Genomic DNA, 455,751 nt, shown 5'->3' on the forward strand with positions numbered 1-455,751 from the left:
CACTCTCAGGACAGGATCATCTTCCTAACAGCCCAATAGCACCTTATTTCAGTGTGACTGGTTTGGGATATGAGGATGTGACCCTTTGCTTCCCAGCTTATGGCTGCCCCTGCTGCTTAGCCAAATTTCTTAACCTCAGGACAAGGCCTCAGACTGTCACGGTAAGAGAAGGCCCTTACAAATACAGACAGTGATTTTGATTCTTTGTTTTCATACTCCTGTAAGTAGCTAAGTGATAAAAATACACCTAAGTTCTTAAACTATAGGCTTTACAGGCAGGCCTGAATATCTCTATTCTAACAGTGGGTTCTATCCCTTCCCCCATTCTGTGTCTGTCTTGTGTATTTAGATTGTAAATTCTTCACGGCATGGGCCCTCTATTATTCTATGTTTGTACTTGTCCTAGCACAATGCTGACCCACTGTTAGTTGCTCCTTAGGCCCTAAGCTAATGAATATGATTTATAATCATAATAACTCCCCTGCCACTTTGAGCCAAGGAATCTGGCCTTGGGATGTTACTGCTTAACAATGAGGTGAGGGTTAAAACCATGGACTATTCTTTGTGACAAGTATCCCACAAATTCCACTGACCTCCCTCATTTTCTTTTCCTGCAATAGTTTCCAGTTTCCAAGCCTGATGTGATCTCCCAGCTGGAACGAGGGGAAGAGCCGTGGGTCCCAGACCTCCAGGGCTCTGAGAAGAAGTGCTTCCAAAGAGCTGCCTGCACAGGTGAGGAGTTGGTTAAACCAACTCAACAACTGTGTGGGAATGCAGGAAACATTTGGGATGCCCTACAAAGACCCTGCAAGCTCTCCCAGTTCAGGATTGTTCCCTGCAGATGTGGAATCATTATGGCAGATGTGACTCATGGCTTCCCTCCTATTCTGACTGACAACTGGCAGCAGGTTGCTCCCCGATCTCACTTTCCCCAAAGTGTTCTTGTGAGATGCAGACCAAAACTGATCCCTTCCTCTCTCCTCTGGGGAAGGTTTTGGGGAAAATCAGCTCCTAATAGGTTTGATCTCTCCCACACACCATTTTGGATTGTTCATCACTTTTTCCATTCCTCTCTGAGATTTTCTTTCTTTCCAGTGCAGGTAGTGACCTATGTCTGGATTATCTCTGTCTCCCTTCAGGTGATGGGATGGTGAGTCAGAATGAGGAGGAGAAACCCCATCAGGAAGATACTGAGCAAGAAGAACCACATGGAACTTTATCAGGAACATCCAAAGGGAATGTTTCTGGGAGTTGTGCACTCTGAGAAAAAACAATAGCCTGTGAGACTCAGGGGAGGCCAGAGGGAAACTTTAGTAGCCTCTAAGACCTTATAACAAGCTACAAAATCAACTTGGAAGAAACACACTACAGGTGCCATGAATATGGGAAAAGCTTTAATTGGAGCTCGCACCTTATCACACATCAGAGAATCCACACAAGGGAGCAGCTCTACGCCTGCACTGAGTGCGGGAAAAGTTTCAATGAATGCTCAAGGCTCATTAGACATCAGAAAATCCACACAGGAGGATCACCTTTCATATGCACTGAGTGTGGGAAAAGTTTCAATCAGAGCTCTGCCCTTATCAGACATCAGAGAATCCACACAGGAGAAAAGCCCTACACATGCTCTGAGTGTGGGAAATGCTTCAGTTGGAGCTCACACCTTATCGCACACCAGAGAATCCATAAGGGAGAGAAGCCCTACACATGCGCTGAGTGCGGGAAAAGCTTCAATGCGTGCTCAAGCCTCATTAATCATCAGAGAATCCACACCAGGGAGAAGCCCTACACGTGCTCTGAGTGTGGGAAAAGCTTCAATCAGCGCTCAAACCTTATCACACATGAGAGAATCCATACAGGAGAGATGCCCTTCATGTGCACTGAGTGTGGGAAAAGCTTCAATCAGCGCTCAAACTTTATCACTCATAGGAGAATCCACATGATGAGAAACCTTATGGATGCTCTGAGGGCAGGAAAAGCTTCAATCAGTGCTCAAGCCTCATTTGGCATCAGAAAATACACATGAGAGAGAATTGTAATAAATCCCTTGACTAGGGTTGGCCAAAACAATTTTTAAAAAAAATTCACATTTGCTAATTCCCACATAGTGATTTTTGCATCATCTTCATTGTGGTCTCTCAGCTCCACCAGATAAGTTGGCGCCTTCTGCCTTTTGCAGCTCATCCTTCTTTGGGGTCAGTCCTGTGATCTTTTCTATCAACTCCTTTCCTTTTGATTCATAGGAGTGTGTATCCCTCCAGCCAGTTCTAGATTAGGGAGACAGGTTTGATCCCAACAAGGTACACTGAGGCAAAAACTACCCTTGCCTTCCATCCACTAGGACTGTACATGGCGTTGGCTGCTCAAGTTAGTCATCTTAATGTAAAAAGTTGTAGTGCAGATGCAGCCTAGGTGCAGTGGTTGGCATTAGCTTTCCCCTTGACCTGACCTAAACTCCATCACTGTTCCTAGTCTAAACTAACCCTGAGCATCATGGTTATCCTGTTCCCCCATTTCAAAGCAATTCTTAGTCATCGAGTTCTCCCTTGGGGAACAAATTGTTTCATTCCCAGTTGCTCTGATGTTGCTTCAGGTTGTGCTGGAGAGCAGATATTTTTATTATCATTTTCTGCACTTAAAATATATTGAACTATAACAAAGAGCAGGAACTGGGCAGGGATAGGGAAAAATGTCATTTCACCCATTGTAACAACAGAGGTAGTTAGGGTAAGTCAGAGGGATTCCCTTATTCCCCATCATTATTCTCCTTCAATCTGTGCTAGAACCTAAGAATCCTTTTCCTTTCCCCAGTTGTGGGATGGGAGACGTCCAAAACTGCTCCCTGTGCTATAGCACATGGCTAAGATCAGAGAATAAACCCCAAATCTCCCCTGAGCTTTGCTTTGTGAATCCTGTATTTCTGATTACTTCAAGCCTGGGCATTGTGATTATTTACCAGTTTCTCTAGCACTGTTCCTACCACTGTTTCTGTAACATTTTTTGTTTTTTATGAGACAGGGTTGTTATTCCTTTGCCTAACCTCAACCTGGAAGGCCAGGGTGCCTGTTTTCTCTGTCCCCCTTCCCACAGACAAATCTGACAGGGTTGAACCTGCCAGGCGTAAACAAAAAGCCCCACCGGTCACACACACAAAGCAGACAGACACACACAAGACACAGAAGAAACTGAATTATTTGAGCTATCAACATTTCCACTTTCCCACAGCATGTTAGTTCTGAAGCTTGTTTTAATTTGTTTCTTTTCTTGGAACCAGAACTAGGGAAAGAGACACTGGAGTCAGTGGAATTACAGCAGGAAGGGATAAGTCTCATGATTCGTCACTAACCAAAGGCTTTGTAAACAGAGCGATAATGTTACTGAATGGTCTGGCTAACACTGCAGTTAGAAACAATCAGCTCTATGGGTGGTCAATTGACAGGTTCTGCTGCTGATCATGAAATAGCAGCTGTTGAAAAGTAATGTGCTTCTATTTCAATGCCTCTGGAAGAACAGAAATTAATGATCTGTGTTAAAGGCAAGTTGCCATTTCTCAGAGCCCCAATTTCTATTGTGTGTGTACAGGAAGGTTTGAATGTGTAGCAGGTAGTTTAGTAAAACTTAGCTATTTTATGTGTGTAACAGGCTCCTGCCCACCTCCAGCAGAGGTTTCAGTCACATACTATGACAACTTACCAAATGTCACGCAAATTAGTCCATTCCTCCCCATAGTCAGTCTCTGACGGGAATGTTAGAATGAGGCAGAGAACTGGGAAAGTATCGCAGTAGGAATACATTAAAAAGTGGGATTAATCAGAGGTGGGATGCAGACAGAGCCTGTTCTAGAGCTGGTGAAGTGACAGGGACACACTTCCACTAGTGCTGGCTCTGAAATAACAGCAGAAGCAGATCGAGGAGAATGAGCTCCTGTGGGAGCTATGGGCAGCTGCCCTGTCAGTGTATCACTCACCTGGCAGGTGTTACAGAAAACAGAGCACTTCCCCTCTGGAAGAGAAACACTTTCCCCCTCTGCCACCACTTCCTTATACCGTCCATGAGGCTGTTTGTCCTGCAGGACTTTGATCTCTTTGGGTGGTCTATGGTGATTCATAAAAGAGCCATTAGGGGAGCAGGAGTCATCCCAATGGAAATCTTTTCACTTCTTTCTCAGTGTTACCTTCTTAGACCTGGATTTGGAGATGACCTTAACCTTATCCTGTCTTGATTTTAGGTAGGATTTTGATCACCATCTAGGGCTTGGCAGCTTAGAACTTTTGAGGGCTTTTCTCTGCCTTTTTGGTCCCTGCTGCAGTCAGTACATGCTAGACATGGGCATGGTGACCTTCCTGAGGATCTTGACAGCTTTAGACAGCTTCTTGGGGGCTATTTTCCTGCTCACAGCCACTGTCGTCTTCTCATGCCTTGTCCTGGGGCCCAGCTTCTGGTTGAATGTGAAGGAGCCAAAGTGCTGGTGACTTTAGCCCGCACCAAGTTGCCTTTGCTCGTCAGACTCCTGAACTCCATCTGGATGTGGTTCTTGTTCTTCTGCACAGCACAGCCGTGGAGAAGAGGGATCTGCAAATGTACATTCATATGATCCCTTTGTTTAATTGATGAAAACATAAACTCTACACTTAGAGGATTGGAACTGATTTCAGCTGATGGTCAGGTTTGCTAGGTTTTTATGTATTTGAACAGTGAAATGTTGAATGACATTCATTTCAAGCATCCCCGTATAGTGGAGCTCCTGAACATAATGGAGAATGGAAATGAAAATGTTTTCCCTTTTTTCAAAAATAAAAATAAAAAAATAAGAGGCGTATTAGAGGGCACTTGGATTTGAAGCAAGGACCACTTGATCTGCAGTCAAACACTCTACCACTGAGCTATATCCCCATGAGAGCAGATACTTTCCCCATTGTAGCTGAACCACATCAGTGATTCCAATAGCAGGGGCAGGTTCTCTCAGGGGCACAGAGATTTTTCGGGGAGTTGGTGGCTCCTTTCTTTCCTCACCCTGGAGTAAACTCAGTTTTTTATTCCATGGTACATGTTTTGTGGACTAACAGCAGCAGCTTGAAGAAAGAGGAGAGTGAATATCTCACTCTCAGAGCTGAAGGTGGCCACCTCCCCTCTGTCTGAGCTTTGCCACTGCAGGAGAGAAAGTTTCAATGGAATTGAATGCCCTGGCTCAGACTAGAGACACAGAAAGGTTTTGCTGTTCATTGAACGGCAAAGGAAATTGTGTCTGTATGTGAAACTGAGGAGGGACATGAAATGCCCACAGGGTGGCGCAAAGCCCTAAGCTAAGGCAGGAGGGTGAAGGAATGGTGCTGAGGAATGACTGAAGTGGATCACCTGGGATTGAAATGACATTTGTTTGTGTCTGGTAGTGAGAAATGTGACGTGAATTCAGATGCAGGGTTGAGGCTTCTTTAGCTCCTTTTAGAATTTGAACTTGATTTCCCAGAAGGGAGAAAGGGAAAGTCTGGGGCTGCCATTAGTCCCTGGCTGGAGCAGTGTATAAAAAAGGCTCCAGAGAGGCAGCTGGCAATTACAGGCCACTAAGGCTAACTTCAGTATTAGGCACGTTGGGTGAAATTGTAGAGCCCAATTATTAGAGACATAGGTAAAGAGACTTTGTTGGATGTAGCGGGATGGTTACTCGCTCCTGCCCTACGGGGCTTGAAACAGCCCAGGAAAGGGCTGTGGCTGGGGCAAGAAGCCTGGGCTGACTGGGGAAAGTAGGCTCAGCTGTGGCCATGCCCCAATCAGGCCCAACTGGCCCCTATAAGAGGCTGTGAGCCAGAAGCCCAGTCAGTCTCCCTCTGCTTGTAGTGAGAGAAGGGCCTAGCTGCAGGGACCTAAGCAAGACATCTAGCTTGGGAGCAGGGCTGGGGAAGGGCCAGAGAAGTTGAGAGCTCTGGCCTGGAAAGCCCCAGGCTGTAGGCCTGACTATAGGCTGAATAGGTGCAGGGTTGCAATGGGGAAGCCCATGGGGAAGCAGAGGTGGCAGGTCCAAACCCCTTTGCCTGTGATAAGTGGCTCATACTGCAGTCTGGCCCAGTGAATGGGGGCTAGATGAAGACTGGGCAGTAGCGAAGACTGAGGTGAAGTGGGGATAGTGGGTGGGGGTTCCTGTGGGAGGGGGAGACCCACAACTGTGGGGGTACTGCCAAGGTAAAAGGGGTATCAGGATCCTGGAAGGGACAGGGGGCCAGCTGTGGTAAGGGAGATCACCGGCCTGCAGAGGGTACTTTGATGGCTGGAGAGCTAATTCCCAAGATAACCAGCATGAGGCGCCGCCAGGTGAGTCTGCCACCACTTACACTGGGGAAGAATGAACATGGCTTTTGTAAAGGAAAATCATGCCTCATGAATCTACTATAATTCTTTGAGAGAGTCAACAAGCATGTGGATAAAGGTGATCCTGTGGATCTAGTATACTTAAATTTTCAGAAAACCTTTGACAAGGTCTCTCCCCAAAGGCTCTGAATCAAAATGGGATAAGACGGAAGGTCCTCCCTGGGATAGGTAACTGGTTCAAAGGCAAGAAAGAAAGGGTCTGATTTTTCAGAATGGAGAGAGGTAAATAGTGGTGTCCCCCTGGGGTCTGTACTGGGACCAGCACTGTTCAGCATACTCCTAAGTGATCTACAGAAAGGAGTAAACAGTGATGTGGCAACATTTGTAGATGATACAACCCAACTCAAGTTAGTTACATCCAAAAGAGAGTGCAAAGTGTGACAAAGGGATCTCACCAAACTGAGTGACTAGGCAGCAAAAAGGCAGATGAAATTCAATGTGGATAAATGCAAAGTAATGCACATGGGAAAACATGATCCCAACTCTACATCTAAACTGATGGGGTCTAAATTAGCTCTTCAATTTAAGAAAGAGATCTTGGAGGCACTGTGAATACTTCTCTGAAAACATCTACTCAATGTGCATCAACAGTCAAAAAAGCGAACAAAATGTTGGGAAGTCATTAGGAAAGAGATGGTTAGCGAGACCGAAATATAATACTGCCTGTCTATAAATCTATGATATGCCCAGATCTTGAATACTGGAACTGATCCCTCCTGCATCTCAAAAAGATATTGGAATTGGGAAAGGTACAGAAAAGGGCAACCAAAATGATTAGCGGTCTTGAACAGCTTCCATGTGAGGTGAGATTAATAACACTGAGGGGAGTTTTCAGCTTGGAAAAGAGATTACTAAGGGCGGGCTAGGATAGAGGTCTATAAAATGATGATGGGTTTGGATAAAGTAAATAAGGAAGTATCAGGGGAGTAACCGTGTTAGTCTGGATCTGTAAGGAAGTGCTATTTATTCCTCATAACACAAGCACTAGGGGTCACCCGATGAAATGGATAGGCAGCAGGTTTAACACAAACCAAAGGAAATATTTCTTCACCCAGCACAGTCAACCTGGGGAAACTTTGCCAAATGATGTTGTGAGGGCCAAGACTATAACAGGTTCCACCAAAGAAGTAGATAAGTTGATGGAGGACAGGTCCATCATTGGCCATTAGCTAGGATGGGCCAGGATACAAAACCATGTTCTTTAAGTGTCCCTAGCCTCTGTTTACTGGAAGCTGGGAATGGGCGACAGGACGGATTGCTTGAAATTTCCCTGTTCTGTCGATTCCCTCGCAGGCACCTGGCATTGGCCCCTGTGGGAGGAAAGGATTCTGGGCTGGCTGGACCATTGGTCTGATCCAGTATGGCTGTTCTTATGACCGTAGAGGGCAGTCCCCACCAGCAATATTTGTATTTGGTGCACTGAAAGGGCTAACTTTCCAAAGCTGACCAAAATGATTAGTGAAAGTGTTTTGAAGAAAAACACTAAACAGAACAATGTGAATGAAAATTGGGAGCTATTGTTTAAGGAGCTTGTTAGATGGGCCATAAGTCATGTTGCATAATTAGCTGAGCTTGCAATGGCCTTCCACTCGCTGACATTTCTCCATTTGCAAATGTGGCAACTGGATCTAGATTTTCAATCAATTACAACACATCAGGCTGGGCTAAAAACTGTGGTGCAGATATTTGTGTTCACACTGAAGCCTGGGTTCGGAAACCCTCACCCCTCATGGGGCCTCAAAGGTTGGGCTCAAACCCATATATCTGTGCTGTAATTTCATAGTCTTGCAGCCCAAGCCCCATAAGCCTGAGTCAGCTGGCCGGGCTTTGAGACAGGTGCCCTGGGTGTTTTAATCACAGTGTAGACATAACATTAGCCTGCATCTACAGTGCAATGAAACACCCACGACTGGCCCGTGTTGGATTAATCAGGGTCATGTGGCTTGGGCTGTAAAGTTGCAGGGTCCGTGTCTCGGCTCAGGCTCAGTCCCCTGCTCTAGGAGCCCAGAAGGTTGGGAGGGAGTTTAGCGAGTGGAAATGGTAAAACTGCAGTGGAGTATTACCCTGGACTCATGGCATTTCTCCATTGGTCTGTCTGTTTTGGGACAGTGACAGAAACACGTCCTGCTGCTTTTGTTGTTTCAAAGGGCTGTTTAGGATTTTCATTCTCACACACGGTGCACAAAACAGGACTCAACCCTCGGCATAAACTAAATGAGCTGCCCACAGATTCTGGCAGCCACAATAAGCATTTGGTGTGAGAGCTCAGACCTGCCCCTGTCCCAGGGGGAGGGGGTCGTCTGTGAGGAGACTGGACCACTAACCTATCAGCTCCTAACTCCCAAACTTTCAGTAACTCTATCCTCATTGCCTGTGAGTGTAATTTAAACCATAAGAAAAACCACACTAGGCTAGACCGAAGGCCCATCTAGCTCTGAAACTTGTCTTCTGACAGTAGCCAACACCAGGTGCCCCAAAAGCAACTCAGGAAGGTACCACTGGAACTTGAACCCCGGATCTCCTGTATACAAAACAGTGGTTTTAGCCAGCTAAGCCTGGTGCCTAAAGTTGCTGAAGGGCTCGTGTCTGCACACACCTGACTCTTTGCCAACCTCCATCTGGGCCTGACAAGCTTTGTTTGTGTTTGGATTCAGTAAAGCAGAGGAGCAGGTGAAATTTTACTCCTAAGGTTCTTTGGACAGGTCTACAGTACAAAATTAGATCGGTGTAACTACATTACTCAGGGGTGTAAAAAACTTATCTCCCCAAGCAATGCGGTTATATCAACCTAATCCCGGTGCAGATAGCGCTGTGTCAACAGGAGGGCTTCTCCCATCAACATAGCTTGGGGAGGGGCTTGGTTAGTGAAGACCCAGAGAATAGGTGGCCCATGACTCTTGCATTTGGGGAGGCTGGGTGTGGGCGCTGAAAGCTCCCTAGAAGTGGGGGGCCCATTGGTGCCCAGTCCATGGCACTGCCCCCCACCTTTCTCCTCTCTCTGAGGCCCCAGCTGTGCTCCCCCCTTGCTCCTGTTTGGCCACTTCCCACCCCCACTCTTCCTCTTTGGCTGAGGACTGCTGGTCCACCTTTCACTCTCTCCTCTCCTCCCCCAAGGCCTTTCTGCCCTCTGCTCGTGCCTGTCCACACCCTACCACAAGGTCTGCCCACCAGCTGCCACCGTCACCTCTCTGATCCATCCCTGAAGCCCACCCTGCCCACCACCCACACCTCTCTGACCCTCCCCTGAGACCCACCCTGCCCACCGCTCACACTTCTCTGCCCCTCCCCTGAGACCCACCCTGCCCACCGCTCGCACCTCTCTGCCCTTCTCCGAGACCTGCCCTGCCCACCGCTTGCACCTCTCTGCCCCTCCCCTGAGACCCACCCTGCCCACCGCTCAGACCTCTCTGCCCTTCCCCGAGACCTGCCCTGCCCACCGCTCACACCTCTCTGCCCTTCCCCTGAGGCCCACCCTGCCCACCGCTCGCACCTCTCTGACCCTCCCCTGAGACCCACCCTGCCCACCGCCCGCACCTCTCTGCCCCTCTCCGGAGACCCACCCTGCCAACTACCCACACCTCTCTGCCCCTCCCCTGAGACCCACCCTACCCACTGTTCTCACCTCTCTGCCCCTCCCCTGAGACCTGTCCTGCCCACCTCTTTCTTCGGTCATCTGTTGTTATTCCATGAAACATCAAGAATGGAATAAAAAGATGAGTTTACTCCAGAGTGAGGAAAGAAAGGAGCTACCAACCCCCTGGCATTGCTGCTTTAGTTAAAGTGTTTTAACTAAACAGCTATTGAATGTCCTCCCTATGCCCCTTGTGTCACCAGAACACATCCATGCTAGCAGTTCTTGGATGGCAACAGAGAGTAGTGCACTGTGGGTAACTATCCCATTGTGCAACTGGCTGCAGGGTGTTTTGGGAAGGGTTTTTGCAATGCCTCACGGGCTGGTAGAGCATCACATCATGCAGGTTTCTCTATCCCACCATTCCATGGGCATCTTATTAGATTACCAGCTGCTTTTCAACTGCAGTGTGCATGGCGCGGTAGAGACTGTTTGTGTGTGGGGAGAGACAGTGTATGTGTTGGAAAAGAGGGAGTGAGTTGAGCTAGGTAGGAGCAGATCATTATTATCCCTACGTGAAAGAGGGAGAAGTTATGTCTGAGAAAGGAGAATTGACTTGTCTGAGATCACACAGCCAGTCAGTGGCAGAGTTGGGAATAGGACCTAAGAGCCCTGATTTTCAAACTAACCATCAGATCTTGAATTTCATACACTGAATGACCTAAATAAAGTGCTCTCAGATGAGCTCCAGACCAACAACAGTGACAGTAATTATTCAGCAACTATTTTAGGAGAACTGCAATTTTAGAAAGAATCATGAACTGCTCAGAGACAATTAATGCAGAGAAGCAGCAAAATTCATCAAACATAGAACTGATTCTGACTTATTTCTTTGGTCTTATTATGCTCCATCTCTTTATTGCAGGGGAGACCTGCCCCTCCTGCCAGGCTAAGCCCACAGGGAGATTTTTCAGCCTTTCCAGTAATAAAGTCTCTGAACAAAATGCTAGAAAGGAGCAGAACCAAAGGGGCTGGGCAGGCTCCATAGGGATACTGGCTCCTCCCTTCCCCTCCTGTTTGACCATGTCCTATTTCTGGCAGAGATCAGCCACCCCCTCTCCACCCCAGAGGCAGCTATGTCGGTGGGCTCCCCCAACCAGCACCTACTAACCACCACCCACATTGGGGGACTGACACAGGACAGCAAATTCCCACCTACCCAAGGACAAATTGCTGCAGATAAAAAGGGCTGGGTTCATATCCCAAATCGGAATTTAAGAATTCTTAAGAATTACGGAGAAAATAGGGCAAAATAAGAGACTAGAGAGTCAATAATTGTAGGGAAAATGAGGGAATCTCCTTGGATTTTCTAGCCACATGTGGGGAGGGGAGAGAAGGGGAAGAACTAGAGAGAATTGTTATCAGGTTTTGAGACGGAAAGAAATGGCACAAACAGGAAAAGGATGCAAGTAGATCACCCCCGTGACCATAGGCATGCGCAGCACATTTCATTAGGGTGTGCACCCAGGGAGCCCCACCCCATCCACTGCCTCCCACTTCCTGCCCCCTGGCTGCCCCCCTCAGAACCTCCAACTACCCCCTCTCCTTGTCCCCTGACTGCCCCCTCCTGGGATCCTGCCCCTAACTGCCCTTCAGGACCCAACCCCCTATCTAAGCCACCAGGCTCCTTGTCCCCTGACTTCCCCCTCCTGAGACCCGCCCCCACAGTAACTGTCTCCCTAGGACCCTACTCCCTACCTGTCCCCTGACCCTTATCCACACCTCCGACCCCAGACAGATCCCCGGGACTCCCACTCCTATCCAACCGCTCCCTGCCCCCTGACAGAACCCCCAGAACTCCCAACCCATCCAACTACCTCTGCTGCCTGTCTGCCTGACACCACTCCACCCCCCGACAGGCACCCCCCCGAGCCCTCAACCCATCCAACCCCCCTGCTTCTTGTCCCCTGATCACCCCCTCCAGATACCCCCAGACCCACGAATCACCCCCCCAACTATCCAACCCCCCCACCTCCTGGCAGCTCTGTCCAGTGATTGCTCCCACCCACACACTCAAAGTGGCAGAGGAGGTTCCCTCTCCTTCAGTGGGAAGGTTGCCTTGTGGTTATGGCACAGGCTCAGGCTCAGGTGTTCTGGGTTTGAGTCTCTGCTCTGCCACAGACTCCCTGCTTAGCCTTGGGAAAGTCACTGCACCTCTCTGTGCCCTAGAGCCCACCTTCCAAATGGGGCCAATGCTGATCCTGCCTCCTGGGCTAAATCCATTCATGGCTGGGTGACGGTGGAGGAAATGGAGATCCCAACATGGGGAGATTTGGGCTGAATTTCTCCACAGCTGGAGAGTGAGAGCCAACTCCGCGGGGGGATGGGAGCGAGAGGGGCTCAGGGCAGCTCCACACAGAGTGGGGTCAGGGCTTCAGACCTGCAACTTCTGCCACTAAGGTGGCTGGGGCTCCTGAACTGGGGATTTCAGCCCCACATATTCTGCCAGGGTCCAGGGCTTCTCCTCCCTGCCCCAGAGTGGCTCCTCTCCCCCTTCACCCCCCCCTCCAGTGCAGCTCCTGCTGGAGTCTGGGCTTCTCCCTCCCTCACCGCCTCCCAACCCTGTGTGGCTTCTCCTCCTCTGCCCCAGCTTGCTGTTTCTTCCCCTCCCTCCCTCCCTCCCACTGCAGCTCCTGCAGGGGCCCGGGGCTTCTCCTCCCCGTGCGCCCCCTCCTCAGCATGGCTCCAGCCCAGTCTGGAGCTTCTCCTCCCCCACTCCAGCTCGGCTCCTCTCCCCACTCCAGCTGGTATCTGGAGCTTCTCCTCCCCGCAACCTTCCACTGCCCCCAGCCCCAGCCTAGCTGGGCTCCCTGGGGCACCCAATGCTGCTGTGGCCGGAGCCAAGCCTGGTGGGTGAGGAGCAGCGATTCACTCGAAGGCCATGGCAGAGCCATCAGCCCGAGAGGTGTGGGGCAGCCCCAGGGGGCGGGGCGTGCTGTGCTGCTGCTGGACCCGCACCCCCACCCACCCCGACCCCTGAGGCTGTTTTAGGGGGGACTCACTCAGCCCCCGCAGGAGCAGGGAGGGGGGAGCATTTGAGTGGAACCTGCCCAGCAAACAGCTGATCGCAGCTGCACGCAGGCTGCCCCAGGAAAAGCTCAGCTGGACGTAGGTATCTGTGCTCCATGAACCGCTAAGCCTTCCAGGGACCCCTCCAGCCGTGACATATGTATCTGTGCTCCCCAAAACCCCTTAAGCCACCCAGGGACTTGTATAGCCTGGAAGTTGTCATCTGTGCACCCCATAAACCTCCTAATCCCCCTGGGACCCGTCTAGTCTGCAAGGAGGTATCTGTGACCTCCAGAAACCCCCTAAGCCCCCCAAGACCCCTACAGCCTGGACGTAAGTATCTCTGACCTACACGAACCCCCTGAGGACGCCTTCAGCCGGGATGTAGGTATCTATACCCCCACAACCGCCTAAGCCCCCCAAGGGACCCCTACAGGCTGGACATAGGTATCTGCGCCCCCCCAACCTCCTAAGCACCCCCGGGACCCCTATAGCCTGAAGTTAGGTATCTGTGTCCCCCACGATTCCCTAAGGCCCCCTGGGACCCCTACAGCCTGGACGTAGGTATCTGTGACCCCCACAAATGCACTAAACCCCCAGGGAGCCCTCCAGTTTGGAAATAGAGATCTCTGCCCCCCACAACCCCCAATCCCCTCGGGACCCCTCTACAGCCTGGACATAGGTATCTGTACCTGCCCCGACCCCTAAGCACCCCCGGGACCCCTATAGCCTGAAGTTAGTTATCTGTGCTCTCACTCCCCTAATCCCCCCAGCCACCCCTCTAACCTGGATGTAGGTATCTGTGCCACCCACGAACCCTATAAGCCCCCCAGAGACCTCTCGAGCCTGGACGTAGGTATTTGGCCACCCTACAAACCATCTAAGCCTCTTCAGCGACCCCTAAAGATGGGAGATAGTTATCTCTGCCCTCCACAAACCCGTAAGGCCCACAGGGACCCCTACAGCCTGGAGATTGTGCACCCCAGAAACTCCCTAATCCTTCCCAGGACATCTCCAACCTGGATGTAGGTATCTGAGCTCCCCACGAACCCCGTAATCCCGCCAGGACCCCGACAACCTGGATGAAGGGTTATGTGCGACCACAGCCCCTCTATGCGCCCCAGGAACATCTACAGTCTGGACGTAGGTACCTGTGCCCCCCACAAACTCGCAAAGCCCCCCAGGGATCTTTACAGCCAGGACGTTGGTATCTGTTCCCCTCATAAATCTCCTAAATCCTCCGGGACCCCTCCAGTCTGCACATAGATATCTGTGACCTCCAGAAGCCCCGTAACGCCCCAGGAACCCTTATAGCCTGGACGTAGATATCTGTGATTCCAATGAACCTCCTAAACCACCCAGGATCCCTTCAGCTAGGACGCAGGCATCTGTTTCCCCCTCAACCCCCAATCCCCACGGGACCCCTAGACCCTGGACGTAGGTATCTGTGTCTGCCCCGATCCCCTAAGCACTCCCATTACCCCTTTAGCCCGGATGTAGGTATCTGTGCTCCCACAACCCCCCTAAACGTCCCAGCGACCCCTTCAGCCTGAACGTACATATCTGTGACCCCACGAACCCCCTAAGCCCCCAGGGATCCCTACAGCCTGGACACAGGTGTCTGAGCACCCCACGAATCCCTTAAGCTCCTCGGGACACATCCAGCCTGGATGTATCTGAGTCCCCAGTGAACAGCCTAATCTCTCCGGGACATCAACAGCCTGGACCTAGGTATCTGTGCCCTCCCCAACCCCCTATACCCCCCAGGAACCTCCAGCCTAGATGTAGGTATCTGTGCCCCCACAGCCCCTCTGGGACTCCTACAGCTTGGAGGTTCATATCTGTGCCCCCACGAAACCCCAAACCCCGCCTGGGACCCCGCCAGCCTGGACATAAGTATCTGTGCACCCCACGAACCATAAGCGCCTGTAGGGATGCCTACAGCATGGACTTAGGTATCTGGGGCCCCCCAAACCCCCCTAAGCCCACCAGGGACCCCTACAGCCTAAAGATAAGTATCTGTGCCCCCCGAACCCAATAAGACCCCCCTGGACCCCTCCAGCCTGGACTTAGGTATTTGTGCCCCGTACGAACACGCTAAGCCCCCCAGGGACCCCTCCAGCCTGGATGCAGGTATCTGTGCCCCTCACTAATTGCCTAAGCCCCCCCCCCCGAGAGCCCTCCAGCCTGGACCTAGGTATCTGTGCCCCCCCCAAAACACTAATTCCCCCTGGAAGCCCTATTGCCAGCATGTAGGTATCTCTGCCCCCCACAAACCCCCTAAGCCTCCCAGGGACCCCTACACCATGGACCTAGGTATCGGTGCCCCCAGGAACCCCCTAAACCCCACAGGAAGCACTCCAACCTGGACATAGAAATCTGTGCCTCCCAAATAAACTCTAACCCCCCAGGGACCCCTAGAACCTGGGGACAGGTATCTCTGCAGTCCGCAAAACCCCCTAATCCTCCCCGGAACCTCTCCAGCCTGGATGTACAAATCTGTGCCCGCCACAACCCCCTATGCCCCCTGGGACCCCTCCAGCCTGGATGTAGGTATCTGTGCCACCCTGACGCCCTAAGCCCCCCCAGAATCCCTATAGCCTGGACGTAGGTATCTGTGTCCCCTACAATACCACTAAGCCTCCCCAGGGACCGCTGCAGGACATACATAGGTATCTGTGCCCCTCACTAAACCCCCAGGGATCACTGTGCTCACCACAACCCCCTAAGCCATCCAGGGACCCCTCCAGCCCGGACGTAGGTATTGGTGTTCTCCACGAAGCCCCTAATCCCCACCAGGACTTCTACAGCCTGGACGCAAGTACCTATGCCCCTCAATACCTCCCCTAACTCCCCCAGGGTCCCGACCATCTTGGACATAGGTATCTGTGACCCTACGAACCCCCTTAAGCCCCCTGGAATGCCACCAGCCTGCACGTAGCTATCTGTACCTCCCATGACCCCTAAGCCCCCCAGGGATCTCTACAGCCTCTAAGTAGGTGTGATGCTCTGTGCATTACCCTGCGTGGCCACACGGTGTCAATGCTGTTCCATGCGGGAAATGCTCTGGGCATTACTGTGATGGAGTAGGGACTGTCTGTGTGGGGGATGGGAGAGCACGGGGGTGACTTTCGGTGAGGGACAGGACCTAAGCCTGTAACTCGAGCTAGGCAGTGGGGAGGGGGTCAGCACCTTTTCCCGGGAAGCTGGACACAGGAAGGGACCGGCTGGAGGGAGTTAGTTCAGTTTTGGTTTGGAGCTGGGTTGTTGGAATTCAAGGAATCCCAAACTGGGAACTAAGCTTCCTGAACCCCCAGAAGGACTCGATTGAGGGGTCCTGGTTGTTCCCAAAAGCTCTGCTGAATCCTTCGTTCCTCTTGGCCAAAAATACCTTCTGTTTTACTGGTTGGCTGAGTCACGGTGTGTCCCAGGAAGAGGGGTGCAGGGCCGGATTTCACCACACTCTGTGACACCCCATAAGTCCCTCCGGGACCCCTGCAGCCTGGGTGTAGGTATCTGTGCCCCCCACCAAACCCCTAAGCCCCCCAGGGACCCCTCCAGCCTGGATGTAGGTGGAACCCTTCTTCCAGGCTGAATTGATAGCAGCAAGGACTGGGTTCAATACATAGGGGTCTCTTCCCTACAACCTAATGTAAACTAGCTCGAGCTCCCACCTAGTGACATGGGAAAATTTTACATACTCACCCCTAGGTGCCTCAAAGAGACAATACTTCCCCTCTCGCAAGCACAGAGTCTAGGTGTAGCAGAAAATGTTTAATAATGTGAGATAAACAACATAGCATTAAATTGGGGAAAAACCTCAACTAGGCTGTGTCCTTTTCCCTGGGCTCTTGAGTCCAGCAATCCCCAAATCACCCCAAGACTCCAAAGTCCAATACCTCAAATGTTTCAAGAGTCCAGCAACCCCAAAACCACCCACAGTCCCGCAACCCCAGAGTTCAAGAGTCTATCTACAGGATTTTTCCCCCTGCCAGCCTGGGTAGAAAGAGGCACCTTATGTGGTCAGCTGCCGACTGCCCTACCTCTCCTTGGGGTTCTGCTTCCACCTTCCCCACGAACTGCTCAGATCAGTCCACCAGCTGCTCTGCTCCACCAGCTGACCTGTGATCTGCTCCAGCTGTCTCCCAAAACTGCTCAGCTCATCTCATTCCACGGGTCACTCAAACCATTTAACAAACTGCTCCTCTTCATCAGCTACGGTGTTCTGCAATATAGCTTCAGACTCCCCGACTAACTAGGAAACCTCTTTAGAGATTTCAGTTCGGGAAGCTGGATGTTCAGTTCTTAAGAGAAGCAAAAATCAGCTCTACGATACAACTGTTAAAAGAGAAAAAGAGGCAATTGGTTTTTCTGGCTTATCCAAGGAGCCCACTCCCTTGTCTAGCGAGTGCCACTCAATTGATGGTGAGAATCCCTGTCTCAAAGCAGTTTCACAGTTCCTCATCCACACAATCAGGGTGACAACACTCCACATCTCATGCCCCAACAAAAATAAACTGGGGATACCACAGCTGCCAAAGCAACTATCCCAGGCTGCCGTTACCGTGTCAGGAGGGGTGGGTGTGCCTATGCAAACACGGTCAGCCCCTGAAATTCTTTTCCACACTCGCCATAATTCACCACCAGATGTCAGAGTAGAGTTCATCCTGCTTCTGCTTACATAGGTATCTGTGCCCCCCACGACCCCCTAACCCCACCGGGACCCATCTAGCCTGGATAAAGGTATCTATGCTCCCCACAAACCTCTAAGCCCCCCAGGGAACCCACAAGCCCAGATGTAGGCATTTGTATGCCCCCCACACCCCCTAAAACCCACAGAACCCCTCCAGACTGTAGGTAAGTATCTGTGATCCCCAGAGCCCCACAAAGACCCTTGGGTCCCTACAGCATGGATGTTTGTATCTGTGACCCCCACAAACCGGCTAAGCTACCCAGGGCCCCCTACCATTTGGAAGTAGGTATCTGTTCCCCCTCAACACACCTAATCCCCCCCGGAACCTCTCCAGCCTAGACATAGGTATCTCTGAGCCCATGAATCCTCTAAGCCATGACGGGACCCCTCCAGCATGGACATAGGTATTTGTGCCCCCACAACCCTCCTAAGACTCCCGAAACCCCTCCAGCCTAGATGCAGGTATCTGTGCACCCCACAAACCCCCTAGGCCATGATGGGACCCCTCCAGCCTCAACATAGTTATCTGAGCTCCCCACAACCCCCCTAAGCGCCCCCGAACCCATCTGACCTAGACGTAGGTATCTGTGTCCAACATGAACCTCCTAAGTCCCCAAGGACCCCACTTGCCTGGATGAAGTAGCTGTGCCCCTGAAAAAGCCCTAAGCCCCCCCAGGATCCCTATAGCCTGGACGTAGGTATGTGTGCACCCTCACGAACCCACTGATACTCCCAGCGACCCCTACAGCATGGACATAGGTATCTGTACCCCAAAATGCCCCAAAGCAACCCCGTAACCCCTACAGCCTCGATATAGGTATCTGTGCCCCCCACAACTCCCTAATACTCCCAGAACTCCTTCAGCCTGTACGTAGATATTTGTGACCTCCAGGAACCCCCTAAGCCCTCCCCAGGACTTCTCCAGCCTGGACATAGGTATCTCTGCCCCCCACAAGCCCCCTAAGACACATAGAGCCCCCACCAGTCCGGTTGTAGCTATGTATATGCCACACAAACCCCCTAAGCTCCCAAGGACCCCCTCCAACCGAGACGTGGGTATCTGCACAACCACAACTCCTTAATTCCCCCGGGACCCCTCCAGACCATACATAGGTTTCTGTGCCCCTCACCAACTCCCTAAACCCCCAGGGACCAATAAAGCCCGGAGGTATGTATCTGTGCTCACCACAAGCCCCTAAGCCGTCCAGGGACCTCTCCAGCCCAGATGTAGATATTTGTGTCCCCCATGAAGCCCTTAATCCCCACCAGAACACCTCCAACCTGGACGTAGCTATCTGTGCCCCCCACAACCACTAAGCCCCCCAGGGATCTCTACGGCCTCTACGTATGTGTGATGCTCTGTGCATTGCCCTGCGTGGCCGCATGGTGTCACCGTTGCACCATGTGGGAAATGCTCTGTGCATTACCCTGCATGGCCACACGGTGTCACTGTTGCTCCATGCAGGAAATGCTCTGGGCATTACTGTGATGGAGTAGGGGCTGTCTGTGTGGGGGATTGGAGAGCAGCGGGTGACTTTAGGATGGGACATGTGCTCAGCCTGTAACCTGAGCTAGGCAGAGGGGACGGGGTCTGCACCTTTTCCCGGGAAGCTGGACACAGGAAGGGGCCGGCTGGAGGGAGTTAGGTTAGTCCAGGTTCGGTTTTGATCTGGGTGGTTGGAATTCAGGGAATCCCAAAATGGGAACTAAGTTTCCTGAACCCTCAGAAGGAATCGATTGAGGGGTCCTGCTTGTGCCTCCAAGCTCTGCTGTATCCTTCGCTCCTATTGTCCAATAAATCTTCTGTGTTACTGGCTGGCTGAGAGTCACTGTGAGTCCCAGGAAGAGGGGTGCAGGACCAGACTCCCTCACACTCCGTGACAGACCCTAAGCCCCTCTGGGACCCCTGCAGCCTGGACATAGGTATCTGTGCCCCCCACCAAACACCTAAGCCCCCAGGAGAGCCCTCCAGCCTGAACTTAGGTATCTGTGCCCCCCACAACCCCGCTAAGCCCCCCAGGGACCTGTATAGCCAGGACATTGGTATCTGTGCCCTATATAGGCTCCATAAGGCTCCAGGGACACTCCAGTGTGCATGTAGGTATATGTGCCCCTGAGAAACCCCCTTACTCCCCAGGAACCCCTACAGCCTGGACATAGGTATTTGAAACCCCACAATCCCCCTAGCCCCCTCCCAGGATATCTACAATCTGGACGTAAGTATCTGTGCCCCTCACAAAACCTCTAATACTCCCTGGGACTGATGGAGCCTGGACATACGTATCTGTGCCCACACGAACCCCTAAGACCCCCTGGTACCCCTACAGCCTGGACACAGGTATCTTGGGCCCCCCAAAATCCCCTAAGACTCAAGGATTCCTCCAGCCTGGACGTAGGTATCTAGGCCCCCCACTAACCCCCTAAGCAACCCTGGTACCACTATAGCCTGGAGGTAGGAATATGTGCCCCCCACGAACCCCCTAAGCCCCTCTGGGACCCCTAGAGCCTGGAGATTGGTATATGTGTCCCCCCCAAAACTCTCTAAGCCCCCCAGGCACCCCTACGGCCTGGACGTAGGTGTCTGTGCACCCAAGGCCCCTAAGATTCCCCGGACCCCTACAGCCTGGATGTAGGTGTGACGTTGCTGCCCGTGGGAGCCAGCTGACGTCGCTCAATCAGGGTGAACTGCAAAAAAAAAAACAGAGCCGACAAATCCCAAACATTCCTGGTTATTTCAATACTTAGATTTACCAAGCCAGCACAAAACAGCTTCTGTAGTACCTCATTGGTTACTTAGAAGTTTAAACCATGCAGTTCCCTTAAAGTACCCAGCCTCAGGCCTCTGTCCAGACACATCTGTCAGATATGATGATGATTCCTGAAAATCTTACTTCATCATATAAAAGAAAAGATTCTTCCAATCCCAAAGGATCAGCCACATATCCAGGTTCAATTATAACTTATATCTCACCCAAAATATATGTTATAGCCAATTCTTATTAACTAAGCTAAAATGTATTAGAAAAGAAAAGAGAGAGAGTGTTGGTTAAAAGATCAATACACATATAGACTTGAATTTAATTCTTGAGGTTCAGATACATAGTAGAGGTGAGCTTGTAGTTGCCAAAAGTCCTTTTAGAAATAGTCCATAGGTTACAGTCCAATGTCCATATTCAGAGTGGCTCCAGTCAATGACTGGGGATCTCAATCCTTGTGGCATAAGGTTTCCCTCTCTTGGATTGTGTCCCAGGTTCTTATACATTTCCAGCAGCCTTTCGGCCTGAGAAAACAATAGGCTTAACTCTCCTTCCAAACATCCTGGCAATTAGTACAGGGTAATTTATCCATCAAACAGTTCAAATACAGGTTACCACAACCTTCAAAGAGACACAGAGACAATAATACTATTTCACTCAAGTATCATCAAAAATGTTAATATTACTTTTTTGCTTTTTGATTTAAAACTATAGCTATAGACAAGACTTGTTTGCTTACATCACAAGACCTGAGCAAACATCTCCCCTTCTACCTCTAACACTGCAGACTTGCCTTTCAAAGCTCTGTTCATTTACATATCTTGCTAACCAGTTCTTAAGGTTCACCCATGGGTCAGGTCAGTCGGTGAGGTGAGTTAATTAACTCTTTCTGGCCCTGTCACCTTTCAATGAGATATTAGATTATACTTACAATGTCACAGTCGTGGTGAGTCGACTGCTGCAGCTCCCCGTAGACTCTGTCTCCGTCTCTCACCAAGCTGGAGTACAGCAGGCATGTTGAGAGCACTCGAAGTGTTGCATCTACACTAGATGCGATATATCGACCCCCGCTGGATCGATCGCTGCCCACCGATTCGGCAGGTGGTATAGACATACCCCGAGTATCTGGTGATCGGAGCTGGACCCCGGAGGGGGACAGATTGAAGGAACTCAGGGGTTAAGGTGCCTCTATTGTCAACTGTCAGGGCTGCTGTGGCTCAGAGGAGGGTGCTTGACTGCCTGGCAGGCTTAGGCACCGCAAGCCTGGGAGGCGGGAGAAGTGAAGCAGCCACTGTGTGCTCGGGGTGCTCGTGCTTGGAGCAGCGGTGAGCTGGGGCGAGGGGGGTGCCACAGGGCAGAGCAGGGGACTTGCCACAAGAGAGGCGAATCAGGGTGGAGGGGGGGAGCTGCCACGAATGGGGTGCCTCAGGGTGGGGGTGCGGGGGGGAGGGCGCAAGGTGGATGTTTCGCCTAGGGCATGAAACATCCTTGCATCCTCATGCCCTGCCTGCAGCCAGTCCTGCACCCCCTGCCCTGCCCTTCCCACAGCCAGCCTCTGTCTCCAGCCAGCCCTGCACCCCCTGCCCTGCCTTGTCCGCAGCCAGCCTCTGTCTCCAGCCAGCCCTTCACCTTCTGCACTGCCCGCACCAGCTGTAGCCTCCCTGCCCTGCCTGCAGCCAGCCCCAGAGCCAGCCCCAGAGCCAGCCCCTACCCTCCCTTCAGCCAACTCCTGCCGCACCGCCCTGTGGCCCTGCCCAAAGCCAGCCAGCCCACCACACCCCCCCAGCCTGCACCAGCCCTGCACCCGCTGTCTGTCGCCAGCCCCGCACCCCCTTCCCTGTTAGCAGGAAACCTGTGATGCACCCCCCTGCCTGAAGCCAGCCAGCCCCACATTCCTTTCCCTGCCTACAGCCAGACCCTATCTCCAGCTCACCCCATGTCCACTGGTGCCCTGCTGTTCCCAGGGCAGTAACCCCACACACCTCCTTCAATGAAGGTGGCAGGGAGCAGATGGGACCCACACCTGTGCACACCCTGGGGTGAACAGACAGCAAGTGTGAAAAATCAGGACGGGGGTGGGTTATAGGATCCGAGATAAGAAAAAGACCCAAAATTTGGACTGTCCCTATAAAATCGGAACATCTGGTCACCCTAGCATACCCCCAGGACTGCTGAGTTCCATTACTGGGTTTCCTATTGATTCCACTCCTGGTTGTTTTCCTTTTCGTGAGGGACTTTGGGCAAGTTGCTCCCCACTCTAGGGCTCTGTCCCCAGCGGTCAAATGGGGATTTCATACTTTCCCGCTATTGGAAAGTGCTGGGAGAATCCCCCAGCAAAAGCTGCTCTGACAGTGCTAAGCAGCATCTGACCATTCCAGGTCGGAGCGCACTGCCCAGGAGGACTGTTTGGCTCTGGGGTTTCACTTCAGCCCAGTCTAGAGAGGGGCCCAGCTATGGAGTTTGGCTCAAGAAGACCAAGTCTCCTATTTGTTAAAGCTGTTTTGAAGTCCAATCCTGTGCTCCTAAGCGCTTGGTGTCAGTTGCAAATTTTAGAAGCATGCTCTCCACTGCATTTTCCAAATCATTCATGAAAACATTGAATAGTACCAGACCCCAGACTGATCCCTGACGGATCCATTAGGTACACCTTCTCCGTTGGACAGCCAAACATGGAGAAGGGCTCCTGGAGTCTGGGCTTTCAACCAGCTCTGCACCCACATTACACTGGTTGCAGCTGGACTGCATTTCCCTCGTTCTCTTGTGAGAATGTCCTATGGGACTGTGTCAAAAGCCTTAGTAACACCAAGATAAATCCCATCTACTATTTACCCACCTCCACCAGGCCCAGAACCCTGGCAAAGAAGGAAAGAGGATCGGTTTGGAATGATTTGTTCTTGACAAATCCATGCTCACTAGTCGTAAGTACCAAATTATCCTGTAGGTGCTGCTGACAAACTGAGTGTTTAAGAATGTATTGCAGGATCTCTCCAGCTATGGAAGTGAGGCTAGCTAGTCTGTAAGTCCCAGGGGTCTCTTTGTTCCCCTTTTAGAGAAAGGTCCTGTCTTGTTCATGGATGGGAAGATGTTCTTTTTGAGGGATCACAAACGAGAACTGGGGTACAACACCTGGTTTGTTAAGGCCACAAAAATGGAGGCAGGAAACTCTTCTCTCCTGCTTGCAAAGAACCCCAGGTACCTAAAGGACAGGGACTCATATCCCTGAATGGGCTTTAAAAATGGCAGTGGTTAAAGATTGGCCAAGACCATTTCTAGTTTCCACAGACTAGACATTTTAGCAAACTTTAGAATTTCTTGGTGCTAAACACCATGAAACTCCCCTTTCTCCTTCACAGAGAGCTTTATCGCTCCTTATCTCACTCAGGGAAACAACTGCCCAGAGTTCGAGAATTGTCCCTGTTCCCATTGGACAGATGGGGAGAGCCTGAGGTACAGGGAAGGGAAGTGTCCTGTCACCAGATGGATCAGACTGACCAGGTTTCAAACCTCCAGGAGGCTCTTACCTTCTAAACAGGGACGGCTGGTCTTTAGTAAAATCACTAAAAGGGAAGGAGAAAACTCAAAAGAGGTTCCTCCTGGCGCTCACGTCTGTGAACCCGAATACTTCCTCGGTCCTCAAAGACAGACCTGGGGAAGGAGACTTTCTGAAGCAAAGCCACAGGGGTCTCTGAGATTTCCCTGGCCCCTCGCCCCTGTCCTGCCTGGCTGATGTCAGCATCTCTCTGTGAGGTCACCACCTCCCCACCACCTTGGACCAATAGTCTGAGGTCCTGCAAAAGGCCTTTGTGATGTCACCGCCACACCCCTCCCTCGCTGTGCTAATGACCTGCCCCTGGCCAGGCACTCTGGAGGTTTGAGCTACGCCCTGTGGATCACCCCACTCAAGGAGCATTTGTTCTAGGCAGCAAGCCGGCTAGACAGGAAAACATCAGATGCTGCTGCCAATGCTACACTCTGTTTTTCAGAAATTAGTCGACTTTATGGCCAGAAGAGACCATTAGAACATCTAATCTGACCCCCTGCATATCACAGGCCTCCTGTATGACACAAGAGCTACTTTGGGGGCAAACACATTCCAGAAAGGCATCTAGTCTTCATTAAATGACATCAGGAGATGGAGAATCCACCACTTTCCTTGGTAGCTTGTTCCTGTGGTGAATCATTGACACTGTTGACTATTTGTGCCTTGGTTGTAATATGAATTTGCCTCTTTTCACCTTCCAGCCATTGGCTCTTGTTATGCCTTTCTCTGCTCCATTCAAGAGTCCTTTAATACTCAATCTTTTCTCTCCGTTAAGGCTCTTCAACAGTTCAGTGAAGTCACCTTTCAATCTTCTTTAGAGAAGCTAAACAGGTTGAACTCTTTCAGTAGCTCACTGGAAGGCATTTTTCTCCAGCCCTCAGAACATTTGGTGGTTCTTTGCTGCCCCAGGTCCAATTTCACAACATCTTTTTCAAATGAGGACACCAAAACTGGAGGCAGTATTCCAGTATCAGTCTCACTGATGTTGTGTCACCTCCTGTGACCTTATTGACATAATCTGTAACTGCACAAATCACCATTGCGACCACTCTTCTATATTTGCACCCAATATTGTAGAAAGGTTGTTGTGTAAGAGGTCTATGGAGAGGTTCTGATTGGGGGATTGTAATGATGCTATCTCTAGATGTGTATCATTTTTGTTTTTGACTTTATGAATATTGGCTCTTTGCTGTCTGTATTTCAAACTTGTGCTCTGCTTCTGGGGAACCCCCCAGCCAGACAAGTTGGCATCAGTTCTGTCTAGCCTGCTTGATGGCCCATTAAGGGCCATGAGCTATACAATCGACCCTTTGAGAGAAGGCAGATATGCCTTCTGACTCAACAAAGTATACAGGGGCCTGCCTATGGACAGATCTCTGAGGGTATGGCTACACTTGCCGCGGCAGCGCTTTGAAGGGCGAGTGTGGTCGCAGCACCAGTGCTGGGAGAGAGCTCTCCCAGTGCTGCACGTAAACCACCTCCTCATGGGGTTTAGCTTACAGCTCTGGGAGCCGCACTCCCAGCGCTGTGGCACTGTTTACTCTGGTGCTTTACAGCGCTGTATCTTGAAGCGCTCAGGGGGGTGTTTTTTTCACACCCGTGAGTGAGAAAGTTGCAGCGCTGTAAAGCACCAGTATAGCCAAGGCCTAAGATTTTTCTGTGCCACGTGCTGGATAGAGTGTCCCTGGGACCAAGAAAGCAAAAACCACATAGCAAGAGACTATAAAAGGCTGATGCCTCATCTCCATCTTGTCTTTAATCCTGCTTCATACCTGGAGGGACTTAGCTACAAACTGAAGCTCTGTACGAAGGACTGAATGACCCATCCCTGCTGTGGATGGACTCCAGAGACTTGATTTGAACCTGTAGTTTATTCCATCACTGCTACAAGCCTGAACCAAGAACTTTGCCATTACTGTATGTGAAGGGTTAAAATTCATATGCGTTTTATATAACAACCTGGTCTATAAATTGTGCCAGCTCTTTTTCAGACCCAAAGTCCAAAATATGGTCAAGGGACCAGAGGCCTAGCAAATAATGATCAGCTAAGAGAAAGCTCGGGTAAACAGAAAGCCTTGCTTGCTAAGATAGGCCTGGTCAGCAAATTGCCAGGTGTTGAACCTAAGAACTAAATAATTCTGTCTTATTCAGAGTTGCAGCCTAAACAAAGAATCCCCATTTCTATTGTATTAGTCTCTTCTGTAGGGAGACGTTCTTCCCACAGATCCAACCTTGAGTTTATGAAAACTTAGCACATGTCACTATAAGATATGGCATCCTTCCACTTCCCTTCCCAGGGACCAATGCCTGCCTTCAGACACACAGAAAACAATCTTCATTGCCATATACTTTCACTGTTTCTTTGCTTTAACCCCTAGGAACGTACCTGGTGGACAATCAAAGGAGTTGCTCCATTCTTATGGACCTCAAATAAGAATTCAACATATATATTTTATACTAATAACATTTTATCAAAGTATTAATGAAATGTTAACTTGCTAACTTGAGGACATGGGTGGAGACATTATGTAATCTGTTAACGATTGGCTACTGTGCTTATCTTGTCTTGCTGCAGAACCTATCCCAGGATTTGGATCTGCCTACACAGTCACTTCTCCCCGCCCTTGGAAAAGCTATATATATTCTATTGTAATTAATTAATTAACAGCGTCTCTGAGACTAATAAGCATGGTGACACTCCGCCAGTGCTGTGTGTAATAAACTCCTATTCTTGACCTCTACACAGTGTAGATTTATGTCCTTCACAGACACCTGCTGAATAAAGAGGAGATTCAGCATCCAGCTTGGCTGAATGTATCTTCTCTCCCCACAGCTTGGTGATGTTTTGAGGAATGGAGAAGACTGCCTTTGCCTAGCTGTACGTTGCTTGCAAAAGAAACAGGTCTTTTTGGTGACAAGTGTTGAAAGGAGGCACTAGACAAATGCGGAGACAGGAAAAATGTCCCCCAACTGAACTGGCATCTGTGGATGCTGAAGCCACAGCACAAAGTGCTAAACAGTATATGAGCACGACTGATGTCAGAAGAGTCTCTGCCAAAGCCTTTTCCACCAGCATGGGCCTCTCTCTGCACAGAACTCCTGGTACTGTGATGGCTGCAGGCAGTGGAGAACTCTATTTTGGCATAGCTTTGTTGGTGAACATCTGCAGTGGCTGTTTAAAGGTCTCTGGATCGTGATCTTTGGGAAGAGCTGGCTGAAGTGTCTTCCTAGTAACCAGGAGATCCTGGCTTGGCCTGCCAATTCTTCCTTGCAAGTCTTGAGGGAAATGGGGAACATCTGTAGTTTGGAATTTGCAGGGATTGTCCTGGACCATCAAATGGAACAGCTGCAAGTACAGTTTTGAGGCAGGCGCCGTGGCTTAGCTGGCTAAAGCACCTGTTTAGTAAACAGAAGATCCTGGGTTCAACTCCCAGTGGTGCCTTGGTGTATGGCTTTTGTCTCCTCTGCTCAAAATTTCCTGTGTCTTTCCAGGAAACAGAAGAGACTTCCCTTGGTATCCAAGTAATTGCTTGCTAAGGAAAAGGCTTCTTTGGAGACAAACATTGGAAAGAATCAAATCACAAGCCTGGAGTTGATGAAAAGGCTGCTGTGACTGGCATTGGCATGGTGGTTGCTTTGACTGCAATTGCTGCAACACGAGAGCCTGCGCCACACGTCCTTGTGATTCGCTGGGGATGTCCACACACAGATGTCATGTCGTCTTCCTTTTGATTGTCACTGATGAAAAATGGAGCAGCTGGGAGAAAAGTCCCAGAGGCACCTGCCAGGTAAAGTAGAGTTAGGAATGCAGCACTCAGTGGTGTTTTGCCAAATGTGTCCACTCTTCTCACCTCTTGGTCAATCTTTTCAGGAAACAGAGAAGACTGTGTCTGCCTTGCAATGCAAATGCTTCCAAAAGAAACCCGTCGTTTTTTTCTGACAAGTGTTGGAAATAGGCACCTAAGAAATGTGGAGACAAGGAAAAGGTCATCGTAAATCAACTTGCATCCATGGCTCTTGAGGCCACAAAGCAGAGCACTGAGCACTGTTCGACCACAGCTGGGAACAGGAGGGGCTTTTCCAAGGGCATTTTCCACTAGCAGGGTCCTCTCTGTGCGCAGAATTCCTGATAGTTTGATGTCTTCAGGCACTGGAGGTCACTATTTTGGCATCTCTCTCACTGTTTCAGTGAGCATCTACTGTGGTTGTTGAAAGTCTGTGATGGGAACTCCGGGGTGCAACCTGAACAGTGGGACCCCTGAGCCCTGTGTCCCACCGCCTGGGCTCCCTCTCACACTGTGATGCTGTGAGGAGTTGAGAATTTCTGGCAGATATTGCACTTACACAGACATCCATAGGTAGGGACTCAGCCAACTGAGTTACATGAATGCTTCTCCCAGCCACTCATAACACTAATGATAGCGAGTCGCCCCCCTAGCTCTGCAGCCTTGCACCCCTGCATCATACCATCTTGCCTTAATCAGAAGCCTGATCAGTGTGAGTTTATTACGCAGGATCCACCCCCTCCCTCACTGTGAATAGTACGTGAACCAGCCTTGTAATGGAGCTGAGATTTCCCAAGAACTTCAAGCAAAATACACCAGTTTAAGTACAGCATAAAACAGATTTATTAACTACAGAAAGATGGAGTTTTAAGGATTATAATTGGTAAGAATAAAAGATCAAAGTAAGTTACCATGGGAATTAAAGATAAATTCACAATCTAAACTTTACACCTTATTACAGTAGGTCGTAGTTAAGTTATGCACACAGGAAGGTTTAATGCTCGAGCTACAGCACATGCTGGGCAGGCTTAAGACCTGGCTCCCCATGGCAGGAGAGAAGAAGAAGACTTGGCCCCTGGAGGGGCAGGCTGGGGCTTCCTGGATCCCATTTGCTCACAGCCAGCGCCCTGCCCCCACTCCCAAGTCATTAATGGCGCACCCAGGTCAGCTAGAATGGAGCAGCGGTTTTCACTGCACTACGTCCACTTATGGCTTACAGGTAACTCCCAGACCCACCACAGCCCACTATCTCGGCCATAAAGGAGCCCACTCAGCCTCACCATTGCTCCTTTTCCTTCCCCCCAGAACCCCACTTCTCCTGGGCTGCAAGGACCCATCCTTGGGAAACCAAGAGGCAGGCGCAGGGGTCTATCTCCCAGCATTCAACTCCACCTCCCCAGGCTTGCAGAATGAATGGTGTCAAGTATCAGAGGGGTAGCCATGTTTGTCTGGATCTGTAAAAGCAGCAAAGAATCCTGTGGCACCTTATAGACTAACAGACGTTTTGGAGCATGAGCTTTCGTGGGTGAATACCGACTTCGTTGGATGCATGTAGTGGAAATTTCCAGGGGCAGGTATATATATGCAAGCAAGAAGCAAGCTAGAGATAACAAGGTTAGTTCAATCAGGGAGAATGAGGCCCTGTTCTAGCAGTTGAGGTGTGAAAACCAAGGGAGGAGAAACTGGTTTTGTAGTTTGCAAGCCATTCACAGTCTTTGTTTAAACCTGAGCTGACGGTGTCAAATTTGCAGATGAACTGAAGCTCAGCAGTTTCTCTTTGAAGTCTGGTCCTGAAGTTTTTTTGCTGCAGGATGACCACCTTAAGGTCTGCTATAGTTTGGCCAGGGAGGTTGAAGTGTTCTCCTACAGGTTTTTGTATATTGCCATTCCTAATATCTGATTTGTGTCCGTTTATCCTTTTCTGCAGAGATGGTCCAGTTTGGCCGATATACATAGCAGAGGGGGCATTGCTGGCATATGATGGCGTATATTACATTGGTGGACGTGCAGGTGAATGAACCGGTGATGGTGTGGCTGATCTGGTTAGGTCCTGTAATGGTGTCACTGGTGTAGATATGTGGGCAGAGTTGGCATCGAGGTTTGTTGCATGGATTGGTTCCTGAGCTAGAGTTACTATGGTGCGGTATGCAGTTACTGGTGAGAATATGTTTCAGGTTGGCAGGTTGTCTGTGGACGAGGACTGACCTGCCACCCAAGGCCTGTGAAAGTGTATGATCATTGTCCAGGATGGGTTGTAGATCCCTGATGATGTGTTGGAGGGGTTTTAGCTGGGGACTGTATGTGATGGCCAGCGGAGTCCTGTTGGTTTCTTTCTTGGATTTGTCTTGCAATAGGAGGCTTCTGGGTACACGTCTGGCTCTGTTGATCTGTTTCCTTATTTCCTCGTATGGGTATTGTAGTTTTGAGAATGCTTGGTGGAGATTTTGCAGGTGTTGGTCTCTCTCTGAGGGGTTAGAGCAGATGGTGGTGCTCTACTATCCACACTTAGCTGCACAGCTTCCTCTCTGCCTTACTCAGCTTTACTTTCCTCTATTGCCCTATTCTTGTCTTACTTCCTCCTTTGACAAGTCACACAAAGGAGGCCAGCAGGAAGTGATGGCCTCTATAGGCCAATCTCCAAGGGCCGAGGAGGCCAAGCCACAAGCCTCCAAAAGGTAACACACCTAACTCCTCTAGGTTCTCCAGACTGATAGCAAGGTGCTTTCTCCACTGACATCAGCACCCTCTGTCATGCAGGGGTTATAGTTATCCCATGGATAGGCCAATAGCAGAAGGAGGAGTGCCTTGCTGGACAGCAAAGGGAACCTGGGAAAGAGAAGCCACCATGTTTCTGCCTGGTTTTGAACCAGGGACCATTTGCATGTTAGATAAATGTGATAACTACTGCACTACAGAAACGCCATCTACTTGGCAGTTGCTCACTCTGGCACATACTGATGGGCAAACCTAGAGAAAGTGGTGGCAGTCCTTCAATGGGTCAGCTGACAGAGCAGAGGACTGAGCCGGGGCTCAGGAGAAGTCATCCTTACGTCGCCCTTGTGACTCCAGCTTGAGGGAGAACTGCTTTTTCTTCCCCTTGCTGACAAAAAGCAAGAGAAGAATGAAAGATCAGGTGGGCCAACTAGGTGAGGAAGCCCATGCTGTCTTTTCCTGCTGTGTAGCCTGAAATGAGGGATTCGTGGCAGTTAAAGGCACTGCTGCACTTTCTGAGAATATACCACCTGGGCACAAAGGGGAATAGAAGAGACTGTTAGTCTAGCACGCTCCCAACTGAACTACTTCAGCAGCTGCTACGTTTCTTTTTGGCCTAATACTTTTCTGTCTGGGATGTTGTTGTCAGCTGTGGCACAGAAAAAGAACGTCATTGCGAGCGGCTCATGAAGACAAGATTCACTTTTGCCTTCCTTGATTGGCTTTACTTGTTTCCTCACCCAATTCCTGCCTTAGTTCCTTTGTTACCTGAAAGCGACGGGGGCCCAGCAGTACGAGGAGGAAGTTGGGCAGCTAGACCCTGGTGGCAAATGTCCTGCCACCGCTTGCCACCCCACTCTCTTCTCCCAGCTTCACATACTGGCCACCAGGGACTTGGTGCCCAGCAGCACGATGGAAGGCAGTGGACAGACCCAGGCCACGCCTTGAAGCTCCAGCTCATTAACCCACATCTTCAGTCACTGATGGCCAATGAGAGACCGACATCACTTGCTGTTTTAGCACTTGAAAATGCCATTGGCCAATCTTTGGAACTCTTTAATGCTGCGCTTCAGTTCATGGGGGAAAGGTGAGAGAAGCGACCTTTCAGCTAAAGGCCTGGGGTTAACATGCTAACGCTGTCTCCTACTGTAACACTATTTAATACTGGCCCACCCTGTGCTGGTGACAGTGCCATTGCTAGATGTTAGTACAGTTCAATTTCCATTAAAATTTTAACACGGGGAGGGCACCGAAGACACGTCTTGCCTGGGGTGCCACTTGGTCTAGGGCAGACCCTGTCAGGGAGAACAGGAGTTAGTGTCACATGTCTATTTTCAGGCTGTAATCTGTGGGCACCCTGCTGTGTGGGAGGGATCGCGGTAGCCCAGACTCAGGGCTGGAACAGGCCCCTGATTGAGGGAGTGGCTGCATGGTTTACAGCGCTCTGATTTCTCAGACAATGTGTCTCTCCAAAAGCCTCAGATATGCATCCCCAGAAGGCTTCTGTGCTGCTCCGCTCCTTTCACCTTCTACAGCAAGGAGCAGCAGCAAGGGTCAGGGATGAGTCATAGGCACTAGGTGGGGGGAAGAGGCTTCAGGAGCCCAGAGTGTATACCTGTCTGGGCATTTTGGCTGAGACCTCAGGGACACATTGTGAGGCAGAATCCCAGGAATCTGTATGAAAGGAGCATAGGGACGTAAGAGCAGCCAGACTGGGTCAGACAGGGTCCATCTTGCCCAGTGTCCTGTCTTCCCATAGCGACCAAAGCCAGGTGCCCCAGAGGGAATGAACAGGACAGGGAATCATAAAGTGATCTATCCCCTGTCACCTGCTCCTAGCAAACAGAGACTAGGGACACCTTCCCTGCCCATCCTGGCTCAGAGCATGTCCTCCATGAATCGATTTAGCTCTTTTTCTGAGCCCTGTTATAGTCTTAGACTTCACAATATCCTCTGGCAAGGAGTTCCGCAGGTTGACTGTGCATTGTGTGAAAAAATACTTCCTTTTGTTTGTTTTAAACGTGCTGCCTATTAATTTCATTTGGTGACCCCTAGTTCTTGTGTTATGAGAAGGAATAAGTAACACTTCCTTATTTACTTTCTCCACACCAGTCATGATTTTCTAGACCTCTATCATATTTCCCCTTAGTCATTTTTCTCCAAGCTGAAAAGTCCCAGTCTTATTATTCTCTCCTCTTATGGCAGACACTCCATACCCCTTTTCTAAATCTTTTCCAATTCCAATACATCTTTTTTAAGATGAGGTAATCATATCTGCATGCAGTATTCAATATATGGGCGTACCATGGATTTATACAGTGGCAATAAGATTTTCTCTTATTATCTATCCCTTTTTCAATGATTCCCAACATTCTGTTCGCTTTTTGCCAGCCGCTGCACATTGAGTGGATGTTCGCAGAGAACTATCCACAGTGACTCCAAGATCTCTCACTTGAGTGGCAACAGCTATTTTACATCCCATCGTTTTATATGTATATGTTGGGGCTGTCCCCCTCCCCCTGCCTCAGGACTGGTTGCTTACAGCAGCTGTCTGAACTTAGAGACAGTGTGCCCACACATTCTTCTCTAACACACACACAGAAACACACTCTCTGCCCCACCAGGCACATTGCAGTTGAAAAGCAGCTGGCTATCTAGTAGGATTCCCACAGAACATTGGGATAGAGAAACCTGCATCATGTGATGCTCTACCAGCCCAGGAGGCATTGCAAACCCTTCCCAAAGCACCTGCAGCCAGTTGCACAGCTACCCACAATGCACTGCTCTCTGTGGCCATCCAAGAGTCTAGCCTGGATGTGCTCTGGTGACACAAGGGGCATAGTGTGGACATGCAACAGCTGTTTAATTAAAACACTTTAAAGCCACGTTACCTAATAGTGTAGACATAGCGTGAGAGTGAGACAAGACCCAGTTTTGTTGAAACTAAAGGACCACAACTTCCCCCGTAGTTGACAGGATTTGAACCTGCTCAGAGAGACCCCAATGGATTTCTAGCCCATCTTCTTAACCACTTGGCCACAACTACTTGCGCAAGATGGGTCTCTCACTACACTCTAGTTCTGTTCTCACTGAGTGATCAATTCCAGTTGTTTCCTCAGACCAGCTTCCACAACACACACACTGCTGTGCCATTGTGTAAGTGTTGTCCCTGGCTGAACTGCAAGAATTCCTGCTCATTTACCTTCTGACTGGAGCATGAGGAGAGTGTGTTTGTGGTCAATGACGTTCCTGTAGATTGTTGTCCATTTCCTGCCTTGATCAGTCAGACAGTTCATCATATTCCCAGCACATCAGGGATTGCAATAGCAGGGGGCAGGTTTTCTCTGGGGCACTGAGCTTTGCCAGGGGGTTGGTGGCTCCTTTCTTTCCTCACACTGGAGTAAACTCGGCTTTTTATTCCGTCCTTTATGTTTCAAGGAATAACAAGAGATGACTGAGGAAAGAGGTGGACAGGGCTAGTCTCAGGGGAGGGGCAGAGAGGTTTGGGCAGGGTGAGTCTCAGGGGAAGGGTAGAGAGGTGGGGGCAACAGGCAGACCTTGGGGTAGGGGGTGGAGAGGCACAAGGAGGCCTTCGGGGAGGAAAGGAGTGAGCAAAAGGTGGACCAGCAGGCCTCAGCCAAAGAGGAAGAGCAGGGGTGGGAAATGGCCAAACGGGAGTGAGGGCAGAGCACAAGTGGGGCATCAGAGGGAGGAGAATGAGTCAAAGAGGTGGAGTGGGCAGGGCCACCCAGAGGATTCAGGGGGCCTGGGGCAAAACAGTTTTGGTGGCCCCTTCCATAAAAAAATGTTGCAATACTCTAGAATACTATATTCTCATGGGGGCCTTGCAGGGCCTGGGGCAAATTGCCCCACTTGCCCCCCCTCTGGGTGGCCCTGCCTATAGACTCTCCTCATAAGTCCTCTGCCCCCTAATCATTTTTGTTGCCCTCCCCTAGACTCTTTCCAATTTGTTTCTGTAGTGAAGGGGCGAAAACTGGACGTAATGCTTCAGATGTGGCCTCCCAAGTGCCGAATAGAGGGGAATAATCACTTCCCTTGATCTGCTGGCAATGCTCCTACTAATCCAGCCCAATACGACCAGTTACCCATATTGAACGCAGACCCAGCAATTTTTGATCAATTGGTTACTGTCCATTCAGGAGGTTATTTCCTACCTATTCATAAAGAATGAAGATGCTCTAAGCAGAGAAGAGAGAGCTGTCCCTTCCTTGTAGTTAACCCATATCCGCGAGAGGTGGTAGCTACAGCACTGGGGGGAGCTATGTGGGTGGGTGTGCAAGCTGTGGTGTCTCCATGTATCTATAAGTTTAATCAAACCCCATGTTTAAAAGCACTGTGGTCTGGGAAGAGAACAGGAGATCTCTGAGGCAGGGCCTGTCCTTCAAAATCTTTAAGATTACTGACTTACCTCCACAGCAGTCATGGGGGTATAGCTCAGTGGTAGAGTGTTTGACTACAGATCAAGTGATCCTTGGCTCTAATCCAAGTGCCCCCTTATAAATCTCTTCCTTCAACCAAAATAATGGCATTTCCATTATGTTGAGGAGTTCCACTGAATAGAGATCTCTGAAATGAATGGAAACACTCAATATTTTCCTGTGCAAATGCATGAAAATCTAGCAAACTTGTGCCTTCACTGAAATAAGTTCCAATCCTCTAAAGGATTAGAGAATCCTTATTGAGGTTGCAGGAAAAAAACATCCTGATGTGTAGAAAGAATAGTAAATATGGCAGGCGACCAGCATGGCTTAACCGTGAAATCCTTGCTGATCTTAAACGCAACAAAGAAGCTTACAAGAAGTGGAAGATTGGACAAATGGCCAGGGAGGAGTATAAAAATATTGCTCAGGCATCCAGGAGTGAAATCAGGAAGGCCAAATCACACTCGGAGTTGCAGCTAGCAAGAGAAGTTGAGAGGAACAAGAAGGGTTTCTTCAGGTATGTTAGTAACATGAAGAAAGTCAAGGAGAGTGTGACCCCCTTGCTGAATGAGGGAGGTAACTTAGTGGACAGAGGATGTGGAAAAAGCTAATGTACTCAATGCTTTTTTTGCCCCTGTCTTCACAAACAAGGTCAGCTCCCTGATTGCTGCACTGGGCAGCACAGTGTGGGGAGAAGGTGAACAGCCCTCTGTGGAGAAAGAAGTGGTTCGGGACTATTTAGAAAACTGGAGACGAGCACATGTCCATGGGGCTGGGTGTCCTGCATCCGAGGATGCTAAAGGAGTTGGCGGATGTGATTGCAGAGCCATTGGCCATTATCTTTGAAAACTCATGGTGATTGGGGGAGGTCCTGGATAACTGGAAAAAGGCTACTGTAGTGCCCATCTTTAAAAAGGGAAGAAGGAGGATCCGGGTAACTACAGGCCAGTCAGTCTCACCTCAGTCCGTGGAAAAATCATGGAGCAGGTCCTCAAGGAATCACTTATGAAGCACTTAGGGGAGAGAAAAGTCATCAGGAACAGTCAGCATGGATTCACCAAGGGCAAGTCATGCCTGACTAACCTAATTGCCTTTTATGAGGAGATAACTGGGTCTGGGGATGAGGGAAAAGCAGTGGATGTGTTATTCCTTGACTTTAGCAAAGCTTTTGATACAGTCTCCCACAGTATGCTTGCCAGCAAGTTAAAGAAGTATGGGCAGGACGATTGGACTATATGGTGGATAGAAAGCTGGCTAGATTGTTGGGCTCAATGGGTAGTTATCAATGGATCCATGTCTAGTTGGCAGCCCATTTCAAGCGCAGTGCCCCAAGGGTCGGTCTTGGGGCCGGTTTTGTTCAATATCTTCATTAATGATCTGGAGGATGGTATGGATTGCATTTTCAGCAAGTTTGCAGATGACACTAAACTGGGAGGAGTGGTAGATACGCTGGAGGGTAGGTATAGGATACAGAGGGATCTAGACAAATTAGAGGGCTGAGGCAAGAGAAACCTACTGAGATTCAACAAGGACAAGTGCAGAATCCTGCACTTAGGATGGAAGAATCCCATTCACTGCTACAGACTAGGGACCTAATGGCTAGGTAGCAGTTCTGCAGAAAAGGACCTAGGGGTTACAGTAGACGAGAAGCTGGCTATGAGTCAACAGTGTGCCCTTGTTGCCAAGAAGGCTAACAGCATTTTGGGCTGTATAAGTAGGGGCATTGCCAGGAGATCGAGGGATGTGATCATTCCCCTCTATTCGACACTAGTGAGGCCTCATCAGGAGTAGTGTGTCCAGTTTTGGGCCCCACACTACAAGAAGGATGTGGAAAAATTGGAAAGAGTCCAGCAGAGGGCAACAAAAATGATTAGGGGGCTGGAGCACATGACTTACGAGGAAAGGCTGAGGGAACTGGGCTTGTTTAGTATGCAGAAGAGAAGACTGAGGGGGGATTTGATAGCTGCTTTCAAGTACCTGAAAGGGGTTTCCAAAGAGGATGGATCTAGACTGTTCTCTGTGGTACCTGATGACAGAGCAAGGAGTAATGGTCTCAAGTTGCAATGAGGGAGGTTCACGTTGGATATTAGGAAAAAACTTTTTCATTAGGAGGTGAAGCACTGGAATGGGTTCCCTAGGGAGGTGAAGGAATCTCCTTCCCTAGAGGTTTTTAAGCTCAGGCTTGACAAAGCCCTGGCTGGGATGATTTAGTTGGGGATTGGTCCTGCTTTGAGCAGCGAATTGGACTAGATACCTCCTGAGGTCCCTTCCAACCCTGATATTCTTTGATTATATGATTAGATGCTCTGATGGTCTCTTCTGGCCATAAAGTCGACTAATTTCTGAAAAACTGAGTGTAGCATTGGCAGCAGCATCTGATGTTTTCCTGTCTAGCCGGCTTGCTGCCTAGAACGAACGCTTCTTGAGTGGGGTGATCCACAGGGAGTAGCTCAAACCTCCAAAGTGCCTGGCCAGGGGCAGAACATTAGCACAGCAAGGGAGGGGTGTGGCAGTGACATCACAAAGATCTTTTGCAGAACCTCAGACTATTGGTCAGAGGTGGTGTGGAGGTGGTGACCTCACAGAGAGATGCTGACATCAGCCACGCAGGAGAGGGGTGAGGGGCCGGGAAACCTCAGAGACCCCTGTGGCTTTGCATCAGCAAGTCTCCTTCTCCAGGTCTGTCTTTGAGGACTAAGAGAGTATTCAGGTTCACAGACGTGAGCACCAGGAGAAACCTCTTTTGAGTTTTCTACTTCCCTTGTAGTGATTTTTCTAGAGACCAGTCATCCCTGTTTAGAAGGTAAGAGCCTCCTGGAGGTTTGAAACCTTTTCAGTCTGATCCGTCTGGTGACAGTTGAATTCTAGGCATGGAAAACACGAGCTTAAGGAGGCAGAATTTTATTCCACACCTGGGATTTTGTCCCTTAGAATCACTGGGGACATTAGGGCTTGTCCTTTTTGTTTCACCTTTTCCTCCATCCCTCCCCCCTCTTCTTCTCTTGCTCCTTTTGTCTTTTCTCCTGTTCCCTTCCCAACACCAGGAGGGGTGTGTGTGTGTGTGTGTGTGTGTGTGTGTGTGTGTGTGTGTGTGTGGTGGGGGAGTGCTCTGCAGCTCTCACTGTGGGAGGTCACCGAAAAATGTGGGGTTGAACTAGTGCTCGGGCAGTGATCCCCACCAGTGACCTGGGCCATCCTTTGGGCTCTCTGGTGAGAACCTTCAGCCTCAGTCTCTACCCTGATTGGCTGAGCAGGGGTTTATTGACAGGGAGGAGACTCAGGTCCTTGTTGGTCTCTTTTAAGATCAAGTAAATAAGTCAGAACCAGTTCTATGTCTGATGAATTTTGCTGCTTGTCTGCATTAATTGTCTCTGAGCAGTTGATTATTCTTTCTAACATTGCAGTTCTCCTCAAATACTTGCTGAATAATTATTGTCACTGTTGTTGGTCTGGAGCTCATCTGAGAGCACTTTATTCAGGTCATTCAATGTCTGAAATTTAAGATCCTATGGTTAGTTTGAAAATCAAGGCTCTTGTGTCCTATTCCCAACTCTGCCTCTGACTGGCTGTGTGACCTAAGACAAGTCAATTCTACTTTCTCGGCCTTAGCTTCTCCCTCTTTCAAGTAGAGATAATAATGATCCGCTCCTACCTACCTCACGGTGGGTGGAGGATGGGGATCCATTGGAGAGTGTCACTAGGAGTAGGGCATAATATGAGGTGTCCTATCACGTTTACTCAGAGCAGATTAACACATAATAGAATAGATGAAACAGTCTATTTTATTTGTATTTTTTTATTTTGAAATTGTTAAGAGCAGCAACGACTTAGCTCAGACTGAAGCATCTTATCTAATGTTTGAGATCTAAGTGTCTCCTCTTTGTGTGCGAGGAGACAATTTAACACACTGTGAGGAACAGGAGATGCTTTTGTTTTGCAACACAATATGTTTGCAAAGAACTTTCATCCCACTTGTTATGATTTCGAGAAACAAACTAGATTAGCCTGAATGGGATTTTCTGACAGAAATGGTTTCAATGAAATTTCTCCACCATCTCGATTCCTGGGCTCTGTCCCTGCCTCTGGGGGCTTTTTGTCTGTTAGAACAGGAGATAGGACTGGTGGCTTCTTTTTCTGGCTCTGCCACCGCCTTGCTGTGTAGGTCCTTGGGTAGATCACTTCCCTTCTCTGGACCTCATGCTCCTCCCATCTTTCCAATGGGAACAGGGAGAGTTCTTGAACTCTGGGCAGTGTGAGCCTGAGTGAGATAAGGGACGTTAAAGCCCTCTGTGAAGGAGAAAGGGGAGTTTCACAGTGTTTAGCACCAAGGAATTCTAAAGTTTGCTAAAATGTCTAGTCTGTGGAAACAAGAAATGGTCGGGGCCAATCTTTAACCAGTGCCTTTTTTATAGCCCATTCAGGGATGTGAATCCCTGTCTTTTAGGTACCTGGGGTTCTCTACAAGCAGGAGAGAAGAGGTTCCTGCCTCCATTTTTGTGGCCTTAACAAACCAGGTGTTGTGCCTCAGTTCTCGTCTGAGATCTCTCAAAAAGAACATCTTCCCATCGATGAACAAGACAGGACCTTTCTCTAAAAGGGGAACAAATAGACCCCTGAGATTTACAGACTAGCTAGCCTCACTGCCATTGCAGGAGAGATCCTGCAATACATTCTTAAACACTCAGTTTGTGAGCAGCACCTACAGAATAATTTGGTTCTTAGGCCGCAGTCTTTAATAAGGCTAATGAGGAGCTTATGGGTTATGAAAGGATGACAAACGGGAATGAGGATATGGAGGTGGATATTGCCACATCTGAGGTAGAAGCCAAACTTGAACAGCTTAATGGGACAAAATTGGAGGCCCGGACAATCTTCAACTGAGAATATTAAAGGAATTGGCGCATGAAATTGCAAGCCCGTTAGCGAGAATTTTTAATGAATCGGTAAACTCAAGGGCTGTACCGTACGACTGGAGAATTGCTAACATAGTTCCTATCCTTAAGAAAGGGAGAAAGAGTGATCGGAGTAACTATAGGCCTTTTAGTTTGACATCTGTAGTATGTAAGGTCTTGGAAAAAATTTTGAAGGAGAAAGTAGTTAAGGACATTGAGGTCAATGGCAATTGGGACGAATTACAACATGGTTTTACTAAAGGTAGATCGTGCCAAACCAACCTGATCTCCTTCTTTGAGAAGGTGACAGATTATTTAGACAAAGGAAATGCGGTAGACCTAATTTACCTCGATTTCAGTAAGGCATTTGACACAGTTCCACATGCGGAATTATTAGTCAAATTGGAAAAGATGGGGATCAATATGAGAATTGAAAGGTGGATAAAGAACTGGTTAAAGGGGAGACTACAACGGGTTGTACTGAAGGGTGAACTGTCAGGCTGGAAGGAGGTTACAAGTGGAGTTCCTCAAGGATCAGTTCTGGGACCAATCTTATTTAACCTTTTTGCTACTGACCTCGGAACAAAAAGCAGGAATGTGCTAATAAAGTTTGCGGATGACACAAAGGTGGGGGGTATTGCTAACACGGAGAAGGACCGGGATATCATACAGGAAGATCTGGATGACCTTGTAAACTGGAGTAATAGTAATAGGATGAAATTTAATAGTGAAAAGTGCAAGGTCGTGCACTTAGGGATTAATAATAAGAATTTTCGATATAGATTGAGGATGCATCAGTTGGAAGCAACAGAGGAGGAGAAGGACCTTGGAGTATTGGTAGATCACAGGATGACTATGAGCCGCCAATATGATATGGCTGTTAAAAAAACTAATGCGGTTTTAGGATGCATCAGGTGAGGTATTTCCAGCAAAGATAAGGAGGTGTTAGTACCGTTATATAAGGCGCTGGTGAGACCCTAACTGGAATACTGTGTGCAGTTCTGGTCTCCCATGTTTAAGAAGGATGAATTCAAACTGGAACAGGTTCAGAGACGGGCTACTAGAATGATCCGAGGAATGGAAAACCTGTCATATGAAAGGAGACTCAAAGAGCTTGGCTTGTTTAGTCTAGCCAAAAGAAGGCTGAGGGGGGATGTGCTTGCTCTTTATAAATATATCAGAGGGATTAATATTAGGGGGGGGAGAGGAATTATTTAAGCTTAGTACCAATGTAGATACAAGAACGAATGGGTATAAACTGGACACTAGGAAGTTTAGACTTGAAATTAGACGAAGGTTTCTAACCATTAGAGGAGTGAAGTTCTGGAACAGCCTTCCAAGGGGAGTAGTGGGGCCGAAAGACATATCTGGCTTTAAGACTAAGCTTGATAAATTTGTGGAAGGGATGGTATGATGGGATAGCCTAATTATGGCAATTGATCTTTGATTATCAGCAGGTAAATATGCCCAGTGGTTGCTGATGGGATGTTGGATGGGATGGGATCTGAGTTACTGCAGAGAATTCTTTTCTGAGTGCTGACTGGTGAATTTTGCCCACATGCTCAGGGTTTAGCTGATTGCCATATTTGGGGTCAGGAAGGAATTTTCCTCCAGGGCAGATTTTCAGAGGCCCTGGAGGTTTTTCACCTTCCTCTGCAGCATGGGGCATGGGTCACTTGCTGGTAGATTGTCTGCAGCTTGAGATCTTCAAACCACAATTTGAAGACTTCAATAACTCAGACATAGGTTAGGGGTTTGTTATAGAAGTGCATGGGTAGGGTTCTGTGACCTGCTTTGTGCAGGGGGTCGAACTAGATAATCACATTGGTTCCTTCTGACCCTAGAATACATGAGTCTGTGAGACTAGTGAGCATGGATTTGTAAAAACAAATCATTCCAAACCGATCCTCTTTCCTTCTTTGGCAGGGTTCTGGGCCTGGTGGAGGTGGGTAAACAGTAGATAGGATCTAGCTTGGTGTTACTAAGGCTTTTGACACAGTCCCATAGGACATTCTCACACGCAAACAAGGGAAAAGCGGTCTAGATGCAATCAGTGTAATGTGGGTACAGAGCTGGTTGAAAGCCCAGACTCCAGGAGCCCTTCTCCATGTTTGGCTGTCCAACAGAGAGGGTGTACCTAGTGGGTCTGGCGGGGATCAGACCCTGGTCCGGTACTATTCAATATTTTCATGAATGATTTGGAAAATGCAGTGGAGACCATGCTTCTAAAATTTGCAACTGACACCAGAAGCACAGGATTGGAATTCAAAACGCCCTTAACAAATTGGAGACTTGGTCTTCTTGAGCCAAACTCCATGGCTGAGCCCCTCTCTCTAGACTGGGCTGAAGTGAAACCCCAGAGCCAAACACTACTCCTGGGCAGTGCGCTCCGACCTTGAATGGTCAGATGCTGCTTAGCACTGTTAGAGCAGCTTTTGCTGGGGGATTCTCCCAGCACTTTCCAATAGCGGAAAAGTATGAAATCCCCATGTGACTGCTGGGGACAGAGCCCTAGAGGGGGGAGCAACTTGCCCAAAGTCCCCCAGGAAAAGGAAAACAACCAGCAGAGGAACCAATAGGAAACCCAGCAATGGAACTCAGGAGTCCTGGAAGTGTGCTAGGGTGACCAGACGTCCCGATTTCATAGGGACACTCCAAATTTTGGGGTATTTTTCTTATCTAGGATCCTATTATTCCCCACCCCCTGTCCCAATTTTTCACACTTGCTGTCTGGTCACCCTAGGGTGTGCACATGTGTGGGTCTCAGCTGCTCCCTTCCCCCCTCATTGAAGCAGATGTTCAGGGTTCCTGCCTTGGGAACTGCAGGGCACCAGTGGACATGGGGTTGGCTGGAGGTAGGGTCTGGCAGCAGGCAGGGCAAGGGATGTGGAGCTGGCTGGCTTCAGGCAGGAGGGTGCATCAGAGGTTGGCTGGAGACAGGGCAGGGGGTATGGGGCTGGCTGCAGACAGGGGGTGCAGGGCTGGTGCAGGCTGGAGAGGTGTGGTGGGCTGGCTGGCTCAGGGAAGGGCCAAGGGGGGGTGCGGCAGGAGTTGACTGGAGACAGGGCAGGGGGTGTGTCAGGGGATGGCTGTGGGGCTGGCTGCAGGCAGGGCAGGGAGGATGGGACTGGTGCGGGCAGGGCAGGGGGTGCAGGGCTGCCTGCAGGCAGGGCATGGGGCAGGGCTGGTGCAAGGATGTTTCTTGCCCTAGACAAAACTTCCACCTTGCGTCCTTCCCCCCTGCCCCCGCCCTGAGGTGCCCCTCTTGAAGCAACTCCCCTGCTCTGCCCTGCGGAAAAGCCCTCGCCCCAGCTCACCCCTGCTCCGAGCACGACCACCCCGAGCACACCGTGGCTGCTTCACTTCTCCCGCCTCCCAGGCTTGTGATGTCTAGGCCTGCCAGGCAGTCAAGCACCCTCCTCTGAGCCACAGCAGCCCTGACAGTTGACAATAGAGGCACCTTAACCCCTGAGTTCCTTCAATGTGTCCCCCTCCGGGGTCCAGCTCCGATCACCAGATACTCAGGGTATGTCTACACTACCTGCCGAATTGGTGGGCAGCGATCGATCCAGCGGGGGTCGATATATAGCGACCAGTGTTGATGCAACACATCGAGTGCTCTCCCCTCGCCTGCTGTACTCCAGCTCGGTGAGAGACGCAGGCAGACTCTACGGGGAGCTGCAGCAGTCGACTCGCCACAACTGTGACATTATAAGTATAATATAATATCTCATTGAAAAGTGACAGTGCCAGAAAGAGTTAATTAACTCACCTCACCAACTGACCTGACCCATGGGTGAACCTTAAGCACTGGTTAGCAAGATATGTAAATGAACAGAGCTTTGAAAGGCAAGTCTGCAGTGTTAGAGGTAGAAGGGGAGACGTTTGCTCAGGTCTTGTGATGTAAACAAACAAGTCTTGTCTGTTGCTATACTTTTAATTCAAAGAGCAAAAAAGGAATATTAACATTTATGATGATACTTGAGTGAAATAGTATTATTGTCTCTGTGTCTCTTTGAAGGTTGTGGTAACCTGTATTTGAACTGTTTGATGGATAAATTACCCTGTACTGATTGCCAGGATGTTTGGAAGGAGAGTTAAGCCTATTGTTTTCTCAGGCCGAAAGGCTGCTGGAAATGTATAAGAAGCCTGGGACACAATCCTTCTTCATCTCAGATCTGCTTTGGGTTTCAAGAAGGGGAAACCTTAAGCCACAAGGATTGAGATCCCCAGTCATTGACTGAAGCCCCCCTGTATATGGAAATTGGACTATAACCTATGGACTATTTCTAAAAGGACTTTTGGCAGCTACAAGCTCACCTCTACTATGTATTTGAACCTCAAGAATTGAATTCAAGTCTATATGTCTATTAATCTTTTAACCAACACTCTCTCTCTTTTCTTTCCTAATACATTTTAGGTTACTTAATAAGAATTGCATGTATTTTGGGTGAGATATAAGTTATAATTGAACCTGGGTATGTGGCTGATCCTTTGGGATCGGAAGAGTCTTTTCTTTTATATGATGAAGTAAGATTTTCAGAAATCATCATCATATCTGACAGGTGTGTCTGCATGGAGGCCTGACGCTGAGTACTTTAAGGGAACTGCGTGGTTTAAACTTCTAAGTAACCAGTGAGGTACTACTGAAGCTGTTTTGTGCTGGCTTGGTAAATCTAAGTATTGGAATAACCACCAGCATTTGGGATTTGTCTGCCCTGTTTTGTTAGCAGTTCACCCTGATTGAGAGACCTGAGCTGGCTCCCACGGGCAGCACCGTCATACCTACATCCAGGCTGTAGGGGTCCGGGGGATCTTAGAGGCCTTGGGGTGCACAGATATCTACGTCCATGCCATAGGGGTCCGGGGGGGGGCTTAGAGAGTTGGGGGGGACACAGATACCAATCTCCAGGTTTTAGGGGTTCCAAGGGGGCTTAGGGGGTTCGTGGGGTGCACATATTCCTAAATCCAGGCTGTAGTGGTACCACGGGGGCTGAGGGGGTTAGTGGGGGGCATAGATACCTACGTCCAGGCTTGAGGAATCCTGGGAGTCTTAGGGGATTTTTGGTGGCCCAAGATACCTATGTCTAGACTGTAGGGGTGCCAGGGGGTCTTAGGGGTTCGGGTGGGCACAGATACGTTTGTCCAGGCTGTATCGGTCCCGGGGGGGGGGCAGTTAGAGGTTTCGTGAGGGGCACAGATATCTACATCCAGATTGTAGATGTCCCGGGTGGGGGGGTTGGGGGTGTACAAATACCTACGTCCAGGCTGTAGGGGTTCCTGAGGGGTTAGGGGGTTTCTGAGGGGCACATATACCTACATGCACACTGGAGTATCCCAGGAGGCTTCTGGAGTCTATATGGGGCACAGATACCAATGTCCTGGCTGTATAGGTCCCTGAGGGGCTTAGGGGGGTTGTGGGGGGCACAGATACCTAAGTTCAGGCTGGAGGGGTCTCCAGGGGTCGTAGGTGTTTGGTGGGGGGCACAGATACCTACGTCCAGGCTGCAGGGGTCCCAGAGGGGCTTAGGGTCTGTCACGGAGTGTGGGGGAGTCCAGTTCAGCACCCCTCTTCCTGGGACTCACAGTGACTCTCAGCCAGCCAGTAAAACAGAAGGTTTATTGGACAGCAGGAGTGAAGGATACAGCAGACTTTGGAGGCACAAGCAGGACCCCGCAATCGAGTCCTTCTGAGGTTTCAAGAAACTTAGTTCCCAGTTTGAGATTCCCTGAATTCCAACCACCCAGACCAAAACCGAAACTGAACTAACCCAACTCCCGCCAGCCGGCCCCTTCCTGTGTCCAGCTTCCCGGGAAAAGTTGCTGACGCCGTCCCCCCTGCCTAGCTCAGGTTATAGGCTGAGCACGTGTCCAGTCCTAAAGTCAACCCCTGCTCTCCCATCCCCCACACAGACAGTCCCTACTCCATCACAGTAATGCCCAGAGCATGTCCCGCATGGAGCAACAGTGACACCGTGTGGCCACGCAGGGTAATGCACAGATCATTTCCTGTGGAGGAACAGTGACACCGTGTCGCCATGCAGGGTAATGCACAGAGCATTTCCTGCATGGAGCAACAGTGACTGTGTCAGAGGCGTAGCCGTGTTAGTCTGGATCTGTAAAAGCAGCAAAGAGTCCTGTGGTACCTTATAGACTAACAGACGTTTTGGAGCATGAGCTTTCGTGGGTGAATACCCACACGGACTTTTATTGAGGGTCGAAATGACAGTCTGGACCTCTACGTTGAATGCTTCCACCGACGTGCACAGGCAGAAATAGTGGAAAAACAACATCGCTTGCCTCATAACCTAAGTCGTGCAGAACGCAATGCCATCCACAGCCTCAGAAACCACCCAGACATTATCATCAAAGAGGATGACAAAGGAGGTGCTGTTGTCATCATAAACAGGTCTGACTACCAAAAGGAGGCTGCCAGACAACTCTCCAACACCAAATTCTATAGGCCACTTCCCTCAGATCCCACTGAGGAATACACTAAAACACTGCACCATATTCTCAGGACACTCCCTAGACTAACACCGGAACAAATCAACATACCCTTACAGCCCAGACCAGGGTTATTCTATCTACTACCCAAGATCCACAAACCTGGAAATCATGGACGCCCCATCATCTCGGGCATTGGCACTCTCACTGAAGGACTGTCTGGATATGTGGACTCTCTGCTCAGACCCTATGCCACCAGCACTCCCAGCTATCTCTGTGACACCACTGATTTCCTGAGGAAACTACAACGCAGTGGTGACCTTCCAGAAAACACCATCCTAGCCACCATGGATGTAGAGGCTCTCTACACGAACATCCCACACATAGATGGAATAGAGGCTGTCAGAAACAGCATCCCTGATGATGCCACAGCACAACTGGCTGCTGAGCTCTGTGCCTTTATCCTCATACACAACTATTTCAAATTTGATGACAATATATAATCTCCAGATCAGTGGCACAGCTATTGGCACCCGCATGGCCCCACAATATGCCAATATTTTTATGGCCGACCTGGAACAACGCTTCCTCAGCTCTTGTCCATTCACGCCCCTTCTCTACCTACGCTACATTGATGACATCTTCATCATCTGGACCCATGGGAAGGAGTCTCTGGAAAAATTCCACCATGATTTCAACAGCTTCCACCCCACCATCAACCTCAGCCTGGACCAATCTATATGGGAGGTCCACTTCCTAGACACCACGGGGCAAATAAATGATGGTCACATTACCACCACCCTATACCGAAAACCTACCAACTGCTATGCTTAACTTCATGCCTCCAGCTTCCATCCTGGGCATATCACATGATCCATTGTCTACAGCCAAGCACTGAGGTACAACCGCATCTGCTCTAACCCCTCAGACAGAGACCAACACTTACAAAATCTCCACCAAGCATTCTCAAAAATGCAATACCCACACAAGGAAATAAGGAAACAGATCAGCAGAGCCAGACGTGTACCCAGAAGCCTCCTACTGCAAGACAAACCCAAGAAAGAAACCAGCAGGACTCCACTGGCCATCACATACAGTCCTCAGCTAAAACCTCTCCAACGCATCATCAGGGACCTACAACCCATCCTGGACAATGATCCCACACTTTCACAGGCCTTGGGTGGCAGGCCAGTCCTCACCCACAGGCAACCTGCCAACCTGAAACATATTCTCACCAGTAACTGCACACCGCACCATAGTAACTCTAGCTCAGGAACCAATCCATGCAACAAACCTCGGTGCCAACTCTGCCCACATATCTACACCAGCGACACCATCACAGGACCTAACCAGATCAGCCACGCCATCACCAGTTCATTCGACTGCATGTCCACAAATGTAATATACGCCATCATATGCCAGCAATGCCCCTCTGCTATGTACATCGGCCAAACTGGACCATCTCTGCAGAAAAGGATAAACGGACACAAATCAGATATTAGGAATGGCAATATACAAAAACCTGTAGGAGAACACTTCAACCTCTCTGGCCACACTATAGCAGACCTTAAAGTGGCCATCCTGCAGCAAAAAAACTTCAGGACCAGACTTCAAAGAGAAACTGCTGAGCTTCAGTTCATCTGCAAATTTGACACCATCAGCTCAGGATTAAATAAAAACTGTGCATGGCTTGCCAATTACAAAACCAGTTTCTCCTCCCTTGGTTTTCACACCTCAACTGCTAGAACAGGGCCTCATTCTCCCTGATTGAACCATCTCATTATCTCTAGCTTGCCTGCATATATATATACCTGCCCCTGGAACTTTCCACTACATACATCTGAGGAAGTGGGTATTCACCCACAAAAGCTCATGCTCCAAAACGTCTGTTAGTCCATAAGTTGCCACAGAACTCTGTGCTGCTTTTACAGATCCAGACTAACACGGGCTACCCCTCTGATAAGTGACACCATGTGGCCACACAGGGTAATGCACAGAACATTTGCTGCATGGTGCAACAGTGACACCTTGTGGCCATGCAGGGTAAGGCACCATCGATTTCCTGACTTGAGATACAGTGACAGTGTGTGGCCACACAGAGTATTGCACAGAGCATTTCTCTCATATAGGAACAGTGACACTGTGTGGCCACGCAGGGTAATGCACAGAGCATCACACCTATGTAGAGGCTGTAGAGATCTCTGGGGGGCTTAGGGGTTGTGGGGGGCACAGATAGCTACGTCTAGGCTGGAGGTATTCCAGTGGGGATTAAGGGCTTCATGGGGGATACAAAGGGCTTCATGGGGGACACAAATATCTACATCCGGGCTGGAGAGGTCCCTGAATGGCTTAGTGGGTTGTGGTGAGCACAGATACATACGTCCGGGCTGTATTGGTCCCTGGGGGTTTAGGGAGTTGGTGAGGGGCACAGAAACCTATGTATAGTCTGGAGGGGTCCTTGGGGGACTTAAGGGGTTGTGGTTGTGCAGATACCTACGTCCCAGTTGGAGGGGGCCCTGGGGAGCTTAGGGGGTTTGTGTGGTATACACATAGCTACAACCAGGCTGGTGGGGGACCTATGGGTTTTAGGGGGCTTGTGGGGGGCAGAGATACCTATGTCCAGGCTGGAGAAGTCCTAGGGAGGGCTTAGGGGGTTCCTGGAGGTAACAAATATCTACATCCAGGCTGGAGGGGTTCTGGGGGTATTAGGGAATTGTGGGGGGCACAGACACCTATTTCGAGGCTGTAGGGGCCCCAGGGTTGCTTTGGGGCATTTTGGGGGTACAGATACCTACGTCCATGCTGTAGGGGTCGCTAGGAGGATCAGTGTGTTCGTGAGGGTGCACAGATACCTACGTCTAGGCTATAGGGATCATGGGGGAGCTTGAGGGTTTGTGAGGGTCACAGATACCTTCATCCAGGCAAGAGGGGTCCTGGGGGCTTTAGGGGGTTCGTGTTGGGCACAGATACCTGCATCTAGGCTGGAGGGGTTCTGGAGGGCTTAGGGGGGTTGTGGGGATCTCAGATAACTATGTCGAGACTGGAGGGGTCCCATCGTGGCCTAGGGGGTCTGTGGGGGGCACAGATACCTGCGTCTAGGCTGGAGGGGTTTCGGGGGTCTTAGGAGAGTTCTGGGGGCACAGATACCTATGTCCATGCTGGAGGGGCCCCGTCGTGGCTTAGGGGATTCGTGGAGTCAGAGATACCTACGTCTAGGCTGGAGGGGTCCAGGGGGGTTTAGCTGTGTTGGAGGGGGAACAGATACCTATGTCCCGATTGTAGGTGGCCCTGGGTAGTTTAGGCGGTTTATGGGGGTCACAGATACAAACATCCATGATGTAGGAGTCCCGAGGGTCTTTGTGTGGCTCTGGGGGTCACAGATACCTACCTACAGGCTGGAAAGGTCCTGTGGGTCTTAGGGGGTTTGTGGGGCATACAGATGCCCACATCTGGGCTTGTGGGTTCCCTGGGGGGCTTAGAGGTTTGTGAGGAGCACAGATACCTTTATCCAGCCTAGATGGGTCCCAGTGAGATTAGGGGGTTGTGGGGGGCACAACCTATGTAAGCAGAAGCAGGATGATCTCTACCCTGACATCTAGTGGTTAATTATGGCAAGTGTGGAAAAGAATTTCAGGGACTGATTGTGTTTGCATAGGCACACCCACTCCGCCTGACATGGCCACGGCAGCCTGGGATGGTTGCTTTGGCAGCTGTGGTATCCCCAGTGTTGTCACCCTGATTTTGTGGATGAGGAACTGTGAAACTGCTTTGAGACAGGGATTCTCACCATCAATTGAGTGGCACTCGCTAGACAAGGGAGTGGGCTCCTTGGATGAACCAGAAACACCAATTGCACCTTTTTTTCTTTTAATAGTTGAATAACAGAGCTGATATTTGATTCTTTTAAGAATTGAAATTCCAGGTTTCTAAACTGAAATCACTGAAGAGCTGTGCTAGTTAATTGGAGAGTCTGAAACTATATTGTGAAGCAAAACTTCTGATGGACAGGAGCAGTTTGTGAAATGGTGGGAGTAGTTCATAGAGTGAGATGAGCAGAGCAGTTTTTTGGAACAAACTGCAGCAGATCACAGGTTGGCTGGCGGAGCAGAGCAGCTGGTGGGAAAGGTAGAAGTAGAATCCCATGGAGAGACAGGGTAGTCGGCAGTGGACCACGTAAGATGCCCCTTTCTACCCAGGCTGGCGGGGTAAAACCCTGCAGATAGACTCTTGACCTGTGGGGCTGTGGGACTGTGGGTGATTTTAGGGTTTTTGGACTCTTGAAACATTTGAGGTATCGGACTTTGGAGTCTTGGGGGTGATTTGGGGATTACTGGACTCAAGAGCCCAGGGAAAAAGACATGGCCTAGTTGAGGTGTTTTTCCAATTTAATGCTATTTTGTTTATCTCACATCATTCAACGTTTTCTCCTACACCCCAGGACCCCTCCAGCCTGGATGTAGGTATCTGTGCCCCCCAATGCCCTAAGCCCCCCCAGAATCCCTATAGCCTGGACGAAGGTATCTGTGTCCCCTACAATACCAAGCCCCCTCAGGGACCCCTCCAGGACATACATAGGTATCTGTGCCCCTCACCAAGTCCCTAATCCCCCAGGGATCACTGCGCTAACCACAACCCCCAAGCCATCCAGGGACCCCTCCAGCCCGGACGTAGGTATTGGTGTCCTCCACGAATCCCCTAATCTCCACAAGTACCTCTACAGCCTGGACGCAAGTACCTATGCCCACCACAACCCCCCTAACTCCCCCAGGGTCCCGACCATCCTGGATGTAGGTATCTGTGACTCTACGAACCCCCTTAAGCCCCCCAGAATGCCTCCAGCCTGGACATAGCTATCTGTACCTCCCATGACCCCTAAGCACCCCAGGGATCTCTACAGCCTCTACATAGGTGTGATGCTCTGTGCATTACCCTGCATGGCCACAGGGTGACACTGTTCCTCTATGAGAGAAATGCTCAGTGCATTACCCTGCGTGGCCACATGGTGTCACTGTTGCTCCATGCAGGAAATGCTCTGTGCATTACCCTACGTGACCACACAGTGTCACTGTTGCTCCATGCAGGAAATGCTCTGGGCATTACTGTGATGGAGTAGGGACTGTCTGTGTGGGAGATGGGAGAGCAGGGGGTGACTTTAGGTGAGGGACAGGACCTAAGCCTGTAACTCGAGCTAGGCAGCGAGGAGGGGGTCAGCACCTTTGCCCGGGAAGCTGGACACAGGAGGGGGTCGGCTGGAGGGAGTTAGTTCAGTTTTGGTTTGGAGCTGGGTAGTTGGAATTCAGGGAATCCCAAAATGGGAACTAAGCTTCCTGAAGCCCCAGAAGTACTCCATTGAGCGGTCCTGGTTGTGCCCAAAAGCTATGCTGTATCCTTCGTTCCTGATGGCCAAAGAAAGCTTCTGTTTTACTGGCTGGCTGAGTCACTGTGTGTCCCAGGAAGAGGGGTGCAGGGCTGGATTCCACCACACTCCGTGACAGACCCTAAGCCCCTCCGGGACCCCTGCAGCCTGGACGCAGGTATCTGTGCCCCCACCAAACCCCTGAGCCCCCTAGGGACCCCTACAGCCTGGACCTAGATATCTGTGCCCCCCACGAATCCCCTAAGCCCCCCAGGGACCCCTTCAGCCTGGATGAAGGTGGAACCCTTCTGCCAGGCTGAATTGATAGCAACAAGGACTGGGTTCAATACATGGGGATCCCTTCTCTATAACGTAATGCAAACCAGCTCGAGCCCTCACCCAGTGACATGGGAAAATTTTACATACGCACCCCTAGGTGCCTCAAAGAGGCAATATTTCCCCTCTCTCAAGCACAGAGTCTGGGTGTAGCAGAAAACGTTTAATAACGTGAGATAAACAACATAGCATTAAATTGGGAAAACACCTCAACTAGGCCGTGTCTTTTTCCCTGGGCTCTAGAGTCTAGAAATCCCGAAATCACCCCAAGACTCCAAAGTCCAATACTTCAAATGTTTCAAGACTCCAGTGATAGGGAAACCTCCCCGACCCCACCTTACCCAAGGCCCCAGGCTTTTTGCTGAGAATAGAGTAAGAGTAGGCCCTTAGCTAGAAGCAAGAGTTTTAACTCCTGCTAAACTTGTTTTTCTGTACAAAGGGCACACTGAGGCAAAAAGATGTGGTCAGGGCCCCAAAAAGAGGAACTAGAATTGGATAAAGGGGAACCAGGAAATCTATTAAGTTATAACAGATGAGTAATAGAAAAAGTAATAGAACGATCAAACAGCAGACTTGTCTGGCAAAGACAATAACAGGAAAAACCATAGATGGAAGATTGGGGTTTTGCCATAGATGGAAAATTAATTGGTCAGCTAGCTTGTTATCATTATATTCCAAATAAGGCAAATAACATGTGTAACCAGCGTGCTACGTTTTGCGGTTTTAACCTTTATAAGCCTGGTAAAATTTGTAACGTGTAGAGCAGCAGCCAGCCTCTTGCGTTTGGTGTGTGCTGTCTTTCCCTGCATATATGCTTGTATGAAATAAAGGCGTCTCATGCTGTCTGATCGAATCATTGGAGTGGTGGTCTTTTCCCCAACACCAGTAACCCCAAAATCACCCACAGTCCCACAGCACCAGAGTTCAAGAGTCTATCTGCAAGGTTTTTCCCCTGCCAGCCTGGGTAGAAAGGGGCACCTTACGTGGTCCACTGCCTACTGCCCTGCCTCTCCGTAGGATTCTGCTTCCACCTTCCCCATGAACTGCTCAGCTCCATCCACCAGCTGCTCTGCTCCGCCAGCCGACCTGTGATCTGCTCCAGCTGTCTCCAAAAACTGCTCCACTCACCTCACTCCATGGACCACTCTAGCCATTCCACAAACTACTCCACTCCATCAGCTACTCTGCTCTAAAATACAGTTTCAGACTTCCCTACTAGTTAAAACAGCTCTTTAATGATTTCAGCTCAGGAACCTGGACCTTCAATTCTTAAAAGAATCAAAATCAGCTCTATTATTCCACTATTAAAAAAGAAGAATGTGCAACTGGTCTTTCTGACTCACCCAAGGAGCCCACTCCCTTGTCTAGCGAGTGCCACTCAATTGATGGTGAGAATCCCTGTCTCAAAGCAGTTTCACAGTTCCTCATCCACACAATCAGGGTGACAAGACTCCACATCTCATGCCCCAACAACAAATAAACTGGGGATACCACAGCTGCCAAAGCAACCATCCCAGGCTGCCGTGGCCATGTCAGACGGGATGGGTATGCCTATGCAAACACGATCAGCCCCTGAAATTCTTTTTCATGCTCGCCATAATTCACCACCAGATAACAGGGTAGGGTTCATCTTGATTCTGCTTATATAGGTCTCTGTGCCCCGCACAACCCCCTAATCCCACCGGGACCCATCTAGCCTGGATAAAGGTATCTGTGCTCCCCACAAACCTCTAAGCCACCCAGGGAACCCACAAGCCCAGATGTAGGCATCTCTACACCCCACACACCCCATAAGACCCACAGGACCTTTCCAGACTGTAGTTAGGTATCTGTGACTCCCAGAGCCCCACAAAGACCCTCGGGACCCCTACATCATGGATGTTAGTATCTGTGACCCCCACAAACCGCCAAAGCTACCCAGGGCCCCCTACCATCATGACGTAGGTATCTGTTCCCCCACCAATACACCTAATTCCCCCCAGATCCCACCAGCATGGACATAGGTATCTCTGACCCCACGAATCCTCTAAGCCACGACAGGACCCTTCCAGCATAGACATAGGTATCTGTGCCCCCACAACCCTCCTAAGAACTCCAAAAACCCTCCAGCCTAGACTCAGGTATCTGTGCACCCCACAACCCTCCTAGTCCACGATGGGACCCCTCCAGTCTCGACATAGTTATCTGAGGTCCCCACAACCCCCCTAGGTCCCCCGGAACCCCTCCAGCCTAGATGTAGGTATCTGTGCCCAACATGAACCCCCTAAGGTCCCTAGGACCCCTCTTGCGTGGATGAACGTATCTGTGCCCCTTACAAAGCCCTAAGCCCCCCCAGGATCCCTATATCCTGGACGTAGGTATCTGTGCTCCCTCACGAACCCACTGATCTTCCCAGCGACCCCTACAGTATGGAAGTAGTCCTCTGTACTCCAAAATGCCCCAAAGCAACCCAGGGACCCCTAAAGCCTCGAAATGGGTATCTGTGCCTCCCTACAACTCCCTAATACCCCCAGAACTCCTCCAGCCTGGATGTAGATATTTGTGACCTTCAGGAACCCCCTAAGCCCTCCCCAGGACTTCTCGAGCCTCAATATAGGTATCTCTGCCCCCCACAAGCCCCCTAAGTTCCATAGGGCCCCCAGCATCCTGGTTGTAGCTATGTGTACGCCACACAAACCCCCAAGCTCCCCTGGGCCCCCTGCAACCGGGACATAGGTATCTGCGCAACCACAACCCCTTAAGTCCCCCAAGGACCCCTCCAGACCATACGTAGGTTTCTGTGCCCCTCACCAACTCCCTAAACCCCCAGGGACCACTACAGCCTGGACGAATGTATCTGTGCTCACCACAACCCCCTAAGCCATCCAGGGACCTCTCCAGCCTCTACATAGGAGTGATGATCTGTGCATTACCCTACGTGGCCACACAGTGTCACTGTTCCTCTATGAGAGAAATGCTCTGTGCATTACCCTGGGTGGACACACGGTGTCACTGTTGCTCCATGCAGGAAATTCTCTGTGCATTACCTTGCATGGCCACATGGTGTCACTGTTACTCCATGCAGGAAATTATCTGCGCATTACCCTGTGTGGCCACACGGTGTCACTGTTGCTGCATTAGAGAAAAGTTTTGTGCATTACCCGGTATGGCAACATGGTGTCACTGTTGCTCCATTCAGAAATGCTCTGTGCATTACCCAGCGTGGCCACACAGTATCACTGTTGCTCCATGCGGGAAATGCTCTGTGCTTTACTGTGATGGAGAAGGGTCTGTCTGTGCCGGGGATGCGAGAGCAGGGGGTGACTTTAGGACCAGGCAGGTGCTCAGCCTGTAACCTGAGCTAGGCAGGAGGGAAGGGTTCAGCACCTTTGCCCGGGAAGCTGGACACAGGAAGGGGTCAGCTGGAGGGAGTTGGGTTAGTTCAGTTTCGGTTTGGTCTCGGTAGTTGGAATCCAAGGATTCCCAAACTGGGATCTAAGTTTCCTGAACCCACAGAAGGACTTGATTGCGGGTCCTGCTTGAGCCTTCAAGCTCTGCTTTATCCTTTGCTATGTTGTCCAATAAACCTTCTGTTTTACTGGCTGGCTGAGAGTCACTGTGAGTCCCAGGAAGAGGGGTGCAGGACAAGACTCCCCCACACTCCGTGACAGACCCTAAGCCCCTCCGGGACCCCTGCAGCCTGGACGTAGGTATCTGTGCCCCCCACCAAACACCTAAGACCCTCGGAGACCCCTCCACACTGAACTTAGGTATCTGTGCCCCCCAAAACCCCCCTAAGGCCCCGCAGGGACCTATACAGCCAGGATATTTGTATCTGTACCCCATATAGACTTCATAAGCCCCCTGGGAAACTCCAGTGTGCACGTAGGTATATGTACCCCCTCAGAAACCCTCTAACCCCCCAGGAACCCCTACAGCCTGGACATAGGTATTTGGACTCCCACAACCCCCCTACTCCTCCCACCAGGACATCTACAATCTGGACATAGATATCTGTGCCCCTCACGAAACCTCTAACCCCCCTGGGACCGATACAGCCTGGACATTGGTATCTGTGCCCACCCGAATCCCTAAGACCCCCTGGTACCCGTACAGCCTGGTCATAGGTATCTTGGGCCCCCACAAATCCCCTAAGACTCCCAGGATGCCTCCAGCCTGGACGTAGGTATCTTTGCCCCCACTAACCCCCTAAGCTCCCCTGGTACCACTACAGCCTGGATGTAGGAATATGTGCCCCCCACGAACCCTCTAAGCCCCTCTGGGACCCCTAGAGCCTGGAGATTGGTATCTGTCTCCCCCTCAAACCTCTAAGCCCCCCAGGGACTACTAGGGCCTGGATGTAGCTATCTGTGCACCTCAAGGCCCCTAAGATCTCCCGGACCCCTACAGCCTGGATGCAGGCGTGACAGTGATGCCTGTGGGAGCCAGCTCAGGTCACTCAATCAGGGTGAACTGCAAACAAAACAGGGCAGACAAATCCCAAACATTCCTGGTTATTTCAATACTTAGATTTACCAAGCCAGCACAGAACAGCTTCTGTAGTACCTCACTGGTTACTTAGAAGTTTAAACCACGCAGTTCCCTTGAAGTACCCAGCCTCAGGCCTCCGTCCGGACACACCTATCGGATATGATAATGATTCCTGAAAATCTTACTTCATCATATAAAAGAAAAGATTCTTTCTATCCCAAAGGATCAGTCACATACCCAGGTTAAATTATAACTTACATCTTACCTAAAATACATGCTATAGCCAATTATTATTAACTAAGCTAAAATGTATTAGAAAAGAAAAGAGAGAGAGTGTTGGTTAAAAGATTAATAGACATATAGACTTGAATTCAATTCTTGAGGTTCCCATACATAGTAGAGGTCAGTTTGTAGTTTCCAAAAGTCCTTTTAGAAAAAGTTCAGAGGTTATAGTCCAATTTCCATATTCAGGGTTGCTCCAGTCAATGACTGGGGATCTCAATCCTTGTGGCTTAAGGTTTCCCCCTCCTGAAACCCAAAGCAGATCTGAAATGAAGAAGAATCGTGTCCCAGCCTTCTTATACATTTGCAGCAGCCTTTCGGCCTGAGAAAACAACAGGCTTAACTCTCCTTCCAAACATCCTGGCAATTAGTACAGGGTAATTTATTCATCAAACAGTTCAAATACAGATTACCACAACCTTCAAAGAGACACAAGGACAATAATACTACTTCTCTCAAGTATCATCATAAATGTTAATATTCCTTTTTTGCTCTTTGAATTAAAATTATAGCAATAGACAAGACTTGTTTGTTTACATCACAAGACCTGAGCAAATATCTCCCTTTCTTCCTCTAACACTGCAGACTTGCATTTCAAAGCTCTGTTCATCCACGGGTCAGGTCAGTCGGTGAGGTGAGTTAATTAACTCTTTCTGGCCCTGTCACCTTTCAATGAGATATTAGATTATACTTATAATGTCACAGTCGCAGTGAGTCAACTGCTGCAGCTCCCCGTAGACTCTGCCTGCGTCTCTCACCGAGCTGGAGTACAGCAGTCAAGGGGAGAGCACTCGATGTGTTGTATTTACACTAGATGCGATATATCGACCCCCGCTGGATCGATCGCTGCCCACCGATTCAGCAGGTAGTATAGACATACCCCGAGTATCTGGTGATCGGAGCTGGACCCCGGAGGGGGACACATTGAAGGAACTCAGGGGCTAAGGTGCCTCTATTGTCAACTGTCAGGGCTGCTGTGGCTCAGAGGAGGGTGCTTGACTGCCTGTCAGGCTTAGGCGCTGCAAGACTGGGAGGCAGCAGAAATGAAGCGGCCACGGCGTGCTCGGGGTGCTCGTGCTCAGAGCAGGGTTGAGCTGGGGCAAGGGGAGGTGCAGCAGGGCAGAGCGGGGTAGCTGCCACAAGAGGGGAGCCTCAGAGTGGAGGGGGGGAGCTGCCACAGGTGGGACGCCTCAGGGCGGGGTCACGGGGGGGAGGGCACAAGGTGGAAGTTTCGCCTAGGGCATGAAACATCCTTGCACCAACCCTGCCCCATGCCCTGCCTGCAGCCAGCCCTGCACCCCTGCCATGCCCTGCCCGCAGCCAGTCTCTGTCTCCAGCCAGTCCTGCACCTTCTGCCCTGCCCGCACCAGCCGCATCCTCCCTGCCCTGCCTGCAGTCAGCCCCACAGCCAGACCCTGACACATCCCCTGCCCTGTCTCCAGTCAACTCCTGCTGCACCCCCGTCGCCCTGCCCAAAGCCAGCCAGCCCCCACACACCCCCAGCCTGCACTAGCCTTGCATCCCCAGCCCTGCCTACAGCCAGCCTCGCACCCCCTTCCTTGTCTCCAGCCAACCCCTGATGCACCCCCCTCCCTGAAGCCAGCCAGCCCCGCACCCCTTTCCCTGCCTGCAGGCAGATCCTACCTCCTACCAACCCCATGTCCACTGGTGCCCTGCAGTCCACAGGGTAGTAACCCTGTATGTCTGGTTCAATGGGGGGCAGGGGGCAGCTGGGACCCACACATGTGCACACCCTAGGGTGACCAGACAGCAAATGTGAAAAATTGGGACAGGGGGTGGGGGGTAATAGGATACTACATAAGAAAAAGTCCCCAAAATTCGGACTGTCCCTATAAAATCAGGACATCTGCTCACCCTAGCACACCCCCAGGATCCTGAGTTCCATTGCTGGGTTTCCTGTTGGTTCCACTGCTGGTTGTTTTCCTTTTCCTGGGGAACTTTGGGCAAGTTGCTCCCCCTCTAGGGCTCTGTCCCCAGCAGTCAAATGAGGATTTCATACTTTCCCGTTATTGGAAAGTGCTGGGAGAATCCCCCAGCAAAAGTTGCTCTGACAGTGCTAAGCAGCATGTGACCATTCAAGGTCGGAGCGCACTGCCCAGAAGGAGTGTTTGGCTCTGGGGTTTCACTTCAGCCCAGTCTAGAGAGAGGGACCCAGCCATGGAGTTTGGCTCAAGAAGATCAAGTCTCCAATTTGTTAAGGGTGTTTTGAATTCCAATCCTGTGATCCTAAGTGCTTGATATCAGCTGCAAATTTTAGAAGCATGGTCTCCACTGCATTTTCCAAATCATTCATGAAAATATTGAATAGTACCGGACCCCAGACTGATCCCTGTCGGACCCACTAGGTACACCCTCGCCGTTGGACAGCCAAACATGGAGAAGGGCTCCTGGAGTCTGGGCTTTCAACCAGCTCTGCACCCACATTACACTGATAGCAGCTGGACTGCATTTCCCTTGTTCACTTGTGAGAATGTCCTGCGGGACTGTGTGAAAAGCCTTAGTAACCCCAAGCTAGATCCCATCTACTGTTTACCCACCTCCACCAGGCCCAGAACCCTGCCGAAGAAGGAAAGAGGATTGGTTTGGAATGATTGGTTCTTGACAAATCCACGCTCACTAGTCGTAAGAACCAAATTATCCTGTAGGTGCTGCTGACAAACTGAGTGTTTAAGAATGTATTGCAGGATCTCTCCAGCTATGGCAGTGAGGCTAGCTAGTCTGTAAGTTCCAGAGGTCTCTTTGTTCCCCTTTTAGAGAAAGGTCCTGTCTTGTTCATGGACGGGAAAATGTTCTTTTTCAGGGCTCTCAGACGAGAACTGAGGCACAACACCTGGTTTGTTAAGGCCAGAAAAATGGAGGCAGGAACCTCTTCTCTGCTGCTGGAAAAGAACCCCAGGAACCTAAAGGACAGGGACTCACATCCCTGAATGGGCTTTAAAAAAGGCACTGGTTAAAGATTGGCCCTGACCATTTCTTGTTTCCACATACTAGACATTTTAGCAAACTTTAGAATTCCTTGGTGCTAAACATTGTGAAACTCCCCTTTCTCCTTCACAGAGGGCTTTAACGCCCCTTCTCTTACTCAGGCTCACAACTGCCCAGAGTTCGAGAACTGTCCCTGTTCCCATTGGACAGATGGGGGAAGCCTGAGGTCCAGAGAAGGGAAGTGACCTCCCCAAGTGCCGACACAGCAAGGCGGTGGCAGAGCCAGAAAGAGAAGCCACTAGTCTTGACTCCTGTTCTAACAGACAACAAATCCCACCCCTCAGAGACAGGGATAGAGCCCAGGAATTGAAATGGTGGAGAAATTTCATTGAAACCATTTCTGTCAGAAAATCCCATTCAGGCTATTCCAGTTTGTTTCTCTAAATCATAACAAGTGGGATGAAAGTTCTTTGCAAAAGTATTTTGTTCCAAAACAAAAGCATCTCCTGTTTGTCACAGTGTGTTAAATTGTCTCGTCACACACAAAGAGGAGACACTTAGATCTCAAACATTAGATAAGATGCTTCAGTCTGAGCTAAGTCGTTGCTGCTCTTAATAATTTCAAAATAAAAACATACAAATAAAATAGACTATTTCAGCTATTCTATTATGAGTTAATCTGCTCTGAGTAAACGTGATAGGACACCTCATATTATGCCCTACTCCTAGTGACACTCTCCGATGGATCCCCATCCTCCACCCACCGTGAGGTAGGTAGGAGCGGATCATTATTATTTCTACTTGAAAGAGGGAGAAGCTAAGGCTGAGAAAGGAGAATTGACTTGTCTGAGGTCACACAGCCAGTCAGTGGCAGAGTTGGGAATAGGACCGAAGAGCCCTGATTTTCAAACTAACCACCAGACCTTGAATTTCAGACATTGAATGACCTGAATAAAGTGCTCTCAGATGAGCTCCAGACCAGCAACAGTGACAGTAATTATTCTGCAAGTATTTGAGGAGAACTGCAATGTTAGAGAGAATCATCAACTGCTCAGAGACCATTAATGCAGTGGAGGAGCAAAATTCTTCAAACATAGAGCTGGTTCTGACTTATTTACTTAACCTTAAAAGAGAACAACAAGGATCAGAGTCTCCTCCCTGTCAATAACCCCCTGCTCAGTCAATCAGGGTAGAGACTGAGGACGGGAGGCTGAGGGTTCTCACCAGAGAGCCCAAAGGATGGCCCAGGTCAATGGTGGGGATCACTGCCCAAGCACTATTTCAGCCCAACATTTTTGGCTGAACCTTCCACAGTGGGAGCTGCAGAGCACTCCCCCGCAACATACACACCCTCCTGGTGTTGGGAAGGGAACAGGAGAAAGGACAAAAGAAGCAAGAGACGAAGAGAAAGGAGGGAGGGAGGGAGGGAAGAAAAGGCGAAAACCTAATGTCCCCAGTGATTCTATGGGACAAAATCCAAGGTGCGCAATAAAATTCTGCCTCTTTAAGCCCGTGTTTTCCATTCCTAGAATTCAACTCTCACCAGATGGATCAGATTGAACAGGTTTCAAACATCCAGGAGGTTCTTACATTCTAAATAGGGAAGGCTGGTCTCTAGTAAAATCACTAAAAGGGAAGGAGAAAACTTGAAAGAGGTTCCTCCTGGTGCTCACATCTGTGAACTCAAATGCTCTCTCAGTCCTCAAAGAGAGAACTGGTGTCATAACATTTTTTCCCAGATCTGGACCTTAGCGTCCAAAATATGGGTGTTAGCATGAAAACCTCCAAGCTTAGTTACCAGCTTGGACCTGATAACTCTGCCACCAGCCAGGGATTTATACAGTGCCTAGCTCACTGTGGTCTCCCCAAAATCTTCCCTGGGGGACCCCCAGACTCAGATGCCTTGAGTCTTACAACAAAGGGAAATAACCCCCTCCCCTTGTTTCCTGGTTACTTCCTCCAAGGCTCCCCTCCCTTGACGACCCAAGGAGATTCCCTGCTTCCAGTCCTGGAAACACAAGTACCGAGAGAGCTAATCTCTCTTCCCCCGTACCCAGAGGGTATGCAAAGTCAGGCTTAGTAAATCTAACACAAAGAGATTTCCCCTCTGACTTCTTCCTCCCACCAATTCCCTGCTGAGCTGCAGACTCAATTCCCTGGAGTCCCCACTAATGAAAAACTCCAACAGGTCTTAAAAAGAAAGCTTTATAAAAAGAAAGAAAAATACATTAAAAATAGTCTCTGTATAAGATGAAAATATACAGGGTCAATTGCTTAAGAAAAAAAATGAATAAACAGCCTTATCCAAAAAGAATTCAATTCAAAACACTCCAGCAACTACACACATGTAAATAAAAAAAAAAACAATATAAACCTATTGTCTTACTATCTTTGTACTTACAACTTGGAAACAGAAGATTAGAAAGCCAGGAGATAGAAAAATCACTCTCAGAGCCGAGAGGGTCAGACACAAGATAAAGAACAAAGAACTCACACCCAAAACTTCCCTCCACCCAGACTTGAAAAAGTCTTGTTTCCTGATTGGTCCTCTGGTCAGGTGTTTCAGGTTCCCTGTGTTAACCCTTTACAGGTAAAAGAACCTTAACCCTTAGCTATCTGTTTATGACACACTCCCCAAATTGCAGACAGTGGGGAACCTCACTGGCGGCAATTTCCTCCCTGAACTTTAAAATAAACAGATTAATACAAGACATGCACCTTTACATATACCACTAAGTACATAACTAACAGACTTTTACATTTTAAGAACACTTTTTAACTACTGGATTCTGGGAAACTCTCATGGGAGAGAGCATCAAGTACTTTGTTAGAAGCTCCTGAAATGTGCTGAATTTCAAAATCAAAATCTTGGAGAGCTAAACTCCAACGAAGAAGTTTCTTGTTGCTCCCCTTGGCAGTATGAAGCCACTTTAGCGCAGCATGGTCAGTTTGTAGCTGGAACCGCCGTCCCCAAACATATGGGCTTAGCTTTTCCAGGGTGTACACAATGGCATAGCATTCCTTTTCACTGACTGACCAGTGACTTTCCCTCTCAGACAGTTTCTTGCTGAGAAACACGACAGGATGGGAGTTGTGATCTGTTGCTTTCTGCATGAGAACTGCTCCTATACCACGCTCAAATACATCCATGGTTACTAGGAATGGCTTGTCAAAGTCTGGGGCCATTAGCACAGGGTCAGACATGAGCGTTGCCTTCAGTTGGGTAAAGGCCTTTTAACACTCATCAGTCCGCTTAACTGCATTCAGCTGGGTCTTTTTGGTCAGGTCGGTCAGTGGGGCAGCGATTTGGCTGTAGTGTGGTACAAATCGCCTGTAGTACCTGGCCAAGCCTAAGAAGGATTGAACCTGTTTCTTTGCCTTTGGGACAGGCCACTTTTGGATAGCATCCACCTTGGCCTGTAGGGGGTTTATGGTTCCTCGACCCACCTGTTGTCCCAGGTAAGTTACTCTGTTTTGGCCTATTTGACACTTTTTGGCCTTAACAGTTAGTCCATCCTGCATGATGCGCTCAAAGACCTTTTCCAGGTGTTGTAGGTGTTCGGGCCAGGAGTCAGAAAAAATGGCCACATCATCGAGGTAGGCAACTGCATATTCGCCCAGTCCTGATAGTAGACCATCTACCAGCCTCTGGAAGGTGGCGGGTGCATTTCGCAGCCCGAAAGGAAGGACATTAAATTCATACACCCCCACATGGGTGACGAATGTTGACCTTTCTGTGGCAGGTTCATCTAGTGGTACTTGCCAGTATCCCTTGGTTAAGTTTATTGTAGAGATGAACTGGGTACGTCCCAACTTCTCCAATAGCTCATCGGTGTGTGGCATTGGATAGTTGTCTGGACGAGTTACCGCATTTAGCTTACGGTAGTCCAAGCAAAAGTGTATTTCCCCATCTGATTTGGGTACCGGAACCACTGGAGATGCCCATGCACCGGTACATGAGCGGATTATACCCATCTGTAGCATGTTCTGGATCTCCCGTTCTATAGCAGCTTGGACGTGAGGAGACACCCGGTAGGGTGGGGTTCTAATGGGGTGAGCATTACCTGTGTCAATGGAGTGGTATGCTTGTTCAGTCCGTCCTGGGGTGGCTGAGAACAATGGGGCGAAGCTAGTGCACAGCTCCTTGATTTGTCGCCGCTGCAGACGTTCCAGGGTGGTTGAGAGGTTCGCCTCTTTCACACCACCGTCTTTTTTTCCTTTGTAGTAGACACTTTCAGGCCACTCAGCATCATCTCCCTAGACTGTAAACTGACAAACCTGTAAGTCTTTGGAATAGAAAGGCTTGAGAGAATTAACATGGTACACTCTGGGCTTTAGTGAGGAATTGGGAAATGCTATGAGGTAGTTCACAGTTCCCAGGCTCTCTTGGGCCGTGAATGGCCCTTCCCATGATGCTTCCATCTTATGGGCCTGTTGCGCCTTCAAGACCATAACCTGGTCTCCTACCTTGAAGGAACATTCTCTGGTATGATTGTCATACCAGGCCTTTTGCTCTTCCTGAGCATCCTTTAGGTTTTCTTTAGCAAGGGCTAAAGAGTGTCGGAGGGTGCTTTGTAGGTTGCTTACAAAGTCCAGAATGTTAGTTCCTGGAGAAGGCGTAAACCCCTCCCATTGCTGCTTCACCAACTGTAATGGCCCCTTAACCTCGTGCTTAGTATTTAAAAACTCCTTAGTGGCCCTATCTCTGCCGGCCTTAGATTTCTCCTCCTGTGCCTTTTTTGACAGCTCAGGTGAGGTGACCAAGTGGTTAAGGTGATGGACTACTAATCCATTATGCCCTGCGTACATGGGTTCCAATTCCATCCTCCTCGGATGCATTTAGTCTTTACCTCTCCTTTATAGACAACCATCTCCCCCTTTGGTACAATGACACATCAAACATTGCTGCTTCTTGCAAACAAAAACCTTCTCAGAATCTCAACCCCTTCCCTTGCTTCAAATAAAAACTCTAAATCTCAGATTTCTAAAAAAATTCTCTACTCCTGTATTTCTTAGTTTTTATCTCAAAAGGGAACATCCTCATAATCTCCCCCAAACACCCTGAGACCTTCCCAAATAATTAAAATACCCTCAACCTGAGCAAGACCACAACAGTGAACCAGAGCTAGTGTCTAGACCAGGCTGTGCTGAAAGAGGCAACTCAAACATTTCTTCTCCACTTCCCTTGGCAAAGTCTGACTGAGAAAAGAAAATTCCCCAAACTGATAATTTTTGCTGATAAACCAATACTAGTCTGTTTGGAGACTTTGATTTGAATGTATTATTATTATTCTCTTTTGATTTATTTCAGTTCAGTGTTTGTCCTCCAGATGTGTTTTTGGGTATTGAGTTGTGGGGGAGATAGGCCAAGTCATGGTGTCTCTTCCCCTCTTTCATAGTTTCTTCCAACTTGCTAGGAAGTACCTTTGCTAGGATGTGAGTCAAGCAGTGTCCATTGTCCCTGTGCTATCTCGGAGAAGTCTGTATTGTACACAGTTCCTAGGATAGTCCTTGGGAATGTGGATCCCTTTAATGGGCCAGCAGAGAGTCTGGCTCCTCCATTGTCACACCTGAAAGGCTGGTGGTGGGCATTTCCCAACCTCACACCATATCTCAGTAACACACACAGAGCAAACTTCATAACTTCCCAACCAATGCTACACACACAGACCAACACAATATTAATGTTCGACAGATCAAGACTTTTGAAATGATACCTCACCAGGCAGACTTTGTACAAATCATGTTATCATTATATGAGAGTGGTGAATATGGGGCTTCCAGGGTGCTGCATTGAGCACAGCATGCCACACCCGGGGTGACACTGCAATGGAGACGTACCATTAGAGTCCATCTCCCCTGGGATAAAGATGGCAGCATGGCTGGCCTGGGTCATCTGACTTGGGCCCATGGAGCTAAAGCTGAGGGGCTAAAAACTGTGGTGCAGATATTTGTGTTCACACTGAAGCCAGGGTTCAGAAAGCCTCACCCCTCGTGGGGTTTCAGAAGTTGGGCTCAAGTCCATATGTCTGCGCTGTAATTTTATAGTCTTACAGCCCAAGCCCCATAAACCTGAGTCAGCTGGCTGGGCTTTGAGACAAGTGCCCTCGGTGTGTTAATCGCAGTGCAGACATAACATTAGGTTACGTCTCCAGTGCAATGAAACACTCACGGCTGGCCCGGGTCACATTAATCAGGGTCATGCGACTTGGTCTACAGTAAAGTTGCAGTGTCCGTGTCTCGGCTCAGGCTCAGTCCCCTGCTCTAAGAGCCCAGAAGGTTGGGAGGGAGTTTAGCGAGTGGAAATGGAAAAACTGCATTGAGGGGACTGGACCACTGACCTACCAGCTCTTAACACCCAAACTTTCAGTAACTCTATTAGCAGTGCCTGTGAGTGTATTTAAACCATAATAAAAACCACACTGGGCTAGAACAAAGGCCCATCTAGCTCTGAATCTTGTTTTCTGACAGTCACCCACACGAGGTGCCCCAAAAGCCACTCAACCAGCACCACTAGGAGTTGAACCCAGAATTTCTGGTTTACAAAACAGATGCTGTAACCAGCTTAGCCATGGTGCCTGCTGTTACTTAAAGCACCGTGTCTGCCCACACCTGACTCTCTGCCAATCCCCACTGAGCCCTGACAAGCTTTGCTCGTGTTTGGATTCTGTGAAGCAGAGGAGGAGGGGAAGATTTACTCCCAAGGTGTGTGAGTGATTATTTGGACAGGTCTACGCTACAAAATTAGGTCAGTGTAACTACATTACTTAGAGGTATAAAAAATTTACACTCCCCCAAGTAATGCAGTTATAACAAACCAATGCCGGTATAGACAGCAGCTCAGCTGTCAGAAACATTCTGGAGCTATGAAACGGGAGGGGCCCAGCCTCTGTAGCAGGAATGCAGGGCAGGCAAGTTCTCGGTGGGCAGTCTGGGATACTGGAGGAGGCCAGTTATGGTGATATAATGAACAGCAGCATTTACACTGACAATTTGTCGCTTTAAGTTTGCTGCAAAAAGCTCTAGGCCTCTCGTCAAGGTGATTTTATTTTGTCACCAAAACAAGGCAGTTTTGTGGCCAGACGTGGCATTGCAATGTGTGTACCAGCCAAAAGCTGGTGACCGAGGGAGCTTTGTGTGTTTTTCACACAGCTGAGCAATATAATGATGCTAAAATAACTTTGTAGTGCAGACCTGGCCAAAGATTCACACACACACAGCTTGCAAGGAAAACGTCACCTGCTCCTCTGCTTTGCAGAATTCAAACACATGCAAAGCTTGTCAGGCCCTGGTGGGGATGGCAGGGAGTCAGATGTGGACAGATAGTATCCCTTAGCCACAGGCAGGCACTATGACTTAGATGGCTAAAGCACCTGCCTTGTAAACAGGAGGCCCTGGGTCCTACTCCCAGTGGTGCCTTGTTGAGTAGCTCTTGGGGCACCTGCTATTGGCTACAGCCAGAGGACAAAACACGAGAGCTACATGCAGCTTTAGTCCAGTGTGATTGTTCTTTTGGTTTAAATTATGCTCACAGGCACTGATAGTAGAGTTTTGTTTTTTTTTAATACAAAAAGCTTTTATTTTTTTTCTGTTCAGTGAAAAATAATTAACTGATATGCATACATGAAGCACTGTTAACTAATGTTACATAAATCACAAAGTAACACAAAAGAACAAAGTGTTATCACATGAAAGAACAAGATACAAGTCTACATTTTAAAAAGTAGAGTTTCATAAGGTTACTGAAAGTTTGGGAGTTAAGAGCTGATAGGTCAGTGTTCCAGTCTGTCACAGATGATCCCCTCCCTCTGGGACAAGGACAGGTCTGAGCTCTGACACCAAATGCTCACTGTGGCTGCCAGAAACTGTGGGCAGCTCGTTTAGTTTACACTAAGGGTTGAGTCCTGCTTTGTGCACCGTGTGTGAGAATGAACATCCTAAACCGCCCTTTGAAATAACGAATGCAGCAGGACGTGTTATTGTCCCTGCCCCAGAGCAGACAGACCAATGGAGAAATGCCATTGAGTCCAGGGTAATACTCCACTGTGGTTTTACCATTTCCACTTACTAAACTCCCTCCCAACCTTCTGAGCTCCTAGAGCAGAGCACTGAGCAGGAGCTAAGACATAGACACTGCAACTTTACAGCCCAAGCTGCATGACCCTGATTAATGTGACAGGGGCCGGCCGTGGGTGCTTCATTGCACTGTAGATGTAACCTAACGTTATGTCTATACTGTGATTAACACACCCAGGGCACCTGTCTCAAAGCCCAGGTCAGCCGACTCAGACTTATGGGGCTTCAGCTGCAAGACTAAAATTGCAGTGCAGAGGTATAGGCACTAGATGTGCCTTTTTCTAATCATCTGAGACCTCCCCCAGTCACCACAAATTTTCAAAGATAATGACCAACGACTCTGCAGTCACATCTCCCAACTCCCTCCGGACCCTCAGATGCATTAGATCCGGAACCAAGAACTTGGTCATGTCCAGCTTTTCTAAACAGTCCTTAATCTGTTCTTTCACCACAGAGGGCTGCTCACCTCCTCCCCATACTGTGCTTCTAGTGTCTGTGAAGACCGAGGCGAAAAGAGCATTGAGCACTTCAGCTTTTTCCACATCATCTGTCACTAGGTTGCCTGCCCCATTCAATAAGGGGCCAACACTTTCTCTGACCTTCTTTTTGCTAACACACCTACACAGAAATTGACTTGGAAGCTAATCAAAATAAGTTACTTTTGAAATACAAATCATTCAAATCAATACTGGGTCAGTTTTCTCCTCTACTCTATTTCTCACACACATTCCCCCATCCCAGCCTTTGGAGTGAGGTTTTACATCTAGACATTTTAGGCCAAGGGGGGTAAGTTACATCAAAGAAGCTTTTCAGGATTAGCCCCCATTTCCTATATTACTAACAAAAAGAAAAACAAGACAAGTTTTATTCTTCCAGTATAATTCAGTTGATCACACAACTAAGTCTCTTCTTCATCAAAGAGTAACTCTGTGTTTAATTTCATTTTCACTGGTAATAATAAAAGCTCAACAATTAAAGAATTTTCTCCTATATGGTAGTTTTCCTTTAATCCCCCTTTCCACCAGTGAACACTTGAGTACAGGTGTGGTTAGGGATTAGATCAGGGTGGGCAAATTTTTTGGCCCGAGGTCCACAACTGAGTATGGAAATTGTACGGGGCCATGAATGCTCACAAAATTGGGGGTTGGGATGTGGGAGGGGGTGAGGACTCTGCCTGGGGTTGTGGCCTCTGGGGTGGAGCCAGAAATGAGTTCAGGGTGTGGGAGAGGGCTCCAGGCTTGGAGAGGGGATTGGGGTGGGGATAGGGATGAGGGGTTGGGGGGTGAAGGAGGGTGCACCAGGCTGGGACTGAGGGGCTAGGAGAGTGGGAGGGTTGGGGCAAGGGAGGGGGTCAGTCTCCGGTTGTCGTTTACCTCAAACAGCTCCTGGAAGCAGCAGCATGTCCCCGCTCTGGCTCCTACACGGAGGCATAGCCAGGCAGCTCCCACTGGGGATGCAGTTCCCGGACAATGGGAACTGTGGAGGTGGTGCTTGGGGTGGGGGCAGCGTGTGGAGCCCCTGGCAGCCCCTATGTGTAGGAGCTGGGGGGGGACATGTCAGTGCTCCCAGGAACCACAGCACATGTGGAGCGGGGCAAGCCCCCGACCCGCTCCCCGGCTGGAGTGTCGGAATGTGGCAAGCCCAGTAGGAGCTCAAGGGCTGAATTAAAATGTATGAAAGGGCTGGATGCGGCCCCCTGGCCGTAGTTTGTCCACCCCTGGATTAGATAGAGTCCTGGATCAGAATGTCTGTAAAATAACAGAGATGAAGTTCCTGTTAAAAATGCAGCCATCTCACATACAACACTGATTTCATCTTACACACAGTTATATCACCCACAAAGGCGAGTTCAACAAAAACACCACTTCTGTTTCCTCCACATCTACATCGTTATGGACAGTGTCATGGGGTTGATACATCCTGTCACAGAGTATATGGCCATGTATGGAAGAAGGCAGGGATTTGGGAGGGAAGAAACCTGTCCCCTGGGTCAAGACAGCTTGTCTTCAGGTGGTGACTCCATCCAGTGGTGGGTGCAGTGTGGGGAAGAGGGACCTGGGACCACCCTACTCCACCAGTCCTGGCCCAGGGCCTTGAGGAACCAATACTCCTGTGTCTTAGCTTGACCTCTCACTGTAACAGTCCCGTTCCCTCAGTCACTTCCCACCCTTATGTTCAGAGTTGGCAATGTCCTGGAATCCATCACATCTTTGGCTGTCAACTAAGTATCTGCAGAGGCCTCAGGGTGGCTGGATGGTGCAGCCTGGGGGTCCAGCAGCTTCCTGGCAGGAGCCAACAATACAGGTTTGTTCTCCTCCTCAGTCCACCTAGGCTGAGCTGAGCTGCTCCCTTTTATACTCCGTCTCCAGTCGGAGCATTCCCAGAGAGGGTGAGGGGGTGTGGCCTCTTCAGCCCACAGGGTGCAGTTAACCCTAGCAGTGCCAGTGCAGCATTGATACACCTCATCACAGACAGCATTCCCAAATGAGATCTCTTCAGGAGTAACCTCCTGTAGGGACTGGGTCACAAATGCTTTGGGAACCAAATACCTGGGCATTTTGCCTAGTTCCAAGTCACTTGCTGTGGAATTCTATCCTTGGATCATCTGAGACAATATTGACTTAAACAATTGAACTCCCCTGTGACCATGTGCACTTACTTTGGTTAGTTGCACCATTTGGAGTCTGCTGCTGTTCTCCTTTTCAGAGTGGAGATTTAAACACAAGACTGTTTCTTTGATAACACTCCTCTACAGCCAAAATGCTTCTGAAATAAATGTAGTCCAACTTTACTAATTCTGGGTCACTGAGAACAAAAATGATTCTTAAAATTGTTGATTGGCTCTAGTTTTCAAGATATGCTATTGGGTCAGTATATACGACCCTTGACTTGAGAATGGCGGAGGATAAGTGAGTTATAAAGGGAAGGGATCTCAATTTAAACCAGAAATGACTAAAATACATCTTTGACTGGATCTATGAATAAATCTATGACTGGATTTGGACAGTACTTGCTTTTTAGGCAAAACAATGAATGATGCAATCTGAAGCTGGTATTGCGTCATACATGATATGAATTGCATCACGTTATTCCTAGAAGTCATGGATGATGCAATCATAATGAAGTTTACATCACTCTGCTGAACAAATTGCCCTATATCAGCTCTAGAAATGATACAGTGTCATGCTCTCTTATTTGTCAGTATTTGATTTTGCAAAGGGACACATTTCTGTTTAGCCAAAGTGAGCAGAGAAACCTCGTACTTGTGTGAACAGTGCAGAAAACTTCTGCTATGTTTGTGTTGAAGTGACTTTTGCATCACAAAAGCGCAGTATAACCACTATGGTTAAGAAAGCCTATCACCTTTATTTTGGCTGCAAAATTGGAGCTCAGGACAAGAGGTGGGCCCCACACATATGCTGCAACACTTGTGCAACAAATCTTCACCAGTGGTTGAACAAGAAAAGGAAATCTATGCCTTTTGCAGTGCCAATGATTTGGAGAGAGCCAACAGATCATATCAGCAATTGTTACTTCTGCATGGTGCCTCCAGTTGGGAAAGGTGTGTCAAAGAAGAAAAAGTGGACTGTGCATTATCCAAACATTCCATCAGCTATACGCCCAGTAGCCCACGGAGAAGGACTGCCAGTTCCTGATGCACCAGAATCCTTCTCACTTGAGTCAGACGAGGAAGAGGATGAAACTTTTGGTCCTGAACCATCAATGTCACAGTACCCACATTTTCTCCCATCCTCCTCCTCTGAAGCACACCTCATAACACAAGGTGAACTGAATGACCTTGTTAGGGATTTGGAACTACCCAAGAGTAAGGCAGAGTTGTTGGGCTCCAGACTGCAGCAGTGGAATCTCCTGGCAGGCTATAAGGGCAATTGGAGCCCATCAATGCTTGCAGACTATTGCTGGACAGTGACAAGAGATGCTCCATTGAATGAATACAAGAGACAAGCCAAGAAGCGCCAAGTAGACACTGAATAGGACTAAACTATGTACATAACAGTTTTTTGCCTTTTGTTTCATAATAAATTTTATTTATATAACCCTTCTGCTGATTTTTAAAGTGTTTCATAAACAGGACAGGTGAAATATTATCACGTAAAGCAACCATAAACATATGAAAAGACCTAGGTTTACAATTTATGATTAAAACTCTACTATCTACACAATATACATAGACATAAAATGTAAAAACTTAAATATCTTAGAAACAGTAGCCAATCAGTTGTTTTAATTGTCATATTTGAATTCAGCACATCAAAATACATAATAAATATCACATTTTATCTCTGAAGCAGACGACTTCTCAAAAATTGTAGACCAGTGTAATATGTCCAGCAGTTTGGAGTATTCTCTCCTGTTGACTGAACTGCATTTGAATTTTCTCCATGTCATCATGCAGGGACAGGGGAAAAAACAAACCTAAGGTCAAAAAATGATGGTCATTTGTCTGAAATTTCCCAATAAATCTGAGCTACATTCTGTCAAACAAAGCTAACATGCAGGTATATGATCAAGGAGCCTTCATGAAAGATAGAAAACCCATATCACAGACAGGTAGAAGACACATTCATTTTAATTTAAAGTGAAATTCCAGAGTAGGTTACATCTGATGTCTCAGAATCAGGAAGAGAAATTCTCCCGTGATCCACTGAAACCTGCTTCACCCAGCACTGTCTCATTAGTGTTATTTACAGGAGTTTTAGCATCTTCATAACGAGTGGAAAAAACAGCCGACCTTCCCAGAAGTGGCTTTGCCAATAGAGGGAAAAGGGGATTTGAACAGTGCTTGGGATCCATTTGAAATCCCCTTCCAGGTCTGTGACACTTTCAGCTCCTGCCAGAATGACTCTGATTTAGGATCAAAGACGTCCAAGCACCATTCCCAAGCATGGACAGCCAAGAACATGACCTCACCAGACACGTTGGGAAGTGAAGGAATATGAAGGGGTGAACTCTGCATGGCTCAGGCACAAGGTAACAGTTCTGGGGTGACGGGGAAGGATGGAATCTCTGAGTTGCTCCATCTCCTTCCAGTGTCACAGATCCTGAAATGACCCTTATTTCCCTGATACTGCTCCAGCTCTTCATCATATTTAAATATATTTTAAAAGAGAAAAAAGTCAACAAAATAACTGCTGTACTGCACAATCCAGGGTAACGTGAGAACAACTGGGAATGAGACAATCTGTCCTCAGAGAGGAACTTGACGTCTCTAACAATAACTTTGCACTGGGAGGAGGAGTATAAATGTGAATCTCCAGGTTTGTTTAGACAAGGAAATGCGACAGTGGTTAGGTCAGAGCAGGAGGAAATGTGCTAGATAACCCCACTCGCTATCCATGGCCCATGTCTTTAGTGCAAGAATAGCTGTCTTTTTACATCAGGAAAGTGAACTCAAGCTAGCTGACTCCATGGCAACCACAGTGATGAGACCCAGGTAGATTTTATCTCAGCGTAGCTGGTTGAAGACACCCCCCATCTCCCCCACCTGGGGTGATGACATTCCTGGTAGAAAGGACATCCACTCTCATGACTCACAGGACAATGGAACTGATAGAAAGGACCACAGGATCCACCCCAAAGATGGGTGAGCTTCAAAAATGGGTATCCCAGCATCCCCATAATGGGGGAAAAAACAGTCACCTTACCAGAATTGGCTTTACCAATAGATGGAACCTGGGATTTAAACTCGAAATGACGACACTGTATTTAGGATCCATTTGAATTCCCCTTCCAGGCCTTTGATACTTTCATCTCCAGTCATAGCGACTCTGGTATAGGATTAAATAAGTCAAAGCATCATCTCCAAGCACGGACAACTGAGAACACTTCATCACATGACACTTTGAGAAGTGGAGGGGTAGAATGTGATGACGATAAACTCTGCCTGGCTCAGACAAAAGGTTACAGTTCTGCCGTGATGGGGAAGGAGGGAATCTCTGAGTCACCCCATCTCCTTCCAAGTATCAGAGGGGTAGCCGTGTTACTCAGGATCTGTAAAACGTGACAAAGAGTCCTGTGGCAATTTGTAGACTAACAGACGTATTGGTGCATAAGCTTTCGTGGGTTAATCCCCACTTCGTCCGATGAATGTAGTGGAAATTTCCAGAGGCAGGAATAAACATGCAAGCAAGAATCAGACTAGAGATAACAAGGTTAGTTCAGTCAGAGAGGATGAGGCTCCCTTACAGCAGTGGAGGTGTGAACACCAAGGGAGGAGAAAATGCCTTTGTAGTTGGCTAGCCATTCACAGTCTTTGTTTAATCCTGAGCTGATGGTGTCAAATTTGAAAATAAACTGAAGCTCAGCAGTTTCTGTTTGAAGTGTGGGTCTGAAGTTTTTTTGCTGCAGGATGGCTATTTTTAAATCTGCAATTGTGTGTCCAGGGAGACTGAAGTGTTATTCTACAGATTTTTGTATATTGCTTATGCTCCAAAATGTCTTTTAGTCTATAAGGTGCCACAGGACTCTGCCGCTTATTACATTTCCTTCCAGTATCACAGAGGCTGAAATGACACTTTTTTCCTCCCCTTGCTCCTCTTCATTTAAATATAATTTGCAAAGTTCCATGATAACTGCTCTTCAGCAAAACCCACAGCAACGTGAGAACGGCAATGATACAATCTGCATCACTGGTGACTAACAATACCTTTGCAATAGGAGGAATGGTATAAATGTGATGCTCCCTTGTTTCTTGTGGGAAGGGAACACTCGAATTACTCATGGGAGAATGGAGTTGATAGAAAGGACAAATCGGTCCACCTCAAAGAGGTCAAACTGCAAAAGGCAGAACTGGGCCACTCATCTGGACAAGCTGAGGGATCTTGGTGCTTCAAACAGTTCAAACAGTTTTTAAAAGTTGCTCTGTGGGAATAAGGAAAAGTATTAAAGTATTGATAGCCCTAGAGGGTTTTATGGTGTTGATCCCCCTTGCAGACTCTCTGACGGCTCACATGGGCTCAGTGGCAAGACAAGGTTTTTCCACACTCATGGCTTCCATTGGGTCTCATACCTGTGTGGATTCTCTTATGTCTAGAAAGGTGAAAGCTGTGAAGTAAGCTTTTCCCACACTCATGGCATTAATAGGGCCTCTCTCCTGTGTGGATTCTCTGATGGGTAATAAGCTGCTGGTGGTGAATGAAGTTTTTTCCACCATCACTGCATTTATAGGGCCTCTCCTCTGTGTGGATTCTGAAATGGCGAAGAAGGTGCGAGCTGTGATTGAAGGTTTTCCCACACTCATGGCATACATAAGGCCTCTCCCCTGTGTGGATTCTCTGATGCCCAGTAAGGTGAGAGCTCTGAGTGAAGCTTTTCCTACACTCCCTGCATTCACAGGGCCTCTCCCCTGTGTGGATTCTCTGATGAACAGAAAGGTTTGAGCTGCTAGTGAAGCTTTTCCCACACTCCCTGTATTCATAGGGCCTCTCCCCTGTGTGGATTCTCTGATGAACAGAAAGGTGTGAGCTGCTAGGGAAGCGTTTTCCACAGTCACAGCAAGTATTTTTCCTCTTTCCCACGAGGATTTTCTGCTGTGTTGTGGTTTCCTTGATGCTCTTCTGAGATCCCCGACAGAAAATAAATTTACCCATTTTCTCTCCTGGCTGCTTTCCCTGCTCTCTTTCTGGTGTGTGCTGAGTCTTGCATGATTTTCTCTGCTCATGACTCTTCGACACATTTCTTTTTTATCTTTGTGATAATTCTCTGTGTTTATCCACTTGCTCGACATTTTCCTGCTGATAATTCTGCTCCTTTTTCTCACCTACCATTGCATCACCTGCTGCGATAGAGACAGAAACCTCAAACAGAGATGGAAAGGGGAACACCAAACCAATACAAGTGTTTCAGAGAGGTCAAATAAAAACAAGAATTCCAAAATCTTCCCCTAAATAGGAGAGAGGAGGGGATCAATTGAGCCTTCACATCCCATCCAAATTCACAGGGGGAAGGAAGGAAGCCATGGCCTGGTGTCTGCTAGGATCTACAGGAAGCCATGAGCTATATTTACCCTGAGGATGCGACCCTTGCTAGGGACAATAATGAACAGAGAGACCTCCCCAAGGGCTTGGTTGGGCATACCAGATATTTATTTCAGGCTCTTACAAATTCTGAGTTGGTTTAATGTTTCCTGACCTGTGCAGGGAGCTCTCAGGATCCATCTATCCTCTGAACCATGGAGGTCTGGGACCCATGGCTCTTCTCCTTGTTCCAGCTGGGAGATTATATGACGTTTGGAAACTGGAAACCCTGCTCAGATGAAAGAAAACAAAAGAGTTCCGTTGATTTCATATAACTGTGTCATAAAAACAATCTATTAATTGAACTTCAGTGCTTAGTGTGACCCAGTGTGCCTGGGGCAGTCCTCACTGAAAAGGCCAAGACCAGGGCAGGCTGAAAAAGGGACAGCAGATGCACCCAAAACTGGTGGTTAACATGGAAGTTAAACTCACCGACCAGTCACCAACTGTGCTTCTGATCCCCCACACTGGTTATCAAGAAACTGAAAAAAGAAATCACATGCCCCCTTTATTGCATTCTAGTTCTCTGACTCCCAATCAGCACCTAGGTCCAGGACAGTGAAAGGTTATTTAAAAACTCTGCTCACATAAACAGTGTTCCTCTGACCCCAGGGTCAAACACATTACCAGGTCAGTATGGGTTTGGATCTTACCCAAAATACTATGATGCCAGCCAATCCTTAGCACCTAAACTAAAGGTTTATAAGCAAGAAAGCATCTCAACGAAAGGTTTATTATAAAAGGAAAGAAAGAAAGAAAGAAAGAAAGAAAGAAAGAAAGAAAGAAAGAAAGAAAGAAAGAAAGAAAGAAAGAAAGAAAGAAAGAAAGAAAGAAAGAAAGAAAGAAAGTTGTTAAATGGGAAAGCAATCATATATATATATATATATTTCTGAATGTATCTGGTTCTTAGCAATATTGGTGAGTTTCTGGCTTGAAAGAATCCCTGGTACACATCCACATTATTCAGTCCTTTGTTCAAGCCTTCGGTTTGTAGAAAAGTTGCTCCAGAGGTAGGAAAGGGGATTGAAGACAAAATGGAGATGATGCAGCTGCCCTTTATATTCCTTTTGCCAAGTGGCTTCTACTTCCTGTGTCCCAAACACAAGCTTCATAGCACATGGCATGGAAAAGCCTTGGAGGTCTCAGTACACAGGCATACCCCTGCATGTCTTTCTGACTCAATAGGTGTATCCTCTTAATCCTTTCAGTGGGTTTATTGTATGGCTGATGACTCTGGATGGGCCATCGAACAGGCTGGGCAGCGCTGATGCCAATATGTCTGGCGGTGTCATTCAGAAACACTACACAAATCTGGAATACAGATATACCCTACATATCTGTAACTCACAATACAAAGATAAAAACAAGATTATCATACTTGGAACATCATAACATGTTTCATTGACACCTAACATGGCATATCTAGCATGATTTATTGCAATTTCATCATATTGTTATTTATAATAAAATAATAATAGTAATATAAGGTGTCTCTCAATTCCATACAGCGTCACTTAATAAACTGGTCAATTCCCAGGACTGGTTCCCCGGGTCTTTGAAGATGCCGAACACCTTGCTTGTGAGGGATTAAGATACCCACATATATGTTGGGAACACACAGACAGACCATGTGCAAGTCTGTACCCCTATGTTCACTCTTGTACAAAATTATGATCAATTTTGTTCATAGCATGTCTCAGGGCCGAATCCCCAATCTGTCACTCTGAGTGCAGAAAGCGGGGCCCCACCAGGATTCTAAAGATTAATTTGTCCCACTCTAGGCTTGTATTAACACCCCAAAGTTACAGCTTTTCTCTAACCTTGGCTTGGTAAATGCTGCCACCACCCAAATGCAGAAAACCCCAAACCCTTGGACCCAGGAAGAAGCACTTGAGAATTCTTCCCTCTGGGCCACCCTCAAGCCCTTTCACCTCCCTTCCGGGAAAGAGCTGAAAAAGAAAACAAAGGAAATTAGCTGTGGCTACCAGATAATCAAATCACATGCACAAACCTCTTTGGACACCAAAAATCCAATCCTGTTCTTAAAAGAGGTAAATTTTATTAAAATTGAAAAGGAACACAATACATCTGGAACGTAGGCTTTTGCTAGATCTTAAAAGAAAATTTTTGTAAGCATCCAAAATAGCTTTCTTCAGGGTTCCACTTAAAGCTTACAAGCAAACAAAAGCATCTGGGATAGCACAGAGGAGATCCAAAAGCCAAAATAAAAAATAAATCTGATTGTGTCTGTCTAAACATTCCCTAGCCAAATCATTTCTTCTAGGTATGGAAGGTGAATTTTCATACCTGCTTCAAGCCTTACACAGCATTGCTACTCCACGTCGTCTTCTCCGGAGAACAACAGACAAAGGGAAAGTTACTTTCCCATTTAACAAAGTTGTAGCCTTTCCATTGGCTCTTTTGGTCAGGTGCCCAATACTTTTTTTTTAAAAAACTCTGTTGGCTTGTTAACCCTTTAGAGGTAAAGCAAGCAGAGAACTCACACCAACAGGGATTTTACAGCCAACTGGCTGGCTGAGTGTTTATAAAAGGGATATCCCGCCCCTCCCTTTCATTTATCACTGTGAAGTATCATTTGAAAAGACATAATCTACTGAATAGCCTCCTGTTAAACAGTGTAGCAACATTGTATGTAAAGTTATGACATTTTACTGTATGAAATTAATGAAAAAGTTGCAACCCTAACCCTAAGTTCCTCAGAGACAGCAAAGCAAACAGCTGGTCAAATAGCCATTCTCCAGGAGGGGGAAGGTGTGAAGATGACATTTACATTCCATCATAGGGATCACTTGAAGCTCGTACCTATGACAGCCTGTCACCATGACTCAGCTGGGAAATGAATTTGTTTCTAGTCCAAAGGACTGAATTATAAAAAGAGGTGAGGAAAATGCATGAGACTCTCTCTCTCTCCCCTTTCCCTCTGCTCATGACAACTCCTGAAGAACTGAATGTGGGCGTCAGGGGCAGGTTAGGGGGAGTCCTGGCTGAAAGGAAAACCAGCCTCTCTCAGCAGATGGTGAGAGAAACATTTGTTTTAAACTCGTTTCAGCTTGCTAAGTTAAACATTAGTTTGTGTTTTATCTTGCATTTCTTTTGTAAAAAATTCTGACTTTTATGCCTCATTACTTGTAGCCACTTAAAATCTTTTTTTTCAGTAGTTAATAATTTTGTTTCCTTTTTTTTCAAATCAGTGTGTTTGGATTAAAGTGTGTAGGAAACTCCATTTGGAATAACAAGGCTGGCGCATGTCATTTTCCACTGATGAAACAACAGATTTCATATGAGCTCCCATTGTTCAGGAGTGTGCTGGACAGGGCAAGATGCACATTTCTGGGGGAAGTCTGGGAGCAGAGAATTTTCTGGGGTTCTCCTGTGAGGTACTGTAATTTGTGAGTCACTGACTAGCAGCACTCAAAACTGTGTAGCTGGGAGTGAGTTACATGCTGGAGACTGTGTGTGAACTGCCCAGGAGTGGCTGCTCTCACAGTAGAGCAGTGGAAAAGTCATCCCAGCTTGGAGAACTGAGGGGACAGAGCTGTTCAACAGTCCAGATTGTACTGTGCTTAATGTCACAGACACTCAATTTCAAAGAGTCTCCTAAAACACAGAGAATGTAAATCCACGTCCCAGAAACTGAAGACTCTAGAGAAAGGGTAAGTCTCCCTGGCACTGCTTCTTGCTGACAGATGGGTCCAGAGAAAAAGACAAAGTCCCGGGGAAGCTGGAAACATAAGCGTGGGGTTCAGAGGAGAAAGGGAATAGGAAGGGCAGGGATATTACTGAATGCAGGACCTGAGCAGTACTAGATATCAGGGTAGCACATAGTGCAGCCCATTGGAAAACATAATCCCAAATAAACACATAAAATGATGGGGTCTAAATTAGTTATTTCCATTGATTTATATAAGGGCAATAAGATATTCTCTGTATTACTGTCTATCTCTTTTTAAATAATGCCTAGCATCCTGTTTGCTTTTTTGACTTCCTCTGCACACTGCCGGATGTCTTCAGACAACAATCCACAATGACAAAAAGATCTTTTTCCAGATTAGCCTAATTTTGCCCCCATCATATTGTATGTATAGCTGGATTTTTTTTTTTTTTTTGCAATGTGCATTACTTTACCTTTATACACATTTGCCATTTTGTTGCCCAGTCACTTAGTTTTGTGAGCTCTTTTTGAAGTTCTTCACAGTTTGCTTTGGTCTTAACGATCTTGACCAGTTTAGTACTGTGATGTTATTGATATAATCTGGGACCATATAGAACATGGTTGCAACCAAGGTCCTGTAGTGGCACCAAATCTTATGTAAAGGAGGTCATGTAAGGTGTCCAAGACCAGGTTATGGGTTCTTGGTTATAATTATGGTGTCTATATGTATGTAAAATTTTGTAGTTGAAGTTATGAGTATTGGCTGTATACTGTCTGTATTTCGAACTTATGCTTTGCTTCTGGGAGACATCCCAGACAAGTTGGTGTTAGCTCTGCCTAGCATGCTTGATGGCCCATTAAGGGTCATCAGCTGTTCAAATGACCCACTGAGAGAAGGCAGATACGCCTTGTAACTCAGCAAAGTATGCAGAGACTTGCCCATGTGACTCCAGACTCCATTTTGCTGTAATTTTCCACAGTAAGAACAAAAGTGTTCTTACGCCTGGAAAAGCCTATAAAAGACTGATGCCTCATCTCCATCTTGTTTTCAGTCCTGCTTCTTATCTCTGGAGGAACTTTGCTACAAACTGAAGCTCTGAACAAAGGACTGACTGACGCATCCCAGAGGGGGATGTACTCTAGAGACTTGATTTGAACCTGCAGTTTACTCCATCACTGCTACAAGCCTGAATTAAGAACTTTGCCATTACTGCATGTAATTGATTCCATTTAACCAATTCTAGCTCTCAGCTCTATCTTTTTCCTTTTATGATTTTAGATTCTAAAGGATTGGCAACAGCGTGATTTGTGGGTAAGATCTGATGTGTATATTGACCTGGGTCTGGGGCTTGATTCTTTGGGATCGAGAGAACCTTTTTCTTTTATTGAGGTGTTGGTTTTCATAACCATTCATCCCCAGGACGAGTGCACTGGTGGTGATACTGGAAGACTGGAGTGCCTAAGGGAATTGCTTGTGTGACTTGTGGTTAACCAATGGGATGAAACAAAAGTCCTCTTTGTCTGACTGGTTTGGTTTGCCTTAGAGGTGGAAAAACCCCAGCCTTGGGCTGTAACTGCCCTGTTTTAAGCGATTTGTCACTCTCAGTTGGGTCCCACCAGAACCGCATCGTCACAAGTATCATCTGCAAACTTTGCCACCTCACTGTTTACCCCTTTCTCCAGATCATTTATGAATAGGTTGAATAGGACTGGTCCTAGGACTGACCCTTGGGGAACACCACTAGTTACTCCTCTCCATTCTGAAAATTTACCATTTATTCCTACCCTTTATTCCCTGCCTTTTAAACAGTTCTCAATCCATGAAAAGATCCTCCCTCTTATCCCATAATAATATAATTTATGTAAGAGCCTTTGGTGAGGGACCTTGTCAAAGGCTTTCTGGAAATCTAAGTACACTATGTCCACATGCTTGTTGACATCTTCAAAGAACTCTAATAGACTAGTAAGACATGATTTCCCTTTACAGAAACCATGTTGACTTTTGCTCAACAATTTTTGTTCTTCTATGTGCCTGACAATTTTATTCTTTACTATTGTTTCAACTAATTTGCCTGATACAGACATTAGACTTACCAGTCTGTAACTGCCAGGATAGCCTCTAGAGCCCTTTTTAAATATTGGTGTTACATTAGCAATCTTCCAGTCACTGGGTACAGAAGCCAATTTAAAGGATAGGTTACAAATCATAGCTAATAGTTCCCCAATTTCACATTTGAGTTCCTTCAGAACTCTTGGGTAAATAACATCTGGTTCCAGTGACTTGTTACAGTTAAGTTTATCAATTAGTTCCAAAACCTCCTCTAGTAACACTTCAATCTGTGGCAATTCCTCAGATTTGTCACCCACAAAAGGTTTGGGAATCTCACCAACATCCTCAGCAACGAAGACTGAAGCAAAGAATGCATTTAGTTTCTCTGCAATGACTTTATAGTCTTTAAGGGCTCCTTTTGCATCTCGATCATCCAAGGGCCCCACTGGTTGTTTAGCAGGCTTCCTGCTTTTGATGTACTTAAAAAACATTTTGTTATTACCTTTTGAGTTTTTGGCTAGCCCCTTCTTCAAACTCCTCTTTGGCTTTTCTTATTACATTTTTACACTTAATTTGGCAGTGCTTATGCTCCCCTCTATTTACCTCACTAGGATTTCACTTCCGCTTTTTAAACGATGCCTTTTTATCTCTCACTGCTTCTCTTACATGGTCGTTAAGCCACAGTGACTCTTTTTTAGTTCTTTTGCTGTGTTTTTTAATTTGGGGGATACATTTAAGTTGGGCCTCTAATATTGTGTCTTTGAAAAGTGTCCTTGCAACTTGCAGGGATTTCACTCTAGTCATTGTACCTTTTAATTTCTGTTTAACTAACCCCCTCATTTTTGCATAGTTCCCCTTCCTGAAATTAAATGCCAGTGTTGAGCTGTTCTTCTCACCACAGGAATGTTAAATGTTGTTATATTATGGTCACTATTTCCAAGTGCTCCTGTTATAGTTACCCAGTGGACTAGATCCTGTGCTCCACTCAGGACTAAATCGAGAGTTGCTTCTCCCATTGCAGGTGCTTGTACCAGCTGCTCCAAGAAACAGTCATTTAAAGTATCGAGAAATTTTGTCTCTGCATTTTGTCCTGAGGTGACATGTACCCAATCAATATGGGCATAATTGAAATCCACCATTATTATGGTGTTCTTTATTTTGATATCTTCTCTAATCTGCCTTCGCATTTCATCCTCACTATCACTGTCTTTGACAGGTGGTCGATAAGAGATCCCTATTGTTATATTCTTATTAGAGCATGGAATTACTATCCATAGAAATTCTATGGAACATGCAGTTTCATTTAAGATTTTTACTTCATTTGAGTTTACATTTTCTTTAACATACAGTGCCACTCCTCTCCCCACCCCCCGACTATGACCTGCTCTGTCCTTCCAATATATTTTGTACCCTGGAATGATTGTGTCCTATTGATTGTCCTCACTCCACCAGGTTTCTGTGATGCCTATTATGTCAATATCCTCCTTTAACACGAGGCACTCTAATTCACCCATCTTATTAGACTTCTAGCATTTGTGTACAAGCACTTTAAAAACTTGTCACTGTTTATTTGTCTGCCCTTTTCTGATGTGTCAGATTCTTTTGTGTGTGAATGCTTCTCGTTTGATCTGGCCCCTACTTTATCCTCTTCCAGCCTCTCTTCCTGACTAAAACTAGAAAATCTCTATCACTAGATTCTTCTCTAAAACAAGTCTCTGTCCGATCCACAAGCTCCTCTGCAGTCATTGGCTTTCCCCCATCTCTTAGTATAAAAACTGCTCTGCAACCTTTTTAATGTTAAGTGCCAGCAGTCCGGTTCCATTTTGGTTTAGGTGGAGCCCATCCTTCCTGTATAGGCTTCCCCATCCCCAAAGTTTCCCCACTTCCTAATAAATCTAAACGCCTCCTCTCTACACCATCATCTCATCCACGCATTGAGACTCTGAAGCTCTGCCTGCATACCTGGCCCTGTGTGTGGAACTGGAAGCATTTCTGAGAATGCCACCGTAGAGGTCCCGGATTTCAGTCTCTTTCCTAGTAGACTAAATTTGGCCTCCAGGACGTCTCACCTACCGTTCCTTATGTCATTGATATCTACATGTACCATGACCACTGGCTCCTCCCCAGCACTACACACAAACCTATCTAGATGCCTCGAGAAATCAGCAACCTTTGGACAAAGCAGGCAAGTCACCATAAGGTTCTCCTGGTCATCACAAATCCAGCTATCCTTGTTTCTAATGATCAAATCTCCCATTACTAACAGCTGCCTTTGCTTAATGTCTGGGGTTCCCTCACCGGAGAGGTAACCTCAGTGCAAGAGGTGACCCCAACACCATCTGGAAGGAGGGTCCCAACTATGGGAAGCTTTCCCTCTGCTCCCACAGACTGCTCTCCTGCCCTGGGCCTTTCATCCTCCTCAACAGCGCAGTGGCTGTCTGACCGGAGGTGGGAGAAAGCTACAGTGTCCCGGAAAGCCTCATCAACATATTTCTCTGCCTTCCTTAGCATCTCCAGTTCCACCACCCTGGCCTCCAAAGCCTCCATGTGGTGTCTGAGAGCCAGGAGCTGCTTGCACCGAATGTACATATACGCCACCCGCCCACAGGGCAGGTAATCATACATGCTACATTGAGTGCAATAAACAGGATAGCCCCCACTCTGCTGCTAGGTTTCTGACTGCATTCTCTCTTACAGCTACCTAGGTTAACAACAGGGTTTTTGTTTCAATGAAGAAGTCTGTATTACAGCTTAAATGTTTTAAAGAATGGCAAGAGTATCTCGCCCCCTTCCCACTCCCCTTCCAAACTCCCTCACGAAACTCCCCGTTAGCAGCCCTAGTCGCAAAGCTCTCTGGTTGCTTGCTCACTGCTTTACAAAGCACTCCCCTGTCACATACCTCCCCACCCCCAGCCCCTTCTGAAAGCCACCCAGGGTAGGGGGCTGAGAGCACCCCCAGGACCCAAGCTCACACCCCCAGCCCTGACTCCTGCACCCCCACACACATACCCAGCCCTCACACCCCATGCTCTGACTCCTGCACCCGCCCACATCCTCACCCCCACCCTGAGCACCAAATATGGGAGCTCCTGCACACACACACCCACATTGCCATCTGCATCCCTCACACCAAAGGGAGCTGCCCCAGGTAAGCACTCCACACCCAAATGTCCTGCCCCATCCCTGAACATTCTCCTGCACTCTAAAACCTGGTCAGACCCTGCACCCCAATCTCCAGCCTGCTCCTGCACCCTAACTCCCTCCAAGACCCTGCACCCCCAGTCCTGACTCCTCACCCTGAACACCCTGCCCTCACTGACTCCTGCACCCCCTCTCACACGCCCAGCCCTTACTCCTTCACCCTTCACAAACACACCCCAGTTCCCTACACTCCGATTCCTGCAACCACCCATACCCCCTTCCCTCCCCCACCCTAGCCCCCTGCCTCTCACGCACCCCTAGCCCTGACTCCTGCCCCCTCCATTCCCACCTGCATTGCTCTCATGAAACAGGAGCGGCTCCAGGTAAGAGCTTCACACCCCAACCCCCTGCCCCAGCCCTGAGCCCCCTCCCACACCCTAACTCCTGGCCAGACCCTGCACTCCAACGTTTCTTAATTTTTTTTTTAATAAAGGGCTCTTACCCAAAGTGCTTTACAATAGTTAGCTAACAGTACAAACAATATTTGGAAAGATCATTAAGTGGTGCACCAAGACTCTCAGCAATTTTCAAGTGGTCTGTGGAAAAATCAGTTAGACTACAAAAACAATCAAGGTACTTCATTTTATTTTCATTTACTTACTATTACTCATAGGAGGAGGATGAAGAAAAAAATGAATGAAAAATGGGGATTGGGGAAGATAATAGAATGTTCTTTTTCTTGCCTGGGTCCCAAGGAGGGACCCCAAAAATGGAGCTGAGCACAGGGCCCCACTAACACTAAATCCGCTACTGAGCATCCTTCTCTGGATACTCCCAGCCAGCATTCAAGGACACATGGACTGTCTGTGTGATAAGTAACTCTGGACCAGCAGCTCTGACTCCAGCAGCCTGCTTGTTACACCCCAAGCACATTCAGGTCTGGGTGGAGAAGGCTCAAGGTTTGAGAGGTCAGGGGTAAGAAGCTTCTGTTGATTATGCCGCACCTAACCCTCAGTTTTACTTGAGCAAACAGGAGATATTTGATGCTGTGCAATACGGCTCCTGTGCTCTGTTCCCAAAGTGTTCTGCAGCAGGGGAGGGTATCTGACAGTGTGTGTCACTGGTATATTGGCGTGATGCTGAAATAGGGCAGAGTAGAGGTGGCATTGTGGGGCTGGCGTGAACCATCTCTCTTCATTTCCCCTTCCAAGAACCGAGGGGAGAGTAACCCTTACCTAGCGAGGTCACATTCTCATAGTTCTCCTGCATGACATCCCTGTAGAGGGCTCTCTGAGTAGGGTCCAGCAGAGCCCACTCTTCCCTGGTGAAATACACAGCCACCTCCTCGAAGGTCATCAGCCTCTGAAAGAGCAAGAGTCCAACACTCAGTACCTGCTGCCCCACTCACAGCCCCCCTGTACATGGGGGACAGGAGCCAAACAGAAACTCTGGGTGGATTGCAGTCAGAGTCCCACCCCCACCCTGCTCAGAGCATCCAGGAAACACCAGGGGGAAGGAACAAAGAGAGAGCCCCTCCTCTCTCTCAGCAGAGCCATCACACACCTACTAGCCACAGACTGATTCAGGAGATGGAGCCCTTAGCAGGGTCCAGGGATAGCTCCCTGGTCAGAAGCCCAACACTCTCCCCATTCTGAAGAGCTGGATGTGAAGGGAGGGGAATCTCCCCTAAGCCTCACTGGGTGGGTGCTCCCTTCATATCTCACAGCAGCCGCTGGTTAGGCAGGTCGGGCTCCAGCACTACGAGTCTGGTCAGTTTTCCCAGCTCCATGGAGCTAGGTTATTTTCTGCCCCACAAACTAAAGCATTTCCACCCCCGAACCTCCTGGGTCTGTTCCTAGAATCTAGGCCACTTATTAACTAACTCCCAGCAGGTTTAGCACACCCCTGTCCTGCTCCCTTTCTCCACCCTGTGCATTTCCTGCAAACCAGACTGTGCAAACCTTCCCACCTCTGGGGTATTTGCTGTCCCGCTCCCTCCTGGAGGAACCCACCAGCAGCCCCCTGATAATACCTACCTGAACTGGCTCCTCTGCAGCCATTTCTCTCCCCTGTCCAACGAGAGGACGGGATGAACTGGAGCGAAACATGGACATTATTCCGCAGCCTGGCAGGGTGAGAAGGGCAGTTATGAAGGTTTCAGAACAGGCTTTAATTCATTTCACAGCATGATTCCCCCAGGCCCTTTCCATGCAGACAGACACCCTAGAGTCTGCCATGCTGAGAAAGGCTTGATATCTTATTACAGTGTAGACCTGGCCTCTTCGGCCAGGCTAAGCCCACAGAGACATTTTAATCTTTCTCCTTCCCCCCATCCCATAACAAAATCTCTGAACACAAGGCTAGAAAAAAGCAGAACCAAAGGAGTCACTGTGGAGGATTCCATCAGACACTGACCCCACGGCAGCCACACCCCAACAGGGGGAATATGGAGTCAGGAACTGGATTCTTCTCTGTTTGATTCTCATCTTTTCTACAGGAAAGTGACTCTATCCAGGGTGCAGCAATACATCTTTCTGGGCAGATTAGAGATCTGGAAATCTCTCTCCAAACTCTTCTCTCCCACGGCCCCTTTCAGTCTCTCTTTCTCCTTCTATTACATTTCCCTGTTCCCTCTCCCTGCTCGTCTGGTAGAAAAGTCCCATTCCTGGGTAGTTTGCTCCCTCATTGCTGGATTTTATCCTGCAATTGCTAGTGGGACGAGAAATGAGGGGTTCTGTTTGTGTGGAGTCATTTTAAGGCCAGACCCCAGCATTTTCCCTTCGTTCCTTTCAGATACTTGGAATGTCTGGCTCAGAAATTAGTATTAACAGGGCCCAGGGCTGCCCTACGGGGCTAGGACCAGCTGGAGAAAGTCATCCGCTGGGCCGGGCAGAGAAGAAGCTTTATTTAAGGTCACTTCCCAGCACAGAACCCCGCTGGGGGAGCAGCAGCTGCCAAGTCTGGTCTCCCAGATCACAATGGAGGCTGCAGCATCTGACCCAGGAAGCTGAACCTCAATATCCTGAGCAGAGAGGGACAGAGCATTTGAGCAACTTCCCTCCTTTAGCTCTCTGGGGAGAGCAGCTAATGAGAGCCCCTTCTCACAGGGAGAATGGCTGATCTCATTTGCCCGACTGTCCATCTGTAGTCACTCCTTGTCTTTCCATGCAGTGACTCTGGATTAACAATGGTCTCAATGACACCTGATTTCAGAAAGAATGAGTCCAGAATGCTGTGGAAGAGACCATTGTGTGGCAGTGCTGACCCCCTTCCCACCTCCCTCACTCCCCAGATCTAGGACAAGGACTGGGGGCACAAATTTTCTAAATGGAATCAAAAGTTCCCGCAGTTTTCAAAAGAAGAGAAAAGCAAAATCTGTGATTTCACACTCACAGTGTTTGATAAGTGGACAGAAAATTATCCCAGTGACAGGGCACGTGACTGGAGAATGCCGGGCAGTGCTTGGAGCCAGGACTTTGGCACAAGTTGATCAGAGAAAAGGATCATGGTGAGTAGAAGTTTCCACAGCCAGGGGCCCACCTGAGACTGAACCCCCAGAGTCCCTGGCCAGGGACCCCAGATCCCCCTCAAAGCCCCACCAGCCAGGGAATCCCCACCAGACTATGACTGTCAGGTTGGGAATCCCAAAGGGTTCCCCCCACCAAGAGCCCCCAGCAGCCAGAGACCCATCCACTGGGAACTCAGTTCCTCACTGCCTGCCTAGGACCCCCCCACCACACACACACCACCACCAGCAGGATCTGCCCTGCCATTTGTCTGAGACTCCCTCTTCCACCCAGCGGGACCCCTTGATGCTTTACAGTGGGACCCCTCACTCTGCTTCCCTGGCATCCCCTGACCTAGTGCCAGGGATCCCCTCCCCCACCTCTGTGCACTGGGCATTGCAACGATCCCAGGAGCCAGCCGGGGAAGCCCAGACAGAGCCCCTAGCACAGAACCAGGCTCCCTCTAAACCCCTGTCCCTCCCTCGCAAGAGACATCCACCCCTGCTGTTCTGCAGCCAACAGGCCCCCAGCGATACCCACCTCCAGGATCCATAGCCTCAGGGATGGGCACATCACAACCATCCCCTGTAACACCAAACCTCCACAACCCACCAACCTGACTAGGGTACCCCCTGCCCAGCCACCCAGATTCCTCCCCCTACCAAAATGCCCCTTCAGCTGCAATCTCCCCACACAGCCCCACTCCCCACACAGCAACACTGTTACCTCACAGTACCTGATAAGTGAATAGAAAGTTATCACCGCTCCCTACTGGCCAGTCACACAGGCAGAAGGAGCCCTGGGGGGTGCCTCTTTAATAGGACAATGGAAGCCCTAGAGGGTAAGAAAGGTCCATGGCCTGTCACTAGCAAATAATGGCCACCATGGATCCACCCCAGAGGTGGCTGCATCTTAGCACAGGGAAAAGCAACCCATCATATTCAATTAGAAATAAAACTGCTAAAGAGAAGTGGGGCAAATGTTTGGGTTATTCTATATCAATCTTTGAGATACGCAGAGACAACCTGTCACAAATGACATTTGATAAAATGAGAGAAAAACACCAAGATTGGAGGGGATTTGATGTTGTTATTAAATAACTAGTGGAAAAGGGGGACTGTTGGACTGCATTTTATATGATTGTCCAATACATAAACAGAATGTAATGCCCCCCCCCCCCGGGCCACCATTCACATGAGCAGCTCAGAGCCCTTTGAGGAGCTGATTTAAAGCGGGGCGGGAAGCTGGAAGGCTCCCTGGACAATAGAAGGGGCCACAGGGGGATTGGGAAATGGAGTCTGGGCAGTCTCCATGGGGGATGTGCTCCTCCCTTTCCCGCCCTGGCAGAGAATGGACATCTCATCCCACGCCATCCCCACTCCAGGGGCAACCATGTTCTGGGGAATGACTCAGGGCAATAATTTCCCACCCGAACAAGGACAAATCGCTGCAGATAAAATGGGTGGGAAAATCCACCCCCCATCGGAGAGATTTTAAATTGACATTTGAGAAGTATGGAGAGAAAAGAGAAAATCAGAGGTGATTAGAGAGCTGATCATTGGGGGGGGGGGAGGAATCTCCATGGATTTTATAGCCACGTGTGATAATGAGAGAGAAAAGGGAAAATCTTGAGAAAATGTGTGTGTGGGATGAAGTAGCAAAAACAGGGACAGGATCCAGTTAACTCACCTCCCCCCACACCCCGGGAATGTCCTGGCTGCACAGAGACAGTTCTACCCCCCACCCCACCCCAGTGACCTCCCCCTCCCTGCAACTCCGGCTTCTCCCCCCCCGACACCTCCGCCCTCACACCAAAGGGGGGGGCTCTGCCAGCGCCTCCCCCTGGGCTCAACTCCTGCGCCTCCCCCCAGCCCGGATTGTGACCTTTAGCCCCACACGAACCCTTCCTCCAGCTGCCTGACCCCCCCACCGCCCATCAATTTCCTGCTCAGCGCCCCCCCCCGAGCCCTGTTACTCCCCCGCCCCGCTCCAGCCCCGCCCACAGCGCCCGGCGGAACGTTACAGCTGGTCCCGGCAGGGGGAAGGGCAGCGGCTTCAGTGGCTGTTACTGAGCATGCGCAGTGCCCGGGAGTAGCACATTGCTATTGGGAGCGATTTAATACACCGTCCCCCCCCGCCGGGCCCCGGGCTCCCCCTCGGCCTCCCTGCTGGGTCCCAGGCTCCGCCCCCTCGCCGGGCCTCGGGCTCTGTCCCAGGCTCCGCCCCCCCCGGGCCGGGCCCCGGGGTCCATCCCCCCCCCCACACACACACGACGGCCGGGCCCCAGCCCCCCTATCCCAGCGGGGCGGGCTGATCCTCCTGCAGCTCCACTGGGTCCGAGGCGGCTCCAAGGCTTCTCCCAGGCTCCCCTGGGCAGAGTCACTTTCCCGCCACCCCAGCGCCGTCCCCGGGGTCTCTCACTCCCCGGGGGCTCCGGGTTACAATGTCCCACCGCCCTTCCACCGCATGCAGCTCCGGCTTCTCCCCTCCCCTCCCGCCAGCCACACCAAGGGGAACCCCCGGTCCCCAGTCTCTGTCCACACCGGGATCCCAGCGGGGCCGGGGGCAGATCCTGGCTGCAGCTGAAAACAGCAGCTCCGCTCCGGCTCGGGCGGTTCCAGCGCTGCTGGCAGCACGTGGAGAACCAGGGAACAGCTGCTCAGCCCGGGTCCACGTCACAATGTGTTAGAGCCCCGCCCCCAGGAGCTGCCCCGCCCCTGGGCTGTGGCAGAGCCCCGCCCCCAGGAGTTGCCCCGCCCCTGGGCTGTGCCAGAGCCCCACCCCCAGGAGCTGCCCTGCCCATGGGCTGTGTCAGAGCCACGCCCCCAGGAGCTGCCCTGCCCCCGATCTGAGCCAGAGCCCCACCCCCAGAAGCTACCCCGCCCCCGGCCTGTGCCAGAGCACCACTTCCAGGAGCTGCTTCGCCCCCGCTCTGTGCTGAGCCTCGCCAACAGGAGCTGACTCGCCTCCAGGCTGGGCCAGAGCCACTCTCCCAGAAGCAGCCCCACCATGGGTTGTGCCAGAGCCCCGCCCCCAGGAGCTGCCCCGCCCCCGAGCTGAGCCAGAGCCCCGCCCCCAGGAGCTGCCCGCACCTGGGATGTGTCAGAGCCCCGCCCCCTGGAATTTCCCCATGTTGGGTCTCTGAGCTTTGTTCTCCTGCCGCCTTCTTCCCAGCATCCCCTGCTCCCAGCTGCTCCCTTCCTGTGTCTGCAAACACCCTCCTCCCCCTGGGGCTGGCTGCAGTGCTAGCTGAGGCTGACTCCAGTGGCTGAAGTTGCCTCCATCTCTGCTTCACCTGGAGGGGGAGAGACGAAGAGAGGAGATGGTCCCAAGGTGTGAAACCAGAATCAGGGAGCAAGGAAAGAAGGACTGTTTGGAAAGGTGGGGTTTTTGCGAGGGGAGTTGATCCAGATGGAGTCAGAAGAAGTTGAGCAGCAGAGGCTCAGGGAAATTGAGGGGAACCCCCTGGGTTTCTCAGTGTTGGCCAGGGTTTGTACAGCACCTTGCATAATATGGGGTCTGATGTCAGTCATGGTCTGTGCAGCACCTGGGAGCCCTGATGTCTGTTTCCTGATCACAGGCGCTGGGAATGGAGAGAGGGAAACCTCAGCACCTGAAGGTTAATGCAGCCCTATGTGCAACCCCTGCTAGGGTGATCCGACAGCAAATGTGAAAAATTGGGACGGTGGTGGGGGTAATAGGCACCTATATAAGAAAAAGACCCAAAAATCGGGACATCCAGTCATGCTTGTCCCTGCTGTTCTCATAAGGGGTCGGCTTAGAGTGGGTTTCGCTACACTTGCAGCTGTACAGCACTGGGAGTTAAAACTGTCTTCCTACAGCTGTGTAGGGAAAGCGCTGCAGTGTGGACACACTGACAGCTACCAGCACACTGTCATAGCTACATTTGCAGCGCTGTTGGGAGTGGTGCATTATGGGCAGCTATCCCAGCATTCAAGTGGCTGCATCGTGCTTTTCAAAAGAGGCTGGTGGGGTGGAGTGTGACACGGAGCGTGGGGGAGACAGAGAGAGTGGATTTTTGGAGCTGACACTGTGTCAGCTCCCTGCCTGGCAAGTTCAAGCCCCCTCCCTCACCCCTTTCTCATTCACTAAATGCAAATAGCCGCCTTTGTTTTTTTCCTCACAGACCAGATAAGCCGCTAATCCAAAACAGACCCCCCCCCTCGTGCCCACCCGGCTGCTTCTCTCCTCAAGCAAACACCAGCTGTGGGTGTTCCAAAGGGATCCTCCTGCCTCTGCTCATTCACTGCAAACAGTAACTGTGTTTGGTCTTTAGATAAGCAGTTCCGGGAGCCTTGAGCTCACAACAAAACAAACAGAGGCATCACACCAAAACAAAGAGCGTTATCTCTACTTAAAAGCATTATGGGAAGGTTCCAGAGGTCAGTGACAGCGTAGTAAGATTAATCACTGTTTACACTGGCACCCCAGCGCTGCAGCGCCAGCTCTGTTCTCTTTATTTCTCTTGTCGAGGTGGAGCACATGCAGCACTGTAGCCAGGGAGATACAGCGCTGTATGTGCCTTGCCAGTGTGGACGGGGAGTAAGTTACAGCGCTGTAAAGCCACCACCTGCACTGTAACTCTCCAGTGTAGCCAAGGCCTGAGTTGTAGTAATAATAGCAGCCAAGAATCCGGTGGCACCTTATAGACTAACAGACGTATTGGTGCATGAGCTGTCGTGGGTGAATACCCACTTTGTCAGATGCAACAATAGTCCCATATGGGCTAGTGGCCGGATTCCTGGTTTTCACCCAGGTGGCCTGGGTTCAACTTCTGGTGTGGGAAGAGTGCACAGCTTTTGCCCAGAGTGGAGGCAGGAAATGAAAGGAACAGGAAGGGATCTTGCCAGCAGGGGAGTTAGATAGTGTGGGGAGGGGACCCCAGAAGTGGGGGTGGGGCAGTGGTTTGGGGGGAGATGAGGGAAGGATCCCAACAGTGTGGGAAGCTGACAACCTGGAGAGCACAGGCCTGGCATGGGGACCTGGAAGAGTGAATGTGTCCCTCTAAACCCATCAACTGCAGACTAGGCAGGCTTGGAAGAATTGCGTATTTGTTGGTAAATGTCAATTTCTGTGTAAACACACAACCCAATGGCAAAATATTTCCATCAATAATCCTCAAAATTGACAGATGGGCAAAGTAAGAAACATGCTGCTTGAGAACTTATCATGTTGTAGGAGCAGCAGTGATCTGTATGCTCGGTATAACCTGTATGCTCAAAAGGTCTGTTAAACTCACCCCCTCCCCCAGCTTGTGTCCTTTCCCTCTTTGAATGCCTGTGAAGTGGCTTTCCCACTCTCCTTTGTACCTCCAGTGAATGCCCTTCACCCGGCCCATCTGGCCAGTGGTTTGCTGTGTTACATTCTATTGCACCTCAGGAAGACTGATCTTCATCCTACCGTCCATCGCTGCGCTGTGGGACACTTACCTTAAAGGATCCTGACATCTCCAGTGCCAGGCCTGTCCTGGGAGCGTGAGTATGAGTGTGACACCCTCCCCCATCCCTTATTTTGAGCTTAGCTATCAAGCTAATAAATGTGCTGCTTTCCACCAAACTCTGGGGGGGAGGGGCATTATTAGTCCTCTCTAAGCTTACTAACTGACCCAATTTTGGGTCACACAAGCAACATTGTTTGATCTGTTATTGTACCAAAGGGGGAGATGGTTGTCTATAAAGGAGGGTGAAGACTAAATGCCTCTGATGAGAATGGGATTTGAACCCATGCAGGCAGAGCATAATGGGGTAGCAGTCCATCACCTTAACCACTCGGTCATCTCATCTGAGCTGTCAAAAAACGGACAGGAGGAGAAATCTAAGGCCGGCAGAGATAGGGACACTAAGGAGTTTTTAAATACTAAGTGTAAGCAGGGTCTGAATGAGCTCCCCTCTCTAACCTAGTGAGGAGCTGGGGAAAGACTTCAGGAACAGACCGTGTTTGCATAGACACACCTACTCTGCCTAGCTATGCAGCATGATGAGGCCGCTTCCCTAAAATGACCAGTTTGGGATGGTCTTGGGTTACAAATCACTTTAGGATTGAGTGGAATGACATGTTATTCTCCTTCCTGTATGAGTGAAGGGCAGCAGAACATACCTAGTCCGTCCTCATGGAGGGGTAGGTGAGTGAGGAATAGCTTTTATTGCACTGCAGAGAAGTGATTGAGGACGTCACCCTAAACCAGTGGTCCCCAAACATTTCACATTGTGCCCTCTTAGTCATGGCTGTGGCCCCTCGGAAGCCACGGTCAAGAACCGGGGCTGCGAGGAGTGGGGCTGTTGCTTGCTGGGGAGAGGGGTGAAGACAGGGGTAAAGAGGTCGATGCCGGGCTGGGAGCCAGAGTCTCAGGCTGAGGGTGGGGTTGGGGAAGAGCTGTGGCAGAGCGGTGCTGAGTGGTGCTCCCTCCCTGCCCTCCATGTGGGCTGGCTCAGGTCCTGAGGTGCCCCCATGAATGTTCCTCTGTGTCCCCCTAGGAGTCGCACCCCACATTATGGGGACCACTGAACCCTACTCGCTAAGCCAGGGCTAGTGATGCCAAACCCCCGGGAAAGGGAGAACAAGTGTGGGGGCCCCAGCACCAGAACCATGCCCCTACCTTCTGTCTGTGGCTCTACCCCGTTCCACCTCTTCCACCCATGGCCCCATCCACTGTCACCTCTGTTCCACTCCTTCCCCCACCAGCCCCACCCTATCACTCCTTTACCCCTGCCCCACTGTGGCCCTGAGACCAGAGAAGCTCTGTGTCCCTGCTGAAGCCCCCGGGCTGTAGCAGGGAGTGGGAGCTCCTCCAGCCCTGGGGCTGACATAGGGGAGACTTTTCCAGGGGGACCTAACTTGGCCAGGGCCCCTGGTCATGGGCCCCACTGTCCCCTTGGGGATGCAAGGTTTGGGGAGGCTGAGCCCCCTTGTCATAAACAGATAGCTAAGGGTTAATGTTCTTTTACCTATAAAGGGGTAACACCAGTAACCTAAAACACCTGACCAGAGGACCAATCAGGAAACAAGACTTTTTCAAATCTGGGTGGAGGGAAGTTTGTGTGTGAGTTCTTTGTTCTTTGTCTTGTGTCTGTGGCCTCTTGGCTATGAGAGTGATTTTTCTACCTCCTGCCTTTCTAATCTTCTGTTTCCAAGTTGTAAGTACAAAGATAATAAGACAATAAGTTTATATTGTATTTTTTGTATTTACATGTGTGTAGTTGCTGGAATGTTTAAATTGTATTCTTTTTGGATAAGGCTGTTTATTCATTTTTTTCTTTTAAGCAAATAACCCTGTATTTGTCACCTTAATACAGAGAGACCATTTTTATGTCCTTTTCTTTCTTTTTATATAAAGCTTTCTTTTTAAGACCTGTTGGATTTTTTCTTTAGTGGGGACTCCAGGGAATTGAGTCTGCAGCTCACCAGAGAATTGGTGGGAGGAAGAAGTCAGGGGGAAAATCTCGTTGTGTTAGATTTACTAGCCTGACTTTGCATACCCTCTGGGTAAGGGGGAAGAGAGATTAGCTATCTCCGTACTTCTATTTCCAGGACTGGAAACAGGGAGGGGGGAGTCCCTCTGTTTAGATTCATGGAGCTTGCTTCTGTATATCTCTCCAGGAACCCAGGGAGGGAACACCTGGAAGGGAGGAGGGGGAAGGGAAATGGTTTATTCCCCTTTGTTGTGAGACTCAAGGCATCTGAGTCTGGGGGTCCCTCGGGGAAGGTTTTGGGGAGACCACAGTGAGCCAGGCACTGTATAAATCCCTGGCTGGTGGCAGCTTTACCAGGTCCAAGCTGGTAACTAAGTTTGGAGGTTTTCTTGCTAAAACCCATATTTTGGACGCTAAGGTCCAAATCTGGTAAAAAATGTTATGACACCCCTCCCCCCTGAGCCTCCATTACGAGCCGCCCAGGCTACCACTGCTCAGTGTGTGGCCAGTCTCTGTGTTTTCTGTTGCGTGTTCTGGGGAGCCTGGCCTGCCTTAGGGGTGGGGCCCCCCGACAGCCGCCCAGGGCTCCAGGGGTCAAAGGGCACCGTGTGGCAGTGCAAAGGTGTTCACTGCTCTCCCCTGCCCCAATGCTCCTCCATGGGTCCATAGAGGTTTGAGGGGAGTGAGGAGCAACCCTATGTGCTCCATGCGTCCTGGTCACTTTTCCCACCTGGGCTGTGCTGTGAGGGGAGCATCAGAAGCTGCTGCTCTCTGCCCTCCCGCTATGCAGCCCAGCTGAGGAAAGTGACCTGGATGCAGGGAGCTCGGATGATCTCACTTCTTGCCCCCACATCCCACAGCCCCTACGGGTGCCCAGATGAGCAGCGTTCCAGGGAGGAGTGGGGGGCAGCAATGCCAGCTGCTCCATGCACACAGGTCAGTCTCCCCATGTGGGTGCAGAAGGGGGTGCAGGGGTTTCTGTGATGCCTATTCTATCAATATCGTCACTCAATACCAGACACTCAAATTCACCCGTCTTAGTACTTAGACATCTAGCGTTTGTATTTAAGCACTTCTAAAATGTGTCCCATTTTAGCTGTCTGCTATTACATGATGTAATTGAGGGAGACTTTCTCATTTCACTGTTTCTCATCAGAACCTACCTGTACATTATCATCTTCCATCCTCTCCACCTTACTAGGCTATAGAGAATCCCTGTGAATAGTTCCTCTCCTAACGGATGTCTCTGTCTGAACCCTGTGCTCCTCAGTGCCTGTCGGCTTTCCCCAGCTCTGAGGCTGTGTCTACACTGCGCACCTTACCACGGTGCAGCTGTGCCACTCTAACCATGCCATTGTAAGGTGAGCTGTGTGGCCATCCTTATCGCTGGGAGAGAGCTTCCCCGGCAACAAAGCCGAACTACCTCCAATGAGGGGCAGGAGCTTCATCACCGGGAGCACAGCTCCACCTATGAAGTGCTGTTCACACTGCCGCTTTTCATGGCTCAAATTTTGGCATTTGAGGAGTGTTTTTTCTCACCGCAGAGAGACAAAATTTTTAGCAACAAAAGCCGAAATTTAAAAAAAACTCCTCTGCAACCTATTTAATTTTACCTTTATACAACCTTTATACAGCCTCCAGTTTTGGTGTCCTCATTTGAAAAAGATGTTGTGAAATTGTAGCTAGGGCAGCAAAGAGCCACCAAATGTTCTGAGGGCTGGAGAAAAATGCCTTCCAGTGAGCTATTGAAAGAGCTCAACCTGTTTAGCTTATCAAAAGAAGATTGAAAGGTGATTTCATTGAAGTGTTGCAGTGTCTTAATGGAGAGAAAAGATTGGGTATTTACGGGCTCTTGAATGGAGCAGAGAAAGGCATAACAAGACCCAATGGCTGGAAAGTGAAAAGAGACAAATTCATATTACAACTAACGCACAAATAGTCAACAGTGAGGATGATTCACCACAGGAACAAGCTACCAAGGAAATTGGTGGATTCACCATCTCCTGATGTCATTTAATGAAGACTAGATGCCTTTCTGGAATGTGTTTGCCCCCAAAGTAGCTCTTGTGTCATACAGGAGGCCTGTGATATGCAGGTTAGACACTCTAATGGTTTCTTCTGACCATGAATTCGACTAATTTCTGAAAAACTGAGTGTAGCATTGGGAGCAGCGTCTGATGTTTTCCTGTCTAGCCGGCTTGCTGCCTAGAATGAATGCTCCTTGAGTGGGGTGATCCACATGGAGTAGCTCAAACCTCCAAAGTGCCTGGCCAGGGGCAGGACATTAGCTCAGCAAGGGAGGGGTGTGGCAGTGACATCACAAAGGCCTTTTGCAGGACCTGAGACTATTGGTCAAAGGCGGTGGGGAGGTGGTGACCTCACAGAGAGATGCTGACATCAGCCAGGCAGGAAAGGGGCAAGGGGCCAGGGAAACCTCAGAGACCTCTGTGGCTTTGGTTCAGCACGTTTCCTTCTCCAGGTCTCTCTTTGAGGACTGAGAGATTATTTGGGGTCATGGACGTGAGCGCCAGGAGGAACCTCTTTCGAGTTTCCTCCTTCCCTTTTAGTGATTTTACTAGAAAACAGCCGTCCCTGTTTGGAAGGTAAGAGCCTCCTGGAGCTTTGAAACCTGTTCAGTCTGATCTATCTGGTGACAAGTGAATTCTAGGCATTGAAAACACGAGCTTAAGGAGGCAGAATTTTATTGCGCACCTGGGATTTTGTCCCTTAGAATCACTGGGGACATTAGGGTTTGTCCTTTTTGTTTCACCTCTTCCTCCATCCCTCCCTCCTCTTCTTCTCTTGCTTCTTTTGTCCTTTCTCCTGTTCCCTTCCCAACAACAGGAAGGAGGGGTGTGTGTGTGTGTTGCGGGGAAGTCCTCTGCAGCTCCCACTATGGAAGGTCCAACCAAAAATGTGGGACTGAAATAGTGCTCGGGTAGTGATCCCCACCAGTGACCTGGGCCATCCTTTGGGCTCTCTGGTGAGAACCCTCAGTCTCTACCCTGATTGACTGAGCAGGGGATTATTGACAGGGTGGAGACTCAGATCCTTGTTGTTCTCTTTTAAGATCAAGTAAATAAGTCAGAACCAGTTCTATCTTTGATTAATTTTGCTGCTTCTCTGCATTAATTGTCTCTGAGCAGTTGATGATTCTCTCTAACATTGGAGTTTTCCTCAAATACTTGCTGAATAATTACTGTCACTGTTGTTGGTCTGGAGCTCATCTGAGAGCACAGTATTCAGGTCATTCAATGTCTGAAATTCAAGATCCGATGGTTAGTTTGAAAATCAGGGCTCTTCGGTCCTATTCCCAACACTGCCTCTGACGGGCTGTGTGACCTAAGACAAGTCAATTCTCCTTTCTCAGCCTTAGCTTCTCCCTCTCTCAAGTAGGGGTAATAATGATCCGCTCTTACCTACCTCATGGTGGGTGAAGGATGTGGATCCATTGGGGACTGTCACTAAAAGTAGTGCATAATATGAGGTTTCCCATCATGTTTACTCAGAGCAGATTATGACATAATAGATTAGATGAAATAGTCTATTTTATTTGTATTTTTTAATTTTGAAATTGTTAATAGTATCAACGACTTAGCTCAGATTGAAGCATCTTATCAAACGGTTGAGATGTAAGTGTCTCCACTTTGTGTGCGAGGAGACAATTTAACACACTCTGACAAAGAGGAGATGCTTTTGTTTTGCAACAAAATATTTTTGCAAAGAACTTTCATCTCACTTGTTATGATTTTGAGAAACAAACTGGTTTAGTCTGAATGGGATTTTCGGACAGAAAGTTTGAAAGAAATTTTCCCACCATCTCCATTCCTGGGCTCTATCCCTGCCTCTGGGGTGTTTTCGTCTGTTAGAACAAGAGTCAGAACTGGTGGCTTCTCTTTCTGGCTCTGCCACCGCCTTGCTCTGTAGGCCTTGGGTAGGTCACTTCCCTTCTCCCATCTGTCCAATGGAAAGAGGAACAGTTCTTGAACAATGGGCAGTTTAGAGCCCAAGTGAGATAAGGGGCGTTAAAGCCCTCCGTGAAGGAGAAAGGGGAGTTTCAAAGTGTTTAGCACCAAGGAATTCTAAAGTTTGCTAAAATATCTAGTTTGTGGAAACAAGAAATGGTCAGGGCCAAACTTATTAACCACTGCCTTTTTAAAGCCCATTCAAAGATGTGAGTCCCTATCTTTTAGGTACCTTTGGTTCTTTGCCAGCAGCAGAGAAGAGGTTCCTGCCTCCGTTTTTGTGGCCTTAACAAACCAGGTGTTGTGACCCAGTTCTTGTCTGAGATCCCTGAAAAAGAACATCTTCCCATCCATGAATAAGAAAGGACCTATCTTTCAAAGGGGAACAAAAAGACCTCTGGGACTTACAGACTAGCTAGCCTGACTGCCATAGATGGAGAGATCCTGCAATACATTCTTAAACACTCAGTTTGTCAGCAGCACCTACAGGATAATTTGGTTCTTATGACTAGTGAGCGTGGATTTGTCAAGAACAAATCATTCCAAACCAATCCTCTTTCCTTCTTTGGCAGGGTTCTGGGCCTGGTGGAGGTGGGTAAACAATAGATGGGATCTAGCTTGGTGTTACTAAGGTTTTTGACAGAGTCCCGTAGGACATTCTCTGAAGCAAACGAGGGAAATGTAGTCCAGCTGCAATCAGTGTAATGCGGGTGCAGAGCTGGTTGAAAGCCCAGACTCCAGGAGCCCTTCTCCATGTTTGGCTGCCCAATGGAGAGGGTGTACCTAGTGGGTCTGGCAGGTATCAGTCCGGTGTCAGGTACTATTCTATATTTTCATGAATGATTTGGAAAATGGAGTGGAGAGCATGCTTCTAAAATTTACAACTGACACCAAGCACTTTGGAGCACAGGATTGAAATTCAAAACACCCTTAACAAATTGGAGACTTGGTCTTCTTGAGCCAAACTCCATGGTTAGGGCTCTCTCTCTACACTGGGCTGAAGTGAAAATCCAGAGCCAAGCACTCCTCTTGGGCAGTGAGCTCCGACCTTGATTAGTCAGATGCTGCTTAGCACTGTCAGAGCAGCTTTTGCTGGGGGATTCTCCCAGCACTTTCCAATAGCGGGAAAGTATGAAATCCCCATTTGACTGCTGGGGACAGAGCCCGAGAGTGGGGAGCAACTTGCCCAAAGTCCCCAGGAAAAGGAAAAGAACCAGCAGTGGAACCAATAGGAAACCCAGCAATGGAACTCAGGAGTCCTGGGGGTGTGCTATGGTGACCAGATGTCACAATTTTATAGGGACAGTCCGAATTTTGAGATCCTATTACCCCCCATGCCGTCCCGATTTTTCACACTTGCTGTCTGGTCACCCTAGGGTGTGCACATGTGTGGATCCCAGCTGCTCCCTGCCCCCCTCATTGAAGCAGATGTGCAGGGTTACTGCCCTGGGAAGTGCAGGGCACCAGTGGATGTGGGGTTGGCTGGAGGTAGGGTCTGGCTTCAGGCAGGGCAAGGGCTGCGGGGCTGGCTGGCTTCAGGCAGGGGGGTGCATCAGGGGTTGGCCGGAGACAGGGCAGGGAGGATGCGGCTGGTGCAGGCAAAGCAGAAGGTGCAGGGCTGGCTGGAGACAGAGGCTGACTGCGGGAAGGGCAGGGCAGGGGGTGCAGGGCTGGCTGCAGGCAGGGCGTGGGGCAGGGCCGGTGCAAGGATGTTTCATGCCCGAGGCGAAACTTCCACCTTGCAACCTCCCCCAGCACCCCTGCCCTGAGGCGCCCCAACCGTGGCAGCTCCCCCCTCCCCCCGAGGATCCCCTCTTGTGACAACTCCCCTGCTCTCCCCTGCGGCACCCCCCTCGCCTCAGCTCTCCCCTGCTCTGAGCATGTGCACCTCAAGCACGCCGTGGCCGCTTCACTTCTCCCACCTCCAAGGCTTGCGGCGCCTAAGCCTGCCAGGCAGTCAAGCACCCTCCTCTGAGCCACAGCAGCCCTGACAGTTGACAATAGAGGCACCTGAACCCCTGAGTTCCTTCAATGTGTCCCCCTCCGGGGTCTGGCTCCGATCACCAGATACTCGGGGTATGTCTATACCACCTGCCGAATTGGTGGGCAGCGATCTATCCAGCGGGGGTTGATATATCGCGTCTAGTGTAGATGCAATACATTGAGTGCTTTCCCCTCGCCTGCTGTACTCCAGCTCGGTGAGAGACGCAGGAAGAGTCTACGGGGAGCTGTAGCAGTCAACTCTCCGCGACTGTGACATTATAAGTATAATCTAATATCTCATTGAAAGGTGACATGGCCTGAAAGAGTTAATTAACTCACCTCACCGGCTGACCAGACCCGTGGGTGAACCTTAAAAATTGGTTAACAAGATATGTAAATGAACAGAGCTTTGAAATGCAAGTCTGCAGTGTTAGAAGTAGAAGGGGATGTGTTTGCTCAGGTCTTGTGATGTCAGCAAACAAGTCTTGTCTATTGCTATAGTTTTAATTCAAAGAGCGAAAAAAGAATATTAACATTTATGATAATACTTGAGTGAAACAGTATTATTGTCTGTGTCTCTTCGAAGGTTGTGGTAATCTGTATCTGAACTGTTTGATGGATGTACTAATTGCCAGGATGTTTGGAAGAAGAGTTAAGTCTATTGTTTTCTCAGGCTGAAAGGCTGCTGAAAATGTATAAGAACCTGGGACACGATCCTTCTTCATCTCAGATCTGCTTTGGGTTTCAAGAGGGGAAAACCTTAAGCCACAAGGATTGAGAACCCCAGTCATTGACTGGAGCCACCCTGAATATGGACATTGGATTATAACCTATGGAATATTTTTCGAAGGACTTCTGGCAACTACAAGCTCATCTCTACTGTGTATCTGAATCTCTAAAATTGAATTCAAGTCTATATGTCTATTAATCTTTTAACCAACACTCTCTCTCTTTTCTTTTCTAATAAATTTTAGCTTAGTTATTAAGAATTGGCTATAGCATGTATTTTAGGTAAAATGTAAGTTATAATTCAACCTGGTTATGTGGCTGATCCTTTGGGATCAGAAGAATCTTTTCTTTTATATGATGAAGTAAGATTTTCAGGAATCATCATCATATCAAACAGGTGTGTCTGGACGGAGGCCTGAGGCTGTGTACTTTAAGGGAACTGCATGGTTTAAACTTCTAAGTAACCAGTGAGGTACTACAGAAGCTGTTTTGTGCTGGCTTGGTAAATCTAAGTATTGAAATAACCAGCAGCGTTTGGGATTTGTCTGCCCTGTTTTGTTTGCAATTCACTCTGATTGAGTGAGCTGAGCTGGCTCCCACGGGCAGCACCGTCACACCTACATCCAGGCTGCAGGGGTCCGGGGGATCTTAGGGGCCTTGGGGTGCACAGATACCTATGTCCAGGCCATAGGGGTCTCTGGGGGGCTTAGAGAGTTTGGCGGGGACACAGATGCCAATCTCCATGCTCTAGGGGTCCCGGGGGGGGTTAGAGGGTTCGTGGGGGGCACATATTCCTACATCCAGGCTTTAGGGGTACCAGGGGTGCTTACGGGGTTAGTGGGGGGCAAAGATACCTACCTCCAGGCTGGAGGCATCCTGGGAGTCTCAGGGGATTTGTGGGGACCAAACATACCTATGTCCAGGCTGTAGGGGTACCAGTGGGTTTTAGGGGTTCGGGTGGGCACAGATACGTATGTCTAGGCTGTATCGGTCCCAGGGGGGGATAGAGGTTTCATGAGGGGCACAGATATCTACGTCCAGATTGTAGATGTCCCGGGAGTGGGGGGCTAGGGGGGTTGTGGGAGTGTAAATACCTATATCCAGGCTGTAGAGGTTCCTGGGGGCTTAGAGGGTTTCTGAGGGGCACATATACCTACATGCACACTGGAGTGTCCCAGGGGGCTTCTGGAGTCTATATGGGGTACAGATACCAATGTTCTGGCTGTATAGATCCCTGGGGGGCTTAGGGGGCTTGTGGGGGGCACAGATACCTAAGTTCACGCTGGAGGGGTCTCTGAGGGTCTTAGGTGTTTGGTGGAGGGCACAGATACCTACGTCCAGGCTGCAGGGGTCCCGGAGGGGCTTAGGGTCTGTCACGGAGTGTGGGGGAGTCCGGTTCCGCACCCTTCTTCCTGAGACTCACAGTGACTCTCAGCCAGCCAGTAAAACAGAAGGTTTATTGGACAACAGGAGCGAAGAATACAGCAGAGATTGGAGGCACAAGCAGGACCCCACAATCAAGTCCTTCTAGGGGTTCAGGAAACTTAGTTCCCAGTTTGGGAATCCCTGAATTCCAACCAGTGAGACTAAAACTGAAACTGAACTAACCCAACTCCCTCCAGCCGGCCATTTCCTGTGTCCAGCTTCCCGGGCAAAGGTGCTGACACCTCCCCCCGCCTAGCTCAGGTTACAGGCTGAGCACGTGTCCAGTCCTAACGTCACCCCCTGCTCTCCCATCCCCCACACAGACAGTCCCTACTCCATCACAGTAGTGCACAGAGCATTTCCCGCATGCAGCAACAGTGACACCGTGTGGCCACGCAGGGTAATGCGCAGAGCATTTCCCGCATGGAGCATCATTGACACCTTGTGACCACACCAGGTAATGCACAGAGTATTTGCTGCATCGTGCAACAATCACACCATGTGGCCACGCAGGGTAATGCACAGAGCTTTTCCCTCATGGAGCAACGGTGACACCGTGTGGCCACACAGAGTATTGCACAGAGCGTTTCCTGCATGGAGCAACAGTGATACCATGGGCCCATGCAGAGTAATGAACAGAGCATTTTCTGCATGGCCTACAGTGGTTCCATGTGGCCATGCAGGGTAATGCACTGAGCATCATGCCTATGTAGAGGCTGTAGAGATCCCTGGGGGGCTTAGGGGTCATGGGGTGCACAGATAGCTACGTCCAGTCTGGAGACGTTCTGGTGGGCATTAGAGGCTTCATGAGGGGCACAAATATCTACGTCAGGGCTGGAGAGGTCCCTGGATGGCTTAGGGGGTTGTGGTGAGCACAGATACATACGTCCAGGCTGTAGGGGTCCCTGGGGGTTTAGGGAGTTGGTAAGGATCATAGAAACCTACGTATGGTCTGGAGGGGTCCCTGGAGGACTTAATGGGTTGTGGTTGCGCAGATACCTACGTACCGTTTGGAGGGGGCCCTGGGGAGCTTAGGGGTTTGTGTGGCGTAGAAATAGCAACATCCAGGCTGTTGGGGGCCCTATGGGTCTTAGAAGGCTGGTGGGGGGCAGAGATACCTATGTAGATACTGGAGAAGTCCTGGGGAGGGCTTAGGGGGTTCCTGGAGGTCACAAATATCTACGTCCAGGCTGGAGGAAGTCTGGGCGTATTAGGGAGTTGTGGGGGGGCACAGATACCTATATCGAGGCTGTAGGGGTCCTGGAGTTGCTTTCGGGCATTTTGGGGTACAGATACCTACTTCCATGCTGTAGGGGTCGCTGGGAGGATCAGTGGGTTCGTGAGGGTGCACAGATATCTACGTCCGGGCTATAGGGATCCTGGGGGGGGGGCTTAGGGGTTTGTAAGGGGCACAGATACATTTATCCAGACAAGAGGGGTTCTAGGGACCTTAGGGGGTTCATGCTGGGCACAGATACCTGCGTCTAGGCTGGAGGGGTTTCGGGGGTCTTAGGAGGGTTGTGTGGGCACAGAAACCTATGCCGATGCTGGAGGGGTCCTGTCATGTCTTAGCAGATTCGTGGGGTCAGAAATACCTACATCTAGGCTGGAGGGGTCCTGGGGGGATTAGGTGTGTTGGAGGGGGGGATCATATACCTACATCCTGATGGTAGGTGGCCCTGGGTAGCTTAGGCAGTTTTTGTCGGTCACAGATACAAACATCCATGCTGTAGGGGTCCCGAGGGACTTTGTGGGGCTCTAGGGGTCACAGATACCTACCTACAGTCTGGAAGGGTCCTGTGGGTATTAGGGGGTGTGTGGGGCGTACAGATGCCTACATCTGGGCTTGTGGGTTCCCTGGGGGGCTTAGAGGTTTGTGGAGAGCACAGATACCATTATCCAGGCTAGATGGGTCCTGTTGGGATTAGGGGGTGGTGGGGGGAACAGATACCTATGTAAGCAGAATCAAGATGAACTCTACCCTGACATCTGGTGGTGAATTATGGCAAGTGTGGAAAAGAATTTCAGGGTCTGATCATGTTTTCATAGACACACCCACCGTGCCTGACACGGCCACGGCAGCCTTGGATGGTTACTTTGGCAGCTATGGTATCCCCAGTTTATTTGTTGTTGGGGTGTGAGATGTGGAGTTTTTCACTCTTATTGTGTGGATGAGGAACTGTGAAACAGCTTTGAGACAGGGACTCTCATCATCAATTGAGTGGCACTCACTAGACAAGGGAGTGGGCTCCTTGGGTGAGCCAGAAACACCAATTGCATCTTCTTTTCTTTTAACAGTTGAATAGTAGAGCTGGTTTTTGAATTTCTTAATAATTTAAGATCCAGATTCCTGAGCTGAAGTCATTAAAGTGCTGTGTTAACTAGTGGGGGAGTTTGAAACTATATTGCAGAACAGCTGATGGAGAAGAGCAGTTTGTGGGACACTTGGAATGGCTCACGGAGTGAAGTAAGCTAAGCAGTTTTTGGAGACAGCTGGAGGAGATCACAGGTTGGCTGGTGGAGCAGAGCAGCTGGTGGACTGAGCTGAGCAGATTTTGGGGAAGGTAGAAGCAGAATCCCACGGATAAGCAGGGCAGTCAGCAGTGGACCACATAAGGTGCCCCTTTCTACCCAGGCTGGCAGGGGGAAAAACCTGCAGATAGACTCTTGAACTCTGGGGCTGCGGGACTGTGGATGATTATGGGGTTTCTGGAGTCTTGAAATATTTGAGGTATTGTACTTTGGAGTCTTGGGGTGATTTGGGGATTGCTAGACTCTAGAGCCCAGGGAAAAGGACACGGCCTAGTTGAGATGCTTTCCCAATTTAATGCTATGTTGTTTATCTCACATTATTAAACATTTTCTTCTACACCCAGACTCTGTGCTTGTGAGAGGGGAAGTATTGCCTCTTTGAGGCACCTAGGGGTTCATATGTAAAATTTTCCCATATCACTGGGTGAGGGCTCGAGCAGGTTTGCATTACGTAATAGGGAAGGGACCCCTATGTATTGAACCCAGTCCTAGCTGCTATCAATTCAGCCTGGCAGACTGGTTCCAACTATGTCCAGACTAAAGGGGTCCCTGGGGGGCTTAGGGGGTTCGTGGGGGGCACAGAGATCTATGTCCAAGCTGTAGGGGTCCCTGGGGGGCTCAGGGATTTGGTGGGGGCATAGATACCTACGTCCCAGCTGCAGGGGTCCCAGAGGGGCTTAGGGGGCGTCACGGAGTGTGGTGGAATCTGGCCCTGCATCCCTCTTCCTGGGACACACAGTGACTCAGCCAGCCAGTAAAACAGAAGGTTGTTTTGGCCAACAGGAACGAAGGATACAGCAGGGCTTTTGGGCACAACCAGGACCCGTCAGTCGAGTCCTTCTGGGGGTTCAGGAAGCTTAGTTCCCAGTTTGGGATTCCCTGAATTCCAACTACCCAGCTCCAAACCAAAACTGAACTAACTCCCTCCAGCTGACCCCTTCCTGTGTCCAGCTTCCTGGGCAAAGGTGCTCACCCTCTCAGCCCTGCCTACCTTGAGTTACAGGCTTAGGTCCTCTCCCTCACCTAAAGTCACACCCTGCTCTCTCATCTCCCACACAGACAGTCCCCACTCCATCACAGTAATGCCCAGAGCATTTCCCGCATGGAGCAACAGTGACACCGTGTGGCCACGCAGGGTAATGCACAGAGCATTTCCTGCATGGAGCAACTGTGACACCATGTGGTCACGCAGGGTAATGCACAGAGCGTCACACCTACGTAGAGGTTGTAAAGATCCCTGGGGGCTTAGGTGTCATGGGAGGTACAGATATGTACGTCCAGGCTGGAGGCATTCCGGAGGGCTTACGGGGGTTCGTAGGTTCACAGATACCTACATCCAGGATGGTTGGGACCCTGGGAGAGTTAGGGGGGTTGTGGGGGGTATAGGTACTTGCGTCCAGGCTGTAGAGGTCCTGGTGGGGATTAAGGGCTTCGTGGAGGACACCAATATCTACGTCCGGGCTGAAGGGTTCCCAGGATGTCTTAGGGGGTTGTGGTGAGCACAGTGATCCCTGGGGGTATAGGCACTAGGTGAGAGGCATAGATACCTATGTATGTCCTGGAGGGGTCCCTGGGGGAGGCTTAGTGGTATTGTAGGAGACACAGATACCTACGTCCAGGCTATAGGGATTCTGGGGTTGCTTAGGGCTTTGTGGGGTCACAGATACCTACATCCAGGCTGGAGGGGTCCCGGGGGGCTTAGGTGGTTTGTGGGGGGGCACAGATATGTACGTCCAGGCTGGAGAGGTTCCGGAGAGCATTAGGGGTTTTTGTGGATGGCAGAGATACCTATCTCCATACTCTAGGGGTCCCTGGGGGGCTTAGGGTTTTTTGGGAGGCATAGATATCTATGTTCAGGTTGGAGTGATTCCTGGGTGGTTTAGGGAGTTCCTGGGAGGCACAGATACCTAGGTCCATGCTGTAGGGGTCCCTGGGTGGATTAGGGATTTTCTGGGTGGCAGAGATACCTACGTCTAGGCTGTAGGGGTCCCTGGGAGGCTTAGGGGGTTTGTGGGGGGCAGAGATACCTACTTCCAGGCAAAAGGGATTCCAGGGGGAATTAGTGTGTTGGGGGGGCACAGATACCTAGGTCCAGGTTGGAGGGTTCACGAGGGGGGCTTAGGCAGTTTCTGTTGGGCACAGATATCTGCATCCGGGATGGAGGGGTCCCTGGGGGGGGCTAAAGGGGTTTCTGGTGGGCACAGATAACTACCTCCAGGCTGGAGAGGTTTCTCTGCAGTTAGGGGTTGTGTGGGGCACAGATACTTCCATCCAGGCTGGAGGGTCCCTGGGGGGCTTAACGGGTTCATGTGGGGCACAGATACCTAAGTCCAGGCTGGATGGGTCCAGGGGGGGCTTATGGGGTTCAGGGAGCACAGATACTTATCTCTAGGCTGTAGGATTCCCTGGTGGGCTTAGGGGCTTTTGGGGGGCCCCAGATACCTAAGTCTATGCTGTAGGCATCCCTACAGGTGCTTAAGGGTTCGTGGGGTGCACAGATACGAACCTCCAGGCTGTAGGAGTCCCAGGGGGGCTGTGGGGGTACAGAAACCTACATCTAGGCTGGAGGGGTCCTGGGGGGTATAGAGGGTTTGTGGGGGGCACAGATACCTAGGTCCAGGCTGTCGGGGTCCCGAGGAGATTAGGCGGTTCACTGGGGGCTCAGATACATCCAGGCTGGATGTGTCCCAAGGAGCTTAGGGGGTTTGTGGGGTGCTCAGACACCTGTGTCCAGGCTGTAGGGATCCCTGGGGGGTTAGAGGGTTCGTGGGGGTCACAGGTAGTTACGTTCAGGCTGAAGGGGTCGCTGGGACGTTTAGGGGGTTTGTGGGAGCAGAGATACCTACGTCCAGGCTAATAGGGTTAACGGGGGTGCTTAGGGGATCGGGGAAGACACAGATACCTACGTCCAGGGTCTAGGGGTCCCGAAGGGATTGGGGGTTGAGGGGGGAACAGATGCCGACGTCCTAGCTGAAGGGGTCCTGGGTGGTTTAGGAGGTTCCTTGGAGTCACAGATACTTACGTCCAGGATGTAGGGGTTCCTGGGGCATTCGGGGATTTCTGGGGGTCACAGATACCTACGTACAGACTGGAAGGGTTCCAGAGGGCTTAGGAGATTTATGGGGGGCACAGATACCAACATCCTGGCTGTAGGGGTTCCCATGGGGATTAGGTGGTTTATGGGGGGCACAGATACCAATGTCCTGGCTGTAGATGTTCCTCGACAGTGGCCCCAGGACTGGAAGAGCTCTCACTCCCTTCTATTACCTGGGGGCTGCAGCAGGGGCACAGAGCTTTTCTGGTCTCACTCCTTTACCCCTGCCCCACTGTGGCCCTGACACCAGAGAAGCTCTGTGCCCCTGCTGCAGCCTCTGGGCCATAGCAGGGAGTGGGAGTTCCTCCAGCCCTGGGGCCACCGTGAGGGAGACTTTTCCAGGGGGACCCAATTTGGCCAGGGCCCCCCCGGGACCCTGAAAGCCTGGATGTAGGGTTATATGCGACCACAGCCCCTCTATGCACCCCAGGAACATATACAGCCAGGACATTGGTATCTGTCAGAGGGAGATCTGTGTGTGTTAGATTTATTCGCCTGAGTTTGCATTCCCTCTGGGTGAAGAGGGAGGTAATTCTGTTTTCCAGGACTGGGAACGGGGATGGGGAGTCCCTCTGTTTAGACTCACGGAGTTTGCTTCTGTGTATCTCTCCAGGAGCATCTGGAGGGGGGAAGGGAAAAAGGTTTATTTCCCTTTGTTGTGAGACTCAAGGGATTTGGGTCCTGGGGTCCCCAGGGAAGGTTTTTGCGGGGACCAGAGTGCCCCAAAACACTCTAATTTTTTGGGTGGTGGCAGCCGTACCAGGTCCAAGCTGGTAACTAAGCTGGGAGGTTTTCATGCTAACCCCCATATTTTGGACGCTAAGGTCCACATCTGGGACTAAGTTATGACATGGTGTGCAGTGGTGAGATAGAATCCAGAAGCCAGTAGGAATATTATATTTTTCTTTTCTCTGCTAGGGGCTTTTTAGCAGAGAGAAACAGTTTGGTTTTAAAAGGGAACCAGAGAGAATTTTTTTTCCTGCTCTCTCTGGCAGCTGTGGCTTGCATATTAAGCAAGCAGCCATTAAAGAGACTATTTCGGGTCTTTTGTCAGACAATAGCCCTCCCATTAGGAGGCAAGTACCAGCACTATATACATGCAAATAAAGTGGTTTTTCTGGTTTACACAGAACACAGGCGAGAGATGGAAAAACACAAACAGGAACTAGAAATAAAACAAAAAGAGGTGGAGGGAAAGTTGTGTCTGAATCTTTGTCTGTCTGCCTGCTTTTCTCTCAGCTTTGAGAAGTGATTTCTGTTTTCTAATCTTCTGTTTCCAGTTGTAAGTACGAAAAGATCAGATAGAATTTATATGTTTCTTTTGTATTTACATGAATATAGTTGCTGGAGTGCTTTGGATTGTATTCTTTTTGAATAAGGCTGTTTATTCAATATTCTTTTAATCAATTGACCCTGTATTTGTCACCTTAATACAGAGAGACCATTTGTATGTATTTTTATTTCTTTTTATATAAAGCTTTCTTTTTAAGACCTGTTGGAGTTTTTCTTTACTGGGAAACTTCAGGGAAATTGAGTCTGTACTCACCAGGGAATTGGTGGGAGGAAGAAGTCAGAGGGAGGTCTGTGTGTGTTAGATTTAATCGCCTGAGTTTGCATTCCCTCTGGGTGAAGAGGGAGGTAATTCTGTTTTCCAGGACTGGGAACGGGGAGGGGGAGTCCCTCTGTTTAGACTCACGGAGTTTGCTTCTGTGTATCTCTCCAGGAGCACCTGGAGGGGGGAAGGGAAAAAGGTTTATTTCCCTTTGTTGTGAGACTCAAGGGATTTGGGTCTTGGGGTCATCAGGGAAGGTTCTTGGGGGGACCAGAGTGCCCTAAAACACTCTAATTTTTTGGGTGGTGGCAGCCGTACCAGTCCAAGCTGGTAACTAAGCTGGGAGGTTTTCATGCTAACCCCCATATTTTGGACGCTAAGGTCCAAATCTTGGACTGAGTTATGACACCCTGACACCAGAGAAGCTCTGTGCCCCTGCTGCAGCCTCTGGGCCACAGCAGGGAGTGGGAGTTCCTCCAACCCTGGGGCCACCGTGAGGGAGACTTTTCCAGGGGGACCCAATTTGGCCAGGGCCCCCTCGGGACCCTGAAAGCCTGGATGTAGGGTTATATGCGACCACAGCCCCTCTATGCACCCCAGGAACATATACAGCCAAGACATTAGTATCTGTGCCCCCCGAACCCACAAAGCCCCCCAGGGACCTTTACAGCCAGTATGTTGGTATCTGTGCCCCCCATAAATCTCCTAAGCCCTCTGGGACCCCTCCAGTCTGCACATAGGTATCTGTGACCCCCAGAAATCCCTGAATGCCCCAGGAACCCCTACAGCCTGGACTTAGGTATCTGTGACTCCAACGAACCTCCTAAACCACCCAGGACCCCTCCAGCTATGACGTAGGTATCTGTTCCCCCCTCAACCCCCAAACCCCTCGGGACCCCTAGACCCTGGACGTAGGTATCTGTGTCAGCCCCTACCCCTTAAGCACTCCCATTACCCCTTTAGCCTGGACTTAGGTATCTGTGCTCCCACAACCCCCCTAAACCTCCCAGTGACCCCTTCAGCCTGGACGTAACTACTTGTGACCCCCACGAACCCCCTAAGCCCACAGGGATCCCTACAGCCTGGACACAGGTGTCTGAGCACCGCACAAACCCCCTAAACTCCTTGGGACACATCTAGCCTGGATGTATCTGAGCCCCCAGTGAACCGCCTAATCTCCTCGGTTCCCCGACAGCCTGGACCTAGGTATCTGTGCCCCCCACAAACCCTCTATACCCCCCAGGTCCCCTCCAGCCTAGATGTAGGTATATGTACCCCCACAGCCCCCCTGGAACTCCTACAGCCTGGAGGTTCGTATCTGTGCCCCCCATGAAACAACAACACCCTTTGCCCCCTCCAGCCTGGACATAAGTATCTGTGCACCCCACGAACCCATAAGCACCTGTAGGGACGCCTACAGCATAGACTTAGGTATCTGGGGCCCCCCAAAAGCCCCTAAGCCCACCAGGGACCCCTACAGCCTAGAGATAAGTATCTGTGCCCCCTGAACCCCATAAGCCCCCCCCCCGGATTCCTCCAGCCTGGATTTATGTATCTGTGCCCCCCAGGAACCCGCTAAGCTCACCAGGGACCCTCCAGCCTGGACGGAGGTATCTGTGCCCCCCCACAATCCCTAAGTGCCTAGACACCCCTCCAGCCTGGAGCTAGGTATCTTTGCCGAACACAAACTGCCTAAGCCCCCACCCCACCAGGAACCCTCCAGCCTGGATCTAGGTATCTGTGCCCCCTCAACACACTAATTCCCCCTGGACGCCCTAATGCCTGGACTTAGGTATCGCTGCCCCCCACAAACCCCCTAAGCCTCCCAGGGATCCCTACAGCCTAGACGTATGTATCTGTACCCCTCAGAAACCCCCTAATCCACCCGGGGACCCCTACAGCATGGACCTAGGTATCTGTGTCCCCCCAGAAACCCCCTAAACCCCCCAGGAACCACTCCAACCTGGACATGGTGATCTGTCCCTCCCAAAAAAACCCTAAGCCCCCCAGGGACCCCTAGATCCTGGAGATAGGTATCTCTGCTGTCCACAAAAAGTCTTAATACTCCCCGGAACCTCTCCAGCCTGAACGTACATAGCTGTGCCCCCCATAACCCCCCTAAGCCCCTCGGGACCCCTCCAGCCTGAATATAGGTATCTGTGCCCCCCTGATGACCTAAGCTCCCCCAGAATCCCTATAGCCTGGACGTAGGTATCTGTGTCCCCTACAATACCACTAAGCCCCCCAGGGACCCCTCCAGGACATACATAGGTATCTGTGCCCCTCACCAAGTTCCTAAACCCCCAGGGATCACTGTGCTCACCACAACCCTTAAGCCGTCCAGGGACCTCTCCAGCCCGGATGTAGATATTGGTGTCCTCCAGAAAGCCCTTAATCCCCACCAGGACCTCTACAGCCTGGACGCAAGTACCTATGCCCCCCACAACCCCCTAACTCCCCCAGAGTCCCGACCATCCTGGACGTAGGTATCTGTGACCCTACGAACCCCCTTAAGCCCCCCAGAATGCCTCCAGCCTGGACGTACATATCTGTACCTCCCATGACCCCTAAGTCCCCAGAGATCTCTACAGCCTCTACGTAGGTGTGATGCTCTGTGCATTACCCGGCATGGCCACATGGTGTCACTGTTGTTCCATGCGGGAAATGCTCTGGGCATTACTGTGATGGAGTAGGGACTGTCTGTGTGGGGGATGGGAGAGCAGCGGGTGACTTTAGGTGAGAGACAGGACCTAAGCCTGTAACTCGAGCTAGGCAGCGGGGAGGGGGTCAGCACCTTTGCCCAGGAAGCTGAACAAAGGAAGGAGCAGGGTGGAGGGAGTTAGTTCAGTTTTGGTTTGGAGCTGGGTTGTTGGAATTCAGGCAATCCCAAACTGGGAACTAAGCTTCCTGAACCCCCAGAAGGACTCGATTGAGGGGTCCTGGTTGTGCCCAAAAGCTCTGCTGTATCCTTCATTCCTGTTGGCCAGAAAAACCTGTTTTACTCAATGGCTGAGTCTCTGTGTGTCCCAGGAAGAGGGGTGCAGGTCCAGATTCCACCACACTCCGTGACACCCCCTAAGCCACTCCGGGACCCCTACAGCCTGGACCTAGATATCTGTGCCTCCCACGGACCCCCTGAACCCCCTAGGGACCCCCTACAGCCTGGACATAAGTATCTGTGCCCCTCACGAACTCCCTAAGCTCCCCAGAGACCCCTACAGCCTCGAAATAGGTATCTGTGCCCCCGACAACTCCTTAATACCCCCAGAACCCCTCCAGCCTGGATGTAGATATTTGTGACCTCCAGGAACCCCCTAAGGCCTCCCAAGGACTTCTCCAGCCTGGAGATAGGTATCTCTGCGGCCCACAAGCCCCCTAAGATCCATAGGGCCCCCATCAGCCTGGTTGTAGGTGTGTGTACGCCATACAAACCCCCTAAGCTCCCCAGGGCCCCCTTCAACTGGGACGTAGGTATCTGTGCAACGACAACCCCTTAAGTCCCCCAGGGACCCCTCCAGACCATACGTAGGTTTCTGTGCCCCTCACCAAATCCCTAAACCCCCAAGGACCACTACAACCTGGACGTATGTATCTGTGCTCACCACAACCCCCTAAGCCATCCAGGGCCCTCTCCAGCCCGGACATAGATATTTGTGTCCCCCATGAGGCCCCTAATCCCCACAGGAATGCCTCCAGCCTGGAGGAAGCTATCTGTGCCCCCCACGACTCCTAAGCCCCTCAGGGATCTCTACAGCATGTACATAGGTGTAAAAGCAACAAAGAATCCTGTGGCACCTTATAGACTAACAGACGTTTTGGAGCTTTCGTGGCTGAATACCCACTTCATCAGATGCATGACAAACTACATAGGTGTGCTACTCTGTGCTTTACCCTGTGTGGCAACACGGTGTCACTGTTCTTCTATGAGAGAAATGCTCTGTGCATTTCCCTAGGTGGCCACAGTGTGTCACTGTTACTCCATGCGGGAAATGCTCTGTGCATTACCCTGCATGGCCACAAGGTGTCATTGTTGCACCATGCAGCAAATGTTCTGTGCATTACCCTACATAGCCACACGGTGTCACTGTTGATCCATGCGGGAAATGCTCTGGGCATTACAATGCATGGCCACACGGTGTCACTGTTGCTCCATGCAGGAAATGCTCTGGGCATTACTGATGGAGTGGGGACTGTCTGTGTGGGGGATGGGAGAGCAGGGGGTGACTTTAGGTGAGGGACAGGACCTAAGCCTGTAACTCGAGGTAGGCAGCGGGGAGGGGGTCAGGACCTTTGCCCGGGAAGCTGGACACAGGAAGGGGCTGACTGGAGGGAGTTAGTTCAGTTTTGGTTTGGAGCTGGGTTGTTGGAATTCAGGGAATCCCAAACTGGGAACTAAGCTTCCTGAACCCCTAGAAGGACTCGATTGAGGGGTCCTGGTTGTGCCTAAAAGCTCTACTGTATCCTTTGTTCCTTTTGGCCAAAAAAACCCTTCTGTTTTACTGGCTGGCTGAGTCACTGTGTGTCCCAGGAAGAGGGGTGCAGGGCGGGATTCCACCACACAATGTGACACCCTCTAAGACCCTCCGGGACCCCTGCAGCCTGGACGTAGATATCTGTGCCCCTCACCAAACTTCTGAGCCCCGCCGAGCCCCTACAGCCTGGACCTAGATATCTGTGCCCCCTACGAACTCCCTAAGCCCCTCAGGGACCCCTTGAGCCTGGACGTAGGTGGAACCCTTCTGCCAGGCTGAACTGATAGCAGCAAGGACTGGGTTCAATACATAGGGGTCCCTTCCCTACAATGTAATGCAAACGAGCTCGAGCCCCCACCCAGTGACATGGGAAAATTTTACATACGCACCCCTAGGTGCCTCAAAGAGGCAATACTTCCCCTCTCGCAAGCACAGAGTCTGGGTGTAGCAGAAAATGTTTAATAACGTGAGATAAACAACATAGCATTAAATTGGGAAAACACCTCAACTAGGCCGTGTCCTTTTCCCTGGGATCATGAGTCCAGCAATCCCCAAATCACTCCAAGGCTCCAAAGTCCAACACCTCAAATGTTTCAAGAGTCCAGCAACCTCAAAATCACCCACAGTCCCGTAGCACCAGAGTTCGAGAGTCTATCTGCAGGGTTTTTCCCCCTGCCTGTCTGAGTTGAAAGGGGCACCTTACGTGGTCCACTGCCAACTGCTCTGCCTCTCCATGGGATTCTGCTTTTGCCTTCCCCACAAACTGCTCAGCTCGGTCCACCAGCTGCTCTGCCAGCCGACCTGTGTTCTGGTCCAGCTGTCCCCCAAAACTGCTGGACTCATCTCACTTCGTGGGCCACTCCCACAAACTGCTCCTGTCTGCCAACTACTGTGCTCTGAAATACAGTTTCAGACTCCCCAACAAGCTAACACATCTTTTCAGTGATTTCAGCTCAAGAATCTAGAACTTCAACTCTTAAGAGAATCAAAAATCAACACTGCTATTCAACTGTTAAAAAAAAGGTGCAATTGGTGATTCTAGCTCACCCAAGGAGCCCACTCCCTTGTCTAGCGAGTGCCACTCAATTGGTGGTGAGAATCACTGTCTCAAAGCAGTTTCATAGTTCCTCATCCACACAATCAGGGTGACAACACTCCACATCTCATGCCCCAACAACAAATAAACGGGATACCACAGCTGCCAAAGTAACCATCCCAGGCTGCCATGGCCGTGTCAGGCGGGGTGGGTGTGCCTATGCAAACACGATCAGCCCCTGAAATTCTTTTCCACACTCGCCATAATTCACCACCAGATGTCAGGGTACAGTTCATCCTGCTTCTGCTTACGTAGGTATCTGTTCCCCCCCACCACAACCCCCTAATCCCACCGGGACCCATCTATCCTGGATAAAGGTATCTGTGCTCCCCACAAACCTCTAAACCCCCCAGGGAACCCACAAGCCCAGATGTAGGCATTGTATGCCCCACAAACCCCCTAAGACCCACAGGACCCCTCCAGCCTGTAGGTAGGTATCTGTGACCCCCAGAGCCACACAAAGACCCTTGGGACCCCTACAGCATGGATGTTTGTATCTGTGATCCCCACAAACCGCCTAAGCTACCCAGGGCCCCCTACAATCGGGACATAGGTATCTATTCCCCCCAACACATCTAATCCCCCCCAGAACTGCTTCAGCCTAGACGTAGGTATCTCTGACCCCACGAATCCCCTAAGGCACGACGGGACCCCTCGAGCATGGACATAGGTATCTGTGCCCCCACAACCCTCCTAAGACCCCCAAAAACCCCTCCAGCCTAGACGCAGGTATCTGTGCCCCCCATAACCCTCCTATGCCATGATGGGACCTCTCCAGCCTCAACATAGTTAACTGTGCCCTCACAACCCCCCTAAGCCCCACAGAATGCATCTAGCCTAGATGCAGCTATCTGTGCCCAACACAAACCCCCTAAGGTCTCCAGGACCCCTCTTGCCTGGATGAAGGTATCTGTGCCCCCCCCAAACCCCTAAGACCCCCCCGGATCTTTATATCCTGGACATAGGTATCTGTGCACCCTCACGAAACCACTGATCCTCCCAGCGACCACTACAGCATGGACGTAGGTATCTGTACCCCAAAATGCGCAAAAGTAACCCCGGAACACCTACAGCCTCGAAGTAGGTATCTGTGCCCTCCCACGTCTCCCTAATACCCCCAGAACCCCTCCAGCCTAGATGTGGATATTTGTGACCTCCAGGTACCCCCTAAGCCTCCCCGGACTTCTCCCGCCTGGACATAGGTATCTCTGCCCCCCACAAGCCCCCTAAGACAAATAGGGGCCCCACTAGCCTGTTTGTAGGTGTGTGTATGCCGCACAAACACCCTAAGCTCCCCAGGACCCCCTTCAACTGGGACGTAGGTATCTGCACAATCACAACCCCTTAAGTCCCGCAGGGACCCCTCCAGACCATATGTAGGTACTTGTGCCCCTCACCAATTCCCTAAACCCCCAGGGACCACTAGAGCCAGGACTTATGTATTTGTGTTCATCACTGTTAGACCCCCAAGTTGGGCCCCAGGGCCAGACAACAGGTGCTCCAGCCTCCACCCCCCAACGGAATTTTCCCCCAGCCCCCAGAACTGCTACTGATCACGCAGCTGCTCGGAAAGCAGAACTTGTAACAGGAAAAGCAGCCTTGTGGTCAGCCGGCCTGAAGGGACGAAGTTCCCCTCACGACAGTTGCTTCCTGGGTAAGGATGTTGGGGCCCGACTGCCTCCCTTGTATGGGCATGAACCACTCGCGACCCCGCAATTGGCTTATCACAAATTATGACGAAAAATTCGCTATATATTCCTGACCCCCTCCCGGGGACGGGCGGAGAGAACTCGAATTTCCGTCGAACCGTATCCAGGCCTGATCAACCTGAAGCTCTCCTGGCTCACGCGTTTCCTAGAGCCTGACTGCTTGCCGGCCGTAATGAAACTTTTGTGGTTTGTATGTGTAAGTAGAATTAGCTGTTAAGGATATCTGTATATCTGTGCTGCTAGATAAGAGGCAAAGACTGGTTCCAGCTGCCCCAAGGCTCCTGCTAGGGGAAACCCGTTGACCAGGAAACCTTGAATGCAAGGGGGACCAGTTGATCCTCGCAATTTGTGTTTAGTAAGATTAGTTGCTGCATTTATGATTACTAATAGCACCGATATCACTTTTACTAACCCCTGGGACGACCTGCATAATTACTGGGACTTAGAAAAATATCAGGGCCAGCTTTTATTCGTAATTGTAGTATTTGTGTAATTTGTCTTAGTATTATATTGTAAGCCCAAGCTGTAACTAATTGTGTTATCCCTTATCCTTATCCGTGGCTCATTTAATAAACCCTCAACTTTTAACACTACGACTGATTGCTTGTGTTATCCCCGTTCCTACCCTTGGGCAGTTGTCACCCCCCCCGAGGGCATCCAGTGATTGAACCTCCGCCCTACCCCAACGCTCATTACCCGGTAGATAACGGGCACCTGGTGGCCATATCGGTGGAGCGAGGGGCGAGAGCAATCTGTAATCAACAATCACAACCCCCTAAGCCGTCCAGGGACCTCTCCAGCCCGGAAGTAGATATTTGTATCCCCCATGAAGCCCCTAAACCCCACCAGAATGCCTCCAGTCTAGACGTAGTTATCTGTGCCCCCCATGACCCCTAAGCCCCCCAGGGACCTCTACAGCCTCTACGTAGGTGTAATGCTCTGTGCATTACCCTGCGTGGCCACACGGTGCCACTGTTGCACCATGAGGGAAATGCTCTGTGTACTACCCTGCGTGGCCACATGGTGTCACTATTGCTCCATGCAGGAAATGATCTGTGCATTACCCTATATGGCCATATGGTGTCACTCTTGCTCTGTGAGGGAAATGTTCTGTGCATTACCCTGCGTGGCCACACGGTGTCACTGTTGCTCCATGTGGGAAACGCTCTGTGCATTACCCTGCGTGGCCACATGGTGTCACTGTTGCTCCATGTGGGAAACGCTCTGTGCATTACCCTGCGTGGCCACAGGGTGTCACTGGTGCTCCATGCGGGATATGCACTGGGCATTAAACTGCATGGCGATACGGTGTCACTGTTGCTCCATGCGGGAAATGCTCTGTGCATTACTGTGATGGAGTAGGGACTGTTTGTGTGGGGGATGGGAGAGCAGCAAGTGACCTTAGGAACAGACACGTGCTCAGCCTGTAAACTGAGCTAGGCAGGAGGGTGGGGGTCAGCACCTTTGCCTGGGAAGCTGGTCACAGGAAGGGGCCAGCTGGAGGGAGTTGGGTTAGTTCAGTTTCGGTTTTGGTCTGGGTGGCTGGAATTCAGGGAGTCCCAAACTGGGAACTAAGTTTTCTGAAGCCCCAGAAGGACTCGATTGCGGGATCCTGCTTTTGCCTTCAATTTCTGCTGTATCCTTCACTCCCGTTGTCCAATAAACTTTCTGTTTTACTGGCTGGCTGACAGTCACTGTGAGTCCCAGGAAGAGGAGTGCAGAACTGGACTCCCCCACACTCTGTGACAGACCCTAAGCCCCTCCGGGACCCCTGCAGCCTGGATGTAGGTATCTGTGCCCCCCACAAAATACCTAAGACTCCCGGAGACCCCTCCAGCGTGAACTTAGGTATCGGTGCCCCCCACAAACCCCCTAAGCCGCCCAGGTACCTATACAGCCAGGATATTTGTATATGTGCCCTATAGGGACTCCATAAGCCCCCCGGGACACTCCAGTGTGTACGTAGGTATATGTGCCCCTCAGAAACCCCCTAGCCCCCCAGGAACCCCTACAGTCTGGATGTAGGTATTTGTACCCCCACAACCCCCCTAAACCCACCAGTACATCTACAATCTGGACGTAGATATCTGTGCCCCTCACGAAACCTCTAACCCCCCCCGGGACTGATACAGCCTGGAAATACATATCTGTGCCCACCCAAACCCCTAAGACCCCCTGGTACCCGTACAGCCTGGACATAGGTATCTTGGGCCACCAAAAATCCCCTAAGACTCCCAGGATGCCTCCAGCCTGGACGTAGGTATCTATGCCCCCCACTAACCCCCTAAGCCCCCGTGGTACCACTACAGCCTGGATGTACGAATATGTGCCCCCCACGAACCCCCTAAGCCCCCCTGGGAGGGCTAGAGCCTGGAGATTGGTACCTGTGTCCCCCCAAAAAACTCCCTAAGCCCCCCAGGGACCCCTACAGCCTGGACGTAGGTATCTGTGCACCCCAAGGCCCCTAAGATCCCCCGGACCCCTACAGCCTGGATGTAGGTGTGATGGTGCTGCCCGTGGGAGCCAGCTGAGGTCACTCAATCAGGGTGAACCGCAAACAAAACAGGACAGACAAATTCCAAACACTGCTCGTTATTCCGATACTTAGATTTACCAATCCAACACAAAACAGCTTCTGTAGTACCTCACTGGTAACTTAGAAGTTTAAACCACACAGTTCCCTTAAAGTGCCCAGCCTCAGGCGTCCATCCAGACACACCTGTCAGATATGATGATGATTTCTGAAAATCTTACTTCATCATGTTAAAGAAAAGATTCTTCCGATCCCAAAGGATCAGCTACATACCCAGGTTCAATTATAACTTAGATCTTACCTAAAATACATGCTATAGCCAATTCTTATTAACTAAACTAAAATTCATTAGAAAAGAAAAGAGAGAGCGTGTTGGTTAAAAGTTTAATAGACATATCGACCTGAATTCAATTCTTGAGGCTCAGATACATAGTAGAGGTGAGCTTGTAGTTGCCAAAAGTTCTTTTAGAAAGAGTCCATAGGTTACAGTCCAATATCCATATTCAGGGGGGCTCCAGTCAATGACTGGGAATCTCAATCCTTGTGGTGTAAGGTTTCCCCTTCTTGAAACCCAAAGCAGATCTGAGATGAAGAAGGATCATGTCCCAGGCTACTTATACATTTCCAGCAGCCTTTCGGCCTGAGAAGACAATAGGCTTAACTCTCCTTCCAAGCATCCTGGCAATTAGTACAGAGTAATTTATTCATTGAACAGTTCAGATACAGGTTACCACAACCTTCAAAGAGACACAGAGACAATAATACTATTTCACTCAAGTATCATCATTAATGTTAATATTCCTTTTTGCTCTTTGAATTAAAACTATAGCAATAGACAAGACTTGTTTGCTTACATCACAAGACCTGAGCAAACATCTCCCCTTCTACCTCTAACACTGAAGACTTGCATTTCAAAGCTCTGTTCATTTACATATCTTGCTAACCAGTTCTTAAGGTTCACCCATGGGTCAGATCAGTCGGTGAGGTGAGTTAATTAACTCTTTCTGGCCCTGGCACCTTTCAATGACATATTATATTACACTTATAATGTCACAGTAGCGGTGAGTCGACTGCTGCAGCTCCCCGTAGACTCTGCCTGCATCTGTCACCGAGCTGGAGTACAGCAGGCAAGGGGAGAGCACTCGATGTGTTGCATCTACACTAGACGCGATATATTGACCCCCACTGGATCGATCGCTGCCCACCGATTCGGCAGGTGGTATAGACATTCCTCGAGTATCTGGTGATCGGAGCTGGACCCCGGAGGGGGACACATTGATGGAACTCAGGAGCTAAGGTGCCTCTATTGTCAAGTGTCAGGGCTGCTGTGGCTCAGAGGAGGGTGCTTGACTGCCTGGCAGGCTTAGGCGCCACAAGCCTAGGAGGTGGGTGAAGTGAAGCGGCCACGGTGTGCTCAGGGTGCTCGTGCTTGCAGCAGGGGTGAGCTGGGGCGAGGGGGGTGCCTCAGGGCAGAGTGGGGGAGTTACCACAAGAAGGGAGCCTCAGGGTGGAGGGGGGGAGCTGCCACGGGTGGGGCATCTGAGGGTGGGGGCGCAGGGGAGGAGGGTGCAAGGTGGAAGTTTCACCTAGGGAGTGAAACATCCTTGCACCGGCCCTGCCCCATGCCCTGCCTGCAGCCAGCCCTGCACCCCCTGCCCTGCCCTGCCTGCAGCCAGCCTCTGTCTCCAGACAGCCCTGCACCTTCTGCCCTGCCCACACCAGCCGCATCCTCCCTGCCCTACTTGCAGCCAGCCCTGCAGCAAGCCCCTGACAAACCCCAAGCCCTGTCTCCAGCCATCTCCTGCTGCACCCCCCTGTGGCCTTGCCCAAAACCAACCAGCCTCCCGACACACCCAGCCTGCACCAGCCCTGCACCCCCTGTCTGCAGCCAGCTCTGCATCCCCTGCCCTGTCTCCAGCCAACCCGATGCACCCCCCTGCCTGAAGCCAGCCAGCCCCGCACCCCTTACCCTGCCTGAAGCCAGACCCTACCTCCAGCCAGCCCCATGTCCACTGGTGCCCTGCAGTACCCAGGGCAGTAACCCTGCACTTCTGCTTCAATGAGGGGGGCAGGGAGCAGCTGGGACCCACACATGTGCACACCCTACGGTGACCAGACAGTAAGTATGAAAAATCGGGATGGGAGTGGGAGGTAATAGGATCCTAGATAAGAAAAAGACCCCAAAATTCGGACTGTTCCTATAAAATAAGGACATCTGGTCTCCCTAGCACAACCCCAGGACTCCTGAGTTCCATTGCTGGGTTTCCTATTGGTTCCACTGCTGGTTCTTTTCCTTTTCCTTGGGGACTTTGGGCAAGTTGCTCCCCCCTCTAGGGCTCTGTCCCCAGCAGTCAAATGGGGATTTCATACTTTCCCGCTATTGGAAAGTGCTGGGAGAATCTCCCAGCAAAAGTTGCTCTGACAGTGCTAAGCAGCATCTGACCATTCAAGGTCGGAGCGCACTGCCCAGGAGGAGTGTTTGGCTCTGGGGTTTCACTTCAGCCAAGTGTAGAGAGAGGGGCCCAACCATGGAGTTTGGCTCAAGAAACCAAGTCTCCACTTTGTTAAGGACGTTTTGAATTTCAATCCTGTGCTCCAAAGTGATTGGTGTCAGTTGCAAATTTTAGAAGCATGGTCTCCACTGCATTTTCCAAATCATTCAAGAAAATATTGAATAGTACCGGACTCCGGACTGATGCCTGCCAGACCCACTAGGTACACCCTCTCCATTGGACAGCCAAATACGGAGAAGGGCTCCTGGAGTCTGGGCTTTCAACCAGTTCTGCACCCACATTACACTGATTGCAGCTGGACTGCATTTCCCTCGTTCGCTTGAGAGAATGTCCTACGGGACAGTGTCAAAAGCCTTAGTAACTGCAAGCTAGATCCCATCTACTGTTTACCCACCTCCACCAGGCCCGGAACCCTGCCGAAGAAGGAAAGCGGATCGGTTTGGAATGATTTGTTCTTGACAAATCCATGCTCACTCGTCCTAAGAACCAAATTATTCTGTAGGTGCTGCTGGCAAACTGAGTGTTTAAGAATGTATTGCAGGATCTCTCCAGCTATGGCAGTCAGGTTAGCTAGTCTGTAAGTCCCAGGGGTCTGTTTGTTCCCCTCTGAAAGATAGGTCCTGTCTTGTTCATGGATGGGAAGATGTTCTTGTTCAGGGATCTCAGACGAGAACTGGGGCACAACACCTGGTTTGTTAAGGCCACAAAAACGGAAGCAGGAACCTCTTCTCTCCTGCTGGCAAAGAACCCCAGGTACCTAAAAGATAGGGACTCACATCCTTGAAAGGGCTTTAAAAAGGCAGTGGTTAAAAAGTTTGCCCCGACCATTTCTTGTTTCCACAGGCTAGACACTTTAGCACACTTTAGAATTCCTTGGTGCTAAAACACCATGAAACTCCTCTTTCTTCTTCACAGAGGGCTCCAACACCCCTTCTCTCAATCAGGCTCACAACTGCCCAGAATTCGAGAACTGTCCCTGTTCCCATTGGACAAATGGGAGGAGCCTGAGGTACAGAAAAAGGAGGTGACCTACCCAAGGGCCTACACAGCAAGGCGGAGGCAAAGCCAGAAAGAGAAGCCACCAGTCAGACTCCTGTTCTAACAGACAACAAATCCCCCCAGAGGCAGGGATAGAGCTCAGGAATTGAGATGGTGGGAAAACTTCATTCCAACCGTTTCTGTCCAAAAATCCCATTCAGACGAAACCAGTTTGTTTCTCAGAATCATAAGTGAGATGGAAGTTCTTTGCAAAAAGATTGTGTTGCAAAACAAAAGCATCTCCTGTTTGTCACAGTGTGTTAAATTGTGTCATCACACACAAAGAGGAGACACTTAGATCTTGAAAATTAGATAAGATGCTTCAGTCTGAGCTAAGTCGTTGCTGCTCTTAACAATTCCAAAATAAAAAAATACAAATAAAAAAGACTGTTTCCGCTAATCTATCATGTCATAATCTGCTCTGAGTAAACGTGATGGGACACCTCATATTATGCACTACTCCTAGTGATACTCTCCAATGGATCCCCATCCTCCACCCACCATGAGGTAGGTAAGAGTGGATCATTATTATCCCTACTTGAAAGAGGGAGAAGCTAAGGCTGAGAAAGGAGAATTGACTTGTCTTAGGTCACACAGCCAGGCAGTGGCAGAGTTGGGAATAGGACCCAAGAGCCCTGATTTTCAAACTAACCATCGGATCTTGAATTTCAGACATTGAATGACCTGAATAATGTGCTCTCAGATGAGCTCCAGACCAACAACAGTGCACAGTAATTATTCAGCAAGTATTTGAGGAGAACTGCAATGTTAGAGAGAATCATCAACTGCTCAGAGACAATTAATGCAGAGAAGCAACAAAATTTGTCAAACATAGAACTGGTTCTGACTTATTTCCTTGGTCTTAAAAGAGAACAACATGGACCTGAGTCTCCTCCCTGTCAATAACCCCCTGCTCAGACAATCAGGATAGAGACCAAGGATGGGAGGCTGAGGATTCTTACCAGAGAGCCCAAAAGATGGCCCAGATGACTGCTGGGGATCAGTGCCCAAGCACTATTTCCGTCCCACATTTTTGGGTGGATCTCTTAAAGTGGGAGCTGCAGAGCACTCCCCCGCAACACACACAGACACACAAGCACACCTGCTGGTGTTGAGAGGGGAATAGGAAAAAGGACAAAAGAAGCAAGAGAAGAAGAGAAAGGAGGGAAGGATGGATGGAGGAAAAGCTGAAACAAAAAGGACAAACCCTTATGTCCCCAGTGATTCTAACGGACAAAATCCCAGGTGCGCAATAAAATTCTGCCTCCTTAAGCTCGTGTTTTCCATGTCTAGAATTCAACTCTCACAAGATGGATCAGACTGAACAGGTTTCAAACCTCTAGGAGGCTCTTGCCTTCTAAACAGGGACGGCTGTTTTCTAGTAAAATCACTACAAGGGAAGGAGAAAACTCGAAAGAGGTTCCTCCTGGCGCTCATGTCCGTGAACCTGAATACTCTCTCAGTCCTCAAGGAGAGACCTGGAGAAGGAGACTTGCTGACGCAAAGCCACAGGGGTCTCTGAGGTTTCCCTGGCCCCTCGCCCCTGTCCTGCCTGGCTGATGTCAGCATCTCTCTGTGAGGTCACCAGCTCCCCACTACCTTGGACCAATAGTCTGAGGTCTTGCAAAAGGCCTTTGTGATGTCACTTCCACACCCCTCCCTTGCTGTGCTAGTGTCCTGCCCCAGGCCAGGCACTTTGGAGGTTTGAGCTACTCCCTGTGGATCACCCCACTCAAGGAGTGTTCGTTCTAGGCAGCAAGCCGGCTAGACTGTAAAACATCAGATGCTGCTCCCAATGCTACGCTCCGTTTTTCAGAAATTAGTCGACTTTCTGGCCAGAAGAGACCATTAGAGCATCTAATCATATAATCATAGAATATTAGGATTGGAAGGGACCTCAGGAAGTCATCTAGGCCAATCCACTGCTCAAAGCAGGACCAATCCCCAACTAAATCATCCCAGCCAGGGCTTTGTCAAGCCTGACCTTAAAAACCTCTAGGGAAGGAGATTCCACCACCTCCCTAGCTATCCCATTCCAGTGCTTCACCACTCTCCTAGTGAAAAAGTTTTTTCCTAATATCCAGCCTAAACCTCCCCCACTGCAACTTGAGACCCTTACTCCTTGTTCTCTCATCTGCTACCACTGAGAACAGTCTAGGTCCATCCTCTTTGGAACCCCCTTTCAGGTACTTAAAAGCAGCTATCAAATCCCCCCTCAGTCTTCTCTTCTGCATACTAAACAAGCCCAGTTCCCTTAGCCTTTCCTCATTAGTCATGCGCTTCAGATCCCTGATCATTTTTGTTGCCCTCTGCTGGACTGTTTCCAATTTTTCCACATCCTTCTTGAAGTGTTGGGCTCCAAACTGGACACAGTACACCAGATGAGGCTTCACCAATGCCGAATAGAGAGGAATGATCACATCCCTCGATCTGCTGGCAATACCTCTACTTATACAGCCCAGAATGCCGTTAGCCTTCTTGGCAACAAGGGCACACGGTTGACTCATAGCCAGCTTCTCGTCTAGTGTAACCCCTAGGTCCTTTTCTGCAGAACTGCTTCCTAGCCATTTGGTCCCTAGTCTGTAACAGTGAATGGGATTCTTCCGTCCTAAGTGCAGGACTCAGCACTTGTTCTTGTTGAACCTCATCAGGTTTCTTTTGGCCCAGTTCTCTAATTTGTCTAGGTCCCTCTGTATCCTATCCCTACCCTCCAGTGTATCTATCACTCCTCCCAGTTTAGTGTCATCTGCAAACTTGTTGAGGGTGCAATCCACACCATCCTTCAGATCATCAATGAAGATATTGAACAAAACCAGCCCCAGGACCGACCCTTGGGGCACTGCGCTTGAAATCGGCTGCCAACTAGACATGGAGCCGTTGATCACTACCCATTGAGCCTGACGATCTAGCCTGATTTCTATCCACCTTACAGTCCATTCATCCAGCCCACACTTCTTTAACTTGCTGGCAAGAATACTATGGGAAACCGTATCAAAAGCTTTGCTAAAGTCAAGGAATAACACATCCACTGCTTTCCCCTCATCCACAGAGCCAGTTATCTCCTCATAGAAGGTAATTAGGTTAGTCAGGCATGACTTGCCCTTGGTGAATCCATGCTGACTGTTCCTGATCACTTTCCTCTCCTCTAAGTGCTTCAGAAGTGATTCCTTGAGGACCTGCTCCATGATATTTCCAGGAACTGAGGTGAGACTGACTGGCCAGTAGTTCCCCGGATCCTCCTTCTTCCCTTTTTTAAAGATGGGCACTATAATAGCCTTTTTCCAGTCATCCGGGACCTCCCCCGATCGCCATGAGTTTTCAAAGATAATGGCCAATGGCTCTGCAATCACATCCGCCAACTCCTTTAGCACCCTCAGATGCAGCGCATCCGGCCCCATGGACATGTGCTCATCTCCAGTTTTTCTAAATAGTCCTGAACCACTTCTTTCTCCACAGAGGTCTGGTCACCTTCTCCCCATGCTGTGCTGCCCAGTGCAGCAGTCTGGGAGCTGACCTTGTTTGTGAAGACAGAGGCAAAAAAAGCATTGAGTACATTAGCTTTTTCCACATCCTCTGTCCACTAAGTTACCTCCCTCATTCAGTAAGGGGCCCTCACTTTCCTTGACTTTCTTCATGTTACTAACATACGTGAAGAAAGCCTTCTTGTTACTCTTAACATCTCTTGCTAGCTGCAACTCCGAGTGTGATTTGGCCTTCCTGATTTCACTCCTGGATGCCTGAGCAATATTTTTATACTCCTCCGTGGTAATTTGTCCAATCTCCCACTTCTTGGAAGCTTCTTTTTTGCATTTAAGATCAGCAAGGATTTCAGTGTTAAGCCAAGCTGGTCGCCTGCCATATATACTATTCTTTCTACACACTGGGAAGTTTTTTTCCTGCACCTCAGTAAGGATTCTTTAATTCTTTAGAGGATTGGAACTGATTTCAGTGGAGTCACATGTTTGCTAGGTTTTTATGCATTTGCACAGGAACATATTGAGTGTTTCCATTCATTTCAGGGATCCCTATTCAGTGGAACTCCTCAACATAATGGAAATGCAATTATTTTGTTGAAGGAAGAAGTTTATAAGGTGGCAAAGGGACTTGAACCAATGACTCTTTGATTTTCAGTCAAACACTCTACTACGGAGTTACACCCCCATGGCTGCTGTGGAGGTAAATTGATGATCTTAAAGATTTTGAAGGACAGGCCCTGCCTCAGACATCTCCTGTTCTCTTCCCAGACCACAGTGCTTTTAAAAATGGGGTTTGATTAAACTTATAGATACATGGAGACACCACAGCTTGCACACCCACCCACATAGCTTCCCCCAGTGACATAGCTACCACCTCTTGGGGAGATGGATTAACTACATGGACGGGACAGCTCTCTCCCCTCTGCTTAGAGCATCTTCATTCTATATGAATAGGTAGGAAATAACCTCCTGAATGGACAGTAACCAATTGATCAAATATTGCTGGGTCTGCATTCAATATGAGTAACTGATCGTATTGGGCTGGATTAGTAGGAGCATTTCCAGCAGATTGAGAGAAGTGATTATTCCCCTCTATTCGGCACTCGTGAGGCCACATCTGGAGCATTGTGTCCAGTTCTTGCCCTCCCACTACAGAAACAAATGGAGAGAGTCTAGGGGAGGGCAACAAAAATGATTAGGGGGCAGGGGACTTACGAGGAGAGGCTGAGGGCACGGTCACCCAGGGGAGGGGGCAAGTGGGGCAATTTACCCCAGGCCCTGCAGGGATCCCATGAGAATATAGTATTCTATAGTATTGCAACTTTTTTTTATGGAAGGGGAACCCAAAATTGTTTTGCCTCAGGCACCCTGAATCCTCTGGGCAGTTCTGTCCACTCCACCCCCTTGACTCATTCTCCTCCCTCTGAAGCCCCACCTGTGCTCCGCTCTCACTCTCATTTGGCCACCTCCCACTCCTGCTCTTTTTCGTTGGCTGAGGCCTCCTGGTCCACCTTTTGCTTGCTCCTCTCCTCCCCGAAGGCCTCCTTGTGTCTCTCCCTCCCCGCCCCCAAGGTCTGCCTGCTGCCCCCACCTCTCTGCCCTTCCCCTGAGACTCACCCTGCCCTGCACTCACACCTCTCTGCCTCTCCTGAGACCCACCTTGCCCAGCACTCACACGTCTCTATCCCCTCCCCTGACCTGCCCTGTCCACCACCCACACCTCTTTGCCCCACCCATAAGACCGGCCCTGCCCACCACTTGCACCTCTCTGCCCCTCACCTGAGCAGCACCCTGTCCACCTCTTTCCTCGGTCATCTCTTGTTATTCCTTGAAACATCAAGGATGGAATAAAAAGCTGAGTTTACTCCAGGGTGAGGAAAGAAAGGAGCCACCAACCCCCTGGCAAAGCTCAATGCCCCAGAGAAAACCTGCCCCCTGCTATTGCAATTACTGATGTGCTGGGGACATGATGGTAAAGGAACTGTCTGAATGATCAAGGCAGGAAATGGACAACAATCTACAGGAACGTCATTGACCACAAACTCACTCTCCTCATGCTCCAGCCAGAAGGGAAATGAGCAGGAATTCTTGCAGTTCAGCCAGGGACACACTTACACAATGGCACAGCAGTATGTGTGTTGTGGAAGCTGGTCTGAGGGAACAATTGGAATTGATCACTCAGTGAGAACAGAACTGGAGTGTAGTGAGAGATCCATCTCACACAAGTAGTTGTGGCCAAGTGGTTAAGGTGATGGGCTAGAAATCCATTGGGGTCTCCCTGCACGAGTTCAAATCCTGCCAACTACAGAGGAAGTTGTGGTTCTTCAGCTTCAACAGAGCTGGGTCTTGTCTCACTCTCAAGCTGTCTCTACGCTATTGGGTAATATGGCTTTAAAGTGTTTCAATTAAACAGCTGTTGCATGTCCACACTATGCCCCTTGTGTTACAGGAGCACATCCAGGCTAGCCTCTTGGATGGCCACAGAGAGCAGTGCATTGTGGGTAGCTGTGCAACTGGCTGTGGGTGCTTTGGGAAGGGTTTGCAAAGTCTCATGGGCTGGTACAGCATCACATAATGCAAGTTTCTCTATCCCTTTGTTCCATGGGAATCCTACTAGATTACCAGATGCTTTTCAACTGCAATGTGCCTGGTGGGGCAGCGAGTGTGTTTCTGTGTGTGTGTGGGGAGAGGGGAGAGGGATTGTGTGGGCACACTGTCTCTAAGTTCAGACAGCTGCTGCAAGCAACCAGTCCTGAGGAAGGGGGAAGGAGACAGGCCCAACATCAGCCCCTGTTTCCCTCACTGGCTTAGTTCAGCACAGCAGCCTCTGTGACACACACACACTGCTGCCTGCTTAGCTCTGTGTCAGGGGTGCTGGAACAGGAGGTTAGAGGGCCATGGCCCCACCACTCTTTAATGGCTGTACTGGCTGTTAGGACAAATGATGGAGTGGGGGGAAGGGTGGAGTCTTGGGGGGAAGAGGCGTTCTGTGGGTGTGGCCTCGGGGGAGGGGTGGTGTGAATGTGGGTCCCTGGGGAAGGGGTATCATGGGAGCACCACAGTTCAGACAACAGTGCCCCCTCACACACTGTAAGGAAGCTCCCATCGCCCCTGCTCTGTGTTCGTTGCGCGGGAGAGAGTAGCGTTCCACGGCAGTGATTTGCTTCCCAGGGCTCCGGCAGGGGGGCTTAGGCGGCAATTTAAAGGGCCCGGGGCTCTGGCCTCTGCAGGGAGCCCTGGGCCCTTTAAATCACCAGCTTGGGGAACCTGAGCCAGGCTAGCACAGCGTATCCACTCTTGCCGGTACCCCATACCGGACCAGACCGGCTTCCTTTCACCTCTGGAAGGTCCTCACCTGGATCAATAACTGGTTAAAAGCTAGGAAAAAAAGGGTAGGACTAAATGGTCAGTTTTCAGGATGCAAACAGGTAACTAGTGGTGTCTGTACTGGGACTATTCAAAATATTGATAAACGATCTGCTAAACAGCGAGGTGATAAAAGTTGCAGATGTTCCCAAACTACAGACTGTAGTTAAGTGCGAAGCAGCCTGTGAGGAGCTAAAAAGAGATTTCACAAAACTGGGTGAAAGGGCAACAAAATGGCAGATAAAATTCAATGTTGATAAATGCAAAGTGATGCACATTGGCAAACATAATCCCAACTCTACATATAAAACGATGGGGTAAAATAGCTATTGCAACTCAAGTGAGAGATCTTGGAGTCACTGTGGATAGTCCTCTGCAAACATCCACTCAATGTGCAGCGGCCGGCAAAAAGCAAATAGAATGTTGGGAATCATTAAGAAAGGGATAGAAAATAAGAGAGAAAATCTTATTGTCACTGTATAAATCCAGTGGTAAGCCCACATCTTGAATGCTGCTTGCAGATATGGTCACCCCATCTTTAAAAAGATGTATTGGAATTGGAAAAGGTTCAGAAACGGGTATGGAGTGTTTGCCATATGGGAAGAGAATAATAAGACTGGGACATTTTGGCTTGGAGAAAAGATGACTAAGGGGGGATATGATAAAGATCTATAAAATCATGGCTGGTGTGGGGAAAGTAAATAAGGAAGTATTACTTTTTCCTTCTCATAACACAAGATCGAGGGGTCACCAAATGAAATTAATGGGCAGCAAGTTTAAAACAAACAAAAGGAAGTATTTTTTCACACAATGCACAGTCAACCTGCGGAACTCCTTGCCGGAGGATGTTGTGAAGATCAAGACTATAACAGGGCTAAAAAACAGAGCTAAATCGATTCATGGAGGACATGCTCTGAGCCAGGATGGGCAGGGAAGGTGTCCCTAGTCTCTGTTTGCTGGGAGTGAGTGACAGGGGATAGATCACTTGATGATTCCCTGTTCTGTTCATTCCCTCTGGGGCACCTGGCTTTGGCCGCTATGGGAAGACAGGACACTGGGCAAAATGGACCCAGTCTGACCCAGTCTGGCTGCTGTTAGTCCCTATGCTCCTTTCATACAGATGCCTGGGATTCTGCCTCACAATGTGTCCCTGAGGTCTCAGCCAAAATGCCCAGACTGGCAAACACTCTGGGCTCCTGAAGCCTCTGCCCCCAACCTAGTGCCTATGGCTCATCCCTGACCCTTGCTGCTGCTCCTTGCTGTAGAAGGTGAAAGGAGCAGAGGCAGCGCAGGAGCCTTCTGGGGATGCAGATCTGAGGCTTTGGGAGAGACACATTGTCTGAGACATCAGAGCACTGTAAACCGTGCAGCCACCCCCTCAATCAGGGGCCTGTTCCAACCCTGAGTCTGGGCTACCACGATCCCTCCCGCAGAGCAGGGTGCACACAGATTACAGCCTGAAAATAGGCATGTGACACTAATTCCTGTTCTACCTGACAGGGTCTGACCTAGACTAAGTGGTACCCCCGGCAAGACATGTCTTCGGTGCTCCCCCATATGTTAAAATTTTAAGTATCTTATTTTTCATTGCATTTGTAGCTCAGTTCATGATTTCAATGCACAATTTCGATGCATGATTTTCTCTGTCATATAAGATACTAAATTTGCAGGCTAGGTTCTGTAAACCTGTATTTATTCATACCATATACAAGCAAATAGAACAAATGCATTTTCTTTAAGCATATAGAAACTTTTTAATTTTAACTGTAACTGAAACGTACTAACATCTAGAAATGGAACTGTCACCAGCACAGGGCTGGCCAGGATTAAATAGTGTTACAGTAGGAGACAGCGTTAGGATGTTAACCCCAGGCCTTTAGTTGAAAGGTCGCTTCTCTCACCTTTCACCCATGAACTGAAGCGCAGCATTAAAGAGATCCAAAGATTGGCCAATGGCATTTTCAAGTGCTAAAATAGCAAGCGATGTCGCTCTCTCATTGGCCATCAGTGACTGAAGATGTGGTTTAATGAGCCAAAAAAAAACCTAGCAGCTGCTGAAGTAGTTCAGTTGGGAGAGTGCTAGACTAGCAGGCTATTCTATCGAGCTTTGTGCACAGGTGGGATGTTTTTTGAAAGGTGCAGCAGTTCCTTTAACTGCCACGAGTCCCTCATTTCAGGCTTTGCAGCAGGAAAAGACAGCATGGGCTTCTGCACCGAGTTGGCCCACCTGACCTTTCATTCTTCTCTTGCTCTTTGTCAGCAAGGAGAAGAAGAAGAAGCTCTCCCTCAAGCTGGAGTCACACGGGCGAGGTAAGGACGACTTCCTGAGTGCTGGCTCCAGTCCTCTGCTCTGCCAGCTGACCTATTGAAGGGCTGCCACCACTTTCTGTAGGTTTGTCCATCGGACTGTGGCAGGATGAGCAACAGCCAAGCAGATGGAGTTTTTGTAGTGTAGTGGTTATCACATTTGCCTAACACGCAAAAGGTCCCTGATTCAAAGCCAGGCAGAAGCATGCTGGTTTCCTTTTCCCAGATCCCCTTCCTGTTCAGGAAGGCGCTCCTCCTTCTCCTGTTGGCCTGTCCCTGGAATAACTCCAACTCCTGCATGACAGAACGTGCCGACAGCAGTTTAGAAAGCACCTTGGTGTCAGGCTGGAGAACCTAGAGAAGTTAGGCATGTTACCTTTCAGAGACTTGTGGCTTGGCCTCCTCTGCCCTTGGAGATTGGCAGGTGGACGCCGGCTCTTCCTGCTGGCCTCCTTTGCGTGACTTGCCAAAGGAGGAAGTGAGGCAGGAATGGGGCAAAAGAGGAAAGTCAAGCTGAGAAAGGCAGGGCAGAAACTGAGCACATCATTGTGGCTAAGTGGGGTTAGTAGAGCACCACCATTCATTCTGCAAAGCCTGGGGAGGTGGGATTGGCTGCTGGGAGGCAGAATCCTGTGCCTGCCTCTTGGCTTCCCAGGGATGGCTCCTTGCAGCCCAGGAGAAGAAGGGGGGTTCTGGGTCAAAGGAAAACAAGCAATGACGAGGCTGAGTAGGCTCCTTTCTGGCCAAGATGGTGGGCTGTGGTGGGTCTGGGAGTTGCCTGTAAGCCATAAGTGGACTTGGTGCAGTGAAAACTGCTGCTCCATTCTGGCTGACCTTGGGGCACGATGGACGACTTGGGAGTGGGGGCAGGGCCCTGGCTGTGAGCAAATGGGATCCAGGAAGCCCAGCCTGCCCCTCCAGGGGCCAAGTCTTCTTCTTCTCTCCTGCCATGGGGAGCCCAGCCTCAAGCCTGCCCAGCATGTGCTGTAGCTCGAGCATTAAGCCTTCCTGTGTGGCTTGTGCTGGAGCTGACCCCGGACCCCTGTGGGGCACTGTTGAGGGAAATCCCGACTGCAAATAATTCTAGGGGAGGCAGCCACTGTGGTTCGCCCTTCCTTCTCTCTGCGCTGCTGCACCCTAAAATCCCTGTCGGCCAGCAAAATGGACTAGGAGCCTGGAGAGAGGAGGCAAAGGGTGGCCAGAGCCCCCTCGGGCACTGCCCCGCCCCAGGCAGCCCACAGAGACCTGATGCCTCCCCAAGCAATGCACGGAGATGTGCCAGCAGCGCTAAGGTGGCTCCCTGCCCACTCTGCCCCCTCCCTCCATACTGCACTGCTCCTGGAAGCAGCCGGCATATCCCTGTGTCCTGACTGCAAACTCCACAGCTGACCAGCCCCCGGATCCCACTGCCTAGAAGCCACTGCAGGAGGGGAGTGTGTGCTGGTCAGTTTGGGAGCTGTGCTGCCCAAGGTAAGCATCCCCCCTCCGACCACCTCCTGCACCTTTACCCCTGCCCCAGCACAGAGGCTCTCTGTGTCTTGAACAAGCACTGTCAAGGATTGGTCAAGAACTTCTGCTCTGTTTATGTGAAAGAGACACAAAAAAGGGAGCCCAGCGGACAAGTTTAATTCACAAGCACAAACTGGAAGGCCCAGGAAGGATCTCTCAGTTACTCAGAAGGCTCTTCAGCCAGCTCTTCCCAAAGACCAGTCTCTGGAGGCTTTTGTGACATGATGTACCTCAAAATAGCCCTCTGTAGCTCACATATTCATCATTCATATATGGCTGTGATATGTCATACAAACCATTCCATGTCAGTTATCACATGAAAAGTCATGATCTGCTGAAATCGGTTAGTCTGTCCAAATATGTATAGCATGAGGGTGTATGAAGTTATGCATTTTGCTGTATGGTTGTTACTGAAATATGCTATAATTTTGCTAGTGACCTCTGCCAAAGAGGGAGTTCAACAACCATGAATCAGCAGAGGAATTGTAATTAAGGGATTTCCAATTCAATGACAGATGCCCAAACACAATACTGTGGGGACTGCTCAAGTCTATGATTTAGTTGCACAAGACCACACCAGGAGGATTCCCCAACCTAGTGACTCAGCAGAGCCCACCCGGACACGTCTGGGCAAGTGTCTTCTAGACACTTGAACTAAGGATATATAATAGGAGACTGTGGCATCATGGTTTTGCCTTTGTCCTCCCCTACATATGTTGGAAGCAGCAGGAATCCTGAGAAAATGAAGGGGGGAATTCTATGTATTAAGGAGAGTAACATCCAGTGGGGTGAGAAAAATACTTGACCTAACTACTGCCTAGTGTAATACGGTGTAAAGTTTAGATTTTGCTGTGGTCATACAGTGCTTAGTGCTCTGCGTTGTGGCCCCAAGAGCCATGGATGCAAGTTGAGTTACGATGACCTTTTCCTTGTCTCCACATTTCTTAGGTGCCTCCTTCCAACACTGGTCAGAAAAAACGATCGGTTTCTTTTGGAAGTATTTGCATTGCAAGGCAGAGGCAGTCTTCTGTGTTTCCTCAGAAGATTGACCAAAAGATGGGAAGAGCGGACACATTTGGCAAGGCACCACTGGGTGCTGCATCTCTAACCTTCACTTTACCTGGCAGGTGAGTCAGCCAGCTTAGCCACGATGCCACTCTCTGGGACTTTTCTCCCAACTTCTCCATTTTTTATCAGTGATTATCTGAAGGAAGGTGACATGACATCTGCGTGTGGACATCCCCAGTGAATCACAAGGATGTGTGGCGCAGGCTCTCACGTTGCAGCTATTGCAGTCAAAGCAACCACCATGCTAATGCCAGTCACAGCAGCCTTTTCATCAACTCCAGGCTTGTGATTTGATTCTTTCCAATGCTTCTCTACAAAAAAGCCTTTTCCTTAGCAAGCAATGACTTGGCTACCAAGGGAAGTCTCTTCTGTTTCCTAGGAAGACACAGGAAAATGTGAGCAGAGGAGACAAAACCCATATACGAAAGCAACACTGGGAGTTGAACCCAGGACCGCCTGTTTACTAAACAGGTGCTTTAGCCACCTAAGCCATGGTACCTGCCTCAAGAAAGAGTTTGCAACTGTTCCATTTGATGGTCCAGGACAACACCTGCAAATTCTAAAGTACAGACATTCCACATTTCCCTCAAGACCTGCAGACCTTGAGGTGTCTGGATTTCTGTGCACAGAAAGCCACAGCTGAGATGACAGAAGGCTTCTAACATGTGCTTCTTCCGCCAGCCACTGTGATCATATAGCGGTTAGTGATCTGTGTTTCAGTCGCAGCAACCTCGGCTCAGTTCTCAGTCATGGTAACATTTCCACCAGCTCTAAACTTCTCATTTGCTATTTTCCAACTGTGGGGAGGTGTCTGCCCCCAACCAAGCAGGAGAAAGATTAAGGCAGCCTTGCAGAGGCTGCGCAGAACCCGGCCTATCAGGAAAGGGCTTATTGGGAGAGCCAATGAGGAGAAGGCTTGCTGGAGCAGCCCATATATAAAGGGCTGCTCAGCACAGCAAGAGTTAGTCACTGCTTGGAGTTTAAGGAGGGAGGTTTGGCTGGGGCTGGGGCCGGGGCCGGGGAAGGGAAAGGCGAAGGGAAAGGGTGGGCACTATGATCAGAGTAGTGCTGAGTGGGTAAGGGGAGCATGAGTGACCTTCTGGCCGAATACTGCCAGTCTGAGGCCCTAATACAAAGGCAGAGGAAGGTGCTGGGGCTCTGGGGAAGTGGTCCAGGGAAACAGATGCAGGGTTGGATGTTCACGATTTTTGCCTCCGTAGGTGCTGACACAGGTGGCTACACCCTGGACTGCAGCCGGCGACTGAGGCAAGTGTCCAGGTAGAGAACAGCTGCCCCCGGGAAGGGGGGAGAGAACTGAGTGGGGCACAGCCAGAGGGCTGTGTCCATAAGAGGACACTGAAGTCCTGAGAGCGACATGGGTCCTAATGATAAAACAGATGGAGCCAGATGCCACTAGATGAAGGTGCACCGGTGAACCAGAACTAATTACCAGGATAGCCAGCAAGAGGCACCACAGCAATGAGGCATGCCCCATGGCACCAAGACTTAGCAGCAAAGAAGGCTCTCTCTGACTTGAACAAGCACTTAGAAGGATTCTGCTGACAGGTCTTTTCTTTTTTTGAAAAGAGATACAAAAAAGGAGCCAACAGACACACTAGGTTCAGCAAGGAAGAACTGGCAGGCCAAGCCAGGCTCTCCTGGTTAGTAGGAAGGCTCTTCAGCCAGCTCTTCCCAAAGATCACTATCTAGAGACCTTTTAACAGCCACTGCAGATGCTGACCACAAAACAGGCAAAGAGATGCCAAAATAGAGTTCTCCACTGCCTGCAGCCGTCACGCTACCAGGAGTTCTGTGCACAGAGAGGCCCCTGCTGAGGGGAAGAGGCCTTGTTAGAGACTCTTCTGACACCAGCCGTTCTCAAATAGTGTTTAGTGCTCTGTGTTGTGACTTCAGCATCCACAGATGCCAGTTCAGTTGGGGGACATTTTTCCTGTCTCCACATTTGTCTAGTGCCTCCTTTCAACACTTGTCACCAAAAAGACCTGTTTCTTTTGCAAGCAATGTACAGCTAGGCAAAGGCAGTCTTCTCCATTTCCTCAAAAGATCACCAAGCTGTGAGGAGAGGACACACATTCAGCCAGGCTGGATCCTGAATCTTCTCTTTATTCAGCAGGTGTCCGAGAAAGACAGAAATCTATACCAAGTAGAGGTCAAAAATAGGAGTTTATTACACACAGTGCTGGCGGAGTGTCACCTTGCTTATTAGGCTCAGAGACATTGTTAATTAATTAATTACAATAGAATATATGGATTTTTTCACAAGCATGGGAAAGTGACGGGGTAGGCAGTTCCACACCCCGGGATAGGTTTTGCAGCAAGACAAGATAAGCACATTAGCCAATAGTTAACAGATTACATAATGTCTCCACCCATGGTCTCAAGTTAGCAAGTTAACATTTCATTAATACTTTGATAAAATGTTGTTAGTATAAAATATCTATGTTGAATTCTGATTTGAGGTCCATAGGAATGGAGCAACTCCTTTGATTGTCCAACAGGTACATTCCTAGGGGTTAAAGCAAAGAAACAGTGAAAGTATATGGCAATAAAGATTTTCTGTGTGTCTAAAGGCAGGCATTGGTCCCTGGGAAGGGATGTGGAAGAATGACATATCTTATACTGACATGTGACAACTTTTCATAAACTCAAGATTGGATCTCTGGGAAGAACGTCTCCCTACAGAAGAAATAAACACAATAGGAACAGGGATTCTTTGTTCAATCTGCATCTCTGACAAGACACAATTCTTTAGTTCTTAGCTCCAACACCTGGCAATTTGCTGACCAGGCCTATTTTAGCAAGCAAGGCTTTCTGTTTACCCCAGCTTTCTCTTAGCTTATCACTATTTGCTAGGCCTCTGGTCCTTGACCATACTCTGGACTTTGAGTCTGGAAAAGAGCTGGCACAATCCATGCACCAGGTTGCTAAATAAACAGCAAATAGATTTTTAATCCTTCACATGAAGTAATGGCAAAGCTCTTGGTTCAGGCCTGTAGCAGCTATGGAATAAACTGCAGGTTCAAATCAAGTCTCTGGAGTCCATCCACAACTGGGATGGGGCATTCAGTCCTTTGTACAGAGCTGAAGCTTGTTTGTAGCAAAGTCCCTCCAGAGGTATGAAGCAGGACTGAAGACAAGATGGAGATGAGGCATCAGCCTTTTATAGTCTCTTGCCACGTGGTCTTTGCTTTCTTTGTCCCAAGGACACTCTATCCAGCACGTGGCATAGAAAAACCTTTGAGTTCTGTCCACAGGCAGGTCCCTGCATACCTTGATGAGTCACAAGGTGTATCTGCCTTCTCTCAATGGGTCGATTGTATAACTGATGGTCCTTAGTGGGCCATCAAGCAGGCTAGGCAAAACTGACACCAACTTGTCTTGAGTGTTCCCCAGAAGCAGTGCACGAGTTTGAAATATGGACAGCATAGAACCAATATTCATAACGTCAACTACAAAAATGATACACATCTAGAGATAGCATCATTATAATCAGTCAATCAGAACCTCTTCACAGACCCCTTACGTGGCAACTTTTCTACAATATTGGCTGCAAGTCTAGAACAGTGGTCGCAAAGGTGATCTATACAGTTACAGATTAAGTCATTAATGTCAGAGGATGTGACATGGTATCAGTGAGACTGATATTGGAATGCTGCCTCCAGTTTTAGTGTCCTCGTTTGAAAAAGATGATATGAAATTGGAGCTGGGGCAGCAAAAAGCCACCAAATGTTCTGAGGGCTGGAGAAAAATGCCTTCTAGTGAGCTATTGAAAGAGCTCAGTCTGTTTAGCTTATCAAAAGAAGATTGAAAGGTGACTTCACTGAAGTGTTGAAGGGCCTTAATGGAGAGAAAATATTGAGTGTTAGAGGGCTTTTTAATCGAGCAGAGAAAGGCATAACAAGACCCAACCGCTGGAAGGTAAAAAGAGACAAATTCATATTACAAGTAAGGCACAAATATTCAACAGCGAGAATGATTCACCACAGGAACAGGCTACCAAGGAAAGTGGTGGATTTGCCATCTCCTGATGTCATTTAATGAAGATTAGATGCCTTTCTGGAATGTGTTTGCCCCCAAAGTAGCTCTTGTGTCATACAGGAGGCCTGCGATATGCAGGGGGTCAGATTAGAAGCTCTAATGGTCTCTTCTGGCCATAAAGTCGACTAATTTCTGAAAAACTGAGTGTAGCATTGGCAGCAGCGTCTGATATTTTCCTGTCTAGCCAGCTTGCTTCCTAGAACGAACGCTTCTTGAGTGGGGTGATCCACAGGGAGTAGCTCAAACCTGCAAAGAGCCTGGCCAGGGGCAGGACATTAGCCCAGCAAGGGAGGGTTGTGGCAGTGACATCACAAAGGCCTTTTTCAGCACCTCAGACTGTTGGTCAGAGGTGGTGGGGAGGTGATGACCTCACAGAGTGATGCTGACATCAGCCAGGCAGGACAGGGGTGAGGGGCCAGGGAAACCTCAGAGACCTATCTCTCTTTGAGGACTGAGAGAGTATTTGAGTTCATGACCGTGAATGCCAGGAGGAACCTCTTTCGAGTTTTCTCCTTCCCTTTTAGTGATTTTACTAGAAAAGAGCCGTCCCTGTTTAGAAGGTAAGAGCCTCCTGGAGGTCTGAAACCTGTTCAGTCTGATACATCTGGTGAGAGTTGAATTCTAGGCAGTGAAAACACGAGCTTAAGGAGGCAGAATTTTATTCCACGCCTGGGATTTTGTCCCTTCGAATCACTGGGAACATTAGGGTTTGTCCTTTTTGTTTCACCTTTCCCTCCATCCATCCCTCCCTCCCTCCTTTCTCTTTGTCTCTTGCTTCTTATGTCCTTTCTCCTGTTCCCCTCCTAACACCAGGGTGTGTGTGTGTGTGTGTGTGTGTGTGTGTGTGTGTGTGTGTGTGTGTGTGTGTGTGTGTTGCAGAGGAGTGCTCTGCAGCTCCCACTGTGGGTGGTCCATCCAAAACTGTGGGGATGAAATAGTGCTCTGACAGTGATCCCCACTGGTGACCTGGCCCATCCTTTGTGCTCTCTGGTGAGAACCCTCAGCCTCCCCTCCTCAGGCTCTACCCTGATTGGCAGGGAGGAGACTCAGGTCCTTGTTATTCTCTTTTAAGATCAAGGAAATAAGTCAGAACCAGTTCTATGTTCGACAAATTTTGCTGCTTCTCTGCATTAATTGTCTCTGAGCAGTTCATGATTCTGAGCATTTCATTGCAGTTCTCCTTAAATACTTGCTGAATAATTACTGTGCACTGTTGTTGGTCTGGAGCTCATCTGAGAGCACTTTATTCAGGTCATTCAATGTCTGAAATTCAAGTTCCGATGGTTAGTTTGAAAACCAGGGCTCTTGGGTCCAATTCCCAACTCTGCCACTGGCTTGCTGTGTGACATAAGACAAGTCAATTCTCCTTTTTCAGCCTTACCTTCTCCCTCTTTCAAGTAGAGATAATAATGATCTGCTCCTACCTACCTCGCAGTGGATGGAGGATGGGGATCCATTGGAGAGTGTCATTGGAGTAGGGCATAATATGAGGTGTCCTATCACGTTTACTCAGAGCAGATTAACACATAATAGAATAGCTGAAATAGTCTATCTGATTTGTATGTTTTTATTTTGAAATTGTTAAGAGCAGCAACGACTTAGCTCAGACTGAAGCATCTTATCTAATGTTTGAGATCTAAGTGTCTCCTCTTTGTGTGCGACAAGACAATTTAACGCACTGTGACAGACAGGAGATACTTTTGTTTTGCAACAAAATATTTTTGCAAAGAACTTTTATCCCACTTGTTATGATTTCGAGAAACAAACTCGTTTAGTCTGAATGGGATTTTCTGACAGAAACAGTTTGAATGACATTTCCCCACCATCTCGAGTCCTGGGCTCTATCCCTGCCTCTGGGGGGTTTGTTGTCCATTAGAACAGGAGTCGGAACTGGTGGCTTTTCTTTCTGGCTCTGTCACCGCTTTGCTTTGTAGGCCCTTGGGTAAGTCACTTCCCTTCTCTGGGCCTCAGTCTCCCCTCATCTGTCCAATGGGAACATGGACAGTTCTTGAACTCTGGGTAGTTGTGAGCCTGAGTGAGATAAGGGGCGTTAAAGCCCTCTGTGAAGGAGAAAAGGGAACTTCTCAGTGACTGGGGCTCCTCTCTGTATGGCCCCAATGGGGAAGGAAAGAGATGGTGTGGGGGAGAAGACAGGCAGAAGGGGTCAAATGGGGCTAAACCAGAAATGAGGAGATTTTCTTCCTGTTAAAATATCCTGGAGTCTCATGGCTGAAAAGTTGCATCTTTAGTTAGGTATGAACCAGCAGCCTTTCAGTTACCAGGCAAAGGTGTGAACCACAGAGACTGATAATTGCCTGCTTCCCAGCTTTGCCTCAGAAGCAACTGCAGTGGTGCTACTGGTTAGTGCAAAAGGGGCTATTGCTGGGGTTATGAGTTCAAGCCTTACTTTAAATACTGGTTTCTATTACCCCTGTAGCTTCCCCAACTTGTTTTGCCCAATTCACATGGAAAGTACCCTACTAGGAAAAGGAGAATAAGTTCTGAAATGTGGAAGCTGGTGCTCAGCTTAGAAATATCCATTCTCTGCTGCCATGAATTCCAGTAGATTGTGCACTGTAACGGAAAATGGATCTATTAGCTGCCAGAAAAGGTATCTGGGCACCATATCCCCCTGCTTCTTCCAGTGCACCCCTGGCTCGGTCACGGCTGCAGAAGGATTCTATATGCATTCAGTCTAAATCTTTTCCAAGCCTTCTTAGCACAGCTGGTGGTGTCTCAGTCTTATACTCTGAAGGCTTTGAGTTCAAGCCTCTCAGAAGACAATGGATTTTCCTTCCTGCTTCAAATTTTCTAAAGGAAATCAGAGAAAAGAAACTACAGGAAAATGTTTTCTAGACACCTTCGCATCCATCTAACACACACACACACAGAATCTTCTAAGGCATTAACTTTTCCTTCTCTATAGAGTTTGTATAATCCATAGAGCAAAATATATCAAAAACATGCAAGTCTAAACCTAATACAATATGAAACTCAATACAGATAAAATCTCACCCTCAGAGATCTTCCAATAAGCTTCTTTTGCAGACTAGGCTTATTTCTAGTCTGGGCCCAATCTTTTCACCTGGCTTAATCCTTGTTCCAGCTCAGGTGGTAGCTAGGGGATTTCTTATGATTGCAGCCATGTTTCTTCTGTTCTACCCCCTTATATAACTTTGGTACAAGGCAGTAATCTTTTGTGTCTCTCCTGGGGAAAAGCCCCAGGTTTAAGTTGGATTCCTGTACCAGGTGACATGCTCACATGTCCTGTGAGACCCCAAGCCTTCATTCTTCCTGGCCTGACTCACAGATGGTGCAGGACAGAGCCATCTACAGTCAATTGTCCTGGTTAATGGGAGCCATCAAGAGTCCAAACCACTATTAATGGCCCACATTTTGCATCATTACAACAGGACCTCAGAGTTATTGTTCATATTTCTAATTTCAGATACAAGAATGATCGGTTCATACAAATACGATGAACACACACAGTCGATTATAAACTTTGTAATGCTACCTTACATGCGTAAAGCATATTCCTGTTACATTATATTCGCACTCATTAGCATATTTTAATAAAATCGTATGGAGTGCAACGTCATACCAGAAAAAGGGTTTTACTGCAGCACCTGGGAGCAGTTGAGTTTCATGTTCAGGCTGTGGTATGAGTTTCTCCAGGTTTCTCGTAAGCACACAGGGCCCTTAGCAGGTGCTCTCGATACAGGAATGGCCCAGACATGATAAAGTGATTGGAATTGCGTTTTCCTTTATAATTTTTGTATTTCCAATGACATTTCTGTTTGTGATTTCGTTTTGCTTTGTATAACTGTGTTTCCTCCTGGATTTGCTATTTAACTAAAAAAAGAATAAGGCCTCAGGGGGCCCGATGGAGGAGCAGGCTGGGGCTAGGACTGCAAAGAGAGCGAAAGCATCAGGTTTTCTGTATTGTTTTCTGCCCTCTTTTTCTGAATAGGTTTTCTTCAGCATCAAATTTGCTCAGTTGATAGAGCGTCAGATTTTTAATCTGAGGGTCCAGGGTTCATGTCCCTGGTCAGGAAGAAGGACAATTCCCCAAGATTTTCGGAAGGCATCTCTTGAGGACTCTCTTTGACTTCAGTTTTTCCTTTTCAGAACTTGGCCTTTCCTAGGAAGGGCTCTTTACTGCTTGGGACTGAAAGTGCTACTTCCTCACCTGTCCACTGGCATTTCAGTCTGGAGGAAGAAAGGCCTCTGGGCCTGCAACAAAATGCTGTGTGCTGATTTTTTGAGCAAATGTAGGGCTGGCCAGAAAGGCAAGTTCCCACTGGGTATTTCCTGACAGAAAAAATTGTCCCCACAGAGTCTTTCATGCCAGAAGTCAAACTCACTTAATAGGTCCCCTGCTGGTCCTATGGTGTAAGGGCAGGTATTCAGAGCTGTAAATCCTGAAATCAAAGTTCAAGCCCCTGTAGAATTGTGGGGTCCTTTTATTGCCAGCTAATTATTCTGGGATTTCCAAAGCTTCCTCTTGCTCTCTCCAATGACATGGTACCCTATCTCTTGCCTGCTAGCTGTTGTGACTTTCACAAGAGGGCATGTTTGATTGGGAAGCGAGGCCCTCCCTTAGGCTCAGTCTGAATAGAGGTCAATGTAGCACTGCATGAGACAGGTCAATTTTATTTTGCTTTGTATAACTGTGTTTTCTCCTGGATCTGATATTTAACTAAAAAAAGAGGAATGTCTCTGGGTGCCACATGGAGAAGCAAGATGGGCCTAGGGCTGCTAAAGAAGCAAGAGTAGCAAATTTTCTGCCCTCTTTTTCTTGACTAGTTTCTCTTCTGCATCAAACTTGCCCCTTTTTCTATGAGTCTGGCTAGCTCAGTTGGTAGAGCGTCAGACTTTTAATCTGAGGGTCCAGGCTTCAAGTCCGTGAAAAGGGAATATTTCCCTATATGCTATTTCTCCAGGAACTGAAAAAGGCGTCTTTTCAGGATGTAATTTCACAACAGTCTTTTTTCCTCCAGGAATTGGTCTTTCCTAGGAAGGGCCATGTACTGCCTAGGATGGAAGGGGCAACTTCCTCACATGGCCACTTGCCTCTCAGTCTGGATTAAGAAACGCCTCTGGGAGTTGCAGCAAACTGTTACATGACAACTTGGTGAGCAAATGCAGGGCTGCGCCCACAGGGTCATCCACACCAGAACTCAGCAGAGATCTAGGGGTTCCCTATTGGTCCCATGGTGTAAGAGCAACCCTCAGGACTTTGAATCCTGCAATCTGAGTTGAAGTCTCAGTAGGATCTGAGGACAATTCCTGTGTGACCTAATCCTGCTGGGTCTTCCAAGGCTCTGTCTTGCTCTCTCATATGATACGAAAGCCTGCCTTTTGCCTTCTAGCTGTTGTGACTTGAGCACAAGAGGGGATGTTTGATCCAGAAGGCTGGCCATGCTTGGAGTCCTGTAGGTAGGGATGGGAGCTCCATTTCCTCTGAGTCCTGAAGCTGGGCTGCAGCCTGGCCTAGGAGGCAGCCCTATTGGTTGACCAACTGGCCCAAAGTCATTTGGGCAGTGTTGGTGTCCCCAGGAATGCTGAAAGGCCTAAAGGAGGGATGTTTAATTCTCCTCCCTGTTAGTCAGGGTGGAAGAGGAGGGCTGCAAGAGTGGGCAGGTTGATGAGCTGGGCCTTCTAGCATTTAGTTGGGTACATGGTGAGGAACGCAAACTGGGAGAAGCAGTTGCTGGCCTCTGAGGAATGGCTCAGCCGGTGGCGTAAGTGGACCTTGTAATTACCTACAAAGCTGTGATGCTCAAGACCTATCTTTCGGCTACAGGGAATTTCCTCACCCATGTATTTCCCCCTGCTCCACGAGTGCTGCTGAGGACGAACATGACCTTCCACTTCTTGTGGGGCAATAGGATGTCCCTACCTAGACAGGAGATGTGTGGCTTTTCTGCCATATTAGAAGAGAGGTTGGGCCTGGTGGGCTTTGAAGTCTTTTATGGCTTTACTTTTTTGTTTTTACATTTTCAGTGGGTGGCTCCCAAGCAAGAGTTGACTCACCTGATCTTTCTTTCTTCTCCTGCTCTTTCTCAGCAAGGGGAAGAAAAAGAAGCTCTCCTTCAAGCTGGAGTCAGAAGGACAACATAAGGATGACTTCCTGAGTGCTGGCTCCAGTCCTTTGCTCTGCCAGCTGACCTATCGAAGGGCTGCCATCACTTTCTCCAGGTTCGCCCATCGGTCTGTTCAGAACGGAGAAGGGTGACTAGTGGTGTTCCCCAATGGTGAGTCCTAGGACCAATCCTATTCAACTTAGTCATAAATGATCTGGAGAAAGGGGTAAACAGTGAGGTGGCAAAGTTTGCAGATGATACTAAACTGCTCAAGTTAGTGAAGACCAACGCAGACCGTGAAAGATTTTCAAAGAGACCTCACAAAACTAAGTGATTGACCAAAAAAATGGCAAATGAGATGTAATGTGGATAAATGTAAAGTAATGCACATTGTGAAAAATAACCCAAACTATACATACAATATGATGGGGGCTAATTTAGTTACAGTTAATCAGGAAAGATATCTTGGAGTCATCGTTGATAGTTCTCTGAAGACGACCATGCGGTGTTCAGCAGCAATCAAAAAAGCAAACAGGATGTTAGGAATCATTTAAAAAGGGATAGAGAATAAGACAGAGAATATTTGCCCTTATATAAATCCATGATACACCCACATCTTAAATACTGTGTATAGATGTGGTCTCCTCATTTCAAAAAAGATATACAGGCACTAGAAAAGGTTCAGAGAAGGGCAACTAAAATGATTAGGGTTTGGAATGGGTCCCATATGAGGAGAGATTAAAGAGACTAGGACTTTTCATTTTGGAAAAGAGGAGACTAAGGGGGGATATGATAAAGGTATATAAAATCATGAATAATGAGGAGAAAGTGAATAAGGAAAAATTATTTACTTTTTCCCATAATATAAGAACTAGGGGGCACCAAATGAAATTAATGCACAGCAGGTTTAAAACAAATAAAAGGAAGTTCTTCTTTACACAGTGCACAGTCAACATGTTGAACTCCTTGCCTGAGGAGGTTGTGAAGGCTAGGACTATAAGAGGGTTTAAAAGAGAACTAGATAAATTAATGGAGGTTAAGTCATGAATGGTTATTAGCCAGGATGGGTAGGGAATGGTGTCCCTAGCCTCTGTTTGTCAGAGGAAGAAGATGGATGGCAAGAGAGAGATCACTTGATCATTGCCTGTTAGGTTCACGCCCTCTGGGGCACCTGGCATTGGCCACTGTTGGCAGACAGGACACTGGGCTGGATGGACATTTGGTCTGACCCAGTATAGCCATTCTTATACTCTTATGAAGGGAGGGGTAGAGTCCTCTGACAGAGTTTCTGTAGTGTAGTGTTTGTCAAGTTTGTCTAACATGCAAAAAGTCCCTGGTTCAAAACCAGGCAAAAACAAAATTGCTTACTTTTCCCAGCTTCCCTGGCTGTCTAGCAAAGTTCCTACTGCTGCCACTGGCATGTACCTGTGATAAACCCAACCCTTGCAGGACAGAGGGTGGGAAAGTGAGCTGAGAAAGAACCTTGGCGTCAGCAGAGGTAAGCTAGCGGATCTGGGCCAGTCATCTTTTGGAGCCTTGTGGCTTGGTGTCCTCTGCCCTGGGAGGTTGGCTGGTGGAGGCCGGCTCTTCCTGCTGGCCTCCTTTGTGTGACTTGCCAAAGGAGTAAGTGAGGCAAGAATGGGGCAAAAGAGGAAAGTCGAGCTGAGGAAGGCAGGGCAGAAGCTAAGCCCCTCAGTGCAGCTAAGTCGGGTTAGTAGAGCGCCATCATTCATTCTGCAAAGTCTGGAGAGGTGCGGGTGGCTGCTGGGAGGTAGGATCCTGTGCCTGCCTCTTGGCTTCCCAAGGATGGCTACTTGCAACCCAGGAGAGGAAGGATGGTTCTGGGTGAAAGTAAGACAAGCAAAGCTCTGGGAGGAAATTTGGGTGCGGGGTGTGGGCTTTCTGCTCGGGGGTTGGGGTGCAGGAGGGATGGTGCTTACCCCGGGCACTGCAACTCCCGAAGTGATCAGTACACACAACCCTGTGACAGCAGCTCTCAGGTCAGCAGGGACAGTGAGTCTCCGTGTGCCCCTACCTGCAGGTGCGGCCCCGAGAGCTCCCATTGGCTGCAGTTCCTGGCCAATGGGAGCTGTGGAGTTGGTTCTCGGGGCAGAGGCAGCGAATGGAGACACTCCCCCCACCCCAGGAGATGCTGGGACATGCCAGACACTTCTGGGAGCGGCACGGAGGGACAGAGGCAGAGTGGGCAAGGAGATACATTAGTGCTGCTGGCACATCTCTGCACACCCATTGTGGGAGGAGGGCAGAGGGCCTCCATGCGCTGCCTGGAGTAGGGGCAGAGCACAGAGCTGCCTCCCCTCCCAGGTCTATTACAGGAGTGAGTGAGTGGGCTCTTTTGGCCCGCAAGGTGCAGCAGGTCAGACTAGATGATCACACTGGTCCCTTCTAACTTGAAATGCTCTGAGTCTAAAAGGGAGAGGGAAGTAAGGGAAAAAAAACAAACATTGTAATACCAGGGTGACTCCACCTGCTCACAGTATAGTCCTGCCCCTTTCTTCTTTCACTGGGTGTTTAATGACCTGCAGGACATTGATTCTCTCATTCCATTGATAAACTGATACAATGTGACGGAAATTAAACTAGTTTCCATCTGAGAAAACAGCACCTCAGTGTGGTGGCTGGGAATTGAACGTAGGTCAACTGCTCAGAAAGCAGCTATGCTCACCACTATACCACCAACACATCTGGTGAAATTTTCCTGCCTGTTAAAATGTACTGGATTCTCTTCATAAAAAAGCCAAACACCTCTATTTTCACCTGGGTTTGAGCCATCAGCCTTTCAGATAGCCACCAACTTTGTTAATCACAGACACAGGTAACTGCCTACTTTCCAAGCTTGTCTATGCGGCACCTACAGAGATACAACTGGCTAGTGAGGGAGGCGCACTGCTGGGGTTATTAGTTCAGGCCTCACCCAAAGCACCGGTTTTCATTAGCCACAGACCTTCCCCCATTGCTTTGTTTCATTCACATGGAAAGTGCCATACGAGGGTGATGAGAGTAAATTCTAAACTCTGAAATGCGGCGGTGGCCCAGAGATTAGGATAAGAGGTTTGAAGAGAAAAAGCTCTAGGAGTATAAAACCAGACAGTCACCAGGGGCTGGTACGGTACAACGCCTCAACAGGGAGCCATGAGGGGGGTTCACTCCCTCTGTCAAATGTCCTGAGAGGTATTTGAAGATGAAGATAATACCATGGCTAACAAGTGACTGGCACGTCCTGGGTTCAAGAAAGGAAGGGACTTGGGTTAATAGTCTGAAGATTTGCGTTACTGTCACTATCTGACCCCCCTTCAGCTCGGAGCAGGTTTTTACGTTGCTGGGTGGAACACAAAGACTCGTGGAGAGCAGGGGCAGCTGTTTCCATGGCAGAGAGCCTGACACTTAGGAGACTTTCTATACTTGCTGTTTTGAAGCAATTCAATAAAATAACGGTGGAGCTACAATGTCCGGTCCAATATTTCAGCCCCCTGCTGCAAAAACGCTATTTTAGAATCTACACAGGAGGCTTCCAGTGCTAGGACACCTGACCAGAGAGCTCAGTGGGTGTATAACAGCTGCTGACTCTGAGGGTCCTGGGATAAATCCACTTGCAGGTGAAAGTGTTTTGATTTATTTGATTGATAATGAGCACCAGCTACCAGGGGAGAAGCCCTGTGAGTCGCTGCCACTGGGAAAGGGCAGGGGGAGAGGGAGCAAGAGGAGAAAGGCAGAGACATTTGATACGAGGAATTGGGGGGAGAAGAAAGAGAGAACAGAGAGACAATAAATGATTGAAGCAGAACCGGTGTCCCAACTTGATCTTGCTCATCACAGGTGTTCAGAGAGACATGTAGTTGCAGGTTTTCCAGTGTCAAGTCTGAACTTTGATTTGAACAATGTGAGTTCAAATATCAAGGGGATCTCCACAGACCTGATCTCTTCCCCCTTTCCCTTTTAGTATTTTTATTTTGACGTATTTGTCTTAACCATGATCTTCTCTTTCCCCACCTATATTGCAATTTGGGGATTATTTTTATTTTGCCTCCCTTTTGTTCATGTCATTACAATTGTAACTGCAAAGGAATCTGCAGGAGCAAAAACTGACTCAAAACTTTATTTCCCCATCATGCCGGAACATCGTACAAACAGCTCACACAGCTGGAATCATAAAACGGATGGCCAGGGGATGGGAGATGCAGGTTTCCAAGTGTTCTGTCTTTCTCAGATGAAAACATTCCAGCCCCTTGTGTGCCTCCGTCGTGTATGACCTGCTGGACTTTGACACACTTATTGTCTCATTCTATGGATGTGATTGTAACACAATGTGACTGAAATTAAACCACTTCCAGACGAGAAGACAGAAGACAAAAAACCATTATTGCACTGGCTGGGACTCAAACACAGATTAACTGTTTGGACAGCACCTATGCACAACACTATAGCACCAATGCATCTAGTATGAGTAGCTTTCCTGCAGGCTCTGTGTGTGGGTAAAGGGGGTGATATATGACCATGGAATTAATGAACAGGGTGGATGGGCTGGAAGGTGCCTCACGGCAGGGAGCAGAGTTCAGATCCCAGAGTGACTGAAAGTGGGCAAAGGTGAAAACAGAGCTCATTAGGAGCTGGCCCCACCCCAGGAGAGGGGAACTGAAACTCAACTTCACTCATAGAAAAATCTTCCCTGAGAAGGAAGAGGACAGCTTGTTTTAAAGACAAGGTTTATGTTTGTTCCTGCTACATATGGAGGGGCTGGGTAGTTCGGATTCCAGCCCCCCAGACTCTAGGAGGATAAGGAACAAATTCAGGCTGCCAGTCATCTGCAGGAGCGAGATGATTTTTTGACAGTGAGGGATGCCTCGTCCTAAAGGCCTTTGTCTGCCCCCTTCTAGTGACTGTTTGGTACCAGAATGCAGCCACCACTCCTGGGTCTCTTCTCGGGAAATAATGTTACTGTGCAAAACACCAAAGCTTTTAACAGAAAGAAAGAAAAGGAGATGGCAACACAATGGGACTAGCACATAAGGAATGAAACACAAGATGCTTCTCCCACGTGCATTGACTCTTAACCTTGGTTGCGGTGTTGTTGTATCCATGTCATTTTCAGAAGACTGGACAGTGGGTTAGATGAACTGGTCTGACTCAGTATGGCTGTTCTTATGTTCTAACTGCTGTTTAGGAAAGAGACGACCTTTCAGGCTACACAAAACTGAAGCAGGGTGCTGGGTTAGCTCCAAAGCTTATCTCTTTCACCAACAGAGGTTGGTCCTCTACAAGCTCTTACCCTCACTCGCCTTGTCTCTCTTGGCCTCTGAAAAGTGTTTTCTCTCCACTCGCTTTGCAGAGAAGTTAAGTTTCCCTTTGGGCAACTATCAGACAGAAGCAATTGTATTGACTGTGACACTAGAATTGAAGATTTAATATTATAAACAAATGAGTCTAAACCTGAGATTCTGGTTTCCACATTGGTTTTTCTAACTCAGTTCCCAATTCTCTTATAGAAAGGCTTCCAGGCTGCCTGCCCATCCCAGCAAAAGTGGCCAGGAGAAAGTCCACAATCCTGCTCTTTCAGATAGTGTAAGGCTGCTATCAAATCCTCCCTCATTCAGTCAGTCCCCAGCCTGTGGCAGTGCATGGGATTCTTCTGTCCTAAGTGCAGGACTCTACACTTCTCCTTGTTGAACTTCCTCAGATTTCTTTTGGCCCAATCCTCCAATTTGTCTAGGTCACTCTGGACCCAAATCCTGTCCTCCAGCACTTGGATTCTTTACATGCTTTCACAGAGCGAAGTGCACATGTTCCATGATTTCATAGGGCAGACTTTTGTGCTATTGGGAGCTTTCCCTGTGAGAATTTGACAGGTGGATCAACATAGAGACACATTGTGACCTTTCTCAGGGTATTGAGGGCTGTGAGTCTCCTTGTTGCCACCTGCCACAAGGAAGAGGGAGTTTTGCATTTGGCAGCTGGATGATAGTGACCAAACTCACCAGCCTGCTGGAACTCAAGGACGCTCCTCTGAGCTACAGCAGCCACCCCAACCCCTGAGTTCCTTCAGTTTGTCCACCTCTGGGGTCCAGCCCAGATCACCAGATACTTGGTGAAATCCCAAATCTTCTCTTCCTGATGTATCCCAAGATACAGTAGCAAGGGTCCACAGAAAAACTAGTATCTCACGCAGCACTTGAGTACAGTTATTGAACAAGCAAAACAATTATTTAACGGATAGAGATTTAAACAAACAAATGTGAGTGAATGAAACCAACTGTTATCAACTAAACAAAGGCAGAAAATGATAGAAGAGAAAGGCCAGCACAAAAAACAGAGAGAGAAACAATAAGATACTAAAAGGACAATGGTTGGAACTCTCCATTTCTCTCAGTCTTTCTATTGATGGGTACTAGAGCTGTAGCAACAGTTGAGGAACCAGGGTAAATTAAATCAAATTAACTTTTCAAGATTACCCATCATTTCCTGTATGACTAACAAAAACAAGACAACTTTCAGTTTTCCAAAATAATTCAGATTATCACACAGTCTCTTACTCTTTAACCAATAACTTCACCCATAATTTCATTTTAATTGGTAACAACAACATATTCAAAGATCACAAATTGTTGTCATATGTTACTTTTCTTTTAATCCCCATTGCCAACAACTGAACCCTGGTTCTTATTGTGGTTTGTCCCAATGTAGAACCCAACCACTTCTGTGAGTTCATACATCTCAGGATCTTCTGCCATACGTGTTGGTAGAAAGGCTCTTCTATGTCAGAATCTTTGCATCATGGAAAAAAATACCTCTCTTTTCACACTTTCTAATCTTTCAAAGTAGGAGGAGGTAGAGAAGTAATGTAAATGCATAAAGCACAAGAGAAACCTCTCTGGTCTACACTAAAGACATTTATCGGGATAACTATATTGCTTAGGGGTGTGAAAAATCCACACAGCTGAGCAACGTAGTTCCACAGCCCTAAACCCCGGTATAGATAGTGCCATATGAGCGGGAGAACTTCTCCTGCCAACAAAGCCACAGCTGCTTGCGGGGGCTGGACTAATCAAGTCCGATGGGAGAAATCTCTCCCACTGGCTTAGAGCATCTGTAATAGCAGTGCTACAGCAGCGCAGCTACATTGGTGCAGCTGTGCCAACATCAGCTTAATTGTGTAGCCACAGCATCACACACAAAACCATAGTATCAGGACTCAACATGCGAGTATCCGGAAGTCTGAAATTGGAGGTTGACAAATTCGTTGCCTCATTGGTTACCATCATTTCTACAGCCTGAAAGTCCTTGTTACCCAGCCAGGCAGCCAGTTTGGGATCCACAGGGAGTGAATGTCCTATGAAGCACTCTCTCTTTGCATCCAGACAGTGAATGATGACTCTTCTCAATCTAACCCTGGCATACTTTGGAAGTGAAATCAGGGACACTGAAGTAGGAAGCGAAGTTGTACAAACAATTTTCCTTGGGTCACCATAGCTTCCTTTACTTGGGTGGAAACCAAGAACTGGGTGTGGACTCTTTCAACCTCAGCTCTTTCCAAATCCTTGGTCTTGAATAGGGGAAATTTACACATCTCTGAAGTAGAATCCTTTACAAAACCACTTAAAATCTCAGCGGTGTTAATGAGGAATGGCTTCCTGAAACATACCCAGTTTTTCTTTAATTCAGTGGCACAGGTCCAGGAAAGGGACTGGATACAGGCCTGGATCAGAATATTCGTTAGTTAGAAGAGTTGGAGATTCTATTAAAAATTGGGCATTTTTCTGAAGATATTACATTTTCAACACTGGTTTTATTTTATACACATCTTTAGAACCTGCAAAGGATAAATTCGACAAAAACTCCACTTCTATTTCCTCAACATCTGTGTCATGAACGGCTGCATTTCCCATAGCATAGGATTAGCTAGGAGTGATCTTCTGCAGGGCCTGGGTTACAAAAGCTTTGGGAACCAAACACATCAGCATTTTGCCTAGTTCAAAACCACTTACCATGGAATTCTCTTCCCAGATCTCGGAGACAATATTGCCTTAAACAACTGAAATACACTGTGATCATATGCACTTCCTTCAGTTAGCTGGGATTATGCTGTTGTTCACCATTTCTGAGTTGAGATTTTAAATCACTGCTGTTTCTTTGTTAGCTTGTCCAGTAAATTAGAGAGTTCACTCCTGTTGATAGAACTGCTCTCCAAATTTCTCCATGTCATCACTGAGGGATGGGGAAAAAGCAAAGCTGAAATCATAAATGAGGAGTTAGGAAAGGGTCATTGTCTTAAATTCTTCAATAAATCTGAGTTACATCGTATCAAACTGAACTAATATCCAATTGGGTGACCAAACACAGCCTTCAGGAAAGATAGAAACCCACATCACAGAGAAAGAATACATTACAAAGAAAGTGTCAAGTGAAATTCCGGAGCAGGTTACGTCTGATTATTCAGAACCGGGACAAGAGATTCTCCCACCACATTGTCCTCTGATCCATTCAAACCTGCTTCCCTCATCCCTGTCTCCATAGTCAGTTATGTTATTTACAAATTTTTTAGTATTCTAGCATCCCCATAATAAGGGAAAAACAGCCCTCTTGCCAGAAGTGGCTTTACAATAGATGGAACCTGGGATTTAAACTCTAAATGATCACACTCTATTTGGAATCCATTTGAATTCCCCTCCCAGGACTTTTGACACTCATCTCCAGTCACAGCGATTCTGATATAGGATTAAAGTAGTAAAAACATCATCTGCAAGCACAGACAACAGAGAATGCTTCATCACATGACACTTTGAGAAGTGGATGGATAGAATGTGATGAACATAAACTCTGCATGGCCCAGGCAAAAGGTAACAGTTCTGCAGTGAAGGAGAAGGAGGGAATCTTTGAGTCACCGCATCTCCTTCCAGTGTCACGGAAGCTGAAATGACACTTTTTTCCTGCCCCTGCTCCTCTTCATTTACATCTAATTTGAAAAATTCCCAATATTACTGCTCTTCAGCACAACCCAGAGCAACGTGAGAACAACTGGCAATGATACAGTCTGTATCACTGGTGACTAACAATAGCTTTGAAATAGGAAGAATGGTACAAATGTGACGTTCCCTGGTTCCTCATAGGAAGGGCACACTCAAATTACTTGTGGTACAATAGGAAGGACAAATAGGTCCATCTCAAAAGAGGGCGAACTGCAAAAGGCAAAAATGGGCCACTCATCTGAACAAGCTGAGGGATAATGGTGCTGCAAAGAGTTCAAAGAGATTTAAAAGTTACTATGTGAGAATCAGGAGAAGTATTAAAGAAAAGAAAGTCTTGATAGCACTAGAGATTGTTACAATGTTGATCTCCATGGCAGATTCTCTGATGGCTAACATGGGCTGAGAGCCAAGAGAAAGTTTTCCCACACTCACACCATTCATAGGGCCTCTCCCCTATGTGGATTCTCTGATGCTAAGAAAGGGCTGAACTCTTAATGAAGAATATTCCACTCTCACAGCATGTATACGACCTGTCCCCTCTGTGAATTCTTTTATGGGTAATAAAGTTGGAGCTGCGATTGAAGGTTTTTCCACACTAACGGCATTCATAGGGCCTCTCATCTGTGTGGATTCTCTGATGAACAGAAAGACCTGATCTGCGAGTGAAGGTTTTCCCACACTCACAGCATTTATACGGCCTTTCCCCTGTGTGAATTCTTTGATGGGTAATCAGGTTTGAGCTGCTATTGAAGGTTTTCCCACACTCACTGCATTCATAGGGTGTTTCACCTGTGTGGATCCTCTGATGTCTAGAAAGGGCTGATCTGTGAGTGAAGCTTTTCCTACACTCATGGCATTCATAGGGCCACTCATCTGTGCGTATTCTCTGATGCACAGAAAGAGTTGATCTGTGAGTGAAGGTTTTCCCACAATCACTGCATTCGTAGGGCCTGTCCCCTGTGTGGATTCTCCGATGTTTAGAAAGGTCTGAGCTGCGATTGAAGGTCTTCCCACACTCACGGCATTCGTAGGGCCTCTCCCCTGTGTGGATACTCAGATGAACAGAAAGGCTTAATCTGTGAATGAAGTTTTTCTCACACTTAGTGCATGTATTTTTTCTCTTTTGCCTAAGGATTTCCTGTTGTGTTGTGGTTTCCATGAGGACCTTCTGAATACCCCAGCAGGAAATACATTTAACCAATTTCTCCCCTGCCTGGTTTCCTTGCTCTCTTTCTCGTCTGTGCTGAATCTCAAAGGAGTTTCCCTCCTCATTACTCCTGGAGACATTCCTTTTCGAACTTTGTGATAATGCTCTGTGTTTATCCACTTGCTCAACATTTCCCTGCTCAGAATTCTGCTCCTCTTTCTCACATGTCATTGCATCACCTGCTGCGATAGAGACAGAAACCTCAAAACAGGGATGGAAAGGGAAAAACCAAACCAAAACAAGCGCTGAAGACAGGTCAAATAAAAATCAAGAACTGAACTCCCCCAAACTTTTCCCCTAAATAAGACAGAGGAGGGGGATGAATTCAGCCTTCACATCCCATCCAAATATGCAGGGGGGAAGGGAAGAAGCTAATGCCTGGTATCTGCTAGGATCTACAGGAAGCCATGAGCTATATTTACCCTGAGGATACGACCCCTGCTAGGAACAATAATGAACTGAGAGACCTCCCAAGGACTTTGCTGGGTATACCAGATGTTTCCTTCAGGCACTTACAGATTCTGACTTGGTTTACTGTTTTCTCACCTGTGAGGGGAGCTCTCAGGTTCTCTCTTTCCTCAGAGCCCTGGAGGTCTGGGACTCATGGCTCTTCCCCTTGTTCCAGCTGGGAGATCACATCAGGCTGGGTAACAGGAAATCTTGCAGAGATGAAAGAAAACAAAGGAGTTCAGTTGATTTCATAAGACTTTGTCATAAAAAACATTCTGTTTATTTAACTTCAGTGCTTAGTGTGACCTGGTGGGCCAGAGGCAGTTCTCACTGAAAATGGCAAGATCAGGGCAGGCTGAAAAACAGATCACTCACACAGGTTATCGAGAAGCTGAAAAAAGAAATCACACAGCCTCCTTTATTGCATCCCAGTTCTCTGACTCCCAGTCAGCACCTAGATCCAGCACAGTGAGAGGTTATTTAAAAACTGCTCACATAAACAAAATGATCTTCTGACCCCAAAGGTCAGCCACGTTACCAGGTCAGTATAGGTTTGGATCTTACCCAAAATACCACACTGCCAGCTAATCCTTTAGCATCTAAACTAAAGGTTTAAACGAAATAAGATAGAATGAAATTAAATGGGAAAGCAGTCAGATACATTCCAAAATGGATAGATCAGGTTCTTAGCAGTATTAGTGAGTTGCCGGTGTGAAAGTCTGTCGGGAACACATCCACAGCTTGGATGGCTCATTCAGTCCTTTGTTCCAAGGTTCAGTTTGTAGAGAAGTTGCTCCAGAGGCAGGAAGGAGGATTGATGGCAAGACGGAGATGATGCAGCTGCCCTTTATATTCCTTTTGCTATGTGGCTTGTTCTTCCTGTGTTCCAAACACAAGATTCACAGTATATGGCATGGAAAAGCCTTGGAGTTCTCATTACACAGGCTTACCCGGGAATGTCTTGCTGACTCAATAGGTGTATCCCCTTGGTCCTTTCCATGGGCTCATTGGACAGCTGATGACCCTCAATGAGCCATTAAACAGGCTAGGCAGTGTTGATGCCAATATGTCTGGAGGTGTCACCCAGAAACACTGCCCAAGTCTGGAAATACAGATATACCCTACATATCTATAACTCACAAGACAAAAGTGATCGAAACATAGAAACAAAATGATCATACTTGGAAAATCATAACATTTTCCCTGACACCTTCCATGGCATATCTAGCACGATTTATTGCAATTTTATCAGATTTTATTATTTTATTATTAATATGAAAGTGTCTCAGAATTCCATACAGTGTCACACTTGGTAAACCAGTGAATTTCCAGGACCAGTTCCCCAGGTCCATGAAGATGCCGAACACTATGCTTAGAGGGATTGAAATACCCACAAAGCTGCTGGGAACACACACACAGACACTGTGTCAGTCTGCACCCCTGTGTTCACTCTTCTAGAAAATTATGATCAATTTTGTACCCAGCATGGCTTGTGAGGTATCATTTGAAAACCTATAGCCTACGGAATATTATCCTCCTGTTAAAATGTGTAGTAACACTGTATGTAAAGTTATGAGATTCTACAGTATGATATTACTGAAAAAGTTACAGTTCTGGGGAACACCCACAGACCAGTTCCTCAGAGACAGCAAGGCAAACAGCTGGTCAAAAAGCCATTCTCCTGCATGGGGAAGGTGTGAAGAAGACATTTACATTCCATCACAGGGACCTCTTGAAGCTGTTGTGGAAAATGACCACACGACTGATTTTGAATCAGCTCAGCCTGAGGCTCTTTTCTTGGTTACAAGCATGCAGGGGCGGACAGCTGTTGGAATACTGTCCCCATGAGCTAAAAATCACACAAGCCTTTTAAAGCTTAAAACCACAAACACATAGGTTGCACATTAATTACCTTATTTGGAATATATTGCAAAATATGATGCAGGTCAAAAATAAGCTGAACAATCGGTTTTCCTTATTCGGCCTATCCTCTTTTTGTTATTCTTAGTCTAGTTTGTAGTTTGACTTTTCTAACACTTCCATTGTGGTTATGTTTCACAATCTCGGTTATTGCAAATCAGTGTGTTTGGGGACTTTCCACTTCACCTACTTAGGCCCCTTCAGCACACTAAGCCATTGTTCCCCAATTTTGGGGACTTTCCATTCCACTTTGCCTTTCTCTGCCCTTTACACAGAGAAACAAGCTCAGCTAATACTTTAGGCCTACTAGCTTGACCAAAGCTCCAAAATTCTTTCTGTAGACTTTCCCGCACAATTCTCACATCTCCAACAGACAGCCTGTCACCGTGACTGAGCTGAGAACTGAAGTGGCTTCTAGTATAAAGGACTGAATTCTAAAAAGAGGTGAGGAAAATGCTTGAGACTCTCTCTCTCTGCCCTTTCCCTCTGCTCATGACAACTTCTGAAGAACTGAATGTGGGTGGCAGGGGTGGGTTAGGCCGAGTCCTGGCTGAAAGGAAAACCAGCCTGTCTTAGCACAGATTGAGAGAAACATTTGCCTTGAATCCGTTTCAGCTTGTTAACTTAGACATTAGTTTGTGTTTTAACTTGCATTTCTTTTGTAAACAATTCTGAGCTTTATGCCTCATTATCTGTATCTTAAAATATGTTTTTTGATAGTTAACAATCTTGTTTTATTCTTTATCTAACCAGTGTGTTTGTGTTAAAGTGTGTTGGAAACTCCATTTGGGATAACAAGGCTGGCGCATGTCATTTTCCACTGATTAAATGACAGACTTCATATGAGCTTGCGTTGTTCAGGAGTATGCTGGACAGGGAAAGATGCACATTTCTGGGAAAAGTCGGGGAGCAGAGAATTTTCTGGGGTTCTCCTGTGAGATACTGTGATTTGTGAGTCACTGACTAGCAGCACTCAAAACTGTGTAGCTGGGAGTGAGTTACATGCTGGAGGCTGTGTGTGAACTGCCCAGGAGTGGCTGCTCTCACAGTAGAGCAGTGGAAAACGCACCCCAGCTTGAGAAATGAGGGGACACAGCTGTTCAACAGTCCAGGTTGCACTGTGGTTAATATCACAGACACTCAATTTTAAAGAGTCTCCTAAACACAGAGAAAGTAAATCTATGTCCCAGAAATCAAAGACTCCAGAGAGAGGGCAAGTCTCCCTGGCACTGCTTCTTGTTGATAGAGAGGTCCACAGACAGAGACAATGAGAGAGTCTGGGGAAGCTGGGAACAGTAACCATGGGCTGGTGGGGTTCGGTGGAGAAAGGGAACAGGAAGGGCAGGGATATCATTGAATTCAGGATCTCAGCAGTACTAGATGTCAGGATAACACATACTGCAGCCCATTGGAAAACATAATCCCAACTATATATACAGAATGATGGGGTCTACATTAGCTGTTTCCACTCAAGAGAGAGATCTTGGAGCCACTGTGGATAGTTCTCTGCAAACATCCACTCAATCTGCAGCAGCAGTGAAAAAAGTGAACAGAATGTTGGGAATCATTAAAAAAGGGATAGATAGTAAGACAGAAAATCTCCTATTGCCTCTATATAAATCCATGGTGAGCCCACATCTCGAATACTCCATGCAGATATGGTCGTCCCATCTCAAAGAAGTTCACTTGAGCAAACAGGAGCTATTTCACACTGTGCGATATGGCTCCTGTGCTCTGTTCCCAAAATGTTCTGCAGCAGGGGAGGGCCTGTGGCAGTGTGTGTATCACTGGCATACTGGGGTGATGCTGAAACAGGGCAGAGTAGAGGTGGCATTGTGGGGTTCGCATGAACCTTATCTCTTCATTTCCTATTTCAAGAACCAAGGGGATGGGAATCCTTACTCAATGAGGTCACATTCTCATAGTTCTCCTGCATGACATTCCTGTAGAGGGCTCTCTGAGTGGGGTCCAGCATAGCCCACTCTTCCCTGGTGAAATACACAGCCACCTCCTCGAAGGTCACTGTCCCCTGAAAGAGCAAGAGTCCAACACTCAGTACGTGATGTCCCACTCTCAGCCCCACTCTTTTTGGGGGAGGGGAGCCAATCAAATGCAAGCTCTGGGTGGATCATAGTTAACAGAGTCCCACTCCCACCCTGCAAAGAGCATCCTGGAAACACCATGTTAAGGGGACCAAGAGAGAGCCCCTTGTCTCTCTCAGCAGATCCATCACCCCCCTACTAGCCACCGACAGATATAGGAGATGGAGGCCTGAGCAGGGTCCATGGAGAGATCCCTGGTAGGAAGCCCAATAACCTCATCGTGAGGAGCTGGATATGAAGGGAGAGGCAGCTCCCCTAAACCTCACTGATGGCTGCCCCCTTCATATCTCACAGCAGCCGCTGGTTAGTCAGGTCGGGGTCCAGCACTGGGAGACTGGTCAGTTTGACTAGCTCTATGAAGGTGGGTTATTCTCAGTTTCACAAATTAGAGTATTTCCACCACCTAATCTCATGGGCCTGTTCCTAGAATCTAGGCCACTTAATAAACAACTCCCAGCAGGTTTATCTCAAGCTGTCCTCCTTCCTTCCCCACCCTGTGCATTTCCTTCCCCGCTCCAACCTCCAAACCAGACTGTGCAAATCTTCCCATCTCTGGTGTATTTGCTGTCCCTCTCCTGCCCTGCAGGAACCCACCAGCAACCTCCCGATAATCCCTACGTTAACAGGCTCCCCTGCACCCATTTCTCTTCCCTCTCCCATGGGAGGATGGGATGAGCTGGAGCAAAAAAAGGACGTCATTCTACAACCTGTCTGGGTGAGAAGGGCAGTTGTGGGTGTTTCAGAACAGGCTTTAGTTAATTTCACCAGATGATTCTCCCAGGCCCTTTCCCTGCAGACAGACACCCTAGATTCTGCCATGCTGAGAAAGAGATCAAGCATGTTATTACACTGTAGACCTGGCCCCTGCTGCCAGGCTAAGCCCACAGAGACATTTTTAACCTCCCTTCTCCCTCCCCTCACTTCATAACAAAGTGTCTGAATACAAGGCTAGAAAAGAGCAGAACCAAAGGAGTCACTGTGGGGCACTGACCCTCGGACACTGACCCCACGGCAGCCACACCCCAGCAGGGGAATATGGAGTCAGGAACTGGCTTTTCCTGTCTCTGATCCTTGTTTTGTTCACTGGAGAGTGGTTCTGCCCAGGGATGCAGCAATACATGTGTCTGGGTGTACTAGAGAGCTGGAAATCTCTCCCCCCACTCATTTCTCCCACTGCCCCTTTCAGTCTCTCCTTCCCCTGTCCTCTCTCCCTGCCCCTCTGGCTGGGAAAGTCCCATTCCTGGGGGCTTTGCTTTCCTATGGCTGGATTTTCTCCTGGCAATTGCTAATGGGAGGAGAAACGAGGAAGGGCTGTTTGTGCAGAGTCACTTTCTTGCCAGACCCCAGCACTTTCCCTGAGGTCTTTCAGTTACCTGGAGTCTGTGGTAGAATTGGTATTAACAGGGCCCAGGTCTCCCACAAGGGGCTAGTACGAGCTGGAGAAAGTCATCACCTAGGCTGGGTAGAAAAGAAGCTTTAACTAAAGTCACTTCCCAGCACAGAACCCCACTGGGGGAGCAGCAACTGCCAAGCCTGCTCTCCCAGATCACAATGGAGGCTACAGCATCTGACCCAGGAAGCTGAATCCCAATATCCTGAGCAGAGAGGGACAGAGCGTTTGAGCAGCTTCCCTCTTTTAGCTCTCTGGGGAAAGCAGCTATTGAGAACCCCTCCTCACAGGGAGAATTGCTGATCCCATTCGTCCCACTGTCCTTCTTGAGTCACTCCTTGTCTTTCCATGCAGTGACCCTGGATTAACATTGGTCTCAATGTTCAGAGTAGCAGCCGTGTTAGTCTGTATCCGCAAAAAAACAGGAATACTTGTGGCACCTTACAGACTAACAAATTTATTTCAGCATGAGCTTTCGTGAGCTAAAGCTCACTGCTTCGGATGCATAAAATTGGTCTCAATGAAACCAGAGTTCAGAAAGAATGAGTCTAGAATGCTGTGGAAGAGACCTTTGTGTGGCAATGCTGACCCCCTTCCCACCTATCTCACCCCCAGATTTAGGATAAGAGCTGGGGGGGAAGGGAATGAATATTCCCAATGGAACTGGAAGCTCCTGCAGTTTTCAAGAGAGGAGAAAAGAAAAATCAGTGATTTCACCTCACAGTGTTTGACAATTGATTAGAAAGTTATCACAGTAACTGGGCCTGGCCGGGGACTGCCTGGCAGTGCTTGGAGCCAGGATTCTGGCACAAACTGATCAGGGAGAATGATCAGGGTTAGTAATGGCCCCCAGACACCCTCCAGTAACCAGAGCCTAGACCCCCCAGTCAGGGTCCCCAGACACCCCCACAAACCAAGCCAGGGGCCCACGAGATATTCCCTGGCACCCAGTCCACAGAGTCCCTGGCCAGGGATCCCAGATACCCCTCAAAACCCCACCAGCCACAATGAGAGCTGGACACCGGCGAAATGAGAGAGAAAATGGGGTACAATGGGGGGAGGGGAACAGGGAACTTCTCAGGGGTTTGAGGGAATGGGGGGTCACCCTGGGTGTTGCTCGTTGCTCTCTAGGGAGAAAGGGGGCAGGACATAAGGAAACCATCTGTGCTCCTGAGTAGAAGTGAGGGCAGAGAGAGGGCAGCGGCAACAGCAAAAGTTACTGCGCATGCTCAATTCATGTGTGCATGCTCAGTGCAGCCAAAGTGGGGAATCTGGAGCAGTAACTGATTCTGTCATGACACTGGCATCTCGCAGCACCAGGATCTGCTCCCGGGGGGGGGCAGCGCCCGCGGGGGGCTCGGAACTGCTGTCCCCGCAGGAGCCCAGCGCCCCCCGGGCCCGGCCAGGCTCTGCCCTGGGGCCCCGCAGGGGGTGGCGGGGGGAGGGGCCCGGTCCCACTGGGGTCCCTGCGTGGGGCCGGGCAGGGGCTGGGGGGGTGAGACCGGGCTGGGGGGCTAGGAAAGGGGCGGGTGGGAAATGTCTGTGCAGCACGGACATGGCCGGGGGTGAGAAGAGCAGGTGACCTCTGAGGAGTAAGGAGAGAAAGAGGGGGCTGAGATCCCCTAGGATTTACCGCTGCCCCCTCCTTTGGGGACCCCCTCCTCTCCCGTCCTGCCCCCTTTCTCCCTAGAGAGCAATGAGCAACACCCAGGGTGACCCCCCCTTCCCCCAAACCCCTGAGAAGTTCCCTGTTTCCCTCCCCCCATTTTGCCCCATTTTCTCTCCATTTCACCAGTGTCCAGCTCTCATTGTGGCTGGTGGGGGTTGAGGGGTATCTGGGATCCCTGGCCAGGGACTCTGTGGACTGGGTGCCAGGGAATATCTGGTGGGCTCCTGGCTGCGCTTGTGGGGGTGTCTGGGGACCCTGGCTGGGGGGTCTGGGCTCCCGGTACTGGGGGGTGTTGAGGTGCTGCTACTAACCATGATCCTTCTGCCTGATCAGTTTGTGCCAGAATCCTGGCTCCAAGCACTGCCAGGCAGTCCACGGCCAGGCCCAGTTACTGTAAGAACTTTCTATCCACTTGTCAAAGACTGTGAGGTGAAATCACTGATTTTTCTTTTCTCCTCTCTTCAAAACTGCAGGAACTTCCAGTTCAATTCGAAATATTCATTCCCTCCCCCCAGCCCTTATTCTAGATCTGCGGGTGAGATAGGTGGGAAGGGGGTTAGCACTGCCACACAATGGTCTCTTCCACAGCATTCTAGACTCATTTCTGAAGTCTGGTTTCATTGAGACCATTGTTAATCCAGAGTCACTGCATGGAAAGACAAGGAGTGACTCCAGATGGACAGTGGGGCAAATGAGATCAGCAATTCTCCCGGTGAGGAGAGGCTCTCATTAGCTGCTCTCCCCAAAGAGCTAAAGGAGGGAAGCTGCTCAGATGCTCTGTCCTTCTCTGCTCAGGATATTGGGATTCAGCTTCCTGGGTCAGACGCTGCAGCCTCCATTGTGATCTGGGAGACCAGGCTTGGCAGCTGCTGCTCCCCCAGCGGGATTCTGTGATGGGAAGTGACTTCAATTAAAGCTGCTTTTCTGCCCAGCCAAGGTGATTACATTCTCCAGCTTGTGGTAGCCCCTTGTGGGAGACCTGGGCCCTGTTAATACCAATTCTACCACAGACTCCAGGTAACTGAAAGACCTCAGGGAAAGTGCTGGGGATTGGCAAGAAAGTGACTCTGTACAAACAACCCTTACTCGTTTCTCCTCCCATTAGCAATTGCCAGGAGAAAATCCAGCCATGGGAGAGCAAAGCACCCAGGAATGGGACTTTCCCAGCCAGAGGGGCAGGGAAAGAGGACAGGGTAAGGGGAGACTGAAAGGGGCAGTGGGAGAAATGAGGAGGGGGAGAGATTTCCAGCTCTCTTGTCCACCCAGACACATGTATTGCTGCATCCCTGCGCAGAACCACTTTCCGGTGAACAAAACAAGGATCAGAGAGAGGAAAAGCCAGTTCCTGACTCCATATTCCCCTGCTGGGGTGTGACTGCTGTGGGATGAGTGTCCGAGGGAATCCCCCACAGTGACTCCTTTGGTTTTGCTCTTTTCTAGCCTTGTGTTCAGAGACTTTTTTATGAGGTGAGGGGAGGGAGAAGGGAGGTTAAAAATGTCTCTGTGGGCTTAGCCTGGCAGCAGGGGCCAGGTCTACAGTGTAATAACATGCTTGATCTCTTTCCCAGGATGGCAGAATCTAGAGTGTCTGTCTGCAGGGAAAGGGCCTGGGAGAATCATCTGGTGAAATTAACTAAAGCCTGTTCTGAAACCCCCACAACTGCCCTTCTGCCCCAGACAGGCTGGAGAATGACATCCATGTTTCACTCCAGCTCATCCCATCCTACCATGGGAGAGGGAAGAGAAATGGGTGCAGAGGAGCCTGTTAAGTTAGAGATTACCGGGAGGTTGCTGGTGAGTTCCGGCAGGGCGGGAGAGGGACAGCATATACACCAGAGATGGGAAGATTTGCACAGTCTGGTTTGGAGGGGTGGAGCGGGGCAGGAAATGCACAGGGTGGGGAAGGGAGGAGGACAGCTTGAGATAAACCTGCTGGGAGTTGTTTATTAAGTGGCCTAGATTCTAGGAACGGACCTATGAGATTAGGTGGTGGAAATACCCTAATCTGTGAAACCAAGAATAACCCACCTACCTAGAGCTAGTCAAACTGACCAGACTCCCAGTGCTGGAGCCCGACCTGACTAAGCACCGGCTGCTGTGAGATATGAAGGGTGCACCCACCAGTGAGGTTTAGGGGAGGTGCCCCGTCCTTCATATCCAGCTCCTCACGATGAAGAGGTTATTGGGCTTCCTACCAGGGAGCTCTCCATGGACCCTGCTAGGGGCTCCATCTCCTGTATCGTTCTGTGGCTAGTAGGTGTGTGATGGATCTGCTGGGAGAGAAAAGGGGCTCTCTCTTGGTCCCCTTAACATGGTCTTTCCAGGATGCTCTTTGCTGGGTACAGGTGGGACTCTGTTGACTCTGATTGGCTCCTCTCTCCCACGGATAATGGGCCTGAGAGTGGGAAATCAGGTCCAGAGTGTTGGACTCTTGCTCTTTCAGAGGCTGGTGATATTCGAGAAGGTGGCTGTGTATTTCACCAGAGAAGAGTGGGCTCTGCTGGACCCCACTCAGAGAGCCCTCTACAGGAATGTCATGCAGGAGAACTATGAGAATGTGACCTCGTTGGGTAAGGATTCCCGTCCCCTTGATTCTTGGAATAGGAAATGAAGAGATAAGGTTCATGCCAACCCCACAATGCCACCTCTACTCTGCTCTGTTTCAGCATCACCCCAGTATGCCAGTGACACACACACTGCCACAGGCCCTCCCCTGCTGCAGAACATTTTGGGAACAGATCACAGGAGCCGTATCGCACAGTGTGAAATAGCTCCTGTTTGCTCAAATGAACTTCTTTGAGATGGGACGACCATATCTGCATGGAGTATTCGAGATGTGGGCTTACCATGGATTTATATAGAGGCAATAGGAGATTTTCTGTCTTACTATCTATCCCTTTTTTAATGATTCCCAACATTCTGTTCACTTCTTTCACTGCTGCTGCAGATTGAGTGGATGTTTGCAGGGAACTATCCACAGTGACTCCAAGATCTCTCTCTTGAGTGGAAACAGCTAATGTAGACCCCATCATTCTGTATATATAGTTGGGATTATATTTTCCAATGGGCTGCAGTATGTGTTATCCTGACATCTAGTACTGCTGAGATCCTGAATTCAGGGGTATCCCTGCCCTTCCTGTTCCCTTTCTCCACCGAATCCCACCAGCCCATGGTTAGGGTTCCCAGCTTCCCCAAGACTCTCTTTGTCTCTGTCTTTGGACCTCTCTATCAGCAAGAAGCAGTGCCAGGGAGACTTGCCCTCTCTCTGGAGACTTTGATTTCTGGGACATAGATTTACTTTCTCTGTGTTTAGGAGACTCTTTGAAATTGAGTGTCTGTGATATTAACCACAGTGCAACCTGGACCGTTTAACAGCTGTGTCCCCTCATTTCTCAAGCTGGGGTGCCTTTTCCACTGCTCTCTGTGAGATCAGCCACTCCTGGGCAGTTCACACACAGTCTCCAGCATGTAACTCACTCCCAGCTATAGTTTTGAGTGCTGCTAGTCAGTGACGTACAAATTACAGTACCTCACAGGAGAACCCCAGAAAATTCTCTGCTCCCTGACTTTCCCCAGAAATGTGCATCTTTCCCTGTCCAGCACACTCCTGAACAACGCAAGCTCATATGAAGTCTGTCATTTAATCAGTGGAAAATGACATGCGCCAGCCTTGTTATCCCAAATGGAGTTTCCAACACACTTTAACACAAACACACTGGTTAGATAAAGAATAAAACAAGATTGTTAACTATCAAAAAACATGTTTTAAGATACAGATAATGAGGCATAAAGCTCAGAATTGTTTACAAAAGAAATGCAAGTTAAAACACAAACTAATGTCTAAGTTAACAAGCTGAAACGGATTCAAGGCAAATGTTTCTCTCAATCTGTGCTAAGACAGGCTGGTTTTCCTTTCAGCCAGGACTCGGCCTAACCCACCCCTGCCACCCACATTCAGTTCTTCAGAAGTTGTCATGAGCAGAGGGAAAGGGCAGAGAGAGAGAGTCTCATGCATTTTCCTCACCTCTTTTTAGAATTCTGTTCTTTGTACTAGAAACCACTTCAGTTCTCAGTTCAGTCACTGTGACAGGCCGTATGTTGGAGATATGAATATTGTGCGGTAAAGTCTACAGAAAGAATTTTGGAGCTTTGGTCAAGCTAATAGGCCTAAAGTATTAGCTGAGCTTGTTTCTCTGTGTAAAGGGCAGAGAAAGGCAAAGTGGAATGGAAAGTCCCCAAAATTGGGGAACAATGGCTTTGTGTGCCGAGGGGGCCTAAGTAGGTGAAGTGGAAAGTCCCCAAACACACTGATTTGCAATAACCGAGATTGTGAAACATAACCACAATGGAAGTGTTAGAAAAGTCAAACCACAAACTAGACTAGGAATAACAATAAGAGAGGCCGGATATGGAAAACCGATTGTTCAGCTTGCTTTTGACCTGCATCATATTTTGCAATATATTCCAAATAAGGTAATTAATGTGCAACCTATGTGTCATTGTTTGTGGTTTTAAGCTTTAAAAGCCTTGTGTGATTTTTAGCTCAGGGGGAGAGTATTCCAATAGCTGTCGCCCCCTGCTTGCTTGTAACCATGAAAAGAGCCTCAGTCTGAGCTGATTCAAAATCAATCCTGTGGTCATTTTACACAACAGCTTCAAGTGGTCCCTGTGATGGAATGTAAATGTCTTCTTCACACCTTCCCCCTGCAGGAGAATGGCAGTTTGTCCAGCTGTTTGCCTTGCTGTCTCTGAGGAACTGGTCTGTACGTGTTCCCCAGAACAGTAACTTTTTCAGTAATATCATACTGTAAAATCTCATAACTTTACATACAGTGTTACTGCACATTTTAACAGGAGGATAATTTTCAGTAGGTTATGAGTTTTCAAATGATACCTCACAAGCCATACTGTGTACAAAATTGATTATAATTTTCTAGAAGAGTGAACACAGGGGTACAGACTGACACAGTGTCTGTGTGTGTGTTCCCAGCAGATATGTCGGTATTTCAATCCCTCTAAGCATAGTGTTCGGCATCTTCATGGACCTGGGGAACTGGTCCTGGAAATTCACTGGTTTACAAATGTGACACTGTATGGAATTCTGAGACACTTTGGTATTAATAATAAAATCTGATAAAATTGCAATGAATCGGGCTAGATATGCCATGGAAGGTGTCAGGGAAAATGTTATGATTTTCCAAGTATGATCATTTTGTTTCTATGTTTCGATCACTTTTGTCTTGTGAGTTATAGATATGTAGGGTGTATCTGTATTTCCAGTCTTGGGCAGTGTTTCTGGGTGACACCTCCAGACATATTGGCATCAACACTGCCTAGCCTGTTTGATGGCCCATTGAGAGTCATCAGCTGTACAATGAGCCCATGGAAAGGACCAAGGAGATACACCTATTGAGTCAGCAAGACTTTCCCGGGTAAGCCTGTGTAATGGAAACTCCAAGGCTTTTCCATGCCATGTGCTGTGAATCTTGTGTTTGGGACACAGGAAGAACAAGCCACATAGCAAAAGGAATATAAAGCGCAGCTGCATCATCTCTGTTTTTGTCGTCAATCCTCCTTCCTGCTTCTGGAGCAACTTCTCTACAAACTGAATCTTGGAATAAAGGACTGAATGAGCCATCCAAGCTGTGGATGTGTTCCCGACAGACTTTCACACCGGCAACTCACCAATACTGCTAAGAACCTAATCTATCCATTTTGCAATGTATCTGACTGCTTTCCCATTTAACTTCATTCCATCTTATTTCGTTTAAACCTTTAGTTTAGATGCTAAAGGATTGGCTGGCAGTATGGTATTTTGGGTAAGATCTAAACCTATACGGACTTGGTAACGTGGCTGACCTTTGGGGTCAGAAGATCATTTTGTTTATGTGAGCAGTTTTTAAATAACCTCTCACTGTGCTGGAGCAAGATGCTGACTGGGAGTCAGAGAACTGGGATGCAATAAAGGAGGCTGTGTGATTTCTTTTTTCAGCTTCTCGATAACCCGTGTGGGTGATCTCTTTTTCAGCCTGACCCGATCCTGGCATTTTCAGTGAGAACAGCCTCTGGCCCACCAGGTCACACTAAGCACTGAAGTTAAATAAACAGAATGTTTTTTATGACAAAGTCTTATGAAATCAACTGAACTCCTTTGTTTTCTTTCATCTCAGCAAGATTTCCTGTTACCAAGCCTGATGTGATCTCCCAGCTGGAACAAGGGGAAGAGCCATGGGTCCCAGACCTCCAGGGCTCTGAGGAAAGAGAGATCCTGAGAGCTCCCTGCACAGGTGAGAAAACATTAAACCAAGTCAGAATCTGTAAGTGCCTGAAGGAAACATCTGGTATGCCCAGCAAAGCTCTTGGGAGGTCTCTCAGTTCATTATTGTTCCTAGCAGGGGTCGTATCCTCCGGGTAAAGATAGCTTATGGCTTCCTGTAGATCCTAGCAGACACCAGGCATTAGCTTCTTCCCTTCCTCCTGCGTATTTGGATGGGATGTGAAGGCTGAATTCATCCCCCTCCTCTGTCTTATTTAGGGGAAAAGTTTGGGGGAGTTCAGTTCTTGATTTTTATTTGACCTGTCTTCAGCACTTGTTTTGGTTTGGTCTTCCCCTTTCCATCCCTGTTTTGAGGTTTCTGTCTCTATCGTAGCAGGTGATGCAATGACATGTGAGAAAGAGGAGCAGAATTCTGAGCAGGGAAATGTTGACCAAGCGGATAAACACAGAGCATTATCGCAAATATCGAAAAGGAATGTGTCCAGGAGTAATGAGCAGGGAAACTCCTTTAAGATTCAGCACAGACGAGAAAGAGAGCAAGGAAACCAGGCAGGGGAGAAATTGGGTAAATGTATTTCCTGTCAGGGAATTCAGAAGGTCCTCATGGAAACCACAACACAACAGGATATCCTTAGGCAAAAGAGAAAAAATACATGCACTAAGTGTGAGAAAAACTTCATTCACAGATCAAGCCTTTCTGTTCATCTGAGTATCCACACAGGGGAGAGGCCCTACGAATGCCGTGAGTGTGGGAAGACCTTCAATCGCAGCTCAGACCTTTCTAAACATCGGAGAATCCATACAGGGGACAGGATCTACGAATGCAATGATTGTGGGAAAACCTTCACTCACAGATCAACTCTTTCTGTGCATTAGAGAAACCACACAGATGAGAGGCCCTATGAATGCCATGAGTGTAGGAAAAGCTTCACTCACAGATCAGTCCTTTCTAGACATCAGAGGATCCACACAGGTGAAACACCCTATGAATGCAGTGAGTGTGGGAAAACCTTCCATAACAGCTCAAACCTGATTACCCATCAAAGAATTCACACAGGGAAGAGGCCATATAAATGTTGTGAGTGTGGGAAAACTTTCACTCGCAGATCAGGTCTTTCTGTTCATCAGAGAATCCACACAGATGAGAGGCCCTATGAATGCTGTGAGTGTGGGAAAAGGTTTATTACCAGCTCAGCCCTTCCTAGACATCAGAGGATCCACACAGGGGACAGGCCCTATGTATGCAGTGAGTGTGGAAAAACCTTCAATCACAGCTCAAACCTAATTACCCGTCAAAGAATTCACATAGGGGAGAGGCCCTATAAATGCTGTGAGTGTGGAAAATGCTTCACTCACAGATAAGCCCTTTCTGAGCATCAGAGAATCCACACAGGGGAGAGGCCCTATGAATGCCGTGAGTGTGGGAAAAGCTTCACAGACGGATCAACCCTTTCTAGACATCAGAGGATCCACACAGGTGAAACACCCTATGAATGCAGTGAGTGTGGGAAAACCTTCTCTTGGCTCTCAGCTCATGTTAGCCATCAGAGAATCTGCCATGGAGATCAACATTGTAACAATCTCTAGGGCTATCAAGACTTTCTTTTCTTTAATACTTTTCCTGATTCCCACATAGTAACTTTTAAAGCTCTTTGAACTGTTTTGAGCACCGTTATCCCTCAGCTTGTCCTGATGAGTGGTCCATTTTTGCCTTTTGCAGTTCGCCCTCTTTTGAGATGGACCTATTTGTCCTTTCTATTGTCCCACAAGTAATTTGAGTGTGCCCTTCCTATGAGGAACCAGGGAACGTCACATTTGTAGCATTCCTCCTATTGCAAAGTTATTGTTAGTCACCAGTGATACCGATTGTATCAATGCCAGTTGTTCTTACGTTGCTCTGGGTTGTGCTGAAGAGCAATTGTATTGGGAATTTTTCAAATTAGATGTAAATGAAGAGGAGCAGGGGCAGGAAAAAAGTGTCATTTCAGCTTCCATGACACTGGAAGGAGATGGGGTAACTCAAAGATTCCCTCCTTCTCCTTCACTGCAGAACTGTTACTTTTTGCCTGGGCCATGCAGAGTTTATGTTCATCACATTCTATCCATCCACTTCTCAAAGTGTCATGTGATGAAGCATTCTCTGTTGTCTGTGCTTGCAGATGATGTTTTTACTACTTTAATCCTATATCAGAATCGCTGTGACGAGATGAGTGTCAAAAGTCCTGGGAGGGGAATTCAAATGAATTCCAAATAGAGTGTGATCATTTAGAGTTTAAATCCCAGGTTCCATCTATTGTAAAGCCACTTCTGGCAAGAAGGCTGTTTTTCCCTTATTATGGGGATGCTAGGATACTAAATATTTTGTAAATAACATAACTGACTATGGAGACAGGGATGAGGGAAGCAGGCTTGAATGGATCAGAGGACAATGTGGTGGGAGAATCTCTTGTCCCGGTTCTGAATAATCAGATGTAACCTGCTCCGGAATTTCACTTGACACTTTCTTTGTAATGTATTCTCTCTCTGTGATATGGGTTTCTTTCTTTCCTGAAGGCTGTTTGGTCACCCAATTGGATATTAGTTCAGTTTGATAGGATGTAGCTCAGATTTATTGAAGAATTTAAGAAAATAACCCTTTGCTAAAGTCCTCATTTATGATTTCAGCTTTGCTTTTCCCCTATCCCTCCATGATGACATGGAGAAAGTTGAAGTGCAGTTCTATCAACAGGAGAGAACTCTCTAATTTACTGGACAGGCTAACAAAGAAACAGCAGTGATTTAAAATCTCAACTCAGAAATGGTGAACAACAGCATAATCCCAACTAACTGAAGGAAGTGCATATGATCACAGTGTATTTCAGTTGTTTAAGGCAATATTGTCTCCGAGATCTGGGAAGAGAATTCCATGGTAAGTGGTTTTGAACTAGGCAAAATGCTCATGTGTTTGGTTCCCAAAGCTTTTGTAACCCAGGCCCTGCAGAATATCCTTCCTAGCTAATCCTATGATATGGGAAATGCAACCGTTCATGACACAGATGTTGAGGAAATAGAAGTGGAGTTTTCATCATATTTATCCTTTGTAGGTTCTAAAGATGTGTATAAAATAAAACCAGTGTTGAAAATGTGATATCTTCAGAAAAATAGCCATTTTTTAATAGAATCTCCAGCTCTGCTAACTAACGAATATTCTGATCCAGGCCTGTATCCAGTCCCTTTCCTGGACCTGTGCCACTGAATTAAAGAAAAGCTGGGCATGTTTCAGGAAGCCATTCCTCATTAACACCGCTGAGATTTTAAGTGGTTTTGTAAAGGATTCTACTTCAGAGAAGTGTAACTTAACTCTATCCAAGACCAAGGATTTGGAAAGAGCTGAAGTTGAAAGAGTCCACACCCAGTTCTTAGTTTCCACCCCAGTAAAGGAAGCTATGGTGACCCAAGGAAAATTGTTTGTACAACTCCACTTCCGAGTTCAATGTCCCTCATTACACTTCCCAAGTATGCCAGGGTTAGACTGAGAGCAGTCATCCTTCACTGTTTGGATGCAAAGAGAGAGTGCTTCATAGGACATTCCTTCCCTGTGGATCCCAGACTGGCTGCCTAGCTGGGTAACAAGGACTTTCAGGCTATAGAAATGATGGTAACCAATGAGGCAATGAATTTGTCAGCCTCCAATTTGAGACTTTCGGAGACTTGCATGTTGAGTCCTGATACTATGGTTTTGTGTCTGACGCTGTGGCTACACAATTAAGCTGATGTTGGCACAGCTGCACCAATGTAGCTGCGCTGCTGTAGCACTGCTATTACAGATGCTCTAAGCCAGTGGGAGAGATTTCTCCCATCGGACTTGATTAGTCCAGCCCCCGCAAGCAGCGGTGGCTTTGTTGGCAGGAGAAGCTCTCCCGCTCACGTAGCACTATCTACACAGGGGGTTAGGGCTGTGTAACTACGTTGCTCAGCTGTGTGGATTTTTCACACCCCTAAGCAATATAGTTATCCCGATAAATGTCTTTAATGTAGACTAGAGAGGTTTCTCTTGTGCTTTATGCATTTACATTACTTCTTTACCTCCTCCTACTTTGAAAGTTTAGAAAGTGTGAAAAGAGAGGAATTTTTCTCCATGATGCAAAAGTACCGATATAGAAGACCCCTTCCACCAACACGTATGGCAGAAGAGCCTGAAATATATGAACTCACAGAAGTGGTTGGGTCCTACGTTGGGAGAAATCACAATAAGAACCAGGGTTCAGTTGTTGGCAATGAGGATTAAAAGAAAAGTAACGTATGACAACAATTTGTGATCTTTGAATATGTTGTTGTTACCAATTAAAATGAAATTATAGGTGAAGTTATTGGTTAAAGAGTAAGAGACTGTGTAATAATCTGAATTATTTTGGAAAACTGAAAGTTGTCTTGTTTTTGTTAGTTGTACAGTAAATGATGGGTAATCTTGAAAAGTTAATTTGATTTAATTTACCCTGGTTCTTCAACTGTTGCTACAGCTCTAGTACCCATCAATACAAAGACTGAGAGAAATGGAGAGTTCCAACCATTGTCCTTTTAGTAGCTTATTGTTCTTCCCTCTGTTTTTTGTGCTGGCCTTTCTCTTCTATCATTTTCTGCCTTTTTTTAGTTGGTAACAGTTGGTTTCCATCACTCAAGTTTGTTTAAATCTCTATCAGTTGTTAAATAATTTTTTTGCTTGTTCAATAACTGTACGCAAGTGCTGTGTGAGATACAGTGGCAATGGTCCACAGTAAAACTAGTATCTTGGGATACTTTGGGAGGAGAGGATCTGGGATTTCACTGAGTATCTGGTGATCCGGGCTGGACCCCAGAGGGTGACATACTGAAGGAACTCAGGGGTTAGGGTGGCTGCTGTAGCTCAGAGGAGAGTCCTTGAGTTCCAGCAGGCTGGTGCGTTTGGTCACTAACATCCAGCTGCCAAATGCAAAACTCCCTCTTCCTTGTGGCAGGTGACAGAAAGGAGACTCACAGTCCTCAGTACCCTGAGAAAGGTCACAATGTGTCTCTATGTTGACCCACCTGTCAAATTCACACAGGGAAAGCACAAAACTCTGCCCTATGAAATCATGGAACGTGTGCTCTTCGCTCTGTGAAAGCATGTAAAGAATCCAAGCGCTGGAGGACAGGGTTTGGGTCTAGAGTGACCTAGACAAATTGGAGGATTGGGCCAAAAGAAATCTGCGGAGGTTCAACAAGGAAAAGTGCAGAGTCCTGCACTTAGGATGGAAGAATCCCATGCACTGCCACAGACTGGGGACTGACTGAGTGAGGGGGGATTTGATAGGAGCCTTCAACTACCTGAAAGAGCAGCACTGTGGGCTTTCTCCTGGCCACTTTTGCTGGGCTGGGCAGGCATCGCAGAGGCCTTTCTAGAAGAGAATTGGGAACTGAGTTAGAAAAACCAATGTGAAAACTAGAACCTCAGGTTTAGACTCATTTATTTTTAATATTAAATCTTCAATTCTAGTGTCACAGTCAATACAATTGCTTCAGCCTGATAGTTGCCCAAAGGGAAACTTAACTTCTCTGCAAAGGGAGTGGAGAGAAAACACTTTTCAGAGGCCAAGAGAGACAAGGTGGGTGAGGGTACGCGTTTGCCGAGGACCAATCTCCTTTGGTGAAAGAGATAAGCTTTGGAGCTCACCCAGTACCCTGCTTCAGTTCTGTGTAGCCTGAAAGGTCGTCTCTTTCCTAAACAGCAGTTAGAACATAAGAACACCCATACTGAGTCAGACCAGTTCATCTAGCCCACTGTCCAGTCTTCTGAAAATGACCAATGTCAGGCACCCCAGAGGACCCCTGGGACCAACATAGATACAACTCCACTGCAACCAAGGTTAAAAGTCAATGCACATGGAAGAAGCATCTTGTGTTTCATTCCTTATATGCTAGTCCCATTGTGTTGCCATCTCCTTTTCTTCCTTTCTGTTAAAAGCTTTGGTGTTTTGCACAGAAACATTATTTCCCCAGGAGAGACCCAGGAGTGGTGGCTGCATTCCTGTACCAAACAATCACTAGAAGGGGGCAGATAAAGGCCTTTAGGATGAAGCGTCTGTCACTGTCAAAAGATCATCTCCCTCCTGCAGGTCACTGGCAGCCTGAATTTGTTCCTTATACTCCCAGAGTCTGGGGGCTGGAATCAGCACTACCCAGCCCCTCCATGTGTAGCAGGAACAAACACAAACCTGGTCTTTAAAACAAGCTGTCCCCTTCCTTCTCAGGGAAGATTTTTCTATGAGTGAAGTTGAGTTTCAGTTCCCCTCTTCTGGGGTCGGGCCAGCTCCCAATGAGTTCTGTTTTCACCTTTGCCTCTTTCAGTCACTCTGTTATGGTAATGCTGCTCCCAGCTGTCAGGTAGCTTCCAGCCCATCCAGCCTGCTCACTAACTCTGTGGTCAGGTGTCACCCCCTTTGCCAGCACACCAAGCCTGTAGGAAAGTTACTCCTGCCAGATGCATTGGTGGTATAGTGGTGCGCATAGGTGCTTTCCAAGCAGTAGGTCTGGGTTTGATTCCAAGCCAATGCAATAATGGATTTTCCTCTTCTGGAAGTGGTTTAATTTCAATCACGTGATCAATAGAATGAGACAATAAGTGTTTCAAAGTCCAGCAGATCTTACAGGATGGAGGCATACAAGGAGCTGGAATGTTTTCATCTGAGAAAGACAGAACACTTGGAAACCTGCATCTCCCATCCCCTGGCCTTCCGTGTTATGATTCCAGCTGCATGAGCTGTTTGTATGATGTTCCGGCATGATGGGGAAATAAAGTTTTGTGTCAGTTTTTGCTCCTGTTGATTTCTTTGCAGTTACAATTATAATGACATGAACAAAAGGGAGGCAAAATAAAAATAATCCCCAAATTGCAATATAGGTGGGGAAAGAGAAGATCACGGTTAAGCCAAACACGTCAACATAAAAATTAATACTAAAAGGGGAGGGGGAAGAGATCAGGTATGTGGAGATCCCCTTGATATTTGAACTCAGATTGTTAGAATCAAAGTTCAGACTTGACACTGGAAAACCTGCAACTACCAGTCTCTCTGAACACTTCTGATGAGCAAGATCGAGTTGGGACACCGGTTCTGCTTCAATCATTTATTATCTCTTTGTTCTCTCTTTCTTCTCCCCCCAATTCCTCGTCTCCAATCTCTCTGCCTTTCTCCTGTTGCTCCCTCTCCTCCTGCCTCTCCCCAGTGGAAGTGACTCACAGGGCTTCTCCCCTGGTAGCTGGAGCTCATTTTCAATCAAATAAATCAAAACGCTTCCACCTGCAAGTGGATTTAGCCCAGGACCCTCAGAGTCAGCAGCTGTTACCTCCCCAGCTCTCTGGTCAGGTGTCCTAGCACTTAAAGCCTCCTGTTTGGATCCTAAAATAGCATTTTTGCAGCAGGGGGCTGAAATTTTGGACCAGACATTGTAGCTCCACTGTTATTTTATTGAATTGCTTCAAAACAGCAAGCGTAGAAAGTCTCCTAAGTGCCAGGCTCTCTGCCATGGAAACAGCTGCCCCTGCTCTTCAGGAGTCTGTGTGTTCCACCCAGCAATGTACAAACCTGCTCCGAGCTGAAGGGGGGTCAGACAGTGACAATAACGCAAATCTTCAGACTATTAACTCAAGTCCCTTCCTTTCTTGAACCTGAGACGTGTCAGTCACCTGTTAGCCATGGTGTTAACTTCATCTTTAAATACCTCTCAGGACATCGAACAGAGAGAGTGAATCCTGCCCCCGTGGCTCCCTGTTGAGGTGTTTTACCGTATCTGCCCCTGGCGACTGTCTGGTTTTATACTCTTAGAGCTTTTTCTCTTCAAACTCCTTATCCCAATCTATGGGCCACCGCCGCATTTCAGAGTTTAGAATTTACTCTCATATCCCTCGTATGGCGCTTTCCATGTGAATGAGACAAAGCAATGTGGAAAGCTCCGTGGCTAATGAAAACCGGTGCTTTGGGTGATGCCTGAACTCATAACCCCAGCAGTGCGCCTCCCTCACTAGCCAGTTGTATCCCTGTAGGTGCTGCTCAGACAAGCTTGGGAAGTAGGCAGTTACCTGAGTCTGTGTTTAACAAAGTTGGTGGCTAAGTGAAAGGCTGATGATTTAAACCCTGGTGAAGATAGAAGCGCTTGGCTTTTTTGTGAAGAGAATCCAGTACATTTTAACAGGCAGAAGATGCCTCAATTCTAGTCTAGTCTCACTGGGCAAGCATAAGGAGCAATTTCACCAGATGTGTTGGTGGTATAGTGGTGAGCATAGCTGCATTCCGAACAGTTGAGCTGGCTTCATTTCCTAGCTACCACACTGAGATGCTGTTCTCTTAGCTGGAAACTAGTTTAATTTCAGTCACATTGTACCAGTTTATCAATGGAATGAGAGAATCAATGTCCTGCAGGTCATTAAACACCCAGGGAAGGAAGAAAGGGGCAGGACTATACTGTAAGCCGGTGGAGTCACCCTGGTATTAGAATGTTTGAGGGTTTTTTCCCCTTACTTCCCTCACCCTTTTAGACTCAGAGCATTTAAGGTTAGAAGGGACCAGTGTGATCATCTAGTCTGACCTGCTGCACCTTGCGGGCCAAAAGAGTGCAGCACCCATTCCTGTAATAGACCCGGGAAAGGAGGCAGCTCTATGCTCTGCCATTACTCCAGGCAGCGCATGGAAGCCCTCTGCCCCCCTACCCCCAATGGGTGTGCAGAGATGTGCCAGCAGCACTAAGGTGGCTCCCTGCCCACTCTGCCTCTGTCCCTCCATGCCGCTCCCAGAAGTGTCTGACATGTCCCAGCATCCCCTGGGGTGGGAGGAGTGTCTCCATGTGCTACCTCTGCCCCGAGAACCAACTCCACAGCTCCCATTGGCCAGGAACTGCAGCCAATGGGAGCTCTGGGGGCCACGCCTGCAGGCAGCGGCACATGGAGACACACTGTCCCCGCTGACCTGGGAGCTGCTGTCACAGGGTTGTGTGTACCTTTCACTTTGGGAGTTGCAGTGCCTGGAGTAAGCACCACCCCTCCTACACCTCAACCCCCGAGCAGAAAGCCTGCACCCCGCACCCAAATTTCCTCCCAGAGCTTTGCTTGTCTTACTTTCACCCAGAACCATCCTTCCTCTCCTGGGTTGCAAGTAGCCATCCCTGGGAAGCCAAGAGGCAGGCACAGGATCCTACCTCCCAGCAGTCAACCGCACCTCCCCAGACTTTGCAGAATGAATGGTGGTGCTCTACTAACCCCACTTAGCCGCACTGAGGGACTTAGCTTCTGCCCTGCCTTCCTCAGTTCGACTTTCCTCTTTTGCCCCATTCTTGCCTCTCTTCCTCCTTTGGCAAGTCACACAAAGGAGGACAGCAGAAAGAGCCGGCCTCCACCAGCCAACCTCCCAGGGCAGAGGACACCAAGCCACAAGGCTCCAAAAGGTGACTGGCCCAGATCCTCTAGCTTTCCTCGGCTGATGCCAAGGCTCTTTCTAAGCTCACTTCCCCACCCTCTGTCCTGCAAGGGTGGGGTTTATCACAGGTACATGCCAGTGGCAGCAGTAGGAACTTTGTTAGACAGCCAGGGAAGACTAAGCAATTTTGTTTCTGCCTGGTTTTGAACCAGGAATCTTTTCTGTGGCAGGCAAACGTGACAACCCCTACACTACAGAAACTCTGTCAGAAAGCTCTGCCCCTCCCTTCATAAGAGTATAAGAATAGCTATACTAGGTCAGACCAAAGGTCCATCCAGCCCAGTGTTTGGCTGCCAACAGTGGCCAATGCCAGGTGCCTCAGAGGGCGTGAACCTAACAGGCAATGATCAAGTGAACTCTCTTCTGCCATCCATCTCCATCCTCTGACAAATAGAGGCTAGGGACACCATTCCTTACCCATCCTGGCTAATAGCCTTTCATGGACTTAACCTCCATTAATTTATCTAGTTCTCTTTTAAACCCTCTTATAGTCCCAGCCTTCACAACCTCCTCAGGCAAGGAGTTCAACATGTTGACTGTGCACTGTGTGAAGAAGAATTTCCTTTTATTTGGTTAAAGCCTGCTGTACATTAATTTCATTTGGTGGCCCCTAGTTCTTATATTATGGGAACAAGTAAATAATTTTTCCTTATTCACTTTCTCCTCATCATTCATGTTTTATATACCTTTATCCTATCCCCCTTAGTCTCCTCTTTTCCAAAATGAAAAGTCCTAGTCTCTTTAATCTCTCCTCATATGGGACCCATTCCAAACCCTAATCATTTTAGTTGCCCTTCTCTGAACCTTTTCTAGTGCCAGTATATCTTTTTTGAAATGAGGAGACCACATCTATACACAGTATTCTAGATTTGGTGTACCATGGATTTATATAAGGACAAATATTCTCTATCTTATTCTCTATCCCTTTTTAAATGATTCCTAACATCCTGTTTGCTTTTTTGACTGCTGCTGAACACTGCATGGTCATCTTCAGAGAACTATCAACGATGACTCCAAGATATCTTTCCTGATTAACTGTAACTAAATTAGCCCCCATCATATTGTATGTATAGTTGGGGTTATTTTTCCCAATGTGCATTACTTTACATTTATCCACATTACATCTCATTTGCCATTTTTTTGCCCAGTCACTTAGTTTTGTGAGGTCTCTTTGAAATACTTTCACAGTCTGCATTGGTCTTAACTATCTTGAGCAGTTTAGTATCATCTGCAAACTTTGCCACCTCACTGTTTACCCCTTTCTCCAGATCATTTATGACTAAGTTGAATAGGATTGGTCCTAGGACTCACCATTGGGCAACACCACTAGTTACCTCTCTCCATTCTGAACACATCGATGGGCGAACCTGGAGAAAGTGATGGCAGCCCTTCGATAGGTCAGCTGGCAGAGCAAAGGACTGGAGCTGGAACTCAGGAAGTCATCCTTACGTTGTCCGTCTGACTTCAGCTTGAAGGAGAGCTTCTTTTTCTTCCCCTTGCTGAGAAAGAGCAGGAGAAGAAAGAAAGATCAGGTGAGTAAACTCTTGCTTGGGAGCCACCCACTGAAAATGTAAAAACAAAAAAGTAAAGCCATAAAAGACTTCAAAGCCCACCAGGCCCAACCTCTCTTCTAATATGGCAGAAAAGCCACACATCTCCTGTCTAGGTAGGGACATCCTATTGCCCCACAAGAAGTGGAAGGTCATGTTCGTCCTCAGCAGCACTCGTGGAGCAGGGGGAAATACATGGGTGAAGAAATTCCCTGTAGCCGAAAGATAGGTCTTAAGCATCACAGCTTTGTAGGTAATTACAAGGTCCACTTACACCACCGGCTGAGCCATTCCTCAGAGGCCAGCAACTACTTCTCCCAGTTTGCGTTCCTCACCATGTACCCAACTAAATGCTAGAAGGCCCAGCTCATCAACCTGCCCACTCTTGCAGCCCTCCTCTTCCATGCAGACTGATGGGGGGAGTATTGAGCCTCCCTCTCTTAGGCCCTACAGCATTCCTGGGAAACACCAACACGGCCCGAATGACTTTGGGCCAGTTGGTCAACCAATAGGGCTGCCTCCTAGGCCAGGCTGCAGTCCAGTTTCAGAACTCAGAGGAAATGGAGCTCCCATCCCTACCTACTGGACTTCAGTCATGGCCAGCCTTCTGGATCAAACATCCCCTCTTGTGCTCAAGTCACAACAGCTAGCAGGCAAAAGACAGGCTTTCATATCATTTGAGAGAGCAAGACAGAGCCTTGGAAGACCCAGCAGGATTAGGTCACACAGGAATTGTCCTCAGATCCTACTGAGACTTCAACTCAGATTGCAGGATTCAAAGTCCTGAGGGCTGCTCTTACACCATGGGACCAATAGGGAAGACCCAGATCTCTGCTGAGTTCTGGTGTGGATGACCCTGCGGGTGCAGCCCTGCATTTGCTCACCAAGTTGGCATGTAACAGTTTGCTGCACTCCTAGAGGCCTTTCTTAATCCAGACTGAGAGGCCAGTGGGCATGTGAGGAAGTTGCCCCTTCCGTCCTAGGCAGTACATGGCCCTTTTTTAGGAAAGACCAAGTTCTGGAGGATAAAAAACTGTTGTGAAATTACATCCTGAAGAGATGACTTTTTCAGGTTTTGGAGGAGTACCATACAGGGAAATGTCCCCTCTTCACCTGACCAGGGACTTGAAGCCTGGACCCTCAGATTAAAAGTCTGATGCACTACCAACTGAGCTAGCCAGGCTCACAGGAAAAGGTGCGAGTTTGATGCAGAAGAGAAACAAGTCAAGAAAAGAGGGCAGAAAATTTGCTACTCTTGCTTCTTTAGCAGCCCTAGGCCCATCTTGCTCCTCCATCCGGTGCCCAGAGACATTCTTCTTTTTTTAGTTAAATATCAGATCCAGGAGAAAACACAGTTATACAAAGCAAAATAAAATTGACCTATCTCATGCAGTGGTACATTGACCTCTATTCAGACTGAGGCTAAGGGAGGGCCTCGCTTCCAGTTCAAACATGCCCTCTTGTGCAAGTCACAACAGCTAGCAGGCAAGAGACAGGCTACCATGTCATTGGAAAGAGCAAGATGAAGCTTTGGAAATCCCAGGATAATTAGCTGGCAATGAAAAGACCCCTACGTTCTAGTGGGGATTGAACTTTGATTTCAAAAATCGTAGTTCTGAACACCAACCTTTACACCATGGGACCAGCTAAGCATGTGTGACTTTTGGCATGAAAGACTCTGTGGGGACAATTTTTTCTGTCAGGAAATACCCAGTGGGAACATGCCTTTCTAGCCCTACATTTGCTCAAAAAATCAGCAAACAGCACTTTGTTGCAGGCCCAGATGCTTCTCTTCCTCCAGACTGCAATGCCAGTGGACAAGTGAGGAAGTAGCACCTTCAGTCCCAAGCAGTAAAGGGCCCTTCCTAGGAAAGGCCAAGTTCTGAAAAGGAAAAACTGAAGTCGAAGAGAGTCCTCAAGAGATGCCTTCTGAATATCTTGAGGGATTGTCCTAATACCTGACCAGGGACTTGAACCCTGGACCCTCAGCCTAAAAGTCTGATGTTTTACCAACTGAGCAAATTTCATGCAGAAGAGAAACTAGTCAGAAAATGAGGGCAGGAAACAATACAGAAAACCTGATGCTTTCACTCTTTCAGCAGTCCTAGCCCCAGCCTACTCCTCCATCCAGCGCCCTGAGGCCTTATTCTTTTTTTAGTTAAATAGCAAATCCAGGAGGAAACACAGTTATACAAAGCAAAACGAAATCACAAACAGAAATGTCATTGGAAATACAAAAATTAAAAAGGAAAATGCAATTCCCATCACTTTATCATGTCTGGGCCATTCCTGTATCGAGAGCACCTGCTAAGGGCCCTGTGTGCTTACGAGAAACCTGGAGAAACTCATACCACAGCCTGAACATGAAACTCAACTACTCCCAGGTGCTGCAGTAAAACCCTTTCCCTGCTATGACATTGCACTCCATATGATTTTATTAAAATATGCTAATAAGTGTGAATATAATGTAACTGGAGTATGCTTTATGCATGTAAGGTAGCATTACAAAGTTTATAATCGACTGTGTGTGTTCATCATATTTGTATGAACCGATCATTCTTGTATCTGAAACTAGAAATATGAACAATAACTCTGAGGTCCTGTTGTAATGATGCAAAGTGTGGGCCATTAATAGTGGTTTGGACTCTTGATGGCTCCCATTAACCAGGACAATTGACTGTAGATGGCTCTGTCCTGCACCATCTGTGAGTCAGGCCAGGAAGAATGAAGGCTTGGGGTCTCACAGGACATGTGAGCATGTCACCTGGTACAGGAATCCATCTTAAACCTGGGGCTTTCCCCCAGGAGACAGACAAAAGATTCCTGCCTTGTACCAAAGTTATATAAGGGGGTAGAACAGAAGAAAGGTGGTTGCAGTCATAAGAAATCCCCTAGCTACCACCTGAGCTGGAACAAGGATTAAGCCAGGTGAAAAGATTGGGCCCAGACTAGAAATAAGCCTAGTCTGCAAAAGAAGCTTATTGGAAGATCTCTGAGGGTGAGATTTTATCAGTATTGAATTTCCTATTGTATTAGGCTTAGACTTGCATGTTTCATATATTTTGCTCTATGGAGAATACAAACTCCATAGAGAAGGAAAAGTTAATGCCTTAGAAGAGTCTCTGTGTATGTGTGTTAGATGGGTGCGAGGGTGCCTAGAAAACACTGTCCTGTAGTTTCTTCTCTCTTATTTCCATTAGAAAATTTGAAGCGGGGAGCAAAAACCATTGTCTTCTGAGAGGCTTGAACTCAAAAACCTTCAGATTATGAAACTGAGACACTACCAGCTGTGCTAGGAATGTTTAGAAAAGAGCTCGACTCAATGCATATAGATTCTACAGACGTGACCGAGCCGGGGTGCACTGGAAGACGCAGGGAGATATGGTGCCCAGACACCTTTCCTGGCAGCTAATAGATCAATTTTCTCTGACAGTGAACAATCTACTGGACTTCATGGCAGCAGAGGGTGGATATTTCCAAGCTAAGCACCCACTTCAACATTTCAGAACTTATTCTCCTTTTCCTAGTAGGGTACTTTCCATGTGAATTGGGCAAAAAAAGTTGGGGAAGCTACAGGGGTAATAGAAACCAGCATTTAAAGTAAGGCTTGAACTTATAACCCCAGCATTAGTCCCTTCTTTACTAACCAGTAGCACCACTGCAGGTGATTCTGAGAAAGAGCTGGGAAGCAGGCAGTTATCAGTCTCTGTGGTTCACACCTTTGCCTGGAAATTAAAAGGCTGCTGGTTCAAACCTAACTAAAGATGTGACTCTTCAGCAATGAGACTCCAGGATATTTTAACAGGACCAAAATCTCCTCATTTCTGGTTTAGCCCCATTTGACCCCTTCTGCCCGTCTTCTCTCCAGCACCATCTCTTCCCTTCCCCATTAGGGCCATACAGAGAGGATCCCCACTCACTGTGAAGTTCCCTTTTCTCCTTCACAGAGGGCTTTAATGCCCCTTATCTCACTCAAGCTCACAACTGCCCAGAGTTCAAGAACTGTCCCTGTTCCCATTGGATAGATGAGGGGAGCCTGAGGTCCAGAGAAGGGAAGTGACCTACCCAACGGCCTACAAAGCAAAGCAGTGGCAGAGCCAGAAAGAAAAGCCACCAGTTCCGACTCCTGTTCTAATGGACAACAAACCCCCCAGAGGCAGGGACAGAGCCCAGGAATCAAGATGGTGGGGAAATGTCATTCAAACTGTTTCTGTCAGAAAATCCCATTCAGACTAAACCAGTTTGTTTCTCGAAATCAAAACAAGTGGGATAAAAGTTCTTTGCAAAAATATTTTGTTGCAAAACAAAAACATCTCCTGTTTGTCACAGTGTGTTAAATTGTCTCCTCGCACACAAAGAGGAGACACTTGGATCTCAAACATTACATAAGATGCTTCAGTCTGAGCTAAGTCGTAGCTGCTCTTAACAATTTCAAAATAAAAACGTACAAATCAAATAGACTATTTCAGCTAATCTATTATATCATAATCTGCTCTGAGTAAACGTGATAGGACACCTCATATTATGCACTACTTATAGTGATACTCTCCAATGGATCCCCATCCTCCACCCACCGTGAAGTAGGTAGGAGTGGATCATTATTATTTCTACTTGAAAGAGGGAGAAGCTAAGGATGAGAAAGGAGAATTGACTTGCCTTAGAACACCCAGCCAGCGAGTGGCAGAGTTGGGAATAAGACACAAGAGCCCTGATTTTCAAACTAACCATCGGAACTTGAATTTCATCCATTGAATGACCTTAAAGTGCTCTCAGATGAGCTCCAGACAGACAACAGTGACAGAATTATTCAGCAAGTATTTGAGAACGGCAATGTTAGAGAGAATCATCAACTGCTCAGAGACCATTAATGCAGAGAAGCAGCAAAATTTGTCAAACATAGAACTGGTTCTGACTTATTTCCTTGGTCTTAAAAAAGAACAAGGACCTGAGTTTCCTCCCTGTCAATAACCCCCTGCTCAGCCAATCAGGGTAGAGACTGAGGACCGGATGCTGAGGGTTCTCAGCAGAGAGCACAAAGGATGCCCTAGGTCACCTGTGGGGATCACTGTCCGAGCACTATTTCAGCCCCACAGTTTTGGATGGACCGCCCACATTGGGAGCTGCAGAGCACTCGCCCGCAACACACACACACACACACAAACACACACACACACACACATCCTGGTGTTGGGAGGGGAACAGGAGAAAGGACAAAAGAAGCAAGAGACGAAGAGAAAGGAGGGAGGGATTGTGGAAAAGGTGGAACAAAAAGGACAAACCCTAGTGTCCCCAGTGATTCTAAGGGACAAAATCCCAGGTGTGGAATAAAATTCTGCCTCCTTAAGCTCGTGTTTTCAATGCCTAGAATTCAACTCTCACCAGATGGATCAGACTCAACAGGTTTCAAACCTCCAGGAGGCTCTTACCTTCTATACAGGGACGGCTGTTTTCAAGTAAAATCACTACAAGGGAAGGAGAAAAATCGAAACAGGTTCCTCCTGGCGCTCATGTCCATGAACCCTAATACTCTCTAAGTCCTCAAAGAGAGACCTGGAGAAGGAGACTTGCTGAAGCAAAGCCACAGGAGTCTCTGAGGTTTCCCTGGCCCCTCGCCCCTCTCCTGCCTGGCTGATGTCAGCATCTCTCTGTGAGGTCACTACGTCCCCATCTCCTTTGACCAATAGTCTGAGGTCCTGCAAAAGGGCTTTGTGATGTCACTGCCACACCCCTCCCTTGCTGTGCTAATGTCCTGCCCCTGGCCAGGCACTTTGGAGGTTTGAGCTACTCCCTGTGGATCACTCCACTCAAGGAGCATTCGTTCTAGGAAGCAAGCCGGCTAGACAGGAAAACATCAGATGCTGCTCCCAATGTTATGCTCAGTTTTTCAGAAATTAGTCGACTTTCTGGCCAGAAGAGACCATTAGAGCATCTAATCTGACCCCCTGCATATCACAGGCCTCTTGTATGACACAAGAGCTACTTTTGGGGCAAACCCATTCCAGAAAGGCATCAGGACATGGTGAATCCACCGGTTTCCTTGGTAGCTTGTTCCTGTAGTGAATCATCCTCACTGTTGAATATTTGTGCCTTAGTTGTAATATGAATTTGTCTCTTTTCACCTTCCAGCCGTTGGGTCTTGTTATGCATTTCTCTGCTCCATTAAAAAGCCCTCTAACACTCAATCTTTTCTCTCCATTAAGGCACTTCAACACTTCAATGAAGTCACCTTTCAATCTTCTTTTGATAAGCTAAACAGACTGAGCTCTTTCAATAGCTCACTAGAAGGCATTTTTCTCCAGCTCTCAGAACATTTGGTGGCTCTTTGCTGCCCCAGCTCCAATTTCACAACATCTTTTTCAACCGAGGACTTCAAAACTGGAAGCAGTATTCCAATATCAGTCTCACTGATGCCATGTCACCTCCTGTGACGTTATTGACATAATCTGTAACTGTATAGATCACCGTTGTGACCACTGTTCTATATTTGCAGTCAATATTGTAGAAAGGTAGTTTTGTAAGGGGTCTATGGAGAGGTTCTGATTGGCTAATTATAATGATGCTATCTCTAGATGTGTATCATTTTTGTAGTCGACGTTATGAATATTGGTTCTATGCTGTCCATATTTCGAACTCGTGCTCTGCTTCTGGGGAACACTCTAGACAAGTTGGTGTCAGTTCTGCTTAGCCTGCTTGATGGCCCACTAAGGACCATCAGCTATACAATCGACCCATTGAGAGAAGGCAGATACACCTTGTGACTCAGCAAGGTATGCAGGGACCTGCCTGTGGACAGAACTCAAAGGTTTTTTTATGCCACATGCTGGATAGAGTGTCCTTGGGACAAAGAAAGCAAATACAACATGGCAAGAGACTATAAAAGTCTCATGCCTCGTCTCCATCTTGTCTTCAGTCCTGCTTCATACCTCTGGAGGGACTTTGCTACAAACTGAAACTCTATACAAAGGACTGAATGACCCATCCCATCTGTGGATGGACTCCAGAGACTTGATGTGAACCTGCAGTTTATTCCATAGCTGCTACAGGCCTGAACCAAGAGCTTTGCCATTACTTCATGTGAAGGATTAAAAATCTATTTGCTGTTTATATAGCAACCTGGTGCGTGGATTGTGCCAGCTCTTTTCCAGACTCAAAGTCCAGAGTATGGTCAAGGATTAGAGGCCTAGCAAATAGTGATAAGCTAAGAGAAACCTGGGGTAAACAGAAAGCCTTGCTTGCTAAGATAGGCCTGGTCAGCAAATTGCCAGGTGTTGGAGCTAAGAACTAAAGAATTGTGTCTTATTCAGAGTTGCAGATTGAACAAAGAATCCCTGTTCCTGTTGTGTTTGTTTCTTCTGTAGGGAGACGTTCTTCCCAGAGATCAAACTTTGAGTTTATGAAAAGTTGTCACATGTCAGTATAAGATATGTCATCCTTCCACGTCCCTTCCCAGGGACAAATGCCTGCCTTTAGACACACAGAAAACAATCTTTATTGCCATATACTTTCACTGTTTCTTTGCTTTAACCCACAGGAATGTACCTTTTGGACAATCAAAGGAGTTGCTCCATTTCTATGGACCCCAAATCAGAATTCAACATAGATATTTTATACTAACAACATTTTATCAAAGTATTAATGAAATGTTAACTTGCTAACTTGAGACCATGGGTGGAGACATTATGTAATCTGTTAACTATTGGCTAATGTGCTTATCTTGTCTTGCTGCAAAACCTATCCCTGGGTGTGGAACTGCCTACCCAGTCACTTTCCCCTGCTCGTGGAAAACCTATATATTCTATTGTAATTAATTAATTAAAAATGTCTCTGAGCCTAATAAGCAAGGTGACACTCCGCCAGCACTGTGTGTAATAAACTCCTATTTTTTACCTCTACTTGGTGTAGATTTCTGTCTTTCTCGGACACCTGCTGAATAAAGAGAAGATTCAGGATCCAGTCTGGCTGAATGTGTGTCCTCTCTGCACAGCTTGGTGACCTTTTGAGGAAATGGAGAAGACTGCCTTTGCTTAGCTGTACATTGCTTGCAAAAGAAACAGGTCTTTTTGGTGACAAGTGTTGAAAGGAGGCACTAGACAAATGTGGAGACAGGAAAAATGTCCCCCAACAGAACTGGTATCTGTGGATGCTGAAGTCACAACACAGAGCACTAAACACTATTTGAGAACGGCTGGTGTCAGAAGCATCTCTACGAAAGCCTTTTCCCACCAGCAGGGGCCTCTGTATGCACAGAACTCCTGGTAGCGTGATGGCTGCAGGCAGCAAAGAACTCTATTTTGGCATCTCTTTGCCTGTTTTGTGGTCAGCATCTGCAGTGCCTGTTAAAAGGTCTCTAGATAGTGATCTTTGGGAAGAGTTGGCTGAAGAGCCTTCCTACTAACCAGGAGAGCCTGGCTTGGCCTGCCAGTTCTTCCTTGCTGAACCTAGTGTGTCTGTTGGCTCCTTTTTTGTATCTCTTTTCAGAAAAAGAAAAGACCTGTCAGCAGAATCCTTCTAAGTGCTTGTTCAAGACAGATAGAGCCTTCCTTGCGGCTAAGTCTTGGTGTAATAGCGCACGTGGTGCCTCTTGCTGGCCATCCTGGTAATTAGTTCTGGTTCACCGGGGTGCCTTCATCTAGTGGCATCTGGCTGCATCTGTTTTATCATTAGGACCCATGTCGCTCTCAGGACTTCAGTGTCCTCTTATGGACACAGCCCTCTGGCTGTGCCCCACTCAGTTCTCTCCCCCTTTCCCAGGGGCAGCTGTTCTCTACCCAGACACTTGCCTCTGTGGTCGGCTGCAGTCCAGGGTGTAGCCATCTGTGTCAGCCGCTACAGAGGCAAAAGTGGTGAACCTCCAACCCTGCATCTGTTTCCCTGGACCACTTCCCCACAGCCCCAGCACCTTCCTCTGCCTTTGTATCAGGGCCTCAGTCTGGCAGTACTCAGCCAGAAGGTCACTCATGCACCCCTTACCCACCCAGCACTACTCTGAGCATGGTGCCCACCCTTCCCCTTCCCCTTCCCCTTCCCCTGCCAAACCTCCCTCCTCAAACTCCAATCAGTGACTGACTCTTGCTGTGCCGAGCAGCCCTTTATATATGGGCTGCTCCAGCAAGCCTTCTCCTGCTTGGATCTCCCAATAAGCCCTTTCCTGATAGGCTGGGTTCTGTGCAGCCTCTGCAAGGCTGCCTTAATCGTTCTCCTGCTTGGTTGGGGGCAGACACCTCCGCACACTTGGAAAATGGCAAATGAGAAGTTTAGAGCTGGTGGAAAGGTTACCATAACTGAGAACTGAGCCGAGGTTGCTTTAACTGAAACACAGATCACTAACCGCTATATGATCACAGTGGCTGGCGGGAGAAACACATGTTAGAATCCCTCTGTCATCTCAGCTGTGGCTTTCTGTGCACGGAGAGCCAGACACCTCAAGGTTTTCAGGTCTTGAGGGAAATGTGGAATGTCTGTACTTTAGAATTTGCAGGTGTTGTCCTGGACCATCAAAGGGAACAGTTGCAAACACTTTCTTGAAGTTGGCACCATGGCTTAGCTAGCTAAAGCACCTGTTTAGTAAACGAAAGATCCTGGGTTCAACTCCCAGTGGTGCCTTGGTGTATGGCTTTCGTCTCCACTACTCACATTTTCCTGTGTCTTCCTAAGAAACAGAAGAGACCTCCCTTGGTAGCCAAGTCATTGTTTGCTAAGGAAAAGGCTTCTTTGTAGAGAAGCATTGGAAAGAATCAAATCACATGCCTGGAGTTGATGAAAAGGCTGCTGTGACTGGCATTAGCATGGTGGTTGCTTTGAGTGCAATAGCTGTAACATGAGATCCTGCGCCACATGTCCTTGTGATTCACTGGGGATGTCCACACGCAGATGTCATGTCACCTTTCTTTTGATAGTCACTAATGAAAAATGGAGCAGTTGGGAGAAAAGTCCCAGAGAGTGGCACTGTGGCTAAGCTGGCTGACTCACCTGCCAGGTAAAGTGGAGTTAGGGATGCAGTACCCAGTGGTGCCTTGCCAAATGTGTCCGCTCTTCCCATCTTTTGGTCAATCTTCTGAGGAAACAGAGAAGAGTGCCTCTGCCTTGCAATGCAAATGCTTCCAAAAGAAACCAGTCGTTTTTTCTGACCAGTGTTGGAAGGAGGCACCTAAGAAACATGGAGACAAGAAAAAGGTCATCGTAACTCAACTTGCATCCATGGCTCTTGTGGCCACAACGCAGAGCACTAAGCACTGTATGACCACAGCAAAATCTAAACTTTACACCTTATTACACTAGGCAGTAGTTAGGTCAAGTATTTTTCTCACCCCACTGGATGTTACTCTCCTTAATACATAGAATTCCCCCCTTCATTTTCTCAGGATTCCTGCTGCTTCCAACATATGTAGGGGAGGACAAAGGCAAAAACATGATGCCACAGTCTCCTGTTTTATATCCTTAGTTCAAGTGTCTAGAAGACACTTGCCCAGACGTGTCCAGGTGGGCTCTGCTGAGTCACTAGGTTGGGGAATCCTCCTGGTGTGGTCCTGTGCAACTGAGTCATAGACTTGAGCAGTCCCCACAGTGTTGTGTTTGGGCATCTGTCATTGAACTGGAAATCCCTTAATTACAATTCCTCTGCTGATTCATGGTTGTTGAACTCCCTCCTTGGCAGAGGTGACTAGCAAAATTATAGCATATTTCAGTAACAACCATACAGCAAAATGCATAACTTCATACACCCTCATGCTATACATATTTGGACAGACTAACAGATTTCAGCAGATCATGACTTTTCATGATAACTTACATGGAATGGTTTGTATGACATATCACAGCCATATATGAATGATGAATTTGTGAGCTACAGGGGGCTATTTTGAGGTACTTCATGTCACAAAAGCCTCCAGAGACTGGTCTTTGGGAAGAGCTGGCTGAAGAGCCTTCTGAGTAACTGAGTGATCCTGGCTTGGCCGGCCAGTTTGTGCTTGTGAATTAAACTTGTCCGCTGGGCTCCCTTTTTTTGTGTCTCTTTCACATAAACAGAGCAGAAGTTCTTGGCCAATCCTTGATAGTGCTTGTTCAAGACACAGAGAGCCTCTGTGCTGGGGCAGGGGAAGGGTGCAGGAGGTGGTCAGAGGGGGGTGCTTACCTTGGGCAGCACAGCTCCCAGACTGACCGGCACACACTCCCCTCCTGCAGTGGCTTCTAGGCAGTGGGATCCGGGGGCAGGTCAGCTATGGAGTTTGCACTCAGGGTCGAAGGGATATGCCAGTTGCTTCCAGGAGCAGTGAAGCATGAAGGGAGGGGGCAGAGTGGGCAGGGAGCTGCCTTAGCGCTGCTGGCACATCTCCGTGCGTTGCTTGGGGAGGCATCAGGTCTCTGTGGGCTGCCTGGGGCGGGGCAGTGCCCGAGGGGGCTCAGGCCACCCATTTGCCTCCTCTCTCCAGGCTCCTAGCCCATTTTGCCGGCTGACAGGGATTTTAGGGTGCAGCAGCGCAGGGAGCAGGAAGGGCGAACCACAGTGGCTGCCTCCCCTAGAAGTATTTGCAGTCAGGATTTCCCCCAACAGTGCCCCACAGGGGTCCAGGGTCAGCTCCAGCACAGGCCACACAGGAAGGCTTAATGCTCGAGCTACAGCACATGCTGGGCAGGCTTGAGGCTGGGCTCCCCATGGCAGGAGAGAAGAAGAAGACTCGGCCCCTGGAGGGGCAGGCTGGGCTTCCTGGATCCCATTTGCTCACAGCCAGGGCCCTGCCCCCACTCCCAAGTCGTCCATCGTGCCCCAAGGTCAGCCAGAATGGAGCAGCAGTTTTCACTGCACCAAGTCCACTTATGGCTTACAGGCAACTCCGACTCACCACAGCCCACCATCTTGGCCAGAAAGGAGCCTACTCAGCCTCACCATTGCTTCTTTTCCTTCCACCCAGAACCCCGCTTCTCCTGAGCTGCAAGTAGCCATCCCTGGGATGCCAACAGGCAGCCACAGGGGTCTATCTCCCAGCAGCCAACCGCACCTCCATGGGTTTGGCCCTCAGAAGGGCAGAGGGAGGTGTTTCCTGGATCCCAGTTGCTCACAGCCAGCCCAGTCTCCACATCTAAAACCATCAGTCATGCCCCCAGGTTGGCATAAAGGAGCAGCCATTCTCCACTTGGACTCAGCATTGCTTGTTTTCCTTTGACCCAGAACCCCCCTTCTTCTCCTGGGATGCAAGTAGCCATCCCTGGGAAGCCAAGAGGCAGGCACAGGATTCTGCCTCCCAGCAGCCAATCACACCTCCCCATGCTTTGCAGAATGAATGATGGGGCTCTACGAAGCCCACTTAGCCACAATGATGTGCTTAGTTTCTGCCCTGCCTTTCTCAGCTTGACTTTCCTCTTTTGCCCCATTCCTGCCTCACTTCCTCCTTTGGCAAGTCACGCAAAGGAGGCCAGCAGGAAGAACCGGCATCCACCAGCCAATCTCCAAGGGCAGAGGAGGCCAAGCTACAAGCCTCTGAAAGGTAACATACCTAATTCCTCTGGGTTCTCCAGCCTGACACCAAGCTGATTTCTCCACTGCTGTCAGCACCTTCTGTCATGCAGGGGTTGGCGTTATCACAGGGACAGGCCAATAAGAGAAAGAGGAGCACCTTCCTGAACAGGAAGGGGATCTGGGAAAAGGAAACCATTATGTTTCTACCTGGCTTTGAACCAGGGACCTTCTGTACGTGAGGCAAACGTGATAACCACTGCACTACAGAAATTCCATTGATTTGGTTGCTGCTCACTCTTCCACAACCCGATGGACAAACCTAGAGAAAGTGGTGGCAGCCCTTCAATAGGTCAGCTGGCAGAGCAGAGGACTGGAGCCAGCACTCAGGAAGTCGTCCTTACCTCGCCCGTGTGACTCCAGCTTGAGGGAGAGCTTCTTCTTCTTCTCCTTGCTGACAAAGAGCAAGAGAAGAATCAAAGGTCAGGTGGACCAGCTCGGTGCAGAAGCCCATGCTGTCTTTTCCTGCTGCATAGCCTGAAATGAGGGACTCTTGGCAGTTAAAGGAACTGCTGCACCTTTCAGAAAACATCCCACCTGTGCACAAAGCTGGATAGAATAGCCTAATAGTCTAGAACGCTCCCAACTGAACTACTTCAGCAGCTGCTAGGTTTCTTTTTGACTCATTAAACCACATCTTCAGTCACTGATGGCCAATGACAGAGTGACATCGCTTGCTATTTTAGCACTTGAAAATGCCATTGGCCAATCTTTGGATCTCTTTAATGCTGCACTTCAGTTCATGGGGGAAAGGTGAGAGAAGCGACCTTTCAATTAAAGGCCTGGGGTTAACATCCTAATGCTGTCTCATACAGTAACACTATTTAATACTGGCCCACCCTGTGCTGCTGACAGTTCCATTTCTAGGTGTTAGTACGTGTCAGTTAGCATTAAAATTAAAAAGTTTCTATATGGTTAAAGAAAATGCATTTGTTTTATTTGCTTATATATGGCATGAATAAATACAGGCTTACAGAACGTAGCCTGAAAATTTATCGTCTTATATGACAGAGAAAATTATGCATCGAAATTGTGCATTGAAATCATGAACTGAGCTACAAATGCAATGAAAAATAAGATATTCAAAAGTTTAACATATGGGGGGGCACTGAAGACACGTCTTGCCTGCAGTGCCACTTGGTCTAGGGGAGGCCCTGTCAAGGAGAACAGGAGTTAGTGTCACATGTCTATTTTCAGGCTGTAATCTTTGGCTCCCTGCTCTGAGGGAGGGATCGCGGTAACCCAGACTCAGGGCTGGAACAGCCCCTGATTGAGGGGGTGGCTGCATGGTTTACAGCGCCCTGATGTCTCAGACAATTTGTCTCTCCCAAAGCCTCAGATCTGCATCCCCAGAAGGCTCCTGTGCTGCCTCTGCTCCTTTAACCTTCTACAGCAAGGAGCAGCAGCAAGGGTCAGGGATGAGCCATAGGCACTAGGTGTGGGGCAGAGGCTTCAGGAGCCCAGAGTGTTTGCCTGTTTGGACATTTTGGCTGAGACCTCAGGGACACATTGTCAGGCAGAATCCCAGGCATCTGTATGAAAGGAGCATAAGGACGTAAGAGCAGCCAGACTGGGTCAGACTGAGTCCATCTCGCCCAGTGTCCTGTCTTCCCATAGCAGCCAAAACCAGATGCCCCAGAGGGAATGAACAGGACAGGTAATCATCAAGTGATCTATCCCCGGTCACCCGCTCTCAGCAAACAGAGACTAGGGACACCTTCCCTGCCCATCCTGGCTCAGAGCATGTACTCCATGAATCGATTTAGCTCTTTTTTGAGCACTGTTATAGTCTTGGCCTTCACAACATCCTCTGGCAAGGAGTTCCGCAGGTTGACTGTGCATTGTGTGAAAAAATACTTCCTTTTGTTTGTTTTAAACATGCTGCCTATTAATTTCATTTGGTGATCCCCAGTTCTTGTGTTATGAGAAGGAATAAATAACACTTCCTTATTTACTTTCTCCACACCAATCATGATTTTATAGACCTCTATCATATTTCCCCTTAGTCATCTTTTCTCCAAGCTGAAAAGTCCCAGCCTTATTATTCTCTTCCCAATATGGCAGACACTCCATTCCCCTTTCTGAACCTTTTCCAATTCCAATACATCTTTTCTGAGATGGGGTGACCGTATCTGCAAGCAGCATTCAAGATGTGGGTGTACCATGGATTTATACAGTGGCAATAAGATTTTCTCTCTTATTATCTATCCCTTTCTTAATGACTCCCAACATTCTGTTCGCTTTTTACCGACCGCTGCACACTGCGTGGATGTTTGCAGAGAACTATCCACAGTGACTCCAAGATCTCTCATTTGAGTTGCAACAGCTATTTGACATCCCATCATTTTATATGTAGAGTTGGGATTATGTTTGTCAATGTGCATCACTTTGTATTTATCAGCATTGAATTTCATCTCCCATTTTGTTGCCCTTTCACCCAGTTTTGTGAAATCTCTTTTTATCTCCTCACAGGCTGCTTCACACTTAACTATCCTCTGTAGTTTTGAATCATCTGCAAATTTTGTCACCTCGCTGTTTAGCAGATTGTTTATCAATATGTTGAATAGTCCCAGCACAGACACCACTAGTTACCTGTTTGCATCCTGAAAACAGATCATTTAGTCCTACCCTTTGTTTCCCAGCTCTTAACCAGCTATTGATCCATGTGAGGACCTTCCAGAGGTGAAAGTAAGCCGGTCCGATCCGGTATGGGGTACTGGCAAGAGTGGGTACGCTGTGCCAGCCCAGCCCGGCTTCCCCCAGGTTGGTGATTTAAAGGGCCCCGGGCTCCCTACAGAGGCCAGAGCCCCAGGCCCTTTAAATCGCCACCTGAGCCCCCCTGCCAGAGCCCTGTGGAGCAAATCACTGCTGTGGAATGCTGCTCTCTCCCACGCTATGAACACAGAACAGGGGCGGCAGGAGCTTCCTTACAGTGGGGGGGGCACCGTTGTCTGAACTGTGGCACTCCCATGACACCCCTTCCCCAAGGACCCACACTCACACCATCCCCCCCCAAGGCCACACCCACAGAACGCCTCTTCCCCCCCCAAGACTCCACCCTTCCCCCCACTCCATCATTTGTCCTAACAGCTGGTAAAGAGTGGTGCATGGCCCTCTAACCCGCCTGTTCCAGCACTCCTGACACAGAGCTAAGCAGGCAGCAGTGTGTGTGTGTCACAGAAGCTGCTGTGCTGAGCTGAGTCAGTGAGGGAAGCGGGGGCTGATGTTGGGGCTGTGCCCCTCCCCGTGCCTCAGGACGGGTTGCTTGCAGCAGCTGTCTGAACTTAGAGACAGTGTGCCCACACACTCACTCTTCCCCAACACACACACTCCCTCTCCCCACACATGCAAACACACTCTCTACCCCACCAGGCACATTGCAGTTGAAAAGCAGCCGGCAATCTAGTAGGATTCCCATGGAACAATGGGATAGAGAAACCTGCATCATGTGATGCAGTACCAGCCCAGGAGACATTGCAAACCCTTCCCAAAGCACATGTAGCCAGTTGCACAGCTACCCACAGTGCACTGCTCTCTGTGGCCATCCTGGATGTGCTCTGGTGATACAAGGGGCATAGTGTGGACATGCAACAGCTGTTTAATTAAAACACTTTAAAGCCACATTACCTAATAGTGCAGACATAGCTTGAGAGTGAAACAAGACAAGACCCCAGGTCTGTTGAAACTAAAGAGCCACATATTCCTCTGTCGTTGGCAGGGTTTGAACCTGTGTAGGGACACCCCAATGGATTTTTAGTCCATCATCTTAACCACTCAGCCACAACTACTTGCTTGAGAGGGGTTTCTCACTACACTCTTGTTCTGTTCTCACTGAGTGATCAATTCCAGATGTTCCCTCAGACCAGCTTCCACAACACACATACTGCTGTGCCATTGTGCAAGTGTGTCCCTGGCTGAACTGCAAGAATTCCTGCTCATTTCCCTTCTGGCTGGAGCATGAGGAGAGTGTGTTTGTGGTCAATGACGTTCCTGTAGATTGTTGTCCATTTCCTGCCTTGATCATTGAGACAGTTCCTTTACCATCATATCCCCAGCACATCAGGGATTGCAATAGCAGGGGGCAGGTTTTCTCTGGGGCACTGAGATTTGTCAGAGGGTTGGTGGCTCCTTTCTTTCCTCACCCTGGAGTAAACTTAGCTTTTCATTCCATCCTTGATGTTTCAAGGAATAACAAGAGATGACCGAGGAAAGTGGTGGACAGGGCGGGTCTCAGAGGAGGGGCAGAGAGGTGCAAGTGGTGGACAGGGCTTGTCTCATGGGCAGGGCAGAGAGGTGTGGGTGGTGGTCAGGGCAGGTCACGGGAGGCGGTAGAGAGGTGCGAGAGCTGGGCGGGGTGGGTGTCAGGGCAGAGGCAGAGAGGTGCAAGTGATGGGCAGGGCTGATCTTAGGGGAAGAGGCAGAGAGGTTTGGGCAGGGTGAGTCTCAGGGGAAGGGCAGAGAGGTGAGGGCAGCACGCACACCTTGGGGTAGGGGGTTGAGAGGCACAAGGAGGCCTTCAGGCAAGACAGAAGCAAGCAAAAGGTGGACCAGCAGGCCTCAGCCAAAGAGGAAGAGCAGGGGTGGGAAGTGGCCAAATGGGAGTGAGGATAGAGCACAGGTGGGGCCTCAGAGGGAGGAGAATGAGTCAAGGAGGTGGAGTGGGCAGGGCCACCCAGAGGATTCAGGGGGCATGGGGCAAACAATTTTGGGGGCCCCTTCCATAAAAAAATGTTGCAATACTCTAGAATACTATATTCTCATGGGGGCCCTGCAGAGCCTGGGGCAAATTGCCCCACTTGCCCACCCTCTGGGTGGCCCTGCCCTCAGCCTCTCCTCGTAAGTCCCCTGCCCCCTAATCATTTTTGTTGCCCTCCCCTAGACTCTTTCCAATTTGTTTCTGTAGTGGAGGGGCGAAAACTGGACGCAATGCTCCAGACGTGGCCTCACCAGTCCCGAATAGAGGGGAATAATCACTTCCCTCTATCTGCTGGCAATACTCCTACTAATCCAGCCCAGCATGACCAGTTACCCGTATTGAATGCCGACCCACCAATATTTGATCAGTTGGTTACTGTCCATTCAGGAGGTTCTTTCCTACCTATTCATAAAGAATGAAGATGCTCTAAGCAGAGGGGAGAGAGCTGTCCCGCCCGTGTAGTTAATCCATCTCCCCGAGAGGTGGTAGCTATGTCACTGGGGGAAGCTATGTGGGTGGGTGTGCAAGCTGTGGTGTCTACATGCATCTATAAGTTTAATCAAACCCCATTTTTAAAAGCACTGTGGTCTGGGAAGAGAACAGGAGACCTCTGAGGCAGGGCCTGTCCTTCAAAATCTTTAAGATCACTGACTTACCTTCACAGCAGTTGGGGGGGTGTAGCTCAGTGGTAGAGTGTTTGACTGCAGATTAAGTGGTCTTTGGTTCAAACCCAAGTGCTCTCTTATAAACCTCTTCCTTCAACAAAAGTAATTGCATTTCTGTTATGTTGAGGAGTTCCACTGAGTAGGGATCCCTGAAATGAATGGAAAAACACTCAATCTTTTCCTGTGCAAATGCATAACAACCAGCAAACATGTGCCTCCACTGAAATCAGTTCCAATCCTCTAAAGAATTAAAGAATCTCTATTGAGGTTGCAGGAAAAAACATCCTGATGTGTAGAAAGAATAGTAAATATGGTAGGCAACCACCTTGGCTTAACAGTGAAATCCTTGCTGATCTTAAACACAAAAAAGAAACTTACAAGAAGTGGAAGATTGGACAAATGACCAGGGAGTAGTATAAAAATATTGCTCAGGCATCCAGGAGTGAAATCAGGAAGGCCAAATCACACTTGGAGTTGCAGCTAGCAAGAGATGTTAAGAGTAACAAGAAGGCTTTCTTCAGGTGTTAGTAACATGAAGAAAGTCAAGGAAAGTGTGGGCCCCTTACTGAATGAGGGAGGTAACTTAGTGGACAGAGGATATGGAAAAAGCTAATGTACTCAATGCTTTTTTTGCCTCTGTCTTCACAAACAAGGTCAGCTCCCTGATTGCTGCACTGGGCAGCACAGTATGGGGAGAAGGTGACCAGCCCTCTGTGGAGAAAGAAGTGGTTCGGGACTATTTAGAAAAACTGGAGACAAGCACATGTCCATGGGGCTGGATGTGCTGCATCCGAGGGTGCTAAAGGAGATGGCGGATGTGATTGCAGAGCCATTGGCCATTATCTTTGAAAACTCATGGTGATTGGGGGAGGTCCCGGATAACTGGAAAAAGGCTACTGTAGTGCCCATCTTTAAAAAGGGAAGAAGGAGGATCTGGGGAACTACAGGCCAGTCAGCCTTACCTCAGTCCCTGGAAAAATCATGGAGCAGGTCCTCAAGGAATCACTTCAGAAGCACTTAGAGGAGAGGAAAGTGATCAGGAACAGTCAGCATGGATTCATCAAGGGCAAGTCATGCCTGACCAAACTAATTGCCTTCTATGAGGAGATAACTGGCTCTGTGGATGAGGGGAAAGCAGTGGATGTGTTATTCCTTGACTTTAGCAAAGCTTTTGATATGGTCTCCCACAGTATTCTTGCCAGCAAGTTAAAGAAGTATGGGCTGGACGATTGGACTATAAGGTGGATAGAAATCTGGCTAGATCGTCTGGGTCATTGGGTAGTGATCAATGGATCCATGTATAGTTGGCAGCCAGTTTCAAGCAGAGTGCCACAAGGGTCGGTCCTGAGGCCGGTTTTGTTCAATAGCTTCATTAATGATCTGGAGGATGGTGTGGATTGCACCTTCAGCAAGTTTGCAGAAGACACTAAACTGGGAGGAGTGGTAGATACGCTGGAGGGTAGGGATAGGATACAGAGGGACCTAGACAAATTAGAGGACTGGGCCAAAAGAAACCTGATGAGATTCAACTAGGACGAGTGCAGAGTCCTGCACTTAGGACGGAAAAATCCCATTCACTGCTACAGACTAGGGACCGGATGGCTAGGCAGCAGTTCCGCAGAAAAGGACCGAGGAGTTACAGTGAATGAGAAGTTGGATATGAGTCAACAGTGTGTCCTTGTTGCCAAGAAGGCTAACGGCATTTTGGGCTGTATAAGTAGGGGCATTGCCAGCAGATCGAGGGATGCGATCATTCCCCTCTATCAGACATTGGTGAAGCCTCATCTGGAGTAGTGTGTCCAGTTTTGGGCCCAAAACTACAAGAAGGATGTGGAAAAATTGGAAAGAGTCCAGCAGAGGGCAACAAAAATGATTAGGGGTCTGGAGTACAAGACTTATGAGGAAAGGCTGAGGGAACTGGGCTGGTTTAGTCTGCAGAAGAGAAAACTGAGGGGGGATTTGATAGCTGCTTTCAAGTACCTGAAAGTGGGTTCCAAACAGGATGGATCTAGACTGTTCTCTGTGGTACCTGATGACAGAACAAGGAGTAATGGTCTCAACTTGCAGAGGGGGAGGTTTAGGTTGGATATTAGGAAAAAACCTTTTCACTAGGAGGATGGTGAAGCACAGGAATGGGTTACCTAGGGAGGTGGTGGAATCTCCTTCCTTAGAGGTTTTTAAGGTCAGGCTTGACAAAGCCCTGGCTGGGGTGATTTAGCTGGGGATTGGTCCTGCTTTGAGCAGTGGATTGGACTAGATACCTCCTGAGGTCCCTTCCAACCCTCATATTCTATGATTATATGATTAGATGCTCTGATGGTCTCTTCTGGCCATAAAGTCGACTAATTTCTGAAAAAACTGAGTGTAGCATTGGGAGCAGCATCTGATGTTTTCTTGTCTAGCTGACTTGCTTCCTAGAATGAACACTCCTTGAGTGGGGTGATCCACAGGGCGTAGCTCAAACCTCCAAAGTGCCTGGCCAGAGGCAGAACATTAGCCCAGCAAGGGAGGGGTGTGGCAGTGACATCACAAAGGCCTTTTGCAGGACCTCAGACTATTGGTCAAAGTCTATTGGTGGGGAGGTGGTGACCTCACAGAGAGATGCTGACATCATCCAGGTAGGACACGGGCGAGGGGCCAGGGAAACCTCAGAGACCCCTGTGGCTTTGCTTCAGCAAGTCTCCTTCTCCAGGTCTCTCTTTGAGGACTGAGAGAGTATTCAGGTTCATGGACGTGAGCACCAGGAGGAACCTCTTTCAAGTTTTCTCCTTCCTTTTTAGTGATTTTACTAGAAAACAGCCGTCCCTGTTTAGAAGGTAAGAGCCTCCTGGAGGTTTGAAACCTGTTCAGTCTGATCCATCTGGTGACAGGTGAATTCTAGGCATGGAAAACATGAGCTTAAGGAGGCAGAATTTTATTTAGCACCTGGGATTTTATCCCTTAGAATCACTGGGGACATTAGGGTTTGTCCTTTTTGTTTCACCTTTTCCTCCATCCATCCTTCCTTCCTTTCTCTTTGTCTCTTGCTTCTTTTGTCCTTTCTCCTGTTCCCCTCCCAACACTAGCAGGTGTGTGTGTGTGTGTGTGTGTGTGTGTGTGTGTGTGTGTGTGTGTGTGTGTGTGTGTGTTTTGCGTGGGAGTGCTCTGCAGGTCCCACTGTGGGAGCACCACCCAAAAATGTGGGGCTGAACTAGTCCCCACCAGTGACCTGGTCCATCCTTCGGGCTCCCTGGTGAGAGCCCTCAGCCTCCTGTCCTCAGTCTCTACCCTGATTGGCTAAGCAGGGGGTTATTGACAGGGAGGAGACTCAGGTCCTCGTTGTTCTCTTTTAAGACCAAGGAAATAAGTCAGAACCAGTTCTATGTTTGATGAGTTTTGCTGCTTCTCTGCATTAATTGTCTCTGAGCAGTTCATGATTCTCTCTAACATTGCAGTTCTCAAATACTTGCTGAATAATTACTGTCACTGTTGTTGGTCTGGAGCTCATATGAGAGCACTTTATTCAGGTCATTCAGTGTATGAAATTCAAGATCTGGTGGTTAATTTGAAAATCAGTGCTCTTGGGTCCTATTCCCAACTCTGCCTCTAACTGGCTGTGTGACTAAGACAAGTCAATTCTCCTTTCTCAGGCTTAGCTTCTCCCTCTTTCAAGTAGGGATAATAATGGTCTGCTCCTACCTAGCTCAACGCACTCACTCTTCCCCAACACATACACACTGTCTCTCCCCACACACAAACAGTCTCCACACTGCAGTTGAAAAGCAGCTTTCAATCTAGTTGGAGGCCCCTGGAACAATGGGATAGAGCAACCTGCATCCCTGAATGTACAGCCATAAAGACAGCACACAGCAGCCTTCCCTAGCAGGGTCAGCGGGGCAGGGGGAGGGGGCGGGAGCAAGAAGCTAGATCATCCAAGCTCCCTGCATCCAGGTCACTTTCCTCAGCCGGGCTGCATAAGGGGAGGGCAGAGAGCAGCAGCTTCTGATGCTCCCCTCACAGCACAGCCCAGGTGGGGAAAGTGACCAGGACACATGGAGCACATAGTGTTGCTCCTCACTCTCCCCAACCCTCTGTGGGCCCATGGAGGAGCGTTGGGGCAGAGGAGAGCAGTGAGCACCTTTGCACTGCCACACGGTGCCCTTTGACCCCCTGGAGCCCTGAGTGACTTCCAGGGGGGCCTACCCCTAAGGCCGGCCAGGCTCCCCAGAACGAGCAGCAGAAAACACAGAGAGACTGGCCACTCACTGAGCAGTGGTAGCCTGGGCGGCTCATAATGGAGGCACGAGGGGGGCTCAGCCTCCCCAAGCCTTGCGTTGCCAAGGGGACAGTGGGGTCCATGACTAGAGTCCCTAGCCAAATTCGGTCCCCCTGGAAAATTCTCCCCCACGGTGGCCCCAGGGCTGGAGGAGCTCCCACTCCTTGCTACAGCCCAGGGGCTGCAGCAGGGGCACAGAGCTTCTCTGGTCTCGGGGCTGCAGCGGGGTAGGGGTAAAGGAGTGATAGGGTGGGGCCAGTGGGGGAAGGGGTGGAACAGAGGTGACAGTGGATGGAGCCATGGGTGGAAGGTGTGGAAGGGGGCGGAGCCATAGACAGAAGGTGGGGCCATGGTTCCAGCGCTGGGGCCCCCGCACTTGTTCTCCCTTTCCCTGGGCTTTGGCATCACTAGCCCCTGCTTAGCGAGTAGTGTTAATTGGTCCCCATAATGTGGGGCATGACTTCTAGGGGGAGACAGAGGAAGATTCATGGCAGCACCTCAGGGCCCGAGCCAGCCCCTATAAAAGGCAGGGAGGGAGCACCACTCAGACCCAGGTCTTCCCCGATCCTCAGCCTGAGACTCTGGCTCCCAGCCCGGCGTCGACCCCTTCACTCCTGTCCACACCCCTCTCCCCAGCAAGCAACGGCCCCACTCCCAGCCCTGGTTCTCGACCGTGGCTTCCTAGGGGCCACAGCCATGGATAAGAGGGCACAGTGTGAGATGTTTGGGGACCACTGGTTTAGGGACATGTTCTCAATCACTTCTCTGGAGTCCAATAAAAGCTATTCCTCACCTACCTACCCCTCCATCAGGATGGACTAGGTATGTTCTGCTGCCTTTTACTCATACAGGAAGGAGAATAACATTTCACTCCACTCAATCTAAAAGTGATTTGTAACCCACCACCATCCAAACTGGTCATTTTGGAGAAGCGGCCCCACCATGATGCATAGCTAGGCAGAGTAGGTGTGTCTATGCAAACACGGTCTATTCCTGAAGTCTTTCCCCAGCTCCTCACTAGATGTGAGGGGGGACCTCATTCAGACCCTGATTATGCTTAGTATTTAAAAACTCCTTAGTGTCCCTATCCCGGCCGGCCTTAGATTTCTTCTCCTATCCATTTCTTAGCAGCTCAGATGAGGTGGTCAAGTGGTTAAGGTAATGGATTGCTAATCCATTGTGCTCTGTACATGTGGGTTTGAATCCCATCCTTAGCAGATGTATTTGGGCTTTACATCTTCTTTAAAAGACAAACATCTCCCCCTTTGATACAACGAGAGATCAAACAATGTTGCTTCTTACAGACAAAAGCCTTTTCAGAAACTTAGACCTCCCTCCTGTTGCTTTAAATAAAATGCCTAAATCCCACATTTCTAAAAAAAATTCTCTAGTCCTGTATTTCTTAGCTTTTCTCTCAAAAGGTAACAGACTCATCATCTCCCCCAAACACTCTGGGACCTCCCCAAATAATTAAAATACCCCCATCCTGAGCAAGGCTACAACAGTGAAGCAGACCTAGTGTCTAGACCAAGCTGTTCTGAAGGAGGCAACTCAAATATTTTCTCTCTGTTTCCCTTGGCAAAGTGTGACTGGGAAAAGAAAATCCCCCAAACTGAAAATTTTCTGCTGAAAAACCAATACTAGTTTGTTTGAGGACTTTGGTTTGAATGCATTATTATTATTCTCTTCTGATTTATCTCAGTTCAGTGTTTCTCCTCCAGATGTGTTACCAGGTGTTGAATTGTGGGGGGAGAGAGGCCAAGTCATGATGTCTCTACCCTTCTTTCATAGTTTCTTCCAACTTGCTAGGAAGTACCTTTGCTATGATGTGAGTCAAGCAGTGTCCATTGTTGCTGCGCTATCTCGGAGAAGTCTGCATTGTACATGGTTCCTGGGATAGTCCTTGGGAGTGTGGATCCCTTTAATGGGCCAGCAGCGAGTCTGGCTCCTCCACTGTCACACCTGAAAGGCTGAAAGGCTTGTGGTGGGCATTTCCCAATCTCATAACATATCTCAGTAACACACACAGAGCAAACTTCATAACTTCCCAACCAATGCTACACACACAATCCAACACTATATTAATGTTCAATAGATCAAGACTTTTGAAATGATACCTCACCAGGAAGACTTTGTACAAACCATGTCATCATTATATGAGAGTGGTGAATATGGGTCCTCCAGGGTGCGGCTTTGAGCACAGCGTGCCACACCTGGGCTTACATTGCAATGGAGATGTACCCTTAGAGTCCATCTCTCCTGGGATAAGGATGGCAGCATGGTTGGCCTGGGTCATCTGACTTGGCCCCATTGAGCTAAAGCTGAGGGGATAAAAACTGTGGTGAAGATATTTGTGTTCATACTGAAGGCTGGGTTTGGAAACCCTCACCCCTCGTGGGGTCTCAGAGTTTGGGCTCAAGCCCATATGACATATTTGCCTTCTCTCAATGGGTCGATTGTATAACTGATGGTCCTTAATGGGCCATCAAGCAGGTTAAGCAGAACTGACATCAACAGTGATCACAACGGTGTTCTATACAGTTATAGATTATGTCAATAACATCACAGGAGATGACACGGGATCAGAGAGACTGATATTGGAATAGCCTCCAGTTTGGTGTCCTCATTTGAAAAAGATGTTGTGAAATTGGAGCTGGGGCAGCAAAGAGCCACTAAATGTTCTGAGGACTGGAGAAAAATGCCTTCTAGTGAGCTGTTGAAAGAGCTCAACCTGCTTAGTTTATTAAAAGAAGATTGAAATGTGACTTCATTGAGAGAAAAGATTGGGTATTAAAGGGCTCTTTAAACGAGCAGAGAAAGGCATAACAAGACCCAAGGCTGGAAGGTGAAAAGAGACAAATTCATATTACAAGTAAGGCACAAATATTCAACAGTGAGGATGATTCACTACAGGAACAAGCTACCAAGGAAAGTGGTGGATTCTCCATCTCTTGATGTTATGTAATGAAGACTAGATGCCTTTCTGGAATGGGTTTGCCCCATAAGTAGCTATTGTGTCAAATAGGAGGCTTGTGATGTGCAGGGGATCAGATTAGATGCTCTAATGGTCTCTTCTGGCCATAAAGTCGACTAATTTCTGAAAAACTGAGTGTAGCATTGGGATCAGCGTCTGATGTTTTCCTGTCTAGCCGGCTTGCTTCCTTGAATGAACACTCCTTGAGTGGGGTGATCCACAGGGCGTAGCTCAAACCTCCAAAGTGCCTGGCCAGGGGCAAGACATTGGCACAGCAAGGAAGGGATGTGACAGTGACATCACAAAGGCCTTTTGCAGGACCTCAGACTATTGGTCAAAGGTGGTGGGGGAGGTGGTGATCTCACAGAGAGATGCTGACATCAGCCAGGCAGAACAGGGGCGAGGGGCCAGGGAAACCTCAGAGGCCCCTGTGGCTTAGCTTCAGCAAGTCTCCTTTTTCTTTCACCTCCTCCTCCATCCCTCCCTCCTCTTCTTCTCTTGCTTCCTTTGTCCTTTTACCTGTTCCCCTCCCAACACCAGGAGGGGTGTGTGCGTGTGTTGCAGGGAAGTGCTCTGCAGCTCCCACTGTTGGAGGTCCACCCAAAAATGTGGGGCTGAACTAGTGCTCGGGAAGTGACCCCCACCAGTGACATGGGCCATCCTTTGGGCTCTCTGATGAGAAACTTCAGCCTCAGTCTCTGCCCTGATTGGCTGAGCAGGGGGTTATTGACAGGGAGGAGACTCAGGTCCTTGTTTTTCTCTTTAAAGATCAAGTATATAAGCCAGAACCAGTTCTATGTTTGATGAATTTTGCTGCTTCTCTGCATTAGTTGTCTCTGAGCTGTTCATGATTCTCTTTAACATTGCAGTTCTCTTCAAATACTTGCTAAATAATTACTGTCACTGTTGTTGGTCTGGAGCTCATCTGAGAGCACTTTATTCAGGTCATTCAATGTCTGAAATTCAAGATCCGATGGTTAATTTGAAAATCAGGGCTCTTGGGTCCTATTCCCAACTCTGCCACTGACTGGCTGTGTGACCTCAGACAAGTCAATTTTCCTTTCTCAGCCTTAGCTTCTCCCTCTTTCAAGTAGAAATAATAATGATCTGCTCCTACCTATCTCACGGTGGGTGGAGGATGGGGATCCATTGGAGAGTGTCACTAGGAGTAGGGCATAATATGAGGTGTTCTATCACGTTTACTCAGAGCAGATTAACACATAATAGAATAGCTGAAATAGTCTATTTTATTTGTATTTTTTTATTTTGAAATTGTTAAGAGCAGCTACGACTTAGCTCAGACTGAAGCATCTTATGTAATGTTTGAGATCCAAGTGTCTCCTCTTTGTGTGCGAGGAGACAATTTAACACACTGTGATGAACAGGAGATGCTTTTGTTTTGGAACACAATATTTTTGCAAAGAACTTTCATCCCACTTGTTATGATTTCGAGAAACAAACTGGATTAGCCTGAATGGGATTTTCTGACAGAAAAAGTTTCAATGAAATTTCTCCACCATCTCGATTCCTGGGCTTTATCCCTGCCTCTGGGGGTGTGCGGGGGGGGGCGTTTTGTTGTCTGTTAGAACTGTAGTCAGGACTGGTGGTTTCTCTTTCTGGTTCTGCCAGCGCCTTGCTGTGTAGGTGCTTGGGGAGGTCACTTCCCTTCTCTGGACCTCAGGCTCCTCTCCATCTGTCCCATGGGAACAGGGACAGTTCTCGAACTCTGGGCAGTTGTGAGCCTGAGTGAGAGAAGGGGTGTTAAAGCCCTCTGTGAAGGAGAAAGGGGAGTTTCACAGTGTTGAGCACCAAGGAATTCTAAAGTTTTCTAAAATGTCTAGTATGTGGAAACAAAAATAGTCGGGGCCAATCTTTAACCAGTGCCTTTTTTAAAGCCCATTCAGGGATGTGAATCCCTGTCTTTTAGGTACCTGGGGTTCTTTGCCAGCAGGAGAGAAGAGGTTCCTGCCTCCCTTTTTGTGGCCTTAACAAACCAAGTGTTGTGCCTCAGTTCTCGTCTGAGATCCCTGAAAAAGAACATCTTCCTATCCATAAACAAGACAGGACCTTTCTCTAAAAGGGGAGCAAAGAGACCCCTGAGACTTACAGACTAGCTAGCCTCACTGCCATAGCTGGAGAAATCCTGCAATATATTCTTAAACAATCAGTTTGTCAGCAGCACCTACAGAATAATTTGGTTCTTAGGACTAGCGAGCACGGATTTGTCAAGAACAAATCATTCCAAACAGATCCTCTTTCCTTCTTTGGCAGGGTTCCGGGCCTGGTGGAGGTGGGCAAACAGTAGATGGGATCTAGCTTGGTGTTACTAAGGCTTTTCAAACAGTCCCGCAGGACATTCTCACAAGTGAACAAGGGAAATGCAGTCCAGCTGCAATCAGAGTAATGTGGGTCCAGAGCTGGTTGAAAGCCTAGACTCCAGGAGCCCTTCTCCATGTTTGGCTGTCCAACGGAGAGGGTCCGGCAGGGATCAGTCAGGGGTCCGGTACTATTCAATGTTTTCATGAATGATTTGGAAAATGAAGTGGAGAGCATGCTTCTAAAATTTGCAACTGACACCAAGCACTTAGGAGCACAGGATTGGAATTCAAAACACCCTAAACAAATTGGAGAATTGGTAGTCTTGAGTCAAACTTCATGGTTGAGCCCCTCTCTCTAGACTGGGATGAAGTGAAACCCCAGAGCCAAACACTCCTCCTGGGCAGTGAGCTCCTCCCTTGAATGGTCAGAGGCTGCTTAGCACTTTCAGAGCAGCTTTTGCTGGGGGATTCTCCCAGCACTTTCCAATAGCGGGAAAGTATGAAATCCCCATGTGATTGCGGGGGACAGAGCCCTAGAGGGGGGAGCAACTTGCCCAAAGTCCCCCAGGAAAAGGAAAAGAACCAGCAGTGGAACCAATAGGAAACCCAGCAATGGAACTCAGGAGTCCTGGGAGTGTGCTAGGGTGACCAGATGTCCCGATTTTATAGGGACATCCGAATTTTGGGTCTCTTTCTTTTCTAGGATCCTATAACCCACCCCCTGTCCCGGTTTTTCACACTTGTTGTCTGTTCACCCTAGGGTGTGCACAGGTGTGGGTCCCATCTGCTCCCTGCCCCCCTCATTGAAGCAGATGTGCAGGGTTACTGCCCTTGGAACTGCAGAGCACCAGTGGACATGGGGTTGGCTGGAGGTAGGGTCTTGCTGCAGGCAGGGCAAGGGATGTGGGGCTGGCTGGCGTCAGGCAGAGGGGTGCATCAGGGGTTGGCTGGATACAGGGAAGGGGGTGAGGGGCTGGCTGCAGACACGGGGTGCAGGGCTTTTGCAGGCTGGGGGTGTGTGGGGGCTGGCTGGCTTTGGGCAGGGCCACAGGGGAGTGCGGCAGGAGTTGGCTGAAGGCAGGGCAGGGGGTGTGTCAAGGGCTGGCTGTGGGGTTGGTTGAAGGCAGGGCAGGGAGGATGCGGCTGGTGCGGGCAGGGCAGAACGTGCAGGGCTGGCTGGAGACAGAGGCTGGCTGCAGGGTGGGCATGTGGCAGGGCCGGTGCAAGGATGTTTCACGCCCTAGGCAAAACTTCCACCTTGCGCCCTCCTCCACCGTGCGTCCACCCTGAGGTGCCCCATCTGTGGCAGCTCCCCCCCTCCACCCTGAGGTGCCCCTCTTGTGGCAACTCCCCCGCTCTGCCCTGTGGCACCTCCCCTCGCCCCAGCTCACCCCTGCTCTGAGCACGAGTACCCCGAGCACACCGTGGCCGCTTCACTTCTCCCGCCTGCCAGGCTCGCGGCGCCTAAGCCTGTCAGGAAGTCAAGCATCCTCCTCTGAGCCACAGCAGCCCTGACAGTTGACAATAGAGGCACCTTAACCCCTGAGTTCCTTCAGTGTGTTCCCCTCCGGGGTCCAGCTCCGATCACCAGATACTCAGGGTATGTCTATACCGCCTGCCAAATCGGTGGGCAGCGATCGATCCAGTGGGGGTTGATATATCACGTCTATGCAACACATCGAGTGCTCTCCCCTCGCCTGCTGTACTCCAGCTCGGTGAGAGACGCAGGCTGAGTCTACGGAGAACTGCAGCAGTCGACTCACCATGACTGTGACATTGTAAGTATAACCTAATATCTCATTGAAAGGTGACAGGGCCAGAAAGAGTTAATTAACTCCCCTCACAGACTGACCTGACCCGTGGGCCAACCTTTAGGACTGGTTAGCAAGATATGTAAATGAACAGAGCTTTGAAATGCGAGTCTGCAGTGTTAGAGATAGAAGGGGAGATGTTTGCTCAGGTCTTGCAATGTACGCAAACAAGTCTTGTCTATTGCTACAGTTTTAATTCAAAGAGCAAAAAAGGAATATTAACATTTATGATGATATTTGAGTGAAATAGTATTATTGTCTCTGTGTCTCTTTGAAGGTTGTAGTAACCTATATTTGAACTGTTTAATGAATAAATTACCCTGTAGTAATTGCCAGGATGTTTGGAAGGAGAGTTAAGCCTATTGTTTTCTCAGGCCGAAAGGCTGCTGCAAATGTATAAGAAGCCTGGGACATGATCCTTCTTCATCTCAAATCTGCTTTGGGTTTCAAGAGGGGGAAACCTTAAGCCACAAGGACTGAGATCCCCAGTTATTGACTGGAGCCACCCTTAATATGGACATTGGACTATAACCTATGGACTATTTCTTAAAAGACTTTTGGCAACTACAAGCTCACCTCTGCTATGAATCTGAACCTCAAGAATTGAAATCAGGTCTATATGTCTATTAATCTTTTAACCAACAATCTCTCTCTTTTCTTTTCTCATACGTTCTAGCTTAGTTAATAAGAATTGGCTATAGCATGTATTGTAGGTAAGATCTAAGTTATAATTGAATCTGGGTATGTAACTGATTCTTTGGGATTGGAAGAATCTTTTCTTTTACATGATGAAGTAAGATTTTCAGGAATCATCATCATATCTGACAGGTGTGTCTGGACGGAGGCCTGAGGCTGGGTACTTTAAGGGAACTGCGTGGTTTAAACTTCTAAGTAACCAGTGAGGTACTACAGAAGCTGTTTTGTGCTGGCTTGGTAAATCTAAGTATTGGAATAACCAAATGCATTTGGGATTTGTCTGCCCTGTTTTGTTTGCAGTTCACCCTGATTGAATGATCTCAGCTGGCTCCCACGGGCAGCACTGTCACACCTACATCCAGGCTGTACGGGTCCGGGGGATCTTAGGGGCCTTGGGGTGCACAGATACCTACGTCCAGGCTATAGGGGACCCTGGGGGGCTTAGAGAGTTTTGGGGGTGACACAGATACCAATCTCCAGGCTCTAGGGTCCCAGGGGGGCTAAAGGGTGTTCGTTGGGGCACATATTCGTACATCCAGGCTGTAGTGGTACCAGGGGGGCTTACGGGGTTAGTAGGGGGCATAGATACCTACGTCCAGGCTGGAGGCATCCTGGGAGTCTTAGGGGATTTTTGGTGGCCCAAGATACCTATGTCCAGGCTGTAGTGGTTGCAGGGAGTCTTGGGGGTTCGGGTGGGCACAGACACGTATGACCAGGCTGTATCAGTCCCAGGAGGGGCTTGAGGTTTTGTGAGGGACACAGATATCTACGTCCAGATTGTAGCGGTCCTGGGGGGATTGGGGGGGGTGTGGGAGTACAAATACCTACATCCAGGCTGTAGGGGATCCTGGGGGGTTAGGGGGTTTCTGAGGGGCACTTATACCTACGTGCACACTGGAGTGTCCCGGGAAGCTTATGGAGTCCCTATAGGGCACAGATACCAATGTCCTGGGGGGCTTAGGGGGTTTGTGCGGGGGCACAGATACCTACCTCCAGGCTGCAGAGATGCCAGAGGGGATTAGGGTCTGTCACAGAGTGTGGGGGAGTCCGGCCCTGCACCCCTTTTCCTGGGACACACAGTGACTCTCAGCCATCCAGTAAAACAGAAGGTTTATTGGACAGAAGTGAAGGACACAGCAGAGCTTGGAGGCACAAGCAGGACCCCACAATCGAGTCCTTCTGGGGGTTCAGGAAGCTTAGTTCCCAGTTTGGGATTCACTGAATTCCAACCATCCAGACCAAAACCTAAACTGAACTAACTCAACTCCCTCCAGCCTGCCCCTTCCTGTGTCCAGCTTCCCGGGCAAAGGTGCTGACCCTGTCCCCCCTGCCTAGCTCAGGTTACAGGCTGAGCACGTTTCCGGTTTTAAAGTCACCCCCTGCTCTCCCATCCCCCACACAGACAGTCCCTACTCCATCACAGTAATGCCCAGAGCATTTCCCGCATGGAGCAACAGTGACACACTGTGGCCACACCAGGTAATGCACAGAACATTTCCTGCATGGAGCAACAGTGACACTGTGTGGCCACACCAGGTAATGCACAGAGCATTTCCCACAAGGAGCAACAGTGACACCGTGTGGCCACGCAGGGTAATGCACAGAGCATTTCTCTCATGGTGCAACAGTGACACCATGTGGCCACGAGGCCACGCAGGGTAATGCACAGAGCATCACATCTATGTAGAAGCTGTAGAGATCCCTGGGGGGGCTTAGGGGTCGTGGGGGGCACAGACAGCTACTTCCTGGCTGTAGGCATTCCAGTGGGGACTAGGGGCTTCATGGGGGACACAAATATCTACATCCGGGCTGGAGAAGTCCCGGGATGGCTTAGGGGGCTGTGGTGAGCACAAATACATACATCCAGGCTGTAGTGGTCCCTAGGGGTTTAGGGAGTTGGTGAGGGGCACAGAAACCTACATATGGTCTGAAGGGGTCCCTGGGGGACTTAAGGGGTTGTGATTGCGCAGATACCTATGTCCTGGTTGGAGGGGGCCCTGGGGAGCTTAGGGGGTTTGTGTGGCATACATACACCTACAACCAGGTTGGTGGAGGCCCTATGTGTGTTAGGGGGTTTGTGGGGGGAAGAGGTACCTATGTCCAGGCTGGAGAAGTCCTGGGGAGGGCTTTGGGGGTTCCTGGAGGTCACAAATATCCGCATCCAGGCTGGACAGGTTATGGGGGTATTAGGGAGTTTTGGAGGGGCACAGATACCTATTTAGAGTCTGTAGGGGTCCCGGGATTGCTTTGGGGCATTTTGGGGTACAAATACCTACGTCCATGCTGTAGAGGTCGCTGGGAGGATCCGTGGTTTTGTGAGGGTGCACAGATACCTATGTCCAGGGTATAGGGATCCTGGGGGGGCTTAGGTGTTTGTGGGGGGCACAGATACCTTCATCCAGGCAGGAGGGGTCCTGGGGGTCTTAAGGGGTTCGTGTTGGGCACAGATACCTGCGTCTAGGCTGGAGGCGTTCCGGGGGGCTTAGAGGGGTTGTGAGGGCACAGATAACTATGTTGAGGCTGGAGAGGTCCCATCGTGGCCTAGTGGGGTTGTGGGGGGCACAGATACCTGTGTCTAGGCTGGAGGGGTTTGGGGGGTCTTAGGAGGGTTTTGGGGGCACAGATACCTATGTCCATGCTGGAGGGGTCTTGTCGTGGCTGAGGGGATTCGTGGGGTCAGAGATACCTACATCTAGGCTGGAGGGTTCCCAGGGGGATTAGGTGTGTTGGGGGGGAACAGATACCTATGTCCCGATTGTAGGGGGCCCTGGGTAACTTAGATGGTTTGTAGGGGTCGCAGATTCAAACATCCATGCTGTAGGGGTCCCGAAGGTCTTTGTAGGGCTCTGGGGGTCACAGATACCTACCTAGAGCCTGGAAGGCTCCTGTGAGTCTTAGGGGGTTGTGGGGCATACAGATGCCTACATCTGGGCTTGTGGGTTCCCTGGGGGTCTTAGAGGTTTGTGGGGAGCACAGATACCTTTATCCAGGCTAGATGGGTCCCAGTGGGATTAGGGGGTAGTGTGGGGCACAGATACCTATGTTAGCAGAAGCAGGATGAACTCTACCCTGACATCTGGCGGTGAATTATGTCGAGTGTGGAAAAGAATTTCAGGGGCTGATTGTGTTTGCATAGGCACACCCAACCTGCCTCACATGGCCACAGCAGCCTGGGAAGGTTGCTTTGGCAGCTGTGGTATTCCCCGTTTATTTGTTGCTGGGGCGTGAGATGTGGAGTGTTGTCAAACTGATTGTGTGGATGAGGAACTGTGAAACTGCTTTGAGACACGGATTCTCACCATCAATTGAGTGGCACTCGCTAGACAAGGGAGTGTGCTCCTTGGTGAGCCAGAAACAGCAATTGTCTCTTTTTTTTCTTTTAGTAGGTGAATAGTAGAGCTGGTTTTTTTTTATTTTTTTAAGATTTGAAGTTCTAGGTTCTTGAACTGGAATCACTAAAGAGTTGTGTTAGTTAGTGGGGGAGTCTAAAGCTATACTGCAGAGCAGAGCAGTTAGCAGAAAGGGGCAGTTTGTGGGAGTGGTTCACAGAGTGAGGTGAGCTTAGCAGTTTTTGGGGACAGCTGAAGCAGATCACAGGTTGGCTGGCAGAGCAGAGCAGCTGGTGGATGGAGCTGAGCAGTTTGTGGGGAAGGTGGAAGCACAATCTCATGGAGAGGCAGAGCAGTCGGCAATGGACCACTTAAGGTGCCCCCTTCTACTCAGGCTGGCAGGGGGGAAAACCCTGCAGATAGACTCTTGAACTCTGGGGCTGCGGGATTGTGGGTGATTTTGGGGTTGCTGGACTCTTGAAACATTGGAGATATTAGACTTTGGAGCCTTGGGGTGATTTGGAGATTGCTGGACTCAGGAGCCCAGGGAAAAGGACAAGGCCTAGTTGAGGTGTTTCACAATTTTATGCTATGTTGTTTATCTCACGTTATTAAACATTTTCTGCTACATCCAGACTCTGTGCTTGCGAGAGGGGAAGTATTGCCTCTATGAGGCACCTAGGAGTGCGTATGTAAAATTTTCCCATGTCACTGGGTCAGGGCTCGAGCTGGTTTGCATTACATTGTAGGGAAGGGACCCCTATGAATTGAACTCAGTCCTTGCTGCTATCAATTCAGCCTGGCAGAAGGGTTCCACCTATGTCCAGGCTGTAGGGGTCCCTGGGGGGCTTAGGGGGTTTGTGGAGGGCACAGATATTTAGGTCCTGGCTGTAGGGGTCACTGGGGGGCTCAGGGGTTTGGTTGGGGGCACAGATATCTACATCCACGCTGCAGGGGTCCCGGAGGGGCTTAGGGGTTGTCACAGAGTATGGTGGAATCCGGCCCTGCACCCCTCTTCCTGGGACAGACAGTAACTCAGCCAGCCAGTAAAAGAGAAGGTTTTTTTGGCCAACAGGAACGAAGAATACAGCAGAGCTTTTGGGCACAACCAGGACCCCTTAGTCCAGTCCTTCTGGGGGTTCAGGAAGCCTAGTTCCCAGTTTGGGATTCCCTGAATTCCAACAACCCAGCTCCAAACCAAAACTGAACTAACTCCCTCCAACCGGCCCCTTCCTTTGTCCAGCTTCCCGGGCAAACTGGCTGACCCCCCCCCTGCCTAGCTCGAGTTACAGGCTTAGGTCCTGTCCCTCACCTAAAGTCACCCGCTGCTCTCCCATACCCCACACAGGCAGTCCCTACTCCATCACAGTAATGCCTAGTGCATTTCCTGCATGAAGCAACAGTGACACCGTGTGGCCACGCAGGGTAATGCCCAGATCATTTCCCGCATGGATCAACAGTGACACCATGTGGCCACGCAGGGTAATGCACAGAGCATCACACCTACGTAGAGGCTGTAGAGATCCCTGGGGGCTTAGGGGTCATGGGAGGTACAGATAGCTACGTCCAGGTTGGAGGCATTCCGGGGGGGGGCTTAAGGGGGTTTGTAGGGTCACAGATATCTACGTCCAAGATGGTTGGGACCCTGGGGGAGTTAGGGGGGTTGTGGGGGACATAGGTACTTGCGTCCAGGCTGTAGAGTTCCTGGTGGGGATTAGGGGCTTCGTGGAGGACACCAATACCTACGTCCAGGCTGAAGGGGTCCCTGGATGGCTTAGGGCGTTGTGGTGAGCACAGTGATGCCTGGGGTTTTAGGGACTTGGTGAGGGCCACTGATACCTGTGTAGGTCCTGGAGGGGTCCCTGGGGGTGGGCTTAGTGGTATTGTAGGGGACACAGATATCTACATCCAGGCTATAGGCATTCGGGGGGGTGGTTAGTGCGTCAGGGGGGCACAGATATCTACATCCAGGCTGGAGGGTTCCCAGGGGGCTTAGGGGGTTTGTGGGGGCACAGATATGTACGTCTAGGCTGGAGAGGTTCCGGGGAGGATTAAGGGAGTTTGTGGATGGCAGAGATACCTATCTCCAGGCTCTAGGGGTCCCTGGGGGGCTTAGGGTTATTTTGAGAGGCACAGATATCTATGTCCAGGTTGGAGTGGTTCCTGGGGGGTTTAGGGAGCTCCTGGGGGGCACAGATACCTAGGCCCATGCTGTAGGGGTCCCCAGGTGGATTAGGGGTTTTATCGGGGGCACAGATACATATGTCTAGCTGTAGGGGTCCCTGGGAGGCTTAGCGGGTTTGTGGGGGGCAGAGATACCTATGTGCAGGCAATAGGGCTTCCAGGGGGAATTAGTGTGTTGGGGGGGCACAGATACCTAGGTCCAGGCTGGAGGGTTACCCGGGGGTGGGGGATTAGGCAGTTTGTGAGGGGCAGATACCTGCATTCAGGCTGGAGGGGTTCCTGGGGGGCTAAGGGGGTTTCTGGTGGGCACAGATACCTACCTCAAGGCTGGAGGGGTTCCTCGGCACTTAGAGATTGTGGGGGGCACAGATACCTATGTCCAGGCTGGAGGGGTCCAGGAGGGTTTATGGGGTTCAAGAGGGCACAGATCCTTATCTCTAGGCTGTAGGGGTCCCTGATGGGCTTAGGGGGTTTGAGGGGGCCCCAGATAATTAAGTCCATGCTGTAGGTGTCCCTACAGGTGCTTATGGGTTCGTGGGGTGCACAGATTCTTATGTCCAGGCTGGAGGGGTCCCGGGGGGTTGGGGTTTCATGGGGGGCACAGATGCCAACCTCCAGGCTGTGGGAGTCCCAGGGGGTCTGTGGGGTTACAGATACCTACTTCGAGGCTGGAGGGGTCCTGGGGGATTTAGGGGGTTTGTGGGGGGCTCAGATACCTAGGTCCAGGCTGTCAGTGTCCCGAGGAGATTAGGCGGTTCACTGGGGGCTTAGATACATCCAGGCTGGATGTGTCCCGAGGAGCTTAAGGAGTTCGTGCGGTGCTCAGACACCTGTGTCCAGGCTGTAGGGATCCCTGGGGGCTTAGGGGGTTCGTGGGGGTCACAGATACCTACGTTCAGGCTAAAGGGGTAATGGGGGTGCTTAGGGGATGGGGGCGGACACAGATACCTACTCCAGGGTCTAGGGGTCCCGAGGGGATTGGGGGTTGAGGGGGGAACAGATACCTAAGTCCTAGCTGGAGGGTCCTGGGTGGTTTAGGAGGTTCGTTGGAGTCTCAGATACCTATGTCCAGGCTGTAGGGGTTCCTGGGGCATTAGGGGGTTTCTGGGGCTCACATATACCTACGTGCAGACTGGAGGGGTCCCAGAGGGCTTAGGAGATTTATGGGGGGCACAGATACCTACATCCAGCTGAGCTTTTCCCTGGGGGCAGCATGTGCACAGTTGTGATCAGCTGTTTGCTGGGCAGGCTCCGCTCAGCTGCTCCCCTCTCCCTGATCCTGCAGGGGCTGAGTGAGTCTCCCCCCCCCAAACAGCCTCAGGGCTCGGGGTGGGCGGGGGTGTGGGGCCAGCAGCAGCACAGCTCGCCCCGCTTCCCTGGGGCTGCCCCGCACCTCTCGGGCTGATGGCTCTGCCATGGCATCTGCGTGAATCGCTGCTCCCTGCCCGCCAGGCTCGGCTCCGGCCACAGGAGCATCAGGTGCCCCAGGGAGCCCGGCTGGGCTGGGGCTGGGGGCAGTGGAAGGTTGGGGGGAGGAGAAGCTCCTGATACTGGCAGGGGGCTGGGGGTAAGAGTGGGGAAGGAGAAGCCCCGGACTGGGCTGGAGGCATGCTGGGGTGCGGGGGAGAAGCCCTGGGCCCCTGCAGGAGCTGCAGTGGAAGGGAGGGAGGGGGAGAAGAGCCAAGCTGGGGCAGGAGAGGAGAAGGCAGGCTGGGTTGGGAGGTGGGGGACAGAAGCCCAGACCCCAGCAGGAGCCGCACTGGAGGCGGGGTGGAAGGGAGAGGAGCCACCCTGGGGCAGGGAGGAGAAGCCCTGGACCCTGGCAGAAGATGTGGGGCTGAAGTCCCCAGTTCAGGAGCCCCAGCCACCTTAGTGGTAAAAGTTGCAGGGCTGAAGCCCTGACCCCACTCTGTGTGCAGCTGCCCTGAGCCCCTCTCGCTCCCATCCCCCCTGTGGAGCTGGCTTCCACTCTCCAGCTGTGGAGAAATTCAGCCCAAATCTCCCCATGTTGGGATCTCCATTTCCCCCACCGTCACCCAGCCATGAATGGATTTAGCCCAGGGGCAGGATCAGCATAGGCCCCATTTGGCAGGTGGGCTCTAGGGCACAGAGAGGTGCAGTGACTTTCCCAAGGCTAAGCAGGGAGTCTGTGGTAGAGCAGAGACTCAAACCCAGAACACCTGAACCTGAGTCCTGTGCCTTAACCACCAGGCAACCTTCCCACCGAAGGAGAGGGAACCTCCTCTGCCACTTTGAGTGTGTGGGTGGGAGCAGCCATGAGACAGATCTGCCAGGAGGTGGGGGGATTGGATAGTTGGAGGGGTGATTAGTGGGTCGGGGGGTCTCTGGAGGGGGTGGTCATGGGACAAGGAGCAGGCGGGTTGGATGGGTTGAGGGCTCGGGGGCTGCAGCGGGGTTGGGGAAGGCAGGGAGTAGAGGGAGTTGGATGGGTCGGGAGTTATGGGGGTCCTGTCAGGGGATGGGGATTGGTTGGATGGGGCTTGGGAGTTCTGGGGGTGCGGATAAGGGTCAGGGGGAAAGGTAGGGGGTTGGGTCCAGGAGAGCAGTTAGGGGCAGGGCCCCAGGAGGGGGCAGTCAGGGGACAAGGAGCAGGGGGAGTTCTGAGGGGGGCAGCAAGGGAGCAGGAAGTGAGAGGCAGTGGATGGGGTGGGGCTAGGGCGGGGCTCCCTGGGTGTACACTCTAATGAAATGTGCTGCGCATGCCTATGGTCACGGGGGTGAGCTACTTGCATCCTTTTCCTATTTGTGCCATTTCTTTCTGTCTCAAAACTGGATAACAATTCTCTCTAGTTCTTCCCCTTCTCTCCCCTCCACACATGTGGCTAGAAAATCCAAGGAGATTCCCTCATTTTCCCTACAATTATTGACTCTCTAGTCTCTTATTTTGCCCTATTTTCTCTGTATTTGTCCGATTGCCATTTCAGTTCTGCTCAGCTTTGGGATGTGAACTAAGCCCGTTTTATCTGCAGCAATTTGTCCTTGGGTAGGTGGGAATTTGCTGTTCTGTGTCATTCCCCCAGTGTGGGTGGTGGTTAGTAGGTGCTGGCTGGGGAAGCCCGCAGATATGGCTGCCTCTGGGGGCAGAAATGGGGTGGCCGATCTCTGCCAGAAACAAGACATGGCCGCACAGCAGGGGAAGAGAGGAGCCAGTGTCCCTATGGAGCCTGCCCAGCCCCTTTGGTTCTGCTCCTTTCTAGCATTTTGTTCAGAGACTTTATTACTGGGGAGGCTGAAAAATCTCCCTGTGGGCTTAGCCTGGCAGGAGGGGCAGGTCTCCCCTGCTATAAAGAGATGGAGCATGTTCCCAGCATGGCAGAATCTAGGCTGTGTCTGTGCAGGGAAAGATCCTGGGGGAATCGTGATGTGACATGAACTAAAGCCTGTTCTGAAACCTCCACAACTGCCCTTCTCGCCCTATCAGGCTGCAGGATGTCATCCATATTTCGCTCCAGCTCATCCCATCCTCTCATGGGACAGGGAAGGGAAACGGCTGTGGAGGAGCCAGTTCAGGCAGGGGTTATCGGTGGAGGGGGCTGGTGGGTTCCTGCTAGAGGGGAGGGACAGCAAATACACAGGAGGTGGGAGGCTTGGGCAGTCTGGTTTGGAGCCAAAATAAGCCAAAAAATTCCCAGGGTGGAGAATGGAGGGAGGCCAGGGTGTGGCAAACCTGTTGGGACTTGTTTAATATGCGGCTTCCATTCTAGGACCAGACCCATGAGGTTAGAGGGTGGAAATGCTCTAATTAGTGGGACAGGAAACAACCCCCCTAGGTGGGGCTAGGAAAATGGGCCAGAATCCCAGTGCTGGAGCCTGACCTGATTAACCAGAGGCTGCTGTGAGATGTAGAGGGGGCACCCACCAGTGAGGCTTGGTGGGGGGGTTCTTAAGCTTTTTCTTTCTAAGGCCCCAACGTGCTATAAAAACGCCACTGCCCTGCATATGCCTGGTTCTCTGCATATCACAACCATGTATGTGACTCACTAAGATTTGACTCCATCATTGCTGTTAGTATGATACTTGAAGCTGCATTTATTTTCATAGAAATTTTAAGTTACTTTACACACAGCTTTAAAAATACAGTTTGAAGATAGTATCAGAGGGGTAGCCGTGTTAGTCTGGATCTGTAAAAGCAGCAAAGAATCCTGTGGCACCTTATAGACTAACAGACGTTTTGGAGCATGAGCTTTCGTGGGTGAATACCCACTTCTTCAGATGCAACTGAAGAAGCGGGTATTCACCCACGAAAGTTCATGCTCCAAAACGTCTGTTAGTCTATAAGGTGCCACAGGATTCTTTGCTGCTTTTACAGTTTGAAGATAAGTGAACTTCATCTGCACAGTGTCGGAAGTTTTGAGTTTATCTAATTTTTTTTTAAACAAGCCCTGCTAAGGTAAGTCCAAGCAAATTTTAGAGTCTGTTATTTGATTATACCATTGTAAATAATGAATGAGAAAGCACAATATGTTACTAACAGTAATAATGATAATTACTGCAGCCAGGAGAGGTGAGGCATTTTAGAATTAGTTACTCAAAGAACTGAATTTAAGCATAAGACAAATAAAATGATGAAATGCACAGACCAGTTAAAAAGCTAAAATAATAGCACTATCATCCTGACCAAATGTGAAAGAATAAAATTACAGAGACTATACATACTTTGCACATTTTAACAGGAAGTAAAAAGAAGTAATAACAGTAACTGAAGTGTCTGTTGTGGGGTGTGTGGGTGTGTGTTGGGGGAGTGTGAGACACAGCTCGCTGTCATTTCCAGCACAGCGGCACTCACTAGTCTGAAGGCTCGTTCACATAGCAGCAGGGGCCAGCAGCTCCCACTCCTGACCCAGAGACAGCAGCACAGAATCTTGTCCCCCCAGCTCAGCTCAGCAGAGACTGGGCACAGAGGCAGGAGGGTGGGGCCACCCCGACATCAGCAATCCCCCCAGCGCAACACACAGGAGGCTCCTGGGAGCAGCTTGGCAGGGGCAGCTCCAAGTGTGGGGAGGGTGCAGGGCTGCAGGACCAGTTGTAGGGCAGACAGCTGAAGAGAACTGGGGAGAGGAGAGACAGGACACCCCTGCTGGAGAAACCCCCTCAGCAAGGCCCCCCTGGACCGTCATGTAGTCTGCCCCCCACTAAGTCTGGCCCTGTCCAGCTCTTCACAATGAGAACAGTGTTGGGCTCTCTGCCTGCGAGCTCTCCCTGCACCCTGCTAGAGCCTCTATCTCCTATATCGGTCTGTGGCTAGTAGGGGGGTGATGGATCTGCTGGGAGAGACAAGGGGCTCTCGCTTCATCCCCTCACGCTGGCGTTTCCTGGCTGCTCTGAGCGGGGTAGGGTGGGACTCTGACTGTGAGCCACCCAGAGCTTCCATTTGATTGGCTCCTCTCTCCCATGAGTGTGGGGCAGCAGGTACTGAGTGTTGGACTCTTGCTCTTTCAGGGACCGGTGACCTTCGAGGAGGTGGCTGTGTATTCCCCCAGAGAAGAGAGGGCTCTGCTGGACCCCATTCAGAGAGCCCTCTACAGGGATGTCATGCAGGAGAACTATGAGACGGTGACCTCGCTGGGTAAGGAGTCCTGTCCTCTGGGTTATTAGAAGCTGTGGGGTCTCTAAAGAACCTGAGCAGTAATAACTTTATACCTTTATTCATCATCCAAGTTTCCTTGCCTCCATTTTTTGCCTTATCTCCCACACAGTAGAATCATTTTAGACATTTGTCATCAGTCATTTTGAAATTGTGTTTAATATATCCTTCTTCGCTACATTAATTACTGTAGCTTTGTCATAACCTTAGTCCCAGATTTGGACCTTAGCGTCCAAAATATGGGGGTTAGCATGAAAACCTCCAAGCTTAGTTACCAGCTTGGACCTGGTACCTGCTGCCACCACCCAAAAAAATAGAGTGTTTTGGGGCACTCTGGTCCCCCTGAAAATCCTTCCCTGGGGACGCCAAGACCCAAATCCCGTGAGTCTCACAACCAAGGGAAATAATCCTTTTTCCCTTCCCCCCTCCAGGTGCTCCTGGAGAGATACACAGACACAAGCTCTGTGAATCCAAACAGAGTGACTACCCCTCTCCGTTCCCAGTCCTGGAAACCAAAAGCACTTTCCTATTCCCCCAGAGGGAATGCAAAATCAGGCTAGCAAATCCAACACACAGATCTCCCCGATTTCTTCCTCCCACCAATTCCCTGGTGAGTACAGACTCAATTTCCCTGAAATTTCCCAGTAAAGAAAACTTCAACAGGTCTTAAAAGAAAGCTTTATATAAAAAAGAAAGGAAAAATACTTACAAATGGTCTCTCTGTATTAAGGTGACAAGATACAGGGTCGATTGCTTAAAAGAATATTGAATAAACAGCCTTATTCAAAAAGAATACAAATCAAAGCACTCCAGCACTTATATTCATGCAAATACCAAAGAAAAGAAACCATATAACTTACTATCTGATCTCTTTGTCCTTACACTTAGAAACAGAAGACTAGAAAGTAGAAACTACTTCTCCAAAGCTCAGAGAAAGCAGGCAGACAGAAAACAAAGACTTAGACACAAACTTCCCTCCACCCAGAGTTGAAAAAATCAGGTTTCCTGATTGGTCCTCTGGTCAGGTGCTTCAGGTGAAAGAGATATTAACCCTTAGCTATCTGTTTATGACAGGGGCCCAGTTTGAACATTTTTGGCGGGGCCCCGCAGGGATGACTGGGAAAAAAAAAGCCTTTCAGTTCTTAACAACCTGTTCCCTATAAAAAGTTCTGCCACAATATGTATTTTTTGTACCAGTAGAGTTACCATACGTCCGTATTTTCCTCCCGGATGGCGATTTAAGAACCAAAAAGCCTGACATGTCTGGGAAAGTAGAGATGTATGTTAACCCTACCTAAAGTTCTTTTTTTAAAAAGATGGGTCTGAACTAGAAATGAGCTCTGCCACTCCCTAAGGGTGTGCTAGGGTGCACATGTGTGGGTCCCAGCTGCTCCCTGCTCATCTCTTTGAAGCAGGTGTGCAGGATTACTTCCCTGGGAACTACAGGGCACCAGTGGACATGGGGCTAGCTGGAGGTGGGGGAGGGGGAGGATGCGAGAGGTAGGATCTGGCTGCAGGCTGGGCAAGGGGTGTGGGGTGGGCTGGCTGGCTTCAGGCAGGGCCACAGGGAGGGTGCGGCATGGGTTGGCAGGGCTGAAGACAAAGGAGTGCGGGACTGGCTGGCTTCAGGCAGCGGGGTGCGGCAGGGGTTGGCTGGAGACAGGGCAGGCAGTGTGGCAGGGACTGGCTGGGGACAGGGCAGGGGGTTCAGGGCTGGCTGGAGACGGGTTGGTGCAGGGCTGAAGGCAAGGCGGGGTGCGGGGCTGGCTGGAGACGGGCTCGCTGCAGGCAGGAACTGGTGCAAGCAAGGCAGGAGATGCGGGGCTGGTGTGGGCAGGGGGTGCAGCAGGGGTTGGCTGGGGACGGGCTGGCTGCAGGCAGGGCAGGGGGTGCAGGTACAGGGGGTACAGCCCATCCTCTATGATGAGTGCCTCCTCCACCTCCCCTCTCTCCCACCAGGGTAACAGCAGCAGCCTGGGGCTCGGGGGCTATTTAAAGGGCCCGGGGCCCCCCTTCTTCCACTGCCCCAGCTCTGTAAATAGCCGCGGGAACCCTGGGGAAGCGTCGGGGCTCCAGCGGCTATTTAAAGGGCCGGGGAGGTAGAAGCAATGAGAGTCCTGGACTTTTTAAATAGCCCCCAGAGCTCTGCAGCCCTACCCCAGGGCTCCAGCAGCTGGGCTCTAGTGGCAATTTAAAGGGCCTGGGGCTCCAGCCCCTGCTGGGAGCCCCAGGCCTTTTAAATTGCCCCCTGGGGAAGCTGGGCCACCCTGGTCCAGCGCACTGGCTTTTGCTGGTACACGATACTGGGGCTTTGGCGTGGGGCCCTCTTAGGAGCGAGGCCGATTCAGGGGAATTGGTTGAATTGGCCTAAAGCCGGCCCTGGTGGCTGGGATTTAAAGAGCTCTGAGCTCCCTGCGGCTGCAGGCAGCTCAGAGCCTTTTGAATCCCGGCCGCGGCTGAACTTTAATGGGCTCTGGATTCCCCACAGATGAGGAATGGGCCCACATGCGGGCCGCACAGTGAGGCTTCACAGGCCGCATGTGGGCCGCGGGCCGAATGTTGTGCAGGCCTGGCATGGAGGGGCAAAATAGGTAAGAAATGTCCGTGGCCTGTCACTAGCAAATAATAGCCACCATGGATCCTCCCGGAGGTGGCTACATCTTAGCACTGCAGGAAGCAACCCTTCACAGAGACCATTTGTCTTGGGGTTTGGGATAATTCTCAAGCCACGCTGCACTCAGAGTGACTCCCTCATCCTGTGCCAGCTGGAAAAAAGAAAAGGGTCCAGCCAACTCTCCCATTACCAGCTGCAAACCACTGATCCCCAGACAGGGGGAGGCCTCTCGCTTTGATGTGTATTAAATATCTGGCTGGTCTCTTTCTTTGGCAAACATCTAACAGAGCTAATAGAGGGAACAAATGATTCTCAAAGGAGAGGGGAAAGACAATCACTGGGAAATTTAATCCTCTGCAACATCCAGGATGGAGAGCTACTCAGGGCAACAGGTTCCCCCGAAGGAAGAAGTTGTTGGGATTTAGAAACATAAGGAACAGCCCAAAACTCGAGAGGATTTTTAATTGACATTTGATAATGACACAGAGGGAAAACCTGAGCTTTCAGATCACTGTTCAGCAATGAAAGAAAGGGTGGAAATCAGAGATTTTGGATCCATTTTGCAAATTATAGAGAGGAAAGTGGAAAATCAGAGGGATTTTATATCAGTTGTTGATAGGAGGTAAAATCTGAGTGTTTCACGTGAATACTTGATAAATGAATAAAGAGGAAATAGGCAACATTTGCAAATATTTTGTGTTCAAGAATCTGAGAAACGGTGTAAATCTGAGATTTTCTTAGTATTTTATAATTAGAGACAGGAAAATGTCAGGGCATATTCAATTAGAAATAGACAACTAGAGAGAAGTGGGGCAAATGTTTAGGTTATTTTATTTGAATCTTTGAGATTTGCAAAGAAATTGTGTCACAAACTGCATATTTGACAACATGAGAGAAAAACACCAAGATCTGAGGGGAGAGAGTCACTTTCCTGCCAGGGCCCAGTGCTCCCTCCCCCTCCCCCCCGGGGTCTCTCATTCACTGGGGGCTCCAGGCAGGGGCTGATGCGGTCAGAGCCTGGGGCTGCCCAGGGGGCAGGTCCCAGCTGGAGAAAGCCCCCCCCCCGGCCAGGATAGGAATGTGCTACTGGTAGCAGCCTGGGGCTGGACCCTCTCTATGGGGGACACTTGCTCCCCCCTCCCTTTCCTGGCCCTTCCCACGGCCTGTTGCCAGCAGAGAGGGGCCCCCCCAGCCTCTGCGCATTAACCCTCTGCCCAGTTCAGAAATCACTCGGGGGAACCATTTCCCACCCACACAAGGACAAATCACTGCAGGTGAAAATGGGGGAAAACACCTCAAATCTCAGATTTGAACTGTCCATTGGCAAAGGGGAGAGAAAATGGGGCACAATCAGGGGAGGGGAACAGGGAACTTTTCAGGGATTTGAGGGAAGGGGGGGTCACACTGGGTGTTGCTCATTGCTCTCTAGGGAGAAAGGGGGCAGGATGGGAGAGGAGGGGGGGTCCCCATGGGAGGGGGCAGCGGTAAATTCGAGGGGATCTCAGCCTCCCCCTTTCTCTCCTCGCTCCTCGGGGGTCACCTGCTCTTCCCCCCCCGCCATGTCCGGGCTGCACAGTCATTTCCCACCCGCCCCTTTCCCAGCCCCCCCAGCCCGGTCTCACCCCCCCAGCCCCCGCCCGACCCCACGCAGGGGCTGCTAGGTTTAATGCATGTTCAGTAGGGGTTTCTCCCCTACTAATGCTGGAGTTTCCTTCTCCTATAGGTTAGTCTATTAATGATCTCATCTTGGTGCCATGTGTGTCAGTTCATTGCCATGGCACTCGTGTGCTCAGACATCTGAGGATACTCTAGAAAAACGCCTTGAGTGGGGTGCTCCACAGGGAGTAGCTCAAAGCTCCAAAGTGCCTGGCCAGGGGCAGGACATTGGCACAGCAAGGGAGGGGTGTGGCAGTGACGTCACAAATGCCTTTTTCAGGACCTCAGACTATTGGTCCAAGGTGGTGGGGAGGTGGTGACCTCACAGAGAGATGCTGACATCAGCCAGGCAGGACCGGGCGAGGGGCCAAGGAAACCTCAGAGACCCCTGTGGCTTTGCTTCATCAAGTCTCCTTCTCCAGGTCTCTCTTTGAGGACTGAGAGAGTATTTGGGTTCATGGACGTGAGCGCCAGGAGGAACCTCTTTCCAGTTTTCTCCTTCCCTTTTAGTGATTTTACTAGAAAACAGCCATCCCTGTTTAGAAGGTAAGAGCCTCCTGGAGGTGTGAAACCTGTTCAGTCTGATCCATCTGGTGACAGTTGAATTCTAGGCATGGAAAACACGAGCTTAAGGAGGCAGAATTTTATTCCGCACCTGGGATTTTGTCCCTTAGAATCATGGGGACATTAGGGTTTGTCCTTTTTGTTTCACCTTTTCCTCCATCCACCTGTCCTCCCCTCCTTTCTCTTCATCTCTTCTTTTGTCCTTTCTCCTGTTCCCCTCCCAACACCAGGACGAGTGTGTGCGTGTGTGTTGCGGGGGAGTGCTCTGCAGCTCTCACTGTGGGAGTTCCACCCAAAAATGTGAGGCTGAAATAGTGCTCGAGCAGTCAGGGCTGGATTAACCTTTTGTGGGCCCTGGCACCAAACATATTTGTGGGCCCCAGTGTAGTCACTGTGGGCTCCGAGTGTGGGCCTGGTGGGGCAGTGCCATTGGTGCCATCGTATACCCGGTACTGAACCTCAGAGACATTTTTCATTTTGATCACACACCTCTCCATGACTATATGCATTGCCATACACAGCTCCCTCAGCCCGCGGGTTTTCTTATTGAGCTGTACACCCATGTGGGTTTACCAGTGTCCACAGTGAGCAGAACTTTCATAGTGACCAAGGAAACTCCCCACATATTAATCTCCTTCCTCATTCAGACCTTCTCTAGCCATGTCTCCAGTACCCCCCCATGTCACCAGTCACTGCATGTGGTCCTAGTCTCAGCTCAAAGTTCTAAAGCCAGCAGACACCTGATCAGTTCTGACAGATCCCTCCCTCAGCCCCCATCCTGCCATGTGAGCAAGCCACCTGCAAACACCGTTTCCCCAAAGTGAGGACTTAGCCCTTGGGAATCTGAAGACACCAGCCTCTCTCCCTCTGCTCCCATCTACATGCTAGTCTGCTACCTGGTCACCACCACCTCTCCCCATACTTGTTTCCTTTCTACTTTGGACATGCTCCCAACCAGCTGGAAGCTCCCTCTGCAAGCCTGACCTGCTCCCCCCTTCCCTGCTCCCCATGAAATTCCTTTCCTACTGGTGACCTCTGTTCCTTGAGGTTAACTCCAGTGTCTTTAGCTGCTCTAGCTTAATGGCCCCAGGAGTCATTGAGCCACTTGTAGCTTCTCTGGCTACAGCCATGGGGCAACTTCCAGAGGCCAGCCTTAGACAGCTGCAGCTACTAGCTGCAGGAGCGGAGGCAATGCCAGGGCTGAGCATGCTTGAACCTTGCAAGGGCAGCACTAGGGACTCTAAATCCTCAGCACTGGCCCTAGGCAGCTGCAGACTCTGGAGTTAGGCACTTTCCTCTTCTAGGTTCCCGCATGGTTACAGAACTGCAGTAAAGTGGAACAATTTTCAGCTTCTGTGATTGGAAGATGTCTGGATCCATCTAATAAGACTGTCCTACATAAATGAGGAAAGTTGAGGTGCCTTTATTATTCTTTTGTTCCATTCTTTGTTTCTATGGGGAATTTGCCAGTGCAATATCACTGTCTTCCTTTTAAACAAACAAAACTAAAAAAAAAAAAGTGTAATGGCTGTTGAAAATAGCAATTCCAGCCCTCATTAGCACTGGGAAGACCCCAACATTTGTTGCTCAATTTTATCCTACTTTTTCTACAGTAAATGACAGTGGATCAGCATATTTGATTTGGGAGAAATGAAGTAACAGCTTCCCAAACTGAGCTTGAGCACCCCTGATTTTGAGGTGTTCAGATTTGGAAGGCAGGGGCTAGATTCCCTGTCTGAATATTAGATACATCTGGAAAGGAAAAGTCAATTTCTATTTTCATGGCTCAGAAATGGAAATCCTCCTGTCCTGTATCTAAAGCTGCCCAGGTCCAGTAGAGCCTCCCCTCCCTTACTTACCATTTTACCTTCTGGTGGGATCCACATACCTCTCTTGCCCAGCTTCAGATAGAGAGGGGCCCTATCCGTTAGTCTGCCCAGTTCCTTCTTTGGGGGCTGCCAGGCGAGGTCACACCAGCATCCCTAAGCCAGTCTGGGGAAGTCTACTGAGGGTGCTACCTGGGCCAAAGCCTGCTACTCTTTGGGAACACCTGTTCCCCATTTACAGTGCCACCCCCTTCTAGCAGCCAGCCCCCCAGCCACAGCAAGCTGCAGCACATGGAGTCTCGCAGCTTCCCCCCTCCCTTTCCTGTTGATAGCAGCCAAGGGAATGCTGGGAAACGTTCCTTCTCTGCTCCAAGGCAGGGAGCTGGCCAAGGAACTACAGCTCCCAGGGCCCTGTGGGGTCTCAGCTCCCACGCTGAATCCAGGCTGCTCTGAGGCTCCATTTCTGCATAGGGTAGGAAGTTACTGTTACAGGCCCCTTCTGAGCTTGGGCCCAGCACTATGGCACCACGTCAAATCCAGTACTGCTCCCAACACTGTCCAGCTCCACTGCTGGCAGGATCCCTTCCCATTTCTTGCCTCCCCTCCAAGGGAAAGTTCTGCATTGTTCCCATGCTGGAAATTAAACCCAGGCTGCCTGGGTGAAAACCAGGAATCCTAACCACTAGACCACATGGGACTGCCATACTTAACAACACATTTAAATGTAGCCATTCAAAGTAGCCATTTAAAAACAGCCATTCAAAAAACTTCAAAACAGACTTCAAAGAGAAATTACAGTTACAATTGATCTGCAAACTTAACACCATTAATTTGAGCTTGAAAAGGGACTGGGGGTTGCTGGCTCACAACAAAAGCAATTTTCCCTCTCTTGGTATTGACACCTCCTCGTCAATTATAGGGAAAGGACCACATCCACCCTGACTGAATTAACCTTCAACCCTCGTTCTCCCCTTGTAAGGTAACTCCCTTCACATCATGTTCCAATATATATTTATGCCTCTATCTGCAATTTTCACTCCATGCATCTGAAGAAGTGGGTTTTTTACCCACAAACGCTTATGCCCAAATAAATCTGTTAGTCCTTAAGGTTCCACCGGACCCTCGTTGTTTTCATGAAATAAAAGCAAAATGCACTCTAAGCTGATCTTAACCCTTTCAATGCCCTTACAAACTTAGATACTTCTCACCACAGGCCGGCTGGTGGCTTTTCAGCCAGGCTCTCCCCTTTCTTCAGCGCTTCAGTTGCTTGGTGTGGGAGTGTCTGTAGATGTAGGTGGCATGGCATAGCAAATGTCTCTCCTTTTATCGTGTCCTTTCTTCCCTCTTGGCTTCCCTCCCCCCCCCTTCAGAGTCAGGTGAGCATCACTGCATCTCTCCAAGCAAGTCTGAGCAATTCCCCTGGCGTGTCCTCATACAGGTAAGTCATTGCATTGTAGCTCCCTTGCTGGACAATGGCTGTCGATGGTTGTTTGACACCCTGTCCGGGTGTTGGTTACTTTCCTTGCTGTTGTCACTAGGCAGCTAATATTTGGCTGACTAGCCCACCTTACAGCATAGTGACAACCACACTGCACAATTCTCATAACTTCATATGCATGAATGGTAAACATCTATGGGTAGAGAAATGGCTTTCAGCAGATCATATCCTTTCCCCGATACCTTACAAGTCATGCTCTGTATGTAAGGTGATGATTGTATGAAAATGAGGAATATGGGGGTTACAGCACGCTCCCCCAAAGGTACAGAATGTCACAGTGAGATTCTATTTTCATTTGTTCTGTAACGGCACTGAAGAGATCCAATGACTGACCAATGGCATTTTCAAGTGCTAAAATAGCAAGCGATGTCAGTCTCTCATTGGCCATCAGCAACTGAAGATACAGTTTAATGAGCCGGAGTTTCAACGCGAGGGTGGGTCTGTCCACTGCCTTCCGTTGTGCTGCTGGGCACCAAGTCCCTGGCGGCCAATATGTGAAGCTGGGAGAAGAGAGTGGGGTGGCAAGTGGTGGCAGGACTTTTGCCACCAGGGTCTAGCTGCCCAACTTCCTCCTCGTACTGCTTGGCCCCCGTCGCCTTCAGATAACACAGGAACTAAGGCAAGAATAGGGTGAGGAAACAAGTAAAGCCGAGCAAGGAAGGCAAAAGTTAATTTTGTCTTCATGGGCGGCTCGCAATGACGTCCTTTTTCTGTGCCACAGCTGACAACAACATCCCAGACAGAAAAGTAATAGGCTAAAAAGAAACCTAGCAGCTGCTGAAGTAGTTCAGTAGGGAGCGTGCTAGACTAACAGGCTATTCTATCCCGCTTTGTGCACAGGTGGGATGTTTTCTGAGAGTGCAGCAGTTCCTTTAACTGCCATGAGTCCCTCATTTCAGGCTATGCAGCAGGAAAAGACAGCATGGGCTTCTGCACCGAGTTAGTCCACCTGACTTTTCATTCTTCTCTTGCTCTTTCTCAGCAAGGGGAAGAAAAAGAAGCTCCCCCTCAAGCTAGAGTCACAAGGGTGATGTAAGGACGACTTCCTGAGTGCTGGCCCCAGTCCTCTGCTCTGCCAGATGACCCATCGAAGGGCTGCCACCACTTTCTCTAGCTTTGTCCATCGGTCTGTGGCAGGGTGAACAACAACCAAGCAGATGGAGTTTCTGTAGTGTAGTGGTTATCACATTTGCCTAATGTGCAAAAGGTTCCTGGTTCAAAACCAGGTAGAAACATGTTGGTTTCCTTTCCCCACATCCCCTTGCTGTTCAGGAAGGTGCTCCTCCTTCTGCCACTGGCCTGTCCCTGGGAAAACTCCAACCCCTGCATGACAGAAGGTGCTGACAGCAGTGGAGAAAGCACCTTGGTGTCAGGCTGGAGAACCTAGAGGAGTTAGGCGTGTTACCTTTCAGAGGCTTGTGGCTTGGTCTCCTCTGCCTGTGGAGGCAGGCTCTTCCTGCTAGCCTCTTTTGTGTGACTTGCCAAAGGATGAAGTGAGGCAAGAATGGGGAAAAAGAGGAAAGGCAGGGCAGAAACTAAGCACATCATTGCTGCTAAGTAGGGTTAGTAGAGCACCACCCTTTGTTCTGCAGAGCCTGGGGAGATGTGATTGGCTGCTGGGAGGCAGAATCCTGTGCCTGTCTCTTGGCTTCCCAGGGATGGCTCCTTGCAGCCCAGGAGAAGAAGAGGGGTTCTGTGGGGAAGGAAAAGCAGCAATGGCAAGGCTGAGTGGGCTCCTTTCTGGCCACGATGGTGGGCTGTGGTGGGTCTGGGAGTTGCCTGCAGGCCATAAGTGGACATATTGCAGTGAAAATCGCTGCTCCATTCTGGCTGAGTTGGGCGCACCATGGACGACTTGTGAGTGGGGGTAGGGCGCTGGCTGTGAGCACATGGGATCCAGGAAGCCCAGCCTGCCCTTCCAGGGGCTGAGTCATCATCTTCTCTCCTGCCATGGGGTAGCCCGGCATTAAGCCTGCCCAGCATGTGCTGCAGCTCAAGCATTAAGCCTTTCTGTGTGCATAACCTAATTACGGCCTAGAGTAATAAGGTGTAAAGTTTAGATTGTGAATTTATCTTTAATTTCTATGGTAATTTACTTTGATCTTTTATTTCTACCACTTATAATCCTTAAAACTCCATCTGTCTGTAGTTATAAATCTGTTTTACGCTGTACTTAAACTATTGTATTTTGCTTGAAGTTCTTGGGAAATCTCAGCTCCATTACAAGGCTGGTTCATGTACTATTCACAATGAGGGAAGGGTGGACCCTGCATAATAAACTCACACTGATCAGGTTTCTGATTAAGGCAAGATGGTATGATCCAGGGGTGCAAGGCTGCAGAGCTGTGGGGGGGGGCGACTCTCTATCATTAGTGTTATGACTGGCTGGGAGAAGCATTCATGTAACTCAGTTGCTGTGTCCCTGCCTGTGGATGTCTGTGTAAGTGCAATATCTGCCAGAGATTCACAGCTTGTTCAGCATCACAGTGTGAGAGGGAGCCCAGGTGATGGGACACAGGGCTCAGGGGTCCCACCGTTCAGGTTGCATCCCATAGATCCCATCACAGACTTTCAACAATCACAGCGGATGCTCACTGAGACAAAGAGAGAGATGCCAAAATAGTGATCTCCAGTGCCAGCAGACATCAAACTATCAGGAATTCTGTGCACAGAGAAGAGCCTGCTAGTGGAAAATGCCTTTGGAAAAGCCCCTTCTGTCCCCAGCTGTGGTCGCTCAGTGCTCTGCATTGTGGCTTCAAGAACCATGGATGCAAGTTGAGTTACAGCGACCTTTTCCTTGTCTCCACGTTTCTTAGGTGGCTCCTTCCAACGCTGGTCAGAAAAAATGACCGGTTTCCTTTGGAAGCATTTGCATTGCAAGGCAGAGGCAGTCTTCTCTGCTTCCTCACAAGATTGGCCAAAAGGTGAGAGGAATGGACACATCTGGCAAAGCACCACTGGGTGCTGCATCCCTAACTCCACCTTACCTGGCAGGTGCCTCTGGGACTTTTCTCCCAGCTGCTCCATTTTTCATCAGTGACAATCAAAAGGAAGATGACATGATATCTGTGCACAGACATCCCCAGCGAATCACAAGGATGTGTGGCGCAGGCTCTCGTGTTGCTGCAATTGCAGTTGAAGCAACCACCATGCCAATGCCAGTCACAGCAGCCTTTTCATCAACTCCAGGCTTGTGATTTGATTCTTTCCAATGTTTCTCTCCAAAGAAGCCTTTTCCTCAGTAAGCAATGACTTGGATACCAAGGGAGGTCTCTTCTGTTTCCTAGAAAGACACAGGAAAATGTGAGCAGAGGAGACAAAACCCATACAACAAGGCACTACTGGCAGTTGAACCCAGGATCTACTGTTTACTAGACAGGGTTCTTTAGCCAGCTAAGCCATGGTGCCTACCTCAAGAAAGCCCTTGCAACTGTTCCATTTGATGGTCCAGGACAACACCTGCAAATTGCAAACTACAGCCGTTCCCCATTTCCCTCAAGACTTGCAAGGAAGAACTGGCAGGCCAAGCCAGGATCTCCTGGTTACTAGGAAGACACTTCAGCCAGCTCTTCCCAAAGATCACTATCCAAAGACCTTTAAACAGCCACTGCAGATGTTCAGCGGAAAAGAGATGCCAAAATAGAGTTCTCCACTGCCTGCAGCCATCACACTGCCAGGAGTTCTGTGCACAGAGAGGCCCATGCTGGTGGAAAAGGCTTTGGTAGAGACTCTTCTGACACCAGCCGTGCTCATATACTGTTTAGCACTTTGTGTTGTGGCTTCAGCATCCACAGATGCCAGTTGAGTTGGGGGACGTTTTTCCTGTCTCCACGTTTGTCTAGTGCCTCCTTTCAACACTTGTCACCAAAAAAACCTGTTTCTTTTGCAAGTGATGTACAGCTAGGCAAAGGCAGTCTTCTCCATTTCCTCAAAAGATCACCAAGCTGTGGGGAGAGAAGATACATTCAGCCAATCTGGATGCCGAATCTCCTTTTTATTCAGCAGGTATCTGTGAAGGACATAAATCTACACCGTGGACAGGTCAAGAATAGGAGTTTATTACACACAGTGCTGGCGGAGTGTCACCTTGCTTATTAGGCTCAGAGACACTGTTAATTAATTAATTACAATAGAATATATAGCTTTTCCAAGGGCGGGGGAAAGTGACTGTGCAGGCAGATCCAAACCCTGGGATAGGCTTTGCCTCAAGACATGATAAGCACAGTAGCCAATAATTAACCGATTAAATAATGTCTCCACCAATGTCCTCAAGTTAGCAAGTTAAGATTTCATTAATACTTTGATAAAATGTAATTAGCATAAAATATATATGTTGAATTCTGATTTGAGGTCCATAAGAATGGAGCAACTCCTTTGATTGTCCAACAGGTACATTCCTAGGGGTTAAAGCAAAGAAACAGTGAAAGTATATGGCAATAAAGATTGTTTTCTGTGTGTCTGAAGGCAGGCATTGGTCCCTGGGAAGGGAGGTGGAAGGATGCCATATCTTATACTGACATGTGCCAACTTTTCATAAACTCAAGATTGGATCTGTGGGAAGAACGTCTCCCTACAGAAGAGTCTAATACAATAGGAACAGGGATTCTTTGTTCAATCTGCAACTCTGAATAAGACAGAATTATTTAGTTCTTAGATTTAACACCTGGCAATTTGCTGGCCAGGCCTATCATAGCAAGCAAGGCTTTCTGTTTACCCCAGCTTTCTCTTAGCTGATCATTATTTGCTAGGCTTGTGGTCCCTTGACCATACTCTGGACTTTGGGTCTGGAAAAGAGCTGGCACAATCCATAGACCAGGTTGTTATATAAAATGCACATGGATTTGAACCCTTCACATACAGTAATAGCAAAGTTCTTGGTTCAGGCTTGTAGCAGTGACGGAATAAACTGCAGGTTTAAATCAAGTCTCTGGAGTCCATCCACAGCTGGGATGGGGCATTCAGTCTTTTGTACAGAGCTTCAGTTTGTAGCAAAGTCCCTCCAGGTATGAAGCAGGATTGAAGACAAGATGGAGATAAGGCATCAGCCTTTTATAGTCCCTTGCCATGTGGTCTTTGCTTTCTTGGTCCCAAGGACACTCTATCCAGCACGTGGCACAGAAAAATCTTAGGCCTTGGCTATACTGGTGCTTTACAGCGCTGCAACTTTCTCACTCACGGGTGTGAAAAAAACGCACCCTTGAGTGCTGCAAGATACAGCGCTGTAAAGCACCAGTGTAAACAGTGCCACAGCGCTGGGAGTGCGGCTCCCAGAGCTGTAAGCTAAACCCCATGAGGAGGTGGTTTACATGCAGCACTGGGAGAGCTCTCTCCCAGCGCTGGTGCTGCGACCACACTCGCCCTTCAAAGCGCTGCCGCGGCAAGGGTAGCCATACCCTCAGAGCTCTGTCCATAGGCAGGCCCCTGCATACCTTGCTGAGTCACAAGGCGTATCTGCTTTCTCTCAAAGGGTCAATTGTATACCTGATGGTCCTTAATGGGCCATCAAGCAGGCTAGGCAGAACTGACACTAACTTGTCTGGGGTGTTGCCCGGAAGCAGAGCACAAGTTTGAAATACAGACAGTATAGAGCCAATATTCATAATGTCAACTACAAAAATGATACACATCTAGAGACAGCATAATTATAATCAGCCAATCAGAACCTCTCCATAGACCCCTTACACGATAACCTTTCTACAATATTGGCTGAAAATATAGAACAGTGGTCCCAACAGTGATCTACACAGTTACAGATTATGTCAGTAACATCACAGGAGGTGACACGGCATCAGTGAGACTGATACTGGAATACTGCCTCCAGTTTTGGTGTCCTCATTTGAAACAGATGTGAAATTGGAGCTGGGACAGCAAAGAGCCACCAAATGTTCTCAGGGCTGGAGAAAAATGCCTTCCAGTGAGCTACTGAAAGAGCTCAACCTGTTTAGCTTCTCAAAAGAAGATTGAAAGGTGACTTCATTGAAGTCTTCAAGGGCCTTAATGGAGAGAAAAGATTGGGTATTAAAGGGCTCTTGAATGGAGCAGAAAAAGGCATAACAAGAGCCAATGGCTGGAAGGTGAAAAGAAACAAATTCATATTACAACCAAGGCACAAATAGTCAACAGTGACAATGATTCACCACGGGAACAAGCTACCAAGGGAAGTGGTGGACTCGCCATCTCGTGACGTCATTCAATGAAGACCAGACCCCTTTCTGGAATGTTTTTCCCCCAAAAGTAGCTCTTGTATCATACAGGAGGCCTGTGTGGTGAAGGGGGTCAAATTAGACCTATCTCTAAAAGGGGATCAAAGAGACCCCTGGGACTTACAGACTAGCTAGCCTCACTGCCATAGCTGGAGAGATCCTTCAATACATTCTTAAACACTCAGTTTGTCAGCAGCACCTACAGGATAATTTGGTTCTTACGACTAGTGAGCGTGGATTTGTCAAGAACAAATCATTCCAAACCAATCCTCTCTCCTTCTTCGGCAGGGTTCTGGGCCTGGTGGAGGTGGGTAAACAGTAGATGGGATCTAGCTTGGTGTTACTAAGTCTTTTGACACAGTCCTGTAGGATATTCTCAGAAGCAAAAGAGGGAAATGCAGTCCAGCTGCAATCAGTGTAATGTGGGTGCAGAGCTGGTTGAAAGCCCAGACTCCAGGAGCCCTTCTCCATGTTTGGCTGCCCAATGGAGAGGGTGTACATAGTGGGTCTGGCAGGGATCAGTCCGGTGTCAGGTACTATTCTATATTTTCATGAATAATTTGGAAAATGCAGTGGAGAGCATGCTTCTAAAATTTACAACTGACACCAAGCACTTTGGAGCACAGGATTGAAATTCAAAACATCCTTAACAAACTGGAGACTTGGTCTTCTTGAGCCAAACTCCGTGGCTGGGCCCTTCTCTCTAGACTGGGCTGAAGTGAAACCCCAGAGCCAAACACTCCTCCTGGGCAGTGCGCTCCTCCCTTGAATGGTCAGATGCTGCTTAGCACTGTCAGAGCAGCTTTTGCTGGGGGATTCTCCCAGCACTATCCAATAGCGGGAAACTATGAAATATCCATGTAACTGCTGGGGACAGAGCCCTAGAGGTGGGAGCAACCTGCCCAAAGTCTCACAGAAAAAGGAAAACAACCAGCAGTGGAACCAATAGGAAACCCAGCAATGGAACTCAGGAGTCCTGGGAGTGTGCTAGGGTTACCAGATGTCCCAATTTTATAGGGACAGTCCGAATTTTGGGGTCTTTTTTTTAATCTAGAATCCTATTACCCTCCAACCCCTGTCCCTATTTTTCACACTTGCTTTCTGGTCACCCAAGGGTGTGCACATGTGTGGGTCCCAGCTGCTCCCTGCCCCCCTCATTGAAGCAGATGTGCACGGTTACTGTCCTGGGAACTGCAGGGCACCAGTGGACATGGGGTTGGCTGGAGGAAGGGTCTGGCTGCTGGCAGGACAAGGAGTGCGAGGCTGGCTGGCTTCAGGCAGGGGGGTGCATGAGGGGTTGGCTGGAGACAGGGCAGGGGGTGTGTCAGGGGCTGGCTGCAGGGCTGGCTACAGGCAGGGCAGGGAGGATGCCGCTGTTGCGGGCAGGGCAGAAGGTGAAGGGCAGGCTGGAGACAGAGGCTGGCTGTTGGCAGGGCAAGGCAGGGGGTGCAGGGCTGGCTGCAGGTAGTGCAGGGAGTGCAGGGCTGGCTGCAGGCAGGGCAAGGGGTGCAGGGCTGGCTGCAGGCAGGGCATGGGGCAGGGCCGGTGCAAGGATATTTCACGCCCTAGGTGAAACTTCCAACTTGCGCCCTTCCTCCCACGCCCCCGCCCTGAGGTGCCCCACTCGTGGAAGCTCCCCCCCTCCACACTGAGGCTTCCCTCTTGTGGAAACTCCCCCGCTCTGCCCTGCGGCACCCCCCACACCCCAGCTCACCCCTGCTCCGAGCATGAGCACCACGAGCATGCCGTGGCCGCTTCAATTCTCCCGTCTGCCAGGCTTGCGGCGCCTAAGCCTGCCAGGCAGTCAAGCACCCTCCTCTGAGCCACAGCAGCCCTGACACTTGACAATAGAGGCACCTTAACCCCTGATTTCCTTCAATGTGTCCCCCTCCGGGGTCCAGCTCCAATCACCAGATACTCAGGGTATATCTATACCACCTGCCGAATCAGTGGGCAGCGATCGATTCAATGGGGGTCGATATATCGCATCTAGTGTAGATGCAACACATCGAGTGCTCTCCCCTCGACTGCTGTACTCCAGCTCGGTGAGAGACGCAGATAGAGTCTATGGGGAGCTGCTGCAGTCGACTCACCGTGACTGTGACATTATAAGTATAATATAATAACTTACTGAAAGGTGACAGGGCCAGAAAGAGTTAATTAACTCACTTCACCAACTGACCTGACCCTTGGGTGAACCTTAAGAACTGGTTAGCAAGATATGTAAATGAACAGAGCTTTGAAATGCAAGTCTGCATTGTTAGAGGTAGAAGAGGAGATGTTTGCTCAGGTTTTGTGATGTAAGCAAACAAGTCTTGTCTGTTGCTATAGTTTTAATTCAAAAAGCAAGAAAGGAATATTAATATTTATGATGATACTTGAGTGAAATAGTATTATTATCTCTGTGTCTCTTTGAAGGTTGTAGTAATCTGTATTTGAACTGTTTAATGAATAAATTACCCTGTAGTAATTGCCAGGATGTTTGGAAGGAGAGTTAAGCCTATTGTTTTCTCAGGCCGAAAGGCTGCTGGAAATGTATAAGAACCCTGGGACACAATCCTTCCTCATCTCAGATCTGCTTTGGGTTTCAAGAGGAGGAAACCTTAAGCCACAAGGATTGAGATCCCCAGTCTTTGACTGGAGCCACCCTGAACATGGAAATTGGGCTATAACCTATGGACTATTTCTAAAAGGACTTTTGGCAACTACAATCTCATCTCTACTATGTATCTGAACCTCAAGAATTGAATTTAAGTCTATATGTCTATTAATCTTTTAACCAACGCCCTCTCTCTCTTTTCTTTTCTAATACATTTTAGCTTAGTTAATAAGAATTGGCTATAGCATGCATTTTAGGTAAGATCTAAGTTATAATTGAACCTGGTTATGTGGCTGATCCTTTGGGATCGGAAGAATCTTTTCTTTTATATGTTGAAGTAAGATTTTCAGGAATCATCATCATATCTGACAGGTGTGTCTGGACGGAGGCCTGAGGCTGGGTTCTTTAAGGGAACTTCATGGTTTAAACTTCTAACTAACCAGTGAGGTACTACAGAAGCTGTTTTGTGCTGGCTTGGTAAATTTAAGTATTGAAATCACCATCAGCGTTTGGGATTTGTCTGCCCTGTTTTGTTTGCATTCACCCTGATTGAGTGACCTGAGCTGGCTCCCACGAGAAGCACCATCACACCTACATCCAGGCTGTAGGGGTCTGAGGGATCTTAGGGGCCTTGGGGTGCACAGATACCCATGTCCAGGCCATAGGGGTCCCTGGGAGGCTTAGAGAGTTTGGGGGGGGGACACAGATATCAATCTCCAGGCTCTAGGGGTCCCAGGGAGGCTTAGGGGGTTCGTGGGGGGCACATATTCCTACATCCAGGCTGTAGTGGTACCAGGGGAGCTTAGGGGGTTAGTGGGGGTATAGATACCTATGTCCAGGCTGGAGGCATCCTGGGAGTCTTAAGGGGTTAGTGGGGGGTCCAAGATACCTATGTCCAGGCTGTAGGTGTACCAGGAGGTCTTAGGGGTTGGGGTGGGCACAGATATATATATCCAGACTGTATCAGTCCCGGGGGGGTTAGAGGTTTCGTGAGGGGCACAGATATCTACGCCCAGATTGTAGATGTCCCGGGGGGCGTTAGGGGGTTTCTGAAGGGCACATATACCTACGTGCACACTGGAGTGTCCTGGGGGGCTTAAGGAGTGTATTTGGGGTACAAATACCAATGTCCTGGCTGTATAGGTTCCTGGGGGGCTTAGGGGGATTGTGGGCTGCACAGATACCTAAGTTCAGGCTGGAGGTGTCTCCAGGGGGTTAGGTGTTTGGTGGGGGCACAGATACCTACGTCCAGGCTGCAAGGGTCTCGGAGAATTTCCCTCACAGAGCAACAGTGACACCGTGTGGCCACGCCGGGTAATGCACAGAGCTTTTCTCTCATAGAGGAACAGTGACACCGTGTGGCCACGCAGGGTAATGCACAGAGCATCACATCTATGTAGAGGCTGTAGAGCTCCCTGGGGGGCTTAGAGGTTGTGGGGGGCACAGATAGCTACATGCAGGCTGGAGGCATTCGAGTGGGGATTAGGGGCTTCATGGGGGACACAAATATCTAAGTCCAGGCTGGAGAGGTCCCTGGTTGGCTTAGGGGGTTGTGGTGAGCACAGATACTTATGTCCAGGTTGTAGTGGTCCCTGGGGGCTTAAGGAGTTGATGAGGGGCACAGAAACCTACGTATGATCTGGAGGGGTTCCTGGGGGACTTAAGGGGTTGTGGTTGTGCAGATATCTACGTCCTGGTTGGAGGGGGCCCTGGGGAGCTTAGGGGGTTTGTGTGGTGTACACACACCTAGAACGAGGCTGGTGGGGGCTCTATCAGTCTTACGGGGCTTATGGGGGGCAGAGATACCTATGTCCAGGCTAGAGAAGTGCTGGGGAGGGCTTAGGGGGTTCCTTGAGGTCACAAATATCTACATCCAGGCTGGAGGGGTTCTGGGGATATTAGGGAGTTGTGGGGCAGGCACAGATACCTATTCCGAGGCTGTGGGGTTCCCGGGGTTGCTTTGGGGCATTTTGGGGTACAGATACCTATGTCCATCGCACAAAAAGCGGGAATGTGCTAATAAAGTTTGCGGATGACACAAAGTTGGGGGGTATTGCTAACACGGAGAAGGACTGGGATATCATACAGAAATATCTGGACAACCTTGTAAACTGGAGTAATTGTAATAGGATGAAATTTAATAGTGAAAAGTGCAAGGTCATGCACTTAGGGATTAATAATAAGAACTTTAGATATAGATTGGGGATGCATCAGCTGGAAGCAACAGAGGAGAAGGACCTTGGTGTATTGGTAGATCACAGGATGACTATGAGCTGCCAACGTGATATGGCCGTTAAAAAAGCTAATGCGGTTTTAGGATGCATCAGGTGAGGTATTTCCAGCAAAGATAAGGAGGTGTTAGTACTGTTATATAATGCGCTGGTGAGACCCCACCTGGAATACTGTGTGCAGTTCTGGTCTCCCATGTTTAAGAAGGATGAATTCAAACTGGAACAGGTTCAGAGACGGGTTACTAGGATGATCCGAGGAATGTAAAACCTGTCGTATGAGAGGAGACTCAAAGAGCTTGGTTTGTTTAGCCTAGCCAAAAGAAGGCTGAGGGGGGATATGCTTGTTCTTTATAAATATATCAGAGGGATTAATATTAGGGAGGGAGAGGAATTATTAAAGCTTAGTACCAATGTAGACACAAGAACAAATAGGTATAAACTGGACACTAGGAAGTTTAGACTTAAAATTAGATGAAGGTTTCTAACCATTAGAGGAGTGAAGTTCTGGAACAGCCTTCCAAGGAGAGTAGTGGGGGCAAAAGACATATCTGGCTTTAAGATTAAGCTTGATAAGTTTATGGAAGGGATGGTATGATGGGAGAGCCCAATTTTGGCAAATGATCTTTGATTATCGCCAGATAAGTATGCCCAGTGGTTGGTGATGGGATGTTAGATGGGATGGGATCTGAGTTACTGCAGAGAATTCTTTTCTGACTGCTGGCTGGTGAGTCTTGCCCACATGCTCAGGGTTTAGCTGATCACCATATTTGGGGTCGGGAAGGAATTTTCCTCCAGGGCAGATTGGCAGAGGTCCTGGAGGTTTTTCGTCTTCCCCTGCAGCGTGGGGCATGGGTCACTTGCTGGTGGATTCTCTGCAGCTTGAGGTCTTCAAACCACAATTTGAAGACTTCAATAACTCAGGGAAAGGTTAGGGGTTTGTTATAGAAGTGGATGGGTAGGGTTCTGTGCCCTGCTTTGTGCAGGGGGTCAGACTAGATGATCACATTGGTCCCTTCTGACCCTAGAATCTATGAATCTATGAATCTATACCTACGCCCAGGCTATAGGGATCCTGGGGGGGCTTAGGGGTTTGTGGGGGGCACAGATACCTTCATCCAGGCAAGAGGGGTCCTGGGGGCCTTAGAGGGTTCGTGTTGGGCACAGATACCTGTGTCTAGGCTGGAGGGGTTCCGGAGGGCTTAGGGGGATTGTAGGGAGCTCAGATAACTATGTCGAGGCTGGAGGGTTCCCACCATGGCCTAGGGGGTTTGTGGGGGGCACAGATACCTGCTTCTAGGCTGGAGGGGAATTGGGTGTCTTAGGAGGGTTGTGGGGGCACAGATACCTATGTCCATGCTGGAGGGGTCCCGTCATGGCTTAGGGGATTCATGGGGTCAGAGATACCTACGTCTAGGCTGGAGGGGTCCCTGGGGGATTAGGTGTGTTGGGGGGGAACAAATACCTACGTCCCAGTTGTAGGGGGCCCTGGGTAGCTTAGGCGGTTTGTGGGGATCACAGATACAACGTCTATGCTGTAGGGGTCCCAAGGGTCTATGTGGGGCTCTGGGGGTCACATATACCTACCAACAGGCTGGAGGGGTCCTGAGGGTCTTAGGGAATTTGTGGGGCATACAGATGCCTACATCTGGGCTTGTGGGTTCCCTGGGGGGCTTAGAGGTTTGTGGGGAGCAGAGATACCGTTATACAGGCTAGATGGGTCCCGGTGGGATTAGGAGGTTGTGGGGGGCACAGATACCTATGTAAGCAGAAGCAGGATGAACTCTACCCTGTCATCTGTTGGCGAATTATGGCAAACGTGGAAAAGAATTTCAGGGGCTGATCGTGTTTGCATAGGCACACCCACCCCACCTGACACGGACATGGCAGCCTGGAATGATTGCTTTGGCAGTTGTGGTATCCCCAGTTTATTTGTTGTTGGGGCATGAGATGTGGAGTGTTGTCACTCTGATTGTGTGGATGAGGAACTGTGAAACTGCTTTGAGACAGAGATTCTCACCATCAATTGAGTGGCACTCACTAGACAAGGGAGTGGGCTCCTTGGGTGACACAGAAACACCAATTGTTCCTTTTTCTCTTTTAACAGTTGAATAGCAGAGCTGTTTTATTTTCAGTAAGAATTGAAATTGCAGGTTCCTGAGCTGAAATCTCTAAAGACCTGTGCTAGCTAGTGGGGGTGTCTGAAGCTATTTTGTGGAGCAGAATAGCTGATGGAGAAGAGCAGTTTGTGGGATGGTTGGAGCCGCCCATGGAGTGAGGTGACTGAAGCAGTTTTAGGAGACAGCTGGAGCAGATCACAGGTCGGCTGGCGGAGCAGAGCAGCTGGTGGATGGAGCAGAGCAGTTCATGGGGAAGGTGGAAGCAGAATCCTACGGAGAGGCAGGGCAGTCGGCAGTGGACCACGTAAGGTGCCCCTTTCTACCCAGGCTGGCAGGGGGAAAAACCCTGCAGATAGACTCTTGAACTCTGGGGCTTTGGGACTGTGGGTGATTTTGGCGTTGCTGGTCTCTTGATACCTTTGAGGTATTGGACTTTGGAGCCTTTTGGTGATTTGAGGATTGCTGGACTCAAGAGCCCTGGGAAAAGGACACGGCCTGGTTGAGGTGTTTTCCCAGTTTAATGCTATGTTGTTTATCTCACGTTATTAAATGTTTTCTGTTACACCCAGAGTCTGTGCTTGTGAGAGGGGAAGTATTGCCTCTTTGAGGTACCTAGGGGTGCGTATGTAAAATTTTCTGATGTCACTGGGTGGGGGCTCAAGCTGGTTTGCATTACGTTGTAGGGAAGAGACCCCTATGTATTGAACCCAGTCCTTGTTGCTATCAGTTCAGCCTGGCAGAAGGGTTCCACCTACGTCCAGGCTGCAGGGGACCCTGGGGGGCTTATGGGGTTTGTGGGGGGCACAGATATCTAGGTCCAGGCTGTAGGGGTCCCTGGGGGGCTCAGGGGTTTGGTGGGGGGCATAGATACCTACGTCCAGGCTGCAGGCGTCCCGGAGGGGCTTAGGTGATGTCACGGAGTGTGGTGGAATCCGGCTCTGCACCCCTCTTCCTGGAACACAGGGTGACTCAGCCAGCCAGTAAAACAGAAGGTTTTTTTGGCCAACAGGAATGAAGGATACAGCAGAGTTTTTGGTCACTACCAGGACCCCTCAATCGAGTGCTTCTGGGAATTTAGGAAGCTTAGTTCCGAGTTTGGGATTCCCTGAATTCCAACAACCCAGCTCCAAACCAAAACTGAACTAACTCCCTCCAGCTGGCCCCTTCCTTTGTCCAGCTTCCCAGGCAAAGGTGCTGACCCCCTCCCCGCTGCGTAGCTCGAGTTACAGGCTTAGGTCCTGTCCCTCACCTAAAGTCACCCGCTGCTCTCCCGTCCCCCACACAGACAGTCCCTACTCCATCACAGTAATGCACAGAGCATTTCCCGCATGGAGCAACAGTGACATTGTGTGGCCACGCAGGGTAATGCACGGAGCATCACACCTACTTAGAGGCTGTAGAGATCCGGGGGGAGGGCGCTTAGGGGTAGTGGGGGGCACAGATAGCTATGTCCAGGCTGGAGGCATTCAAGTGGGGATTAGGGGCTTCATGGGGTTCACAAATATCTACGTCCGGGCTAGAGAGGTCCCTGGATGGCTTAGGGGGTTGTGGTGAGCACAGATACATACGTCCAGGCTGTATTGGTCCCTGGGGGTTTAGAGAGTTGGTGAGGGGCACAGAAACCTACGTATGGTCTGGAGGGGTCTCTGGGGGACTTAAGGGGTTGTGGTTGCACAGATACCTTCGTCCCGGTTGGAGTTGGCCCTGGGGAGCTTAGGGGGTTTGAGTGGTGTACACACACCTACAACCAGTCTGGTGGGGGCCCTATGGGACTTAGGGGGCTTGTGGGTGGCAGAGATACCTATATCCAGGCTGGAGAGGTCCTGGGGAGGGCTTAAAGGGTTCCTGGAGGTCACAAATATCTACGTCCAGGCTGGAAGGATTCTGGGGGTATTAGGGAGTTGTGGGGGGGCACAGATATCTATTCCGAGGCTGTAGGAGTCCCGGGGTTGCTTTGGGGCATTTTTGGGGTACAGATACCTATGTCCATGCTGTAGGGGTCTCTGGGAGGATCAGTGGGTTTGTGAGGGTGCACAGATAACTACGTCCAGGATATAGGGATCCTGGGGGAGCTTAGGGGTTTGTGGGGGGGCACAGATACCTTCATCCAGGAAAGAGGGGTCCTGGGGGCCTGAGGCGGTTCGTGTTGGGCACAGATACCTGAGTCTAGGCTGGAGGGGTTCCGGAGGGCTTAGGGGGTTGTGGGGAGCTCAGATAACTATGTCGGGGCTGGAGGGGTCCCATCATGGCCTAGCGGGTTTGTGTGGGGCACAGATACCTGCGTCTAGGCTCGAGGGGTTTTGGGGATTTTAGGAGGGTTTTGGGGGCACAGATACCTGTGTCCATGCTGGAGGGGTCCTGTCGTGGCTTAGGGGATTTGTGGGGTCAGAGATACCTACGTCTAGGCTGGAGGGGTCCCTGGAGGGATTAGGTGTGTTGGGGGGGGAACAGATACCTATGTCCCGATTGTAGGGGGCCCTGGGTAGCTTAGGCGGTTTGTGGGGATCACAGATACAAACATCCATACTGTAGGGGTCCTCAGGGTCTTTGTTGGGCTCTAGGGGTCACAGATACCTACCTACAGGCTGGGGGGTCCTGTGGGTCTTAGGGGGTTTGTGGGGCATACAGATGCCTACATCTGGGCTTGTGGGTTCCCTGGGGGGCTTAGAGGTTTGCGGGGAGCACAGATACCTTTATCCAGGCTAGATGGGTCCCAGTGGGATTAGGCGGTTGTGGGGGGCACAGATACGTATGTAAGCAGAAGCAGGATGAACTCTACCCTGACATCTGGCGGTGAATTATGGAGAGTGTGGAAAAGAAATTCAGGGGCTGATCGTGTTTGCATAGGCACACCCACCCCACCTGACATGGCCACGGCAGCCTGGGATGGTTGGTTTGGCATCTGTGGTATCCCCAGTTTATTTGTTGTTGGGGCATGAGATGTGGAGTGTTGTCATCCTGATTGTGTGGATGAGGAACTGTGAAACTGCTTTGAGACAGGGATTCTCACCATCAATTGAGTGGCACTCGCTAGACAAGGGAGTGGACTCCTTGGGTGAGATAGAAACAGCAAATGCACTTTCTTCTTTTTTAACAGTTAAATACCAGAGCTGAGTTTTGATCTCTTAAGAATTGAAGTTGCAGGTTCCTGAGCTGAAATCTCTAAAGACCTGTGCTAGCTAGTGGGGGAGTCTGAAGCTATTTTGTGGAGCAGAATAGCTGATGGAGAAGAGCAGTTTGTGGGGTGGTTGGAGCCTCCCATGGAGTGAGGTGACTAAAGCAGTTTTAGGAGACAGCTAGAGCAGATCACAGGTCGGCTGGTGGAGCAGAGCAGCTGGTGGATGGAGCAGAGCAGTTCATGGGGAAGGTGGAAGCAGAATCCTACGGAGAGGCAGGGCAGTCGGCAGTGGACCACGTAAGGTGCCCCTTTCTACCCAGGCTGGCAGGGGGAAAAACCCTGCAGATAGACTCTTGAACTCTGGGGCTTTGGGACTGTGGGTGATTTTGGCGTTGCTGGTCTCTTGATACCTTTGAGGTATTGGACTTTGGAGTCTTGGGTGATTTGGGGATTGCTGGACTCAAGAGCCCTGGGAAAAGAACACAGCCTAGTTGAGGTGTTTTCCCAGTTTAATGCTATGTTGTTTATCTCACGTTATTAAATGTTTTCTGTTACACCCAGAGTCTGTGCTTGCGAGAGTGGAAGTATTGCCTCTCTGAGGTACCTAGGGGTGCATATGTAAAATTTTCCCATGTCACTGGGAGGGGGCTCGAGCTGGTTTGCATTACGTTGTAGGGAAGGGACCCCTATGTATTGCACCCAGTCCTTGCTGCTATCAATTCAGCCTGGCAGAAAGGTTCCACCTACGTCCAGGCTGCAGGGGTTCCTGGGGGGCTTAGGGGTTCGTGGGGGGCACAGATATCTAGGTCCAGGATGTAGAGGTCCGTGGGGGACTCAGGGGTTTGGTGGGGGGCACAGATACCTGCATCCAGGCTGCAGGCGTCCCGGAGGTGTTTAGGGGGTGTCACGGAGTGTGATGGAATCCGGCCCTGCAGCCCTCTTCCTGGGACACAGAGTGACTCAGCCAGCCAGTAAAACAGAAGGGTTTTTTGGCCAACAGGAACGAAGGATACCGCAGAGTTTTTGGGCACAGTCAGGACCCCTCAATCGAGTCCTTCTGGGAATTCAGGAAGCTTAGTTCCGAGTTTGGGATTCCCTGAATTCCAACAACCCAGCTCCAAACCAATACTGAACTAACCCAACTCCCTCCAGCCGGCCCCTTCCTTTGTCCAGCTTCCCAGGCAAAGGTGCTGACCTCCTCCCCGCTGCCTAACTCAAGTTACAGGCTTAGGTCCTGTCCGTCACTTAAAGTCACCCGCTGCTCTCCCGTCCCCCACACAGACAGTCCCTACTCCATCACAGTAATGCCCAGAGCATTTCCCGCATGGAGCAACAGTGACACCATGTGGCCACGCAGGGTAATGCACAGAGCATTTCCCTCACGGAGCAACAGTGACACCATGTGGCCACACAGGGTAATGCTCAGAGCATCAAACCTACATAGAGGCTGTAGAGATCCCTGGGGGGCTTAGGGGTCATGGGAGGTACCGATATCTACGTCCAGGCTGGAGGCATTCCAGGGGGGCTTAAGGGGGGGTCATAGGGTCACAGATACCTACGTCCAGGATGGTTGGGACCCTGGGGGAGTTAGGGGGGTTGTGGGGTGCATAAGTAGTTGCATCCAGGCTGTAGAGGTCCTGGTGGGGATTAGGGGCTTCGTGGAGGACACCAATACCTACGTCCAGGCTGGGTGGATCCCTGGACGACTTAGGGAGTTGTGGTGAGCACAGTGATCCCTGGGGGTTTAGGGATTTGGTGAGGGGCACAGATACCTCTATATGTCCTGGAGGGGTCCCTGGGGGGGCTTAGTGGTATTTTATGGGACACAGATACCTACATCCAGGCTATAGGGATTCTGTGAGGGCTTAGGGCATCCGGAGGGGTGCAGATACCTACATCCAGGCTGGAGAGGTCCCAGGGGGCTTAGGGGGTTTGTGGGGGGCACAGATATTTATGTCCAGGCTGGAGAGATTCCAGGGAGGATTAGGGGGTTTTGCGGATGGCTCTAGGTGTCCCTGGGGGGCTTAGAGATTTTTTTGGGAGGCACAGATATCTATGTCCAGTTTGGAGTGGTTCTGGGGGCGTTTATGGGGTTCCTGGGGGGCACAGATACCTAAGTCCATGCTGCAGGGGTCCCCGGGTGGATTAGGGATTTTCTGGGGGACATAGATACATACATCTAGGCTGTAGGGGTCCCTGGGAGGTTTAGGGGGTTTGTAGGGGGCAGAGATACCTATGTCCAGGCAATAGGGCTTCCGGGGGGAATTAGTGTGTTGGGGGGCACAGATACTTAGGTCCAGGCTGGAGGGTTCCTGGGGGGGGGCTTAGGCAATTTGTGAGGGGCACAGATATCTTCATCCAGGCTGGAGAGGTCCCTGGGTTGCTAAGGGGGATTCTAGTGAGTACAGATAGCTACCTCCAGGCTGGAGGGGTTCCTCGGCATTTAGGGGTTGTGGGGTGGGGGTCCCAGATATCTCCATCCAGGCTGGAGAGTCCCTGAGGGGGTAAGTGGGTTCGTGGGGGGCACAGATACCTAAGTCCAGGCTAGAGGGGTCCGGGGGGCTTATGGGGTTTGAGGGAGCACAGATACTTATCTCTGGGCTGTAGGAGTCCCTGGTGGGCTTAGGGGGGTTTTGGGGGGCCCAGATACCTACTTCCATGCTGTAGGCATCCCTATAGGTGCTTATGGGTTCGTGGGGTGCACAGATACCTACTTCCAGGCTGAAGGGGTCCTGGGGGGGTTGGGGTTTTGTGGGGGGCACAGATACGAACCTCCAGGCTGTAGGAGTCCCGAGGGGCTGTGGGGGTACAGATACCTACATCTAGGCTGGAGGAGTCCTGGGGGGTATAGTGCGTTTGTGGGGGGCACAGATACCTAGGTCCAGGCTGTTGGTGTCCCGGGGAGATAAGTCGGTTCACTGGGGGCTCAGATACATCCAGGCTGGATGTGTTCCGAGGTGCTTAGGGGGTTCGTGGGGTGCTCAGACACCTGTGTCCAGGATGTAGGGATCCCTGGGGGCTTAGGATGTTCGTGGGGGTCACAGATAGGTACGTCCAGGCTGAAGGAGTCGCTGGGGCGTTTGGGGGGGTTGTGGGAGCACAGATACCTACGTCCAGGCTAAAGGGGTAATGAGGGTGCTTCGGGGATTGGGGCGGAGACAGATATCTACATCCAGGGTCTAGGGGTCCCGAGGAGATTGGGGGTTGAGGGGGGAACAGATACCTACGTCCTAGCTGGAGGGGTCCTGGGTGGTTTAGGAGGTTCGTTGGAGTCACAAATACCTAGGGGATCAGATACCTACGTCCAGGGTCTAGGGAACTCGAGGGGATTGGGGGTTTCTGGGGGTCACAGATACCTACGTGCAGACTGGAGGGGTCCCGGAGGTCTTAGGAGATTCCTGGATGTGAAGGTCCCTGGGGGCTTTGCGGGTTCGTGGGGGGTACAGATACCTATGTCCAGGCTGTAGGAGTTCCCATGGGGATTGAGGGGTTTATAGGGGGCACAGATACCAACGTCCTGGCTGTGGATGTTCCTGGGGTGCATAGATGGGCTGTGGTCGCCCATAGCCCTACATCCAGGCTGTTGGGGTCCCGGGGGGATTAGGGGGTTCGTGAGGGGCTCAGATACCTACGTCCAGGTTGGAGATGTCCCTGGAAGGATTAGGGAGTTTCTGAGGTGCACAAATACCTATCTCCAGGCTGTAGGGGTCCCTGTGGGCCTTACAGGTTCGTGGGGGGCAGAGATAACTATCTCCCATCTTTAGGGATTGCTGGGGAGTATTAGATGGTTTGTGGGGGGCCCAAATACCTACGTCCAGGCTGGAGAGGTCCCTGGCGGGCCTATAGGGTTCGTGGGTGACACAGATACCTATGTCCAGGCTAGAGGGATGGCTGGGGGTGCCTAGGGAGGTTGTGGGAGCACAGATACCAGCCCCGCACCTCTTGGGCTGATAGCTCTGCCATGGCCTCCACGTGAATCGCTGCTCCCCACCCGCCAGGCTCGGCTCTGGCCACAGCAGCATCGGGTGCCCGGGGGAGCCCAGCTAGGCTAGGGATGAGGGCAGTGGAAGGTTGGGGGGAGGAGAAACTCCAGATACAGGCAGGGGGCGGGAGGGAGAGGAGCCGAGCTGGAGTCGGGGAGGAGAAGCCTCAGACTGGGCTGGAGCCATGCTGGGGGTGGGTGGGGAGGAAGAGAAGCCCCGGGCCCCTGCAGGAGCTGCAGTGGGAGGGAGGGAGGGAGGAGGAGAAGCACGAAGCTGGGGCAGGGAAGGAGAAGCCAGGCTGGGTTGGGAGGTGGGGGGAGAAGCCCAGACCCCATCAGGAGCTGCACTGGATGGAGGGGATGGAGGGGGAGAGGAGCCACGCTGGGGCAGGGAGGAGAAGCTCTGGACCCTGGAAGAAGATGTGGGGCTGAAGTCCCCAGTTCAGGTGCCCCAGCCACCTTAGTGGTAAAAGTTGCAGGGCTGAAGCCCTGATCCCACTCTGTGTGCAGCTGCCCTGAGCCCCTCTCGCTCCCATCCACCCTGTGGAGCTGGCTCTCACTCCGGCTGTGGAGAAATTCAGCCCAAATCTCCCCATGTTGGGATCTCCATTCCCCCCCCCCATCACCCAGCCATGAATGGATTTAGCCCAGGAGGCAGGATCAGCATTGGCCCCATTTGGCAGGTGGGCTCTAGGGCACAAAGAGGTGCAGTGACTTTCCCAAGGCTAAGCAGGGAGTATGTGGCAGAGCAGAGACTCAAACCCAGAACACCTGAGCCTGAGTCTTAACCACAAGGCAACCTTCCCACCGAAGGAGAGGGAACCTCCTCTGCCACTTTGAGTGTGCGGGTGGGAGCAGCCACTGGACAGAGCTGCCAGGGGGTGGGAGGGTTGGATAGTTAGGGGGGTGATTAGTGGGTTGGGGGGTCTCTGGAGGGGGTGGTCAGGGGACAAGGGGGAGGGGGGTTGGATAGGTTGACGGTCCTGGGGGGTGCCTGTCGGGGGGTGGGGGGTGGACTGGTGTCGGGCAGGCAGGGAGAAGAGGGAGTTGGATGGGTCGGGAGTCCTGGGGGTCCTGTCGGGGGGCAGGGGTGCGGATAAGGGTCAGGGGGATAGGTAGGGGGTAGGGTCCTAGGGAGGAAATTACAGTGGGGGGGGTCTCAGGAGAGGGAAGTCAGGGGACAAGGAGCAGGGAGGCTTAGATAGGGGGATGGGTCCTGGAGGGCAGTTAGGGGCAGGGTCCCAGGAGGGGGCAGTCAGGGGACAAGGAGCAGGGGCAGTTCCAAGGGGGGCAGCCAGGGGGCAGGAAGTGGGAGGCAGTGGATGGGGTGGGGCTCCCTGGGTGCAAACCCTAATGAAATGTGCTGCTCACGCCTGTGGTCATGGGGGTGAGCTACTTGCATCCTTTTCCTGTTTGTGCCATTTATTTCCATCTCAAAACCTGATAACAATTCTCTCTAGTTCTTCCCCTTCTCTCCCCTCCCCACATGTGGCTAGAAAATCCAAGGAGATTCCCTCGTTTTCCCTACAATTATTGACTCTCTAGTCTCTTATTTTCCCTATTTTCTCCATAATTCTTAAATTCTCCTCAGCTTTGGGATATGAAACCAGCCCGTTTTATCTGCAGCAATTTGTCCTTGGTTAGGTGGTAATTTGCTGTCCTGTGTCATTCCCTCAATGTGGGTGGTGGTTAGTAGGTGCTGGTTGGGGGAGCCCGCAGACATTGCTGCCTCTAGGGGGGAGATGAGGTGGCCGATTTCTGCCAGAAACAGGAAATGGCCGCACAGCAGGGGAAGGGAGGAGCCAGTGTCCCTATGGAGCATGCCCAGTCCCTTTGGTTCTGCTCCTTTCTAGCATTTTGTTCAGAGACTTTGTTACTGCGGAGGCTGAAAAATCTCCCTGTGGGCTTAGCCTGGCAGGAGGGGCAGGTGTCCCCTGTAATAAAGAGATGGAGCATGTTCCCAGCATGGCAGAATCTAGGCTGTGTCTGTGCAGGGAAAGATCCTGGAGGAATCATGATGTGACATGAACTAAAGCCTGTTCTGAAACCTCCACAGTTGCCCTTCCAGCCCTGCCAGGCTGCAGGATGTCATCCATGTTTCGCTCCAGCTCATCCCATCCTCCCATGGGACAGGGAAGGGAAAAGGCTGCGGAGAGGCCAGTTCATGTAGGGATTATCGGTGGAGGGAGCTGGTGGGCTCCTGCTGGAGGGAGCTGGACACCAAATACACAGGAAGTGGGCGGCTTGGGCAGTCTGGTTTGGAGGTTGGAGTTTGCCAAAAAATTCCCAGGGTGGAGAATGGGAGGAGGCCAGAGTGTGGCAAACCTCTTGGGACTGGTTTAATATTCAGCTTCCATTCTAGGACCAGATCCATGAGGTTAGAGGGTGGAAATGCTCTAATTTGTGGGACAGGAAACACCCTCCCTAGGTGAGGCTAGGAAAACGGACCAGACTCCCAGGGCTGGAGCCCGACCTGATTAACCAGCAGCTGCTGTGAGATGTGAGGGGGCACCCACCAGTGAGGCTTTTTCTTTCTAAGGCCCCTAACGTGCTATAAAAACTCCACTGCCCTGCATATGCCTGGTTCTCTGCATATAAAAGCCAGGGCTGGCGTTAGGGGTGGCAACCAGGGCAATTGCCTGGGGCCTCATGTGACAGGCCCCCCCCCAAAGCGAATTGCTCAAGCATTGGCTTCAGCCCCTGGTGGCAGGTATCATGACCCCAGGCTTCAGCCCCAGGCAGTGAGGTTTGGGCTTTCTGCCCTGGGCCCAAGCGAGTCTAACACTGTCTCTGCTTGGAGGACCCCCTGAAACCTGCTCACAGCCCCCCAGAGGTCCAGGGCCCCTTAGTTGAGAACCACGGCCTTTGAGGATGTGCCCCTCCCCCATACCCAGCTCCAGGGCTGGCCTTAGAGAAAATGGCGCCTTGGGTGAACTTGTATTTTGGTGCCCCCCATCACCCCTGACCCTTACAGGTTCCCCACTATCACGTCCAGACCCTGATGCCTCTCTCTAGCGCTTAATGTTATTGAAAGAGGCGCCAGAGCTCAGCCCTGGCACAAATTCAGCACTGGCAAGGCGGCCTCCCAGCGGCGGCTGCTGGCCGAGCTCCCAGCTCTGAAGGCAATGCCACCATCAGCAGCTGCCGCAGCGCAGAAGTGATGGTGCCCTGGTGTGCGGTGTATTGTGCAGCCTTTTATTTTATGTAAAGTGCAGTTTGTAATGCGGCATTGCACTGCCGCGGGGTCGGCTCTAGGGGCGACAGTGTCAAGCTTAACAGAGTGAAAGTCGCCTCTGATACTTGCTTCAAATGTACAGTCTCTAGGAGCACACATAGACCAAGGGTAGTGACCACGCAGACATTCACAAGCACAAGGTCTGGTCGGTTTTACAAGTTTTATTAAAGTTACAGTTAAGTTACAGTTAAGGTTATGTATCAGAGGGGTAGCCGTGTTAGTCTGAATCTGTCAAAGCAGCATAGAATCCTGTGGCGCCTTATAGACTAACAGACGTTTTGGAGCATGAGCTTTCGTGGGTGAATACATGCATCTGACAAAGTGGGTATTCACCCATGTAAGTTCATGCTCCAAAACGTCTGTTAAGTCTATAAGGTTCCACAGGATTCTTTGCTGCAGTTAAGGTTATGATCACCCAACATAGAAATTCTATAAAGACCTGTGCAAAAGTTACAACTCTAGTTCTACTCACATCCTGAACAATAATATTAGAGTCTGATGAGTCTCTTGTGGATTGATCATCAGTAGAGGGATGGTTCCTGCTGGAATTTCCCACAGGGAGCTCAATTTTCCTGCTCTGGGCACCCCCTTTTTATAATGTGATTCTGATTATACCTCATTAGCATTGACGCACCACCTGTATCTTGTGGTTAAGGCACATTTGGAAACAGAGGTGCCTTTCCAGAATATTTTTTATTTAAATTAATCTTCTGGCTGATTGTTCATCCTGTTACCACTTGATACCTCTTCTCCCATCATCTTAGGGCATCGGGTTACTCCTCGGTCATTTGCTTCTGTCAGCGTTTCTTAGCTCCAAGGCCTAAAATAGTGAAGCTAAAATCGTGCAGGTCTCAGCCTACAGGCCTTTTGTTTCAACCCTATTTACTTAGATACCGAATACATGACTATTCTCGATACATACTGATAAATCTATTCCCTATTTAGCATACAGTGATTCTGTATAACATAACGTGTTAGTTATTTATAACACCACACAGTAAATGAACAGTAAACTAAAATCACTGGCTACCATTCCCACCCTTACTCCTACACTGTTGCTGTGGCTTGTGGTGCCCGGTGCTCTGCCTGCAGCTCACGACGGGCTTTGCGCACTCACACGGGGGCTGCATCTTGCTGGAGCCCCAGATACCCTGAAGCTCTGTGGCTGCTCCTGGCTCACAAGGGGCCATTTCAGATTCTGGGGCGGGGGACAACTTTAACTGTGATTCCAGGGGCTACTGACTCCCTGAAAACTGTAGGGCTTTTTTGCAGAAAATAACTTAGAAATTCACTGATGAGCACTGTATCTAATTGTTATATAAAGAGAGACAAATATATACTGACTCCAATTACAGCCACATATTAAATTTAAAAGTAAATTTAGAACAATCAGGAGATAATACAGCAAGACATTCCCTGTCCCAAGCCTTGAGGTATCAATTCTGGAGCTTTGATGCAAGTATCAGAAACGCAAGTTTGATATTTTGCACCCTCTCTTTAGCAGAGATAAATAAATATAGAGAAAGGAAGCAGATTTTACTTAACAGACACACTCTGTGTTAGTGCCATTATCTCCTCTATTTTAGTCAATTGTTTTTCACTTCACTGACAACATATTTACTTAATTTACATATGCGATTAAGGTTCTTTCTCTTTTATTAAGAATAGGAATTTATTTTCTAGTTATTTTGGCATTTATATTTAGTGTTCACAGTCATGTTTGTGGCTCACTAACATTTGACACCATCATTGCTATCGTACTTGGAACTGCATTTATTTTCATAGAAATTTTAAGTTACTTTCCAGATATAACTATACCATGAAGTTTGGGGAAGTCAGAGCCCTGCACCTCCCCCACTTCTTGCAATTCACCGTGACTCTCAGCCAGCCAGTAAAACAGAAGGTTTATTAGACGACAGGAACGCAGTCCCAAACAGAGCTTGTAGGTACAGACGACAGGACCAGGTCAGGTCCATCTTGGGGGGGTAGGGATCCAGACCTGGCTCCCTTGCCAGCTCCAAACTGAACCCTCCCTCCAGCCGCCTCCTCCAGCCACACACCCTGGCTCCTCCTCCAGCCCTTCCAATTTCCTCAGGCAGAAGGTGTCATGTGGCCCCATCCCCCCCTGGGCTCAGATCACAGGCTCAGCTATTGTCCCTCAAGTGTAGTCACACCCTGATATCCCATCCCCAATGCAGACAGTCCCAGTAAAACTCCCCCGCAACATCCCCAGGTCAATCCTCCCACTCCCTGACTCATCACAGTCTAAAAATACAATCTGAAGATAAGTGATCTTCATCTGCACAGTGTCTGAAGTTTTGAGTTTAGCTATTATTTTCAAACAAGCCTTGCTAAGGTAAGTACAAGCAAAATGTACAGTTATTATTTGCTTACACCATTTGAAATAATGAATGACAAAGCACAATACGGTAATAACAGTAATAATGATAATTACTGCAGCCAGGACAGGTGAGGCATTTTAGAACTCATTACTCAAAGAACCGAATTTAAGCATAAGACATAAATAAAAAGACAAAATGCACAGACCAGTTAAAAAGCTAAACTAACAGCACTATCATCCTGACCAAATGTGAAAGAATAAAATTACAGAGACTATATGTACTTTGCACATTTTGACAGGAAGTAAAAAGAAGTAATAACAGTAATTGAAGTGTCCGTTGTGGGGGGAGTGTGTGTTGGGGGAGTGTGAGACACAGCCCATTGTCACTTCCAGCACCACGGCACTTACTAGTCCGAAGGCTCGTTCACACAGCAGCAGGGGCCAGCAGCTCCCACTCCTGACCCAGAGACAGCAGCACAGAATCTTGTCCTCTCAGCTCAGCTCAGCAGAGACTGGACACAGAGGCAGGAGGGTGGGGCCACCCCGACATCAGCAATCCCCCCAGCGCAGCACACAGGAGGCTCCTGGGAGCAGCTTGGCAGTGACAGCTCCAAGTGGCGCGAGGGGGCAGGGCTGCAGGAACAGCTGTAGGGCAGACAGCTGAAGAGAAGTGGGGAGAGGAGAGACAGGACACCCCTGCTGGAGGAACCCCCTCAGCAAGGCCCCCCGGACCGTCATGTAGTCTGCCCCCCACTAAGTCTGGTCCTGTCCAGCTCTTCACAATGAGAACAGCATTGGGCTCCCTGCCAGCGAGCTCTCCCTGCACTCTGCTAGGGCCTCCATCTCCTGTATCCGTCTGTGGCTAGTAGGGGAGTGATGGATCTTCTGGGAGAGACAAGGGGCTCTCGCTTCATCCCCTCACCCTGGCGTTTCCTGGCTGCTCTGAGCGGGGTGGGGTGGGACTGACTGTGAGCCACCCAGAGCTTCCATTTGATTGGCTCCTCTCCCCCATGAGTGTGGGGCAGCAGGTACTGAGTGTTGGACTCTTGCTCTTTCAGGGGCCGGTGACCATCGAGGAGGTGGCTGTGTATTCCCCTAGAGAAGAGGGGGCTCTGCTGGACCCCACTCAGAGAGCCCTCTACCGGGATGTTATGCAGGAGAACTATGAGACGGTGACCTCGCTGGGTAAGGAGTCCTGTCCCCTGGGTTATTAGAAACTGTGGGGTCTCTGAAGAACCTGAGCAGTAATAACTTTATACCTTTATTCATCATCCAAGTTTCCTTGCCCCCCTTTTTTGCCTTATCTCCCACCCAGTAGAATCATTTTTAGACATTTGTCACCAGTCATTTTGATTGCTTTTAATGTATCCTTATTGGCTACATTAATAACTGCAGCTTTCATGCTGTTTTCTCATTTTAAGAGGAAACTATGCAGCCTGTAGAATTCTAAATTGAGTAAATAGGTGTGTCATGGTATAATTCCCCACTCTGAACCTTAGCATCCAAAAGATGGGGTACCAGCATGAATTCCTCTAAGCTCAATTACCAGCTTAGTACTTGTAGAGATGCCACCAGCCAGGAATTCCAGTGCCTGGTACACTCTGGTCCCCACAAAACCTTGCCTGGGGACCCCCAAGACCCAGACGCTCTGGATCTTAACACAAGGAAAGTAAACCCTTTCCCTCACCGTTGTTTCTCCCAGGCTTCCCCTACCTGGGTTGCCCTGGAGGATCACTGTGATTCAAACTCCTTTTAATCTTAAAACAGAGAGGAAAATCCACCTTCCCCCTCCTTCTCTTTTCCCTTCCCAGACTCTCCCTAAGAGAGAAAGCAATCCTAACACAGAGAGGGAATTAACCTTTCTCTCCCCCTTCCCTCCTTTCTCCCCACCAATTCCCTAGTGGATCCAGACCCAGTCCCCTGGGGTCTCACCAGAATAAAAAAACAATCAGGTTCTTAAACAAGAAAAGTTTTTAATTAAAGAAAGAAAAACAGTAAAAATTATCTTTGTAAATTTAAAAAAATGGAATAGGTACAGGGTATTTCAGCTATAGACACTGGGAATACCCTTCCAGCCTAAGTATACAAGTACAAATTAAAATCCTTTCAGTAAAATACAAATTTGAACTCCTTCCAACCAAATACACATTTGCAAATAAAGAAAACAACCATAAGCCTAACTCGCTTTATCTACCTAGTACTCACTATTCTGAACTTATAAGAGCCTGTATTGGAGAGATTGGAGAGAAACCTGGTTGCACATCTGGTCCCTCTGAGCCCCCAGAGTGAACAACAACCAAACACTAACAGCACACACAAAAACTTCCCTCCCTCAAGATTTGAAAGTATCCTGTCCCCTGATTGGTCCTCTGGTCAGGTGACATCCAGGCTCACTGTTCTTGTTAACCCTTTCCAGGCAAAAGAGATATGAAGCACTTTTGTTCTATTAACTCTTACTTATCTGTTTATGACACCTTCATATTCCTTCACTTCCCAACGTGTCTGGTGAGGTCATGTTCTTGGCTGTCCATGCTTGGGAATGGTGCTTGTAGGTCTTTGATCCTAAATCAGAGTCACTCTGGCAGACAATGAAAGTGTCACAGACTTGGAAGGGGATTTCAAATGGATCCCAAGCACTGTTCAAATCTCCTTTTCCCTCTATTGGCAAAGCCACTTCTGGGAAGGTCGGCTGTTTTTTCTGCCTGTTATGAAGGTGCTAAAACTTCTGTAAATAACACTAATGCGACAGCGTTGGGTGAAGGAGGTTTCAGTGCATCGGGAGACAATTTCTCATCCTGATTCTGAGACATCAGATATAACCTAGTCTGGAATTTCACTTTAAATTAAAATGAAAGTGTCTTCTACCTGTCTGTGATATGGGTTTTCTATCTTTCACGAAGGCTCCTTGGTCATATACCTGCATGTTAGTGTTGTTTGACAGATTGTAGCTCAGATTTATTGGGAAATTTCAGACAAATGACCATCATTTTTTGACTTTAGGTTTGTTTTTTCCCCTATCCCTGCATGATGACATGGAGAAAAATCAAATGCAGTTCAGTCAACAGGAGAGAATACTCCAAGCTGCTGGAGATATTATCAGAGAAACAGTTTGTTTTTAAATCTCCACTCTGAAAAGGTGAACAGTAGCAGACCCCAAATGGTACAACTGACAGAAATAAGTGCACATGGTCACAGGGTAGTTCAATTGTTTAAGTCAATATTGTCTCCGATGATCCAGGGATAGAATTCCACAGCAAGTGACTTGGAACTAGGCAAAATGCCCAGGTATTTGGTTCCCAAGGTATTTGTGACCAGTCCCTACAGGAAGTTACTCCTGAAGAAATCTCCTAACTAATCCCAAAATTTGGGAAATGCTGTCTGTGATGAGGTGCATTAACCCTGCACTGTCACTGCTAGGGTTAACTGCACCCTGTGGGCTGAAGAGACCACATCCCCTCACCCTCTCTGGGCATGCTCCGACTGGAGACGGAGTATAAACGGGAGCAGTTCAGCCTGGGTGGACTGGGGAGAACAAACCTATCTTGTTGGCACTGGGTGTGTGGGGGGAGACCACAGGGCTGGGGTGGCAGGGGGCTGCCGCTAGGGGGAAGCCCAGGGCTCTGACAGCACGAGCACGTGGCGGGGAGTCCAGGGCTGGGGTGAGGGCAGCCAAAATTTGTTTTACTTGGGGCAGCAGAAATCCTAGAGCCACCCCTGCCTCCACGCACTGTGAGGTTGGTAGGAGCAGATCATTATTATCTCTACTTGAAAGAGGGAGAAGCTAAGACTGAGGAAGGAGAATTGACTTGTCTTAGGTCACACACCCAGCCAGAGGCAGACTTGAGAATAGGACCTAAGAGCCCTGATTTTCAAACTAACCATTGGATCTTGAATTTCATACATTGAATGTCCTGAGTAAAGTGCTCTCAGATGAGCTCCAGACCAACAACAGTGACAGTAATTATTCAGCAAGTATTTGAGGAGAACTGCAATATTAGAGAGAATCATGAACTGCTCAGAGACAACTAATGCAGAGAAGCAGAAAAACCCATCAAACACAGAACTGGTTCTGACTTATTTCCTTGGTCTTAAAAGAGAACAACAAGGACCTGAGTCCCCTCCCTGTCAATATCCCCCTGCTCAGCCAATCAGGGTAGAGACTGAGGACGGGAGGCTGAGGGTTCTCACCAGAGAGCCCAAAAGATGGCCCAGGTCACTGGTGAGGATCACTGCCTGAGCACTATTTCGGCCCCACATTTTTGGGTGGACCTTCCACAGTGGGAGCTGCAGAGCACTTCCCTGTAACACCCACCCACCCACACTCCTGGTGTTCAGAGGGGAACAGGTAAAAGGACAAAGGAAGCAAGAGAAGACGAGAAAGGAGGGAGGGAGGGAGGGAGGAAGAGGTGAAACAAAAAGGAAAAACCCTAATATCCCCAGTGATTCTAAGGGGCGAAATCCCAAGTGAGCAATAAAATTCTGCCTCCTTAAGCTCGTGTTTTCCAGACCTAGAATTCAACTCTCACCAGATGGATGAGACTGAACAGGTTTCTAACCTCCAGGAGGCTCTTACCTTCTAACCAGGGACGGCTGTTTTCTAGTAAAATCACTATAAGGGAAGGAGAAAACTTGAAAGAGGTTCCTCCTGGCGCTCATGTATGTGAACCCAAATACTCTCAGTCCTCAAAGAGAGACCTGGAGAAGGAGACTTGCTGAAGCGAAGCCACAGGGGTCTCTGAGTTTTCCCTGGTCCCTTGCCCCTGTTCTGCCTGGCTGATGTCAGCATCTCTCTGTGAGGTCACCACCTTCCCACCACCATTGACCAATAGTCTGAGGTCCTGCAAAAGGCCTTTGTACTGTCACTGCCACACCCCTCCCTTGCTGTGCCAATGTCCTGCCCCTGGCCAGGCACTTTGGTGGTTTGAGCTACTCCCTGTGGATCACCCCACTCAAGGAGTGTTCGTTCTAGGAAGCAAGCTCGCTAGACAGGAAAACATCAGATGCTGCTCCCAGTGCTACATTCAGTTTTTCAGAAATTAGTCGACGTTATGGCCAGATGAGACCATTAGAGCTCACGAGAAGGCATTTTTCTCCAGCCCTCAGAACATTAGGTGGCTCTTTGCTGACCCAGCTCCAATTTCACATCTTTTTCAAATGAGGACACCAAAATTGGAGGCACTATTCCAGTATCCGTCTCACTGATGCTGTGTCACCTCCTGTGATGTTATTGACATAATCTGTAATTGTATAGATCACCATTGTGACCACTGTTCTATATTTGTAGCCAATATTGTAGAAAGGTTGTTGTGTAAGGAGTCTATTGAGAGGTTCTGATTGGCTGATTATAATTATGCTAAAGGTAGTAACTGGAGATATACCAATATCCTAGAATTAGAAGGGACCTTGAAAGGTAATCAAGTCCTTCCCCCTGCCTTTACTGGCGGGACCAATTTTTGCCCTGGATCTCTAAGTGGCCCCCTCAAGGATTGAACTCACAGCTCTGAGTTTAGCAGGTCAATGCTCAAACCACTGAGCTATCCCTCCTTCCTATTGCTGGCTGTTTCATTTTTGTAGTTGATATTATGAATATTGGCTCTATGCTACCCATATTTCAAACTTGTGCCATAATGGGGGACAAAACAGCTACCTTGTTAGAAGTGACTTTACCAATAAATGGAACCTGGGCTTTAAACTCCCAATGATCACACTGTGTTTGGGATCCATTTGAATTCCTCTCCCAGGTCCTTGACACTCAGCTCGTCATAGCGACTCTGATAGAGGATTAAAGAAGTCAAAGCATCATCGCCAAGGACAGACAATGGAGAATGCTTCATCACATGACACTTTGAGAAGTGGATGGACAGAAAGTGGTGAAGATAAACTCTGCCTGGCTCAGACAAAAGGTAACAGTTGCGCAGTGATGAGGAAGGAGGGAATCTCTGAGTCACCCATCCACAGTCGGGTCTTCACAGTGCTCCCGAGCTGGAGAGTAAAGAATCCCCTCGGTCCCACCGTGAGACTGAGGAATAGGAGGCCTGTCACCCCCATTCCTGCCATCCTGCATTCCCGGTGTCCAGCATCCCAGAGGGCCTCCCTGCCAGCGAAGAAACCAAACCGTCATCTGGACTCCCCAGTGCTGCTCCTCAACGGCTCTAAACCAGCCGGAGAGTGGAAGGTCCTGGACATTGTGCCAGCACGTGGCATTCACTGCACCTGAACAGTGGAAAAAGGTTTCTGTGCTGGGGCATCGTTTAGTGTTTTCCAGTTTCCAAGGGAGGGTTTATGGGCCTGAGCGTTAGTCTCCCAAAGCCAGTCAATGTTTCATTGTATTAATTGTTTGCATTTTCCTCTGTTCCCCCAGTTTTCTGTACCTTTACCTTGACTACACTTACCTTTGTTTGTGCCAAACCACCTTGTCTCCTCTTTATTTTATTTACACCTCACAAGGAGGGAAGAAAAATCCACTGGTGACAGAGATAGGAGGGAGTCGAGTTTGCATCTCCTGAGAAAAGGGGCTTTTTCCTTTCCTATTTCTCCCCTACCATTTCTAACGTTTTCCTTTGAAGAGTTGCCTTATTCCTCTGGAGGTGACAGAGGGGACATGGCCACCTTCACCTCCGACAGTGAGATATTGGCTCAGCTCTTTCTTTACACTGCTGTTGTCAGTCCACGAAACATCAGAGATGGATGCAAGGCTGAGCTCACGCACCAACCCCCTGAAATATTTCAGTTCCCCAGAGAAATCCTGCCCCCGGCCATTGGCATGATCTGGTGGAGATTCGAATAGGAAAGGGACGGTCTGCATTGTCAGTGTGGGGAATGAACAACAATCAATAGCAATGTCGTTAACAGCAAACACTCTCTAACCATACTCCAGCCAGAAGGGAAATGGGCAGGAATTCTTGCTGTTCAGCCACGGACACACTTACACTAATGCACAGCCAGGAGTGTGCTGGGGGAGCTGGTCTGAGCAATTTGAAGTGACAATTCTGTGAGAACAGAATCATTGTGTAGTGAAGCCCCTGTACATCAAGTAGTTGTAGCTGAGTGGTTAAGGCGATGGATAAGAAATCCATTGGGGTCTCCTTATGCAGGTTCAAATCCTGCCAACTACAGTAGCATTAGTGTGTGGTCATTGCTGTTGTCTTGGTGCCTGAACATCCACAGCATCAAACTGCAGCCAGATCTAGTCTCACTCTGCTCCAGCACTGTGGAATAGACAGTTGCTACAGTGAGTGGAGGGGTTTTCCATCCCTGTAATAGCTACCTTGACAGAACAATCTTCCCTTTCATTTAGCACTATGTAACCATGGCTTAGGTAAGATTAATGATACTGGTACTGGTTTCACACTCTGAAAGACGTACTTGTTATCCCATCACCCTCCCATTTCCTGGGCCTTCTCGCGTGACCAGAGGGCAGCAATACATGGAGTACAAAGGTGCAAACAATTTGATGTTTATTGGAGTAAATTTCCAGCAAGCAATGATTCCAATTTCCTTCCTCAGTATCCCCCTTTCCAGCTCTGACACCACAGAGCCTTGCCTGTGTCCCTGTTCCTATTCCCCACCTTAGCAAAACATAATTGCAATTCCCCTACCCCTATTCCCATTCCCCACCTTACTTCCTGACTGACTGCAGACTATATAGTAAAACATGAGTTCTGCTTAGCTATACCTTAATCAATCATTTTACTGACGTTTAATTAACCAATCCTAACATATTGTAACATGATTATCTAACCAATTATACCCCACCACCTTAATTAGTTTACATCCAACAAATGAATTATATAGCAGACAGAAACAATCACAGAACCAGACAGAGGTTATACAGACAAGCAATAGGAAAGTGCAGACTACAGTGATAGAACAACAAAGAAATGAGGATTTCACACCCCAGCTATTGATAAGTGAACTGTTGCCGGATAGGATGCTATGACGGTAGAGATTTTGGATGCTGGTTGCTCAACTGTCTGGCCCCCAGGGCAGGATTTTAGGGTCACTATTACTTTCTCAGCACGCCAGCAACCATCTTTTGTTCACTTAAAACGTGAGCAGGGAGATTCCAACACCGCAGAACTCATGGAGCTCCAGGAAATGTGTAAATTTAGGTCTGGATGAGTGTGTCTAAAAATCAGCTGTGCTGTAGAAGGTCTCTAGGAGTTGAAAGAGATGTGCCATCTCAACCTCCCTAAAGAGTGTAATCAAATATCAGTGAAAACTAGGGCTGATAAGTCACATTCTTTGTAGCATTAGGATTGTGGACTGGTCTAAAGTGCCAATTTTAAGACTCTCTTTTCCTATCTCTTAGGTGTTCTGGTCTTTGCATAGAGATGTGGTTTCAAATCCCACTCCTGACATGACCATTTTCTTTTATCTGGAGAAAACGGCCTCACTTCAGTCTCCTTTGCAGCAATAGAACACCATTTGCTTAGCTTTTCTATTCCAGTAGTTGTAAGAGAAGCTCCAAACCAGGGGGAAACTACCTTTTCTCTCGACTGATCAATTTTTGTCTTCCTTCATTCCAAGCCATTTTCTCAGATACATCCGTATTTCCCACACATTTTTGTTCAGCATTCTTTGCTTTTATGAAACTTTAGGGTCATCATTTACTGCCACACAACTGTATTTATGAAGTGAAACAGTATTTTTTGGATATTCTTGAGGAAAGGACTGGATACAGGCCTGGATCAGAATCTTCATTACCAGAGCTAGAATTTCTATTTTACATGAGCTATTTTTCTGCAGCTATTAGATTTCCAACATTGATTTAATTTTATATACATTTTGAGCATCTATTAAGGATAAATTCAACAAAAATACCACTTCTCTTTCCTCCACATCTGCATCGTGAAGGAGGGCATTCCAAATACCATAGGATTAGCTAGGAAAGATCTTCTGTGGGCATGGGTTACAAAAATGCTTCAGGAACCAAATACATGGGCATTTTACCAAGTTAGAAATCACTTAATGTGGAATTCTCTCCCTTAATCATCTGAGAAAATACTGACTTAAAGAATTGAACTACAGTGTGATCATATGCACTTCCTTCAGTTAGTTGGTGTTCTGCTGTTGTTCACCATTTCCAAATGGAGATTTTAAATCACTGCTGTTTCTTTGTTAGCATGTGCAGTGAATTGGAGAGCTCTCCACTATTGGCAGAACTGCACGTGAACTTTCTCCTTGTCATCATGGAGGGGTGGGGAAAAAGCAAAGCTGAAGTGACAAATGACCATTTCCTAAAGTCCTAATTTCTCTTAAATTCTCCAATAAATCTGAGCTACGTCCTATCAAACAGAACTAATATCCAATTGGATGAGCAAACAGCCTTCAGGAAAGAGAGAAACTCAGATCACAGAGAGACAGAATACATGACAATGAAAGTGTCAAGAGAAATTCCAGAGCAGGTTACATCTGATTATTCAGAATCTGGACAAGAGATTCTCCCATCACATTCTCCTCTGTTCCATTCAAAGCAGCTTCACTCAGCACTCTCTCAATAGTCAGTTATATTATTTACAAAATTGTAAGTATCCTAGCATCCCCATAAAGGGGGACTAAATAGTCCCCTTGCCAGAACTGGCTTTACCAATAGATGAAACCTGGAATTTAAATGCCAAATAACCACACTATGTTTGGGATCCATTTAAATTCCCCTCCCAGGTCTTTGACACTTTCATCTCCAGTCATAGCGACTCTGACATAGGATTAAAGAAATCAAATCATCACCTCCAAGCACAGGCAGCTGAGAACTCTTCCTCATATGACACTGTGAGAAGTGTAGGGATATAATGTGATGAAAATAAACTCTGCACAGAGAAGCCAAAATGTAACAGTTCTGGAGTGATGGGGAAGGAAGGAATCTCTGAGTCACCCCATCTCCTTCCAATGTCACAGAGGCTGAAATGACACTTTTTCCCCCTGCTCCTCTTTATTTAACTATAATATGAAAAATTCCCAATATAACTGCTCTTCAGCAGAACCCAGAGCAACGTGAGAACAACTGGGAATGATACAATCTGTATCATTGGTGACTCTAACAATAACTTTGCAATAGAAGGAATGGTATAAGTGTGACGCTCCCTGGTTCCTCGTAGGAAGGGCACACTCCAACTACTCATGGGATAATTGAGTTGATAGAAAGGACAAATGGGCCCGCCTCAAAAGAAGGTAAACTACAAAAGGCATAAATGGGCCACTCATCTGGACAAGCTGAGGGATAAAAGTGCTGCAAACAGTTCAAACAGATTAAAAAAGTTATTATATGGGAATCAGGAAAAGTATTAAAGAAAAAAAATTGATAGCCCTAGAAGTTTTTATGGTATTCATAGCCCTTGCAGATTCTCTGATGGCTAATATGGGCTGAGGGCCAAGAGAAGGTTTTCCCACATTCTCTGCTTTCGTAGGGCCTGTCCCCTGTGTGGATTCTCTGATGTCTAGAAAGGCCTGATTGATCAGTGAAAATTTTCCCACACTCACGGCATTCATAGGGCCTGTCCCTTGTGCGGATTCTCTGATGTTGTGAAAGGTCTGAGCTGCTAGTGAAGGTTTTCCCACACTCACTGCATTTGTAGGGCCTCTCCCCTGTGTGGATTCTCTGATGAATAGAAAGGGCTGATCTGTGAGTGAAGGTTTTCCCACACTCACGGCATTCATAGGGCCTTTCCCCTGTGTGAATTCTCTGATGTTCAGAAAGGGCTGAGCTGCTAGTGAAGTTTTTCCCACACTCACTGCATTCACAGGGCCTATCCCCTGTGTGGACTCTCTGATGAACAGAAAGGACTGATCTGTAAGTGAAGGTTTTCCTACACTCACGGCATTCATACGGCCTTTCCCCCGTGTGGATTCTCTGATGTCTAGAAAGGCCTGACCTGTAAGTGAAAATTTTCCCACACTCACGGCATTTATAGGGCCTGTCCCCTGTGTGGATTCTCCTATGAACAGAAAGGGATGATCTGTGAGTGAAGTTTTTCCCACGCTCACAGCATTCATAGGGACAGTCGCTTGTGTGGATTCTCTGATGATTAAGAAGGGCTGAGTAGTCACATATGGTTTTTCCACACTCTGTGCATGTATTTTTTCTCTTTCCAATGATGATTTCCTGCTTTGTTGTGGTTTCCTTGAGGTCTTTCTGAGTTCCCTGAGAGGAAATACGTTTACCCATTTTCACCCCTGGCTGGTTTCCTTGCTCTATTTCTGGTCTGTGCTGAATCTCACAGGATTTTTCCTCCTCATGACTCCTGGACACATTGGTTTTTGATCTTTGCAATAATGCTCTGTGTTTATTCAGTTGTTGAACATTTTTCTGCTGAGAATTCTGCTCCTCTTTCTCATATGCCATTACATCACCTGCTGTGAAGAAGACAGAAACCTCAAACAGGGATGAAAAGTGAAAAGCCAAAACAAACTAAGTGCCGGAAGGAGGTCAAATAAAAATCAGAAACTGAACTCCCCCATACTCTTTCCCAAAACAGGAGAGAGGAGGGGATCAATTTGGCTTTCAAATCCCATCCAAATTCTCAGGGGGAAGGGAGGAAGCTACTGCCTGGTGTCTGCTAGAATCTACGGGAAGTCATGAACTATAGTTACCCTGAGGATATGACCCCTGCTGGCAACAATAATGAACTGAGAGACCTCTCAAGGGCTTTGTAGGGCATCCCAGATGTTTTCTTCAGGCACTTTCACACTCAGAGTTTGTTTAATGTTTCCTCACCTCTGCAGGGAGATCTCAGGGTCTGTTTTCCCTCTGAACCCTGGAGGTCTGAGACCCATGGCTCTTCCCCTTGTTCCAGCTGGGAGATCACATCAGGTTTGGAAACTGGAAACCCTGCTCAGATGAAAGAAAGCAAAGGAGTTCCGTTGATTTCATAAAACTTTGTCATAAAAAACATTCTATTAATTTAACTTTAATACTTAGTGTGACCTGGTGTGCCTGGGCTAGTCCTCACTGAAAATACCAAGACCAGGGCAGGCTGAAAAAGGGAGAGAAGAGGCTCCCCAAACTGGTGGTTAACACGGAAGTTAAAGTCACCAAACAGTCACCAACTTTGCTTCTGATCCCCCACACTGGTTATCAAGAAATTGAAAAAAGAAATCACACGGCCCCGTTTATTACATTCCAGTTCTCTGACTCCCAATCAGCACCTAGGTCCAGCACAGTGAGAAGTTATTTAAAAATTCTGCTCACATAAACAAAGTGTTCTTCTTACGCCAGAGTCAGCCATATTACCAGGTCAGTATGGGTTTGGATCTTACCCAAAATACTATGATGCCAGCCAATCCTTAGCACCTAAACTAAAGGTTTATAAGCAAGAAAGCATCTAAACTAAAGGTTTATTATAAAAGAAAGAAAGAAAAAGGGAGTTGTTAAATGGGAAAGCAGTCAGACACATTCAGAAATCTATACATCTGGTTCTTAGCAGTATTGGTGAATTTCTGGCTTGAAAGGCTCCCTGGTACACATCCACATTATTCAGTCCTTTGTTCAAGCCTTCAGTTTGTAGAGAAGTTGCTCCAGAGGTAGGAAGGGGGATTGAAGACAAAATGGAGATGATGCAGCTGCCCTTTATATTCCCTTTGCCAAGTGGCTTCTACTTCCTGTGTCCCAAACACAAGCTTCGCAGCACATGGCATGGAAAAGCCTTGGAGTTCTCAGTACACAGTGTATTACAGCGTGGCCAGAGGGCAGCAGGACAGGGTTAGAAGGGAGCCTTATTTCCTGTAGAGGGAAGAAAGTTTGCTATAGATTAACTAGAGCTCCTGAAGCCAATTGGAGCACCTGCAGTCAGCCACCTGATAAAGACCCCTGCTCCTATCAGATAGGGAAGGAGTTGGAGCAGAAAGGATTGGTACTGGAGCAGAGAACAGTTTGAAGGGAAGCAGAGGAAAGTTTGAAGAAGTGCTGCAGTGGGCTAAGAAGTCCAAGACCCTAGATAAGGGGCACTTGGCTTGTAAAGAGGGAGGACAGGAAGCCCCCACAAGCTGAAGCGTAGAAGCAGGAAGTAGCCCGGGGAAGGAACCATCAGTTTAAGTGGTTTACCACTATCCTCAGGGCCCCTGGGCTGGGACCTGGAATAGAGGGAGGGCCCAGGTCCCTCCCTCTCCACTTCCCTCCTCTAGAACACTAGTGGGACAGTTAATATTCCAATTCAGGGGCAAGAAATGGTGCCCTGAACTCCCCCTCAAAGCAGAGTGCACAAGACCCATCATAATAGTGCCAGAAGTTTGCCATAACAGGCATACCCCTGCATATCCTGCTGACTCAGTAGGTGTATCCCCTTAATCCTTTCAATAGGTTTATTGTATAGCCGATGACCCTGGATGGGCCATCGAACAGGCTGGGCAGCGCTGATGCCAATATGTCTGGGGGTGTCGCTCAGAAACACTACACAAGTCTGGAATACAGATATACCCTACAGATCTGTAACTCACAATACAAAGATAGAAACAAAATCATCATATTTGGACACTCATAACATTTTCACTGACTCCTTACATGGCACATATAGCACAATTCATTGCAATTTCATCATATTGGTATTGTGATACAGCATGGCCAGAGGGCAGCAGGAGAGTGTTAGCAGGGAGCCTTATTCCCTGCAAGGGGAGGAAGGTTTGCTATAGATTAACTAGAGCACCAGCAGTCAGTCAGGTAATAAAAACCCCTGCTTCAGCCAGACAGTGTGGGAGTTGGGGCAGGAAGGTTTGGTTGGAGCAGAGAACAGTTTTGAAGAGAGATAAAAGGGAAATTTGGAGGAGTGCTGCTGTGGGCTGAGAAATCCAAAAACCCTAGGTAAGGGGCACCTGGCTTGTGTAGAAGGAGGGCAAGAAGCCCCTCCACAAGCTGAAGGGCAGGAGCGGGAAGCAGCCCAAGGGAAGGGACCGCCAGTTCAAGTGGTTCACCACTAACCTCAGGGCCTTGGAGAAGAGGGTGGGCCCAGGTCCCTCCCTCTCCACTCCCCTCCTCAAGGACACTAGTGGGGTAATTAAAATACCGATTCAGAGGCAAGCAATGGCACCCTGAACCTTCCCCAAAGAAGAGAGTGTGAGACCCAGCATAACAGTACTGGCAATTTGCCACAGTATTTATAATAAAATAATAATAATATAAAGTGTCTCTCGATTCCATACAGTGTCATTTAATAAACCAGTCAATTCCCAGGACCGGTTCCTCAGGTGTTTGAAGATGCTGAACACCTTGCTTGTGAGGGACTATAATACCCACATGTATGTTGGGAACACACAGACACTGTGCAAGTCTGTTCCCCTATGTTCACTCTTCTAGAAAATTATGATCAATTTTGTTCATAGTATGTGTCAGGGCTGAATCCAAACTCTGTCACTCCGAGTGCAGAAAGGGGGGGCCCGACAGGATTCTACAAATTAATTTGTGCCACTCTAGACTTGTATTAAACCCCCAAAGTTACAGCTTTTCTCTGACCTTGGCTTGGTAAATGCTGCCACTACCCAAATGCAAAAAAAACCCCATACTCTTGGACCCAGGAAGGAGCACTTGAGAATTCTTCCCTCTGGGGCACCCTCAAGCCCTTTCACCTCCCCTCCAGGAAAGAGCTGAGAAAGAAAACAAAGGAAATTAGCTGTGGCTACCAGCTAATGAAACAACACGCACAAACTTCTTAGGACACAAAAAATCCAATCCTGTTCTTAAAAGAGGTAAATTTTATTAAAATTGAAAAAGAAAACAATACATCTGGAACTTAGGCTTTTTGCTTATAGCTTTCCTGAGGGTTCCGCTTAAAGCTTACCAGCAAACAAAAGCATCTGAGACAGCACAAAGGAGATCGGAAAGCCAAAATAAAAAATAAACCTGATTGTGTCTATCTAAACATTCCCTAGCCAAATCATTTCTTCCAGGTATGAAAAATGAATTTTCATACCTGCTTCAAGCCTTACACAGCTTTGCTACTCCATGTCTCCTTCTCTGGAGAACAGACAAAGGGAAAGTTACTTTCCAATTTAACAAAGTTGTAGTCTTTCCATTGGCTCTTTTGGTCAGGTGCCCAATACTTTTCTTTTACCTATGGGCTCGTTAACCCTTTAGAGGTAAATCAAGCAGAGAACTCGCACCAACAGGGATTTTACAGCCAACTGGCTGGCTGGGTGTTTATAAAAGAGAGATTTCTCCCCTCCACTTCATTTATTACTGTATAGCTTGTGAGGTACCATTTGTAAAGACTTAATCTACTGAATATCCTCCTGTTAAAATGTGTAGCAACATTGTATGTAAAGTTATGACATTTTACAGTATGATGTTACTGAAAAAGCTGCAACCCTAACCCTAAGTTCCACAGAGACAGTAAGGCAAACAGCTGGTCAAATAGCCATTCTCCAGGAGGGGGAAGGTGTGAAGACGACATTTACATTCCATCACAGGGACACTTGAAGCTTGTATCTATGACAGCCTGTCACCATGACTCAGCTGGGAACTGAATTTGTTTCTAGTACGAAGGACTGAATTATAAAAAGAGGTGAGAAAAATGCATGAGACTCTCTCTCTCTCTCTCCCCTTTCCCTCTGCTCATGACAACTCCTGAAGAACTGAATGTGGGCGTCAGGGGCAGGTTAGGGGGAGTCCTGGCTGAAAGGAGAAGCAGCCTGTCTCAGCAGATGGTGAGAGAAACATTTGTTTTAAATCTTTTAGTTTGTTTAGTTAAACATTAGTTTGTGTTTTATCTTGCATTTCTTTTGTAAACAATTCTGACTTTTATGCCTCATTACTTGTAGTCACTTGAAATCTTTTTTTTTCAGTAGTTAATAATTTTATTTCCTTTTTTAATCAAACCAGTGTGTTTGGATTAAAGTGTGTTGGAAACTCCATTTGGAATAACAAGGCTGGTGCATGTCACTTTCCACTGATGAAACAACAGATTTCATATGAGCTCCCATTCTTCAGGAGTGTGCTGGACAGTGCAAGATGCACATTTCTGGGGGAAGTCTGGGAGCAGAGAATTTTCTGGGGTTCTCCTGTGGGGTATTGTAATTTGTGACTCACTGACGAGCAGCACTTAAAACTGTGTAGCTGGGAGTGAATTACATGCTGGGGACTGTGTGTGAACTTCCCAGGAGTGGCTGCTCTCACAGTAGAGCAGTGGAAAAGGCACCTCAGCTTGGGGAACTGAGGGGACAGAGCTGTTCAACAGTCCAGATTGTACTGTGCTTAATGTCACAGACACTCAATTTCAAAGATTCTCCTAAAACACACAGAAAGTAAATCTACATCCCAGAAATCAGTCTCCTTGGCACTGCTTCTTGCTGACAGACGGGTTCAGAGACAAAGAGAGAGTCCTGGGGAAGCTGGAAACATAAGCGTGGGGCTCGATGGAGAAAGGGAACAGGAAGGGCAGGGATATTACTGAATGCAGGATCTCAGCAGTACTAGATGTCAGGATAACACATAGTGCAGCCCATTGGAAAACATAATACCAACTATACATACAGAATGATGGGGTCTAAATTAGTTATTTCCATTGATTTATATAAGGGCAATAAGATATTCTCTGTATTACTGTCTATCCCTTTTAAAATAATTCCTAACATCCTGTTTGCTTTTTTGACTTCCGCTGCACACTGCTGGATGTCTTCAGAGAACTATCCACAATGACAAAAAGATCTTTTTCCTGATTAGCCTAATTTTGCCCCCATCATATTGTATGTATAGTTGGGGTTATTTTTTCCAGTGTGCATTACTTTACATTTATACACATTTGCCATTTTGTAGCCCAGTCACTTAGTTTTGAGAGCTCTTTTTGAAATTCTTCACAGTTTGCTTTGGTCTTAACTATCTTGAGCAGTTTAATATTGTGACGTTATTGATATAATCTGGGACCATATAGAACATGGTTGCAACCAAGGCCCTGTAGTGGCACCAAATCTTATGTAAAGGGGGTCATACAAGGTGTCCAAGACCAGGTTATGGGTTCTTGGTTATAATGTTGTCTGTATGTATGTATCATTTTGTAGTTGAAGTTATGAGTACTGGCTCTATACTGTATTTCAAACTTATGCTGTGCTTCTGGGAGACATCCCAGACAAGTTGGTATTTGCTCTGCCTAGCATGCTTGATGGCCCATCAAGGGCCATCAGCTATTCAACTGACCCATTGAGAGAAGGCAGATATGCCTTGTAACTCAGCAAAGTATGCAGGGACTTGCCCATGTGACTCCAGACTCCATTTTGCTGTAACTTTCCATAGTAAGAACAAAAGTGTTCTTACACCTGGAAAAGCCTATAAAAGGCTGATGCTTCATCTCCATCTTGTCTTCAATCCTGCTCTTAGCTCTGGAGGACCTTTGCTACAAATTGAAGCTCTGAACAAAGGAGTGACTGACCCATCCCAGAGGGGATGTACTCCAGAGACTTGATTTGAACCTGCAGTTTATTCCATCACTGCTACAAGCCTGAACTAAGAACTTTGCCATTACTGCATGTAATTGATTCCATTTAACCAATTCTAGCTCTCCTCTCTATCTTTTTCCTTTTATGAATCAACCTTTAGATTTTAGATTCTAAAGAATTGGCAACAGCATGATTTGTGGGTAAGATCTGATGTGTATATTGACCTGGGTCTGGAGCTTGATTCTTTGGGATCGAGAGAACCTTTTTCTTTTATTGGGGTGTTGGTTTTCATAACCATTCATCCCCAGGACGAGTGGCACTGGTGGTGATACTGGAAGACTGAAGTGTCTAAGGGAATTGCTTGCGTGACTTGTGGTTAACCAGTGGGGTGAAACCAACGTCCTCTTTGTCTGGCTGGTTTGATTTGCCTTAGAGGTGGAAAAACTCCAGCCTTGGGCTGTAACTGCCCTGTTTTAAGCTATTTGTCCTGAATTGGCACTCTTAGTTGGGTCCTGCAAGAACCGCATCGTCACAAGTATCATCTGCAAACTTTGCCACCTCACTGTTTACTCCTATCTCCAGCTCATTTATGAATAAGTTGAATAGGATCGGTCCTAGGACTGACCCTTGGGGAACGCCACTAGTTACTCCTCTCCATTCTGAAAATTTACCATTTATTACTACCCTTTGTTCCCTGTCTTTTAACCAGTTCTCAATCCATGAAAAGATCTTCCCTCTTATCCCATGATAATATAATTTATGTAAGAGCATTTGGTGAGGGACCTTGTCAAAGGTTTTCTGGAAATCCACTATGTCCACTGGATCCCCTTGTCCACACGTTTGTTGACACTTTCAAAGAACTCTAATAGATTAGTAAGACACGATTTCCCTTTACAGAAACCATGTTGACTTTTGCCCAACAATTTTTGTTCTTCTATGTGCCTGACAATTTTATTCTTTACTATTGTTTCAACTAATTTGCCTGGTACAGACGTTAGACTTACCGGTCTGTAATTGCCGGGATCGCCTCTAGAGCCCTTTTTAAATACTGGCATTACATTAGCAATCTTCCAGTCATTGGGTACAGAAGCTGATTTAAAGGACAGGTTACAAACCATAGCTAATAGTTCCCCAATTTCACATTTGAGTTCCTTCAGAACTCTTGGGCAAATACCATCTGGTTCCGGTGACTTGTTACAGTTAAGTTTATCAATTAGTTCCAAAAACCTCCTCTACTGACACTTCAATCTGTGGCAATTCCTCAGATTTGTTACCCACAAAAGGTTTGGGACTCTCGCCAACATCCTCAGCCATGAAGACTGAAGTAAAGAATGCATTTAGTTTATCTGCAATGACTTTATAACCTTTAAAACGGCTCCTTCTGTATCTCAATCATCCTGTGGCCCCACTGGTTGTTTAGCAGGCTTCCTGCTTTTGATGTACTTAAATATTTTGTTATTACCTTTTGAGTTTTCGGCTAGCCCCTTCTTCAAACTCCTCTTTGGCTTTTCTTATTACATTTTTACACTTAATTTGGCAGTGCTTATGCTCCCTTCTATATACCTCACCAAGATCTGACTTCCACTTTTTAAAAGATGCCTTTTTATCTCTCACTGCTTCTTTTACATGGTGGTTAAGCCACAGTGGCTCTCTTTTAATTCTTTCGCTGTGTTTTTTTAATTTGGGGGATACATTTAAGTTGAGCCTCTAATATTGTGTCTTTGAAAAGTGTCCATGCAGCTTGCAGGGATTTCACTCTAGTCACTGTACCGTTTAATTTCTGTTTAACTAACTCCCTCGTTTTTCATAGTTCCCCTTTCTGAAATTAAATGCCACAGTGTTGAGCTCTTCTTCCCACCACAGGAATGTTAAAATGCTGTTACATTATGGTACTGTTATAGTTAGCTCTTGGACTAGATCCTGCACTTCACTCAGGACTAAATCGAGAGTTGCTCCTCCCCTTGCAGGTTCTTGTAAGAGCTGCTCCATGAAGCAGTCATTTAAAGTATCCAGAAATTTTATCTCTGCATTCTGTCCTGAGGTGACACGTACCCAGTCAATCTGGGGATAATTGAAATCCGACACTATTATGGAGTTCTTTATTTTGATAGCCTCTGTAATCTCTCATGGCATTTCATCCTCACTATCACTGTCTTTGACAGGTGGTCGATAATAGATCCCTATTGTTATATTCTTTTTAGAGCATAGAATTACTATCCATAGAGATTCTATGGAACATGTGATTTCATTTAAGATTTTTACTTCATTTGAGTTTACATTTTCTTTAACATACAGAGCCACTCCCCTCCCCACCCCCTGAGTATGACCTGCTCTGTCCTTCCAATATATTTTGTACCCTGGAATGATTGTGTCCCACTAAATGTCCTCACTCCACCAAGTTTCTGTGATGCCTATTATGTCAATAGCCTTTTTTAACACGAGGCACTCTAATTCACCCATCTTATTATTTAGACTTCTAGCATTTGTGTACAAGCACTTTAAAAACTTGTCACTGTTTATTTGTCTGCCCTTTTCTGATGTGTCAGATTCTTTTGTGTGTGAATGCTTCTTGTCTGATCTGGCCCCTACTTTATCCTCTTCCAGCCTCTCTTCCTGACTAAAACTAGAAAAATCTCTCACTCGATTCTTCTCTAATACAAATCTCTGTCGGATCCACAAGCTCCTCTGCAGCCATTGGCTTTCCCCCACCTCTTAGTTTAAAAACTGCTCTGCAACCTTTTAATGTTAAGTGCCAGCAGTCTGGTTCTACTTTGGTTTAGGTGGAGCCCATCCTTTCTGTATAGGCTCCCCCATTCCCAAAGTTTCCCCAGTTCCTAATAAATCTAAAAGCCTCCTCTCCACACCATCATCTCATCCACGCATTGAGACTCTGAAGCTCTGCCTGCATACCTGGCCCTGTGCATGGAACTGGAAGCATTTCTGAGAATGCCACCATAGAGGTCCTGGATTTCAGTCTCTCTCCTAGCAGACTAAATTTGGTATCCAGGACGTCTCACCTACCGTTCCTTATGTCATTGATATCTACATGTACCATGACCACTGGCTCCTCCTCAGCACCACACATAAATCTATCGAGAGGCCTCGAGAAATCAACAACCTTTGCACCAGGCAGACAAGTCACCATACGGTTCTCCCGGTCATCACAAACCCAGCTATCCCTATTTCTAATGATCAAATCTCCCATTACTAACAGCTGCCTTTTCTTAATGCCTGCAGTTCCCTCCTCTGACAAGGTAACCTCAGTGCAAGAGGTGACCCCAACACCATCTGGAAGGAGGGTTCCAATTATGGGAAGCTTTCCCTCTGCTCCCATTGACTGATCTCCTTCCCTGGGCCTTTCATCCTCCTCAACAGCGCAGTGGCTGTCGGACCAGAGGTGGGAGAAATCTACAAGTGTTCTGGAAAGTCTCATCAACATATCTTTCTGCCTCCCTTAGCGTCTCCAGTTCCCACATCCTGGCCTCCAAAGCCTCCACGCGGTGTCTGAGGGCCAGGAGCTCCTTGCACCGAATGCACACATACGCCACCCGCCCACAGGGCAGGTAATCATACATGCTACATTGAGAGCAATAAACAGGATAGCCCCCACTCTGCTGCTGAGCTTCTGCCTGCAGTCTCTCTTACAGCTACCTAGGTTAACAACAGGGGTTTTGTTTCAACCAAGAAGTTTGTATTATAGCTTAAATGTTTTAAAAGTTGGCAAGAGAACCTCGCCCGCTTCCCACTCCCCTTCCAAACTCCCTTACGAAACTACTTGTTAGCAACCCTGTTTGCAAAGCTTCCTGGTTACTTGTTCACTGCTTTACAAAGCACTCCCCTATCACATACCTCCCAGCCCCTGCTGTGAACCACCCAGGGGAGGGGGCTGGAAGCACCCGCAGAACCAAAGCCCTGACTCCTGCACCCCCTCCCACATACCCAACCCTCACACCTCATGCTCTGACTTCTGCACCCCCCACACATCCTCATCCCCACTCTGAGCACCAAATATGGGAGCTCCTGCACACACGCCCCCACATTGATATCTGCATCTCTCGCACCAAATGGGAGCTGTCCCAGGTAAGCGCTCCACATCCCAACTACCTGCCCCAGCCCTGAGCCCCCTCCCACACCTTAACTCCTGGCCAGACCCTGCACTCCAACATTTCTTAATTTTTTTTTTAATAAGGGCTCTTACCCAAAGTGCTTTACAATAGTTAGCTAACAGTACAAACAATATTTGGAAAGATCATTAAGTGATGTAATGAGATGCTCAGTGATTTTCAAGTGGTCTGTGGAAAACTCAGACCACAAAAACAATCAACGTACCTCACTTTATCCTCATTTACTTCCTATTACTTATAGGAGGAGGATGAAGAAAAAAATGAAAAATGGGGGTGGGAGGGAAATGAGAGTATGTTCTTTTTCTTTCCTGGGTCCTAAGGAGGGATCCCTAACATGGAGCTGAGCACAGGGCCCCATTAATGCTAAATCTGCCACTGAGCTTCCTTCTCTGGATATCCCCAGCCAGCATTCAAGGACACATGGACTGTCTGTGTGATAAGGAACTCTGGACCAGCAGCTCTGACTCCAGCAGCCTGCTCGTTACACCCCAAGCATAATTGTGGTCTGGGTGGAGAAGGCTCAGGGTTTGAGAGGTCAGGGGTAGGAAGCTTCTGCTGATTATGCTGCACCTAACTCTCAATTTTAGTTGAGCAAACAGGAGATATTTGATACTGTACAATATGGCTCCTGTGCTCTGTTCCCAAAGTGTTCTGCAGCAGAGGAGGGTCTCTGGTAGTGTGTGTGTCACTGGCATATTGGGGTGATGCTGAAACAGGGCAGAGCAGAGGTGGCATTGGGGGCTGGCATGAATCATATCTCTTCTTTTCCCCTTCCAAGAACAGAGGGAAGAGTAACTCTTACCCAGAGAGGTCACATTCTCATAGTTCTCCTGCATGACATCCCTGAAGAGGGCTCTCTGAGTGGGGTCCAGCAGAGCCCCCTCTTCCCTGGTGAAATACACAGCCACCTTCTCGAAGGTCACCGGCCCCTGAAAGAGTGAGAGTCCAACACTCAGTACCTGCTGCCCCATTCACAGCCCCGCTATACATGGGGGACAGGAGGCTGTCATAAACAGATAAGTAAGAGTTAATAGAACAGAAGTACTTCATATCTCTTTTGCCTGGAAAGGGTTAACAAGATCAGTGAGCCTGGCTGTCATCTGACCAGAGGACCAATCGGGACAAGATACTTTCAAATCTTAAGGGAGGGAAGTTTTTGTGTGTGCTGTTAGATTTTAGTGGTTGTTCTCTCTGGGTTCTGAGAGGGACCAGACATGCAACCAGGTTTCTCTCCAATCTCTCTGATACAGTCTCTTATATGTCCAGAATAGTAAGTACTAGGTAGATAAGGCGAGTTAGGCCTATGTTTGTTTTCTTTATTTGCAAATGCGTATTTGGCTGGAAGGAGTTCAAATTTGTATTTTACTGAAAGGGTTTTAATTTGTACTTGTACACTTAGGCTGGGAGGGTATTCCCAGTGTCTATCGCTGAAAGACCCTGTAACATATTCCATCTTATATTTACAAAGATTATTTTTACTGTTTTTCTTTCTTTAATTAAAAGCTTTTCTTGTTTAAGAACCTGATTGTGTTTTTTATTCTGGTGTGAGACCCCAGGGGATGGGGTCTGGATTCACCAGGGAATTAGTGGGGAGAAAGGAGGGAAGGGGGAGAGAGAGGTTATTTTCTCTCTGTGTTAGGATTACTTTCTCTCTCAGGAAGAGTCTGGGAGGGAGAGAGAGAGGGAGGGTGGAAGGTGGATTTTCCTCTGTTTCAAGATTCAAGGAGTTTGAATCCCAGTGATCTACCAGGGTAACCCAGGGAGGGGAAGCCTGGGCGAGGCAACAGTGAGGGAAAGGGTTTACTTTCCTTGTGTTAAGATCCAGAGGGTCTGGGGCTTGGGGTTCCCTGGGCAAGGTTTTGGGGGGACCAGAGTTTGCCAGGCACTGGAATTCCTGGTTGGTGGCACCGCTACAAGTGCTAAGCTGGTAATTGAGCTTAGAGGAATTCATGCTGGTACCCCATCTTTTGGACACTAAGGTTCAGAGTGGGGAATTATACCATGACAGAGGCAAAGAGAAACTCTGGGTGGATTGCAGTCAGAGTCCCACCCCCACCCTGCTCAGAGCATCCAGGGAACACCAGGAGGAGGGAACAAAGAGAGAGCCCCTCCTCTCTCCCAGCAGAGCCATCATACACTTACTAGCCACTGACTGATTCAGGAGATAGAGCCCCTAACAGCGTCCAGGGACACCTCCCTGGCAGGAAGCCCAACACTCTCCCCATTCTGAAGAGCTGGATGTGAAGGGAGGGGAATCTCCCCTAAGCCTCACTGGTGGGTGCCCCCTTCATATCTCACAGCAGCCGCTGGTTAGTCAGGTCGGGCTCCAGCACTACGAGTCTGGTCAGTTTTCCCAGCTCCATGGAGCTGGGTTATTTTCTGCTCCACAAACTAGAGCATTTCCACCCCTGAACCTCATGAGTCTGTTCCTAGAAACTAGGCCACTTATTAACTAACTCCCAGCAGGTTTAGCACACTCCTGTCCTCCTCCCTTTCTCCACCCTGTGCATTTCCTACAAACCAGACTGTGCAAACCTTCCCATCTCCTGTGTATTTGCTGTCCTGCTCCCTTCTGGAGGAACCCACCACCAACCCCCTGATAATACCTACCTGAACTGGCTCCTCTGCAGCCATTTCTCTCCCCTGTCCAACCAGAGGACCGGATGAACTGGAGCAAAACATGGACATTATTCTGCAGCCTGGCAGGGTGAGAAGGGCAGTTGAGAAGGTTTCAGAACAGGCTTTAATTCATTTCACAGAATGATTTCTCCCAGGCCCTTTCCCTGCAGACAGACACCCTAGAGTCTGCCATGCTGAGAAAGGCTTGATCTCTGTGTGCAGTGTAGACCTGGCCTCTCCTGCCAAGGCTAAGATCACAGATATTTTTAACCTCCCTTCTCCCTCCCCCCATCCCATAACAGTCTCTGAACACAAGGCTAGAAAAAAGCAGAACCAAAGGAGTCACTGTGGGGGATTCCCTCAGACACTGACCCCATGGCAGCCACACCCCAGCGAGGGAAAAGGGAGTCAGGAACTGGATTTTCCTGTCTGAGTCTCATCTTTTCCACAGGAAAGTGACTCTATCCAGGGTGCAGCAATACATCTTTCTGGGCAGATTAGAGATCTGGAAATCTCTCTCCAAACTCTTCTCTCTCATGGTCCCTTTCAGTCTCTTTCTCCTTTTCCCTGTCCCCTCTCCCTGCCTGTCTGGTAGAAAAGTCCCATTCCTGGGTAGTTTGCTTCCGCATGGCTGGATTTTATCCTGCAATTGCTAATGGGACGAGAAATTAGGGGGTCTGTTTGTGTGGAGTCATTTTAAGGCCAGACCCCAGCATATTCCCTTCGTTCCTTTCAGTTACTTGGGATGTCTGGCTCAGAAATTAGTATTAATAAGGTCCAGGGCTGCCCTAGGGGGCTAGTACCAGCTGGAGAGAGTCAACCCCTGGGCCGGGCAGAGAAGAAGCTTTAATTAAGGTCACTTCCCAGCACAGAGCCCCACTGGGGGAGCAGCAGCTGCCAAGCCTGGCCTCCCAGATCACAACGGAGGCTGCAGCGTCTGACCCAGAAAGCTGAACCCCAATATCCTGAGTAGAGAAGGACAGAGCATCTGAGCAGTTTCCCTCCTTTAGCTCTCTGGGGAGAGCAGCTAATAAGAGCCCCTCCTCACAGGGAAAATTGCTGATCTCATTTCCCCACTGTCCATCTGGAGTCACTCCTTGTCCTTCCATACAGTGACTCTGGATTAACAATGGTCTCAATGACACCAGATTTCAGAAAGAATGAGTCCTGAATGCTGTGGAAAAGACCATTGTGTGGCAGTGCTAACCCCCTTCCCTTGTTTATTTTACAATACAACACTAGTTTAGTTATATAATATATAGACTTGTAGAAAGAGACCTTCTAAAAACATTAAAGTGTATGACCAGCACGCAAAACCTTAAATGAGAGTGAATAAATGAAGACTCGGCACAGCACTTCTGAAAGGTTGCTGGCCCCTGCTTTATTTTAAATCAGTTGGGGGCTCCCAGCTGAAGAGCTGGCTGGGAGCCCTCGGGGCAAATTAAAGGGCTCGGGGCTCTGGCGGTTGGGGGAACCCAGCAGGGCCAGTTCTAGGTTTTTTGCTGTCCCAAACAAAAAAAAATTTGGCTGCCCCCTGTCCCAGCCCTGAGCTCCCCCTGCTGCCCCAGTCCTGGGCTCTCCCCCCACCGACCCACACTCCCTGCCACCCCAGCACTGGGCTTCCTCATTTCCTCCCCATCAGTGCCCTCCTCCCACCCCGCTGCTGCCCCAGTCCTGGGCTCCCGCTGCTGCCCCAGTCCTGGGCTCTCCCCCCACCGATGCACATTTCCTGCCACCCTCGCGCTGGGCTTCCCCTTTTCCTCCCCATCTGTGCCCTCTCCCCACCCCGCTGCTGCCCCAGCCCCGGGCTCCCCCCCACCAGTGCCCCTCCCCACACCTCCTGCTGCCCCAGCCCTGGGTCACTGGTAACACTCCCAGGGTGGGTCATTCAGCAGGAACTTTGGATGTGCACAGAACACAGGATCGGTTCCCATATGATTACAGAGCTGCAGAAAAGGGGAACAATTTCCAGCTTATGTGATTAGAGGCTCTCTGGATGCATATTGTAAGACTGTCCTCCATAAATGAGGAAAAGTTGAGGTGCCTTTATTATTCTTTGTTTCTATGGGGAATTTGCCAATGCAATATCACTGTCTTCCTTTTAAACAAACAAAAAGGATGTTGAAAACAGCAGTTCCAGTCCTAATAAGCCAGGGGTCGGCAACCTTTCAGAAGCAGTGTGCCAAGTCTTCATTTATTCACTCTCATTTAAGGTTTCGCGTGCCGGTCATACATTTTAATGTTTTTTAGAAGGTCTCTCTCTACAAGTCTATATATTATATAACTAAACTAGTGTTGTATTGTAAAATAAACAAGGTTTTCAAAATGTTTAAGAAGCTTCATTGAAAATCAAATTAAAATGTTGATCTTACGCCACTGGCCCGCTCAGCCTGCTGCTGGTCTGGGGTTCTGTTCACCTCGGCCAGCAGTGGGCTGAGTGGGGCCTGCGGCCGGGACCCCAGTTGGGAAGGGTCCAGCAGCCGGGACTCCAGACTGGCAGTGGGCTGAGCGGCTCAGCCCACAGCTGCTCAGGGGTTCTATCCTCCAGCTCCTGCCAGCCGGGATCCCAGATGCCAGACCCGCTCAGCCCGGTACTCATCTGGGGTCCCAGCTCTGCCCACATACAGTGGGGACCTACCTTCTCCCTGGTTCTGGCCCATTCTCTTTCTCTCTCTGCCTGAGCTGAGGGTGGGAGTGGACCGAGCACAGGGCTGGGGGTGAAGGGTCTGGCCAGGAGCTAGAATGAGGGGGAGGCCTCAGGGTTGGGGCAGGAGGTTTGGTTGTGGGGGCACTCATCTGGGCAGCTCCCATGTGGTGTGAGGGGTGCAGGTGGGAATGTGAGTGGTGGTGCAGGGGCTCCCGTTTGGTGCTCAGGGTCAGGGTGGGGATGTGCAGGGTGCGGGATGTGGGGGAGGATGGGGATGTGGGGGGTGCAAGTGTCAGGGTAGAGGGCTGGGGTCATGAGGGGGGTGCAGACTTCAGGGTAGGGAGGCTGGTATGTGTGGGGGTGCCAGTCAGGGCTGGGGCCATGGGGGGGATGAAAGAGCCAGAGGGCTGGGTGGTACAGGGCTCAGGGCAAGCACCTGTGGGTGTGTGGAAGTGCAGGGCTCAGGGCAGAGGGCTGAGTGTGTGGGGAGGGGGTTAGGGCTCAGGGCAGAGGGCTGAGTGACTGGCCCCCCCAGAACCCTCAACTTCCCCACTCCTTGTCCTGACTACCCTGTCCTGGGACCCTGCTCCTTATCCCCTGACTGCTCCCCTAGGATCCTACCCCCTACCTGTCCCCTGACTGTCCCAACCCTTATCCACACCCCCACACAAAGATATACCCCCTGGACTCCCATGCCTATCTAACTGCTCCCCGCACCGACAGAACCCCCAGAACTCTAGACCCATACAACTCCCTCCCCCGCTCCCTGCCCATCCCAACCCCTCTCCACACCCTTGCCTCTTGACAGGACCCCCAAGAACTCCTGACTCATCCAACACCCCACAGCTCCTTATCTACTGATCACCCCCTCCAGAGAACCCCCCCACCCTAACTGCTCCCCCAGGACCCTCCTTGCTCCCTGACAGCCCTGACCCCTATCCACCCCCCAAACAGACTCCAGGACTCCCATGCCCCATTCAACCCCCCTGCTCCCTGACTGCCCCCTTCAGAGACCCCCACTCCTAACCAACCCGCAGGATCCCACCCACCCTTCTCCCTGTCCCTTGACTGCCCTCACCCCTTACCCAACCTCCCCTGCTGGCCCCTGACCTAGCCCCCTTACAATGAGGCTCCCCGCTCATCTGAAACCCTGCCACTGCTGCCCCTGTGCACGAAGCCCAGCCCAGCCCTGCCCTGCCCCTCAGAGCACTGAACGTGTGGCAGCAGGGCTCTAGATGAGCTGGGAGCGTCTTTCCCTCCCCACAGAGCCAAATGCTGTCCCGCGGGAGCACCTAACCCCAGCCCCCAGAGCGCTGCGCATACGGCGCCAATGCTCTAGGGGAAGGCGGAGGAGGTAGCAGTGGCTTGCTGCACTCAGGCCGGCACTCTGGCCTGGGACTGCAGACCCCGCAGCTTGCCATGTCAGCAGGATTTTTAATGGCACGCGGAGTCCCAGCAGGCAGCCGTGTGCCATTAAGAATTGATGGCACGTGTGCCATAGGTTGCTGACCCCTGAAATAAAGTATCACCTCCCCATTCCCAACCTTCCTTTTTGGCCTACAGCTCTTTTGGTGGGGCGGCGCTGGGGAAGGAGGGTTTGTTTCCGCAGGGCTGGGTGGCCCTGGGGCTGGGTGTTTCTACAGGGCTGGGGGGTTTCAGCTCTCAGCTGTTTTCTTTGAAGTAATGTGGCCCTCGCTGCTTTATGAGTTGTGCAGGCCTGGTGTACGGTGTCTCCCCTGTGTGGATTCTCTGATGTCTGATAAGGTCTGAGTTCCAATTAAAGCTTTTCCTGCACTCAGAGCACGTGTAGAGCATTTCCCCTGTGTGGATTCTCTGATGTAAGATGAGGACTGAAAGATTAAAGAAACATTTCCCAGACTCAGAGCATCCATAAGGTTTCTCACCCATATGGATTTTCCTATGTTTGATAAGGTGTGAGCTCTGTTTGAAGCTTTTCCCGCACTCAGAGCATGTGTAGGGCGTCTCTCCTGTGTGGATTCTTCGATGTCTGATAAGGTTTGAGCGCTGTTTTAAGCTTTTCCCGCACTTAGTGCACGTGTAGGGCTTCTCCCTGGTGTGGATTCTCCGATGTTTGATAAGGGCAGAGCTCTGACTGAAGCTTTTCCCGCACTCTGAGCATGTGTAGGGTGCTTCTCCTGTGTGGATTTGCTGATGTGAAATGAGGGTTGAACTATTAGTGAAGCATTTCCAACACTCAGAGTATCCATAAGGTCTCTCACCAGTGTGGATTCTACGATGTCTCATAAGGTGTGAGCTCCAATTGAAGTGTTTCCCTCACTCATGGCATGTGTAACGTGTGTCTTCCAAGTTGATTCTCTCACTTGAAATAAGGTCTGAGAAGCTACTGAAGTTTCCCTCTGGCCTCTGCTTAGTCTCACAGGCTTTTGCTTTTTCTGGGCATGCACAAATACCGGAAACATTCCCATTGGATCTTCCTGATAATGTCCCATGTGCTTCTACTTTCTCAACATCTTCCTTCAGGGGATTTCTCCTCCTCATTATCTCTCACTATCCCATCACCTGATGGGAGACAGAGAGAATCCAGACAAAGATCACTCCCTGCGCCTGAGAGAAAGGAAATCTCAGAGAGAGGAATGGAAAAAGGAATGAACAATCCAAAATGTGTGGGAGAGATCAAACCTATCAGGAGCTGATTTCCCCAAGCCCCTCCCCAGAGGAGAGAGGAAGGGATCAGTTTTGGTCTGCATCTCACCAGAACTCTAAGGGGAAAGCGAGATTGGGGAGGGACCTGCTGCCAGTTGTTAGTCAGGATACGTGGGAAGCCATGAGTGACATTTACCTAATGATTCCACATCTGCAGGGAACAATCTTGAACTTGGGAGAACTGAAAAAGTCTTTGCAGGGCATCCCAAATGTTTCCTGTATTCACAGACAGTTCTTGAGTTGGTTTAACCACTTCCTCACCTGTGTAGGCAGCTCTCGGGAGCACTTCTTTCTCAGAGACTTGGAGATCTGGAACCCACGACTCTTCCCCTCGTTCCAGCTGCAAAATGACATTAGGTTTGGAAACTGGAAACTCTATTCAGGGCAAAGAAAAGAAGGGAGGTCAGTGGAATTGGTGGGATACTTGTTACAAAAAATATTTCATCCTTTTAAGCCCAGCACATTTTGAAGCAGTAACATCCTAAGGCCAGCTTCTTTGGCTCAAAGTGTCAGGAGAGTTATTATTATTCTAAAATCATCTTCATTATCTTAGTGCCTAGGGACCAACTAATAGTGGGTCCCCACTATGCTAGGCGAAATACAAACAGAGAATAGTAGATGGCCCACGCCCTGAAGAATTTACAATCTAAATAGACAAGACAGACACAGAATGGAGGAAGGGATAGAACTAACTGTTAGAATGGAGATATTCAGGCCTATCTGTAAAGCCTAGACTTTAAGAACTTACAAGTATTTTTATCACTTAGCTAGTTACAGGAGTATGAAAAGAAAGAATCAAAATCTCGTTCCGCCTGTGTGTGGGCCTTCTCTCACTAGACTAGTCTGAGGCTTTGATCTTAGGCTAAGGCAGTGGTCCCCAAGCTTTTTGGTCTGGCTGGCACCGGACGATGAACCACCAAGGATTTTGGCCGGCGCACAAGCATCCGCCGAAACTCTGCTGAGAAGCAGCAACATCAAGAGGCATCCCCGCCAAAATGCTACTGATTTTCGGCTTCATTTCGGAGGCGACGCCTCTTGATGATGATGCTTCTCAGTGGCATTTTGGCAGATGCTTGTCCGCCGGCCACTATGTGGGTGCACATAGATGCCTTGGCGGGCGCCATGGCACTCACAAACACCGTGTTAGAGACCCCTGGGCTAAGGCCTTTGGCTAAGCAGCAGGGGCAGCCATAAGCTGGGAAGCAAAGGGTCACATCCTCACATCCCAAACCAGTCACATTGGAATAAGGTGGTATTGGGCTCTTCGGAATACAGTCCTGTCCAGATAGTGCCCATCACCAACAGATAAAGAAACAGATCTTAAGATGGATAAAGGAAACTTAGTTTGACAGCATCCAGTCTGGCAAGAAATCCCTTATCAATGGCTCTGGCTGTGAAACCCTCGTTTCTGTATTGTTCTATCTTTATGACCCCCACTTTTCTGTTGTTTATGTGTCAAGTTCTCTAATTGTTTCTCTCTTCTGTACAATTTATTGTGCTAGGTGTAGCTGAGAATATTACTATATGAACTGGGGTCAAACAACAGGGGGAAGGGAAATTGGAATCATGTTTGTTAAGTGGGGGGGAACAGGGACAGGGACACAGGCAAGGTTCTGCGGTGTCAGAGCTGGGAAGGGGCACACGGGGTAAATGCTCTTTGGCGTCACAGATGGGCAGGGAGACACAAGGTAAATGGTCTGTGGCGTCAGAGCTGGGAAGGGGAATGTGACGGGTTGGGTCACAGAAACCCCTCAGGACTGCCACTTGATGTGCTGAGACTACCTCTGATCCCATTTTCCCTGCCAGCTTGGGACTTCAGTACTGTCTTGTTGAGCCAGACACGCCAGCCTGCTGCAACACAGACACAGGTCTGAACCATGTCCCCCAAAAGCTGCAGACTTAACTGAAACACTTTAAGAAGTGCTCCTCTCTCCAGCAGGTACTCAGTTCCCAATGGTATCCAAACCCCAAACAAATCCATTTTACTCTGTATAAAGCTTATACAGGGTAATTCATGAAGTATCCACCTTCTCTAACACCGACAGAGAGATATGCACAGCTGTCTGCTCCCCCAGCTACCAATTATTTGCTCTGGGTTAATTAATAAGCAGAAGCAATTTAATTTAATATAAAAAGCAGAATTCAAGTAGTTCAAGTAATAACAGACAGAACAAAGTAAATTACCAAGGGAAATAAAACAAAAACACGCAAATCTAAACCTAATACAGTAGCAACTGAATACAGATGATAATCTCACCCTCAGAGATGTTCCAATAAGCTTCTTTCACAGACTAGACTCCTTTCTAGTCTGGGACCAATCCTTTCCCCTGGTACAGTCATTCTTCTAGCTCAGCTGGTAGCTAGGAGACTTCTCATGATTGCAGCCCCCTTTGTTCTCTTCCACCCCTTTATACACCTTTGGCACAAGGCATAAATCTTTTTTCTCTTTGGTCCCTGCTTCCTTCTAAATGGAAAAGCACCAGGATTAAGATGGATTCCAGTACCAGGCGACATGGTCACATGTCCTGTGAGGCCCCTTCTTCCCGGCCTGACTCATAGGCAGGCTTGCAAGTAAATGGAGCAATTGTCCTAGTTGATGGGAGCCATCAAGATTCTAAACTTACATTAATGGTCCACACTTTGCATAACTACAATAGGAGGTCAGACTTACATTTTATAGCCCTACTTTCAGGTATACGAATGATACATTCATACCGCTAGGATGAACACACTTAGTAGATTATAAGCTTTGTAATGATATCTTACAAGAGACCTTTTGCATGATATACATTCCAGTTATATTATATTTCACAGTTAGTAGCATATTTTCATAAAATCATATTGAGCGCAACGTCACAGGGGACACGGGGTAAACATTCTGCGGCGCCACAGCAGGGAATGGAACACTATGAAACCGTCTCTATTGACAAATAGAGATAAGCCCAACTGGTGTGAAGGGTGTCGCAATGTGCTTGCTTGGAAACTAACCTCAATAAACATCGCATTCTCTGCATTTCATACTTCTGGTCATTTGCTGCTTGCTGTCTGTGTGACAAGAACCAGGGAAGCGGGAGGGTGAAGGGAAAACACTAACAAAACTGACATGGCCTGATAACTAAGAGGTAAATATTTAAGGAAGGTTTTAATACACTTTGGAACAGATCAGGGATTCCCACAAGGACTGATGAGGGGGCCATGGTAAACACACATTTAGATCCTTTTCCTGTTTTATATCTTATCCCCATAAGGTTTAACCTCTGGCACTGTCATGGATCCACAGGATCTGTGCAATGTCCTGGCTTTTAAACAGTCCTTGGGAGGTGCCCATTGTGTACGCCAGACTCCCAAGGGGTTCCACTCTTTCACAAGGACAGGCTATGTAGCTTCAACACCTGAGACTGAGCCTCTGGCTTCAACACTCCCATTTCAACCTCCGAGCTCTGCCAGCAGGTCCAGCTGAACTACCCTCCTGTTCAGAGACTGTTCCTCAGTCATGCTTCAATGCACCTCAGAAAGTTCTTGCTGTGACACTGGGCAGACTTTTAAAACATAGCAGGGTTTATTAGTCAATCGACACACAGCACTGGAAAGTCTTTTCATTAGCATAGAGAAGCAAAGACGACAATATAGTCCATACTGACCAATGCCCTTGAGCTAAGCTGCTGTAGAAAACTCTTTTCTTTCCTCTCACTTTGCCTGTCCACTTGTCTTCGCTCCGGTAGAGCTCCCTGCATCTGCAAGTCCAGTTTTTCCTCTTCTCAAGAACATAACAAGTCCATGGATGCTTCACTCAGCTAAGTGGAGATCCTCCCATGGGCAGGTGGCAATTATTTCCTTGTCTCTGTTGGGTATTCCACTGATGTAGGTTGCTCCCAGCCAGTCTTTAATGACCCAGTCATATCACCCCATGACAGCTATGTGACAACACACCTCACATTTCCTGCTCTTGACAATCATAGCAATACCAGTCACAGCAGGAAACTGAGGTGTGTATTAGCATCATATAAGTATCACCAAAATTCCCACCTCTATCTCACACACACTACTCATAGCCCCTGGAGAGAAAGCAAAGTACAGGAACTGGACGTTCTTCCAGCAAAACACAGTAGAGGACAAGCTGCAATCCTCACACACTGGTCAAAAAGGAGAGGCATGTGGGTCCCTGCCCATAGAGAGGGGCTGGCTAGAGGCCTGATACCTGAGGGGCCATTCCTGGAGCAGACCATGGAGGCAGGTCGTAAGGCTTAGCTACCCCGGAACTGTGACATTGCAAAACACATTTAGGGGCATTAGGAAATCCAGTGACTCAGGTATAATGGGAGGGAGAATTAAACTCCCCCAGTGTGTGGAGAAGGCTGGGGAATTAAACACTAAAACTCAGGAGCAACAACCTCTAATTCTTCCAGAAATGGTGACTGTAAGAAACAAGAACTGGGCAACGCAACATCAGGAGGGAGAGGCTCAGAGATCCAAAGAGCCTGGAGGGAAGACAGCTTGTGGATGCTGCAGATAGGGAGAGGAGGACACAAGACTCTCTCCAAACTCTCACTCCTGTTGACTCTGACCTGATTTTATCATCTATGACCTACTCCCATGTCATCTGGGTAATTTTATGCTCGCTAGAGATAAACATTATCTGAGTATTGCTAATTAGCTTGGAACATGCGTGGAGGGGCAAGGAGGTGAACATAGATAAATGGGTTATTGAGCTTGCTACAGTTAAGGGCCTTATATTAGGTGGAGGCTTTGTGGGAAAAGTTATGCTGAAGTCTGGGATTTACCTGAACAGGCGTAAGGAGAGAATCCCAGGTCAGATATTTTGCACCTTCATTTTGACTCACTAAGAAGTAACTACAAACAGGTGCAATACGCCACAGGATTCTGAAAAAAGGAAGTTTGGGGCAGGCTTTAGCAATGAGGTTGCTATGCGCTATCTCAGCAGTTGGACGCATTTATATATTGGAATTATTAATAACTAAATGATGTAAATCATGAGTATTAAAGCTTGATGCTAAATGATGGACTACCCAAAGGCCACATATGGGTTGGGACAGCTATGGCCATTCCTGTAATCAGAGTAAAGGAGCAGGTATGATATACAGCCAACCTATTACCATAAGGAAGCGGATAAATTATCTTTCCTAGTGACCATTTTTTTCATTTTGTCGGGTCCCTGAGACAGTGTAAACTGAAGCAGGGCCTCCTTTCTGATGGCCTCCCTTGCCCCTCAACCTTTGTTTCCAACATGAAAGTATGCACAGTGCAAGACCCTCTTTACTATACTGATCTTAGTCTAATTGTTACGTGTATTGATCCTTTCCTATGATTTCAATTATGACTGTCTGTATGAAATCAAGTTTCTGTGTGTTTCACCAAATTCCATCTTCTCAGTTAACTTAGAGGAGCCATGTACAAGGGCAAGTTGTACCCCAACATGTAATCTTATAGGTGTAAAAATTGTACAGGCTACACTACCACCTGTGATATCATCAACATTTGCGCCTGGGTAGTGGCAGTGCTATGAGGGGGAGGAATGCAGCAAGGACTCAGGATAGGTGGTTGGGGTTGCTATGTATTGAGATGGGGAGGTTATATGGGGAGGGAGGTAATGAGTGGGAGAGGGTGGTGAAGAGTTAAAATAGTATTTGGGGGAGGAAATGTATAATGAAGTGAAACTGAACAGAAAGAAAACTGGAGTGCAGGCTCTAAAGCAACAAGTTTGAGTAGGGATTCGGGGTTAAAGGTCTGGGATCCCCCACAGCTCTAGATCCCCAAACCTCTCCTCCCTCCCACTAACCCACCCAGCCCACTTCCTGGGTGCCCTTCCTCCACACTCCCCTCCTCTTTGTCTCATTACTCTCAGCCGGCACCACCTCCCGCCAGCTTGGGAGCTTCTTGTGTTCCCTCCTCGTCTCTTACTACCTCCTTCTTAGCTCTAACCCTGCACACACCCTCCCCATGTCCTGGCACCCCAGAATTAGCTACTCTCTCCTTCCTCTCCTCCTCTCACACGGCTCTGGTCTCCTTTCACCGTTAGGCTCTTGAATGGCAACATTATACTCACTTCTATCGAAAGAGGAGCTCATCTGACTGCCACACAAGCCATGCGTCAGTCACACACCTATTTACTCAGTTCAGAATTCTACAGGCAGCATATTTTCCTCTTAAAAAGATTTAATTTTTAATAATTTTTTTTAAATTTTTTTATTTATTGATAATTTTATTAATTAATTTTTAAAAACAGTTATTAATGTAGTTATTAGTGTAGGCAATAAGGATATATTAAACGCAATTTAAAAATGACTGATGACAAATGTCTAAAAATTATTCTAGTGGGTGGGAGAAAAGGCAAAGAGAGGGGGGACAAGGAAACTTGTCAAAACTTGGATGATGAAAAAAGGTATAAAGTTATTATTGCTCAGGTTCTTCAGAGACTCCACAGCTTCTAATAAACCAGGGGACAGGACTCCTTACCCAGTGAGGTCACCGTCTCATAGTTCTCCGGCATGACATCCCTGTAGAGGGCTCTCTGAACAGGGTCCAGCAGAGCCCCCTCTTCTCTGGGGGAATACACAGCCACCTCCTCGAAGGTCACCGGCCCCTGAAAGAGCAAGAGTCCATCACTCAGCACTTGCTGCCCCACACTCATGGGGGAGAGGAGCCAATCAAATGGAAGCTCTGGGTGGCTCACAGTCAGAGTCCCACCCCACCCCGCTCAGAGCAGCCAGGAAAGGCCAGGGTGAGGGGACAAAGTGAGAGCCCCTTGTCTCTCCCAGGAGATCCATCACCCCACTAGCCACAGACGGATACTGGAAATGGAGGCCCTAGCAGAGTTCAGGGAGAGTTCGCTGGCAGGGAGTCCAACACTGTTCTCATTGTGAAGAGCTGGACAGGGCCAGACTTAGTGGGGAGCAGACTACATGACAGTGCAGGGGGGCCTTGCTGAGGGGGTTCCTCCAGCAGGGGTGTCCTGTCTCTCCTCTCCTCACTTCTCTTCAGCTGTCTGCCCTACAGCTGTTCCTGCAGCCCTGCCCCCTCCCCACACTTGGAGCTGCCCCTGCCCAAGCTGCTCCCAGGTGCCTCCTGTGTGCTGCGCAGGGGGGGTTGCTGATGTCGGGATGGCCCCACCCTTCTGCTTCTGTGCCCAGTCTCTGCTGAGCTGAGCTGGGGGGACAAGATTCTGTGCTGCTGCCTCTGGGTCAGGAGTGGGAGCTGCTGTCCCCTGCTGCTGTGTGAACGATCCTTGGGTCTAGTGAGTGCCGCTGTGCTGGAAATGACAGCGGGCTGTGTCTCACACTCCCCCAACACACACACACACACACACACACACACACACACACACACACACACACACACACACACACACACACACACACACACACCACAACAGACACTTCAATTACTGTTACTATTTCTTTTTACTTCCTGTTAAAATGTGCAAAGTACGTATAGTCTCTGTAATTTTATTCTTTCCCATTTGGTCAGGATGACAGTGCTGTTATTTTAGCTTTTTAATTGGTCTGTGCATTTCGTCATTTTATTTCTGTCTTATGCTTAAATTCAGTTCTTTGAGTAATGAGTTCTAAAATGCCTCACCTGTCCTCCCTGGAGTAATTATCATTATTACTGTTATTACAGTATTGTGCTTTGTCATTCATTATTTAAAATGCTACTAGCAGACAACAGACTGTACATTTTGCTTGTACTTACTTTAGCAGGGCTTGATTGAAAAAAATCATCTAAACTCAAACTTCCGACACTGTGCAGATGAAGATCACCTATCTTCAGATTGTATTTTTAGTCTGTGATGAAGCAGGGTGTGGGGAGGATTGACCTGGGGATGTTGCGGGGGAGTTTTACTGGGACTGTCTGCATTGCGGATGGGATATCAGGGTGTGACTACGCTTGAGGGACAATAGCTGAGCATGTAACCTGAGCCCAAGGGGGAGATGAGGCCACGTGACACCTTCTGCAATGGAAATTGGACAAAGGCTGGAGGAGGAGCCGGGGGTGTGGCTGGAAGAGACGGCTGGAGGGAATTTTTCAGTTTGGAGTTGGCTGGGGAACTGAGTCTGCATCCTTACCCGCCGCCCCAAGAGGGACCTGACCAAGGGGTCCTGTTGTCTGTACCTACAAGCTCTGGTTTGGACTGTGTTCCTGTCAACTAACAAACCTCCTGTTTTACTGGCTGGCTGAGAGTCAGAGTGAATGGTAAGAAGTGGGGGAGGTGCAGGGAACCGTCTCCCCCAAACTTCATGGTACAGTTAAATCTGGAAAGTAACTTAAAATTTCTATGAAAATAAATGCAGTTCCAAGTACGATACTAACAGCAAAGATGGAGTCAAATATTAGTGAGCCACATACATGATTGTGATCAGTAAACATAAATGCCAAAATAACTAGAAAATAAATTACCTCTCTTAATAAAACAGAAAAAACCTTAATCACATATGTAAATTAAGTAAATATGTTTTCAGTGGAGTGAAAAACAATTGACTAAAATAGAGGAGATGGCAGCAGTAACACAGAGCATGTCTGTTCCGTAAAATCTGCTTCCTTTCTCTATATTTATTTATCTCTGCTAAAAAGAGGGTGCAAAGTATCAAACTTGTGTTTCTGATACCTGCATTAAAGCTCCAGAACTGATATCTCAAGGCTTGGGATGGGAATATCTTGCTGAGTTATCTCCTGATTGTCCTAAATTTACTACGTGGCTGTAATTGGAGTACCGTATATATTTATCTTTCTTTACATAACAATGAGACACAGTGCTCATCAGTGAATTTCTAAGTTATTTTCTGTAAAAAACGATACAGTATTCAGGTGCCTCAGTAGCCCCTGAGATCACGATTAAAGTTGCCCCTCTCCTCAAAATCTGAAATGGCCCCTGGTGAGCCAGGAGCAGCCACAGAGCTGCAGGGTATCTGGGGCTCCAGCAAGACGCAGCCCCCGTGTGAGAGCACAAAGCCTGTCTTGACTGCAGGCAGAGCGCCGGGCACCACAAGCCACAGCAGCAGTGTAGGAGTAAGGGTGGGAACGGCAGTCAGTGATTTTAGTTTGCTGTTCATTTACTGTGTGGTGTTATAAATAACTAACACATTATGTCATATAGAATCACTGTATGCTAAATAGGGAATCAATCGATCGGTATGTAGCAAGAATAATCATGTATTCGGTATCTAAGTAAATAAGGTTGAAACACAAGGCCTGTAGGTTGAGACCTGCAAGATTTTAGCTTCGCTATTTTAGGCCTTGGAGCTAAGAAACACTGACAGAAGTAAATGGCTGAGGAATAACCTGATGCCCTAAGATGATGGGAGAAGACGTACCAAGTGGTAACAGGGTGAACAATTAGCCAGAAGATTAATTTTAAATAAAAAAATTCTGTAAGGCACATTTGGAAACAGAGGTGCCTTTAACCACAGGATACAGGTGGTGCGTCAATGCTAAGGAGGTATAATCAGAATCACATTATAAAAAGGGGGTGCCCAGAGCAGGAAAATTGAGCTCCCTACGGAACCATCCCTCCACTGATGATCATTCCACGAGAGACACATCAGATACCAATACTATTGTTCAGGATGTGAGTAGAAGTAGAGTTGTAACTTTTGCACGTCTTTATAGAATGTCTATGTCAGGGGTTGTCAACCTATGGCACGCGTGCCAAAGACAGCACACGAGCCAATTTTTAATGGCACACTGGAGCCTGCCAGGACTCCATTATGCCACTAAAAATCTTGCCCAGCCCAGCGCGCTCTCCTCTGCCTCCACTTCCCCAGCAGAGGTAGGTAGCAGAAGCATAGCCGTGAGCACGGGGTAGGCAAATGGCCCCACTCTCCCAGCACAGAGGCCGTGGGTTCCGCGCTCCGGGGCCGAGCGCAGCAAGCTGCCTGCCTCCGGAGGGGCAGGGCTGTGTGCTCCCACGGAGCAGCGTATCTAGCTCTGTGTGGAACCTCATGGTAAGGGGCCCGGAGCTGGGGGGGTTGGGTAAGGAGTGGGGGCAGTTAGGGGACAGTGAGCAGGGTGGGTTGGATGGGGGGGTTTAGAGGTGGGGGGGTCGTATGGGGCATGGGAATCCCAGGATTTGTGAGGGGGCAAGGGGTGGATAGGGGTCAGGGGACTGGGAGCAAGGAGGGTCCTGGGGGGGGAAGCTATGGGGGGGTCTCTTAAGGGGGTGGTCAGGGGACAAGGAGTGGGGGAGTTGTATGAGTTGGGAGTTCTGGGGGTCCTGTCAGGAGGCAGGGGTGTGGAAAGGGGTTGGGGCAGGCAGGGAGTTTGGGGGGCTGGTTGGATTGGGAGTTCTGGGGGTCCTGTCAGGGGGCAGGGAGTGGTTGGATAGGCATGGGAGTTCCGGGGGTCTGGCTGGGGACAAGGCTGTGGATAAGAGTTGGGGCAGTCAGGGGACAGGTAGGAGGTAGAGTCCAGTCTGGGGACAAGGAACAAGGAGACTTAGATGGGGGTGGGGTCCCAGGAGGGATTACTCAGGGGACAAGGAGCAGCGGGGTTGACAGTTGTTAGGGGGGCAGTCACCCAGCACTCTCCCCTGAGCCCTGACCCCCCCACACACACACCACGCCCTCTGCCCTGAGCCCCGCACGCTCCCCAGACTCCTGCCCTGAGCCCTGTACCTTCCTCATACATACCCAGCCCTCTGCTTGACTCCTTAATCCCCCCCAACCCTAGCCCTGACTCTGGCACCTCCAGTCATACCCAGCGCCCTCTCTGTCCTGACACCTACACCTCCTCACATACCCAATCCCCAGCCCTGACTCCAGCCCTCTGCCCCCAGGCCTCTGGGTCCTGGCCGCCAGCCCCGCACAGCCCGCTGCCGGTCTGGGGTTCTGGCTGACAGATCCTTGCCAGTTGGGGTGCCAGCTGCAGGCCTCGCTCACCCTGCTGCCGGCCTAGTAGAACAGAACCCCAGACCAGCAGCGGGCTGAGCGGGCCGCTAGCGTAAGATCAACATTTTAATTTCATTTTAAATGAAGCTTCTTAAACATTTTGAAAACCCTGTTTATTTTACAATACAACACTAGTTTAGTTATATAATATATAGACTTGTAGAGAGAGACCTTCTAAAAAACATTAAAATGTATGACCGGCACGTGAAACCTTCAATGAGAGTGAATAAATGAAGACTCGGCACACTGCTTCTGAAAGGTTGCCAACCCCTGGTCTATATGCTTGGGTATTCCTAGCCTTACCAGTAACTTTAATAAAACTTGTAACACCGACCGGACCTTGTGCTTGTGAATGTCTGTGTGGTCACCACCCTTGCTCTGTGTGTGCTCCTAGAGACTGAATATTTGAAACAAGTAGCAGAGGCGACTTTCACTCTGTTAAGCTTGACACTGTCACCACCAGAGCCTACCCCGCAGCAGTGCAATGCCGCATTACAAACTGCACTTTACATAAAATAAAAGGCTGCACAATACACCGCACACCAGGGCACCATCACTTCTGCGCTGCGGCAGCTGCTGATGGTGGCATTGCCTTCAGAGCTGGGAGCTCGGCCAGCAGCCGCCGCTGGGAGGCCGCCTTGCCAGTGCTGAATTTGTGCCAGGGCTGAGCTCTGGCGCCTCTTTCAATAACATTAAGCGCTAGAGAGAGGCATCAGGGTCTGGACGTGATAGTGGGGAACCTGTAAGGGTCAGGGGTGATGGGGGGCACCAAAATACAAGTTCACCCAAGGCGCCATTTTCTCTAAGGCCAGCCCTGGAGCTGGGTATGGGGCAGGGGCACATCCCCTAAGGCCGTGGTTCTCAACTAGGGGTCCCTGGACCTCTGGGGGGCTGTGAGCAGGTTTCAGGGGGTTCTCCAAGCAGGGCCCGTGTTAGACTCGCTTGGGCCCAGGGCAGAAAGCCCAAACCTCACTGCCTGGGGCTGAAGCCTGGGGCCATGAGCCCTGCCACCAGGGGCTGAAGCCAAAGCTTGAGCAATTAGCTTTGCGGGGGGCCTGTCACATGGGACCCCAGGCAGTTGCCCTGGTTGCCACTCCTAACGCCAGCCCTGGCTTTTATATGCAGAGAACCAGGCATATGCAGGGCAGTGGAGTTTTTATAGCACATTGGGGGCCTTAGAAAGAAAAAGGTTAAGAACCCCCCTTCCTCAAGCCTCACTGGTGGATGCCCCCTCACATCTCACAGCAGCTGCTGGTTAATCAGGTCGGGCTCCAGCCCTGGGAGTCTGGTCCGTTTTCCTAGCCCCACCTAGGGGGGGTGTTTCCTGTCCCACAAATTAGAGCATTTCCACCCTCTAACCTCATGGGTCTGGTCCTAGAATGGAAGCTGCATATTAAACTAGTCCCAAGAGGCTTGCCACACCCTGGCCTCCTCCCACTCTCCACCCCGAGAATTTTTTGGCAAACTCCAACCTCCAATCCAGACTGCCCAAGCCGCCCACCTCCTGTGTATTTGCTGTCCCTCCCCTCCAGCAGGAACCCACCAGAACCCTCCACCGATAATCCCTACCTGAACTGGCTCCTCGGCAGCCGTTTCCCTTCCCTGTCCCATGGGAGGATGGGATGAGCTGGAGCGAAACATGGACGACATCCTGCAGCCTGGCAGGGTGAGAACGGCAAATGTGGAGGTCTCAGAACAGGCTTTAGTTCATGTCACATCACGATTCCCCCAGGATCTTTCCCTGCACAGACACAGCCTAGATTCTGCCATGCTGGGAACATGCTCCATCTCTTTATTACAGGGGACACCTGCCCCTCCTGCCAGGCTAAGCCCACAGGGAGATTTTTCAGCCTCCCCAGTAATAAAGTCTCCTCTAGAAAGGAGCAGAAGCAAAGGGGCTAGGCAGGCTTCATAGGGACACTGGTTCCTCCCTTCCCCGCCTGTGCGGCAATGTACTGTTTCTGGCAGAGATCGGCCACCCCATCTCCCCCCAAGAGGCAGCCATGTCTGCGGGCTCCACCAACCAGCACCTACTAACCACCACCCACATTGGGGGAATGACACAGAACAGCAAATTACCACCTAACCAAGGTAAAATTGCTGCAGATAAAACAGACTGGGTTCACATCCCAAAGCTGAGCAGAACTGTAATGGCAATTGGACAATTACAGGGAAAATAGGGAAAATAAGAGACTAGAGAGTCAACAATTGTAGGGAAAACGAGGGAATCTCCCTGGATTTTCTAGCCACAGGTGGGGAGGGGAGAGAAGGGGAAGAACTAGAGAGAATGGTTATCAGGTCTTGAGACGGAAAGAAATGGCACAAACAGGAAAAGGATGCAAGTAGCTCACCCCTGTGACCATAGGCGTGTGCAGCACATTTCATTAGCGTGTGCACCCAGGGAGCCCCACCCCATCCATTGCCTCCCCCTTCCTGCCCCCCTCAGAAATGCCCCTGCTCCTTGTCCTCTGACTTCCCCCTCCTCGGACCCTGCCCCTAACTGTCCTCCAGGACCCATCCCCCTATCTAAGCCTACTGGCTCCTTGTTCCCTGACTTCCCCCTCTTGAGAGACCCCCCACTGTAACTGCCTTCCTACAACCGTACCCCCTACCTGTTCCCCTGACCCTTATCCACATCCTCACCCCCAGACAGAGCCCCGGGACTCCCAATCCTATCCAACCGCTCCCTGTCCCCGACAGGACCCCCAGAACTCCTCACCCATCCAACTCCCTCTCGTTCCTGCCTGCCCCAACTCCGCTCCACCCCGCACCAGGCACTCCCCGAGCCCTCAGCCCATCGAACCCCCCTGCTTCTTGTCCCATGACCACCCCCTCCAGAGCCCCCCCCAACCTGCTAATCACCAACCATCAACTATCCAACCCCCCCTCCCAACCTCCTGGCAGCTCTGCCCAGTGGCTGCTCCCACTCACACCCTCAAAGTGGCAGAGGAGGTTCCCTCTCCTTCGGTGGGAAGGTTGCCTTGCAGTTAAGGCACAAGACTCAGGCTCAGGTGTTCTGGGTTTGAGTCTGCTCTGCCACAGACTCCCTGCTTAGCCTTGGGAAAGTCACTGCACCTCTCTGTGCCCTAGAGCCCACCTGCCAAATGGGGACAATGCTGAGCCTGCCTCCTGAGCTAAATCCATTCATGGCTGGGTGATGGTGGGGGAAATGGAGATCCCAACATGGGGAGATTGGGGCTGAATTTCTCCACAGCCAGAGAGTGGGAGCCAGCTCCACAGAGGGGTTGGGAGCGAGAGAGGCTCTGGGCAGCTGCACACAGAGTGGGGTCAGGGCTTCAGCCTTGCAACTTCTGCCAGGTGGCTGGGGCTTCCGAGCCGGGGACTTCTGCTCCACATCTTCTGCCAGAGTCCAGGGCTTCTCCTCCCTGCCCCAGGGTGGCTCCTCTCTCCCTCCATCCTCCCCAGTGCAGCTCCTGCTGGAGTCTGTGCTTCTACCCCCTCCTCCCAACCCTGTGTGGCGCTTCTCCCCTGCCCCAGCTTGGCGCTTCTCCTCCTCCCTCCCACTGCAGCTCCTGCAGGGGCCCTGGGATTCTCCCCCCGCCCCCGTCCCCAAATGTGGCTCCAGGCCAGTCCGGAGCTTCTCCTCCCGCACTCCAGCTCGGCTCCTCTCCCCCACCCCCGCCGGTATCTGGAGCTTCCCCTCCCCCAAACCTACCACTGCCCCCAGCCCCAGCCTAGCCGGGCTCCCTGGGACACTCGATGCTGCTGTGGCCGGAGCCGACCCTGGCGGGCAGGGAGCAGCGATTCACATGGGTGCCATGGCAGAGCCATCAGCCTGAGAGGAGCAGGGCAGCCACAGGGAAGCGGGGCGGGCTTTGCTGCTGCTGGACCCGCACCCCCGCCCACCCCGACCCCTGAGGCTGTTTGGGGGGGACTCACTGAGCCCCCGCAGGAGCAGGGAGGGGGGAGCAGCTGAGCGGAGCCTGCCCAGCAAACAGCTGATCGCAGCTGCGCTCAGGCTGCCCCCAGGGAAAAGCTCAGCGGAGGAGGCACCACAAGCTGCCGACAGCGGGTCATTTCTGGGGGGACTGAGCACCCTCCTGCAGCCGCCGCAGCCTCCTCCCCTCCCCCCAGAGCCTCCAAGAGAGGGGGAGGAGCAGCCTCCCCAGCCGGAGCTCAGGGCATTGGGGTGCCGGGGCTCACCCCATGTGCACGCCTATGCCCGGGACACTCACACACACACACTCTCCCCCTGGACTTTCCTGGCTGCACAGAGACCGTTCAACCCCCTGCCTGGCCCACTGCCCTTCCCCCACCTGCAACTCCGGCTTCTCCCCTCCCCTCTCGTCCCTGCCAGCCACACCAAGGGGAACCCCCGGACCCCCGTCTCTGTCCCCACCTGGATCCCAGCGGGGCCGGGGGCAGATCCTGGCTGTAGCTGAGAACAGCGGCTCCGTTCCGGCTCGGGCGGCTCCAGCGCTGCTGGCAGCACATGGAGAACCAGGGAGCAGCTGCTCAGCCCGGGCTCCCGCATCAGAATGTGCCAGACCCTGTCCCCAGGAGCTGCCCTGCCGCTGAGCTGAGCCAGAGACCCGCTCCCAGGAGCTGCCCCACCCTTGGACTCTTCCCAGCACCCCCTACTCCCAGCTGGTCCCTTCCTGTGTTTGCACACACACCCCGGGGTGGGCTGCAGCGCTCGCTGGGGTTGGGGGGTTGTCTCCAGTGGCTGAAGTTGCCTCCATCTCTGCTCACCTCGGGGGGAGAGGAGGGACGAAGAGAGGAGATGGTCTCAGGGTGTACAAGCAAAATCAGGGGGCAGGGAAAGAAGGACTGTTTGGAAAGGTGGATTTTTTGCTGGAGGGGGTGATCCAGAGGGAGTCAGAAGAAGTTGGGCAGCAGAGGCTCACGGAAATTGAGGGGAACCCTCTGGGTGTCCCAGTGTTGGCCAGGGATTGTACAGCACCTAGCACAATGTGGGGTCCCTATCTCAATCATGGTCTGTGCAGCACCTGGGAGCCCTGATGTCTCTTTCCTGATCACAGGCGCTGGGAAAAGACAGAGGGAAAACCTCGCACCTGAAGGGTCAATGCAGCCCTGTGTGCAGTCCCTGCTGGGTGGCGCTGCTGCTCTCATGAGGGGTTGGATTAGTAGAACAACAGCACAATCCCAGTCCCATGTGGTCTAGTGATGTGGATTCCTGGTTTTCACCCAGGTGGCCTGGGGTTCAATTCCCACTGTGGAAATAGTGCAGGACTTTTGCTCACAAGGGAGGAAGGGCAAGGGGGAAGGATCCTAGAAGCAGGGCATTTGGACAGAGTGGGAAGGGGATCCCAGAAGTGGGCATGGGGAGCAGAGGTCTGAGGGGAGATCAGGGATAGGTCCCAGCATTGTGGGAAGTGGGCAGCATGGAGAGCTTAGGCCTGGTATGGGGACGGGGAAGAGTGACTCTGTCCTTCTGAACTCCACATCAGCAGACTAGGCAGGCTTGGAAGAATTACGTATTTCTTGGCAAATGTCAATTTCTGTGTAAACACACAACCCAATGGCAAAATATTTCCATTGATAATAATCAAAATTGACAGATGGGCAAAGTAAGAAACATGCTGCTTGAGAATTTATCCTATTCTAATCCTATAAGGTTCCCTTCTGCCTTAGGAGCCACCATGTGGGTATTTCATTTCCCTTTCCATTTTCACACAGAGACATAATTTCCTTTGCACGGATCCATGAACAGCAAAATCTTTCTGTGTCACTTGTCTGAGCCAGGGCATTCAATTCCATTGAAACCTTCTCTTATGCAATGGCAATGGTCAAACAGAGGGGACGTGGCCATCTTCACCCCTGGCAATGAGATATTCACTCTTCTTTTCCTTTAGGCTGCTATTATTATTCCATGAATCATCAAGGATGGAATAAAAAACTGAGTTTACTCCAGGGTGAGGAAAGAAAGGAGCCACCAACTCCTTGAAAAATCTCAGTGCCCAGAGAAAACCTGCCTCTTTAATTGGAATCCCTGATGTGTTGGTAGCTTGTTTATTTACACTGAGGATTGAGTCCTACCTTGTGCATAGTGTTTGAGAATGAAAATCCTAAACTACCCTTTGAAATAACAAATGCAGCAGGACGTGTTTTTGTCCCTGCCCCAAAGGAGACAGACCGATGGAGAAATACCATGAGTTCAGGCTAATACTTCACAGAGGTTTTACCATTTCCACTCACTAAACTCCCTCCTAACCTTCTGGACTCCTAGAGCAGGGGACTGAGCCAGAGCCAAGACACGTACAATGTAACTTTACAGCCCAAGCCGCTATCCTGGATTAATCCGACACGGGCCAGCCGTGGTGTTTCATTGCACTGGAGACATATCCTAATGTTATGTCTACACTGTGATTGAAACACCCAGGGCACCTGTCTCAAAGCCCGGGTCAGGTGACTCAGGGTCATGGGGCTTGGGCTGCAAGACTATAAAATTACAGTGCAGACAGATGGGCTTGAGCCCAACCTCTGAGACCTCAGGAGGGGTGAGGGTTTCTGAACCCAGGCTTCAGTGTGAACACAAATATCTGCACCACAGTTTTTAGCCCCTCAGGTTTAGCTCCATGGGCCCAAGTCAGATGACCCAGGCCGGCCATCCCGCCATCTTTATCCCAGGAGAGATGAACTCTAAGGGTACGTCTCCATTGCAATGTCAGCCCGGATGTGGCATGCTGTGCTCAGAGCAGCACCCTGGAAGCCCCATATTCACTACTCTCATATAATGATGATACGGTTTGTACAAAGTCTGCCTGCTGAGGTATGATTTCAAAAGTCTTGATCTGTTGAACATGAATATTGTGTTGGACTGTGTATGCAGCATTGTTTGGGAAGTTATGAAGTTTGCTTTGTGTGTGTTACTGAGATATGGTATAAGGTTGGGAAATGCCCATCACCAGCCTTTCAGGTGCGACAATGGAGGAGCCAGACTCGCTGCTGGCCCCTTAAAGGGATCCACACTCCCAAGGACTATCCCAGGAACCATGTACAATGCAGACTTCTCCGAGATAGCACAGCGACAATGGACACTGCTTGACTCACATCCTAGCAAAGGAGCTTTCTAGGAAGTTGGAATATCTATGAAAGAGGGGTAGAGACATCATGACTTGGCCTCTTTCCCCCACAACTCAACAGCTGGAAACATCTGGAGGACAAAACGGATTCAGAAATCAGAAGAAAATAATAATAATACATTCAAAGTCCTCATACAGACTAATATGGGTTTTTCAGCAGAAAATTTTCAATTTGGGGGATTTTCTTTTCCCAGTCAGACTTTGCCAAGGGAAGCAGGGAGAAAATGTTGGAGTTGCCTCCTTCAGAACAGCTTGGCCTGGACACTAGCTCTGGTTCACTGTTGTCGCCTTGCTCAAGATGGGCGTATTTTAATTATTTGGGCAGGTCCTAGTGTGTTTGGGGGAGATTATGAGGATGTTCCCTTTTGAGAGAAAAGCCAAGAAATACAGGACTAGAGAAAAACAATTTAGAAATGTGGGATTTAGACATTTTATTTAAAGCAATGGGGGGTCTGAGTTTCTCAGAAAGCTTTTATTTGCAGGAAGCAACATTGCTAGAGCTGTTATTATACCAAAGGGGGAGATGGTTGTCTATAAAAGAGGGCAAAGACTAAATGCCTCTGATGAGGATGGGATTTGAACCCATGTGTACAGAGCACAATGGATTAGCAGTCCATCACCTTAACCACTCGGTCACCTCATCTGAGCTATCAGGAAAGGGATAGGAGAATGAATCTAAGGCTGGCAGAGATAGGGACACTAAGGAGTTTCCCAATAGTAAGCAGAAGCAGGGTCTGAATGAGTTCCCCCCTCACTTCTAGTGAGGAGCTGGGGAAAGACTTGTGGAACAGACCATGTTTGCATAGACACACCTACTCTGCCTAGCTATGCAGCATGATGGGGCCGATTCCTCAAAATGACCAGGTTGGGATGGTGGTGGGTTACAAATCACTTTAGAATTGAGTGGAATAAAATGTTATTCTCCTTCCTGTATGAGTGAAGGGCAGCAGAACATACCTAGTCCGTGCTGATGGAGGGGTAGGTGGGTGAGGAATAGCTTTTATTGGACGGCAGAGAAGTGATTGAGGATGTCACCCTAAAACAGTGGTCCCCAAACATTTCACATTGTGCCCTCTTAGCCATGACTGTGGCTCCTCGGAAGCCACGGTCAAGAACCGGGGCTGGGAGGAGTGGGGCTGTTGCTTGCTGGGGAGAGCGGTGCGGACAGGGGTAAAGGGGTCGACGCCGGGCTGAGAGCCAGAGTCTCAGGCTGAGGATGGGGTTGGGGAAGAGCTGAGACAGAGTGGGGCTGAGTGGTGCTTCCTCCCTGCCCTTCATGGGGGCTGGCTCCGGCCCTGAGGTGCCCCCATGATTGTTCCTGTGTCCCCCTAGGAGTCACACCCCACATTATGGGGACCAATGAACCCTACTCGCTAAGCAGGGGCTAGTGATGCCAAAGCCCAGGGAAAGGGAGAACTAGTGCTGGGGCTCAAGCTCCAGAACCATGCCCCCCCCTTTCTGTCTGTGGCTCCGCCCCCTTCCACACCTTCCACTCATGGCCCAATCCACTATCACCTCTGTTCCACCCCTTCCCCCACTGGCCGCACCCTATCACTCCTTTACCCCTGCCCCGCTGCAGCCCTGAGACCAGAGAAGCTCTGTGCTCCTGCTGCAGCCCCTGGGGTCATCGAGGGGGAGACTTTTCCAGGGGAACCCAATTTGGCTAGGGACCCTAGTCATGGGCCCCACTGTTCCCTTGGCAAAGCAAGGTTTGAGGAGGCTGAGCCCCCCCCTCCATTACGAGCAGCCCAGGCTACCACTGCTCAGTGGGTGGCCCGTCTCTCTGTTTTTTCTCCTGCTTGTGCTAGGGAGCCTCGTCGGCACTAGGGGTAGGGCCCCCCAGTAGTCACCCACGGCTCCAGGGGGTCAAAGGGCTACGTGTGGCAGTGCAAAGGTGCTCACTGCTCTCCTCTGCCCCAAAGCTCCTCCATGGGCCCATAGAGGGTTGGGGGGAGCGAGGAGCAACACAATGTGCTCCATGCATCGTGGTCACTTTCCCCACCTGGGCTGTGCTCTGAGGGGAGCATTAGAAGCTGCTGCTCTCTGCCCTCCCCTTAGGCAGCCCAGTTGAGGAAAGTGACCTGGATGCACGGAGCTCAGATGATCTCACTTCATGCCCCCCACCCCCTGTAAGGGAAGGCTGCTGTGTGCTGTCTTTACGGTTGTACTTTCAGTGATGGAGGTTTCTCTATTCCATTGTTACAGGGGCCTCGAACTAGATTGCCAGCTGCTTTTCAACTGCAGTGTGGAGACTGTGTGTGAGGAGAGACAGTGTGTGTGTTGGGGAAGAGTGAGTGTGTTGAGGTAGGTAGGAGCAGATCATTATTATCCCTACTTGAAAGAGGGAGAAGCTAAGGCTGAGAAAGGAGAATTGACTTGTCTTAGGTCACAGCCAGTCAGAGGCAGAGTTGGGAATTGGACCCAAGAGCCCTGATTTTCAAACTAACCATCGGATCTTGAATTTCATACACTGAATGACCTGAATAAAGTGCTCTCAGATGAGCTCCAGACCAACAACAGTGACAGTAATTATTCTGCAAGTATTTGAGGAGAACTGCAATGTTAGAGAGAATCATGAACTGCTCAGAGACAACTAATGCGGAGAAGCAGCAAAATTCATCAAACATGGAACTGGTTATGACTTATAAAGAGAACAAGGACCTGAGTCTCCTTCCTGTCAATAACCCCCTGCTCAGTCAATCAGGGTAGAGACTGAGGACAGGAGGCTGAGGGTTCTCACCAGGGAGCCCGAAGGATGCCCAGGTCACCGGTGGGGATCACTGCCTGAGCACTAGTTCAGCCCAACATATTTCGGTGGACCTCCCACAGTGGGTGCTGCAGAGCACTCCCCCGCAACACACACAAACACACACGCATGCATCTCCTGGTGTTGGGAGAGGAACAAGAGAAAGGACAAAAGCAAGAGACGAAGAGAAAGGAGGGAGGGAGGGATGGAGGAAAAGGTAAAACAAAAAGGACAAATCCTAATTTCCCCAGTGATTCTAAGGGACAAAATCCCAGGTGTGGAATAATATTCTGCCTCCTTAAGTTCGTGTTTTCAATGCCTAGAATTCAACTCTCCCCAGATGGATCAGACTGAACAGGTTTCAAACCTCGAGGAGGCTCTTACCTCCTAAACAGGGATGACTGTTTTCTCGTAAAATCACTAAAAGAGAAGGAGAAAACTCGAAAGAGGTTCCTCCTGGCACTCACGGACATGAACTCAAATACTCTCTCAGTCCTCAAAGAGAGACGGGTCTCTGAAGTTTCCCTGGCCCCTCACCCCTGTCCTGCCTGGCTGATGTCAGCATCACTCTGTGAGGTCATCACCTCCCCACCACCTCTGACCAATCTGACCAGATAAGGAGGTATTAGTACCGTTATATAAGGCGCTGGTGAGACGTCATCTGGAATACTGTGTGCAGTTCTGGTCTCCCATGTTTAAGAAGGATGAATTCAAACTAGAACAGGTTCAGAGACGGGCTACTAGGATGATCTGAGGAATGGAAAACCTGCCTTATGAAAGGAAACTCAAAGAGCTTGGCTTGTTTAGCCTAGCCAAAAGAAGGCTGAGGGGAGGTATGCTTGCTCTTTATAAATATATCAGAGGGATTAATATTAGGGAGGGAGAGGAATTATTAAAGCTTAGTACGAATGTAGACACAAGAACAAATAGGTATAAACTGGACACTAGGGAGTTTAGACTTAAAATTAGATGAAGGTTTCTAACCATTAGAGAAGTGAAGTTCTGGAATAGCCTTCCAAGGAGAATAGTGAGGGCAAAAGACATATCCGGCTTTAAGACTAAGCTTGATAAGTTTATGGAAGAGATGGTATGATGGGATAGCTTAATTTTGGCAATTGATATTTGATTACGAGCAGATAAGTATGCCCAGTGGTCTGTGATGGGATGTTGGATGGGATGGGATCTGAGTTACTGCAGAGAATTCTTTCCTGAGTGCTGGCTAGTGAGTCTTGCCCACATGCTCAGGGTTTAGCTGATCACCATATTTGGGGTCGAGAAGGAATTTTCCTCTGGGACAGATTGGCAGAGGCCCTGGAGGTTTTCGCCTTCCTCTGCGGCGTACGGCATGGGTCACTTGCTGGTGGATTCTCTGCAGTTTAAGGTCTTCAAACCACAATTTGAAGACTTTAATAACTAGGACATAGGTTAGGGGTTTGTTATAGAAGTGGATGGGTAGGGTTCTGTGGCCTGCTTTGTGCATGAGGTCAGACTAGAGATGATCATATTGGTCCCTTCTGACACTAAAGTCTATGAGTCTGAGGTCCTGCAAAAGGCCTTTGTGATGCCACTGCCACACTCCCTCTCAAAGGCAGGGGGAACAGCCATGAGGGCCTGCTTGTAATTGACATCTGTGGGAAGGGGTGTGCAGCAGTGGTTAGAGAAGGGGCCTGGAAAGAAGGACTGCTGGGTCCCATCCATACTTCTAATACTTGGCGTGACCCTGAGCCATTAGCTTCCCCTCACCAGGCCTGTTTCTCATCAGTAGGGTTGGGGTCACAATCTCAACAGCCCTGGGGGTTGTGAGGCTCCAGGAAGGTGTTTAATGTGCTGAGATGTTAGGATCCCGGAGGTGCTGTTACCCCACACTAGGGTGATGTTCTGCACCCCCTGCTGCTGGCCGAGATTCTCCGTCCCTTGGCAATAAGGCCCCATGCTACCAGCACACCTAGCTATCTTTGAGATGCCACTGACTTTCTGAGGAAACTATAAGCCATTGGTGATCCTGCAGAAAACACCATCCTGGCCACTATGGCGGTAGAAGCCCTCTACACCAACATTCCACACAAAGATGGACTACAAACCATAAGGAACAGTATCCCCGATAATGTCATGGCAAACCTGGAGCTGAACTTTGGGACTCTGTCCTCACCCACAACTATTTCACATTCGGGGACAAGGTATCCCTTCAAGTCAGCGGCACTGCTATGAGTACTCGCGTAGCCCAGCAGTATGCCAATATTTTCATGGCTGACTTAGAACAACGCTTCCTCAGCTCTCGTTCCCTAACGTCCCTACTCGACTTGTGCTACACTGATGACATCTTCATCATCTGGTCCCATGGAAAAGAAGCCCTTGAGGAATTGCACTATGATTTCAACAATTTCCATACCACCATCAACCTCAGTCTGGACCAGTCCACACAAGAGATTCACTTCCTGGACATTACAGTGCTAATAAGTGATGGTGACATAAACCCCATCCTATATAGGAAACCTACTGACCACTACACTTACCTACATGCCTCCAGTTTTCACCCAGACCACACCACACAATCCATTGTCGACAGTCAAGCTCTAAGATACAGCATTTGCTCCAACCCCTCAGACAGAGACCAACACCTACAAGATTTCTATCAAGCATTCTTACAACTACAATATCCACCTGCTGATGAGAAGAAACAGATTAACAGAGCCAGAAGAGTACCCAGAAGTCACCTACTACAGGACAGGCCCAACCAAGAAAGTTACAGAATGCCACTAACCATCACTTTCAGCCCCCAACTAAATCCTCTCCAGCGCATCATCAAGGATCTACAACCTATCCTGAAGGACAATCTCTCACAATCACAGATCTTGGAAGACAGGCCACTCCTTGCTTACAGACAGCCCCATAACTTGAAGCAAATACTTACCAGCAACCACACAACAAAAACACTAACCCAGGAACCTATCCCTGCAACAAAGCCGATTGCCAACTCTGTCCACATATCTATTCAAGAGACATCATCACAGAACCTAATCACATCAGCCACGCTATCCGAGGTTTGTTCACCTGCACATCTACCAATGTGATATATGCCATCATGTGCCAGCAATGCCCCTCTACCACGTACATTGGCCAAACTGGACAATCTCTATGTAAAAGAATAAAAGGACACAAAGCAGACATCAAGAATTGTAACATTCAAAAATGAGTTGGAGAACACTTCAATCTCCCTGGGTCACTCATTTACAGACTTAAAGTCTCATTATTATAACAAAAAAACCTTCAAAAAGAGGCTCCCACGAGAGACTGCTGAATTGGAATTAATTTGCAAACTGGACACCATGAAATTAGGCTTGAATAAAGACTAGGAGTGGATAGGTCATTACACAAAGTAAAACTATTTCTTTATGTTTATTTGTCCCCCCCCACTGCTACTCACACCTTCCTGTCAACAGTTGGAAACGGGCCATCCTGATTATTACTACAAAAGGTTTTGTCTCCTGCTAATAGCTCACCTTAACTGATCATTCTCATTATAGTGTGTATGGCAACACCCATTTTTTATGTTCTCTGTGGGTATATATATCTTCCTACTGTATTTTCCACTGTATGTATCCAATGAAGTGGGTTTTAGCCCACGAAAGCTTATGCTCAAATAAATTTGTTAATCTCTAAGATGCCACAAGTACTCCTTGTTCCTTTTGAAGATAAATTAATGGAGGTTAAGTCCATGAATGGCTATTAGCCAGGATGGGTAAGAAATGGTATCCCTAGCTTCTGTTTGTCAAGAGGGTGGAGATGGAGGGCAGGAGAGAGATCACTTGATCACTACCTGTTAGGTTCACTCCCTCTGGGGCACCTGGCATTGGCCACTGTTGGCAGATAGGATGTGGGATTGGATGGACCTTTGGTCTGACTCAGTATGGCCATTTTATGTTCCTTTGAAGGGAGGGGCAGAGCCCTGTGGAAGAAGGGAAAGAATTGACAAGGATTTGTAGAGGATCTTAATGCATGTCAGTCTGTTAGCAAGAGTTAGGCCAACTGTAACCCTAATGACGTGAGACTTGTAGAAGCGAGGATGGTGTGAGGCAAGGAGGAAAGAACTGTGTTAGAAGTTAGCATGACCTTGCACTGAAAATCAAATACGTAGATTGATGCCCAGAAAGTGAGAAAAATAAGAGAGCAGAATAGCCTATGTAAAAACAAAATGCAGCTGTTGCTCATTATAGCCTGTCTTATTGCTTGTTATTGTCTGTAACAAAGGTATAAATTCTTGCTGTAATTGTTTACCTGTTGAGAGACCTGTCCAGGACTGGGGCGACCCTATGTCCTAGGACACTCCCTCCCTCTATTGCAGTTGGTTGAGAAATAATAAAGTATCTGAATCTGCTGCACCCAAAGAAAAAGTGAGAACTGAGTTTTTCTCCTACAATTTGGGGGCTCGTCCGGGATGGCAACGCCCACGGACCCACAGACGGCTGCTATGGGTCGTTCCCCTTCGAATCCCATGGAGCCACAAGAGAGGTATGAGACCTTTTGAAATCTCTATTTGGGTGTCGGAGGAGGACTGTCTGTATGGATGTCTGTCTCTGTTGGGCTCACGCCATCTGAACTTATTGACTGTGTAGCAAGATCAGATGCAGAATGATATTTGGGGAAAAGCCCCAATAAGGTTAGTTTATAGCAGTACTGGGAAACTGCTGGGTTGGCCAACAAGGTAATGCAGAGGGAAATGCATTAGGCATGCACCAGTGCTGAGGGGTTTTTACTGCCTAAAGAGGGATTGTTATACTGCCTCATGGTATTAGGTCCGGACATAAGGTACAGATGCATCGTGGTATTTGGAATAAAGGCCTTGGTGTGTGCGTATATACACCACTATAAGTGACTGTTACCGGAAGACGCCCAGAGTACCCTGTGAAGCGAAAGCTCGTGACCAGGACTACTTTAACGCAAGTTTGGCAACTAGTGGATCTTTAGGAGATCCGACCCATGGTGGGCTGACTAGGCCTGGCATCGTCCAGTGAGGAAGCTATCTGGGTCTAGGAGCGTGTGTACTCATCTGCCCTCCCCCTTTCCTTTCCATGTGGGCTACTAACAGTCTGATCATCTCACTGGATGCAATCAGAGTAAGCAGCACCGTCTCCCAGAGACTAGCCGATGCTCTTTGCTGAAGGGAGGTGTAGGAGGGTCGTGGCCATCCTCGTTAGCCTCTCCTGTGTGAGTACCCTATAGGGAGAGATCCTTAGTTTATGTGCCGCTAGCATGGACAGGACATCCTCCCTGTGTGTGTGTGTGGAAAACGGGTGGGGGACAGTCTATACATCCCACCTCACACCATAAGGGTACCCCATCTTACTTCATGTCTGTACATTATGGTCCAACAACCTGCAGGTATTTAGAGAATTGGAATCTTTACAAGAGTGAAAATCCATCTAAACAGTGCCCACTGGAAGGTACCTTCAATCTAGATAAGATCATACATCTAAGAGGAGTTTTTAATCACCAAAAAGCCTCTGACAATGTGAGCAATTTGTCTATTGAGGAAAGGAACAGGTTAATTTGAAATTCAGCTTGGCCCAGAGATAAAGAGAAAGTTCCTCTGCGTTCAAGGTCAAGAATCAACGCAGACTATGCTAAGTACAAAGAAAAACTGCTTTCGGCCCCAGCTGGCTGTGAAAAAAGAAAATATAGACAGAGGCAAACCAAAGGCAATACAAATTACAGAACTCAGATTACATCTGCAAAGGTTAACTGTCCAGTGAGATCCAACAGCCTGCCTTTGTGACCCCGGAGCCGGTGTGGCTTGGTGACACTGAAGAAGCCACAGGCAGCCGACCTGGACTGGAAACTCTGAAAGAGACGCTGCTGGAGATTCCAGGGTGTAAGAGAACAGCCCTCCTAAGAGCGGAAGCATGCTGGAAATTCTGGGCAAGCTGTATACAGGATAATCTCTCGTCTACCTCTTCCCCTTCTCTGACCGTTATATGCAGACGTGGCCAATCTGGACATGTGTGAGTATGAAAATGGCCTAGGGTCTGGGGCATTAATGTTTTTCCTGAGTGATGAGGGAGCGTTCCCAACACTCTCCATTGTTGTTTTATTATTTTATTAATGAAGCTTTAAAATTCAGCCATATGGTGTGTTTTCTTTATCTTCCCCAACATCCTGCAGTGTCAACCTGATCACCTGACACGAGGGATAGACTGGTAACAGAAATTTGTCACAGTTTGGTGAGTAATTGAGAAGGGGTGTTGTACCAATTATATTAGACTAGTAAAAACGAGCAGGATTTTATTAAAGGGGACAAGGCAAAGATGCCACATTTATTGTCAATACCATAATAAAATAAAAGATAACAGCAAACAATGTTGTTTGGCTACTTATTCCTATGATTACTTTTATATATATATATATATATATATATATATATATATATATATATATATATATATATATATATATATATATATATATATCCATTCACACAATCATTCATACAGGTTCTATATTGATATTATAGTTACCAGCCTAAAATTGCTTGTGACAGAATACTGGCCAGGTATCCTGTACACAAGAGTGGAGCCAAGTCCGGGTCAGGTGCACCTGATGCTCCTGGAGGCTGGCAGCAGAACCATAGACTCAAAGTCCTCAGTCCTTAGAGTCCAGTTTTATACGGATTTTTCCCTATGTTAGTTTATGGGAGTTGTTTCATTCTGCTGTTGCTTGATCAATCAGCAGGTGGCTGGCTCCATTCTGTAGGTGCTTGGGGTGGATTCCAGTTCGCCCTCCGGGGGTCATCTGGTTGATTCCACTTGACACCTTCTTCGGCCGACACTGAATTTTTCAGGCTGGTAACTCCCTAACCATTCATTCATCATTTAAACTAGGCACTCATTCACATACACTCTTTATCTTTTGGGGTGTTAAACTAGGCACTCATTCAAATACACTTTTTAGCTTTAGATAAAAATGAATTTACAGAGGTGGGGGTCTCTATTTGTAGTAATTATACAGTTTTGCCTGAGGCATAGGGTCAATTGACGGCTTGTGCGCTGAGTCAATTGACCAATCTAGCAGTTTACAGAGTCAATTGACGGCTTGCGCGCTGAGTCAATTGACCAATTTAGCTACAAAGTTTCACTTAGGGAACAGGCACTTAGAGTCTATTGACATTTAACAAGTTTTATACAAAGTATCTCTTTGGCTTCACACAGACACAGCTATTCCTAACAATAAATCGTTACAAATTTACTTCTAACATAAACCTTAAGTTCTAAAGTATTAATTAACAATAAATCAATAAATCATTTCTCACATAAACCATGTTTAATATAAACCTTTAAATATCCCTACAGGGGGGAGTCCTGCAGAATTTACACCATCTATTTCTTTTACCCTTGTTATTTTATGTTTGCTTTGCTTGGTACTGTTGGTGTTATATGTTAAGAACTGTATGATTAAAGGTGAGCCCTAATAGGATAAGGAAATAATAGGGTTCTGGTTATGTTCTGGTTACCTGGTTACTTTATTTCTGTCTTATACTTTTGGCTGTGTGGGCGGAACTGAGCTTTTTGTTCATAATTCCTCAGGGTGGAAACCATAGCCTGCGAAGAAGCCCTGAGGTCATATTAAGATTCTTCTGTTCTTTCCCCTGTGGCAGTCAGTGTAAGCAGAGATTGCTGGCTTGGATTTTTTTGGATTAGACCATTATTCCCTCCTTCTTTCTGTTTAATTCTCTCTTTGAGTGCCACAAAAGGGGATGGGTGGTTCTCAGCAGAAACCCTCTAAGGATAGTCCTTTGGATTATATGTTAAATAAATGGTCTTTACCCAGCGTTCAGAAAGGAATGCTAAAGAGGAAGGTTCTTAGTGTCTTTAAAATGTTTGTAAATAAATTCTGGTAAAGTTAATTATGTCCCTTTTAAGGTAAGAATCTTTACGCTGTGGATAGCTTTGGATCCAAAAGCAAGCCAGAAAGCATCTGTATTAATGTAAATTATCCAATTGATCAGATAGAAGCCACTGAAACCTGGAATGCCTATGAAACAAATAGAAGAATTACCCCATAATTTATTCTGTTTTGCCTGAAGTCAACAAGGGTATTTGTATATTTAAGCGATGATTGACTGCCCAGGAGGGTAGACCACTGTTTTTTGTCTTTCAGATAATCAGAGAAAACTGATACCAGCTAAACAGCATTCAACGGATCATGTATTTACTGGCACAATAGGAATTATGTTTTGTGTTCTATGTCTGTCTTGTGGTGTTTGTCTCGTGGCCAGAATTGTTGTGTTTAGTGTTTTCATGGGATGGTCTGTTTGGACTCAGGCAGAGGGGTTGGATTGGAATGCAGATACTTGTTTTATTCAGCTTGGAATATAAAGTGTTTGGATAAATCAGGAAAATGTGATCTACTAAAGTCTAATACTTTTCCTTAAGTAAGAAAAGAAACTTTATTGGCCAAATCTTTAATTGAAATTTGTTATTAAAATTTGCATACCAACAGTCTTTGGAAGCAAGGACATGAAAAGTTAACCCACTCCCCATATTGTAGAAGGGATCCTGCTGGCTACCTCAGAGTTCTAGCCAGAGGGCTGGGGAAGGTGGGAAGCTCTTGGACTAGAGGTTGTATTGAGTGAACTCCTCAGAGTGAGTGTGCTTGTCCTGGCCTCTTGCTCCAAATCTCTGTAATAAAGTTATTTTAGTGGAAGGGTATATGTGGCATACACTGAATAAGAAGACTAATGTACTGTGTAATGGCAATGTTTGTGTGTTCATTGTTGGGAAAAAGGTGTATGAGTGAAGAGTGGAAGTTTCCTTTGTAGGTTAAAAAAAGCCAAGAAGGGGAGAAGGGAAAAGAACAGAATGAATTAACCGGGAAAAATAGCTAGCAAGCTCAGGCTAAAGAAAGACACTGGCCCCATTCAAGGACACTGCTCACAGTTAAGACTTGGCTGACACCAAAGAAAAGGGGGGCTTGAATGTGCCCAAGCAGCTATGAGATCTGCAAAACACTGCCAGGCGCTAATGAAATGTGTTAGGTTTCTTTCCTCACAGGTAAAGAAGTGCTTCCCAAAGGCCCTAGCAGCCCTGCCACTCCTTTGAACCAGGAGACTGGATCTATGGAAAGGTCCACCAACGAAAGACTGCTTTGGCTCCATGCTGGAAAGGCCCTTATTAAGTCTTGCTGACTACCAACACCGCTGTGACGTGCCAAAGACTGACTGCTTGGACCCATGACACTCACTTCAAAAAGACCCCTCCACCTCGGGAGAATTCTCCTACTGATGATTAGCCTATTTCTCCTTCTGTGTCTTCTGAACAGCAGGGAAAAAGGACAAGGTGAAGTGCTAGTAACCTCCCCCTTGTCCACTGACAGACCTACTGTGCCTTTGGATTTTTCTGCAAGAATCAAAACCATTACAGGCTGATGTGCTGGTAACCTCTCCCCTGTAGGATGCTGAACCACGACTGTTTCGGGAAAGAAGAAGGAACACTCACTCCGCTGAAATTCCCAAAGTCCAAGAATTCCTGACTAGAAAGTAATTAAGAACTGATCCTGCTGAAGAAACAAAGAATTATACCCTGGCAGGAAGAAATTTGGGGGACCTTGCATGGGAATGTGGTATTGATTGGATTTGGGGGTTTATTCTATAGGCTGTGTCCTGTGTTTTGGATAAATACTTCAGCATATATTGCTCTCTCTAATTGGATTTTAAATGACAAGTACCAAAGGCACTTTGTTGCCACTGCCTCTGCCATCCCCTCCATTACAATATTACCCCTATAATACATCCAAATACAAACAATGCCATATATTTGAGAAAACCAATGGCCAAGGCCTTCACATTTTAGTGATTTATTTGAAGATTGTTTGGAAAAAAAAGAAAAAATATTTTTAAAGTTCAGGATATCTCATATAAGTGAATAAAATGAGTGGAGAATAAATGGATCAGTGGAAACAGAAATCTAGGATATCATTACAAATGAACCCCAAGAATCTGTCATTGAAATTGATGGGTTCCATAGTGAAGTAGATATGATGGCTATTCCTGGAATTTGTACTGTGTTACATGAAAGAAGCCCTTATTGTTATTTGGTTACCCAATCAATGAATAACCAAACGAATACCCAAAGAGTTTGTTCTGCCACTGGAAATTTTACCTGTCTTGAAATCATTCCAGTAACTGATAATGTAACCTGTACCTTATTGCAATACATACCCTCTTATGCTATTAACATTAATGCCTCCCAGAAATATATAAAATTATATAACCAACAGATGTGGTGTAGCTCTACAACAAAGAGAGATGTATTAGGATATCAATGGACTGTGATTAATACAACACTAGGGACTGTCAAATTTACATTGCCCTTATCCACTTTCCAGATCATCTCTACATACACAAATTGCTCACAAGGGGCTGCCATTAGATTAGCGCAACAGAGGACCTGGGTTATTTCCTCTGGAACAAGAGGGATTTGACCAGATCCCTATGGGATGAGGCCAATAGTGCAGCAGCCATTCGGAATATTCTTAAAATCCAAGAACATGATGAGAAATTGGACCAACTAGAAAAGGCCACTAGCCTTATCTCTAAGGCTCAGCTAACCCAAGTACAGGCTGGAGTTGGTGAGTTACATGTCATTTCCACCCTTAGTTCTATGACCCAGAAGTTATTGAGAGAGATGGTATTGAATATCACTGAGGCTGGGAAGGCATTGCAGTGGGATCTAGCATGTTTGGAAATTCAGGATTTCCTGAATAACCAGCTAATGGCCATTCGGAGCGATCTTGAGCACCAGACTTGGCCCACTGCCCTTACAGAAACATCAGGGGTACCATCTGATCTGTGGTCATGGAGACATACTTGGACACTTTCTGAGTGGAAGTGCGGACATTCACAGTGCTCCTTCCAAGCAACTGGACCGGTTAGGGAGGTGTGGGCTCCCACATACCGAATCCTGATGGCTCCATGGGGAGGATGCATGTGGGACTGGATTCTTCAGCGAGACATCTGGGAAATTAGACCACCTGGTAAACCTTACTGATTTATAGTCAGTGCCCCTAGAATAAAACCTGATATTTTGGATAGGAATAGCGAGTCAATGGACATTTTGGCTGTTACAACCCCTACAGCTTCAGTGTATCCATAAACTGAAGCCAGGGGAAGTTGTCACTGTTCATGATAACGTTTACTGGGAGGGTAGAAGACAAAGAACTATCCTGACAGGACACCTACTTTTTCAAGCTCATGATAGCTGTGTGTATGTTAAAACCACCACATTGCAAGATATACATGTTAATCTCATTACCACTGCAGGCAATCATATTGTTCATTGGCCTGCAGATAGAATTTTGCAAGTAGCCTTTAGTTTTCAGATACCCTTTAATTGGACCAGCTTAGTACCTGATCGATTTCAAAATTTGTTTTCATTGGTACCAGAGGTTCAAAGAATCTCTGAAATATAAGGGCAAATTCACATGCTTCAAAATATATATCAAGCTGAAAAGAATGCCTTTCATACAGCTTATAGAGTGTCTACTTTGTGTACTAGGTATGATGCATTGTGCTTTGTAACCAAAACTGTACAACAACCTCATCATATTATTGCTATGGGAATGTTATTGCTTACATTGCTGTTACTTAGTTTAGGATTATGTTATTGTTGTTGTAAAAGACATAATAATAGTAATATCTTTCATGTCCATACTAAGCATGAATTGCCATTATATCCAATGAAAACCCCTAAGGTTGAAACATCTGATGTAGAATCAGAAATCACTGGCTTAATGCAAATAGAGATTTGAGAATATCTGTTGTACTGGAAGTACAAAAGAGGGGGAGTGTGGAAGAAGGGAAAGAATTGACAAGGATTTGTAGGGGATCTTAATGCATGTCAGTCTGTTAGCAAGAGTTAGACCAGCTGTAACCCTAATGACATGAGACTTGTAGAAACGAAGGTAGTGTGAGGCGAGTAGGAAAGAACTGTGTGAGAAGTTATCACAACCTTGCACTGATAATCAAATACATAGATTAGCGCCTAGAAGTGAGAAAAATAAGACAGCAGAATAGCCTATGTATAAACAAAATGCAGCTGTTGCTCATTATTGTCTGTATTATTGCTTGTTATTGTCTGTAACAAAGGCAGAAGTGCTTGCTGTAATTGTTTATCTGTTGAGAGACCTGTCCAGGACTGGGGCAACCCTATGTCCTAGGACACTCCCTCCCTCTATTGCAATTGCTTGAGAAATAATAAAGTATTTGATTTTGCTGCACCCAAACAAAAAGCGAGAACTGCGTTTTTCTCCGACAGAGGGAATGAACAGAACAGGTAACCATCAAATGATCTACCCCGTCAATCATTCCCAGCTTCTGGCAAACAGAGGCTAGAGACACCATTCCTGCCCATCCTGCCTGTAACACTGGCAGATGAGAGGTTAGCTCTTGCAAAAGCCCCCATGTCTTCACTGAACAGGGACAAACACACAGTGGAATCAGTCTGACTCACCTGTGTTAGTACTGTTAAAACAGGTATTAGGATTATAAGAATGTGTTTACACTTTATTGAATGCTTGTGAGTTGCTGCCTGGGTTAATATCTGACTAGTTGCATTGTGAGCCTCTGTGGCTTTGTAAATCACCAGACAGGAGAGAGACTTTACCTAGGTGAAGAGCTGATTGGCAACCAAATGCATTACACCCTGCCTGGCAGGAAAGGTCCATCAACACAAGATAGAGTATTCTGCGATGTTAGAGATGACAAAAGACTGTTGTTGTGCTCTTGACTTCCCATTAGCAGAGTCTGCAGCTCAGAGCACATGGCAGGAAAGGGAGAAAAAAAAACCATATAGAAGGAACTGATTATCTGTATGCTTGGGGGGGGGGCAAAGTTTCTAGGCATAAGAGATCCCCAGCTGATTAGCCGGGGTTAGTCCTAAGGAAGATATAGGGCTTGCTTATTATAGAAGCTTCGACTACCTTTTGAAATTTAAGACTGTAATTTATCTGCAACTTTAGGATTACCTGCTTTAACTTCGTAAACAACTCTCCTTTCCTTTTAAATAAGTCTTAATACAGGTTATTACAGGACTGGCTACAAGTATTGTCTTTGTTGTGAGATCTAAGATTGAATTAACCTCAGTAAGTGACTGGTCCTTTGGGACAAGGACAGGCTTGACAAAGCCCTGGCTGGGATGATTGGTCCTGCTTTGAGCAGGGGGTTGGACTAGATGACCTCCTGAGCTTCCTTCCAATTCTGATATTCTATGATTCTATGACTGGCAGTAACCTGAACATTGCTGTGATTCGTGGGCTAAGGCAGTGGTTCTCAATCAGGGGACCTGGGCTGGCCAGGGGCCACTAGCAGGTTTCAGGGCGGGCTCCAAGCAAGGCCAGCATTAGACTCACTGAGGTCGAGGGCAGAAAACTTAAGTCCCAGACCACAGGGCTGAAGTCCAGGGTCCTGAGCCCCACCACTCGGGGCTGAAGCCAAAGCCTAAGCAATGTAGATTTGTGGGGCCTCTGTGGTATGGTACCCCAAGAGAGGAAGAAAGTGCCCGGAGGACTCAGCCAGAAAGTTGAGCCCTGACACACTACTGGCTTAGAGGGTCTCTGCCAGTCAGGAAGGGCTAGCAGCGAGGGAAGAGTGGCAACTGATGGATGGAGGGGTGAAGAGGTTTGGGGTGTGGTGGGGGAAGAAGCATCTGGGACTGGATAACCGGGGGCTGGGCAGTCTCCATAGGGGACACTTGCTCCTTCTGTGCCCTTTCCACACCCTCTTGCGAGTAGAGAATGACCACCCTGTCCCCACCCCCCAAGGCAGCCGTGTCTCAGGACTCTCCCAAGTAGCACCCACTAACTCTCTTCCCATTTGGGGTAGAGCTCGGGGCAACAAATTACCACCAAGATGAACCCAGCTGAATGCTGCTTGTTCTGGTGCTACAGGGGCCTCTGGAGGGTGAAAGGCAGAACTGCAGCACATCTCAGGCAGAATGTATCTTCTCCAAGCCAAAAAAAGAAATTCTGTGCTGGACGTGAATTCTGTGCATACGCAAAGGTGCAGAATTCCCACATGAGTAACTCACACCTGGCACAAACATAACCGGCTCATTCCCATCTCTTCTCCCTAGGGGTCGAGTCCCAGAGCTGCTGCTGTCATTAATGCACACAGGCTTGCACTCCTGTTAGTGCTGGCAAGACCCAATCCAGTGACAGGACTGAACCCTTATTTTCCTATCACATGGGAGAGTTTCAGCTGAGGGGGAGGTGAGATGGGGAGGGGGTACAAAGGGGAAAGTTGTTGTACCCATGTTGGTCCCAGGATAGCAAAAAGGTATTTTTAATTGGTTCTAAAAAAATTACCTCACCCACCTTGTCTCTCCAAGAGATCGGAAAGTGGCAGAAGGAGACAAACAGGAAGACAGAGCTCAGGACTCTAAAAGAAACATTTCAAACCCCCGGAAGAAACTACATTTCCCTTCTGCCCCTGGGTATCTTTGGATCCTATATGAGGAACCACACCATTCCCCTCCCAGGAGCAAAGAGAGACTGCAGCCAACCTCAGATGGTCTTTCCCAATCCTGGGATGTTTGTTGTGACAGTTTGGGTGTGGTGGGTGCACGGGTTGGGTACAGCTGGACTCATCTGCAGATTGGAAAGTCAGGGCAACTCTAGCACAGCTTGGGGGATGTGGGAAGGGAGAGCAGTTCTGGAGCTGGGCCTCTGTCCTCTCTAGCTCCCATGGCAGATGGCTCTGGCAGCATGAAGTGGGTCCATCATCGCAGGGGAAGGTTGGGGTAGTGTCTGAGATCAGGGTGAGAATTGGAGGGGGGTCCATGTTCAAGAATGGGGGATGGAATTCACCTCCTCACCCCTCTGCAGAGCTCAGCAACTAGGAATTTATCCAGTGAAGTGAATTTCACTCTGGGTGACTGATCCTGCAGTCAGTTCCTGCCCTTCCCCACTTTCTAAAGCAGCACTTTTAACAACAGGGCAGGGAAACATGTAAATACTTTGAACCAAATTCCAGAAGCTGCTGAGCATGGAGAAGTTCAAATGAAACCAAGGTTCCGTCTCCCCAAGGACCTGGCCCCTAGTGCAAAATAGCAGGCACTCCCCTGAAATCTGAAATGGCCACTTCATAACTGACAAAATGTTAATAATCTGTTCATTTCTGGGAATTACCCATAAGAGAAATAACCCAGTGACGATGATATCCTGAGGAAAGATCTCATGTGTCTTTAGATCATACCGATTTGTAACCTGGAACTTTATACATTAAAATGCCTAATTCGTAGCCCTACGGTGATTGTCTGGTGTCACTACAGGGCAGAATTAAGGTTGGTGCCTTAGTTGTGAATTTCCATCCCCTAACATATTGCAACTGCGGTTAAGTGGGTTTGACAAAATTCATTTTGTCTATTTTCTTTCTTTTAATTGCAATAGATAGCGACATTTATTTTTAAGCCCTTTTTTCAATGTTTACACTTTCAATGTTCAGAGCTGTGGGAAGTTATGGGGGTCGTCAGACAACAATTATTTAATTATAGTAACTGCTGAGATTCCAAAAGCCAAATCATATAACTGTTCAAAGAGAAATTGTCAATGTCACACCCAAAATATACAGTGTAAATATCCTTAAACCAAACTCCACTTTATCCAGAAGCATTTCTGTATATTACCTATACAAATGTTGTTTCATCTGTCTGTGTACAGTGAAATAAACATTTACTGCAATTTATTCATAAAAATCTAATCATTTCAAGCATAATTTAAGTAATGAAGTACTTGAATTCTTTCACTTCCTAGACTGGAATGTTTCATTTCAGGATAATTACACCTTTTCTGTGATGTATTTTACTCTCAGTACCGTAACCCTCTTGTGATGTAGCTCTTGTCTGGGAGCCCTGCTGCGGCCAGTGGCATTATGGTGAGAAGGTGACACACTGACACATGATCAGAGAACCATGGGAGAGGGTGGAGGATGAGGTAACATGGAGCCTACCAGTGTTGAATGTTGCCCTACGAGCAAACACCCTCTCAGCTTCTCCTCTCTCCCACCTCCCAGAGTCAGTAACTCGGATAAATCTTTCCTTGAAATCTAAATAGCCCCAGTTCCAGAGACTGTGATTAATGCAAGTACCTTAGGGGCTGCAGCGCCAACCCCCTGCCTGGATGAGGAGGATGAAGACTTTCAGTAAAAATGGGTTAGGCTGGGAGAGGGGACAGCTGATGTCAAACTGGGAGCCAAGCTGACCAAGAGGCCAGAACTCATGGCAGGTTTAAGAGAAGTCAACAGGACTGGGTAGAGGCATTTCAGTGTATTTGCTCCATTAACCATTCTGCCATGTATTTAATTTAGAAACTTTTCATTACCATTTGAACACCTTGGAGCTAAGTTGATGCATTTCCACTTACAGTGATACAGTTTTAATTAAGTGTTTAATCAGATGTTCATTCAACACAAAACAGTCAATGATGGGTGTGGTTTCATTCATTAACTTGACTGTGTGCTGGGCATCACTTTTAAAAAAAGAAGGTGTGAGGGAGTGTCAAAATTTTAGGCATTAAGAAATGGTAAGAAGGTGTCAGTTCATTTCTAATGCGTTTCTCTCAGAATTTTAACGTCAGTTTTGAATCACTATTAATACCATGTTGCTTTAATAGCAGCAACAGGGTCCATTTGTATAATTGTTTGCAAGATTTCATTGGATATTGTGAACCAGCCGTCTTCACCTTTTATTTTGAGATTCCTAAATACAATCCAGTGCACCACTCCTGAAAGACTGCAAGCCCTGGCTGGTGATATGTTGCTCAGAGAGCAAACACCTGATGAGTCCTTTCGCCATTACAGTCAACCGTCACTAGATATAGTTCTACCAGCTATGGGCCAACATTCAAATGCTTCTGTTTGTTTATCTTTCATTCAGCCTTGCAATTCTTAGATCCCATTTAAAAACTGGATGTGAAATAACAGAAAGTTAAGAAGAGAGTGACATTGGGCATAGGTGGGAGTAAAACAATAAATGGAAAGAACTGACTATGCAAAAAGGAAAATCGCAAACTATCATAGCCCAAGACCCCAGCCCAACTGAACCCACCCCAGCCAGGCATATCAAGCTGGGTCCTTGAAAAATCGCCCAGCCCGTCTGGCAGTGAACGCTGCATGTTCCAGGCAGAGCTACGGTGTGTGCGACTGCTCTGCTGACATGCTGCTTTGGTACGGAAGGCACCACAGCCACTGGGAGCAGAGACATGGACTCCTACAAAACACATTCCCAGATACACCTCCAATGCCACATCCCCCCCACCTCCCCACTATCTGCATCCCCTCCCCTATCTCCACATGGCCATTCTCAGCCTATTGCTAACACTTCCTCCCAGCCTTCAGCACTATAAATAAATAAAACATGGTGTTACAAAAGGTAGATCGTGCCAGAGAAACCTGATCTCGATGTCAGTAAGGTTTTTGATACAGTTCCACATGGGAAACTATTCGTTAAATTGGAGAAGATGGGGATTAATATGAGAACCGAAAGGTCAATAAAGAATTGGTTAAAGGGGAGTCATATTGAACGGTGAGTTGTCAGGCTGGAGGGATTTACTAGTGGAGTTCCTCAGGTCAGTCTTGGGACCAATCTTACTCAACACTTTTATTAGTGATCTTGGCACAAGAAGTGAGAGTGGGACACAAAGCCGGGAGGGATTGCCAATATGGAGGAGGACAGGAAAATCATACAAGAAAATCTGCATGGCCTTGAAAGCTGGAGTAATAGAAATGGGATGAAAATTAATAGTGCACAAATTCTAGTTGTTAGTCTCCATGTGCATAATTTTGCAATAAGCTGGGGATTTATCAATTGAAATGACAGAGGAGGAGAAAGACCAATGTGCATTGGTTGATCACAGGATAATTATGAGCTGCCAATACAATGCAGCCGTGAAATAGGTTAATGCAGTCCTAGGATACATCAGGTGAGGTATTTCCAGTAGACACGTGAGAGGGTTAGTACTGTTATACAAGGCACTGATGAGACCTCATCTGAAATACACCTCTACCTTCTGCCCTTAAAGTCTGTGAGTCTATAAACTGTGCACTGTGTTGCACAGACACTGAAGGAGATCAGGACTGCAAAGTGCAGCTCATGGCAGAGACTCTGAGATCAGCTCCCCCATTGTGACCGACACTGCTCAGACAGAGTGGGACCATCCTTACCCCAAAGAGATCACAATCCTAAAGTACACAATCAGTAAGAGGAAAACAGAGAGGGGCTGTGCATTCCCCAAGAACACCAAGCAGGTCAGTGACAGAGCCAGGAACAGACCCCAGTAACTCCAGTGCCCCATCCCCTGCAGCTTGGAAAGGACCCCAGACCCCATTGTATTAGCCTGCAAGAAAAAGTGGTTTGTCCATGGATGCACAGGCTGTCTTGGCAGGGCAGCTCAGCTGCAATCCCTGCACACAGCTGGGGTGCATGTCACGGGTCAGGAGAAGTCAGTGTCCAGTCCTGTGGGGTTGTGCTCCTGGTTCACACCTCCGGCACTCACTGCTGCCCCTCCCTTACCAGCTGCACTGGTCAGCCAGCCCCAGGCCTCTGTGAGGTCACTGCCCCTCCCAGTTCAAACCTTCAAACAGGGACATGGTGCACCAGTGCCAGAGTGCACTACTGTAAATTCTGTCTGTACTAAGGGTCTGCACCAGTGCCTAAAACACCAGGGTGGCAGAGACCTTCAGTGCCCAAAACAGCAGTACGGTGGCACTAGAACTGGGATCTAGTTCTAGCTCTGTCACAGACCTTGCACACATCAATGTTTCTCCTCCCAACTTTAGTCTCTTTACCCAACTGCTCACTCACTGGGATCTCCTCTCTCTCCACAGCTGCTCACCACTAAAATCTGTGTGCGTGTCACCAGAGCTAAGGCAGTTCAGCTCTGGAATAGTCTTACAAGGGGAGCTGTGGAGTCTCTTTTCCTGGAAGTTTTTAAGAACAGGTTGGACAAACCTCTGTCAGAGACAATCTACATATACTTGGCTCTGCCTCAGTAGGGAGAACTGGACTTGATGACAGCTTGAGGTCCTGTCCAGCTCTACATTTCTAGGATGCCATGAAATATACACGTATAAAACCAAACTATACAGAAAAAAAAACAAAAACACCACAACATAATGTCAGGCAATTCAGAAAAACAACAAAATACACTCCACAGCATAAAATGACAATAAAAGGAGAAGAAAGCAACACAATGCAAACTAACACAGCCTAGGGCAAAGTACACAATGGTAAAGAGCTCAACTCAAACTAACACAACACAGGCACTAAACAAGCTGAAGCAAAACAATGCACCATAAAACTATGCAACACAACATGGTGCAATCACAGTTCCAAATGGCACCATGCAAAACAGCTCAGCGTAGAACAGGGCACAGCACAAAAGAGAATTATTTCAATGTAGGCTTGGAAGGGATCTTGAGAGGGCGTCTACTCCAGCCTCCCGTGCTGAGGCAGAACCAAGTATCCCTAGACATTCCCAGACTGGTGAATTTCTAACCTGGTCTTAAAAACCTCTAGGGAAGGAAATTCCACAGTCTCCCTTGGAAACCAATGCAAGGCAGATACAGGCCAGAACAACGCTGAACACACACGCTGGGCTTGTGGATAAGGGGAGAGGCAAGAACTGAAACAATCTGGGTTCGGTTCCCAGTTTTTCCCCAGATTCTCCATGCAAACTTGAGCAAATCACTTCAGCTCTCTGAGCTTCTGTTTCCCCATCTGTAAAATGGAGAATCGCCTCCCACCATTGGCCTATTTAGCCTTTGAGGTTTTTGGGGCAACGCCTCTCTGTCCCTGTGGGCATGTCCACACTGCAGTCAGACACCGGCGGCTGGCCCGTGCCCACTGACTTGGGCTCACATGGCTCAGGTTGTGGGGCTGTTTAATTGTGGTGTCCAAGTTCCGGCTGGGGCTGAAGCCCAAGGTCTGGCACCCTCCCACCTCGCAGGGTCCTACTGCCTGGCTGCAGCCTGAGCCCAAACATCTACACTGCAATTAAACAGCCCCTTCACCTGATCTCAGTCGGGGATTCTGCAACTCCCAGAATTACAAGATCCCTGATTTTGTTTGGGGTCTCTGCACCATCTGGCAAAATCAGGGGGCAGGATCTCTGTCAGGGTCTGTGCAGTGCCCAGTACAGTGGTGGAGCCTGATCTCAATCGGGGTCAGTGCAATGCCAGACCCAAAAGGGACACAGATCTCAGTCAAGGTCTCTAAAGTGCCCAGCACAATGAACGCATCAGTTTGGGTCACAGTCATGTGCTGCCTGGCACAAGGGCGGTTATAATCTCAATCCGGGTCTCAGTTTTACTTGGCACAATGTGGGGTCTGATCTCACCTGGGGTCTCTTCAGCGCCTGGCAGAACTAGGCCCAGATCGCAGCTGGGGTCTCTGCAGCGCCTGGTAGAACAGGGCCATGCTCAGTACGATAAGCGCCCTGATCTCAGTCAGACACCTGGATAGAAAAGTGGGAAGATTTTTGAGAATTTGATATCAGAATTTCAGAACTGAGGAGAAAATGGGGCAGAAACTAAATATTTGCCAATATAAGAGACAAGCATCAACATGTGGGGAGATTTTATGTCACCATTCAACAGTTCAAGAGAAAAGAGGGAAAATTGGAGGGGATTATACAGGGATATTGAATCAACAACAGAATGGGACGGATTCTTCTTGCCTCACACTCACAGGGCCAGGAGGGAGCCCTGGGTGATGCCTTTTCACAGGGGAAAGGAGCGGGGCTGGAGTCAGAAGGTCGCTGGCTGTGGGGAGGGGCTGGCAGTGGGGTCTGGGAATGTGAGTAACAGGTGAGCTCCCAGTCACACTTCAGCTGTGCCCTCCTCCCAGCCTAACCTATTTCTACAGCAATTCTTCATCCCCCTCGTCAAGGCAGGGGGTTGGCGCTGCAGCCCCTAAGGTACCTGCGTTAATCACTGTCTCTCATAGGGGGGCTATTTAGATTTCAGGGAACAATTTCTCAGAATTACTGACTCTGGGAGGTGGGAGAGAGCAGAGGCTCAGAGGGGGTTTGCTCTTAGGGCCACGTTCAACTCTGGTAGCCTCCATGTTACCTCATCCTCCACTCTCCCCCATATGTCTCTGCTCATGTGTCAGAGTGTCATCTTCTGATCATAATGCCACTCGCCTCAGCAGAGCTCCCAGACATGAGCTATATCAAGAGGGGTTTAGGGTACCGAGAGTGAAATACATCACAGGGAGGGTGTAATTATCATGAAATGAAACATTCCAGTCTAGGAAGTGAAAGAATTCAAGTACTTCATAACTTAAAATTATGCTTGAAAGGATTAAATTTTTATGAATAAATTGCAGTAAATGTTGATTGTTGTCTGACGACCCCCATAACTTCCCACAGCTCTGAACGTTGAAATTGTAAACATTTGAAAAAAGGGCTTAAAATAAATATCACTATCTGTTGAAATTAAAAGAAAGAAATAAACAAAATGAATTTTGTCAAACCCACTTAATAGCAATTTCAGTATGTTAGGGGATGGAAATTCGCAACTAAGGCACCAACCTAAATTGTGCCATGTAGTGACACCAGGCAATTGCCGTAGGGCTATGATTTAGGCATTTTAGTGTATATAGTGAAGATTACAAATCGGTGTAGTCTAAAGACATATGAGATCTTTTCCTCATTATATCACCGTCTCTGGGTTGTTTCTCTTATTGATAATTCCCAGAAGTGAACAGATTAATAATATTTTGTCAGTAATGAAGTGGCTATTTCAGATTTCTGGGGAATGTCTTTTATTTTGCACTAGGAGCCAGGTCCTTGGAGAGACGGAACCTTGGTTTCATTTGAACTTCTCCATGCTCAGCAGCTTCTGGAATTTGGTTCAAAGTATTTAAATGTTTCCCTGCCCTGTTGTTAGAAGTGCTGCTTTAGAAAGTGGAGAAGGGCAGGAACTGCCTGCAGGATCAGTAGCTGAGCCCCTTAGATATTTATAGCTCACTGGAAGGAGGATGGGGATTGGTGGGGATTAAATCTGGGGATTTAATAATAAACACAGAAATATCATTGTTCTTAGTGAATTTTCATCTTCTAATTCCCATAACCCACTAATTATCCCTGGCTGTCCCCGGCCGTCTGGGGAGGGAGAACTAGTAAACTCCTGTGGCCAGTGTGGAACCGAAGGCCCAAGGATCTTTCCGTGTTTGACTCAAAGTAACCCAGAGTGAAATTCACTTCACTGGATAAATTCCTAGTTGCTGAGCTCTGCAGAGGGGTGGGAAGGTGAATTCCATCCCCCATTCTTGAGCATGGATCCCCCTCCAATTCTCACCCTGATCTCAGACACTACCCCAACCTCCCCCTGCAGTGATGGACCCACTTGAGGCTGCCAGAGCCATGTGCCATGGGGGCTAGAGAGGACAGAGGCCCATCTCCAGAACTGCTCCCCCTTTCCACAGCCCCCAAGCTGTGCTAGAGTTGCCCTGACTTTCCAATCTGCCGATGGGTCCAGCTGTACCCAGCCCGTGCACCCACCATGCACAAACTGTCACAACAAACATGCCAGGATTGGGAAAGACCATCTGGGGCTAGCTGTAGTCTCCCTTTACTGCTGTGAGGGGAATGGGGTGGTCCCTCATATAGGATCCAAACAGGGGCAGAAGGGAAATGTAGTTTCTTCCAGGGGGTGGAAATGTTTCTTTTAGAATCCTGAGCTCTGTCTTCCTGTTTGTCACCTTCTGCCACTTTCCGATCTCTTGGAGAGACAAGGTGGGTGAGGTAACTTTTTTTGGACCAATTAAAAGTACCTTTTTGCTATGCTGGGACCAACATGAGTACAACTACTTTCCCCTTTGTACACCCTCCCCATCTCACCTCCCCCTGAGCTGAGACAGCCCCATGTAATAGGAAAATAAGGGTTGTCCTTTTACTGGATTGGGTCTTGCCAGCGCTAACGGGAGTGAAAGTCTGTGTGCATTAATGACAGCAGCAGCTCTGGGACTCGACCCATAGGGAGAAGAGATGGGAGTGAGCAGGTTATGTTTGTGCCAGGTGTGAATTACTCATGTGGGAATTCTGCACCACTGCATATGCACAGAATTCACGTCCAGCACAGAATTTCTTTTTTTGGCTTGAAGATGATACATTCTGCCTGAGAAGTGCTGCAGTTCTGCCTTTCACCCACCAGAGCCCCTGTGGCACCAGAACAGGTTGCAGCCAGCTGGCTCACAATGCAACTAGTCAGATATTAACCCAGGCAGCAACTCACAAGCATTCAATAAAGTGTAAACACATTCTTATAGTCCTAATACCTGTTTTAACAGTACTAACACAGGTGAGTCAGACTGATTCCACTGTGTGTTTGTCCCTGTTCAGTGAAGACATGGGGGCTTTTGCAAGAGCTAACACCTCATATGGCCGTGTCACAGGCAGGATGGGCAGGAATGGTGTCTGTAGCCTCTGTTTGCCAGAAGCTAGGAATGGTTGACGGGGTGGATCATTTGATGGTTACCTGTTCTGTTCATTCCCTCTGTCGGAGAAAAACGCAGTTCTCGCTTTTTATTTGGGTGCAGCAAAATCAAATACTTTATTATTTTTCAAGCAATTACAATAGAGAGAGGGAGTGTCCTAGAACACAGGGTTGCCCCAGTCCTGGACAGGTCTCTCAACAGATAAACAATTACAGCAAGCACTTCTGCCTTTGTTACAGACAATAACAAGCAATAATACAGACAATAATGAGCAACATCTGTATTTTCTTTATACATAGGCTATCCTGCTACTTAATTTTTCTCACTTCTAGGCGCCAGTCTATGTATTTGATTATCAGTGCAAGGTCGTGATAACTTCTCACACAGTTCTTCCCTACTCGCCTCACACTATCCTCGCTTCTACAAGTCTCATGTCATTAGGGTTACAGCTGGCCTATTTCTTGCTAACAGACTGACATACATTAAGATCCCCTACAAATCCTTGTCAATTCTTTCCCTTCTTCCACAGGGCTCTACCCCTCCCTTCATAAGAACATAAAATGGCCATACTGAGTCAGACCAAAGGTCCATCCAAGCCCACATCCTATCTGCCAACAGTTCCCAATGCCAGGTGCCCCAGAGGGAGTGAACCTAACAGGTAATGATCAAATGATCTCTCTCCTGCCCTCCATCTCCACCCTCTTGACAAACAGAAGCTAGGGATACCATTCCTTACCCATCCTGGCTAATAGCCATTCATGGACTTAACCTCCATTAATTTATCTTCAAAAGGAATGAGGAGTGCTTGTGGCACATTAGATATTAACAAATTTATTTGAGCATAAGCTTTCATGGGCTAAAACCCACTTCCTTGGATGCATACGGTGGAAAATAGAGTAGGAAGATATATATACCCACAGAGAACATGAAAAAATTGGTGTTGCCATACAAACTATAATGAGAGTGATCAGTTAAGGTGAGCTATTAGCAGGAGAAAAAAAACCTTTTGAAGTGATAATCAGGATGGCCCGTTTCCAACAGTTGACAGGAAGATGTGAGTACCAGCGCGGGGGACAAATAAACATGAAGAAATAGTTTTACTTTGTGTAATGACCTATCCACTCCCAGTCTTTATTCAAGCCTAATTTCATGGTATCTAGGTTGCAAATTAATTCCAATTCAGCAGTCTCTCGTGGGAGCCTCTTTTTGAAGGTTTTTCTTGTTATAATAATGAGACTTTAAGTCTGTAAATGAGTGACCCAGGGAGATTGAAGTGTTCTCCAACTCATTTTTGAATGTTACAGTTCTTGATGTCTGCTTTGTGTCCTTTTATTCTTTTACATAGAGATTGTCCAGTTTGGCCAATGTACGTGGTAGAGGGGCATTGCTGGCACACATATATCACATTGGTAGATGAGCAGGTGAACAAACCTCTGATAGCGTGGCTGATGTGATTAGGTTTTGTGATGATGTCCCTTGAATAGATATGTGGACAGAGTTGGCAATCAGCTTTGTTGCAAGGATAGGTTCCTGGGTTAGTGTTTTTGTTGTGTGGTTGCTGGTAAGTATTTGCTTCAAGTTATGGGGCTGTCTGTAAGCAAGGAGTGGCCTGTCTTCCAAGATCTGTGATTGTGAGAGATTGTCCTTCAGGATAGGTTGTAGATCCTTGATGATGCGCTGGAGAGGATTTAGTTGGGGGTTGAAAGTGATAGTTAGTGGCATTCTGTAACTTTCTTGGTTGGGCCTGTCCTGTAGTAGGTGACTTCTGGGTACTCTTCTGGCTCTGTTAATCTGTTTCTTCACTTCAGCAGGTGGATATTGTAGTTGTAAGAATGCTTGATAGAAATCTTGTAGGTGTTGGTCTCTGTCTGAGGGGTTGGAGCAAATGCTGTATCTTAGAGCTTGACTGTCGACAATGGATTGTGTGGTGTGGTCTGGGTGAAAACTGGAGGCATGTAGGTAAGTGTAGTGGTCAGTAGGTTTCCTATATAGGATGAGGTTTATGTCACCATCACTTATTAGCACTGTAGTGTCCAGGAAGTGGATCTGTTGTGTGGACTGGTCCAGGCTGAGGTTGATGGTGATCTGGAAATTGTTGAAATCATAGTGCAATTCCTCAAGAGCTTCTTTTCCATGGGACCAGATGATGAAGATGTCATCAGTGTAGCGCACGTCGAGTAGGGACGTTAGAGGACGAGAGCTGAGGAAGCGTTATTCTAAGTCAGCCATAAAAATATTGGCATCCTGTGGGGCCATGAGGGTACACCTTGACTTGAAGGTATAACTTGTCCCCAAATGTTCAATAGTTGTGGGTGAGGACAGAGTCCCAAAGTTCAGCCTCCAGGTTTGCCATGACATTATCGAGGATACTGTTCCTTATGGCTTGTAGTCCATCTTTGTGTCGAATGTTGGTGTAGAGGGCTTCTGCCTCCATAGTGGCCAGGATGGTGTTTTCTGCAGGATCACCAATGGATTGTAGTTTCCTCAGAAAGTCAGTGGCATCTCAAAGGTAGCTAGGAGTGCTGGTAGCAAAGGGCCTTATTGCCAAGGGACAGAGAAACTCGGCCAGCAGCAGGGAGTGCAGAACACCACCCTAGTGTGGGGGTGACAGCTCCTCTGGGATCCTGACATCCCAGCACTTTACACACCTTCCTGGGGGCTCCCAACCATCCGGGCTGTTGGGACTGCAACTCCAACCCTACTAATGAGAAACAGGCCTGGTGAGGGGAAGCTGCTGGCTCAGGGTCACACCAAGTGTCAGAAGTATGGATGGGACCCAGCAGTCCTTCTTTCCAGGCCCCTTCGCTAACCACTGCTGCACACCCCCTCCCACAACTGGAAATTACAAGCAGGCCCTCATGGCTGTTCCCCCTGCCTTTGAGAGGGAGTGTGGCAGTGGCATCACAAAGGCCTTTTGCAGGACCTCAGACTATTGGTCAGAGATCGTGGGGAGGTAGTGACCTCACAGAGAGATGCTGACATCAGCCAGGCAGGACACGGGTGAGGGGCCAGGGAAAATTCAGAGACCCCTGTGGCTTTGCTTCAGAAAGTCTCCTTCTCCAGGTCTCTCTTTGAGAACTGAGAGAGTATTCAGGTTCAAGGCCGTGAGCGCCAGGAGGAACCTCTTTCGAGTTTTCTCCTTCCCTTTTAGTGATTTTATTAGAAAACAGCCATCCATGTTTACAAGTTAAGAGCCTCCAGGAGGTTTGAAACCTGTTCAGTCTGATCCATTTGGTGAGAGTTGAATTCTAGGCATGGAATACACAAACTTAAGGAGGCAGAATATTATTCCACACCTGGGATTTTGTCCCTTAGAATCACTGGGTATATTAGGATTTGTCCTTTTTGTTTCACCTTTTCCTCCATCCATCCCTCCCTCCTTTCTCTTCGTCTCTTGCTTTTGTCCTTTCTCCTGTTCCTCTCCCAACACCAGGAGGTGCCTGCGTGTGCGTGTGTGCGTGTGTGCGTGTGTGTGTGTGTGTGTGTGTTGCGGGGGAGTGCTCTGCAGCTCCCACTCTGGGAGGTCCACCCAAAAATGTTGGGCTGAACTAGTGCTCGGGCAATGATCCCCACCAGTGACCTGGGCCATCTTTCTGGCTCCCTGGTGAGAACTCTCAGCCTCCCGTCCTCAGTTTCTACCCCGATTGGCTGAGCAGAGGGTCATTGACAGGGAGGAGACTCAGGTCCTTGTTCTCTTTATAAGTCATAACCAGTTCTATGTTTGATGAATTTTGCCGCTTCTCTGCATTAGTTGTCTCTGAGCAGTTCATGATTCTCTCTAACATTGCAATTCTCCTCAAATACTTGCAGAATAATTACTGTCACTGTTGTTGGTCTGGAGCTCATCTGAGAGCACTTGATTCAGGTTATTCAATGTCTGAAATTCAAGATCCGATTATTAGTTTGAAAAACAGGGCTCTTGGATCCTATTCCCAACACTGCCACTGACTGGCTGGGAGACCTAAGACAAGTCAATTCTCCTTTCTCAGCCTTAGCTTCTCCCTCTTTCAAGTAGAGATAATGATGGTCTGCTCCTACCTACCTCAACACACTCACTCTTCCCCAACGCACACACTGTCTCTCCCCACACACAAAAGGTCTCCACACTGCAGTTGAAAAGCAGCTGGCAATCTAGTAGGAGGCCCCTGGGACAATGGGATAGAGAAACCTGCATCACTGAAAGTACAGCCATAAAGACAGCACACAGCAGCCTTCCCTAACAAGGGCAGCGGGGGATGGGGGGCAAGAAGCGAGATCATCCGAGCTCCCTGCATCCAGGTCAGTTTCCTCAGCTGGGCTGCGTAAGGGGAGGGCAGAGAGCAGCAGCTTCTGCTGCTCCCCTCACAGCACAGCCCAGGTGGGAAAGTGACCAGGACGCATGGAGCATATAGTGTTGCTCTTCACTCCCCCCAACCCTCTGTGAGCCCATGGAGGAGCATTGGGGCAGGGGAGAGCACTGAGCACCTTTGCAATGCCACACAGTGGCCTTTGACCCCCTGGAGCCCTGGGTGACTATCGGGGGACCCCACCCTTTGTGCCGGCCAGGCTCCCAAGCACAAGCAGCAGAAAACACAGAGACGGGCCACCCACTGAGAAGTGGTAGCCTGGGCGGCTCGTAATGGAGTCTCGGGGGGGGGCTCAGCCTCCCTAAACCTTGCGTTGCCAAGGGGTCAGTGGGGCCCATGACTAGGGTCCCTAGCCAAATTGGGTCCCCCTGGAAAAGTCTCCCCCCCCGGTGCCCCAGGGCTGGAGGAGCGACCGCTCCTTGCTACGGCCCAGGGGCTGCAGCAGGGGCACAGAGCTTCTCTGGTCTCATGACCGCAGTGGGACAGGGGTAAAAGAATGATAGGATGGGGCCAGTGGGGGAAGCGGTGAAATAGAGGTGATTGTGGATGGGGCCATGGGTGAAAGGTGTGGAAGGGGGCGGAGTCACAGCAGAACGGGGGAGGCCATGGTTCTGGAGCTGGGGCCCCCACACTAGTTCTCCCTTTCCCTGTGCTTTGGCATCACTAGCCCCTGCTTAGCGAGTAGGGTTCATTGGTCCCCATAATGTGGGGTGTGACTCCTAGGGGGACACAGAGGAAGATTTATGGGGGCACCTCAGGGCCGGAGCCAGCCCCCATGGAGGGCAGGGAGGAAGCACCATTCAGCCCCACTCTGTCCCAGCTCTTCCCCAACCCCACCCTCAGCCTGAGACTCTGGCTCTCAGCCCGGCGTCGACCCCTTTACACCAGTTCGCACTCCTCTCCCCAGCAAGCAACAGCCCCACTCCTCCCAGCCCCGGTTCTTGATTGTGGCTTCCGAGGGGCCACAGCCATGGCTAAGAGGGCACAATGTGAAATGTTTGGGGACCACTGTTTTAGGGTGACATCCTCAATCACTTCTCTGCAATCCAATAAAAGCTATTCCTCACCCACCTACCCCTCCATCAGGACGGACTAGGTATGTTCTGCTGCCCTTCACTCATACAGGAAGGAGAATAACATTTCATTCCACTCAATCCTAAAGTGATTTGTAACCCACCACCATCCCAAACTGGTCATTTTGGGGATCCGGCCCCATCATGCTGTATAACTAGGCAGAGTAGGTGTGTCTGTGCAAACACGGTCTGTTCCTGAAGTCTTTCCCCCAGCTCCTCACTAGAAGTGAGGGGGGAGCTCATTCAGACCTTGCTTATGCTTAGTATTTAAAAACTCCTTAGTATCCTTATCTCTGCTGGCCTTAGATTTCTCTTTCTGTCCGTTTCCTGACAGCTCAGATGAGGTGACCGAGTGGTTAGGGTAATGGGCTACTAATTTATTGTGCTCTGTATGCATGGATTTGAATCCCATCCTCATCAGAGGCATTTAATCTTCGCCCTTTTTTATAGAGAACCATCTCCCCCTTTGGTATAATAACAGCTCTAGCAATGTTGCTTCCTGCAAACAAAAACCTTCTGAGAAACTCAGACCCCCCCACCGCATTGCTTTAAATAAGATGTCTAAATCCCACATTTCTAAAATGTTTTTCTCTAGTCCTGTATTTCTTAGCTTCTCTTTGAAAAGGTAACATTTCATAATCTCCCCCAAACACTCTGGGACCTCCCCAAATAATTAAAATACCCCCATCCTGAGCAAGGCCACAACAGTGAACCAGAGCTATGTTTAGGCCAAGCTGTTCTGAAGGAGGCAACTCCAATATTTTCTCCCTGCTTCCCTTGGCAAAGTCTGACTGGGAAAAGAAAATTCCCCAAACTGAAAGTTTTCTGCTGAAAAACCGATACTAGTCTGTTTGGGTACTTTGGTTTGAATGTATTAGTATTCTTCTCTTCTGATTTCTGAATCAGTTTTTTCCTCCAGATGTGTTTCCAGCTGTTGAGTTGTGGGGGAGAGAGGCCAAGTCATGCTGTCTCTACCCTTCTTTCATAGTTTCTTCCAACTTTCTAGAAAGCTCCTTTGGTAGGATGTGAGCCAAGCAGTGTCCATTGTTGCTGTGCAATCTCGGAGAAGTCTGCATTGTACACGGTTCCTGGGATAGTCCTTGGGAGTGTGGATCCCTTTAACAGGCCAGCAGCGAGTCTGGCTCCTCCATTGTAGCACCTGGAAGGTTGGTGGTGGGCATTTACCAACCTCATAACATATCTCAGTAACACACACAAAGCAAACTTCATAACTTCCCAACCAATGCTACACACACAGACCAACACAATATTAATGTTCAACAGATCAAGACTTTTGAAATGATACCTCAGCAGGCAGACTTTGTACAAACCTTATCATCATTATATGAGAGTGGTGAATATAGGGCTTCCAGGTGCTGCTTTGAGCACAGCGTGCCACACCTGGGCTGACATTGCAATGGACACATACCCTTAGAGTCCATCTCACCTAGGACAAAGATGGCAGCGTGGCTGGCCTGAGTCATCTGACTTGGGCCCATGGAGCTAAACCTGAGGGGCTAAAAACTGTGGTGCAGATATTTGCGTTCACACTGAAGCCTGGGTTCAGAAACCCTCGCCCCTCCTGGGGTTCAGACGTTGGGCTCAAGCCCATCTGTCTGCACTGTAATGTTATAGTCTTGCAGCCCAAGCCCCATAATCCTGAGTCACCTGACCCGGGCTTTGAGACAGGTGCCCTGGGTGTTTTAATCACAGTGTAGACATAACATTAGAATACATCTCCAGTGCAATGAAACACCACGACTGGCCCGTGTCGGATTAATCCATGACAGCGACTTGGGCTGTAAAGTTGCGTTGTACATGTCTTGGCTCTGGCTCAGTCCCCTGCTCTAGCAGCCCAGAAGGTTGGGAGGGAGTTTAGCGAGTGGAAATGGTAAAACCACAGTGAAGTATTAGCCTGAACTCATGGTATTTCTCCATCGGTCTGTCTGCTTTGGGGCAGGGACAAAAACACATCCTGCTGCATTCGTTATTTCAAAGGGTAGTTTAGGATTTTCATTCTCAAACGGTGCACAAAGTAGGACTCAATCCTCAGTGTAAATAAACAAGCTACCAACACATCAGGGATTCCAGTAACGGGGGCAGGTTTTCTCTGGGCAGTGAAATTTTTCAAGGAGTTGTTGGCTCCTTTCTTTCCTCATCCTGGAGTAAACTCAGCTTTTTATTCCATCCTTGATGATTCATGGAATAACAGCAGCAGCCTGAAGAAAGAAAAGAGGGAATATCTCACTGCCACGGGTGAAGGTGGGCACGTCCCCTCTGTTTGACCATTGCCATTGCAGGAGAGAAGGTTTCAATGGAATTGAATGCCCTGGCTCAGACAAGTGACACAGAAAGTTTTTGCTGTTCATGGATCCATGCAAAGGAAATTGTGTCTCTGTGTGAAAATGGAAAGAGAAATGAAACACTCACATGATGGCACCTAAGGCAGAAGGGAACCTTATAGGATTAGAATAGGATAAATTCTCAAGCAGCATGTTTCTTACTTTTCCCATCTGTCAATTTTGGTTATTTTCAATGGAAATATTTTGTCATTGGGTTGTGTGCTTACACAGAAATTGACATTTGCCAACAAATACGTAATTCTTCCAAGCCTGCCTAGTCTGCTGGTGGTGAGTTCAGAAGGACAGAGTCACTCTTCCCCGTCCCCATACCAGGCCTAAGCTCTCCATGCTGCCCACTTACCACAATGCTGGGACTCATTCCTGATCTCCCCTCAGACCTCTGCTCCCCACCCCCACTTCTGGGATCCCTTCCCCACACTGTCCAAATGCCCTGCTTCTAGGATCCTTCCCCCTTGCCCTTCCTCCCTTCTGAGGAAAGCTCTGCACTATTCTCACACTGGGAATTGAACCCCAGGCCACCTGGGTGAAAACCAGGAATCCAGATCACTAGACCACATGGGATTGGGATTGTGCTGTTGGTCTACTAAGCCAACCCCTCATGAGAGCAGCAGCGTCACCCAGCAGGGATTGCACACAGGGCTGCATTAACTCTTCAGGTACCGAGGTTTTCCGTCTGTCTTTTCCCAGCGCCTGTGATCAGGACATAGACATCAGGGCTCCCAGGTGCTGCACAGACCATGATTGAGATAGGGACCCCACATTGCGCTAGATGCTGTACTATCCCTGGCCAACACTGGGACACCCAGGGGGTTCCCCTCAATTTCCGTGAGCCTCTGCTGCCCAACTTCTTCTGACTCCGTCTGGATCACACCCCCGCTGCATAAAACCCACCTTTCCAAACAGTCCTTCTTTTCCTGCCCCCTAATTTTGCTTGCACACCCTGGGACCATATCCTCTCTTCCTCCCTCCCCTCCCCCCGAGGTGAGCAGAGATGGAGGCAACTTCAGCCACTGGAGACAACCCCAGCGAGCGCTGCAGCCCACCCCGGGGTGGGGGCGTGCAAACACAGGAAGAGACCAGCTGGGCGTAGGGATGCTTTGAAGAAGGAGGCAGGAGAACAAAGCCCAGAGCCCGGGGGCGGGGCTCTGGCACACTGTGACTTGGAGCCTAGGCTGAGCAGCTGCTTCCTGGATCTCCACGTGCTGCCAGCAGTGCTGGAGCTGCCCGAGCTGGAGCGGAGCCGCTGTTCTCAGCTGCAGCCAGGATCTGCCCTCGGCCCTGCTGGGATCCAGGTGGGGACAGAGACTGGGGCCAGGGAGTTCCCCTTGATGTGGCTGGCGGGGGCGGGAGTGGAGAGGAGAAGCCAGAGCAGCAGGCGGGGGAAGGGCGGTGGGACACGTGGGGGGTTGGATGGTCTCTGTGCATCCCGGAATGTCCAGGAGGAGAGTGTGTGTGTGTGTGTGTCCCAGGCATAGGCGTGCGCATGGGGTGAGCCCCGGCACCCCAATGCCCTGAGCTCCGGCTGGGGAGGCTGCTCCTCCCCCTCCCGTGGAGGCTCTGGGGGAAGGGGAAGAGGCTGCGGCGGCTGCAGGCGGGTGCTCAGTCCCCCCAGAAATGACCCGCTGTCGGCAGCTTGTGGTGCCTCCTCCACTGAGCTTTTCCCTGGGGGCAGCCTGCGCGCAGCTGCGATCAGCTGTTTGCTGGGCAGGCTCCGCTCAGCTGCTCCCCCCTCCCTGCTCCTGCGGGGGCTGAGTGAGTCCCCCCAAAACAACTTTAGGGGTCGGGGTGGGCGGGGGTGCGGGTCCAGCAGCAGCACAGCCCGCCCCGCTCCCTGGCTGCCTCGCACCTCTCGGGGTGATGGCTCTGCCATGGCCTGCGCATGAATCGCTGCTCCCTGCCCACCAGGCTTGGCTCCGGCCACAGCAGCATCGAGTGCCCCAGGGAGCCTGGCTAGACTGGGGCTGGGGGCAGTGGGAGGTTTGGGGGAGGAGAAGCTCCAGATACCGGCGGGGATGGGGGAGAGGAGCCGAGCTGGAGTGTGGGAGGACAAGCCCTGGACTGGGCTGGAGCCACACTGGGGGGTGAGGGGAGGAGAAGCCCTGGGCCCCTGCAGGAGCTGCAGTGGGAGGGAGGAAGGAGGAGAAGCAGTAAGGTGGGGCAGGGGAGGAGAAGCCAGGCTGGGTTGGGAGGAGGGGGCAGAAGCCCAGACCCCAGCAGGAGCTGCACTGGGGGGGATGGATGGGGAGAGGAGCCACCCTGGGGCAGGGAGGAGAAGCCCTGGACCTTGGCAGAAGATGTGGGACTGAAGTCCCCAGCCCAGGAGCCCCAGCCACCTTAGTGGCAAAAGTCGCAAGGCTGAAGCCCTGACCCCACTCTGTGTGTAGCTGGCCTGAGCCCCTCTCGCTCCCATCCCCCCTGCGGAGCTTGCTCCCTCTCTCTGGCTGTGGAGAAATTCAGCCCCAATCTCCCCATGTTGGGATCTCCATTTCCCCCACCATCACCCAGCCATGAATGGATTTAGCTCAGGAGGCAGGATCAGCATTGGCCCCATTTGGCAGGTGGGCTCTAGGGCACAAAGAGGTGCAGTGACTTTCCCAAGGCTAAGTAGGGAGTCTGTGGCAGAGCAGAGACTCAAACCCAGAACATCTGACCCTAAGTCCTGTGCCTTAACCACAAGGCAACCTTCCTACCGAAGGAGAGGGAACCTCCTCTGCCACTTTGAGGGTGTGAGTGGGAGCAGCCACTGAACAGAGCTGCCAGGAGGTTGGGAGGGAGGTGTTTGGATAGTTGGGGGAGGTGATTAGCAGGTTGGAGGGGTCTCTGGACGGAGCAGGCATGGGACAATGAGCAGAGGGGTTGGATTGGTTGAGGGCTCAGGGGGTGCTTGGTGGGGTGTGGAGCGGAGTTGGGGCAGGCAGGGAGCAGAGGGAGTTGGATGGGTGAGGAGTTCTGGGGGTTCTGTCGGGGGCAGGAAGCGGTTGGATAGGAGTGGGAGTCCCGGGGCTCTGTCTGGGGTCGGGAGTGTGAATAAGGGTCAGGGGGACAGGTAGGGGGTAGGGTCCTAGGAAGGCAGTTACAGTGGGGGGGGCTCTCAGGAGGGGGAAGTCAGGGGACAAGGAGCCGGGAGGCTTAGATAGGGGGATGGGTCCTGGAGGGCAGTTAGGGGCAGGGTCCCAGGAGGGGGCAGTCAGAGGACAAGGAGCAGGGGCAGTTCTGAGGGGGGCAGTCAGGGGGCAGGAAGGGGGAGGCAGTGGATGAGGTGGGGCTCCCTGGGTGCACACGCTAATGAAATGTGCTGCGCATGCCTATGGTTACAGTGGTGAGCTACTTACATCCTTTTCCTGTTTGTGCCATTTCTTTCCGTCTCAAGACCTGATAACCATTCTCTCTAGTTCTTCCCCTTCTCCTCCCTCCCCACATGTGGCTAGAAAATCCAAGGAGATTCCCTCGTTTTCCCTACAATTATTGACTCTCTAGTCTCTTATTTTGCCTTATTTTCTCTGTAATTGTCCAATTGCCATTTCAGTTCTGCTCAGCTTTGGGATGTGAACCCAGCCCTTTTTATCTGCAGCAATTTGTCCTTGGATAGATCGTAATTTGCTGTTCCGTGTCATTCCCCCAATGTGGGTGGTGGTTAGTCGGTGCTGGTTGGAGGAGCCCACAGACATGGCTGCCTCTGAGGGAGAGATGAGGTGGCCGATCTCTGCCAGAAACAGGACATGGCCGAATAGGAGGGGAAGGGAGGAGCCTGTGTCCCTATGGAGCCTACCCAGCCCCTTTGCTTCTGCTCCTTTCTAGAGGAGACTTTATTACTGGGGAGGCTGAAAAATCTCCCTGTGGGCTTAGCCTGACAGGAGGGGCAGGTCTCCCCTGCAATAAAGAGATGGAGCATGTTCCCAGCATGGCAGAATCTAGGCTGTGTCTGTGCAGGGAAAGATCCTGGGGGAATCATGATGTGACATGAACTAAAGCCTGTTCTGAAACCTCCACAGTTGCCCTTCTGGCCCTGCCAGGCTGCAGGATGTCATCCATGTTTCGCTCCAGCTCATCCCATCCTCCCATGGGACAGGGAAGGGAAACGGCTGCGGAGGAGCCAGTTCAGGTAGGGATTATCGGTGGAGGGGGCTGGTGGGTTCCTGCTGGAGGGGAGGGACAGCAAATACACAGGACGAGGGAGGTTTGGGTATTCTGGTTTGGAGGTTGGAGTTTGCCAAAAAATTCCCAGGGTGGAGAATGGAGGGAGGACAGGGTGTGGCAAACGTCTTGGGACTGGTTTAATGTGCGGCTTCCATTCTAGGACCAGACCCATGAGGTTAGAGGGTGGAAATGCTCTAATTTGTGGAACAGGAAACACCCCCCATAGGTGGGGCTAGGAAAACGGACCAGACTCCCTGGGCTGGAGCCCAACCTGATTAACCAGCGACTGCTCTGAGATGTGAGAAGGCACCCACCAGTGAGGCTTGGGGGAGGGGGGTTCTTAACCTTTTTCTTTCTAAGGCCCCCAACGTGCTATAACAACTCCACGGCCCTGCATGTGCCTGGTTCTCTGCATATAAAAGCTAGGGCTGGCGTTAGAGGTGGCAACCAGGGCAATTGCCTGGGGCCCCATGTGACAGGCCCCCCGCAAAGCTAATTGCTCAAGCTTTGGCTTCAGCCCCTGGTGGCAGGGCTCATGGCCCCAGGCTTCAGCCCCAGGCAGTGAGGTTTGGGCTTTCTGCCCTGGGCCCAAGCGAGTCTAACACGGGCCTTGCTTGAAGGACCCCCGAAACCTACTCGCAGCCCTTCAGGGGTCCAGGGACCCCTAGTTGCGAACCGTTGCCTTAGGGGATGTGCCCCTGCCCCATACCCAGCTCCAGGGCTGGCCTTAGAGAAAATGACGCCTTGGGTGAACTTGTATTTTGGTGCCCCCATCCCCCCTGGCCCTCACAAGCTTCCCATCATCACGTCCAGACCCCGATGCCTCTCTCTAGTGCTTAATCTGTATTGAAAGAGGCGCCAGAGCTCAGCCCTGGCACAAATTCAGCACTGGCAGGGCTGCCTCCCAGCGGCGGCTGCTGGCAGAGCTCCCAGCTCTGAAGGCAATGCCCCCGTCAGCAGCAGAGCAGAAGTGAGGGTGGCCTGGTGTGTGATGTATTGTGCAGCCTTTTATTGTATGTAAAGTGCAGTTTTTAATGCGGCATTGCACCGCCGCTGGGTCGGCTCTGGTGGTGACAGTGTCAAGCTTAACAGAGTGAAAGTCACCTCTGCTACTTGCTTCAAATGTTCAGTCTCTAGGAGCACACACAGAGCAAGGGTAGTGACCACGCAGACATTCACAAGCACAAGGTCTGGTCAGTTTTAGAAGTTTTATTAAAGTTACAGTTAAGACTAGGAATACCCAGGCATGTAGACCAGGGGTCGGCAACCTTTCAGAAGCAGTGTGCCGAGTCTTCATTTATTCACTCTCATTTAAGGTTTCGCATGCCGGTCATACATTTTAATGTTTTTTAGAAGGTTTCTCTCTAGAGGTCTATATATTATATAACTAAACTAGTGTTGTATTGTAAAATAAACAGGGTTTTCAAAAAGTTTAAGAAGCTTCATTTAAAATGAAATTAAAATGTTGATCTTACGCTGCCGGCCCACTCAGCCTGCTGCTGGTCTGGAGTTCTGTTCACCTAGGCTGGCAGCGGGGTGAGCGGGGCCTGCAGCCGGCACCCCAACTGGCAAGGGTCTGTCAGCCAGAACCCCAGACCGGCAGTGGGCTGTGCGGGGCTGGCGGCTAGGACCCAGAGGGCTGGGGGCAGAGGGCTGGAGTTAGGGCTAGGGGTTGGGTATGTGAGGAGGTGTAGGTGTCAGGACAGAGAGGGTGCTGGGTATGGCTGGAGGTGCCAGAGTCAGGGCTAGGGTTGCAGGTTGAGGGGATGAAGGAGTCAAGCAGAGGGCTGGGTATGTATGAGGAAGGTACAGGGCTCAGGGCAGGAGTCTGGGGAGGGTGCAGGGCTCAGGGCAGAGGGCGTGGTGTGTGTGTGGGGGGGTCAGGGCTCAGGGGAGTGTGCTGAGTGACTGCCCCCCTAATAACTCTCAACCCCGCTGCTCCTTGTCCCCTGAGTACCCCCTCCTGGGACCCAACCTCCTAACTAAGCCTCCCTGTTCCTTGTCCCCAGACTGGATTCTACCTCCTACCTGTCCCCTGACTGCCCCAACTCTTATCCACAGCCCTGTCCCCAGCCAGACCCCCGGAACTCCCATGCCTATCCAACCACTCCCTGCCCCCTGACAGGACCCTCAGAACTCTCAATTCATCCAGCCCCCAGACTCCCTTCCTGCCCTACCCCTTTCCACACCCCTGCCTCCTGACAGAACCCAAAAAACTCCCAACTCATACAACTCCCCGACTCCTTGTCCCCTGACCACCCCCTTCAGAGACCCCCCCACCCTAACTTCTCCCCCAGGACCCTCCTTGCTCCAGGTCCCCTGACCCTTATCCACCCCCTGCCCCCTCACAAACCTTGGGACTCCCATGCCCCATCCGACCCCCCCATCCAACCCACCCTGCTCCCTGTCCCCTTACTGCCCCCACCCCTTACCCAATCCCCCAGCTCCGGGCCCCTTACCATGAGGCTCCACAGAGAGCTGGATATGCTGCTCCGCAGGAGCACACAGCCCCACCCCTCCGGTGGAGCGGGGAGCATGTCTGCCCACCTGAAGAGCCAAACGCTGCCCTCGGGAGCGCACAGCCCCAAGCCCCAGAGTGCTGCGCGCAGCGGCAGGGCTCCAGGGGAGAGAAGGCGGGAGAGGGGCAGACAGCTTGCTCCTCTCGGCTCCAGAGCGCAGACCCCGCGGCTTCCCGTGCCGGGAGAGTGGGGCCATTTGCCCACCCCGTACGCACAGCTATGCTTCTGCTCCCTGCCTCCGTGGGGGAAGTGGAGACAGAGGAGAGCGCACCGGGCTGGGCAGAATTTTTAGTGGCCTGCTGGAGTCCTGGGAGGCTCCAGCGTGCCATTATAAATTGGCTTGTGTGCCGTCTTTGGCACGCGTGCCATAGGTTGCCGACCCCTGATATAGACATTGTATAAAGACCTGTGCAAAAGTTACATCTCTACTTCTACTCACATCCTGAACAATAGTATTAGGGTCTGATGTGTCTCTCGTGGAATGATCATCAGTGGAGGGATGGTTCCGTAGGGAGCTCAATTTTCCTGCTCTGGGCACCCCCTTTTTATCATGTGATTCCGATTATACCTCCTTAGCATTGACGCACCACCTGTATCCTGTGGTTAAAGGCACCTCTGTTTCCAAATGTGCCTTACAGAATTTTTTTATTTAAAATTAATCTTCTGGCTAATTGTTCACCCTGTTACCACTTGGTACCTCTTCTCCCATCATCTTAGGGCATCGGGTTATTCCTCAGCCATTTACTTCTGTCAGCGTTTCTTAGCTCCAAGGCCTAAAATAGCAAAGCTAAAATCTTGCAGGTCTCAACCTACAGGCCTTGTGTTTCAACCCTGTTTACCTAGATACCGAATACATGATTATTCTTGCTACATACCGATCGATTGATTCCCTATTTAGCATACAGTGATTCTATATGACATAACGTGTTAGTTATTTATAACACCACATAGTAAATGAACAGTAAACTAAAATCATTAGCTGTCGTTCCCACCCTTACTCCTGCACTGCTGCTGTGGCTTGTGGTGCCCGGCGCTCTGCCTGCAGCTCGCAACGGGCTTTGTGCTCTCACATGGGGTCTGCCTCTTGCTAGAACCCCAGATACCCTGCAGCTCTGTGGCTGCTCCTGGCTCACCAGGGGCCATTTCAGATTTTGTGGAGAGGGGCAACGTTAATTGTGATCTCAGGGGCTACTGAGGCACCTGAAAACTGTAGCGTTTTTTACAGAAAATAACTTAGAAATTCACTTATGAGCACTGTATCTCATTGTTATGTAAAGAAAGATAAATATATACGGGACTCCAATTACAGCCACGTAGTAAATTTAGGACAATCAGGAGATAACACAGCAAGATATTCCCATCCCAAGCCTTGAGGTATCAGTTCTGGAGCTTTAATGCAGGTATCAGAAACACAAGTTTGATACTTTGCACCCTCTCTTTAGCAGAGATAAATAAATATAGAGAAAGGCAGATTTTACTGAACAGACACACTCTGTGTTACTGCCGCCATCTCCTCTATTTTAGTCAATTATTTTTCACTCCACTGAAAACATATTTACTTAATTTACATACATGATTAAGGTTTTTTCTCTTTTATTAAGAAAGGTAATTTATTTTCTAGTTATTTTGGCATTTATGTTTGCTGATCACAATCATGTATGTGGCTCACTAACATTTGACTCCATCTTTGCTATTAGTATCGTACTTGGAACTGCATTTATTTTCATAGGAATTTTAAGTTATTTTCCAGATTTAACAGTATCATGAAGTTTGAGGGAGACAGTTGCCTGCACCTCCCCCACTTCCTACCATTCACTCTGACTCTCAACCAGCCAGTAAAACAGAAAGTTTATTAGATGACAGGAACACAGTCCAAACCAGAGCTTGTAGGTACAGACAACAGGACCCCATGGTCAGGTCCCTCTTGGGGCGGGGGGTAGGGAGCCAGACTCAGTTCCCCAGCCAGCTCCAAACTGAAAAATCCCCTCCAGCCGTCTCTTCCAGCCACACCCCCCGGCTCCTTCTCCAACCTTTGTCCAGTTTCCAGGGCAGAAGGTGTCACCTGACCTCATCCCCCCCTTGGGCTCAGGTTACATGCTCAGCTATTGTCCCTCAAGTGAAGTCACACCCTGGTATCCCATCCCCAATGCAGACAGTTCCAGTAAAACTCCCCCACAACATCTCCATGTCAATCCTCCCCACTCCCTGCTTCATCACAGACTAAAAATATAATCTGAAGATAAGTGGTCTTCATCTGCACAGTGTCTGAAGTTTTGAGTTTAGCTAATTTTTTTCAATCAAACCCTGCTAAGGTAAGTACAAGCAAAATGTACAGTCTGTTGTTTGCTAGTAGCATTATAAATAATGAATGACAAAGCACAATACGGTAATAACAGTAATAATGATAATTACACCAGCCAGGACAGGTGAGGGATTTTAGAACTCATTACTCAAAGAACCGAATTTAAGCATAAGACATAAATAAAAAGACAAAATGCACAGACCAGTTAAAAAGCTAAACTAACAGCACTATCATCCTGACCAAATGTGAAAGAATAAAATTACAGAGACTATATGTACATTGTGCATTTTGACAGGAAGTAAAAATAAGTAATAACAGTAATTGAAGTGTCTGTTGTGGAGGGGGGTATGTTTGTTGGGGGAGTGTGAGACACAGCCCACTGTCATTTCCAGCACAGCGGCACTCACTAGTCTGAAGGCTCGTTCACACAGCAGCAGTGGCCACAGCTCCCACTCTTACCCAGAAGCAGCAGCACAGAATCTTGTCCCCCCAGCTCACCTCAGCAGAGACTGGGCACAGAAGCAGGAGGGTGGGGCCACTCCAATATCAGCAATCCCCCCTGCGCAGCACACAGGAGGCCCCTGGGAGCAGCTTGGCAGGGGCAGCTCTAAGTGGCGGGAGAGGGCAGTTCTACAGGAACAGTTGTAGGTCAGATAGCTGAAGAGAAGTGGGGAGAGGAGAGACAGGATACTCCTGCTGGAGGAACCCCCTCAGCAAGGCCCCCCGGGACCGTCATGTACTCTGCCCCCCCTATGTCTGGCCCTGTCCAGCTCTTTACAATGAGAACAGCATTGGGCTCCCTGCCAGTGAACTCTCCCTGCACCCTGCTAGGGCTTCCATCTCCTGTATCCGTCTGTGGCTAGTAGGGGAGTGATGGATCTTCTGGGAGAGACAAGGGGCTCTCGCTTCATCCCCTCACCCTGGCGTTTCCTGACTGCTCTGAGCGGGGTGTGGGTGAGACTCTGACTGTGAGCCACCCAGAGCTTCCATTTGATTGGCTCCTCTCCCCCATGAGTGTGGGGCACCAGGTGCTGAGTGTTGGACTCTTGCTCTTTCAGGGGCTGGTGACCTTCGAGGAGGTGGCTATGTATTCCCGCAGAGAAGAGGGGGCTCTGCTGGACCCCACTCAGAGAGCCCTCTACAGGGATGTCATGCAGGAGAACTATGAGACGGTGACCTCACTGGGTAAGGAGTCCTGTCCCCTGGATTATTAGAAGCTGTAAGGTCTCTGAAGAACCTGAGTAGTAATAACTTTATACCTTTATCCATCATCCAAGTTTTGACAAGTTTCCTTGCCCGCCTTTTTTTGCCTTATCGCCCACCCACTAGAATAATTTTTAGACGTTTGTCATCAGTAATTTTGAAAATGCATTTAATGTATGCTTATTGGCTACATTAATTACTACATTAATAACTTTTTAAAATTAATTAATAAAATTATAAATAAATAAAAAATAAATAAAAATGTTTTAAAAATTATTAAAAATTCAATCTGTTTAAGAGGATGTAGAATTCTAAACTGAGTAAATAGGTGTGTGACTGTTGCATGGCTTGTGTGACAGTCAGATGAGCTTCTCTTTCAATAGAACTGGGTAAAATGTTGCCATTCAAAAGCCTAACGGTGAAAGGAGACCAGAGCCATGTCAGAGGAGGAGAGGAAGGGGAGAGTAGCTAATTCTGGGGTGCCAGGACATGGGGAGGGTGTGTGCAGAGTTAGAGCTAAGAAGGAGGTAGTAAGAGACGAGGATGGAACACAAGAAGCTCCCAAGGTGGCGGGAGGTGGTGCTGGCTGAGAGTAATGAGACGAAGAGAAGGGGTGTGTGGAGGAGGGGCACCCAGGAAGTGGGCTGGGTGGGTCAGTGGGAGGGAGGAGAAGTTTGGGGATCTAGAGCTGTGGGGGATCCCAGACCTTTAACCCCGAATCCCTACTCAAACCTTGTTGCTTTAGAGCCTGCACTCCAGTTTTCTTTCTGTTCAGTTTCACTTCATTATACGTTTCCTCCCCCAAATACTATTTTAACTCTTCACCACTCTCTCTCACTCATTACCTACCTCCCCATATAACCTCCCCATCTCTATGCACAGTGACCCCAGCCACCGATCCTGAGTCCTTGTTGCATTCCTCCCTCCTATAGCACTGCCACTGCCCAGGAGCAAATGTTGATGATATCCCAGGGTGGTAGTGTAGCCTGTACAATTTTTGCACCTATAAGATTACATGTTGGGGTACAACTTGCCCTTGTACATGGCTCCTCAAAGTTAATTGAGAAGATGGAATTTGGTGAAACACACAGAAACTTGATTTCATACAGACAGTTATAATTGAAATCATAGGAAAGGATCAATACATGTAACAATTAGACTAAGATCAGTATAGTAAAGAGGGTCTTGCACTGTGCATACTTTCAAGTTGGAAACAAAGATCGAGGGGCAAGGAAGGCCCTGCTTCAGTTTACACTGTCTCAGGGACCCGACAAAATGAAAAAAATGGTCACTAGGAGATTTAATTTATCCACTTCCTTATGGTAATAGGTTGGCTGTATACCATATCTGTTCCTCTACTCTGATTACAGGAATGTCAATAGCTGCCCCAACCCCTATGTGGCCTTTGGGTAGTCCATCATTTAGCATCAAGCCTTAATACTTATAATTTACATCACTTAGTTATTAATAATTCCAATATATAAATGCGTCCAACTGCTGAGATAGCGCATAGCAACCTAATTGCCAAAGCCTGCCCCAAACTTCCTTCTTTCAGAATCCTGTGGCATATTGCACCTGTTTGTAGTTACTCCTTAGTCTGTCAAAATGAAGGTGCAAAATATCTGACCTGGGATTCTCTCCTTAGGCCTGTTCAGGTAAATCCCAGACTTCAACATAATTTCTTCCACAAAGCCTCCACCTAATACAAGGCCCTTAACTGTAGCAAGCTTAATAACTCATTTATCTATGTTCACCTCCTTGCCCCTCCACGCATGTTCCAAGCTAATTAGCAATACTCAGATAATGTTTACCTCTAGCGAGCATAAAATTACCCAAATGACATGGGAGTAGGTCATAGATGATAAAATCAGGTCAGAGTCAACAGGAGTGAGAGTTTGGAGAGAGTCTTGTGTCCTCCTCTCCCTATCTGCAGCATCCACAAGCTGTCTTCCCTCCAGGCTCTTTGGATCTCTGAGCCTCTCCCTCCTGATGTTGCGTGGCCCAGTTCTTGTTTCTTACAGTCATCTTTTCCAGAAGAATTAGAGGCTGTTGCTCCTGAGTTTTAGTGTTTAATTCCCCAGCCTTCTCCACACACTGAGGGAGTTTAATTCTCCCTCCCATTACACCTGAGTCACTGGATTTCCTAATTCCCCAAAATGTGCTTTTGCAATGTCACAGTCAGGGGTAGCTAAGCCTTTGACCTGCCTCCATGGTCTGCTCAAGGAATGGCCCCTCAGGTATCAGGCCTCTAGCCAGCCCCTCTCTATGGGCAGGGACCCACATGCCTCTCCTTTTTGACCAGTGTGTGAGGATTGCAGCTTGTCCTCTACTGTGTTTTGCTGGAAGAACGTCCAGTTCCTGTACTTTGCTTTCTCTCCAGGGGCTATGAGTAGTGTGTGTGAGATAGAGGTGGGAATTTTGGTGATACTTGTATGATGCCAATACACACCTCAGTTTCCTGCTGTGATTGCTATTGCTATGATTATAAAGAGCAGGAGACGTGAGGTGTGTTGTCACATAGTTGTCATGGGGTGATATGACTGGGTCATTAAGGACTGGCTGGGACCAATTTACATCAGTGGAATACCCAACAGAGACAAGGAAATAATTGTCACCTGTCCATGGGAGGATCTCCACTTAGCTGAGTGAAGCATCCATGGACTTGTTATGTTCTTGGGAAGAGGAAGATATGGGCTTGCAGATGCAGGGAGCTCTACTGGAGCGAAGACAAATGTACAGGCAAAGTAAGAGGAAAAAAAACAGTTTTCTACAGCAGCTTAGCTCAAGAGCATTGGTCAGTATGGACTATATTGTCATCTTTGCTTCTCTGTGCTAATGAAAAGACTTTCCAGTGCTGTGTGTCGATTGACTAATAAACCTTGCTATATTTTAAAAGTCTGCCCAGTGTCACAGCAAGAACTTTCTGAGGTGCATTGAAGCATGACTGAGGATCAGTCTCTGAACAGCAGGGTAGTTCAGCTGGACCTGCTGGCAGAGCTCGCAGGTTGAAATGGGAATGTTGAGGCCAGAGGCTCAGTCTCAGGTGTTGAAGCTACATGGCCTGTCCTTGTGGAAGAGTGGAACCCCTTGGGAGTCTGGCGCACACAAGGGGCACCTCCCAAGGACTGTTTAAAAGCCAGGGCATTGCAGAGATCCTATGGATCCATGACAGTGCCAGAGGTTAAGCCTTATGGGAATAAGATATAAAACAGAAAAAGGATCTAAATGTGTATTTACCATCAGCCCCTCATCAGTCCACTTGGGAATCCCTGATTTGTTCCAAAGTGTATTAAAACCTTCCTTAAAGATTTACTTCTTAGTTATCAGGTCATGTCAGTTTTGTTAGTGTTTTCCCTTCACCCTCCCGCTTCCCTGGTTCTTGTCACGCAGACAGCAAGCAGCAAATGACCAGAAGTCTGAAACACAGAGAATGGGATGTTTATTGGGGTTAGTTTCCAAGCAAGCATATTCCGAAGCCCTTCACATCAGTTGGGCTTATCTCTATTTGTCAATAGAGACGGTTCCATAGTGTTCCATTCCCTGCTGTGACGCCGCAGAGTGTTTACCTCATGTCCCCTGTGACGTTGCGCTCGATATGATTTCATGAAAATATGCTAATAAGTTTGAATATAATATAACTGGAATGTGTATCATGCAAAAGGTCTCTTGTAAGGTATCATTACAAAGCTTATAATCTACTGAGTGTGTTCATCCTAGCTGTATGAATGTATCATTCGTATAGCTGAAAGTAGGACTATAAAATGTAAGTCTGACCTCCTATTGTAGTTATGCAAAGTGTGGGCCATTAATGTAAGTTTAGAATCTTGATGGCTCCCATCAGCTAGGACAATTGCTCCATTTACTTGCAAGCCTGCCTGTGAGTCAGGCCGGGAAGAAGGGGCCTCACAGGACATATGACCATGTCGCCTGGTACTGGAATCCATCTTAAACCTGGTGCTTTTCCATTTAGAAGGAGGCAGAGACCAAAGAGAAAAAAAATTCACGCCTTGTGCCAAAGGTGTATAAAGGGGTTGAAGAGAACAAAGGGGGCTGCAGTCATGAGAAATCCCCTAGCTGCCAGCTGAGCTAGAAGAAGGACTGTACCAGGGGAAAGGATTGGTCCCAGACTAGAAAGGAGTCTAGTCTGTGAAAGAAGCTTATTGGAACATCTCTGAGGGTGAGATTATCATCTGTATTCAGATTCAGTTTTGCGTGTTTTTGTTTTATTTCCCTTGGTAATTCACTTTGTTCTGTCTGTTATTACTTGAACCACTTGAATTCTGCTTTTTATATTTAATGAAATCGCTTTTGCTTATTAATTAACCCAGAGCAAGTAATTGGTACTGGGGGAGCAGACAGCTGTGCATATCTCTCTGTCAGTGTTATAGAAGGTGGATACTTTATGAATTTACCCTGTATAAGCTTTATACAGAGTAAAATGGATTTCTTTGGGGTTCGGATCGCATTGGAACTTGGTACCTGCTGGAGAGAGGAGCACTTCTTAAACCGTTTTCAGTTAAGTCTGCAACTTTTGGGGGACAAGGTTCAGACCTGTGCCTGTGTTGCAGCAGGCTGGCGTGTCTGGCTCAACAAGACAGTACTGAAGTCCCAAGCTGGCAGGGAAAATGGGGTCAGAGGTAGTCTCAGCACATCAAGTGGCAGTCCCGAGGGGTTTCTGTGACCCAACCCGTCACGTTCCCCTTCCCAGCTCTTATGCCACAGACCATTTAACCTGTGTCTCCCTGCCCATCTGTGATGCCAAGGAGCATTTACCCCGTGCCTCTTTCCAGCTCTGACACTGCAGAACCTTGCCTATGTCCTTGTTCCCGTTCCCCCCATTTAACAAACGTGATTCCAATTTCCCTTCCCCCTGCTGTTTGACCCCAGTTCATATAGTAATATTCTCAGCTACACCTACAACAATAAATTGTACAGAAGAGAGAAACAATTAGAGAACCAGACACATAAAGAACAGAAAAGTGGGGGCCATAAAGATAGAACAATACAGAAATGAGGGTTACATAGCCAGAGCCATTGATAAGTGAGATCTTGCCAGACCGGATGCTGTCAAACTAAGTTTCCCTTTATTCATCTTAAGATCTGTTTCTTTATCTGTTGGTGATGGGCACTATCTGGACAGGATCGTATTCCTAAAAGCCCAATACCACCTTATTCCAGTGTGACTGGTTTGGGATGTGAGGATGTGACTGTTCGCTTCCCAGCTTATGGCTGCCCCTGCTGCTTAGCCAAAGGCCTTAGCCCAGGGGTCTCTAACGTGGTGTCTGTGGGTGCCATGGCGCCCACGAGGGCATCTGTGTGCACCCACGTAGTGGCCGGCGGACAAACATCAGCTGAAATGCCACTGAGAAGCAGCATCATCAAGAGGCGTTGCCGCCGAAATGAAGCCGAAAATCAGAAGCATTTCGGTGGCGATGCCTCTTGATGTTGCCGCTTCTCGGCGGCATTTCAGCGGATGCTTGTCCTCCGGCCACAATCCTTGGTGGTTTATTGTCCGGTGCCCGCCAGACGGAAAATCTTGGGGACCACTGCCTTAGCCTAAGATCATATCCTTAGACTAATCTAGTGAGAGAAGGCCCACTCACAGGCAGACTGAGATTTTGATTGTTTCTTTTCATACTCCTGTAACTAGCTAAGTGATTAAAATACTTGTAAGTTCTTCTTCAAGTGCTGTCTCTGTGGGTGCTCCACTCTAGGTGACGGTGCATCCCGGCGCCATTGGTTGGAGATTTTCAGTAGCAGTGCCTAGTTGGGGCGCACACACCCAGATGGTATCTCTCGTCTAGTTGGAATCTTCCTGAGTGCGTGCACCCCACACCTTCCTCAGTTCCTTCTCAACTGTCCTCGGCTGAAGACGGGACTCGGGGCAGTGCTATCTTCTCTTCCCTGATATCTATAGGAAACACTAACAAAGAACATAGAAATAATTATTAATTACTTCTCAGTTGTTTCCCTTCCTTTAGTATAGTTACAAAGGTTATTTTGTTTTAAAAAAAAAACCACAGGGTTGTCTCCCATTGAGACTCACTTCTCTAATGCATAATGCCAGGACCTTCAGGTTTCAAAAGATGTATTTCCTGTCAGGACTCTATGCCACGCTCATTGTGTGAAGTGCCTCGGGGACACCAACATCCCCGCGAAGTGCCTCCATTGTGCGAGCCTCAAGTCAAGAGCTCGTCGTGACAGGGATCTGCTCCTCAAGATCATCATGATAGAAAAATCCCTGCAGCCACTGTCAGAGACGGGAAGGGTAGAACCCGCTCCCACACACTCCCCAGCCAGATTGGAACCGGTGGGGAAGCGTTGCTTCACCCTCCCTGGAGCGGAGGCAAGAAGCTCAACAGTCTCACAGACGAGACTCTAACAAGGGTAGGGGGTCTCCGGTGAGATCCCTACCCCCTGCGCTGACAGCCTGAAAGACAGCTGTTTCAGCCTCTCCTAATGCCTCAGGAACTGCTCTGACAGAGCTTAGAGGCAGAGACTAGACCTCCCGTGCGGAGAAGGCACCTACTGACTCGATCCCCTCAGCTCCGCAAACGACTGCGGCGCTGACACCTCACTCCTCTTCGGCACCGAGGAAGGCTACAGCACCGGCACCACGTTACTCCTCAGCACCGGCAATGGCCGCGGTGCCGGCAGCGTGTTCGGCTCCAACACCCAGAACGGCCACGGCACTGACAGCCTGGTCAGTTTCCGTGCTAAAAGCAGCCGCGGTGCCGCCGGCGCGCTCTGTTTCAGCGACGAAAATAGCTGCGGTGCCGACAGCGCGATCAGCCTCGGCACCGCGAAGAGGGTTGGCACCCAGCCACTCGTCTGCCCGTACACCAGCTGCAGACCCCCTGCAGGGCACCTCTAGGCTCAACACAGCAAGACACTATGCCACTCTCTCCTACTAAAGAACTAGAGCAGAGAGCAAGCTTAGATCAGCCTAGAGAGCAGAAACAACAGCTTCTCACTCAAAGTGACCTTCTAGTGCCACCTGAGCCTCACTCTCCGCTCCCAGACACAGAGGACTCCTTTCTTGACCTGCCACTTTCTCCACCTGAACTGGCTTTCACAAACGGTGACCTTGAGCTACAGCAGCAAGCGGAGTTCTCCCCTTCTGCTTCTCCTCCACAGGCACCTTTACCACCTCAGGTCACGGCTCAAGCCCAGCAGCCTCAGTTTCCCTATGTTGCCCCCTCCGTGGGCGATACCTGGGTTCTCCTACTCTATGCCTTGGCCTCAGTGGTACCTGTGGCAGAATCCTCCTACCAATCATCTTCCTTCGGTGCCTCAATCTCCTCCTCCATCCACTTCCAGGGTGCCTGAGTCCCCTCCAGAGTCCGGGAACTAAGCACCATATCCTGACTCGCCTAACCCTAACTCTCCATTAGCCTCAGATGAAGCCATCCTCCCTCCACCTCCACAGTCCGTGAACGACTGCAAACAATTTCAAGAGCTTTTCAGGAGAGTTGCAATCAGTCAGGATATCCCCTTAGAAGAAGTCAGGAGAAGTAGAACAAACTCCTCAAAATTCTTCAACTGTCTGCGCCCTAGAAAATCGTGCTCCCTATAAATGAAGCACTCATGGAGCCAGCTGACACCCTCTGGCAAACCCCAGCTTCTCTAGTACCAACTTGTAAGAAGATCAAACGTAAATATTACGTTCTTGCAAAGGACGCAGACTTCCTATTTTCTCATCCACCACCAAACTGTCTTGTCATTGATGCAGTTACACAGCGAAATAAACAGTCACAATATCGACCAACCTCACAAGACAAGGACCTTAGCTGCCTTGATGTCCTGGGCCGCAAGGTTTATACATCCTCTACACTACAGTTCAGGATTGCAAACTATTCTACTCTCCTCGCCAGTTATGATTTTGACAATTATAATAAGCTTCTCGAATTTGCCTCATAGATCCCAGAGGACAGAAGAGCAGACTTCAAATCAATCTTGTCTGAGGGACAACTGATCTCCAGAACGGCCCTACAAGCATCCCTAGACACAGCAGACACAGCAGCCCATACCACTGCAACTGCTGTGGTTATGCGCAGATTCTCATGGCTCTCTGCGTCAGGCATTCCTAAAGAACTCCAGACCAAAGTGGAGGACCTCCCCTTTGATAAGGACAAATTCTTTTCGAAAAAAACTGACGAACTCCTCCACATCATGAAAGATTCGAGAGCGACACTGCGCACCCTGGGCATTCACCCATCACTTCCCAGGAGACAACGATACCAACCATACCAAAGACCACGCACACATCAGTACTATCGCCCTCAATCCAGACCATATGACGTAACTAGGAATCGTACTAGACCTCCCAAACGCATACAAAATCAAAATCAAGCCACCACCTTCCGTCCACCAGGCAATAAACAACAGTTTTGAAGCTTTGGTCGAGGGTCTGCACGGCCATCCCTAAATTCCACCACTTACTTGTCCATTTGTCCATCACCTCCAGTATTTCCAACATGCTTGGCAGCGGATTACACAGGACCATTGGGTCCTCAAAATAGTTCGGACCTGTTACTCCATCCCGTTCATATCCTATCCTCCTACCCTTTCCCCTTCCCCGTCCCTCTTCAGAGACCCCTCTCATGAACAGTTACTTCGCACAGAAGTGGCACACCAGCAACTAGGCACAGTGAAACCTGTGCTGATGCAACACCAAGGGACATGGTTCTACTCCCATTACTTTCTAACGCAGAAGAAAACCGAGGGATGGAGGCCTATACTAGACCTACGCCGACTGAACAAATTTGTGAGGACACAAAGATTCAAGATGGTCACATTGGGCACAATAATATCTGCATTGGATCAAGGGGACTGGTTCACAGCCCTCGACCTACAAGATGCTTAATTCCATATATCAATACATCCAGCTCACAGACACTTCGTACGATTCACAATCGGTCAGGATCACTTCCAATACAGAGTTCTCCCTTTCAGACTCTCCACAGCTCCAAGAGTTTTTTCCAAGACCCTAGCCGTGGTTGTGGCTCACCTCCGCAAACACGAGGTCACACTTTTCCCCTACCTGGATGATTGCCTCATCAGGGGCGACTCCTATGGAGAGACACTTCAAGCCACGAGCTTCACCACTTCCATTTTTCACAGCCTAGGCCTCCAAATAAACATTCAAACGTCTACCCTGATACCTACGCAACAGATCGAATTCATTGGAGCTCATCTCGACTCAACCCAGAGCAGGACCTCGCTCCCATACAATAGATTCCTCGCTATCACGCAACTCATATGTACGCTCTCTGTTCGTCCCAGGATGCAAGTGAGAATCTGCTTACAACTCCTTGGTCACATGGCAGCTACCATCTTCGTGGTTCAACATGCCAGGCTACATATGTGATGCCTCCAGGGCTGGCTCAACTCCAGTTTCAAAACCAGCAGACATCCCTTTGGGATCCTGCTAACTCCTCCACCTTACGTTATAACTTCCCTACAATGGTGGACAAGTCCAGAAAACCTCTGCACAGGGGTTTCCTTCCAGCAACGATCCCCAACGCTCATGCTCACCACGGACGCTTCCCTGATTGGTTGAGGAGCACATCTAGGGGAACACAGGGCACAAGGCCGGTTGTCTGCATCAGAGACACATCTACACATAAATCTCTTAGAGCTCAGAGCAGTGAGAAGAGTGTGCCTTCACTTTCTTCCCCTCATAAAGAACAAATACCTGCGAGTCTTAACATACAACATAGCATGTATGTATTACATAAACAGACAAGGGGGAGCACGATCACATTCCCTCTGCATGGAAGCCATTCGAATATGGAATTGGTGCATATGACATTGAATACAGATCATCACTTCCTACCTACAAGGCTGTCACAACACGACTGCCGACGCACTCAGCAGACACTTCTCGATGGAACACGAATGGGAACTGCACCCCACAGTACTCCAACAGCTCTTCTCCCACTGGGGCATGCCATCCATAGATCTCTTTGCCATGACTCGAAATCTGAAATGCCCTCGGTTTTGCTCCAGGGTGGGACTCGGGATTGCATCCTTAGGGGATGCATTCTTCATCCCATGGAACAACTATCTCCTCTACGCCTTCCCACCTATCCCTCTACTACACAGGGTTCTTCAGAAGGTTGCGGATGACAAGGCCCAGGTCATCCTTATTGCCCCGGCGTGGCCAAGACACGCATGGTACCCCTACCTTCTCCGCATGTCTTCCTGTCACCCATGAGCTCTCCCCAACAGTCCAGACCTCCTTTATCAGGACAACAGACAAGTCCTTCACCCCCAGCTCCAGAAGTTACACCTCACAGCCTGGTTCCTTCATGGTTCCAAACCCATGAACTAGCCTATTCCGAGCAGGTCCAACATGTCCTCTTGCACAGTAGGAGAGATGCCACTCATAAAACCTACCTTCAGAAGTGGAGACGTTTCGCTCTTTGGTGCTCGCATAACTATTTAGCACACAATAATGTGACCCTCTCTAACATTCTAGACTACCTCCTGAAACTAAAGTCTCGATCAGTTCCATCAAGGTGCACCTGACGGCGCTTATCACCTTCCATGACCTATTGGATGGGTACTCACTCTTTACACACCCCACCATTAAACGCTTTCTCGCTGGCCTGCAAAATCTTTACCCTGAAATTCATCCAACAGTGCCTACATGGAATCTTAACCTCGTACTTCATGACCTCATGAAACCTCCATTTGAGCCTTTAGCTACCTCCTCTCACCTCCATATGTCCATGAAGGTGCCTTTCCTAGTTGCCATAACGTCAGCGAGGAGAGTTAGTGAAATGAGTGCCCTCATGGCCCACCCTCCCTGCACAATCTTCTCCAAGGATAGTCACTTTGAGACCACATCCTAAATTTCTTCCTAAGGTGGTGTCAACCTTCCACCTCAACCAACCTATATACTTACCTACTTTCTATCCCAAACCTCACAAAACTCTTCAGGAAGCAACCCTGCATACTCTCGATGTGAGGAGAGCAATTGCCTTTTATTTAGAACGAACTAAACCATTTTGCAAGTCTCCACGACTCTTCATTTCCATTGCCTAAAGATCAAGAGGCATGGCTATCTCTAAAAAACGTCTATCCAAGTGGATCTCTGACTGCACCAGATCCTGCTACAGTGTGAAGAACCTTCAACTGCCCGATAACATTAGAACTCATTCCACTAGAGCCATGTCAGCATCCATTGCCTTCTTACACAACGTTCCCATTCCTGATCTCTGCAAGGCGGCTACATGGTCATCTGAACACACGTTTGCAAAACACTATGCTCTTATGCAAGACACCATGGCAGACGCAATAGTAGGCCATACAGTACTATCTTCAGTACGCCCTGCCACATCTCCAAAGTCCCACCAACCTTAGTGGGTACTGCTACACATTCACCTAGAGTGGAGCACCTACAGGGACAGCACTCGAAGAAGAAGAGAAAGTTGTTCACCTTGCAGTAACTGAAGTTCTTCGAGATGTGTGTCCCTGTGGGTGCTCCACTCCCCGCCCTCCTCCCATCTGCTTTGGAGTACTCATTTGATGCTCCACGGTAGAGAAGGAACTGAGGAGGGTGTGGGGTGCACGCACTCAGGAAGATACCAAGTAGATGGGAGATACCATCTGGGTGCGTGTGCCCCAACCAGACATTGCTACCGAAAATCTCCCATCAACAGCACCGGGACGCATCGTCACCTAGAGTGGAGCACCCACAGGGACACACATCTCGAAGAACTTCAGTTACTGCAAGGTGAGTAACTTTCTCTTCTTAAAGTCTAGGCTTTACAGGCAGGCCTGAATATCTCCATTCTAACTGTGGGTTCCACCCCTTCCTCCATTCTGTGTCTGTCTTGTCTATTTAGATTGTAAATTCTTCAGAGCGTGGGCCATCTACTATTCTCTGTTTGTATTTTGCCTAGCACAGAGGGGACCCACTGTTAGTTGGTACCTAGGCACTAAGATAATGGAGCTGATTTTTGAATAATAATTACTCAACTGTCACTTTGAGCCAAGGAAGCTGGCCTTGAGATGTTACTGCTTAAAAATGAGCTGGGCTTAAAGGATGGAATATATTTTGTAACAAGTATTCCACCAATTCCACTGACCTCCTTTCTTTTCTTTGCCCTGAATAGAGTTTCCAGTTTCCAAACCTAATGTCATTTTGCAGCTGGAACGAGGGGAAGAGCCGTGGGTCCCAGATCTCCAAGTCTCTGAGAAAGAAGTGCTCCCGAGAGCTGCCTACACAGGTGAGGAAGTGGTTAAACTAACTCAAGAACTGTCTGTGCATACAGGAAACATTTGAGATGCCCTACAAATACTTTTTGAGCTCTCCCAAGTTCAGGATTGTTCTCTGCAGATGTGGAATCATTAGGTAGATATCACTCATGGCTTCCCACTTATTCTGACTAACAACTGGCAGCCGGTCCCTCCCTAATCTCGCTTTCCCTTAGAGTTCTGGTGAGATGTAGACCAAAACCAATCCCTTCCTCTCTCCTATGGGGAGGAGCTTAAGGAAAATCAGCTCCAGATAGGTTTGATCTCTCCCACACATTTTGGATTGTTCATCCCTTTTTCCATTCCTCTCTCTGAGATTTCCTTTCTCCTAGGCGCAGGGAGTGATCTATGTCTGGATTCTCTCTGTCTCCCATCAGGTGATGGGATGGTGAGTGATAACAAGGAGGAGAAGCCCCAGCAGGAAGATGCTGAGGAAGTAGAAGCACATGGGACATTATCGGGAAGATGCAAAGAGAATGTTTCTGGGATTTGTGCACACCCAGAAAAAGCAAAAGCCTGTGAGACTGAGCAGAGGCCAGAGGAAAACTTCAGTAGCTTCTCAGACCTTATTTCAAGTGAGAGAATCAACTCGGAAGACACACGTTACACATGCCATGAGTGCGAGAAACGCTTCAATAGGCGTTCATACCTTATCAGACATCAGAGAATTCACACAGGAGAGATGCCCTGTGCATGCGCTGAGTGCGGAAAAGGCTTTAGTGAGCACTCAAACCTTACCAGACAACAGAGAACCACACAAGGGAGAAGCCCCCTACACATGCTCTGAGTGCGGGAAAAGCTTCAAACAGCGCTCAAACCTTATCACACATCAGAGAACCCACATGGGAGAGATGCCCTACACATGCACTGAGTGCGGGAAAAGCTTCAAACAGCGCTCAGACTTTATCACACTTCGGAAAATCCACAGAAGAGAAACGCCCTACAGATGCTCTGAGTACGGGAAAGGCTTTAGTGAGCACTTAAAGCTTATCAGACATCGGAGAATCCACACGAGGGAGAAGCCCTACACGTGCACTGAGTGCGGGAAAAGCTTCAAACACCTCTCACGCCTTATCACACATCAAAGAATCCACACAGGAGAGATGCCTTATACGTGTACTGAGTGTGGGAAAATCTTCAAAAAGTGCTCAAACCTTATCACAGATTGGAGAATCCACACAGGAGAGACGCCCTACACATGCTCTGAGTGCGGGAAAAGCTTCAATCAGCGCTCACACCTTATCAAACATCAGAGAATCAACATGAGTGAGAAACCTTACGCAGGCCTGCACAACTCGTAAACTGGCGAGGGCCACATTACTCCAAAGAAAACAGCTGAGGGCCGAAACCTCCCAGCCCTGTAGAAACACCCCGACCCAGGGCTACCCAGCCCTGCGGAAACAAACCCTCCTTCCCTAGCACCACCCCGCCAAATCAGCGGTGGGCCAAAAAGGAAGGTTGAGGGTGGGGAGATGATACTTTATTTCAGAGGTCGGCAACCTATGGCAAGTGTGCAAAAGATGGCATGCCATTTAATGTTTAATGGCACACGGCTGCCTGCTGGGACTCCACGTGCCATTAAAAATCCTGCTGACATGGCAAGCTGTGGGGTCTGCAATCCCAGGCCGGAGTGCCAGCCCAAGCTCAGCAAGCCGCTGCCACCTGCCCCTCCTTCCCCTAGGTCCGGGGCCAGCGGGGGAGGGGGTTGGCTAAGGGGTGGGAACAGTCAAGGGACAGGGAGAAGGGTGGGTTCTGGGGGAGCAGTTAGGGTGGGGGGGTTCTCTGGAGGGGGTGGTCAGGAGACAAGGAGCTGTGGGGGGTTGGATGAGTGGGGAGTTCTAGGGGGTCCTGTCAGAAGGCAGGGGTGTGGAAAGTGGTTGGGGCAGGCAGGGAGCGGGGTGATTGTATGGGTCCAGAGTTCTGAGGGTACTGTCAGGGGGCGGGGAGCAGTTAGATAGGCGTGGGAGTCCAGGGGGTCTATCTGGGTGTGGGGGTGTGGATAACGGTTTGGGCACTCAGGAGACAGGTAGGGGGTAGTGTCCTAGGAGGGCAGTCAGGGGATAAGGGGCAGGGGTCCCAGGACGGGGTAGTCAGGGCAAGGAGTGGGGGAGTTGGGGATTTTGGGGGGCAGTCAGCCCTCTGCCCTGAGCCCTAACCCCCGCTCCACACACTCATCCCTCTGCCCTGAGCCCTGCATCTCCACACACCCACAAGCCCCTGTCCTAAGCCCTGTACCACCCAGCCCTCTGTAGACTCCTTTACCCCCTCCCGTGACCCCAGCCCTGACTGGCACCCCCACACATACCCAGCCCCCCTACTCTGACACCTGCACCCCCTCATACCCCCAGTTCTCTGCCCTGACTCTTGCACCCCTCATATCCCCAGCCCCCCCCACATCCCATGCACCCTGCACATTCCCACCCCACCCCCAAGCACCAAACGGGAGCCCCTGCACCACCACTCACATTTCCCACCTGCACCCCTCACACCACATGGGAGCTGCCCAGGTGAGTGTCCCACATCCAAACCTGCTGCCCCAACCCTGAGTCCCCCTTCTTCATTCTAGATCCTGGCCAGACCCTTCACCCCTAGCCCTGTGCTCGGTCCTCTCCTACTCTCAGCTCAGTGCAGAGAGAGAAAGAATGGGCCAGAACCAGGGAGAAGGTAGGCCCCCACTGTATGTGGGCAGAGCTGGGACCCCAGACAGGCACCAGGCTGAGCGGGTCCGGCAGCGGGGATCCCGGCTGACAGGAGCTGGTGGATGGAACCCCTGAGCAGCTCAGCCGTTTTGGGGTCCCGGCTGCCGGCCCCACACAGCCTGCTGCCAGTCTGGGGTCCCGGCTGCTGACCCTGCTCAGCCCACTGCCGGTCTGGGGTCCCGGCCACCAGCCCCAAGCAGCCTGCTGCCGGTCTAGGGTTCTGGCTGCAAGACCCTTCCCAGCTGGGGTCCTGGCTGCTGGCCCCGCGCAGCCCACTGCCGGTCTTGGGTCCCAGCTGCCGGCCCGACTCAGCCCACTGCCGGTCTGGGGTCCCAGCCACCAGCCCCATGCAGCCTGCTGCCGGTCTGGGATTCTGACTGCCATACCCTTCCCAGCTGGGGTCCTGGTCGCAGGCCCCACTCAACCCACTGCCAGCAGAGGTGAACAGAACCCCAGACCAGCAGGGGGCTGAGCGGGCCGGTGGCATAAGATCAACATTTTAATTTAATTTTAAATGAAGCTTCTTAAACATTTTGAAAACCTTGTTTATTTTACGATACAACACTAGTTTAGTTATATAATGTATAGACTTGTAGAGAGACACCTTCTAAAACACATTACAAAGTATGACCAGCACACGAACCCCTAAATGAGAGTGAACAGATGAAGACTCAGCACAGCACAGGTGCAGGTGGGAATGTGACTCCCATTTGGTGCTCATGGTGGGGGTGGGGGTGGTGTGGGGTGCATGGGATGTGGGGGCAGGGCTGGGAATGGGGGGTGCAAGAGTCAGGGCAGAGGGCTGGGGGCATGTGAGCAGGATGCTGGTTTCAGGGTAGGGGGGCTGGGTATGTGTGGGGGTGCCAGTCAGGGCTGGGGTCATGGAGGGGTCAAGGAGTCAACAGAGGGCTGGGGGGTACAGGTCGCAGGGCAGGGGCCTGAGGGTGTGAGGGGGGATCAGGGCTCAGGGCAGAGGGCTGAGTGACTGCTCCCCCAAAACCCCAACCCCCCACTCCTTGTCTCGGCTACTCCCTCCTGGGACCCCACCCCCTATTTAAGCCTCCCTGCCCCATATCTCCTGACTGCCCCCCTAGACCCTACCCCCTACCTGTCCCCTGACTGCCCCAACCTTTATTCACACCCAGACAGACCCCTCGGACTCTCATGCCTATCTAATCTCTCTGCATCCCGTGACAGGACCCCCAGAAATCTGGACCCATACAACCCCGCCCTCGGTCCCTGCCTGCCCCAACCCCTCTCCACACCCCTGCCTCCTGACAGCCCCCCCAGAACTCCCGACTCGTCCAAACCCCCCAGCTCCTTGTCCCCTGACCACCACCCCCAGAGACCCCCCACCCTAACTGCTCCCCCAGGACCCTCCTTTCTCCCTGTCCCCTGACTGCCCTGACACCTATCCATCCCCCAAACAGACCCCAGGACTCCCATGCCCCATCCAACCCCCCTGCTTCCTGACTGCCCCCTCCAGAGACCACCACCCCTAACCACCCTGTGGGATCCCACCCCCCTGTTCCCTGTCCCTTGACTGCCCCCACCCCTTAGCTAACCCCCCGCCAAGTCCCAGAGCCTGCCCCCTTACCATGAGGCTTCTTGCTCAGCCGGTGCCCTGCCGCCGCCGCCACCCCCCCGCACACAGCCCTGCTCCACCGTGTCCATCAGAGCGCTGTACACGCGGCAGCAGGGCTCTGGATGAGTGGGGAGCATCTTTCCCTCCCCAGGGAGTGAAACGCTGTCCCGCGGCAGCGCACAGCCCCAGCGGGTGGCGGCAGGGCTCTGGGGGAAGGCGGGAGAGGGGCCGGTGGCTTGCTGCGCTCGGCCAGCGCTCCGGCGTGAGACCATGGACCCCGGGGCTTGCCGCATCGGCAGGATTTTTAATGACACGTGCAGTCCCAGCAGGCAGCCGCGTGCCATCAAAAATTGGCTCCCAAGCCATAGGTTGCCGACCCCTGTAATAATCATTTCTTGCTCAATTTTCTCCTACTTTTTCTACAGCAGGTTACAGTGGATCAGTATATTTGATTTGGGAGAAATGAAGTAACAGCTGCCCAAACTGAACTTGAGCACTCCTGAATTTTCAGGTGTTCAAATCTGGAAGGCAGGTGCTGCGGGGGGTGGTGTGGCTGTGGGCTCCGCTGGGAAGCATGGCAGCAATGTGTCTGGAGTTGCGCGGAGCCAGACACGCTTGTCTGAGTGGCACGGTAAGGGGGCTGGGGGTTGGAGAAGGGGTAGGGGGTTCAGGACGGCAGTCAAGAGACAGGCAGCAGCTGGATAGGCACAGAAGTCCCAAGGATTTATCAGGGGACAGGTAGCAGATGGGGTCCTGGGGGAAACCTGTTGCCCTGAATTATTCTCCATCCTGGAGGTTGCAGCGTGTTAAATTTCCCAGTGTTGATCTTTCCCCTCTCCTTTGAGAACCATTTCTTCCCCTCTTTATCTCTGTTAAAATGTTTGCCAATGAAAGAGACCAGCCACATCTTTAATACACATCAAAGCCAGAGGCCTCCCTCTGTTTGGGGATCAGTGGTTCCCAGCTGGTAACAGCAGAGTTGATTGGACCCTTTTCTTTTCTCCAGCCGGCACAGGATGAGGTCATTGCTCTGATTGCAGCGGGGTCCGGAAGTATCCCAAACCCCATGACAAAGGGTCTGTGTGAGGAGTGGATTCCCCCTGTGCTAAGATGTAGCCACCTCTGGGCTGGATCCATGGTGACCATTATTTGCTAGTGACAGGCCACCGACATTTCTTACTTTTCTTGCCTTCCAAGGCCTTCCATTGTCCTGTTAAAGAGGCATCCCCCAGGGCTCCCTCTGCCTGTGTGACTGGCCATCAGGGGGTGGTGTTAACTTTCTATCCACTTCTCACACTCTGTGAGGTAACACTTGCAGAGGTGGAGAAGGTGTCTGTGTGGGTAAATTGCAGCTGAAGGGGCATTGTGGTAGGGGGAGGCCTCTGGGTGGCTGGGCAGGGGGTACCCTAGTCAGGTTGCTGTGTTGTGGAGGTTTGGGGTTTTGGGGAGGTGGTTGTGATGTGCCCATCTCTGAGGCTATGGGTCCTGGATGTGAGTATCGCTGGGGGCTGCAGAACAGCAGGGGTGGGTGTCTCTTGGGGAGGCGGGACGGGGTTAGAGGGAGCCTGGTGCTGTGCCAGGGGCTCTGTTTGGGCTTCCCCAGCTGGCTTCTTGGATTGTTGCCATGCACAGTGCTCAGAGCTAGGGGAGAGTGTCCCCAGCGCTAGGTTAGGGGATGCCAGGCAATCAGAGTGAGGGGTCCCAGTGTAAAGCATCAAGGGGTCCTGCTGGGTGGAGGAGGGGGTCTCAGACAAATGGCATGGCAGATCCTGCTGGTGGTGGTGTGGAGGGGGGTCCAAGGCAGGCAGTGAGGAACTGAGTTCCCAGTAGGTGGGTCTCTGGCTGCTGTGGGCTCTTGGTGGGGGGAACTCTTTGGGATTCCCAACCTGACAGTCATGGTCTGGTGGGGATTCACTGGTTGGTGGGGCTTTGAGGGGTATCTGGGGTCCCTGGCCAGGGACTCTGGGGGTTGGGTCCCAAGGAATATCTGGTAGGCCATTGGCTGTGGGAACTTCCACTAACCATGATCCTTCTCTCTGATCAACTTGTGCCAAAGTCCTGGCTCCAAGCACTGCCCGGCATTCCCCAGTCACGTGCCCTGTCACTGTCGTAACTTTCTATCCACTTATCAAACACTGTTAGTGTGAAGTCACAGATTTTGCTTTTCTCCTCTTTTGAAAACTGCAGGAACTTTTGGTTCCATTTAGAAAATTTGTGCCCCCAGTCCTTGTTCTCGATCTGGAGGGGTGAGGGAGGTGGGAAGGGGGTCAGCACTGCCACACGATGGTCTCTTCCACAGCATTCTGGATTCATTTGTGACATCTGGTTTCACTGAGACCAATACTAATCCAGAGTCACTGTATGGAAAGACAAGGAGTGACTCCGGATGGACAGTGGGGCAAATGAGGTTAGCAATTCTCTCTGTGAGGAGGGGCTCTCATTAACTGCTCTCCCCAGAGAGCTAAAGGAGGGAAGCTGCTCAAATGCTCTATCCCTCTCTGCTCAGGATATTGGGGTTCAGCTTCCTGGGTCAGAAGCTGCAGCCTCCCTTGTGATCTGGTAGACCAGACTTGGCAGCTGCTGTTCCCCCAGTGGGGTTGTGTGCTGGGAAGTTACCTTAATTAAATCTTGTTCTCTGCATGGCCCAGGGGATGACTTTCTCCAGCTGTCCTAGCCCCCTAGGGCAGCCCTGGGCCCTGTTAATACTAAATTCTGAGCCAGACATTCCACAAACAGCTGCAGCGGCACAGGAGCCAGCGAACAGAGCTGCTAACGGGAGTTTCAGTGGGAGTTCTGTTGGAGGAGGTTACAGGGGAGACCAAGGCAGAGAAACCAGGAAGGCAGACAAGGGAAGGGGCAGGGGTCTGCCAGCAGCCCCGTGCTTGTTGGTGGCCTGTGGTGCGGTGTGAGGAGTGGATTGCCAGGCACAGAGTTGAAAGAGTATGATTGAGGCAGAGGCAGCAGGAAGAGACACACTGAGGATGACCGGATGCGGTAGCTGTGGCATGTACATGCTCCTGGAGGGGGCACCTGAAAGGAGTTTTGTCTGCATGAAGTGCTGCCTGATAGAGCTGCTAGAAGAAAAGATAAGAGGACTGGAGATGCAGGTGGAAACTTTGGCTGAGTTAAGAAGGGGGTTTGAGCAGATGATGGAACACAGACATGATGAAGCACAGGGGATAAGCTCAGATGAGCCGATAGAAGCAGGACCAAAGAACTCTGAGGAGGGGCTACTGGGTGAGGAAAGTGGACGGTGGAAGCATGTGACTCAGAGAACTAGGCAGAGGAAAAGACGGGCCAGCGATGGAGAAATAGAACTCAGGAACAGGTTTGCTGAGTTGGAAAATGAAGATGGAGCACAGCAGGCTGCTGAAGGAGAGAGGGCAAGGAAAAAGAGACGAGCAGCTAGTCCTGCAGAAGGAGGGGAGGAGTCAATGGAGGCGACACCATGTATGAGCCCTAGGAGGATTGTAAGGGCGAATACAAATCGAGAGGACTTGCAGCCAGCTGGTGTGGGGGATAGACTGGAGAATCACACTGTCTCCAGGAAAAGGCAAGTCTACGTGATTGGAGACTCTTTACTGAGAAGAATAGACAGGCCTGTAACTAGACCTGATCGGGAGAACAGAAGGGTGTGCTGTATGCCAGGTGCTAAGATACAGGATGTGGACCTTAGGCTGAATAGGATCCTAGCGGGAGCGAGAAAGAATCCGTTGATTGTCCTTCATGTGGAAACGAATCATACGGCTAGTTACTCGCTGGACTGTATCAATGAGGACTATGCCAGACTGGGGAAGACGCTCAAAGAAATCGAGGCTCAGGTGATCTTCAGTGGGATTCTGCCGGTTCCTAGAGCAGGGCGAAGAAGGAGTGACAAGATTATGGCGATCAACAGATGGCTCAGGCATTGGTGTTATAAGGAGGGCTTTGGGATGTACGGTCATTGGGATGTGTTTACGGATAGACAACTGTTCACTCAGGATGGACTTCATCTAAGTAGGGAGGGAAATAGAATTCTAGGATGGAGGCTCGCCGACCTCATCAAGAGAGCTTTAAACTAGGAAGTTGGGGGAGATGGTTGGGAGATGTTCAGGAGATCTCCACGCTGGAATATAACCTGGAGAGGGAAGTAAACAAAGTGAGAGGGGATACCCTTGCGGACCAAAAAATTGATCCAAGGAGGAATAGTGGAGTAGAAACCAGACTAACGGGTGATGCTGGTGGTAGAAGGTCTGTGCACAACGGGGGAAAGAATGTCACTGACACCAAATGCCAAAAATTAAAATGTCTGTACACTAATGTGAGGAGCCTAGGTAACAAGATGGAGGAACTGGAGCTACTGGTGCAGGAAGTGAAACCGGATATTATAGGGATAACAGAAACCTGGTGGAATAGTACTCATGACTGGATTACAGGTATTGAAGGCTATGTGCTGTTTAGAAAAGACAGGAAGAAAGGCAAAGGTGGTGAAGTATCCTTGTACATCAATGATGAGATTAACTGTAATGAAATAAGAAGCGATGGAATGGATAAGACAGAGTCTGTCTGGGCAAAAATCACACTGGGTAAAAAAGCAACTAGAGCTTCCCCTGAGATAGTGCTTGGGGTGTGCTATAGACCACTGGGATCTGATTTGGATATGGATAGAGACCTCTTTAATGTCTTTAATGAAGTAAACACAAAGGGGAAATGTGTGATTATGGGAGACTTCAACTTCCCGGATATAGACTGGAGGACGAGTGCTTGCAAGAATAATAGGGGTCAGATTTTTCTGGATGTGATAGCGGATGGATTTCTTCATCAAGTAGTAGAAGTACCTACGAGAGGGGATGCCATTTTAGATTTGGTTTTGATGAGCAGTGAGGACCTCGTAGAAGAAATGGTGGTAGGGGACAACCTTGGTTCGAGTGATGAGTTGATTCAGTTCAAACTAGATGGAAGAATAAACAAATGTACATCTGGGATTAGGGTTTTCGACTTCTCGAGCGCTAATTTTAAAGAGTTAAGGAAATTAGTTAGGGAAGTGGATTGGATGGAGGAACTTGTGGATTTAAACGCGGAGGAGGCCTGGAATTACTTTAAGTCGCAGCTGCGGAAATTGTCGGAAGCCTGCATCCCAAGAAAGGGGAAAAAAACCATGGGCAGGAGCTGTAGGCCAAGATGGATGAGCAAGCAACTCAGAGAGGGGATTAGGAAAAAGCAGAAAGCTTACAGGGAGTGGAAGAAAGGCGGGATTAGCAAGGGAAGCTATCTTGGAGAGGTCAGAAAATGTAGGGATAAAGTGAGGAAGGCTAAAAGCTGCATTGAACTGGACCTTGCAAAGGGAATCAAAACCAATAGTAAAAGGTTCTACAGCCACATAAATAAGAAGAAAACAAAGAAAGAAGAAGTGGGGCCGCTATACACTGAGGATGGAATGGAGGTTAAGGATAACCTAGGCATGGCCCAATATCTAAATAAGTACTTTGCCTCAGTTTTTAATAAGGCTAGTGAGGAGTTTAGCGATGATGGAGGGATGATAAACGGGAATGTGGATATGGAGGTGGATATTACCACAACTGAGGTAGAGGCCAAACTTTAACAGCTTAATGGGACAAAATCGGAGGGCCCGGACAATCTCCATCCGAGGATATTAAAGGAACTGGCGCGTGAAATTGAGAGCCCGTTAGAGAGAATTTTTAAGCAATCGATAAACTCGGGGGTTGTGCCGTACGACTGGAGAATTGCTAACGTAGTTCCTATTTTTAAGAAAGGGAATAAAAGTGATCCGGGTAATTATAGGCCTGTTAGCTTGACATCTTTAATATGTAAGGTCTTGGAAAAAATTTTAAGGGAGAAAGTAGTTAAGGATATAGAGGTCAATGGTAATTGGGATGAACTGCAACATGGATTTACTAAAGGTAGATCGTGCCAAACCAATCTGATCTCCTTCTTTGAGAAGGTGACGGATTACTTAGATAAAGGAAATGCGGTTGATTTAATTTACCTCGATTTCAGTAAGGCGTTTGACACGGTTCCACATGGAGAACTGCTAGTTAAATTGGAAAAGATGGGGATGAATATGAAAGTTGTAAGGTGGATAAGGAACTGGTTAAAGGGGAGACTCCAGCGGGTCATATTGAAGGGTGAACTGTCAGTCTGGAAGGAGATCACTAGTGGAGTCCCTCAAGGATCGGTTTTGGGACCGATCTTATTCAACCTTTTTATTATTGACCTTGGCACAAAGAGCGGGAATGTGCTAATAAAGTTTGCGGATGACACAAAGCTGGGGGGTATTGCTAACACGGAGAAGGACAGGGATACTATTCAGGAAGATCTGGACCATCTTGTAAACTGGAGTAATAGTAATAGGATGAAATACAATAGTGAAAAGTGCCAGGTCATGCACTTAGGGATTAATAATAAGAATTTTAGTTATACGTTGGGGACACATCAGTTGGAAGCGACAGAGGAGGACAAGGACCTTGGGGTATTGGTTGATAGCAGGATGACTATGAGCCGCCAATGTGATACGGCTGTTAAAAAAGCAAATGCTATTTTAGGATGCATCAGGCGAGGTATTTCCAGCAAGGATAAGGAGGTGTTAGTACCGTTATATAAGGCGCTGATGAGACCCCATCTGGAATATTGTGTGCAGTTCTGGTGTCCCATGTTCAAGAAGGATGAATTCAAACTGGAACAGGTCCAGAGACGAGCTACTAGGATGATCCGAGGAATGGAAAACCTGCCTTATGAAAGGAGACTCAAAGAGCTTGGATTGTTTAGCCTGGCCAAAAGAAGGCTGCGGGGGGATATGCTTGCTCTATATAAATATATCAGGGGGGTTAACGTTAGGGAGGGAGAGGAATTATTTAAGTTTAGTACTAATGTAGGCACGAGGACGAATGGGTACAAACTGGATATTAGGAAGTTTAGACTTGAAATTAGATGAAGGTTTCTAACCATTAGGGGAGTGAAGTTCTGGAACAGCCTTCCGAGGGAAGTAGTGGGGGCAAAAGACTTATCTGGCTTTAAGACTAAGCTTGATAAGTATATGGAGGGGATGTTATGATAGGATAGTTTAATTTGGGCAATTGATCTCGGATTATCACCAGATAGGTCTGCTCAATGGTCTGTGGGGAGATGTTGGATGGGATGGGAACTGAGTTACTGCAGAGAATTCCTTCTTGGGTGCTGGCTGGTGAATCTTGCCCACATGCTCAGGGTTTAGCTGCTCGCCATATTTGTGGTTGGGAAGGAATTTTCCTCCAGGGCGGATTGGCAGGGGCCCTGGAGGTTTTTCGCCTTCCCCTGCAGCGTGGGGCATGGGTCGCTTGCTGGTGGATTCTCTGCAGCTTGAGGTCTTCAAACCAATTTTGAGGATTTCAATAACTCAGTCCTAGGTTAGGGGTTGTTATAAAAGTGGATGGGTAGGGTTCTGTGGCCTGCCTTGTGCAGGAGGTCAGACTAGATGATCATATTGGTCCCTTCTGACCTATGAGTCTATGAGTCTATAAGTAACTGAAAGGAACGAAGGGACAATGCTGGGGTCTGGCCTTAATATGACTCTGCACAAACAGACCCCCCTCATTTCTCATCCAATTAGCAATTGCAGGAGCAAATCCAGCCATGGGGGAGCAAACTAGGAATGGGACTTTCTTTCTCCTTTTCCCATCCCCTCTGCCTGCCCGTCTGGTAGCAGAGATTGAAAGGGGCAATGAGAGAGAAGAGTTTGGAGAGAGATTTCCAGATCTCTGATCTGCCCAGAAAGATGTATTGCTGCACCCTGGATAGAGTCACTTTCCTGTAGAAAAGATGAGAATCAGACAGAGGAAAATCCAGTTCCTGACTCCATATTCCCCCTGCTGGGGTGTGGCTGCCGTGGGGTCAGTGTCTGAGGGAATCCCCCACAGTGACTCCTTTGGTTCTGCTTTTTTCTAGCCTTGTGTTCAGAGACTTTGTTATGGAATGGGGGGAGGGAGAAGGGAGGTTAAACATGTCTCTGTGGGTTTAGCCTGGCAGAAGAGGCCAGGTCTACACTGTACAAAGAGATGAAGTCTTTTCTCAGCATGGCAGACTCTAGGGTGTCTGTCTGCATGGAAAGGGCCTGGGGGAATCGTGCTGTGAAATGAATTAAAGCCTGTTCTGAAACCTTCAGAACTGCCCTTCTCACCCTACCAGGCTGCAGAATAATGTCCATGTTTCACTCCAGTTCATCCCGTCCTCTTGTTGGACAGGGGAGAGAAATGGCTGCAGAGGAGCCAGTTCAGGTAGGTATTATCAGGGGGTTGCTGGTGGGTTCCTCCAGGAGGGAGCAGGACAGCAAATACACAGGAGATGGGAAGGTTTGCACAGTCTGGTTTGCAGGAAATGCACAGGGTGGAGAAAGGGAGGAGGACGTGTGTGCTAAACCTGCTGGGAGTTGTTTAATAAGTGGCCTAGATTCTAGGAACAGACTCATGAGGTTCGGCAGTGGAAATGCTCTAGTTCTTCTTTGAGTGCTGTCCCTGTGGGTGCTCCACTCTAGGTGACAGTGGGTCCCGGCACTGTCGATCAGAGATTTTCGGTAGCAGTGCCTGGCTGGGGCGCACGCACCCAGATGGTACCTCTCATCTACTTGGAATCTTCCTGAGTGCTTGCGCCGCACACCCTCCTCAGTTCCTTCTCAACCGTCCTCTGCTGAAGACGGGACTCGGGGCAGTGCTACTTTCTCTTTCCTGATCTCTATAGGAAACAGTAACAAAGAACATAGAAATAATTATTAATTACTTCCCAGTTGTTTCCCTTCCTTTAGTATAGTTACATAGTAAGTTACTTTGTTAAAAAAAACAAAAACCCTCAGGCTTGTCTCCCATTGATTGTCTCTTCTCTAACTCGTAATGCCAGGACATTCAGGTTTCAAAAGACGTATCTCCTGTCAGGACTCCATGCCACGCTCAGATGGCCACTCTCATTGTGTGAAGTGCCTCGGGGACACCAACATCCCCGCGAAGTGCTTCCATTGTGCGAGCCTCAAGTCAAGAGCTCGTCGTGACAGGGATATGCGCCTAAAGATCATCATGATGGAAAAATCCCTGCAGCCACGGTCGGAGACGGGAAAGGAAGAACCCGCTCCCCACACGCTGCCCAGCCAGATCGGAACTGGTGGGGAGCGTTGCATCACCCTCCCTGGAGTGGAGGCAAGAAGCTCAACAGTCTCACAGACGAGACTCTAACAAGGGTAGGGAGTCTCCGGCGAGATCCCTACCCTCTGTGCTGACAGCCCGAAAGACAGCTGTTTCAGCCTCTCCTAATGCCTCAGGAACTGCTCTGAGAGAGCTTAGAGGCAGGGACCAGACCTCCCGCGCCGGGAAGGCACCTACTGACTCAGTCCCCTCTGTGCCACAAACGACTGTGGCATGGACAACTCACTCCTCTTCGGCACCGATGAAGGCTACGGCACCGGCACCATGTTCCTCCTCAGCTCCGGCAACGGCCGCGGTGCAGGCAGAGCGTTCGGCTCCGACACCCAAAACGTCCGCAGCACTTACAGCCTGGTCAGTTTCAGCGCTAAAAGTGGCCGCGGTGCCGCCAGCGCTGTCTCCCTCAGTGACGAAAATATCTGCAGTGCTGACAGCGCGGTCAGCCTCGGCACCGCGAAGAGGGTCAGCACCCAGCCACTCGTCTGCCCGCACACCAGCTGCAGACCCCCTGCAGGGCACCTCTAGGCTCAACACAGCAGGACACTATGCCAATCTCTCCTACTAAAGAACTAGAGCAGAGAGCAGGCTTAGATCAGCCTGGAGACCAGGAACAACAGCTTCTCACTCAAAGTGACCTTTTAGTGCCACCCGAGCCTCACTTTCCGCTCCCAAACACAGAGCACTCCTTTCTTGACCTGCCACTTTCTCCACCTGAACTGGCTTTCACCGACGGTGACCTTGAGCTACAGCAGCAAGCGGAGTTCTCCCCTCCTGCTTCTCCTCCACAGGCACCTTTACCACCTCAGGTCACGGCTCAAGCTCAGCAGCCTCAGTTTCCTTACGTCGCCCCCCCGTGGGCGGTGCCTGGGTTCTCCTACCCCATGCCTTGGCCTCAGTGGTACCCGTGGCAGAATCCTCCTACCAATCATCTTCCTTCGGTGCCTCAATCTCCTCCTCCATCCACTTCCAGGGTGCCTGAGTTCCCTCCAGAGTCCGGGAGCTATGCACCATATCCTGACTCGCCTAACCCTAACTCTCCATTAGCCTCAGATGAAGCCATCCTCCCTCCACCTCCACAGTTCGTGAACGACTGCAAACAATTTCAAGAGTTTTTCAGGAGAGCTGCAATCAGTCAGGATATCCCCTTAGAAGAGGTTCAGGAGAATCAGCAGAAACTCCTCAAAATTCTTCAACCGTCTGCTCGAAAATCTCGCTCCCTATAAATGAAGCACTCGTGGAGCCAGCTGACACCCTCTGGCAAACCCCAGCTTTTCTAGTACCAACTTATAAGGAGATTGAACGTACATACTATGTTCCTGCAAAGGACGCAGACTTCCTGTTTTCTCATCCACCACCGAACTCTCTTGTCATTGATGCAGTTACACAGAGAACTAAACAGTCACAATATCGACCAACCCCACAAGACAAGGACATTAGACGCCTTGATGTCCTGGGCCGCAAGGTTTATACATCCTCTACACTACAATTCAGGATTGCAAACTATTCTGCTCTCCTCGCTAGCTATGATTTTGATAATTATAATAAGCTTCTCGAATTTGCCTCATACATCGCAGAGGACAGAAGAGCAGCCTTCAGATCAATCCTGTCTGAGGGACAACTGATCTCCAGAACTGATCTCCTGATCTCCAGGCTGAGCAGGTCTCCGGTCCTAAAGTCACCTGCTACTTTCCCATTCCCCACACAGACAGTCCCTACTCCTTCACAGTAATGCCCAGAGCATTTCCCGCATGGAGCAACAGTGATACCGTGTGGTCACGCAGGGTAAGGCACTCTCGATTTCCTGAATGGAGCAACAGTGACACCGTTTGCCACGCAGGGTAATGCACAGAGCATTTCCCGCATGGAGCAACAGTGACACCATGTGGCCACGCAGGGTAATGCACAGAGTATCACACCTATGTAGAGGCTGAAGAGATCCCTGGGGGTCTTAGGGTTCGTGGGGTGCACAGATAGCTATGTCTAGGCTGGAGACATTCCAGTGGGGATTAGGGGCTTAATGGGGGACACAAATATCTACATCCGGGCTGGAGAGGTCCCTGGATGACTTAGGGGGTTGTTGTGAGCACAGATATATACGTCCAGGCTGTAGTGGTCCCTAGGGGTTTAGGGAGTTAGTGAGGGGCACAGAAACCTATGTATGGTCTGGAGGGGCCCGTGGGGGACTTAAGGGGTTGTGGTTGTGCAGATACCTACGTCCCGGTCGGAGGGGGCCCTGGGGAGCTTAGGGGGTTTGTGTGGTATACACATAGCTACAACCAGGCTGGTGGGGGATTTATGGGTCTTAGGGGCTTGTGGGGGGCAGAGATACCTATGTCCAGGATGGAGAAGTCGTGGGGAGGGCTTAGGGGGTTCCTGGAGGTCACAAATATCTACCTCCATGCTGGAGGGGTTCTGGGGGTATTAGGGAGTTGTAGGGGGGCACAGATACCTATTTCGTTGCTGTATATGTCCCAGGGTTGCTTTGGGGCATTTTGGGTTACAAATACCTACGTCCATGCTGTAGGGGTCGCTAGGAGGATCAGTGTATTCTTGAGGGTGCACAGATACCTACGTCTAGGCTATAGGGATCCTGGGGGGGCTTAAGGGTTTGTGAGGGGCACAGATACCTTCATCCAGGCAAGAGGGGTCCTGGGGGCTTTAGGGGGTTCGTGTTGGGCACAGATACCTGCATCTAGGCTGGAGGGGTTCTGGGGGGCTTAGGGCAATTGTGGGGATCTCAGATAACTATGTCGAGGCTGGAGGGGTCCCATCGTGGCCTACGGGGTTTGTGGGGGGCACAGATACATGCGTCTAGGCTGGAGGGGGTTTGGGGGTCTTAGGAGGGTTGTAGGGGCACAGATACCTATGTCCGTGCTGGAGGGGCCCCGTCATGGCTTAGGGGATTCGTCTCGTTAGAGATACCTACATCTAGGCTGGAGGGGTCCCTGGGGGGATTAGCTGTGCTGGGGGGGAAACAGATACCTACATCCCGATTGTAGGTGGCCCTGGGTAGCTTAGGCTGTTTGTGGGGGTCACAGATACCTACCTACAGGCTGGAGGGGTCCTGTGGGTCTTAGCGGGGTTGTGGGGCATACAGATACCTACATCTGGGCTTGTGGGTTCCCTGGGAGGCTTAGAGGTTTGTGGGGAGCACAGATACCTTTATCCAGCCTAGATGGGTCCCAGTGGGATTAGGGGGTTGTGGGGGGCACAACCTATGTAAGCAGAAGCAGGATGAACTCTACCCTGACATCTGGTGGTGAATTATGGCGAGTGTGGAAAAGAATTTCAGGGGTTGATCGTGTTTGCATAGGCACACCCACTCCGCCTGACACGGCCACGGCAGCCTGGGATGGTTGCTTTGGCAGCTGTGGTATTCCCAGTTTATTTGTTGTTGGGGCATGAGATGTGGAGTGTTGTCACCCTGATTGTGTGGATGAGGAACTGTGAAACTGCTTTGAGACAGTGATTCTCACCATCAATTGAGTGGCACTCGCTAGAGAAAAGAGTGGGCTCCTTGGGTGAGCCAGAAATACCAATTGCATCTTCTTCTCTTTTAACAGTTGAATAGCAGAGTTGATTTTTGATTCTCTAAAGAATTGAAGTTCCAGGTTCCTGAACTGAAATCACTGAAAAGCTGTACTAGCTAGTGGGGGAGTCTGAAGCTATATTGTGGAGCAAAGTAGCTGATGGAGAAGAGCAGTTTGTGAGATGGTTGAAGTGGCCCATAGAGTGAGGTGAGCCGAGCAGTTTTTGGGGACAGCTGGAGCAGATCACAGGTTGGCCGGCGGAGCAAAGCAGCTAGTGGACCTAGCCGAGCAGTTCATGGGGAATGCAGAAACAGAATCCCACGGAGAGGCAGGGCAGTTGGCAGTGGACCACGTAAGGTGCCCCTTTCTACCCAGGCTGGCGGGGGAAAACCCTGCAGATAGACTCTTGAACTCTGGGGCTGCGGGACTGTGGGTGATTTTGGGGTTGCTGGACTCTTGAAACATTTGAGGTATCGGACTTTGGAGTCTTGTGGTGATTTGGGGATTGCAGGACTCAAGAGCCCAGGGAAAAGGACACGGCCTAGTTGAGGTGTTTTCCCAGTTTAATGCTATGTTGTTTATCTCACATTATTAAACGTTTTCTGCTACACCCAGACTCTGTGCTTGAGAGAGGGGAAGTATTGCCTCTTTGAGGCACCTAGGGGTGCATTTGTAAAATTTCCCCACATCACTGGGTGGGGGCTCGAGCTGGTTTGCATTACGTTGTAGGGAAGGGACTCCTATGTATTGAACCCAGTCCTTACTATCATTTAGGTCTGGCAGAAGGGTTCCACCTACGTCCAGACTGTAGGGGTCCCTGGGGGGCTTAGTGGGTTCGTGGGGAGCACAGATACCTAGGTTCAGGCTGTAGGTGTCACTGGGGGGCTAAGGGAGTTCGTGGGGGGCACAGATGTCTAGGTCCAGGCTGTAGGGGTCACTGGGGGGCTAAGGGAGTTCGTGGGGGGCACAGATACCTACGTCCAGGCTGCAGGGGTCCCAGAGGGGCTTACGGGGTGTCACAGAGTGTGGTGGAATCCGGCAATGCACCCCTCAGTGGGAGCTGAAAAGTACTCCCCCGCAACACACACATACACACACACAAACACACCCCTCCTTCCTGATGTTGGGAGGGGAACAGGAGAAAGGACAAAAGAAACAACAGATGAAGAGGAAGGAGGGCGGGAGGGAGGGAGGGAGGAAAAGGTGAAACCTGAATGTCCCCAGTGATTCGAAGGGATAAAATCCCAGATGCGGAATAAAATTCTGCCTCCTTAAGCTCGTGTTTTCCATGCCTAGAATTCAACTCTCACTAGATGGATCAGACTGAACAGGTTTCAAACCTCCAGGAGGCTCTTACCTTCTAAACAGGGGTGGCTATTTTCTAGTAAAATCACTAAAAGGGAAGGAGAAACTCAAAAAAGTTCCCTCGTGGCGCTCACATCTGTGAACCCGAATACTCTCTCAGTCCTCAAAGAGAGACCTGGAGAAGGAGACGTGCTGAAGCAAAGCCACGGGGGTCTCTGAGGTTTCCCTGGTCCCTCACCCCTGTCCTGCCTGACTGATATCAGTCTCCCCTATGTCACCCGAGGACTGAAGGACCTCCCAGTCCACACTATGGTCCGGGGGCTGCAGCAGGGGCACAGAGCTACTCTGGTCTCAGGGCTGCAGCGTGGGTGGGGGGGAGTAAATGCGTGAGCAGGGTGGGGTGGAAAAGAGCTGACTAGTGGATGGGGTCATGGGTGGAAGGTGTGGAAAGATTGAAATAGGGGAGGGCCGGAGGCAGAAGAGGGTTTGGGGCCATGATTCTGGTCCTGGGGTCCCCACACTTGTTCTCCCTTTCCCTGGGCTTTGACATCACTAGCCCCTGCTTAGCGAGTAGGGTTCAGTGGTCGCGGTAATGTGGGACATGACTCCTAGGGGGACACAGAGGAAGATTGATGGGGGCACCTCAGGGCCTGAGCCACTCCCCATGGAGGGCAGGGAGGGAGCAACACTCAGCCCCCCTCTGTCCCAGCTCTTCCCCAACCCCACCCTCAGCCTGAGACTCTGGCTCCCAGCCCGGCCTCAACTCCTTTACCCCTGTCCGCACCCCAGTCCTCAGCAAACAACAGCCCCACTCCCAGCCCCGGTTCTCGATCGTGGCTTCCAAAGGGCCACAGCCATGGCTAAGAGGACACAATGTGAAATGTTTGGGGACCACTGGTTTAGGGTGACATCCTCAATCACTTCTCTGCAGTCAAATAAAAGCTGTTCCTCACCCATCTACCTCTCCATCAGGACGAACTAGGTATGTTCTGCTGCCCTTCACTCATACAGGAAGGAGAATAACGTTTCATTCCACTCAATCCTAAAGTGATTTGTAACCCACCACCATCCCAAACTGGTCATTTTGGGGAAGCGGCCCCACCATGCTGCATACCTAGGCAGAGTAGGTGTGTCTGTGCAAACACGGTCTGTTCCTGAAGTCTTTCCTCAGCTCCTTACTAGATGTGAGGGGGGAAGCTCAGTCAGATCCTGCTCATGCTTAGAGTTTAAAAACTTCTTAGTGGTCCTATCTCTGCCGGCCTTAGATTTCTCCTCCTGTGCCTTTATTGACAGCTCAGGTGAGGTGACCGAGTGGTTAAGATGATGGACTGCTAATCTATTGTGCTCTACACGCATGAGTTCAAATCTCTTCCTCATCAGACGCATTTAGTCTTCACCCCTCCTTTATAGACAACCATCTCCCCCTTTGGTACAATGACCCATCGAACAATGGTGCTTCTTGCAAACAAAAACCTTTTCAGAATCTCAGCCCTTCCCTTGCTTCAAATAAAAAGTCTAAATCTCAGATTTCTAAAAAATTTCTCTAGTCCTGTATTCCTTAGTTTTTATCTCAAAAGGGAACATCCTCATAATCTCCCCCAAACACCCTGGGACCTTCTCAAATAATTAAAACACCCCCAACCTGAGCAAGACCACAACAGTGAACCAGAGCTAGTGTCTAGGCCAGGCTGTGCTGAAAGAGGCAACTCAAACATTTATTCTCCACTTCCCTTGGCAAAGTCTGATTGAGAAAAGAAAATTCCCCAAACTGAAAATTTTTGCTGAAAAACCAATACTAGTCTGTTTGGAGACTTTGATTTGAATGTATTATTATTATTATTCTCTTTTGATTTATTTCAGTTCAGTGTTTGTCCTCCAGATGTGTTTCTGGGTATTGAGTTGTGGGGGAGAGAGGCCAAGTCATGATGTCTCTACCCCTCTTTCATAGTTTCTTCCAACTTGCTAGGAAGTACCTTTGCTAGGATGTGAGTCAAGCAGTGTCCACTGTCGCTGTGCTATCTCGGAGAAGTCTGTATTGTACACAGTTCCTGGGATAGTCCTTGGGAGTGTGGATCCCTTTAATGGGCCAGCAGAGAGTCTGGCTCCACCATTGTCGCACCTGACAGGCTGGTGGTGGGCATTTCCCAACCTCACACCATATCTCAGTAACACACACACAGCAAACTTCGTAACTTCCCAACCAATGCTGCACACACAGTCCAACACAATATTAATGTTCAACAGATCAAGGCTTTTGAAATGATACCTCACCAGGCAGACTTTGTACAAACCGTATCATCATTATATGAGAGTGGTGAATTTGGGGGTTCCAGGTGCTGCTCTGAGCACAGCGTGCCACACCTGGGCTGACATTGCAATGGAGATGTACCCTTAGAGTCCATCTCTCCTGAGATAAAGATGGCAGCATAGCTGGCCTGGGTCATCTGACTTGGGCCCATGGAGCTAAAGCTGAGGGGCTAAAAACTATGGTGCAGATGTTTGTGTTCACAATGAAGCCTGGGTTCAGAAACTCTCACTTCTCATGGGGGGTTCAGAGGTTGGGCTCAAGTCCCTATGTCTGCACTGTAATTTTATAGTCTTTCAGCCCAAGCCCCATCAGCCTGAGTCAGTTGGCCGGGCTTTGAGACAGGTGCCCTGGGTGTGTTAATCGCAGTGTAGACATAACATTAAGCTACGTCTCCAGTGCAATGAAACACCCACGGCTGGCCCAGGTCACATTAATCAGGGTCATGAGGCTTGGTCTGTAAAGTTGCAGTGTCCGTGTCTTGGCTCAGGCTCAGTCCCCTGCTCTGGGAGCCCAGAAGGTCGAAAGGGAGTTTAGCGAGTGGAAATGGAAAAACTGCATTGAGGGGACTGGACCACTGACCTACCAGCTCTTAACACCCAAACCTTCAGTAACTCTATTAGCAGTGCCTGTGAGTGTAATTTAAACCATAAGAAAAGCCACACTGGGTGAGATCAAAGGTCCGGCTAGCTCTGAACCTTGTTTTCTGACAGTTGTCTCAAAAGCCACTCAACGAAGCACCACTAGGAGTTGAACCCAGGATCTCCTGTTTAGGAAACAGGTGCTGTAACCAGCTAAACCATGGTGCCTGCTGTTACTTAAAGCATCATGTCTGCCCACACCTGACTCTGCCAATCCCCATTGAGCCCTGATAAACTTTTCTCGTGTTTGGATTCTGTAAAGCAGAGGAGCAGGGGAAGGTTTACTCCCAAGGTGTGTGAGTGATTATTTGGACAGGTCTACACTACAAAATCAGGTCGGTGTAACTACATTACTTAGAAGTATAAAAAATTTACACTTCCCCAAGCAATGCAGTTATAGCAAACCAATGCCGGTGTAGCTAGCAGCTCAGCTGTCAGAACGTTCTGGAGCTATGAAAGGAGAGGGGCTCAGTCTCTGCAGCAGGAATGCAGGGCAGGCGAGTTCACGGCGGGCATTGTGGGATACTGGAGGAGGCCAGTTATGGTGATATAATGAACAGCAGCATTTACACTGACAATTTGTTGTTTAAGTTTGCTGCAAAAAGCTCTAGGCTTCTCGTCAAGGTTGGGATTGAGGGGCACTGGGAATAGGAGGGGCTGTGGGTTGGGACAGAGGAGAAGGGAGCCGACTGAGGGAGCGTTGTGTGTTTTTCACACACCTGAGCTATATAATTCTGCTGAAATAACTTTGTAGTGCAGACCTGGCCAAAGAGTCTCACAACACACACAAACAGAGCTTGCAAGGAAAACCTCACCTGCTCCTCTGCTTTGCAGAATCCAAACACATGCAAAGCTTGTCAGGCCCTGGTGGGGATGGCAGGGAGTCTGGTGTGCACAGAGAGTGTCCCTTAGCCACAGGCAGGCACCATGGCTTAGCTGGCTAAAGCACCTGTTTTGTAAACAGGAGCAAAGAATCCTGTGGCACCTTATAGACTAACAGACGTTTTGGAGCATGAGCTTTCGTGGGTCAATACCGACTTCTTCAGATGCATGAGATCCTGGGTTTAACTCCCAGGGGTGCCTGATTGAGTAGCTCTCGGAGCACCTGGTATTGGCTACAGCCAGAGGACAAAACACAGAGCTAGATACAGTTTTAGTCCAGTGTGGCTGTTCTTATGGTTTAAATTACGCTCACAGGCATTGATAATAGAGTTACTGAAAGTTTGGGAGTTAAGAGCTGATAGGTCAGTGTTCCAGCCTGTCACAGATGACCACTTCCCTCTGGGACAGGGGCAGATCTGAGCTCTGGCACCAAATGCTCATTGTGGCTGCCAGAATCTGTGGGCAGCTTGTTTAGTTTACACCAAGGGTTGAGTCCTGCTTTGTGCACTGTGTGTGAGAATGAAAATCCTAAACCACCCTTTGAAATAACGAATGCAGCAGGATGTGTTATTGTCCCTGCCCCAAAGCAGACAGACCAATGGAGAAATGCCATGAGTTGAGGGTAATACTTCACTGCGGTTTTACCATTTCCACTCGCTAAACTCCCTGCCAACCTTCTGGGCTCCTAGAGCAGGGGACTGAGCCTGAGCTGAGACACGGACCCTGCAACTTTACAGCCCAAGCCACATGACACTGATTAATGTGACACGGGCCAGTCGTGGGTGTTTCATTGTACTGGAGACGTAGCCTAATGTTATATCTACGCTGTGGATAAAACACCCAGGGCACCTGTCTCAAAGCCTGGGTCAGCTGACTCAGGCTTATGGGGCTTGGGCTGCAAGACTATAACATTACAGTGCAGACATATAGGCACTAGATTTGCCTTTTCCAACCATCTGAGACCTCCCCCAACCACCACGAGTTTCAAAGATAATGACCAAAGGCTCTGCAGTCAAATCTGCCAACTCCATCCGGACCCTCAGATGCATTAGATCCGGAACCAAGGACCTGGTCATGTCCAGCTTTTCTAAATAGTCCTTAATCTGTTCTTTCACCACCCAGGGCTGCTCACCTCCTCCCCCTACTGTGCTGCCAGTGGCTGTGAAGACCGAGGCAAAAAAAGCATTGAGCACTTCAGCTTTTTCCACATCATCTGTCACTATGTTGCCTGCCCCATTCAGTAAGGGGCACACACTTTCTCTGGCCTTCTTTTTGCTAACACACCTACACAGAAATTGACTTGCAAGCCAATCAAAATAAGTTACTTTTGAAATACAAATCATTCAAATCAACACTGGCTCATTTTTCTCCTCTGCTCTATTTCTCACACATATTCCCCCACCCCAGCCTTTGGAGTCAGGTTTTACATCAGGACATTTTAGGCCAAGGGGGGTAAGTTACATCAAAGAAGCTTTTCAGGATTAGCCCCCAATTTCCTGTATTACTAACAAAATCTAGTACGTTCCAGTGTGGGGTACTGGCAAGAGTGGGTACGCTGTGCCAGCCCGGCCTGGCTTTCCCAAGCTGGTGATTTAAGGGGCCCAGGGCTCCCTGCAGAGGCCAGAGCCCCGAGCCCTTTAAATCGCCACCTGAGCCCCCCTGCCTGAGCCCCGGGGAGCAAATCACTGTCGTGGATGCTGCTCTCTCCTGCGCTATAAACACAGAGCAGGTGTGGCTGGAGCTTCCTTACAGTGGGGGGGGGGCACCGTTGTCTGAACTGTGGCACTCTCATGACACCCCTTTCCCAAGGACCCACTCTCACACCACCCTCCCCCAGAGGCGACACCCACAGAAATCCTCTTCCCCCCAAGACTACACCCTTCCCCCCACTCTATCATTTGTCCTAACAGCCAGTAAAGAGTGGTGGGGCCATGGCCCTCTAACCCCCTGTTCCAGCACCCCTGACACAGAGCTAAGCAGGCAGCAGTGTGTGTGTGTGACAGAGGCTGCTGTGCTGAGCTGAGCCAGTAAGGGAAGCAGGGGCTGATGTTGGGGATGTGCCCCTCCCCCAGGACTGGTTGCTTGCAGCAGCTGTCTGAACTTAGAGACACTGTGCCCACACACTCCCTCTCCCCACATACACAAACACACTCTCTACCCCACCAGGAGCATTGCAGTTGAAAAGCAGCTGGCAATCTAGTAGGATTCCCATGAAACAATGGGATGGAGAAACCTGCATCATGGGATGCTGTACCAGCCCGGGAGGCATTGCAAACCCTTCCCAAAGCACCCACAGCCAGTTGCACAGCTACCCACAATGCACTGCTCTCTGTGGCCATCCAAGAGTCTAGCCTGGATGTGCTCTGGTGACACAAGGGACATAGTGTGGACATGCAACTGAAACACTTTAAAGCCCCATTACTCAATAGCGTAGACACAGTTTGAGAGTGGGACAAGACCCAGCTCTGCTGAAACTGAAGGACCACAACTTCATCTGTAGTTGACAGGATTTGAACCTGCATGGGGAGACCCCAAAGGATTTTTAGTCCATCGCCTTAGCCACTCAGCCACAACTACTTGCTTGAGATGTGTCTCACTACACTCCAGTTCTGTTCTCACTGAGTGATCAATTCCAGTTGTTTCCTCAGACCAGCTTCCACAACACACACACTGCTGGGCCATTGTGTGAGTGTGTCCATGGCTGAACTGCAAGAATTCCTGCTAATTTCTCTTCTGGCTGGAGCATGAGGAGAGTGTGTTTGTGGTCAATGACGTTCTTGTAGATTGTTGTCCATTTCCTGCCTTGATCATTCAGACAATTCCTTTACCATCCTATCCCCAGCACATCAGGGATTGCAATAGCAGGGGGCAGGTTTTCTCTGGGGCACTGAGATTTGCCAAAGGGTTGGGGGCTCCTTTCTTTCCTCACCCTGGAGTAAACTCAGCTTTTTATTCCATCCTTGATGTTTCAAGGAATAACAAGAGATGACCGAGGAAAGAGGTGGACAGGGCAGGTCTCAGGTGAGGGGCAGAGAGGTGCAAGTGGTGGGCCAGGCTGGTCTCATGGGTGGGGCAAAGAGGTGTGAGTGCTGGACAGAGCAGGTCAAGGGAGGGGATAGAGAGGTGCAAGTGGTGGGCAGGGCTGGTCTTAGGGGAGGAGGCAGAGAGGTTTGGGCAGGGTGAGTCTCAGAGAAAGGGCAGAGAGGTGGGGGCAGCAGGCAGGCCTTGGGGTAGGGGGTGGAGAGGCACAAGGAGTCCTTCAGGGAAGAGAGGAGCAAGCAAAAGGTGGACCAGCAGGCCTCAGCCAAAGAGGAAGAGCAGGAGTGGGAAGTGGCCAAATGGGAGTGAGAGCAGAGCACAGGTGGGGCCTCAGAGGGAGGAGAATGAATCAAGGGGGTGGAGTGGGCAGGGCCACCGAGAGGATTCAGCGGGCCTGGGGCAAAACAATTTTGGGGGCCCCTTCCATAAAAAAAAGTTGCAACACTCTAGGATACTATATTCTCTTGGGGGCCCTGCAGGGCCTGGGGTAAATTGCCCCACTTGCCGCCCCCCCGGGTGGCTCTGCCCTCAGTCTCTCCTTCTAAGTCCCCTGCCCCCTAATTATTTTTGTTGCCCTTTCCTAGACTCTCTCCAATTTGTTTCTGTAATGGGAGGGTGAAAACTGGACGCAATGCTCCAGATGTGGCCTCACCAGTGCTGAACAGAGGGGAATAATCACTTCCCTCGATCTCCTGGCAATGCTCCTACTAATCCAGCCCAATATGACCAGTTACTCATATTGAATGCAGACCCAGCAATATTTGATCAATTGGTTACTGTCCATTCAGGAGATTCTTTCCTACCTATTCATAAAGAATGAAGCTGCTCTAAGCAGAGGGGAGAGAGCTGTCCCGTCCATGTAGTTGCTCCATCTCCTCGAGAGGTGGTAGCTATGTCACTGGGGGAAGCTATGTGGATGGGCGTGCAAGCTGTGGTGTCTACATGCATCTATAAGTTTAATCAAACCCCATTTTTAAAAGCACTGTTGTCTGAGAAGAGAACAGGAGATCTCTGAGGCAGGGCCTCTCCTTCAAAGCCTTTCAGATCACTGACTTATCCCCCCAGCAGTCATGGGGGTTTAACTCAGTGGTAAAATGTTTGACTACAGAGTAAGTGGTCCTTGGTTCAAATCCAAAGGTTTCCTTACAAACTTCTTCTTTCAATAAAAATAACGGCATTTCCATTATGTTCAGGAGTTCCACTGAATAGGGATCTCTGAAATGAATGGAAACGCTCAATGTTTTCCTGTACAAATGCATAAAAACCTAGCAAACATGTGACTCCACTGAAATCAGTTCCAATTCTCTAAAGGATTAGAGAATCCTTACTGAGACTGCAGGAAAAGACCATCCCGATGTGCAGAAAGAATAGTAAATATGGCAGGCGACCAGCTTGGCTTAACAGTGAAATCTTTGCTGATCTTAAATGCAAAATAGAAGCTTCCAAGAAGTGGAAGATTGGACAAATGACCAGGGAGGAGTATAAAAATATTGCTCAGGCGTGCAGGAGTGAAATCAGGAAGGCCAAATCACACTTGAAGTTGCAGCTACCAAGAGATGTTAAGAGTAAGAAGAAGGGTTTCTTCAAGTATGTTAGTAACATGAAGAAAGTCAAGGAAAGTGTGGGCCCCTTACTGAATGAGGGAGGTAACTTAGTGGACAGAGGATGTGGAAAAAGCTAATGTACTCAATGCTTTTTTTGCCTCTGTCTTCACAAACAAGGTCAGCTCCCAGACTGCTGCACTGGAAAGCACAGTATGGGGAGAAGGTGACCAGCCCTCTGTGGAGGAATTAGTGGTTTGGGACTATTTAGAAAAACTGGAGATGAGCACATGTCCATGGGGCCAGATGCGCTGCATCCGAGGGCGCTAAAGGAGTTTGCAGATGTGATTGCAGAGCCACTGGCCATTATCTGTGAAAACTCATGGCAATTGGGGGAGGTCCCGAATGACTGGAAGAAGGCTACTGTAGTGCCAATCTTTAAAAAAGGGAAGGAGGAGGTTCCAGGGAACTACAGGTCAGTCAGCCTCACCTCAGTCCCTGGAAAAATCATGGAGCAGGTCCTCAAGGAATCAATTCTGAATCACGTAGAGGAGAGGAAAGTGATCAGGAACAGTCATCATGGATTCACCAAGGGCAAGTCATGCCTGACTAATCTAATGCCTTCTATGAGGAGATAACTGTGTCTGTGGATGAGAGGAAAGCAGTGGATGTGTTATTCCTTGACTTTAGCAAAGCTTTTGATATGGTCTTCCACATTATTCTTGCCAGCAAGTTAAAGAAGTATGGGCTGGATGAATGGACTATAAGGTGGACAGAAAGCTGTCTAGATCGTCGGGCTCAACGAATAGTGATCAACAGCTCCATGTCTAGATGGCAGCTGGTTTCAAGCGGAATGCCCCAAGGGTCGGTTCTGGGGCCGGTTTTGCTCAATATCTTCATTAATGATCTGGAGGTTGGCATGGACTGCACCCTCAACAAGTCTGCAGATGACACTAAACTGGGAGGAATGGTAGATACGCTGGATGGTAGAGATAGGATACAGAGGGATCTAGACAAACTAGAGGATAAAAGAAACCTGATGAGGTTCAACAAGAACAAGTGCAGAATCCTGCATTTAGGATTGAAAAATCCCATTCACTGCTACAGACTAGGGACGGAAGGGCTAGGAAGCAGTTCTGCAGAAAAGGACCTAGGGGTTACAGTAGACGAGAAGCTGGATATGAGTCAACAGTGTGCCCTTGTTGCCAAGAATGCTAACGACATTTTTGGCTATATAAGTAGGGGCATTGCCAGCAGATCGAGGGATGTGATCATTCCCCTCTATTCGACATTGGTGAAGCCCGATCTGGAGTACTGTTTCCAGTTTTGGGCCCCACTCTACAAGAAGGATGTGGAAAAATTGGGAAGAGTCCAGCAGAGGGCAACAAAAATGGTTAGGGGGCTGGAGCACATGACTAATGAGGAAAGGCTGAGGGACCTGGGCTTGTTTAGTCTGCAGAAGAGAAGAGTGAAGGGGGATTTGATAGCTGCTTTCAGCTACCGGAAAGGGGGTTCCAAAGAGGATGGATCTAGACTGTTCTCTGTGGTACCTGATGAGTAATGGTCTCAAGTTGCAAAGGGGGAGGTTTAGGTTGGATATTAGGAAAACACTTTTTCACTAGGAGGGTGGTGAAGCACTGGAATGGGTTAACTAGGGAGGTGGTGGAATCTCCTTCCTTAGAGGTTTTTAAAGTCAGGCTTGACAAAGCCCTGGCTGGTATGATTTAGTTGGGGATTGGTCCCGCTTTGAGCAGTGGATTGGACTAGATACCTCCTGAAGTCCTTTACAACCCTGATATTCTATGATTATATGATTAGATGCTGTAATGGTCTCTTCTGGCCATAAAGTTGACTAATTTCTGAAAAACTGAGTGTAGCATTGGGAACAGCATCTGATGTTTTCCTGTCTAGTTGGCTTGCTGCCTAGAACGAACGCTCCTTGAGTGGGATGATCCACAGGGAGTAGCTCAAACCTCCAAAGTGCCTGGCCAGGGGCAGGATATTGGTACAGAAAAGGAGGGGTGTGGCAGTGACTTCACAAAGGGCTTTTGCAGGACTTGAGACTATTGGTCCAAGGTGGTGGAGAGGTGGTGACCTCACAGAGAGATGCTGACATCAGCCAGGCAGGACAGGGGTGAAGGGCCAGGGAAACCTCATAGACACCTGTGGCTTTGCTTCAGCAAGTCTCCTTCTCCAGGTCTCTCTTTGAGGACTGAGAGAGTATTCGGGTTCACGGACATGAGCGCCAGGAGGAACCTCTTTCAAGTTTTCTCTTTCCTTTGTAGTGATTTTACTAGAAAACAGCCATCCCTGTTTAGAAGGTAAGAGCCTCCTGGAGGTTTGAAACCTGTTCAGTCTGATCCATCTGGTGAGAGTTGAATTCTAGGCATGGAAAGCAAGAGCTTAAGGAGGCAGAATATTATTCCACACCTGGGATTTTGTCCCTTCGAATCACTGGGGACATTAGGATTTATCCTTTTTTGTTTCACCTTTTTGTCCATTCATCCTTCCCTCATTTCTCTTCTCCTCTTGCTTCTTTTCTTCTTTTTCCTATTCCCCTCCCAACACCAGCAGATGTGCTTGTGTGTGTTGGGGGAGTGCTGTGCATCTCCCACTGTGGGAAGTCACCCAAAAATATGGGGCTGAAATAGTGCTCAGGCAGTGATCCCCAATAGTGACCTGGGCCATCCTTTGGGCTCTCTGGTGAGAACCCTCAGCCTCCCGTCCTAAGTCTCTACCCTGATTGACTGAGCAGGGGGTTATTGGCAGGGAGGAGACTCAGGTCCTTGTTGTTCTCTTTTAAGACCAAGGAAATAAGTCAGAACCAGTTCTATGTTTGACAAATTTTGCTGCTTCTCTGCATTAATTGTCTCTGAGCAGTTCATGATTCTCTCTAACATTATAGTTCTCAAATACTTGCTGAAAAATTACTGTCACTGTTGTTGGTCTGTAGCTCATCTGAGAGCACTTTATTCAGGTCATTCAGTGTCTGAAATTCAAGATCCGATGGTTAGCTTGAAAATCAGGGCTCTTGAATCCTATTCCCAGCTCTGCCACTGACTGGCTGTGTGACATAAGACAAGTCAATTCTCCTTTCTGAGCCTTAACTTCTCCCTCTTTCAAGTAGGGACAATAATGATCTGCTCCTACCTACCTGATGGTGGGTGGATGATGGGGATCCACTGGAGAGTGTCACTAGGAGCATTGCATAATATGAGGTGTCCTATCACGTTTATTCAGAGCAGATTATGACATAATAGAATAGCTGAAACAGTCTTTTATTTCTATTTTTTTATTTCGAAATTGTTAAGAGCAGAAACGACTTAGCTCGGATTGAAGCATTTTATCTAATTTTTGAGATCTAAGTGTCTCCTCTTTGTGTTTGATGAGACAATTTAACACACTGTGACAAACCGGAGATGCTTTTGTTTTGCAACAAAATGTTTTTGCAAAGAACTTTCATCCCATTTGTTATGATTTTGAGAATCAAACTGGTTTACTCTGAATGGGATTTTCTGACAGAAACAGTTTGAATGAAATTTCCCCACCGTTTCGATTCCTGAGCTCTATTTCTGCCTCTGGGGGGGTTTGTTGTCTGTTAGAACAGGAGTCGGAACTGGAGGCTTCTCATTCTGGCTCTGCCACCGCCTTGCTGTGTAGGCCCTTGGGTAGGTCACTTCCCTTCTCTGGCCTGCAGGCTCCTCCCCATCTGTCCAATGGGAACAGGGACAGTTCTTGAGCTCTGGGCAGTTGTGAGCTTGAGTGAGATAAGGGGCGTTAAAGCCCTCTGTGAAGGAGAAAGGGGAGTTTCACGGTGTTTTAGCACCAAGGAATTCTAAAGTTTGCTAAAATGTCTAGTCTGTGGAAACAAGAAATAGTTGGGGCCAAACTTTTTAAGCACTGCCTTTTTTAGAGCCCATTCAAGGATGTGAGTCCCTGTCTTTTAGGTAGCTGGAGTTCTTTGCCAGCAGGAGAGAAGAGGTTCCTGTCTCCGTTTTTGTGGCCTTAACAATCCAGATGTTGTGCCCCAGTTCTCGTCTGAGATCCCTGAAAAAGAACATCTTCCCATCCATGAACAAGACAGGACCTATCTCTAAAAGGGGAACAAAGAGACCCCCTGGGACTTATAGACTAGCTAGCCTCACTTCCATAGCTGGAGAGATCCTGCAGTACATTCTTAAACAATTAGTTTGTCAGCAGCACCTACAGGATAATTTGGTTTTTAGGACTAGTGAGCATGGATTTGTCAAGGACAAATCATTCCAGACCAATCCACTTTCTTTCTTTGGCAGGGTTCCGGGCCTGGTGGAGGTGGGTAAACAGTAGATGGGAACTAGCTTGGTGTTACTAAGGCTATTCACACAGTCTCGTAGATCATTCTCATAAGCAAATGAGGGAAATGTGGTCTAGCTTCAATCAGTGTAATGTGGGTGGAGAGCCTGTTGAAAGCCCAGACTCCAGGAGCCCTTCTCCATGTTTGGCTGTCCAGTGGAGAGGGTGTACCTAGTGGGTCCAGCAGGAATCAATCTGGGGTCCGGTACTATTCAATATTTTCATGAATGATTTGGAAAATGGAGTGGAGAGTATGGTTCTAAAATTTGCAGCTGACACCAAGCACTTAGGAGCACAGGATTGGAATTCAAAACGCCCTTAAAAAATTGGAGACTTAGTCTTCTTGAGCCAAACTCCATAGCTGGGCCCCTCTCTCTAGACTGGGCTGAAGTGAAACCCCAGAGCCAAACACTCCTCCTGGGCAGTGCGCTCCTCCCTTGAATGGTCAGATGCTGTTTAGCACTGTGAGAGCAGCTTTTGCTGGAGGATTCTCCCAGCACTTTCCAATAGCGGGAAAGTATTATATCCCCATTTGTACGCTGGGTACAGAGCCCTAGATAGGGGAGCAACTTGCCTAAAGTCTCTCAGAAAAAGAAAAACAACCAGTAGTGGAACCAATAGGAAACCCAGCAATGGAACTCAGGAGTCCTTGGGGTGTGCTAGGGTGACCAGATGTCCCGATTTTATAGGGACAGTTCCAATTTTGGGGTCTTTTTCTTATCTAGGATAGTATTACCCCCCACTTCCTGTCCTGATTTTTCACATTTGCTGTCTGTTCACCCTAGGGTATGCACAGGTGTGGGTCCCAGCTACTCCCAGCCCCCACCCCTCATTGCAGCAGATGTGCAGGGTTACTGCCCTGGGAACTTCAGGGCACCAGTGGACATGGGGCTGGCTGGAGGCAGGGCAGGGGCTGACTGAAGGTGGGGTCTGGCTGCAGGCAGGGCAAGGGGTGTGGGGTTGGCTACAGACAGGGGTGTGTGGGGCAGGCTGGCTGGCTTCAAGCAGGGCTGCAAGGGGTGCAGCAGGGGTTGGCAGGGCTGGAGACAGAGGAGTGCGGGACTGGCTGGCTTCAGGCAGAGGGGTGCATCAAGGATTGGCTGGAGACAGGGCAGGGGATGCAGGGGCTGGCTGTGGGCAGGGGGCGTGGGGCTGGCTGCAGGCAGGGCAGGGATGATGTGGCTGGTGCGGGCAGGGCAGAGGGTGCAGGGCTGGCTGGAGACGGACTGGCTGTCAGCAGGGCATGGGGTGCTGGGCTGGCTGGAGGCAGGGCAGGGGAGTGCAGCAGGGGCTGGCTGGAGCCAGGGCGTGCGGGGCTGGCTTCAGGGAGGGCAGGGGGTGGAGGGCTCACTGAAAATGTACTGAGAGGTATTTTAAGGTGAAGATAACACCATGGCTACAAGGTGACTGGCACATCCTGGGTTAAAGAAAGGAAGGGACCTGGCGTTAATAGTCTGACTTATTTGTTACCAACCCTGTCACTGTCTGACCCCCCTTCAGGTCGGAGCAGGTTTGTACGTTGCTGGGTGGAACGCACAGGCTCCTGGAGAGCAGGGTCAGCTGTTTCCATGGCAGAGAGCCTGGCACTTAGGAGACTTTCTTGACTTGCTTTTTTGAAGCAATTCAATAAAATAATGGTGGAGCTACAATGCCTGGTCCAAAATTTTAGCCCCCCCTTGGTGCAAAAAAGCTATTTTAGGATCTAAACAGGAGGCTTCCAGCACTAGGACAGCTCACCAGATAGCTCAGTGGGGGCATAACAGCTGCTGACTCTGAAGGTTCTGGTCTAAATCCGCTTGCAGGTGGAAGCATGTTGATTTATGTGATCAATAATGAGGAAGGATAAGATTTAATCACAGTTTTTTTGTAGTAAATGTCATGGACAGATCGTGGGCAAAAAACAAAAAATCATTGCCCATGTCCCGTCCATGACCTATACCATAAATATCCCTCATTGAATCTTGGGGAGGGAAGCCCAGGGGGTCCATGGCACCAGCTGTGGGGGAAGGGGGTCCAGGGTGCCCGTGGCACCATGTACTGGGGGAGAGAAGCCCCAGGGGAGCCCCCGAGGCCAGCCCTGCTCTGGCCACCTCGGGACAGGTGCCAGGAGCCACCAAGCTGTGGCTGCTCCCTCCACCCTTGGAACCACTGCTCAAGCTGTTCCCAGGCCAGCTGCTTGGGCAGCCACGGAGTCATCCACACTGGTCACTGCAAACGTCACAGAATCTATTACTTTTGCAACCTCCGTGACAGACGCAGATCCCTTACAATGAGACAAAGCCCTCCCTGCTGTGACTGCAGTTCCTGGAAGGAAAGAGAAGAACAGAAAGTGAAGAGAGAGACTCCCTGTCGCTTCTCTCCCTGCTGCCTCCCCCTTGTAGTCTATAATCACATCCCACTGGGTTCGCTGTGCTGGTGCCATGGGGGTGACACTAGAGTTCTGGGGATTTAGGGGAACCAAGGGGGCTCTTCACTTCTCAGCATTTCACACAAATTTGTCTTTGGGCTGAAGTATCTCCTGTGGGGGCCTCTCAGTCAGAGCTGTACTTCACCTCCTTTGGGGGGGAAGGGAGGTGTAAATTGTGGAATAGGCAGAGAAGTCTCCCATAAAGGGTCATATTGTTCTGGTGACTCATTTTGACCGGGGTCAAACGTCCTCTGACACAGGATCATGTGTGGAACATGGAAACTCTGGCTTTTCCTAACTGCTGTAGAGTGTGAGTTCTGGGCAAGGGCAGGGGAGAGGGAGCAAGAGGAGAAAGGCAGAGACATTGGAGAAGAATAATGGGGGAGAAGAGACAGAGAACACAGAGACAGTAAATGATTGAAGCAGAACAAGTGTCCCGGCTCCATCTTGCTCATCACAGGTGTTCACACAGCTGGGTAGTTGTAGGTTTTCCAGTGTCAAGTCTGAACTTTGATTCTAGCAATGTGAGTTCAAATATCAAGGGGATCTCCACAGACCTGATCTCTCTCCCCTGGCTCCCGTTTTAGTGTTAATTTTTATTTTGACATATTTGGCTTAACTGTGATTTTCTCTTTCCCCACCTGTATTGCGATTTCGGTGGGGTTTGTTTTGCCTTTTTTTTTGGTTCCCTTTGTTCATATCATTATAATAGTAACTGCAAAGGAATTGGTCGGAGCAAAAACTGACTCAAAACTTTATTTCCCCATCATGCAGGAACATCAGATAAATATCCGCACACAGCTGGAATCATAACACGGAAAGTCAGGGGATGGGAGATGCAGGTGTCCAAGTGCTTTGTCTTCTCAGCCCCTTGCATGCCTCCATCCTGTGTGACCTGCTGGGCTTTGCCACATTTATTGTCTCAGTCTATTGATAATGTGATTGTAACACAATGTGACTGAAATTAAACCACTTCCAGACAAGGAACCAACAAGAGAGAAAAGCATTATTGCATTGGCTGGTAATTGAAGCCAGGTCAACTGCTTGTGAAGGCAGCTATGCTCACCACTGTACCACCAATGCATTTGGCAGGAGTAGCTTTCCTGCAAGCTACATGTGCTGGTAAAGGAGGTGACACATGACCATGGAGCTAGTGAGCAGGGTGGATGGGTTGGAAGGCTCCTGACAGCTGGGAGCAGAGTTAGGGGGCAAAGCTGAAAACAGATCTCATTGGGAGCTGGCCCAACACCCAACCCACCCCTAGGAGAGGGGAAATGTAACTCAACCTCAATCATAGAAAAATCTTCCCTGAGAAGGAAGGGAACAGCTTGTTTTAAAGACAAGGTTTGTGGTTTTTCCCCACTACATACAGCGGGGCTGGATAGTGCTGATTCCAGACAAGACTCCGGAAGGATAAGGAAAAAATTCAGGCTGCCAGTGACCTGCAGGTGGGAGATGATCTTTTGTCAGTGACAGATGCCTCGTCCTTAAGGCCTTTGTCTGCCCCCTTCTAGTGACTGTTTGGTACAAGAATGCAGCCCTCACTCCTGGGTCTCTCTTGGGGAAATAATGTTTATGTGCAAAACAGAAAAGCTTTTAACAGAAAGGAGAGAAAGGAAATGGCCATGCAATGGGACAGGAATGTAAGGAATGAAACACACGATGCTTTTCCCACATGCATTGACTTTGAACCTTGTTGTTTACAGTGTTGTTATATTCATGTAGGTCCCTGGACGTGAGATATGGGGCAGGGAGGGGGGGGCTCACCTACCATCTTTCAAAGGACCAAGGAAGGGAGTGTTATTTACTCCTCCTCATAACACAGGAACTAGGAGGGGTCACCAAATGAAATGAATAGGCTGCAGGTTTGAAATGAAGTATTTCTTCATACAACGCACAGTTAACCTGGGGAACTCTTTGCCAGAGGATGTTGTGAAGGCCAAGACTAGAATAGAGCTCAAAAAAGAACTAGAGAAGTGCATGGAGGACAGGGTCAACAATGGCGATTAGCCAGGATGGTGTCTCTAGCCGTTGTTTGCCAGAAGCTGGGAATGGGCAACAGAACCACAGAGCAATGAAAAGCTGGGGGTAGCCAGGTTGTCATGGGTGAGTAGTTAAGGGGATGCACTAAAAATCCAGCAGTCAACCCCCTCCTCTCCACCTCCAAGCAGCTTTGAGTCTTGATGACTCTGATGCTGAGTTTCCACTGCCTAAGCATCCTCAACCCCCACTGGAGGCCGGTGTAGAGTCCTTAGATCCCTGTTCATAGTTCAGATCTCAGCTGATGCACCATCCCTACCCAGCAACTCACCATCTGCCCCAGGAGAACCAGCTGTTGGGCTGCATCCCCAGGCAGACAGCTTATACCGCTCCCCTCAGAGCAGCAGCCGCAGCTGTTGGCAGCTAATCCCCACCTAAGGCTTTGGGGAAGGAGCTGGGGATCACTTCCTTTTTCTTCCATACATCGAATCTCACTGTGTTTGAACACATTTCTCTCTAAGACTGAATTCAATTTAGAGCCACACCCCCCATTTCTGCTTTGTAAGAGCCTCATTCCTGTACAGAAAACATAAGAACAGCCGTACCGGGTCAGAGCAATAGTTCATCTAGCCCCGTGTCCTGTCTTCCAACAGTGGTCAATGCCAGATGCTTTAGAGGGAATCAACAGAACACGTAATCATGAGGTGATCCATCCTGTTGCCCATTCCCAGCGTCTTTACAGTTGTGAACACAAAGAAACATTTGGGGACCACTTGCAGCTACTCAGAATCATAGATTAGGGTTGGAAGAAACCTCAGGAGGTATCTAGTCCAACTGCAGGTCCTTTTCTGCAGAACTGCCGCTTAGCCAGTCTGTCCCCAGGCTGTAGCAGTGCAGGGGATTCCTCCTTCCTAAGTGCAGGACTCTGCACTTCTCCTTGTTCAACCTCCTCAGATTTCTTTTGGCCCAATCCTCCAATTTGACTAGGTCACTCTGGACCCAATCCCTACTCTCCAGTGCTTGGATTCTTTACATGCTTTCACAGAGCGAAGAGCACATGTTCCATGATTTCATAGGGCAGAGTTTTAGGGCTATTTTGAGTCAGGGAGCTATGCTATAGGGAGCTTTCCCTGTGTAGATCTGACAGGTGGATCAACATAGATGCACATTGTGACCATTCTAAGGGTGCTGAGGGCTGTGAGTCTCCTTGTTGCCACCTGCCACTACTAAGGACTTTTGGCAGCTGGATGTTAGTGACCAAGCTCACCAGCCTGTCAGGCACTCAAGCACCCTCTTCTGAGCCACAGCAGCCCTGACAGTTGACAAGAGAGGCACCTTAACCCCTGAGTTCCTTCAACGTGTCCCCCTCCGGGTCCAGCTCCGATCACCAGATACTCTGGGTATGTCTATACTACCTGCCGAATCGGTGGGCAGCGATCGATCCAGCAGGGATTGATATATTGCGTCTAGTTTAGATGCAACACATAGAGTGCTCTCCCCTTGACTGCTGTACTCCAGCTCGGTGAAAGACGCAAGCAGAGTCTACCAGGAGCTGCAGCAGTCGACTCACCGCGATGAAGACACCACAGTAAGTCGATCTAAGTACATCGAATTCAGCTACGTAATTCATGTAGCTGAAGCTGCGTAACTCAGATCAATCCCCTCCCCTAGGGTAGACCAGGGCTCAGAAAAATCCCAGCTCCTCTCTGCCCAAAGCAATGGTACCTCCCAGGTTACCAGTTTTACTGGTATCACACACAGCACTTGAGCACAATTATCAAAGAAACAGAAATTTCTTTAACAAGGGACAGAGATTTAAATAGAAACAAATGTGAGTGATAGAAACCAACCGTTACCAACAAAACAAAATCACAAAATGCAACTGACACTTTTTAATAGCTCCCTTCCCTAGCTACGTAGACTGAAGTGTCAGGTGACAGTCTATTGCAGTGATTGCTAGTCCCTAGGAGCCATTCCCCTGCCTTTCTTGAAGCACCGCTGGTCAGTAGTGATCTCCTTGGTGAATGGACCCAGAGTGTTTCTCCCCATCTTGTCATAAACTGAATCAGTCTTTTGTGTATATTCACAGAATGGACCATTTCCTCACTGTTATATTGTCATTTTCACTTCCACAGGGTTTCGATGTCTACAACTGGTCTTTGATAGTTTTCCATTGGCTTTTCTCAGCTGGTGCAAACTTTGACAATGCAGCAATACATCGCATAACTGGCTAGCAAGGGATGGGTGACAATTCCCTCCCATTTGAATGGGCTGTCCCAAACAAGACCTATGATTGGGGTGAGTCACTTTCATGACAATACCATATGGGCATAATTTTCCATATACTTACATGACTCCTTCAACAGGACTCATACACACCTCTTGCAGTGATCAAGAGTAACAATAATTTACAAGCTTTCACTAGAGATCTCACTGCTAAGCTTCCTGGATAAATACCATAAAAATCAGTGCATCAGGTGTGATGAGTTTGTCAGGTCTGAGACAGGAGTTTCTTGTGAATTACTTTGACCTCTTTGCCAACTGTCACCAAAGAGCTTTTATCACACATGCACTGAGCTATACAGTCACACCCTGATAGAACAGAAAGGCCAATACAAAAAACAGAGAGAGGAACAATAAGATACTAAAATGACAATGGTTGGAACTCAACATTTCTCTGTCTTTGGACTGATGGGCACTAAGAGCTTTTCCCTCAGTTGAACCAGGTGATCGGATACCTGGGTCAGTCCTGCATACTAGCAGCTCTCTCACATACAGGGAGATGGGTCAAAATTGGAATTGATGTCATGACTTGCTTCCCAGAGGGATCAGTCTGTCTAAGGCTGTGTCTACCCTTCAAACACTGGAAATATTCTTCTGACAACCTAACACTGTCTACACTGGGGCTTAGGTCACATTAACTACTTCTTTCAGAGGAGTGGATTTTTCACACTCCTGAGAGATGTGGTCATGTCAACATAGCTTTTCAGTGTAGACCAGCCTTTGGATGGCTTTTTGATATGAAAGGCAATGGACTTCAGCCTTTTCCTTGGTATTGATGGTTGACAACTGCAGCTTTCCTACCTGCTGGACACATCCTATGACAGACGTCAGGCCTCTCCTTTGCAAATTAGAGAAGTGGGGAAGTCAGTGACCCTTACAGTGTAAGTGGGTAAAAACTTATACAACTTGTCTCCTTGAGTAGTTTTCCTTTTAATAGAAATTGACTTTGAAGCTAAGCAAAATATGTTCTATCTGAAATACAAAAAAATAAAATCTATACAGGCCCAATATTCTCTTATTCACTCTAACTCCTATTCTCCCACCACAACCTTTGGAGTGAGGTTTTCTACCGGAACTCCCTACACTACAGGGGGTAAATTAAATCAAAGTAACTTTTGAAGGTTAGCCATCATTTCCTGCACAACTAAAAAAAGAAAAAAGCAAGACAACTTTCAGTTTTCCAAAATAATTCAGATTATCAAACAATTAGTCTCTTACTCTTGAACCAATAAACACCTATAATTTCATTTTCATTGGTAACAATAACACATTCAAAAATCACAAATTCTTGTCATATATGTTAGTTTTCTTTTAATCCCCATTGCCAACACGTGAACCTTGGCTCAAGTTGTGGTTTGTCCCAGCACTTCTGAGAGTTCATGTATTCTTCTGCCATGCTTGTTGGTGGAAGATGTCTCCTATGTGGGAATGTTTGCATCCTGAGGAAAAATACTTCTCTTGTTACACTTTAAATCTTTTAAAGCAGTAGGAGGTAGGGGAGAAGTGATGTAAATGCATAAAACACAAGAGAAAACTGTCTGGTCTTCACTATAGACATTTATCGGTATAATTATTGCTCAGGGATGTGAAAAATCGAGACAGCTGAGCAGCGTAGTTACACAGCTCTAATCCCCTGTGTAGATAGCACCACATCAGCAGGAGAGCTTCTCCTGCCAACATAGCCAGCTGAGACAATATTGATTTAAACAATTGAACTACACTGTGCTCATATGCACTTCCCTCAGTTACTGGGGAGTCTGCTGTTGTTCCCCATTTCCAAGTGGAGATTTTAAATCACTGCTGTGTCTCTGTTAGCATGGCCAGTAAACTGTAGAGTTCTCTCCTGTTGACAGAACTGCATTTGAACTTTCTCCATGTCATCATGGAAGGATGGGGAAAAGCAAAGCTGAAATGAGAAATGACGACTTTAGCAAATGCTCATTTGTCTTCAATTCTCCAATAAATCTGAGCTGAACTAATATCTAATTGTGTGACCACACAGCCATCAAGAAAGATAGAAACCTAGATCACAGCGAGAAAGAATACATGACAATGAAGTGTAAAATGAAATTCCAGAGCAGGCTACATCTAATTATTTAGAATCAGGACAAGAGATTCTCCCATCACATTCTCCTCTGATCCATTCAAACCTGCTTCACTCAGCACTGTCTCAATAGTCAGTTATGTTATTTACAACATGTTTCGTATCCGAGCATTCCCATAATGGGAGAAAAAACAGCCACCTTGCCAGAACTGGCTTTACCAATAGATGGAACCTGGGATTTAAATGCGAAATGATGACACTGTATTTAGGATCCATTTGAATTCCCCTTCCAGCCCTTTGATGCTTTCATCTCCAGTCATAGCGACTCTGGCATAGGATTAAATAAGTCAAAGCATCATCTCCAAGCACGGACAACTGAGAACACTTTATCACATGACACTTTGAGAAGTGGAGGAGTAGAATGTGATGACGATAAACTCTGCCTGGCTCAGACAAAAGGTAACAGTTCTGCCGTGTTGGGGAAGGAGGGAATCTCTGAGTCACCCCATCTCCTTCCAAGTATCAGAGGGGTAAGCTGTGTTAGTCCAGCTCTGTACAACGTGACAAACAGTCCTGTGGCATCTTGCAGACTAACAGACGTATTGGTGCATAAGCTTTAGTGGGTGAATCCCCAATTAATCAGATGCATGTAGTGGAAATCTCCAGAGGCAGGTATAAATATGCAAGCAAGAATCAGGCTAGAGATAACAAGGTTAGTTCAATCAGGGAGGATGAGGCTCTCTTCTAGCAGTGGAGGTGGGAACATCAAGGGAGGAGAAACTGCTTTTGTAGTTAGCTATCCATTCACAGTCTTTGTTTAATCCTGAGCTGATGGTAGCAAATTTGCAAATAAACGGAAGCTCAGCAGTTTCCCTTTGAAGTATGGGTCTGAAGTTTTTTTGCTGCAAGACGGTATTTTTAAATCTGTGATTGTGTCTCCAAGGAGACTGAAGTGTTATCCTATAGGTTTTTGTATATTGCTTACGCTCCAAAACGTTTTTTAGTCTATAAGGTGCCACAGGATTCTGTCACTTTTTACATCTCCTTCCAGTATCACAGAGGCTGAAATGACACTTTTTTCCTGCCCTTGCTCCTCTTCATTTAAATATAATTTGAAAAGTTCCCATGATAACTGCTCTTCAGCACAACCCAAAGCAACGTGAGAACAACTGGCAATGATACAATCCGCATCATTGGTGACTCTAACAATACCTTTGCAATAGGAGGAATGGTATAAATGTGCTGCTTCCTTGTTTCTTATGGGAAGGGCTGTCATAAACAGATAAGTAAGAGCTAATAGAACAGAAGTACTTCATATCTCTTTTGCCTGTAAACTGTTAACAAGATCAGTGAGCCTGGCTGTCACTTGACTGGAGGACCAATCAGGGGACAGGATACTTTCAAATCTTGAGGAAGGGAAGTTTGTGTGTGTGCTGTTAGAATTTGGTTGTTGTTCACTCTGGGGGCTCAGAGGGACCAGACGTGCAACCAGGTTTCTCTCCAATCTCCCTGATGCAGGCTCTTATAAGTTCAGAATAGTAAGTGCTAGATAGATAAGGCGAGTTAGGCTTATGTTTGTTTTCTTTATTTGCAAATGTGTATTTGGCTGGAAGGAGTTCAAATTTGTATTTTGCTGAAAGGATTTTAATTTGTATTTGTATACTTAGGCTGGGAGGGTATTCCCAGTGTCTATAGCTGAAAGACCCCGTACCTAATCCATCTTAAATTTACAAAGATAATTTTTACTGTTTTTTTCTTTCTTTAATTAACAGCTTTTCTTGTTTAAGAACCTGATTGTTTTCTTTATTTCGGTGAGACCCCAGGGGACTGGGTCTGGATCCACCAGGGAATTGGTGGGGAGAAAGGAGGGAAGGGGGAGAGAAGGGTAATTTATCTCTGTGTTAGGATTATATTTCTCTCTCAGGGAGAGTCTGGGAGGGGGAGAGAGAAGGACGGGGGGAAGGTGAATTTTCCTCTCTGTTTTAAGATTCAAGGAGTTTGAATCACAGTGATCTTCCAGGGTAACCCAGGGAGGCAAAGCCTGGGAGAGGCAATGGTGAGGGAAAGGGTTTAGTTTCCTTGTGTTAAGATCCAGAGGGACTGGGTCTTGGGGGCCCCCGAGCAAGGTTTTGAGGGGACCAGAGTGTACCAGGCACTGAAATTCCTGGTTGGTGGCAGCGCTACAAGTACTAAGCTGGTAATTGAGCTTAGAGGAATTCATGCTGGTACCCCATCTTTTGGACGCTAAGGTTCAGAGTGGGGAATTATACCATGAGAAGGGCACACTTGAACTAGTCATGGGAGAATGGAGTTGATAGAAAGGACAAATGGGTCCACCTCAAAGAGACAAACTGCAAAATGCAAAACTGGGCCACTCATCTGGACAAGCTGAGGGATATCGGTGCTTCAAGCAGTTCAAAAACTTTTAAAAGTTACTCTGTGGGAATCAGGAAAAGTATCGATAGCCCTAGAGGGTTTTATGGTGTTGATCCCCCTTGCAGATTCTCTGACGGCTCACATGGGTTCAGTGGCAAGACAAGGTTTTCCCAAACTCACTGCTTCCATTGGGTCGCATACCCGTGTGGATTCTCTGATGTCTAGAAAGGTGAAAACCGTGAAGGAAGCTTTTCCCACACTCATGGCATACATAGGGCCTCTCCACTGTGTGGATTCTCTGATGGGTAATAAGGGCTGATCTGTTATTGAAGCATTTCTCACACTCATGGCATACATAGGGCCTCTCCCCTGTGTGTTTTCTCTGATGTTGAGAAAGGGCTGATCTTTCAATGAAGCTTTTCCCACACTCACGGCATTCATACGGTCTCTTCCCTGTGTGGATTATCTCATGTCTAGAAAGGGTTGATCTGTGAGGGAAGGTTTTCCCACACTCACTGCATTCAAAGGGCCTCTCCCCTGTGTGGATTATCTCATGTCTAGAAAGGGTTGATCTTTGTGTGAAGCTTTTCCCACACTCACGGCATTCATAGGGACTCTTCCCTGTGTGGATTCTCTGATGTTGAGAAAGGGCTGATCTGTTAGTGAAGCATTTCTCACACTCATGGCATTCATAGGGCCTCTCCCCCCTGTGGATTCTCTGATGAACAGAAAGGGCTGAGCTGCTAGAGAAGCTTTTACTGCACTCACAGCATGTACTTTTCTTCTTTCCCATGAGGATTTCCTGCTGTGCTGTGGTTTCCTTGATGCACTTCTGAGTTCCCCGACAGAAAATATATTTACCCATTCTCTCTCCTGGCTGGTTTCCCTGCTCTCTTTCTGGTCTGTGATGAATCTCACAGGAGTTTCCCTGCTCTTGACTCCTGGACACATTCCTTTTCGATCTTTGCAAAAATGGTCTTGTGTTTATCCACTTGCTCAACATTTTCCTGCTGAAAATTCTGCTCCTCTTTCTCACCTACCATTGCATCACCTGCTGAGATAGAGATAGAAACCTCAAACAGGGATGGAAAGGGGAACACCAAACCAATACAAGTGCTGGAGACAGGTCAAATAAAAACAAGAACTGAACTCCTCCAAACTCTTCCCCTAAATAGGAGAGAGGAGGGGATCAATTGGGCCTTCACATCCCATCCAAATTCACAGGGGGAAGGAAGGAAGCCAAGACCTGGTGTCTGTTAGGATCTACAGGAAGCCATGAGCTATGTTTACCCTGAGGATACGACCCCTGCTAGGGACAATAATGAACTGAGAGACTTCCAAGGGCTCTGTAGGGCATCCCAGATGTTTCTTTCAAGCACTTACAGATTCTGAGTTGGTTTAATGTTTCCTCACCTGTGCGGGGAGCTCTCAGGATCCATCTTTCCTCTGAACCCTGGAGGTCTGGGACCCATGGCTCTTCTCCTTGTTCCAGCTGGGAGATTATATGAGGTTTGGAAACTGGAAACCCTGCTCAGATGAAAGAAAACAAAGGAGTTCAGTTGATTTCATACGACTGTGTCATAAAAACACTATTAATTTAACTTCAGTGCTTAGTGTGACCCAGTGTGCCTGGGGCAGTACTCATTGAAAAGGCCAAGATCAGGGCAGGCTGAAAAAGGAAGAGCAGATGCTCCCAAAACTGGTGGTTAACACGGAAGTTAAACTCATCGACCAGTCACCAACTGTGCTTCTGATCGCTCATGCTGGTTATTGAGAAATTGAAAAAAGAAATCACACAGCCCCCTTTATTGCATTCTAGTTCTCCGACTCCCAGTCAGCACCTAGGTCCAGCACAGTGAGAGGTTATTTAAAAACTTTGCTCACATAAACAGTGTTCTTCTGATGCCAGAGTCAGCCACATTACCAGGTCAGTATGGATTTGGATCTTACCCAAAATACTACGATGCCAGCCAATCCTTACCACCTAAACTAAAGGTTTATAAGCAAGAAAGCATCTAAACTAAAGGTTTATAATAAAGAAAGAAAGAAAAAGGGAGTTGTTAAATGGGACAGCAATCAGATATATGTATTTCTGAATGTATCTGGTTCTTAGCAGTATTGGTGAGTTTCTGGCTTGAAGGGCTGCCTGGTACACATCCACATTATTCAGTCCTTTGTTCAAGCCTTCGGTTTGTAGAGAAGTTGCTCCAGAGATAGGAAGAGGGATTGAAGACAAAATAGAGATGATGCAGCTACCCTTTACATTCCTTTTGCCAAGTGGCTTCTACTTCCTGGGTCCCAAACACAAACTTCACAGCACATAGCATGGAAAAGCCTTGGAGGTCTCAGTACACAGGCATACCCCTGCATGTCTTGCTGACTCAATAGATGTATCTCCTTAATCCTTTCCATGGGTTTGTTGTAGGGCTGATGACCCTGGATGGGCCATCGAACAGGCTGGGCAGCGCTGATGCCAATATGTCTGGGGATGTCACTCAGAAACACTACACAAATCTGGAATACAGATATACCTTACCTATCTGTAACTCACAATACAAAGATAGAAACAAGATCATCATACTTGGAAAATCATAACATTTTCATTGACACCTTACATGGCATATCTAGCACAATTTATTGCAATTTCATCATATTGGTATTTATAATAAATTAATAATAATATTAAGTGTATCTCAATTCCATACAGTGTCACTTAATAGACCAGTCAATTCCCAGGACCGGTTCCCCGGGTGTTTGAAGATGCCAAAAACATTGCTTGTGAAGGACTGAAATGCCAGCATATACGTTGGGAACACACAGACAGACCCTGTGCAATCTGTTCCCCTGTGTTCACTCTTCTAGAAAATTATGATCAATTTTGTTCATAGTATGTGTCAGGGCCGAATCCCCACTCTGATACTCCGAGTGCAGAAAGTGGGGGCCCGACAGGATTTTAATAATTAATTTGTGCCACTCTAGGCTTGTATTAAACCTCCAAAGTTACAGCTTTTCTCTGACCTTGGCTTGATAAATGCTGCCACCACCCAAATGTAAAAAAACCCCAAACCCTTGGACCCAGGAAGGAGCACTTGAGAATTCTTCCCTCTGGGGCACCCTCAAGCCCTTTCACCTCCCCTCCAGGAAAGAGCTGAGAAAGAAAACAAAGGAATTTAGCTGTGGCTACCAGATAATCAAATAACATGTACAAACCTCTTCGGACACCAAAAAATCCAATCCTGTTCTTAAGAGGTAAATTTTATTAAAATTGAAAAGGAAAACAATACATCTGGAACTTAGGCTTTTGCTAGATCTTAAAAGAAACAATTTTTTTGTAAGCACCCAAAATAGCTTTCTTGAGGGTTCAGCTTAAAGCTTACAAGCAAACAAAAGCATCTGGGATAGCACAGAGGAGATCCAAAAGCCAAAATAAAAAATAAACCTGATTGTGTCTGTCTAAACATTCCCTAGCCAAATCATTTCTTCTAGGTATGGAAGATGAATTTTCATACCTGCTTCAAGCCTTACACAGCATTGCTAGTCGGTGTCGCCTTTTCCGGAGAACAACCGATAAAGGGAAAGTTATTTTCCCATTTAACAAAGTTCTAGCCTTTCTATTGGCTCCTTTGCTCAGGTGCCCAATACTTTTCTTTTCCCTATGGGCTCGTTAACCCTTTAGAGGTAAAGCAAGCAGAGAACTCGCACCAACAGGGATTTTACAGTCAACTGGCTGGCTGGGTATTTATAAAAGGGAGATCCCTCCCCTCCCCTTCATTTATCACTGTATGGTTTGTGAGGTATCATTTGAAAAGACAAACTACTGAATATCCTCCTGGTAAAAAGTGTAGCAACATTGCATGCAAAGTTATGAGATTTTACGGTATGATGTTACTGAAAAAGCTGCAACTCTAACCTTAAGTTCCTCAGAGACAGCAAGGCAAACAGCTGGTCAAATAGCCATTCTCCAGGAGGAGGAAGGTGTGAAGATGACATTTACATTACATCATAGGGATCACTTGAAGCTCGTACCTATGACAGCCTGTCACCATGACTCAGCTGGGAACTGAATTTGTTTCTAGTCCAAAGGACTGAATTATAAAAAGAGGTGAGGAAAATGCATGAGACTCTCTCTCTCTCCCCTTTCCTTCTGCTCATGACAACTCCTGAAGAACTAAATATGGGCAGCAGGGACAGGTAAAGAGGAGTCCTGGCTGAAAGGAAAACCAGTCTGTCTCAGCAGATGGTGAGAGAAACATTTGTTTTAAATCCCTTTTGCCTTGTTAAGTTAAACATTAATTTGTGTTTTATCTTGCCTTTCTTTCATAAACAATTCTGACTTTTATGCCTCATTACTTGCAGTCACTTAAAATCTTCTTTTTCGGTAGTTAATAATTTTGTTTCCTTTTTTTATCAAACCAGTGTGTTTGAAACTCCATTTGGAATAAAAAGGCTGGTGCATGGCATTTTCCACTGATGAAACAACAGATTTCATATGAGCTCCCATTGTTCAGGAGTGTGCTGGACAGGGCAAGATGCACATTTCTGGGGGAAGTCTGGGAGCAGAGAGTTTTCTGGGGTTTTCCTGTGGGGTACTGTAATTTGTGAGTCACTGACTAGCAGCACTCAAAACTGTGTAGCTGGAAGTGAGTTACATGCTGGAGACTGCGTGTGAGCTGCCTAGGAGTGGCTGCTCTCACAGTAGAGTAGTGTAAAAGGCACCCCAGCTTGGGAAACTGAGGGGACAGAGCTGTTCAACAGTCCAGATAGTACTGTGCTTAATGTCACAGACACTCAATTTCAAAGAGTCTCCTACAACACACAGATAGTAAATCCACGTCCCAGAAATCAAAGTCTCCAGAGAAAGGGCAAGTCTCCCTGGCACTGCTGCTTGCTGACAGATGGGTCCAGAGACAACGGGAGAGTCCTGGGGAAGCTGGGAACAGTAACCATGGGCTGGTGGGGTTCAGTGGAGAAAGAGAACAGAAAGGGCAGGGATATTACTGAATGCAGGATCTCAGCAGTGCTAGATGTCAGGATAGCACATAGTGCAGCCCATTGGAAAACATAATCCCAAATATACGTACAAAATGATGGGGTCTAAATTAGTTATTTCCATTGATTTATATAAGGGCAATTAAATATTCTCTGTATTACTGTCTATCCCTTTTAAAATAATTCCTAACATCCTGTTTGCTTTTTTGACTTCCGCTGCACACTGCTGGATGTCTTTAGAGAACTATCCACAATGACAAAAAGATCTTTTCCTAATTAGCCTAATTTTGACCCCATCATATTGTATGTATAGTTGGGGTTATTTTTTCCAATATGCATTACTTGACATTTATTCACATTAAATTTCACTTGCCATTTTGTTGCCCATTCCCTTAGTTTTACGAGATCTCTTTGAAGTTCTTCACAGTCTGCATTGGTCTTAACTATCTTGAGCAGTTTAGTATCATCCGCAAACTTTGCCACCTCACTGTTTACCCCTTTCTCCAGATCATTTATGAATACGTTGAATAGGATTGGTCTGAGGACTGACCCTTGGGGAACACCACTAGTTACTCTTCTCCAATCTGACAGTTTACCATTTATTCCTATGCTTTCTTCCCTATCTTTTAACCAGTTCTCAATCCATGAAAAGATCTTCCCTCTTATCCCATGATAACATAATTTACGTAAGAGCCTTTGGTGAGAGACCTTGACAAAGGCTTTCTGGAAATCTAAGTACACTATGTCCACTGGATCCCCTTGTCCACATGTTTGTTGACCCCTTCAAAGAACTCTAATAGATTAATAAGACATGATTTCCCTTTACAGAAACCATGTTGACTTTTTGGGGAGGGACAGCTCTGTGGTTTGAGCACTGGCCTGATAAACCCAGGCTTGTGAGTTCAATCCTTGAGGGGGCCACTTAGGGATCTGGGGCAAAAATTGGTCCTGCTAGTGAAAGCAGGGGGCTGGACTCAATGCCCTTTCGAGGTCCCTTCCATTTCTAGGAGATTGGTATATCTCTCATTTTCATTTCTTTTTTCTTTTTCTTTTCTTTGCCCCAAAATTTTTGTTCTTCTATGTTCCTGGCAATTTTATTTTTTACTATTGTTTCAACTAATTTGCCTGGTACAGACGTTAGACTTACCGGTCCGTAATTGCCAGGATCGCCTCTAGAGCCCTTTTTAAATATTGGTGTTACATTAGCAATCTTCCAGTCATTGGGTACAGAAGCTGATTTAAAGGATAGGTTACAAACCATAGCTAATAATTCCCCAATTTCACATTTGAGTTCCTTCAGAACTCTTGGGTAAATACTATCTGGTTCCGGTGACTTGTTTCAGTTAAGTTTATCAATTAGTTCCAAAACCTCCTCTAGTGACACTTCAATCTGTGGCAGTTCCTCAGATTTGTCACCCACAAAAGGTTTGGGAATCTCACCAACATCCTCAGCCGTGAAGACTGAAGCCAAGAATGGATTTAGTTTCTCCGCAATGACTTTATTGTCTTTAAGGGCTCCTTTTGTATCTCAATCATCCAGGGGCCCCACTGGTTGTTTAGCAGGCTTCCTGCTTTTGATGTACTTAAACATTTTGTTATTACCTTCTGAGTTTTTGGCTAGCTGTTCTTCACACTCCTCTTTGGCTTTTCTTATTACATTTTTACACTTAATGTGGCAGTGCTTATGCTTTCTTCTATATACCTCACCAGGATTTGACTTCCACTTTTTAAAAGAGGCCTTATCTCTCACTGCTTGTTTTACATGGTCGTTAAAGCACAGTGACTCTTTTTTAGTTCTTTTGCTGTGTTTTTTAATTTGGGGGATACATTTAAGTTGGGCCTCTAATACTGTGTTTTTGAAAAGTGTCCATGCAGCTTGCAGGGATTTCACTTTAGTCACTGTACCTTTCAATTTTTGTTTAACTAACCCCCTCATTTTTGCATAGTTCCCCTTTCTGAAATTAAATGCCACAGTGTTGAGCTGTTCTTCTCACCACAGGAATGTTAAATGTTGTTATATTATGATCACTATTTCCAAGCGGTCCTGTTATAGTTACCTCGTGGACTAGATCCTTCGCTCCACTCAGGATTAAATGGAGAGTTGCTTCTCCCCTTGTGGGTTCTTGTACCAGCTGCTCCATGAAGCAGTCATTTAAAGTATCCAGAAATTTTGTCTCTGCATTTTGTCCTGAGGTGACATGTACCTAGTCAATCTGGGGATAACTGAAATCTCCCATTATTATGGAGTTCTTTATTTTGATAGCCTCTCTAATCTCCCTTCACATTTCATCCTCACTATCACTGTCTTTGATAGGTGCTTGATAACAGAGCCCTATTGTTATATTCTTATTAGAGCATGGAATTACAATGCAGAGAGATTCTATGGAACATGTGGTTTCATTTAAGATTTTTACTTCAATTGAGTCTACATTTTCTTTAACATACAGTGCCACTCCCTTCCCCACCCCCCGAGTATGACCTGCTCTGTCCTTCCGATATATTTTGTACCCTGGAACGATTATGTCCCATTGATTGTCCTCAGTCCACCAGTTTTCTGTGATGCCTATTATGTCAATATCCTCCTTTAATATGAGGCTCTTTAATTCACCCATCTTATTATTTAGACTTCTAGCATTTGTGTACAAGCACTTTAAAAACTTGTCACTCTTTATCTGTCTGCCCTTTTCTGATGTGTCAGATTCTTTTGTATGTAAATGCTTCCCGTCTGATCTGGCCCCTACTTTATCCTCTTTCAGCCTCTCTTCCTGACTAACCTAGAAAAATCTCTGTCACTAGATTCTTCTCTAAGACAAGTCTCTGTCCCATCCACGAGCTCCTCTGAAGCCATTGGCTTTCCCCCATCTCTTAGTTTAAAAACTGCTCTGCAACCTTTTTAATGTTAAGTGCCAGCAGTCCGGTTCCACTTTGGTTTAGGTGGAGCCCATCCTTCCTGTATAGGCTCCCCCATCCCCAAAATTTCCCCACTTCCTAATAAATCTAAACCCCTCCTCTCTACACCATCATCTCATCCACGCATTGAGACTCTGAAGCTCTGCCTGCATACCTGGCCCTGTGCGTGGAACTGGAAGCATTTCTGAGAATGCCACCATAGAGGTCCTGGAGTTCAGTCTCTTTCCTAGCAGACTAAATTTGACCTCCAGGAAGTTTCATCTACTGTTCCTTATGTCATTGGTGCCTACATGTACCGTGACAACCGGCTCCTCCCCAGCACTACACATAAATCTATCTAGATGCCTTGAGAAATCAGCAATCTTTGCGCCAGGCAGGCAAGTCACCATACAGTTCTCCCGGTCATCACAAACCCAACTATCCTTGTTTCTAATGATCAAATCTCCCATTACTAACAGCTGCCTTTTCTTAATTACTGGAGTTCCCTCTCCAGAGAGGTAACCTCAGTGCAAGAGGTGACCCAAACACCATCTGGAAGAAGGGTCCCAATTATGAGAAGCTTTCCCTCTGCTCCCATTCACTGCTCTCCTTCCCTGGGCCTTTCATCCTCCTCAACAGCACAGTGGCTGTCTGGCCGGAGGTGGGAGAAATCTACAGTGTTCCAGAAAGCCTCATAGATATACTTCTCTGCCTCCCTTAGCATCTCCAGTTCCACCACCCTGGCCTCCAAAGCCTCCACGTGCTGTCTGAGGGCCAGGAGCTCCTTGCACCGAATGCACACATACGCCACCAGCCCACAGGGCAGGTAATCAGACATGCTACATTGAGTGCAATAAACAGGATAGCCCCTACTCTGCTGCTGGGCTTCTGCCTGCATCATCTCCTACAGCTACCTAGGTTAACAACAGGGTTTTTGTTTCAACCAAGAAGTTTGTATTATAGCTTAAATGTTTTAAAGAATGGCAAGAGAACCTCGCCCCCTTCCCATTCCCCTTCCAAACTCCCTCATGAAACTACCTGTTAACAGCCCTGTTTGAAAAGCTCCCTGGTCGCTTGCTCACTGCTTTACAAAGCACTTCCCCATCACATACCCCCACATCCCCAGCCCCCCCTGAGAGCCACTCAGGGTACGGGGCTGGGAGCACCCCCATGACCCAGCCCACCGTCCCAGCCCCCAGCCCTGACTCCTGCACCCCCTCCCGTATATGCAGCCCTCACTCCCCATGCTCTGACTCCTGCACAGCCCCCCCATATCCTTACCTCCACCTTGAGCACCAAATATGGGAGCTCCTGCACACACGCACCCACATTGCCATCTGAATCCCTCGCACCAAATGGGAGCTGCCCCAGGTAAGCACTCCACACCTCAATCTCCTACCCCAACCCTGAGCCCCCTCCTGCATCCCAGCACCTGCACTCCAATCTCCAGCCTGCTCCTGCAGCCTAACTCCCTCCCAGACCCTGCACCCCCAGCCCTGACTCCTGTACCCTGAACACCCTGCCCTCACTGACTCCTGCACCCCCACTCACATCCTCAGCCCTTACTCCTTCACTCCTCACAAACACACCCCAGTTCCCTGCCTTCCCTGATTACTGCAACCACCCATACCCAGTGCCCCCAGACACATCCTCAGCCCCTCACAAACCCCCAGCCCTGACTCCTGCACCCCTTCCACACAGCCTCCTGCCCACCCTGACTCCTGCCCCTCCACATCCCCACCTGTATTGCTCACATGAAACAGGTGCTGTCCCAGGTAAGCGCTCCACACCCCAACCACCTGCCCCAGCCTTGAGCCCCCTCCCACACCCTACCTCCTGGCCAGACCCTGCACCCCAACGTTTTTAATTTTTTTTTGATAAAGGGCTCTTATCCAAAGCATTTTACAATAATTAGCTAAGGGTACAAACAGTATTTGGAAAGATCATTAGGTGGTGCACTGAGACGCTCAGCGATTTTCAAGTGGTCTGTGGGAAACTCAGACAACAAAAACAATCAAGGAACCTCACTTTAGCCTCATTTACTTCCTATTGCTTATAGGAGGAAGAGGAAGGAAAAAAAGAATGAAAAATGGTGGTGGGAGGGAAATGAGAGAATGTTTTTTTTCTTGCCTGGGTCCCAAGGAGGGACCCCAAAAATGGAGCTGAGCACAGGGCCCCACTAACGCTAAATCCACCACTGAGCTTCCTTCTCTGGATACCCCCAGCGAGCATTCAAGGACGCAGAGTGATAAGTAACCTGGATCAGCAGTTCTGACTCCAGCAGCCTGCTTGTTACACCCCAAGCATTATTGTGGTCTGGGTGGAGATGGGTCAAGGTTTGAGAGGTCAGGGGTAGGAAGCTTCTGCTGATTATGCTGCACCTAATCCTCAGTTTTACTAGAGCAAACAGGAGATATTTGACACTGTGCGATACGGCTCCTGTGCTCTGTTCCCAAAGTGTTCTGCAGCAGGGAAGGGTCTCTGGCAGCATGCGTGTCACTGGCATATTGGGGTGATGCTGAAACAGGGAAGAGTAGAGGTGGCGTTGTCGGGCTGGCGTGAACCATATGTCTTCTTTTCCCATTCCAAGAACAGAGGGGACAGGAACACTTACTCAGTGATGTCACATTCTCATAGTTCTCCTGCATGACATCTCTGTAGAGGGCTCTCTGAGTGGGGTCCAGCAGAGTCCCCTCTTCCCTGGTGAAATACACAGCCACCTCCTCAAAGGTCACCGGCCCCTGAAAGAGCGAGAGTCCAACACTCAGTACCTGCTGCCCCACTCACAGACCCCTATACATGGGGGACAGGAACCAAACAGAAACTCTGGGTGAATTGAAGTCAGAGTCCCACCCCCACCCTGCTCAGCGCATCCAGGAAACACCAGGGAGAGGGGACGAAGAGAGAGCCCCTCCTCTCTCCCAGCAGAGCCATAACACACCTACTAGCCACAGACTGATTCAGGAGATGGAGGCCCTAGCAGGGTCCAGGGACAGCTCCCTGGTAGGAAGCCCAACACCCTCCCCATTCTGAAGAGATGGATGTGAAGGGAGGGGAATCTCCCTTAAGCCTCACTGGTGGGTGCCCCCTTCGTATCTCACAGCAGCCGCTGGTTAGGCAGGTCGGGCTCCAGCAGTGGGAGTCTGGTCAGTTTTCCCAGCCCCATGGAGCTGGGTTATTTTCTGCTCCACAAACTAGAGCATTTCCACCGCCAAACCTCCTGAGTCTGTTCCTAGAATCTAGGCAAATTATTAACTAACTCCCAGCAGGTTTAACACACCCCTGTCCTCCTCCCTTTCTCCACCCTGTGCATTTCCTGCAAACCAGACTGTGCAAATCTTCCCATCTCCGGTGTATTTGCTGTCCCTCTCCCTCCTGGAGGAACGCACCAGCAACCCCCTGATAATACCTACCTGAACTGGCTCCTCTGCAGCCATTTCTCTCCCCTGTCCAACGAGAGGACGGGATGAACTGGAGCGAAACATGGACATTATTCCGCAGCCTGGCAGGGTGAGAAGGGCAGTTGTGAAGCATTCAGAACAGGCTTTAATTCATTTCACAGCATGATTCCCTCAGGTCCTTTCCCTGCAGACAGACACCCTAGAGTCTGCCATGCTGAGAAAGGCTTGATCTCTTTGTACAGTATAGACCTGGTCCCTCCTGCCAGGCTAAACCCATAGAGACATGTTTAACCTCCCTTCTCCCACCCCCCCATCCCATAAAAGTCTCTGAACACAAGGTTATAAAAAAGCAGAACCAAAGGAGTGACTGTGGGGGATTTCCTAAGACATGGACCCCACGGCAGCCACACTTCAGCAGGGGGAATATGGAGTCAGGAACTGGAATTTTCCTCTGTTTGATTCTCATCTTTTCCACAGGAAAGTGACTCTATCCAGGATGCAGCAATACATCTTTCTGGGCAGATTAGAGATCTGGAAATCTCTCTCCAAACTCTTCTCTCTCATTGCCCCTTTCAATCTCTCTTTCTCCTTTTCCCATCCCCTCTCCCTGTCCGTCTGGTAGGAATGTCCCATTCCTGGGTAGTTTGCTCACCCATGACTGGATTTTATCCTGCAATTGCTAATGGGACAAGAAATGAGAGGGATCTGTTTGTGCACAGTCATTTTAAGGCCAGACAGCAGCATTTTCCCTTCGTTCCTTTCAGTTACTTGGAATGTCTGGATCAGAATTTAGTATTAACAGGGCCCAGGGCTGCCCTAGGGGGCTAGGACCAGCTGGAGAAAGTCATCCGCTGGTCTGGGCAGAGAAGAAGCTTTATTTAAGGTCACTTCCCAGCACAGAACCCTGCTGGGGGAGCAGCAGCTGCCAAGCCTGGTCTCCCAGATCACAATGGAGGCTGCAGCATCTGACCAAGGAAGCTGAACCCCAATATCCTGAGCAGAGAGGGACAGAGCATTTGAGCACCCTTCCTTCCTTTAGCTCTCTGGGGAGAGCAGCTAATGAGAGCCCCTCCTCATAGAGAGAACTGCTAATATCATTTGAACCATTGTTCATCTGGAGCCACTCCTTGTCTTTCCATACACTGATTCTGGTCTCAACGAAACCAGATTTCAGAAAGAATTAGTCCAGAATGCTGTGGAAGAGACCATTGTATGGCAGTGCTGACCCCCTTCCCACCTCCCTCACCCCCCAGGCAGAGAACAAGGACTGAGGGCACAAATTTTCCAAACGGAACCAAAAGTTTCTGCAGTTTTCAAAAGAGGAGAAAAGCAAAATCTGTGATTTCACACTCACAGTGTTTGATAAGTGGACAGAAAGTTATCACAGTGACAGGGCACGTGACTGGGGAATGCCGGGCAGTGCTTGGAGCCAGGACTCTGGCACAAGTTGATCAGAGAGAAGGATCATGGTTAGTAGAAGTTCCCACAGCCAGGGGCCCACCATATATTCCCTGGGACACAGCCCCCAGAGTCCCTGGCCAGGGACCCCAGATACCTCTCAAAGCCCCACCAGCCAGGGAATCCCCACCAGACCATGACTGTCAGGTTGGGAATCCCAAAGGGCTCCCCCCACCAAAAGCCTTCAGCAGCCAGGGACCCACTCACTGGGAACTCAGTCCCTCACTGCCTGCCTAGGACTCCCCCCCAGCAGGATCTGCCCTGCCATTTGTCTGAGCCCCCCTCCTCCACCCAACAGGACCCCCTGATGCTTTTCAGTGGGACCCCTCACTCTGCTTCCCTGGCATTCCCTGACCTAGTGCCAGGGATCCCCTCCCCCAGCTCTGCGCACTGGGCATGGCAATGATCCCAGAAGCCAGCCAGGGAAGCCCAGACAGAGCCTCTGGCACAGCACCAGGCTCCCTCTAACCCCCTGTCCCACCTCTCCAAGAGACACCAACCCCTGCTGTTCAACAGCCTACAGGATCCAAGCAATACCCACTTTGACGACCCATAGCCTCAGGGATGGGCACATCACAACCACCCCCCCAAACCCCCAAACCTCCAGAACCCACCAACCTGACTAGGGTACCCCCTGCCCAGCCATCCAAACACCCCCCCTACCACAATCCCCCTTCAGCTCCAGCTGAAATCTCTCCACACAGACACCTCCCCTAAACACACCCAGAGCAACAGTGTTACCTCACAGAGTGTGATAAGTGGATAGAAAGTTATCACCACCCCCTGCTGGCCAGTCACACAGGCAGAGGGAGCCCTGGGGGATGTCTCTTGAACAGCAGAATGGAAGGCCTGGAAGGTAAGAAATGTCCGTGCCCTGTAACTAGCAAATAATGGCCGCCATGGATCTACCCCAGAGGTGGCTGCATCTTAGCACTGTGGGAATCAACCCCTCACAGAGGCCATTTGCCATGGGGTTTGGGATACTTCTGGACGCATGCTGCACTCAGAGTGACCTCCTAATCCCAGGCCAGCTGGAGAAAAGGATCCAGCCAACTCTCCCATTACCAGGTGGGAACCACTGATCCCCAAACATGAGGAGGCCTCTGGCTTTGATGGGTATTAAATATGTGGCTGGTCTCTTTCATCAGCAAACATTTTAATAGAGATAAGGGGGGGAAATGATTTTCAAAGGAGAGGGGAAAGATGATCACTGGGAAATTTAACCCCCTGCAAGCTCCAGGATGGAGAAGGACTCATGGCAACAGGCTCCCTCCAAAGAAGGAGAAGTTGCTGGGATTGAGAAACATGGGGAACAGTCCCAAACATGAAAGGATTTTTAATTGACATTTGATAACAACATAGACATGAAAGAGAAAGGCTGGAAATCAGAGGGATTTTATATCAGTTGTTGATATGAGGTAAAATCTGATTTTCACATCAATATTTGTTAAATTAATAAAGAGGAAATGGGCACAATTTGCAAACATTTTATATGCATGTTCAAGAATCGGAGAAAAGGTGTAAATCTGAGATTTTCTTTTTATGTTACAATTAGAGAGACAGGAAAATCTCAGGTAATATTCAATTAGAAACAAACAACTAGAGAGAAGTGGGGCAAACGTTTAGGTTATTTTATATGAATCTTTGAGATTTGCAAAGAAAATGTGTCAAACTGATTATTGTACATTTACTATACTATACTACACGTTTACTGCTTCTCTCCCTCCAAGCAGAACCCACCACCAGCTCCATGAGAATCCCTTACCAGAGCCAGCTCCATTGCAGCCGTTCCCTTCCCCCTGGGAGGAGAGGATGACTTGGGGCAAAACGTGGACGTTATTCTGTAGCCTGCCTGGGTGAGAAGGGCAATGTGAGAGAATTCAGACAGCGTTTCTCTCCTTTCCACATGTCGATTCCCCCCAGCATTGTTCCCTGCTAATGGACATTCTAGGTTCTGCTACATTGTGAAGCACAGAGTGACCTTATTCCAGTACAGGCCTACCCCCCTCCTACCAGGGTGTAACCCTCTGACACATGTGGAAACACTCCCAGCAGCAGAGTCTCTCTGTTACACTTATCAAGTTTGCGGGTGATACTAAGCTGGGAGGGGTTGCAAGGACTTTGGAGAATAGAATTAAAATTCAAAATGATCTGGACAAACTGGAGAAATAGTCTGAAGTAAATAGGATGAAATTCAATAAAGAGAAATCCAAAGTACTGCACTTAGGAAGAACAATCAGTTGCACACATACAAGACAGGAAATGACTGCCCAAGAAGGAGCACTGCAGAAACGGATCTGGGAGTCACAGTGGATCACAACCTAAATATGAGTCAACAATGTTACACTGTTGCAAAAAAAAAGCAAGTATAATTCCGAGATGTATTAGCAGCAGTATTGTTTGCAAGACACGAGAAGTAATTCTTCCACTCTACTTTGCACTGATTAGGCCTCAACTGAAGTAGTGTGTCCAGTTCTGGGGGCCACATTTCAGGAAAGATGTGGACAAAATGGAGAAAATCCAGAGAAGAGCAACAAAAATGATTAAAGGTCTAGAGAACATGACCTATGAAGGAAGACTGAAAAAATTGTGTTTGTTTAGTCTGGAGAAGAGAAGATTGAAAGGGGACATGATCATCTTTCAAGTACATAAAAGGTCATTTCAAGGAGGAGGGAGAAAAATTGCTCTTCTTAACTTCTGCAGACAGGACAAAAAGCAATGGGCTTAAATTGCAGCAAAGGAGGTTCAGGCTGGACATTAGGAAAAACTCCCTGACTGTCAGGGCGGTTAAGCACTGGAATAAATTGCATAGGGAGGTTGTGGAATCTCCATCATTGGGGATTCAGAAAGAAAAAGGTTGAGAACCTCTGGAGTAAGGGACCATCTGTCACGAAGGTGAGCTCAGCTGCGTGGCGAGATATATGGGATCACCCAAGAGGACTGTCTGTGATTCCATGTTAATGCTGTTACAGAGCCTGAAGCGTTTACGCTGGATACTTGGTTGGTGAAATCTCCATACAGACCTCACACCCAATTTGGGGTTTGTGCCCTGCTTCTTATCAGTCTGCCTGAGGCTGGTGCTCATGCTCTCGAGTCACTAGAGACAGCGTTACAGAGAGAGGGACTGTGACTTCCTCATGGTCACTAAACAGGACAGTGACAGAGCCAGGAACAGACACTGTTAACTCCAGAGCCCTGTCACCCGCAGCTTGGAAAGGTCCCCAGAGCACACTGTATTAGGCTGCAGGAAGAGGTGTGCAGGGACTGTAGCTGAGCTGCCCTGCCAAGACAGCCTCTGCAACCATGGACAAACTACCTCGCTGGGGGGGTGCCCCCTGGGTCAGGAGAAGTCAGTGTCCAGCCCTGTGCGGCTGTGCTTCTGGCTCATACCTCCAGCACTCACTGCTGCCCCTCCCTTACCAGCTGCACTGTTCAGCCAGATCCCGGCCTCTGTGAGGTCACTCCCCCCCGCTCCCACCACCTCAAGCCTTCAAACTGGGACATGGTGCACCAGTACCAATCATAGTGCACTAGTGTAAATTCTGTCTGTACTAAGGGTTTGCACAAGTGCCTAAAACATCAGTGTGGCAGAGACCTTCAGAAACAGCAGTACGGTGGCACTAGAACCTATTTCTAGCTCGATCACAGGCAGCCTGGGTGACCTTGGACATGTCAATGTTTCTCCTCCCAACTTTAGTCTCTTTACCCAGCTGCCCACTCACTGGGGTCTCCTCTCTCTCCAGAACTGCTCACCACTAAAATCTGTGTGGGTGTCACCAGAGCTAAGGTAGTTCAGCTCTGGAATAGTCTTACAAGGGGGGCTGTGGAGTCTCTTTCTCTGGAAGTTTTTAAGAACAAGTAGGACAAACCTCTGTCAGAGATAATCTACATATACTTGGTTCTGCCTCAGCAGAGACTGCTGGACTTGATGACATCTTGAGGTCCTGTCCAGCACTACATTTCTAGGATGCTGTGCAATATATACATATAAAAACACAACATACAGAATAAAACCCACCACAACATAATGTCAGGCAATTCAGGGGGGAAAAAAAACAACACAGCCTACACTCCACAGCATAAAATGAGAATACAAAGGAAAAGAAAGCAACACGATGCAAACGACAACATTCTAGGACAAAAGAACATAATGGAAAATAGCTCAACTCAAACCAACATAGCACAGGCACCAAACAAGCTGAGGCAAAACAATGCACCATAAAACTGCTACACAACATGGTGCGATCACAGTTCCAAATGGCACCACGCAAAACATGTCAGCGTAGAACAGGACACAGCACAAAAGAGAATTATTTCAATGCAGGCCTGGAAGGGATCTTGAGAGGGCATCTACTCCAGCCTCCCGTGCTGAGGCAGAACCAAATTCCCTAGACATTCCCAGACTGGTGTATCACTAACCTGGTCTTAAAAACCTCCAATGAAGGAAATTTCACAGCCTCCCTTGTAAGCCAACGCAAGGCAAACACAGACCAAAACAATGCTGTACACACACATGCTGGGCTTTTGGTTAAGGGGAGTGGTAAGAATTGAAACAATTTGGATTCAGTTCCCAGTTTTGCCCCAGATTCTCCATGCAAACTTGTTAGACACCGGCAGCTGGCCTGTGCCAGCTAACTTGGGCTCACATGGCTCAGGCTGTGGGGCTGTTTAATTGTGGTGTTGATGTTCCGGCTGGGGCTGCAGCCCAAGGTCTGGCACTCTCCCACCTCGCAGGGTCCTACAGCCTGGCTCCAGCCTGAGCCCAGACATCTACACTGCAATTAAACAGCCCCTTTGCCTGAGTCCTGTGAGCCTGAGTCATCTGGCATGGGCCAGTGGGGAGGGTGGGGGGGTTAACAGCAGGGTAGAGATACCCTTGCTGTCTTTTCAGCACCAGTCACAATGGGAACCCTGATCTTGGTATCTGTGCAGGAGCCCTGCACAACAGGGGGCCTGACCTCAGTCGGGGACTCTGCAACTCTCAGCATCACAGGATCCCTGATTTTGTTTAGGGCTCCTGCATCATCTGGCAAAATGTGGGGGCAAGATCTCTGTCAAGGTCTGTGCAGTGCCCAGTACAGTGGTGGGGCATGATCTGGGTCAGGGTCAGTGCAGTGCCAGGCCCAACGGGGACACAGATCTCAGTCAAGGTCTCTGAAGCACCCAGCACAACGGAGACAGAAATCTGGGCCAGTTGTGCACTGCCCAGCACAAAGGGGGGCAGTGATCTCCGTCCAGGTCTCAGTTCTACCTGGCACAATGGGGGGCCTGATGTCAGATGGGGTCTCTGCAGTGCCCAGTACAACAGGGGCGCAGATCTCATTTGGGGTCTCCACAGCACCTATCACAACAGTGGGGTCTGACCTCTGTTGGGGTCTCTGCAGTACCTGGCAGAACAGGGCCCATATCTCACTTGGGGTCTCTGCAGCTCCAGGAACAAGGTCCCTGATTTTGTCTGCTGTCTCTGCAGCGCCTGGCACAATGGGAGCCTGATTTCACAGGGTGTTGATGCAGGGCCTGGCACAACAGGGGCCCAGAGCTCAGTCAGGGTCACTGTAGCACCCGGCACAACAAGGTCCCTGTTCTCTGTAGGGGTCTGTGCAGTTCCTGGCACCACCAGGGCCCCAAACTTGGTCAGGGTTTGTGCAGGGCACGGCACTGGGGGACCTGATCTCAGGCCAGGGCTGAGCCACGCTCAGTACGATAAGAGCCCTGATCAGAGTCACACACCTGGAGAGAAAAGCGGGAAGATTTTCAAGAATTCAATATCAGTATTTCAGAACTGAGGAGAAAATGGGGCACAAACTAAATATTTGCTAATGTAAGAGAGAAGCACCAGCGTCTGGGGAGATTTTATGTCACCATTCAACAGTTCAAGAGAAAGTAGGGGAATTTGATGGGATTGTACAGGGATATTCAATCAACAATAGAATGGGTCACACGGCCAGCAGGGAGCCCTGGGTGATGTCTTTTCACAGGGGAAAGGAGTGGGGCTGGAGTCACAAAATCATTATCAGTGGGGAGGGGCTGACAGTGGGGTCTGGGAAAGTGACTAGAAGCAGTGGGGGGGCTGATGGGTTGGGCAGGGTGGGGGAGTGGGAAGTAGCTGGGACTGGGAAATCTGGGGATGGGCCATCTCCATGGGGGACACTTGCTCCTCCCTCCCCTTCCGGGCCCTTCCCATGCCCTGTTGCCAGCAGAGAGGGCCCCCCCCAGCCCAGCCCAGAGGTGTCCCTGTCTCAGGGCCCCCCCAGCCTCTGCCCATTAACCCTCTGCCCAGTTCAGAAATCACTCGGGGGAACCATTTCCCACCCACACAAGGACAAATCCTTGCAGGTGAAAATGGGGGGAAACACCCCAAACCTGAGATCTGAGCTGGACATTGGCAAAGGGGAGAGAAAATGGGGCACAATGGGGGGAGGGGAACAGGGAACTTCTCAGGGGTTTGGGGGTGGGGGGGTCACCCTGGGTGTTGCTCGTTGCTCTCTAGGGAGAAAGGGGCAGGACGGGAGAGGAGGGGGGTCCCCACAGGAGGGGGTAGCGGTAAATCCGAGGGGATCTCAGCCCCCCTTTCTCTCCCCGCTCCTCGGGGGTCATCTGCTCTTCCCCCCTCCAGCCATGTCCGGGCTGCACAGACATTTCCCACCCGCCCCTTTCCCAGCCCCCCAGCCCGGTCTCACCCCCCAGCCCCCACCCGGCCCCATGCAGGGACCCCAGTGGGGCCGGGACCCTCCCCCCGCCACCCCCCGAGGGGCCCCAGGGCACAGCCTGGCCGGGCCCAGGGGGCGCTGGGCTCCTGCAGGGACAGCAGCTCCGAGCCCCCCGCGGGCGCTGCGCCCCCCCACCCACCCAGGAGCAGATCCCGGCGCTGCGAGATGCCAGGTTCCCCCCCGGACACTGGGGCAGAGTCACCGCCCGGCCCCGGCCCCCTCCCGGGGCTCGCTCCGGGACTTGGAGGCTGCAGCTCCGCAGCGGGGCGGGCAGAGCCCGGGGCGGCCCCATGGCGGCTCCAGCGGGGCAGGGCCCGGGCCGGGTACGGGGGGATTAATGAAGGGCTCTCCCGCTGCGACCTGCGCATGCCCAGAGCCCCAACGGCACAAACCTTTCTCTGGCCCGGGAGAGGCTCCAACGGCCCCGCGCGAGCCAGGCAGAGCCGCAGTGGCCCGCGCGCGTTTGCAGCTCTGCTTGTGCTCTCCCACCTAAAGTCACTTCCGGCCCAGGGAGAATCAGGAACTACATCTCCCAGACTGCCCCGGAGGCGCTTCCGCTTTTTCTAGCTCAGGGAATGGAGGTCCCCGGGGCCAGCCTGACCCTCCTCCCACAGCTCATTCTTTGCCCTGGCCCCGCCCCCTCTCCTAGCCGGTGCCTCTGAGACCGCCCCCAGCCGCCTTTTCCCGGGGAGCGGCAGAGCTGGGGGGCGGGGCTTGTGATACCCACGTATTAACCGCCCGCCCGGCAGAAGCGTGTACACCCCACTCGTGTTCCCGCCCGCCGCTAGCCTCACCACTCTGCCCTGCGGGCTGCGCTTCCGGCCCCGGAGTCTGCCCCAGCTCTGCAGCCCACGGGCAGGAACACGCGTGGGCGGACACGATCCTGCACGCCGACTCCTCCTGCAGCTCCCAACCCGTCCCCTCCCAGGCTCCGCACCGCCCGGGATACTCGCCCTCCCGCAGCCCCGGGCAGCCCCGAACCAGGTAGCTGGCCCCTCCCGGCAGGAGCGTGTCCTCCCCACGCGTGTTGCTGCAGAGCTGGAGCAGACCCCGGGGCCGGGAGCACAGCCCGCGGGGCATCACTGGGCAGGCGGGGACACGCGTGGGGCGGACACGCTCCTGCGAGGGGGGTGTTATTACGTGGGGGTGACAAGCCCTCCCAGCTCTGCCGCTCCCCGGGAAGAGGCGGGGGCGGGTCCGAGAGACCCCGGCTCGGAGAGGGGGCGGGGCTGGGGCACAGGATGAGCGGTGGGGGGAGGGTCAGGCTGGCCCCAGGGACCTCCCTTCCCTGGGCTAGAAAAAGCGGAAGCGCCTCCGGGGCAGACTGGGAGATGTAGTTCCTGACTCTCCCTGGACAAGAAGTGACGCTGGGTGGGAGAGAAGAAGCCGAGTTGCAAACGCGAGCGGGCGGCTGCGGCTCTGCCTGGCTCGCGTGGGGCCGTTGAAGCCTCTCCCGTGCCAGAGAAGGGTTTGTGCCGTTGGGGCTCTGGGCATGCGCAGATCGGGGCAGAGGGGAGTCCTGCATTAACCCCCTATGGGGCCGGACGGGGGCTGCGGGCAGGGTGGGTGGGAAATGTCTGTGCAGCCCGGACATGGCCGGTGAGGGCGGTGGGAAATGGTTCCCCCGACTGATTTCTGAACTGGGCAGAGGATGGGGGGTCGCTCCTGAGACAGGGACACCTCTGGATTGGGCTGGGGTGGGGGGACCCTCTCTGCTGGCAACAGGGCGTGGGAAGGGCCAGGAGGGGGAGGGAGGAGCAAGTGTCCCCCATGGAGAGGGCCCAGCCCCAGGTTTCCTAGTCCAGTTACTCCTCCCTCCTCAGCACTTGCTAGTCATATTCCCAGACCCCACTGCCAGCCCCTCCCCACAGCCAGCAACCTTCTGACTCCAGCCCCGCTCCTTTCCCCTGTGAAAAGACATCACCCAGGGCTCCTTCCTGGCCCTGTGAGTGTGAGGCAAGAAGAATCCGTCCCATCCTGTTGTTGATTCAATATCCCTGTATAATCCCCTCCAATTTCCCCTCTTTTCTCTTGAACTGTTGAATGGTGACATAAAATCTCCCCACATGTTGATGCTTGTCCCTTATATTGGCAAATGTTTAGTTTGTGCCCCATTTTCTCCTCAGTTCTGAAATTCTGATATCAAATTCTCAAAAATCTTCCCATTTTTCTCTCCAGGTGTGTGACTGAGATCAGGGCTCTTATCGTACTGCCCGTGGCCCTGTTCTGCCAGGCACTGAAGAGACCCCAACTGAGATCTGGGCCTTGTTCTGCCAGGCACTGAAGAGACCAGAGGTGAGATCAGACCCCGCTGTTGTGCCAGGTAAAACTGAGACCTGCACCTTGTGCCAGGCAGCGAACGACTGTGACCCAAACCGCTGCCTCCATTGTTCTGTGCACTTCGGAGACCTCGACTGAGATATGTGTCCCCGTTGGGTCTGGCATTGCACTGACCCTAACAAAGATCATACCCCACCACTGTACTGTGCACTGCACAGACCCTGACAGAGATCCTGCCCCCACATTTTGCCAGTTACTGCAGGGGCCCTAAACAAAATCAGGGATCCTGTAATGCTGGGAGTTGCAGAGTCCCCAACTGAGATCAGTCTTCCTGTTGTGCAGGGCTCAGCACAGACACTGACCAAGATCTGGGTCCCCGTTGTGACAGGTGCAGAAAAGACACCAAGGGTATCTCTACGCTGCTGTTAAACACACACAAACGCGCGCACACACACACACACTTTCTCCCCGCTGGCCTATGCCAGCTGACTCAGGCTCAGGGGGCTCAGGCGAAGGGGCTGTTTAATTGCAGTATAGATGTCCTGGCTCGGGCTAGAGCCAGGCTGTAGGACCCTGCGAGGTGGGAGGGTGCCAGACCTTGGGCTGCAGCCCAAGCCAGAACGTCGACACCACAATTAAACAGCCCTGCAGCCTGAGCCATGTGAGCCCAAGTCAGCAGGCACAGGCCAGCCGCCGGTGTCTGACTGCAGTGTCGACATGCCCACAGGGACAGGCCTTGCCACAAAATGTTCAAAGGCTAAATAGGCCAATGGTGGGAGGCGACTCTCCATTTTACAGATGGGAAAACTGAACATCAGAGAGCTGAAGTATTTTGCTCAAGTTTGCATGGACAATCTGGGGCAAAACTGGGAACTGAACCCAGATTGTTTCACATCTTGCCTCTCCCCTTATCCACAAGCCCAGCTTGTGTGTGTACAGTGTTGTTTTGGCCTGTGTTTGCCTTGCATTGGCTTCCAAGGGAGACTGGAATTTTCTTCACTGGAGATTTTTAAGACCAGGTTAGAGATCCACCAGTCTGGGAATGTCTAGAGATACTTGGTTCTGCCTCATCACAGGAGGCTGGAGTAGACGACCTCTCAAGATCTCTTCCACGTCTACATTGAAATAATTCTCTCTTGTGCTGTGTCCTGTTCTATGCTGAGCTATTTTGCATGGTGCCTTTTGGAACTATGATGCACCACGTTGTGTTCCATAGTTTTATGATGCGTTGTTTTGCCTTAGCTTGTTTGGTGTCTGTGTTATGTTAGTTTGAGTTTTTATTTTGCATTCTGTACTTTTGTCCTAAGGTGTGTTAGTTTGCATTGTGTTGCTTTCTTCTCCTTAGTATTGTGTCATTTTATCCTGTGCAGTGTAGTTTTTTGTTTTGTTGTTGTTCTTTTTTTTAATGGCCTGACATGTTGTTGTGTGGTTTTTTCTGTATGTTGTTTTATATGTATATATAGCATAGCATCCTTGAAGTGTAGGTCTAGATAGGACCTCAAGATGTCATCAAGTCCAGCTCTCTCTGACGAGGCAGGACCAAACATATGTTGATTATCTCTGACAGAGGTTTGTCTTACCAGTTCTTAAAAACTTCCAGGGAAAGAGACTCCACAGCCCCCATTGTAAGACTGTCCAGAGCTGAACTACCTTAGCTCTGGTGACACGCACACAGATTTTAGTGGTGAGCAGCTCTGAAGAGAGAGGAGATCCCAGTGAGTGGGCAGCTGGGTAAAGAGAATAAAGTTGGGAAGAGAAACATTGATGTGTGCAAGGTCTGTGACAGAGCTAGAAATAGATTCCCATTCTAGTGCCACCGTACTGCTGTTTTGGGTACTGAAGGTCTCTGCCACACTGCTGTTTTAGGCACTGGTGCAAACCCTTAGTGTAGGCAGACTTTACACTAGTGCTCTCTGGCACTGGTGCACCATGTCCCTGTTATAAGGTTTAAAGTGGTAGAGTGGGAGGGGCAGTGACCTCACAGAAGCCTGGGGCTGGCTGACCAGTGCAGCTGGTAAGTGAGGGGCAGCAGTGAGTGCTGGAGGTATGAGCCAGGAGCACAGCCCCACAGGACTGGACACTGACTTCTCCTGACCCATGACACACACACCCAGCTGTGTGCAGGGGCCGCAGCTGAGCTGCCCTGCCAAGACAGCCTGTACATCCATGGACAAACCACCTCTTCCTGCAGCCTAATACAGTGGGGTCTGGGAACCTTTCCAAGCTGCGGGTGATGTGGCTCTGGTGTTAACGGGATATGTTCCTGGCTCTATCCCTGACCTGCTTGGTGACCTTGGGGAAGTCACAGCCCCTCTCTATTTTCCTCCTACCCATTGTCTCCTTGGATTGTGATCTCTTTGGGGCAAGGACTGTCCCTCTCTGTCTGTGCAGTGCCCAGCAGAATGGGGGTGCTGATCTCAGTCAAGTTCTCTGCCATGTGCTGCACGATGGGGCCCTGATCTCCATCAGTGTCTGTGCAACACAAAGCACGGTTTATAGACTCACAGACTTTAAGGGCAGAAGGTAGAGGTGTATTTCAGATGAAGTCTCATCGGTGCCTTTTATAACAGTACTAACCCTTTCATTTTTGTGCTGGAAATACCTCACCTGATGTATTCTAGGACTGCATCAACCTATTTCACTGCTGCATCACATTGGCAGCTCATAATTAACCTGTGATCAACCCAATACACACAGGTCTTTCTCCTCCTCTGTCACTTCCAATTGATAAATCCCCAGTTTAAATTGGGGACTAACAACTAGAATTTGTGCACTATTCATTTTCATCCCATTTCTATTACTCCAGCTTTCAAGGACATGCAGATTTTCTTGTATGTTTTTCCTGTCCTCCTCCATATTGGCAATCCCTCCCAGCTTTGTGTCATCCTCCCACTTCTTGTGCCAATATCACTAATAAAAGTGTTGAGTAAGATTGGTCCCAGGACTGATCTGAGGAACTCCACTAGTAACTCCCTCCAGCCTGACAACTCACCGTTCAATATGACCCCCTTGTAGACTCCCTTTAACCAATTCTTTATTGACCTTTCGGTTCTCATATTAATCCCCATTGTCTCCAATGTAACGAATAGTTTCCCATGTGGAACTGTATCAAAAGCCTTATTGACGTCCAGATCAGGTTTCTGTGGCACGATCTACTTTTTGTAACACCATGTTTTATTTATTTATAGTGCTGGAGGCTGGGAGGAAGTGTTAGCAATAGGCTGAGAATGGCCATGTGGAGGTAGGGGAGGGGATGGCAGACAGTAGGGAGGTGGGAGGGATGCGGCATTGGAGGTGTATCTGGGAATGTGTTATGTAGGAGTCCATGTCTCTGCTCCCTGTGGCCATGGTGCTTTCCGTACCAAAGCAGCATGTCAGCAGAGCAGATGCACACACCGTAGCTCTGCCTGTAACACACAACGTTCACTACCAGGCAGGCTGGGTGATTTTTCAGGGACCTAGCTGATATGCCTGGCTGGGGTGGGTTCTGTTGGACGGGGGTCTGGGGCTCTGATAGTTTGCGATGTTCCTTTTTGCATAGTTGGTTCTTTCCATTTATTGTTTCCCCACACCTATGCCTGATGCCGCTCTCTTCTTAACTTGCTTCAGTTATTTCACTTCCAGTTTTTAAATAGGGTCTAACAATTGCAAAGCTGAATGAAAGATAAACAAACAGAACCATTTGAATGTTGGCCCATAGCTGGTAGAACTATACCTCGTGACGGTCGGCAGTAATGACGGGTTCCCTATAGCATTTTCTGGTGGGGTGGATAAAGCAATGTCAAAGAGCTAAATGCGCGTTTTAGGGCAAAAGGGCTCATCAGGTGTTTGCTCTCTAAGGAACTTGTCACCGGCCAGGGCTTGCAGTCTTTCAGGAGAGGTGCGCTGGATTGTATTTAGGAATTTCAAAATAAAAGGTGAAGACAGCTGGTTCACAATATCCAATGAAATCTTGCAAAAAATTATACAAATGGACCCTACTGCTGTTAAAACAACATGGTATTAATACTGATTCAAAACTGACATTAAAATTAGGAAAGAAACCAACTGACACCTACTTACCATTTCTTAATGCCTAAAATTTTGACACTCCCTCACACCATCTTTTTTTAAAAGCGATGCACAGCACACAGTCTAGTTAATGAATGAAAGCACACCCATTATTGACTGCTTTGTGTTGCATGAGCATCTGATTAAACACCTAATTAAATGCATCAACCCAGCTTAGCTCCAAGGTGTTTAGATGGGAATGAAAAATTTCTAAATTAAATACATGGCAGAATGGTTAATGGAGAAAATACACTGAAATGCCTCTACCCAGTCCTCTTGACGTCTTCTCCCAAACCCTCCATGAGTTCTGGCCTCTTGGTCAACTTGGCTCCCAGTCCCACATCAGCTCTGCCCTCTCCCAGCCTAACCAATTTCTACTGAAATTCTTCATCCTCTTCATCCAGGCAGGGGGTTGGCGCTGCAGCCCCTAAGGTAACTGCGTTAATCACTGTCTCTCATGCTGGGGCTATTTAGATTTCAGGGAATGATTTATCAGAGTTACTGACTCTGGGAGGTGGGAGAGAGGAGAGGCTGAGAGGGCGTTTGCTCTCACGGCCATGTTCAACCCTGGTAGGCTCCATGTTACCTTGTCCTCCACCCTCCCCCATATGTCTCTGCTCATGTGTCAGTGTGTCACCTTCTGATAATAATGCTACTGGCCTCAGCAGAGCTCCCAGACAGGACCTACATCGCAAGAGGGTTATGGTACTGAGAATAAAATACATCACAGGGAGGGAGTAATTATCCTGAAATGAAACATTCCGGTCTGGGAATATTTAAACGTAGTATCAATGTGGACACACAAACAAATGGGTATAAACTGGACACTAGGAAGTTTAGACTTGAAATTAGATTAAGGTTTCTAACCATTAGAGGAGTGAAGTTCTGGAACAGCCTTCCAAGGGGAGTAGTGGGGGCAAAAGACATATCTGGCTTTAAGACTAAGCTTGATAAGTTTATGGAAGGGATGGTATGATGGGATAGCATAATTTTGGCAATTGATCTTTGATTATCAGCAGGTAAATATGCCCTGTGGTCTGTGATGGGATGTTAGATGGGATGGGATGTGAGTTACTGCAGAGAATTCTTTCCTGGGTGCCGGTTGGTGAGTCTTGCCCACATGTTCAGGGTTTAGCTGATCGCCATATTTGGGGTCAGGAAGGAATTTTCCTCCGGGGCAGATTGGCAGAGGCCCTGGAGGTTTTTCGCCTTCCTCAGCAGCGTGGGGCACGAGTCACTTCCACTGCACTTCTCTGCATCTTGAGGTCTTCAAATCACAATTTGAAGACTTCAATAACTCAGACATAGGTTAGGGGTTTGTTATAGAAGTGGATGGGTAGGGTTTTGTGGCCTGCTTTGTGCAGGAAGTCAGACTAGATGATCATAATGGTCCCTTCTGACCTTAAAGTCTATGAGGAAGGGAAAGAATTCAAGTATTTCATTACTTAAAATTATTCTTGAAATGATTAGATTTTTATGAATAAATTGCAGTAAATGTTGGTTTTTAATTGTACAGACACAAGAAAAAATATTTATATAGGTAATATACAGAAATGCTTCTGGAGAAAGTCAAGTTGGATTTAAGGATATTTACACTGTATATTTTGCATGTGACATTGACAATTTTTCTTTGAACATTTACATGATTTGGCTTTTGGAATCTTAGCAGTTACTGTAATTAAATAATTGTTGTCTGACGATCCCCATAACTTCCCACAGCTCTGAACATTGAAATTGTAAACATTGAGAAAAAGGCTTAAAAATAAATATCGCTATCTATTGAAATTAAAAGAAAGAAATAGACAAAAATGAATTTTGTCAAACCCACTTAACAGTAATTGCAATATGTTAGGGGATGGAAATTCACAACTAAGGCACCAACCTTAATTCTGCCCTGTAGTGACACCAGGCAATCACCGTAGGGCTATGAATTGGGCATTTTAGTGTATAAAGTTCCAATTACAAATCGATATGATCTGAAGACACATGAGATCTTTTCCTCAGGATATCACCATCACTGGGTTGTTTCTCTTATTGGTAATTCCCAGAAGTGAACAGATTAATAACATTTTATCAGTTATGAAGTGGCCAGTTCAGATTTCTGGAGAGTGTCTGTTGTTTTGCACTAGGGGCCAGGTCCTTGGAGAGATGGAACCTTGGTTTCATTTTAACTTCTCCATGCTCAGCAGCTTCTGGAATTTGGTTCAAAGTATTTACATGTTTCCCTGCCCTGTTCTTAAAAGTGCTGCTTTAGAAAGTGGGGAAGGGCAGGAACTGCCTGCAGGATCAGTAGCTGAGTCCCTTAGATATTTATAGTCACTGGAAGGAGGATGGGGATTGGTGGGGATTAAATCTGGGGATTTGATAATAAACACACAAATATCATTGTTCTTAGTGAATTTTCATCTTCTAATTTCCATAACCCACTAATTATCCCTGGCTTCCCCCGGCCGTCTGGGGAGGGAGAACTAGTAAACTCCTGTGGCCAGTGTGGAACCTAAGGCCCAAGGATCTTTCCGTGGCTGACTCAGTCACCCAGAGTGAAATTTACTTCACTGGATAAAACCCTAGTTGCTGAGCTCTGCAGAGGGGCGGGGAGGTGAATTCCATCCCCCATTCTTGAGCATGGATCCCCCTCCAATTCTCACCCTGATCTCAGACATTACCCCAGCCTTCCCCTGCAGTGATGGATCCACTTGATGCTGCCAGAGCCATGTGCCATGGGACCTAGAGAGGACAGAGGCCCAGCTCCAGAACTGCTCCCCCTGCCCACAGCCCCCAAACTGTGCTAGAGTTGCCCTGACTTTCCAATCTGCAGATCGGTCCAGCTGTACCCAGCCCGTGCACACACCACACACAAATTTATCACAACAAACATCCCAGGATTGGGAAAGACCATCTGGAGCTGACTGCAGTCTCCCTTTGCTGCTGTGAGGGGAATGGGGTGGTCCCTCATTCAGAATTCAAACATACCCGGGGCAGAAGGGAAATATAATTTCTTCCAGGGGTCTGAAATGTTTGCTTTAGAGTCCTGAGTTCTGTTTTCATGTTTGTCTCCTTCTGCCACTTTCAGATCTCTTGGAGAGACAAGGTGGGTGAGGTAATTTTTTTAGAACCAATTAAAAATACCTTTTTGCTTTCCTGGGACCAACATGGTACAACAACTTTCCCCTTTGTACCCGCTCCCCATCTCACCTCCCCCTCAGCTGAGACTTTCCCAGGTGATAGGAAAATAAGGTTTCAGTCCTGTAACTGGATTGGATCTTGCCAGCACTAATGGGAGTGAAAGCCTGTGTGCATTAATGACAGCAGTAGCTCTAGGACTCGACACATAGGGAGAAGAGATGGGAGTGAGCAGGTTATGTTTGTGCCAGGTGTGAGTTACTCATGTGGGAATTCAGCACCACTGCGTATGCACAGAATTCACGTCCAGCGCAGAATTTCTTTTTTTTTGGCTTGAAGAAGATACATTCTGCCGGAGAAGTGCTACAGTTCTGCCTTTCACCCACCAGAGGCCCCTGTGGCACCAGAACAAGCAGCATTCAGCTAGGTTCATCTTGGTGGTAATTTGTTGCCCCGAGCTCTACCCCAAATGGGAAGAGAGTTAGTGGGTGCAACTTGGGAGAGTCCTGAGACACGGCTGCCTCGGGGGGTGGGGACAGGGTGGTCATTCTCTACTCACAAGAGGGTGTGGAAAGGGCACAGGAGGAGGAAGTGTCCCCTATGGAGACTGCCCAGCCCCAGGTTATCCAGTCCCAGATGCTTCTTCCCCCACCATATCCCAAACCTCTTCACCCCTCCAACCATCAGTTCCAGTCTTCCCTCGCTGCTAGCGCTTCCTGACTGGCACAGACCCTCTAAGCCAGTAGCGTTTCAGGGCTCAACCTTCTGGCTGAGTCCTCAGGGCACTTTGTTCCTCTCTTGGGGTGCCATTCCACAGGGGCCCCACAAATCTACATTGCTTAGGCTTTGGCTTCAGGCCCAGGTAGAGGCTCAAGGCCCTGGACTTCAGCCCCATGTGCTGGGACTTAAGCTTTCTGCCCTGGGCCTCAGTGAGTCTAATGCTGGCCTTGCTTGGCGCCCGCCCTGAAACCTGCTAGTGGCCCCCGGCCAGCCCAGGTCCCCTGATTGAGAACCACTGCCTTACCCTACGAATCACAGCAATGTTCAGGTTATTGCCAGTCATAGAATCATAGACTATCAGGGCTGGAAGGAATCTCAGGAGGTCATTTAGTCCAACCCCCTGCTCAAAGCAGGACCAATCCTCAACTAAATCATCCTAGCCAGGGCTTTGTCAATTCTGACCTTGTCCCAAAGGACCAGTCACTTACTGAGGTCAATTGAATCTTAGATCTCACAACAAAGACAATACTTGTAGCCAGACCTGTAATAACCTGTATTAAGACTTATTTAAAGGAAATGAGAGTTGTTTATAAATTTAAAGCAGGTAATCCTATAGATGCAGACAAGTTACAGTCTTAAATTTCAAAAGGTAATAGAAGCTTCTATAATAAGGAAGCCCTATATCTTCCTTAGGACTAAACCAGGCTAATCAGCTGGCTATTTCTTGCTTATACCTAGAAACTTTGCTCCCCACAGAGTCCAAGCAGCATACAGATAATCAGTTCCTTCTGTATGTTTTTTTTTTGTCCCCTTCCTGCCATATGCTTTCAGCTGCAAACTCAGCTAATGGGAAGTCAAGAGCACAACAACAGTCTTTTGTCGTCTTTAACATCGCATAATAGTCTATCTGGTGTTGATGGACCTTTCCTGCCAGGCAGGGTGTAATGCATTCGGTTGCCAGTCAGCACTTCACTTAGGTAAAGTCTCTGTCCTGTCTGGTGATTTACAGAGCCACAGAGGCTCACAGTGCAACTAGTCAGATATTAACCCAGGCAGCAACTCACAAGCATTCAATAACGTGTAAACACATTCTTATAATCCTAATCCCTAACACTAACACAGGTGAGTCAGACTGATTCCAGCTATGCGTTTGTCCCTGTTCAATGAAGACATGGGGGCTTTTGCAAGAGCTAATACCTCATCTGCCAGTGTCACAGGCAGGATGGGCAGGTGTGATGTCTCTAGCCTCTGTTTGCCAGAAGCGGGGAATGGTTGACGGGGTGGATCATTTGATGGTTCCCTGTTCTGTTCATTCCCTCTGAAGCACCTAGCATTGACCACTGAGCTAGATGGACCATTGGTCTGATGCAGTGAGTAGCTCTTATGTTCACAGTCTGTGTCAGGAGTATCTACTCATTTGGACTCACTGGGGAGCCACAGAAAGAAGCAAGATGTGCTGAAGGAAGAAGACCCACTCTCAGAGCCCCCGGGGTCACACTTCCCAAAGGCTAAAACTACGCCCAGCCCATGGAAGGGGGCACTGCCAGGAGAGACTGTGTAAAGGCTGGAGCATCAAACAGCTTTGTAAACCTGAGAGAGCTGCCTTGGGAACAGTGACAGGGAGAATCCCCCAGAGTGACACTTTTGGTTCTGCTCTTCTCTGGCCTTTGGTTCATAGAATTATAGAACTGGAAGGGAGCTCGAGAGGTCATCTAGGCCAGCCCCTGCACTCAAGGCAGGACTCAGTATTATCGAGGCAATCCCTGACAGGTGTTTGTCCAGCCTGCTCTTAAATATCTCCAGTGATGGCGATTCCACAAGCTCCCTAGATAATTTATTCCAGTGCTTAACCACCGTGACAGTTAGGAAGTTTTTTTCCCAATCTGCATCCTAAACTGCCCTTGCTTTAATTTAAGTCCATTGCTTCTTGTCCTGTCCTCAGAGGTTAAGAAGAACAATTTTTCTCTGGCATCTTTGTAACAACCTTTTATGTACTTGAAAACTGTGATCGTCCCCTCTGAGTCTTCCCCAGTTTTTTTCAATCTTCCATCATAGGCCATGTTTTCTAGATCTTTAATCATTTTTGTTGCTCTTCTCTGGACTTTCTCTAATTTGTCTTCATCTTCCTGAAATGTGGCCCCCAGAACTGGACACACTACTCCAGTTGAGACCTAATAAACGTGGAGTGGAGCGGAAGAATTTCTTCTCGTGTCTTGCTTACAATACTCCTGCTAATACATCCCAAAATGATACTTGCTTTTTTGCAACACTGTTGACTCCTATTTAGGTTGTGGTCCACTCTGACTCCCAGATCCCTTTCCACAGCACTCCTTCCTAGGCAGTCATTTCCTATTTTGTATGTTTGCAACTGATTGTTCCTTCTTAAGTGGTGTACTTTGCATTTGTCCTTATTGAATTTCATCCTATTTTCTTCAGACCATTTCTCCAGTTTGTCCAGATGATTTTGAATTTCAGTTCTATCCTCCAAAGTCCTTGCAACCCCTCCCAGCGTGGTATCACCCTCAAACTTGATAAGTGTAACAGAGAGACTCTGCTGCTGGGAGAGTTTCACCATGTGTCAGAGGGTCACACCCTGGTAGGAGGGGGGTAGGCCCGTACTGGAATACGGTCACTCTGTGCTTCCCAGTGTGGCAGAACCTGGAATGTCCATGACCAGGGAACAATGCTGGGGGGAATCAACATGTGGAAAGGAGAGAAACCCTGTCTGAATTCTCTCACATTGCCCTTCTTGCCCTGGAAGGCTACAGAATAACGTCCACGTTTTGCTCCAGATCATCCCATCCTCCCAGGGGCAAGGGAACGGCTGCAATGGAGCTGGCTCAGGTAAGGGATTCTCAGGGAGCTGGTGGTGGGTTCTGCTTGGAGGGAGTGAAGCAGTAAATGTGTAGGAGGGTGGGAGCCAGTGATGAGCTGCCAAAATATTAACAGGTTCCCTCCTCCTCACCTCACGAGGGAGTCATCCCATCCAACCCCCCATACTCGTTGACTCCAGGGCCGGCTTTAGGAAGTGCGGGGCCCAATTAGAACACTTTCGGCGGGGCCCTGGCAAGGATGACTTAAAAAGAAAAAAGTGTAAAAAAAAAAAAAAAAAAGCCTTCCATTTCTTCCATGTATTATTTACTTTCCATAACTATATAAGTAATACAATTACATATTATGTACATTGCAACATATATGCTGTTGATTGGTTATTAATGACTGCCGTTTCACATGTGTGGGTCCCCGCCACTCCCTGGGGATGTGCACATGTGTGGGTCCCCGCTGCTTCCTGCTCCCCTCATTGAAGCAAGTGTGCAGGTTACTGGCCTGGGAACTGCAGGGCAGCAGTGGATATGGGGCTGGTTCGAGGCAGGGCAGGGGCTGACTGGAGGTAGGGTCTGGCTGCAGGCAGGATGAGGGGTGCAGGGCTGGCTGGAGACAGGGTAGTGTGGGGCAGGCTGGCTTCAGGCAGGGCCACAGGGAGGTGCAGCAGGGGTAGGCAGGGCTGGAGACAGGAGTATGGGACTGGCTGGCTTCACTCAGGGGGGTGCAACAGGGGTTGGCTGGAGACAGGGCAGGGCAGGCAGTGCAGGGCTGGTGCGGGCAGGGGTGTGTGGCAGGAGTTGGCTGCAGACAGGGCAGGGGGGTTGGTAGGGGCTGGCTCTGGGCAGGGGGTGCAGATCTGGCTGCAGGCAGCGGGGGGTGAGGCTGGTGCGGGCAGGGCAGGGGGGTGCAGTAGAGGCAGCTGGAACCCTGGCCCTTTAAATAGCCCCCAGAGCCCCCTGCTACCCAAGGGTTCTGGGGGCTATTTAAAGGGCCCAGAGCCCCAGCCGGGGCCGTAGGGCCATGGAAGACCCCGGAGTAGACCGCAGCAGCCAGGGTAAGTAAAAAAAAATGTAAAAGGCGCCTAAACGTGGGGTGCTCTTAGGCGCGGGGCCGATTCCCAGGAATCGGGCGGATCGGCCTAAAGCCGGCCCTGGTTGACACACCCCCTGGAAACTCCAGACCTATCCCCCCCTTCCTGTCCCCTGACTGCCCCCTGCCACCCCATCAAACCCCTCCTCTCATTCTTGATGCCCCCCCGGACCCCCTGCCCCATCCAACCACCCCTTCTCTCTATCCATGACTGCCCCCCAGCACCTCATCCAACCCCTGCTCCTTCCTGACTGCCCCCTGGGACCCTTGCCCCCATTCAATCCCCTTGTTCTCTGCTCTCTGACCGCCCTGACCCCTATCCACCCCCCACAACCCATCAAACTCCCCCTCCCTGCCCCCTTACCACACTGCCTGGGGCCAGGACTGGGACCGCTCTAGCGGGACCGCGACTGGCGCCAAAGGACCCAACTCCATGAGCCAGGCTGGAGCTGCTCGGCCAGGACCGGTGCTGCTGGGCCTGAGCTGGGCCGGGTCGGAGCCGCTTAGCTGGGACCAGCCCAAGCCAGGGGTGCTTAGACGGGACCCGGCTGGGGCACTCGGCCAGGGCCAGGAGGAGCTGCTCAGGTGGAGCCGTACTGAGCCACGCACGCCGTCCCCTCCGCCCCTGCCCCCCTGGGCCTGGGTTACCTGCCTGCTGCTTGTTTCAGGCTTCCCGCGAACATTTGATTTGCGGGAAGCAGGGGATGGGGAGGAGAAGGAGGATGGAGCGTTCAGAGGAGAGGGGGAGGTGAGCTGGGGCTGGGGGCCGGGTGGACAACTGCCTGAGCCTTTGTTAAATTTAAAAGCTTTTTTAGAACCGGTTGTCCTGGAACAACAGGTTCTAAAAAGGCTTTTAAATTTAACAACCAGTTCATGCAAACTGGCTGGAGCTCACCACTGGTGGGATCTGCTAGAGGTGGTGGGAGGCAGGAAATATCCTGGGTGTAGAAAGGGAGGGGACAGGATGTGACAAATCTGCTGAGACTTGTGTACTCTAGGGCGTGATGGGTTGTCACCCAGGGGTGCAGTTTGTGGAGCTTCTGGGAACCGCTGTGCCCTCTAACCCTCAAGCTGGGCCTTCCCTTCTCACACTGCTTTGCTGGAGATTCAGCCAGCCTCTCCGGGGCCTGTTATCACCCAACACGACAGCAGGTGGCGCCATGTGGCCAGCTAAGCTACCTGAGTGCGTTACCTAAGCCACTCAAGGAGAGAGAGAAGACAACAGCCAATTTCCCAGCGATAAGTGTTAGGAAAAAGATCAAAGCAAATTACTTAGCAAATAACCAAAAACTCAAACCAGGCCTAACATACTAGATGGATAGAATTTGAATTAGCAATTTCTCACCCTGGCTGATGATAGAAGCAGTCCACCAAGTTTCCATACACAAGCTAGAAATCCCTTTGCACTGGGACCAGCACTTCCCCTAGTTCAGTCTTTGTTCCTCAGGTGTTTCCAGGAGTTCTCTTGTGTGGGGAATGAGGCCAAGAGATGATGTCACACCCCACCTTATGTAGCTTTTCCATATGACAGGAACCCTTTGTTCTAAAATCAGTTCCCAGTCCAGTTTGTGGGAAAATATAGGTACCAAAACGAAGTTCATTCTCATGTGGTCTGGTTACATGCCCTAACATGCCCTGCTGAGTCACAGTAGCCATGACTCATAGGCTGCCTGAAAAGTTCACAAGAGGGCTAAGCTCTTCCACAGTCCATTGTCTTTGTTGATGAGTCATGAACACTGTCTGGCTTCTTCATTGTTGTACCTGAAAGGCTCATTGTGGCTGTTACTCAGAGTAAGCAGATTTGAAAGACAGATACAGAGTCAATATCCATAACTTCAGCCACAAACATGATCCGTGCACACAGGTAGTATAATCATATTCAGCAAATCATAACTTTTCCAGTGACACCACACATGAGGTATTTTGTATAAAATGAGTCATGTCCTAATCATATTATAATCCTGCCACTATGCTGAATATGGGCTGTAGTGTCAGATAGGTTCTAATTTCAAGGCACAGTAATTGGGAATGAAACTTCCCCTCTTTGTGAAACAGGAAATAACCCTCCAGCCAGGGCTGGGACAACTTCCCAGACTCCCAGTGCTGAAACCTGAACCTCCTGACTCTTCATTAGTTACCCCCACCCCCAGTCTTTGTGGCAACTGCAAACTTTATCGGTGATGATTTTATGTTCTCTTCCACTTCATTGATAAGAATGTTAAATAGCACAGGGCCAAGATCCAATCCTTGCGGGAACCCGCTAGAAAGAAATCCACTTGACCATGGTTCCCTATTTAAAATCCCAGTTTTTAATCTATTTAATGTATGCCATGTGTATTTTGTATCTTTCTAGTCAGAATATTGTGCTGAACCAATTCATATGCCTACATATATTACATCAGTACTATTAGCTGCATCCAAACTTTTGATCTCATCCAGTAAGGATATCCAGTTCGTTTGATAGGATCTATTGTGTCTACACGTTTTTAATGAGTACTGATTATATTACCCTCCTTTCTTTATTAATGAAATCCAGTATCGGCTGCTCCATTCTCTTGCCCAGTATCGATTTCAGACTGACACACTTGTAGTTAGCTGCATCATCTCTTTTATACTTTTTAAATATTGGCACAGCATTAGCTTTATTCCAGTCTTCTGGAATTTCCCAAGTGTTCCAAGTCCTAATTAAAATCAACATTAACAGTCCACCACGCTCCTCCAGCAGGTCTTTCAAAACTCTAGTTATCTGGACCCACTGATTTGAACATATCTAACTTTAATAGCTGCTGTTTAACATCCTCGTGAGTTACTTTTGGAATGGAAAGACTGTCAGTGTCAACATTTTATGATATGAGTTACATTATCTGTTTTTCTCCAAATCCAGGAGAGAAATATTTATTGAACACTTTTATCTCTTCTGCATGATTGTTGATAATTCTGCAATTTCCATCTAGTAATTTACCACTACCTTTGTTAGGATTAATTTTGTCCTTTTAAAAATTTCCTTCTTATTTTCATTGATTGATCATTGATTTCTGATAGCTTCCCTTGCCAACTTTCTACAATTCTGACCTTCGAACTTCTATTCTTTACTATTGACTTCCCCTTTCTTCCATATATTTTATTTGGAGAGTGTTGGGATTCCTACCAGGAAGCTACCAGCAGGGTCCAGAGACAGCCCCATCTCCTATATTAAGCTCTGACTAGTAGGTATGTGATAAATGTGATGACCCTGCTTCCGTCTGTCAGCTGGGAGACACAAAGGTTCTCTCTTCCTCCTGGCTGCTCTAGGCAAGGTGGGGTGGGACTCTGTTAACATGTGCCTCCTGGAGCTTCCATTTCCCTGGTGCTGCTGTTCTGTGAATAGTTGGGTTGTGAGTGGGGCAGCAGGTATTGAGTGTTGGACTCTTTCTCTTTCAGGGGCCGGTGACTTTCGAGGAGGTGGCTGTGTATTTCACTAGGGAGGAATGGGATCTTCTGGACCCTGTTCAGAGAGCCCTCTACAGGGACGTCATGCAGGAGAACTATGAGACGGTGACCTCACTGGGTAAGGAGTCCTGTCCCCTGGGTTATTAGAAGCTGTGGGATCTCTAAAGAACCTGAGCAGTAATAACTTTATACCTTTATTCATCATCCAAGTTTTGACAAGTTTCTTTGTCCCCCTTTTTTTCCTTTTCTCCCATACACTAGCAGGCAGCACGGAGGGAGGAGGTAATAAGGGATGAGGAGGGAACACAAGAAGCTCCCAAGGCACCAGGAGATGGTTCCGGCTGCGAGTAATGGGAAGAAGCAGAGGGGAGTGTGGAGGAAGGGCACCCAGGAAGTGGGCTGGGTGGGTCAGTGGGAGGGAGGAGAGGTTTGGGGATCTAGAGCTGTGGGGGATCCCAGACCTTTAACCCTGAATCCCTACCCAAACCTCAGGTAAATCCTAGACTTCAGCATAACCACTCTCACAAAGCCTCAGCTTAATATAAGGCCCTGAACTGTAGCAAGCTTAGGCTACGTTTACTAAATCATATTACTAAATCGACCACGGCTAGATCGATCTCAGAGTGTCAATCCCGGCTGTAGTGTCCACCTGCCCTTAATAACCCATTTCTTTATACTCACCTCCTTGCCCCTCCACACATGTTCCAAGCTAATAAGCAATACTCTGATCATGGCATCTTACATCTAGCAAGTATAAAATTGCCCACAAGACGTGAGACTAGGTCATAGATCGTAAAATCAGGTCGGGATCAAGAAGAGTGAGAGTTTGGAGAGAGTCTTATCCCCACTCTCCCCATCTGCAGCAGCCACAAGCTGTCTTCCTTCCAGGCTCCTTGGATCTTTGAGCCTGTCCCTCCTGACGTTGCATGTCCCAGTTCTTGTTTCTTACATTCTCCTTTTCCAGAAGAATTAGAGGCTGTTGCTTCTGAATGTTAGCGTTTAATTCCCCAGCCTTCTCCTCACACTGGGGGAGTTTAATTCTCCCTCCCATTACACCTGAGTCACTAGATTTCTAATGCCCCAAAATGTGCTTTTGCAATGTCACAGTCAGGGGTAGCTAAGCCTTTGACCTGCCTCCATGGTCTACTCAAGGAAGAGCCTCTCAGGTATCAGGCCTCTAGCCAGACCCTCTCTATGGGTAGGGACCCACATGCCTCTCCTCTTTGACCAGTGTGTGAGGATTGCAGCTTGTCCTCCACTGTGTTTGCTGGACTAACGTCCAGTTCCTGTGCTTTGCTTTCTCTCCAGGGGCTGTGAGCAGTGTGTCTGAGATAGAGGTGGAACTTTCGGTGATACTTGTATGATGCCAATACACACCTCAGTTTCCTGCTGTGATTGGTATTGCTATGATTATAAAGAGCAGGAGACGTGAGGTGTTTTGTCACGTAGCTGTCATGGGATGATATGAATGGGTCATTAAGGACTGGCTGGGAGTAACCTACATAAATGGAATACCCGACAGAGATAAGGAAATGACTGTCACCCAGGGCTGCCCAGAGGATTCAGGGGGCCTGGGGTCTTTGGTGGCGTGTCCCCCTTATCCGCTCTGACACCGCAGAGCATTTTCCCCGTGTCGCCCTTACCAGCTCTGATGCCGCAGAGCATTTACCCTGTTTCCCCGTTCCCTGTTCCTGTTCCCCCTCCTGTTTGACTCAGTTTCTATAGTAATATTCTCAGCTGTACCTTTGCTTAACCAATCATTGTACTGAAATTTAATTAACCAATCCTAACACATTGAAACATAATTCTCTAACCAACTGTATCCCACTACCCCAATTAACTTACACCTAGCAAAATTAATTATACAGCAGACAAAAACAATTAGAAAACCAGACTGATTAACATTGTAAAGTGGTGGCCATAACGATAAAAGAATATAAAAATGAGAGTTTCACAACCACAAGCATTGAGTAGTGATTTCTTGCCAAACAGGCTGCTATCAAACTAAGTTTTCTGTAACCATCTTAAGATCTGTTTCTATATCTGGTGGTGATGGACACTCTCAGGACAGGATCATCTTCCTAACAGCCCAATAGCACCTTATTTCAGTGTGACTGGTTTGGGATATGAGGATGTGACCCTTTGCTTCCCAGCTTATGGCTGCCCCTGCTGCTTAGCCAAATTTCTTAACCTCAGGACAAGGCCTCAGACTGTCACGGTAAGAGAAGGCCCTTACAAATACAGACAGTGATTTTGATTCTTTGTTTTCATACTCCTGTAAGTAGCTAAGTGATAAAAATACACCTAAGTTCTTAAACTATAGGCTTTACAGGCAGGCCTGAATATCTCTATTCTAACAGTGGGTTCTATCCCTTCCCCCATTCTGTGTCTGTCTTGTGTATTTAGATTGTAAATTCTTCACGGCATGGGCCCTCTATTATTCTATGTTTGTACTTGTCCTAGCACAATGCTGACCCACTGTTAGTTGCTCCTTAGGCCCTAAGCTAATGAATATGATTTATAATCATAATAACTCCCCTGCCACTTTGAGCCAAGGAATCTGGCCTTGGGATGTTACTGCTTAACAATGAGGTGAGGGTTAAAACCATGGACTATTCTTTGTGACAAGTATCCCACAAATTCCACTGACCTCCCTCATTTTCTTTTCCTGCAATAGTTTCCAGTTTCCAAGCCTGATGTGATCTCCCAGCTGGAACGAGGGGAAGAGCCGTGGGTCCCAGACCTCCAGGGCTCTGAGAAAGAAGTGCTTCCAAGAGCTGCCTGCACAGGTGAGGAGTTGGTTAAACCAACTCAACAACTGTGTGGGAATGCAGGAAACATTTGGGATGCCCTACAAAGACCCTGCAAGCTCTCCCAGTTCAGGATTGTTCCCTGCAGATGTGGAATCATTATGGCAGATGTGACTCATGGCTTCCCTCCTATTCTGACTGACAACTGGCAGCAGGTTGCTCCCCGATCTCACTTTCCCCAAAGTGTTCTTGTGAGATGCAGACCAAAACTGATCCCTTCCTCTCTCCTCTGGGGAAGGTTTTGGGGAAAATCAGCTCCTAATAGGTTTGATCTCTCCCACACACCATTTTGGATTGTTCATCACTTTTTCCATTCCTCTCTGAGATTTTCTTTCTTTCCAGTGCAGGTAGTGACCTATGTCTGGATTATCTCTGTCTCCCTTCAGGTGATGGGATGGTGAGTCAGAATGAGGAGGAGAAACCCCATCAGGAAGATACTGAGCAAGAAGAACCACATGGAACTTTATCAGGAACATCCAAAGGGAATGTTTCTGGGAGTTGTGCACTCTGAGAAAAAACAATAGCCTGTGAGACTCAGGGGAGGCCAGAGGGAAACTTTAGTAGCCTCTAAGACCTTATAACAAGCTACAAAATCAACTTGGAAGAAACACACTACAGGTGCCATGAATATGGGAAAAGCTTTAATTGGAGCTCGCACCTTATCACACATCAGAGAATCCACACAAGGGAGCAGCTCTACGCCTGCACTGAGTGCGGGAAAAGTTTCAATGAATGCTCAAGGCTCATTAGACATCAGAAAATCCACACAGGAGGATCACCTTTCATATGCACTGAGTGTGGGAAAAGTTTCAATCAGAGCTCTGCCCTTATCAGACATCAGAGAATCCACACAGGAGAAAAGCCCTACACATGCTCTGAGTGTGGGAAATGCTTCAGTTGGAGCTCACACCTTATCGCACACCAGAGAATCCATAAGGGAGAGAAGCCCTACACATGCGCTGAGTGCGGGAAAAGCTTCAATGCGTGCTCAAGCCTCATTAATCATCAGAGAATCCACACCAGGGAGAAGCCCTACACGTGCTCTGAGTGTGGGAAAAGCTTCAATCAGCGCTCAAACCTTATCACACATGAGAGAATCCATACAGGAGAGATGCCCTTCATGTGCACTGAGTGTGGGAAAAGCTTCAATCAGCGCTCAAACTTTATCACTCATAGGAGAATCCACATGATGAGAAACCTTATGGATGCTCTGAGGGCAGGAAAAGCTTCAATCAGTGCTCAAGCCTCATTTGGCATCAGAAAATACACATGAGAGAGAATTGTAATAAATCCCTTGACTAGGGTTGGCCAAAACAATTTTTAAAAAAAATTCACATTTGCTAATTCCCACATAGTGATTTTTGCATCATCTTCATTGTGGTCTCTCAGCTCCACCAGATAAGTTGGCGCCTTCTGCCTTTTGCAGCTCATCCTTCTTTGGGGTCAGTCCTGTGATCTTTTCTATCAACTCCTTTCCTTTTGATTCATAGGAGTGTGTATCCCTCCAGCCAGTTCTAGATTAGGGAGACAGGTTTGATCCCAACAAGGTACACTGAGGCAAAAACTACCCTTGCCTTCCATCCACTAGGACTGTACATGGCGTTGGCTGCTCAAGTTAGTCATCTTAATGTAAAAAGTTGTAGTGCAGATGCAGCCTAGGTGCAGTGGTTGGCATTAGCTTTCCCCTTGACCTGACCTAAACTCCATCACTGTTCCTAGTCTAAACTAACCCTGAGCATCATGGTTATCCTGTTCCCCCATTTCAAAGCAATTCTTAGTCATCGAGTTCTCCCTTGGGGAACAAATTGTTTCATTCCCAGTTGCTCTGATGTTGCTTCAGGTTGTGCTGGAGAGCAGATATTTTTATTATCATTTTCTGCACTTAAAATATATTGAACTATAACAAAGAGCAGGAACTGGGCAGGGATAGGGAAAAATGTCATTTCACCCATTGTAACAACAGAGGTAGTTAGGGTAAGTCAGAGGGATTCCCTTATTCCCCATCATTATTCTCCTTCAATCTGTGCTAGAACCTAAGAATCCTTTTCCTTTCCCCAGTTGTGGGATGGGAGACGTCCAAAACTGCTCCCTGTGCTATAGCACATGGCTAAGATCAGAGAATAAACCCCAAATCTCCCCTGAGCTTTGCTTTGTGAATCCTGTATTTCTGATTACTTCAAGCCTGGGCATTGTGATTATTTACCAGTTTCTCTAGCACTGTTCCTACCACTGTTTCTGTAACATTTTTTGTTTTTTATGAGACAGGGTTGTTATTCCTTTGCCTAACCTCAACCTGGAAGGCCAGGGTGCCTGTTTTCTCTGTCCCCCTTCCCACAGACAAATCTGACAGGGTTGAACCTGCCAGGCGTAAACAAAAAGCCCCACCGGTCACACACACAAAGCAGACAGACACACACAAGACACAGAAGAAACTGAATTATTTGAGCTATCAACATTTCCACTTTCCCACAGCATGTTAGTTCTGAAGCTTGTTTTAATTTGTTTCTTTTCTTGGAACCAGAACTAGGGAAAGAGACACTGGAGTCAGTGGAATTACAGCAGGAAGGGATAAGTCTCATGATTCGTCACTAACCAAAGGCTTTGTAAACAGAGCGATAATGTTACTGAATGGTCTGGCTAACACTGCAGTTAGAAACAATCAGCTCTATGGGTGGTCAATTGACAGGTTCTGCTGCTGATCATGAAATAGCAGCTGTTGAAAAGTAATGTGCTTCTATTTCAATGCCTCTGGAAGAACAGAAATTAATGATCTGTGTTAAAGGCAAGTTGCCATTTCTCAGAGCCCCAATTTCTATTGTGTGTGTACAGGAAGGTTTGAATGTGTAGCAGGTAGTTTAGTAAAACTTAGCTATTTTATGTGTGTAACAGGCTCCTGCCCACCTCCAGCAGAGGTTTCAGTCACATACTATGACAACTTACCAAATGTCACGCAAATTAGTCCATTCCTCCCCATAGTCAGTCTCTGACGGGAATGTTAGAATGAGGCAGAGAACTGGGAAAGTATCGCAGTAGGAATACATTAAAAAGTGGGATTAATCAGAGGTGGGATGCAGACAGAGCCTGTTCTAGAGCTGGTGAAGTGACAGGGACACACTTCCACTAGTGCTGGCTCTGAAATAACAGCAGAAGCAGATCGAGGAGAATGAGCTCCTGTGGGAGCTATGGGCAGCTGCCCTGTCAGTGTATCACTCACCTGGCAGGTGTTACAGAAAACAGAGCACTTCCCCTCTGGAAGAGAAACACTTTCCCCCTCTGCCACCACTTCCTTATACCGTCCATGAGGCTGTTTGTCCTGCAGGACTTTGATCTCTTTGGGTGGTCTATGGTGATTCATAAAAGAGCCATTAGGGGAGCAGGAGTCATCCCAATGGAAATCTTTTCACTTCTTTCTCAGTGTTACCTTCTTAGACCTGGATTTGGAGATGACCTTAACCTTATCCTGTCTTGATTTTAGGTAGGATTTTGATCACCATCTAGGGCTTGGCAGCTTAGAACTTTTGAGGGCTTTTCTCTGCCTTTTTGGTCCCTGCTGCAGTCAGTACATGCTAGACATGGGCATGGTGACCTTCCTGAGGATCTTGACAGCTTTAGACAGCTTCTTGGGGGCTATTTTCCTGCTCACAGCCACTGTCGTCTTCTCATGCCTTGTCCTGGGGCCCAGCTTCTGGTTGAATGTGAAGGAGCCAAAGTGCTGGTGACTTTAGCCCGCACCAAGTTGCCTTTGCTCGTCAGACTCCTGAACTCCATCTGGATGTGGTTCTTGTTCTTCTGCACAGCACAGCCGTGGAGAAGAGGGATCTGCAAATGTACATTCATATGATCCCTTTGTTTAATTGATGAAAACATAAACTCTACACTTAGAGGATTGGAACTGATTTCAGCTGATGGTCAGGTTTGCTAGGTTTTTATGTATTTGAACAGTGAAATGTTGAATGACATTCATTTCAAGCATCCCCGTATAGTGGAGCTCCTGAACATAATGGAGAATGGAAATGAAAATGTTTTCCCTTTTTTCAAAAATAAAAATAAAAAAATAAGAGGCGTATTAGAGGGCACTTGGATTTGAAGCAAGGACCACTTGATCTGCAGTCAAACACTCTACCACTGAGCTATATCCCCATGAGAGCAGATACTTTCCCCATTGTAGCTGAACCACATCAGTGATTCCAATAGCAGGGGCAGGTTCTCTCAGGGGCACAGAGATTTTTCGGGGAGTTGGTGGCTCCTTTCTTTCCTCACCCTGGAGTAAACTCAGTTTTTTATTCCATGGTACATGTTTTGTGGACTAACAGCAGCAGCTTGAAGAAAGAGGAGAGTGAATATCTCACTCTCAGAGCTGAAGGTGGCCACCTCCCCTCTGTCTGAGCTTTGCCACTGCAGGAGAGAAAGTTTCAATGGAATTGAATGCCCTGGCTCAGACTAGAGACACAGAAAGGTTTTGCTGTTCATTGAACGGCAAAGGAAATTGTGTCTGTATGTGAAACTGAGGAGGGACATGAAATGCCCACAGGGTGGCGCAAAGCCCTAAGCTAAGGCAGGAGGGTGAAGGAATGGTGCTGAGGAATGACTGAAGTGGATCACCTGGGATTGAAATGACATTTGTTTGTGTCTGGTAGTGAGAAATGTGACGTGAATTCAGATGCAGGGTTGAGGCTTCTTTAGCTCCTTTTAGAATTTGAACTTGATTTCCCAGAAGGGAGAAAGGGAAAGTCTGGGGCTGCCATTAGTCCCTGGCTGGAGCAGTGTATAAAAAAGGCTCCAGAGAGGCAGCTGGCAATTACAGGCCACTAAGGCTAACTTCAGTATTAGGCACGTTGGGTGAAATTGTAGAGCCCAATTATTAGAGACATAGGTAAAGAGACTTTGTTGGATGTAGCGGGATGGTTACTCGCTCCTGCCCTACGGGGCTTGAAACAGCCCAGGAAAGGGCTGTGGCTGGGGCAAGAAGCCTGGGCTGACTGGGGAAAGTAGGCTCAGCTGTGGCCATGCCCCAATCAGGCCCAACTGGCCCCTATAAGAGGCTGTGAGCCAGAAGCCCAGTCAGTCTCCCTCTGCTTGTAGTGAGAGAAGGGCCTAGCTGCAGGGACCTAAGCAAGACATCTAGCTTGGGAGCAGGGCTGGGGAAGGGCCAGAGAAGTTGAGAGCTCTGGCCTGGAAAGCCCCAGGCTGTAGGCCTGACTATAGGCTGAATAGGTGCAGGGTTGCAATGGGGAAGCCCATGGGGAAGCAGAGGTGGCAGGTCCAAACCCCTTTGCCTGTGATAAGTGGCTCATACTGCAGTCTGGCCCAGTGAATGGGGGCTAGATGAAGACTGGGCAGTAGCGAAGACTGAGGTGAAGTGGGGATAGTGGGTGGGGGTTCCTGTGGGAGGGGGAGACCCACAACTGTGGGGGTACTGCCAAGGTAAAAGGGGTATCAGGATCCTGGAAGGGACAGGGGGCCAGCTGTGGTAAGGGAGATCACCGGCCTGCAGAGGGTACTTTGATGGCTGGAGAGCTAATTCCCAAGATAACCAGCATGAGGCGCCGCCAGGTGAGTCTGCCACCACTTACACTGGGGAAGAATGAACATGGCTTTTGTAAAGGAAAATCATGCCTCATGAATCTACTATAATTCTTTGAGAGAGTCAACAAGCATGTGGATAAAGGTGATCCTGTGGATCTAGTATACTTAAATTTTCAGAAAACCTTTGACAAGGTCTCTCCCCAAAGGCTCTGAATCAAAATGGGATAAGACGGAAGGTCCTCCCTGGGATAGGTAACTGGTTCAAAGGCAAGAAAGAAAGGGTCTGATTTTTCAGAATGGAGAGAGGTAAATAGTGGTGTCCCCCTGGGGTCTGTACTGGGACCAGCACTGTTCAGCATACTCCTAAGTGATCTACAGAAAGGAGTAAACAGTGATGTGGCAACATTTGTAGATGATACAACCCAACTCAAGTTAGTTACATCCAAAAGAGAGTGCAAAGTGTGACAAAGGGATCTCACCAAACTGAGTGACTAGGCAGCAAAAAGGCAGATGAAATTCAATGTGGATAAATGCAAAGTAATGCACATGGGAAAACATGATCCCAACTCTACATCTAAACTGATGGGGTCTAAATTAGCTCTTCAATTTAAGAAAGAGATCTTGGAGGCACTGTGAATACTTCTCTGAAAACATCTACTCAATGTGCATCAACAGTCAAAAAAGCGAACAAAATGTTGGGAAGTCATTAGGAAAGAGATGGTTAGCGAGACCGAAATATAATACTGCCTGTCTATAAATCTATGATATGCCCAGATCTTGAATACTGGAACTGATCCCTCCTGCATCTCAAAAAGATATTGGAATTGGGAAAGGTACAGAAAAGGGCAACCAAAATGATTAGCGGTCTTGAACAGCTTCCATGTGAGGTGAGATTAATAACACTGAGGGGAGTTTTCAGCTTGGAAAAGAGATTACTAAGGGCGGGCTAGGATAGAGGTCTATAAAATGATGATGGGTTTGGATAAAGTAAATAAGGAAGTATCAGGGGAGTAACCGTGTTAGTCTGGATCTGTAAGGAAGTGCTATTTATTCCTCATAACACAAGCACTAGGGGTCACCCGATGAAATGGATAGGCAGCAGGTTTAACACAAACCAAAGGAAATATTTCTTCACCCAGCACAGTCAACCTGGGGAAACTTTGCCAAATGATGTTGTGAGGGCCAAGACTATAACAGGTTCCACCAAAGAAGTAGATAAGTTGATGGAGGACAGGTCCATCATTGGCCATTAGCTAGGATGGGCCAGGATACAAAACCATGTTCTTTAAGTGTCCCTAGCCTCTGTTTACTGGAAGCTGGGAATGGGCGACAGGACGGATTGCTTGAAATTTCCCTGTTCTGTCGATTCCCTCGCAGGCACCTGGCATTGGCCCCTGTGGGAGGAAAGGATTCTGGGCTGGCTGGACCATTGGTCTGATCCAGTATGGCTGTTCTTATGACCGTAGAGGGCAGTCCCCACCAGCAATATTTGTATTTGGTGCACTGAAAGGGCTAACTTTCCAAAGCTGACCAAAATGATTAGTGAAAGTGTTTTGAAGAAAAACACTAAACAGAACAATGTGAATGAAAATTGGGAGCTATTGTTTAAGGAGCTTGTTAGATGGGCCATAAGTCATGTTGCATAATTAGCTGAGCTTGCAATGGCCTTCCACTCGCTGACATTTCTCCATTTGCAAATGTGGCAACTGGATCTAGATTTTCAATCAATTACAACACATCAGGCTGGGCTAAAAACTGTGGTGCAGATATTTGTGTTCACACTGAAGCCTGGGTTCGGAAACCCTCACCCTCATGGGGCCTCAAAGGTTGGGCTCAAACCCATATATCTGTGCTGTAATTTCATAGTCTTGCAGCCCAAGCCCCATAAGCCTGAGTCAGCTGGCCGGGCTTTGAGACAGGTGCCCTGGGTGTTTTAATCACAGTGTAGACATAACATTAGCCTGCATCTACAGTGCAATGAAACACCCACGACTGGCCCGTGTTGGATTAATCAGGGTCATGTGGCTTGGGCTGTAAAGTTGCAGGGTCCGTGTCTCGGCTCAGGCTCAGTCCCCTGCTCTAGGAGCCCAGAAGGTTGGGAGGGAGTTTAGCGAGTGGAAATGGTAAAACTGCAGTGGAGTATTACCCTGGACTCATGGCATTTCTCCATTGGTCTGTCTGTTTTGGGACAGTGACAGAAACACGTCCTGCTGCTTTTGTTGTTTCAAAGGGCTGTTTAGGATTTTCATTCTCACACACGGTGCACAAAACAGGACTCAACCCTCGGCATAAACTAAATGAGCTGCCCACAGATTCTGGCAGCCACAATAAGCATTTGGTGTGAGAGCTCAGACCTGCCCCTGTCCCAGGGGGAGGGGGTCGTCTGTGAGGAGACTGGACCACTAACCTATCAGCTCCTAACTCCCAAACTTTCAGTAACTCTATCCTCATTGCCTGTGAGTGTAATTTAAACCATAAGAAAAACCACACTAGGCTAGACCGAAGGCCCATCTAGCTCTGAAACTTGTCTTCTGACAGTAGCCAACACCAGGTGCCCCAAAAGCAACTCAGGAAGGTACCACTGGAACTTGAACCCCGGATCTCCTGTATACAAAACAGTGGTTTTAGCCAGCTAAGCCTGGTGCCTAAAGTTGCTGAAGGGCTCGTGTCTGCACACACCTGACTCTTTGCCAACCTCCATCTGGGCCTGACAAGCTTTGTTTGTGTTTGGATTCAGTAAAGCAGAGGAGCAGGTGAAATTTTACTCCTAAGGTTCTTTGGACAGGTCTACAGTACAAAATTAGATCGGTGTAACTACATTACTCAGGGGTGTAAAAACTTATCTCCCCAAGCAATGCGGTTATATCAACCTAATCCCGGTGCAGATAGCGCTGTGTCAACAGGAGGGCTTCTCCCATCAACATAGCTTGGGGAGGGGCTTGGTTAGTGAAGACCCAGAGAATAGGTGGCCCATGACTCTTGCATTTGGGGAGGCTGGGTGTGGGCGCTGAAAGCTCCCTAGAAGTGGGGGGCCCATTGGTGCCCAGTCCATGGCACTGCCCCCCACCTTTCTCCTCTCTCTGAGGCCCCAGCTGTGCTCCCCCTTGCTCCTGTTTGGCCACTTCCCACCCCCACTCTTCCTCTTTGGCTGAGGACTGCTGGTCCACCTTTCACTCTCTCCTCTCCTCCCCCAAGGCCTTTCTGCCCTCTGCTCGTGCCTGTCCACACCCTACCACAAGGTCTGCCCACCAGCTGCCACCGTCACCTCTCTGATCCATCCCTGAAGCCCACCCTGCCCACCACCCACACCTCTCTGACCCTCCCCTGAGACCCACCCTGCCCACGCTCACACTCTCTGCCCCTCCTGAGACCCACCCTGCCCACCGCTCGCACCTCTCTGCCCTTCTCCGAGACCTGCCCTGCCCACCGCTTGCACCTCTCTGCCCCTCCCCTGAGACCCACCCTGCCCACCGCTCAGACCTCTCTGCCCTTCCCCGAGACCTGCCCTGCCCACCGCTCACACCTCTCTGCCCTTCCCCTGAGGCCCACCCTGCCCACCGCTCGCACCTCTCTGACCCTCCCCTGAGACCCACCCTGCCCACCGCCCGCACCTCTCTGCCCCTCTCCGGAGACCCACCCTGCCAACTACCCACACCTCTCTGCCCCTCCCCTGAGACCCACCCTACCCACTGTTCTCACCTCTCTGCCCCTCCCCTGAGACCTGTCCTGCCCACCTCTTTCTTCGGTCATCTGTTGTTATTCCATGAAACATCAAGAATGGAATAAAAAGATGAGTTTACTCCAGAGTGAGGAAAGAAAGGAGCTACCAACCCCCTGGCATTGCTGCTTTAGTTAAAGTGTTTTAACTAAACAGCTATTGAATGTCCTCCCTATGCCCCTTGTGTCACCAGAACACATCCATGCTAGCAGTTCTTGGATGGCAACAGAGAGTAGTGCACTGTGGGTAACTATCCCATTGTGCAACTGGCTGCAGGGTGTTTTGGGAAGGGTTTGCAATGCCTCACGGGCTGGTAGAGCATCACATCATGCAGGTTTCTCTATCCCACCATTCCATGGGCATCTTATTAGATTACCAGCTGCTTTTCAACTGCAGTGTGCATGGCGCGGTAGAGACTGTTTGTGTGTGGGGAGAGACAGTGTATGTGTTGGAAAAGAGGGAGTGAGTTGAGCTAGGTAGGAGCAGATCATTATTATCCCTACGTGAAAGAGGGAGAAGTTATGTCTGAGAAAGGAGAATTGACTTGTCTGAGATCACACAGCCAGTCAGTGGCAGAGTTGGGAATAGGACCTAAGAGCCCTGATTTTCAAACTAACCATCAGATCTTGAATTTCATACACTGAATGACCTAAATAAAGTGCTCTCAGATGAGCTCCAGACCAACAACAGTGACAGTAATTATTCAGCAACTATTTTAGGAGAACTGCAATTTTAGAAAGAATCATGAACTGCTCAGAGACAATTAATGCAGAGAAGCAGCAAAATTCATCAAACATAGAACTGATTCTGACTTATTTCTTTGGTCTTATTATGCTCCATCTCTTTATTGCAGGGGAGACCTGCCCCTCCTGCCAGGCTAAGCCCACAGGGAGATTTTTCAGCCTTTCCAGTAATAAAGTCTCTGAACAAAATGCTAGAAAGGAGCAGAACCAAAGGGGCTGGGCAGGCTCCATAGGGATACTGGCTCCTCCCTTCCCCTCCTGTTTGACCATGTCCTATTTCTGGCAGAGATCAGCCACCCCCTCTCCACCCCAGAGGCAGCTATGTCGGTGGGCTCCCCCAACCAGCACCTACTAACCACCACCCACATTGGGGGACTGACACAGGACAGCAAATTCCCACCTACCCAAGACAAATTGCTGCAGATAAAAAGGGCTGGGTTCATATCCCAAATCGGAATTTAAGAATTCTTAAGAATTACGGAGAAAATAGGGCAAAATAAGAGACTAGAGAGTCAATAATTGTAGGGAAAATGAGGGAATCTCCTTGGATTTTCTAGCCACATGTGGGGAGGGGAGAGAAGGGGAAGAACTAGAGAGAATTGTTATCAGGTTTTGAGACGGAAAGAAATGGCACAAACAGGAAAAGGATGCAAGTAGATCACCCCCGTGACCATAGGCATGCGCAGCACATTTCATTAGGGTGTGCACCCAGGGAGCCCCACCCCATCCACTGCCTCCCACTTCCTGCCCCCTGGCTGCCCCCCTCAGAACCTCCAACTACCCCCTCTCCTTGTCCCCTGACTGCCCCCTCCTGGGATCCTGCCCCTAACTGCCCTTCAGGACCCAACCCCCTATCTAAGCCACCAGGCTCCTTGTCCCCTGACTTCCCCCTCCTGAGACCCGCCCCCACAGTAACTGTCTCCCTAGGACCCTACTCCCTACCTGTCCCCTGACCCTTATCCACACCTCCGACCCCAGACAGATCCCCGGGACTCCCACTCCTATCCAACCGCTCCCTGCCCCCTGACAGAACCCCCAGAACTCCCAACCCATCCAACTACCTCTGCTGCCTGTCTGCCTGACACCACTCCACCCCCGACAGGCACCCCCCGAGCCCTCAACCCATCCAACCCCCCTGCTTCTTGTCCCCTGATCACCCCCTCCAGATACCCCCAGACCCCGAATCACCCCCCCAACTATCCAACCCCCCCACCTCCTGGCAGCTCTGTCCAGTGATTGCTCCCACCCACACACTCAAAGTGGCAGAGGAGGTTCCCTCTCCTTCAGTGGGAAGGTTGCCTTGTGGTTATGGCACAGGCTCAGGCTCAGGTGTTCTGGGTTTGAGTCTCTGCTCTGCCACAGACTCCCTGCTTAGCCTTGGGAAAGTCACTGCACCTCTCTGTGCCCTAGAGCCCACCTTCCAAATGGGGCCAATGCTGATCCTGCCTCCTGGGCTAAATCCATTCATGGCTGGGTGACGGTGGAGGAAATGGAGATCCCAACATGGGGAGATTTGGGCTGAATTTCTCCACAGCTGGAGAGTGAGAGCCAACTCCGCAGGGGGGATGGGAGCGAGAGGGGCTCAGGGCAGCTCCACACAGAGTGGGGTCAGGGCTTCAGACCTGCAACTTCTGCCACTAAGGTGGCTGGGGCTCCTGAACTGGGGATTTCAGCCCCACATATTCTGCCAGGGTCCAGGGCTTCTCCTCCCTGCCCCAGAGTGGCTCCTCTCCCCCTTCACCCCCCCCCTCCAGTGCAGCTCCTGCTGGAGTCTGGGCTTCTCCCTCCCTCACCGCCTCCCAACCCTGTGTGGCTTCTCCTCCTCTGCCCCAGCTTGCTGTTTCTTCCCCTCCCTCCCTCCCTCCCACTGCAGCTCCTGCAGGGGCCCGGGGCTTCTCCTCCCCGTGCGCCCCCTCCTCAGCATGGCTCCAGCCCAGTCTGGAGCTTCTCCTCCCCCACTCCAGCTCGGCTCCTCTCCCCACTCCAGCTGGTATCTGGAGCTTCTCCTCCCCGCAACCTTCCACTGCCCCCAGCCCCAGCCTAGCTGGGCTCCCTGGGGCACCCAATGCTGCTGTGGCCGGAGCCAAGCCTGGTGGGTGAGGAGCAGCGATTCACTCGGAGGCCATGGCAGAGCCATCAGCCCGAGAGGTGTGGGGCAGCCCCAGGGGGCGGGGCGTGCTGTGCTGCTGCTGGACCCGCACCCCCACCCACCCCGACCCCTGAGGCTGTTTTAGGGGGGACTCACTCAGCCCCCGCAGGAGCAGGGAGGGGGGAGCATTTGAGTGGAACCTGCCCAGCAAACAGCTGATCGCAGCTGCACGCAGGCTGCCCCAGGAAAAGCTCAGCTGGACGTAGGTATCTGTGCTCCATGAACCGCTAAGCCTTCCAGGGACCCCTCCAGCCGTGACATATGTATCTGTGCTCCCCAAAACCCTTAAGCCACCCAGGGACTTGTATAGCCTGGAAGTTGTCATCTGTGCACCCCATAAACCTCCTAATCCCCCTGGGACCCGTCTAGTCTGCAAGGAGGTATCTGTGACCTCCAGAAACCCCCTAAGCCCCCCAAGACCCCTACAGCCTGGACGTAAGTATCTCTGACCTACACGAACCCCCTGAGGACGCCTTCAGCCGGGATGTAGGTATCTATACCCCCACAACCGCCTAAGCCCCCCAAGGGACCCCTACAGGCTGGACATAGGTATCTGCGCCCCCCCAACCTCCTAAGCACCCCCGGGACCCCTATAGCCTGAAGTTAGGTATCTGTGTCCCCCACGATTCCCTAAGGCCCCCTGGGACCCCTACAGCCTGGACGTAGGTATCTGTGACCCCCACAAATGCACTAAACCCCCAGGGAGCCCTCCAGTTTGGAAATAGAGATCTCTGCCCCCCACCACCCCCCATCCCCTCGGGACCCCTCTACAGCCTGGACATAGGTATCTGTACCTGCCCCGACCCCTAACACACCCCGGGACCCCTATAGCCTGAAGTTAGTTATCTGTGCTCTCACTCCCCTAATCCCCCAGCCACCCTCTAACCTGGATGTAGGTATCTGTGCCACCCACGAACCCTATAAGCCCCCCAGAGACCTCTCGAGCCTGGACGTAGGTATTTGGCCACCCTACAAACCATCTAAGCCTCTTCAGCGACCCCTAAAGATGGGAGATAGTTATCTCTGCCCTCCACAAACCCGTAAGGCCCACAGGGACCCCTACAGCCTGGAGATTGTGCACCCCAGAACTCCCTAATCCTTCCCAGGACATCTCCAACCTGGATGTAGGTATCTGAGCTCCACGAACCCCGTAATCCCGCCAGGACCCCGACAACCTGGATGAAGGGTTATGTGCGACCACAGCCCCTCTATGCGCCCCAGGAACATCTACAGTCTGGACGTAGGTACCTGTGCCCCCCACAAACTCGCAAAGCCCCCCAGGGATCTTTACAGCCAGGACGTTGGTATCTGTTCCCCTCATAAATCTCCTAAATCCTCCGGGACCCCTCCAGTCTGCACATAGATATCTGTGACCTCCAGAAGCCCGTAACGCCCCAGGAACCCTTATAGCCTGGACGTAGATATCTGTGATTCCAATGAACCTCCTAAACCACCCAGGATCCCTTCAGCTAGGACGCAGGCATCTGTTTCCCCCTCAACCCCAATCCCCACGGGACCCCTAGACCCTGGACGTAGGTATCTGTGTCTGCCCCGATCCCCTAAGCACTCCCATTACCCCCCTTTAGCCCGGATGTAGGTATCTGTGCTCCTACAACCCCCCTAAACGTCCCAGCGACCCCTTCAGCCTGAACGTACATATCTGTGACCCCACGAACCCCCTAAGCCCCCAGGGATCCCTACAGCCTGGACACAGGTGTCTGAGCACCCCACGAATCCCTTAAGCTCCTCGGGACACATCCAGCCTGGATGT

General features: G+C 49.0%; 3 protein-coding genes, 1 long non-coding RNA gene, 13 other non-coding genes and 1 pseudogene across 20 annotated transcripts; 8 read left to right on the plus strand and 10 right to left on the minus strand.

The window, feature by feature from the left end:
* Window positions 1-4,821: 4,821 nt before the first annotated feature.
* TRNAC-GCA (transfer RNA cysteine (anticodon GCA)) lies at window positions 4,822-4,893 on the minus strand. The gene has a single exon. It is a non-coding gene; the product is annotated as a tRNA-Cys (tRNA).
* A 22,468-nt stretch (window positions 4,894-27,361) lies between these two features.
* TRNAT-AGU (transfer RNA threonine (anticodon AGU)) lies at window positions 27,362-27,435 on the plus strand. Its single transcript has one exon. It is a non-coding gene; the product is annotated as a tRNA-Thr (tRNA).
* Window positions 27,436-34,934: 7,499 nt separating this feature from the next.
* On the plus strand, window positions 34,935-35,006 carry TRNAC-ACA (transfer RNA cysteine (anticodon ACA)). The gene has a single exon. It is a non-coding gene; the product is annotated as a tRNA-Cys (tRNA).
* A 40,284-nt stretch (window positions 35,007-75,290) lies between these two features.
* Window positions 75,291-413,585, minus strand: LOC127058385 (zinc finger protein 30-like). Of its 2 annotated transcripts, none has more exons than XM_050968403.1 (10): window positions 413,362-413,585; window positions 412,563-412,689; window positions 403,484-403,597; window positions 298,024-298,112; window positions 292,028-292,154; window positions 285,815-285,928; window positions 86,674-86,762; window positions 85,873-85,999; window positions 75,889-76,002; window positions 75,291-75,535 (listed from the first exon to the last, which is right to left on the minus strand). In XM_050968403.1, exons 1-10 carry the CDS (start codon window positions 413,437-413,439, stop codon window positions 75,441-75,443), a joined length of 1,074 nt encoding a protein of 357 aa, XP_050824360.1. In that variant the 5' UTR covers window positions 413,440-413,585; the 3' UTR covers window positions 75,291-75,440. The 2 variants fall into 2 exon arrangements, with proteins under 2 accessions (XP_050824360.1, XP_050824359.1); XM_050968402.1 differs by having other exon boundaries at window positions 75,889-76,005.
* On the minus strand, window positions 93,865-93,946 carry TRNAS-GCU (transfer RNA serine (anticodon GCU)). The gene has a single exon. It is a non-coding gene; the product is annotated as a tRNA-Ser (tRNA).
* On the plus strand, window positions 167,914-171,647 carry LOC127057517 (zinc finger protein 79-like; annotated as a pseudogene).
* On the minus strand, window positions 182,206-182,278 carry TRNAK-UUU (transfer RNA lysine (anticodon UUU)). Its single transcript has one exon. It is a non-coding gene; the product is annotated as a tRNA-Lys (tRNA).
* TRNAF-AAA (transfer RNA phenylalanine (anticodon AAA)) lies at window positions 197,313-197,394 on the minus strand. Its single transcript has one exon. It is a non-coding gene; the product is annotated as a tRNA-Phe (tRNA).
* On the plus strand, window positions 198,974-199,045 carry TRNAC-GCA (transfer RNA cysteine (anticodon GCA)). The gene has a single exon. It is a non-coding gene; the product is annotated as a tRNA-Cys (tRNA).
* TRNAE-UUC (transfer RNA glutamic acid (anticodon UUC)) lies at window positions 229,425-229,496 on the minus strand. The gene has a single exon. It is a non-coding gene; the product is annotated as a tRNA-Glu (tRNA).
* Window positions 231,460-231,532, plus strand: TRNAI-AAU (transfer RNA isoleucine (anticodon AAU)). The gene has a single exon. It is a non-coding gene; the product is annotated as a tRNA-Ile (tRNA).
* TRNAS-AGA (transfer RNA serine (anticodon AGA)) lies at window positions 263,157-263,238 on the plus strand. Its single transcript has one exon. It is a non-coding gene; the product is annotated as a tRNA-Ser (tRNA).
* LOC127058430 (zinc finger protein 551-like) lies at window positions 284,405-285,359 on the minus strand. The gene has a single exon (XM_050968489.1). The coding sequence runs from the start codon at window positions 285,131-285,133 to the stop codon at window positions 284,531-284,533; it is 603 nt and encodes a 200-aa protein (XP_050824446.1). The 5' UTR covers window positions 285,134-285,359; the 3' UTR covers window positions 284,405-284,530.
* On the minus strand, window positions 304,083-304,164 carry TRNAS-GCU (transfer RNA serine (anticodon GCU)). Its single transcript has one exon. It is a non-coding gene; the product is annotated as a tRNA-Ser (tRNA).
* LOC127058437 (zinc finger protein 2-like) lies at window positions 341,144-442,410 on the plus strand. Of its 3 annotated transcripts, XM_050968501.1 has the most exons (5): window positions 341,144-341,634; window positions 347,549-347,675; window positions 359,819-359,932; window positions 360,293-360,337; window positions 442,231-442,410. In XM_050968501.1, exons 1-5 carry the CDS (start codon window positions 341,554-341,556, stop codon window positions 442,353-442,355), a joined length of 492 nt encoding a protein of 163 aa, XP_050824458.1. In that variant the 5' UTR covers window positions 341,144-341,553; the 3' UTR covers window positions 442,356-442,410. The 3 variants fall into 3 exon arrangements, 2 of the variants coding, with proteins under 2 accessions (XP_050824458.1, XP_050824459.1); XM_050968502.1 differs by lacking the exon at window positions 360,293-360,337 and having other exon boundaries at window positions 341,145-341,634; XR_007776355.1 differs by lacking the exons at window positions 341,144-341,634; window positions 347,549-347,675; window positions 442,231-442,410 and adding an exon at window positions 351,714-351,870 and having other exon boundaries at window positions 360,293-360,669.
* TRNAF-AAA (transfer RNA phenylalanine (anticodon AAA)) lies at window positions 384,564-384,645 on the minus strand. Its single transcript has one exon. It is a non-coding gene; the product is annotated as a tRNA-Phe (tRNA).
* On the plus strand, window positions 423,239-439,168 carry LOC127058452 (uncharacterized). The gene is made up of 3 exons (XR_007776360.1): window positions 423,239-423,812; window positions 434,452-434,534; window positions 439,026-439,168. It is a non-coding gene; the product is annotated as an uncharacterized LOC127058452 (long non-coding RNA).
* A 3,502-nt stretch (window positions 442,411-445,912) lies between the features above and the next one.
* On the minus strand, window positions 445,913-445,984 carry TRNAC-GCA (transfer RNA cysteine (anticodon GCA)). Its single transcript has one exon. It is a non-coding gene; the product is annotated as a tRNA-Cys (tRNA).
* Window positions 445,985-455,751: the final 9,767 nt, after the last annotated feature.

Source organism: Gopherus flavomarginatus, chromosome 9, assembly GCF_025201925.1.
Source record: "Gopherus flavomarginatus isolate rGopFla2 chromosome 9, rGopFla2.mat.asm, whole genome shotgun sequence".
NCBI classification, from domain to species: Eukaryota; Metazoa; Chordata; order Testudines; family Testudinidae; genus Gopherus; species Gopherus flavomarginatus.

Bases quoted from the DNA above. Each gene is read 5' to 3' on its own strand.
- LOC127058430 (XM_050968489.1), bottom strand. From the start codon at position 285,133: ATGAGACATCGTAGAATCCACACTGGTGAGAGACCTTATGGATACTCT.
- LOC127058437 (XM_050968501.1), top strand. From the start codon at position 341,554: ATGTCATCCATGTTTCGCTCCAGCTCATCCCATCCTCCCATGGGACAG. The intron at 341,635-347,548 runs GTAGGGATTATC...TTGCTCTTTCAG, and splicing joins CTGCGGAGGAGCCAGTTCAG to GGGCTGGTGACCTTCGAGGA. The intron at 359,933-360,292 runs GTGAGGAAGTGG...CCTTTCTCCTAG, and splicing joins CCCGAGAGCTGCCTACACAG to GCGCAGGGAGTGATCTATGT.
- LOC127058385 (XM_050968402.1), bottom strand. From the start codon at position 413,439: ATGTCCATGTTTCGCTCCAGTTCATCCCGTCCTCTCGTTGGACAGGGG. The intron at 285,929-292,027 runs GTAAGGAGTCCT...TGCCCTGAATAG, and splicing joins TGAGACGGTGACCTCACTGG to AGTTTCCAGTTTCCAAACCT. The intron at 75,536-75,888 runs GTCAGGAAACAT...TCTCTATCGCAG, and splicing joins CCTGAGAGCTCCCTGCACAG to CAGGTGATGCAATGGTAGGT.